General features: G+C 36.4%; 3 protein-coding genes across 11 annotated transcripts; 2 read left to right on the forward strand and 1 right to left on the reverse strand.

The window, feature by feature from the left end:
- The first annotated feature begins 11,694 nt into the window (after positions 1–11,694).
- On the forward strand, positions 11,695–118,289 carry LOC149795015 (carbohydrate sulfotransferase 15-like). Its single transcript, XM_089964680.1, has 8 exons — positions 11,695–12,066; positions 64,623–64,963; positions 98,925–99,243; positions 99,679–99,810; positions 110,490–110,646; positions 111,394–111,550; positions 112,838–112,985; positions 113,814–118,289. Exons 2-8 carry the CDS (start codon positions 64,685–64,687, stop codon positions 114,005–114,007), a joined length of 1,386 nt encoding a protein of 461 aa, XP_089820806.1. The 5' UTR covers positions 11,695–12,066; positions 64,623–64,684; the 3' UTR covers positions 114,008–118,289.
- Positions 118,290–191,395: 73,106 nt separating this feature from the next.
- LOC149795016 (myoferlin-like) lies at positions 191,396–411,706 on the forward strand. Of its 9 annotated transcripts, none has more exons than XM_089964682.1 (55): positions 191,396–192,079; positions 192,205–192,260; positions 205,950–206,041; positions 241,758–241,860; positions 243,230–243,317; positions 247,057–247,277; positions 247,754–247,948; positions 248,542–248,592; positions 254,336–254,482; positions 256,888–256,931; positions 257,313–257,395; positions 262,921–263,024; positions 273,945–274,013; positions 276,581–276,624; positions 277,861–277,937; positions 297,424–297,524; positions 298,975–299,088; positions 300,547–300,646; positions 301,060–301,262; positions 301,925–302,031; positions 304,365–304,560; positions 305,523–305,675; positions 307,575–307,592; positions 310,374–310,514; positions 311,668–311,751; positions 315,612–315,691; positions 317,024–317,138; positions 318,764–318,866; positions 319,559–319,689; positions 326,298–326,465; positions 327,531–327,572; positions 329,202–329,265; positions 332,688–332,765; positions 339,309–339,490; positions 342,564–342,713; positions 345,982–346,080; positions 347,565–347,726; positions 348,652–348,817; positions 349,527–349,600; positions 355,776–355,883; positions 359,486–359,611; positions 362,137–362,292; positions 362,761–362,852; positions 369,591–369,761; positions 372,386–372,531; positions 376,673–376,762; positions 384,391–384,530; positions 386,432–386,520; positions 387,840–387,983; positions 390,731–390,821; positions 394,684–394,783; positions 397,085–397,272; positions 399,150–399,259; positions 404,467–404,614; positions 408,473–411,706. In XM_089964682.1, exons 1-55 carry the CDS (start codon positions 191,986–191,988, stop codon positions 408,506–408,508), a joined length of 6,234 nt encoding a protein of 2,077 aa, XP_089820808.1. In that variant the 5' UTR covers positions 191,396–191,985; the 3' UTR covers positions 408,509–411,706. The 9 variants fall into 9 exon arrangements, with proteins under 9 accessions (XP_089820808.1, XP_089820807.1, XP_089820809.1 ...); XM_089964681.1 differs by lacking the exon at positions 277,861–277,937 and adding an exon at positions 287,862–287,938; XM_089964683.1 differs by lacking the exon at positions 277,861–277,937 and adding an exon at positions 287,862–287,938 and having other exon boundaries at positions 247,063–247,277.
- Positions 411,707–418,428: 6,722 nt separating this feature from the next.
- On the reverse strand, positions 418,429–451,884 carry LOC149795017 (4-hydroxy-2-oxoglutarate aldolase, mitochondrial-like). Its single transcript, XM_089964691.1, has 7 exons — positions 451,490–451,884; positions 449,577–449,705; positions 440,234–440,363; positions 435,492–435,624; positions 431,777–431,873; positions 423,644–423,777; positions 418,429–419,315 (listed from the first exon to the last, which is right to left on the reverse strand). The coding sequence occupies exons 1-7, from the start codon at positions 451,710–451,712 to the stop codon at positions 419,166–419,168; spliced, it is 996 nt and encodes a 331-aa protein (XP_089820817.1). The 5' UTR covers positions 451,713–451,884; the 3' UTR covers positions 418,429–419,165.
- Between the last annotated feature and the right edge of the window lie 90,297 nt (positions 451,885–542,181).

The raw sequence follows: 542,181 nt of genomic DNA on the forward strand, positions 1-542,181 counted from the left end.
AAATTCATTGGCATTGTGCAACAGGACAAACCGTTATCCCCGAGGCATTATATACCAAGGTTAAAACATAGCATTGTTCTACAGGTAATAAACCTCTTTGTAGACGATAACTATTGATTGTGGGTGCTAAATGATCGGTACATTGCGTGCTCTTTTAATGAAATCCAGATGGATACCTTTGATTTCCGAACACACATGTCGAAGAAATCCCACAATTTATATTATGAACAATTATCACCTAGACACCTTGAAATCTTCGTAATGCCTCAAAGTAATCTTTGAGCAGCTCGCTGTTTTTCTAGTCGACTAGCTCAGCTAATTTTGAAAGTTAGCCATCATACATATACCGATATTTCTACTTTCGATACTACTACGTTTTTGTCATAACTATCTTAAGAATTATAATTCCAAAATAATATCACTTCTGCGACTGCGTGGTCACGTGGTATAACTGGGGCGTAATTACTCTTGACATGTGGTAAAGCTGCTTTACACGCATGCGTGGGTAATTCAAATCTGCGGTCAAAAGCCGATGAATAAACGTGGTCTGTTCTAACAAGGACTTATACTTTAAAAAAAGGTGAGTGTTCTAAAGGATTTAACGCGGCTGATCACAGTGATCATTAAAAGTTGGATTATACCTACCATCTGTGTACAAAGGTCATTCTAAATAAATTTATTAATTAATAGCGTGCGGTCAGATCATTCGCAGCTACATCGGTGCGGACGCATCAGACCGAGTAGTGCATTACACGGTTAGCCTCTATCGCCATACAAAATATTAAAGAAATGGGGATAACAATTAGTTGGTCTACGGTTGTACATGTCATTCATGTGCTAACGGGTACCCGGGTACCCGTTAAATTTCGCAACGGGTACCCGGGTTGGTTTTTCGTGATTTTTGACAGCCCTACCCACAACAACAACAAAAACCGGTCTTTTTCCTATTGCATCACGTGGGCTGTACAAGTGGCTATTTCCAGCTCTATCACATGTGCTTTGCAAGTGACTGTTGATACTGTATCACATGAATTGTGCAAATATCTTTGATCTGTATCACATGCAAGTGACTATTGATACTGTATCACATGCACTGTGCAAGTGTCTTTTTGATACTGTGTCACATGCACTGTACAAGTATCTTTGATCTGTATCACATGCAATGTGCAAGTCTCTTTGATACTGTATCATATGTACTGTGCAAGTGTCTTTTTGATACTGTATCACATGCACTGTGCAAGTGTCTTTTTGATACTGTATCACATGCACTGTGCAAGTATCTGATCTGTATCACATGCACTGTGCAAGTGTCTTTGATACTGTATCATATGTACTGTGCAAGTATCTTTGAACTTTATCACATGCAAATGACTATTGATACTGTATCACATATACTGTGCAAGTCTTTTTGATACTGTATCACATGAACTGTGCAAGTATCTTTGAACTATGACATGCAAATGACTATTGATAATGTATCACATGTACTGTGCAAGTGTCTTTTTGATACTGTATCACATGCACTGTGCAAGTATCTTTGATCTGTATCACATGTACTGTGCAAGTCTCTTTGATCTGTATCACATGTACTGTGCAAGTCTCTTTGATCTGTATCACATGCACTGCGCAAGTGTCTTTGAACTGTATCACATGCAAATGACTATTGATACTGTATCACATGTACTGTGCAAGTCTCTTTGATACTGTATCACATGCACTGTGCAAGTATCTTTGAACTGTATCACATGCAAATGACTACTGATACTGTATCACATGTACTGTGCAAGTCTCTTTGATCTGTATCACATGCACTGTGCAGGTATCTTTGAACTATCAAATGCAAATGACTATTGATAATGTATCACATGTACTGTGCAAGTCTCTTTGAACTGTATCATATGTACTGTGCAAGTGCCTTTTTGATACTGTATCACATGAACTGTGCAAGTATCTTTGATCTGTATCATATGTACTGTGCAAGTGTCTTTTTGATACGGTATCACATATACTATGCAAGTATCTTTGATCTGTATCATATGTACTGTGCAAGTGTCTTTTTGATACTGTATCACATATACTAGGCAACATCTGTTTGGTTCTATGTCATGTGTACTGTACAACTATCAGCCTTATGCTGCATCACATCTACTATGCAAGTGTATGTATGATACTTCATCCCATGTACTATGCATGCATCAGTTTGATGTTATAACATATGTGTTATGCAGGCATCAAATACCGTATCACAGACCGCTCCAGTGGCCTAGTGGTTAGAGAGTCTGCCTTGGATGCAGGAGGTCGTGGGTTTGAACCCTGGCTGACTCATGCCAAGGACTTATAAAAATGGTTTTAACAGCTGCCTTGCTAGGCACTCAGCATTAAGAGGTTAGTGTTAGGACTGGTCGGCATGGTGTCAGGATAATGTGACTGGGTGGAACATAATGCTGCATGTCTGCAGCATGATGTCCCAGTGCTAGACATCACTCTAAACTGCCACACTGCAGACATCATAGCAATATGAGACACGCATACCATATCACTTATACTGTGCAAGGGTCTGTTTGATACCGTATCATATGTTGAGGCATCTGATACTGTATCACATGCTAAGTCTTTTTCCAACTGTGTCCCATGTACTGTGCAAGGGTCTGTTTGATATATCACATACGCATGCATTTGTTTGATATAGTATCACATGTACTGTGCAGGTGTCAGTTTTATACTGTATGGGATATACTGTGCAAGTGTCAGTTTCATACTGTAAGACATGTAATGCATGAATGTTTTGCCTTGCCAATTAATATGGAAGGGGAACTGGTGTTATTATTATCAATCCTTGTTCTTTTGATCCATCATATTTTGATTGCGTTTTATGTTTAGGCCAGTCTCATGCACTTTTGACTGCAGGGTAGTATAACTTTGTGTATAGATGTGCATAATGTTGGGCTCTTGTTAGTTCGTGAGGCTGAGTGAGACAATGTTGTAACCTCTATCCAGCATGTGTAATTCGTCATCCATCAACATTGCTACTTTTGACTTGTCGAAAGCCATGTGGCAAATTTGGATCAAACTTGCTATGAATGATTTCACAGACCATGATGTAGAACTATTATGTTTTGGGTTGCTTCCTGAGCAATAATGTGGCTACCATAGCAACCACACTGGAAGACCTATTTCTTACATCTTCCAAACTGCAGAGTCAGTTTTGATCAGACTTAGTAAGGATATCTTTGAACACATTCTGTTGAAATTGTGTTCAGGATGGCTTCACTAACAGCAATGTTGCTACCATAGCAACAATGTGGAAACCATATTTTAAATTTCTCAGCCAATTTCAATCAAATGTTGTAGGAATGTTCTATTAGGGCATACTCTACCAAAATTATATCTCACCTGGCAGTGGTATGGCTTCCTTAGCAGCTGAGTAGAAAATCTCTTTTTGACTTCTTTAGAATGGCTGAGTCAACTTAAATCAAACTTGGTTGCTGTGTATTTTAAGGACATGATCTGTCAAAATTGCGACCAGGGTGGCTCAGCTAACAATATGTTACATGGTAACCATGTGAAAAACCTATTTTCATTATTTTCAGGAAAGGCTGAGACAATTGTGTTCAGATTTTGTTGGAATGTTCATTAGGTAATGCTTTATGAATAACTGTGTTAAGCTGGCTACTTTAGCAGTGATGTGGCTTTCCTAGCAACTGATTGGAGAACTTGTTTTCACGTTCTTCTGTACAGTGAGTGATTCAGTTTCATTCAACTTAATACAACATTGTAGTTCACATGGTTGCAAGACCAGCTGAGTTTATGGTGTATTTCTGGGTACAATGTGTGCAGTTTTTCATATGTCATCCATCAGATTACTAATTTCTTTAAAATTTACTCAACCAAAAAAAAATACTTTCCAGATTCGGATCGAACTTGTTAGGAATATTTTTACTGGACATGTTCTACCAAAATTGTGTTACTCCACAAGCAGAAGTGTGGCTTCCTTAGCAAACAAACCTGATTCAGAATCTTGTATATAAAGGCCTAGTAATTTTGATCAAACTTTCTCAGATTGCTTATTTTTTTTTTTTAAATTAGTCTGGAGTTGTTTCCCAAACAGAATGGCGTGGCTTCTTTAGCAGCTGCATGGAAAAATGTTCGACTTCATCTCTAGAAAGGACTCAGTACTGTGCATTTTAAGACATTTTTTATTTAAACTGCCTAAGGTAGCTTCCCTAGCAACATTGTAACTGCCATAGCAGCCATATGGAAAGCATATTTTTAACTTTTTCCAAACGGATGGGTCAGTTTTGATCCAAGTAATTAGGGGTGTTTCTTAGGATTCATTCCATAAAATTGAACACAGGTTGGGTCCACTACTAATGATTTGGCTTCCTTAACAATCAGGTGGAAGGCCTGATTGTGTGACTTTTCCAGCATGGCTGAGCCAGTTTCAGTCAAATTTGGTAGCAATGTTTGTTATGACATGCTCTATCAATATTGTATTGGGTGGCTCCTATAGCAACAGTGTAGTTTCCATATTACATCAGATTGAAGACCTATTTTATCTTCTCCATAACCCTCTGGCCTAGTTTAGATCAAACTTGGTAGGAATACTTCTTAGTGTATTCTGTATCAGAATTTTGCCCTGTATGGTCGCTAGAATTTGATATGACTTATTTATCAACTAGTTATACAACTTATTTTCAACTCTCTACAACAGCTGATCCATTTTAGATCAAAATTGGTAGGAATGTTGTCAGGATATACGATATAAAATTCTGTTCAGAGTGGCTCCTATTGTGATTCCTTTGTAGATGGGTTGTAAAATCTCTTTTTGCCTGTTTTAATGGCCGTGTTATTGGTTGGTAGTGGTGGATATCGATGTTTAGACGATCACCCGGATGGAGTGAAATAATAATTAAAAAATATGAAATTAATGGATGAAATAAATGGAGATCTGGGTAGAGATATAAAATAGAACAACACGAGCGCCCATATACAGAATATAAGAATTTATTTAATTAGATCAGCGAAATAAACTTGTACAAGACACTTGAATAAAACACTTCTACTAGAAGTTAATTACCAAAAGTTATTTTGCAAATACAGTTAGTAGTTCCGTTTATATAGAGATGACAAATCCCACCATACAATCGAGCGTTTTGAACTAGATTGTCAAGAATGACTGCATGACTTGAGGTGGTTGCTGGCCACCCGCCAGAATCAATGTAGCTTGTTGGTTCGAGTTGACTTGTACAGCAACACACTCTGTTCCCACTGGTCTTTGATGTTCTTTCAGGCGTGGATTCTTTAATCCACCAGTGATGCCTTCTATTCACTGTGGAATATTTCTATCCAAAGTTCTGTCGTTCTGACGCGGAAGCTATTTCCCTTTGAAATAAGATAATGCAAGCTAGGTTCTACATAATTTCCTGGAACGAACTAACATTCCTTCTCTTGCCGCGTTCGGAGTTTAGCCATATCATATTACAAACAGACACTAACTGCTGACATGGTTTTAGGACAACCTTTACAGTAATTTTTTTGCATACCACTTCATTACATAGGGGGCCCCGAGTGGCCGAGTGGTCTAAAGCGCTCTTCGTTACGGATCACTGCCATCTCACCTCTGTCTGCGGCGGTTCGAGTCTAAGATTCAGCCAATGTGGGTATGTGAGAAAGCTTGCCAGTAGCTTCTCGTGGGTCGGTGGTTCTTTCTGGGGTTTTCCCGGGTTCTTCCTCCACCATTAATACTGGCCGCCATGTATAGCCTATCGTGTGCTGAAAAATGGCGTTAAACCCCACAACAACAACAACAACAATCATTACATAGGATAGGAACTTCGTGTATTCACCTAATACATCCAGCCACCATTACTAGTTGATGGAAAGCATAATCTGCTCTCGCCTATTGACAAATAGGTCCCTGCAGTGTGAACTACTATTCGCTATTTTGACTAATGTTGGACACGTGTATACATACGGCTGACCATAAATATATGTATGGCCCTGGGTATTCTTGATAAACGACAAAAGCTTCACACTTTAACCTGACACAGTTATCAAACGGACCTCATTAAGAAGCACTCAAGCCTAAACCAGACAGGTCAGTACTGTAACTTACACAGGTTATGGGTTTAATTTCGTGTAAAATTTCATACATTATCTTAATAATGTTACGTGTCACAATGACACCTACTCCTTACAAGTATCCGTAAAATTCATATGGTTGCTGGCTGAGTCGGTTTTTATTCAAATTGTTTGGAGATTTTCTTGAATATGTAGGGTCAAAATTCTGTCCTGGATTGCGTCCCTAACAAAGATGAAACTTCTACAGCAACCATATTGAGAGCCAATTTGTAATTTATCCACCTGCACGTCTGAACCAATTTTTATTTTAAAAAAAAATTGGTACGACTGTTTATCAGAACACGCCATATTGGACCAAATTTGTTTGGTTGAGTCCTAACTGTAACGCATGAACACATTTCACGTTCATACATCGATGCCAATGTGCCACCTGATCTAGCTTAAGTTACTCAGTCGAAACACTGTTAAACAACATTGCAGATACTGCGAATTGATACTACATAGTTGGAAATCATTCCTGACATGGGCGTAGTTCAAGTCATTGTATCTTATTACTACAACAGTGGGGGGAAATAGTACCCTGTCACTGCTTTTCAATCACTTCTCCACCCCCATCAAATTTTGCACAGAATGAAAATGAAATGTACTTCGTATCAAATGAACAAGCGATTTCAGTACGATACTTGTTGAGAGCACGTTTGTCTTTCGTACCAGACACTGCGTCCAATTTTCGATGGGTCGTAAATATTTGACTTAATCAATTTTTTTCAAGGGACTTATTGCGATCATTAAAATTGTATAAGAATCTTTCTTTTCTTTTATTTATTAAGAGACAAAAGTATCATCCACTTTTTTGCGTCAGATTTCTCCCCGAGTTCATAGCGCTATGATAGACTGTAACAAATGACATCATATCCATAATGTCATAATGTAATTAAAAAATCATTTAGAGCTGCCAAGTAAGCGCATATTCTTTTTACAAAAGTCACCATTAAGCACAAACACCAACAAAGAAATCCACAAAAACGTACGCAGACAGCTTGTGACATTTTTATGTTAAAGTACAGCTAAAGTCTCAAAATTGTATGATGTCAAACCAACCAGCTTCTAAAGTGGTGTTCATTTTGGGCGCGAAGAATGTACGTTCTTCGTACGTAATATCATTACTCTAGAAGAAAATAATTTCTTAGCAAATTGCATAATGTCAAACAGCCAACATCTAAAATGGTGTTCATTTTGGGCGCGAAGAAATGTACGTTCTTCGTACGTAATATCATTACTTTAGAAAAAAATAATTTCTTAGCAAATTTAGATTCGCTTATATGAGGGAAAACAATCACACTAAACTTCTCTTTTAGCAAAGAAAATGCAACTTTAAAAAGAAAGTTATCGCCGGGAAGAATTTTCTTTACGAAGGAGTACGTGGTTTTATGACATTTTTGGCACAACGGTATTTACTGATGAATGGATCATGGAATTGGTAGACACATATCTACACTATAGCCAACCTTCTTCCTCCTCCTCTACCCTCCCCCTCCCCCGCCCAACAAACAACTGTCCTGTGGAACATACGCAAAAGAAAGCCACTTTAATCTTTCGCAACAAGGAATATATTAATAGATAAGGTGGCTTTTTAGAGCATTTATAACCTGTGTAAGGTTGTGCAGTTGTATCATATGTAGCCATTGAATGTTAGTATCAGAGAGGAAATCGATATTAAAGTCTCCCATAATAATTAATACATTGTTGGAAGATAAAACAGCCTCTAACTCATGTTCAAATTGGTCAGTTTGTATTGTTATAGGGTTTAACGCCATTTTTCATCACAAGATAGGCTATACATGGCGGCCAGTATAAATGGTGGAGGAAGAACCCGGGAAAGCCCAGGAAAGAACCACCGACCCATGAGAAGCTGCCGGCAAGCTTTCTCACATATCCGCATTGGCCGAGCCTGAGACTCGAATCCACGCAGACAGAGGTGAGATGGCAGTGATCCGTAACGGTGAGCGCTTTAGATCAAATTGATCAGTTCATGAGGAGAGGGAGTTTGGAGGTCGGTAAGCAGAGCAGATATCGATAGATTGACTCCTGAAGAAACTTAACTCGATCCATAATGTTTCTATAGTAGAAATTTCGAAATCAGTTAAGCTTCAAGTGGTGGTGGAAAATTCCCGTGTTTTTCCCCTGACTTTCATCAATATTTACAAATTCAAGGACTTTTCATGGTCAGGAAAAAATTACCATATCTCCTGACTTTTTCCCGATCTCATGGTAGTATGCGAACCCTGGGGAGGGCTGCATTTGCAAGGAAAAGTGAATACATTATGATCGGTTAAGGTATCTGAAAAAGAAACTGGGCATCTTATTTCACTAATATGGGGGCCTGACATGAAGAAGGAATTTGATTACTTTCTTCAGTGCCAAATTGTTACATGTTAAGTAATTTGAAACGTACATAACTATCCCTCCTCCTATGCGTCGTGGTCGATCTCGTCTTTCCAAAGAAAAGTTGCTAACAGAGATAGCACAGTCGGGTACATTACAATCTAGAAACGTTCGCATAGTCAAATTACTGCAAGGATGGGTTCATTTTGTTTCGTAAGTCTTAGTTCATCGTTTTTTGGTAAGACTTGTCTACATTGGGGTTTCATAAGTTGCAAACCTTTCTTTTTCAGACGAAAATATGTACAGTTTACATTTTTTCCATTCGTTGTAGGAATGAAGACTGTAAGACAGATGTATTAGTTATTCCCGAGTCTGAGGAAGAGACCTTATAACCTTGGCATGTATAATTTAAATTAGTACTTTGGACAGAGAGACAGTCGGAACAAATTATCTCCAAAAACATTATACTTATTACTGACTGAGGTATATGTATTATAATCATTGTACCTAGATGGACGTACCTAATGGTTATAATTATAGTTAGGTACGCAACGTCTGTCATGTGCGTACTGTTGTATGGTCGAAGGGTCTCTTTACAATGACCTTGCATCACGATCGAGTCTGCCTCGATAACCATGCCATGTACTCAGTGTATTATGTTGATGTTTCTGTTCCCACCCATTACGGGCTTGCATTGCAAGTCTGGGGCTTCTCTGTTGCTTATGTTGGTATTGCGCAGTTGGGTAGTGCTTAATCCCACTGGTAGGTGTTGTTTTGAGTACAGGAGTAACATCATGCATATTTTTCAATAGGTTTGCTGTGCCCGCATCTTTCAGGTGGATCAGGTCAGAGTGAAAGAAAGTAGATGGTAGCTGACCTGACGCTAGCGAAAAGGTGCCGTGGTTCAATACGTATGGTAGATTGAGGGATTTGCAAATATTTATTAGTATGTCATCATATTGCGTCATATCCACGTCACGTCTTGGAATAAGGCCTGATATAACTACCTTGTCTACCTGGACTAGCAACTGCTTGATGAGGGACATGTATTTGACTTCAAACTGGTTTAATTCCAGATCTTTAATGGCGTAATTTTCACCTACTTGTACATCAAGTGGATGGTCTTTATTTAGTTCAAGTTTGTTCAGTTCTCTTTTGAGACTGTCATAGGTGGCACCAGGGTATGACATATACCTCGCGTGAAAGTCCTCTGGTGTTGATTCCTTTCAGGAGAGGTGATCATGTAATCAGTGTCTTTGTTGTTTTTGCAGTAGAATGACTAAGTCGACTTTGATCTGTTTGAAAATGTTCATATCTTTCCTTAGCTCTTGTTGGTTTATCAGTTCTTGGCTGACTCCTGTCTGTCTGACTAGTAGGCGTTTCATTAAATGACTTTAGGCATTTTGTATTAGTTTTTATCAATTCGATTACATTTTGTGTTTTGTTCAACATTACAGCCGTTTTCTTATTTGTTTAAAGTTTGGCATCTAGCGTTTGCTGTTTGATTTCTTCAAGTTGTATTGAGGTTGACTTGTCATACACAACCATGCGTTTCGTGATGCTGGATATTTGGTCTTTATGTTTGCAATTTTTTTGAAATCTATACTGTTTGACAGAATTTGTTTGGTATAAAACGACCGTTGTACAAGCATGCATTTCATTTTTCGAAGTCTGAATCGTTCTAAGGCAGGGGTGGGCAAACTACGGCCAGCGGGCCGCATGCGGCCCGCCAAGGGTTTTCATGCGGTTTAGGAACAGGTCATCATTCGCACTGACTCTGTTTATGTTACTGTGTTTATCAAATAAATGTGCTACTTTTGAAGTTTAAGTTTTCAAATATTAACAACATATTAACAAACTGAAAATTAATTAGATGTTATTTAGAAAAACCTTTTGTTTTTGCTATTTCAAATATTAATTATTTTATTTAATGAACTATGCGGCCCGCGACAAGGTGTACATTTGTGTATGCGGCACTTGCACTGGAAAGTTTGCCCACCTCTGTTCTAAGGTCTTTAGGTATTTTCTTTTACATAGAGTACAGAGCCAGAATCCTACTGGGTCTCTTCTGATAATACCAATACAAGTATCATGATACCAAGACATGCAAATGTTACACCTTGTCATATTTTTAAATTTTGTTTTTGACTTGCCTATTGCTTTACTGTCAGAGCTACATTTATACTCATTAGCTGAACTTCGGTGTTTTTCTTCCGGGTTCGTTGAATTACTGCTTGAGGTTTTATATGTCTGTTTCACATGTGTTATACTGTCGTCTCCAGTACTTGGTTTGTTCTGTTGTTCGTTCAGGGTATCGCAATATGTATTAATGCTATTTTCATATAGTTCGTCGTCTTCCAGTTTTGAATTAGGGTCATCACTATCTTTGAATGTGCAAGATGAATTTTGGGCAGGGATTGATTCTTTTTCTTTCTGGCGTATTGATTTTGTTGATTGTTGCCTCCGTTTTCGAGCTTTTAAACGCTGTACCTCATTGTTGAGCATGTTACTGATGTCATGTGCTGCGCTTTCAAGAGACGTCTTGTTATGATTGGGTAAATGAATACACATGTCGGCACGAACCACATCTCTGTATTGAATTTTGTTGAAGCAGTATAATTTGTCAAGAGCGAAATCACTGATTAAGGATGTGTATTTTTCTCGTTATTCCATGTCAACGTTTGCAAGATCTGGATTCAGTATAAGTGGTACAGAATGAAGGTCGCAGATTCTCTATTTATGGTTTTGTAGTTAAGTTGCATTTCAATCCACTTAAAGAAGAAGCACGTGGATAGGCTCATTCTGAATCTTAGCCATGTCGAAATGAGTCGATAAATTCGACAGTATGCAAATGAAAAGTATTTTTGGGAAGTTTTGTTTTTACCCACATATTTTAAGTATAATCAACTTAAATAGTGCACATAAACAAGGCAAGACGTCTGTACCGAGTCTAAATGGTACGCAATTGTCTCAGTTGTACTGCCACATAGTCGGTGCCCATACACTTAAGGAAGACTCGTTCAGACCTAAAGTTTGTCCGATATATTTCTTCAGAACTTCCAATCTCAAAATCAATACAATTACGTGAAGAGTTCTTCCCTACAGAACCCCAGTCGCTTGATAAATTACTATAAAGACTCGTGTGAGCGGCGAGGAACCAATGAAAACAAAGACAAACAATCGTGACAGAAAAAGATGTGTCGGCTTTGTTTTGCACTCGATTACCCTCTGAACTATTCACCTCTCTTTATTTGTTAAATCATGCAAAGATCCGGAGTTAACATGGACGTATTAACGTACAGGAAATTAAAAGGATTATATGTGAGATGCAGCTAGTGGCCTCTAGAAAAAAGTCTGTTCCACTGTATAACAGTGAACTGTTTATATCATCCTTATGTTCAATATAGCATATTACTTGATCTGGACACGTGCAATCGTATAAACGAGTGGGTGTGTTTTGTGAACAGACCGTGATTCGTCGGTTTTATGTAGTGAGAATATGTACATGGCTCTAAACCCAAACAAACCAATCGTCGACACCTAGCTTCCGACTTTATTGTGCAGTTTTCTACTACTGATAACGAAAACTTTTTGAACCAGGTACGTAGTCCATCCTACCGCCAATCTCTCTCTCTCTCTCTCTCTCCTGCTAAATTAATCAGATAATGCAGTTATTTAACGATTTGTATACATATATCAACCAAGTTAGTCTACAATTGAAGCACACTGTGGGTATATTTAGGACGGTAAAGTCCAGTGAGAGAGAGAGAGACAGAGAGAGAGAGACAGAGAGAGAGAGACAGAGATTGCGTGATTGAGTGACGATGGGAAAGTACGTTTGTCAACCTGTGGTATGATATAATACATTCCAAACAATGTATGCTGTTTCGAAAAGCGCATGTCGACGGTACATATATTCAACTCGCCCACCATTCGAGACACAACATACCCAATCTAATCAGGGGTATTCAACAAACGTGTATCAATATTTGGTATCATATATCCGGTCCCGGATTAAGGCCTTTCACTGCGCATAGAAAATATTATGGTGCCCCCTCCCTACAAAATGTGAAATTAAAAAATGTATTAAAGCTAGAAAGGTGAGAAAACACCATTGTTGCAATCATTCCAAATCAAAATACTCGTACATGCAGATGGAAATGGTTATAATTCTTCAATTTTATCATCAACAGTTAATCTGAATTTTTTTCTGGTACCCCTTTTGGGCTAGTAACCAAAGCACGTGCTTATTGTGCTTAATTGGGTAATCCGGTCCTGCTTTATATCAACATTTGGTATCATGTAATACATGTATCAATATTTGGTCTCGTGTAATACCTGCATCAGGTGTTGGTATCATGTGATACCTGCAGGGCTGGATTACCCGTCTTGCACACTAAGCATTTGCCTTAGGCACCCACCCAACAAGTGCACAGAAAAAGAAAATCAAAATGAACCCTTTTTTAAAATAGCTTTTACTATCGTTTTGTTTTTTAGTTTCACATTTTTTAGGAACAGGGAATGGATAGGGGATTGGCGCCATAATATTTTCAGTGATTTGGGCCCTGAAAGTCCTGTCCTAAATCCGGCACTGGATACTTGTATCAGTATTTGGTATAATATACATATACGAATCTGTCTCTGTGAGTTGGATATACCTTTAATACCCTTCTTTGTCGAATTGTATTCGGTTATATGTCGAATTAGGTTTGGTCGACTTGTGTTTAGTTATATGTCGAATTGGGGTTGGTTATATGCCAAATTGTGTTTCGTTATATGTCGAATTGGATTTTGTTACATGTCGAATTGTGTTTGGTTATATGTCGAATTGGGTTTGGTTACATGTGGGAAAATAAAAGTACAATGTTGTTATCTGGACTAATATTTGATATTGATTAAACGCTTACAAAATCGAAGGATGGTAATAATTCTGCAAACGGTAATATATTCGATCTTAAAAAAATCAGTCAATCAATCAAAATTGATAGACTTATATTAGCTAGAAACATATTGTTGGCAAATGCAGACCCCAGACAAATCGTTATCTTTTTTAAGGTGGGAATTGTTTCTCATAAACTTAAAGAAAAGAAAACATGAGATGTGCATGGCAAATCTCTTGAGCTACACATTGGTGGACCATGGAGGACAGATATGTATAGCATAACATTTAAGTGACACACAGATGGAAAACGACATTACAAATAGCAGTGATTTAAAAGATGAAATGTGACATTACAAATGGCACAGTTATTTAGAAGATGAAATGTAACATTAAAAATAGTACCATGATTCACAAGTTGAAATGTGACATTACAAGCACAATGATTTACAAGTTGAGACATGACCTTGCAAATCGCATAGTGATCTACATGTTCAAACGTGACATTATAAACAGTAATTTGCAAGTGGAAATGTGATATTTACAAATAGCACAGTGATTTAGAAGCTGAAACGTGACATTACAAATAGCAGTGATTTGCATGTTGAAACGTGAAATAAAAAGCAGTGATTTAGAAGTTGAAACGTGACATTACAAATAGAACAGTGATTTACAAGGTGAACTGTGACATTACAAATAGCACAGTGATTTACAAGTTGAATAGTGACATTACAAATAGCACAGTGATTTACAAAGGTGAACTGTGACATTACAAAAAGCAGTGATTTACAAGGTGAACTGTGATATTACATAATGCACAGTGATTTATAAGTTGAATAGTGACATTACAGAAAGCACGGTGATTTACAAAGGTGAACTGTGACATTACAAAAAGCACAGTGATTTACAAGTTGAATAGTGGCATTACAAATAACAGTGATTTATAAGTTGAATAGTGACATTATAAATAGCACAGTGATTTACAAGTTGAATAGCGACATTGCAAAAAGCACAGTGATTTATAAGTTGAATAGTGACATTGCAAATAGCAAAGTGATTTATAAGTTGAATAGTGGCATTACAAATAACTGATTTATAAGTTGAATAGTGACATTACAAATAGCAATGTGATTTACAAGTTGAATAGTGACATTGCAAATATCACTGATTTATAAGTTGAATAGTGGCATTACAAATAACTGATTTATAAGTTGAATAGTGACATTACAAATAGCAATGTGATTTACAAGCTGAATAGTGACATTGCAAAAAGCACAGTGATTTACAAGGCGAACTGTGACATTACAAATATCAGTGATTTATAAGTTGAATAGTGACATTACAAAAAGCACAATGATTTACAAGGTGAATATTGACTTTACAAATAGCACATTGATTTACAAGTTGAATAGTGACATTGCAAATATCAGTGATTTATAAGTTGAATAGTGACATTACAAAAAGCACAGTGATTTACAAGTTGAATAGTGACATTGCAAATATCATAGTGATTTATAAGTTGAATGGTGACATTGCAAATAACAGTGATTTATAAGCTGAATAGTGACATTGCAAATATCAGTGATTTATAAGTTGAATAGTGACATTACAAATAGCAGTGATGTACAAGGCGAACTGTGACATTACAAATAGCATAATGATTTACAAGTGTAAGCAGTAGGCTAATAGTGATCAGTATATTAGCAAAGTAAGTAATAAGTCAAATACCATAATTGAAAAAAAAATACCCGTGTCACTGGTTGCATAAATGGCAGTAAGCAATTGTAATGCATAGTATAAATACAAATCTATAATCAGATGAAGCATAATTTAAAATATTATTTTCATTATAAAGTGACAAATTTTGACAGATTACAAAGAACTGTCCACTTATGTATAGCAAATTGCTTTTTCAGTTTTACAATATAAGTTCTACATTAGTGGGAGGGTTTTAACATTCTTACTCTTTTATAAAATAAATGTAGACAAATACACGAAGAGTGGCACGTGCCCCGATATTTCAGACAGTAATTACATGGTGGTGTTTTTTTTTTTACCTTAGTTGTATATTTTATTATCGACCAGTTCCAATGGGAAGCTGTTGATTAGAAGTCCAAAACTTGATCAGTGGCAAGTATACGTTTCTCGGTAAATGTAGCATGTAGTCTACAAAATCTAGACCCTGTTTAAGACTGTTTTAAAGATTTCCCTATAGAACATAAAGTTACAGAACCACGCTAATCCGAATTATTAAAATGTTTTAGAGCTTTTGTAATCATGTATTTATTTCTTTAGCCATTGATTATAAAGATCTTCTCTTCCAAAAGACATCAAATTATTCTTAATTACATTTGATATATTGATATATGTTTAAATCAGCAGTATTCGCATACAAAATATTGTGTATATGAGACTGGTTGATTTATTATGTTTGCAGTTACAAGTAACAGTAATTTAAATCCAGGACCCAATCATTCAATATTTGATACCGATGTCTGTTGATTTCATCTCTAGGTCATAGTACAACATCGAAAATGTGTGTGATTTTTCACAATGTAATATTTCTTAAAATTCATTATGCAAGTTTTCAATAACTGTATTATTGTCAACACACCACACGGTACACCCGTTGAGAAATATAAGTAAAATGTTATGATCCAAACTATGCTTTTGAACAGTGAGCATGATTATACAAGATTCAGGTGCAGCAACGGATTTGTCATCCTTGTAAATTGTGTATAGAGGATTAACCAAGATTTCTTTGATAAATGACTGTTGTTTCTCTCCTGTAAGACAAACTTAAGGCCATGTGAGCAAACTTTAGACCGACCCTGTACACAAACATTAGACCCGTAGACAAACTCTAGACCTGTAGGTATGTAGACAAACTTTAGACCGACCCTGTTGACAAATCTGTAGATCCATAGACAAACTTTAGACCGACCCTGTTGACAAACGTTAGACCTGTAGACTCTGTAAACAAACTCTAGACACGTAGACCCTGTAGACAAACTTTAGACCTGTTTACCCCGTTTATAAACTTTAGACCTGTTGACCATGTAGACAAACTCCAGATCCGTGGACCCTATAGACAAACTCTAGACCTGTAGATATGTAGACAAACTTTAGACCGACCCTGTTGACAATCTTTAGACCCAGTAGACAAATTTAAGACCGAACCTGTTGACAAACGTCAGACCTGTAGACTGGTCAAAGTTTGTTTACAGGCCTGTAGATAAAGGTTAGACCTGTTTACAAACTCTAGACCTGTTGACTATGTAGACAAACTCTAGATCCGTGGATCCTATAGACAAATTCTTGACCTGTAGATATGTAGACAATTTTTAGACTGACCCTGTTGACAAACATTAGACTGAACCTGTAGACAAACTTTAGACCTACAGTGTAGAAAAACTGTTGACCCTGTAGACAAACATACCGGACCTATAGACAAACATTATTAGACGACAGTGTAGAGAAACTTTCGACCGACAATGTAGAAAGACTTTAGACCGTCACATTAGACAAACTTTAGATCCAGTGGACAGACCTTTGTGGGGGCCCCGAGTGGCCGAGTGGTCTAAAGCGCTCTCCGTTACGGATCACTGCCATCTCACCTCTGTCTGCGTGGGTTCGAGTCTCGGATTCGGCTAATGTGGGTATGTGAGAAAGCTTGTCAGTAGCTTCTCGTGGGTCGGTGGTTCTTTCCGAAGTTTTCCCGGGTTTTTCCTGTACCATTAATACTGGCCGCCATGTATAGCCTATCGTGTGCTGAGAAATGGCGTTGAACCCTACAACAACAACAACAGACGTTTGTGATTACACTAACATATATAGTACATTATTTAAATAAATTGAATGACTTTGACAATATATATATTTATGCTTATTGAAAATACTTATCATAGTAACAAGATATTGTTTCCATGGATTTCAACTTGTGCAGATGAGATAAACTTCTGTTGCATAAGTAAGCTCGGAATCTCTTTGATGTATGAAAATATAAAATACAATGAAAATATAGATTTCCTGGGATTGAATGACAGTAATAAGGACTTTGTTTTCTCCCTATGGATATATATTTAATACGTATCACCTGTCAGTAGTTACTACATATGATTATAAAACCATTAGTTGTTTTGGGTAATAATCAGATAATCCTTTCATTGGTTTTAAATATACCTAATTACATTGTCTAAGAGCTGAAAGTGTTTCAGATGCAGACAGTATCGTACTAAAACGAGAAGGGAAGGGGACGGGGCTGTTGCCCTGGGAGCCAGATGTCTTGCGGTGCCCAAACCCATTTGGGCCATCATCGTCGCCCTGAGCGCAATTTATCCTAAGTACGCCACTGGTCTAGTTGCAGATAAAATTTTGAGTAACTTTTTAATCAGTTCATGATACTGTCTGTGGAAGTTTACTGGCTTTATTTATAGATATACGGCATATAAACGGTGATGTGATTATTACATGTTACCTTATTCTAACATCGTTGTCAAGCTACGGAATATCGATAGCGTTGGCAAACTCCAGTCACGCGGTAAATACCTTTTGTACCCTACCCACCTTTTCTATCCATGCTAATGCTATTTTTACTCCTTGCGTTTTCAGAATTTTAGAATGATTCCCGCATATTGTCCATTTTTCTTCTTCTTGAAATGAAATCAACCCCATATGTCTGACGCCCCCCCCCCCCAATCCTAACCCCATGTGGGTTCCGTGAATAACACAGACCCGACACGCCGTCCTGCATGTTGTAAGAGGAGACTAGTAATGTAAGCAACCTTTAATTGTTGGTATGCGTCCCTTGATTAAGTTTCATCTGAGGTTGTTGTTAGGGATTTAACGCCATTTTCAGCACAGTACAGGTTATAAATGGCTGCCAGTATCAATGGTGGAAGAAAAACCCGGGAAAATACCAGAAAGAACCACCTAAACACGGGAAGCAGCTACTGGCACGCTTTCTCGCGTCCCCATACTGGCTGAACCCATGACTTGAACCCACGCAGAGGTAAGATGGCAGTGATACTTAACAGTGAGCGCTTTAGACGACTCGGCCACTAGGGGCCCCTCCGTCTGAGGTTTTGGGGAGCTTAAAAGAATGATGAGTATATCAAGACATTTCAATGTAATAGTTTTACCCTTTTTGTCATGATCTTTATTTGTATGTCGTTTTTTTTTTTTTTTTGTTGCTGGTGTGGTGGTTGTTTTTTTATATACATAAACTATATATCAGGATTGTGCTGATTGTACATTAAATTCAGTACATGAATACAAATATGCACGCATATATAGTTCACACTGAGCTTCATACACACATTAACTGAGAAAAGATTAAAAAGAGGTCAAAATAAAAAATGGACGGTGGAAAAGAGCGGGAGAGGGCGTAGTTTTATTTGTGCAATATTTCACTCGCAAATAGCTTAGTATATATAATCAAAAGTACTCTCCGCTTAAATTTCATGTTTTGTTTCAAACATAGTAGGCGGTTAAAAATATACCCGTGTATATGAAAGCATTATATCAACGGTCTAGTTATTGTGCGATGACCTGAATGATAGCAAACTGTCATCACTTATCTCCCACTTCATGTTGTACGCAAATGTCAAATATGACTAGCTAGTTTGGGCTTAAAATGTCAAACAATTTTATTCATAACGAAGTTGGTTCTCACCCTTTCAGTGACTATTTTTCACTGCGCGATGTCTAGAACACTTCCTCTGTGACTGACTGACTGATAGAACCATCTGTCGACCGTTCGAGCGCATCTTTCCCAAATATCGATTAGGCCTGGGAAAACTGCCGGCTTGAAACACGATTACTTAAAAACACGCGGCTACTGGTGATTTCTCCTGATATCGAAAATTAACGTACATGGGTGCAGCGCACTTTGTGCAGTTTAAACTGTTAATTAAGGCAAATTGTTGGTTAACAACTTCCAGAATTTAATAATTATTCCCTATATTATTCTTAATAATCGTACCAATTTTCATCGAATTTCAGAAAGCAGTTCTCGATTTATTTGTTCACACACATATACAGAAGAGCGATGCTATAACTCTTAATAGCAGTCTAATCAACCCTGTCTGGGTTCGAACCTTCAGCTGCAAGCTTGCGACCAATTTGCCTTATCATATGCAACTGCTTATGTTCGGTCTCGATCTCGAAATTTAACGTGGCCGCGTGTGCATTTTAAACTGTTCATTAACTTGTTGGTTATTAGGTTCCAGTAGTTAAGTTTTTTTTTCTTCTGGGTATTATCTTCAATAATTGTACGCACTTTAATTAAATTTCACAAAATATTTGTTTTCGACTTATTTTCTTTATTGACGCGATCCCTCTCAGAATCATCATAGAGATGACCGCCTATTGCCAAGAGATTAAATGTTTTTGTATCTGTATGTTGTTCCATTAACTGTGATTGTGCATGTGTAAATTTTTGTTTTACAATTTTGGTACAATTTTTAGAATTTTGATTAGGGTTTATGCACCACCCTAAACTAGTGTTTTCTATATAAACTCAAATTTTTGGTAAACCTATGATGGTTTATCGAGTCTTCTTTAATTAGTGATCTTTGCCAAAGATCATGGTGTCCAGTGTTTGTTATATGTGTACTGCTATATTGTTATGTGTGCTTGTGTTTTTGTATGGACGGCATTTTGAGAGATCATATCTTTATTCAAGTTGTATTATTGTAGAAGGGCTATCTAAGAAAAATTTATTGACTAGATAGAGACATGGCTCCTCACAAATGCGAGTTTTTTTTTTGTCTCCTACCATGTTTCTAATTATTTTATATATATAGAAAGCATAGAAGAAAATAAAAGGAAAACAATCAAAGTTAAAATAAATTGTGTGAGTGTATGTTCTGTGTGTGGTTTACTATCTCGTAGTTGTTAGTAGCGTTCTTATGTTCCCGGTGTTGTTGTGTTCGTAATGTTCTTATTTATTGACCGCCCTTTTGGGGAGATCAGGTGTGACCAGTACTACCTCGCGTTAGCCACGTAGCATTGGTATCACACCATCATGCGCTCCTTACTCGGTTCGGTCAATACCCTGACCCCAGTGTGTTTGTTGTTGTACCTATCAGTGTTAAAATTAAGAAGGTTCTACGATATAGTATTGTTAAGAGAGAGAGAGAGAGAGATGACGTAACTCCCATTATAGCAGTTTGGGTAAACATACCCGAATGTAAAGGCTTAATGCCGCTGTTTATCATAAATTCACCATTCTCCTAATCTAACTAAAGTTTGGACGGAAGGAAATCATTTGCTAAAAAGCTACCTGACATAAACTATTCTTTGAAATGATCATAATGTTAGCTTTAAACGATGTTCAGATATTCAGTTTAGAACCTAGATGTGCCACCCCTTAATTCAATCAACGAAGTCGCGCGTAATCCAGCCATTTTCCCGAGTGTTCCAAAAGTATGTGATGCGGCGATACACATTCGATAAATTCCGTTAGTGACTAATCTAAATAACAACAACAACATTCGCACGTGGGGCACAAAACTTATTCGAGAGTAAATGAAGAGAGGTAGGCATGTTTTTCTTTAGAGGATCTGAGAAGAAAAAGCGTGCATAAGATACAAATTAAACTCGGGTGAATATTGGTGGTCAGCTGGCGCGCTGGAATATACAGCTGAAGACAATCCGACATAACAGCTTGCATTTACAATTGTGACGTCATCAAATCTCTTGTGTCAGCTTTCAAATGAAATCAGTTGACCCACGGATGTTGCTGGTCAATATTGGACTAATTCTTACACATATGGAAACTGGCGGGAAATCACAGTTCGGTGGAGAATTACATGGCTGATAAAGTGACGCAACGTCGACGTTGTCTGGTTTTAATGGAACCCAATGATTTTTCGGACCAATACATTTCAAGATCCGGTATTATTCAGATGATTTGACATATATGACATTTTCACGTAACGGAGGCATTGGGGCTTTAAGCCTTTAAGATGCTGTCTGAAAAGCTAATTGCATTTGTATACGGATTTATTTTTCTTCAAAGAACTTACAATTTGTTTGTAGGTTTGCATTGTAAGCATACCCACTCCCAGGCATATTCAGACCCGCATTCAATCACGATATTGCTAACAGCTTATGTACCTGCCTTCCTCGTTACATACATACATACATACATACATACATACATACATACGTACGTACGTACATACATACATACATACTATCTTTTTCTGTTCCTCTGTCTTTTTCTCCCCTGCTGACATCATTAGTTGTGGTTGTATTAACGAGTACAAGTGGTGGTAGTGGTAAAAAGAAAAAGCGAGGAAAATAAACTACTTGACCAATGTCCACTAATGACTAACACAGACCTTGGGCAATGCAGATTGTTTCATATCTCGCTATCAGGCCTCAGGTGCTAATTCAAACCTCTTTGCCAGAATTGCAAACGTTCATTGAGTAAAATCAACAAGGTTTACACATGATGGCTCGCTCGTTGTTGTTGATATTCCAGGTGATTTACCAATTACTACCCTTCCAGACAAGCCTAGTGGATACGCAGCTCTGGCCCATTTCGGACCTGTATATATGAGAGTCGGTTCAGAATTTGAGATAATATGGGCAGTGTCTGTACGATTAATCAGCGGCGGAAATGTACGATTCGATTTGTCCTTTTGTTCATGACTTGAATTTCAACAACTTGTCAGTTGTTGCAACCAGAACTGCAAGGAACCAAGGATGCACATGTAGGATGAATGTGGGTGGAGCTTCAGAACTGGGTCACTCTCACCTACTATTAGAAACAAGAGTATATTTATATTGCGAACTCCTGGTCTGAAAGATGTTACCTATTAATTTTGGCTCAATATAAGCAGCAGAGAGGGTGAACAGACCACTTAAGGGAAGGGTCACCCTTGTGTTTAGACCAAAAAAAAAATAGTGACCCTTCATAGAGGTCAATACCACGTCTACGATTATTGTTTGTCCCAAACAGAATTATAGACAAACCCTCTCTGCTGCTATAAATCTTGGGAATCATCATCTGAATCATGGGAATCTTCATCTGAATCATGGGAATCTTTTGTTTTGTTCGTCAAGTAATATTCAAGTTCTGATGGTGGTTTTGGATTTATGTTCTTTCTTTTTCTGTAATAGTTCATCAAACTTCTGTATCGATCTCCACCGCAATATTTACAAATCTGATATAATCCTCTAACGCCGTTGTTACATCCAACACAACTTCGTGGACCAGCATGAGGATTTTTCTTTAAAATATAATTATGTTTTTTGCAATATTCTCCACGGCATCTTTTGTTGCATTTATTTGTTGTTATTTTATTATATGAATGATATCTGTTTAATTAAATTTAATTTTATCATCCAAATATTTTGTCAAGACCCACACGATATCTTGTTCTAGGATCATGTAAATTTATTGTTATAAATCCATGCGGAGTAGCTTGCGCTCGTGAAAAGAAATTTCTGAATTTAATTATATCCATGTCACCGCTGCACCAAGTTTGATGAATAGTTCGCAGCGTGTGTGTGTCTACGCCATTAAACACAACTAAAATATTACAATTGTCCCTGATTACTTTTGGTATTTGTGTATATCGCTGAGTAACATAGATAACATCTGTATTTTTATGTCTGCCGCGAGAAAATATCCTGGCTGGATTTCATTGTTTATCTAGCATCACATCATCATACACAACTAAATTATTAATAAATCCGTCTAAAACATCAACGGACGGTGCTTCATCAATATCGGTTATAAACTCTATAACATCATTATCTTCGTCCAGTAATCGCGCATTTTCGTTAAAATCTTTTAATACTTCATAACATCGTTGATCATTAGCAGATGGTGCTACCAAATACAACTTATCCCATTTCAGCCATCTCATTATTAGATTAAGTAATAATTGCGTCTTACCCGATCCAGATGGTCCTATGATAATCATTCTGATGGAATTAGGTAGCACAGGATGATGCTTAAAGGTTCTCGTTTTCTTGTCGCTGAGAAATCAATTATATCCATATATATTATAACATGAATTTGTATTGTTTACGCTGTAGAGTTAAAACTCCGACTACTGATTTAGCTACAGTTATAACAAAAAATAAAAAAATAGCGTATGGTGGAAAATGTGCTGTATGCGGTAGAAAGAAATTTTCGTTTTTACCTAATAAGCGCGGTGGTGATGTTACTAATTTGATGTCAAAGTTTCCGGGTACTCCATGGGCTAAATACCCAGGAGAAAAACATCTACCAGGATATAATTATTGCGGTCCTGGTACTCGACTCGATATCAGGCTCGATAATCAGGATCAACCAAAACCAGGCGAGGAACCAGTAAACGCTATTGATCGAGCTTGTCATATTCATGATGTAGCTTATAAGAGTAAAAATCTACAAGACAGACATATTGCAGATGTGAAATTAATTCATGCATTAAATTCTATAAAAAAATAAAAATATTAGAGAATCATTATCTAATTGGTTAGTAAGATCTGCGATGAAAGGTAAATTAGCGTTTGGGGCTGGTAATTAATAATGGAATTAATTTATTATTCACCAAGAGGATATTGGAGAGGTAAAGCAGCAATTAGTAAACTTGCTGATGCAGCAGCGGTTAAACATTCTACAGCTAAAGCGTGGTTATCCAAACAGGCAATATGGCAAATTTATCTACCACTACCGAAACGAATTCAGTACGCGTATGTCGATGTTAGTGTTCCTAATAAAGTTCATCAAGCAGATATTCTGTTTTTACCACATGATACTGTGCGTGGAAAAACGTACAAGTACGCGTTAACTGTAGTTGATGTTGCAAGTAGATATAAAGATGCAGAACCGCTATCAACTAAAACATCATCTGAAGTAGCCAATGCGTTTGAACGAATTTATCAACGAGGTGGTGGACCACAAGGTGGTCTGCGATGGCCACAGCTACTACAGGTTGATCCTGGTAAGGAATTTCTTGGTCCAGTATCATCGTTGATGAAACGACATAATACCAAAATACGACGAGGTCATACTGCAATTCACCGTGATCAGGCAATTGTTGAGCGATTTAATCGAACACTTGCTGAGCGGTTATTTGGATATCAGTACGCGAGGGAATTTATTAAGGATACGAGATCTCGTGAATGGGTTGCAAGATTACCAAGCGTGATAGCTGCATTAAATAGCGAGATCACATGAACAACTAACATGAAACCCATTAGCGCAATTACAAAAAAAAATATACCAATACAACGAAAGGATATTGAAAAACAAAAGATATTGGGTGATGTTACAGTTAGATATTTATATGAACCGGGTGAACTTGAAGGTGGTAGCGCGAGAGCGACGGATCCTATTTGGAGTGTTACCACACACAAAATATCCACCGTGACAAGATTGCCAGGTAGACCTGCAATCTACAGATTAGATTCGGCTGCTCCTCAATGTGGATTTGTACGTGAACAACTACAAATAATTCCCACGGATACACAACTACCACCGCGATCACTTAACTAGCGCCTCTACGTCGATTACACTCGAGACAAGTCAACCTGGTATTTTCTCGTGTATGACCGCGACCATTATCTTTTCTGTCTACGGTAAATTGTCTTGAATCATTACTCGAATACCTCCACAGCATTATACAATTACAACTGGCGCAATGATTATTCTGCTGTTGTTTTAACTCAATAATAAATTCAACATCAAGATCAAAGTCGCGTTTGTTTTTTTTATCAGATTGTTTGTATCCGATTAATTTTTTTTTATTATATCATCATCGATGACGTTAAATTTATTAACGATTTCAGGAATTATAATTCTACGTAATTGAGATATTTTTCTGACCCTCGATACCGCTAAATAGACTAAATTTGACCACTCGATACGATCGTCTACAATCCAGACTCGTGTGTCAGAAATAGTTAATCCATGAGACGAGTGGATCGTCATAGCATATCCCAACACCCATGGAGATTTGTCAGCGCATAATGCATCTTCGACCACACCGATATCAACAGCGACAATATCATTTAATACGAGATTTTGATTCTCAGTCTGTCCTGGAATATCAACATTAATATTCTGTTTTCGTGTATCTGATGGTCTATAACATAACGGTACGGGTAATTCTGAATATTTTTCTTTATGCAGCTGAAATAACTGCTGTTGTAAATCGTCTCTGATTATTTTTCTGCTTGCTACGATCAAATCGTTGGGTCTCCATACATTTAAAAAATCACTCATTGAGGTCTCTGAGATTACTCCGCGTATTATTTCACACTGAATTTTGTTTGATTGTAATCTGATTAATTTTTTAAATTCCTTTAAATTTTCATCGAGAGCTCTATGATCAACGTCTATTTCTTCGTAATAATCGACGAAATTTTGTAACCAATCATGTGGAGATGGTCCAACAAAGGGCGGCGGTTGACCATGATCGCCACCACAGCGGTATTTTTCGTCAGCAACCAATCAAGAAACATTTTTAATGTATCCAATGACACCGTGCATATTTCGTCCCAAATAATTATTTTAGGTATATATTTTTCTCCCATTCGTTCAGGAGTCCATGTATCCCCGCGCCACCGAAAGAAACTATGATACGTGCACGATTGTACTTGCCGTTGTTTCATCTCCTGTGCAAGTCTATGTGTGGGTGTCAGCACGATCATATCTGAATTTTTAAAAACATTAATCGCTCGAGTCGTTTTGCCGCATCCACCAGGTCCATTGAGATATACTGTCTTATATCTAGTTATTGGATCACTCAACGATGGCGCTTTCGACATTTCTGATATTTTATTACACTTACGATAAAAATGTCTCATCGGAACATCTGCTGATTCTGATTAATTGTGTAATATTTTCTTTTTTATTCTCCACGAACTCCATCGTTCATCATTACTTGTAAATTTCATAACAGACTCTAAATATTTACTCGAAATATAAAACGAATCTGTTGCGACTCTGACTGCGGTCTCAGGAAATCTATTAATCATCCATAATAAATTTATGGAAACATAAGCCAACATGGAAGATCTTAGATGAGTATACTGTGGGGAGATATCATTTATATAATTAACGATCGTACCCAATTTTGTTTCATCGGATAAATAAACACTTTCTCGATTTACAACTATATTTCTCGCTGTTGTATCAGCGATTATAAAATCGTACTCGGCATCATCTAAAATTAATCGTGTGTGATGTCTTTTATGATCATATGCTCCACCTTGAGTAAATTTACCTATAATTTTTCTACCGAGATCTTTTGCGTTTTTGAGTTTAATCTCGAGAATTTTAGGAGCTTCTTTGATAATATCATCTTCGGAAACATCAGGACATTTTTCATTAAACTCGCTAATAACTTCATCAGCACTGATAGAATCTGACATGGGCAACCAAACTTCGGTCTGTGCATGATATGATATAATTGCCTCACTAACCACCAACGATGTCAGTACAGCACAATCTAGCATATATCGTAATAAAACTATAGGCGCCCAACGTTTTTCACAAAAATGTCTGCCAAACCAAACATAACAAATCTTGTGAAGATTTTTCTTAAGCTCGAATGATTCAACACAAGCGAATCCAGTCAGATCAAAATCAGGTAATGGTCCATTAATTGCCACTCGCGTCATCTCGTTTGTAGGGTGACCGAATCTTTTAAAGTATACAGAACAATCTCCGTATCCTAGAAAACTTCCTGGATAACATGCAACCATATCAACCGAAATAACATCGTTGTAATTATACTTGGTATTCCACAATCCGCCATGTCCGTATTCGACGCAACTTGCGCGTACGTCTTCAAGTAAATCAAATCGTGTTGGTTTCCATGAATTTCTTTCTCTAGCGAAATGAGCCGCAACAGACGGAACGGTAAAGCAATTAGTTAGTAATTTGTCAGTATTTTCCGTGGAGTGCTTGCACTCTAAAAACTTCTCCGCGAGATTTTTCATCTCGTCATGGAGAGATTCTGTTCGATATATTTCACCGTTTGGTCTAACAAACTGATCAAATTCATCTTCCTCATTACTTTTAAATAACCATACCGATACAGGATCGTTTTTACTTATTTCGTTGATAAAATCAAACATATCTGCCCCCATATCTGGGGGGTAAAATCTAATAGTTCGATCACGTGGAAATATTGTTACTGCGCTGGTCCATGCGTGCGCGTTATGATCAATAATATTTATTGGAGCTCCTTTCGATTTATATTTTGATTCGTACAGTACTTCTCCCGTTATTGTCGCTACGGTTATTGGAAATTTTAATATTTTTCCTAACTCAGCAACATCTTTTATTGTAGCACCGGTATCCTTAACTGAATCAGCCCACGAGTTTATTTTTTTACGTCTTAAATCAGTTAATCCATTTCCACGCATCGCGTTTGTAAAGTGTTCTATTACTCGCTCGGCTACACAATTTAACCTTGAAAATTTCATGGGTGTCAGTTTGTCAACGTTGGGTTTTTTATTTATCTCATAGATTCCATAAATAACCGCTGTTACAGGATACGCTCGCTCATAATACGGTTTGTCAATACCCGTCAATAGACCCGGTCTGGAATTTTTACTTAATATGGCGATTTTATTATTGCCAAGGACAGGATCATATTTGTCACGGATAATCCAACTACCTGTTTCTGTTAATACAATAAATTTTACTCTAAAGAAATATTTTTGATTGCCCTCATACTCAGCTATGTAGTTAATGATAGTTGCCGCTCTCTTGTCATTCATTGTGGCGTCCTTGACAGTATTGCGTACAATCTTGAACGTTGACCATGTATGAGATGCACCATCCGTGTAAAATTCTTTCTTGGCGTCGTGAATTTTATTGATCAAACTTTTATTTTTCGGATCAACCAGATCTCGTACTGGCAAGTCTGGAGATAATCTGTCGAGGTTGAATTTATATTTAACAGGCCTAGTTTGGGATAATCTCTCAAACTCATTCATATAATTAAAACAAATATTTAAATAAAGAAAATTATATATATACAATATCTCAATGCAAATGGTTGATGATCGGCTCAGTAAATCGATGCAACAAATCCTGCAGAAAGGAATTTTGTTGGATGCACTTACAAAGTATACGACGAGGAAGTCTAGGACCAATACCATGTCTGCGATGTGGTATTGGAGTGCGAGGAAAAACAGGATTATGTGGAAAGTGCGGTGGAAAACGGTTCAGAGAACTTAAAAAATATTATGACAAAAAAGTTAATAATAGTGAAAACGCTATAAAATCCGTGGAGGATTATATATCAAGATTTCAGACAAACAATGATTTGAACAAATAATATTATTGCATATATGGAGCAAAATATATTTGTCCCACATCCCACAATAACAAACTATGAATCAGATCGTAATGGCATGATCGGACACTGCAGGTTGAAGAGACCGGTTGGCGTTGTTTCTAATACTGGCTATCTTAGATTTACAGTTGGGAAGAAAAGATATCTGTGTCATCGATTCACGTATGAGTGTTCTTCAGAGTGATCAAAGATGATGTTGTTATTGATCATGTTGACGGAGATCCTCAGAACAACTCCTTATCCAACCTTCGTGTTGTCACACAAAGCGTGAACTCTGCACGTGGTAATACTGGAAGATGTAAAACAATCGGAAAGAGGGCGGTAAATTCCACAAACACAGAAACTGGCGAAGTAATTATATTTCGTTCGATACGTTCTGCTGCGAAATACTTTGATATTAATCCGTCTTCAGTACAAAGAGTAGCAGAAAATATAACCAGATCTGCTTTCTCAAAAAATATAAGCAGAAAATCACCTTTCAGTACTGTTAACTATCATCACCACCTCGAATTATATTTATTTTTGGGGGGTCCGAAATTGTCATTATTATACTACTTATTTTTTGACTCATGAAAGGGAGGTAATTTATGGTCGTAATAACATTGAGGATACTGACGACGAAAGTAATTTGGCCCACAGCGTTTCTGTGTGTTGCGCTGTTCTAATAGGGCAGAAAAATACACGAACTGTAAAATCAACCCTCCAAAAGTGCGTTCATGTATATTTTAATTCCATTAATACTAATTCTGTCTTATTAGTTGATTTTGTTCATAGCGAAACTTGCAAGTACCCAGGTCTACATAATGAGGGGGTCAGTTAGACAATAATAGTGATGCTGAATTTCTCCCCAACACAAATTTATCATAATCAATCAAATCAACATCATAAATCCTTTCAGTAATGCATACTGTTCAACTGACCTTGGATGTTTACATCTAACCTACAGAAAACCGACATGTATATTCCAGCCTACTGAGTGCAGAACCCAGCGTCTAGTCTGTATCGTGTGATAATGTACTGACTCGTAGGTCCACGATAGTGTTTGGAATTAAAAATCAGTTGCATTTTCCTTGTTCAGTGCAGAAATATAATGCGAGATTGTGATTATTTATTTATCGAGTAATAGAGAGGATGGAAAAATCTAGCAATTAGATGATCTAGACCGGATGTTCTATCATACATGGCGTGGTATAGTAAATAGGAAATTCCTTAATTTAGCTTTGTTTGGTGAGAATATATCATATAAACGTATTTCTTGAATTCAGAATTGTATTATTCGAAATTAATTCCTTAGCTATATATTAACTTCCGAAACATATGTTTATAACAAGATTTGATAGCTCAATCGGTATCGTATTGGACTGTGACGCTCGCGGTCCAGGATCGAATCCCCATGGCTGACAACATGTCGGTGGTTTGCGCATAATTGCGATTTTTATAATAATTGGGGGGCGGCAGCAAAAAGCCCCTCCGCTCAGCAAAACTCAATCACGTATCAACCGGTGGTTGATACATATTTTCGTATCACCCACGGGCTTGATCATTGTGGGTGGGTTTTTGCTGAGCGTATATGTTTGTGCCGTCCTTTATTCAATTATTCATTGTATATATTTCATGTCATACTTAATGAACTTGCTAAAAAACTCGAATAGAAGTTCATTTCATAATATATGTTTGTGCCGTCATTCATTCATAATCTGAGCTCGCTAAAGACTCGATAGGGGCTCTTCATTCATTGTATATATTCATTTCATTGTATATATCCATAATCTGAGCTCGCTAAAGACTCGATATGTGCTCTTCATTGAAACATCCCGACGAACTCGCTAAAGACTCGATAGGGGTTCTAGGGATAATTTTTATTTTTTATTTTAAAGATTTATATATTACATAATGAACCATGAAAATATCAAAGACATTATTTCTGCTATTAAAAAACTAGAAGAAAACGGAATTAATATATCTGATGAACTAAATCCTGAAAAAATAATATCTGATTTTGAAACGTTAGAAGAACGTAAAAATGAAAATAAGTATGTTCTATCATCTCAATATAAGTTCATAAAGCGGATTCAGGCAGCTATGTTTCAGTCACTAGCTATGGTGAACGATGATCAAGTAAATGAATTTATTCCTCTTTCTGTTGCAGTAGAAAAGATCAGGTCGGGATTATCCAGCGAATACGAAACACAAAAAAAAAAACAATCAGTACGCGCATAAGATACTTAAGAAAAATTATGTCAGCGTGTAACGACTGAGTAGTAGTATAATTTCCCCCACTGTATATCACATCAGAATTAATTTACAAATATTTTTTGGAAAAATGATTAATTTGTATACTTTTGAGTAGCAACCACCCCATCAGATTGATTCATAAAAAAATAAAATATTTCAGAATAATAATAAAAATATTTCAGAATAATAATACAATATTTTTTTTGTAGTATCTTTTGGAAAACTGATTAATTTGTATACTTTTAAGTGGCAATTACCCCATCAAAATTAGCACACTGATTGATTTGTATACTTTTAAGTGGCAATCACCCCATCAGAATTAGCACACTGATTGATTTGTATAATTTTCAGTACCAATTACCCCATCAGATTGATTCACAAAAAATAAAATATTTCAGAATAATAATAAAAATATTTCAGAATAATAATACAATATTTTTTGGTAGTATTTTTTGGAAAACTGATTAATTTGTATACTTTTAAGTACCAATTACCCCATCAGAATTAGCAAACTGATTGATTTGTATAATTTTAAGTACCAATTGATCTCAATAATATGTTCTCGGCGGAGCTCATCTAACTGTTCTCGCTTCCTTATTCATCAATAACTAAATTGCTCTGTGTTTTGAAAACACTGTTCTGATGGCGTTTTTCAAGTGTATAAAAACAATCACGTGCTGGTACATTATATAACATTTACTGGATTAATTAAGATTTCACATACAGATTTATCACAAGCTCTTCTCCACGCATGTCAATTAAGCGATTAAGGTGGTCTGTGAGCTTAAAATTTATTCGTGTTAACATATTATTGTGACACCGCAAATACACAGGATTAGTTGGTTCTTGCACGATTAAACTTCCAGGGGGAACTTGTGGTGTAAATGTATATAAAATATATCCTTGTTGAGCCTGATTTGATTTTCCGAGATCTATTTGATAGCTACCATCGACTACGTCACAAACCAGATTGACCACGATCGTGCTGGTTATATTAACGATTCCCGGAGATACGTGTCTGCCGCCGCCATGTGGATCATTATTATGTCTAAGAACGGTTGGATGTGGTGTTAGTTTTCTCCATGCATCGAGTATTTTAGGAAAATATTCATCAATGACGTCACTGACAGATTTTCTCCGAGCGAGCGGGTTATAATTGGGAAATTTGAACGTTGCAATATCATATTCCTTGATTTTATATTTGTCAATTAAAAACTTTTTTGCAGCGGGAGATGATTTTAAAATTAGATCTATAATTTTGTTGTGATTGCGTTCTATAGCTTCTGTGATATAATTCAGAATTTCTATTTGTTTAATAATTTCCCCTCGTGTCTCGTGGGATGTTACATCGAAAAGATACTCAGTGAGGCGTTCACGCAGTTTATTTATTTGATCTTTATGATCAAGATTGGAACTGTCAATAATTCCTTTAATTTCGTCTTCATTAATATAAAGACGAAGTTTTCCTTCTGTTTAACCTGAAAATATATCACCACTATAACCAATTAAATCATCCAAACTAATATCCCAAGCGTGAAGTCCACGCCACCACCACCAAGCAAATGTCATTTCAATATCGTGATGAGAGCTACTTGTTGACGTAAAATCAGATTTTTTCGGTTCTGGTGGTCCTTCATACACCGGGGGGATTTCAGGCCAACCTAGTACGGATCTTATCGTGGATTGATAAATATCAACGGCATAATCAGGAGAATGTATCTCAACCGTCGAAGATAGCGTCGGTTCATGAACGTTAATTGATATTTTTGCTTCTTTTCCGGTTATTGATTTTATTCTACGTTGAAATTCCTCATTGATTTGTTCGATCTCATAACTACCAGTGGGTATTCCAACATCTATCCAGTCAGGAGTACCATCTGGTTTGTTCTTGTTAGCAAATACAAGCAAATTATTTGCTGGTGTACCATTAAATGATTTTGATCTGATATTTGGCCAGCTGTAATATACCCGTAATTGAGCCAGTGCAATTTCTTTTACTGGAATTGCAGTAGGAAAGTTAATACTAAATTCAGGATTAGTTGAACTTACCGAGATCATCGTTATCTTTGGCGGAGTTGTGTTAGTCACGATCTGCTGGAGTAATTCTGTCATTATTAGTACTTGTATCTTTAATACCGATACCTTCGTGATATATTTTAGTCACCATTGAAAACTCGACATCAGATATAATTCCATCACTGAGACTCGCTGGTAACAACGAAGATAACTTCGAGTATGCGACCGTCGCTGAATGCAATCTTATCATGTAATCGGATAATTTTTCATTCATGCAGGTGCATATTTTTTTTGTGATGATATTAAGCACACCTGCAATCGTACAAATAGTTAAGCTACTGGTGCCATCATTGTCACCGCTGATAATATAACACCTATTCCAGTAACAACAGAGGATATTGAATAATGAATCACATCAACGATAACTAATCGTCGTCGATATTTTTGTACTTTTACTGTATATTGTTCGACTTGATCTTTTAGCGCCGCCTGCCATTCACGCGCTTGATTGTATCAATATTGTGCACCGTCCATATATTTTTATGCAGTGACCAATTGAGGTGTTTCAGCTACAAATTCCAAACACCACCAGTAAGATGTTGCGGTTAATTTCTTATCATCTGCTTCCAGGATAAAAATTTCTTCGGTTCCGCTATTTAATATAACAGATACAACTCCGGAAAACCTATCCGTTGAATGACGCCATGGATACGTTGTAAATATCTCAAATCGCGCACCACTGAACACAGACAACCTGTACACGCCAGTGACTGTTGCGGTATATTTGATGGTTTTATTTTGCGAATCCCGATGATACAGTGCATACGATGTTTGTGATATGCCCAGGAGTTATTCCGGCTGGAATTTTAATCAAATTGGTTTTATTAACGATCTCAGGAATCCCCGCTACGACGTCTTGCTGTGTTCGTTTGATCGTGTCGATGTTCGTCTTGATATCAGAAAGTTTTATGTCAACGACAAACGGAGTGCCGAAGAATTCTTCTGCGGTTCTTTGATGGTTTCTGCGAAATCTTGCAAAAGCGCCCACGTGAACGTCATACTCAGCCCGCAGCGTGGATAATTTACCATCTACGGTGTCGACGTATTTTTTTGTTGCTGCATCTTCGTCGGATGTTGGATCTCTTAAAACTACTATTTTATTTCCGCTCATGCTGAGTTCACCCGTCATTGTGTCGCCGGTGTTTCTCACACGATTAGCAACGCTTCTTGCAATTTCGTCTCTAATTATTGTAAATGATACACTTGAATCTCTGATTTTGCCGCTGTCAGTAAACACGGGAATATTATCCGTAACTGCACCGAGTACTCGTCGAACTATATTATTCCATCTGATATTGCTCGTTTTTAGTTTACCATATCGATCTTGAAAAATAACGACCTGATCTGGATCAACTCCAGCAAGATTCATGATATCATCGAGTTCATCTTTAGTCGCATACTTCGACAGATCAACATCGCCGGATTTTCTCTTAACGCGGGAAGATCTTCTTCCGTAAATATCAACCATTATATAAGATCCAAGACCTATTTAAAACGCTTTACGCGCACGAATCGGTTGCTTGTATAATCATGCACAACTTTATGTGGCGGTTTGGATGATTTTGATATAGCGTCGAGTACATTAATTACTTCACGGCCGCATATTGGCGGATCTGTCATTGTTTGTGTGGGTAGCGTTGAATACCAAACTTTGGAACCTCTGGTTCTTGCGTGAAGTGGTGCGATATATTTGATAAATTCAGCAGGTGGAGCTAACCCGTATGAATCAAAATAAACGATTCCACGTGGATCAACCGCGTATGATACCCAATGAGTACCTGGTCCGGAACGTTCGTCGAGATTAATAATACCTATTTCGAGTTTGTTTGGTTGCTTTGGTAATTGATCTCGCATAAAAACACCTCTAAAGGCTTTTATTTTTAATCGTTTAGCAGCATCAAGTAAATCAAAATTTGATGCTGGAACATCTAACGTGGGAGCCTCAGACCGCTTCCCCAGCGAGATCCCGGTAATCTTAGGCCGCGTCCCTTGTTTTTTTTACTATATCGTCCACCAGTTGCTTTCTTTAGAGCCATTCCAGCAGCTGTTCCAACAGCACCTAACGCGGCTGCTTTTGCTACGGCTGGAGCGACAGCAGCTATTAACGCTGGAATAGCCGCGAGAAGTGGAAATATGCCACCTATTTTAACCATGTCTTTGATGGCGCCCAGAGAAAGATGTATTTGAACTCCGGTTTTTGATTCTAGGGCTTTATTGAAATGTTTAATCTGATTATTTGTCAACGATAATTTGTTTGGACCACCACCCAGCTGATCTCGTTTTAGTGATATTTTAGTTCCGCATTTGCTGGTGGTTTTTGATTGAAGCTTTTTGACCTGACCGGGAGTCAGAGTAACATTAACATGACTATACGACATTTTTATATAAATAATATTTTTCTGAATAATTAGAGATTTTCCACTGGTGCATCAACGACTCTCATTCGACCACTACCACCTTCAAGTAACATGGCTTTATCGCTGAGTATGACCGCGATTGCTCTATAATTAGCACCACCTGTATTCAATGTTGCTTTAAGATGTACATCAACGACAGATTGTTTTGATAGATCAAGATGTTCCAGTGAAAAATAATAAATCGGATACAAAGTTCTGAAATCATATTGTGATATTTGCAATCCAGTATCAACATTTTGATCACGTCCCATGAATGACATTAAACGATGATATACACGTCCTATGCGATTCTGTTCATAATTTAGTTGTATATTTTCTGTTGGTTTTTGTTGTCCGTTTATCCGTAAAGAAATATCTGTGATACCTAGTTTATCAAATATCATATGAGAGTGAACTTGTGAGCCTAATCGATTAGTTTCCTGAAACGCAACAAAAATATGTCGCGGTGCAGAAACACCCTGTTGTGATGCTATATGCCATGTGAACTGAACGTTAACGTTACTTTGCATACTATCTGTGCTTGTTGTTAACCATGACAATAAGGATTTACCACCAGTGTCCATGAAAGAAATTAATTTTTGTTCTACTACGATCGTTGGAGTCATTACCGGCATCCACAGTGAAAGTTTAGACAATATTACTTTACCAGCATCACCAACAGGTCTCCACAGAGCATCGTTATCATCACCTTTTCGCACAAGAACAACCGTGTATCTAGCTCCAAAAATAACTTTTCTAAAATTTCTACAAAATCCAAAAATATGCGATAGTGGAATTGCACATGAAAATCTTCTATTGTCTCCTAGTAACATATTTTTACGTGCTGCAAATCCCAAGTTGAAATTTTCGCTAGAACCATGAACCACTGGCCACACATCAGCATCAGCGTTATTGGCAAAATTTCTTGGTCGTCTTATATTATACGGATCGCTTTCAGGGTTATTGGAGTTATCTTTCACAAACATCATTGTAGGACCTGCTGATCTTGTATAATCATCAGAATATCTTGCTAATCCTATTACTGTTGTAGCAACGTCTACATCTTTCTGAATCGATTCAATATTTGTTCCATCGATCATATAAGTGGCGCTATCAAACAACGCCATAATCCCATTGTTGACAAAACCGACTATTACTGCACCTCCGTAATTAGTATCATCCGTTTTTATAACTGTACCTTCTACCTCAAGAAAAGCCTCAGCGGGTAAAAAGTATCTACTTGTATCATGAACTTGTAGTTCAATTCTTCCACGTTGATCTGGTATTCGTGCCTCATAAGAATAAAACTGATAATCACGTACCGATTCATCTTTAAGGACAGGTGCCTCCATATCAAATGCTTCATCGGATTCACGCTTAAACATTTAATTATAATTATTTTCGTCTGACACGAAAACCGTGTTTGGAAACTCCACTTCCTGATATCATGCTTGAAATATTATTTCCTGATTCACTGAGTCTTTGATCCATCAAATTTGATGTTATATTTCTGTCTGCCTCTTTAGATAATTCCGCTAGTTTTTGATTTGCAGCCTGATTTATTATTTTACTTACGTCTGCGGGCATAATTTCAGTACTTGCCAGTTTCACTGGTGGTTGTTGTTTTTGTCGCAATAATCATGCTAGTCTTTCTTTGATTGCCGAGAACGCCTTACCAGCAACATTGACAATTGCTCCAGGAGCTTTTTCACGAACAATATCGATAGCTTTCATCGATATTTGTTTTGCAATAGGTGCTGCTTTTGGAGCTATCCCTGTGAATAATCCCCGCACAACATCACCAAGTCCATCTCCGTAAGTAGCTCTGTAGATTGGTAATCGTGAGTTCACCGCTCTGACCTGTACAGGTTTACGATGATTATTATATATGATCATCTTTTTTAATTTACCATTTATTTAACAACTAGTCATCAACAAGTTCATCGATAAGTTCTCTGTAACCTCCGATATCCATGATACCACCTTGAAATAATCGCCGACAAATATCAGCTGCTTCATTAATTATTTCTGGTGAATTATTTCCGGCACGTTTTCCTCCTATGAGAACTTCTAACCGTGACACGTCATTGAGGATATTATCAGGACAAACAAAATTATTTCCTTCTGATGTAGTCAGGAACCCACTTCCTACAGCACTTGGAGGATCATCGTCAGGATCTCTTTCTTTACCCAGTGAACGTAATTTCTCCTGTTGTTTAGTTTCTATATCTCTAAATATTTCTTCTTCTTGTTTTCATTTTTCTTCTGCTTTTCGCTTTATTTCCTTTGCCATCTGCTTCCTTTTCTCTCTAGATGGTTTCAAGATCAATTGCTGTTGTTCTATTTGTTGTAAAGGTGGAGGAAGTTTCTGCTGGGCGAGTTGTTCTTGTTGTTTCAGTCTCTCTGTATAAAGTCTTTTTACTTCTTCATTAATAATTTCATATTTTTGACCTCTAGCTTGTTTTTTGTTGTAATATACGCGATATATATATATCACGAGCGCAAGCTACTCCGCATGGATTTATAACAATAAATTTACATGATCCTAGAACAAGATATCGTGTGGGTCTTGATAAAATATTTGGATGATAAAATTAAATTTAATTAAACAGATATCATTCATATAATGAACAACTGTGCGTGGTTAATTCAAGGAACAACAAATAAATGCAACAAAAGATGCCGTGGAGAATTTTGCAAAAAACATAATTATATTTTAAAGAAAAATCCTCATGCTGGTCCACGAAGTTGTGTTGGATGTAACAACGGCGTTAGAGGATTATATCAGATTTGTAAAAATTGCGGTGGAGATCGATACAGAAGTTTGATGAACTGTTACAGAAAAAGAAAGAACATAAATCCAAAACCACCATCAGAACTTGAATAGTACTTGAAGAACAAAACAAAAGATTCCCATGATTCAGATGAAGATTCCCATGATTCAGATGATGATTCCCAAGATTGATAGCAGCAGAGAGGGTTTGTCTACAATTCTGTTTGGGACAAACAATAATCGTAGACGTGGTATTGACCTCTATGAAGGGTCACTATTTTTTTTGGTCTAAACACAAGGGTGACCCTTCCCTTAAGTGGTCTGTTCACCCTCTCTGCTGCTATATAATATATATTTTTAATGCTCATAGACCCGCCAGGTGAAGTTTATCTTAAAGAATAAAGACAATGCACAGCGACCCGATCATAACCCAGAGAACGGAATTAACTTATTTAAATGCCACACTACTGGTTAGTTCATCCAGTCCAGAGATATTTCTCATTAATTAGATTGTAGATATAGACGTAGACACAATATTTACGGTTTACGGGGTGGAGTGGGGTGGGGTGGGGATAGACGTAGACAAAATATTTACGGTTTACGTGGTGGGGATTGAGGGTACAATAAACAAATAACAAACTGAAGTATTTCGTTATTTTGGAGTAGTGTGCTTTACAAATCAGTATTTTAAAGAATATGGCCGCTGTGGCTCAATTGCTTGATGGTTAACGTGCGAGACTCACGACCAGAATGGTACAAGTTTGAATTATACCAAACGAGCCTGGACAATAAATAATTATATTGGCTCAGTCATACATAAAAAATATACCTTTAAACTGTGTAACGAAAGAGAATTTTATTAGATCATTTAACATTTATGTATAAGTAAAGTTGTGAAGATAAATGACAATGCAATGATCATGCACAAAATAAAAGAATATGGAATGCGATCGTTTATCTTTTCCCCTTCGTGATCGAATTTAAAAAATCAAATTAAATACTAAGATACGGAAGTTTCTGTTAAAAACTTGTTTAAAAGAAAACATATTTGAAATCTCCTTATACAGTGTTATAATGCATGTATATTACATCGTTTACGAATAGAAAGTTGCGCAAGTATCACCTCCCTCTAATATGCATCCAGAAGTGATGTATCACGACAGTGGCTTATGTTAAGATAATAGCCACGGGACTTTATGAAATTAATATATTTTTTTATTGATTCTGTAATTAGCGTTGATAATGAAATTAAAATTGGTTGTCTCATTTGCATTGATTATGTCATTAGCTGTGATTCTAAAACTAACATTGATAATATAATTAACTTTGATTCTGTAATTAATATTGATTGGGAAGAAATTTAAGAGATTGAATACTCATGCTAGATGTACCGTCAGTAAGATTATCAATTGATCGATAAACAACTAGAAAAAAACCACAACAACAAATGGTAACATGTATTTGGAAAGGTGAAAATATCGTGCAATTAAAAGCAGAAGCATGATCTCCGTCCATTTCTAAATTTAGTATTATATAAGCCACATTAACTCATTAACCCCTGGCGCCACGTTTACGCTGCAGGAGCGAGTAGTCTACAGCCGAACTCTGTAGCGTCAAGGTCATGTATGACACACTAAAATGGGTGGTATTACAGAAAGGTAGACAGAGCTCAACAATGATATCAAATATTCTGGAGGTTCTTGTTGCACTACAAAATACAGAGGAAAAAACATGCTTTTGTTGGACCCGACTTTTTTCCACCCAAAATTCGCCCGTGATCGGAATCCGATTTTGTGTCCAGATTTTAGAGTTTTTGTCGACAGATCTAAGGCAGACCGGTCTCAACTGCACACAGACAGGTGAACCTTTGCAAAAAGTAGGGTAAGCTGGGCACTTGGAATAAAGACTGGTCTCAATACGAAAATGATGGGTCCGTTAAGGAAAAAAAACCTAACTTTTACCCTTCTGCTCATGCGCGAGCGAAATAGCCAATGAAAAACGAGGTTTCTAACACAACTAGGCATTTTGTTAATGGTAAATCTCTTGGAAGTCGATGTATTAGGATGTATTCAGAAATAGCCCCCAAAATGTTTTTCTTACTCGCATTTAAGCCAAAAACGACAAACACCTCCAGGGGTTAATGAGTTAATGGGTGCATTTTGATGACGCCACCAAATTTGAATATTCCCTGCGAATGTAATCACTTGTGCATCGACATTGCACATAAATTACAAATTTAGCCGCCTTGGATGCGGGAGGTCGTGGGTTCGATCCCCGGCCGAGTCATACCAAAGACTTACAAAAATGGTACTAACAGCTGCATCTTTTGGCGCTCAGCATTAAGAGGTTAGTGTTAGGACTTGTCCTCCTGGTGTCAGGATAATGTGACTTGGGTGGGACATCACGCTACATGCCTGCGGCATGAAACCTAAGTGCTAGACCACTATAAACTGCCACACTGCAGACATCATAGCGATATGACTGAAAAATTGTTAAAGCTACGTTAAAAATCCAAATCACACACACACACACACACACACACACACTTAGCCATTCCTTGACAATTTATACTACTTTTCCAAAATCGTTGTTAATACACCAGATCCCTATTTTAGTTAAAATTATAAATGCCCAAAGAAGACCTGCAGTTTTTTTATTTTTAATGAAACTTGTTTAAAGTAAAGTGGTATATACTTTTAAAGAATTATTTTGAAATAAAGAACAATCTGTATTGTTTGAAGTTTCGATGGTCAGGAAGTTGCAAGAAACACCATTAATGTTTTTGTAGCAAATGATACCTTTGTTTAAGCAGATATATACATCTGTCATCAATTATCAGTTTATGATGCAAATATCGCCCCCCCCCCCCCCCCGCTCTACATAGCCTTGTGTTTATACATATCTAGTACAGTAGTAGTATCAAAATGGGTACTTTGGATTGGACTTCATGATATAGGGCACCGCCGAACTTTTATTCGACCCGAAGGGTCTAGTTTTCACGTGAACTTCTTTACTCGACGTCATACACAGCGTCCAACGATCGCATCTCGACCATTACTTGTTTGAAACCGCGTCGGATCTGTAGTAAGAATTTTCATGCGGCACGGCACACAATATGAAGGCACAACTGAATTGTACATCAATTGATATTCAACATGGCATAACGAAAGAGAAAATATTCCAACGCCATTGACTTCTCATCCCAGGCAAAGCCCAGATCACTCAAGCACACGGTGACATGTTTCCAAAACTCATTTCGGGCGTTAATCATTGGCCCGATTGGATCCGGGAAAACAACAACTGTTGTTGAATCTAATTATGAGATGATTGTTACATTAACGAGTACGTGTCTAGTTAGAACTTCTCGCAGCGGCACAATCCAGTGTCGGCACAATTACAACGCTGTACTCGATGATCTTGGAAGATAAAACGATTAGCTTGGTTGAAATGAAAACAATCGACGACTCCACGAACAGATATGAACGCTAACCCAAAACAATTTGCTGATTTTCAGGCAGTTTAAGTGGAGTAAATGTTTGCCATTGCGTTTCCGAATGGTATAGTCATTTGCTGCACAAGTTTTCACGCAAACAAAGATTATCTAAGGTGTGTTGGCAAAGAAGGCGCTCTACAGTTTCGTATGTTGCATAGGGTTAGATTATTAAAGAGAAAGAATTTCCCCGATTTTCCTCATTCAGTATCCAATCTATTTAAAAAAATAATAAAATAAAATAAAATAAAACCACATGTATATCTTTGGTATTGTTCAAAGAACTTAAAATTTTATTTTTGGTGTATGATTGATGTGTGTAATATGGGTTATAGAGTATATGTACCTTTCAAAAAGACTGCTTGGTCATTTTTACATTCTGTACTTCAGAAGTAAATTGTAAAAGAAGATAGTCCAAAAACTTGTTTTACATGTTATATATTTGGTAATTCATTCATTGCACTTTCATAAGGTGGCATTGTTTAGTTGGGAATAATTCGGTTCCCTATTTTAGTAATTGCTAAAGATAGTGTACTTTAGACTAAATCGGGCTGATACGTTTTAGCACAAGGGAGCAGTAAGTTATTTACCTGTATGCTTAGATTATATACAATTTCCACAAGTGCAAACAATTTCCACAAGTGCAATATTCAAAGACATTTCGAGTCATACCAAAGACTTATAAAAATGGTACTAACAGCTGTCTCGCTAGGCGATCAGCATTACGAGCTTAGTGTTAGGACTGGTTGGCATGGTGTCAGAATAATGTGACTGGGTGGGACATTATGCTACATGTCTGCGGCATGACGCCCCAGTGCTAAAGGTCACTATAAGTTATAATGGTACCAACTGCGCAAGTCCAGGTGGGCGGAGCTTAAGGTGTAACATTGGAGTCAGAAATAAAGAACAACACTAGCTGTGATTGGTGCATTATGTAAAAGTTGTACTTTCTGTTAGGCTTAAAAAAAAGTCGAGCCTCTTGACAACATGTGAGTTTATTTTAATTTCCATCTAGATAATATTTTGTATTTTTTTTATGATTTTTTAAAAATGTGGTACACGTGGCTGAAAATGTGCTTGTTGTGACTAGATAACTCTTACCCCTGTCTAGTTCCAGTAGAGTTATCTCTCTTAAATGCAGTGGAGTACCTGGTTATGTCATTGTCAAATTGACAGTCTAGCATTGTTCTCTATGACAGTGTGTGACATGCATGTTAGGTAGGATAGAAAGTATATTTAATTCGCAAAACACTAGCATTGAGGTATATGGAAAAACAATTGGTACCGTGATACCATAAACTGCCACAATGCAGGCATCGTAGCGATATGACTACAAAATTGTTAAAGCTACGTTAAAAATCCAACACACACACACACAAGGAAATTTCACCCACATTACATGAGAGTAACAGTGGTCTACAAACATTCTCCCCACTGTGAATGTTGTAAGTGTAAATAACTTAACCTTAAATCCACCATTCTCTCGGAAGATCATAATATCTGTAGAGTACCTCCAAAATGGAACGGATTTTACAATTCTGTCTGTACCTACAAACGCTGTTGATGGTGTCGCCGTTTACATTATCAAAGAATTATTAATTGGCTACATTGTTTATGCTAGCCGAATTTTCACGGCAAAATTGTTCACGCTTGCGTTCGAATTATTTTTTTCCGGCGAACATTTTACCCACACCGCACACAATTGCGTATGACATAAGGGCACATATTAGTAAAATCATGGGGTATAGAAGGCGTTATATCAGTATTCAAGTGGTACCTCTCTGGTCTCATAGTCTGTGGCTAGCGACCGATGTAGCTAGCAACTTGTGCTGATAATGTAGAATGTATTTCCTCAACCTATGTGACCCTCCCATTATGGGCTTGCATTGCAAGTCTGAGGCTTTTCTTTTATCTGGGTTGGTATTGCGCAGTTGGGTAGTGATTACCTACGTTGGTAGGTGTTGTTTTTAGTACAGGAGTAACACTATGTATATTTTTCCATAGGCTCGCCGTGTCCGCATCTTTCAGGTGGATCAGGTCAGAGTGAAAGAAAGTTGATGGTAGCTGACCTGACGCTAGCGAAAAGGTGTCATGGTTCAATACGTATGGCAGGATGAAGGAACTGCTAATATTTATGAGCATGTCATCATATTGCGTCATATCCACGCCACGTCTTGGAATAAGGCCAGATATAACTACCTTGTCTACCTGGACTAGCAACTGGTTGATGAGGGACATGTATTTGACTTCAAACTGGTTTAATTCCAGATCTTTAATGGCGTAATTTTCATCTACTTGTACAATAAGTGTATGGTACTTATTTAGGTCAAGTTTGTTCAGTTTTGTTTTTTTTGAGACTGTCATAGGTGGCATCAAGGTATGACATACACCTCGCGTGAAAGTCCTCTGGTGTTGATTCCTTTCAGGATTTATGATCCTGTAAACATTGTCTTTGTTGGTTTTGAAGGAGAAATACTAAGTCAGTTTTGATCTGTTTGAAAATGTTCATATCTTTCTTTAGTCGTGTTGGTTTATCAGTTCTTGGCTGACTCCTGTCTGCCTGACTAGTAGGTGTTTCATTAAATGACTTTAGGTATTTCGTATTAGCTTTTATCAATTCGATTACATTTTGTGTTTTCTTCAACAATACAGCCGTTTTCTTATTTGATTAAAGTTTGGCATCTAGCGTTTGCTGTTTGATTTCTTCAAGTTGTATTGAGGTTGATTTGTCATACACAACCATGCGCTTTGTGATAATGGATATTGGGTCGTTTATGTTTGAAAATTTTGATTCTATACTGTTTGGTTTGACAGAATTTGTGTTTGGTTTAAAATGACCGTTGTACAAGCACGCATTTCATTTTTCGAAGCCTGAATCGTTCTAAGGTCCTTATGTATTTTTCTACATAGAGTACAGAGCCAGAATCCTACTGGGTCTCTTCTGCTAATACCAATACAAGTATCATGATACCAAGACATGCAAATGTTACACTTTGTCATATTTTTAAATTTTGTTTTTGACTTGCCTATTGCTTTACAGTCAGCGCTACATTTATACTCATTAGCTGAACTTAGGTGTGTTGTTCATCTGGGTTCGTCGAATTACTGCTTGAGGTTTTATATTTCTGTTTCACATGTGTTATACTGTCGTCTCCAGTACTTGGTTTGTTCTGTTGTCCGTTCAGGGTATCGCAATATGCATCAATGCTATTTTCATCTGGTTCGTCGTCTTCCTGTTTTAAATTAGGGTCGTCACTTTTTTGAATGTGCACGATGGATTTTGGGCGGGGATTGATTCTTTTTATTTCTGTCGTATTGATTTTGATGATTGTTTTATCTGTTCTCGAGCTTTTTCTCATTATTCCATGGCCAGTAGCTTCTCGTGGGTCGGTGGCTTTTCCGGGTTCTTCCTCCACCATTAATACTGGCCGCCATGTATAGCCTATCGCGTGCTGAGAAATGTCGTTAAACCCTACAACAACAACAATCATTATTCCATGTCAACGTTTGCAAGATCTGGATTCAGTATAACTGGTGCAGAATGAAGGTCGCAGATTCTCTATTTAGGGTTTTGTAGTTAAGTTGCATTTCAATCCACTTAAAGAAGAAGCATGTGGATAGGCTCATTCCGAGCCTCACCCATGTCGAAATGAGTCGATAAATTCGATAGTATGCAGATGAAAAGTATTTTTTGGAAGTTTTGTTTTTACCCACATATTTTGAGTATAGTTAACTTAAATACTGCACATAAACAAGACAAGACGTCTGTACCGAGTCTAAATGGTACGCAATTGTCGCCAGTTGTAGTGCCACTTAGTCGGTGCCCATACAATCAATGAAGACTCATTCAGACCTTATGTTTGTCTGATATATTTCATGAGTTCTTCCAATCTCAAAATCAATACAATTACGTGAAGAGTTCTTCCCTACAGAATCCAGTCGCTTGCTAAATTACTATAAAGACTCGTGTGAGTGGCGAGGATCAAATGAAAAGAAAGAAAAAGAATCGTCACAGAAAAAAGATGTGCCGACTTTGTTTTGCATTCGATTACCCTCTGAACTATTCACCTCTCTTTATTTGTTAAATCATGCAAAGATCCGGAGTTGACATGGACGTATTAACTCACAGGAAATTAAAAGAGTATCTGTGAGATGTAACTAGTGGCGTCTAGAAAAAAAGTATGTTACCTTGTTTAACAGTGAACTGTTTATATCATCCTTTTGTTCATGTAGCATATTACTTGATTTAGACACGTGCAATCGTATAAACGAGTGGGTTTTTTTGTGTGTACAGACTGTGATTCGTCGTTTTTTTTTAAAAATTAGTGATAATATGTACATGGCTCTAAATCCAAACAAACCAATCGTCGACAACTAACTTCCGACCTTATTTTGCAGTTTTCTACTACTGATAATGAAAACTTTTTAAATCAGGTACGTAGTTCATCCTACGCCCAATCGCTCTGTCTCGCTGTGTCTCCGTTTTGTTGTCCGTACTGCTCAGTTAATCAGATAATGCAGTTATTTAACGATTTGTATACATATATAAACCAAGTTAGTCTATAATTGAAGCACATTGTGGGTATATTTAAGACAGTAAAGTGCTGTTTTGTATATTTGATTTAATTTGTATTTGATTTAATTGTTTGTTTTTAGCTTCAATTTTTTAAAAACTTCCATTGCATGTTTTAGTAATGCAGTTTTGTTTACTTGAATTTGACATTTTTCAGAAATTAGTTTGACCTGACTGTTTTTTCGTAAACACCTGATAATTAAACTTTGTATCTAAAACCTGACCTAGTTCCTGGTCTTAATTGATAATCAAGTAAACAACTTTTACTATTCATTCGTCATGATAAGAGTGAAATCGAGGCTGACGGGGGAGTGCGTGATTTTTAGCATTTGAAGCTTCGATCTGTTTCTAGAAAGTGATCACGCGACCCTCATACGGGAATCTGGTTTGCGTCTAAAGTTAGTGTACAACATTTTTGTATAGAGAATTTAGTCATTCGGGCTTCTAAACAATTCATGTAAATGTGTTCGTTTTGTTGTGACCAGTCGGAGTTACATTTTAATTTTGCTTCAAATTATTTGGATTCTAAAAGAAAACCCAATCAGAAAATACATAATCTGCAACCTATTCCTGCATTTGACGAACCATTTAGTAGAAATATGGTAGAATGGGTAGGTCTCTTACCTAAGACTTGGTCAGGTAACCAATACTTGTTAACCATCATGTGTACGTCAACAAGGTTCCCAGAGGCGATTCCTTTGAGGAACGTTAAATCTAAAACAATAGTAACAGCTTTAATGAAGTTTTGTTTTAATACTCAATTTGGCCATCCCAAATCTATCCAATCTGATCAAGGCTCAAATTTCATGTCTGGAATTTTCCAGCAAGTTATGTACGAATTAGGCATCCAACAATTCAAATCGCGTGCTTATCACGCTGAGAGCCAAGGGGCATTAGAAGGATTTCATCACACTTTAAAAAATATGATTCGATCATATTGATTTGATACGGGTAAAGATTGGAATGAAGGCATTCAATTATTATTGTTTGCTGTTAGGGAATCAGTTAAAAAATCTTTAGGCTTCAGTCCCTTTGAACTGGTTTTTGGACAGAGTCATTGAAGATTTAAGTGAAGAAATATCATCAAGTTAAACTGATCTTGGAGGGACAGATCTTCGGAATTCAGAAATTATGAAAGATCTGGACCAGAAACTTTCATATTTGCAAGAGCAAGAAAGAAATGAACTCAGACAGTTATTATTTGAATTTGAGCACGTATGTCTAGATGTTCCTTCAAGAACAAACACAATTTTCCATGAGGTTGAAATTGTGAATTCGAAACCTGTAAAACAATACCCGTACATGATCAACCGTCTCAAACAGGATCTTGACTAAAGAAATTCAGTATTTGCTGGAGGATTATTTCATAAAGCTCAGTAAGAGTGACTCGAGTTCATCATGTATACTGTTCCGGAACCATATAGAACTTTCCGTACGTGTACTGATTATAGGAAGGTGAACATTGTGACAAAATCAGATTCATTTCCATTACCAAGAATCGATGACTGTATTGATAAGATCGGAAATGCCAAGTATGTCACCAAATTTGACCTTCTCAAAGGATTTTGGCAAATTCCACTAACGGAAAGAGCAAAGGAAATTTCGGCATTCGTGACTCCAGATGGACTTTATCAGTATAAAGTGATTCCGTTTAGGATGAAAGTGTCGCCAAGTACTTTTCAATGAATATGATCACCTCTGGTCTAGACAATTGTAATGCTTACATCAATGATGTCATCAGCTACAACGACACCTGAAAAGAACATTTAGCAACAATTCGGAAATTCCTTGACAGACGCGGAGATGTAAGTTTGACAATTAATTTGTCCAAAAAGTGAGTTATGCCGTGCTAATGTAACTTTTCTAGAACATATCGTGGGACATGGACAAGTTAAAGTCAAGGCTATCTCTGAATTCCATGTGCCTGTTAGTTAAAACAACTATGCGATTTTGGGGTATGGCTGGATTCTATCGGATTTTTTTTTCTCTCCAAAGTTTCTATAATTGCTAAACCCTTGACAAATTTATTGAGCAAGGAAAATCAAGTTCCTTTGGACTGAAACATGACAGGAGGCTTTTGATAAGTTAAAAGTCATACTTAAGAGCGCGCCAGTTCTTACAGCTCAAAATTTCAGCCAATCATTTAAACTGTCTGTTTATGCAAGTGATGTTGGGGTTGGAGCAGTTTTGATTCAAGAAGACGAAAATGGTGTTGATCATTCAGTGTGCTACATTTCTAAGAAACTAAATAAGCACCAAAGAAATTATTCAACAATCGGAAAGGAATGTTTGGCTTTGATATTGACATTACAACATTTTGAAATTTACATTATTTCAACTCCTTCTTAGATTATTGTGTTTAGTGACCACAACTCCCTTACTTTCATCGACAAGATGAAAAATGAAAGTCAAAGACTACTAAGGTGAAGTTTGTTGTTACATGAATATAATCTTGACATCAGGCACATCAAGGGAAAAGATAATTTAATAGCAGATGCACTTTCCCGTGTATAGAAATGTATTATTTCATGTACATTTTGTATAATTCATAAGAGTTCTTTTTAACCTCTTGTATAATGAATCTATGGTAAGAAGAAAGCATTATCATATAAATCTTTTTATTGGGGGGCGTGTTATGTATATTTGATTTAATTTCATTGTTTGTTAGTCTTGAAATTATTTTTTTTTAAAATATCCATTACATATAATAGTGGGGGCCCCGAGTGTCCGAGTGGTCTAACGCGCTCTCCGCTACGGATCACTGCCATCTCACCTCTGTCTGCGTGGGTTCGAGTCTCGGATTCGGCTAATGTGGGTATGTGAGAAAGCTTGCCAGTAGCTTCTCGTGGGTCGGTGGTTCTTTCCGGGGGTTTTCCCTGGTTCTTCCTCCACCATTAATACTGGCCGCCATGTATAGCCTATCTTGTGCTGAAAAAATGGCGTTAAACCCTACAACAACAACAACATATAATAGTAATGCAATTTTGTTTGCTGGAATTTGACATTTTCCAGAAATTAGTTTGACCTAACTGTTTTTTTTTTTTTTCGTAAACACCTAATAATAGAACTTTGTATCTGAAAGCTGACCTAGTTACTGGCCTTGATTGAAAATCAAGTAAACAACTTTTTTATTATTCATTCGTAATGTGGGATTGATAAGAGTAAAATCGAGGCTGACTAGGAGTACGTGATTTTAAGCATTTGAAGCTTCGATCTGTTTCTAGAAAGTGATTACGGGAATCTGTTTTGTGTCTCAAGTTAGTGTATAACATTTTTCTACAGAGAATTTAGTCAGTCGGGCTTGTAAACACTTGATGTCAAGGTGTTCGTTTTGTTTTGACCAGTTGAAGTTAATTTTAATTTTTCTTCAAATTATCTGGATTCTAAAAGATTACCACCCCACCCCCCGGAATATTTGTGCTCTTACAGAATTCTTGGACAAAGACATTTATTGAAATTCAATCACGGGAATATTATTTTCCGTGGTACAACAAATAACTGTAGACACATTAATACAACACTGGCAATAGCATACGTCATCGTCTTTCAATTTGGATTTTCGTCGGGACTTGAACTCAAATTCATTAGAACATTATATTAGTAGGACTAACAATTTTAAATTCTTGCTTTATTTTAGATGATTTTTGGATTTGATTCTTAAAACAGTAAGTTCTATTTTTTCATTTTTACCTTGTCTTTTATGGAAAAAAATTATCTGTTAAATTTCACAAAGCTTGTTGTTTTCACTTTTTCTTAGTTACTATTTATTAGAGCCTAAACACGTAACATAATAATGGCCATTTACCAAAAACAGAATCACTTTTAAACGACTTCTTTAACACCGCTCACAGAATGTGACAGAACGCATGTTGAGTTTTAGATGTCTTTCAATTTATATAAATTACCCCATTAAATATGGCTTCCATTAATAAAAATACAACAAATTTAAGCGACTTATTGTCATTTACTGCTGAGAAGAATTTGACCAAATGTGAAAGAAAATATTTTGACAGAAAGAGATTTCAAAATTTATACAAATGATGCTATCAGATTTGACCAATAAGCCCTTAAACATTTAGACAAATGATGCCGATCCTTCATTAAATGTTTTTCTGCCGTTCCTAAAACACATAAAAAGATTTGATAACTTGATGTGAAATATAAAGCCACAAGGCCTAACAATTCTACTAAAGCGTTTTTGAATAGAAACTGTTCCTTTTTGGACAAACGATACAGAAGTGCCAACTCACATGGACGATGGTATAAAAATTAGAGAAGTCTTGAAACATTTTTTTTTCTTCTCATAACATATGCAATCAACAGCCATTTAAGAAATGTATGCAGAAGCATCGTGCTAACCCGGTTTTCTCGAGCAACTGCTCTTGAATTCGACTTTTAGGCAATGTCATCAAATGAGCGCTCTCGGGCCTATCTGAGTCTCTTTTTGACCTGGTGAATATTTCAGGTTTTGTTATACCGGTAACTTGTGATAATTTGATGACGCGAGCATGAACAAAAATTATACAATTTTAGCAAAAGTCCGCATGTTTCCTAGACTTCTGTTGTTGTGATCAGGGCAAATTTATTTCAGAAACGTGAATTCGGTGCAATCCCAATGCTAGGTAATTATTTCTTTAAAGCAACATTGCAGCCACATGTTATCTAAGCAGATGTCTTTGATATTCGTGGTTTCTTTTAATAACCACGGCTAAAATTGTGTTCAAGTGGGAATAACATTGCACTCTCTCATGGTATCCGAAATATGCACAAGGGCGAAAAAGGCAACCATGCCGATGTGCATTACAATTGAATAACACAGTATTAGATATACACATTCGGAAAGGACCTTTCGAAATCGGACAGTCCCTTTGCTCTAAAATCTGATCAACGAATGTAAATTATATATATATATATATATATATATATATATATATATATATATATATATATATATATATATATATATATATATATATATATATGTGTGTGTGTGTGTGTGTGTGTGTGTGTGTGTGTGTGTGTGTGTGTGTGTGTATATATGTGTGTGTGTGTGTGTGTGTGAGAGAGAGAGAGAGCGATCAAACAGTCTTTTGTCTAATGGTCAGTTACATGATTTACGATCTACTCAGAAACAACCCGACGAGAGGGGGGAAGAAGGGGGAGTTGTGCTTGGTTCTATTTTCTTTGGCTGGTATTCCAGATTGGAATAGCAGCGCATCCGGTGTTATCGGGTGCTGAGATGATCTGGATTAGATTATCAGCCCCTCATCGACAATCCATTCCAACCACACACAGTTTGCGTTATTTGATTTTTGTGTGTGGAAAGTATGTGATCTTATCGCCGTAAACGGTGTTGAAAACAATAATCATATATACAAATGTTTGATTTCGGTCAGGTAACGGACTAATGATGACTTGCCATGAAGGAGGAGCCTTGAGACAAAGGGGTTGGGTGGGGGACGACACAAGGGGTGGGGTAGGAATGAACTGAATGGGGGATGACCTATAAGTCGCAATGTCGGAAACTGTTGGTGGCATATCCGTGCCCTTTCTCTGGATCTTAAAGACTTCCATCCCTTAAGACCAGAACTGTATCTCGGCGATGCTGATGCACCAGTCTTAATGGCGCAATTGAACAAAAGCCGGGTTCGTTCGAGGGCTATTATAACTCCGTTAAGTTTTGTAAGAAAATTAAAATGTAAATTGACCACATTCTTCAAAATAATATATGTCGTTGTTAATGGCAGTTTCAAGGAACGTCTGAAATTTTCTTCCACAGTTTAGTGATTTTAAATAAAGTTCCTGTGGCGTTACTTTGGAACTTGGATGAGGATTTTAAAAAAGCCGTCATAATATCGGACCCTCTATTGAAGTTGTCTTATTTTGTCTATGAGTAAACTTCGAGGAATTCCTAGTTTTACGTTTTTAAGGCTATGGATTTTTTCACATCCTTTATGCTATACCTACCTTGTAAACAAAATCCGTCCTTTCTACTATATTTACCTTGTAGAAAATTCCCAACCTTTCTATTATATTTACCTTGTAGAAAATTCCCAACCTTTCTATTATATCTACCTTGTAAAAAAATTCACGTCCTTTCTATTGTATCTACGTTGTAGAAAATTCCCATCTTTTCTGCTATATCTACCTTGTATAAAATTCCCATACATTCTACTGTTTCCACCTTGTATAATATTCCCATTCGTCTACCTTGTATAAATTCCCATCTAACCTGTAGAACATTCCCATCTACCTTGTAGAAAATTCCCATCAACCTTGTAGAAAATTCCCATATACCTTGTAAAAAAATTCCCGTCTCTTCTACTATGTCAACCTTGTATAAAATTCCCATTCACCTACCTTGTTTAAATTCCCATCTACCTTGTAAAAAATTCACATCCTTTCTACTCTATTTACCTTGTAAAACCAAAAAACACCCCACCCCCCAAAATCTACTATATCTATCGTGTAAATATTGTTAGAAAATAATTTAGAAATACGGGGAAGCTGGAGCCTGTCTTTTTTTTTTTAAAAAAAAAAAAAAACAAAGTTCTTGACTTCAGTTCAGGGTTCGTTTTATTTGCCCGTTGTACTCTTAATAGCAGTATTAATTGTTAGATACGGTATTGCAGCTGCTTGGAATTATTTAACAGGTTCGGCACCATCTTAAGATCTGTCTTGATTGCGCGGAAGTGGCACTAAGTGCTGTTAAATCATACTGTTTATCAGTTATTAGTTTTATTGGTTTCATCTAATACTTCCCACCATCTCAAACAATTTGCACAAAACAAGCATTTAATACACTGGATACATACATCGTTGTTGTTGTTGTTATGGTAGGGTTTAACGCCATTTTTCAGCGCACGGTAGGCCATACATTGCGGCCAGTATAGGAAGAACCCTGTAAAACCCCGGGAAGAACCACCGATCCACGAGAAGCTACTGGCAAGCTTTCTCACGTATCCACGTTAGCCGAGCCCGAGACTCGAACCCACACATACAGAGATGAGATGGCAGTGATCTGGAACGGTGAGCGCTTTAGACCACTCGTAGCACCCCAAAAGGCGCCAAATAAGCATTGTCGCATACATAGCTACCGATAACTTGTATCACAAAAAAAAAACAATGCGAAATAAAGCTTTATGCACACATAATTGCAGATACATCATTTAAGACTGCTCCAATGGCCTAGTGCTTAGAGCGTCCGCCTCAGATGCGGGAGGTCGCGGGTTCGAACCCTGGCTGAGTCATACCAAAGACTTGTAAAAATAGTACTCACAGCTGCCTTGCTAGGCGCTCAGCATTAAGAGGTTAGTGTTAAGACTGGTCGGCCTGGTAGCAGGATAATGTGACTGGGTGGGGCATGATGCTACATGTCTGCCGTTTGATGCAACAGTGCTAGTCATCACTATAAACTGCCACACTGCAGACATCGTAGCGATATAATTTAAAAATTGTTAAAGGTACCTTCAAAGTCAAAATCACACACACACACACACACACGCACGCACGCACACACACACACACACACACACACACACACACACACACACACACACACACACACACACACACACTGTATATCTACTCTTATAGCGGGATATTTTTATACACCGGGCGAGGTCTAGATTTTCCAAAATTTAAAAAGGGCCCTGACTTTTCTCGAAAGGGCACTAAAGTAAAAGTCTATGTGTCTGTTTACTCAGGGTGTGCATAATACACAATACACGTGCGCAAAAAGAAAGTATTATAATTTCAAGTGACAAGACTACATTTGTGTGTGTGCGCTTTTATTGAGGGATGGATTCAGCCCTGTCCTTTGTACGGACTTTTTTTAATTAACATAATGAAAATTGGTAAAGGGATGCATTTTGATGAACACTACGCACCCCATAATAAATTTAGATCACATTGATCCATATTTCACGCTTAACTGACTCGGTCAATATTGTGTTTTAATTACGTGCTAGAATCATTAAACTATATGATTGATACGTTTCTATTAGTGCCACGCTCGTACAAAAGAGGTTACTGTGGCCAGTGTTTCACAATTTACTAACATAGGTTAAATTTTGAGGTTTAACCCATGACCACATATTGCTTTATATTCTATCCGATCATGAAGCATTCAACTTGGTCAGGAGATGAATCGTGCTGAGCACTACTCCATCATTGCAGAAGTAGGACATACTAACCCATAATTTACGCTTCAATAATTTGGGCTAAATTTTGTAGTTGCTGGCGCTTTTCGGGGTAGATTCATAAACGTGACTATTTGCATCTCTGTTAGCACTGCACCATCCAAGAAATACGTATATCCTTACCGATATTTCATCTTGTTCTGATCTGGTTAAATTTTTGCGTATGTTGATTTTTGGGTGGTGGGTCGGGCGGGCGTTTGGGTTGGGGATGGAAAGCTGTTACACACTTTTCATTATAGAATTTTGAAACTTGGCGAGTTTATGTATGTTGATACGTACTCCACCTTTCTTCGCAAACAAAGAATATGTGACCTATATTTCATGCTTGGGTGATTTTGTTGAAAATCGGTGTTTAAAGTTAATTTTTTGGGTGCTGTTTATGTAGAAATCACGAAATTTGATAACTGAATGCATCTTTGATAAAACTACACTTTACAGCACCAAAATGTCACTGTGACCTGCATTTTGGTTTTCTAACATAGCTTAACCTTTTGTTTTTAGCTCGTTTCCACATAGACAGACGTGTCCATTTTACACACATCTTGGTATGTAGAGGTTGCCCTTCTAACAATACAGTTCGAAATAGCATTTATGTTTATTTAGTGGTATACATTCCATGTTAATGAATATTCACTGTATATTATGATAAGTTAATAAACAATAATAATAATTAGGACTTTGTAAAGCGCCTAATCTTTAGAAGCCCTAAGCGCTTTACAACATTAGACAACACCTATAAGATAAAAACATATAATGCTATGACTACAAAAACAAACACCATGAAATTAGAAAACATTAAAAAACATGCTGAGAATATTTAAGGTAGGAAACATTATTCAATCTTTAAGTTTGTTATTGCAGTCGAAATAAGTGAGTTTTGAGAGCCCTCTTGAATGTTATCACTGCGTCTTTGTGTCTAAGTTCAGTGGGCCATTCATTCCACGTTGCTGGGCCCTGGTATGCAAAAGAACGCTGTCCATATGACTTTGTTTTCATAGTGGGAATAATGAGTATACGATTGTCAGAAGAGGAGCGTAAGTATCTTGCTGGTGTGTACACATGGGTGAGGTCGGATAGGTATGTTGGACTAGAGTCCGACAGTGAAACGTAGCACAGAGAACAAATTTTGTGTTTGATTCTGGATCGAATGGGTAGCCAGTGTAGGGTACAGAGCAGCGGCGAGGTGTGCTCTGATCGTGGTACTCTAAGTATGATCCGAGCAGCTGTGTTTTGAAGTTTTTGAAGTTTCTGGAGCAGATATTGAGATGAACCAGACAGAATTGAGTTACAATAGTCCAGTCTTGAAAGTACTAATGAACACACAAGTGTTTTAGTGGCATCAACCGAAAGATATTTGCGAATTGAGCTGATGCGTCTCAGCTCAAGATATGCAGCCTTGCATATGTTCATGACATGTTAGTGCAATGTGAGGGTACTGTCGAGATTAACACCTAGGTTTCGTACTGATTGTACTGATTGTAACTTGTAAAGTTACCCTCAACAGGTTAACCGTGTATTGTACATGTGAATTAACAAAGGAATTACATATGTATTTGATTTGCATATATTTTAAGACGAGGTCTCAGTTTTAGTGGCTAATCAAGATAATTACTGATGCATAAACAATGCTTCAGATATGATTGTCACTCCAAGCTTACTTAAAGCCATTGACTTTCATCCACTCAAGTATGGCTTCTAGGGATGGACAAAGATATGAACTTTTAAAGCAGATTTTATGACAACTACTTTAATAATAAAAAACAATAGAAACCATATTGATCTGTTTTTATCAACTAAATAAAGCACCTCTACTTTGATATTATTGAAACAACTTCTAAAATGTGTCTTTTATGCCCCATGTATGTATGTATGTATGTATGTATGTATGTATGTATGTATGTATGTATGTATGTATGCATGTATGTATGTACGTATGTGTGTATGTATGTATGTATGTCTGTCTGTAGGGGGCCCCGAGTGACCGAGTGGTCTAAAGCGCTCACCGTTACGGATCACTGCCATCTCACCTCTGCCTGCGTGGGTTCGAGTCGCGGGTTCGGCCTATGTTGGTATGTGAGAAAGCTTGCCAGTAGCTTCTCGTGGGTCGGTGGTTCTTTCCGGGGTTTTCCCGGGTTCTTCCTCCACCATTAATACTGGCCGCCATGTATAGCCTATCGTGTGCTGAAAAATGGCGTTAAACCCTACAACAACAACAACATGTCTGTCTGTATGTGTGTGTATGTATGTATGTATGTATGTATGTGTATGTATGTATGTATGTGTATGTATGTATGTGTGTGTATGTATGTATGTATGTATGTATGTATGTATGTCTGTCTCTATGTGTGTATGTATGTATGTATGTGTGTATGTATGTATGTATGTCTGTCTGTGTGTGCATGTATGTGTGTGTGTATGTATGTATGTATGTATGCATGTATGTATGTACGTATGTGTGTATGTATGTATGTCTGTCTGTATGTGTGTGTATGTATGTATGTATGTATGTGGTGTAACGGTACGTTAGCAGAGTAATTGCTGTATAGTGCCGATTAAAAGTTAAGTTCTAAAAATACACAAATTACAAAGAAATTGCTCAATAATTTTTTGGGATATACAGCGTAAAATTGTGAATGCCACTTTTGTCTGAATTTTTATTCTATATGATAACTAATGTTGAAATGGCTGCTGTTGAACGCTAACAACTTCGTAGAGACTAATTATGTGATCGTGATTACATTCTTGTTTATATCTTTCCTGGCTTTTAAATCAAAACGGTGAAACGTTCAGTATTTTGTAGTCAGTCATGGTGGCTGAAATGTTTTTCCACTGTTAATTCTTGTGTACTGAACTGGATAACAAAGCTTTACAAAGTTGCAAAAACCAAACTAGGAGATCAAAACTCTATCAAGCTTAACTATAGCTCTACAGAAGCAATAGGCTTCGCACAAACATATATAGACCAAACATGGCAAGATATTTGGAACTCCTCCACAAAAGGTAAAAAGCACCATGAAACCCCAAAAGGGTAGCTAGGAACATACAGCTACCTAAGGGTACCTATTTAGAACATAAAACCATAAACAGGATAATAACTGGAAAAACTAAACTAGCAAGCAGTTTTGGAAGGTTTATAGGACCCAAACCAGCAACCATTAACTGCTTTAACTGCCACACCACCGAAGATCTACACCATGTATTCAAAATATGCCCAAAATATCAACCCGCTCGAAAAATATTTATCAAAAACCAAAAAGAGATTGGATCACCACACACATACCCAGAGTTACTTATGGACTTTAATAAAAAAATAAACAATCAGCATATAAAAATATAAATCAATTCATAGACTCAGCAGGACTTAGGAACAAAATATAATTACTATCCCCACAAAACCAAAAGACCCAGTAACTAGCTAAGTAAATTTAGAAGCCACCACATAAAAACCCATAACATATCATTCAATTTTATAAAAGTATGAATAAATAATTCACTTAAGAAGCACCTATAAAAATTAAGGAAACCGCAAAATCGGATGTCCTAGATGTCCTTAACGAACCGAGTAATCAGCTAGGATTCCGGTCCTAGATGTCCTTAACGAACCGTGTAAATCGGCTAGGACTCCGGTGTCTTGCTAAATAAAGTATAAATAACATTCAATCTCTAAAAACATTAATTAATAAATAACTTAAAGAGGTAATATCTAAAAACTTATAAATAACATAACGTAGGAAACACACCCTAAACACCTCGACTAGTATTACCATAATAACTTTGAAAATCTCTCTTCATACATGATTTCTACTAAGAACCTCTATAAACAGCATAGAACATCCCCCCTCCTTTTAGAACATTTTGAAGAAAAAAAAAATCGAAAAAAAAAAATCGCAAGAAACACCAGGCAAATGCAACAAGAAACCAGCGATGTAAAGCAAGCAGGACCGTTCCCGAGCTCTCCTTCCCACTAATGACAGCCAACGATTCAACTGTAGGGATCTTTATGGACCCACAGATTGAGGCCAAACTATCAGGGTTCCTTGAATCTATAAAAGCCTGGGGGAGGTGGCACCATCCCCTTCCCCAGGAACAACTAGCAGACTGCGGTGCAGTCAGAAAAAAGTGGCACATGCACAATTGTGCGCACGCCACTATAATTAAACTCAACAACAACAACAAAGCTTTACCCGACAGTATTAGATTTCTCTGGAAAATTAGCGTTGTTCCTGATTTGCATTATGTAATTTGCATTATCCGTTCTATTTGGCCGCTTTACAAATCAGATCAGATTTCTTAGACCGCTTTTACTTAGTTGAAATCCAAATCCTCCGATATTATATTCACACCCTTTACGATTATTGAAACTGATTCTTTACACGATACGCTGTCATTTTAACAGACTGAGCTACGAATAATATACAGAAGCTAGAAAGTAACATGGCCTTATTGTTTGATTCAACTACTTACAAAAAGTCTAGACTGGTTATCCAATAAACGTCTGTGGGTTGCCTTTTTATAACCTTTAATAAAATTTAAGTCGCTTTAATATATTATTTGTAATGGTAGCCAAGAGATTAAATTGCCTGATAAAGAAACTGGAGACGAAACAGGGCATATCGTATCACTTACAATCAAAACATTGTTTGCAACTCATACAAGACGTCAGTGAAATTATACAGCATTTCTTTTCAGTTAATAGATTTGAGCAAGGATTGCGTGAATTCATTTTACAATCGTTTAATCGATTTGCTCAAAACTAAAATTTGCTTGGCTTTGTAGCGTATTTGTGGGGATGGTGTCACTACACAACGTGCTTGGAGGCAATCTGATTAAAATCAGATCTCCACTGTTTTACATGAAGATCTGACAGCAACCGCTTAGGAGTCATGTTCTGGCAACCTATGTTATTACGATAATCGCTAATGTTGTCAGCCAATCATAGGAAGTCTTATATCGTTGCGTTTGGAGACTAAGCAGTGTGGATGAAGAGCATTAATGTGTGCCGAAGACTTTAATTCACTTTCCGATTTTTGAAAGCTGCATTTCCAATGCCTAATTCATCGATCACCAAAACATGAGCCCCTAAGCGGTCGTCGTCAGATCTTCACGTAGGACAGCGAAGATCTGATTTTAATCAGATCGTGCCTGGAGATGAAGTTTTTACATGCATACACTAGGCTGCAAATATCCAATACTTCATCCATGCAGAATAAAGTTCTTTGTCCAGGGACTCTTACGGTAGTCCATTTGGAATAATCTGATGGTGGGAATCAAATCGTTCTGGTTACGAGTTTAATGCATTAACCACTGAGTCACAGTAAATAACCAGAGACAACGTAGTTCCACTTAACGTTTTGTAGAAGTACATCACGTGATAAATTCTCGAGTTCCGACTGGCTGACTTCTAATTGTTTTTTTAGCCTGGTACCCTGGCCTCCCATGATATTTGTGTGCCAAGCATCATGGGAGGCCAGGGTACTAGGCTAGTAGTTCTTTTAGAACAGTTATTGCGGGAATGGCACCTGCTCCAGCGGACACTATTTGCCACGTGCCAACGTTATACTAAGTCACATGACGTGTGAGGTCATATTATTTTTAATCAAGTATCGCTTCTCCATTGGGGATATTCCTCCTATTCGACTCAGGTACTTGCGCCACCAACCAACACTTTAGGTTTTTGTGTCTTATGCTCGGACATCGTACCCACCAAACGACACTATAGTGTCCCGGTATTCAGCTCGGGCTGTACATCCCACCATACAACACTTTCGGGTTCTCATATTCGGCTAGGGCACTGTAACCCACAAAAAACACTACAGGAGAAACTTTCCTTCCGAAGTTGTTGGCTTTAATGGCATATTTAACACACTATTGACTCATGCCGAGTAAGCGCCATTCACAAGGACATATCGAAGCATCTAAATCATTACTTAACGCGATGGTAAGAATAGAATAGTATACACGTTTTTAAAATGATGTCATTAGTGGTCATACTGGCACGCAGTCGATAGATTTTACCATTATATTTCGGATTTGGATTTAAAACAGAAATTATATATTTAAAAAAAACAGCAAAATAATAAAAAAAAAAAAACAACACATTATTAAACGTTCATAATAAAATTGTGGAAAACCGCTTTCTCTTGGTGTCAGGATTATTTGCTTGAGGTATTGAGTTTGATCCGGTATGACTTGCTGTAAACGGGACATTTTGGTTTGGTTTACTGACATCGTACCAGCGGCGAGTGTGTCTCCCACTCTTCGGTAATTTGAAGACAGCTTTGTGCCAGTTATACTGTGTAGGCTTTGAAATTTGTGTTCTCTTTATTACACGTTACACGCTATGCTTTGTTTGTGCGCAGCAAATGGTAGCGTGGAGTCATTGCATTTAATAAAGGCATTCTCTGCAGTTGTCAGTCCCAAACAATCAAAAGTTAAGAAAATTCTCATTAACTTTAACTTTTATACCTCCAAAACAAAGTCGCATGTTCGAACATTATTGCCAACCTAAACTGTGCACATATACCGTCATATAGAAATATCGACGTATAATTTGAGGTATTATTATTATTATTATTATGTACACTAGCGAGGAGAGTATTTTAGGTGTGCCGTTTGCTTAGCAAAGTGATTCTCATATACGTCCAAATGTCCAAGACAAGACATATTGGCAAGAAAATCATTTAAGATGGCTTTGCCAAAATAAAATAAAATGGCTAATGATGAAGAGGGAGAAGTAAGGTTTAAGTCCGCTTATTTCTACTTACGTTTGTCTCATTTATGATCAATCTCTGCTCGCAGAAAGAAAGCGTTACGAAACAAGCCAGTTTCAATAATGTCTGGGGAGCCACATTAGCTCAGTAGAGCCTGGAACTCGTAGCCCAAGGGTCGCGTGTTCGATACCTGCCCAGACCAGTCCAGGTCTAACTCCTCGGTGTGTCATTGGGAAAGACACATATAAATCCCATTTCATCAGTATAATATAGCTAGCAATGCGTTTAAATGTGCTAAACCCAACAGAAACAAACTCAAGAATGCCCATGATGAAAAGTTGTCTTTGGTGAATTTTATACAACGAAGTATTGCTTAACCCACAAACTCTGATGCGGGGAACACGGTAATCTATAGTTAGGTCAAAACACTAGTTCCTTTTACCACCACCCCTTCCCGAAGACCTATAATCAAGGGTCAAGATTTGGAAGAAAAGGAGAGAAAAACACTTCTGTCATTTTACTCAGTTTTCCTGTTTTCATGAATGTTTCGTTTACGGAGAAGTACACTGGAGCTTTATACTCAAACCTTTTGTACATTTGTTTTGCAAGTGATCGCCCAAAGAATTATTCGCTACTTATTAGATTTGTCGGATGATTAAAGTGGATTAGTCATGGCCCTAGAATACACAGCTGTGCCGATAACCTATCAAAATGAGTTCCACTTGTTAACTTTTGCATAAAACAGCCACCAATTGCAGTATATTGTTTGTTTTGTCTAGAAAGTATCCGCTGTACCCCGCCATAAAAGAAGCAAGAATAAATGTTAAAGGGTCTGTAATGAGTCTCGTTTATACGTTTTATATACGTACTGTTATATCACACCATGTATTTGATTTAGAGTACCATTTGAGGTTTTGGTAATTTACATACTATGTTCTAGTAGTGCCTATAAGGAAAAGAAGAAGAAGAAAAAAAAAACACGAAACAAACGAGTGAACTGACCGATTCAAATAATTTGTAATGTAAATATGAGTGATACCAGTAGCTGAACACTAATGAACAGTTGCATTCTATACTCACATCCGCCTAAATTATTAAATTAGCTTCTTCATAATTTTTTGGTTGGCAGATACGTTTAAGGTCTCATCAGAAGCAATTTTATACTGCCCGTTAACGACCTGACATTTTCATTGCTCGAGTTGTCCGTTCACAGTTTCACATTATCATTACTTACTTGAGTCGTTCGTTAACGGCTTGACATTACCATTGCTTGAGTCGTCCGTTAACGGTTTGACGTTATTATTGCTCGAGTCGTCGGTTAACTATCGGACATTATCATTGCCCGAGTCATCTTGACATTGTTATATTTGCCGTCCGTTAACGGCTTGAGCCGTCCGTTTCTACGTTGTTTTTACGGTTTTTATGTAGCATACGCAGCTACCAGTTTAAGTTGTTGTTGTTGTGGGGTTTAACGCCATTTTTTAGCACACGATAGGCTATGCATGGCGGCCAGTATTAATGGTGGAGGAAGAACCCGGGAAAACCCCGGGAAGAACCACCGACCCACGAGAAGCTACTGGCAAGTTTTCTCACATACCCACATTGGCCGAATCCTAGACTCGAACTCAGGCAGACAGAGGTGAGATGGCAGTGATCCGTAACGGAGAGCGCTTTAAACCACTCGGCCACTCGGGGCCCCACCAGTTTAAGTGCAAGGCAAACTTGTAAATTATTCGGAGTTGGAGCCCAAATTAATTTAGTTGACTTCTTAAGCTGAGCAAAACAGAATGATATTAATCTGAATCAGTAAAACGCTTTCATCATGAGTTTCTCACAGGTGACAAGTCTTTGTAATATTGTCATAACACAGCTAGAACGTAGACCTTTCTCCTCTTCTGTAGTTTGACTTTTCCTATGAACGAATAGTCTGAATAATCAAAATTGTCACAGAGGTGAACATAATTAACAGTCTGAGTGGTCATCAACAAAATCAATAGATTAAAAAGTCAAAATTATCAGAGAGGTCAGCAGAATCAAAAGCCTGAGTAGTCAAACCTGTCACAGCCGTCAACATAATCAAAAGCTTCAATAGTCAAATCTGTCACACACGTCAACATAATCAAAAGCTTCATTAGCCAAGTCTGTCACAGACATCAACAGAATCAAAAGCTTGAGTATTCAGATTTGTCACAGAGGTTAACAGAATCAAAAGCTTGAGTAGTCAAAACTGTTGCAGATGTCAACAGAATAAAAAGCCTGAGTAGTCAAATCTGTCACAGAGGTAAACAAAATCAATAGTGTGAATAGTCATAACTGGCATAAAGGTTTGCAGAGTCAAAAGCTTGGATGGTCAAATCTGTCACAGAGGTCAACAAAATCAGCAGCATGAACAGTCATAGCTATTACTGAGGTTAGCAGAATCAAAAGCTTGAGTAGCCAAATCTGTCACAGACTTCAACAGAATCAAAAGCTTGAATAGTCAGAACTGTCACAGACGTCAAAAGAATAAAAAGCCTGAGTATTCAAATCTCACAGAGGTAAAAAAAATCAATGGTGTGAATAGTCATAACTATCATAGAGGCTTGCATAGTCAAAAGCTTGAGTGGTCAAATCTGTCGCAGAGGTCAACAACATCAGTAGCATGAACAGTCATAGCTAACACTGAGGTTAGCAGAATCAAAAGCTTGAGTAGTCAAATCTGTCACATAATTCAACAGAATCAGTAGTATGAACAGTCATAACTATCACGGAAGTTAGCAGAATCAAAAGCTTGAGTAGTCAAAACTGTCACAGACGTCAACATAATCAAAAGCTTGAGTAGTCAAAACTGTCACAGACGTCAACATAATCAAAAGCTTGAGTAGTCAAAACTGTCACAGACGTCAACATAATCAAAAGCATGAGTAGTAAAATCTGTCACAAAGGTCAACAAAATCGACAGTATGAATAGTCATACATATCACAGAGGTTTGCAAAATCAAAAGCTCGAGTAGTCAGAATCTGTAACAGAGGTCAACATAAACAAAAACTTGAGTCGTAAACTGTCACAGACGTCAACATAATAAAAAAGCTTCAGTAGTCAAATCTACCACAGAGGTAAAAAAAATCAGTATTTTGAATAGTCAAAACTATTACAGAGGTAATATTTGGACCATAACGGTGTTATCAGCAATGTTTCGATTTTGTGTTCAAGTATTAAAAGTAATGCACTTAAACGCATTGATGGGCTGACACATACATTTCTGGTGGACATAAATTTCTGGTGGACACATAATTAAAGTCACATATTTTTAATTAGATCAATTGGTGGCTGTCTGCAGAAATTTGCCAAGACGTGTTCTCTCATTTCTCTTTTCCTTCTTTTGCATGAGTTGTGGATTTTGTTTAATTTTACTTGCAGTCGTTTATCAAACTTGCCACCAGTGATATTGTCTCTGTCGTTTTTGTTATTGTTGTTATTTCCAAACCATAACTAATGATGCTATTTTCCATTTCTTCTATAGTTTTAAAAACGTGCAATTGGCCTCATTGGTGCCCGAACATTCGTCCGCTACTTGTTCCGCCGATGATGTCACATGGGCCATGTAAACGGAGTGATTGGAAATACTCCCCTCTTGATGCCCGTCGTCTCAATAAGTTAAACGTCCGCATGTCCTACGCTCTGTTGTGTCTTCTAACGGTGATATTGGTTCTGGTGTCATTATTATATTTGAACGGTGACTCGCTGGGACAACAATGCCTCCTGGTGAACATCTCGTGTATTCAGAATGGACAAAATGAACACAACTTGACACCAGCAAGAACGTTCCTGTGGAATGACACCAGGTTGGATATCCTTCATTTGGCAAGTATCTTAAGTTTATATTATTGTCTTTTCTTTGATTATTATATTTATTTGTAATCTCCATTCATATTTCTTATGCTTACCCACCCCCGTCAAGAATATAGCAGGGGCTTCTTTGTCCATCCCGCACACATATAAAAAATTCGTGTGCAGTTACTCCCTGAATCTTTTCTTGAACTGTTTGAAACTTGGCTGAATGTGTGTGATTTAGTGATTTCGATTTGTAATGTAGTTTTAACAATTTTTCAGTCATATCGCTACGATTTTTGCAGTGTGGCAGTTTATAGTGACGTCTACCACTGAGGCATCATGCCGCAGACATGTAGCATGATGTCCCACCCATTCACATTATCCTGACACTAGGCCGACCAGTCCTAACACTAACTCTTAATGCTGAGTCCCAAGTGATACATCTCTCAGTACTATTTTTAAAAGTATTTGATATGACTCGGCCGGGGTTTGAAACCACGACCTCCTCTCGCATCCGAGGCAGACGGTCTAACCACTTAGGCCACCGGAGCGGTGAAGCTTGGCTGAAATGATTGCGATGGTGTTAACATGTCCATATCGTTCAGACATCCCACTTTGACGAATGTTTATGGAGTATTGCCAACTTGAAATCAATGTCTTTTTGCATGTTTCATTCATATATGCACATATACATTCTGCCAGAGCTATTTCTCTCTTAAACTTCACCGCTCATTTAAGCGAGGTGGTGGTGGGTGTGGGTAGGTAGGGAATCCTTAACCTGCTCATGTAGGCAAGGCTGCGGGTAGGGAATCACTGACCCGCTCATGTAGGCAAGGCTGCGGGTAGGGAATCACTGACCCGCTCATGTAGGCAAGGCTGCGGGTAGGGAATCACTGACCCGCTCATGTAGGCAAGGCTGCGGGTAGAGAATCACTGACCCGCTCATGTAGGCAACGGGGGGGGGGGGGATAGTAGATCCTTGACCAGCTCATGTAAGCAGGGATGGGGCTAGTGGATCCTTGGTCCGCTCATTTTTAGCAATGCTGGCGTGGGAGATTCGTGATAATATGGACACATTTCTACTTCTCTGTGCCTGCTACAGAATGTCGTCAGTTGTGTTGTTAGGATGTCATTTGCGGTTGAATTACTTTATCTTCAACTTTTGCCATTATAGACAAAAGATAATTTATTCCATATGCTTCATTCCTCTCTCGAATGTTCATGCAGATTTTACCTTGGGCCATAGATGACAATAAAAGATGAAAGGCGATTTATTTTTCAGTCTCGTATCCTTCTAAACTTTGGATACAAACTTACCTTTGGAGACAAGATTCGGATTGATCGATTAGATAATTATAACAGACATGACCATCTGCGAAGGATACATAAGTAATCTGTTTAAGCTTTTTCTTCTTTTGCCCTTAGATTGGGAACTGTAAATTTTACCGACATTATACGCTTGTCAAATTCATAGTCCAAATAATCGTAATTTTTATTTCACGTACCATCAACAGTTATATGTATCGCTAAGAATGGGTTTTGTTGATTTATTCAAAATTCAATGCCTGTCATGCAAGTACTATAGAATATAGGTCCTTTTCCATTCTTTTCTCTTACATAAATTTAGAGCTTTGTATTTAGGACAAGCAAGCAATTGCTGTATCTTCAAATATTTTAGTGTAGTTGAACAATTTCTGATTACGTTACAATCCTCGTGATGAAATAGCATAGTTTTATTCTTCACAACACATTAAAGGCAGCAAGGGATCATAAACATTAGTTAAATGTACACAAGTTAATAAGGAGATGCTAAATATTAAATACCGTATAAACCTTTGAATCGTATTTTGTGTAGTCTTGTTCTTAGCAATTTAAACGCTAGCAGTATAGTGACATAACCTAGGGACAATGGAAATCCCAGTAAAAAAAGGTCGTCGGAATGTTTGGGAACAACGGGAATTTAACATGGGGAATTGTAACATGGGTGAGGCTATAGACGGGCAAAACGTATTGGAACTGTATAGGGAAAATGGGAATGGAACAGGTAGGGTGACGTCATGGTGCTGGCTATTGGCAGCAATGTAGCAAGGGGTTGACCTCAATCGGACCAAACAGCGGGGGAAACCCCTAGAACGCTTGGCGGGTTGGGACTGGCGAGATATAGAGATATATATAACACATAAAACACACAGACATAGATTGATGAACATCAAACACATATATGGCAAAGAGAATAAATATCTTTTCGAGGTATATGAGTGGCCCTGAAAAGGGCCTTTGGTTTTCTTCTATTTTCTAATACCTTCTTTTCTCCACCAGCTTCTTATTTTCTATCCTACACTTTTTGTTTTCCTCCCATTATTTTCCTTCTCCTGTTTCTCCTTCTCCTCCTCTTCCTTCTTCCTCTTCTCATTCTCCTCTTCTGTTTCTATTTTGTTCGTTCCCTGCTCTCATTCTTCTTCTATCCTCTTCATCTTCCTTCTCCTCTTTTTCTTGTTTCATCACTTCCCTTAGTCTTTCCTAAGACTTTCTCAAATTGTTTATTTCCATCTTGACTCTATGGGGACTGTAAGAATAGTGATCCTCATCCAGTTTGACCAGCATCTCTTCTATTATCCACAAATTGTCCACGACTTCCTGCAACGTATTCATTTTATCAGTTGTATTAGAAGTCATCTTCTTTGAGTATTCCGTGTAGAATGGCGTGAATGTTAGTCAGTCATTTTAATTAAAGTCGTTTGCGCCCATATGGGCTTTTACGACTAGTTAGTGCACCGTTTGGGGCTAATTGATTTTTCGAGGGGGAAGGAATGGCGTCTCTTCCCCCAACGCATTAATGCACTTAGAAAGTGCTATTTGATTAGTCTGATTTCGAGACATTGATGTCTCCCGGAACTCATGGCTCACACGCACTCATATAGTACATGTCTAGCAGTGGCAAAGGTATGGCGGACTGAGTGGAAGGGATGCGCCTTACATCCGGGATCGTTCTTTTGTGCCCCAGTTTCCGAATAGTAAATGGCGTCGTTTTGCCGTATTTGTAATTTGGAAAATCATTATTTGTGATGTTTGTAGGATAAGATAGAGACGACATGATGAATCTTCTAGTCTATTTTAGGGAAATTTATTTAGTCTGATACTATTTGGGGTTCATACTCTGATAATTAGTTTTTCCACCTTGTGCAGGGGGCCCTGATGGCTGGGGTTTTAGCCAACTTTTAAATCTAAATTTTGGGGACATATTTCCTAATTATGTAAATTAGGTGCCACATTGTGTAGCTGGTCCTGATGTTTTTTTGTTTTTCTTAGCTACCTTATAGTTCTAATTTTTAGGTTCTTACTTTAAGTTTTAACAAGTTTATTAGTCAAATCGTTGCCGCATTGTGCAGCGGGTCCTGATGGCTGTGGTTTAAGCCACCTTTTAATGTCTAGGTTTATTGGCCAGTTTTAATTCGTATATTTTAAATGATTCATCATACCTTAAGTGGGAGGTGAGAGCATACAGATGTTGTCAGTATAAGTATTGATGGTTAATTGGTTATCAACCACCTATTATATTGCTTAACGGGTTATACATCCAGACAAACCAGGGTGCTGTAGTGGGTGAAAGGTGCAGGTGCAGCATCAGCCCACGCTTGACGGTACACACCCCTACTTGGGCGGTAAACCGTATGCTACCCCCGTCCCTAATTCTCCACCTAGTCACTCCAAGAGGGGCGTCCGGTGATGAAGTATCCAGATGTTGTATAAGTGGGGATTGGGCTATGACCTACTTTTCTATCTCTTGCTATAACTGCATTACAGGGTTCCGCAGTGGGTGATTGGTGCAGGTACAGCATCAGCCCGCGTTTCGCGGTACACACCCCTACTTGGGCGGTAAACCGTATACTACTTCCGCACCCACTTCCCCACCTGTTTCTATGCATGAAACAAGCGGTTGGGCAATTGAGTTGAATGAGTGGTTATTATGTAGGTATATAGGATTTATGAAATATCAGACCGGTCTGAATATGATGGGCATGGTTATATCTTGCAAATCTTATCAACCTCCCTGAGGGAGATCAACATGGCCTCATTTGTCTGATTGGGGTTATGGTTATTTTGATACAGTAGTTGGGATAGGTACATGATGAGCCAGTTTTCTTTAGCGTGGTAGTATATTTTTTCCTTTGTTCTCCAAATCTAGGGCATATGTTGAATACATGCTGGAGGTCTTCATCAACACAACTGGGTCATTTTGCTCCATTTCCACAATAGCCAGGGCATGTTTCCCCATACTACCTGCAAGTAGGGTTTTTCCTGATTTAATTCGGTTCATGATCCGTTGTTGGTGTTTGGTGTTAGTTGTTGGTGCTTTGATCTTGCGACTCATTTTTTTTCTTTTTTTTTGTATCGAGTACAGCGTGCGTCCTTTGGGGCATGTATCCCATTCGATTTGCCATTTAGAGAAGATTTTTTTTTGGATATCATGCTGTATAATTCTGGGACGCTGTAATCAATTTGGGCCGGTTCTGGTTCGTTGAGTTGGTTCTCTGCTGCTCTGTCATTGCCTGGGATGTTTATATGGGATGGGACCCATATGAATTCTACAATTTGGTCTTGTTTTTCCATGTTGTTAAGTAACACGTTTGTTTCTTTTAGGAGGTTTTCACGCCCCTTTGAATTGCCTGTTTCCATGGCTTTTAGCACACTAAGTGAATCGCTTATTATTAATGTTTTCTGTAATTTCTGTTGGTATGTGTCTTTAATGCTTCAAATATGGCCCAAAATTCTTCTATGTATGTTGAACAGTTATCCGGGAGTGTGCTTCCTATATCCTTACTCAATTCCGGGATAGTGAGTGCTGCAGCAGTACTGTCTGGGTTTTTTGATTTTGATCCATCTGTGTATATTTTGGCGAATTTCTCATAAGAATTGTCTGATATAGTCAGGATCTTTGATCTTATTTCTAATGGTTGTTCTTCTTTGGATCCGAAAGTTATTGTTATGGTGTTGATATTAGGTTTTTTCCTTGTCCATGGAGTGGGGTCTGGATATCGTGTTGGTTCTGCACGAAGGCAGTCGAGTTGTAGTTCTTTACATAACGAGTGAATCTTTTTCCCGGATGGTGGGAAGGGGACGAGTCTCTGGCTAAATGGGATGTTGCATTTGTTAATGATGTCCCTTGTGGGATGGCTGGTGTTGTGTATGGAGATTCTGGTTGCATATTTTAATGTTAATTCTTCTCTTCTTAATGCTAAGGATGTTTCGCCTGTGATTATCTGTAGTTATTTTCTAGAGGTATTTTTGAGTGTGCTTGCGCAGTGCTTTAGCTTGGATTATGGCAAGGTGTTTGAGGATTGATGGTTTGGCAGAGGCGTAGATCTGGCATCCATAATCCAGCTTGGATCTAATTATGGCCCTGTAGAGTGTTACTAATGTGTCTTGGTCTGCACCCCATTGTAAACCTTTGATGTTTTTTCAGGAGATTTAGGTCTCCATTACATTTTCGTACTAATTCGGTGATGTGATGTTTCAACGAGAGGTGCTAGTCGTAATACATACCTAACAATTTTGCAACTTTTTCAAATTTGATTAGTTCGACTTGAATGTATAGGGGTGGGAGTTCTATAATGTACCTGTTATTGGGAGAGAATAGTATTCCAGTTTTTTTCCTTTTGATAGTTTGAACCCCGATTTGTCAGCCCATTTGTCAATGTTAGTTAAATATATTGCAGTTCAGTAATTAGCCGTTGGCTGCTTGGGTTGCCCGCTTTCCATATGCCACTGTCGTCAGCAAATTGTGATAAATCGATTTTACTGAGGTCAACAGAGCGTTCTAAGTGGTTTATCATGATATTAAATAGGGTCAGGCTTAAGACAATTCCTTATGAGGTTTCCTTCTCTAGCACATATTCTTCTGAATATTGAGCACCTATTCTGGTTCTGATATGTCTGTCTTTTAAGAAGTTTTTGATCCATATTTGCATGTGGCCGTTGATTCCATACTGGTTCAGTTTGGCGATGAGACCATCAGTCCAAACTAGATCAAAGGCTTTCTAGGAAGATAGCTATGAGATGTCGATCGCATTTTCGTTTAGCATTGAAAGCTAATTTAATGCGAGACTCAAGCCTTATCAGTTGGTCCAGGGTGGATCTTTTATTGCGGAAGACACTTTGGTTTCGTGAGAGAAGATTCTTGCTTTCAAGGTGATGTTTGAGTATGTTGCTTATCATTGTCTCCATCTCTTTGCATACATTATCGGTGAAGGAGACTGGTCTGTAAGAGGATAGTTCTGTAGGGTCCTTACCACCTTTTCGGATCGGGATAAATATAGCCTGTTTCCATTTTTTGGGAATTGGTCCTGTCTGCCATGATTGATTAAGCATATCTAATATGATTTCTTAAATATTGGTTGGTATATTCTTATATATTTCATATCCTAGATTGTCTTCTCCTGTAGAGGTGGATTTATTATTTCTAAGGGCTGATCTCCACTTGTTGAAAAGGTCGTTTAGAGGAGAAATCCTGGAGTCTATGTCGATAAAGGGGTATGGATATTTACACTCTACTGTTGCTTTGTGTTCTTGGAATTGAGCTGCGTGGTTATCGCTCTTGCTCATTCCGGCGAAATGTTTTGCTAGATGTTCTTCTTCTTCTTGGTTAGTTGATGCACCCTTGATATTTGGCGTACTGTTACTATTCTTGCTTCGCATTGCTTTTATTTTGTTCCAAACCTGTTTTGAATTCATCGCCTGATTTCAAGGGTAGAGCAATATTTTTGCCAGGATGGTTCCTTTGCTCTTTTGAGAATAGTTTTCGCTTGGATTTTTTGTTTGTTTTGTAGTCAATATAGTCAGTTGATTGTCCTGTATGGCGAAATATATTGAGGGCTTTCTTTGTTTCCTTGATTATATTTTTGCAGTCGTCATTCTACTATGGGATGGGTTGTTTTGTATTTGGAGTGATCTCAGTTCCAGTAATGGGGATGCTTAGAGTGGTGGTTGCATTTATCGCTTCAAGGATTTTTTGGTTGTATTTGTTGATGTCGTCTTCCTGTAGGTTGGCTATAGTTATACCGGTTAATAAGGAATTGAACGTATGCTAGTTGGCTTTGTCGAGTCTCCATTTGGGTACTTTTGAGGAATTGGCAACTGGATTGGTAAGGTTTATCGTAATAAGTATGGGGAAATTGTCGCTACCCAACGTGGAGTCTCTATCTACTTCCTAATTAGTCATAGATGTTGATTTGGGTGTGCGAATTGTTATGTCAATTGCTGATAGTGACCCGTCCTCTGGTGAAATTCTGGTTTTAGTACCGTCATTTAATATGACCAGATTGTTGTTAAGGACACATTCTTCAGTCAATAAGCCTCTCTTGTGTTTGGTGTTTTCCTCCCCATCTGTTGCTATGTGCGTTGAAATCACCACATATCATACACTCACTCGTTGTGCTGATCAATTGGGCATAGTTAAGAGGGGAGATGGCACGTGGCCTACCAGGGTCATATATATTGAACATTTCAAATGAAAATTGCACAATGTGGATGAGTATTGATTGATACTCAAGAGTTGTGGGATTGTCAGGGTCATTTGTAGTTATAGAGTGTTGTTCGAATCTTGTATTTGGGAGTGTGTCGCTGACAAAGATGGCTACCCCCCCTCCCCATTCTTATTATCTCATTCATAGTGAATTTACTGGTGGAAAACCCTGGGATATTTGGTATATTTTTCGAATTTTAGTGAAAGAGGGTTTCTTGGATAACCATCAAATCTGTTTTGAGTTTGGATTGTTGGAGTTTGATTATTAGTTCTGGTTAGTTGATGTTTAATCCCCGGCTATTCCATTGCCATATTATTAGTTTGTTTTTCGTGATTTTATCCATTTTCATGATGTTGTAATTAATTTATTTGAATAGATTCTAATTTTCAAATTAGTTTGTGGTTTCGAGGTGTTGTTCTAATAGGTCAGATAGTAATTTAAAGAATGGGATACAATGTATCTGGTGGTTCTGAGAGATAGTTGTAATTCCCTCCAGAAGGTCTTTTAGGTAGTGTATAATGGTGGCATGTGAGAAGACCTCGGAGGGGGGCCCTCCTGTATTATCTGTAGCGCTTTTGCCCATGTTACTTGCATTGTTCTGCATTGATTGATCTGCATTCTCTTTTTTTTATTTGATTACGAACCTCTTTAATAAAGGTCGATATATCAGGGTTGGTTGGTTTGATGGTGTTATCATTAGCATTGCTTTCTTTTTTAATGGGTGTTCCACCAGTTTCTTATTATCATTTGAGGGCAAGAGAGATGGTCCTTTTGTCAGTTGGTTTGTTGTATTGTGTTGGACTGGGGCGGGCTTAGGATTAGGGATAACATATATTTGTGGCGCTGGCTCCTTTTCCTGCATGGTATTTTTCAATTGCGTTGAGGCTTTTGCTTTTGTGTATGGCAATGTCTGTTCCGTCATAAGGTGAATAAGTTCTTCTTTTCTCCTGGTGTATGGACAGCCCTTGGAAATGGGGTGATGGGATCCGTTGCAATTTGCACACTTCTGGCCTATGTATGTGCATTTGATGATGTGGCTGCCGCTGCAGGTATCACAACGTTTTTTGTTCCTCCACTTGCTGTCGTGATGTCCCCATGCCCTGCAATGACTGCGAGGCTTATTTATGTATTCAAGGAGTGGATAAGAGTAGCCATCTAAGTAGACGATCAGTGGTGGGGATGAGTAGAATTCCAGTAGTATTTTATTGGTCAGTTGTCCGTGACTTGACTTGAACCTGGAAGCCCTGGATATGTCAACTCCTTGGGTTATTAACTCTGTGGCAAGGTCATTATTGCTGGGCTGTTGGTACTGATGTTGATGCTTTTAGAGCTGCTGCTAGTGATGAATACCGCAAGATCTTTGCTATGATATTGGCTTTTTCTCTGTTGTAGTCCTCTTGTGGCTTGATTGTCCTTTTTCGTTGGTTGTTTGGTCCTTTCTTTCGTATTCTTTGCTGATTGTTGCTTGGTAGTACGGCTTTCCTTGGCCAATTACTTCGGTTTTTTGTTTGCTGTCTTTGAATTTTCTGTTGTGATTTTTCCTTTGGGTATTCCGTTTATCGGTGGCTTGCCCTTTCTCTGGTCTGTTATTTCGGCTAGTAATGTAGTTCTCCTCATAGCAGGACATGCCATATATATGAGTTTGGTAACCTGCTCTTCATCTGTTCCTGGTATGTTATACATTCTGTGTCTAATGTGCTTGTTTCGTTGGAGGTGGACCGCTCCGGTGGCCTATTGGGGTTAGAGCGTCCGCCTTAGATGCGGGAGGTCGTGGGTTCGGTGGCCTATTGGGGTTAGAGCGTCCGCCTTGGATGCGGGAGGTCGCGAGTGCGATCCCCGACAGAGTCATACCAAAGACTTACACAAATTGTACTAAAAGCTGCCTCGCTTGGCGCTCAGCATTAAGTGGTTAGTGTTAGGACTGGTGGGCCAGGTGTCAGGATAATGTGACTGGGTGGGACATCATGTAATATGTCTGTTTCATGATGCCCCAGTGCTAGACATCACTATAAACTGTCACACTGCAGACATCGTAGCGATATAACTGAAATATTGTTAAAGCTACATTAAAAATCCAAATCAGACACACACACACACAAATTCGCGGTGAACGTGAGAGGTGTTTCCACCTACCTGGTCATTGGTTGTGGTAGGATCCACTTTGAAAGGAATCACACGTAGTTATGGTAGGGAGGTGTGTCCCACTACGTTGTACTCCACTACATCGGAGTACACAAAGATGAAAGTGAGTCCCCAGTTCAGTTCTACAGGGGACCCAAAAGCTTTGTAAAAATCCATATTACTGTTGATCTTCGGGCTCTGATACTGTGCTACCATCTGTGGATGTCCATCGAAAATTTCAAACAAACTACCATTAAACCTGATGGACAACGTTTAGGTATCCTGAAATTTCATCATTAGGCGACAAGCCACCTTATGATGCTCAATCTTAACACATTTTTGACTCTGTTCAGGGCTATGCCAAACGCTGCCTCGAACCTGTCAACAATTGCGTCCGCCAAATGTTCACCGCTAAAATAATAGCCTGACTGAATTTTCAACGTGTAGATGCTGAATGATGGATTGCTTGCTACCTTTATGTCACCGATTTTATTCATCTCTTCTTGCAATTGGATGTTTAAGATTTCGACCTGGAAAGTATTTGGAGTTTCAGTGACGTTTTGTTTTTGTGTAGGGTAAATCATTTCCACCAAAGCCGCTTCCCAATGAGCTTCGCAATCCAATTGAATGGCCTGAGTTAATTTGGCCGTGTAACAAAACAAAGTGTTGTTGCGAAACACCTCCATGGAACTGTCGCTGGGCAAGGTTAAGTAAAACTGGTTGTTGTTCATAATTGCAGAGTTCTGCTGCTGTCCGAAGGGTCAGTAGACGTCAGAGGAGTGTATAAAAGAGGATGGCTGTTGTGGTTATTGCTGGATCAGCGACTGACTTAGGATGCAAGACTTCCATTGTTCCCGTTTGAAAAGTAATTCATTGAAGGATTGGGAAGAAGGTAACCGGTGCAACTGCTCAGTAAAATGGTCCACAATTGTTTGTCTCCATGTTACACACTCAAATTGGCAATGGCCGCACCGATGACACAATACACCACAAAGATTTGGCAGAAAAAGACGATTTGCGTTTTGGGCTCACGTTCTCCTCACGACATCAACAAGGTTTGCGATTGCAGATCTTGCAGAGAAGAACTGGGTGAAGGAGTGGTCACTGCGGTGATAGTTGAAGCTGAGGTTGTGTGGAAGGGCATGATGGTCACTTTTTTTATAGTCGATGACTTGCGAAGCATCGATTCAAGAATCAAAACTGGGATTATATCCTTTACGACGTACTTTGACATCTTTGACACGGTGTTTTCACACTTTTCGGGTTATTCGTTCGAGAATGTTTTCCATGTCGTACGCTTCATCTGCTATTTTGGTTATGCGTTGTAACTCGGGCAAGTAAAACGTTCCTTTTAACACTTCCCCGTTCATGTCTTCCAATTTATAGACTGCAGGATGAGGACTACGCACTCGTCCAGTGACATGAAACCACTGGGTGGTTCAGTTGCTTAAGCAGCCTTTTTCGAAAGTGCGTTCGGTTTTGCCTATTCGGACGCAAACGTCTGATATCAACACTTCACCTTTCTTGGGGACAGCCACCGTCGGGGGACGTACCAAACAGGCGCTCAAGAACAGTCACTTCGTTGTCTGGAGTCACTTCTTGGGGGTGGGGTGCGCATTCTATGTTCCGATGGTAAGATTGGTTATACGCTTGGACCAGGTGTAGTAAGATGTCAATGGACTTGAGAGTGTGTTGATGCTTAAAATATTTCCACATGCCTTCTTTCAAGGTGCGTTGAAAACGTTTCACGATGCTGCCTTTGGTTTCGGTATTCTCGGTGGTGAAAAAATGAAGTTCACGTTTCTTTAATTCTTTTTGGAAAGCTTGGTTCATAAATTCAGTGCCTTTGTCGGTTTTTTATCGAAGAGGGTGACGACCGCTTTGTTTCAACACCAATCTGAGGGCTTGCACTAAATCACTGCTCGATTTGGAAGTCAATGGCACGACCCAGGCAAATTTAGAAAAGACGTCGATGACACTAAACAAATATTTGTAGCCACAATTGTAGGTGGCCAAATGAGATATATCTGCTAAATCGGCTTTTCATTGATGATCGATGCCCTCCACTCGGGTAGGACTTCTGGAAAATTTTCATCGAATGGGCTTGTGTCAATTGTACGTGATTGTTATTGTAACCATCGTTGCACTTGGAGTAAACGGAGACCTTTCAGGAGAGTTTTGGCAGAACGATACAATTTCTGAACTCCTCCGTAACCTGCAGGATGGGATTGATCGTAGTAAATGCTTCTAACACCTCCTTTATTTTTTAATAAGTCACCCACTCTTCGCTGATGATACATTGGATGGGGCGAGATGGTGGTTTGGAACGGCTTTAATTGTCCGACCTGCCGCGGTAGTAGAAGGCGAGGGTAGTGGTGGCGGTGGAGGTGGTATTGGGATGACTTTGGTCTTTTCTCTTTTCACTTCTGGTTTCCCTTCGTTCTTTTTCACTTCTGTCGAAGGAGGAGTGGACATCATCGTTTTAATCCAAGCTTTGAGTTCTTCTCGTCAAGCAGTGGGGGAAGGGGTCAACAAGGACGCTGAAATCTTACTAGTGATGGGAAATGTTTGCGGTGTTTGAAAGACTTCTCGTACCTCATCTTGCTCTGGCATCCGTGGGACTGCGTCTATCTTGACCGCTGAGGATGGTGGTGGTAGAGGTGATGGTGATGGACATTTCATCAGGGTCTTAAAATCTTTCAGAGTTGGTAGAGCTATTTCGTCTAATGCATTCTGGTGAAAGAGTTGCACAAATCTTCTGATGCAAACAATCTAAAATGGAATAATCGGATGAATGCAGACTTGATCCAACGAATTTTGACGAGTTTGTTGACTTTTGTCAATTTGTCGACAGAAAAGTTCCTCAGTCACCAATTGAGATTTTGCTCAGGAAAGTCCATGCCAAACTTCCTTGTAGATCCGGCTCTGGCTAATTCTTCGGGTGTAGGTCCTTCTAGATATTTAGGCCATTTTCCTTGGAACGTTTGGAATCGACTTTCAAAATTGCAGTATTCAGGCAAACGCACAGGGAACGAATATTCGTCTTTCACAGACTAATTTTGATGAGGTTGCGATGAAATCCGCAGGTGGTTACTTAGTGTTGCATGACGTCCGTAGGGTGGTAGCTGCATGATGTCACGTGGAGAATGACATCCACCATGAACACCAGTAAATTGATAAGGTGTTCTGTAACAAGTGGCAGCGCTTTCGCGTCCGCCAGGTTTGACACGCACGTCATCACTTTTTATGGTAAGTGTAGTGGTAGTAGATGTAGTCATAGCAAAGTTCCATGATACTTTGCTGCGTCTCGTCGATGAGGTTAAAGATACATTGGGCAAAATCGGACAGCATGTTCTGTTCCCGAAAGATATTTTTTCTCGTCCTCCAGGAATCTTGCTGCAGTGAGGGCAATGACTAATGATCGGCTCTTGGATGCATTTCTCGCACGCTCGATGAGCCACGTAGAAATTAGGAATGCGAATGCCGGTCTCTTGCCTGCATTCGAAATCGAAAAAGATGAAATTCCCTTTCTTCTGGCCATCTTTCTCCTCTTTCAGGGCCACTCATGTGCCTCGAAAAGATTTGCTTTCTTGCCTAAAACAAATTGTTTTAGTGTTATACACGTGCTTACCTAAGATAGCACATATTCATGTTAGCACCTTGCTACATTGTTGCTAATAGTAATGTGACGTCACTCCACCTGTTCCATCTCTGTTGTCCCTATACAGTTCCAATACCTTTTGTCCCTCTATAGTGGCACCCATGTTAAAATTCCCCATGTTAAATTTCCCTTGTCCCCAAGTGTTCCCAGGACCTTTTTGACTGGGCTTTCCATTGTCCCTAGGGTATCCCACTATACTACTAATGCTGCCGACGAAATTAAAGTGATAAAAATTGTCAAAGCATACTATCTATGTAGCACAGTGATGTCAACTTTTGCGTTTTCTTAGAATACTGAATTTTGTAAATAATACTTTACAGATGACTTACGCTTGTGAGTCCAAAATGTTCGCATATAACTTCGACTCGCAGAATTGAATTTCTACGTTCTCGACTTATCTCTTTTTGGATGGTTTTGCACATTTTGCACACGGTTTAAATTGCAACAGCACACCTTTATGTACACAAAAAGTCTCATAGTTGTTGTATTCTTTGTGAATAGATTTGTTTTCTTTTGCTCTGTGTGTGTGTGTGTGTGTGTGTGTGTGTGTGTGTGTGTGATTTGGATCTTTTAGCATAGTTTTAACAATTTATCGTTACGACGTCTGCAGTGTGGCGGTTTTTAGTGAGGTCTTGCACTAGGACATATGCCGCAGACATGTAGCATCATTTCCCACCCATACATATTATTCTGACACCAGGCCGACAAGTCTAAACAGTTCTGACAACCATTGGGCCAATGGATCTGTCTGCTTTATTTGGTTTTTAGCTTCTGGTGGCCTGAGGCATCGAAATGCCTACACATTTTTACTTTGGGAATCGAACATATCATGTGTCATCAGATATCACGTAGATGCAAGAGTTTTTAACTACAGTTACAAGGATTAGGGACGTTTCGACCAAGCAGATTTCACCCCACTTCAATGGACATTTCGACCCACTTTACTAGATGGGTCGGACCATGACATCGTACGTGAGTAGTGAATGGGGTCACTTTAGCGACAATGGGAATTAGCATTAAAAACCACCCTGGGTCACTTTGGCGACAATGGAAATTTAACATGGGCAAAAAACCCTGGGTAAGATTAGCGACAATGGGAATTTAACATGGGGAATAGAGTTTGGGTCTGTCTAGGGACAATGGGAATTTAACATGGGGAATAGAGTTTGGGTCTGTCTAGGGACAAGGGGAATTGAACATGGGAATAGAGTTTGGGCTTGTCTAGGGACAATGGGAATTGAACATGGGAATAGAGTTTGGGTTTGTCTAGGGACAAGGGGAATTGAACATGTTAGAAAAAAAAAACTACTTTAGGGACAAGGGGAATTGAACATGGGATTTTTAAAAAATTTTTTTTTAAAAAGAGGGTAGGCAATGGAAAGTCAGTCTCTTTTCGAGAAATGTGGGTGGCCCTGAAAAGGGCCTTTGGGTTTCTTCTTCTTCTTCTAACTCCTTAACTTCTTTATCCATCCTCTTATTTGTTTCCATCATTCCTTTCTTCTTCTTCTTTTCTGTTTCTGGTATCCAGTCCGGGTGACCCATGGCTCGGAACTTCTGTTGGATTTTTATCCAGTTAGCGTTCAGTTTCTCTAGTTCTTCCTTTTTCTTTCTATTTTCTTCTTCTTTTCTATCTTTTGCCCACCTGTCCTTTATTTTCTCCACTTCTTCATCTATCACCTTTCTCATCTTTTCTTCCCCTTTTTTCAATCTTTCAACACTCCTTTTGACAAAGGGCCACTCTGACCTTTTTTCTATCTCTTCCAAAAACCTTCTTACTTCATCTACCTTCTCCAGGGCCTCTTTTAATGTTCCCACTCTGACATAAGGGGGATTTATTAGCCCTCTCAGTCTCTTCACTTCTTCTTCAATTAATCATTCTATCATCTCCCTGGCTAATTTTAGTTCGTTCACATAGTGCACACTGGTTCTTAACCTCCAATCTCTTTCAATCCTTTCAACTCCTTATTCACCATCCACCATCCAAAAATAAACATGCCTTAAATCATTGAACAGTTGGGACACTTCCATCTTCTTTTTTATTCTTTGTAGAATGGTTTGAACATCAAAGCTTGTGGGGTCTTATACGAAAAGCGCGGACGTGATGGAAAACATCCCCCTACTTTCTCATTTCATATAATATACTATCCATATAAGTGAAGCAACATTTAACAAACCCATAATCTACTATCCACACAATCGTACGTGAGCGGTTACAAAACCCAAACTATACTCTCCACATACGCTAAGAAACAATAAACAAATCCATAATCTACTATCCACACAATCGTACGTGAACAGTTACAAAACCCAAACTATACTTTCCACATACGCTAAGAAACAATAAACAAACCCATAATCTACTATTCACCCAAACTTACGTGAGCGCTTACAAACACAAACACACAAACACAAACACAAACACATACACTCACACTATGAAAAAAGAGTCAGTGTTTATATTCACACTACCTACACACATTGGCAAATCGATTGTTATTTCTTTTCTAGAGTATTGGGTAGCCCTGAAAAGGGCTGTTGGTTTTTAACTCCAGATGCACCTATCTAATGCTGGCACCTTCTTGGCCTGGCGCCACACACACATCTTCTTCCCCAGTCTCTTTTCACTCTTTTTTGGGAGAGAGCAGAGGCGGGATATGTGGCTTCAGAATCCCAATTTTCTGTCTCTGGGATTCTGAAATTTCTTCTCTCCTTTTCCTCCTCTTCTTTTTTTCTTCTTTCCTCCTCCTCTCTCATCCTTCCCTCTTCGATAATGGCCTCCGCGGCCAGTTCATTCAACAGGCGCCTGGCATATTCCAGGTGCATCTGGAGTTCTAGAAGCTTTACAATTCTGGTATTCATTCTCTTCATCAATCAACAAGGGTAGCTAGACTGCCCAGCGAGTTTCAATTTATACTGAAAGCGCGAACGTGAAGGAAAACATCCCCCCTAAAACATAAAATTGATCTTACCTAGATCATGACCAAAACAACGCGCAGACCTAAAAGAAACACTCACTTTTTTATACTACCCATTACTATTCTAAAAAAAATTTCATTAATCACTTCAATATACTATCCACATACGCAAAGCAATCCAATCAAACCCCCAAATCTACTCTCCCCACACCTCAAACAGCCAAAAACATGATCTTAATCTACTATCCACACCAACGTACGTGAGCACTTACAAACACACAATCCTATACACAAACACATACCCTCACACTAGAAAAACAGAGTTAGTGTTTATATTCACACTACTCTACCTACACACATTGGCAAATCGATTGTTATTTCTTTTCTAGAGTATTGGGGTAGCCCTGAAAAGGGCTGTTTTTTGTTTGTTTGTTTGCTATGGCAATCTTTTAGTTTCTAAGAATGCGACGTCCTTTGAGGATAGACTTTCTGACGATAGGTCTGCTTCTTCGGAAAGAGAAGACCTCGTTGGTGTCGATACGACAATCGACAAAGCCTCTGTCAGGTTCAGGTTCCTGCTGCTGCTGCTGATGTTGTTGTTGTTGCTGTTGCTGCTGTCTCTGAAGTCTGTACTTCTCTGTCCATTCTTCTTTCTCCCTGTTCACTTCTTCTCTGAAGAGCTCTTCTATCAGGTCTTCAGTGACTTTTAGCATTCTCAGATTCTCTATCTCTTCTGGCTTCGGTATCAGACTGTGTCTGACCCTATGCAAATTCACGTTGGCTTCGTTTAGCTTAGCTAGTTTGGAGCACATCTTCGTAGGAGGATGAGTCGACAATGGATGGTTAGACTGGAAACTCCCCCGGTTCTTAAAGTCAAAGCGCGGACGTGAAGGAAAACATCCCTCCACGGTTTTCGAGCCGGAACGTTCAATGAGTGTCATGAGAGGGATAGTAAGAAGTCAAAGAGCATGAATCAACATTCTTATAGCCAAACAAAAGACAAAGGCATTTTTTTCAAAACACAACATTTTTTTATTCAAAATCACTTGACACTAACCAACAACTATAACATTTTTTTAACAACAATCCAACAATATAACATCAAACATTTTTTTTCAAATCACAAACATTTTTTTTCCAATTCACACTCTATTTTAAACATGGCTGACAACGTTGTGAATGAAATTGTGATTTCCACTGTTGGAAGTCATTAGGCCATTGATGGACACTACGTTTCCTAGCTTGAGACAAAAGATAAGCATACTGGTCACAAAACCATCGATCTACTTTCACATCGTTTCTTGAAGAAGAACGAGGATCAAAATGAGTCACTAAATGTTCTAAGGAATAGCCCAGGCTGCGATGATGCAGAAAATACACACAGTACAGTCCACACACCAAGGAATCTGTGCCTTGTAATTTCACATTATTGAATCGGGTGGTCTGAGCATTTCTTCTCATAAAGTCAATGATATCGTCTTCCAAAGGGGGCAATCCGTACGAATCAAAATATTCCACACATCCTTCTTGAGGAAAGTAAACGGCTACCCAGTGGGTTCCTGGGAGATGACTGTCGTCCGTGTTGATCACGTAAGCTAGATGGTCTTGAGGTTTGCGATGAGGGAGTTCATCTTTAGCACAGACGATAGGATTCCAAGAAGACGTATACGAACTGTGGTTCAAAAGGTAATAAAGTTCCCAGGTATCCATGTTTTTTTTTCCTTCTTCACAGGTAATAATAAGTCATCAATTCGATCCTGACTTTTTGCTTGAAAATGTCTGACAAATAACCGTTTCTTCGTTTCGTCTCCTCACTCTGATTCAGGAGAGCTTCGATACGATGGATCTCTTGAGTGGTTAATGGTGGACAAGAATGTTCACGCAAGTCTTTATACCACTGATGCAACACGACTTCGTCCGAGATGAGACTCCAAGCTTCGTCCAGATACTCGTCCAATTTTTCTTCTTGACTCAGTATCAGGCATTTATCGTGTTGAATTTGACTGGGATGATCGTTTTGACATCCATAGCAATCTTTTTTGATCAATTCCGTCATTTTTTCGACCAAGTGTTTGGCAAAACAGGAGACTAAATGGGCTTCTTGTTCTGGCCATCTCGACTTCATCATGACAACTTCTTCGTCTTTGTCTTGGGATTCTCCTTCCACGGTCTCCTCACATTCCATGTCCAAAGTTTCTCCACTAGGTAAAGAGGGATAACAGTCTTCCATAGCTTCTAATAGTCTAGAATGACTTCTCTCAAACTGTTGATTTCTATCGTATTATCGAATTCTGCATACAGGATGACGTTCACTGTCTCTTTCACTTCTTCTGCAAACTGAAGTTCCACACGAATCTGGCCTGATTTTATAGGGTGGAAATGTCCCTCGTCGCTGCCTTGGTCTGGAGTGAAATCGAAAGCCCACAAAGCATAGCCTCCTGCGTAATCTTCGTACGTAATGCCGTGACTGGTGTTGGTCCCTAACTGTCCAGTGGCTTCGTACAGGGACAAGTACGATCTCAAGTAATTCATCTTCGTGTCACTAAAGTCAGTTTCGAAAGGTCGGGTACACAAGGTCTTGCCATCGCGACTGACTTCGATTTTCTTCACCTTAAAGTGTTTAAACTTAAAAGGATTTTTAGTGAAGTCTCCGTTGAAGGCTGAATTCTTGACCATACCAAGGATTAAACGTTTGGGTAATTGTCCTTGAAACAGATGATCTTCGATCATGGATTGTTGGTTAGCGGGAATGGTGAACGTTTTCATTTCCACGCGTCGTATGGGATACTTGGCGGTCGTTCTGCTCAACGTCTGACTGATGTCGTTTCCCACTTTAGGTAACACTTCCACGCGTCGTACGTAGAGTTTGACCTCCTCGATTTTGCTTTTAGGATTGCCAGTCTTAGTAGCATCAGCATCAGCCAACAAATGGAAAGCGGCACTGCTGCGATTCAGTCTCAAGCGAACATTTACCCCGTTCAGCAAATATTTCTCTTGCAACCACATGTCCAAATGCAAACGATCCATCAGTTCTAAACTCTTTCCATCTTTGATTTTGCTTCGTCTTTCCACAAAGCCGTCATTGTCAAATGTGTCAAACGTGTTCGCTTCGTCAGGTTCCCATAGCACACAAGCATTGAGATGAGTATTCTTGGCATCTATTCCGTACGTCAAGAGATTTTCCAGGTAGGCACGGTAAGGGTGAGTATCCATGCTGCTGCTGACCAGTTTGTTATTCAAGTACAAGTCCACTGAGCTGAACAAGGAATGCATGAAATTGTTGACGGGAGCTATATTCTCAGCAGTGGCATCTATTCCACCATTATCCTTATCTAGAACTTTGACTTTCAAGTACAAGTACTGCTATTCAGATCGATGTAATCTTCGGGCTGTCCTTTGATTTCAAACTCGATGGGAGCGGAATCTGTCAGTGAGGAGAAGGGGTTAAATTCCACCCATTGGGATCCTTGCATGGTCATCATGGTGGAGGGCATGGCAAACAGATCCAGTTCCGACTTGGAACAGGCGCAAGACTCTCGGTGCATCATTTTTTTTTGTTCTTTCTCAATGATCGAAAACGTTTAAGTCTCGAACGGTTCTTCTTTTCTTTGCCTTTCTAGCTTTAGACGTGTGAAGTCTGGTGAAAGGGTGTTTTCTTCGTCGTCTCTTTCTGCCTTGTCCTTGCTGAATGCCTGACTCGGTAGCGTGCAGGGCATTTATAGGTGTGTCTCGTCGGCCCAAAAGGTCTTTACCCGTTTGTAGCAAGACATTTTTGCCTGCCCTCATGAAGGCTTCTTTGGGGTTTTGTTTGTCGATGATGACATTTTGGAGAAATTCTTTGCCTTGCGTCAGTGCCGAATCTTTCAAGGCGTGCAATCCGCGTGTCACCATCGGTTTCAACACCGGGGCCACCGAACGAAAGGCCGATTTTAACATATCTCCTAAACCGTGTCCTCGCTGTCGAGCAACCCCTCGGTACACTGGATATATGACTTGCGAATCGTGAGAGAACCATTTTCGAAAATGGAGTTTCACCGTGACTTTTCCTTTGGTGAATGGAATATTTTGTCCCAAATCTCCTTTTATAGCAATGTTGACCGTGTCCAAATACGACTTGCGGACAGGCAAATAATGAGGATGTACAAATTCGCGGTGGACGTGATAAGTGTTTCCACCTTCCTGGTCATTGGTTGTGCCACTATCCACTTTGAAAGGAATGACACGCAGTAACGGCACAGAGGTGTGTCCCACCACGTTGTACTCCACCACATCGGAGTACACAAACATCAAATTCAGTCCCTGGTTCAGTTCTACCGGGAAACGAAAATACCTTGCAAAATGCCCGTCGTTGTCAATGTTTGCGATGTGAATCGTTTTGGTCTGCTTATCCGTGACCAAATTGAGGTCTCCACCCAAAATGTCATACAATTCAGGGCAAAATTAAATACGTATAGTTTTTTCCTCACTTTCAAATTTGATGAGTAGACGGTGAGACACTTGATGGTACTCAATGGTGACACGTTTATTTAGTTTGGTCAGAACTTTGTCAAATGCTGCATGGAATTTGTCGGCGATGGCCTCCACCAGATGTTGACCACTAAAATAATGGCCTGGGTTAATTTTAAAGTGATAAACGTAAAAAGGAGGAGAAGTGTCACTGCTGCTGCGGGGTATTGGGGTCTTGGGAAGTGATTTGTGTTGAGAAGTGGTCGTCATGGTTTGCTGCACTATTGGGTCCAGAATTTCGACGTCAAAATTGTTTTGAGTTTCAGTGATGTTTTTGATTTGTGTTGGATCAATCATTTCCACTAAAGCCACTTCCCAATGGGCTTCGTGATCTAATGGGATGGCCTGAGGTAATTTGGCCGTGTAACAGCACAACGTGTTGTGGGGAAACACCTCCATGGAACTGTCGCTGGGTAAGGTTAAGTAAAATTGGTTTTGGTGACTCATAATTCCAGAGTTCTGTGGCTGTCCGAGGGGTTACTGGACGTCAGAGGCGTGTCTCCGCCCAAAATGGGGTTCTGGTTGTGGTTGTTGGAGTGGTGACTGACACTGGCACTGGACACAAGGTTCTCTTGGTTCCCGTTCGAGGAGAATTTCAGGGAGGGATTGGGAAGCAGGTAACCGATGCAACTGCTCAATAAATTGGTCCACAATTGTTTGTCTCCTTGTTGCAAACTCAAATTGGCAATGGCTGCCCCGATGACACAATACACCACGAAGATTTGGCAGAAAAAGACGATTTGCGTTTTAGGCACACGTTCTCCACACCACACCCACAAGGGTTGTTTTTGTAAATCTTGCACAGAAGAACTGGGTGAAGGAGTGGTCGACGAAGCTGCGTCTGTGTGAAAGGGCATGATGGTCACTTCTTTTTATAGTCGATGAGTTGCGAAGCATCGATCCAAGAATCAAAACTGGGTTGATATCCTTTCCAACGTACTTTGACTTCTTTGACACTTCGTTTGCCCACTTTACGGGTTCTGCGTTCGAGAATGCTTTCGATGTCGTACACGTCGTCTTCTTTTTTGGTGACACGTTGTAACTCGGGCAAATAAAACGTTCCTTTGAGCACTTCTCCGTTCATGTCTTCCAATTTATAGACGGCAGGATGACGGCCATGCACTCGTCTAGTGACACGAAACAATTCGGTGGTCCAGTTAGGTAAGTAACCTTTGTCGAAAGTGCGTTTGGTTTTGCCAATGCGCACCCAATCTCCTACGGTCAACTCTCCACTTTTCTTGGGGACAGCCCTCGTCGGGGACGTATCAAACAGGCGTTCAAACACCAACACTTCGTTGTCGGGAGTCACTTCTTGCGGGGCACATCCGATGCTTCGATGGTAAGATTGGTTGTACGCTTGCACCAGGTGCGGTAAGATGTCGATGTACTTCAGAGTGTGGTGATGCGTAAAATATTTCCACATGCGTTCTTTCAAAGTGCGTTGAAAACGTTCCACGATACTGGCTTTGGTTTTGGGATTCTCGGTGGTAAAAAAATGAATGTCACGTTTCTTTAATTCTTTTTGGAAAGCTTGGTTCAGAAATTCGGTGCCTTTGTCCGTTTGCCATCTAAGAAGGTGGTGACCGCTTTGTTTCAACACTCGTTGCAGGGCTCGCACTAACTCGCTGCTCGATTTGGAAGTCAAGGGCATGACAAAGGCAAATTTGGAAAAGACGTCGATGACACAAAGCAAATATTTGTAGCCACGATTGTAGCTGGCCAAATGATAGACACCGGCTAAATCGGCTTGCCATTGATGATCGATGCCTTCCACTCGGTGCGACTTCTGGAAAACTTGCGTCGAATGGGTTTGTGTAAAGTGTAGGTAGATTGTTCTTGTAACCATCGTTGCACTTGAGGTAAACGGAGACTTTTCAGTCGCATTTTGGCAGCACGATACAATTTTTGAACTCCTGCGTAACCTGCAGGATGCGAGGGATCGTAGTAAATGCTGGCTAAGACTTTTTCCATTTTTTGTGTTTGTGTGTTAATAAGACACCCACACTTGAAGGATGCTACTCTTTTTCTCTTGGGGTATTTTCTTGGATTGCAGTGCTTTGCGTGTGCGACCGGCAATAGGTGTCGAGGAGGAGGATGTGTGAACAGGGGATATCGGTTCTTGTTTCACTTCTGTCTTCACTTCTGTCTTCACTTTCTTTTTCTCTTGTGATGAAGAAGGGGTGGCCATCATCTTTTTAATCCATCCAATTCTGGAGGTAGGTGGTGTTGTTAACTTGCGTACTTTTTCTGGTATAGTTTGAAACCCTTCTTCTTCTTCTTCTCCTTTTTCTGTCTTGGTCACTGGTAGTGGTGGTACTGGTACTGGTGATGGTGCTGAACTTTTCATCAAGGTCTTAAAATCTTTCAGAGTGGGTAGAGCTGTTTCGTCTAAAGCTTTCTGGTGAAAGAGTTGCAGTCGTTGCAAGAGTTGACCGTACTTTTGCGATTTTTCTCTTTCGGACAAATCTTGGCGATCCATCAAGGGCTGCAATTCGTGTTGTAACTGGGACATCTCGCTCAAATTGGGATTGGGAGGTAAATGCGGGGTGCGTTGATCTTGCCGACGATGGTATTCCATCCATCGTTTGTAAGGCACTAAAGCTAGTTTTTGTCCTTCCATGGGGTTGTCAGGGGTCGATTCTGAGATCTTGGGACTTCCGAGGGCCTTTTTATCTTGCTCCCACTAGTCCTCCCAACATGGTTCCCAAGACTCCTTTCAGTAAGGGACCAAACAAGAGGGGTAAAATGCCTCCACGTTGGACCAACATCTTCTTCTTTTGACGAATGGGAATTTTCTTTTGAACCATTTGGCGAAGAACGTGACGATGTTTGCCTAAGCAATGTTTCTGGTGTTTGGACAAAGGGATCGTGCCTTTCAAGACGTTCAAACAGCATTCGCACACGGTATCGATGACCTCTTTGGAGGCTGATTGAATGAGTTTTTTTCGTAGGGGTGGAGAAGCTTTGGACAGGACAGATAACATGTCCCCATGTTTGACTAAACGTGGAGGCAGTCCTTTTCTTTTCTTTCCTTGGGGCTGTTTAGAAGAGGGATGTTTTCTGGAGGGTGACATCTTTGAGTCTTCAGCACCAAAAACACTGATACCCCGACTTGGTCATACACCTTTCTTATACTGGAACACGTCGCCACTGATTGTCTTTACGCCGTATCAGTTTAAGGACAGGCATGACACGTCGTGCAGGGGTACGCAACGGACTAAATCGAGCCAGTTCTTGCTTGGACAAATCCAGTAAACTTTGTAACATGCCCGATCTTTCTTGGACTTTGATTTTGGGAGAAGGTACTTTGTGAGCAGCAGCCACTGCCACTAAATTGGAGGGTCCTGCCACTGGGGAAGTTCTTCTTGGGGTCATCAACGGAGAAGTTCTTGGTGTGATCAACGTCTCCAAGTACTCTTCAGTTCTTGGTGTCATCAACGGAGAAGTGGATGAACTTGAGGCTGCCGGAGACACGGTCACCGCCGTGGCAGGTCGTGGTTTGCGAGTGTAAAGTTGCGTCCTGGCCGAAGTGCCTCTCTTGCGACTAGTTTTCTTCTGTGGACTTTTCTTTTTCTGGGGGCTTATTTTCTTTTTCCGGGGTGGTGTCTGGTAAGAGGAGGGTCCCGCCACTGGAGAAGTTTTCCTTGGGGACCTGGTCTTTTTCTTCTTCTTGGAGCTTCGTTTGACTTTTTTCTTGGGGAGAAGTTTGGGGATATTAGGATCACATCTTAAGAGAGAGCGAATGATGACCCCTCCTAGAGTACCGCTCCCTCCAGGTTTCAAAATGATTTGTTTTTTGGTTTGAGTGTCGATGCGGGGATCGGCCAGTTGGGTCAAAGCGACTTTGTTTCGATCAAAAAAGCGTTTGGTTTGATGAGGAATCTGAATGATTCCTTGGAGTAATTGACGTGCCGTCACCGTGAACCATCGTAAGACTTCTTTGAGACTAGCTTCTAAGACACGAGCTCGTGTTTGTGAATTTTTTTCTCGACTGATGCCATACAAGGCACGAATCAGTTTGACGGGAAGATGCGACTGAAGGGTCGTCATGTTCAAAATGTGTGTGAGACAGACGAAAAGGGTCTGAGGTTTTTATAGATTTTTTTTGTGGAGTGAAATTAAGTCGAGGACGGAGACGTGTACAGGACAGGCCCTCCGTATTGACCCCAGTGGTGAAACAAGTGGGTACGAAATCGCAAATCCTCGGGGGTCGTAGGCTTCAAATCGACGAGTAAATAGGCGTGTGGCGTTTGAGTGGCATCGTCGTACGCCTGAGTCAGCCAAGGTGTCCCTAACTGTTTGGCTAAGACTTGCACTTGCGATATATCTCGAAGGCTTTTAAACAAGACCACGTAATGCGCATTGAGACTGATGGTGTGATGGGCTTTACTTTGTTGAAACAAATTTTGGGTGATGTAAACGACACTGGCATTACGGTGATGCCCTTTGCGCGTGAACCACAGTTTAATTTCTTCTTCGTCTTCTCCTAACATGTCGTCGAAAATGACCAAATGGGTTTGACGGGAGTCAGAGACGATGCCGTCGTCTTCTTTAGGAATGCCTTCCACAAACACGATGGAATCGCCTTGACTTTCTCGCAAGAGGCTGTACGCCGATTGCCACTCTTTGTAACACCACACGATCCGCTGAGGTGGCCGATCGATCAAATGATGTTTATGTTCGATCAAACGTTTGACGAATTCGGTTTTGCCTGAACCGCTAGGTCCTGCAATGAGCATGTTAAAGGGATGGCGAAGATACAAAGCCTCCCAACTGGCACGATCTAAGTGTTCGTCGATGACTTTGACAGTAGAGGAAGAGGGAGCAGAGACAGCAGAGGTAGCCATAGTGTGAGGAATGTCACTTGTGACACAAAAACAAACAAGACGAGAGTTTATATACTTTTTTTCAGAACACGTTTATTGAATGTTTTAAACATGAATACGAAAGACAAAAATACATAAAAGCCAAAGGCTTAAGTACAAGAATAAAAGGCACATGATAACCATTAACGTGGAATAAAAACAAGTGTCTGTACAACATGTTTTGGGTAAAGTTCTGACCAGTTCTATAGGGGGTAAGGTCACACTAGTGTCCTCCCGAAAGGGTCTTTCAGGCATATCCACGACAGTCCTGTCCTGGGTGACGGGTTCTTCTGGTACTGTCACTAACACAGGTTGAAAAAGTCGCAAAGCTCACAATCGCATTCCACTTCAGAAGCCCCACACTTGAATTGTGCCTTTCTAAACTTGTTTTGTGTTTCTCTGAAAGTATTCATCTTGTTCACTTGGTAGTCACAATGAACTATCGATCTTGCCTAGGGTTCTTTTTTATATACAGACCAATACCGACGTGTCCATACGGTAAGGTGAAATGATTGGAAAGTCGCACTCGCTTCTGGTACACGATTTGATAGACTTTTTCCAAGGGTTGACTGACGATGTGGTGAGTGGGTAAACGTACAATCTTGTTCGGTTGATAGGTGGTCACTTTAAAGTGTTCATCCTCTCCCGATTGCAAGGTTTCTTTCAATACCCCAAAGTTGACCACACGACTGGTACGATAATTCAGAGTCAATCTTTTCACTTTGCACGTCGTGTGCACTTCTCCTTGTGGGTCCCGGTATTCGTAGCCGTAATTTTTGGGACCGCCACTGACGAAACTTAGAATCTTGTCGTCGGGATGTTCGTCTGTCCAGGCTCCTAAACGGTCTCCTTCGATGTCAGGGTGCTGTTGACTCGGGTGATGGATGTAAATGCAACTGTCCGTGTCAAAGTACAGGACACGTTCCCCTAACAGTTCTAAAGCTTCGTACAATTTTAAGCGAGCATGAGCTGTCACGTAAGCCGCAATGATGACATTTCCAAAAGGGTCGTCTTGTACAAAGTCCAGATCTTCTTCGTAATTGACCAAGATCAAATCCTCGCGAACGACGTCCACGTGTTTCATGCATTTGGTTTTGTCGTGAATCATCTGGAAGTAGCGGGAAGGTTCTGTCAAATATTCCGTCTTGGGTAAACACGGTCGTTGTGCCATTTTACCCCACAAGCAATTTAACATCACTTTGGCAAACGATCGCCTGCCTTCGTTTTTCTCGATGTGGTCTAAAGAGATGCCTTCTTGTTCATAGTATTTCTCTTTGAATGTCTTTTGGTCTTTGGGAGTGTGACACCAGGACGGATAGCCGCTGGCTTCTTGCTTCAGTTTCAAAAAGTCATCCACGTAGTCTGCGAAAATGCCTTTCTGACTGGGGTCACCCTTGTGGTATTGTTGTGTCTTGGGAAAGTGACAAATTTCGTACACTTCTAACAGTTGGTATCCCATGTCCAGAGCTTTGAACAATTCTACGCTGACCCAGGTTCCCGTCAAGGCACGTTCTTCCTGGGTGTGCTGACAAGGTTGATCTTGGTTGCACGTTTCGGCACAAGTACGGCACAAAGGAAACATCAGTTTTCCTTGGCAATGGTGAGGTAAGACGGGATGGTATAGGTTCGTGGGAGGCAAAACTTTACACTTGATCAAGCCTTCGTATTGTCGAATGTTTTTCAGGTCGATGTGTTCCGTGAACAATTGTGAGTGCCCTGCAAGAAAGCGACAATATTTGCACACGTAGGGATACAGCGAACACACGTCCAAGTATTTTATTTCTTCTCCTTTTTCTTCGTCGGCTTGGTACAGCAAACAGGTGCCATTGGTCCTTCCTCTGTACAAACTATCCCTCGGGTTCAGGGGGTCCATCAGCTTGTAACTTTCCACGACACGTTTAAACTCGGGATCGGTTTTCATACGGTGATCGTACTCGTGTTCCCACATTTCCACCACTTGGTATCCTTCCTGTTCTAACTTAGGCGTCGCTGACAAGTGTCCTGGTACAAGTCTTCCATGGTTCGTTGTAAAAACTGATTTTTAGTGCCACGGTCAGGGTAACAGACGGGACATCCGTGAAATAAGCAACCGTTAAACTCGTACACGATCTTGGGGTTTTCTAAGTCCCAACCATCGACCGAATACGTTCCGATGGTCTTTTCACCCCCTCCTTTGCGGGCATGCTGAATCCATTTGTCTTCCTTGTCGCACAAGTAATGTAACCAACGTAGGGCTTTGACCGAGTACTGACGTTTGACATAGTGGGTCGTTTGAGGGCTGATGACAGCCACGGTGTTTTCAGGCATGAATCGTTGTCGATACACTAAGGAACACGCTTTGGCAATGGTGCAAGCTTCTTTCAAAGGATCGACCCCTCCGTGTTCCATGAACAGTTCTCGAAATTTTCCACAGCAACGTCGTAAAATGTCCACGTCGGAACGACAATACTTTAACATTTCTTCCAGAAAGTCGAAAGGGTCGGAGGCGTGAGCCTGGTACCAAGCGTAGAAAGCTTCTCGTTGTTCGGTACGCATGTTGTCAGGGTCGTAATAGTGAGCCTCAGGCAAATGGGGTAGAACGCTGTGTTGATTGGCTTCCGTATTGAAAAAGTGTGGAAAGTACCCTTTAGCCATTTCTGTCATTCCAAACGTTTTAGGCATTCGACTCAAAGGCATGGCCAAGTAGCTCATCGAATCTTTAAACTGCACTTGTCCCACTTGCATGAAAATGATTTTGGCTCCGTTCAAAGTGACTTTAGGACGTTCGATGCCTTGTTCCGTATAATACCTCAAAAGAAACTGTCCATCGTATCAGGAGAAATTGTGAGCCGTCACTGTGGCATGACGATGACAATCTCCTTAACGTTCGATGTCCTCTTGGCTCCACGTCTTGTCGATGGGGTCTTAGACCCATCGGGCAAAATCGGCTAACGTGTTCGGTCCTCGAAAGATTTTTTCACGCCCTCCGGGAATCTTGCTGCAGTGAGGGCAATGACTGAAGATAGGTTCTTGAATGCACTTCTCGCACGCTGGATGAGCCACGCAGAAATTAGGAACGTGAATGCCAGTCTCTTGCATGCATTTGAAATCGAAAAAGATGAAATTGCCTTTCTTCTTGTGTCCATCCTCTTTCTCTGGTGGGGGTTGGTATTTTTGAACGTAGCACTGGTGTTCCAAGTCCACGATGTGATGACAAATGTGACATTTTTTTTCCTGAACATACGTGTGTCTTGGTACTGTTGGTACGTAGGCCTTGTCCACACGTAGGGCACAATCTCAGGAGTTGACAAGCACATTTCTTCTGTAAACCTTGCGTCTTCAGATGTTGTTGGTAACAGGCAGGGCTGACAAACGTGCGCAGACAAGCAGGACAATGTACTCTTTCTTGTCCTTCGCTCAGACAGGGTGGAGAGGCCAAACATCCTGAGCATTTCCATCCGCAGTGTTTGTGTTGTTCTCGATTTTTATAGCCATAGTCACATTTCTCACAATAATAAACATATCCCAGGAATCCAGTGATAGTGGTAATGGTATCGAAATGGTCATCGTGATAATAGACATGAATGTATTTTCCATCCTTAAAGTCTTTCCCTCGAAACAACAGAGGCCCACGCACTTCTTGAGGGTGCACTTTCAAGGTGTAGCGTGGGGCTAGGACATCTTGCAATTTTTGCATTTCAGGAATGCCACAGGGTGTGTCTTTGGACAGGCCAGCTTGTTGCAACAGGAGCTCTGCTTCGTTTCGTTGTTTGGCTCGGTCGGATCGTTGAATAGTTTTCCAGGCTCTTTTCCATTCTGTCGTGTCGTTCTTGTTGGCATAGGTTCGTGCCACCACGATGGCTCGGGCTAAACACATCTGGTCTTGAGGGTTGTTAATTTGGACGAGATTCTTTTTGGTGCTGCGAAGGTCGTTCACCAATAAGACCTTTTTGCGTCCTGTCCCTTGAGGAAGAGAGACGTAGGCCATTTTCAGTGTGGCTTTACCATCGGTGATGTCAAACTGGTCATTAGATTGTTGTACGTGTTGAATCTTGTCCATGACTTTGGAAGGGGTTAGTTCTGCGGGTCTGCTAAACTCGATCCAAACAGGGGATTTCAAGCTGTCGTGATCTATGGATAGTGTCAAGCGATCGTCTTCTTTGGGTTGACATTGTCGCTTGAGTGCGGTGAGCAAAGAATCCCACATCTCGGTGATAAACCCTTCTGCTTTCTCCAATGGTACGTCGGACTTGAAATCTTTAAACTTCACTGTGTAGGTGTAAACCGTGGTTCTAAATTTTCTAGAGGAGCGCTTTTCCGTCTCTCGAATGGAATAGTACTTTTCAGGGTTGACTAAGGGTGGTGAACTTTGTTTAGAGGGTTCAGATTCTGGTTCACTCATGTCCTCTTCAAAATCACTGGCATGAATTTGTGCCAAGACTTCAGCTCTGGTACGAGGCGATAGATCACGTTTCTGCCTCTTACTTTCTTCTTCTTCTTTCTTCTCGAATGAATAGGATCGTTTCATCTTAAGTGCAAAACGTCAAATGACTCAAGTTTAAACACCATAGACTAATTTATAGTCATGGCAAACCAGCGTATATAAAAGGGTGTGTGTTTCATCAGAGCTTTGCGAGGGATCATTAGAAAATTCTCTTCAGACCAGCCGACGGAATACTCTCCTTCCTTTCGAGATAAAAGTCAAGATACTTGCTATATCTGTCAGAAGAAAGGGCATTGGTCTTCAGAGTGTCCAGACCGTCAAAAAAGAAAAAAAAACAGGGACTAGAAAAGACAAAAGTCAAGATACCTGTTATTATTGTCAAGAAAAAGGACATTGGTCTCCAGATTGCCAAAAAAAGAAACAAGAGGTGTCAGAAGAAAAGAGGGATTCTTCAGAAGAAGAGAGGGATTCTTCAGAGGAAGAAAGCAGCCAGGTGAAGAAAAAGAAACAGGAGAAGAAAAGAAGAAGGGAAGAAAGTGAGGAGGAAGAGGAGGAAAAGACTGTGACGGTGAAGAAATTGAAAAAACAGAGAGAGTAAAAAAAGAAACAGAAGAAGTGTATGAACTTTATAAAGTGTTCTGTTGTAAATTGTGAATTGGATTGTAACTATGGAGAAAAGAATACATTAATTATATAAGGTAAGTGTCTTTGAGTTTTGATTTTAAATAAGAAGCTACACTCACGCACTCATACACAGACACGTACTATAAGGGTAAAATGTTTTTTTTTTGTTGATTTTGAGTTATTGGCAAATTGAAAGGCTATCTCTTTTCGAGAGAAGTGGGTGGCCCTGAAAAGGGCCTTTTTTTGGTGTAGGGGTGAGTTTAAGCAATCAACTTTAACTGCCTTAAGCCTTTGCCACGGCCGAGGCCTACTTCTGATGATGATGATTGAGTTGAAATCACTAAGGGTGGTACGGTAGGCTTAGTCACAGGGTTGGCGTGTTTAGCTCGGGAAGGTCGTATTCTCTTCGGTCGTGATAAAGAAGTCTGATACATTTGTTTCAGACTTCTTAACTCCGCTAAAATGTCCAACAGTACCGTGACCGTTTGATTTTCACCCTCTTGTTTCTTTCCTGCTACTTCTTCTTCTTTTTGTTTTTTCCTTACCTCTTCTTGTTGCTGTTGCTGTTGCTGTAGGAGAAAAGCTTGTTCCGCTTCCTTTTGTCGTTGCATAAATTTGTCCAATTCTTCTTTCTGTCTCTGTCTAAAATTCTCCACTTGCGGTAATGAAGAATGAGACGAAGGTTCCGGAACAAATTCTTGCGAGGTAAGAAAATCCTCAAAATCCCAATGTACCTCTTCTGAAAGTAAGTCCGGGTTCCCTTGGGCGGTCTCCACTGCTGGTGCACCCCAGTGAATCGTTTTCTGAGTTTCCGTCATGTTGAATCACTGTCGCATAGATTGACTGCACACAGGCGCTAGCGAATCTATATAGACCACGTGACGTCACAGACTGCTCTCTTCTTATTGGATGCGGGCTGACTGAATTTTGTCACGTGTGTTTGGATTGGTCAATGAACTCAATCCGTTTCAATCCTTCCTCTCCCTATAAATAAGCGCAGTTCAGCGCAATCACTCACCTGTTTTCGGAGCCTCAAGATGTGGACCGACGTTCAATCTTCCACCCTTGTGTCAACAATGATGTTCAGGACGGACATACCCATGTATGTCCGGTCCAAGTGGACTGTTGTCGATAGGACAGATACTAGTCTATGGATGAGAAGAGTTTACGTAGAAATACAAGGATGCCTCAAGAGGGTACTTGTGTATGGACCTGCAGTTAGAAGGAGTTTAAGAAGAAGAAGACGTGACAGATGCCGTCTATGTTAATATTAACATAAAACCAAAGGCCCTTTTCAGAGCCACCCACATTTCTCGAAAAGAGACTGACTTTCCATTGCCTACCCTTTTTTTAAAAAAAATCCCATGTTCAATACCCCTTGTCCTTAAAGTAGTTTTTTTTTCTAACATGTTCAATTCCCCTTGTCCCTAGACAAACCCAAACTCTATTCCCATGTTCAATTCCCATTGTCCCTAGACAAGCCCAAACTCTATTCCCATGTTCAATTCCCCTTGTCCCTAGACAGACCCAAACTCTATTCCCCATGTTCAATTCCCCTTGTCCCTAGACAGACCCAAACTCTATTCCCCATGTTAAATTCCCATTGTCGCTAATCTTACCCAGGGTTTTTTGCCCATGTTAAATTTCCATTGTCGCCAAAGTGACCCAGGGTGGTTAATGTTAAATTTCCCTTGTCGCCAAAGTGACCCAGGGTGGTTTTTAATGCTAATTCCCATTGTCGCTAAAGTGACCCCATTCACTGCTTACGTGTTCTGACATCATTTAATAAATAAAAATGTTTAATTCAAGGATTTGTTTAAATTTCAAAAGATATTTGTTATATTGCATTACCTTTGCACAAAAGCTTCCATGACATAGTCAAAATCTTGCCTCAGCCTAATTACATTGATAACACATTTAGTGGATTCTTTAAATACGAAGTTCAAACAAGCTGCCTGGCTGTTGTTGTTGTTGCTGTTGCTGTTGTTGTTGTAGGGTTTAACGCCATTTTCAGCACAGGCTAGGCTATACATGTCGGCCATTATAACCGGTGGAGGAAGAACAACCGACCCACAAGAAGCTACTGGCAAGCTTTCTGACGTACCCACGTTAGCCGAACCTGAGACTTGAACCCACGCGGCCAAAATCAGTTGGCAGTGATCTGGCTACCTGGCTTTAATTAAGCCTAAAGAATACTTGCTAGATAATCATGTTTGTTTAAAACTAGGCTTTCTTGAAATTATAATATGTTTTTGATCAAAGTCTTTGAGCGAATGCATTTTTTTGTTTTCTTTTCTTAATATATCGTCACGCTCTAGTATATGGACCTAACGCCTGCAAATGGTTGATGAAGATTATAAAAAAGTTGATAGACAAGTTATCGTCTTATCAGATGGAAATAAAGAAGAATAGGTTGATATTTAGACTATTAGATTTAATTCTGAATCTCTTGAAAGATGGTTGCAGGTGACTAATTGTGATGAATTTCTATAAAAACGTAGGAGAGAGAGGAAGTATGAAATGAAATCTGAATGGTAAAGGGACAATGGTGTAATGGTGATCAGTGTCTATGAATATCTGAAATATTCACTGAAGTGGGGCAAAATATCCTTGGCCTAAACGTCCATGTGTCAGTTGGGGCGAAATATCCACTGCAATGGGCCGAAATGTCCATTGAACTGGGGCGAAACGTCCTGATACCATGTTACAAGCGTCTGTTGAACGTAAACACCTGAGTTATTTATCTTCTAATCTCGCCCAGACTCGCGAATGGTCACTTGGAAACAATTCCCGCTGTTTATTTGTCTATTTTAATGTCATACCATATACCATTTGTTCATTACATTTACTCGACATGTCTAGAACTCTCAACTGGTCAAACGGACTGGCTACTTATGTTTTGCCCCAGTTCTAGTCCTACACGTAAGACCTCGACGCTGTTATTTATGTTTTGGACGTCTAGACCAAAATTAGTATCATTTTGAACAGAATGTTCTGGTGACAATTGCTGCTTTTCAAATGTGACGGAAACCTTAGATGCACAGAAAAGCCCAATAGTGGCGAATATAGGAGCCCCCTGGTCATGATCAGGTTTGATATTATAAATAACTAAGTTCTGTGCATTTTTTTAAAAAAAGATTTTATTTACGTTTTTCGTTTTTTAAATCGGTAGAGGGGTACAAACAAACAGAGAGGTATATTAAGACTACAGCTACGCACCTATTCCACACCTTTCCAGAAGCTGCGTTTTAGCTTAGATGCATCGTGAATTCGTTATGTCTAAATTGTGATTCAGAGAACTATGTATTGACAGAGGATGACTTGTCTTTTTCTTTTCTTCTTTGCTTTTACAGGAACAGTTTCATTTTGACACTAGATTCAAAAATCCATGTTGGTTTGAAAGACTAATATCTCCAGACCCATACCAACGAAATATCTACAGTTCATACTCCCGAGCTGTAAAGCGCATGCTCGAAAAAATGACGTTATTGTGGCGGGAAAGATTATCCCGCAATGCATCGTCGTCATACAGACTTCGTTGTTTGCCGTATTTCTATATTATTGGACAGCCAAAGAGTGGAAGTACGGATCTGTTCTGGAGAATTTCCCGTCACCCGGACGTGGTAACTCCTCCAATTAAAGAACTTCACTGGTGGTCACGTGGCAGACAAGGTAATATGACACCCAGAAGCACATATGTAATTTTGAACAAATCTCGGACCTATATGATGTAAATTGCGTTTACATTTCTCGTATTTAAATTGCTGTTTGAACAGTCGATTATCGGGAGTTCTCCAAGGGTAGCTAAGAGTTAAATAATCTCCAATATCAGTTAGCATAACATTCATGTAACATGCTATTCGTGTGTATTTATGATTTTGAATGGAACCATACCATGGATCAACAGTCTGCTTGGGTCGCAAAATATTCAGATATACTTGCTCTATTTTAAATCTTAGTCAACATGCCGAAAAAAGTCTTAAATGACTGTTTTATTAAGCTCAGAATTTTGTTATAGTTTTGTTCCTTTTGAAATTGTGCACACTTTGAAGGGAGTCTGTTTTGAGACATTTGCATTTTAAAACATGTGTGCTTCTTTCCTTTCAGGTCGCCGAGTTGGCTACTCTGATCTCATACCATTAGAGGACTACGTCGACATATTTGATAAAGTAGCATTTCTTATGGAGTCACGCTATTCCTCCTGGGAATCTAGGTTACGTCCATTCCCTCTTATTACTGGTACGTAAATAGGACTTGAATTAAAGGACGTGTATGTTCTGAAAATTTTACGAAATATTCTGTTACCCGCTCAGCAACACAATTCAGTGTCCAAATTTGTATCGGTAAAATATTATCAATGCTAGGATTATCGTTTAGCGGAAATATCGCATAAACAACCGCAGTCGCAGGACATGCTCGTTCTTAATATGGTTTGTAAATACCAGTAAACATTCCTGGTTTGGAATTTCTGCTTAATATTACAACATCTCCAGCGTGATGTGATTCTCGAACAGGGTCGCGTTTGTCGTGGATAATCCAGGTGTTGTCTACCGCAACAATAAATTTTATTCTAAAATGGTATCTTTGTTCAACGTTGAGGTAATTAATGATTGTCCTTGCTCGCTGGTCATTCATTGTAGCATCAGCGTCTTGCATAAATCTGAATGTCAACCACACATAAGCCACGCCATCGTTGCGAAACTCTCTCTAGTCTTCACGGATTATATTGATTAGACTCTTATTCGTCAAATCAACCAAAGCTCGCCTCGGTAAGTCAGGGGCTATTATGTCAAGATCGAATCTCCATTGAGGAGGTTTGATCGCAGATAATATTGTAAATTCTTCCCTCATAGAATTAAGGCAAATATATATTTAAATTAAACTTTAATTTATAATATACAATGATTCACGCAAAGAATGGTTGCAAATGGTTGATGATTAGATTTACAACTACTTGTTGCTGTTGAATTTAACGCCATTTCAGCACACGATATTCTATGCATGACGGCCAGTATTAATGGTGGAAGAAGAACCTGGGAAAACCCGAGGAAGAACCACCGACCCACGAGAAGCTACTGGCAAACCCACATTAGAATCCGAGACTCGAACTCATGCAGACAGAGGTGAGATGGCAGTGATCCGTAATGGAGAGCGCTTTAGACCACTCGGCCACTCGAGGCCCCATACAACTAATTGTAGTAAGGCTTGTATAATGGATTTATGTGCATACAACCTGCAGAGTATGCGACGAGAGAGTCTTGGAACAAAGCCGTGTTAGCAATGTAACAAGGGAGACATGGGGGTAAATGCAGTTGTGTGTAGACTTTGGAGGCAAAAAATACATTGCTTTGAAATTGTATTATGATTATTAAAAAAATTACGCCAACAGCATCAAAGTCAACTCTCCTATAAAAGACGCTGGAGACTATCTCGCTAGATTTTCGTGACAATGACTTTATTTTTTCAAGTAATAATAATTTAGACAAATAAAATATACTATATAAATAGAGCAATGAGAATTTGTAACGCATCCTACCGTTAAAAATTATGAGGCATCGCGTGCTGATATCATCAGAAACCGTCGACTAAAACAAATAGTCTGTTCGGTTCATAATGCTGGTTATCTCAGATTTAATGTTGGAGAAAAGGTATCATTGCGACAGATTTATTTATGAGTGTTATAATGGTCTAAGAGTGGGTGGTTTTATCATTGATCATATTAACGGGCAAAAACTTGATAATTCTTTGAATAATCTTCAGGCTATTATACAGAGTCAGAATTGTGAAAGTGGAAATATTGGGAAATATTATAAATCTCCAAGACCAATTATATCTGTAAAAACAGAGACATGGGAAGAAATAAAATTTCAATCGATATATGCAGCTGACAAATATTTCTGTATTTATCCAGCTTCTGTACACTGTGTCGCAGATAAATAACCAGATCAACATTTTCAAAGAAATACAAACAAAGCATAGTATTTCAATATTGCACACCACATGAACTGACTTGTTAGATTCCTTGTATCGGAATGCATACAGTCTGAGTGTTAACACTCAGGGAGATAATTCTGCAGGGACTTAACACTTCCGAAGACAACTTCCGATACTCTTTGTGTTTTATACCATGGCCATGATTAAAAATCACCTAGTTGGTCAAATGAATGGAAAGCGTGAATAGATCGTTTTGATTTTATGTATGTCTGTGTGCATAGAGACTTCACATATTCCCGTGCAAGGAAATTTTACAATGATGTATTTGTAAGCACCTGATTTTCGTATATCTACATGTGTACCATTCACATGTTTCCAGGAAGGAAATCAGCGTTCCATCTCAAAACAACTGTTTTCACTCATTTGACCGACTACAGAATTCGTCTATATAACTGTGCATGTATTTTTTTAAAAATATTTATGCTGATCTCAGTGTATACAAACTTATATGTACAGGTATATAGTTAATGTGGTCTAAAAGACCCCACACAGGTATAATACAACCGCACTGTTATTGATTCAGTGGGCGGGCTGAACTTAACATGGCGGTTGTATTATACCCGCAAGGAGGAAGAGGATTTCCCGCTGGGGTTTCCCATTATGCGTAATTCTATATATGAGTTCCGAACATGTATAGGAAAAATGAAGCATAGCTTGATCGGTAAAGCGTCTGACTAGTGATCACATGCACAAATTAAAATAAGTTCGAATCTCCACAGACAACAAAAAAAATATATATTTTTATATAAGTAGGGGGACAGCTGGGACAACTGAGATGGTATACTATAATCTGATATTGAACATTGTGTATGTGATCGATCTGTGCTAATCACCTGACTATACCTGATAGTTCCTGGGAGGTTAGGTCGCTCCGATCACCATCTGGACCTACTAGAATGTCATTTGGCAATCTAGGGATTCACTTGGGCTTGTATCTGTACTTAAATTAGCACTGATCAATACAAATGCCAGTTGGACGTAAAATAATATATGAAAACCATCAACTTACGGTAGCAGATGTCTGTATATGAATAAAGTATATACTCCCAGGAAATACTACCAATGGGCATCACCTGGGCCTAGCTCTCCTCAATTATACCATCTAAAAATTATTTTTTATACTAAACATGTATTTTATTATATAATGAATTCCGAAAATATTAATGTGGTTATTTCTGAAGTTCAGAAATTACATGATGATGTTATAGAACTTTCTGATCAACTTGATCCTAAAAACAAAATCACAAATGATTTTGAAATATTACAAGAACAAAAATAGGAAGTAAAATACACACTTGCAGCCGATCACAGGTTTATTAAATTACTGCAACAGGCAATGACACATTCTCTAGCTTGTGTTGATGATACAAAAATGTCTGGCAATTATTTTCACTTGCACGCGCAATTGAAAAAATTAGATTAGAAGTGTCTCGTGAATACGAAACAAAAAAGATAGTGTGCATGTAAGACAGTTGAAATAATGTATGAGCAATTGTAAACAATTGGATTGCAAACACCCTAACTTTGTCAACAGGAATTGTGAAAGTGAAAGTTGTAATGGATTGTAAACAATCTAATTGTGAAAGTTAAAGTTGTAAGCGTGTTTATAGTAATTTTGGGGGGCCAGATTTAAATAGTTACTCTGTTTCGGATAACCCATAAAGTATTTAATTTAAATTGGACCATTTAAGGCAAGAATGTGCGCAATTCAAAATTTAATTTCTATCACATACAATTGTAACAACATGTTTTTATTGCAGATCATTTAACTGTTCCTGCGTTAATAAAAATTTCCCATCACCATAATCATCAATAAGTACATTAACACTAAAAACTTTTGTGTGGGGAAGTGTCAAGATTGTTTTGACAGACATTTCAAGTACTGCATTGTTGTGTACAATAACTCGTGTGTTGATACATAATATAATACCACAAAATAAGTTATTTTTTCATATTTGACATAAACGCCAACAGACTCATAAACATTTATTTATTTTTAAAAAAGATGATTTTACTCCTTGACTATGTTACAATCTCAAATACAAACTTATCATGAGGGATTCATCTCACAAATCAAGAAGATGTCCACACTGGTCAATAAGTCTGAAATGTATCCGTGGTAACAGTGGATTATGACATTGCAGATAAACCGGATTAACAGGTAATGACACAATTAAATATCCAGGTGGAACTTCAGGACTAAATGAATGTAAGATATATCCATGCTGTGCCAGCCTGGATCTTTCAAGATCTACTTAATAGCTGACACAGACTGCATCACATGCAAGATTAACTGTGATCACATTTAATATATTGACAATACCAGGCGATATATGGCAACCACCACCATCTGGATCAATGTTATGTCCAAGAATATTTGGAGGGGATATTTTTCTCCATAAATTCTAGTATCGCTGGAAAATTATCATTGATGATATCACTAATGGTTTTTCTTAACTCATCTAAGTTGAATCCTGGTATTATAAATGTTGGCAATTCTGCTTATGTGATCGCATAGTATCTGAGGAACGGCTGTTTAATTGTCCTCAAATATGGAAGTAAAATATCGGTGAGGAGTTCACCTTCATCAGTTGTGTTCCAGTAATAAATCAATTGACATATTTGAGATCGGATACAACCTGGTTTATCTGAAATGTAATCAGATCTTTCATGGTGTGATTTTGCTGGAGGTGCTGGTTGTAGCACTTCTGGCCATCCTAACACAGTTCGGATTGACGACTGATATATACCGATGGTGTAGTCAGCTGTTGATATTTTTAACATGGCAGATAACATTGGCTCATGAACAGTGATAGCGATCTTGGATTATTTACCTGTCATAGAGGTGATTCTGTGCTGGAATTCACTATTGATGAGTTATATTTGATAACTGCCCATAGGAATACCAATAACTTGCCAGACTGGTGTTCCATCAGACTTATTTTTGTATGTGAATACCAATGAATTATTTGCTTGCAACTCACCGAATGAGTTTGCTCTAATGTTTCAACAGATGTAATATACTCGCAATTGTGCTAGAGCTATTTCCTTGGTTGGAATTGCCTTAGGAAAGTTAACGTCAAACTCAGGCTTGGTTTAGCTTGCTGATATCATCATGGTTGTTGGTGGTGTTGTATTAGCGACAATTTGTTTTTAACAATTGCAGTGATTGATCTTATCACATTATTAGTTAAATCCTGATTTTAAATCATGGGTCTAAATCCCTGTCTTTGTCATCGGGATTCTACCTGGAGTCAGTCAACGGGTTGGTTTCCAGTTGCTTCATAGTAAACCCTAATCGTTTCATCGAATTCCTGATCTGATATTATTCCATCATTGAGCCTTGATGATATCAGTGATGATAATTTGGCATGTGCGCATGTTACTGCTGGTAGCAATGTTGTATATTTCTGTAATTTATTACCGTGCATGTACATATTTATTTTGCAATAATATTAAGAATACCAGCTATAACTGCAACACCAATTTATATTACTGGTGTTATTATGTGAATGGCTGATAATGCTCCGATTATAGTTACTGTTCCAGCGACTTCCGAATACACAGTTATATCAATAACAGCTATATGTCTGCGGTTTATATTTGTTCTTGTTTTACTCTAAGCACATCAATATTTTTTAGTTGTCTGCCACAAACACACTTGCTTGTATCTGAAATGCTGAACGTCAATCTATTGGTTCATTATGTCAATTACTAGTACTCTAAGTAGGTGATATACTGGCGACAAATTCAATACACCAATAGTACAACACGCAACGGTTTTTTCCTTTGGGTTCTGCCACAAATGTCTCTTCGCCCATTTGCTCTGATATCACTAACATAGATCCAGTTAGTGGATAACGCCATGAAATTGTGGTAGATCTTGTAAATGTTGTAACGCTGAGAACCTGTATATGCTAGTAACCTTAACGGTGGATTTATTGAGTGGTGTCCATAACGCTGATCCAGACACTACTGTATACACTACACCATCGGTAATCTCTTTGATGTCAGAGAGCTTAATGTTGATGACTGCTGCTGAACTCCCCAAAAATTAATTAATGGTTCTACTTGTTTCTACAAAAATTTGCAAATGCAGTTAAAGGATTAGAATATCTAAATCTAAACATGGTCATTCCATCATTGATGGTCATTAACGAGGTCATCATCAGGATGTTGCTGTTCTTCGTTGCAGCAGCATCGTTTGATTCTGGTTCTCTGAGACCAGTAATTTTATTATTAGCCATATTGAGAGAACCAATCATTGCATCACCAATTTCAGCAATGCATTGTTCTGACTGTAGCGTCATTGCTGTCCAAATATTTTGCTGTTGCCACATCATTGTCTGATTTTGGTTCTCTCACATTGATAATTGTATTTCTACTCATGTTGAGATCGCCATACACTATATCTCCAATTCTTCTGATGCGTCGAGTAAGCTCTCCCATGAGTGTTAGAAGTGAATCCTCCAAGTTTTTAATTTTATCATTTTTATCAAACACCGCTAAATTACCTTCAGTTGCACCTGGAACCCACATAATAATATCTGTCAACATGATATTGCTCGTCTTTAACTGTCCTTGCTGATCCTGTTAGTTTATTTGGATCCTTCAGATTGCCTGCGATCTGTGCTGATTTCAGTGATATTTTATTCCAGAATTTTTTTAATGCCAATTGTAGCTTTTTAATCTGACCAGGAGTCAGAATAACATTAACATGATGATATAACATTATAACATCATTGGTGATATAATTACTAATTGTGCACTCAGGATGGCTAGCAATCCAATTACATGTTTTCCACTGGGGCATCAATTACTCTCATTCATCCACCTACACCTTCAAGCAGCATTGTTTTGTCTGAGAGTATAACAGCGATTGCTCTATCACCACCAGTGGGCAGTCGTGCTACATGAGTTTGAAAATGTATGTCAACGATTGATTGTCTGAACAAATCCAAGTGTTCCAGTGAGAAATAATAGATCGTATATACTGTTGTAAATCCCGCTAAGATATCTGCCAACCAGAATCAACATTTTGATCACGCCCAATGAACGTCATCAACCGATGATAAACACGTGCAACACGATTATTATCAAAATTCAGCAACACTTCTTCAGACGGTTCATGATGTCCATTAATCCTCAAAGAAACTTCACTAACCCCAAGCGTTTAAAACACCACTGGATTTCGTTCCTGCAAATCTGCGCAGGCATTTTCCTGAAACGCGATGAATATATGTCGTGGTACTGACACCCCCTGCTGTGATGCTAACTGCCATGTGAATAACCCAGCAACATTACTTTGAATACTGTCTGTGGTCATCATCACCCACAACAACGTTGATTTACCACCTGAGTCCATGAAAGAGAACAGCGTTGTTCTTCATCGAGTGATGGAGTTATTGCTGGCATCCACATCAAAAGTTTTGTTACTATTACTTTACCTGCATCAACCCCAGCAGCATGCCATATTGCATCAGTGTTGGTGGCTCTTCTGACAAATACCACTGTGTGTTTAGCAGCAAATATAACTTGTATAACCTGTCTGCAGAATCCAAAGATACGTGATAGTGGGATTACACATGAAAATCCTTCATTACTGTTTAACATTTGATTGACATGATGTGAATCCCAAGTTGAAATTTTCATTCATGGATGCAACTTAAGTTCCCGCTGCATTCAGTCTTACGTTGCAGCTTTTCGGGCTGATCAGTGGTATCCTTTGCAAACATCATTGATGGACCGTCTGATCTCAAGTAATCATCACTGTATCTTGCAAGGCCAAGTATCATCATATCATCATCAATGCTTTCCGGCATGATTGCACGTTTCTTTCATCGATGCTATATGTGGCACTGTTGAACAATGCCATGATGCCATTATTAACAAAACCAACTCACCGTATGCTGTATCATTTGCTTTCAACAGTCTACCTTCGATCTCAGTGAATGCCTCAGCAGGCAGGAAATATCCTGATCTTGCAGCTCGATTCTTCCTCATACATTAAGTACACGTGCATCATAAGAATAATATTGATAATCATGCACCAATTCATCCTTGAGAACTGGTGCATCCATGTCAAATGCTGGATCAGATGCACATTTAAACATTATTTATATTTGTTATCGTCTAACACGAAGACCACTTCATACTATCAGACTAGCAGTTACATTTTTTCTTTTATGACATGGGTACACCAGCCAACTCTGCTATTTTTTGATATGCAGCTTGATTTGTTATTTTATATTTTACTGACACCTGCCAGCATAACTTCAGTGGTGGGCAATTCTACTGGCTGAGGTCAGACCGCTGGTGGTCTGCATATTAATCGTGCCAATCTTATCTCTGTTTGCTGAGAATGCTTTACTAGCAACATCACCAACAACACAAATACCTTTATCACAAACAGTGTCAATAGCTTTCATTCCCAGTTGCTTTGCAATTGGTATTGCTTTTGGGGCTATCCTTTGGAATAGACCCTGAACAACATCACTGAGTCCATCTCCATAGATCACTTTATATGTTGGTAATTGCAAATTTATCACCCTGACCATTACAGGTCCACGTTGAGCATTATGTATGATCATCTTATTTTCTTGTCAGTGATCTAATTGCCTCAATCACTGCAGTAATTATCAACACTTTAATCAATGAGGGACCGATAAACATTAATGTCCATTATACCACCTGTGAATAATCTATGACAAATAGCAGCTGCTTCTTTGATGATTTATGGGGAATTATTGCTGGCTCATCTTCTGCCAATTAGAATTTCTAGTCTATCAACATCAGCAAGGACATTATTGGGGTATGATGTAATAAGACCACTTCCTGGAGTAGCAATACGACTTTCAGTTGCTCCTTCTACCTCCTCTCTTGAGGCTTTATCTGCTTTTTTGTTCCCTGCTCTTAAGGCAGATTTCCTTTCTTGTTTAGCTTTTTCAAGTTGCTGCTTTATTTCTTATTCTTTTTGTTTTCTTTCTTTTGCTATACTTACTTCCTGTCTGGTAAAAAAAATGTTAAACTGATTAACATCTTCATCATGTCTGATCTGCAGAGTATCAGTAGAGATGTGACATACATCCCTAACCCAATCAGCAGATTTTATAGTTTTATCATATTTGGTTTTCATATACTTATCTCTATCATGATATCCAAATGCAGCAATATTTATTAATTCGTCTGGAATCTTGATGGCAGCAATACCTTCAGGCGTAAATTTATCTAAAATGTTAACTTTTGGCAGAGGTTGATCTTCAGGTTGTGGTTGAACTTCAGGTTGTGGTTGAACGAGTTGCCATAGTGGTGGTCATGTTGCTCGAAGATGGCCAACAATATCAACAGGTAATGTCTCAAGAGCTCTTTATGCTGCCTCAGTTGCTGTAACAATTTTCTTTGTTGGTTCGACAGTTGGTTTAAATAACTGTTCTGTACCTTCTGTAAATTCCACCTGAGACTCCTGATGTGCTTATAGTTGTTGCTTGACAGAATCATGGATGGGGAGATATTTTTTAATTGCCTCTAGTTGCTGTTGAGCTAGTTTAGTTGTACGAGATTCCATGTTTAGTGCAGAATCGCTCATTATTATTAATATAATAATGATTTAATTACACCACCTAACTGCATCACTGCACGTGTGAATGTCCCTGGTTGGTAAACCAGGGCGCATACAAATTTGACACATAAACATCAAGACAAAAATGCACTAATGCTGTAGGAAATTCAGTTTAACATTCTTTTCATTTTTGTGGGAAGCTTTATTTTTAAAAATGGACTGCTCTAAAAAGTCTGTTCACCATCCCTGCTGCTCAACATATGCAGTCAAATTGTTTGACCCACTGTCTTAAATCAGTGTGACCTTCGCTCAAACATGTCCATATAGTCATACACAAGTAATGTCACAGAATTGGTTTCTGTGATGGGCCAATGAAAATATGTCCTGTTAATATACCAATGTATTTTTTTCCTTGTATCATTTACCTACTTCACTTCAAACACATGCAGAAAATATTAGAAGAATGTTCCTCGGACCAAACATTTTTTTTATCAATATGGCTGTATGGGAATCATCACATCTGTCCTTCTATCCATCATAAGTTTTGTGAATACAACTAATCTTGCAAGTTTTATTGGAGTACCATGAAACATGGTAAATATATATGCAGGCCAACAAATCACTTCACTCCCTTTAATTTTTATTTTTTTGAAATAAAAGTCCCACCTTTTTTACTTAGTGTATGACAAAATTTTGTGAATGCAGTTTATCTCAGTTTTAAATCGATCATCATGGATGTCTTGACAGAATCTTGTGATTGCAACTTGTATCACAGTTAATGGATTATACCTCTTATGGTCCTTAGTCAAAGATGTGCATATTAATAAATTCATGTGCATTTGCAAGTAAAGTGAGTTACTGCCCTTTATGACTAACAGCTAAATACAGTATCAGACAGCTTGTCTCCTAGCTTTGTATGTCTGTGAAACTGTATACCATGACATCATCTAATGATGCAGATACTGACAAATCAATGTGCTTGCAGAATTTTTTTAATTGTCCTTTTGACTTAAAGCTGGACTTAATTAATGATAGAATTTTGTAAATGCAACTTCTCTCACATTTCTCATTGGACTTTGCTGTGACTTTGTGCAATGATTAAGGTCATCATCAGAAAATATGCATGTTGAGCAGTCATATTTGCACTGTTTTGAGAAGAGTTATACCCCTTTTTACTTTGGACATGTATTCTTCATGGTGTTATATGTGGGATGCAAGAGAGGTTGGGAAATATTTACATGAACAAATTACCCATCATTCCTCTAACTGTTAAATTGTATTTTAATGTAAATGTTGACCTGATTCATGAAACAAGTCATATGATTGTAAACCAGTTTGAAGAATGTGATTTTTTTTCTTTGTGAAGGAGAGGCTAGTGTGTCCTTATTCTGGGACAACCCAGACTGGTACAACTATCCAGAAAACGAGCACTTCTTGGAACCACAATACACCAACCCTGACTACATCCACCATCTCCTACCTGATGTAAAGCTTATCCTAATCGTCCGGAATCCAACTGACAGGTGTGTGCATTTGCTTTTGTCCAAGTCTTTACTTGTGCATATATGCATACTTTTTTGTGTGTTTGTGTGTAATAGTGCACAAGTGTTTCTCTTTATTTATTTTTACATGTACATTTGTGTATATGTGTGTGTATGTGTGTTTAATAGTGCACATGTATTTCTTTGTGCTATGTGTGCATTGGTGTATATATGTGCTAATTGTGCACCTGTATTTCTTAGTGCTACATGTGCATTTGGGTAATGTATCTGCGTAATTGTTTGCCTGAATTTCTATTTGCATATTTTTACATTTATAATTTTATATATGTGTGCATCATTGTGCACCCTGTGATTATTCGTACATGTATATTTATGTTTTGTGTAATTGTGCATGAACTTCTGCTACAAATAAGTTTGTGTTGTAAAGGTTGACAGATCTAGACCTCTATTTCTTTGTACTTACTTTTACATGTATATTTGTGTATATCTTTGTGTGAGAATGCATTACAACTAACAACTGACTTATGGTATTCATAACCACATTTCCCTAGAAATGCATAAGTTATAGATCAGACTAATAATTTTACAAAGCAAGACTTCGAATAGTAAATTTACAGGTCATCCTCAAGCTACCGGTAATAAGTTGTAGGTTCTCCAATTAATTGTACAAAACGATGCCTAAATGACATAACTTATATGGGCAGTCAGTCTTAGTTTTGAACTTGCAACTGTCTTTGCATTGCTGATATGTTGTTTGTCTCCTTTTAGGTTGTACTCAGACTACCTCTACTTTCATCTAGCAAACAAATCTGCTGAGGATTTCCACAATGCTGTTGTGCAGACAACTAATCTTTATAGCAATTGTTCACACGTGCGCTCTGTGCGAGAGTGCGTATATGACGAACAATTAGCTATAACAGCTAAAGTAGGTAGAAACTTTCATTTTAATTTGATTTGATTCCCAAGATAAATTTTGCATATATTGTTAATAATTGTGCTGATATGGGTTTTGTGTGTGTATGTGTGTATCTGTCTGTCTATCTATCTAGCTAGCTGTCTATCAATCAATCAAACAATCAATCAATCACCTGAACTGACTTGATGTTATTGGGCCCCAAGTCGCTGATTGGACTAAAGTGCTCACCATTATGGATCACTGCCGTCTCACCTTTATCTGTGTGGGTTCGAGTCTCAGGTTTGGCCAATGTGGGTATGTGAGAAAGCTTGCCAGTAGCTTCTTGTAGGTTGGTGGTTCTTTCCAGGGTTTTCCTGGGTTCTTTCTCCACCATTTATACTGGCCGCCATATATAGCCTGTCTTGTGCTGAGAAATGGCATTAAACCCTACAACAACAACAACATCAACTTGATGTTATAACAAGACACTGCATTGCTTATTAGTTTGTTAAAGAAATATTTATTTGGAGCTGTTGGAAAAATAAAATTGAAGTAGAAAATTAGATGAAATGCTTTGGCTGATTTTTGTTTTTCATTTGGTACCTACACAAATTATTCCAAATAAAGGATTTAAAATTTAGAATGTGATTTAATTTTGTTTATTTTTATTTGATACAATTTAAAGTTAAAAATGAAGTGTGCATCCACAAAGATTATTTTCTTTCTGAGATGGAGTTTACAACATTGGTTTAACAAATATGCATTAAATTAGGTGTTTCTCTTATCATCGCTAGCCAGGGTTCCAATATGTTAACCGTATCTACGCATTGGTGGATCAAGAAGATGCTTCTGTGCTTAGGATCTGTGAATTTGATTGGATGAGGCAGCAAGCCACTGCATCCAATCAAATTAATTTGTTAAAATTTTAACACTGTTCCTACATGATCGAGACAAGGGGAGCACACAACTTGAATGGACTCATAAATAAGCAATTTTCCACTACCAGTCCATGTTTGTATGAATACCTTTCACTCAAATGCACCTGTAATGGCCTCTCTCAGGTAAGTAGTCACACTTTCGATGTTAAACTTAGAGAGTATCCTTTTAAAGTCCATTGCCTCCACTATTTTCGGATGATGTACAGTGCACCGCTGTTACTTGCTATAAGTTAGCTGGCATTACATGCCAAGGGAGGCAGCTCATGAAATCCAATATATCTTGCTAGGACAAAGCACCAAATATTTGCTCAATCCACCAAGGTGTAGATAGGTCAACATATAAGAACCATGGCTAGTGAAAATGTGTTTCCCTTTGTAGGTACGCTTGAGACTGGGCCTGTACTCGGTCTATTTGGATGATTGGCTAAGGGTATTTGAGGGGAACCAAATACTCATTCTAAGACTGGAGGACTATTCTGTCAACCTAGAACACACCATGAACAATATTTTCAAATTCCTCACGCTGCGTAAGTAGTTTCCATAAATTCCTTCCAGCATCATGTATATTATATTTCATTATGGAGCAGGCATAGCTGCCTGTGTGCAGATACCCAGCTGTGAATAAAGATTTTACAAGGACAAAAAATGCATTTCAGACCAGTTATTTTAATGATTTGTTAGTATTGCAATCAACCTTAATACGAGAAAATCCACACAATGATTTCATGACCAATGTTTGCACTGAATATACACAACCTCTTTCTTTTTGTTCGCTATGCGATGAGAGGAATGCCTTCCTCATTCATACTCGTGTAGGTTGAATAATGGTCTAGCTATGTTGCTGATGGAGTATTATGAATTGTAGTTTTGATAGATTAATTTATATTCATCATTTTATTCATTGTTGCTGTGGGAGCTCCTAATACCTTTGTACAGTTTGAAGATTAACTGAATTATGATCATCAAAATGGTGCTGATTTGGCTAGTCATGCAGCATGATTGTAGATAATAATCCAAAATATTCCAAAACAGACATCGCTAAGCACCAACTAGTCTGGGATCCTCGACGTTTCTTTTCATTACGTTACAAAGATAAGCATAAATGGAGATGGTCAGGGTGCCAGACTATGTGCCACCATGATAGAAAACAAAACTTGGATGTTTTTATTTCCTGTTCCTTTCTTTTTTTTTTCTATTTGGTTTTTTATATTGTTTGGTCACATGACCCTTCATCCATAGCTATTTTTGGAACAATGTCAAGATTATTTAACAAAACTGCTAGCCAGATGTTGTTTATTTCCTTCATGCAGTGACCATGCAGAATATCCCAGATTTTTAAATATCTTAATTTGCAGGAGACTTGAGTAGCAAGGAAATGAAGTATGTCCTTGAAAAACCAATAGAAAACCAACGAAGTATATCCAATCTTCAAGTTGGAAACATGCTTCCAGAAACTCGACAACTGCTGGACCAATACTTCAGTCCTTTCAACAGACACTTTGCTGAACTTGTGAATGACCAGCGCTTTCTTTGGAAGGAGCATAGATAGATTACTATCTAAAAATGAACTGTTTACAATCTTACCACTGAAGAATAGTAAACTAACATCTTATGAAATGTATGACTCTGCAATTTTGTTGTCTTTTATGTGAAATTGATAAGAATCTCATATTGAATTCTCAGACTTTACCTGTGTTAACAATTATATCTCCTTTATATCATACCCTGTCTTCATACTAATTTATATCATACACTGACTGTCTTCATACTAATGTATATCATACCCTGACTGTCTTCATACTAATGTATATCATACCCTGACTGTCTTCATACTAATGTATATCATACCCTGACTGTCTTCATACTAATGTATATCATACTCTGACTGTCTTCATACTAATGTATATCACACACTGTCTTCATACTAATGTATATCATACCCTGACTGTCTTCATACTAATGTATATCATACCCTGACTGTCTTCATACTAATGTATATCATACCCTGACTGTCTTCATACTAATGTATATCACACACTGTCTTCATACTAATTTATATCATACCCTGACTGTCTTCATACTAATGTATATCATACCCTGACTGTCTTTATACTAATGTATATCATACCCTAACTGTCTTCATACTAATGTATATCATACCCTGACTGTCTTCATACTAATGTATATCATACACTGACGATCTTCATACTAATTTATATCATACCCTGTCTTCATACTAATGTATATCATACCCTGACTGTCTTCATATTAATGTATATCATACCCTGACTGTCTTCATACTAATGTATATCATACCCTGACTGTCTTCATATTAATGTATATCATACCCTAACTGTCTTCATACTAATGTATATCATACCCTGACTGTCTTCATACTAATGTATATCATACCCTGACTGTCTTCATACTAATGTATATCATACCCTGACTGTCTTCATACTAATGTATATCATACCCTGACTGTCCTCATACTAATGTATATCATACCCTGACTGTCTTCATACTAATTTATATCATACACTGACTGTCTTCATACTAATGTATATCATACCCTGACTGTCTTCATACTAATTTATATCATACCCTGACTGTCCTCATACTAATTTATATTACACACTGTCCTCATAATACTTTGTATTATGCACTAATTCCTTGTAATAATTCATTTCATACACTTTGTGTTTGTACTAATATTTATCACACTCCAGGGGTCAATCTAAACTTGAATTTCAGACTTCTTCTAGACAGAGTAGGGAGAAGTGGGAGTTTGAACAGGGAGAAGTGGGAGTTTGAACAGGGAGAAGTGGGAGCAAAGCAAGACATCCATTTAACATTTAGTTTTAAGCAATATTTTAATTTGAAGTTGAATAATCAGTATTTCTGTATGTTTATTATAAACAAATTTTGTACATGTATAAAAATTATTATATTAATGCCCATTGTATTCATACTTGAAAGTGCATTTTTGTATGGAGATAGATGTTTTGTATTTTGGACATAAGACTTTAGAAGAGCACATTGTAATTAATTTAAAACAGTAGGAGTAATGAGATTGTAGTCTTATAAGTCGGAAAACCATCAACTACCACTTAATTCTTTGTTTGTAATTTCTGAAACTTTTCTATAAAATGGCAGTCAAAAAGATTTCTAAATTCCTTTGAAATATTCCCCTGTAACATGTACATTAACCAAACAAAGGCACATGAACTTCATACCATACTGTTCATCCTAACTGCAGTGTTACAGATTAAACTTCACTTTAACTATTCATAGACAACACACAAGCATTAAGGTAAATATATGACCAAATCAATGGAACCAAGGGCATATATGGCTCCATGAGTGCTTCTATTTTGAGAAAGGTATTTTCTTAATGTAACTGTAACCAATAACTTTCTAGCTACATTACAACAACCCATTGATAGGATTGCAAATGTATGGGTTTGTTATTCACTTACATACTTGTGGTAACATCATGCATTGGTTAAATAGTATTTGCTTCAATGCTTTCTACATACTCCAACAAAAATAAATGTCAGAAAACAACTTTGACCTTACAAAGTTGCAGCTCTTTTCAAATTCCACAACATAGCATCATCCCACATGTTTCTGACCTTCTTGATTATATTAAGCTAAATCTTCTATAACTTAATATTTAGACTTTGCTCTCTATGAATTCTGTATTTTCCTTAATCCATTTGCTGAATTATTTATGAAAACAGAGAGTCTAATGAGGTAGCATTTTGTAGACAGTGATGTCCACCATTATAGGTTCACTTACGGTTTTAAAGTGATTTTATAAGGAAAATAATGCAATTAAAATCTTCATTTAAATCTTTTTTAAAAATTAGAATGTATTCATAACTAGTTGTATCATTATGAATTGCTATTTACAGATTGATGTTAAGCATCAAAACATAAGTTGGCATGTTTTTAGCATCAAATGGTAGGTCTAACTTGCAGAAATCAAGGAGTGATAACTTGCTAGGGAAAGGGTTAATGGTTGGTCAGCTATTAAAAGACATGCTGTAAATGTGCAAGAGTTTGTTTGTCGGCACAGTTGGTATCAACACCGCATACAATACATTTTGCCATGAGCTATTACACTGCACTGTCAGCATTTCCCGGCTACAGCGAGGGGGTTTCTCAAAAGTCATCAACTACTGTAACACATTGTATGTCTAAAAAAAGCATAGGGTGAAGTTGCTTTCGCTTTCTTAACAGAAATGGGTGAAGTTTACATTTTTCAGGTGACTTAGTTGCCCTCTTCACCTGGTAGCATGACCCCTGCATTATGTCCTCATAATAATTGATATCATACACTGAATGTCCTTGTACTGAGGTATATCATACACTGAATGTCCTTGTACAGAGGTATATCATACACTATATTCTCATAATAATTAATTGTCATACACTGACTGTGTCCTTGTACTAATTAATTATCATACACTGTGTCCTTGTACTAATTAATTATCATACACTGTGTCCTTGTACCAGTAGATGATATACCTCTGTACAACTGAATGTCCTTGTACAGAGGTATATCATACACTGTATTCTCATAATAATTAATTATCATACACTGACTGTGTCCTTGTACTAATTAATTATCATACACTGTGTCCTTGTACTAATTAATTATCATACACTGTGTCCTTGTACTAATTAGTTATCATACATTGTGTCCTTGTACCAGTATATGATATACCTCTGTACAACTGAATGTCCTTGTACTGAGGTATATCATACACTGTATTCTCATAATAATTAATTATCATACACTGATTGTGTCCTTGTACTAATTAATTATCATACACTTTGTCCTTGTACTAATTAATTTCATACACTGTCTTCATACTGATTTGAAGATTTTATACATATTTTTCCCAAATACATGTAAAGCAAATCACTTTTTTTCATTTGATCTGCTCATCAGAATGTGTCAAAAGAGGTGTTCCAATTAACGTATAGAAGTGCTTCACTGATTGGAGGTAAAACAAAAGGTTTCTTCAATCAAGCATTTGAAATATTGTTTGATGTTTCATAGTTTTAAACTGTTTATTTTCAGCTATGTAATATCTGTCTGCAGGAAACATAAAGTTGAATTAATGATCACGTATGTTAATTTTGCAGTTGTCCATTTAAATGCAGCTAAGCTAATAAAACTGAGTGTGAGTCTGAGTTTCAAGATTGAGCTATCAAAAGTCCTCTGTGATTGGTTCATACAAAATCTCAAAATAAGACTGACACTGGGAAGTTTTATGATCTCTATGGATTGTCCTCAACGTATGCTGATTTATATCTTCAACTTGGTTGTTAATAGCGTCTAGATCTTAATCAGATACTATGAGACTGTATATGGAAATAACGCGTTCATGTTTACAAGGGTAACTGAAGAATAAATGTTACTTGTCACTGACATTTTGTAAGAATGGGCTTTAAAATGTTAAATATTGAATGACATGTATTATTATTTAAATATTTTGTTTTTGTTAAAGGAGCATTTGAACAAAGAGGAGGTGACACATTTTTTAGGGATTATAAAAAGATGATGGGACTGTTGTAAGGTTCAGATGACCATTGAGACAATCCATATATGTTAATTGTGGTATTTATAGATCATGCTATTTGTTTGAGTAAAGATAAAGTACATGGTATATTATATTTATTTTTCATGATTTCTTGTATTTTGCACTGAAGTTGAACTGATCGATTGACTGTACTGTCTGTATCAGACACAAGTATTGAAAATATTCATTGTACCTTTGTCTTTGTATTTGTCACCAAATAAACATTTCAGCAACCAGTTTTTATCTGTATATTTATTATTACATGTCCATATAATCTTATTGGCTTGATCTGCCGTTAGATACAGCTGTTCAATCCGTACTTCCTTATCACACACTCAGATTGGAACTGATTATGTTTTCCTTTGATGTCAGCGCATACATATTTTTGGACGCAGTGAATCAAACTTTTATACATCCCAAATAGCGCATACATATTTTTGGACGCAGTGAATCAAACTTTTATACATCCCAAATAGTTAGAATTGTAATCATACAGCAAAGCTAAAAAATCTATCGAAAGATGGATTATGTAATACATACAAAACCGCATTTTCTTCCTAGCAGGAGGGAGAACACATTTGATATTGCTGACGAGTAAGTCTGACCCGACGGCCTCTAAATATTCCTTCCCCAGACTTATTTAATTCAATTCTTGCTCAAAAAGAACATAACTTCAAAATAACTTATTGTCACAGGATGAAGCCGGGTTGGGACTGGATTAAGGAAGACACCAAAAGCAACTGCATTTACAAGATGTTTATTTAGAAACCCAAAATAAATATTAACAAATCTGACACCATTATAAACAAAACGAAAAGTATATGATCTACACCCCAATATAAACGAAATCTTGAATGTATCATTCATACAACAATATTGAAAAGCATGTAAATTTGAATGTATCTTTCAAATAATGATTTTGAAAAGAATATAATTATGAACCTATCGATCGTAAACCGATATTGAAAAAAGAATTTATGAAATTTATGAACCTATCAATGTTCACATAACAACATTGCAATAGGAATGAATGAAATTATGAACCTATCGATCGTTCACGTAACGACAGGAATGAATGAAATTATGAACCTATCGATCGTTCACATAATGACATTGCAATAGGAATTAATGAAATTATGAATCTATTGATCGTAAACCGATATTGAAAAGGAATGAATGAAATTATGAAATGCAATAGTGGAAATAACATGGAACACTATATATAACTATTGTGGCGCCAATTTGACATCCAAGATGCAACTCCGGTTCCACGTGCTCTAGTCAATGGCCAGAGAAGCGCCACGCATGGTCCGATCCAGCGTCACCATAACACAGCGTATACGTCACATGAAACCCCAGAGTTCTGTGACTCCACATCGAACGATGTATAAGGTATGGCAGGCATGTATAAAGCAGCTCTACAGCTGGTGACTCCACATCAAACCAAATACAAGGCATGGCATAAGGCAGCTCTACAGCTGGAGATTTGCTTCCATAAAGGGGTAAGCTTTCTGACAAGACTCTGCGTAATGTAATTTGGTTATAGAGAATTTGCTCTATATGTACCCTAGCTGTGACAGATATGCGCAGCTAGGTACTTAGGTTTCCCGCTGCAGGCAATTTACACGTGCAGGGTTATAGTTTCACTCAGGATTTCAAAATAACTAGAGCTGAAAAAATATACCACACTTGGGTGATGCTGTACGTGGCGACGAAACCGCAAGTACATTTTTGACAACATATACATATTGATATAACTCTAACACAATTCCGTGACACTTATATCTAACTGAAGAATGTTTGTTTGCTGTTTTACATGTTGCGTATATCTGATTTAATTCATATTTATTTTAATTTAATTGTTTATCGGTTTTTAATTTTTTATTCTATTGTATATTATAATGTAAATTTATTCACTGCAGCTGATATTTTTCCAGAAAATTGGTTGACCTGAATCATTCTTTTTATAAACACCAGGTGTTGGTCTGGAAGCTGACCTTGATTCAGAATTAGTAAACAAAGTTCTAATTTTATTTTAAAATGATTTGTTGTTGTTAAGGTCATGATGGGGCTTTTTGGTTAAAATGTAAACAACTTTTTTTTTTATTTCTTAGAGAAAATGATTGGTTTTCATTAGGGTCATTTTTGGTGTATGTGACACAAACACGATCACATGACCCCCCTTTTGATTTCGCAATTCTGGTTTTTCCATAACTACGCATTTGTTAGTTTTAATAGAGATGTGTAGAGAGAGATTTATCAGTTTTGGGGCTTTTTTACACTGATGTCAAGTTATTTTGTTGTAAACAGATTTATAGTTCTAATTTTCTTTAGATCAGTTGGATTTCAAAAGGAATAATTCTTTATTCTCTAAAATATTTTGAGGAGTGCTCACACAGAAATTTTGGAAAGACATTGCTTACAAATTTAATTTGGATTTCCAACACTGGAGTGCCATTATTTGTATTTCTACATGGAACTGGATATAAGCACAATACTGATTTCAGCATACGTCATCATCATCCATCTTGGATTTTCTATCAGGATTCAAACTTGAAATTATTAGAACATTTATTACTAGGACTTTTGCAATTTAAATCATGGATTATTCTTAGACTATTTTTGGATTTGATTCTTGAAACCATAAGTTCTTGTCTTTTTTTCATTTTTACAGAATTTGTCCAAGAAAATAAATTATTTCTTAAATTTTAAAAAACTTATTATTTTCACTCTTTCTGTGTTACTGTTTATTCGAGCCAAAAAATGTAACATAGAATTGGGTAGCTTGTCTGAAATTTTTGTATTCTGGCTAAAACATTTTGGAAGACATTGTTTTTTGAGATTTGATTTCCCCATGTTTTTGAAATCTTTAGTGAGATCAACAAGCTTTTTCTATAATGGCATCAAAAGTGGAAATCTTTCTTTCAAATCCTACCCAGGAACAATTAGATCTTTTCAAAAAAGATGATCTGATTAAACTTGCCAGAAAATACGATCCTTCTAAAGTAAAGGCTTCCTTAACGAAACAGGAAATAAGAAATATTTTGCTTCAGTATTTGGTTGAAAAGAATGTTTAGGATAAAAGTGCTTCGGTTTCAGTCAGTAAGTCTGTATCAGACTCTGACACACAAATGAAGGAATTAGAATTAAATACAAGATGGAATTGGAGTTGAGGAAGCTGGAACTTCAGAAAGATAAAGAAGAAAACAAATGCAAATGCAGTTGCAATTGGAAAAAGAGAAAGAGAAAGAACAAATGAAATTGGAGAAGAGAAAGAACAAATAAAATTGGAGAAAGAAAAAAGAACAAATGCAATTACAAGCAGAAGAAAAAGAAAAAGAAAGACAAATGCAAGAAAAATAAATGCAGTAAGGAAGAAAAAGAAAGACAAATGCAAGAAAAACAAATGCAGTTAGATAAGAAAGAAAGAGAGAAAGAAAGAAAGACTAATGCAAAGAGAGAAGGAAAAGAGGGAATATCAATGTAGAATGAAAGAAATGGAACTGGCAAGTGAAAAGCACATTCATACTTCAAATCCAAATTTAAGTTTTGATCTTGCAAAGAACATTAGATTAGTGCACCCTTTCAGAGAAAAAGAAGTAGACAAGTATTTTCCTTATTTTGAAAAAGTTGCTGAAAATGTGAAATGGCCAAGGGAGCATTGGACTCAATTATTACAATGTGTACTCGCTGGTAAAGCTAGTGAGATTTACTGTTCACTGTCGGTTCAACAATGTTGTGACTATGATACAGTCAAAGAATGCATCATAAGGGGTTATGAGTTAGTCCCTGAAGCTTATCGGCAAAAATTCAGAAACTATAGAAAAGAAGCTGGACAAACTCATGTCGAATTTGCTAGAGAAAAAGAGCAATTATTTGATAGATGGTGCTTAACCAAGAAAGTTGAACAAGATTATGAAAATCTTAAACAACTTATATTACTTGAAGAGTTCAAAAACTGTGTACATAGTGACATTAAATCTTATCTTGATAAGCATCAGATTGAAACCTTGGAAAATGCTGCTCGTGCTCCTGATGAGTATTCTTTAACTCATAAAATTCCTTTTGTAAATAAGACTACTACTCATCGGTCTTTTGGCTGAAAAGTATTTCAGCCTAATACAAGCCCTTCTAAAACTCAGACTGGCACAACTTCTAAAAATCAAACTTTGGAGAAGCTTGATTCAAGATCATTGTCTCTTCCTATGTGTACCTATTGCAAGAAAAAAGGACACGTTTTTTTCTGATTCCTACAAATTAAAATAGGCATCAGAATCAAGACAGACATATTCCAAATGCTCTTATTTCTAAGAGGTCAAGATCACGGTCATGCATTGAAAGCAATACATTTGTTGGGTCTAACAAACCCCAGTCAGATTTAATTATGGAGAATTATGAACCATTCATATCAAATGGTTCTATATCACTCTGATTTGGCCAATCCTATCCCTATTAAAATTTTAAGGGACACAGGAGCTTCTCAGAGTCTTTTATTGTCAGGTACTTTACCTTTTTCTGAGAAGTCTTCTTCTAATGAGAGTGTTCTTATTCAGGGAGTAGAGTGCGGCTTTGTTGATGTTCCTCTCCATTGTGTAAATTTGTCATCAGACTTAGTTTCAGGACCCGTGACAGTCGGAATGGTCTCTGTTTTACCCGTTGAGGGAATTCATTTATTACTAGGCAACGACCTAGCTGGAGACAAAGTTGTGGTTAATCCACTTTAACTAACAAGTCTTGCTTGGATCAGAAAGTCGATCCAATTGAGAAAGAATTCCATGATATATTTACAGCTTGTGCAGTTACCAGAGCTATGGAAAGAAAGCTCTTGAGAATGATGTCGATAAGGAAAATATTCCTTTAGCTGGCACATGTATTGGTCAGGCTTTTGATGAGGTCACTTTCAGTCGTTGTTTGGATCTTTCAGAAAGTATTGATCACAGTGATCCTCTTTTAACAACTCATTCTCTTTACTCTAATAGGGTGATAAACAACAATCACCTGTCGTCGAACAGGAAAAAGATCCTGAGATCTCCTGTTTTTTCAGAAGGCCATTAGTGAAACTGAAGCTACTGAAGTTCCTGTCTGCTATTTCATTAAAAACGGAATTCTTTTGAGAAAATGGAGACCTCCTGAGGTACCTACTGATGACGAATGGTCAGTGAACTATCAAATTGTAGTTCTGAAACCTTACAGATAGGAAATACTTAGTCTTGCCCATGAAACTCCATTGGCTGATCATTTAGAGAACAATAAAACTTATCACAAGATCTTAACTCACTTCTATTGGCCAAAATCAAAAGTGATGTTGGTAAATACTGTAGATCTAGTCATACCTGTCAAATGGTAGGAAAACCGAATCAGAAAATTACCAAAGCCCATCTACAACCTATTCCTGCCTTCAACAAACCATTCAGTAGAATTATGGTAGATTGTGTTGGTCCCTTACCTAAGACCAAGTCAGGTAACCAATACCTGTTGACCATTATGTGTGTGCCAACAAGATATCCAGAGGCAATTCCCTTGAGCAATATAAAATCTAAAATAATAGTAAAATCGGTGTTAAAGTCTTTTACTCAATTTGGCCTTTCTAACTCTATCCGATCGGGTCAAGGGTCAAATTTTAGGTTCAGAACTTTCAAGTCTATATTGTTTGAATTGGCAGTCATCAAATCAAATCAGAAGTGAAGTTATGGTTTTAAAGAACTAAATAGGAGAGAACTTTTGAGTTTTGTAATAGTGGAGTTCTGTCTCTCTTGCTCATTCATCAGATTTTTCTTGATTAGATATTACGGCCCTTACAAGGTTAAGAAGACAATGAATGAGTTAAATTATGATATTACTGCTCCTGGGATCTAAATAAATTATAGGAGTACCATTATATTGAAAGAGATAGCAAGGTTAAACATGCAATTAATTTAGTTGTACCTGTCCCACTCAGTGAAGATTTAAGTGAAGGAATATCATCAGATTCTACTGACACTGGAGTGACAAATCTTTGGAATTCAGAAATTATGAAAGATCTGGACCAGAAACTTTCACATTTGCAAGAGCAAGAAAGAAATGAACTTAGAACAGTTATTATTTGAATATGAGCACTTATTTCCAGGTGTTCCTGCAAGGACAAACAAAATTTTCCATGACGTTGAAATTGTAAATTCCAAACCTGTCAAACAACACCCGTACAGGATGAACCCTCTCAAACATGAATACTTGAAAAAGGAAATTCAATATTTGCTGGAGAATGATTTGATAGAGTCCAGTAAAAGTGACTGGAGTTCACCATGCATACTTGTTCCAAAACCAGATAAAACTTTCCATATGTGTACTGATTATAGGAAGGTGAATAGTGTGACAAAAAACAGATTCATTCCCATTACCAAGAATCAATGACTGTATTGATAAGATTGAGACTGGCAAGTACGTCACCAAATTTGACCTTCTGAAGGAATTTTTGCAGATTCCATTAACAGAAAGAGCAAAGGAAATTTCGGCATTCGTGACTCCACATGGACTTTACCAATATAAAGTAATGCTGTTTGGGATGAAAGGTCGCCAAGTACATGTCAGTGCCTCATAAATATGATTACCTCTGGTCTAGACAACTGAGATGCTTATATTGATGATGTCATCATCTACAACGACACTTGGAAAGAACATTTAGCAAGAATTCGGAAACTCATTGACAGACTCACAGATGCATGTTTGACAATTAATTTATCGAAAAGTGAGTTCTGCCATGGTAGTGTATCTTTTCTAGGACATATTGTGGGACATGGACAAGTTAAACCTATAGATGCTAAGGTCAAGGCTATCTCTGAATTTCCTGTGCCTATTAATAAATAGCAACTGATGCGATTTTTGGGTATGGCCGGATACTATCAATCATTTTGTTCCAATTTTTCTAACATTGCTGAACCCCTGACAAATTTATTGAGTAAGAAAATCAAATTCCTTTGGACTGAAAAATATCATGAGACCTTTGACAAGTTGAAAGCCATACGTAAAAGCTCGCCAGTTCTTACAGCTCCAAATTTCAGTCAATCTTTTAAACTGTTGATGCAAGTGATGTTGGGGTTGGAGCAGTTTTGATTCAAGAAGATGAAAGTGGTATTGATCATCCAGTGTGCTATTTTTCCAAGAAATTAAATAAGCACCAAAGGAATTATTCAACAGTCGAGAAGGAATGTTTGGCTTTGATATTGGCATTACAACATTTTGAGGTTTACCTTAGTTCAGCTCCTGCCTCGATTGTTGTATTTAGTGACCACAAACCCGTTACTTTGATCGGCAAGATGAAAAATAAAAATCAAAGATAACTAAGGTCGAGTTTGTTGTTACAGGAATGTAATCTTGACATCAGGCACATCAAGGGAAAAGATAATTTAATAGCAGATGCACTTTCCCGTATATACAAGTTTGTCATTTCAAATACACTGTTTGTAATTCATAAGAGTACTTCTTATGTTTTTCTCAAAACTCGTGTATTAATCTACAGTAAAAAGAAAGCTTTATCTTAAAAATCTTTCTTTTTATGGGGGAAGGTGTTACGTATATCTGATTTAATTCATATTTATTTTAATTTAATTGTTTGTCAGTTTTAATTTTTTATTCTATTATATGCTAATATAATGTAAATTTATTCATTGGAATGATATTTTTCCAGAAACTTGGTTGACCTGAATCATTCTTTTCACAAACACCAGGTGTTGGCCTGGATGCTGACCTTGATTCAAAGTTAGTAAACAAAGTTCTAATTTTATTTTAAAATGATTGGTTGTTGTCAAGGTCATGATAGGGGCTTTGGGTTTAAGATGTAAACAACTTTTTTTTATTTCTTAGAGAAATGATTGGTTTTCGTCAGGGTCATATTTGGTGTACGTGATATAAACACCATCACGGGACCCCCCTTTGATTTTGCAATTCTGGTTTTTCCAGAACTACGCATTTGTTAGTTTTAATAGAGATGTGTAGAGAGAGATTTCTCAGTTTTGGGCTTTTTTTACACTGATGTCAGGTTATTTTGTTGTAGCCAGATTTATAGTTCTAATTTGCTTCAGATCAGTTGGATTTCAGAAGGAATAATTCTTTATTCTCTGGAAATATTATGAGGAGTGCTCACACAGAAATTTTGGAAAGACATTGCTTACAAGTTTAATTTGGATTTCCATCACTGGAGTGCCATTATTTATATTTCTGCAAGGAACTGTAGATAAGCACAGTACTGACTACATCATACGTCATCATCATCCATCTGGGATTTTCCATCAGGATTCGAACCTGAAATTATTAGAACGTTTGCAATTTAATTCGTGGACTAACTTTTTCGATTTTATTTTTAAACCGTAAGTTCTTTTTTCTTTCTTCATTTTTACAGAATTTTTTGAGGAAAATAAATTATTTTTTAAATTTTATAAAACTTATTGTTTTCACTCTTTCTGTGTTACTGTTTATTCGAGCCTAAATACTAACATACGGCACAGCCAAACTCGAATGTTATATTAAGGCGAGACTGCAATATTTTGCCCAGGAACACACAGAGACTGATCTAATGGCGGGACTCGAACTGGTGCCCTTTTAGTTGGGAGTCTGGTGCATTAAACCATCGAGTCACCACAGCAACTGAGATTACCTAGTTTTCAACCATGCAATTAATTTGCAAATCAATTTTTCCCGATCATGTTTGAATGAAAATTATATTCAAACGTATTGAGACTGGTCTAAAATTGACCTGATTTCCGAATTTCATCGGTGCAAATGGTTATTAGCAATACATGTTGACCATATTAGAATGGAAGAAAAATATTGATAGTATATTTAATTGGCATGAATCTTTGTTAGCAGTCTTGATAAATATTTCAAATTCATAGCAAAAGGGAAGCAGCGACCCACGCGTACTGGCTTGCTAATCGAATTCACGTATTCTAATGCGTAAGTTAACTGAAACCTAAACAGCTTCTGATTGTTTGAGGCCCGTTGTTTGTTCCACTCTTTTTATTCCGAGTTTTGCCTCTCTTTTTTATGACGATATTTTCTAATGAACTAAAAACTTGTGAAGTGTAACAGGGTCATTACTCATAGCAACGGTGTAATTGTTGTTGGGGGTGGGGGGGGTGGTGGTGGTGGTGGTAACACCATTTCTCAGTGCAAGATAGGATATGCATGGTGGTCAATATACATGGTGTCGAAGAACCCGGGGACAACACCGGTAAGAACCACCGACCGACGGGAAGCTGTCAGTAAGCGTTTTCATATACCAGTGGTATAGTGGGACGCATTGGGAACAATGGAAAATCCAGTCAAAAAGGTCGTGGAACCTTTTCGGGACAAGATTAATAGGGACAATGGAAGTCCCAGTCAAAAAGGTCCTGGGACTGTATAGAAACAATGGGACTTACCATTAATATAGGGACAGTAGGAATGAAACAGGTGAGGTGACGTAACGGTACGGGGTATTGTTAACAATGTAGCAAGGGGCTGACCTCAATCGGACCACACAGCGGGGGAAAAAAACTGGAACGCTTGATGGAGTGAGACTGGCGGGACATATACATATATAACATACAACATACAGACATGGATAAACATCAATCTACAACAAAAACAACTATACAATCGACTAAAAAAATTAGGCAAGAAATCAAATCTTTTTGAGACATATGATTGGCCCTGAAAAGGGCCTTTGGTTTTCTTCTTCTAATTTTATCAATTCATCCAAAATCTTCTTATTTTCTGCCCTACACTGTTTGTCTTCTTCTCCTTCTTCCTTCTCCACTATCGCTTCTTTTTTCTCTTTTCATTCTCCTCTTCTTTTTCAATCTTAGCATTCCATGCTCTTATCCTCTCTTAGTCTTCTATAGCTTCCTTTTCTCATTTAATAATTTTTCTGAGTTTTTGAGTTTTTCTTTCGCCATTTTGAAATGTATGCAAATCACACACACATACAAAAACGTACGTGAATGCACACACACTAACACATCAGTAAAAGAGTTGGTATTTATAACCACCCTACTCACTCATACAGATTGGCAACTTGAATAGTCACTTTTCTAGATTTGGGTAGCCCTGAGAAGGTCTGTTTAAAAAAAGAAAAATCCAGATGTACCTGGTTAATGGCGACACCTCCCAGGCCGGGCACCACAGACTTAGCGCCGGCTCCAGCCATTGTCCCAATAGAATGTAGCTGCTGTGAGTGCGAAGGCAGCTTGAGTGGCCTCATTATCCCAAGCTTCAGTTTGCGGGACCCTGAAGACTTCCATTTGTCTCCTCCTGTGCCAGACCCGTGGATGCTGTGGATGTCGTGGTTGCTTTCTCAATTCCTCCTCCCATATTTCCGTCTGTGGTATCATGGCTCTTGGTACTGGTGGCAGAGGTTGTGGCTGTGGTTGAGGTGGCTGTGGTACTGGTGCTGGTGCTGCCTATGGTGGTATCCTCACTTCAGGCTTGACCTGACACAGAGGCCTTAGCACGAGGTGAGGCATGATTATTTCTTCCAGGAACTCTGGATAGGTCGGTAGGGACCATATTTTGTGTTGTTTGGTCCTAAACATATTTCTTTGGGTTCCATACTTATGGCAGGTGTTAAAAACATGTTCTAAATCCTCTTAGAGTGGACAGTGTGGGCATTTGCCATTCGAGTTTGTTTTGTCAAATATTTCCCAGAGATGTTGGCTAATTTGGTTTTGCATATTAGTATCTTATTGATAAGTTTTCCATCCTGATTTCTAAAAAGTTGTGGTGGTTTGGTATGTCTTGTGACCTTGTTTAGCATGGAGTATAGCTCGCGTCCCTTTTTGCTGATATCCCATTGTTGTTGCCAACTATTGCCGATTTTAATTCTGATAATGCTGTACAATTCTTGGACGCTGTAGTATAATGCTATGGAGTCAGGTTCATGGAGATATTGTTTAGCTACTTTTTCTGCTTTATCGTTACCTGCTAGTCTGATATGGGAGGGCACCCACATGAACTCTATTATATGTTTGGTATTTAGCAGTTGTTTAATTAAGTGATTGGTTTCCATCAGGAAGTTGCTTCTTGTGATAGAGTGGTTTGATTTAATCGAGTTGTTGACAGCTAATGATAACTGCTTGTCAAGTGTTTGTTAGTTGGATCCATTTCAGAGCTTCCATAATGGCCCAGAATTCGGCAGTGTAAATGGAGCAGGTTGAGTTTATTGCTCCAGAGCAAATGATTATTGCCTTATGTTGTATTTAATCTATTTTTTAGTGATGTTTGATTAGCTGATGCATAGACTTGGCATCAGTAATCTATTTTTGATCTCATAAGTCCCTTATATAGTGTTAAAAGTGTTTCTTGGTTGGCCCCTCACGTAGTTCCCTTGAGGTTTCTTAGTAGACTTAGATCAACTTTACATTTTTGGGTGGTGTTTCCATGTTAGGTTTTCGTCAAGGAACATTCCTTGGAATTAGGCTATTTTGACAAATTTTATTATTTTCCCTTGTATGTACAGTTTAGGGTATTCTAAAGAATTTATTCATTAATTTGGTTAGCACTTGATAGTCATGTCGATTGGGACATGATCATTCTTTGTATTTTGAACAGTGCTATTTGTAAATTCACTAATGAACCGGAGGACAACATTTGTAGAGTATCTATTTGATTGGGTGGCTGTGTTATTCCTTTCATCTGGTGTGCTAATGGGTTTGGGTAATTTGTTTGTTTGATATCTGGCTGCCTGGTTATTATTATAATGCTTACTAGAATTTATTGTAAGGGGTGTGTTTGGTTTCGATGGTGTTGTTTTGCTTATGTTAGTTTTCCTGGTTTCCTTATTCTCATTATGGCTAGTGTACTTTTTGGGGAGGGGTCTGTTTTGTTTGATTGATGGTAATGTCCTGTTTTAAATTTGTGTTTTTGTGGGGGGTGGGGTTTTTCGGATTTTTAATGATATTTAGTCTTGCTTCTTTATATGATGTGTGGTTCGAATCCATATGTTGTACTATTGCAAATTCACGAGCAGTTAGGGGGCATTCACATGATTTAGGGTGGTGAGGCCCTATACAGATAGTGCATTTACTTTCTTTCCTCCTACACCGCTCCTTATGCGTTCCCACACAGTGGTCGCATTTTGATTTGCTTTCGCAAGAGCTAGTGAAATAGCCCCACCCTTTGCAGTTTCTGCAAAGCGGGGTTTCTTTTTGTTGTTTTCCAGTTTGTAGAGACCTAATCTTACCATTGGTTGGGGTGGGTTATTGAATTCGATTATATCAATTGGTATTTCCTGTTTTCGGGAATTTTTGAGTTCGTATACCCTGTTTATATTAAACCCGTACTATGAAAGGTCTTCTTCTAGGTGTTTGTTTTGAGTTTTTGTTCTCTGGGCAGCCTAAGGACTTTTTTTGTATACTGTTGCTGTACTGTTTTGGATTGTGTTTTGATTGGTCTCAGTTACTAGTGTTTGCAGTTAGTGTAGGTTTCCTGCTTCCCTTGTTTCCTTTTAGTGCTGCGTGTCTAGTTACAGTAACTCTAATTGTTGCAATTTGTTCAATTTCCATATACTTGGTTACTTGTTGGATTGTGCTGCATCTGATTATTAGGTCTGATGTTTGAGAACTCACCTTCGTGGGCCTTTGAGTGTGAGCTTGCTATGCTATTTTGGTTTAACTTGAGGAATTTTGAGTTTTTGCTGGAGATAAAGATTGTGAGATCGATGGTGTGATCTTTTTGCCTGTGCTGAGGGTTTTGCTCTGTTTTTGGGATATGTTTTGGGTCTGGCTTAGTGTTAGGTTTTGTCCCCTGTTTATCTGTTTGGTAATTGGTTTGGTGTAATTTATGGTTTGGTTTTTGTGGTTCCTGGTTTTGGGTTCGCCTGTTTAATTTCTTTTCATTAGTGTTGCTTATGGTTATGGTAGTTTGATTTTGCTCATGGTTGGTCAATGTTTGTGAGTTTGTTGTGGGTTGCTTCCCTTTTCCCAGGTTTGTTTGTTCAGTCACTTGTTTAAGCTTTTATTTTTGTTCCAGAATTGACTATTTAAACTATCTAAGAGTTCTGCCATTTCTCTTTGTTCTTCTTGATCTATAGTTTTGGTATCTTTTAACGGCCCTGGGGTTTGGCTGCAATGAATGGTTTCCTTCCTTCCTTTTTTGTGTTTTAAAGTTATGTCTAATTGTATGGTTACTGGTTGAGAGGACGATTCTATTGCTGTATGCTTTTCCTTGGTTTCTGGGTTTTGGTTTTTGTTGGTTGGAGCGGGGTTTTCAGTTTCCTTATCCAAGTTTTTTTTCCGTAATTTTGTTGTAACTGGGACATCTCGGTCAAATGAGAATTGGGAGGCAAACGCGGTGTTCATTGTTCTTGCAAACGATGATATTCCATCCATCGTTTGTAAGGCACTAAAGTCATCAGTTCTCGTCCTTGCATCAGTTTCCAAAGGTCAGGTCTGAAATCTTTTGACCCTAGAGCTCCCTTTTATCTTGTTGGTCCCTTTTCATCTTGCTCCCATGAGTCCTCCCAGCATTGTTCCCAATATTCCTTTCAGCAAGGAACCTAACAACATGAGCAAAATTCCTCAGCGTTGTACCAACATCTTTTTCTTTTGACGAATATGTATTTATTTCTTGACCATTTGGCAAAGAACATGTCAGTGCTTGGCTAAGCATTTCGTATGGTGTTTAGATAAAGATATCGTGCCCTTCAAGACGTTCAGGCAACATTCACACACGGTATCGACGACGCCTTTGAAGGATGTTTGAATTAGTTGTTTGCGCATGGGTGGAGGGGCTTTGGACAGGATGGACAACACGTCCCAATGTTTGGCTAAACGAGTAGCCAGTCCTTTCCTTTTCTTTCCTTTCGAGTTAGAAGGGGGATGGCTTCTGGGGTGTGACATCTTTGTTTGTTCCGGAGCACAAAAACTCTAATCCACATCCTTTACCACAGATCTTTTTTTACACTGGAATGCGTTGCCACTGATTGTCTTTAGGTCGTACCAACTTGATGACAGGCATAAAGACGTCATGGAGGGGTTCGCAACGGACTAAATCGGGACAGTTCTTGTTTGGTTAAATCCATTAAACTCTGTAGCATACCTGATCTCTCTTGGACTTTGCTTTTGGGGGCATGTACTTTGTGAGCAACTGCTACTAAAGCTAAAGAGGAGGAGGGTGTCACCGCTGAAGGAGAAGTTCTTGGAGACGTGGGTTTCCGTTGTTTCATCAAATGAGGAAGAACGGGTGTCAAACTGGATTTGGCAGGCATCACCAACAACGGAGAAGTGGAAGAACCTGAGGCTACTGGAGACGCGGTCACCGTCGCTGCAGGTCGTGGTTTGCCAATGTAAGGTTTCGTCCTTGCTGAAGTGACTCTTTTGCGGGTAGAAGATCTTTTCTGGGTCTTTTCTGGGGACTTTTCTTTTTCTTTTTATGTTGTCTTTTCTTTTTCTTGGGCTGTGACCTGGTCTTGACATAGCTGCTCTTTTTCTTATTTTGGGTTCCTTTGGCTTTCGTCGGAGTGGGTTTTTCTTGGGGAGGACTTGGGGGTGGGGTGGGGGCATTAGGACCCCATTTTAAGAGGGAGCGAATGATGACACATCCTAGAGAACCGCTACCTCCAGGTTTCAAAATGATTTGCTTTTTGGTTTGAGTGTAGATGCGAAGATCAACCAGTTGCGTCAAGGCTACATTGTTTCTGTCAAAAAAGCGTTTAGTTTCATGAAGAATGTGAATGATTCCATGCAGTAATTGAAGAGTTGTCACCGTAAACCATCGTAAGACTTCTCTGAGACTGGCTTCTAAGATAAGAGCACGTATTTTTGAATATTGTTCGCGACTGATGCCGTAGCCTTGGTGCAGGGAATGTTACTTTTGGCACAAAAACAGACAAGACAAGAGTTTTGATACTTTTTTCAGGATACGTTTATTGATTTTTTAAAATGGCACAACACGAAAGACAGAAATACATGTAAGCCAAAGGGTTAAGTACAACAATAAAATACAGCTCAAAACGAACAAAGTGGAATATAAGCAAGTCACTGAACAACATGTTTTTGGTAACCAAGGTGTCCTAGGGACAGTGTGTAATGTTCTTACAGTCTCTACATTGGGTACAGTCACACATGTGTTCTCCCGGAATGGTCTTTCGGGAACGCTCAAGACAGTCCTGCCCTGAAGGGAGTGGTTGTCCTCGGTATTGGGTTCTTTTTCCTCTGACACTGTCACTAACACAGGTTTAAAAATTACTTTTTTCACTGGAGATTTGAATTTAGGATCACAAGTCTTGGGCATAATTGACCACTTCGTTGGTCCAAACCTGGAAGCTCCAACTTTTCTAGTCACGTACATCTGTCCAGTGAGAGTGCAAGTCACAAGCTACACACATCGTCGTAATCATCTTCAATACCTAAAAGTTGACGAATCTTTTTTCCCGTAGAGGTCGAGAAGTATCCAGATGAAAACGCGAGGCTTTTAGCAGAACGAGTTTCTCGTGCTTATTTAAAAGGATTGCTTTCATGCTTTATTTAGTGGTAAGTACTGTACGTAAAGAGTCCACAAGGAATCGACAGGTAAACGAAATCCCAGAAAGCAAGCCACTAAGACACACACCACACGTCGTCCCCAGCTCATGGGACGCAGTTCTCGTAATAAGTATTGGTGATCCTCCATCATTTGAATACTCTCATCGACTTCCTTCCACGGAAAATGTTGTTTCACCACTGATAAAGGTTGTGGCACGGTATCCCGTTTTTATGCCACTTTTTGTCAGAGGCAATAAGTGAACTTTCTGCACAGAGATGATCGTACTCCAGCGGCGAATCTAAATGGTTTAGTCACTAACTTGCTCATCATAACACACCGTTCAGAAGATTCCCCTTGAACTAACTTTACATTGTGTAAAACATTTTGGTAATCCTCTAACTCTTCTTCGGGAATTCGTTGCAGTATGTCTTCCTTGTAATAAAAAGAATGAGTCACAACAAACCAATCCTTCTCGCCCACGTCCAGTTTAACAATGTCTGACCACTGGAACACTTTCATCTGAATCAGTTCTCTTATAGTTTTCAGGTACCATTGGTTTGAACATCGGTTTCATGACGGGCAGCTATCGATAAATGCGTTCCCTCAACTCCACAGGCAAACCACGAATGTTCTCTTGTAAAGTATCCATTAAGAGATTACTGAGGTCCTCCCACTAAAGATATGTAGAGACAATGCGGAGATCATCAAGCATGTTCCAGAAAAGCCGAATCCTTCGGCTCCTCCCACTCGTGAAGTGACACAAAGCAACTGAATCACTTGACTTTATCCCCTTCCCCCAAGTAGAAAAATCTGGCTCTGGCTAATTCTTTGGAGGTAGATCCTCCCAGATAATTAGGCCATTCTCCTTTGAAGGTATGGAATCGACTTTCAAAGTCGCAGTATTCAGGCAAACGCACAGGAAACGAATATTCGTTTTTCACAGGTTCATTCCGATGAGGGTACGGTGAAATCCGCAGGTGTTTGCTCAGTTTGGGATGACATCCGTAGGGTGGTAGCTGCATGGTTTCACGCGGAGGATGACATTGCCAATGAAAACCAGTAAAGAGTCCACGATAGCGAGTGGCATCACTTTCGTATCCATCAGGTTTGACACGCACAGCATCACCTTCCATGGTAGATGTAGTGGTGGTAGTAATAGTCAGAGCAAAGTTTCCATGATGTGGTACTGAATCGCTGAGGTCACATCGTACGGCATCGTTCTCATCGCAAGGAACAGCATCGATATCCACTTGAGAATCACCGAACTTGAATGATGTCTATTTAAAAGTAATCATATTTCTCGCTTGGTCTTGGTAGTTACAATGAACTATTGGTTTTGTACGTTGTCCCTTTTTATATGCTGACCAATATCGACGTGTCTGTACGGCAAAGTGAAGTGATTGGGAACCCGCACTCGCTTCTGGTACACGATTTGATAGACTTTTTGCAAATGCCGACTGACAGTTTTGTGTGTGAGTAAACGTACAAAGTTTCCATCCTGTCCAGATTGCAAAGCTTCTTTCAGTACGACAAAGCTGACCACTCGAATGGTGCGATAAATGAGAGTCAATCCTTTGACTTCACACTCCGTGTGCACTTCTCCTTATTTGTCCCCGTATTCATAGCCGTAATTTGTTCGACCGCCACTAGCAAAACTTAGAATCTTGTCGTCGGGGTGCTCGTCTCTCCAGGCTCCTAAACGGTCTCCTACGACGTCATGGTGACGTGGACCCAGGCGATCGATATAGATGCAACTGTCTGTATCAATGTACAGGACGCGATCTCCTAACAGTTCTAAAACTTTGTACAATTTTAAGCGAACATGGGCTGTCACGTAAGCCGCAATGATGACATTTCCAAATTCGTCGGCTTCTACATAGTCCATTTCTTCTTCGTAATTGACTAAGATCAAGTCCTCATGAACGACGTCCACGTGTCTCGTGTATTTGGTTTTGCCGTGAATAATCTGGGAGTAACAGGAAGGTTCTGTCAAATACTCCATCTTGGGTAAACACAGTCGTTGTTCCATTTTGCCCCACAAGCAAATTAATATCACTTTCGCAAACGATCGCCTTCCTTCGTTTTTCTCGATGTGGTTTAAAGTGATGCCTTCCTGCTCCCAGTATTTCTCTTTGAATTTTATTTGGTCGTCGGGAGTGTGGCAATAGGAAGGATAGCCGCTGAGTTCTTGTTTCAGTTTTTAAGAGACATCCACGTTGTCTGCGAAAATGCCTTTCTATGTCTCATCGCCATTGCGGCATTTTTGTGTCTTGGGAAAGTGGTAAATTTCGTACACTTCTAACAATTGGTATCCCAGGTCAATTCCACGCTGATCCACGTTCCCGTCAAAGAGTGTTCTTCGTGGGTGTGCTGACAAGGCCGGTATTGGTTGCACGTTTCGGCACAAGTACGGCACAATGGAAACATCAGTTTTCTTTCGCTATGAGGAGGAAAACCAGGATGGTACAAATCAGTTGGAGGCAAGATTTTGCACTTGATCAATCCTTCGTATTATCGAATGTTGTCCGTATGCAATTGCGGGTGCCCTGCTGGAAAGTGAAAATATTTACCCACGTAAGGATACAGCGAACACACGTCCAAGTATTTGATTTCTTCTCCTTTCTCCTCGTCGGCTTGCAACAGGAAATAGGTGGCATTTGTCCGTCCTCCGTACAAAGTGTCACAGGGTTCTATGGGTCCACCAGGTTGTAACTTTCCACGATGCGTTCAAACTCGGGATCGGTTTTCAAACGGTGATGGTGCTCGTGTTCCCACATTTCCACCACTTGGTATCCTTGCTGTTCACACTTCAATCTCCGCTAACAAGTCTTCCATGAGCTGTTGTAAAAACTGATGTTTAGTGTCACGTTGAGGGTAACAGAGGGGACATCCGTAAAAAAAGCATCCGTTAAACTCGTACACGATTTTGGGGTTTTCTAAGTTCCAGCTATCCATCGAATACCTTCCGATGGTCTTTTCGCCTCCTCCGTTGCTAGCATGCTGCATCCAGTTGTCTTCTTTGTCGCACAATTAATATAGCCGGCGTAGGGCTTTGACCGAGTATTGACGTTTGACAAAGTTCGTCGTTTGGAGGCTGATGAGAGCCAATGTGTTTTCGGGCATGAATCATTGGCGGTACACTAAGGAACACGCTTTGGCAAAGGTGCAGGCTTCTTTCAAAGGATTTAACCCTCCGTGTTCCATGAATAATTCTGGATGTTTTCCATGGCAACGCCGAAAAATGTCCACGTCAGAACGATAATACTTAACATTTTTTCCTGACAGTGGAAGGGGTCGGATGCGTCAGTCCGGTACCAAGGGTAGAAAGCTTCTCGTTGTTCGGTGCGCATGTTGTCGGGGTTGTAGTCGTGAGCCTCAGGCAAATGGGGTAGAACGGCATATTGATTGGCTTCAGTATTGAAATAGTGCGGGAACAGTCTTTGGCCATTTCTGTCATTCCAAACGTTTTAGGAATTCGGCTCAAAGGCATGGCCAAGTAATTCATCGAATCTTTAAACTGCACTTGTCCCACTTGCATGGAAATGATTTTGGCTCCTTTCAAAGTCACTTTAGGACGTTCGGTACTTTGTTCCGTATATTATCTGAGAAGAAATTGCCCATCGTATCCCGAAAATTTTTGAACCATCACTGTGGCATGGCGATGACATTCTCCGTAACATTTGATGTCCTCTTGGCTTCACGTCTCGTCGATGGGGTCCAAGATCCTTTGGGCGAAATCGGTTAGCGTGTTCGGTCCTCGAAATACCTTTTTCACGTCCTCCAGGAATCTTGCTGCAGAGAGGGCAATGACTAAAGACAGGCTCTTGGATGCACTTCTCGCACGCTCGGTGAGCCACGCAGAAATTAGGAATGTGAATGTCGGTCTCTTGCATGCATTCGAAATTGAAAAGATGAAATTCCCTTTCTTCTTGTGGTCATCGTCTTCCTCTTGATGTTTCAAATGGTATTTTTTTAAATGAAGCATTCGTGTTCCAAGTCCACGATTTTGGTGACAAATCGTTTCTTTCCTGAGCATACGTGTGTCTTGGCATTATTGGTAGGTATGCCTTATCCACAAGTAGGGCACAATCTCAGGAATTGACAAGCACTTTTCTTCTGTGAACTTGCGTCTTCGGATGTTGTTGGTAACACTCAGGGCTGACAAAAGTTCGCTGACAAGCAGGACAATAAACTCGTTCTTGTCCTTTGTCCAGACAGGGATGAGAGGCTAAATATTCCTCATATTTCAATCCACAATGCTTGTGTTGCTCGCGATTGTTATATCCATAGTCACATTTCTCACAGTAATAATCGTATTCCAGGAATGAAGCAATACTGGTAATGGCATTGAAATGTTCATCGTGATGATATACCTGAATGTATTTTCCGTCTTTGAAATTTTTGCTTCGAAACAACAAAGGTCCGCGCACTTCTTGAGGGTGTACTTTCAAGGTGTAGCGTGGAGCAAAGACGTCTTGCAATTTTTGCATTTCAGGAATGCCACATGGTGTGTTTTTTGGATGTAACAGTTCTGCTTCTCTTTGTTGTTTGGTTCGGTTCGATTTTCGAATGTTCACAACGACTCTTTTCCATTCGGCCGTGTCATTCTTGTCGGCATACGTTCGTCCCACCACGATGGCACGGGCTAAACACATCTGGTCTTGAGTGTTGTTAATTACGAACTATGCTCCTTTTGGTGCTGCGAAGGTTGTCCACCAATAACAGCTTTTCGCGTTGTCCGGCCCATTAGGGAAGAGACACGTGGGTCATGAACAGTGTCGCTTTTCCATCGGTGATGTGAAACTTTTCGTTGGATTGTTGCACGTGTTGAATCTTGTCGATGAATTTGGAATGTGTCAGTTCTGCTGGGCTGCTAAACTCGACCCAAACGGGTGACTTCAATCTGTCGTTATGAATGGAAAGTCTCAAGCGATTGTCTTATTTGGCTTCACATTGTCGTTTCAGTGTGGTTAACAAAGAATCCTACACCTCGGTGACGAACCCCTCTGCTTTATCCAATGGTACTTCGGACTTTAAATCTTTAAACTTCAGCGTGTACGTGTAAGGCGTAGTTCTAAATTTTCTATAGGAGCGCTTTTCCGTATCTTTAATACTTTTCAGGGTTTATTGGTGGAGCTGGTGAACTTTGATTGAGTGTAGACTCATTTGGTCAGGTTTATGGCTCACTCATGTCATCATCAAAATCACTGGCATGGTTTTGAGCCAAGACTTTAGCTACTGTGGGAGGCGATAAATCACGTATCTGCCTCTTACTTTCTTATCCTTTCTCCAAGAAATGATGCCATCGTTTCATCTTGACTGCAGAAAGTCAAACGACTACATTTTAAACGCTATGGGTCCCTATATCCACGTCTAACATGGGTGATCCCTATATAAAGGGTCAGTGTCTTCCCTTTTAGTATTCATTTTACTCTCAAACCAACCTGAACGATGGAAGAGCCCACACAGAACTCACTTATGATCAGAGCTTTGCGAGGCGTCATACGAAAGTTTTCTTCAGACAAGCCGACGAACTAATCGCCCTCCTTTAGAGATAAAAATCAAGATACTTGCTATATCTGTAAGAAGAAAGGACATTGGGCTACAGAGTGTCCAGACCGTCAAAAAACAGACACGTGTCAGAAGAGACGAAAGTCAAGATACCTGTTATCATTGTCAAGAAAAAGAACATTGGTCTTCAGAATGCCCTAAAAAATAACAGGAGCAAGAGGAAGAGTGGGGTTCCGAACAGGAAGAAGAGGTACCCTCCCCAAAGGAAGAACTCATACACGCCCAGAAAGAGAGAGAAAAAAAGAGATTAAAAGAAGACGTGGAGAATGTCAGGAAGAGGAGGAGGAAAACCTGTAAAAGTGGAGAAATTATATATAAAAAAACAGAGAGTGAACAAAGACACAAAAAATTCTATTAACTTTTTAAAGTGTTATTTTGTGAACTGGATTGTAAAATTTCTACCAGAATAAACCCAGGCAGAAAACGTGTCTCTTGGTTTTGATTTTTTAGAATAAGGACCTACACTCACCCATTCATACACGAACATCATGGGAAAAAAGGGATTTTAGTTTTAATTGATTTTGGCAAAATGAATACTATCTCTTTTCGAGAGAAGTGGGTGACCCTGAAAGGGACCGTTGGGTATTTGTTTTTTTTTTATATATATAATATCCTATATATCTATAAAAAAAACCTCTGGAACGGGACGTTACTGCCTTGCGCCTTTGCCACGGCCAATGCCTACTTCTGGACTTGCTCCTGTCAATGATTTGATAGAAATCACTAGTGGTGGCATCTCAGGCGTAGTAACAGGGTTGGACTATTTGGTTCGGGAGCGTCTTTTTCTCTTGGGTCGTAATAAAGAAGTCTGATACATTTGTTTCAAACACCTTAACTCTGCAAAAATATCTAAGAGTACAGTTATCGATTGACTTTCACTGTCATCCTTCTCTCTTAGTCCTCGTTTCTTCTTTGCTTATACTTCCTATCGTTTCCTTCTTGTTTCTTCTTCTTCTCGCTGTTGCTGTTGAAGGAGAAAAGCTTGTTCTGCTTCTTTCTGCTGTTGTAAAAAGTTCTCCAATTCTTCTTTCTGTCTCTGTTTAAAATCATCTACGTGTGGTAAAGAAGGAGAAGGTGGCGAAGGTACTGGTACCGGAACAAGTTCTTGCGAAGAAGAAAGAAAATCGACTAAATCCCAATTAAAATAGGTCTCCTCTGGAAGTAAGACTGCGTTGACTTTGGTAGCCGATGCTATACCATCGCTTCTTGTCTCCACGGTCGGAGCACCCCAATTCATCGTCTTCTTAGTTTCCGTCATGGTTGAAAACTCTCTAGCATGGATTCACTGAGTACAGACGCTAGCGCATCTGTATAGGGAATGTGACGTCACAGGTCGCTCTCTTTTGATTGGAAGACAGACTCAGCACTGTGACTGAATTTTGTAACGCGTATTGGGATTGGTGAAAAAACTCAACCCGTTTCGATCCGCTCTTCCACTATAAATAACAGCGGTTAGCTGCATTCGTTTCTCCTGTTCTCGTCACAAGATGTGGACGAAGTGCCCGTTATTGTAATCAGACGTAGACAGCGCCTCCCACATCGCCTCTCCTGGGAGTGACCGTTGTTCTAGGCGGGCATGTACCCAGGCCTCCGATTGCCCGCCTGGAGTGGTGGCATTCTTTCGGACATTACCGGTGTGAGCAGAATCATCAATTGGAATCTGAACCTACCACAAAAGACATATCCGTCAGTAGGATCGGAGGTGTAGAATTTGGATTTCAACACGTTCCCAGTACCTTTAACCAGGTATAAACCATAAAACCCCGAAACCACAAGAACTTTGATATGGAATCTTCTAACCTAGGAAAGAAAATTTCTTAGTCATGGAATATAAATATAAAAGGAAATGGACTTGGATTTAGAATTTCGGATGATTAATATGGAATTTTAAAAAAAAACACACGCTCACAGTACCTTTAACAAGGTATAACCGACAAAAGCATGAAACCACCAGGACAATGACATGGAATATCCTAACCCAGGAAGATTTTATAGTAATGGAACGAACATAGACACGAAAATGGACTTTGATCTAGAATTCAGGATTATTCATACGAAACTTTAACAGTTTTAATCTACAGCTGAAATGAATAAGAACTTTGAAACTGACCACAAACGGATATATAGCAAAACCAATCAAGCATAACGATACCAGAGACTTATTTACGATATGATAATAATTGAAGATTTACTAATCGAAATTGCCAAAGGATGAATTCCTCTTATATAAGACACAGGAACTTATTAAAATATGGAACCAGATTACAAATGGACAGAAAACAAAACCATTAGAGGATAATGATTAACTTTTTACTAATCAAGATTACCAAATGATGAACTTGGTTTCTTTAAGACACGGGATTTTAATATGTACAGAACACTATAATTTGGTGCGCTTTTGATCGATGCATGTTTTCTATTACATCCGCGTGATGGAAAATTTGAATCCCTCCGGAAGTGCCAGGGTACTTTAAGTCTTGAAACTATCTGACTGGGGCAATCTGTAAATAACCGTTACATACAAAAACAGAAATGGGTATCTCCTGATAGTCAAGCCATCCAAGGATGAGCGCTCCAAGGGAGAGCCATATGATTACATTTTAAACTTAAATAACAAATGATTGAGTGTACCAAGAAAATTCTAACATAATTAGATCACAATATGTCACGGCATGTGGAAAAACTGAAATACCGATAAAAAACGCAACACATGCACACACTAAACAAAAAACAAAAGCACTTAGTCACCTTATTAATTTTTACACTAAATATTTTATTTTCGGCTTGAAATGTCCTTTCAAAATTTTATTATCACACTAAGCTTAGATAAGAAAACATGACTACTATTAATCTGATCTAGATATGTGTTATATGTGTGTATGTCCCGCCAGTGCCGCTCCGTCAAGCGTTATAGGTTTTTTCCCGCTGTTTGGTCTGATTGTGGTCAGCCCCTTGCTACATTGTTACCAATCTCCAGTAACGTGTCGTCACCTCACCTGTTCCCTTCCTATTGTCCCTATATTAATGGTAAGTCCCATTGTCCCTATATAGTCCCAAGACCTTTCTGACTGGGATTTTCATTGTCCCTATAAATATTGTCCCCAAAAGGTCCCACGACCTTTCCGAGTGGATTTTCCATTGTACCCAAAGCATCCCACGATACTATTTATAGATTCAGGTTCAGCAATAATATGTGATGGCCAGTGGGAAAATGTGTTGCAAAGGTGACCTTCTTAGTGTTCTAAAAATACATTATCCATACATATTGATTTATCAACAGATGGAATGAATCTGGATATAGAATTTCATAATTTAAATTTCCCAACTGATGTGGTTCAGTTTACAAAGATTGGTCCATACATTTTATGTTACCTGATGAGTTGCCTCCCTTTCAGTCTATCTAAGATTTCTCTGTTCTAGTATAGATTTGACCTTCTTCATGAAATCAGTGAGAGAGTTCTGATCAGTATATATATGCTGTGCATCGTTCATATTTTGTTAAGTACTTAGCATGCTCATTTTGCAGTTATGTTACGGGAGAATCAGCTTGTCTTCTTTTACAATTTTTTTCCCGTACATTTTGAGATTTCATAAACAGTACTATTTTTGCTGTGAAATATCACATATATCACCAGGCACTAACACTACACGCTATATTAGCTATGAAAAAGGATGTCATTGACTTGTTATAAGAAAATTGTATGTTTAAGCGTCGAAAGTAAAATGAAAGTATGAAGGTGTCTCATAGCTGTTGCTCTATATCATGGCTCTCGATCATTGACAAATGCCATACATCATAGGAAACAGACGACTGTGAATTTTACACAGGTTGAGGTTGCGTTTTATTCAGAATTGTCCAAAATTTTGAAACTGAAAAGCGTTTCCACTAATCCGACTGGCATATAAATTCTTGCGGTCTCACTGGATAATTTCGTATTTTGATACCTCCCTAATTTTTAAGGTAGAAGGCACGTACCTAATTATCACAAGCCTAGCATTTATAAATTCACACAGAGGCTAAATATGTAATGTGGTTGAGATTTACTTTGAGTTAGGCTTGGAAATGGGTTGGCTTGCTGGTGACTGCCTGTCACAGTCAGACGAGCATTGGAAATCAAATGCGTAACTTGGGCTGCAAATGAGCAGCCGACTTGGCTTACGTATTTACATGTGTCTGCTACAGAGGTAAATATCTAAAAATCTAGAAGGTTGAGGGGTAATGAAAAATATGCTGATTTGTTATAGTACTAGTGAACTTGATTCATGCATAAGGCACATACTGATTCTTTTAGGTGCCTTGTCACAGGAAAATATCCAAAATAGCTCTTTCCCGTCAAAAATGAATGTAAAAAAGAGGGGTTGGTGGCAGTGTTGGTTCAGTATAAAAGCCACCAGTTGCATTAGGAACTAACCTGATTGCCGCAGTCAAACTTTCACATGTATGCTTTCTACAAAAATCATTAGTTTGTTTTTATTTGTATCTTCAGTGTAAAATTATTCTAATTTTTCTGCAGTAGGTCATTGTCGGATAAAAATTCACCAGATAAACTGTCCAGTGAGACCTAAGAGGTCAGTGTTAGGAATGGTCAGCATGGTGTCAGGATAATGTGATTGGGTGGAAAATTATGCTACGTGTCTGCGGCATGATGCCCCATTTGCCTGACATCGCTATAAACTGCCACACAACAGACATCTTAGCTATATGACTGAAAAGTTAACGCCACGTTAAAATCCAAATCACACACACACACACACACACAAATAGATCAGTATTCTTAACATCAGGAAAAGGTTTTGAGAGCACAGCGATTTTACATTAATTGTTACCATCCGACCTGACTCAACAGCTCCTTTTGTAATATTCCCGATAAACTTAATTTCTTGGTTGATAGATTAAAGTTGTACAAGTTGTTGCCGCTCAATGTACGCGACGTAATTCTTTGAGGACGACGAACTTCCTAATTGCTTGTAAAGTTTAAACTCATAAGATGCGATTTTATTGACCTAAGAGTCTGAATCCCCATCTACGAAATAAAATAAATTATAAAAAACCATAAATATTTATACTGTTGAATATATCATTCAAGTCGTCTTGTATTTGCAATCACTGTAGTGGTTTCTTTTTCGATCGTGTGTTTCATTCTTACGACTATACGGTCTTAAATTAAATCACAGAAAAGAAAGAGAACCAACAAGTTGTGTGAAATTCAACAAAGAATTTATTTCCCTTCATATAAAGTTAAAATTTCAAAAGAACTTACGTTGTTGTGAATTAAATCCCAAGTATCCCATAAAGTTTTACCACAAGTCCAAATGTATTAAGTTCCAGATGAATGCCAGTGGTATTCTAATTAAGTTCCGATATTTAATGTTTTGATGTGCCCGTGGTCTCCAACGTGTCAATGTGCCAATGGTACGAAGTGTGATGATGTGATAATACTCTTTTGATGTATCACAATAATAGAATCCAAAAATGTTGTTGTCTGAATTCATTATAATTCTAAACTAATCTTCCAGCCCAATAATATTTTTGAGCTCTTTGGAATTCCAGTGAATAATAATTTTAATAAACTATTCCACCCAAATTAAAAACTGAACGCAGCAATAAGAAGAATTCTGCTTTGGATGTTAAGGCGAAAAAGTGTAATTTTCCAATAAACAACATTATATAAAAAAGCTACGACACAATAATAAAGCTAGTATGTTTGTCTCCTCTATAAAATATTCAAAGTTGTCAACACGTTTAGGAAGTTCCAAGTCAAAATCTGAACGAATGTTCCTGTTTTATCAATCAATAATTGACTGTACTTGGAAGTGAAACTTGAAATGACTTAATCAAACAGCGTGAAAGGTCATATTAGGTGACCGTAGCGAGAAAAATTTACTCGTGCCCTCACTGATTAGTTAAGCACGTGTATGCATGTTTATACGAAACGAGGACTCGCAAACGACCACGGGTTGTTGTTGTAGGGTTTAACGCCAGCAGGCCTATACTCTACACATCAGGCATATAACCAACAAATCATGCCTGTCTCTGTGTGTGTGTGTGTGTGTGTGTGTGTGTGTGTGTGATTTGCACGTTTAACGTAGCTTTAACAATGTTTAGTCATATCGTTACGATGTCTGCAGTGTGGCAGTTTATTGTGATGTTTAGCACTGGGGCATCATGTCGCAGACATGTAGCATGATGTCCCACCCAGTCACATTATCCCGACACCAGGCCGACCGGAGTCCCCGAGTGGCCGAGTGGTCTAAAGCGCTCTCCGTTACGGATCACTGCCATCTCACCTCTGTCTGTCTGGGTTCGAGTCTCGGATTCGGCCAATGTGGGTATATGAGAAAGCTTGCCATTAGCTTCTCGTCGGTCGGTGGTTCTTTGGCCGCCATGTATAACCTATCGTGTGCCGAAAAATGGTGTTAAAACCCCACAACAACAACCAAGCCGACCAGTCCTAACACTAACCTCTTAATGCTGAGCGCCATGCGAGGCATCTGTTAGTACCGATTTTATGTCTTTGGTCGATCATGCCAGTAATCAACATCTCATACCTATAATCAACAGATCATGCCTGTGATTAACAGATTACGCCTATAACCAACAGAGCATGTCTGTAAACAACAGATCATGTCTATGATCAACAGATCGTGACTGTAATCAACAGGTCATGCCTATAATCAACATTATCATGCATGTAATCAACAGGTCATGTATACAATCAACATATCGGGCCTACTCAACAGATCAGGCCCATAACCAACAGATTATTTCTATAATCAACAGATCAGGACTATAACTAGCAGATCATGCCAGTAATCAACAGATTATACATATAATCAACAGAGAATCTCATCAAAATAAAAATAACATTTTCAATTGTTAACGACGTCCAATTAATGGCAAATATTCTAAGAAACTAAACAACTAAATGCGTAAAAACAAAACGACCATAAAATGAACCGAATAACCATTCTAAAAAAAATTAAAATAACCACTAAAAGTGAATACAAGTCTGTTAATGAATAAATCAAGGTCCAGAAACATAGTTTTTAAATTCCAGTGTAACTCTGAAGCTTCTCGTTTTCTTATAAACTTTCTTTAACAAAAATAAGTTCTTGAATTTGGTTTTGTTTAAAAACTTGGTTTGTCGGGAGTTATCTTTTGCTTACGTTGTGAATTTTTAACATGAATAATAAAAAACTATGAAAGTTCAACAACTTAATTTCATGTAAACTGTTAAGATTTTTTTTCTTCTTTTGTCTTTCATTCTTTCTTTTCAAATCTAGACCAGTCAGTACATATCAAGGTACACTAATCTTGTAATGACTGCATATAGTGACTGTATTAATAAAGAGTTATTGCCCTTGGTAGCAAAAAGCGGGCAGGAAGAATAACATATACCTGCAATAGAAAGTGCTCTGCTGTGAGGAGAACCACAACCTACCTATCTATTTGTCTATTTATTAGATGAAGGTCAAGAGAAACATGCCAAACAAACTGTTATTAGTACCAGTTTAACAGCGGTCGAATATCGTGTTATCAGTACCTGTAAAACAGTGATCGAATAGACTGTTATCAGTACCTGTATGGCAGCGGTAGAATAGACTGTTATCAGTACATGTATGGCAGCAGTCGCATAGATTATTATCAGTACCTGTATGGTAACGGTTAAAAAGACTGTTATCAGTACCTGTATGACAGCAGTTAAATATAATGTTATCATTACCTGTATGACAGCGGTTAAATAGACTGTTATCAGTACCTGTATGAAAGCGGTTAAATAGTCTGTTATCAGTACCTGTATGACAGCGGTTAAATAAACTGTTATCAGTACCTGTATGGCAGCATTTAAACAGACTGTTATCGGTACCTGTATGGCAGTGGTCAAATAGACTGTTATCAGTACCTGTATGACGGCGGTCGAATAGACTGATATCAGTACCTGTATGGCAGCAGTCGAATAGATTGTTATCAGTACCTGTATGGCAGCGGTTAAATAGACTGTTGTCAGTACCTGTATGGCAGCGGATAAATAGACTGCTATCAGTACCCGTATGAAAGCGGTCGAATAAGCTGTTATCAGTACCTGTATGACAGCGGTCGAATAGACTGTATGGCAGCAATCGATATATATGATGCCACTTATTAACCTGGCTAGTCAGGATACCTAACTCCTAAACAGAAGACCAAGTTCATACCTCGACCGTAACGTTTCCTTCCGTTAGATTAACAACAACTTAGAATTTCGTTAATTTAGCTTTCTCTGATATAGGCAGTGACCATACAGGACTCTACCAGCTATTATCCCATTGCACGATCAGGCTGCATACACAACGCCATAGAATGAATGATAAATTGCAAATTCCTTTGGTATTTTCAACTCAGCAAACTACTGTCACTTTCACTGTGGATTTAGACAACTAGGGAGCACATATGGCCATCTAATCAGATTTTAATCATTTATCAGACAAGAGTAGTGAAGTGGGGCGGTATAGGGTCTATGGGAATTAGCATTAAAAACACCCCTGGGCTTGTATAGGGTCTATGTAAATTTAACATGGACAAAACCCCTGGGGCTGTATAGGGTCTAGGGGAATTTGCATTACAGACCTCCCTGGGCCTGTATAGGGTCTATGTAAATTTAACATTAACCACCGTGGGTCTGTATAGGGTCTATGTAAATTTAACATGGACAAAAACCCCTGGGCCTGTATAGGGTCTATGTAAAATTGAAACAGGGAGGGGTCTCTATTTTTAAAAAAAACAACAAAATAAATAAAAAAAAAGGGGGAGGCAATGAAAGTCAAGGTCTTTTCGAGATATTGGAGTGGCCCTGAAAAGGGCCTTTGGTTTTATGTTAATATTAAGGTATATTAACATAAAAGGCATCTGTGACTTCTTCTTGTCCTTAGGCTTCGCCTGACTGGAGGACCATAGACTAACACTCTTCTGAGGCATCCTTGCCTCTCCACATAGATCCTACGTATCCATAGGCTGGTGTCTGTCCTATGGACAACTGTCCACTTGGATCGGACATACATCGGTATGTCCGTCCGGAACATCATGGATGATACAAGCGTGGAAGATTGCACGTCGGTCCACATGTTGAGGCGCCGAGAACAGGTGAAGGAATGCAGTGAACTGCACTTATTTCTAGGGAGAGGAAGGATTGAAACGGATTGAGTTCGTTGACCAATCCAAACACGCGTTACAAAATTCAGTCAGCCCACATCCAATCCGAAGAGAGCAGTCTGTGCGTCACGTGGTCTATATAGATTCGCTAGCGCCTGTGCGCAGTTAATTTATGCGACAGTTTTTCAACATGACGGAAACTCAGAAAACGATAAATTGGGGTGCACCAACCGTGGAGACTACCCAAGGGAACCCGGACTTACTTTCAGAAGAGGTGAAGTGGGATTTTGTGGATTTTCTTACCTCGCAAGAATTTGTTTCGGAACTTTCGCCACCTTCTCCTTCATTACCGCACGTGGAGAATTTTAGACAGAGACAGAAAGAAGAATTGGAGAAATTTATGCAACGACAAAAGGAAGCGGAACAAGCTTTTCTCCTACAGCAACAGCAGCAAGAAGAAGAGGTAAGAAAAAAACAACAACAAGAAGAAGTAGCAGTAGCAAAGAAACAAGGGTGTGAAAATCAAACGGTCACGGTACTGTTAGACATTTTAGCGGAGTTAAGAAGTCTGAAACAAATGTATCAGACTTCTTTATCAAGACCGAAGAGAATACGACCTTCCCAAGCTAAACACTCCAACCCTGTGACTAAGCCTACCGTGCCACCCTTAGTGATTTCAACCAAATCATCATCATCATCAACAGTACGCAGTCCAGAAGTAGGCCTTGGTCGTGGCAAAGGTTTAAGACAGTTAAAGTTGATTGCTTAAACTCACCCCTACACCTAAAAAGGGCCCTTTTCAGGGCCACCCACGTCTCTCGAAAAGAGATAGACTTTCAATTGCCAACATCCATTCAAACTCAAAAATAACATTTTACCCCTATAATACGTGTGTGTATGAGTGTGTGAGTGTAGGTTCTTATTTTAAAATCAAAACCCAAAGACACTTACATTTTATAGACTTTCTGTTCTGGTACAAATTTTACAATTCAATTCGCAATTCACAACATAACACTTTAAAAAGTTCTTACACTTCTTCTGTCTCATTGTTTAGTCTCTCTGTTTTTTTAAATTTCTTCACCGTCACAGTCTTTTCCTCCTCTTCCTCCTCACTTTCTTCCCTTCTTCTTTTTATCTCCTGTTTCTTTTTCTTTACCTGGCTGCTTTCTTCCTCCTCTTCTTTTTCCTCTTCTTCTTCCTCTGAAGAATCCCTCTCTTCTTCTGACTCCTCTTATTTCTTTTTTGGGCAATCTGGAGACCAATGTCCTTTTTCTTGACAATGATAACAGGTATCTTGACTTTTGTCTCTTCTAACCCCTTTTTTTCTTTTTTGACGGTCTGGACACTCTGAAGACCAATGCCCTTTCTTCTGACAGATATAGCAAGTATCTTGACTTTTATCTCGAAAGGAAGTTGAGTAGTCCGACGACTGGTCTGACGAAAATTTTCTAATGACCCCTCGCAACGCTCTGATGAAATGTTCGATTTGTGTAGTCTCTTCCATCGTTGTGCTCGGTTTGAGAGTGAAATGAATAGTGAAAGGACAAGACACATACCCTTTTATATACGCTGGTCTGCTATGACTATAAATTAGTCCATGGTGTTTAAACTTTAGTCATTTGACTTTTTGCTACAAGATGAAACGATCCAATTCATTTGAGAAGAAAGAAGAAGAAAGTAAGAGGCAGAAACGTGATCTATCGTCTCGTACCAGAGCTGAAGTCTTGGCACAAATTCATGCCAGTGATTTTGAAGAGGACATGAGTGAACCAGAATTCAAGCCCAGAGAGTCTTCCTCTAAACAAAGTTCACCACCCTTAGTCAACCCTGAAAAGTACTATCACATTCGAGAGACAGAAAAGCGCTCCTCTAGAAAATTTAGAACCACGGCTTATACGTACAGGGTGAAGTTTAAAAATTTCAAGTCCGACGTACCGTTAGAGAAAGCAGAAGGGTTCATCACCGAGATGTGGGATTCTTTGCTCACCACACTCAAGCGACAATGTCAAGCCAAAGAAGACGATCGCTTGAGACTTTCCATACAACACGACGGCTTGAAATCCCCTGTTTGGATCGAGTTTAGTAGCCCTGCAGAATTGACCCCTTCCAAAGTCATGGACAAAATTCAACACGTACAACAATCCAATGACCAGTTTGACATCACCGACGGAAAAGCCACACTGTTTATGACCCACGTCTCTCCTCCTCAAGGGACTGGACGCAAAAAGATGTTATTGGTGAACAACCTTCGCAGCATTAAGCGTAGCCTCGTCCAAATTCACAATTCTCAAGACCAGATGTGTTTAGCCAGGGCTATCGTGGTGGGACGAACCTATACCAACAAAAATGACACGGTAGAATGGAAAAGAGACTGGGAGAACATTCGACAATCGGACCGAGCCAAACAACGAAGTGAAGCAGAACTCCTGTTACAACAAGCCGGCCTGTCCAAAGACACCCCCTGTGGCATTCATGAAATGCAAACATTGCAAGATATCCTAGCTCCACGCTACACCTTGAAAGTGCACCCTCAAGAGTGCGTGGGTCTCTGTTGTTTCGAGGCCAAGACTTTAAAGATGGAAAATACATTCACCTCTATCATCACGATGACCATTTCGATACCATTACCAGTATCACCGCATTCCTGGGATACAGTTATTACTGTGAGAAATGTGACTATGGTTATAATAATCGAGAGCAACACAAACATTGTGGATCGAAATGCTCAGCATGTTTGGCCTCTCCACCCTGTCTGAGCGAAGGACAAGAACGAGTGCATTGCCCTACTTGTCTGCGCAATTTTGTCAGTCCAGTCTGTTACCAACAACATTTGAAGACGCAAGGTTCACAGAAGAAATGTGCTTGTCAACTCCTGAGATTGTGCCCTACGTGTGGACAAGGCATACTTACCAATAATGCCAAGGCACACGTATGTCGAGGAAAGAAAAAATGTCACATTTGTCACCACATCGTGGACTTGGAACACGAATGCTACGTGCAAAAATACCAACCCCAACCAGAGAAAGAGGATGGACACAAGAAGAAAGGCAATTTCATCTTTTTCGATTTCGAATGCATGCAAGAGACCGGCATTCACATTCCTAATTTCTGCGTGGCTCATCGAGCGTGCGAGAAGTGCATTCAAGAACCTATCTTGAGTTATTGCCCTCACTGCAGCAAGATTCCTGGAGGGCGTGAAAAAATCTTTCAGGGACCGAACACGCTAGCCCATTTCGCCCGATGGGTCTAAGACCCCATCGACTAGGCGTGGAGTCAAGAGGACATCGAACGTTACGGAGATTGTCATCGTCATGCCACAGTGATGGCTCACAATTTCTCCGGATACGATGGACAGTTTCTTCTCAGATACTATACGGAACATGGTACCGAGCGTCCTAAAGTCACTTTGAACGGAGACAAAATCATTTTCATGCAAGTGGGACAAGTGCAGTTTAAAGATTCGATGAGCTATTTGGCCATACCTTTGAGTCGAATGCCTAAAACGTTTGGAATGACAGAAATGGCTAAAGGGTACTTTCCACACTTTTTCAATACGGAAGCCAATCAACATGCCGTTCTACCCCATTTGCCTGAGGCTCACTATTACGACCCCGACAACATGCGCACCGAACAACGAGGAGATTTCTACGCTTGGTACCAGGCTCATGCCTCCGACCCTTTCGACTTTCAGGAAGAAATGTTAAAGTATTGTCGTTCCGACGTGGACATTTTACGGCGATGCTGTGGAAAATTTCGAGAACTGTTCATGGAACACGGAGGGGTCGATCCTTTGAAAGAAACTTGCACCATTGCCAAAGCGTGTTCCTTAGTGTACCGACAACGATTCATGCCTGAAAACACCGTGGCTGTCATCAGTCCTCAAACAACCAACTATGTCAAACGTCAATACTCGGTCAAAGCCCTACGCTGGTTACATTACTTGTGCGACAAGGAAGACAAATGGATTCAGCATGCACGCAACGGAGGGGGCGTAAAGACCATCGGAACGCATTCGGTCGATGGCTGGGACTTAGAAAACCCCAAGATCGTGTACGAGTTTAACGGTTGCTTATTTCACGGATGTCCCGTCTGTTACCCTGACTGTGGCACTAAAAATCAGTTTTTACAACGAACCATAGAAGACTTGTACCAGGCCACTTGTCAGCGACGCCTAAAGTTAGAACAGGAAGGATACCAAGTGGTGGAAATGTGGGAACACGAGTACGATCACCGTTTGAAATCCGATCCCGAATTTAAACGCACCGTGGAAAGTTACCAGTTCATGGACCCCCTGAATCCAAGGGATAGTTTGTACGGAGGAAGGACCAATGCCACCTGTTTGCTGTACCAAGCCGACGAAGAGAAAGGAGAAGAAATCAAATACTTGGACGTGTGTTCGCTGTATCCCTACGTGTGCAAATATTGTCGCTTTCCTGCAGGGCACCCACAATTGTTCACGGAACACATCGACCCGAAAAACATTCGACAATACGAAGGCTTGATCAAATGTAAAGTTTTGCCTCCCACCGACTTGTACCATCCCGTGTTACCTCACCATTGTCAAGACAAACTGGTGTTTCCTTTGTGCCGTACTTGTGCCGAAACGTGCAACCAAGACCAGCCTTGTCAGCACACCCAGGAAGAACGCGCCTTGACGGCGACATGGGTCAGCGTAGAATTGTTCAAAGCTCTGGACATGGGATACCAACTGTTAGAAGTGTACGAAATTTGTCACTTTCCCAAGACACAACAATACCACAAGGGTGACCCCACGCAGAAAGGCATTTTCGCAGACTACGTGGATGCCTTTTTGAAACTGAAGCAAGAAGCCAGTGGCTATCCGTCCTGGTGTCACACTCCCGAAGACCAAAAGATATTCAAAGAGAAATACTGGGCACAAGAAGGCATTACTTTAGATCACACCGAGAAAAACGAAGGCAGGCGATCGTTTGCCAAAGTGATGTTAAATTGCTTGTGGGGTAAAATGGCACAACGACCGTGTTTACCCAAGACGGAATATTTGACCGAACCTTCCCGCTATTTCCAGATGATTCACGACAAAACCAAATTCATGAAACACGTGGACGTCGTTCGCGAGAATTTGATCTTGGTCAATTACGAAGAAGATTTGGACTTTGTACAAGACGACCTCTTTGGAAATGTCATCATTGCGGCTTACGTGACAGCTCATGCTCGCTTAAAATTGTACGAAGCTATAGAACTGTTAGGGGAACGCGTCTTGTACTTTGACACGGACAGTTGCATTTACATCCATCACCCGAGTCAACAGCACCCTGACATCGAAGGAGACCGTTTAGGAGCCTGGACAAACGAGCACCCCGACGACAAGATTCTAAGTTTCGTCAGTGGCGGTCCTAAAAATTACGGCTACGAATACCGGGACAAACAAGGAGAAGTGCACACGAAGTGTAAAGTGAAAGGATTGACTCTGAATTATCGTGCCAGTCGGGTGGTGAACTTTGACGTATTGAAAGAAGCCTTGCAGTCTAGAGAAGATGAACACTTTAAAGTGACCACCTATCAGCCCAACAAAATTGTACGTTTACCCACCCACCACATCGTCAGTCGACCCTTGGAAAAAGTCTATCAAATCGTGTACCAGAAGCGAGTGCGGTTTCCTGATCATTTCACCTTACCGTATGGACATGTCGGTATAAAACATTGGTTGTAAGAGGATAGCCACCCACCAGAAGAATGACTTCGCCACAGCAAGAATCGAGTGAGAAACGCGATGAGAACTCCAAGTTCAACCCCTACCATTTTCCGGTCTTCTTGACTGACTATTGTGATTGTGCCCGTCGATTGGACACGTTTCAAAAATGGCCTAAGGATAGGAAAGGATTACCTACTTCGTATGTTTTAGCTAGAACAGGATTTGTCTACTTGGGACCTGAGACTGGATTGGGATACGAAGTACAGTGTTTCAGTTGTGGTCTGAAGTTACGAATGGATCTATGTATCTATAAAGATTCAGCTATTCTGGAACATACTCGAAGGTCTCCGCACTGCCCTTACCTTTCTATGGCCTTTCCACCCATTACACTACGGTACAATTATGACGGCACCTTAGAGACGGTACCTTCCAAAACTAAACATAAAAAAGGAACGATGTACAAGCTTGAGACTGCATTGCGACTAGTATAAAAAGGAGCTATGGTCAAGATCGAAAGATCATTGTGACTACCAAGACCAAGCGAACAAGATGAATACTTTCAGAGAAACACAAAACAAGTTCAGACAGGCACAATTCAAGTTTGGGGACTCTGAAGTAGAATGCGATCGTGAGCCTTGCGATAGGAACGATGCTGTACGTTGTGACCTTAGCGATGCCGTAAAGCATCATGGGAACTTTAGTGTTACTACCCCTATCATGGAAAGTGATGCTGTGCTTGTCTAACCTAAGGGATGCGAAAGCGATGCCGCTCGTCCTCTTGGACACTTTACTGGGTTTCGTTTTAAAGGTGGATGTCCACCTTCACGTCTGTCTCCCTACGGATGTCATCCAGCCCTGAGCAAACTCCTGTCCATGTCACCCAACCCTCATCGAAACGAACATGTGAAAGACGAATATTCGTTCCCTGTGCGTTTGTCGGAATACTGCAACTTTGAAAATCGTTTTCAATCGTTCAAAGGAAAATGGCCTAAGTATCTGGGAGGACCGACCCCCGAAGAATTAGCCAGAGCCGGATTTTACTACTTGGGCGAAGGGGATAAAGTCAAGTGCTTCAGTTGCGGTGTGTCACTTCACTACTGGGAACCGCAAGATTCAGCCTACCTGGAACATGCTCGCTGGTCTCCCAGTTGTCATTCCTTACCCTTAGTAGGACAATATATTTAAATGGATACTTTACAACAGAATATTCGTGCTTTGCCTGTGGAGTTGAGAGAAAGGATTTACCGAGAGCTGGTCAAAATACAAGTCAAACGTAAAGAACAATTGCATCCGTTACGTCACCGGTATTCGAACCACTGGTACCTGAATGCTATACAAGGACCGATTCAGTTGAAAGTGTTCCATTGGACAGACATTGATCAACGATCCCCTAGTTTTAAAAAGGATTCGTCTGCTATTGATGATTCTATCTACTATATTGTAAACTTACTGCATCGAATTCCAGAGGAAGAGTTAACGAATTACCAACATCTTTTACACAATGTCAACTTAGTGAAAGAGGAAACTTCTGAACGAATTGTAATGTGTAAATTAGTGTTTAAACTATTTAGATTCGACAATGAATTAAAACCATGTCTGTGGAAACGGTACATTTCTTGTGTCAGAAAGAGGATTTAGTATGACCTATTCATGGATACTTTACAAGAAAACATTCGTGCTTTGCCTGGGGAGTTGAGAGAACGCATTTACCGAGAGCTGGTCAAAATACAAGTCAAACGTAAAGAACAGTTGCATCCGTTACGTCACCGGTGTTTGAACCACTGGTACCTGAATGGTATAAGAGAACTCATTCGTCAGAAATTGTTTCAGTGGTCAGACCTTGTTCAACTCTTTGAGTTATTGAATGATCGAAATGTTCATCATTTTGGTTACTTCGAGATTCACCTAGTGCAACACATTGAGGAAGACGAGTGAAAGGATTACAAAGGTCTATTACGTGGAATGTGCTTAGCGGAAGAGGAAACTTCTAAACGAAGTTTGAACTGTAGGTTACAGTTTGGAGCATTTAAATTTCCCACTGGAGAACGAAGATCTCTGGCTAGAAAGTACGTGTATTGCTTCCGAAACAAAGAGACTATAAAAACAGGAATCCATGCCACGACTTTTATCACATGTGATTGAACAGATTCCGTGGAAGGAACTCAATGACCATATTCAAACCGTGGATCATTACCATCAATTATTACAAGAACTGTATCCAATCAATTTGGGACGACGCATAGTGTATGTCTTAGTGACTTGTTTTCTGAGATTTCGTTTACCAGACGATTCCTTGTGGACTCTTTACAGTATTTACCACCACATTCAACATGAAAGTGGTGCCTTTAAATGTTCACGAGAGACTCCTTTTGCTCAAAGCCTTACGTTTTCATCTGGATACTTCTCGACCTCTACGGGAAAAAAAGATTCGTCAACTTTTAGCTATCGAAGACGTGTATGACGATGTGGGTGTAGCTTGTGACTTACACCCCCATTGGAGAGATGTACGTGACTGGAAAAAATGGGATTTTGAGGCTTGGACCCAAGAAGTGGCCCAATATGCTCGAGAGTTGTGACCCTTCCTTTCAACGTCCAAAGAAAAAAGTCACTTTTCAACCTGTGTTAGTGACGGTGCCAGAAGAACCCGTTACCCAAGACAGGACTGTCGTGGACATGCCTGAAAGACCCTTTCGGGAGGACACTAGTGTGACCTTACACCCTATAGAACTGGTCAGAACATTACCCAAAACATGTTGTACAGACACTTGTGTTTATTCCACGTTGATGGTTTTCATGTGCCTTTTATCCTTGTACTTAAGCCTTTGGCTTTTATGTATTTTTGTCTTTCGTGTTCAAGTTTAAAACATTCAATAAACGTGTCCTGAAAAAAGTATATAAACTCTTGTCTTGTTTGTTTTCGTGTCACAAGTGACATTCCTAACACTATGGCTACCTCTGCTGTCTCTGCTGCCTCTTCCTCCACTGTCAATGTCATCGACGAACACTTAGATCGTGCCAATTGGGAGGCTTTATATCTTCGCCATCCCTTTAACATGCTCATTGCTGGACCTAGCGGTTCAGGCAAAACCGAATTCGTCAAACGTTTGATCGAACATAAACATCATTTGATCGATCGACCACCTCAACGCATCGTGTGGTGTTACAAAGAGTGACAATCGGCGTACAGCCTCTTGCGAGAAAGTCAAGGCGATTCCATCGTGTTTGTGGAAGGCATTCCTAAACAAGACGATGGCATCGTCTCTGACTCCCGTCAAACCCATTTGGTCATTTTCGACGACATGTTAGGAGAAGACGAAGAAGAAATTAAACTGTGGTTCACGCGTAAAGGGCATCACCGTAATGCCAGTGTCATTTATATTACTCCAAATTTGTTTCAACAAGGTAAAGCCCATCGGACCATCAGTCTCAATGCGCATTACGTGGTCTTGTTTAAAAGCCCTCGAGATAAATCGCAAGTGCAAGTCTTAGCCAAACAGTTAGGAACGCCTTGGCTGACTCAGGCGTACGACAATGCCACTCAAACTCCACACGCCTATTTACTCGTCGATTTGAAACCTACTACCCCCGATGATTTGCGATTTCGTACCCAATTGTTTCACCACTGGTGTCAAGACGGAGGGCCTGTCCTGTACACGTCTCCGTCCTCGACTTAATTTCACTCCAAACAAATCTATAAAAACCTCAGACACTTTTCGTCTGTCTCACACAGTTTGAACATGACGTCCCTTCAGTCGCATCTTCCCGTCAAATTGATTCGTGCCTTGTATGGCATCAGTCGAGAAAAAAAATCGACAAATACGGGCTCGTGTCTTAGAAGCTAGCCTCAAAGAAGTCTTACGATGGTTCACAGTGACAGCACGTGAATTACTACAAGGGATCATTCAGATTCCTCATCAAACCAAACGCTTTTTTGATCGAAACAAAGTCGCTTTGACCCAACTGGCCGATCCCCGCATCGACACTCAAACCAAAAAACAAATCATTTTGAAAACTGGAGGGAGCGGTACTCTAGGAGGGGTCATCATTCGCTCTCTCTTAAGATGGGATCCTAAAGCCCCCAAAGTTCTCCTCAAGAAAAAAGTCAAACGAAGCTCCAAGAAGAAGAAAAAGAGCCACGGTGTCAAGACCAGGTCCCCAAAGAGACCTGTGTCTCCAAGAACTTCTCCAGTGGCGGGACTCTCCTCTTACCAGATACCACCCCAGAAAAAGAAAAGTCCCCAGAAAAAGAAGCAGAGAAAAAGTCGCCAGAAAAAGAAAAGTCCACAAAAAACTAGTCGCAAGAAAGGCACTTCGGCCAGGACGCAACCTTACACTCGCAAACCACGACCTGCAACGTCGGTGACTGCGTCTCCTGTAGCCTCAGGTTCATTCTCTTCTCCGTTGATGACACCAAGAACTGAAAAGTACTTGGAGACGTTGATCACACCAAGAACTTCACCGTTGATGACCCCAAGAACTTCTCCAGTGGCAGGACCCTCCAATTTAGTGACAGTAGCTGCTGCTCACAAAGTACCTTCTCCCAAAATCAAAGTACAAGAAAGATCGGGCATGTTACAAAGTTTACTGGATTTGTCCAAGCAAGAACTGGCTCGATTTAGTCCGTTGCGTACCCCTGCACGGCGTGTCATGCCTGTCCTGAAGTTAATACGACGTAAAGTCAACCAGTGGCGACGCGTTCTAGTATAAAAAAGGTGTGTGACCGAGTAGAAGTATCAGTGTTTTCGTGCTCCTGAAGATGTCACGCTCCAGAAAACATCCCTCTTCTAAACAACCCCAAGGAAAGAAAAGGAAACGACTGCCTCCACGTTTAGTCAAACATGGGGACATGTTATCTGTCCTGTCCAAAGCTTCTCCACCCCTACGAAAAAAAACTCATTCAATCAGCCTCCAAAGAGGTCATCGATACCGTGTGCGAATGTTGTTTGAACGTGTTGAAAGGTACGATCCCTTTGTCCAAACACCAGAAACAATGCTTAGGCAAACATCGTCACGTTCTTCGCCAAATGGTTCAAAAGAAAATTCCCATCGGACAAAAGAAGAAGATGTTGGTCCAACGTGGAGGAATTTTAACCCTCTTGTTAGGCCCATTACTGAAAGGAGTCTTGGGATGCATGTTGGGAGGACTGATGGGAGCAAGATAAAAAGACCCTCTGAAGTCCCAAGATCTCAGAATCGACCCCTGACATCCCATGGAAGGACGAAAACTAGCTTTAGTGCCTTACAAACGATGGATGGAATACCATCGTTGGCAAGAACAACGCACCCCGCATTTACCTCCCAATCTCAATTTGAGCGAGATGTCCCAGTTACAACACGAATTGCAAACCTTGATGGATCGCCAAGATTTGTCCGAAACAGAAAAATCGCAAAAGTACGGTCAACTCTTGCAACGACTGCAACTCTTTCACCAAAAAGCCTCAGACGAAACAGCTCTTCCCTCTCTGAAAGATTTTAAGACCTTGATGAAAAGTCCAGCACCATCACTACTACCACCACCACTACCAGTGACCAAGACAGAAAAAGGAGAAGAAGAAGAAGAAGAAGAAGGGTTTCAAACTTCACCAGAAAAAGTACGCAAGTTAACAACACCACCTACCTCCAGAATTGGATGGATTAAAAAGATGATGACCACCCCTTCTTCATCAGAAGAGAAAAAGAAGGTGAAGACAGAAATGAAACAAGAACCGATATCCCCTCTTCAGACATTCTCCTCCTCGACACCCATTGCTGATCGCACACGCAAAGCATTGCAATCCAAGAAAATACCCCAAGAGAAAAAGAGTAGCCTCCTCCAGGAGTGGGTGTCTTATTAACAAACAAACAAAAGATGGAAAAAGTGTTAGCCAGCATTTACTACGATCTCTCGCATCCTGCAGGTTACGCAGAAGTTCAAAAATTGTATCGTGCTGCCAAAACGCGACTGAAAAATCTCCTGTTTACCTCAAGTGCAACGATGGTTACAAGAACAAGCTACTTACACTTTACACAAACCCATTCGATGCACGTTTTCCAGAAGTCGCACCCGAGTGGAAGGCATCGATCATCAATGGCAAGCCGATTTAGCCGATGTCTCTCATTTGGCTAGCTACAATCGTGGCTTCAAATATTTATTTTGTGTCATCGACGTCTTTTCCAAATTTGCCTGGGTCGTACCCTTGACTTCCAAATCGAGCAGTGAGTTAGTGCGAGCCCTGCAACGAGTGTTGAAACAAAGCGGTCGTCACCCTCTTCGATGGCAAACGGACAAAGGCACCAAATTTCTGAACCAAGCTTTCCAAAACGAATTAAAAAAACGTGACATTCATTTCTTTTACCACGAGAATCCTGAAACGAAAGCCAGCATCATGGAACGTTTTCAACGCACTTTGAAAGAACGCATGTAGAAATATTTTACGCATCACCACACTCTTAAGTACATCGACATCTTACCGCACCTGGTGCAAGTGTACAACCAATCTTACCATCGAAGCATCGGACGTGCCCCGCAAGAAGTGACTCCCAAGAACGAAGTGTTGGTGTTTGAGCGCTGTTTGGTACGTCCCCGACAAGAGCTGTCCCCAAGAAAGGTGGAGTGTTGGCCGTAGGAGATTGGGTGCGCATTGGCAAAACCAAACGCACTTTCGACAAAGGTTACTTACCTAACTGGACCACCGAATTGTTTCGTGTCACTGGACAAGTGCATGGCCGTCATCCTGCCGTCTATAAATTAGAAGACATGAACGGAGAAGTGCTCAGAGGAACGTTTTATTTGCCCGAGTTACAACGTGTCACCAAAAAAGAAGACGACGTGTACGACATCGAAAGCATTCTCGAACGCAGAACCCGTAAAGTGGGCAAACAACATGTCAAAGAAGTCAAAGTACGTTGGAAAGGATATCCACCCAGTTTTGATTCTTGGATCGATGCTTCGCAAGTCATCGACTATAAAAAGAAGTCACCATCATGCCCTTTCACACAGACGCAGCTTCGTCGACCACTCCTTCACCCAGTTCTTCTGTGCAAGATTTACAAAAACAACCCTTGTGGGTGTGGTGTGGAGAACGTGTGCCTAAAACGCAAATCGATTTTCTCTGCCAAATCTTCGTGGTGTATTGTGTCATCGGGGCAGCCATTGCCAATTTGAGTTTGCAACAAGGAGACAAACAATTGTGGACCATTTTATTAAGCAGTTGCATCGGTTACCTGCTTCCCAATCCCTCCCTGAAATTCTCCTCGAACGGGAACAACGGGAACCTTGTGTCCAGTGCCAAGTGCCAGTCACCACTCCAACAACAAAAACAATCCCATTTTGGGCGGAGACACTCCTCTGACTTCTAGTAACCCCTCGGACAGCCACAGAACTCTGGAATTATGAGTCACACTAACCAATTTTACTTAACCTTACCCAGTGACAGTTCCATGGAGGTGTTTCCCAACAACACGTTGTGCTGTTACACGGCCAGATTACCTCAGGCCATGCAATTAGATCACGAAGCCCATTGGGAAGTGGCTTTAGTGGAAATCATTCACCCGACCCAAGTCCTCAATGTTCTTCCCAATCAAATTTTTTTTTTCAGTGGAAGTTCATGACGAACCATTGCAACAGTACTTGAATACCAACGTCATATATGATAACAAAATATATAACTCATAAACTCAGAAAACGACCTATCGCTTGATCATTCCCCCAGGCTATTATTTTAGTGGTCAACATTTGGTGAGCACCATTGCCTCCAGGTTTAATGTCGTGTTTCTTAAAGCTTTGGAGAGTGTCAAAAAAAGTGTCACCATGGAGTACCACAAAGTAGCTCGTCCCTTCCTGATGAAATTTGACGGGGGTAAAATCATGTCTTTTTTATTTTGTCCTGAATTGTTTGGCATGTTGGGAGGGGATATGGAGATGAGGAAGAAAGTAGAACAAAAAGGCGAAATAGCAGTCATTTCCGACAACGATTCTTTTGCCAAGTTCTTTCGTGTCCCGGTAGAACTGAACCAAGGACTGAATTTGATCTTTGTGTACTCCGATGTGGTAGAGTACAACGTAGTGGGACACACCTCCGTACCGTTACTGCGTGTCATCCTTTCAAAGTGGATTCTGCCACGGTCGCTGACGAGGAAGGTGGAAACACTTATCACGTACACCGCGAATTTGTACATCCTCATTATTTACCCGTCAGCAAGTCTTATTTGGACACGGTCAACGTTGCTATAAAAGGAGATTTGGGACAAAATATTCCATTCACCAAAGGAAAAGTCACGGTGAAACTCCATTTTCGAAAACGGTTCTCTCACGACTCGTAGGCCATGTATCCAGTGTACTTTGGGGTTGCTCGACAGCGAGGACACGGTTTAGGAGATATGTTGCAATCAGCCTTTCGTTCGGTGGCTCCGGTGTTGAAACCGATGGTGACACGCGGATTGCATGCCTTGAAAGATGCGGCACTGACGCAAGGCAAAGAATTTCTCCAAAATGTCATCATCGACAAACAAAACCCCAAAGAAGCCTTTTTGAGGGCAGGCAAAAATGTCTTGTTGCAAACAGGTAAAGACCTTTTGGGTAGACGAGAAACACCTATAAATGCCCTGCATGCTACCGAGTCAAGCATTCCTACTTCCCTGAAGCCACAGCAAGGACAAGGCACAAAGAGACGACGAAGAAAACACCATTTCACTAGACTTCACACGTCTAAAGCTAGAAAGACAAAGAAAAGAAGAACCGTTCGAGACTTAGAAGTTTTCGATTATTAAAGTATTGAGAAACAGCAAAGAATGTTGCACCGAGAGTCATGCGCCTGTTCCAAGTCGGAACTGGATCTGTTTGCCATGCCACCTACCATGATGACGATGCAAGAATCCCAATAGGTGGAATTTCACCCCGTCTCCTCATTGACAGATTCCGCTCCCATCGAATTTGAAATCAAGGGACAGCCCGAAGATTACATCGATCTGAATAGCAGTCACTTGTACTTGAAAGTCAAAGTTCTAGATAAGGATGATGGTGGAATAGAAGACACTGAGAATATAGCTCCCGTCAACAATTTCATGCATTCCTTGTTCAGCTCAGTGGACTTGTACTTGAATAACAAACGGGTCAGCAGCAGCATGGATACTTACCCTTACCGTGCCTACCTGGAAAATCTCTTGACGTACGGAATAGATGCCAAGAATACTCATCTCAATGCCTGTGTGCTATGGGAACCTGACGAAGCGAACAAGTTTGATACAATAAGTAAAGACAATGACGGCTTTGAGGAAAGACGAAGCAAAATCTTAAATAAGAAGACTTTAGAACTGATGGATCGTTTGCATTTGGACATGTGGTTGCAAGAGAAATATTTGCTGAACGGTGTAAATGTTCGCTTGAGACTGAATCTCAACAGTACCGCTTTCCATTTGTTGGCTGATAGTTCTGGTGGCAATCGCAAAAACAAAATCGAGGACGTCAAACTCTATGTACGGCGCGTGGAAGTGTTACCTAAAGTGGGAAATGACATCAGTAACACTTTGAGCAGAACGACCGCCAAGTATCCCATACGACGTGTGGAAGTGAAAACGTTCACTATTCCTGCTAACCATTATTCCATGATCGAAGATCATCTGTTTCAAGGACAGTTACCCAAACGTTTAATCCTTGGTATGGTCAAGAATTCAGCCTTCAACGGAGCCTTCACTGAAAATCCTTTTAAGTTTAAACACTTTTTGGTGAAGAAAATCGAAGTCAGTCGTGATGGCAAGACCTTGTGTACCCGACCTTTCGAACCGGACTTGGATCCCACGAAGATGAATTACTTGAGATCGTACTTGTCCCTGTACGAAGCCACCGGCCAGATAGGAACCAACACCAGTCACGGCATTAAGTACGACGATTACGCAGGAGGCTATGCTTTGTGGGCTTTGGATTTCACCCCTGACCAGGGCAGCGACGAGGGACATTTCCACCCTATAAAATCTGGCCAGATTCGTGTGGAACTTCAGTTTGCAGAACCTCTACCCAAGACGGTCACCGTTATCCTGTATGCAGAATTCGATAATACGATAGAAATCAACAGTTTGAGAGAAGTCATTCTAGATTATAAGAGGCTATGGAAGACTGTTATCCCTCTTTACCTAGTGGAGAAACTTTGGACATGGAATGTGAGGAGACCATGGAAGAGGAATCCAAAGACAAAGACGAAGAAGTTGTCATGATGAAGTCGAGATGGCCAGAACAAGAAGCCCATTTAGTCTCCTGTTTTGCTACATTCCTGACAGATATAATGAAAGAATTGATCAAGGAAGAGTGCATTGGATCTCACAGCGATCATCCCAGTCAAATTCAACACGATAAATGTCTGATGTTGAGTCAAGAAGAAAAATTGGACGAATATCTGGACAAAGCTTGGGGTCTCATCGAGATAGAATTCATGTTGAACAAGTGGTATAAAGGCTTGGATAAACATTCTTCTCCTCCATTAACGTCTCTGGAGTGCCGTCGCAATCAATCTCTCTTTGACCAGAATAAGAAGTCGGAGCTAAGCGCCTTTTACTTGTCAGACATTTTCAAGCAAAAATTCAGGATCGAATTGATCACTTATCATTACCTGTGAAGAAGAAAAAAAAACACACAAAAAATGGATACCTGGGAACTTTATTACCTTTTGAACCACAGTTCTTATACGGTTTCTTGGAATCCTTTCGTCTGTGCTAAAGATGAACTCCCTCATCGCAAACCTCAAGACCATCAAGCTTATGTAATCAACACGGACGACAGTCATCTCCCAGGAACCCACTGGGTAGCCGTCTCCTTTCCTCAAGAAGGATGTGTGGAATATTTCGATTCCTATGGATTGTCTCCTTTGGTAGACGATATCATTAACTTTATGAGAAGAAATGCTCAGACCACACGATTCAATAATGTGAAATTACAAGGCACAGATTCCTTGGTGTGTGGACAATATTGTGTGTATTTTCTGCATCATCGCAGCCTGGGTTATTCCTTAGAACATTTAGTGACTCATTTTGATCCTCGTTCTTCTTCTAGAAACGATGTGAAAGTAGATCGATGATTTTGTGATCATTATGCTTATCTTTTGTCTCAAGCTAGGAAACGTAGTGGCCATCAATGGCCTAATGACTTCCATTAGTGGAAATCACAATTTCATTCACAACGTTTTCAGCCCTGTCCAAAATAATGTGTTAGTTGAAAAAAATGGTTGGTATTTGAAAAAAAGTTTGATGTTATATTGTTGGATTATTGTTAAAAATGTTATAGTTGTTTGTTAGTGTTAAGTGATTTTGAATAAAAAAAAATGCTCTGTTTGAAAAAAAATGTCTTTGTGGTTTGTTTGGCTGTAGGAATCTTGATTCATGCTCTTTGACTTCCCTCTATCCCTCCCATAACACTCATTAAACGTTCCGACTCGAAAACCGTGTAGGGAAGTTTTCCTTCACGTCCGCGCTTTGACTTTAAAAACCGGGGAAGTTTCTAGTCTAACCATCCATTGTCGACTCATCCTCCTACGAAGATGTGCTCCAGACTAGCTAAGCTAAACGAAGACTACGTGAATTTGCATAGGGTCAGACACAGTCTGATACCGAAGCCTGAAGAGACAGAGAATGTGAGAATGCTAAAAGTCACTGAAGACGTGATAGAAGAGCTCTTCAGAGAAGAAATTAACAGGGAGAAAGAATAATGGACAGAGAAGTACAGACTTCAGAAACAGCAGAGAGAGCAGCAACAGCAACAACAACAGCAGCAGCAGCAACCTGAACCTGACAGAGGCTTTGTTGACTGTCGTATCGACACCAAAGAGTTCTTCTTCTCTTTCCGAAGAAGCAGACCTATCGTCAGAAAGCCTATCGTCAGAGGACGTCGCATTCTTGGAATATAAAAGATCGCCCTAGCTTCAACTTCGCACACAAAAAAACAGCCCTTTTCAGGGTTACCCCAATCTTTAGAAAAGAAATAACAATAGATTGCCTATAATAAGTTAAAACATAGAAGTGCGTGTATAAGCACATGAATTGTTTTTCTTGCTTAGAAAGTGTGTGTGTATGTGATTGTAAAAGCTAAAGGAATTTTGTGTGAATAGTAGATTATAATAATGATTTTTTTGTTGTTTGAAGTGTGGGGATAGTAGATTTGGGTTTGATTTGACTGCTTTACATATGTGGATAGTATATTATTTTTTTAAATGAAAATTTTTAAATTAGTAATGGGTAGTAAAAAAAGTGAGTGAGTGTTTCTTTTAGGTCCGCGCGTTGTTTGGTCATTATCTAGGTAATATAAGTTTTGTATTGGGGATGTTTTCCTTCACGTCCGCGCGTTTTAAGTGATGATCTAGGTAATATAAGTTTTGGGTCTTAGGGCGATGTTTTCCTTTACGTCCGCGCTTTAACTATAAATTGAAAATCGCTCGACAGTCTAGCTACCCTTGTTGATTGATCAACACTACAGAATGAGCAGAAGGCTAGCGAAACTGTTAGAACTTCATGTGCACCTGGAATATGCCAGGCTTATACTGAATGAGCTGGCTGCAGAGGCTATAGTGGAAGAAGGAAGGATGAAAGAGGAGGAGAGAAGAAAAAAAAGAAGAGGAGGAGAGAAGAAAAGAAGAAGAGGAGGAAAAGGAGAGAGGAATGGCTGTACCACAGACACAACAAGGAAATTTCAGAATCCCAGAGACAGAAGATTGGGATTCTGAAGCCACTCATTCCGCCTCTGCATTCTCAGCAAAAAGAGTGAAAGGAGATTGGAGTCATAGATGCGTTTGCGGTGCCAGGCCAGGGGGGTGCAACCATTAACCAGGTGCCCTGGAGTTCAAAACAAACAGCCCTTTTCAGGGCTACCCAATACTCTAGAAAAGATAGTGTAATCTATTTGCCAATGTGTGTATGTAGAGTAGTGTGAACATAAACACTGACTCTTTTTTACGAGTGTGAGTGTATGTGTTTATGTATATGATTGTGTGTTTATAAGAGCTAGCATAGGTTAGTGTGGATAGTAGATTATTGGGATTTGATTTTAATGCTTTGCGTGTGTGCATGGTAGATTTTGGGTTTGTTTATTGCTGCTTCGCGTATGTGAATAGTAGATAATATGAGAAGAGAAAAGTAGGGGATGATATAAGTTTTGTCTTAGGGGATGTTTTCCTTCACGTCCGCACGTTTTAAGTGATGATCTAGGTAATATAAGGTTCGGGTCTTAGGGGATGTTTTCCTTCACGTCCGCACTTTTCGTATAAGAACCCACAACCTCAGTCGTTCGCACCATTCTACAAAGAATAAAAAAGAAGATGGCTTCGAACCACCTTGATAAAATGAAAAAATTGCAAGACGTCCTGGACAATTTGGGCATGATGGAGCAAACGTTAGTTAACCTAAACGAGGATCACTATTCTTACAGTCCCCACGAGTGAAGATGGAGATCAACAATTTAAGAAAAGTAAAGGAAATGATCAGTGATCTGTTGAAAGAAATAAAGGAGGAGAAGGAGGATGAAGACGAAAGGATAAGGATGAGACAATGGAACGAAAAATTGAAAAGGAAGAAGAAAATGAGAAGAGGAAGAAAGAAGAGGAGGAGAAGCAGAAAGAAGAGAAAAAGAAGAAAAAGGAAAAAGAAAAGAAAGAAAAGAATAGAAAAAGTGTAGGACAGAAAATAAGAAGCTGGTGGAGAAATAGAAGAAATTAGAAGAAGAAGAAGAAGAAGAAATCCAAAGGCCCTTTTCAGGGCCACTCCAATATCTTGAAAAGACCTTGACTTTCATTGCCTACCCTTTTTTTTTTTTTAAAAAAAAAAAAAATTGAGACCCCTCCCTGTTTCAATTTTACATAGACCCTATACAGGCCCAGGGGTTTTTGTCCATGTTAAATTTACATAGACCCTATACAGACCCACGGTGGTTAATGTTAAATTTAGATAGACCCTATACAGGCCCAGGGAGGTCTGTAATGCTAATTCCCCTAGACCCTATACAGCCCCAGGGGTTTTGTCCATGTTAAATTTACATAGACCCTATACAAGCCCAGGGGTGTTTTTAATGCTAATTCCCATAGACCCTATACCGCCCCACTTCACTACTGACAAGCCTTCAACCCAACCCACCCACCCACACCCCAAATAAACAACAACCAACATGTAGCCATCTTTTTGTTTGGAGAAAGCTTTTAACACCATATGGAAATACAGCAAAATAAGTTACCTTTATAACCTTGGTGTAAGGGATCAATTTACCTTTCGTTAGTAAAATTGTTCTGAATGTTATACATTTCAGTGTCACGGATTAATACCGCTATTATTTCGAATTTTCTTCATAATATGGGTGTACCTCAGGGCAACATATTGTCAATCACCCTTTTTCAACATAAAAATTACCGACATGCTGAAATGCCTTAATCCAGGAAATTACTTGGCAATATACGTCGACGACTTGTTTATCTGGTATAGATTAAAGTGTATACACTCCATAAAATACTAAAGATTTACTTTAAAGGTCACCTGCCACCTATATTGTACAAACGTGTGATATTATTATAGCTATAAACAAAACGCATTGGTTATCTAAGCACACCATAAAAATGTTTAATTAGACTTAAAACTCCGCTTTATAAAATGAAAAAATGATTCGGCAATCTCCGTAAACAATCGGTAGTTTCCGCGTGCCAAAACCGGATATGACGTACATTTATCCCTTCTATTCAACCTAGCCGTTCAAGTGCTTAATTTCCCCACGTAAATGTCTATGTGATATAGCGTACGATCGTGCTTTTGTACTGCAAATATGGTGCACTGTGTTGCATAAGGATGTAACCAAAATAGTGATGATGGGGAAAAGGCATTCTTTCTTTTTCCGAAAAACCATGTTTACCAGAAAAAAGTGTATTTAATCTGTGGGATCGAATAGGGGAGGGATGGGAAAGTTGCATCATTTATGCCGGATTATAGTGAATTTGGCCCGAAGACAATTCGGCCCATCTCGAAATACAATTTGGCCAAACTTAACAATAGTTTGTACGTTTATTTTCTTTCACAAAAGAGTAGATTCAATGTAAGATAGGTTTTAGGGGGGAAAAAACTAAATTTAAACAAACTATTTTGATATGCTTTGAAAGAAAATAATCATACTTCGTAACGTACATATTTGAGAGAAAACGCAAACTGGCATATCTTGCTTGTTCTAATTAAAATATTTATATACATTTTTTATGCTAACAAATACATGCATCTGCACAACGACGTTCTCAGTTTAAGTCTTCCTGTCAAATTATCAATAATCATTTATAAAACAAAAATACGTAACAGATAATATTCTACATAATGCGTATAGATTTTGCAAAGGGTATTGTACAAGAGATATTATAACAAATATACTTAAGTTTAGGCTTCACGTTGTAACACAGCTGCATACAAATACATACTAGATTATACATGAGAGAGAGAGAGAGAGAGAGAGAGAAGGGGGAAGAATAATGTTGAGCATTTTGTCAGTATTTAGTTGCTGCAATATGAAGCTCTTACCAGTTAATTTTATTGTTTTTATTTTTCAAGTTGTCTTAGTGTTTGCGCGAGTAAATTGAAAGCTTGTCATTACTTGTCGATATTGTCAATCATATTTCCTTCATTATTCCGTACAAATTAGAAAGGAAACAATTTTGTGTGTAATTTGTGCCCCCCCCCCCCACACACACACACATACACACTCACGGTACAAAATAAATTTATAAACATACACTTGGTTGAAAATAAAATGAAAGAAATTAATATTGCATTCTTATCATATATTCCTTCTGTTTTCTTTATGCGAAAATTAATTTTTTAAAATATATGTCCACGAACTCCGTATTTGTAGCGGGTGCTGGCTTGCGTATGCATCCTTAGTGTAGTGTGTATCGCTTATGTCAAAAAACAAAATCGCAAATGATACGTAAGTATCACCCGATTGCTTGAAGGCGCCTGCCATTTACGCATGACAAGTTACTTATTGCAAACTGACCCAGATTGTATTCTATCCAGGTTAACTATAAGTCCGTATCTCGCAAACAAACCACCAAAAAAGAATCATTATTTTAAAATACATTCAATGTGAGTGCAAATGATAAAGTATTATTAAAGCAAGTTATTATTGTGTATAATATTTGCCCTGCAAAACATGAATTATGATTACATATGGCAAACAAATAGAAGCCCGGGTGATAAACACAGCTGGCATGGAGCAATAAACTCATTGTTTGAACTTACCGACAGGATATCAAATACGTAGGTTATTTTATTACAATGCAAACCAACCCCGGAAAATTCACTTTGGTATCTTTTAGTGTGCCGATTTTTTCTTCTGAAGTTGGCCGACAAAATGAAGTCAAATTTGGTTCCTTTGGATTCTTTAAGTGTGCCGATTTCTTTCATCTTTTTTTTTTATGAAGTCTGCCGACACAGGGAAGCCAGGATTGATTCTTTTTACATGTATTAACAGGAATTTTCGAAATAAACTGAAACATGGAACAGTTTTGAAAGCGACACGATCTAGTGCGTCTTGCACGCATACCAATATAAGGCTGAACAGTAAATTAGTTTTCATTAGTTTCATCTAAAATATTCCCTATCCGTAGTTTATAGTGTTTTATTTTTCAACAACAAGAAGCATGTACTTCGTCTTGTAGGGATAAATGTACGTCATTTCCGGTTGCGTCCTCTATAGGTGGGAAATCGTAACTAAGGGGAAGTAACAGCGTTGTATACTTATATTTCGAGTAATTAAATTATTATTTCTTCTTTACCCTTGATAATATTTTATTTATTTTTGTGCGAGTATAACTATTTTTAATCATGTAATGAAAATCTGATATAAATAGGAAAATGTTGGAGGATGGCCGGTGACCTTTAATGGAACTCAGTAAGGGACAGAAGAAAACGCGCTACAATCTTTAAAACCTTAAACTATTTGTATACACTCCGGCCGATCAAATTTAATTCGTGATAATTCTGAATTCTGTCTTGACGGTTTTACTATTCCCTTGTGGAGTAGACCAAACTTGTAGGACTTACCTTTCGGCCATAAAATATTTTTCCTTCATCATACAGTATTAGATACCTCAGTAACAAATGCCCCAAAAGCCCTGGATTTAAAACGAGTCTTGGCAGGTACAGATTGGTGAGTATGTCGGAAGGTCGTACTCTGGTTATACAGAACTTTAGTGAGATCTAAACTTGACTCATAGGTTGACTGTATACGGTTCAGCTCGGAAATCATATCTTCAGATCCTTGATCCGATACACAATCAGGAACTTATATTTCCTCTGGGAAACATTTAAATATTCTCCTGCAGAAAGTCTCTATTTAAATATTCTCCTGCAGAAAGTCTCTATTTTGAGGCAACTGAAAGATCACTTCTTCCCAGACGAACGAAACTGGCTCTTCTGTAGATCACAAGCTACTCGCTAATCCATCTAATTTTGCATATGGTGTCGTCTTTGGGTCAAAATACAAACTATATACGCTTGGAAACCAAATTTAATTCGACATTTTGGCAGTCGAAATCACCCTCATCGAGAAACAGCAAAAGTCAGTGTTGCCAATACTACAAAAATGATATGTCCCCAAGTCTTCACCTTAGCTATACCTTCCTCCATATACACACATTATTTGTGACTTTACCAATTAAAAACACCTTAGTCTCGATTTTCAGAGTAAATTCAATGAAATCAGAGCTTCCTATAATGACCATAAGCTCCTCTATACCGAATGATTGAAATATGAGACAACGTGGGATCTGTCGTTGCAAAAACCTCATAGAACCATTTCAAGCCGAATGTCAAATGCATTAAATCCTCTATTTAAAAGAAAAACAACATAACCTTGTCTGGCTCCATTCCACACTGAAAATCTTGCAACAACCCAACAACCTGGTTTGTCTTAAAATCTTTCAGAAACAAGATTTTCTCATACAATCTAGAAAAAAATATTCTGTACTGTTGGCCGCCGATACGTTGGTATTAGGATTACTAAAAGTGCAGATAAAGCAGCCAAAGCTGCCCTACAGTCACCTGGAATCGAATTCGATATAGTGGTAAAATTTGCATGTTCTATGTACTCGTACGTGGCACATCTATTGAATGAAAACTCCGTAGACAAGCTTCTGAACATGTGTCATAAACAGAGAGTGATGTACCTCATTCGGAATGAATTGCAGAGATAGGGCGATGTTTTGACTTTCGTGTATAGGACACACATGTCTGACTGATGCATACCTCCTGAATGGTGCATGTGTGTGTGATTTGGATTTTTAACGCAGCTTTAACAATTTTTCAATCATATCACTACGATGTCTGCAGTGTGGCAGTTTTTAGTGATGATGTCCCACCCAGTCACATTATCCTGATACCAGGCCGATCAGTCCTAACACTAACGTATTAATGCTGAGCGCCAAGCGAAGTAGCTGTTAGTACCATTTTTATGTCTTTGGTATGACTCGTCCGGGAATAGAACCCACTACCGATATTGTATTTCTGTTTGTTTCAATTTAAATGCCTTTTATATTTAAAAATTTGAATGTATGACCCTGTATTAAAGGAACTTTAATATATGTACCTTTATATTTTACGTTTTATATAATTTAAAGAATTTAAAAGAGTTTTTTTTCTTTACCATTTATCTTTTGTGTTGTAATACTACATGTTTAATTTTGTTTGGAAGTGTTTATCTGTCAACGGTTTTTGTGCAATTCTGTTATTTTGTTCAAATTTTTTAGAACTTAACTTTTACTCAGCATTATAAATCAAGTATTGTGCTGATATAGCATTAGAATCTATCCATTATGTATAATACACGCCTTCAAACTATTGCACGTCATTCACCAAACATCGGAAATATCTCTCGATTAGATACAAGAGCCTTAAAACTGCCGGTTCAAGTGGTTTCGGAAGAGTTCGCTCTTTCCTCTCCAATGGTACTCGAATGACTTTCGTCAAATCTAATTAAACACTCATGAATTGAATCAAGTTTAACAGGACATTTAAACAGTAAAAAAAGAGTGGATAAAACAAGCATTTGCTCTCATAAAATGTCGAAGGCTCCGCTATATTTGAATTCATTGTATAGCTAGAAGAAGAAGAAGAAAAAAATAAGTTTCTCAAGGCAAGAGAAATACGTTAGGTAATCTCAATAAGGCAAGAACAATTTTGTAATCGTTAAATAGGCGTAGGGTTGGACTTTAATGCAGTCCAAAGTTGGAGCCAGTGATCTAGTTTTCATGCTCCAATTATCATAGCTACATTTTTAAAACTAATTTGCATTCCTAGACTGAATAGGATATAATGATCGCAAATTTCCTTGATTACACTCTGTTAAACAAAGATGTATATCATTAAAGTAGATGATCTACAGTGAACCCCTCTAACAACAGAGCTATATAAAATTCGCTGACATTTTTGACATCACATGAACTCTAAATACGCACGCCAACAGTAATTTTTATATATACACAGATACACGCAGAACAATTTAATTTGGCATCGACCTCTGATTTACACCTCCCTCCTTCATTGACGATTATTTTAACTTTTTCTTTATCATCTTCACATAAAATTCAAACGTCATCTACAGTCCTCGTCATAAAATAAAATGATTTCAAGAGGAAAGAAGAAGAATAGTTGTACAGAATGGGAAAGAGGAAGAAGCAACTTTATAGGGCCATCTATTTAGTACGTACGCAAAAATCTGGCAAAGATTTACCCCCTCACCCTCCCTGTACACATGCGTACTTTGTTTTACACCTCCACCTGCCTACGTACGCTTGACGCACCCCTCCCCCCAAATCTATAGAACGGCCTATTTTTAATCCACGCAGAAACCATCAAGGATCAATATAATAGCGTGTTTAATAAAACAGATAGTCCACCGACGTTGAGTGTCTGGCTGCATCAAAGAAATAAGCTGCGTAACTTTAAACAGTTTGTCTAGTGTCCGCTAAAATTCAAACGCCGACTGAACCCAGTCGAACAGGTTACGTTTTAGACAAATTATTTATTGAGGTTTCACCCCACCCCGTGTTCTATGCGTACGTTACATTATCAGTAGACCCCCCCACACACACACACGTACGCAAGCGTATGCATTTGGGTTACCCCCTCCCCCTCCATGTGTACGTACTAAATGGACGGCCCCTTACTACAGCTACAAGGAAAAGAAAAGGAAATAAACATGAAAACGCTCAATGGAATAAGAGCAGTGAAACTTTAGGTGTATTACATCAGATCCTGACTGAAGTGAAAGAGATGAGAGTATCATATCAAGCCTTTTTTTTTTGTTGTTGTTGCCTAAGAGGAAATAAAAGTCCAAGCTATCAGGAATAGATACAACAACTGCAACACATGCGATGGTGCCAGCGGTGGTGGGACCCGGACGGGAGAAGATTAAGGCAAATGCAGCTCTCGATGGAAAGTCTTAATTTTGTGTGGACCATTTTCAAACGGTCATGTTCAAGGACGCTTAAATGTCTCCAAAAAAAAAAAAAAGAGATACATGTATATCATTACCCAGTGAAATTACCCCCATCCTTAAAAAAGAGAAATGTGTGTGTGTGAAGGAAAAGCTCCCATTATCTTAATAAAAACGCAAATAATTATTCGCACAGTAGTAGGACTGATGCAAGTAAGAAAGGCGAATAATAAATTAATCATTGCGCCTGATAAATGTAGGAAGGACGAATAATAAACAAATAAAACACGTGTTTCTTCTGAATTAGTTTGGTATATTAGTGAATAGGGATGACAACATATTTATTTTTTTAAAATTATTTCACAAAAGTAATTTGTTGCTTCCACGGACCTCCAATGACGTCTTTAGAACTCTTGCTTTACGTTTATTAGAGGGAATATGTTCTTGTTCTTCTTTTTGAAATCTCCACCACTTCTTTCTTCCCCTTTACTCTGTTTCCTTTTCTTCAACTTTCACTTTCCCGCTCTGGACACTCTGAGGACCAATTGTCTGCTTGTGACACAAAACATTCATCTGTACCTTTGTCTTTAAATATTCCCCGTATGTAGGTAGCCATGGGTCGGGAGCCATCCCACTGACTACTTTACAATTCATTTTTTTGCATGCTACATATGTCTTGTCTTGGGTATAAAAGTTTCAAACGGGAAAAAGGTACAAGAGAAAAAGATAGCCTGAAGAAAAAAGACAACACACACACGAAACAGTATTAAAAAACGTTTTATTTCACTTCCTATAAAATGTAAGAAAGAAAAGAGAAGGCAGCGTGGACCAGAAAGAAACAGAAGTATTGCAGAGTATAGGTATGTAATAGGTATACGTATAAATCTTATAAAACTAGTTTCAGATGATATGTACAAAATTATAATCAAGATATAATTCAAGACAGTAGATGCATCAACTAGTTTTTTTATGTATGTATGTATGTGTGTGTGTGTGTATCTCTCTCTCTCTCTCTCTCTCTCTATATATATATATATATATATATATATATATATATATATATATATATATATATATATATATATATATATATATATATAACTCATAGACAGAAACTATAAGTGTGCTATGCTACTCAATTAACAAATGTGTAGCATTCAATTTCAAACCATTCCAGTTTAGTGTTTCTTTTGACTAATTCCATTTCCCAAATGTAGCATCGTTTTAAGAAGTTTATTAAACAAAGGTAGAGATGGTGGATTTCTTTCATGGGACATAATATATATGTATCTTTTAGACATCAGCAATACAAAATTAATTACGTAGCTTGCTTCTAACATACCTACAATTATTCCTGTACGTGAAAAAGTATGCAAGAAATTAGTGTTATCTCTAATCCACTGGCTTAAATCATTCCAAAACTGTTTTACAGTCACACAGTCCCCAAAACAGATGAATTAACGTTTATTTATACTGAAACCAAATTAGATGAGAATAGTTTGTAATTTTGTCCGTTACGGCAAAGTGCTTCGTCCAGTCCAATTGGATTCGTAGATTAAGTTGAGTTTTCCATTTAGTTACTGATTTAGATTCCAATATTTCTGTATCTTTCACCAACATGTTATAAATATTTCTGCAATCTTTTTCAGTTTTAAGGAGAAGTAATGTCATTTTTTGGGAATCAAAGGTTTTTCCAACATTTCTGGTTGGGATTCAGTGGATAACCTATTCATATATGATTTCACGGAGTAAAGAGTAAAGAACCACTACATGTTGTAGAAAGTTAGTTTCAGCGTTATATATTTCATTGATTTTGTGCCAGGAAAGGCATTGTCCATTACTCTTGACAATATCGTTTATAAATAGTATACCTTTTTCAAACCATGTTGGCTAAAAACTAATGACCCTCTAGCTTTAATATCTTCCTTTTACATTAGGGCTACAGTAAAAAGATAGTTTGAAAACATCTTTGGGATAAACTTTTTAAAACATATTTTATAAGAAATCAAAACATCATTCCAAATATGTTATCAACATTTCAATGTTCCCTTCTATATAACTGATACCAAACTTGTTGAAATCATTAAAAAAAAGTAAAACAATGAAACACGAGTTTACTCCGATTTATATTTTTGGTAAGTATTCTTCTGAAAGTGGATATTTTGTGAGAAAGTATGAATTTTTAAATTCATTACAAGTCACCCTTCTTCATACCTTTTTATTTATTACTTTTCTTTAATATTGTCAATTGGCAATATGGAACTGGAGAAACAAGGTTGGGCAACATGTGATTCCACAATGTCGCAAAAAGATGAATCATCAGACGCCCCAAAATGCGAAGATCCGAATAAAGACCGATTTATAGTGACATCATTCCGTGTGAAAGACTTGGCCTTTCCTGGATAGAGTGTTGGCTAAGACATTAAGTCTGTCGGGAATAGGTCTGATTTTTAAGTTCATATGAAGGCTGGTGTCGGTACATGACGTCAATTTTACTCGGGGCTTCTCCAGCGGAATCCCTATGGTCAGCCAATCTGGGCTGCACCACTGAAGCAGGAACGATTGTATTTCGGGTATCATCACGACTGTATTATCGATGGGACTTGTAAACGGTCGCCACTGTGCTTGCAATGTCATTTGCAAGGGACGCATAAAAATACAATCGAGCGGGATCAACCTCGCCCACGCAATGAATAAAACGAGGAGTTGCAGAAACTCTCTTGCTGAAATCCATACGCGAACACAAGTATGCCATATCCGATTCAGATTGGCAATAAACTCCATACCCAGGCAGAGAAGAAGCTGGGGTGGACGGAGGTCGGACTTTTCCCAGTTTACTAGAAACCCTAGATAAATAAAAGTGAGAGAATATCGCTTGTGCCTTGGAGTAGATTAGAACTTACCATATATTTCTGGAGGACGTCGTCCAGGTACTCTGCAGTCGTTGTAGATGAATTCGATCAGAACAGGGTGACGACGCAATCCATAACCCATGGGGCTGATGTTGAGGCCAAAGGGTATTGATAGGCTGTGTCGCTGTAATCATAACGGAGAAATATGTGACACCAGGTGGATAGAGATGTGGAAATATACGTCGGTCAGATCGAGACTGACGGCATACTCGTCCTGTCGGAGTGAGAGACGGATTGATCTCGCAATCTACATCTTGAATTTCGGTGGCGACATAAACTGGTTGAGACGACTCAGGTCTATGATCAACCTCAACTTGCCGTTCGCCTTCCGCATATAAAACAAAACCCCGACGAGTGTGGTCTTTGCATGATCTAAACCGCCTGTTTTTCGATCAGCGACCACATTTCCTGTTATGGTAAGTAATCCTTCTCGCGATCTGACGGTTTGTCCATGAAGAGGGGAGAGGAGGAAAGGGATTGGGGGTTGGGGTTGGATAAATTAAATCCTAAGCCTCTCCGAAATGACCTATATATAGCACATCCATTAACTGAAGTCCGTTTATCGTCTTTCCGCAGTGACGGAGCTGATTGTTTCGAGATTATTGTGTGGGTTAAGCGGCGAGTTGGAGGGGCAGTTTCTGAGCTGCTTACTTCTGAACTCTTAAATGTTTACTCCATTGTGCAATGACACAATAAGAGAAAACAAAGCAATTAGTTATTCCCCATGTTAATAACTCGCCAATGCCACCCCCGTTACTAAGGAAGTAAGCAAAGATAGTGAGTATCGCATTTTAGATGCATTCTAGACTCTGCTTTGAATTTATGCATTTCATACATTTAGATTACAGTATACTGAAACGACAAAAGAAAGGAGACAACAGAGCATAACTTATCAATTCAGCATGTTACTACGTCACTAAGAACAACACCATTACTAAAAGAGTAAGCGAAAATAGTCAGTGTAGCGTTAATTGAATATGAATATGTGCGAGAAACTTACAGTTTTGTGAAGTGAATCCAAAACAATCCTGATAAAGTCCTTTGAAAGTCAAAAAGCATTATAGGTTTCGTATAAATTGTCAAAACCGGAAAAGAATATTGACTTTCAATATGTCACAAAAGTTCTATAATAATTAACACTTTCTATTACCACTGAACAGTCCAAAAAAGATTTCCTTTTGAATAATATATATATATATATATATATATATATATATATATATATATATATATATATATATATATATATATCTTCTCTTACGACTATATTTCACGACATAACCTACACGACAGGCCTTACTACTCATTTTATTTGGAGATGCCTATTCATGTAACGTAGCCCAACCAATGGGAAGCTACTGAATTTTTGTTGACCTGTACAAACCCAATCATCCAATGAGAACTTAACCCAAAGTTGTCATTAAGTCTTATTATTAAGATAGTTATTAGTAATTGTCAACAGATATGTAAATATCTATTTCTGTATTGTATGTAATTGTACGCTCTTAACAGACCCTAGTCACGTAGGTAAAAGTCTAACTAAAATAATCTGTACAATTTACAGCCATGAATAAAAACAAAATTACAAAAATTCAATAAAGTCATGTACCAGGAGTTACAAAAAAATATAGATATACATAGCAACTCATTCAGTCGAGTCCTTCGAGATGTTACCGATTGAATTTAGCATGGGGTGGACATACATAGAACGCACACATAATTTTATTATCTTTCCTTTAGAACCTCTTTTCATAACCTTACTGGGATATAAGTTCTTTATCCAATCCTGTACATGGCGTTGACCTCTCTCCACGCTGATTCAGTCGTTTGTTCACAAGCTTAAAATTAAGTGAAAACATACTGGTTCGTTCTCTCTCTCTCTCTCTCTCACCGCTCCGGTGGCCTAGTGGTTAGAGCGTCCGCCTCGGAAGCGGGAGGTCGTGGGTTCGAACCCCGGTCGAGTCATACCAAAGACTTACAAAAATGGTACTAACAGCTGCCTCGCTAGACGCTCAGCATTAAGAGGTTAGTGTTAGGACTGGTTGGCCTGGTGTCAGGATAATGTGACTGGGTGGGACATCATGCTACATGTCTGCAGCATGATACCTCAGTGCTAGACATCACTATAAATTGCCACACTGCAGACATAATAGTAATATGACTGAAAAATTGTTAAAGCTACGTTAAAAATCCAAATCACTCTCTCTCTCTCTCTCTCTCTCTCTCTCTCTCTCTCTATATATATATATATATATATATATATATGTGTGTGTGTGTGTGTGTGTGTGTGTGTGTGTAGATATATAGATAGATAAGATTTAGTTTTTCAGAGTTTGTTCAATATCTTTCATAAAAAGCCAAATGTCTGTTTCGTTTTTGTTTTTAAGCATACATTAAAAACAAATGAAAAATAATGTGGGAGTACAAATGGGGAAATGTAATAAATACAAAATGACATGAGTGTTTTATTACTAGTCGGGGCAAGGAAATCGTTTGATATGGCGCTGTCACATACGTCTCCGCTGTCGGCTTCGACACATTCCTACGACGTATAAAACTCGTTCTTTCTGCCCAGTTGGAAAAAACAAACATGTATATAGTTTTGTCAATGTCTCACGAATTTTGGTTTTGAAAGTCACAGAACAAAACGTCACAGATAGGAAATCACAAGGCAAATATTCACAATTTTCCAATTTTCAGTATTATGAGAGACATGGAGAACAAAAAGTCACATGACGTAAAGTCAAACATTACATTTTGTTGCGGGTATTTTTATGATACAATTTGATTAATTGCAACTTTTTCAATGAGATATTAATATAATAAACAAAATAGCAGCCCTGTGATTTTTTAAATTTATTTTCAAGATATTTTATAACAGTCTGTAACAAAAACATAATACAGTATACATGATGCTAACAAGATAATCGCATTGTTGCAACTGTCACTACTAATGCAAGCGTTCATAAATGATTTCATTTCAATGTTTAATAAAGTCTTAAAAGTGTTTCATTTTATGTACATACTTGTTTTAGAAGTAAATTAGGGATGGAAATCAAAATTGTACTTGCATGTTCATATAAAACTACTGTTTTCTTATCAACTATAGCTTTAAATAAACATCTGTATTATTTCTTTGTTTTACAATTTAACCCTAAGACTTTAGTTGCTAACGAACTTTCCTCTCCTACGAAGTAATACATTTGTTGGAATCATTATTGCTAATAATTCTAGAATGTGACTTTACGTCCTGTGACTGTTTGTCACGCATCTACATGCGGACTATGAAGTGCAAGCAGAAAATTTGATTGCACAGATCCCAAAATATACAAACCCAAATCCAGACAGTGAGCCGATGCAATCCGGAACTGGGTTACCACTACCGGAAATGAATGAAACAATTGAGCAATCTCAAACAACTCCGGAATGGGAAAAAATAAGGAAAAAGAAGCCAAAAAAAAAAAAAAAAAAAAAAATGCAAAAAGAAGCAACAAGTAGACAGTTGAAAAAAAGAAATACTGCAGACTTGGAACAACAACTAAAAATAAGATTAAATAAAATACTAGAAGAAGAAGAAAAAGGCAGAGAAATAAGAGCAGGGAAATTCACGAGTATCTACAAAAAAGCAGAAGGACTCTATAAAAGAAAGGAACTAAAGTGGGGGGGGGGAGTGTATTGATAGCTTGAAATTGGAAAACAATGAGATAGTAACGGATAAAAATAAAATATCAAATCACGTTAAAGAATTCTACACAAGGTTATACAAATCGGAAGAAATAGAAGACAAAACAATTGATGAATATCTGCTAGGAACTGAGTGCGAGATGATATCGTCAGAACACAAAGACTTGTGTGACGAGCTCATCTCGACGGAAGAAATTCTTAACACAATTAAAATGTTAACAAAAGGAAAATCCCCAGGTGGCGATTGACTCACCGCGGAATTCTATCAAAAATTCAGCGGTGAGTTGTCGCCCATCCTAGAATGGTTGTTCAACAATATTTTGCTAAGAAATGACACTATGACGAAAAGTATGAGGGAAGGTATAATAAAATCGATATATAAGGGGACAGGAGATAGAGAGGAATTTTAAAAATTGGAGACCCATCTCTCTCCTACACACCGATATTAAAATCTTAAGCAAATTATTAGCAGAAAGACTTAAGAAAGGGATGGTTACAGTGATTAACAATAATCAATCTTGTGGACCGAAAGGAAGAGACATTCAAAATAATATTTTAAGTATAAGAACGATAATAAATTATATTAATGAATGTGGTCAAAAAGGTGCCATGATACTTTTTGACCAGGAAAAAGCCGTTGATAGATTAGAACATAACTACATACAAAAAGCGCTAGAGAAATTTAGTTTTGGAAACAATTTTCAAAAATGGACCAAAATCCTGTACAATAAAATAACTTCAAAAGTGCAGGTCAATGGGGCTAATACTGAGCAATTTGAAATCCAAAGATCGGTGAGGCAAGGATGCCCACTATATATGCTATTATATTTAATAGCAGTAGAAATGCTAAGAAAAAATAATAAGACTAAGTAAAAGGATTCAAGGTATTAAAGTTCCAAATATAAAAGAGGAAATAAAGATGTTACAGCACGCTGATGATTTCACGAAGTTCATAAAAGACCCTAACTCCTATAAATATCTCGTAAAAGGAATTTGAAAAATTTGGAAAAGCCTCAGGGTCGAAAATCAACCATGAAAAAACAGAAATCCTTAAAATAGAAAACTGGTGGGGGAATCACCCTGGATTACCCACAGCAAACCGAAGAGAGAATCAAAGCATTAGGTATATATTTCGGAAAAGGGATGAGAAGGCAAACTGTAAAGAAATGAGATAAAAAATAGACGAGAATGTGAATATCTGGGCACTTACGCAACTCTGTCTCATGGAAAGGGTTCAAGTGGCCAAAACATACATATATGCAAATATTAATTTTATACTAAAGTCAATTGATATTGAAAATAAAACATTGCACAACATTGATAATCCAATTATAAACAATATTTGGGATTTTAAAACACACTACATAAAAAAGAAACTTTATATAAAGCACGGAAGAAGGGGGGGGGGGGGCGCTAGCAATACCGAGCCCAGTACTAATTAAGTGTGTTAATATCCTAAATAGGTTTAAAAAAATGCAAATAGAATCGACATCCCCATGGGAAGGGATACATATATATATATATATATATATATATATATATATATATATATATATATATATATATATATATATATATACTGGGTTGGGTTATTTATGAGAAATAGAAGGGATATTTATCAAAACGACAAATTCGTCAAAAAATTAGAAGTACCTAGAAGGTTTAGATACATAAAGGAAGTACTACAAAATATAGGGACGACAAAGAATTATGGGGATTAAATGACAAACTTACGTATAAATGGATAAGAGAAATAATCACAAAAAAAGAGTAAAAACAAAGTAGAAGAGGAAAAGCTATATGTAAACTGGGAAAGAGCATGGGGGCACTGGGTCAAACTAGGTTCCCTCAAAATGCAAAGCACTTGCTTCAAATACATGCACGATGCATGGTTGACGGGAGAGGTTGCAGTGAGACGGCATATGGTCCGAGTACCGCCAAAATGTCCACTGTGTAAAAATGCTATTTTTAGTAAATATCATGTTATAATTCAATGTGAAAAAAAGAAAGGTAGAGAGATTAAGAGTAATAGAGGAAACTAGTAAGAAAGATAAATGCAGGAAAGACAACCTATTATATCTAGATGGGAGATTTGGAAAAGAAACGTTATACAAAATAACTGAATATATTGTGGGAACAATGAAAGCCTGTGGCCAGATTATAGTAATAGAGAAATAATAATCCAAGAAATGTCAAATCTTGTTAAATCCTTATTTTTTTTTTTGTATGGAATTGAAAAATAAATCCTAAACATAAATTATGATATTATAGAAATAATCTCCCAGCCTTATACATTTTGTTATGACATTCAATCCCCCCCCCACTCTTTCTCGCTCTTAACGGATTAAAGGACTTATGAGGAAGACAGGGAGGGACAGGGATCCCTAATGGGGGAAGTACGAGATAATGATGTCATGGGGCTATGTCACATGGCGCTACGCGAAGTGAACAGGCCTGTGAAAGAGTCTTGGACAATCACCCCCGGTGGGAAAATTTTGGCATACAAAACATAGAAACAATTTATCGTATATCCTTCTTGTCTATCTATCTTTGCCTACGCTATACAGCTCCCGTACTATATAATTATCCCCACTTTAGCGGGAAATAAAATAAATATTTTTGGACTCTTTGGCAATATAATCATAAATAAATAGAGGCGGCCTAACTCGAACAGGGAGAAATACAGTGAATAAAGAAAGTGTGGACCCCAACTCGAACCCAGCCGACCTAAACTATATAAAACAATGAAGCGAAGAACGACACAGATCTTCACAAAACATAAAACAATAGGAATTTCTTTTATCAAAAATCAGTATTACACCGTTATTTCGCCAAAATTCAAAATTTAAATAAATAAAAAATAGATAACCATTAATAAAGTAAAAGATTGTAGGACAACTGGGCAAGATTTGGAATAACTGGCGATCCCTACAAAGAAAACTGTATATAGCATACATACAATATAGCAATACACACATATAGCACACATGGGATTTAGGAGACCTCTAGCCAAGGTCAACTAGAAAACCAGGGATGAAATTTCGAGTAAGGTGATAGAAACCAACTCGGAAGAACTACCCTGTAGATACCACTAGGGTTCTAAATAAATACCCCGTCAAAAGTTATATCTAAATAAATTTTGATCGGAATTCTGTTTTTTAAAGGAAACAAACAACATATATGGGGGAAAACACCTACACATAAAACACCTTTTTTTTTTTTTGATAAGTGGGGGGGGGGTCTGTCTGGTGCCTCCCCCCCCCAAAAAAAAGCATCTACATGCCCACTCATTGTTACTGTAATTCAAGATGTAATCTTTTGTCCTGCGTCGTTCTGTCCTGTGTGTATTTTTTTACTTTTTGTCCTGCGACTTTCTATTTACCTTCTCTTACTCGGTATTACAGACACAAGAACTGAAAGAAATTCAGCGAGGACTTTTTCAACATGTATTTTGCTGTTCGTCTTTTGACATGAAAAACTGCACCAGTCTAACTCATTCCCAGTTGACCGTTTCCCATTTTACTTCAAGTGCACTTTCGGATGCGTGCTTGCGTAGGTGTTTGAGTTGGTATACATGTGATCTAGCACAAAGGTGTACAGTTCTTTTTCATATATATGAGAGGAAATGATTGTTCACTACTATAAGCTGTAAATAGACAAACCGTTGGAATGACTTAGAGGGGAAGCCGGTATCTTCTCCCATATGTGAAATATTGCATTATTTTCCCATTATCCGGATCAAAATTCTATACTCATTTATGCCGACAAGACTGTCATGAAAATTCGTGCGCATTATGACAACAATTCATAAAATGGTTGTAAAGGCGGAACACTCTCTTCATATTAAATAAAAAAAGTAGTCATTTTTTTAAAATATGTATATTTCACAAAAAATTTGTGGGTTCTTTACAACATCTAACGTAAATGACATCAGATGGATAGTTGTGCTATTTGTTACTCGTTCGTTTATTTTGTCCAGATTCGTTTAGAAAACAAAATTAGTTTCTTATTTCTACACAGATATCGTCTGCTAAACGGGCCCAACAATTGCGACTCCTTCGCTTTAATAGCAAATGGAAAAAAAAGATGGGTTTAATTGATAATTTGTAATTGTTATTTAGCTATTTTAGTCTTTATTTTTTGGGAAATGTTTTGTTTACTCGTAGAGTACAGTGTCATTACAATTATTAACATTCTGAAAATGCTTTTGTTGTTGTTGTTGTTGTGGGGTTAACGCCATTTTTCAGCACGATAGGCTATACATGGCGGCCAGTATTAATGGTGGAGGAAGAACCCGGAAAACCCCGGAAAGAACCACCGACCCACGAGAAGCTACTGGCAAGCTTTCTCACATGCCCACATTGGCTGAATCTTAGACTCGAACCGCCGCAGACAGAGGTGAGATGGCAGTGATCCGTAACGAAGAGCGCTTTAGACCACTCGGCCACTCGGGGCCCCTCTGAAAATGCAATGACTGTAACAGAATTATCATGACATATAAATATGAAATCAGATAACACAAACATAACTCAAGGAAAGAATGTTTGTTTTAAAATCTACAATGTGCATAACAAAATTCAGAATCAAATGGTACATGGGATTTACTTAACTAGAATATCCGTATTCTGTATGACTTATTTCTGATTTTCAAACATGTTCATTAGACCATCTATATTTACTATGACTTCTTTCTTGTTTTCAAAATTCTTATCTAGTAGAATAAACTCACATCAAAGAAAAATATTGTACAATCATTTAAAATATTAACCATTGTTGACTGATATTTAAAAACAAAAATATAAATATCATTAAAACTGTCTCTTGAATACAGTAATAAAGTTCTCAGGGCAGAAAAAAAAGCATACATGCTATTTTGATTCTCGCCATCAAAGACTGTAATGCTGCATTGGTATCTCTACTGCAACACTGCCAGAGAAAGTCCTACGCTATTTCATGCGTCGATTTTATCTTTTTCAGATTTTGTGATCTAACACAAAAGACTGCACACAATGGCATGGCTACCTGTTCGACGTGCGCGTGCTTTGCTGCATTGCGTGCACTATTCACGTGACGGATTGGTCATGTGATTAGATTATGATTATGAAAACATGAACGCAGTACTCTTGTTTTCAAAGTAGCTACTGAATGTAAATACTTATTTAGTCTTGAACTATTTCAATTGTAGTGCTTTTCGCTCTGTTGAACAACAATCTGATATAAATGCATGTAAAGCGAATCATTTCCTTATCTAAAATGTATAGTTTGATGACGAAGGTCTTTATGTATTTAATGCCGCGATTTCTGGGAGTTTAACGTTACTGTTCAACAACTTATGGTCATCTAACTCGTATTCAGCAAAATTATCTTTATAAAAAAATGGTACAAACATTAGGTCAATTTTTCGAAAAAGCCTTGAAATCCGTTTAATGTTATAATGCACATCGATGAATTTCTTAACGAATATAATGCTGATGCATAAAGTACTTGCTATTCATCGCTCAAAGATTCAATGAAACCGTATAAGACAGAAATCTGACAATTCTACGATTGCAGTCTGTACACAAAATATGTAAGTTCTTTTTTTCTGTATGTAAAAATACGAAAGGAGAGGGAAACTTACATCACAGAAAATCACTACAAATAATCCATAAAGCAATCAAGCTGTAGCAACCACTACACCTAAGCATGTCGAATTCAAATTTGTGTAGACTAGACATTTTAGTGTCATGCAACTTCCCGTATTCAACAGTATTATCTGGAAAAATGAAATTAGGTAAAACTACAAATTCTTCCTCGACAATGTATTTTGCATAATTGTTTCACCGCCATTCAACTCAAACATTCCCATTATCAACATTGCAAGAATGGTGTGAAAATTTGAAGAAAAAAATAATACTAACATGGTTGCCAACTAGGTCAAGAAACACCTTCAATGGAAAGCAAAACATAAAAACGTGAGTTTTTTTAAATTGAATTTGTTATGCTTCTTTGGTACTACTTTGTGAATAGATTTGATACAGTACCATCACTAATTTAACTCTCTTGAATTTCACTGGTTCCAAGCGTAATGGCTAAGTTTTATTCAAACTCACTACAACGTTATAAAAACGTGCATTATTAAACATCAAAATAATTGAGTTTTTTTTTGCAAAACTACATATATTTTGCAGTAGCAGTCCTGCGTAATACATTTAATTTGAATATAATATCGTTGAAATAATAACAGTAATCCAGAAATTTTAAAATATACAAATATAAATAGTAGCAAGCACAATGGCAGATATACATGAATATTACCCGTATAAAATTATTAATGGCACAAGTGCAATTGTCGGTTTTAAAGATAAATAAAAAAAATATTACACTATGAAACGTAATGGCAGAATGAAACACCACATACAAAAACAGAATCAAATACAAACGTCAAATGATACAAACACAATACGAATGATAATCACAAACGACAAACTAAATAAACGATATTTACTTTAAAGCAAGTAAACAGAAGAAGGACAGACAAACAGGCAACGAAACAAAAGATTAAAGAACAAAAACTAAAACATAAACATTTACACCATCCATACGCAAAAACAAACGTCAAATAAACCATAACACGACGGTCAACAAATAACCAAATGATACTGATACAGCAGGGTATATTTTCCTTGGAAAGAACATGGTGTACAGTGAATGTCTACTCTCTTCATAACCGTAACTAACAATCCTACCAAAACTAGACACAATTACAGAATTCTTCCAAATCAGTAATCAGATATTAAATAAGATCAAAACAGCAACGTCTGCTGTTGGTAAACAAAACCAAAATATTCAACCATGGACCAATCGGATACCTCCAGAGACATCGAGGCGCACTCTTCTTGCACATCTTCCTCCTTTGCTTCTCCTGTCATGGACAATTGAGAAGTGTGCTGTGTACACATTAAAGCGTCAAATGGGTGTCCCGCACCCATTAGACGTGTAATAAACGGTGCACCATTTGTACATTAACCCAACGTAACTGGCCGAATGGCCACACACGTTGTAAATTGAAGTCAAATAAAGTCAAGTCAGTCGTCACAGATCCTGTTAGGGCAAAGAAGAATGACCATATTGGAAAATGGTAAAATAAGGATGTTGAGGGAAAACATCAGTTTGGTGGACCAGATAGACCCCAACCAAATTCATGTCCAATGGGAGTTGACCTCGTTAATAAGCAAAGGAAAGAAGTAGCAAGATTAATGCAACCTGGATAGAGGAGAGAAAAGACAAGGGGCGGCATAATCAAATGTGGGACTTTCAGCGCCTCAATAGCATCCAGATGAAAATTCATGAAACAAAATGTAATTGGCGGAGGGACATAATGATTGCACCCCTGATTATCAGGATGCCAAATAACCCACTTTTAAGCTGGTCGTTTTCCCACACACAAAAAACAACAATTTTTGCGTAAACAATGGACAGCCTAATGTATCCACCAAGGAAAAGATTGGAAGACAGCTAATTGCCCTATTTAGGGCCAGCCATATCATCAGAAAAGTTAAATATTAATCATATCTGCCAAAACAAATTTTGTTTTTGTTCGTGACAACTTAAACTTAAAACATCTTTTTCTTATAGCATGTTTGTCTGTAAGTGTATAGAACGTGTATATAACCACTTTATACCATCATGTTTGATAGCATGTTTGTATATCTGTGTGAAAATATGTGTCAATACTCCTACCATTTTCGTTGCAGTATGGGTGGGTGTGTTTGGATAATAATTAAAAATATAAAAATCGGGTGCTTGATTGTAGGGTTGTCCGTCATCATTTAGCAATTCAAAAAGGTGGAGGATTGTAGGGGTGTGTATTTGGATTGTAAATAAAACGCGGGTGCTGGATTGTAAGAGTATGTGTTTGGATTGTATATGGGATGTGTTATGTTTTCAATGTACGTGCTGGGATTGTAGATAAAAATTTGAACAGTATCATTCCCGTCTGAGCCCATAAACACTTATTACCCTTTAATACCATCCTCATATTAAACCTACGAACCATTTTAATATAAGATTTCTCATATGACCCCATACAGTCTTCAGCGTGTTAACCAAAGACAAAAGGCCTATTGCCTTAAGACCCCTAATACTCTCATGTAACCACTGTTGTCAGAGGCAGATAATAACAACCAACAATGTAGAAAGTGACTCACAAACAAGCAACAAATCTGACGTGTAGGAATCTAAAACACTGTTCAATTAAAAAAAGAGCAAATAGAACAATAAACATAAAGAATTAGGCCGAGGGAACACTGACAACATTGGTCACGTTTTAGAAAGATCATCTCTCCCATCCATTTTTACCTCGCGGACCTTGTGTAGCAGCAAAAATAAAATGAGTACTATTTCTTAAAACACTCGTTTCTTGTCTATTTTTTCAATGGTTCTTTATTTTGTTGTTGTTGTCAAAATTAAAATAAACAGAACAACAGAAGGGCGAATATAGGACTCTCCTTTAGCGCTGTTTAATGGTGTGGTGGTAGTGGTGTTGGGGTTAGTGTTGCGGATAAACAAGTAGGCGAGGGGTTTGTGTGCCGAAACCCTCGAAAGCGATGCATTTTATGTATATCTAGGAAAAGTATTGTAATTAAACTGTCTGTAGGAAACATTCTGGCTGTTTCGCTCATTTGTTGTTGTTGTTGTTGATTGGGGATTACTGCCCCCGGCACATTTTGTATTATAGCGTCATTAGTAATGGCGGTGTCGACGACGATGCGAGGACGAAGACGACGACGACGAAGAAGATGATGAAGAAGAAGAAGATTGTGTGATGTGGATTTTTAACGTAACTTTAACACTTTTAGTTATATCGCTACAAGGTCTGCAGTGTGGCAGCTTATATCGAAGTCTAGCACTGGGGCATCATGCCACAAGCATGTAGCATGATGTCTCACTCAGTCACATTATCCTGCCACCAGGCCGACCAGTTCTAACACTAACCTCTTAATGCTGAGTACCGTTTTTATAAGTCTTTGGCATAACTCGGCCAGGGTTCGAACCCGCGAACTCCCGCATCCGAGGCGAACGCTCCATCCACTTAGGCCACCGGAGCGGTCAGAAGAAGAGATGATGATCATGATCATCAGGACAAAGAAGAAACTACCAGGTCAAACAATTAACGCCATCTAGAAAATGTTGCTGTTGTTTTTGTTGTTGTTGATGATGATGATGATGGTGGTGGTGGCGATGGTGACGACGACGACGATGATGCTGAGTTATTTACAACAACATCTTTAGTGAACACCGCAAATAATTATCTATTTAGAAGGAGCAGAATTAATCAAAATTTCATATTGACGAGGCCCTCCATTTAGGATAGTGGCAATAACATTTTCGACCGCTCCAGTGGCCTAGTGGTTAGAGCGTCCGCCTTGGAAGTGGGAGGTCGTGGGTTCGAACCCCGGCCGAGCCATACCAAAGACTTCCAAAAATGGTACTAACAGCTGCCTCGCTTGGCGCTCCGCATTAAGAGGTTAGTGCTAGGACTGGTCGGCCTGGTGGCAGGATAATGTGACCGGGTGGGACATCACGCTACATGTCTGCGGCATGACGCCCCAGTGCTAGACATCGCTATAAACTGTCACACTGCAGACATCGTAGCGATATGACTGAATAATTGTTAAAGCTACGCTAAAAATCCAAATCACACACACACACATACACACACACACACACACAAACTGTCACACTGCATACATCATAGCGATATGATTGAAAAATTGTTAAAGCTACGTTAAAAATTCAAAATACACACACACACACACACAATAACATTTTTACCAAAATCGGCTATAGCGGTCATATATGATGTCCACTTCAGACTAACTTGATATTGGGTTTGAGTATGTGTTAAATGTCATGAGAGTCCAGCAGGTAGTTAAGAGTAGCGATAACAAAATTATGCAGACGAATGGGCGGACGGACGGGCCCATCCCATAAACTTTTCTGGACATATCAGCAAATAGTGAAACATTCACCACCATAATGCAACTGAAAAGCTGAGTATGAAATGAAAAATAAATAACAGCTTGCTATTGTTTGATGGAGTATGTTTGTAATCATTGCTCATCGACGTACACATTAAGCATCCTTTTCACTTTGGTCCCGCCGAGGAAAGTCTCACCCATATTTGGACGCAAATCAAGTGACAAGCCATTTTGACGTCATCTTACCAAATTTGTCTGCATGTTGAATATGTCGGTCATCGTCAGGGGTCCCACACCGGGTGATCATATATTTGATTCCTGTATCTCTTATTTATTATTTGTAGGTAAACTGTGAATAACTATGCGAGCCTCTTTGCATCATAGTTTAACAAGCTAAATTGGTTTTCGTGATGGGTCATATCCGCACTTGACTATCGTGTGTGCCATACACCATATCTTTGTATTACGAATAACATGCTCGCAATCATTTCGAGGTGATAGAAATATTAATATAATAAGATAAGCATTTATATGTACCTACCCACCTAATGATTAATCTACATGTAGCTGTATACCGCTTGCATGCATGCCGGGGCAAAGTGAAAGTCTGTGGACAAGGCACTTCAGAGATGTAGAGACAATCATTGTCGCACTGGACAGAAAACTTGCACAGTATAGGTTACAAAACAAAGAGCAAAGGAAAACATAAAAAAACAAAAAAAACAAAAACAACTGGCAAGTGACTTTGACTGACGAACTCAGATGGATATATATCTTAATGATCTATGAAAATAGTTACACATTTTTCTTTCCCATCTGAAAAGAACGGGACAAGCACAAACACATCGACTAAGAGCAGGTAAACGTTTGCCACAAAGCACCGATCGCGAAATACAGAATCGAAATTCTTGTTCGAGTTTCTTCCCTTGAAGATGTTACCCAGAATTCCATTGAGGCGGGTGCGCCCGAGACTATTTATATACATGTAGGTGTGTAGCAATGTTGTTATTTGGATAGTACACGATCTTGAGAAGTTTGTGGTGATTAGTGCAGAACAAGTTTTGTAGACAAAATGTTTGACTGAGTACGGAAACAAGAAACAAGCTGCACAAAATGTCGCTAAAAGTTGAAGTAATTAACGCAACAAATGTTCCCAATTTGGAAAAAGTTGGCGAAAGTGACCCATACACGACCATTACATATCAAGGTAAGTTGAGTTGCCGGGGATGGGGTGGGGTGGGGTGTGTCCAATGGTTGAGGCAGATAACTTGCATCCTTAAAAAAACACTTCGCAGTGATATCACTTTTCACTTTCTCATTTCTTTTGAACAGGACAGACTAAGAAGACAGAAGTTAAGAAGTCAGACTTAAACCCTGTATGGAACGAGGTAAGAAAAGACCTGTTTTTTTTTTGTTGTAAAGTGGACACATTTAATTAGGTAAATATTATAATGATTTGGACTCACAACATAGATGGTAAAGGATCACAATTATTACATGCCTACGCTTTCATTGCTACGTTTGCAATCTACTTTTTTTAAAAATACTTTTTAAAATATTGTTATTGGCTTTTTTAGTCTCAATGTTGTGGAGAACATCAATGGCTGACATTGGCAAACCCATCTCTTCTTACAAACTTTATTCAGTCAAGATTAGACCCACTGGGTTGCTTTTACGATAAATATATTGTTGAACCAATTAAATAAATTTAGGCTTAGCCTTTATAGAGTCGGCAATGGATTTTTAACAGTGTTTCTGTTTTTAAATTGTTACTTGTATATTGACTTGGGTGTTATATCTAGCTTACCAAAAGTGCATAAAAAATCAAGTATATCTATTTCTATCACTGTAGTAAAAATTAAAACAACAATATTTTAAAACAAAATCCAAAGCCAAGAAACAGTCAATGTCGGCAGTGAAGTTTCTTAGTGGATAGAGGTGCAAGAAAAATATTTGTCTATTATTTTGGACACCATTTAAAATATTTGTACACTTCATAACTTGTCTTAGAAAGAACAAATGCTAATCATTCCACTGCCATGGTAGCATGACTGAAAGGATAGTAGTTCCAAAGTATTCCTGAACGCATCATTGTGAATCGAATATCAGAAATTAGTGTGATACCATATCTAAAGTCAAGGTCATATATAATGTGCTGTAGAATAGTCTCCCATTGCTATTTGCATATGGCCAGGTTTACAGCAATGGATTAAATCAAATTTTAATTTTTAAAAAAAATTTTGGTAATAAATCTCATGATTTGTAAATAAAAACAGCAAAGCTTATAATTTTTATTCAACATTTAGAATTTAAATACTAATAGTGAGCAGCCTTGACTTGGAAATAGTGTTAGGCAGATTTTTCTCGTTTTCCAAGCATTATTTGTTCAGGATTACTTTGGGGTTTGTGTTACTTAAAGATGAAATGAAAAAAAAAGTGAATTGGATGTGGTCATTTGTTTCTTCTATTACTGTTTGGACTATTGATTGATTTGAAGTGGAATTAAATGCAAGTTAATAAATAAATATTGAAGAGAAAGCATGATCTCTTCCATATTCCTTCAAGCAGCACACAAAGTTAAAGAATGGCAAAGTAAAGTCATCAATAATTTTAAAATAATAAGTTCAGAAACAATCAGAATTATCAGCTGCCTAAATTTTTAATGTTTTTATATTACTAAATATTTTACAGTGATTGAGCATTAGTAATCTGATAAGCATATACTGGTGACACAACAATACCCGTAAGGTTCAATTTTTTTGCAAGGCACCCACCCCCATTGTTAGTGGGACTGCAAATGTTATTGCTGGGACTGCAGTTTTCTTAAAGGAAGCAATCCTGGACAGCAGCTTTCAAAATCCTGTGGAGAATCTAGATTTTGTGGGGTCAGGAGGTCAAGGTCACTGATAGAAAGAAGAAATTGTTTTTCCATACAGTGAAACCATTTCTTCTAGACAAAACACATTTGTGGATGGTTTGCACTCAGAATAAGGAAGAAACCTCTTAATTTTTGGGTGTGATGGTCAGTGTGATTGAAAAACAGAAAATGGTCTCTGCACAATGCCAATTAGTTCTGCATTACAGGATTGGACAAATTAATATGGATGTCTTACATTGTGGATAAGTAAGCAGCCTATGAATTTGTTGTCAAAAGGTCAAACATCAAATTCAGTTTGACTGAAAGAAGAAAAATTTGATTTGCATAATGACTTACTTGACAAAATGTATTTTGGTGACATGTTCTTAATGGTAATAAAGAAACCTTTTTAGATTTTGGGTCTAACATCAGTGTTCAATGTTATTGTAGTGATATATTAGTGTGAGTCAAGACTGTGAAGCTTGACCTGAGATCAAGGTAATGTCAGAGGTTATGAGATGAATGAAGTCCCATTAGTGCTACACATACCAAGAGGACTAATGAAGCCTGGGTCTGAATAATTTGCGCAGTTCAAGAGTCTTACTCATGTTTGCTTGTTATTGTTAGAATAACCATAATCAGATCAGACTTATTTTACTAAGTACCTTACCTCATTAATAGCTGCCACAGGATCATAAAGATATAGAAAACCATTACAAGTAAAATTTCTGATTAACATTTTAGACAAATATCAAAGTTTCAGGATGCACAATTACAGGATTTGTGTTTATTTATCACACCAAATATATTGACTGAATAAGTGATACATACTCATATTAAGAACTTCCTCCATCATTTTTCCAATATCATTTTGTATATTGTCCTTGGGATCAGGTTGTACAAACTCGAGCTCCATTTTTAGGTGCATGTACCATTATGAATACTTTACAAGTATATTAAGACATCTATAAACTGAACAGTGTTTGCACAGAAAAATGTCCATTTTATAGATGTGTCCAGAATGGAGTGGCTTAATTAGTGTCTGTAATTTATTCATTTTACAAAATCATATGGTTTTCTAGGACCTTGTTGCCAGTCCAGTCCCATGCCAGAACTTTTAGCTGTAGTCGTTTAGGTTTTATTGAAAATACAAGTTGGACAGTTTTAATGGTGACTTTAATTATGCTACATGTACTATGTTGGCACATGTTGATAGTCAAAAGCTGCTTAGTATAATGACTGTCATCATTGTGTGTACAAAGGTAAACGGGGGCCCCGAGTGGCCGAGTGGTCTAAAGCGTTCTTCGTTACGGATCACTGCCATCTCACCTCTGTCTGCGGCGGTTCGAGTCTAAGATTCAGCCAATGTGGGTATGTGAGAAAGCTTGCCAGTAGCTTCTCGTGGGTCGGTGGTTCTTTCCGGGGTTTTCTCTGGTTCTTCCTCCACCATTAATACTGGCCGCCATGTATAGCCTATCATGTGCTGCAAAATGGCGTTAAACCCCACAACAACAACAACAACAACAAAGGTAAGCGAGCTACAAGGACAAATCTGATGCCTATATTTACATTTATAGATACAGTTTTGCAAGAACTAAAATATACTAGCTGGTCTACAGAGGAATGTGGGTTACAGAGGGGGCTGTTTATGGAAGCTTCACTATACAATATGTGGCTCAAAATGTGCCCCAGAAAACTTGTATAATGCAGATTTTTCTAGTAAGACAGAAAATCAGATTTGTTTTCCTCCAGTAATTTAACCCCCATAAAACAGTAGAATATAGTGTTGCAGGCTGAATGTTGATAATGCCGATAAATGATGATCAGATGTCATGTATAGTTTAGATTACATTCATTGCATGCTCTCTGTACCTTGTAATTAGATTGAAAAATTGCATGTGGGCAGAAATGTAATTGTTCATTAGCAGCGACAGTAAAATTGGTCTTCCCAGCCAAATTAGACCACAATTGGCACAATCATTTTGTTCATGCATAATTTCTCTCCTATATCAAAAGCCGTTATTATATGACCTTGTTTAGACAATGAATCACAGAATATTGGCATAAACATTCATCTGTCTGTAAAATTTTTAGCTGACTTTTAACTTCAGAGGATGAAATACGTATACTATTTTAACTAGCCCTCCCAACATTCAGGATTTTATTGTAGGGTTTAACGCCATTTTTAGCACAAGATAGCTATACATAGTGACCAATATAAATGGTAGAAGAAGAACCCAGGAAAATCCCGGAAAGAACCATTGACCTATGAACAACTGCTGGCAAGCTTTCTCACATAAACGCATTGGCCAACCTGGAGACTCGAACCCATGCAGATGGAGGTGAGATGGCAATGATCAATAATGGTGAGCGCTTTAGACCACTCGGACACTCTGGGCCCCTTCAGGATTTTGTAATATAAACATTTACATTCTGTGCTTAGTATATCATCTGAACTAAGTGTGACAGAAATGGTCAGATTTATTTGAAATGCCAACCCAATTTTAAGTATTGCAAATGTATAGATTGGGACATTAGTGTGATGTGATGATATTTAAAAAAAAAAAAAGAACACCTTTTGGCATGATACACTTAGAGCTCATTCAATAGATATCAATTTATACTGTGTAGAAATTTTGCTTATTTAAGCAGATAGGAGTTTTTCCACATCAAGGAACTGCAATTAGTTGCAATGGGTCACATACCTGTATTTAGGATGTGCTGTACTTGAACCTCTTACTATCAGAAATACTACTGTACGTACCTCATGTGGCAGTGAAAATCCTACATGAACTTGTTCCACATCAGTGCCCATGCTTGTTGATAAAAGGACTGTGTGTTATAGATTCATCACATTAACTTATTCTATGACAGCTAGGCTTGTTATTGAATCATCAGAGAAGATGATTTACTAGCTGGTTTTTCTTTCATGAAATATATAATATAACATTTTTTCTCATGACATGCTTCTCCGTGATGAGATCATATCCAACTGTTGGATAGAAATTATTGCTAGAAAGAAGCAGCTTGTTTTTGAGTGATATGGCCCCTCCCCCCAGTCTGTATGTATGGCCTATTACACACACACACACACTGGCTCTTGTTGGTCATTTTCCCCCCAGTTTTAACATGGCAGCCTTATATTTAAATTTAAGAAAAGAACATTTCAGTTTAATAGAAGTTGTGATAGAAAAGAAGAAAACAAAATGTTTAACAAGTCATGAAGAAAGAAAAAACATGAATCTACCTAATTAATTGAAATGGAAAATGTGTAATTTTTGGGTCAGAAATTGCTGCTGTTTTAGTAACTGCTCATTGACTTTGGGATTAATACACTACTTTGGACTTTTTGTGAACTCTTTATTAGGATTGCATCATAGTATTGTATCAGGACATTCAAGACTATTGGAATCCATTTGGAATATTCTGTATTTTTGGATTTGTGATTGGACATTAGGGATTATTTATGATTTTATTAACAAATACTGTTTTTATCTCATCACTTGCAAATGAGTGTCAAATTTTGGTCAGAGACTTAAAAGCCATCAGCTACCAGATCTAATCTCTTAATTGCGTTTATACCTAATTTCTTAATAGTTTTTTTATACCTATCAAGTCCTCATTATTCATTAGATCAGCAATGTTGGTATTCGTTTTGAAGCGTTATCAAACTTTATTTAGTTGTTCTGTAGACATTTAATTATTTTTCAAAGAATCAAAAGTCATTATGGATCACATCCAATCCCTTTATTTCTTATTATACCTCAAAAAACATCCAAAATTTGGCCTAAGCTCTCCAGATTACAGTATATTGTCATTTATGTTGTTTGTGTAAAGTATTTGCTTCTCTTGAAATTGCCCATGTTTGCTTTGTATTTTCTTTATTTTTCTTGAACTAGCCTCACAACCAGGTTGGTTTTTCTTAATTTATGACAATGCTTCACATATTTTGTTTCAAAGTTGTCATATGCTGATCCTCTGTAGCATAGTGTGAGGGACTGATGTAATGATCTAGTACATACCCTGGAGCAAATGTTCAGTTATGTGGCTTTGATAAAGGCCTGGAAATTAGCAGTTACATCTCTTCTGTTTTGTGTTTAGAAAATTTGTACACAGTTGGAGGGGTGGGGGGGAACAATGATAAAACAATGTTAATCAGGGACATATCTATTGATTGTCTGACAAAGAAACTGTAGGCTTTCTTGCAGTTGAGCTTGGTCAGCAACATCTACATTGATTTGTTGACAAAGAATCTGTAAGCATGGCCTGGTGACCATTATATTTTACTTCCTGAAGTATTTATTTGGCAGTATTGGATAAAATCAAATACAAATTGACATTATATGATGCCTTTATTTAAAGAGGGTGACACAGCTGATTAAGATTCCTTGAATTCCTCATACAGAAGAGCATATTTATAATAAACACACACATACCATTTTTTAAAAAAAGAACTATGCCCTGCACTCAAAATATTAAACATCATATTTTAACTCATTAAGACCATATATATTGATAATTTTTATCTGGATATTGCGATCGGTACAGATTGTTCAAAAACTAGGAATGAAGAGATTTTGGTAAAACTATTTTAGTATGCATTTGGGTACCAGGTAGATGTTTCCTGAAATTTTGACAGCTCTAGCCTTGTGCCAAAGGGGCAGGAAGAGATCCACTGATCACACTGATTGATGTATGAATGATTTGTCCCAGAAAGTGATCCAGTAATATATGGCCTGTGAAAGAAGAAATATGTCACCAACATTAATTAATAGACACTGTAGCTGCTACTGCTAGCATTTCTTTCCCATTCATAGTTTCAGTTAATGTGAGAACTGACCTTTGTCAGTTACCTCAGTGAATGATATCAGTAAACTGGGACTTTTTGTTTGTGCAGGGCCAATCCAAAATCTGTAAGGATTGTTGATGCCAATCCCCACCCCCACATTTGAATAACTTGGATGTTACCCTGTGGATTGCATGCAACTAAATTTTGTGTCACCTTGCCACATACAATAAATTTAAAGAAATATATGGTTATGTAATGGAATTATCTGGCTAGTTTGACAGCACAATTTCAGTTACTTTGTACGTGTGACTAGGTGTATGATACGCTGTGGTACAGATCCTGCTGGTATGTGTACCACTGTACATTGCTAATTAACTGCTTTTTTAATGACATTTCTATAAATTGTAATTGAATAAAATGACTATTTAATCTTTTTTCTCTTGCATGTTATTTTTTAAAAAGACCTTCCAAAAATAGGAGAAAATTGTTGTGCTGGATGTTATTTCCAGCATGTTCCATAGCAATGACACAAAATGCAGGCTTGTAGTTTCAATCTTTGCATGAGTTTGTGCCAGAAAATGATGAGTTTTGATTCAGATAGAAAATTAATGATTAACCATGTCATATGTCACAAATCTAATGTGGAGGCGAAGTTCAGAGGTAGGATAATTATCTCGACTTCATGTTTCTTCAGCACCCAATTTTTTTAATTCATTAATGCAGTCAGGGTTGAGAAGATGCATCATAGTTCCATCTTCATCACTATTGCAGTTAGAGTTGAGAAAATGTAACTTGACCTTAATTGACGATCAAATCAGCATGTGGGTTTCGCAAAGATTTGGTTTGGTGTTTTACAGCACAGTAACACAAGCATGCATTTGGAGTAATGTGCCTTGCACAAGGATACAACATGATAGGTGACTCGATTGGTCTGCTCTTAGGATTTGAACCTGCACCCTTTCATTCACAAGTCCAGCATAATAGCGAACCACTATGGTTCCTATGTTTGCTAAGACTTTTTGGGCTGTCTAGTTGGTCAAACATGAAAATCTTGACAGTCTCTTTCATAGGAAGACTTATTATGATGTCTACCAGATAGTTGGTCTTAGATCAAAATTGCTGATCTGATATTCAAATTGGCAGCAATGGTATTACTAATCCTTCCAGATTAAATTCATATTGATATTGTGTTTTCAACAGAAGACTTCTTATGATATCTTATTGGTCCTGAATGAAAATGATGACAGTCTGACATTACATTTGGTCACTGTGGCAGACTTCTTGAAAACTTTGTTATTGCTACCCATTGTAAATGTCAAATTGGGTTCAGTCATATGTGGGAAAACCAAAGTATAACATCTGTAACTAGAGTGATATTGTTATTGATTAGAAACTTGAAAAGTCATATGAAGAGTTTTAGAAAAGCAATATTTTTTATGACAAATGGTAATCAATTTTGAACTTTCAGAAAACTGAAAAATTCATATTTATAAGTAAAGCATATTTTGGCTAATGAATATAAGTTGTGAGGTTAATTTTTTCAGCTGTCATAACATGAACATTATGTTTGAAGAGTCTGTTTCAGCAAACAAATTTGGTTGCTTCTACAGACAAACTTGTTCCATCAGACTATTTGGGTTGCTGTCTGCTCTTAAAGTAGAATGAATTACTTTTCAAAATTAAATTTTATACTTAAATCATTAAGCCCTGGCACTCCGCTTAAGTGTCAAGAGGTAGTACCCTACTTCCTAGCTCAGTAGTGTCAAGGTCATTTAAGATACACTAGAGTGGTAGGTATTACAGTAAAGTAAACATATATAGCTTTAGAATGGTACCAAATAATCTGGAATGTCAAGTCGCATTACAAAATACAAAGGGAAAAACATTTTTTTTCAGACCCAATTTTGATATACCCAAAATTCACTCATGGTCAGAATCCGATTTTTGTCCAGATTTGAGACTTTTTGGCCTCGGATCTAAGGAAGACTCATGTCTAAACTGCACACAGGCAGGAGAACCTTTGCAAAGTGGGATAAGATGGAGATTTGGAGTAAAAAGGGTCGAGGACACCAAAATAATGTGTCCAACAAGCAAAGAAAAGAAAAAGAACTCCGACCTTTACATTTCTGCACATGCGCAAGTGAAATAGCCAGTGAAAAATGTTTCCAACACAACTAGGCTGCAGGCTAATCTAAAATCTCTTGAAAGCCGATTTTTATTGGGATGTATTTAAAAGTAGCCCTCAAAATGTGTTTCCTACTCATATTTCAGGCAAAAATGACAACAATCTCCAGGGGTTAATGAGTTAATGGAAATGATTATAATATTAGAAAGATGTTTTTTCCATGAATTTCAGACTTGTAGAAATTGAGAGGAGGTTCCTTGAACAAGTAAGCTCAGAAACTTCAAATGTGAATAAATAAATGTAATGATTACAGTAGTAACAAGATGTTTTTGTATGTGGCTGTATATCTAATATGTATTACCTGTCATTATATTAACTACCTGTATTCTCTGTATCTATATATCTAATATTTATTACCTGTCATCGAGTATTTACATGTACTTCATGTGTGTCAGTGGATATATATTTGGGTTGTCCAATGTATGACCTTTGGCCCAGAATCCATTCCGCAAAGGTTTCTTTCTGGTCCACCAGGGGTTAATGATTTGTGCTTTCTGATGCCTTATTTTCCTAAAATTAGCTCACTGGCCCCATGAATGAGAAAAAAATTGCAATATGACCCCTAACATGAAATGGTTAGACACCCTTGCTGTATATCTAATATGTATTACTTGTCATGTGGTATTTACTATGTATATATCTGTTAGAATGTTTGTTATTGTGTTAATCCTGTCATTGCATTTTATACCATTAATAAGAATTTAATTGCATTGATAGTAAAAACAACTTTTGTAACCACACTTCAGAGTGATTTGGCCTTGGGTATTAGCTTGCAGATTATGCAGGGCTTGTCTTTCCAGTTGTATGTGTCTGCATCGGGGTTCTTGTCTGAAGTTCCTTGGCATGTGCCAGATGATTCTTGAGAATTTTAGGTCTATGATATATAACCATTGGTAATCTTTGAAATATGTCTTTAAGATGTTTTGAAGAAATGATCTGGTGGCAATGATTTTCAAATGATCTGTTATTATCCATACTGGTCAAAGACCAGAAGAGCTTATGGGATGGCTTGTTGTCCATTGTCTGTCACTACTTCTCCTAAACTATTTGGAAGATTACCTTGAGTCTTTAGAAATTATACATACATTAATTCCTTGTCAAGTTGGTCCTAAACAAAAAAGGTGTTGCTTGGACATCCAATATGGCCACTTCAGTGGCCATCTTAAAATCATGTTATCACTATTATTCCTGACTGAATAGTCATATCAGTATGGTGGTTTTTGCTGAAAGACTTCTTATGATGTCTAGTTGGTCCTAAATAAAAATGGTACAGATCTAACATTCAATTTGGCAGCCACACTAGTCATCTTTAAAATTTTGTTATCCCTACTCCTCCCGAGTAGGTGGTGCTATGAAAACAAGGTTTTAGCTAAGATACTATTCATGATGTCTACAAGTCTACAAGAAAATGGTGCCAAACTGATGCCCAGTATGGCAGTCATCTTGAAAACCTTCATATCGTTTTGAGTTGGTCATAAATGAAAATGGTGCTTTCTGAAATAAAGAATGGTTGCAATAGTAACTGCCTTAACTCATTCGGCCCCAGAGGTTTTTGTCGTTTTCACCTGAAGTGTGCATAGGAAAGACATTTGGGGGGCTGTTTCTGAATACATTGAGACTAATGCCTAGTTGTATTAGAAACATCATTTTCCATTGGTTATTTTGCTTGTGCATGAGCAGAAAGGTAAAAGCTTGATTTTTTTTGTTGTTGCTTAATGGACTAATCATTTTCGTATGGAGACTGTGGCGTTCTGTCGTATTGGGGTGGGGTTCTCCCAATATAATTTAATTAAATTAAATTGAAAGTTCCACCCTGGCTCATTAGGTTAGAAAGTTAAATTAGTGATGATGTAGATTTACAGCTCTGAGCCCCCAGTCAGCAATGTCGACGGTTAAATTCTAGAGAACACGAAGATGAAATTCAATCAATAACAATTTAATAAATGTGATAATTTAAAACGATAACTTCTAATCACTCGTCTTTTCCTTGGCCAAGTGACAGCCTAATTCATCCCGTGATTTACAGTGTGAGTTCGATTTTCCCCCTGTCCTTGCATCTACTCATCTATTTCTTCCTGCTGATTCCTTCCTTCTTTCTGTTCCTCTAACTCCTCCTTTGTCTGTTTCCCTCTCTACTATCTCCTCCTCCAACTTCGCTCCAGACTTCACTTCAGTTTCTTCTCTCCTTTCTTCTCCTTTCCTCCATCTCTCTATCCGAGACTACGGGACCAAACTTTAACTGGTCTGTCCCTCAAAGCTTCCTTTTGAAGCTTTCTGTACTTAGACCTTCCCGCTCTAAGATTTTCCCGCCAATAACGAATGGCTATTCGGAGTTACGCTAACCTCTTCTCTGGGTAATTTCTCTCAGCGAACTAACTTTTGCCGTAAAACGCAGGGATATCATTCTACCCAAATCAAGGTCTTCCCCAATCTCGATTCTGATTGGGTGGCGCTGTGCCCCTGTCCAATCGTCTTAGCGGCCAGTTCAACCTGTCTGTCTGTTTGCAGGGGAAAGAAGTTAGGACACTCCCACTTCTTCAGGCAATTTCTTTTGATCTTGGAAACATTTCAACACCTAGGTGATAATTGGCTGTCTGTGACTTCGCAACTCCAATGTCCGGTCCTTCGATTCTAGCCACAACAATCTTACGTAACGGATTAGTGCTAGCCTTCGGCAATGCTCGACATCAAACAATGACCCATCAGAATTACCTTGATTATACATGTTTCAAACTGGGCTACTCTGGGTCGGGGTAAACATGACAGAGACCTCTCTTTATTCCAAATGCCCATCTTATCCTAGTTTTTGCAAAGGATCTGTGTGCAGTTCAGACTGGTTTGCCTTAGATCTGAGGCCAAAAGGTCTAAACTCCAGACACAAAATCGCATTCCGACCAAGAGTGAATCTTGGGTGGAAAAAAACAGGTCCAAAAATGAGGTTTTTCCCTCTTTATTTTGTAGTGCAACTAGAACTTCCAGAATATTTAGTATCATTTTAGAGCTATATCTGTCTGCTTTTTTGTAATACCACCCACGTTGGTTATCTTAAATGACCTTGATGCTGCAGAGCTCGGAAATAGGGTACAGCCTCATCACACCTGCAGACGGGATTGGGGTTGAAACGGTTAATAATGTTATTTCTACCCTGCATATCTTGTAAATATTGATATATCCACTCCACTCCAAATGGATGGCCATATCAGTAAGAGGTTTTCATCAGTAGACTTCTTATGATATTTACAGCAGTTGGTTCTAATTAAATGGTGCCAGTCATACATCCAGTATGGATGCACTTCTTATGATACTGATACCTACAGCAGTTGGTTCTAATTAAATGGTCCCAGTCATACATCCAGTATGGATGCCATAATGACTGTCTTAAAAATCTTGTCCCCATGAATGAATGGTCATTATTACGTGGGTTTTTCACCATGAGACTTTGAATGATGTCCACTTTTGTTCTGAATGAAAATGGTGCCAAGCTGTTATGCTAGATGTATATCACAGCAGTAGATTTAAAATCTTGTTATTGCTGAAGAATATCAGAGATGGTTTCAGTACGCAGTAGGTAAAAGGAAGAAATGATCTTTTCTTGAATACATGGACATTCTTTTTGCCAAGAAGAGCATCAGTCTCTTCAAGGGACTATTGCATATATGTAATGCATTGAGGACAGTACCCATGGCTTGCTTTAGGAGACATTTAAAGTGCCAATTTAAAAAGCCTAGTAAGCCAGTGACCCTGCAGAGGTACTAAACTATTTTATAACTATTAAAATATTTAACATTTATGTATTTAAATAGTTAACTGCCTACTTAACAAGTCCTAATAACTTACTATAAATAAGAATGTTTAAGCGTCATTAAATTTTAATGAAATAACAAACTGCAGCTTATTTACAGCATATTAATTAATTAAAGCAAATACACTTGCAGCATTTACGTGATCTTTCTGTGCATTATATCATATGGTTAATTGCAGATATATGCATGCAATAGAGGTACTGGTAATCTCATCTGGGTAATTCAGCCTAGACTAGGGGTCTTATTTGCTGCAGCCCACAAGGATGCCCAGAATAAAAAATTATTAATGCAGTTAATGAAAAGGTTTCAGGGGTACAGCCCTGGGGCCAATTTAAAGGTCCTCCTGATTTGAGTTTGGCCTAAACTTTGGTAGGCTGAGGCGGAACTTTGAATTTGCCAGCCAGTTTTTCTTGTCTACAGGATCTTGTCAGTGTATGAAATGCAGGAAGGTTAAGTTTACTGTTTACCAGGTGCAGCGGCAGATTGGCCTGGGTTTCATTCTTGGAATGATACATTATTACCCCTAATGTTAAGCCTAGGTCTCAAGCTTTATAATAAATTAAGTGAATAGTTTGAGGAATTCTTGTGTTTAACATTTGGCAGTATTTTGAATAAGCAGTCTTTGAAATCAGCAGTATTCCCTAAACTCAACCAATCTAATAAAAGGACATGGCATGTGTTGTACATAAGTTGAATTGAAAAAGATTGGACTTTCTGGCAGGAAGTTAAGCAGGCATATTGTAAGCATTTTGTTATTGATCTTCTGCTGCAAGAATCTCTTGCCAGTTATTTGTTTTTTATTTTTCATGTTAATGTGTACATATTTTTGTGTGTGTGCAAATGGAAATTTTTCAGTACCAGTCATCTTCATCAGCCATAGTTGCTCCATTATTTTCAGTCAAATTATAAATGATTAGACTGATTGCCAGTCTCAACTCAAGTAGAAATTTTCTTTAGTAAGCTGCTTCTTTAAAAGCATGCCCATATACTCAAGGACTCTGTGTATGTGGACATGTTTCCATGGATCTGTATGTATACATTGTTATGAATGAATTCCCAGTTAATACACAAGAAAAGGAATTTTAGAAAAGTTTCAAATATGACATTTTTTGACATTTTATTTTGCAAGTTTAACCCTTTTCAGGAAAATTCTTTTGTTAAAAACTTCAGATGTTTATATTATTCATGTCATACCGAAAGTTTTGAGAACTATATTATTATTGACAAGTTTACATACTCCTTTTAGAGAGAGTATTGTGTGTATATTATATACTCCTATTTGGAGTATCTTGGAGAAGTTTGAGTATACGATTTGTGGCACATTATCGTATGTTTCATTGACAAATGTGATATATGCTATCATGTTAAGGAGTCATCATTTGTACAATAAAAATCAAGTAAAATTATGACCTTTCATTGCTCTCTACCTGTGTTGTTTTGCAGACTTTGGAGTTTGACCTGAAGGGTATAGCTATCAGTCCAAATGACCAGTTGGAAGTTTTGGTCAAGGATTGGGAGAGGGTTGGCAGAAACAGGTAGGTGTCTTCCTAATGATGGATGGATATAATTTATGTTTAAACTTCCCTGTTTCCTTGCTTTATAATAAAAGAAAATGTTGCTTTTATGGTCTACCATAATGGCGGAGTTATGTAGTGTTACCCATATCCTTCGATAAGACTATCAATTTTGTTAAGTTGTACATTTGTGCAGTGGTGCAGGGAATCCATGGTGCATGAACATATTCCTGCTTTTTTTCCCCCTCAACACTCTTCACAGCCTCTGAGTGCATCTGGGGTCCAAAATTGGTTCTAATTGACTCAGGGAGAATTATGAACCATTCATATCGAAGGGTTCAATATCACTCTTGGGTCATTCGGCTAATCCTATCCCTAGTCCTATACAGTAGTCCCCCTCTTATAAGGCCACCCCTAATGCAGCAGGAAAGTGGCCTTATAATGCGAGTGGCCTTTCTAGAGGGAGACGACAAATGCGAATAGTAAATACATATGAAAAAAGTCACAAGTACATTTAATTTTAAATATTTAATATTTTAATTAAAAAATTACATGCATGATGTGAAATAAATGTAAAACAAACTTTGTCATCATTTGCAAAAAATTGCTATGAATAACCATTGATACAGTTATAAAACTGTCTTTATAATTATGTTACAGTTCACATCACGTCACTTTGTTGGTAACAGTCTAAAAAACAAACCTGTCTCATCACATTAAAAATATCCTTGCTGTCATATCCCCTGCATATATCGTTTAGTCTTTTGTTCCAATCTTCGACAACTTCATTATTAACATCAGCTGATTCGCCGTTAATGACAGAATACTTGATATTGTGTCGCACTTGAAATATGTGCAACCATCCGTTACTTGCGGTAAAGTCGTCATATCCCAGTTCAACTGACAAAATTTTTGCTTTTTCTTGTGTTTCAAATCAGGATACAAACGTCTCCTGGCTCAAACAATCTTCCTTTCTCCGTCCATTTCACCTTTCCACTTCTGCAGAATTGTTTCATTATCTTTCACGATATTGTTTATCTGAGTCTTCCCGACGTTAGTTTTCTGCAAGGATCCTCGACGATCCCCCCCCCCCCCACCTCCCGTCAGTTGAATACTTTCACGTTCTCCTCTAAACTGAGAATTTTTATTTTCTTCGATGACATGTTGATCTTTTTGCAGTAAGTTATTCATGTTGCCAACTACAATACTAATAAAACAATTTTGTATGCATCTGAACAAATTGCCGTGTGTTTTTAAAGGAAGTGATCTTGTCACGTGATTCGTTAGTCGCAGTCTGGTACCCTAATGTTTTTATACATTTCTTGAAACTAGGTGAGAGAAGCCAAAACGGCTTCGATATGTACCATTAACATCACGCAGATTTGACCTCGCGGCCGCTAGGATTCGTAATTTTGACAATTATTTTCAGGGGTAATAGCCACTGATTACCAAAGTGAACAAGCTCAACATCTTACTAAGGGAAGCCATAAAGGCCATTAAACCATTTTCCTGCTGACTTGGGTATTGCACATCGATACTGCCACTTCTCAGCTGTTTCTACTCTTCGATAATTGTTTTCTTAACAATTATCAGAGTGACTAAACCGGACATCTTATGATAACACAATAGTAAGGCTAATTGGATTACATGTACGTACCCTTTTGTATGGATTAAAATTTGAGTCTTTCTCGGGTTTTTATGGAATAAATTTGGCTTCTCGTGAGGCGTAAATGATATAATATTAACCTTAGTGATAAATGTACTTTACTCAACACTTCTTTCAGTAACGAAAACCTGACATCGGGAAACAGAAATCGGATTACTTAACACACGTTATGAATACAATACTGGTTCTGGATACATATTCAAATAAAATGCGGCCGCTTGTGAGGGGTAAATTTTATGATTTTGCACTAATATGCTGGCCGCTGGTCGCGTTAGCCGGGTGGCCTTTCGCGAGGGGTACTTTTGAACACAAACTCGTCGGTGCCAACGGATTCTGGCCGTAAGGAGCGGGTGGCCGCTGGTCAGGGGGGCCGTTCAAGAGGGGGACTACTGTACATTTGATGGGTCTAACAAACCCGTCAGATTTGATTATGGAGAATTATGAACCATTCATATCAAATGGTTCTATATCACTCTGATTTGGCCAATCCTATCCCTATTAAAATTTTAAGGGACACGGGAGCTTCTCAGTCTTTTATTGTCAGGTTCTTTGTCTTTTTCTGAGAAGTCTTCTTCTAATGAGAGTGTTCTTATTCAGGGAGTAGAGTGCAGCTTTGTTATTGTTCCTCTCCATTGTGTAAATGTGTCATCAGACTTAATCTCAGGACTCGTGACAGTTGGAACAGTCTCTGTTTTGCCTGTTGAGGGCATTGATTTATTACTAGGCAATGACCTAGCTGGAGACAAAGTTGTGGTTAATCCACTTGTAACTGACAAGCCTTGCTTGGGTCAGAAAGTCGGTCCAATTGAAAAAGAATTCCCTGATGTATTTCCAGCTTGTGCAGTTACCAGAGCTATGGCAAAGAAAGCCCTTGAGAATGATGTTGATAAGGAAAGTATTCCTTTAGCTGACACATGTGTTGGTCAGGCTTTTGATGAGGTCATTTTCACTCCTTGTTTGGATCAATCAGAAGGTACTGATCACAGTGATCCTCTTCTAACAACTTATTCTCTTTATTCTAATCAGGGTGATAAACGACAATCACTTGTCGTCGAACAGGAAAAAGATCCTGAGATCTCCTGTTTTTTCAGAAGGCCATTAGTGAAACTGAAGCTACTGAAGTTCCTGTCTGTTATTTCATTAAGATGGAATTCTTATGAGAAAATGGAGACCTCCTGAGGTACCTGCTGATGAAGAATGGTCAGTGAACTATCAAATTGTAGTTCAGAAACGTTACAGACAGGAAATACTTAGTCTGGCCCATGAAACTCCATTGGCTGGTCATTTAGGGATCAGTAAAACTTATCACAAGATCCAAACTCACTTCTATTGGCCAAACATCAAAAGTGATGTTAGTAAATACTGTAGATCTAGTCATACCTTTCAAATGGTAGGAAAACCAAATCAGAAAATTCCCAAGCTCATCTACAGCCTATTCCTGCCTTCGACAGACCATTCAGTAGAATTATGGTATAGGTCCCTTACCTAAGACCAAGTCAGGTAACCAATACCTGTTGACCATTATGTGTCCATCAACAAGGTTTCCAGAGGCAATTCCCATGAGGAATATAAAATCTAAAACAATAGTAAAAGTTTTGATAAAGTTTTTTTACTTAGTTTTGCCTTCCCAAGTCGATACAGTCTGACCAGGGCTCAAATTTCATGTCTGGAATTTTCCAGCAAGTTATATATGAATTAGGCATTCAACAATTCAGATCTTCTGCCTTTCATCCTGAGATCCAAGGGGCGTTAGAAAGATTCCATCAGACTTTGAAAAATATGATTTGATCGTATTGTTTTGATACGGGTAAAGATTGGGATGAAGGCATTCATTTACTATTGTTTGCTGATATGGAATCAGTTCAAGAATCTTTAGGTTCCAGTCCCTTTGAACTGGTTTTTGGCACACTGTGTGTGGACCATTGAATTTATTGAAAGAGAAACTTCTTTCTAATGAAGATTCTGAAATTAATCTTCTGGATTATGTTTCTAGTTTTAAATACAAGTTGTCAAAGGCTTGTGAGGTCGCAAGAGCAAATCTGCACTCTATTCAATCCAAAATGAAGTCAGGGTATGATAAAAACTCTGAGGAAAGGAGCTTTCACCCTGGTGAGTCCTGGCACTCTTGCCCATACCACAAAATCCTCTTCAGGCCAAGTATTATGGTCCCTACACAGTTGACAGGAAAATAAATGATTTAAATTACATCATAAATACTCCTGGGAGGCATGAACAAAAACAACTGTCACATTAACATGCTAAAAGAGTTTATTGAAAGAGATAGCCAGGTTAAACATGCAGTTAATTTAGTTGTACCTGTCAAACTCGGTGAAGATTTAATTGAAGGAATATCATCAAATTCTACTGACAAATCTTCAGAATTCAGAAATTATGAAAGATCTGGACCAGAAACTTTCACATTTGCAAGAGCAAGAAAAAAATGAACTTAGTTATTAATTGAATATGAGTACTTATTTTCAGATGTTCCTACAAGGACAAACAAAATTTCCATGACTTTGAAATTTTAAATTCCAAACCTGTCAAACAACACCCATACAGGATGAACCTCTCAAACAGGAATACTTGAAAAAAGAAATTAAATATTTCCTGGAGAATGATTTTATAGAGCCCAGTAAAAGTGACTGGAGTTCACCATGCATACTTGTTCCAAAACTAGATAAAACTTTCTGTATGTGTACTGATTATAGGAAGGTGAATAGTGTGACAAAAACAGATCCATTCCCTTTCCCATTAAGAATTGATGACTGTATTGATAAGATTGGGAATGCCAAGTATGTCACCAAATTTGACCTTCTGAAAGGATTTTGGCAGATTCCACTAACGGAAAGAGCAAAGGAAATTTCGGCATTCATGACTCCAGATGGACTTTACCAATATAAAATAATGCTGTTTGGGATGAAAGGGTCGCCGAGTACATTTCATCATCTCATGAATATGATTACCTCAGGTCTAGACAATTGTGATGCTTACATCAATGATGTCATCGTCTACAACAACACCTGGAAAGAACATTTAGCAACAATTCGGAAATTCTTCGACAGACTCACAGATGCATGTTTGACAATTATTTTATCTAAAAGTGAGTTCTATTTTGCTAGTGCAACTTTCCTAGGACACAGCGTGGGACATGGACAAGTTAAACCTATAGATGCTAAGGTCAAGGCTATCTCTGAATTTCCCATGCCTGTTAAAAAAAGCAACTGATGCGATTTTTGGGTGTGGCCAGATACTATAGAAAAATTTGTTCCAATTTTTCTATAATTGCTGAACCCCTGACAAATTTTTTGTGTAAGAAAAACAAGTTCCTTTTGACTGAAAAATGTCATGAGGCTTTTGACAGGTTGAAAGCCATACTTACAAGCACGCTTTTTCTAAGAAATTAAATAAGCACCAAAGGAATTATTCAACAATCGAGATGGAATGTTTGGCTTTGATATTGCCATTACAACATTTTGAAGTTTACCTTAGTTCAACTCCTTCCTCGATTGTTGTATTTAGTGACCACAACCCCCTTCCTTTCATCGGCAACATGAAAAATAAAAATCAGAGACTATTAAGGTGGAGTTTGTTGTTACAGGAATGTAATCTTGACATCAGGCACATCAAGGGAAAAGATAATTTAATAGCAGATACACTTTCCCATGTATAACAATATATTATTCCATGTACACTATGTAATTTAGATGAGTTTTAACCTCATGTATAATTAGGCTGTGGTTGAAAGAAAGCTTTATGTATAAATCTTTCTATTTCTTTATGGGGGGAAGTGTTATGTATATTTGATTTACTTGCGTCTGATTTTATATATATTTATTTCAATTTTTAATTGTCAGTTTTAAATTTTTTATTTTTCATTACATGATATTGTAATGTAAATTTATTCACTAGAGATGTTGTTGTTGTTGTGGGGTTTAACGCCATTTTTCAGCACATGATAGACTATGCATGGCAGCCAGTATTAATGGCGGAGGAAGAACCTTTGAAGAACCACCGACCAACGACAAGCTACTGGCAAGCTTTCTCACATACCCACATTGGCTGAATCCTAGACTTGAACCCACGCAGACAGGTGAGATGGCAGTGATCCGTAATGGAGAGCGCTTTAGACCACTTGGCCACTTGGGGGCCCCCACTAGAGATGATATTTTTTCAGAAAATAGTTTGACCTTGACTGTTAGTTTATAAACACCAGGTATTGATCTAAATCCTGACCTTGTTTCAAAATTTGTAGCAACCATCATAACAAAAGTTCAATTTTATTTTAAAATGATTGGTTTTCATCAGGGTCACACTGGGTGTACGTGACCTATAAGAGGTTCTTGCTTTCTATATGCTTCCAGAAGATGATCATGTGACCCCTTGTTTACGTTTCGAATACGATTTAACCCATGTTTTGGAGAATTAATCTTAGTAGAAGCTGGGCTGTTAAACTTTTAGTTGTACGTTGTGTTGTTTGGATTTTTTTCAAATTACTTGGATTCAAAAGGATTAATTCTGTTATCTTTCTGGAGAATATGTGTGCTCATGTACTATTGTGGAACAAGAATAGTTTTTTATAAAAATGTATTTAGCTATCAGAAACTGAGTGATAATTCATGTTTCTACAAGGAACTGTAGACTTCAATACTAGAGATTGCAGCATACGTCATCGTCTTCCAACATGGATTCTTCGTTGGGATTCGAATGTGAAATCAGTAGAACATTTTGTTATTAGGACTACTAAAATTTTATTCTTGGATTATATTTGGATTTCATTCTATAAAACCATATGTTCATATTTTTTCCATTTTTACAGAATTTTTCCAGGCAAATAAATTATTGCATTTTTCAAAGCTTGTTGTTTTCACTGTTTCTTGTGTTACTTCGAGCCTAAACAAGTGACATAAGACAGATTACTTCCTGAAATAAACAGTTGTGCTTTAATGTAAAAACTGCAGTTTACTTGATTGAGATAGTAAAGTTTTGTCTTCTCTTTTGTGCTTTTTGGAACAATAAGAGGTAGGTAAAATACAGTTGTACTCACTGTTCCCTTCACTTTAAAAAACATTCTCATTAGAGAAGCTAGTTAAAATCACTTATTTTAAAGTCTTATATAGGACATGTGATACAGGGATTGATTCTGATTTTTAAAATGAAAAATGAACCAAATGCATGAAATTTGCATATAATGTCAAGCTCTACCATTATGTGGTGAGTAAATCCCCATTATATAAGTATTTAAAATTTTTCTTCCCTTCTTAAACTTAAAAGTTTATGCAGTGATTTTTTGATTGGTATTTGGCATGTTTTTACAAGATTGTTATTGTCACTCCACCAAAACTACCTGGAGGATTGCCACCAAACATTACAAGGCACATTCATGCAAAAGGCATGTTGGTTATAAATAAGGTTTCCCTTGGAAATCCTACTTTTTTGAAAGTCCAGTTACTGCTACTACTCCTAAATAGATGGTTGCATCAGTATGACATTTTCATTAAAATGCTTCTTATAACTAATTGGTTCTAATTGAATATGGTGCTGTTGTGACTACATTATTGTTTGTATTTGTGAGCATGAAAACAGCATGCGAACTGATCAGTGGAATATTCAGTGAAAGTTGGTATGATTGGTCATGGTGATGAAGGGAAGAAATGATTAACTTTTGTGGGCTGTTATATCAACATGGGTATATGAGAAAACTTCCCAGCAGCTTTCTGTGGGTTGGTAGATCTTTCTGGGGTCTTCTCCAGGAAGTATATACTGGCAGTTATGTTCATCAACAGCATTAAGACCATTGCCTTAATGAACAAGTAAAAACTGTAGACACCCATGTACATCAACAGTACAGTATACATGTAGTAATACTTTGTGGGTCTTTATCATCAACAACTTTTAGACTTGTCTTTAATGAACAGTCATAAACTACAAACACATGTGCATCAACAGTACAGTATACATGTAGCATTAATTTTTGGGGCTATTTCATGAACAACTTTCAGATCATTGCTTTAACACAGTAATCCCTGGAAGTTTTTTGTCATTTTTGCCTGAAATTCGAGTAGGAAAGCTTTTTTTGAATACATCCTAATACATCAACTTCCAGGTGATTTTCCAATAACCTAATGCCTAGTTGTGTTAGAAACATCGTTTTTCATTGGCTGTTTGGCTTGCACATGAGCAGAAGGGTAAAAGTTGTATTTTTTATATATTTTTTTTTGCTTAATGGACCCATTATTTTTGTATCGAGACCACTCTATATTCCAAATGCCCATCTTATCCTACTTTTTGCAAAGGTTCATCCGTCTGTTTGCAGTTTATACTGGTCTGCCTTAGATCTGAGACCAAAAAGTCTAAAATCCAGACACAAAATCAGATTCTGACCACAGGTGAATTTTGGGTGGAAAAAAATCGGGTTCAAAAAATGAATTTTTTTCCTCTGTATTTTGTAGTGCAACTAGAACTTCCCGATTATTTGTTATCATTGTAGAGCTACATCTGTCTACCTTTTCATAATACCACCCACTTTACTAATCTGTTGGAGCAGGTAAAATTTCTGCTGGTTTTCCATTTATGTTTAATTGATCTGTTCATTTTATTTGAAAACCTACCAACATCCAATACACTGAACTTTTAACTTTCATTGTGTCTTATTTGTGAAATATAATTGATATTTTGACTTGATGTTAATGAATAATAAATATTGGTTTGGAAACTGAAATGACTTGTTTAATTTTGTCTGGTTTAGTAAGACAAGATCAGTATTAAAAAAAATTATGCTGATACTGTGGCTTAATAAAAAGAAACAACATCCAAATATCACACCCAGTTGATACATGACCTTAAGCCTCTTAAAATCCAGTTGTGCCCTTCATACATGTAGCATCACCTTCAGCCTCTTAAAATTCCATTATGCCCTTCATACATGTAGCATCACCTTCAGCCTCTTAAAATCCAATTATGCCCTTCATACATGTAGCATCACCTTCAGCCTCTTAAAATCCAATTATGCCCTTCATACATGTAGCATCAGGTCCAGCTGGGTCCAGTCATTGATACATGACCTTCAGCCTCATAAAATCCAATTATGCCCTTCATACATGTAGCATCACATCCAGTTGGGTCAACCATTGATACATACATTATTGTGTGTTTCATGATTTTTTTCTCTTGTTAAGGAGACATCTGTATTGCAGATATATAGTGATTAATTAAATTTTCAGTTTTTGACACCCATGGTTGCATATTTAAAGCCAAGAAGTTGAAAACTTAAATTTCATCTCTGTTTGAATTTAGTATATATATGCATATTAAGGAAAGTTAATAATTACCAGATCTTGTCCATGATATTTGTTTATGAGATTTAACACACGTTTAGAAAGCTATTAACAAATCTTGTCCTTAACAGGCCATCAAAAAGCAAAGGTATACTGGTATGGCATTGCATCCATTTCCAGTGATCGGGGTCTAATTGAAATAGCACTTTTTTATATACATTTAATGAATATACATAAATGGAAATAATGTCCTTGATAAAGATTTTTTAAAATTTGTACAATTATTGATTGATAAGGGACAGACCATTTAATTATTATGTGAATGCCTTCAATACAAAAAATGAAATTTTGATCCATAATAGTTTCATTAAATTTTCTTTCTCAATTTTGTATAACAAAATAAATATTTATACTCATTATGTTAGTTAAGAAAAAATTATTTAGATGAAGGGAAAAGTATCCAAATTCGAAATAAAATTGTTACCCCCCCCAACAGATTTAATGGTCAAGACCGTAAGCAAGTTGCCTAATAATGTTCCTTATTAATCTGGCATTTGATCCTGTTGAATAGCGGGTGGCAGTTGATAGTCTGATAGAATAAATGTAATTTTTATGCAAAATTTGCAAAGATATGCCAAATCCAATGGACTGCTCTGGTGGCCTAGTGGTTAGAGTGTCCACCTCAGATGCGGGAGGACGTGGGTTCAGTCCCTGGCCAAGTCATAACAGCAACCTTGCTTGGCGCTCAGCATTAAGAGGTTAGTGTTAGGACTGGTCAGCTTGGTGTCAGGATAAAGTGATTGGGTGGGACATCATGCTAATAGTCTGCGGCATGATGCCCCAGTGCTAGACATCACTATAAACTGTCACACTGCAGACATTGTAGTGATATGACTGAAAAATTGTTAAAGCTACATTAAAAATCCAAATCACCCCCACCCACCAAACCCAATGTTAAGCACTTTAAACTGGAATATTCAGTGTGTGCATGCAACTTGTACACAGTAAGTGTGACTTGACAGGAAGCTTAACATGGATTGGAACTTGTGACGTTCTGTCGTATTGGGGTGGGGTTTTCCCAATATAATTTAATTAAATTAAATTGAAAGTTCCACCCTGGCTCGTTAGGTTAGAAAGTTAAATTAGTGATGATGTAGATTTACAGCTCTGAGCCCCCAGTCAGCAATGCCGACGGTTAAATTATAGAGAACACGAAGATGAAATTCAATCAATAACAATTTAATAAATGTGATAATTTAAAAAACGATAACTTCCAATCACTCGTCTTTCCCTCGACCAAGTGACAGCCTAATTCATCCCGTGATTTGCAGTGTGAGTTCGATTTTCCCCCTGTCCTTGCATCTACTCATCTATTTCTTCCTGCTGATTCCTTCCTTCTTTCCGTTCCTCTAACTCCTTCTTTGTCTCTGTTCCCTCTCTACTATCTCCTCCAGCTTCGCTCCAGACTTCAACTTCTCCTTTCCCTCTCTATTGTCTCCTCCTCCAATTCCGCTCCCAGACTTCAACTTCTCCCTCTTCTTCCCTCCTTTCCTCCGTCTCTCTATCCGAGACAACGGGACCAAACTTTAACTGGTCTGTCCCTCAAAGCTTCCTTTTGAAGCTTTCTGTACTTAGACCTTCCCGCTCTAAGATTTTCCGGCCAATAACGAATGGCTATTCGGAGTTATGCTAACCTCTTCTCTGGGTAATTTCTCTCAGCAAACTAACTTTTGCCGGAAAACGCAGGAATATCATTCTACCCAAATCAAGGTCTCCCCCCATCTCGATTCTGATTGGGTGGCGCTGTGCCCCTGTCCAATCGTCTTAGCGGCCAGTTCAACCTGTCTGTCTGTTTGCAGGGGAAAGAAGTTAGGACACTCCCACTTCTTCAGGCAATTTCTTTTGATCTTGGAAACATTTCGACACCTAGGTGATAATTGGCTGTGTGCAACTCCAATGTCCGGTCCTTCGATTCTAGCCACAACACTCTTACGTAACGGATTAGTGCTAGCCTTCGGCAGTGTTCGACATCAAGCAATGACCCATCAGAATTACCTTGATTATACATGTTTCAAACTGGGCTACTCTGGGTCAGGGTAAACATGACACCCCCCCACGCTTGAGAATAAAATCGGGATTTTATTCCCTCAAAATTACTTCAAATGCAATGGCATTAATACACGAAATAAAGAACACAATTATCGCGACCCTACACACTGAGTGCGAACAATATATATATATATATATACAGCGATCTATACCATTCCAGCGCTCCTGCTCATGAAATCGGCGCCTACGTTCTCAGTTCCTTTCACGTATCTGATCTGCATCTGGTATTGTTGTAAGAACAGCGACCATCGCATCAATCGTCCATTCGACAATTTCGCCTGCGCGAGATACGCGAGTGGTTGGTGGTCAGTCTCCAGTATGAACTTCCGCCCGTATAAGTACCGCTCGAACCGTGATATACCGAACATGATTCCGAGGCATTCTCTCTCCGATACGGAGTAGTTCTTCTCGGCAGCTGACAACTTCCGACTGCCGTACGCGACATATAACGATTCCCGTGCGACGATGCGGGTTTTATCGGTCCGATTAAATCCATCGCGACGCATCGAAATGGTTCATCGATAACGGGTTTACTCCCCAAGGGGACGGGTCGATGAGCCGTTTCCGGTTCCATTCTCTGGCACTTGTCACAGGAGAGACAGAACCGCTTAACGTCTCCCTGGACTCCTGGCCAGTAGAATTCTCTGACAAGACTTTAACGCGTCTTGGCAATTCCCATGTGTCCACTCATGAGACTTTCGTGCGCGAGTTTTAACACTTCGCCTCGCTTCTCTTTCGGCACAACAACTTGCTTAAAGTGTTTGCGGCCTTTCCTGGCGTGGCGATACAAGATCCCCTTCTTGTACTCAAACTTCACCGCGCCATTCGGAGTCTCTTTCTCCGTTCCTGCTGCAGTGTATTTGTGCAACTGCGCCAGAGTTGCGTCTTCCTGTTGCAGCTTCCTCAGCTCGGCCGGAAGAACGTTACTCACCGGTGTCGATGTAACTTCCATCGGCTTCGCTTCCGTCTGTCGACTCTTGGACCTGGTTTCCACAGCACTCACCGGCATCGGTGTGCAGGTTTCGGGGTTCGGTTGTGGCAACACATAATGACATCCTAGTATGACGTCATGTGACAAACCATCCAAGCATGCAGCTTCAATTTTCCCCTTCACGTACGGTGAATCGAGGTCAATGACAGCCACGGGCAATGAGTCACGCGCGCTGTTCACGTACTGAACTTCGATTACCTCCCCTGTGTAATCCTCGGGCTTAACGTACTTCTTGTCGACAAGGGCTGGGACGCTACACCCAGTGTCACACAAGATGGTGGCACCTTCTCCGTTGACAGTAGCAGACGTGAGGTTGGCTGGGTTACAGCTTGCCTCCGGCTCGCGCTCCTTCCTAGCGACGGCATTCACCTGGGTCTGCCTGCCCTTGGGACAGTCCCTGGCAATATGCCCCGGGCGCTTGCAGTTGTAACACGTCGGCGGCCCTCGCCGACCTGCAAGTCCCGCTTTCGTGGGTGAGGCCTGTCCAGGTCTATGGTTGGCATCCTTACCTGTAGATCCCCCTCCGACCCTCCCGTCGCCCTGACGGTTACGGACAGCCGGCTCTACCTCAACCACACAGCGCGACTCAGTGGGTCAGGGTCGGTCCGCACCCCCGGAACCTCCACTTTTCGAGTGTGCCTGCTCGTATCGCTCCGCCATGCTAGCGATCTCTTCGAGCGTCCGGTGCTCTCTCTCTGCTAGAAAGACTGTCAACTCGCGACGGTAAGTACTCAGGACATGTTCCTTGAGTATAACCTCGCGTAGCCCGTCGTACGATCGTTCGACTTCAGCCATCTTCATCCACTTCTCAAATAACCCTCGACCACGGGTGTGGAATTGAGAGTGAGTCTCCATTGCCTTTTTCTCCGAGTCCCGAAAAAGTTTGCGATATGTTTCGGCGGTCAGCCGATAATGGCAGAGAAGGGCCTTTTTGAGCGCATTATAGTCGTCAGCATCGTCTGCAGCTAAGCCGTGGTAGACTTCACGAGCTGCACCTTGCAAAAAAGCTGAGACATTAATCGCCCAATGTTGTTCAGGAATTTTATGAGCGTGAGCGAGTTTCTCAAACTGAACAAGAAAATCGTCGATAGATTCCTCCTTATCGCTGAACCGCGGCATACTTATCTGGACCATTCGGTGGTCATTGAAAGGTCGTCCGGTCCCTCCAGAACTTGTGCTGGCGTCGTCCCTATCATTGTCCCTAGCCGCTAACCTGACCTTCTCCATTTCAAGAGTATGAGCAAGCTCTCGTTCCTTTGTGGCCGCTGATATCCTGGCCAGCTCTTTCTGTGTTTCTCTTTCGGCGGCTATCCGGGCCAGCTCCAGCTCTTTCTGGGTTTCTCGGTCTGCTGCTATCTTGGCCAGCTCCTTCTCCGCTGCTTTTTCTGCCTTCCATTCCTTGATTCTTTCTTCAATAAATGTTGCCAGGCGATCTCCCTCGTAGCCGAGATCTTCCGAACCCATGGCACGGTACTCCTTGATCATTTGCCTTTCTGTAGCCATATTGTTATACTAATAGGAAGTGATACCTTGTCTCGACCTTACTAACAATGGACAGATATTACAAGTTCCCAGCCAAATACTTACCTGTCGACAACAACTAATTTCGTTCAGGTAAGATATTTGCTCGATATTTGCTTCACAATTACTGCAAGTAATTAAAGATCTACCAAACATGCAAATATCAAATATAACAAACACAAGATGAGAAAATCATAAAAATTCAAAATACATAGGATGGAAAATATCTCACACTGTTCACTAATACTTCCTAACAAATAAACTTTTAGGTCGTAAAATGATATTTATGTCTAATTCAAATCCCGGACGGAGCGCCCACTGTGACGTTCTGTCGTATTGGGGTGGGGTTCTCCCAATATAATTTAATTAAATTAAATTGAAAGTTCCACCCTGACTCGTTAGGTTAGAAAGTTAAATTAATGATGATGTAGATTTACAGCTCTGAGCCCCCAGTCAGCAATGCCGACGGTTAAATTATAGAGAACACGAAGATGAAATTCAATCAATAACAATTTAATAAATGTGATAATTTAAAAAACGATAACTTCCAATCACTCGTCTTTCCCTCGACCAAGTGACAGCCTAATTCATCCCGTGATTTGCAGTGTGAGTTCGATTTTCCCCCTGTCCTTGCATCTACTCATCTATTTCTTCCTGCTGATTCCTTCCTTCTTTCCGTTCCTCTAACTCCTTCTTTGTCTCTGTTCCCTCTCTACTATCTCCTCCAGCTTCGCTCCAGACTTCAACTTCTCCTTTCCCTCTCTATTATCTCCTCCTCCAATTCCGCTCCCAGACTTCAACTTCTCCCTCTTCTTCCCTCCTTTCCTCCGTCTCTCTATCTGAGTCAATGGGACCAAACTTTAACTGGTCTGTCCCTCAAAGCTTCCTTTTGAAGCTTTCTGTACTTAGACCTTCCCGCTCTAAGATTTTCCCGCCAATAACGAATGGCTATTCGGAGTTACGCTAACCTCTTCTCTGGGTAATTTCTCTCAGCGAACTAACTTTTGCCGGAAAACGCAGGGATATCATTCTACCCAAATCAAGGTCTCCCCCCATCTCGATTCTGATTGGGTGGCGCTGTGCCCCTGTCCAATCGTCTTAGCGGCCAGTTCAACCTGTCTGTCTGTTTGCAGGGGAAAGAAGTTAGGACACTCCCACTTCTTCAGGCAATTTCTTTTGATCTTGGAAACATTTCGACACCTAGGTGATAATTGGCTGTGTGCAACTCCAATGTCCGGTCCTTCGATTCTAGCCACAACACTCTTGCGTAACGGATTAGTGCTAGCCTTCGGCAGTGTTCGACATCAAGCAATGACCCATCAGAATTACCTTGATTATACATGTTTCAAACTGGGCTACTCTGGGTCAGGGTAAACATGACAGAACTACATGCATTTTCTTTATATATATATATATATATATATATATATAGAGAGAGAGAGAGAGAGAGAGAGAGAGAGAGAGAGAGAGAGAGAGAGAGAAATGGTCAGTCCCTAGTTGTCATCCATTTGCAGAATTCTGATTCAGGAGAAGTGGGGCAAGCATTGTGCCAAGTTCATCTGTTTAATTAACTCCAGAATACAATAAATGAATTAAAATTGTAAAATTAGATATTATGGCTGTATGATCTAATGCAAACTGTATTTGGTAAAATTATTGATTGAAATAACACGTTTACAAGTAAATCAATGAGAACTTTATTAATTTTAATACAAATTGTCAATAACTAGCAGTGACACCATCTTTTGTCCTCATTCATGTTAAATTAGAGATATACATGTTTACATGTAACAGGTGTGGTTCTTGGTTATCTCTATTGATCTCAATTTAATTGATCTAGGTCACTGCAGCTGCACACATAATCTGTTTAGCAGTGTCTCATGAAAGTTTGACAACTTAGATAAATACCTTTCAGCAATGTCTCATTTTACTTTTAACTTGAACTCCAACAGTTTATTGTACAAAACATGTAATTTGATCTTTGTAAAATGATTCCCTTTGCTTCCCCATTTCGATCTTACTGAAGTATGAACCTCTTGGGTAGGTCCCAGATGTTGAGTACTGCAGGTAGGAAACATCCCAAGGACAAAAGTCAGTTGGAAGTGTTACTTTTTCTTTTCATAATGAGTAAGTATGTACTAAGTTTTATGATAGGTATCACAGTAGTTTCCATGCTGTGACCCAGGGGCATAGTTCCTCAGGATGTGGAGGGTGCAGTGACAGTGTACATTATGAGATAGAAAAGGGGGATCCATTGACTTGGTCTGAAGATGGGATCATACAGCCCGCACCCCCCACATTGCAAATGTCTGTTTCTTGGTTATTGATGAATAGGGTAATTTAGGAATTGTTGTTGCTCTAAACAGAATTACTGTCTTTTATCCTCAACACCTTATGTACACCACCATATTGCTTGGGGCAATCAGAACAACTTTGGAGTATACACAGTTTGATGCTTATGTTACACTACAGCTTGTATTATCTGTGAACTGTTGCTCTGCTTGTATCAGTGTGCACAGAGAACATAAAGCATATAAAATAATAACAAATAAAGATTAGTTTTATTGTTTGTAAGTCCTCAAATGTGAGCAGATTAGTAATTTATTTGCCTAAAAAGAGGATTGTTTTATTGTTGGTCTAATAAAAAAATAATTTAAAGGTAACTTGTTCGTTGTCATAATTTGTTCCATTCCAAGTTTCAGCAAAATTATCAAATTCATTTGTAAAATGTTATGGTCATTTATTATCTTGTTTATTTTCATTTGTGTGTAAATTCATATATTTTGTAATTCTTCTAGTTATTGCTTCCATATTGTACTTTCATTCACATGTTCATTTTTTCATTCATTTTATTATAACATCTAGTCTTTTACTTATCTGCTAAAATGCATCTACCTCTCTTTGGTTCATTGTACATTCTGTTTATCTATAATACCAGAGCCATATGTGACACAGAAACTCACAACTTACTGCCAGATCTTTTGTTGGCAGAATATCTCAGTAATGTGCATAAGCAAAAGCACCACTGCGGCAAGTACAGCAAGAAAATGTGTATTTATATTGTCTCAAAATTCATTTGAATATATTGCTTTAGGTTATCTCTTGGATATCATATATTATTGATATTTTACACAAGAATAAAATGGCATCATCATTTGTATCATTTATTTGAATTTTTTTGAGAACAGGACTTCATTTTGTGAGAAATGAGTTCAAGGGGTGGTTGTGATATCAGTTGTTGGGATTTATTCATCATCCATGACTTGTATCCCTACAGTGTTGTATCAGAAAACAGATTATTAAACATGGCTTTGATGCTTGATCTGCGATATGTTGTACACCAGCTAGACAAATTCTCTGAGAAAATGATCCTAGATAGTATTTAAAAGTCAAAGAGGACACACACACAAAATCACTCTTATCTCTTGATTCTAAAGTTGCGTTAACAACTATCTTTCACCAAAGAGATGCTGATGGTACTCCAAATTTAAGGTCCATAAGAAGTAAAAATTATATTTTATGAAGGCCAAAGTAGGAATTGTTTAAAAAATGTTTTCAATATACTGGTCCACTGGTATGGAACAATTAACATTCCCAGTCACATAAGGCAAGCCTAGCATTTCTTCTTTAGAAAATTGAACAGTTCTAGTACAAAAAATACCACCTGCTTTTCTGTAATTTTGCATCATTTTCATAGTTGAATTTTTCAATGCAGGATGATATTTTATGTTTAATATATGTTTGTTTCACAGATGCCTGTGCATGTGTTCCAGGCTTGATACTTTAAATTTTCAAATTACTTAATTATTTGGTGTCAAGCCAGTTTCTTCACATCATGTTGTATATACTGTATATATTGTACATAACAGATAGAAGGCCTCAAGGTAGATTAGTTATGTAACTAGTTGAGTTACCATCTCTCAATAAAGTCCTTATTATTATTATTATTATTAACTGACATTTGTTAGTCTCTTGGGTTGCAACCAACAAAGGTTTTGAATCATTTATACCGCTATTACTATTTTACTATATTATTTATTCATGTTTCAAATCAAAGCAAGACATTTGTCAATATGAAAATTAACAATTACATGTATGTTTTTACTTATTTTTGTTCCTTGTCATGATTATGAACGTTTTAATCATTTTGGTTTGTTGACCAAAATACCTTTTTGATCAGGAAAAATAATACTGCAACTCTTCTGCAAATTTGTATTTCCTGCTGGTACAAGTTTCCACTCTCTGTTTCCTTAATCATTTACATAATTTTGATATTAGTGGTTGTTTTGGTGAAATAAAAAGCAACAGGAATTTATTTTCTTGTTAAGATTTTATTACATGCAAGGAAATGCTCATTGTTACAGTACAAAATTAGCAAACTTAATATTAGACTAAAAAATGCTGTCAGTGACCAGTACATGTTTATATGTATTGCAGTGCAAATATGCTGTATTGCAATACATTTTTTCCAGGTAATACTAGATTGCACAAACAAACACAAACTCCGTCAAATTACAAGCAAAAGAATGCACATAATAATTAAGGTGAGGAAACATTAAGTCTCATCTCAATTCTAACACTTCAAAGAATTTTTCATAGAGCTCTTGAATGAGAACACATTGTCATTGTGTCTGAGTTCAAGATGTAATTTGTTCCATGTACATGTAGCTGGGCCCTGGTATGCAAATTAATATGTCTGTAGGACTTATATTGTTTGTGGGAATAATGTGAATACAGTGTTGGAAAATGAGTTTGTGTCTAGATGGGGTGTACATGATGATGTCAGATAAGTATTTTGGACTGGAGGCAGTCAGTGAAATGTAGCATAGAGAAAAGATTTGTGTTTGATTCTGGAGTGAATGGTTAGACTTTTGATGATACATACCTGGGAGGGGGATGAGTGCTTGGTTCTTGGTACTCTAAGGATGATCAGAGCAGCTGTTTTGAAGTTTCTGTAATAAATACTGAGACAAACCATGCAGAAGAGAATTAAACTAGTCAAGTCTTGAAGGTACTAAGGAACAAACAAGTGTTTTAATGGCATCGTCTGGAAGAAAATTGCAAATGGAACTGATGCATCTCAGCTCGCCGATATGCAGTCTTGCATATGTTCATGACATGCAGGTGTAATGAGAGAGTAATATTGCGTGACATAGATTTCATAATGATTGTGTGAATTTAATGTTGGTGTTGTTTATACTTATTGTTTGAGGGAAAGGATAGAAATGTGAAAGCCTTTGTGTAGTGATCAGAATGACTTCAGTTTTATCGTCATTCATCTGCAGTTTGTTACACGTCATCCATTCATTCACATTGAAAATGCACCTCTCTCTGCTTGGATGGTAGATTTCTAGATTTGATGTTGTAAATGTACAATCGGCAAAACATTAGATGATCATCTGTGACAGAGGGGCTTACAAGTGTTTAGAATGAAAAGAATGGGCCCAATTAACAGAATCCTGTATAACTAAAACATAGATCAACGAGAATGTTATGTTTTCCATTTACTGACACAGTACGTGTCCTATTCACTAAGTATAGGACTTGAACCATTGTAAGGCTGTATTGAGACTGCCAAATACATGCTGAAGAATAAGTGATACATTATGGTTTATTGTGTCAATGCTCCCGATAAGTCAAAGAGGGTGAGGATACTAATCTTTTCACTGTCCAAATCAGAGAGAAATTCACTAGCTACTTTTGAAGTACAGTTTCGGTTCTTTGACGAAGGTGATATGCAGCTGTTGCTAAAAAGGCTATCTAAATTCAGATGTGATACAAGCTTGGAAAGAACAACTTTTTCTAATATGTTTGACATGAATGCTATGGTTAATTGCAAGGTGGTAGTTTCTTAAATCATTAGGGTCAAGTGTTTGTTTCTTCAACTTAATCATAACAATGGCTATTTTGAAATATGGAAATCGCTGGATGAGAGAGAAGCATTCATAACATCAATTAGTAAAGGCAGTATGTAAGCACCAAAGAAGCAGTAATGTCGGAAATTCAGAACTGGATCAAGTTGACATGACTTTAGGACACTCTCATCAGGATTGTAATAAATATACATTATTTGTACAACCTTTACATTTTTTTTGCATTAAGTATGGTTTTTGCATTTATTGCATTTCATGAAAATTGATGTGGCTTATGCATCTTTATCCCAGAAGTAATTCATTGTTATCTTATTTCATGCTTCACTAACTTTTCATAAATTTTGAGTTTTAATTATATATCAAACATTATTCATGCTTGCTGTCAAGTCATCAAAATGTACAACTGTATACATCTGTTATTTCAACCCCTGTCACATTATAAGTAAGGAACAATAGCCAGATTGCAACATGTATATGCTAGACCCTGAGGCTAATTATTCGCTTCATAAATGTTGCGAGTGTTAGCCTTGCGAACAATGAGTGTCAGAGTGATGTGTACACAGCTGGCCGGCCAGCTTATGTTACAATAGTATAAGCTGACATCAAAAGGACGGGTGGGAAGCCAGTTGTATATAACATGGCCATAGGAACTTGTTACTGGCACCTTATTTGGCTGTGTGTGATTCACAGGTAAGTGGCATGAATTGCCGGTGTTGGGCTCAAAGGAACATCAAGTGGGGGTCATAAATCCACCCATGACAGACTGCCGGGAGGGGGCAGTGTCTGCTAATTATGTAGACCATGGGTGAATCGACATCCACTCGGAATTGAGCAGGGCATGGCCACCATTGGAATCGCAAGTTTAAATCTAGTGTCTTGAAATTAAACGTCAGTAGTCGCTAAACCATCTTGCAGGAATCACATGAGGAAGTTGTAAGCTACTCTGATGGCGTTTGAAATTGTAGGGAAACATTGTTATTCTGGGAATTACAAAGGAGTTTTGGACAGGTCAGCGACTCATTTGCTCCATTGTTGCAATCTATTACGGCAAGGAAGCTTTTAGGGACCGGAGGAGCTGTAGGAGACAGAGAAGGGAAATACCCTGGTGCAGTTGGTCCCGAATCTCTGGGAGGCAAGAAGAGGAGAGAATGGAAGTGGAGGAAGTGGATGGGTGAAGGACGTGGTTGTTGGACTGAAGGGGTACTGGGTACCAGTCAAGAAATACTACTGATGAGTAGGAACACGGGACAGGAGGAAAATCTATCACACTAAGTCAGATGATGAAATATGCCGTCATTTGGTCAAGTGAAAGACAAGTGATAGGGTTTTGAATATTGAATTTCATTGGAGGAAGGACTCTGTTATTGAATGGCATTAAATTTGTTGTTTATTGAATTTCACCTTCTGTGTATTTGGTAATTTAACTGTTGGCATCACTGACTGGGGGCTCAGAGCTTTGCATCTCTATCACTACTTCAATTTCCAACAAAAATGAGCCTGGGTGGGTCTTCTGTAATAATTAACCCCACCCCAACCTAAGGTAGTCTACGAGACCTTTACAACACCGTTACAAAGAAAGTAGGCCATAGTAAACTATATTTCACATTTCCTGGCTTAGGGTTATCATCTAGCTCAGTTATGTGCAATATCTGACAGGCCAGATTGGCAATTTTTACAGCTGCACACTATGATGTAAATAAGCAGATCAAACCATGGTCAGGCCATAGGTTACACATGCCTTATATAGCTGATGACCTCATGGGATTTCTGTACCCAGCATACATATATTTAATATTTCAAATTATGAAACTTATCCAGGGTATGCATCTTTATGAATACCACACACACATTTAAAAATGAGGTCACTGACTTGTTTCATATGTTGGTTAAATTTGCATTTGATGTTTATTGTTCAAGTACTCTTATGCAGAGTCATTTAAACTAGATGGTTTGTACATGCCTCTGTGGGCATCACACCTACATTTTTTCATTTGACTGGTTTTGATTGTTTTTTAGCTCATGTCTACATAGATTTTTCACAAGCTCTGTACAGAGTATATTTGAGCACTGCGCCAATATTGCAAAGGTAGTTAGATCATTATACTCCATATTTGATGTTTCACTTGGATTAAATTTTGTTAATTTCTCAGGCACTAACATACTATAAACATGAAGTACAGAAAAAAGCAGGTTACTGTGACCCATATTTCTTGTTTTAATAGCCTTGTTTTCATGGAATGGCATTTAGATTGAAAGCCTTTATAATGTTACTGAATTACCATCAAACATGGCTACCATTATGTTAATACTAAAAATAGAAAAATCTTCAAATGGATATTCTTTACAAAAAATTGCTGAACAGAATTAAATGAACTATGATTGAAAGCTTCCAGGCATAAAGGCAGTAACAGCATGTTGTCATTATGACAAAATATTTCAAATATATTTTTTTTTAAAATACTTGAATTTGTCACATTAAATTTGAATGTACACACACACACACACACACACACACACACACACTCTCTTTCTCAAGCCCAGTGTGTGTCTTTGTGTTAAATAAATATTTTGATCCGGTATTCACAACCCACTCAGAGTTTCTTTGCTACATGTGTTATGTCTGTGGTGTAAATTGTAAGCTTCATTGTCAGCACTCTTATTTTGATCAACAAGCACTCTGATATAAGCTCATTGTCTTTACACAGTGTCACTTTAGTTACAGTTTTAGATTATAGCTTGTACAACATTTAACATTCACATAGCAAATTGATGTACTATTAGGTCCTAACCACTTAATATATTTTTTTTCGGGGGCAGCTGCAATTTTGTTTTGAGCTGATATTTTATTTTGTTTGATTTCAAGATAATACATTTTTTTAGATGATATAATGGATATGATATGGTGTTATTTTGGTATAAAACAGATATTGAGAGAAGCCCATACAAAAGTGTCAGGTTTCAGTTCCAAAACATTAAATTGGTGGTCCCTAATATAATTGTGCTATACCATGGTATGTATTGCAGTGTGTTCAGAAATACTGTGATATAAAATGTGTTGTTGTACCCAGCTCAAGTGTGCTTATTCCAAAGAAGCACAGGATAGTTAATTTCCTTGGGTAACAATGTCTTACTGATTTTGATAGCTTAGCCACCAGATGGTGGATAATCATTGATGGAAAATGTAAAGGAATGCTGAAACCTTAAGTTAAAACTATGTTGCAGTTATTTCCAAAGTAGCATAAAAGAAAGAAAAGAAAAAAACATCTAGACTAGAATGTCCGAAATATATTTTAAATGGGAACTGGTACTTGAGCATGAGGAATTCGATCACCAACATTGCGAGCTAGTGACAGGGAGGTGAATAATGGTCACAGATGCTTAGATCATGGATATATTAGTTTCAGCAATAAATATTTACTTTTCTGTCATTAGATATACATACAAATAACCATTGGCAAGATTAGCTCACAGACTGGTACTATTCATTCATTGGTCCTAAAAGGCTGATTGAGGCCCATTTCTCTTTCCTATTGTGTAAATGATCTTCCATTAGGTAATGAATCCACAAATACAGATTTGTTTGCAGATGATTCAACCTTGTGGACATCTAGTTCTAATAATGAAGTTACCCAGACAAGATTAGACTCTAACCTTATTAAGAATTTTATGTTAGGAACAACAAAATAAGATGGTAATTAATGAAGGTAAAACAAAATGTATGATTTTGGGGACATCACAAAAACTACATACATCAGGAAACCCCAAATTATCTTTTGCAATAAATAATTATCAGTTACAACATGCCAAACATAGAAAGCTTGCAGTTGCATCTGATGATAATGATTTACAATGGTATGTCTGTTTTGATAAGCTCTGTAAAGCACTGTCATCCAAGATTGGAGAATCAAGAAATATTTCCTTTTAGAAACTCGCTTTTAAATTTTACAGTTCATCAAATTCTTTTAATAGATGATTATAGTGCTGCTGCCCAATCTGAGCTAGACATGATTTATAAACTTCAGACAAGTGTAGCTTGCATTATCTTTGATGCATCTGTTGTTGCATCAAAAGCATTGTTTACAGAACCAAAATGGTTTACAGTATATGAAACAGTTGATTTCCATATGGAAGTTCTTGTATATAAATGTCTGCATGGAACTGCACCAGAGTATTTATTCAGGCTTTATTCAACACATTACTACTTGAGATGAGCATCAAATGGAGAACCTTTTCCCAACAAAACCAATAATAGGGCAATTTAAAAAAGTTCTGAATACTCTGGTACAGTTTTGTGGAACAAGCCTCCACTGCATGTAAAATCTGCACGAAATATTTAAGAAGACATAGCATGAGATTATGTATGTGTTAATAATACATTATAAGAGATTTTAGTATTTATGATATTAAGATGAAAATAAAGCCTTTAATATGAGAAGGTGTAAAAAGAAACTATGGAATTCTAGACTGACATCCCTAGCATTTGGGATGTCAGCCTGGTGAACAATCTTGGGCCCTCTTCTGCCTCATGTTTAAAAAGAATTCTCTCAGAATATATCACTTTGATTAACATAATAGTATTTACATTTATTAAGTAAGTTTATGAATATTGGACAAAAATGTAAAGATTTGAAAATTTGAATCTGAATGTGTACAGTGCTGGGCCAGTTACACTTTAAATCTGAATGTGTACAGTGCTGGGCCGGTTATGGCATTAATCTGAATGCGTACAGTGCTGGGCCAGTTACAGCATAAATTTGCTCTGGAAAAGAAAGCCAACTAGAAAGTAATATTGTTCGAGAGCTGTCTTGATGCTCTCCACTGATTGCATGTACACAACACTGTCACTCAGATGATTCCAGTCCACAATTGTTTTTACCAATAAAGAATTTCTAAATTGTTATGTTCTACATTACTGAACTACAAAACACCTACTGTTATTTGATACTAGTTTTTCCTACAGTGTTTATACTTTATAAATTTGGAAAAGATTTGGCTTGATGTACATGCTGTATAGCTACAATTGTTTAGGTGGCCCGCTGGTCCAACAAACTGTGTCTGGGGACAAAAATCATACCTGTAAGAATCCTGTTAGATAATATCTTTACACCTGCCTGGGTTTATTAGATTGGACATATATGTTACATAATAGTAATCAGGGGAGAGGTCAGTTGATAACTGTATGGGTGTTGACATGGGTGTGCATATTTGTTGTCAGTGATCAAAGTATATAAGGTATCTAGTTCATTTCTTTAGTGCTGAATTGAGACTGCTTGACATAACTATGATTCTGAAAAATTCCATCTAAGGTTTACAACTTATTATTATGATCTTTATCTGTCAAATTTTAAGTTGTGCCATAATAATAATAAGACCTTGTAGGTACTAGGATGTAGTATGTCTTCTTCCTGTGACATTTTTTCTGTGATTTTATTTTGTTGACTGTTTCTTGTGACATTTTTACCCAGGACTTGTCGTTATTAAGGGTTTTCTGATTGGTTTGGTTTAGCTGTGTTGTGTGTAATGCCATTTTTCAGCACATGACAGGTTATAAATGGTGGCCTGTATATTTAGTTCTACTAGTCATTGGCCAAAAGAGTTTATAGAATGGTCTATTGTCCATCCATCTGTTGTCTATGGTTTGTCTGTTAGAACAAGTTTGTTATCAGTTCCTCCTAATCTGCTTGGAGGATTGCCTTGAAACTTTACCAGCATTCATCCCATGTTCTAGTCGGTCCTGATAAAAATGGTGCTGTAAAGACATCCAATATGATCACTATGGCAACCATTTTGAAAATCTTTTCACTATTCCTTTTGAATGGATGGTCATAATGAATAGGGTTTTCACTAATAGACTTTTTATGATGTCTAGTTTGTCCTAAATGAAAATGTTGCCAATCTGAAATCCATATGACTGCCATGGCAGCCAGCTTGAAAATCTTGTTACTGCTACTTCTCCTAAATGGATGGTAGTATCAACATGGGTTTTTACTAAAAGAGTTGTTATAATGTCTACTTGGTCCTGACTGAAAATGGTGCTGATCTGATGTCCAGTATTGTGGCCATGGCAGCCAACTTAAAAATCTTGTTATTGTTACTTCTTTTGAGTGGATGGTGGTATGAACATGGGAGTCTGTGAGTTGGTGCTAAATAAAAATGATGCCAATCTGACTTCCCGAATGGCCGCCATGGTAGCCATCTTAAAAATCTTGTCATTATAACTCTACCTGTACAGAAAGTAATATTGAAGTGGGATTTCCACCAGAAGACGTATTAGGATGTCCAGTTGGTCTTGAATGAAAATGGTAATGATCTGATATCCAGTATTACTGCCACAGCAGCCATCTAAAAAATCAAGTGGACTGTGCCTTATTGACCATTCTCCACTCATTGGGAGGGTGTATTCAAATTGAATGGAAAAGGTTTATTAACATATAAACGTGAAAACTATACAATAGCAATGGGAACATATTGCATAATAAAAAATAAATAATAAATAATTAGTTTTACCCTCATAAGCACCCACATAAAACTACATTTCCAAGCTGAACTTGTCCAACCAGGAAGTCAGTCCTCTGTTTTTGCAATAATTTGAATGCAGTCGGTCATTAGTGAAATTATTGTTTTGTCATGGTGCACAAAAAAACATTGTTGATTATTTTAGGTTAATCATTATTTAGTTCATGTGATGGAGTAAAGTGAGCAGGGTATTGTATTGATAAACTATGGTGATCTCAAAACTATCAAATAATAATAATAATAATAATAATAATAATAATAATAATAATATAATAATAATTATCATTATTATTATTATTATTATTGGTGTATGTTATTTGTTCATGTTCAGAGGTCACCTTTGTACCAAGGCAAGTTTTTCCTTTTTCCATGGGTTGCTGTTATTGATGAGGTTTGTCTGTTTCCAAACAGAGTACCTGCTGGTCATGGGGAATTGTAACTTAGCCTTTTCAGCCAATGCAGGATGCTCCATTTGTTCAGATGCAGTGATGATGGTCACCATACCCTTTGTTTTTTATTGCATGAATGGTTTAAAAATGTGTCTTATACCAATTTCGTCTTTGCTTAAATTTCAAAGGTATTACAGTGTTGGGGGCCCTGAGAGGCCAAGTTGTCTAAAGTGCATGCCTTTATTGATCACTGCCATCTCACCTGTCTGCATTGGTTGAGTCTCAGGTTTGGACTATTTGGGTATGTGAGAAAGCTTGCAAGTAGCTTCCTTTGGGTCAGTGGTTCTTACTGGGGATTTCCTTGTTCTTCCTCCACCAGTTAGTTATACACAGGACACCATGTGTATGGCATATCATGTGCTCAAAAATGGCACCCTATACAGCAACAAAATTTTATCTTAAAACAGAAGAAACTATGCAATTTCCTTGTGCAAGAAAATTCATATCTACAATGGTTTCAGGTGTTAGATTGGAGATAGCTAACAACAGAATCCCTCATACTGTACTTCCTCAGATGCAAAACAGCTGCCTCAGTCACATGCACTTGTTCTGTCAATGAAAGAGGACAATTATTGACAACACCCACTCCTTGTACAAATTAACACAGGGTGACTTACACGCATGGTCTGAAATCTACCCCTTGACAATTATGTACAGATTTTATATTATCCTGTTGGCATATTCAGTCACTTGTGACACATATTATATACATATTAAAACAGAGACATTCCAAACTTGTTCCCCATGCATGATTTAAGTACTTGACTGATCATTTGAATAGCCACTTTTACATGAAGTTTCTCTGTTGTTTTGGATGGCTACACTTCTAGTCATACAATGTTAGACATAGCACATGTTTTTGTTTTAGTGCTATGTCTTACTATCTAAATAACAGCCTTGTATAGCCTGTTACGGTGTCGGTTAACATTGGAATGAGTAGTCAAAGTTGCAGGAATATCTCACACACATGGCCACCTATACCAACACTCTTCCACTAATTTAAGTGTAATTAATATACTTACTGTCATGTCTTTATCCTGGCGGAATGAAAATATGACACATGCAAATGGATGCATTCTCATGTTCTGTTGACATTTGAATTTGTTGCAGTGCGATGGTATGCTGAAGTATATTTAAGTAGGGTCATGTGGGGGGGATATGTTTCTTGAACGAAACAAAACGTTGCTTACAGTTCCAGTAGGCATAATATATTTTTATTCATTTCGTTAAAGAATAATATTTTAATTTAATCCGATTTCGGCATTTTCGGCTTTCATCACTTTCCAGCCAATTGAAATGTAGGCCAACGAAAAAATGAAAACAGGTCCATTTCTTTTGTGAGAATTTGAATTTATTAGAGAAAAGACATCAGGGTAAGTAAAGTCTGGCAAAAACATTATAACTTTATTTTGTAGAAAAGCAACATTATTGGTTGCCAGTTGTGTTTGATATTCCTGAAAATTTGACTTTTGTTACACTGTTAGTCAACATCAAAACATGCTACACAGTGCCATTAGTTGGGCAGTAAGACCCATCACCCCCCAGAACAAAAATATTGGGTTATGTGTCTTACGTTATAGGACTAGCTACACTTTCAGAGTGCCACAATGAATAAACTACATTCATTTCTGATTGGTGGTTTCAAATTGCATAGGGTTGAAACAAAGAAGTCAGAATTCAGATTTGAATGTAGAATATTTCACTGAGTGATGGATAGAAATGCCTAATTGATGTAACTGTGCTATGAGGAGTTAGTCACAAATGAGGGGATTTTTCTTACATTTAATTTAACCCTGATACTTACAGATCTTAATGCGGACTCCCTGCACTATGTTTGACCTGGCTTATAAGCAATCCTAGCTGACTTCAGAGAGAACGTTCTCAGAAGAGCTTTTCAGAGCTAAACTTATGGTCTTGATTGTGTTAGTTGCAGACCCTTTATCTAACTCTGGCCTACATACCAAAATGCACAAAATCTAAATTATATAATCCAAATAATGCCATATACCCACTCTTCACACACACTTTTGCAATTGAGAGTGTATATTAGAATTTCCAAAAATGTTATATTAAGTACGAAATTGCAAAAATGTATCCTCATGAGCTAATTATTTGCAACTTAAGTTGTAACTACCTAAATCTATTTTAAGCACTTTATATCTACTGAGATGCAGAAGGTCATGGTTCGATCTCAGGTTGAGTCATACCAAAGACTTGCAAAAATGGTACTAACAGCTGCCTCGCTTGGCACTCAGCATTAAGAGGTTAGTGTTAGGATTGGTTGGCCTGGTGTCAGGATAATGTGACTGGGTGGGACATCATGCTACATATCTGCAGCATGATGCCCCAGTGCTGAGACATCACTATAAACTGTTACACTGCACACATCATAGAGATATGACTGATTTTTAAAAAAAAACTACATTAAAAATCCAAATCACACACACACACCCACCCCTACCTACCATGAGAGCTTGAAATTTCTCATCAGTTAGTGTTTAAACTAAATGTGTGACTGTTAAGGGAAACAAAGTTTATAAACAGACATCCTTCCACTATAATGACCTCTTTGTTTCACATTGCCTCAGATAGCACTGTAACCTAACACCATTGCCCAAATGGCTGCAGATAATACCACACTTAACCAGAATCACAGACCCCAAATTTAACAGTTAATAAAAATTTACTCCTTTGTCATAGATATACAGTTATTAAATTTATCAAGAGAATTTAGAAAATTTATATACAAATGTATCTTTTAAATTTATATAATTCCATACCACCTTAAATAATTTTTTTTAGCCCTATAACAGACACACCAGATATGCAGGCCTCCAAATTTGAACCAAGTAGACATGGTACAAAACAACAGAGAAACTTCATGTAAAGAAGGCAATTAAATTACATGAATCAGGAAAGTACCATAATTGTACGTGGGAAACAAATTTTTGATGTCTCCCTGATGTTATTATATCTGGCAAAACATGCCATTGGGTTACAAAAAATTAGCACTGAATCAGAGAGTTAGTCACCTTGTTTAACTTGTAGAAGCGGAGTGGGTGTTACATTTTTTCATTTTTACTGCCAGAAATGAGTGCCAATGCTCATGATGGCTCATTCTGATGAATTCTCAGTTTAAAAAATAAATATGACAACTTATAATTATTCTTGACTGCTAAATATTAAAGTAACTTGTATAGGGTAAGTACAGTGTTTTTTTTTTAGGTTCTTTAGTTGTATCAATATGGTAGCATGAACCCTGAGCACACCACATCTTAGCTGATGGGGCTTGAACCTGCACCCTTGAAGGCTTGGGTCCATTACATTATCACTGAGCTTCTGCAGCAACAGTCTATTAATTATCTTTGATTAATGGAGGTATGGCAGAAATACACGAAAAAAAAATTATGTTGAGCATACAGTTTGTTATGTAAATAACTGGCAATATAGTGTATATATAAATCCTTTATATTAACTGATGTTAAATTGTTACATAGCATATTACATGTACAATTTTCAGTTGTAGAGTTAAGGACCTAAAAATGGCAGTCAGTCTGTCCCAGGAAATTAAATCGGACTTGTACTGAATGCTATATACAAGACCCTAAACTGACAGTCAATGGAATTACATGTGCTCCTTTGTTAGAGCCCACTTCATGTACACACCTACTCCAAGTAGAAACAGTTTTATAATAGGTCAGGCACCACCAGTTTCAACCAAATAGCTATAAATTTTATCCTTATTGGCATATTTTACATTCCCAAGTTACCTGCCTTGCAGCAGCTACATTTGCATTTTAGACCTAGTACAGATATACAAGGCATTGTCATGCACACTTGGGTCTCGTGTTTTACACCATGCTTTTGTGCATATACCTTGTTATGGAGTGCATTTATACATCCCTTTTTGACATAACTTGAAGCTTTGGTTGTACATGTTCATGCAAAGTACATACATCAATATCTCCCCCAACTCCCACACAAGGCATTTTGTTTGATTGGTGTACTTCACAATATGACATGCATGATATCTCATTTTACCTGGTGGAAAGTTAACTCTCAGTATAAAGCAGTTATACAGATTATATACCTCTCAGAGAAAAGTGAAGGTTAAAGTGGGTCATGTTGGGAGGTATATTGTTTACATGCACTCCCAAGAAAAGCCAATTTATTGCAAAGCCAGGAAAAAGCTGGTGTTCATACTCAGTACTCTGTGGATTATATCTTGTGTAAACTAGAAATATTTTGGCATGGAGTCTAGATTCACAAGTTATATAATCATTCTAATTTGAAAAAAAAGTTGTTTGAAATGTTAATTGACACACCCAGTATTTGAATACATTAGTGATGCTGTTTGGCATGAAAATTGTCTTGTAAACATAGACATATCATGATTACATGTGCTTTGTCATCTTTGTGGCATTTTAGCCTTGAATTAGCTTTAAATATCACTCAGATTTTCTTGGTAGCAGAAGTAATAAAACATTTATATATGGCTAAATTTAGTTATTTAAGGTGGTATGGTATTTATATAAGTTTTAGAAAAGAAGATACATTTGTATAAGTAATTTCCTGCATTGTATAATATTTTTGGAAAACTTAATAGATATTTAAAGTTGCAAAGGACTGTGTGTGGAGAGTGGGTACATGGCTTTAATCGGATTATATAATTTACGTGTTGTGCACTTTGTTATGTAGACTTAGAGGTCAGATGAAGGGTCTGCAGTTAATACAATCAGACCATAAGTTTAGTTTTAGAAAAGGTCTTCCTGGAACGTTTCTCTGAAGTCCACTAAGATTATGTATAAGCTAGGATCAAACATAGTGCAGGGAGTCAGCATATAGAACTGAAAGCATTAGGGTTAAATTAAATCTGGAAAAGAAAACCCTGTCCTAATTCCCCTTATTAGTTACATTACAACACATTCCACACTGGATTAAATATGATGTACACCAATAGCTAGTTTCTGCTATGCCTTCACCAGGGTACGGTTCTGTGAGAAAAATACTCACAGGGATATCTTGTCTCCTTGTTACAACTGTACTGATGTCTTGTAATTAATAAATAATATAAAGATTGCCTACTGGAGTTATTCTTAAGTAACAAATAACATTGGTCTAACTCCATTTTGGACAGAGTTATGGCTCTTGACACAAGGGATGTATCTCATATTTAGCTCAGCTAAAAAAAAAGTCTTTACTGGTAAACATACTTTAGTGGGTTTTGTATGAAAATTATCTCATAGGCCTTGGTATGTCCTTTATGGGTTTTGTCTGACCAACTCCATTTTTGTACTTGATAATTAACCCCATGTCTTTAGCATGGGATTTGCTTGCACTTGTCACAGTACAAGAACCATGCTGCATTTTCTGGTGCAATATGGTATGAAATATGTCTCATTGACCTAGGCTTGCTTTTTATGGGATTTGCCTAATCAGCTCAATTTTAGATTGACTTATGGTCCTTGACAGTTAATTTTGTATCTTCACATAGAATGTTTCTTATAACTAAAATAACTCAATAACCATACAACAATTTATGATACAATTTGATTAGAACAGTGTTTCATAGAGTAAGAGTTAAGGCCCTTGTCAGTCAACTTGATTTCTTTTTGTAGGATATTTCTTATATTGACGAGTCCTTTAAGGAGGTGGTTTTTGGTTTTGTGGGGTTTAATGCCCTTTTTTAGCTCATGATACATGGCAGCCAGTATATTTGGTGAAGAAAGAATCCAGGATGACCTCAGGAAGAACCACTGACTGAAAGAAGCCAAAACTATAAATTTTTGGGACAGAGGTTAGATGTGCAAATAATCTAATGGTTTACATTACTCAGTCACTCCTTAAAGGATTTACATTTCAAACAACATCATCATTTAGAGAAGCCATGGCCCCTGAACACCCATCTTCTTCTAACTTGGTTTCCCAAAACAGCTTATGGCCTGAAGGAGCAAATTGAAGGGGTGGGTGTGGGGGCTTTGCGAAGCACACATAAATTATGTAAAGTTTAGTCAGCTGTATTCTGTCCACACACATATTCATGAGTTCTGGTTTTGGTTTCTAGCTGAGTTGGTCTAGCTTCATATATTAAATGCTTTCTCCTCTGTACCTCAGTTTTGTAGACCATTCCCATTCGAAATGGGAAAAATTTACAAATGAATTTGGGAGAGATTGTGGAAATGTCACTTTGAATTGTGATGTATTTTAATAATTTGTATTCATTGTACTGCATCTTTGTATCAGTATCAAAATTTGGATGTTAGAAATAGATTGAACTCAAGCTCCAGGTGGCTGAGTGGTCTAGGGCACTTGCCTTTACAGATCATTAACATTTCATCTCTGTCCAAAAGGAGTTTGAGTCTCAGGCTTGGCCAGTGTGGTTATGTGAGAAAACTTCCCAGTAGCTTCCTATGGGTTGGTGGTTCTTCCCAGGGTTTTTCCCAAGTTCTTCTTCTACCAAATATACTAGCTATCATGTGTAGCCTATCATACACTGAAAAATGGTATTCAGCCCATAACAACCAACCAACCAACTTTAACTCTCCTTTATGCATTATATTTTTATATTTTAAATAACTCTTAACATTACGACATGCAACTCTTTTCATAAAAAAATGTTAATATTATAATTGTCAGTTTGGGTTTGAGACTTGGTAGTCTGTATTATGTTGTTTTAGTACACAAGTTCTTAGTCAGCAGTTTTAAACTGGACTTTTAATCTCTTTTAGCTGTATATATTATGTACCTTATTCACCCAATTAATCCCTATTCTTTTCAGTAGATAGTCATAAATGTCCTTAATCATTGCATAAAGTCCTGCATTGTATAATTTGTTTATAGTAACTACTGATAAACATGCTACAAACTTACATCACATACAGAAACATTTTATATGGTGTCAGATGTTGGATGGTAACCTGTAATTTGTGTCATACATTTGGTGTTATTATTTATAGTTCAACTGGCTTGGCTGCCTGGTTCACTGCATATTGGGAATTTACCTGAAGCCAGTTCGTAAGACGGTTGTAGGAGTTGTCTCCCTTGTCAAGTCAGGCTGTCTTGGACTGACAGTTGTTTCTCACCTCACATGTACTTTTAAATATTTGTCAGCTAGTCCAAAAGTATGTGTTATAAACCAGTTCACGCATTGAGGAAGGAATAGAGTTTCATAGTTTGCATATGGTTAGATTTTTAAGGAACAATTTCCCACGTTTCCCTCACTGGTTATAATGGCTATGTAATAAAGAAGACCTTTTATACATTAAGTGTTGTTAAAAACCTTTTAATTCTCTTTATTTTGTTGTATGATTGATATGTGTAATTTGTGTTATACGGTATACAGCTTGGCCTTACTTCAGATGTGCACCTATCAAATAAGTGTTACATTGTATATATTTGGTAATTCATTCATTGCTCTTTCAGAAGCTGATATTGTCTAGTCTGGCAATTTCCTTCCCTTCATCCATGAACCATTTTGTTCTATCTGTCTTTCCATCCATGAACCATTTAGTTTCTGAGGTAGAACTCCAAAACCTTTTTATGTCTCTGAAATTTGGAACACACATTAGACAATACATGTACATATGCCATTTGTTGTTCACACAATTTTCTTCAGTTCCAAATGTTTTCATCCATTTGTCTCCATCCATCTATTCATATGACACTTGGTACATACATCACACTAGTTCATGTTTACGTTCCTATGGCACCTTGTATATAGGTCACACTTGTATATCTCTATGCCATTTGGTGTATAAATCACACTAAGTATCTCCATATGCCATGTGGTAAAAAATCATACTAGTACATGTATATTCATGTATCCATGTCATTTGGTATATAGATCATACTACTATATCCCAGTGCCACTGGATAATAAGTCACACTTGAATAATAAATATATATAAATATATATATCACACTAGTATATCCCTATGATATTTGGTATTTACATCACACGATTATATTCCTGTGACATCTGATATATACATTACATTAGTATGTCCCTATGACATCTGTATATAACATCACACTATCATGTTCACAGACTTTCTTGTTTGTTTGTTCCCCCTACCAATTTGAAGAAAACATGGCATCAAGGATATAAAAGATGTACAAAACTTGGTCATTTATAATTTCTGACCTGATTGTCACCATGGGGTTCTAAACACTGTCAACCTGTTGGCATTTTGAATCAAACGAGTGTTCTGTTAGTAGTTTGGTCACCATATTTGCATTGGTGAGTCTGTTTTCAAACAACAGATGCGATATAGTTCACTGTCTTTAATCACAATAATTCCATATGTTTTGGAGTTATATGTACATCTCTTTCAACACGTGTATACAAGAAATTCTCCTGTTTATTTCTTTATTTTAATTTCAAAATATTAAAACATTGCGAATATTAGACATAGACGACAGTTTTTACTGAAGTAGACTGTTCTAAAAACCAGAAAAGGACAGTGAGCAGTCTCTCTGCTTGTTTACATTGAGAATTTCAGATTAGTCAGGCAAAAGTCAAGTTAGAAATTATAAATTGATGAATGAAATGACTGTTTTGTGAATTTTTTTACATCCTTGATGCTTTTCATTTTTGAATTGGTAGGGGGGTACAAACAATTGCGTGAGTGTGCGAGTACTATATCACTAGGACACTTGGTACATACATCATGTTAGTTAATCCCTATGACACTTAGTACATATCATGCTAGTTAATCCCTTTGACACTTTGTATATAGGTCATGCTAGTACATCCCCTAAGACAAGCTGTTATATAAATCACACTAGTATATCCATGAAATTTGGTATATATATCACTCTAGTAATCTAGATGTGCTCTTTGCTATTGAGAAATCATATTGGCTTCAGCATAATTTTGGCAGATCATGAGGCACATGAAGCTCCAGTTTTCTTGTTCCTGTTAGTTTTATGAGTCCATTTATTCTCTGGAAAGAGAGCAACTTCCAGTTGATGTTGATTAGTAGGCTTAATTAGAAAGTTACTGAATGTTACATTCTCCACCTTAAACACTGAATAAAATATTAATAGCACCTTGCTATGCAATATAAATTAAACTTTGTTGTTGTTCATATATATGTTTGAAAGAACTCCTTAGCAAAAGCTTGTTTATTGGCAGTCCGATGGATAAAAATGCATGTCCATCAGATTTTATTTGTAGTCTGAGATGTATTTCCATGAGAGTGTTATTTGCATTCTGTCAGATACATGTCTGTCAGAATTGATTGTTGAGAACAACAGCCACAAAAAATTGCCCCAAAAGCCCTAATTATTAAAACGTTCAGTGTCAGATGTTACAGAGGTGCAATCTTATATTTCAGATTACTGGGTACAACAAAAATATCCCTTGCAGACCTAGTGAGGGGAGGAGAAAAACCAGTGGAGACCAACCTCAGTGATGCAAATGGCCGTCCTCTACCCCTGGTAAAAACACTAACAAAAAAGTTTTATGCTGATCCCTATGGGGGCCCCATAATTACTTCCTTGCATTCATAGTTTGTTTAACTGATTAAAATAATGTGGTTTCACTTAATAATAACCAGGATATATTGATTGAGCTATTGCCAGATTACTAACCTTGCTGTCCATGTATTAATTGACCTGTTGCAAGATACTGACCAGGTTAACCATTTGTTAATTGACCTATTGCCAGATACTGACATTGCTTTCCGTGTATTAAATGACCGTTTGCCAGATACTGACCAGGCTAACCATGTATTAATTAACCTACTTGCCAGATACTAACCTAGCTATCCATGTATTAAATGACCTATTGCCAGATACTGACCAGGCTAGCCATGTATTGACTTATTGTCAGATACTAACCTAGCTATCCATGTATTAAATGACCTGTTGCCAGATACTGACCAGGCTAACCATATATTAATTGACATATTGCTAGATACTAACCTAGCTATCCATGTATTAAATGACCTGTTGCCCGATACTGACCAGCTTAACCATGTATTAATTGACCTATTGCCAGATACTAACCTATGTATTAACTGACATGTTGCCAGATACTGTCTAGGCTAGCCATATATTAATTGATCTCTTGCCAGATATTAACCTAGCTATTTGTGTATTAAATGACCTGTTGCCAGATACTGACCAAGCTAACCATGTATTAACTGGCCTCTTGCCAGATAATAACCAGGCTCACGATGTATTAATGAATTTATTGACAAGATACTAAGTGTGCCGACAGTGTATTTATGTTGTTGTTGTTATTTTGGGTAATGCCATTTCTCAGTGCAAGATAGGCAGCCAGTATAACTAGTGGAGGAAGAACTTGCTTTGGGGGAGGGGGGACCTGGTAGGAACCACCAACCCATGGGATGCTACTGGTATTTTTCTTACCCTCATTGACAAATATTTTTGATACATTTGATTACTGATAGTTATAACTTTTTGTGATCATGATCCATTATGATGTGGAATTATGATTTAAATCTGCGTTATTAGATATAGTGCTGGGAAGTTGATTATTTAGAAGTTGCTTTTAGAAAAGAAAATATCACAGTGCAGTAGACAGTTGTTAAATCTTCAGTTTGTAGAAAATAGAATATTAAAATAAACTAAAAATATTTTACCTGCAAGTCAAAAGTCAAAATTTTTATTAATGAAAACCGGTAAGCCCTCCAATTTTAAAATTGTAAGATGCATCTATTACATACACCCCCAAAATTGAAAGGGACCAAGAGTGGTGTCCAGATTATAGTATTGTATTCAGCATTAACTGATTGACAGGAATGTTTGAATACCATGTAATTTTACTTTCCTTTTTTTACAGTGCAAGATTAAATTGAAAATAATCTATATCCCACCCCCAGGAGCTATTCAAGCCCAGCAACAGGCAACCACAACAGCAGCGGCTCCAGGTATGTGCAGTTGTGACAGTTTATAGAAAACTTTGATTACTCCACTTTTATTTCAGTTCCAGATTAAGACTTTCACAATGAATATAAGACTGTTACATTAAATGCAAGACTCACATTGAATGTAACATTCACTTTGAATTTAAGACTGTCACATTGAATGCATGACTGTTAGATTTAATAGTTACATCACTTCTGGTAAAAATCATATCTAAATATTATGACATTTACTGGCAGAACTGCTGTAGACATGTTTCTTATCAAGTTTTCATTTTATTTGTCTTGATGGCCAATAAAATGCATACCAAAACTGAAACATTGTTTGGACCAAAAAATTTTTGTTGTATTAAGATGACCAGAAAAAAGGGGTTTTATTTTTATAAAAGCATCACTCTTTTTGAGGGACTTTTGTTTGTACAACCATACAGGGACCATAATACAGTTTTACTTTATTTACAATACAAAAACCCTCAAGAATACCACTGACCCTTTTATAATGTTGGTACAGTAATGAATCCAATGAAATTTGGTTAAGTTTTGTTGCATTGCGAAGGAATAGTGCATACAGTTTGTGTCCATCAATATGTCCATCCATTTTTATGTTTAACATCAACACGCAGTTTAGCAGCTCTCGTACATTTTTTATATAGCTATGCCTCCTGAATGGAATGCAATATTGATAAGGGGTTTTCACCAAAGCAATTCTTATGATGCATAGTTGGTCTTAAATGAAAATGGTTTACAATGGCCATGTTAAAAATTGTCTCCTCACTTCTTACTATATTAGTTAGTCCTAAATGAGATTCAAGCCAATATGACTTACCCAAATTAGAAACCTCTTGTAATAGCTGCTTCTCCTAACTTGATTGCCATATCAACATTGAAAGAAACCCACCCCTCCCCACTTTTTTCTTGAAATATCATTAACCCTATACAAAAATATGTCCATTTTAAAAATCTTGCTTTCATTTTTTCTCTGGAATGAATGGTCATGTGAGCATGGGGTTTATAAAAGACTTCTCAGTTGGTTATAAATGAAAATGGTGTCAATCTGACTTCTTATATGACTGTCACAATGGCCATTTTATAAATCTTGTTATTGACTGCTCCAGTGGCCTAGTGGTTAGAGTGTCTGCCTCGGATGCAGGAGGTCACGGGTTCGAACCTGGGTTGAGTCATACCAAAGACATAGAAAAACTGTTCTTACAGCTGCCTCGCTAGGTGTTCAGCATTAAGAGATTAGTGTTAGGACAGGTTGGCCAGGTGTAAAGATAATGTGACTGGGTGGGACATGATACTACATGTCTGCGGCATGATGCCCCAGTGCTCACTATAAACTGCCACACTGCAGACATCATAGTGATATGACTGAAAAATTTGAAAAGCTGTGTTAAACATCCAAGTCACACACACACTAATATTGTTATTACAACAACTGCTAGATGACTGGTTATATTGACATTGTGCTTTCACCAAATGTCTGGTTAGTACTTAAAATAGAAGTGGTGCAAAGTGGATATTGAATATGGCCAGCATGGCATCCATATTAAAAATCTTAATATCATTGTTTCTTCATAATTGAAGGTCATATCGACATGGGGTTTCCACCAAAAGACTTCTTTTGATGCATTGTTGTTCCTAAATGAAAATGGCACCAAGCTGACATCCAATATGTCCACAGTTGCAGCTGATTTGAAAATCTTTTTATCACTGAAGAATATCAAAGATTGTTTCAATACTATGTACAGTCAAACCCACTTATCTCGACCTTGGTTATCTCGACAACCTGCTTATGTCGAGTGTTTTGGTCTGGTCCCGAAAAAATTCTTCTTTGTTATGCTATTTTTTACCCGCTTATCTCGACCTCTGTTAAGTCGATAACCCGGTTATGTCGGGCATAAGTTTCGGTCCGAAGTAACATGTGGACCCGCTTAATTCGACGAAATGCAACTTTTTAACGTCAATCTCACAGAAATTGTACAAGAAATAGTCAGCAAAAGCGATCGATTTGTAGAAAATATGAAGTAATATCAGTCTGCTTTTGTTTACTCCGGTGCTGATCTGTAACGAACGATTCAAAAGCACTTATGTTTTCATACATATGCTCGGCACTGTCGACACTTGCCACAAACAATTTCATTTTTTTAATGCATTCAGCCATTTCACTGTAGCTTGGGATAGTGATAGGCTGATCATCATCATCATCATCATCATCTTGCTTGCATGATTGTATCTGCTTCGTTGTCACCGATTGGATTATTTCCTCATCAGTAAGTTCACCATAGGCATTGGCATCATCATCCACGTGAACATAATTAGAAAATTCATCCCGAGCAATGCCTATGGAGTCCGCAATCTCATCAGCCATCGCTTCAAGACCTATTTCTGATTGAGGCTCTTTAATTTCTTGTGCAATTAAACACTGCTGGTGAAATTCTTCATCAGAAATTTCCGGAAAAATACAATGGAACCAGCAGTTTTGAATGGTTTTCGGCGATACACTGTTCCAAGCTGCACGGGCATACATGATGGCGTCTAGCAGAGTTGGTTTATAGGATCGCTTTTCCTCATTTGCATTCACAGTCAATGTACATGTACATGTACATGTATTTTCAAAAACATTTATTGATCTTTATCTGCGAGATACTGTCATATATTAACCTGGATATAATACAATCTTGGTTATTTTGCACCTAACACCACGTTATGCGTGAATGGCGGGTGCCTGAAAGCAATCGGTGGATGTTTCTCTCTCACTCTCTCGTTTGTGATTTTCTTTGATCCATTTTTCAATCTGATAACATATTCAAACCTCTGAGTACAACCAAACATGATTTGTTTTTCAATATTCACATCAATTATAAAAATGCGTCGTGTGTTATCTGACATAAGTGATGCACACTACAGTAATGGATGCATACGCTACATGTGATATAAGGAGTTCATAGATATATTTTTTCTTTAATAAATTACTTATGATGATAAAAAAGGAATAAATGATAACAACACCAGGTTAGTTCATTTCATTTTATTATCAATTAAGCGTTTTGTTTATTTTATTGTAACATGCAGTGGGAGGGGATTCCAGTAAACACCAGCAAGAGACAGGAGTAATGCTCAAGGACATTTTTAAAATTACCGGTTTTTATGAACCCGGATATCTCGGGACCCGGTTATGTCGACGATTTTTTTACACCCCCGACGTAATCGAGATAACCGGGTTTGACTGTAGTTAAAATTAAGAAATGCTCTTGTTTTGAATGCCAGGAAATTCTTTTCAGCCAATTGAGGGCAGTCCCTTTTTTATTTTTTCTCAGTCTGTTTATACTGCTGTTGGTGATTTTCCAGTCCATCTGTACTGCCATTGTTGGTTTTTCGATCAGTTTTTCTGCCATTGGTGATTTTTCAGTATAGGTATGCTGTCATAGGTGGTTTTTCAGTCTGGCTGTACTGCCATTGACAGTTTTTCTGTTTTTTTCTTCTTCTCAGTTTGGTTTTATTGTCATTGGTGTTTTTCTTGTTTAGTTCTTGTTCATAATATGATGAAAGAAAAATTCAAATATGATTTCATATCAATAAATATGATGTTTTTGTGTGTCTCTGTATAATATGCATTATTATGGCAAGGCCTTGTTGGAGTATAGATTTTAAAGTGACCACTCCTATAATATGGCCACATTTATTGCTCCAGTGAAATGTGTTTTAAGGTGTTTGCACTGAAACTTAATGTACATTGTTTAAGTTGTAGGAGGACAAGTTGGTCAGGAGGTCAGCCAGGATGTTGGTGGGGGAGAACAAGAGGGGGAGGGGGAGGAGGAAGATGAGGGAGAAGAGGAAGCTGATACAGGACCCCCAGTGATTGATCCAGCTACTGGACAACCAGTACCCAAGCCAAAGAAGAGAAAAAAGAGATCTACTCGGAGGTTTAGAGCAAAATTGTCATCAAAACCACAAGATTTCCAGGTTTACAAATCTGCTGTTGTTTTCTTTTTTATATGCAAAAAAAATTCTAGTTAATCTAGAAGCATATTTGTTTGCCTATATACTTAATTATTCAGTCAGTGCTTCACAAATGCAGTAGTCTTTGTGACATTGAATTACAATTGTGGCCATTAGTGTATGTTTTAGTCGAGAGGTATCAGTAACATTTTGTGATAGCTCTGTTTGTTTAGGCATTAATTAGTTGTTCATAACATTAGTGAAAAATCGGTTTTGTTTTGGAATGGATTAATTGTACATAATATTTCTCAATTATATAGAAGTTTCGCCACTCATCAATAGATGAAAGAGTTCAGGGTTACAAGGGAGCATTTGATGCAGTTGAAATAAACATAACAGTTGCTTTCTTCTGTTATTATTTTCATCAACTACAGAAGTTGGTTGATGTTTTCACCACTATAATATTGACCTTAAATTTATTGCCTGAAAAAATATTTCAGATCAGAGTGAAGATTTTGGAAGCACGCCAACTCCAGGGGTCCAATATTCAGCCTGTTTGTAAAATAACATGCTGGAACCAGACAAAACAGACTCGTGTAAAAAAGTCTACCAACTCGCCATTCTGGAATGAAACATTTTTCTTCAACTTTCATGCCTCTCCAGCTGAACTAATGGATGAGATGCTGGAATTTACAGTAAGTGAATACTTGAAATAGAATATTTTTTATTAAATTAGTTAACTTTCTGCATTTAGATCTTCAGAATTTTAATAGTCTACTTGACATTATTCAAAATATTTTTTTAGCAAATGTGGTTCATATGCTACTGTCCATAATTTCTTACCCACTAGATTCAGCAGTCGTTTTCAGGTTTTATGTCTTAATTTCTGATGCAGAATGAATATGTCATTAATAGACTGTGCACCGAATAATCTGTCAGTCTTTTTGTTCTCTTTTTATTTTTAAATCAGTGATATAATAATACCAGATGTAATGTATGTAATACTTCATAAACAGTTTGCCGAACAACATGTCTAATTACAATGAGGTGGTATGTTATGGCAATAGTTTCACTTGTTACTGTGTATTGTTCATGTAAGAAAACACGCATACGTGTCAATCAATTGTTACTATGTTTTGTTCAAGTAAGAAAACATGAGTACATGTTAATGCTCATATTTATTTGACAGTTAGGGTTCATAATCTGTCTTATAGGAATAATGAAATTGAATTTGATTTGTATGTAAAATTTGTTTTGTGGCTTGTATGTATTTTTCCTCATTTTTCAGGTTTTGCATTCCAAAAGAATGAGATCTGATGCTCTTATAGGATCTTTTAAGGTAATTAGTGGTCATATACCATAATATCAAATGGGATGGTTTGCTGTCAGTTTTCTATCTGTTGTCATCTGTCATCTCTCCATTGCTTAACACAAGTTTATTATTGCTTCTATTCCTAAACTAGTTGGAGGATTGCCTTGAAACCTTACACATACATTTATCTCATGGTCTTGTTGGTCCTAAATGACAATGGTGCTGCTTGGACACTCAATATGGCTGCCACAGTGATCATCTTGAAAATCTTAGGTTCTCACTGAAGACTTGTGCTGTTGAGTTGGTTGTAAATGACAATAGTATCAATATGACATCCAATATGGACAAAAAAGCACCAAGGTAGCCTTCTTGAAAATCTTGTTATCACAACTTCTCTTGAATGGATGGTCATATTAACGGGTTTCACTAAACACTTATGATTTTTAGTTGGTCTGAAACAAAAATGTTATTGAGCTAACATCCAGTATGGCCACCACGTTGATTTTGTTATCTCAATTCTACTTGAACAGAAAGCCATATTGACATGGGCTTTTCACCAGAAGACGTTTTGTGATATCTAGTTGGTCTTATTGAAAATGGTGCTGATCTGATGTCCAATATGGCCAGTACACCAGCCATCCTGTGAATCTGGTTAGTGCTAGTCCTCCTGAATGGAATGTCATATCTTGAAAATATTTGTATCACCACTTCTCTCCAAATGGATAGCTATATGAACATGGGGTTTTCACCAGTATATATCTTATGATGCCTAGCTGATCCTAAATGAAACTGTTGCCAGTCGTGCATTCAATATAGCTGCAATGACAAGTGTTTTAAAAGATCTTGTTACCATATCCTCTGAATGGATGATCATAATGACATGGGTTTTTAACCAAAAGACTTCTTAAATAATGTTTACTTGTTCCTAAAAAAATGATGCCACACTAACATCGTTATATATACCATAGCAGCTATGCAACTCCCTCGAGAATGCCTACTGGTGGCAACACTTTAATAAATAAATAACAAATAAGTTTTTTCAAATGAAATTCGTGTTATAGTTTTTGTTGTTATTTTGGCTTGTTATGACTCTCAGTGTTAAAATATGTAATGACTGCTTCTGTGGCTATGTGGTTAAGAGCTGGAGGTCGGTGGTTTGAACCCCAGCTGAGACATACCAAAGACTCATAAAGATGGTACCAACAGCTGCCTCTCTAGGTGCTCAGCTTTAAGTGGCTAGTATTAGGACTGGTCAGCCTGGTGTCAGGATAATGTGACTGGGTGGGACATCATCCTACATGTCTGCAGCATGATGCCCCAGTGCTAGACATCACTATAGCCTGCCACACTGCAGACATCGTAGCGATATGACTGAAAAATAGTTAAAGCTACGTTAAAAATCAAAATCACACACAAAATATGTAACGGAAAGAAGCAAAACCATCAGTTTAAGTAAAAGTGTGACGTTCTGTCGTATTGGGGTGGGGTTCTCCCAATATAATTTAATTAAATTAAATTGAAAGTTCCACCCTGGCTCGTTAGGTTAGACAGTTAAATTAGTGATGATGTAGATTTACAGCTCTGAGCCCCCAGTCAGCAATGCCGACGGTTAAATTATAGAGAACACGAAGATGAAATTCAATCAATAACAATTTAATAAATGTGATAATTTAAAACGATAACTTCCAATCACTTGTCTTTCCCTCGACCAAGTGACAGCCTAATTCATTACGTGATTTACAGTGTGAGTTTGATTTTCCCCCTGTCCTTTGCATCTACTCATCTATTTCTTCCCGCTGATTCTTCCTTCTTTCCGTTCCTCTAACTCCTTCTTTGTCTCTGTTTCCTCTCTACTATCTCCTCCAGCTTCGCTCCAGACTTCAACTTCTCCTTTCCCTCTCTATTATCTCCTCCTCCAATTCCGCTCCCAGACTCCACCCTCTTCTCCTTCCCTCCTTTCCTCCGTCTCTCTATCCGAGACGACGGGACCAAACTTTAACTGGTCTGTCCCTCAAAGCTTCCTGTGAAAAACCACAAGGCGTTAACAAATGTTTTATCGAACCTCACCTCACACTATAACGACAATTAACCATCAGATAGCTGTCACTGTTTCGGCCACGCATGCATACACATCGAAATTCCCACACACTTCTTGCAGGGTAAACAATGGCGTAATAACACAGTATCAGCTAATTGTTATACAGACATCAATACATTGCGTCACGTCAGTATATACACATATATATTTAATCTCATCGTACTACAATCTGACAAAATCAGACGCATGTCTGTACATTACAAATATTCAACAATGGCAAAATCTATAATCATATGAACATATGTGTTAGTCTACTATAAAATACCCACATAGTAAATTACAATATTAACTCTTACGACGGCTGGCAAGCTATATAATTCTTTACAAATATCAACTCATTTCTTCAAAATATGCAAACATATTAACAAAACAAAGTAATTCTTCATACTACGATTCTAGTACTAATAAAGTATACATACGACCTACAGTTAAAATGCAGTCGCATTCCACAAAGACCGAACAAATATCTACTGACCTTTTGAAGCTTTCTGTACTTAGAATTTCCTGCTCTAAGATTTTCCGCCAATAACGAATGGCTATTCGGAGTTACGCTAACCTCTTCTCGGGGTAATTTCTCTCAGCGAACTAACTTTTGCCGGAAAACGCAGGGATATCATTCTACCCAAATCAAGGTCTTCCCCCCATCTCGATTCTGATTGGGTGGCGCTGTGCCCCTGTCCAATCGTCTTAGCGGCCAGTTCAACCTGTCTGTCTGTTTGCAGGGGAAAGAAATTAGGACACTCCCACTTCTTCCGGCAATTTCTTTTGATCTTGGAAACATTTCGACACCTAGGTGATAACTGGCTGTCTGTGACTTCGCAACTCCGATGTCCAGTCCTTCGATTCTAGCCACAACAATCTTACGTAACGGATTAGTGCTAGCCTTCGGCAATGTTCGACATCAAACAATGACCTGTCAGAATTACCTTGATTATACATGTTTCAAACTGAGTCGGGGTAAACATGACAAAAAGCAACAAACAATTTATTTATATATAATAAAAAGTGAAGATTAAAGAGAATTATGTTGTATTGTGAATTAAATCCCAAATAATCGATGTACAAAAATATAGAATGCTTGAAATGAATTCCAATAGTCTTGAATGTCCTGATATTACACAATGATGCAGACCAGAATGTCTTTGAATCACAATATTCCAAAATAAATCCAAAATGTCAATGAGCACTTTAGTATTTCTATTGAATCTTTCTTCTCTTGAATTATATTTGAAAGACTGACCTAAAACAGGAATGAATTATTTATTTGCCAATTCCCTATTTATGCACAGTTGCACATGACCTATATCTTAATAGAATGTGATGATTTCCAATGGAAAAAGATAGTCTACCTGTAAACAAAACTGATATTGAACTCTTGCTGCATAAACATTTTAACAACTTACAATCATGGGCAAAATTTAAGCACATAATATAAATTAAAAATATACACAAGTTTTACTGTAATTATAATATATGCAATACGCCAGCTTGTATTCAACCATAAAAGTGTCAGTCTACTGCCATGGCTATGTCTGTGATCATTTCCATGAGAACCTTATTAAATGCTGACAGGGTTTTGATATATGACTTGCAGAAGTATTTGTTATATAATTATTATTACACTCGATTAAACTCTGATCTGCTTTGTATTATCATGTTCACTATGTCTTTTGTATCAAATGAGATAAAAGAGGTGGAATAAAAGAAAAGTTAAAATGCATGCATAAGAGCCAGCAGTTGTGTGTCAACAATATTTCAGTTGTTGTTCAACTGAACACTGTTATAAAAAATAGCATGTAAGTAATATAATTAAAAACTGATGTGAACAGAGATAGCAAGGTAACCCGTTGAAATGATTACTTGGTGAACAAAGAGTTTTGTTTCACATATATGGATCATTATGGAAATTCAGGTTCCAGAGTTTGTAGTGAAATTAAAATTCCTGAATTGGCACTCAGAAATTTTCTCAGGGATGAGAAAAGTTTCACTGTTACTTGCAGCGAAATCACACTATCAGAATTTTATTAATAGGATAATAAATAAGACTTGAGTTGTGACATTGACAGCTGTTTCACAAAAAGAATATCCCTAGTTTTTATTAAAAAAGGAAACTTGTTTTGTTGTGAATTATCAACAACAAAAGCAGTGATGTAATACACTGAAGTAATGATGTTAACAATCTTTCAGAAGTTGGCTATCTTGAACGTAAAGGTAATTTATACAAATAAAGGAACAACTTCATTAGGAAAAGCTCTTTATTAACATATATTCCCAACATAAAACAAGCCTTCAGGAAGATACATATTTTTCTACAATAGTTTGAGTTGAATGAAGATTCAGTTTGAATATAAGTATAAAATCTCATTTTCATATACTAGCATCATTTATGATTCTTTCATTTTCAGTAATACTTGTGTTTATCTCACAGAATTTAATTTTAAGGAAGTATGGATATTACAACCACTGGATACTGCCATCTTGCATGTTGAAACTATATAAAATGTTTTATAATTCTTTTTTTTAAAGGGTTAAAATCAAACAAGCACATAAAAAAGCTAAAATTTTATTATGAGATTATAGTAATAAAGTTGATTCATTAAATATCGTTTTATGATCACTATGAATGTTTCAGCGAGAAAATGAGTTCTGGATTTAAATGGGTTGGGGATTTCTTCATATGTGGCTAATGCTTCAGTAAGAAAATGGGTGTGGGGGATTTCTTCATCATAAATGATTAATGTTTCAGTAAGAAAATGGGTGGGGGACTTCTTCTTCACATGCGGCTAATATTTCAGTAAGAGGCAAATTTTTCATTGCATCTTTAAATTCATGATTTGGAGAAACAAATAAAATCCATGAAAAATGTTACCCCATGGAAATTAGTGAAAACTATAGTAGCTGACACACCAGTTGACTTTCTAATAAATTCTTCAAAGCATCTAAACTTATTTCATATTTACACTGGTTATTGGCAATGTATTCCAAATTAAGAATCATTGGAACAGACCATGTCAGATGCTTTCTGCAAGTTGATGAAAGTAACATAGAACTTCAGCCTTGATGAACTGTTATTAATAACAGAACTGGTAACAAATATACAATGAATTGTACCTTTGCTAGAATGAAAGTAAAAAAAAACCTTATTTATAATATAGATATTCTCAACCCAATTTTATAAGTTATACAGGTTATTTTTTTCCCCACACTTTAAATGAACAGTTAAATGCAAATTGCTTGACTGCTTGATTCTGTCATTTAAAAGCAAAATTTAGGCATGATTCAATTCATTAGCCTACTTTCACATTTTTTAAAAAAAATATCGGAATTCTTATTGTTGTCCCATCATTTTGTTTTCAGGTGTTTGGGTATCAGGATTTATCTCTTGCATTATGGTTAACTTCATTACACAGTGGATATGTACATGGTCCCTAAAAACCACTAAAGTCATGAACACAGAATTACAAAATTTGATTATTTGAACAAATTGTGAAAGGAAGTCATCACATTATCAGTTACAAAATTGCCCCTTTTTACAGTAGTTTGTAAAACAAAAGATATCTTTATCCTTTACTGTTTGCCTGTTTAAAACTCTGGTGTGTTGTAACTTCACACAAATTCATGAACTTTTTTACTGTGTATTGACATGTTTAACATATCTCTTTTCTCGTGCAGATGGACATTGGAATGGTTTATGTGGAGCCTAACCATGCACAAATAAACAAATGGCTGTTGCTAAGTGATCCCGAGGACATAATGGCTGGTGCCAAGGGTTACCTTAAGATCTGTGTCATGGTTCTGGGACCAGGGGACTCACCCCCAGTAAGCATCATTTAAATCAAATACTTCACATTTATGCATATCTATACAGCTTTATCTGAATGGTTTTGTCTGGACCACTGCATATTGAATTCGGGTATCCCAGATAGGAAGTGCTGCTGTATATTGAATTTAGGTATCCCAGATAGGAATGGCTTCTTTATATTGAATTCATTTATCCCAGATAGGAAAGGGTACTTTATGTTGAATTCTGGGATGTGGGAGTTTGCTGGTATGAACCCCAGCCAAGTCATACCAAAGACTTATAAAAATGGAAAACAGTTGCCTCACTAGACACTCAGCATTAAGAGGTTAGGGTTAGGACTGGTTGTCCTAATATCAGGATAATGTGACTGGGTGGGACATCATGCAGCATGATTCCCCCAGTGCTAGAGCACTATAAACTGCCACATAGCAGACATTGTAGTGATATGATGGAAAAATTGTTATAGGTATGATAAAAATTCAAAATGCACATGCACATACACTCATCTGTCTGTGTAGGTTTTAGTCCTGGGCATGGCCAACATGGATATGTGAGAAAGCTTGCCAGTAGCATCCTGTGGGCAGGGTGGTTCTACCCTGAGTTTTCCCTCATTCTTCCTTCACTAAATATATTGGCTGCCATGTACTGCCATTAGGTGTTGAAAAATGGCATGTAACTCATAACAACCACCAGCCAGAAGAGCTAACAGAATGGCCTGTTGTTTATTGCCTTGCTATCCATTAACACATGAATGTTATTATTATTCCTTATAAATTACATGGAGGATTGTCATGAAACTTTACATTCACATCCTATGTCACTTGTTTAGGCTTGAATAAACAGTAACACAAGAAAGAGTGAAAACAACCAACTTTGAAAAAATACAATAATTTATTTCCCTATAATAATTCTGTAAAAATGAAAAAATATGAACTTATGTTTTTATAGACTCAAATCCAAAAATAATCCCAGAATAAAATTTTAGTAGTCCTAATAACAAAATGTTCTACTGATTTCACATTCGAATCCTGATGAAGAATCCAAGATGGAAGACGATGACGTATGGTGCAGTCTGTAGTGTTGAAGTCTACAGTTCCTTGTAAAAACAAGGAATTATCACTCCGGTTTCTGATAGCTGAATAAATTTTTATAAAAAACTGTTCTTGTTCCACAATATTATGGGAGCACACATAATTTCCAGAAAAATAACAGAATTAATCCTTTTGAATTCAAGTAATTTGAAATAACTCCAAACCAAGTAATTTGAAATAACTCCAAACAGCACAACATACAACTTACAGTTTAACAGCCCAGCTTCTAATGAGATTAATTCTCCAAAACATGGTTTATATGGTCTTTCTAAAACGTAAACAAGCAGTCACATGATCATCTTCTTGAAGGGTATAGAAGCAAGTACTTGTTATTTACCCAGTGTGACCCTGATGAAAACCAATCATTTTACTCTTAAGATGTTTATATTTTTTTTTGCATCTTAAAGGCAAAGTCCCATCATGACCTCAAAAACAACCAATCATTTTAAAATAAAATGGAACTTGTTTACAATGGTTGCTACAAATTTTGAAACAAGGTCAGGATTTGGATCAACACCTGGTGTTTATAAACTAACAGTCAAGGTCAAACTATTTTCTGAAAAGAAGTATCATCTCTAGTGAATAAATTTACATTACAATATCATGTAATGAAAAATAAAAAATTTAAAACTGACAGACAATTAAATTGAAATAAATATATATTAAATCAGATACAAGTAAATCAAATATACATAACACACATTTATCCCAAGGTCTAGTTTGTCCTGAATGAAAATGGTGCTGACCTGATGTCCAATACGCCCACAGTGGTATCAATCTTGAAAATCTTGTCCCTACTCCTCCTGAATTAATGGTCTATATTTACATTGGGTTCTCACCAAAACTGGTGCCTGCAGATATTCAATAAAGCTGTGAAAATGAACATAAAAAAATCTTGCAACATATTCTCGCGAATGGCATGGGGTTTTCACAAGCCTTGTAAAGGCATCTGATTTGTCGTAAATAAAAATGGTATCAAACTTGTATCCAATATGGCTGACAAAGCAGATAGTTGGAAAAGCTTATCACTAAAGAATAGCAGAGATGGTTTCAACATTTGGCATTTAAATAGAATAACTGGTGTCATCTTGAATTCCTGTCATTATTTTCACACACTAGAGCATCAGTCACCTTGAGGAATTCTTGCTTTTAGCTCTATATCTTTTAATAACATTTGGTTTTTCATAAAAGAGAGATTGCAAATCCCAATATCATCAGTGATGAAAAAGAGGAGAAACTGGTTATATCTGGAAATACAGATTTCTTTCTTTCTTTTTTTTCTTCATTTATTATGCTGTTTATAGGTATATTGATTATAATTTTTCTTTCAGAGTATAACACCATCAGTTCAGGATGAATCAGAAGATATAGAAAGGTAGGTACTTTTGATTTGTTGCCATGGTTTTGCCCACATTATGTATATAAAGTGTTGTGTTATCATGCACAAAATCTGTGACCTATTTTCTGTTCAGCATTATATAAAAATACAGTGTATTACAACTAATGTGAACATATCTTTAGGGCTTAAAAAATTCATAGAAAGTTACACTAGTCCCAAATAAAAATTTGCTGAAACTTTCCAAAAAAAATCCAGATGTTGCATACCTTTTCTTCATAAAGTCCTTGCAGGTTGTCAGATTGGTACTTGCCTAGAAAAGTTTTCAAAAATTTGCCCTTTAGGTGGTTGACAAAGAATTTTCCTATTTTGTATCATGTGAGTTCCCACTAACAAACAACTCGGGGTTTGTTTTTGCAGCAATTTGCTTAGGCCAGCAGGAGTCCAGTTGAGGCCAGCAACCTTCCAGCTGAAGGTGTACAGATGTGAAGACATTCCCAGAAGTAAGCAAATGCAACAAGTAGTCAAAACAATATTGAAATACAAGAATAAAAAGAAGGGCTGCTATGAACTTTAAATTGTATTTTTCAGTGAAAGACAGATAGATATGTCACACGAGGTAAGACATTTTATCATGCCAGTATCATACCAAAACATTTTCATTATTAAAATTATTCTTTGGTAATCCTATATTCAATTTCTGACAGTGATTTTGTTTCTGTTGTTGTTGTTTGGGTTTAATGCCATTTTTTCAGCACTTGAAAAGCTATACATGGCTTCCAATATAACTGGTGCAGGAAGAACCCAGGAAAACCTGGGAATAACCACAGACCTGCAATAAAATACTGGCAAGCTTCTAACATACCCACATTGGCTGAGACTGAGGCTTGAACCCATGCAGACAAAGTTGAGATGGCAGTAATGGATAAATTCAAGTGCTTTAGACCACTCAGACTTTGCTCTTCCATTATGCAGTAGCCTTTCATCGATAAGAGTTGTGCTAAAGATGACCCGGAGTTGATTTATCTCCAGAAGTCCAATATTAAAATATTTGGAAAGCTTGTAGCCAATCAAGTTTATAAATATCTATCAGAGCATCATAGATACATTCATGGCACATGATCATGTGATTCATGCAAAATTGGTATAAATTGGAACACTCAGAAAGCAGTGATGTGTGAAAACACCCACAAATTAGTTTCAAGTTATGCAATTGAAAATGTGCCCTGAGCAGTACACTATTTTGTCAGCCTTTCTCCCTTAAAGTGCTTGTTGTGACAAAATTCAATCTGGTAGAAATATTGTAGCACTTGTTTTGACATGCTTTTTTTTCGTAACTGTTTACACAACTGATTCTTCAGCTTGACATTTTTGGTTAAAGTAAATTTGATTGGTATGTTCAGTTCCTTAACAAGCATTCTGTCGTTGTTTGAGCCTTGCATAAATGAAGTTGTAATATGGGCTATCTAGAAGACCCAAAATGGTTGATTCCCAGCATGGTTTATCTTTAGATGATGATTTAGTTCTGCAAATACTTACTTATCATGGTGATGAAGGCAGCTTATTTTTAAAGGTATGAAGTATATCAAATTATTGGAGTGATAAAGTATTAATGAAGATACCAGTGAGTGATTTTCTAAACAAAAATTGTGTTAAATATGAGTCAGATGTACATGCTGGATGGACAAAAAAAACCCATATGGCATGATGGTCAGCCCCTCATTGCAGTGTTATTTTGAAATTAAATGTAGAAAAGACAGACAAATAAGCCAAATTAAAATACAGACAATTTAAAAATAGAGTGCACTTTTTGTTTCTTTTCTTGTCACAAATTAGTCATGCAGGATCATTTGCTAGTAAACCATATAGCTCTAGCATCGAGGTTACAATAAATCTAATAAATCTAAAAACGAAATTAAGAAGTTAAAGATATTTATTTTAACACAATATTTGAACAAGTTGACTTTGACATTAATAGACTTAAAATCCTAATACAGCATTATGGAATAGTAAATCTGGTTTATTAACAGAGTGCTAATTCAAGAAAATTAAACCTTGCCAAAGTTTATGTTAGTGAAAAAAAACTTATTTTTGAGCAGAAGTATCCAAAAGACTATACCTATAAAAAGGAAAATTTTACATGGCAACCATAAAGAACAGTTTTTAAACTTACTCCACCTGGCTAAGCTAGCTATGTATATGACCCTTCAGACGGCAGACTGTGAATGGGGGTTTTCACCACAGAACAATATTCATACACATGTAAGGAACAGATTAAGCTCAGAAACAGTCAACAGATTAATGCTTATACAATCAGAGGCAACATCTTTTAAAGATTTTTATTTCAGTAGGGGTCTTACAGAGTGGAGGTGGATGAAGGAGAGGTGGATATTGAAGTGTTATGTAAATATTAAACTATGGCAGTTTCTTCTTTCCACTCATTTTTGTTCGACTCCCCACTTGACTAAAGAAGAAATCACCCCTTATGATAAAATTCTGGGAGTAATTCTGGAGCATAATCGTTTACACGATGTCCGCGCATCACACTCTTGTGTTCTGTCTTAACAAAATTTACTGAAAAATGGCTAAGACGTGGATGTTAGAAATGTATGCATATTCTTCTTAGATTTTTAAAAATGCCTTTTAGTTGATAAATCACCACATACTCATGTCTTAGCTAACAGTTATTTAAAATTTCCCTTAAAGCAATGAAGTGTTTTGAATCTTTCCTAAATAACAGGTACCAACAAGTTTGTATTGGGAACATTATTTCAGAATCTTCACCCATTACTTCTGGTATACTGTAATGTTCCTTTTTACAGCCACAGTTAATAGTTGTAAATGATTTACTTCTGTATTCAGCCCATGTTCAGTTGGATCTTTTTGCATATGATACTATCCTTTTCACTTTCAATCAAAACCTGTATCATATATGGATAAAACTGACAATTGACCATAACAATACAGTTGTTTGTTGTCAGGTTATTTATAATTTTGAAAATAAAACTAAATGTATATTGATTGCAATTAGCTAAATTAGAAAATACAGGCCTTAAGTGTTTGTAAACAATACCCCAATTAAAAATGTACAGTCAGAAAAACAATTTGGTGTATATATTGATAATAGCTTGGAGTGGAGTACACATTGATTATTTGTTGTGAAAAGCCGTTGCTGCCAGAAGATGATTTTTAAGCTGTAGTAAAAAGTACAGGGTGCTGTATTTCGGTGCTTATATATTAAATTTTTTAAATCACAGCTAAAAAGTCTTAAAGATACAAAAATGGGCTAAGTGTATCATTCTTGATGTGCCTTGGATATTTCCTTGGAATATTTATTTTCATAGTTGCAGTGGTTGCATGATAGAATAAACTAGTTAAGAGCTATTCTTGTTAAAAGTGTGTTCATGGATTTGTACCTGGCTATCTCCAATATATGTTAATAGCGTTTAAAAAGAAACATTATAATAATATCAAATAACATTCGTATTCTAAAACCATGTACATAATTATTCAGAAGAAGATTTAGTTCTCTGGTGTGATGACCTGGAAGTCTTGACCAATGTCTAACAAGGTTACACGCCGTTGGCAATAATTTAATTTTTGATACAGATATGTTCTAAATGGATGATTATTGTTTGATGTTGTCTTCTTTTCTTTATGACTGTTTCCACTGAGACTTGAACATATATATACACGTTTTGTTTGTTTATTAGAGGGCCTCAGGAATGGCAAGCTTTTAGTTAATTGCGTTGCTCTCTTTAAAATTTATTTTATTATTATTATTATTATTATTGTTATTATTATCATTTAAGACTTACTATTTGGTACTAAATGAAAATATTGATTATTTGACCGTTGAAATGGCTATCAACTCTTGTTGTTCACACTTTTTCTAACTGGATTGACACAACCACATGTGCATTTTACCAGAGACTTCTTGTTACGTATGGTTTGTCCTAAATGCAAATGATGCCAAATTGAAATTCTAGTTGTGACTACTTTTCCTAAACGATGACCTTAATGACATTTTATTTGTGCTTAAAGACTTCTTATGATATCTGAATGGTTATAATTATCAAAGGTAATGATCTTACATCAGACCTGGCTACTGTAGTGGCCATTATGAAAATCTTGTTACAGCTGCTTTGCTCGGAAGGGATAGTTGTAGTGAAATGGGAATTTTCACATGAAGACTTATTATGATAGTGTGGTTTCACTTATTTTCTTGCTTACACATTTTCATGTTTCTGTACTTAAGTTTTTTTGGAATTTCCTATTACAGAGTTTGCATAATTATGTTTATTTAATTTCATGGATTTTATATATAAACTTCTAGAGGTACCCAAAATAAAGAGTAGAAAAGAACAAGTTTGTTGGCAATGTTTGGTGCTTGAATGACACCAATATTTAGTCTAAGTTCTCAACATAGATGGAGTGGATGCAGCCAACAAATCCACACCAGGGCTTTTTTTTTAAAGCACAGCTATTCATAATATTTTCCTTAAAACTATTATCCATAAAGTTCCATTGTCAGTACGTTCCAGTGATCATGGTGTTAACAGTGGCAAAATAACATTGTACCATCTAAGACTCATAAACCAAAGGTTGTTGATTCATTAGCAACCCAGAACTGCCAGAGTCAGTTGCCTTGCTGTGTACTCGGGAAAGGCACTTAGCTGTCATTCCTTCTGCGTGATAGAGCCATTGATGCACTAAAGTATAAATGCTGCATTGATCTTTGCTTTATGTAAATTATTCATTCAGATGGATTGCAACTGTGGATAAATATTAAATCACAGAATTAGTGAAAACAACGCTAATGCAATTTTTTCATAATATTTTCAGTAGCAGTTTCACTTGAATAAAAGATAAATGCAAAAAAGCATTAGATCAAATTTTCCTTGAACACCCAATTATTTTTTCTTTAGTTGTCAATAATAAATAATAAATGCTACATGTTCTTATATTTCCTCACCATACTGATCTTGCATATTAATTTAAGGCAATGAGTGGAACAGACAGATACTGGATACATTTGCATTGAAACAGAAGAAAATACTTAACATTTATCACAGTTATTCAAGTCTTGAACACAGATATTTACAAAAGTTCATGATTAACTTAAGTCTGCTGAATCAGTCTTGTTAATTACAATCAGATAATGATGTTGTGAGAGTCAAACTGTATTGTGATATAACAATTAGTTGTGATTTTGTCTTAATAATATCACAATGTTTATATTAGCAGTGAGCCATTTTCTGCACAGTTGCACAGAAGAGCATTGCCAAGGTTATAGGTTGCAGAAATAATAATAAAAATTCTCCAGTGAGCATTGCTTGTAGACTGGAAGTTTATGTTAGACAAAAACATATGAATTGAAATGTGTTAATTCAGAGAGCTGGTCATGGTAAGTATGTTACTCTGTAGTAGTGCTCTGTGATGCACTTAATTATAAATGGATAATTTTATGCAAGGGTGTGGTGTGGTGTGAGGAGGATCTCAAATTTATAGAATATTGCAGGTCTGTATTTGTTGCCAATATTGCCTTTGGATTTGGTGCAACAACGATACTTCATAGTAGTGATACAACAACACTACTGCAGTCTGGTCATAAGATTGCAGAAAATTTGTACACTACAAGCAAGACTTAAATAATTTCAATGTCTGACTGGCCAACACCTGGTTACTAATTAGATGCCTGATCGGTCAGCAGCTAATTACTAATTACATGTTTGTTTGGCCAGAAGCTAATTAGCAACTAATTATTTGACATATATTTTTACCTGAGTGAAGCTGAGTAATTTTTTTTATAATTTTAGGGTCTGGTCTTGTTCTAAATTAGTAGGAGTGATTACAAATTAAAATTAATGGATTAATTACAGTTAAATACATTAAAATAACTTGTTAGTTAGCAGGTTTATTTTGAAATGACATAGTGAATAGGTCTAATTCATGATATAATATTAAAACCATTATTGGATAACAAGGAATTGGATTAACAAGACTACATTCAAATCTTGTTTTTCAGTGGACTCTGCATTTCTCGAGGGAGTGAAGAAAGTCTTCCGGATTGGGGAGGAGCAAAAGGAACTAGTTGACCCCTATTTTGTTTTTTCTTTTGCTGGAAAAGAGGCAAGTTTCTGTAATTTACATTTGTTTTTTATAAGTATACAATTTTATTTTAGTTTGTAAGAAGAATAAAGAGTTGTAAGAATAGTTCTGCTACAGGTCCTTGATGCAACATAGCAATGTAACGCTCAAACTTATTGTCCCCTCCATAAACCACACTTTGCATACTGACCAGATATCAAAGTCCCACTAAGACCATTATTTCAATACTACTCAAACCTCTGTATACTGACCACTTTTATAAAATGTGTGAAAGTGTTTGTCCTCTTTAGAGAGTTTTGCTGTATCTATAATATATAATATAAACAAAATTACCCTCACAATTGATCTTTCACTAGAAAATTAGGGTCAGTGCCACCTGAAAAACAGTATGGTACTCAAGTATGCATTATGATGCTTCATTTTATAAACAAGGTAATTTGCCATAGACTTGTGCCCCAATGTGGTCAGTCAATGAGCATACATGTGTCATGTATCAGAATTTATTTCTGAATTACATAACTCTTCACTTTAGGTCAGCACACGTGATGATGTCGGATTTCTCCAAAAGGTCAAAGTTAATATGGTTATATGCTTGTTAATGCCGTTGAATTTTTTTTATTGTTGTCATAATTTTGTATTCATAATTTTATATTTATAATTTTTTAAAATTATATTCATAATGTATTCTTTCTTGCCTGTTTATCATTGGTGCAAGGCATGGGAGACAGTCCCAGAGATGCTGCCAGGGTGCATATGTGCATGAATCTTGCAGAATTTGTACAAATTCATGCACATAGAGAGCATTGATGCACGAGAACTTGTGCATATTTGTTGAAAGTTGAGCATATAAATATGTATTCTGCACAGTATATAATTTTCATTTAACTGTTAACCCTGAACCCTTTTTGTGCCAGATATCTTCTTTTCAGGTAGACAATTGTTTACACATGTGGATTCTTTGGCATGAACAGTTGTCAAACAATATTTCATTGGCACATTGAGCCCTAGAACAAGCATTTTGTCATGGTTTGGAACTTGCATCAAGAAAATTTTATAAACCATTGTTTAAAGTACAGGTTACGTAGAAAACTCCTACTGGCTGACTTCCAGCATGGTTTAGCTTAACCCTTTATCTCATGCAGGTGCTTTTGAATGCCTCTAACCCATCACATACAAGCATCTTTTGACTCCTGCTGTAAACATCAGTCATTTTTAGTGGGTTTTCATAGCACCACCTTCGGGGAAAACCCCCTATTAGATACCTCATTCATTGCTGTGAATGACCATTATGTCAGATCACGTGGTCGCTGTTTATTATGCTCTGGTCGAAATCTGCTATTTAAAGTAACTAGGTCATATTCTCCACTCTCCAAAATGGAGGTCGTGGATTTCATTCAGTACTTTTCACAATTAGAATCACAACTATGAAAGTTTCAATAACTTAGGTAAAGGCTTTGATATTGATGTAGGCAGCAATTAGTTTTTATAAAGTATCAAATTCAGATGACTTAGTGATGTAGATGTAGACAAAGAACTTGTAAATTTCAAATATGAGAAATGGCAGCTACAGTTAGTCATGCAGCTTCACTGACTTGACGGTAAATGAGTTCTCTCAAGATTTTAAAGCACATAAAAAGTTCTTCTGTGAAAAATAATTACACAGCTATAACGATCAGACTTTACTTTTAAATTTGTTCATACATAAAAGATGTGTACCAAAAATGTCAAATGGTTAAAATTGCTGTTAAACGTAACATACACTACACTGCTTAAAAGTTAACAGGCAGGCCTATGTGTATGGAGTCAAATAGGGAACGGGTGTTCTGTTTATAGGGCACTGCTTTGGGTAACTTTGCTACATGTGTATCGAAGGGCTCAAAAGCCATACACTCTATGAGGTAAAGGGTTAAGTTGTTGACTTTGCATGGCAAATACTGGCTGATGATAGTGATGATGACAATGGCTTTTATAGTTTTTGAAGTAGATCAGAGTATTGGAACTGGGAAAGAGTTACTGGAAATACCAGTGAGTGATTTGGAATCTGAAAATGATGTTGAACATGAATCTGGTGTAAATGTTGGTTTGGAAAATATAGATATCATGCTGGCCAAACACCTATTCAGTGGTAGTTTGAAATTAATTGTAGAAAGTCAGAAAGCATACAAAGCAGGCATTGTAAAAGTAGAGTGTGATTTCATTTCATTTCTCAAACAATTTAGCCAAGAGGAATCATGTGCTCCAAAACTATATACCCCTCCAAGTGTTAAGATAAATTGAATAAACAAGAATCTAAAAAGGAATTAAAAAGAAGGGCTGTTTATTTAATCAGAATATCTGTCTGAACAATAAAGATTAGAGTTTGGCATATTAGTCAGCAAAGCACTGATTCAAGAATGTGATGCTTTGGCATTGTTTATGTTTGTGAAAACTCTTATTTTGGAACAGAGATATCAAAGAGACAAAACTTGTTAGCCGTGGAATGGTTCCCAGCTTATTCAAGCTAGCTAAGACTATGATTGGGGTGGGGGGGTCCTCAGCACATAACATTATTCAGAGAAGGAAAATATTAAACTCAGAAATCAAAAGATTAATGCTTATACAGCTAGAAGCGACATCTTTAAAGGATTTTGATTTCAGTAGAATTCTAGGAGAGTGGAACAGAAAGAAAGAGAGAAAAATATTTAGGTGTTGGGTAAATATTGAACTATAGCTACTCCCTCCAATCCCTCTTTTTTCCCCCTCTCCCTTATTTTGTTGAGAACGGAGGAGCTTGCCCCTTTAGATAAAGTCTTGTCAGCACTTGTGATTCATTATGCTCCTTTATCACTCTTGGCTGACTGTACAGAGAATTCCTTGTTTTTCAGGCATTTGCTTTAGCAAAAATACATGTATTGATAAAACAATGTAACAGTCTATAACATATGAAAGTTCCCATTTTATTGATCGTGTTTGAAAGAGAAACTTTGATTGGCATATTCAGGCAGTATGAGAAGATTTCACTCATGCTTGCACTGATTGGTTAAGCAGGTTTATCGGTATTCACTTTGAAATGAAGAAATCTCTGTACAGGCATTTATGGGTGATAAAGGAGCATAACAGATAGTCTCTTATGGCTTGTGAGGTTGATGTTATATAGATACTATTGAGAAATAATATTGGTGGTACATGGAATACATTACATATATACATGCATATTGAGTACTGAATCATAATATCATATTACAGGACACTGATGGGGCAGTACTTAACTCAGTCTAATTATTTGTGTAGACAGTGCTTAGACACAATATTACATTGCATCACAGTGATTTGGCAGTACGTGGTACACAGTTATTATATACATGTATAGACCGTGTTGAGACATGTATTACAGGACAGTGATTTGTAGTGCATGTCACACAGTCCATTTGCACATATTGACAAAACTTAGACATACTGTTACATTACATGACAAGTGATTTGACAGTACATGGTGCACAGTCCATATATTCATGTATAGACAGTGTTGAGACAAAATATATAACATGTCAGTGTTTGGCAGGACATGATTTTTCTCCGTTTTAAAGCGAAATTCAACTTTCTCCTGACTTGAATCCAATTTTTCTTGATATAGCAGGGCTGAGCAAATCCCAATGTCCGACGTCCCGGACTAGTCATTTTTGAAGTTGGGTAAGTAAAATTTTCCAAGTCACTAGTCCGGGACAAGTGCTTTAAAAAAAAGTCGGGCTAGTCCTTATTTTCGTGCTTTAATCACTATATCTATCTTTATTTGGCCCATCATGCCCTCCGGGCATACTGAATATTTGATTCTACTCCTCTTCGTGTATACATTAACATTCTGTTACCGCTTGATTGCATATTGGGCTAAGCGACCAAATTATCGGCAAATCAAAACACGTCAAACAAAAGAAAGCCAGTATGATCAATTAGCAGTGTTGTAAGCGGTTTTGATGCAATGAGTTTACTCAATCTAGATCAAAACCAGCGGCTCACTATGATTTTAATCCAGCGAGTCAGTGTAATTAAATTAATGAAAGGTACTTTACCGACATCAGTGTTGGTTTCCTTTATGAACTGATTAAATGACAGTAATAATTCTTTAATTTATAATTGATTATACAGATGATTAACTTTCACATGCGATATTGTGTTTGAAGCGAAACAATTATGCTAATTAATGAGCTGTTTCAGTTCGTATTTAAAAGAGAAATTTGATCTTATGATCACTTTAGAAGTAGTTGTCAAGCAAGCTGATAGTTACTCAGCAGGTAAAATGAGTTTGCCAAATTATTTTCGCAAGGAAGGTGATAACGGCGATTCGGAGAAGGTAAATTTGTTTGAAAATGGAGGGATAAAACGTAAGACAGATACTGAGTGTGCTTGTTATCCCTGTCTTGAACATATGACTCGGAAGGTGGCAGACATATACATGGACATATTTTCAAATCCATGAGCTAAAACATATATACATGAACCTGAAGAAGCCAAATGTATAACAACCAATGTTTTTAAAAATTAAATTCTTTTAAGAAATAATTTTGTTGTATATTATTTCGTTTGTTTTTTTCTATGGATTAAGTACATATGTCTCATCAAATCTCGGCAAGTGATTACCATTTTGGGACCAGTGAAAAGTAAGGTGGGACTAGTGAAGAGTAAGGTGGGACTAGTGAAGAGAAAGGTGGGACTAGTGAATTTTCTGAAACCACTTGTCCTGGACTAGTGGTTAAAAAAAATTTGCTCAGCCCTGATATAGTCCGTTTTTTTATATCATCTCCGATCCAGTTTTTTAAAAATGGTCTGTTTGGTCCCATTCTGCAATGACCCTTGTAACGTAATCGTTCCATATATTAGTTAGCACATGACTCTCATAAAGAGTATTCTGATTGGTCAAAAGTTTAAATTCATCCAGTGAATCTTCATATAATGGAAACTGATAGCAATGGAAAGAAGCGTGCTTGAAACCAAAAAATGGCATCCCGAGTTGTTGGTAGAGACCATGACACGAGAAGTTTAGATAAAGGTTTAAAAAAAGCGTATGGAAATGAGAATGGCTGGAGTGAAAAGTTGACAGAAATTTAGTTGGTCAGTTTTTAAGAAAACTGAATGCTAGAGGACTGGCATTTTGTGACCTCTGCAAGAAAGTTCTGAATTATTTTAATCGCGTTTAGAAGAGTTTGGAACAACACCAGTCCTACAAAAGAAGCTGCATATGGAAAAATTGAAGCTCAGAAGGCATCTTGATAAAGTGCAGTTAATTACTATAAGAAGAAAAATTTCTTGCATGAGAGAACAGATGTAGCCCTTTGTCAGAATATGTGCACTGCATGTCGCCAATACAAGCACCATCTTTAAAAGAAAAAGGCTCTCATTGAGAAGGAAAAGAAACGATTGCACATTGAGCCAAAAAAGTCACTGGTGACAAAAAGGAAGGCCAAAGAAATCTTTGCCAAACCCACAAAAAGAGATTGACTGGCATATCAACAGGTTGTGTCCATTGGAGAAAAAGATATGTGAATGTGTGGTATTATTTGTATGTAGTTGTTGTACGTGTGTGTTTATTTTATCGGTTTGTAATGAAAAGAGAGAAGTATTTATATAACATTTGCTGCAAAAATTGACAAATTATTGTGACTTAATTACGATTTGAGCATTGACATGCACATGAAATAACTTCATCACTAATAAGATTGGAGAAGAAATTCATGTGACTAAATATGGTGAAATTATTGTAGTCATGTTGAACGCATTTGGTAAGTTCATTAGTTTTTTAAATGATTATTTTGTTGTTTTTTTTTTGATCAGAAGTTGCACCAGGAGCAGTTTTTTTATGAGTGTAAAATGCAGTTTTGGCTTGGGACCTTTGCTGCCCCTCAAGACCCCATTGGTGGAGGACTCCCAAACCTCTTTTAAAAGTTTTTCAGCTTTTTTATGAAAGACAAAAATCATGTCTGGTATTTCCAGTGAAAACACAGGGGGCCTTGGACAGAAAAGGGTATATTATTTGTAACTGTATCTTCATATGCTGACCTTTCTTCAGCAGCCTCATTCATTCATTTGGAGTCCCGTTAATTAGACCTGTCTTGGTGTTGGTCCATAGTGACACAGGCTGGGTTTTCTACAAACTTAAAGAAATCAGTGCTCAGTTCATCTTGAGATTTTGTCAGCACGGATAAATTTCCTCACAGACAGAGGGTTAGACCTTGTCCCTCCATCCATGTTAGACAAGGTCCAGTCCCTATCGGATATACTAAGAGTAAGGACCACATTTTTCTTTCTCTGCTGGGGACCTTGAATTCTTCTGTCTGCTTCAGTTTCTCCTTTTACCAACTTGGAATCTGCACTGGGACCCCTTGAATGGTTGGGTTTTCCACCATCATCTGAATTGGTAAACAAATGGGAACCAGTCTCTAGCTGGAGTCCCAATGTATCCCATCTTCAAACCCCTTTTTTACCTGTATGCAGATGCACCAGATAGTGTGGGGCCCTTATTGTTGAGCTGGAGTGACTGATTCTTAAGGGTTCATGGTCTCAGGTTGATTATTCCTTCCACTTCAACTAACTGGGACTGCAGTGTCCTTAGGCCTTCATAGGTCTGTCCACAAAATAAGAGGCTGCTGCATGAAGGTCTCCTACGACAACACATTGGTGGTAACATACCTCATCAGACAAAGAGGCACAAATGCACCTTCTCTCTGCATGGATGCTTGGAACCTCTTCATTGAAGAGCTTCAGAAGAAATATTTCTTCAAGTTTCATACATTTTGGTTGACTGTTTGTCAAGGAAAGGAAAGATAGTTACATGGAATGGTTGCTTTACCAATCTGTACCAGACTCCCTGTTTCAGCTTTGGTGAACTCCCTTGGGGAACCTGTTATCCACTGTGCTGAACAGCAAACTCCCTTCTTATGTTTCCCAAGTCCCCAACCAGAGGGCCAGAGTAGTGGATACATTTAGCCTGATGTTGTATTGTCTATTCGCTTATACCTTCCCTCCCTTCAGAATGATCCCAAAGGTCTTTCACAAAGGCAGGCACTGCTTGGCTCAGTTCATTCTGATTGCTCCTTGGTGGACCCAGCTATTGTGATCTTACCAATCTGTTGGTGGACCATTCCAGGACATTCAGAGGAGGGACTTCTTGTCACACCATATTGGGTCTCTCTTACACATCAGCCCGCAGATCCCCACCTTCATGCTTGGTTCATCTTTGACGATCCCTCTGCAAAGAAACATCTTTGATCTAAGTTGCCAAGTGTATTATTCAGTCCAGGAGATGATCAATGTCTAAGGTTTATGATGTCAGAATGGAGAATCATTTGTGATTGGTGTAGTAGAAAACATACAAGTCCTAGCTGTTCCACTTGATTGTGCAGTTACAATTTTTCTCCTCTTTTCAAATGAGAACCAATGCTTGGTTTCTGCTATTAAGGGGTATAGAGCAATGAGGTAATATTTTCAAATGACCCTGCCATCAGGATGGATTCTCACTTAAAAGACCTGATCAGGTATTTCAATTGCAGAGACCATTATATTGCTTTCTAATGCTTCAGTGGAATCTCACTCGTGTCCTGTGGTTTCAAAATTAATCCCCTTTGAACCATTGTATGAAACTGACTTTGAGAACCTTGCCCGCAATATGTTCTTCTTAATTGCCAGAACATCAGCAAAGCTTCATGCACTATCTGTAGAGCAGGATTGTATCAGTTTCATTGGAATTGTCTGTTTCTCTCTCTTGCCAACCATATCTTTTAAAACAAAAAAACATGTTTTACAATGGCTCCACTCCAATTGAGATCCACAGTTGTAGCTGTATCTGCCGAGGATCACCAAGATAGACATTTATGCCCAGTATGGGCTTTATGTTTTTATTTACTTCTAAAGAGAGAAGGAAGGATAGGAAGCATTATTTCCTCCACGTGTAAGATTCAGTTGGTATTTCAGCAACCACCAATTCTAGGTGGATTGCATTAAGCATCAAGATAGCTTACCAATTCTTTAGTGATAAGAACCTCTCTTTCATGAAATTAAGACTCATGAGATTTGAGTCATGGCTGCCTCATTGGCATATCTCACTCGTTCTTTTTGGAGAATGTGATGAAAGTCACGGTTAGGCAAACTCACACTACTTTCTCCTTCTTTTACTTTTGCTTTTTAGCCTGCCAAAAGAAAGGCATTTTCTCACTGGGCTTAATCATCTTTGCTCAGAAAGTGGCCCATGTGCATTCCATCCTGCAGTAGTCTCCTGGTCTTCTATGAGGGTGAGTATTTCTTGGATTTGTTGTTTATTTGCCAGCTGTTGGATCATCATATCTTCCACCAAACATACAAATTCATCTGTTCAATAGCATCATGTGTGGTATTACTGCTATTAAAATATGTTTTGTGTTTTTGGTATAATTATCTTTAATGATGTAATACTTTCCTGTTGCTATTGCCTGATTCCCTGCTTCCTCCCCTCACTGATGTCCAACAAAGACTGCTCCATTAAATATGTGTGGAGTTCTGCAGGTGTGATCTAGAGTTCTGGAAGCTTCTGGTTCTCCGTAATGGAAGGATGGAACTTTTATCATTCTGTTGGGGTGTTTTCCTTCTGGAAAAATATAAGCTATGCAGCAGCAACAGGTATAGTATTAAATTAGTATTAGTCCCCCTCCCCCCGACCTGAACATTGTTTGGTCTGCACTAATACTAAATTAGAAAGAAATCGTCCCAAATTTTATTCCCATAGGAGCATCTTTATATACAGAAAAAGAAGTCTTTTGACTTCTTTGTGAATATATTGTGTACATCATAGGCTAAATGAATTATAAAGTACATTGTAACAGGATTCTAACAAAGGGAGGTCATTTGAGATAGTTATAAAAATTCCTTGTCAGTATCAAGAGTTATATAAATTCCTCATCAGTATCAGGTATTCCCAGTTTTCACATTTTCCAGAACATTTTCTAGTGTCATTGTATGTGCTTATATAAACTAGTTGCATTTGACTTTTTTCCTTTTGTCTGGCATGTCTAGCAAGTGTTCATATAAGATATTTATGTATTGTGAGTGCTATAGAAATAAAAAGTACATCTCAAAACCCACTTCTTTTTCACAGACTTTAGTTTTGGGAAACCAAGTTATCCCTTTTGTTAATAAAATATCAAGTGTAACATTTTGTTACTTATTAAAGGACTATGAGTCTGTGACTAAAGATGCCAACAGGTATCTGGGTACTTGGGTACCTGCCTGTTGATAACGACCTGAGTAATAAAATGAGCCACTGGGTATCTGTTGACCATATAAAAGTTTTCTGTTAGTGCTTGCAAAGGCAGCACTCACTCGGTTTTGAAGTGGACAATCTATTTGATTGAGCTGCAAATACATGTACTTTTTCAGTGCCAAGCAGAGGTCTGCAATTTGCAATAAATGACCTTAATCCGATAGCTTGTTTTCCCACGTGACAACTGTTTGATTTGAGCCATGATGTGGTACAGTGGCAAGTAACAGAAGGTGGTTATTTGGCCTTGTTCATGTGTTTGTGTGCAACCTTGAATGGATTTCACAAATTGTATGGGGGCCCCCGAGTGGCCGAATGGTCTAAAGCGCTCACTGTTCCGGATCACTGCCACCTCACCTCTGTCTGCATGGGTTCGAGTCCAAGGCTCGGCTAGCTGGGTACGTGGGAAAGCCTGCCAGTAGCTTCTCATGGGTCGGTGGTTCTTCTCGGGGTTTTCCAGGGTTCTTCCTCCACAAGTTATTCTGGCTGCCATGTAAAGCCTATCTTGTACTGAAAAATGGTGTTATACCCTAGAACAACAACAACAACAACAAATTGTATGATTAAAGTGATACTTAAATAGCTCAAGCTGAGTCTCTAAATAAGCATCCTTGTTTAATAATGAGGCCAAAGAAAGGGAGTCTGATGATATTTATAATGACTCATCCATGATGATTTACTAGACGACGAAAATGGAGGGATTTCAGGACTTTATCAGAAAATGAGGATGAATTTTTGGACATTGTACCAAATGACATTTGGTTGTGATATTTATGGGATATTGTCAATTTAAAAAATGGTTACTTCATGTTTGTACACATTAATATAATTTCCATTTGATTGGGTACCCTTGTAACCAATCATTAAGATTGATGGGTTCCCTTTAGAAGTTTTCTAAAGTTTTGACAGCTTTGTCTTTGACATTATTGTTATTGTATCCAAGATAGGGAGAAGTCCACATATGATAAAGTCCAGCAAGATTGTGAGAAAATTGGTACATGAGCTGAGGTCAAGGTCATTGGACACAGATTAATAATCGCCAGTCAACCAGGCCTACTGGTGCCTAAATAAAGGACAGTTACATATGGCCAGATGTATACTGTGCCATGACAGTGGTTGAGTTTACAGTCTTTACACATTTTTGAACATTTTTGAATTGTTGGGAGGTAGGGAAATGAAAATCATTAGAACATTTTGGTATCCATTTAAGGATGACCATACTTTCAAGCCAGTGCAGCAATTTTTAAATTTGATACACACTTTTGGGACTTTGGATTGTTTTGAAAAAAATCTGTTACCGTTATCAAGCACAAACCACATCTGGTATATCGGTGACATTCATTATACATCTTTGTATGCATATCTAGATTATCAGATTAGATTTTCATGCCATTATTGAGTAAAATTCAATTTTTATTGTAATTTGAACATTTGTTGGTCTACAATGAGGGTTCATATATCTTTTAAGCACACATCTGGCTTCTATAAAATTGTTTATAAAATGTTATTTAGTCTTTATATTTTTCAATTTTACTGTTTACAGGACCAAAATAAATTTTGAATAATATCACAGGTGAATAATTACATATTTCATTTGGACAGGTGGTGTGTAAAATTGAGTAATAGTTCCATGGGACAGGTGTATTATTTATAGGTTCATACATGTATTTCTTTATCTGCAGGTTCGTACAAAAACCATGTATTGCAATGACCATCCAGAGTTCAACCAAACACTAAGGCTGGGTCTTCAAGTACGTAGAATCTTGCAGCTGTATAAAAGTTGTATTAGTTGAACTGAGATTATTTTGATCCTAGAATATATATTTTAATTGGATTATATGTTATATTTGTAACCTCTATTTTTATTTCACACAGTGGCAGTGGAAGGTCATTTGGTGTTACCATTGTCCATCTGTTGGTCCATATGTCCATGTATACACACTTATTCCCTACACACTCCACTCATAAAAAGACATTTTTTTTTCTCACAGAGAATACTTAAAGCATTAAGAACGTCAACATTTAAGAATTGGCAGGCAGGAAGTTATAATTAGCAATTTACCTTTAATTGCAGAAAATTGCAGAAAATAGAGTAATGAAAACTGAATGTTGGCACTACCCAGATAAATATATATATATTGTAAGGTCTCAACAAAACAGACATCTTTGAGTGGTTTGGGGATAGTCCTTTTAAATATGATAGTTATCACATGATCATCTGTGCAAAACTGTGACCAGACTGAGCTTAATAGTCTTGTCTCTCTCTTTCACACACATGCACACATGATCACCAAACTGAGCTTAATAGTGATGTCTCTCTCTTTCACACACATGCACACATGATCACCAAACTGAGCTTAATAGTGTTGTCTCTCTCTTTCACACACATGCACACATGATCACCAGACTGAGCTTAATAGTGTTGCCTCTCTTTCACACATATGCACACATGATCACCAGACTGAGCTTAATAGTGTTGACTCTCTCTTTCACACACATGCACACATGATCACCAGACTGAGCTTAAGTGTTGTCTATCTTTCACACACATGCACACATCACCAGATTGAGCTTAATAGTGTTGTCTCTCTCTTTCACACACATGTACACATGATCACCAGACTGAGCTTAATAGTGTTGTCTCTCTCTTTCATACACATGCATGCATCACCACATTGAGCTTAATAGTGTTGTCTCTCTCTTTCACACACATGCACACATCACCAGATTGAGCTTGATGTGTTGTCTCTCTTTCACACACATGCACACATGATCACCAGACTGAGCTTAATAGTATTGTCTCTCTTTCACACACATGCACACATGATCACCAGACTGAGCTTAATAGTGTTGTCTCTCTTTCACACACATGCACACATGATCACCAGACTGAGCTTAATAGTGTTTCTCTTTCACACACACACACACACATGATCACCAGACTGAGCTTAATAGTGTTTCTCTATTTTGCATAAATGATCACCAGACTGAGCTTGATAGTATTTTGTATATCTTTCAGACACATAATCACCTGATTGAGTTCAATATTGTAGTCTCTCTCTTAAACACACATGATTACATGATCACCAGACTGAGCTTAATAGTGTTTCTGTCTCTTACACATACATGAGACTGAGCTTAACCTGTTTCCTCATGGAAGTGCCTTTGGACGCCTCTACCCAATTTGCATGGAAGCGCCTTTTGACACCTCTTCACCATTCTCATGGAAGTGCCTTTCGACACCTGCTGTAAACATTGTCCATTTTTGAGCGGGTTTTCCTGGCGCCACCTTTGTTGAAAACCCCTGTTAGATACTACATTCATTGATGTGAATGAACATTATGTCAGATCATGTGGTTGCTGTTTAAGATCTGGTCAAAATCTGCTATTTAAAGTAACTGGATCTTATTCTCCACTCTCCAGAATGGAGGCCGTGGATTTTGTTCAGTATTTTCTTGAGTTTTCACTTTTAGAATCACAGCTGTGAAAGTTTCAGTAACTTAAGTAAAGCACTGAAATTGATGTAGGCAGCAGTTAGTTTATATAAATTATCAGATTCAGATGATTAGTGATGTAGATGCAGACAAAGAACTTGTAAATTTTGAGTATGAGGAATGGCAGCAGAGTTCTCTCAAGATTTTAAAGCACATAAAAAACTCTTCCATGAAAAATAATTATACAGCTATAACGACTGGATTTTACTCTTGAATCTTTCTCTACATAATGTGTACAAAAATGTAAAATGGTTAAAGTTGGTGTTAAATTTATATACTACACTGCTTAACATGTAACAGGCAGGCCTATGTGTATGGAGGCAAACAGGTAACAGGTGTTCTATTTATAGTGCACTGCACTCTTTAACTTTGGCACATGTATGTTGAAGGGCTTAATAGCCATACACTTTTTGAGGTAAAATGTTAACACATACACACAGGATCACCAGACCGAGCTCATTACAGCTGATAATGCTAACTTGGCAAGAACTCGAAATGCTGGGTATGCATTGTAAATTAAGTGGCTGTATCAGAAAATGGCAAACCTTCTTTGTCCAAAAAATTTAGAAATAAAAGACTAGTTTCTTTTCAAAGTTCTTTCTATATATTGTTATTTTTCTGTTTCTGTTTTTGTGTGAGAGAATCTAATTATTTATTTTATTTTTAAGTTTCTGTGTCTGAAAATCAAACTGATTATTTATCTCATTATGTGTCTCTTTCCATCCATGTGTGAGAGAATAAAACTAAATATTTATCTTCGTATTTTTCCATCTCCATCCATTTGTGAGAGAATGAAACTAATTATTTATATTGTTATTTTTCAGTTTCCATCCATGTGTGAGAGAATCAAATTAATAATCAGAGATTGGTAAGTATTATAACTATATTTTGGGTTGTCTTTTTTTTCCTACAAATGTTTGTTTAAAAGGTTACTCCACGCTTAACTTCTATTTCTTACTATCAGAAAAATTGGATTTTATATAATTTATAACCATGTGCAGAATTATGTCATTTGGGACAAGTATAAGATTCACTTGGGTAATTTAATATTTGATTACTTCATCAACAGTGAGTGGAATGTGTTACATCACAACTTTTTAGGCTCTTTGAGAGTAAATCTAAACAAATGGAAAATTAAATGTTCAATATTTCTTAATCCATCTGTCTTGATAGGTCAACCATTTTGGAACTTCTTTCCCAAGCATTGAAAATATTTGTCTCATTCCTTTTAAAATACTTGGGAACTTCTTTCTCAAGCAGGAAAAATGATTGCCTTGTACCTTGTAAATACTTGGGAACTTCTTTGCAAAACATCAGAAATTCTTGTCTTGTACTGTCTAAATTGTTTGTTGTTTTTTATGTATTGTAATGAAAATCTTCTTACATGCTATCATTAAAATGATTTAGCACTTGTAGAATGATTACCGAAACTTTAATGAAGACAAACTAGATATACAATAATGATTTTTCATTCATTTGCAGAATTCTTGATTAATTGAGTGTTTTAGGAAGTAAATGAGTCATTGTTATTAGCATTTTGACAGTTTCCATTGATCCATTTTGTTTGAAGCAAAAGCATTACAAATCATGTTTTATTGTTTTTGCATGAACATACCTTTTCTATACTCATTTATGTGATTTAATTATGAATCTTGATTTTTCACTGTTTCAGAAGTTTTATTTTCAGGAAACAAAAATGCATCAGGACCATATTTTAAGATATACACACAGTAGTGTCTAAACTTTCCAAACTCGTTGGGGTGGGATGAAGATGTGAAAATGTTTTTTTTTTTTAAGTAGGAGTTTATTTAATTTCATTGTCTTTCATCGTTTTACAAATATTTGTACTATTAGCATTAAAATGATTTTGTTTTTGTCTTCCATTGTAATATTGTGAAAACATTTGTTTAAAAACTGCTATGGAAAATGATATCCTATATTAAATGGGTGAATATCATTATCTTCAATTTGTAGACATGGTGGTCTTCAGTATGACAGTTTGTCTGTTTAGAAATTATGGGTTCAGATAATTGAGCCTCTACTGTAAATTTGTTGAACACAAGTTTTCTTTGAAATACATAATTTGCTGTTTTTGATTCCCTAGGGATCGGATTACAGAAGATGATACTATTGCCTCAGTGTGGATTCATGTACCACAGATATCTGGTCTAGGGGAAAATGGTTTGTTCCCCATTCGTCTTGGTCACAGAAATTTATATGAATATATGTTTATACTGTATAAGCAAGCTTAAACATTTCCCAGACTAATTTTGCTTTATCCCTGCTAACATTCACAGTATGTTGTGGATGTTATGTATTGAAATTCGTTTCTGTTTGGCATTGTTTCAGAATTCATCAACAGATATCTCTCATTATAATACATAATGACCACAGTCTGCATTAGTTATAGAATCCACATAAAAAAGAGGTGGATGGTAAAAATGGTAATAAGAATGGAGTTTTGGATATGCTTGGAGAAATTTTGAATTCATGTTTCAAATTCCACAGCATCACCACTTAATATCTTATCATGACTCGGCATTGTAATGAGAAAGAACTGTATACTTGCTTCTAAAATAATTTGCTCAAGCACAGGTCAGAAGCAGTTAACTTTTGACGAATCATCTGCCTTGTGTGAAAATGCTACTGCTGTAAAGAGATTTTAAGTATTATATCAAAAACTGAACTGGCAATTTTTGCAGGTAACTCTCAGATGAAGGTCTCAACAGCCTCAAGGCTTGGGATTATCTTCATTTTGGAGCACTGTTGTCAGTTATAATGAGAGAGCTGTATTAGCATTTGTGTTCCTTTGCCCAGGTTAATAGTGTTTATAGGGCCAATCTAGCACACAGTCATTTGGTCACAGGACTGGTTTTCTGAATCAGCACTGGTACAAAAGGAAAACAGAAATTTTGTTGAATGCGTGGGTCACTCCTTTTTTGTTGAAATCAAGAAAATCAATTTAGAGTTTTAATTTAAGGAAGTATTATTGAAAGCTTTTCATTGACAATATAACAAAATAGACTGACAAATTGAAGCAGTGTTTTGGCAAAGTGAAGCAATGTTCTGACTCATTGAAGCAATGTTTTGAAGAAAAAATAACCGAAGCAATGTTAAAATTGTTAAACATCATATATTGTCACATTTCATCAAGCAGACATTGGTGCTGTTACATTATATAATTTAAAGCTAGATTAGCACTGTCGGGTTAGTAGTTGTCACCACCACTAGTTTGATCACTCTTTGGGAAAATTCATATCTTCAGAACTGGACCATTGCATGTGATATGGTCAATACTGAAACTGTTGTTAAATTTGAATCAGCACAAATTTAAATTTAAATTGAATCTCTTGTGATGTTCTGAACTTTTACTTTATTACATTGTGTCTTTATTTCAAGTCGTTTTTACTTGCAAGAATTTTATCCCAAAGAGCTGGTTTATTTGCTAACAGTGGTGACCATGTGACTGATTATTTCAGTTATGCATGGTAATATATATGTTAATTGATGCATGAATTACTGTGACAGACATGTTTTAATACTTTACAGATGCAGACTAATATGTTTAGGTTTAAAAAAAGTCAGCAATTGAAATAGTCAAATGCTGTACGTCTTTTAATTGTCATAATCTCTCTTATTTACTTGTTACTTGGAAAAAATACATTCTGGTTTCGTTGATCTAAGTTCCATTTTTCTTGCCCACTGGACATGAATGTCCCAATGTTTGCTTTTGGCTAGATAAATTTATCTTGCCCTTGAGATAGATAGGTTCATGGACTACTTATGAGATGTTGAATCCATTCAATATTGTAATGGGCAAAGTTATATACAGACTTTCATATTCTGCAAAAGTTTTGCCAGAATATAATGCATGTGGTGGACAAATGAGTGGATGGTATAGGGAAGTATAATACTCATGGACTAACTTTTGTACCAGTGGCTTAGTGAGCCTCATTTTTAACAAAAATCTTGTCTTTTATACATGGGTAAAATCACATGGATCTATCTATTACTGTTATACATCAGAAGAAATGTAAATAGTTTCAAGTTGTCCAGAAATTAATTTCATAAATCTTTTTTGAGAATCATATTTATGTGAAGGTTAATGGGAATATTTTGTAATTGACTGTTTTATAAATGAAACAGTTCAAAATGATGCAGTATTTACATTGCACAAGAGAATTTCATGTAAAAGGGAGAGGTAATGACATAGACATAAAGATGTAACGGAGTTCAAAATCCATATGTAAAAGAAAAATATTTCTAAAAGAAATTTATTTATATCCCAATAATTTTTGTGTTTTTTTTTCTTCCCCATATAGTAACTGCATGTTTCTTGTATAACAGGCATGCTGCATGTTTAATTTTAAGCAATTACTAACACATATGTCAACAGACTGGTTCAATTTGCTATATGTTACATTTCAATCAGATATAATTGTAACGGCAGCTATTTTGTTTTATTGGTATGTAAATGGTGATGGATTGGCTTTCTTGTGTATCTAACAGCTTTATTTTTTAAACTGCTGCAATGTTTCAAAATGCCAAATTAGGAAGCTGATTCTGAATGATCTAACATGCAGATTTTCTGGATAGATCTGGAGGTCTTTTCATATATTAAAGTAAACAGACTATAATAGGAGTTACTTCCCATTCCAATTACTGCAAGGTATGCATTCATTTAGGACTCGTACCAAACTTCTGTGTCACAAAATGTTAAAATAAGTGGTTGGTTTTATCTTTGAAGGACATCGTGAGTTGAAGTTTGGAAAAAGACCAAGATTAGACAAACAAGAACATTCTCACCCTGTATAATAAATCTCTGATATATCTCATAATAGGTGCCTAATTTGATGTTGTGCCTAAGAAAAGCAGGCTGATTACATGATCTGTATCAGATAACTCAGTTAAGATATCTTTGTTACAACATGCCTTGGCACAGCGGAACCTGGTTGATAACATTGCCTGTTTCAGATAATTGTACATAAGATATCTTTTTAAAAAATTGCCTTGGAACAAACAAAATATAACATGATGGAACCTGAGGTGGATAACATTATCTCAGTCAGATAACTGCATTAAAGGTATCTTTGTTAACAAATGCTTTGTCACAAACAAATACATTATTACATAGTGGAACCTGGTTGTTAACTTTGTCTATATCAGATAAATATATATTTTCTTAACAAATGCTTTGGATACTGCTCCGGTGGCTTAGTGGTTAGGGCATCTGCCTCGGATGCAGGAGGTTGTGGGTTTGAACCCCAGTCAAGTCATACCAAAGACTTACAAAAATGGTACTAACAGCTGCCTTGCTTGGTGCTCAGCATTAAGAGGTTAGTGTTAGGACTAGTCAGCCAGGTGTCAATAATAATGTGTCTGCGGCATGATGCCTCAGTGCTAGACATCACTATAAAATGTCACACTGCAGCGATATGACTGAAAAATTGTTAGAGCTACGTTAAAAATCTAAATAACACACACATGCTTTGGCATATACAGATGTGATACAATGGAACCAGGTTGATAGCATATCTATATCAGGTAACTGTCCATAAGATAGCCCTGTTATAATAAGTGTACTTTAATACTGTGGAACCTGTTAATAATGAACAGAAATGTAAAGAATTAAATGTTACTTTGAATAGCTATTTAACACATGAATTTACAATTTCAACCCTATTTTTTCCCCCAATTTTTTAAAATTAATTAATGCACATACACACATCATAATTTGCCTCACCAACTGATGCTGTGTATATCAAGACACACCAATAAAGATTGATCTTGATGTAGGACACCCCACCACCACTGTGTAAATGTTTTTGAGGTTTCCAGTTTGGAATATTTTTCACATGTTCAAGTTGCTGTACCCCATAAAGTCATTCCTTATGATGAAATATACATAGAGAAAAAATTACAAATAATTCGGATCGTGTAAATATAAAAAGAAAACATTGTGTAGAGGAAAATATGCAATAAAACGGGGCTTAATTTGATTATATTATGCCCATGCCAATCCATATGCATTTTATATTGTCATAATTTCCCCACATAAAGTTAACTGTGTATTGAAAATTTGAGCATAAGAATTAAATGTAAAGCTTTATTAATAGTTGTTAATCCAGGTAATTAATTGATGTATGAACTATGCATGTACTAGCTGTCAGGCTTTTGTGGGTGGACAATGGTAATAGCTTATGAAGCAGATTTTAAGAACAGTGATCTTAAAAAGCTTACAAAAACAACATTAATCTTGAGGCTTTATCAGCTCATTAGAGTAACTTTGTGTGTGTGTGTGTGTGTGTATATATATATATATATATATGTATATATTTGTGTGTGTGTGTGTAAATCTTTCTCCTGACAAGATTCCTGTAAAAGTCATTTTCATACAACTCTCTCTGAACAGTTCTTTTAGATACAGTGTGACTCATTACCCCTCGGCATTTTTGTTTAGTAATTTCAGCCTTTGAAATACCTTTGGTCTGCATTACAAGTTGCAAAAGTCTCTGAAATATTTGTTTTTCATTTTTTGCCCTGGTTTTTGGTAGTGTTTTCATACTTTCCCATGACAAATACCATTTAACAACCATATGAAGGGGCCCAGGATAGCTGAGTGGTCTAAAGTGCTCACCTTTACAGAGCGGTGACATCTCACCTCTGTTAGTGAGGGTTAGAATCCCAAGTTTGCCTATCGTGAGTATGTGAGAAAACTTGCCAGTAGCTCACTGTTTGTTGGTGGTTCTTCTTGGGTTCTTTCTCTACCAAATATACTGGCTGCCACGTATAGCAAAAAATGGTGTTTAGCCCATAGCAACAACCACCACCACCATCTTATACAGAGTGTTATGAAGTAATCCTAATTCCCTAGCTTCAGTAGCATATTTTTATCGGGGGCCTTGAGTGGCTGAATGGTCTAAAGCGCTCTCCGTTACGGATCACTGCCATCTCACCTCTGACTGCGTGGGTTCAAGTTTAGGATTCGGCCAATGTGGGTATGCGAGAAAGCTTACCAGTAACTTCTTGTGGGTCGGTGGTTCTTCCTGGTGTTTTCCCGGGTTCTTCCTCCACCATTTGTGGGGCCCCAAGTGGCCGAGTGGTCTACAGCGCTCTCCATTACGGATCACTGCCATCTCACCTCTGTCTGCGTCGGTTCAAGTCTTGGATTCGGCCAATGTGGCTATGTGAGAAAGCTTGCCAGTAGCTTCTCATGGGTCGGTGGTTCTTTCCGGGGTTTTCCCAGGTTCTTCCTCCACCATTAATACTGGCCGCCATGTATAGCCTATCGTGTGCTAAAAAATGGCATTAAACCACACAACAACCACACAACAACAATCCTCATCCATTAATACTGGCTGCCATGCATAGCCTATCGAGTGCTGAAAAATGGCGTTAAACCCCATAAAAACAACAACAACAACAATATTTTTGTCCTTTGGAGGTAATTTTTCACCATGATTTGTTTCATGGGTGTTGTCAGATCTTGGATCTTAACTTTATTTGTTTCAAAACCTGTTTGTTTGCAGACAATAAAAAATATGTGTCCAGATATATAACTGTTGTGTGCAAGTGGAGCAAAGGTAAAAGAATTCTGCATAAGAATAATGAGGAATGTTATCACATTTGTTCATAAGTGTGTGTGTGTGTGTGTGTGTTTTAACAGTATATCAATGCAGGACTGGCAGTATAGTGCTGATTAAATGGTAAATTTTAAATATAAAGAGAGATAATTGCAAAAAAGAGAGTTTTACTGAAGTTGCCAACATTTCAATGTCAAGATTTCTGCTGATAACTTATGTTTATTATGGCTACTGGAGACATCTAAAAGCTTCGTAATCATTGATATACTCTTGTTTGCACCACCTTTGCCATCATACAGACCCTTGATTTTAGTTGCCTATTAACAGTGATACAAACAAAGCCAGCATGTGTACTGCAGCCCTGGCTTTTGTAAGCTGACATTTCAGGACCACAGACTTTTAAAACAAATATGTGATTAATTAACAATTTCAGTCTGTATTCTCAGATTTGAATTGAAGAATCAGATTGCATCTGATTTGGTTAAATATTTCTTAATGAACAATAGTTGTTATTAGAGAACTCTTTTGCCCCAGTTTATGACCACATAACCTTTAATAATAATAATAATAATAATAGTAAATACTTTTTTTATGATAGTAACTAGGTTACGATATCCTATTCTTCCTGAGGTCCTTGGGATGAACATACTACAGTACAAAAATAAAATAGATAAAAAAAACATAGTAAAGCTTAGGTACATTAAATATAAAAGCACAAATTATACAAAGAAATGCATTATCAGAATAAATTGGAATACTTGTATTTCAATATTTACAATGAAAACTGCCTTTCAACATGATCATTTGGTTTTGTTTCGAACACATTCAGATTTGTTTTTGATCTAGTGGTTTTGGGGTGTTCATTGCATAGAATAATACTTAAGTAAGCAAATGAGTTTTTAAAAGTATTTGTTTTTGGAAATGGTGTTTTGCATTGATTGTTTGTAGTCTATATCAATTTAGTTCCTTGGTACTGTTCTTGATCTGCTCCTTCAAATCTATGCGGATGTCTCAGACATGGTACATGAATCAAGGAAGGGAAATTAGGATGGTTGATGATATTTTATAATTTGTAGTAACTGAATATACTCAGTGAAATTACTCATTGAAACTTTGCTTGTCTGCTTCCTGAGTTGTTACGTTTATAACCTGTTGCTGATTAGAATAGACATTTAAAAATTTGAGATCCACATTTTTTGGGTGATTCTTATTTCTATTTTATTTTTTATCTGCTCATTTCATTGTTACCATTCTAAAATGATAGAATTTAAATGACTTAACATGGTTTAATTTTTTTGTAACAATTATAATTTGTAATCATCCAGTTTATTTATTGTAATAGTTTTTTGTATGTGATTTGTTTAAAAATTTAATTTGCTTGCCCTAAAATGTCATCTATGTAAATTTTTTAACTTTGATGTCATGACTGGAGCTACTTTTTGAGATGCATGTAAGACTAGACTCCTCCTTATTTTGTTATTAATTCAAGATTGACATTAATGCATATCGGCACGATTAATTACACAGGTTTTTGTATAACACACTGTCTCACCTTGTTCCAAGTCATTGGTTTGCAAAAAACTTTAAGATCAAGTTGATGCTACCACTGTCATCAGATGATAGTGTTATCACATTTTTCTTGATATATGGGAGACAATAACTATCGGACCAGATGATAAATTAGTTATTTGATGAAAGTGATTTAAAACATTAAAAAACATGGCTTGAATTGGCATAGAGTTGATGTTTTTTTCTTCACATGCTGTCATAAAACACTGATGTAATCTTGCTTCAACATGAGTTAAGCTGGTGTTGTTAATAGCATTGGAAGACTGTGGGCTTGTATAATGCATTTTTGGACAAAACTAAAATGGGGGTGAGGTGGCTTGTTGCATGATTTTTGCCATATGGAAAAGATGCATTAAGCAGAATATATATAGCCAAAAAGAGGGTGGGGTGGGGTTATGTTGTGGCAGCATCATGAAACTACTATGAACAGGCATATGTGAGGGTACCTGCTTGATTAAACAGTGCATGGTGTAGCTGACCTAATATCCTTAAATGTTTTAAATTATTTTTTCATCAGTTGAGGATACTTTTCTAATTCTTTAATTCACTTTCTCTTTAATTAACCAATACCATTGACCCCCTTTTTATGAAAGCATGTTTCCCATTTTTTTTAAGGTTATGTTTACCATTTTATAAAGGTATCTTTCCACATTCCTCAGAAAACAGCAGTTTACATGGAAAAATAATATTTGTTTTCAAGCATTTTCAGGACAGTCCAACCCAGCATGAGTGTTGACCCTGCTCATTTTAACATTATAGCTTTATTTATTTTATAATTACAATGAGCTCCTTCCACAGAGCACCAAAGATGGCATATACCAGTAGCCACATTGAAAGATCATGTGATATCTGCTACTTATTTATCCCTGTAAACAATTAATAGAAGCGAGCTAACGCATTTCTTACCATAAGACATAATCCTTATTGCTGAAAACCCTACAGAATTTATTCAATCAGCATGTCCCATTACATGTATTATGGATGCTATACTGAATTAATCTCTCCAAACCATCTTTTTTTTAAAATATGTATACTTAAGATTAAAATTGATCTTTGAGGATTGACTTAAAAAGGAAGATTCAGAGCTGTCTGTGAATGCTCAGTAGGGAAAAAATGTCTTCAGGTGCACAGTCTAAAATCTTAGTTTATCACAGTCTTCTACACTGAACACCATCATACCAGTCAATCAAAGTGCTTACATTGAAAACAATCATACCAGTCTGTCGAAGCCTAATCTGTGGAAGGAACAGCAGTGGCTACTAAGAACACATCACAGTTTAGTCCCATTGATCCAGCTAAAATTGGGGCCATTACAAGTTTTGGATTAACTTGACCATCAAAGAAAAGGCTGTGTGTTTTGGGATTGATTTACCAGCATATCATGCACAAATAGCACAGACCCAGGTCTTCCATATTATATTATAGGAGCAAATCAGGGTCTGTACTGTTCTTCTACTCGTGATTTTAAATGAACATCATAGATCCTGACAGCTAACTCATTACAATATGTGATAGCAGATTGATCATGGTTTCCCCAAATTTAGATTTTTTTTTCTTTTTCCAGTTAATTTTTTTCTGTTTGATTGGTGTTTTATGACACAGTAACACACAAATATATTATGCCAGAACAATTGGAGTAAAGTGTCATGCCCAGGGATACACCATGGCAGCTGACCTGGGCTGATCAAAAAGTAGGATTTGAACTTGCATGCTAGGTTGCAAGTCCTGTATATGAGCCAAAGAGTCACTGCAGCTTTTTTTTTTTTATTGAGATATTGAAATATCTTCTTATTTTTGGTTGTCGTAAATGTTTAACAGACGTAACAAATTAAAATAAAGCCATTTTGAATTGTTTCGAAAAGTACTTTTTTGTAATTTCTAAAGAAACTTTAATGATTTCTTTATGTGTGAGATATGTCTTGACTTTTCTTTTTTTCAAGAATAAAAGACTCCTAGGTATACAGTTCTAAGTATACAAGCTGTTTCAACCTTTCTGCTAGGTTTGCTTACAATATAACAAACCCCGTGGTGTACAGTTATAAAATTACAAAGCTGTTTTGCAGTATTTCTGCTAGGTCTGCTTATAATAAAAATGTAAATATGGAAAAAAGTGTAATAAGGCAATGGAAAACCTCAATTTCATGAGAAAACATGAGAATGTTAGTGAAAAGGAGTCTGAACTTGTGCAGATAGTAGATTTGCCTTATTATGATGGTAACTATTATAAATTGTCACCCCTACTCATTTTGTGTATAAAGTTATTTAGATAACTGGAATTATTATAATGGGACTGAACTGTACATTTATTTAATTACAGATTGTATATGTATTTGAATACAAATTGTACATGTATTTGAATACAGATTATATATGCAGGTTGTACATGTATACAAATACAGAATGTACATGTACATGAATACAGATTGTACATGAATTTGAATACAGATTTTTCTTGTATTTAAATACAGATTGTACATGTATTTGAATACAGATTGCACATGTATTTGAATATAGATTGTGCTAACATGTACAGATTATGCATGTATTTGAATACAGATTGTAAATGTATTTGAAAACAGTTTGTACATGAACTTGAATACAGATTGTACATGCATTTGAATTCTGACTGCACATTTATTTAAATACAGATTGTGCTCCTAACTTGTATAGATTGTACATGTATTAGAATACAAATTGTACTCTTGTACAGATTGTATATGTATTTGAATAGATTGTACTTTACCTGTACAGGTTGTACATATATTTGAATACATATCATACTCCTAACTTGAACAGATTGTATATGTATTTGAATACAAATTGTACTCTTGTACAGATTGTATATGTATTTGAATACAAATTTTACTCCTAACTTGTACCTTTTGTGTTGCTGGTCATATATTTATGCTTTTTAATCAAACCAGCATTGTGTTTTATTTTGTTAATCCTGCAGGGATAGAGTCACACATGATGATACAGTTGGGACTGCTTATCTCCCCATATCTGCCATATCGTCCTCAGGGGAAATGGGTATTTTTAATATTTATACCTAATCTAACAATTTAATTTTAGAAACAGAAGCACTTATTTATGAAAAGAAGTAAAAGGGATATAAATATTCCCAGAAGGATTCCTGTCACAGTTCACAAATAGTCAAGGAAGTTTTGAATCAGTCGAACTATTCACAGTACAGTAAAATTCAGATTCTTCAAATCCATCAGGAGAAAATAACTATAATCTGTCCAGCAAATCACTCATTAGAATAACTGATTTTAGTCAATTGGGAAACAAATTTTTGGGAAGATGTGTTTTAGTAATATTATTGTGACCTTAAACTTGTATTGCAGTATAGCAATATTTTTATTGTTTTGATAGTAATTAAAACATTTATATTATCTGAGGAATTGTTTACAAAGCACACTGAAGCTATATGCCTGGCCAGATGCTTAGGCCTTGGCTCCAGCTTGCATTTTTTTGGTTGCCTGTTTATAGCTGATAAATATTTATTGCTTGAAATGCCATGCTGGGGACACAGCTGAATATGGTAAACATGGTACTCTGTATTAGTTCTCGGTATTGCAATGAAATGGAAAATTATATATGGGATGGGATCTCAAATCTATAAAATGTCACCAGTCTGTAATTTTCCTTAGATATTGTGCCAGATCCAGTGATATATATCATGACACTGATATAGGATAACATTACTAATAATGTTGGAGTCCTTATGAACAATCTGGATAAAAAAGTCTCAATTATTATAGTTCATACAACTTTAAAAAAACGGTCATTTTTATTTGTAGCCTCGAAAACTATTTGAATTTGAAATAAGTTCATTTCGTCATTAATTTGTCCATTAATTTGTCAAAGAGCTCTTTGAATTTTGTCCTAGATTCCTTTTATTTTTCTGAGGGAATGCAAAACATGAAAACTAAATCAAAATAGATCACATTTTAAGTTTAAAATGTATTAATGTATCCCCCCTCTCCCAAACAATAAATTGTGGATCAGATGATACAAAATTGGTAGCTAACAAAGTAATATATGTATATGATATAGTTTCTGTAAGACAGTAATATCTGGAAGTTTGTGAAAACTCCTTGATATAAACCTCTTAGGATTTATTAATTAATTAGTAATTAGTGCTGTACTAATGTGATTGCAATACAAATTATAGATGATAATTTGTACTTATATTGAAGTCATGATTCAAGCTTGCATTCTAGGACTTTCACTTACTAAAAGTTTTATTATTTAGAGTTGTTGATGAATTGTCTATATTGAATACAACAAAAATTCTTTTTCTTACTTGCATCCATATATTTGTTTCCCCATGCGTCTGACCTAAAAAAATGTGATTGTCTCGCCATGTATCCCTCATGTTTCCAATGTTGCAGCCATAAATTTATGTATCTGTCACGTGTATACTTTGATGTATTGTATAGTTAGTTGAATTAAAATATCAAAACTTTCATGGTTTATCAGGAACTTGTGAAAAGCTTTGAATTTAAAATGGCAAATTACATGAATTGGGTATGCCTTTATGTAACATGTTCTTGCAAAACGTAATTAATTGAAACCTTTATTGGGTATCCTTTGGCACTGTTATATTTTGTTTTTGTGTAAATCTAGATTTTTATCATTTGATTGATCAATTAATGAAATGCATCAGCAAAGTTGCAAAGGCTAAAAAGATGGAGAAAGCAAAAATCTATTGTAGTATGGACTATGGATAGATATGTCTCATATTAATTAGATTAAAAACAAAACTTTAGTATACATAAAATATAGTGCTTCTGTTTCTTAATTAGCTGCATATTAAGCAACCTTAAGATATAACACTCTAATACATTATTACATTGCACAAATCATATATATATATATGGGAAGCAGGTGTCAGAATTTCCTAACAGTTTGCTTTTGGATGAGCTCAACACCTCTGTCTTGGAAAGGTGTTACCTTAATTTATCTTAGTCATCACTCATTGTAAATCTCTTCTGGCCTGAATCTACTTCAAACCTGTCTATATATTTCTATTTTCAATTAAATTATAGAGCATGTTTTATGTATTGGTAAGAATTTTAATTAGATCTTTAGTTTTTTGCAGTTCATAATCAGTAGGTTTATATTTGTATATGTGTTAATTTATGAGCTATGGAACCAGCCTCTGTGTGCTGGTACATCAATAGTAAATACTGTGTTTAATTGAATGAAGCTCTCTCTTTGACTAAAAATAATTACCAGAAAAAAAGTATGCATTAGTAGGTTTGACTCTACAACCATTTTTATCTCTTCTGGTCATAGACCAGAATAGCTTATTGGATGGTATCTAATCCATCCATTAGTACAAGTTATTGCTACTCCTCCCAAACTATTGCCATAAATTTTTGCATATTCATCTTAAATGAAAATGGTGCAGCTGAGACATACAGTATGGCACCAGTGTTATCACTACTCTTCTTGAATGGATGGTCAGATCATCATTGGTTTTTACTAAGAGACTTCTAATGTATTTGTTGGTCCTAAATGAAATGGTGCCAGTCTGACATTCAGTATGACTGCCATCTTGAAAGTCTTGTTATTGCTACTCTTCCTGAATTGATGATTATATCAGCACAGGGGTTTTGTTAAACGTCTTTATATGATGTCTAGTTGGGCCTAAATGAAAATAGTGCTGATATGACATAAGTATGGCCACACACAGTAGCCATCAAAATTTTGTTATTCTACATGGATGGACATATCAACATGGGGTTTTTCACTGAACGACTTCCTATGATGTCTAGTTGGTCATACGTCTGATATTGCCACCACAGCAGCCATCTTGTAAATCTTGTTGTTACAACTTCTCTTGGACAGAAATTTATATTGCTGTGGGGTTTCCACCAAAAACTTCTTATGATGTCCAGATGGTCTTAAATGAAAATGGTGCAGATTTGACAGCCAATACAGTTACAACTCAGTATCCATTTTGAAAATCTTGTTATTGCTACTCCTCCTGAATCGATAGCTGTATCAGCATGACATTTTCTGTATATAAGCCATGGGAACAACTGTCATTAATATCCCAGATCTTACAGAAGCATGATCTGTTCATAAAAATCGGGTAAAAATATTCTGTTCATTTGGCTGCCTTATCATTTTAGTATTAGGGTCAGTGAAGAAGCAGATCAAGCTGCCAAAGCTACCACATATGCATTTATATATTACAAGTCACTGTAAAAGCTCTTCCATTCAGACTGCAGTCACCTGTTTGTGAATGGAATATTCTATACAGTGATTGTAATATATAAATCAGCATGTTCTAGAGATATTAATTTTTTTTAATCTCTGTTAAGAAACTTTTTAAATAATGTACCACCAGGGAAAATCTTTTAAAAAGAATGTGGTTTATATAAAAAAATTTAAAACTATTTTAACAACTGCGTGAGATTTTTTTCTTCATCTTGTATTTTACATGTAATTGAAAGAAAATAAATTTGTATCTTTACATTTAATATTTTTTCTTATAGTACTATCTGTTATGTTTGTTTAGACAAGTTTACTGTCCAGGAACCTTTTTTTTTATTGCAGTCTCAATTTTTGGAACTTTACTTGGAAGTTTTCTTAGCATCATTTATTCAGGATTGTGTTGAAATGCCATTAAACCCTATATATCCTGTCACCTGCCACTTCTGTGATAATGTGACTGTCAGTCATAGCTTGTTCATTGTATTACAGTCTGATTCCACTAAAATATATTTAAAAGTAAAATTTTGGTGATGAGTTCAGGCCTGGCCCTAGGATTTGCTGTGCCCAAGGTTGCATGGGGGGTCCCAAGGCAGCAAGCGATGAGCAGGGCCCCAAGCAGAAAATATGCATTGTGGAGTTGATTTCCTGAAAGCATGGGGCCCAAGGCAGTTGCCTCGTTTGCCTTGCCCTAGGGCGGGACCTGCTTGAGTTTAGTTTAATGCATTGACAATGAAATCTTTAAATATAGTCAGTTTTTAAGGCTAATCTGCCTTTGTCTTGTATGATTCTATAACTGAAAAACATCAATATTTTTTGTGCACAGTGCTGACAATCATTTTTTAATTTTGTTATAGATAAAGCTGATGGTAAATTTGCTGTTTGTAAAAAGAAAAAAACTTTTGCTTCTCACTTTGTACTGATAAAGATAGTGATGACATAACATCTCTTTAAATTTGACATGCACTTTTCTGCTGTTTTAAGAATATGTCCTTGACTATCTTTTGTTATTTAGACAGTTACAAACTTGTAGAAATGAGTCTTGTGATGCTGCATGGTTGTCTTGAGGCTCATTACTTGTATCAAGCTTTTAAAAACTGTAATGTGATGTGTGCTTTCTGGCTATAGGATTTCTCTATGCACTTGCCTTATATTTATCATTCCTAAAGGTTTCCCTGCCAACATATTTAACCTCCAGTATGCACTTTATCCCATGCCTACTGCCATCTGCTTGTTTAAAATAGATCATCAATATTGCCATAAAAAATAAATAACATACCATATTTCATATAATACCCACACTGTGTAGTTAAAAATTAAGTAACTTTCATGATGTTAAAGGTCATCCAAATAACCACATACTATTTTAGAAGTGGTGTCTCCATCACATGTATATGCATACAAGAAGAGTTAATTCCCTTTATGTCAACTTTCCACTTCAGAGGTATATTTTTACCCCATATGGCCATTCCCATTAAAGCACCTGTAATATTTGTTTTGAGACACATTTAACCCACATAAAACATCGCTGTAATAGAATCATTATGATCCTGATTTTGATTGCCATTTCATTTTCATGATGGGGGCCCCAAGTGGCCAAGTGGAATAAAGTGCTTGCCTTTACCAATCACTGTAGTCTCACCTTTGTCCACATGGGTTCAAGTCTTCTGCTTGGCTAATGTGGGTATTTGAGAAAGCTGCCAGTAGTTTCCTGTGATTTGGTAGTTCTTATGGGGATTTTCCCCAGGTTCTTCCTCCTCCACCAGTTATACTGGTCGCCATGTATAGTTTATCTTGCATTGAGAAATGGCGTTAAACCCAAAACAACAACAACTCTGATGTAAGGATTGAAATGCTTATACTTATAGGTGGCTTTTTGTTTTTTTGGGCAAGTTTTGACCAAAATGAGGGTTGTGTGTTTTGATAAGACATAAGTGGTTATTCCCTCCCATGAGGACAGCATTAATTGAGATACTTGTACCTTAAGTGGCTTTTTTTTTGCAAGTTTTCACCAAATTGAGGAGTATGTGTTTAATTAGATATTAATGGTATTACAAGTACATCATATAAAGCAATTTGTCAAATAAAGCATTCAACAGTGTTGATTGAACTGTGTGACACATGTTCAGGAAATGGTCTTGGTGTTTACAACTCTGTATTATATGATGTTCACAAAATACCTTTTAAAATTAAAAAAGAAAACAGTTCCAATTGAGGGAGTAAAACACCCATATCCATTAAAAAAGAAATTGTTGCAAACTCTGATGAATAATTACAAATGGCATACATTTTTTTTTAAAAACCTTGACCCAAAGCACCCACTTTCCTGGTGTTTGATTTTGGGTGCAACTCATGCCATTTTAAACTGCCCTGATCATGCAAAACATTGGTCATGTTCATTGAAAACTTCATGTAATTTCAATTAGACAAAAAGTAATAAAACTTGAGAACAGAAAGATCATAGAAGTTTTGTGATGGAGTGTTTTGCTCTTGTTGGCATTACCAGTATATGGCATAGTGACATGAGGCAAATGACCTGCTCAAGGACCCTAGGGTAGCCAGTCCAGGCTGATCTGATGGAGGGAATGTAATCTGCAGCACCATTTTGGTATTTACCATGAAGCCACGGTGGAATGATTTGAATTGTGGATGCAATGAAAAACAATGGGTTGGTTTATGGCTGAACAGTTTAATTAAAAGAAAGAGCAATATATATGATTAGAGTCTATAGTTCAGAGAGATCCGTTCCATGCACAAAAACTGTCTTATTGTTTATTGAGGAAATTTGAAGAGTCACTATAATTATATCTTCATAGGAGAGAAGCATGATTTTTTTTAAAGCAGGGTGGCAATGGCATGCTATATATATGCATGTGAAATGCATAAACTGCACAGAGCATAGATCCAGGATGGCTGTCAGATGCACTAATTGCAAAGAGATTTTGATGTCACATGCACCAAATTCAAAGAGCATAGATCCAGACTTGCTGTCACACACACTAAAGTGCACTGCAAAGAGCTTATATCCAGACTTGCTGTCACATATACTAAGTGCAAAGAGCATATATCCCAACTTGCTGACACATGCACTAACAACAAAGAGGATAGATCCAGACTTGCTGTCACATACACTAAGTGTAAAGAGCATAGATCCAGACTTGCTGTCACATACACTATGGTAACTGCAAACAGGTAGATCCAAACCTGATGTCACATGCACTAACTACAAAGAGATAGAACCAGACTTTATCATATTCACTAACTGCAGAAAGCATAGATATAGACTTGTCACGTGCACTAAATGCAAAGAGCATAGATCCAGACTTACCATCATATACAGTTCCCCTCACTGTAAAACACGTTAGCACAAGACAATCTCTTCTTATGGGCATGGATCCAATTTCATTATTTAATAGTAATATGTTTAACATACCTATGTATAAGGTGACCTCACATATAAGGATATCTATTGCAGTCTTGTACTGGGATGATACTGTTCATTTGCGATCAAAAATAGAATGAAATATGTTGATCCTAATATGTAGAGGAAATGTGTAATGGTAGTTCTGGGTCTGTTCATTTTGCATGAGACAGAAATTTTTTGGTGTGTACTTATTTCAGGAATTTATCATTATACACCACCATAGAAAACCAGGTACTTTTTTGAGGAAATGCAGTGTATATAACAAATTTTGACCCCACATTTTAAATTTTTAAAATCGTTTTCCTTCATATTTTATTTCAAATAAATTTTATGGAATTTTAACATCTTTTCTTTTTTCTTTTTATACTTTAGTACCTTATGCTAATGTTTGGATTGGTTTATAATCATAAAGTTTTTTGCAGTTCTTGTTATTCACATTTTTAAAATGTTATGATTAATCACCACCATATAGCCATTGTTGTGCTATTTACAACCGTGCATGTGGGGCCATGAGTGGCAGAGTGGTCTAAATCACTCACCATTCCGGATCACTGCCATCTCACCTCTGTCTGCATGAGTTTGAGTCTCAGGCTTGGCTAACGTGGGTATGTGATAAAGCTTGTCAGTAGCTTCTCGTGGATTGGTGGTTCTTCCTGGGGTTTTCCAGGGTTCTTCCTCCACCAGTTATACTGGCTGCCATGTATAGCCTATCTTGTGCTGAAAAATGGTGTTAAACCCTACAACAACAGCAAGAAGAAGAAGAAGAAGAAGAACAACATGCATGTTCTATTTATTCATAAGCAGATTGAGTTGATATGTCAGTACTTAACAGCCTTTTATGGTAAAGGAGGCAACATGGGGGTATAATTTTATTTGTACATAATCAAACAGGCTATATCAAGCACTCAGACATGATCTAGATCAGGTATTGAAACAGTTTCTAGTAGAGGCACTGAAGCATGGTCCAGATAGGAAGCTGAGACATGGTTCAGGTGTGTTCAGAAGTATGGTCCACATAAGGTCACTGAATATTGGTCTCTATAGGGCACTGAAACATAACATTGTCTAGATTGGGCAATGAAACATGAAAAATGTGGTAATTATTGCATAAATGATGAAAAAACATACCAATTTATCAAACATAGCATGAAAAAAATATTCCAATTTATCAAACATAGCATGAAAAAATATACAAATTTATCAAACATAACGTGGAAAATATACCAGTTTATCAAACATAACATTTAAAGGTCAGGAGTATGTGTGAAACAATGCATGCTAGATGTGATATTCAGTTTATAACTGATTAAAGAAAAAAAATATGTTTTAGAATGGTATGTAAGCAACACACAACGTATACATTAGATATTATTAAAACAACTTTGCCATAATGGTGTCAGGGGTGGTGATGGTGCAAGGATGCTTAAATTATTACTAAGAATATTTTAGCATTGATTGACCTACTTAACAAATAATATGTAGAATATTAGTCACATTAACCTGCTACATTATTGCTTCAGGAAACTCAAAATGTTTTGCATTCTATTTCTGTTTACAGTTTTATTCATATTTTTCTCTTTTTAATGGTTTCATGCCATGAAAATATTTGCTATAACATACTTTTTTATTAAATAAAAGTTTAGATTATTTTAACTTATTCAAAAGTCAGTTATAAGGAATAGCCTATTTTGTTTTCTTTTCTATTACATTTATTCCTGATATTAGATTCTATTTACTATTTAGAATTCCAAACAAATATTACATATAGCATTGAATGTTGTAAGAATAAAATCAGTTGCAGATGAAATTTAATGATTTAAAATTTATCCAGGGATAATCTCTGATGATGAATTATACCATACACTTTTTCATCATGCAGATCGTATGAATTATATAAGGGTCTTATAATCTAGATGTCAAATAATGAGTTGATTTGATTTTTGTTTAAAATCCAGCAGCTAATATTTGTAGGACCCCCAGATTGAGACAGAGGAGCCAAATAATAATCCTGTTTTCCATTCATTATATATCCAAAATGTGTCTGTTTATCCATTCACACCTGTGACCAGCATAACTATGCAGCCCCAAAAAGCATTGTGCGCCATTTGGCAGGTGAATTGCTTATTACATGTAGAATGGCCTTTAAAGGTTTTTTTTTTTTAGATTCAGTTTTAATTGAGTTGTCACCCATTTCTATCAATATTAAATTTCAAATTTGGATATTGTGATGCAGTTCTTTGCTTAAATTATCTCAAGCTGAATATGTATTTCTTATGGCTTTTGTCCAGTCAACTCCTTTTTGGATTGAATTATGGCCCTTGACAATTCATACATGTGATGTTGCTTGTAAATTGTACAACTCAAGAATGATTGTATATATTTTGATGTAATTTGTTATGAACATTATCTCAAAGACCTACATTATCCCTCAAATGGGTTTAGTCATATTTAGGAGAGCTGTGCCTCTCACCCCCCATGCATTAACTTTTAGAGAGAGGAGCCCTTTGTGATGCATCAGTCACTCCTAATTTTAGGTATATAGCTCAAGAGTGAACATTCCTACTTTTGGTTACCCCGCCCCCCCCCCATAAGTGCCAGCATTGTGAGCCTGCATAACAAAACTTAATTTGAGCATTCTTTAAATATTAAAAGCATACAAGAAGTAAAAAAAAATGATGAACACTATAAAATATATTTATTAAATTGTGTGTATGCATGTATATATATATATGCACATAAAATGCATATGCATATATATATATATATATATATATATATATATATATATATATATATATATATGCACAGAAATGGTTTATAGTAAGAGCCAGGTAACAAAAATTAACATTTTCATTTCTTTTAGGATTCCTTCCTACATTTGGTCCATGTTTCATAAATTTCTATGGTTCAACAAGGGAGTATTCTGACCTACCCAATCAATATGAAGACCTTAATCTTGGCAAGGTATGTTGCTTGTCTTCAGATAAATTTATTTACATCAACTTTTAAAGTAGCACATTTTTGGATATATATTAATGTCATGTTCACATGTCAGTCTGTTGGTATATCTGTGCATACATTCATCCATCAGTCAGCCATCTGTCCATGCATCTGTTTATGTAGTCTATTAAATAAGCATACAAATTTATATTTATAATAATGATGAAAGGGTACATCCATCCATCTTCATAAGATGATGCAGTTGACAGACAAATATGTTTGCAACACTTAAGTGTACATTTTAGACACTTGCATGGTATTTCTTGTGGGTCCGAGTTAAAACAAACAATTCAGCCAAATTTTACCGAAAATATATACATAATGGTATTTAAAGGATGTATGACTTGTGCTGTTCCATCATTAAATATGGCCACCATTGCAACTCCCTCCCCATTTCACCCTTAAAAGTGATGTATTTTCTTAACAGAAAATAATTCAAACAAATTGGACAAAAAGCATAGTACGATAGTCATGATGAGCTGCATTCAGATATGGTTGCTGTTATTAAAAATAGTACGAAAAGGGAAGAAAAAAAAAACAACTCAGAAGGTCATATTATAAACTGCCAAACAGAATTCTACCAAAGATGACACAAAACTATCCAAGCATGGAGGCTTTTCAATTCTGATGTAATTAGGATGTTGCAGATGTGCAAAATAAATATAATGTCACTGTTACTAAAAGCAGAAGAAACTTCACAAAATTTGCTGAGCATAATTTTTCCCAATTTTTAACAGCATTCGAACATAAAAGCCTTTCACATCTGTACAAATGATACTAAAAAATCGATAAATTTATCACTGCTAGCAAGCATCATAGTAACTGAGAATTCTTGGTCAGCTGCCATTACAATTAGCTTCGAGGTAGATACCAGCCAGGTGATTGATGTGATGCCCACATGACCTTTTGTTTCATTTTCAATCATATTTCCAATCATATTAGCATATGTTTGAGGTATTGCATACGATTGATGCAGTAGTACACTCAATTCCTTGACCACTTGAGCTATTTAGTGGGGATCAGCAGTGTACATTGGCCATGTTGGTGACAACTAACTTGAATCAGATAGTAATGTGTACAAGGATAGTTTGTGATAACAGTATGCCAGATTTTGTGTGCATGCAGAATACAAGTGTTTGCATGTATGTCCATATATCCCAGCAAGAGTCACTGGATGAATGGATAGGTAAGTGGATTTATGGAAGGACTTCTTTGTGTAGATGGGTGGATAAATACATGTATGCATATATGAAAACGGGATTGATGCAAATAGTAGATGAATGAGATTTATTTATCCATGTATGTATATCCATGTTCATGAATATTTTTGTGTAAGTTTCTTGACCCTGTATCTATAGTCAACATCTTTCTACCAAGACATTGTTAAAAAAGTCTTGCATTCATCTTTTAACAGGGAGAAGGTGTAGCCTATAGAGGTCGTGCCCTCATTGAATTGACGTCCACTCTAGGAGAGATGCCAACAATTCCATTAGAAGATATCAACAATGAGGATGTCCTCAAAGTTCAGGTAAATCGTCCCCACCCCACCACTTCCCTCGTTTTCACAAAGTACTATTAAATTGGTCCCAGTTTACCACCCTCCTATTGTCCTTAAAGTATAGGTGAATAGGCCCCATCCTACCAGCCCCTGCCTCCCTTTCTGAAGAAAAAAGTTGAGAAACAGGACAGTAAAAACAAGTAAATACCCGATTATAGCAGGTACTTTTTGCCAAGAAATGCTTATGAGTTTTGTCCAAGAAAGATATCTTGTAGGGAGATTAGTGTAAGTGATACATTTAACAAGTTGGATTTATTTTTATGACCTCATTCAGGGTCTAATAAATCAGTAAAATTTATCGGCTATATGGTATAGCAGTATTGATTAATTAATAACATCTGAGACATGAGTTTATTGGTAAGTGTCATTTACAAAATTAAATATTGCAGTAATATTATCAAATTCAGACCAAAGTACTTATTTAAATCTTTATTTGAATATAATTGATGAATATTTTTTGAACTTTTGAGTGCACTTCTCTAATACATAGCAAACAGATTTTGCTGGTAGTAATTGCATTGGTTTGTTAGGGTACCTATAACTAGTGGAGGTCTGAAAGATTTTATTAGAAAGATTTTTAATAAAGCAAGTAGGGTTTTGTGACAAGAGCAAATACCAAGCCACGGACAGTGGAACACAGTCTTGTTAAGTTGTTGACTTCCACCCATTGAGATAAGCTTTTTGGTATGAACTCAATTAAGGAGGCACCTGATGATATATCACCCTAGAAAATATTTTTAGAGAATGTTATATTTTTACCCTGTATTTTAATGATCTTGTCTTTTTTACTTTTATATTTTATTATATATATTTTACGATCTAGGGTTCCTTTGTGTTGGTTTATGTAAGTTCATAGGTATATAAAGATCTCTGGTAAATGATCTAGGAGTCCCATCTGTTAGTTTATGTCAGTTCATAAGCATATAAAACACTCTGGGAAATGACTAGGGTTCCCTTGTGTTAGCTTACTTAAGTCTATTGGAATAAAAAGCAGTCTGATAAATAAACTTTGTTTTTCTTGTGTTTATGCAAGTTTGTAAGAATATAAAGCATTGCAGGAAAAAAAGCAATCTCATAAGTGAACTAGGGCTTTCTTTTGTTAGTTTATGTAAGTCTGCAGGAACATAATGCAATCTGGTAAATGAACTTGGGTTTTCTTGTGGTAGTTTATGCAAGTTCATAGGAATATAAAGCAATCCAGTAAATGAACAAGGGTTTTCTGGTGTTTATTTCAGTTTGTAGGAACATAAGGCCATCAGGTATGTAAGTTTGCAGGAACATAATGATAAAGCAATCTGGTAAATGAACTAGGGTTTTCTTTTCTGAATTTACGTATGATCTTCTGCATTCGTGTAAATTCAAAAGGAAGGAATATTTAATATAACCTTAGCCTGAGATCTGTACTCCTTTTATATTTTTATATTACAGAAATTCATGCGTAGGAGAAAGTACAGACTGCATGCTGCATTTATGAATGCAACCATGGTCAGTGCTGTAGATGCACCAGTGGAATTTGAAGTTAGCATTGGTAAGATTGACAGAAATGTTGTCACTTTTTGATTGTTACTAAGGTTTTACTTGGCTCTAAACCTGCTCTAGTCAGCATCTTTATTCATTTGTATGCCTAACCATACCCTTCTCTGTTCATCAGTTCAATATATCTTGTTATACCTTGGTTAAGTTTAGCATTTAGGTTTTAAGGTCATTGTGGTGAGGCGTCCTTGCTCCATGACTAAACTTCAAGTTTTCTCTTCATTAGTTTTCCTCTATATACTTAAAATAATTATTATGTAGTTCAGACTTTACCATTTTGTTTAAGGCAAGACAACTAAAGACTATTTCTTTCTCCCCATTTTTTTATGGAATTATAGAAACTGATTGTTCGTTTATTAAGTTTCATATTTTATATGTAAAAATTTTCGTGCATTTTCTTCATTGTAGGTAACTATGGCAACAAGTTAGATGAGAACATTGCACCCTGTGCATCCACCACTCAGCCAACTAATGCTGTATTTGATGGAAATTACTATTACTTTCTGCCATGGGGAGGGACCAAACCTTGCATTGCTGTGGACAGTCACTGGGAGGATATCAGTTGGAGACTGGAGACACTTAATCTCCTTTACAGTATTATAGATTCCTTGGTAGGCTGATTGTCTCCCTGTGAACCCTTTTGTTTGTGGGTTATTTCCCATTATATTCTAATTGCATCCAGTGTCAAAGTAAATTTTATTTTTTTAGCTCTGTAATGATATTTTGAAGTAGTATTAGCTTTAATCAATATAATGTTTTTTTGGTTGTTGCTTGAATGCTATTTCTTTTAAAATGGAAGTGGCTGGTTGAACTTTAGCTTTATGGCATGCCATCACAAATAGGTTATTTATTGCCATGAGAAATGAAGTGAAATGCCTTGCCAAATGACACACCATGGTAGCTGACTCAGGCTGGTTCATTGACATAATTCACACAAGCACCATTTTGGTTGTGAGTCTTGTATACTAACCACTGAACCACCACTGCTCCATTGATTGAAAGAGAAATTTTAAGCCTGTTTGACATTAAATAGAGAATTCCCCAGTATGGGAGAAGATCACTAAGATGCTGTTGAAATTGCCATTTAAATTGTTATTGAAATATGATCTCCTAATTGAATTGTAAGTCGTGGTAATGTTCTGTATGTTTGCTGTGAAGATTGCTATTTAATTTGTATGGAAAGTTATATTAAGTGCTATTATGTACCCCTTGAATATGGAAAAGATTTGATCATTGATAAGTATCCATGCTTTTTTTTTTTTTACAACTCCAGGATGCCAGTATAGAGCAGGTGAAGATAGGAATCAAGGCCAAACTACCAACCCCTGAACTAGCTCAGCTACTGATATCTGCCCTTGACAAACTTGTGCAGGACTGCAGGTCAGTGCAATCTGAACAGTATTGTTATACATGACAGTGTCTGGGTAAAATTATAGACTTGCTTTAATATTGACAGCTTTGTTGTGTTGACTTACTTTAATATTGACAGCCTCATTGTGTTTGTGTGGCTGTTTCTTCGGATACAGTGTCATGGTTGGGATGAATGTGTTAAGCTGTTTGAAATTAAACATGAATCCAGCAGTTTGTTTTATTGGACACTTTGAATGTTAATAGATTGCATCAAATGAAATTTTTAGTCTTTTAATTTATCTTTTCCTTTGATGCACTTGAATCTCAAAAAAATAATATGCAAAGAAGGTCAGTGAAATATTATTATGTGAAAAAAATCCACTGCATTTGAAGATGGCTCTCTACTTGTACAAATGGCTCATTTTTATGGACACTCTTGGAGAAAGCCACCATGCAGTGAATAGTTTTGGCTACTATGATAGGTCTATAATCTTTAGTTCTCCAAATCCCACATAAAACACAGTTTGGGATTGCATGGTATTATGAATTATGACTCTCTGGTCTTAAACTTAGTAACAAAAGTGAAAAGTGGCAAGTTTTGTAAAATTAAAATTAAAATATAATTTATTTCCATAAAATAGAAAGTGAAAATCAAAAAAATAATTTACAGTATTTACAGTATTGTGTATGAAATCCTAAATAGTCCTAAAAGTTCTATTACAAGTTCAAATCCAAATGAGTTCCATATGTAATCCAAATGAAGTTCAATCTGTTGTGCAAATGTGCCAGTAATCTTATTTTATCAAAATGTTCTTAAATGAATTCATAATTAATCCAAACAGCAGCTAAATCCAATAAGCCTGAGTGCTTTGTAATTCCCCTAAATAATTGAAATAATCCACCAAAATGATCACAACTATTTGTCTCTTTTGAGACTGATGTTAATCATCCCCTATATAAAAAACTGAGATGCAATACATAAAGCAGAAAGAGGCTCAACCAAACATTTTGAAATCACTCTAACTGTAAACAAGGTCAAATACTTTAGCAGCTAGCCAGTCAGAAATTAGGTCAGCTGGATTTCCCTGGGGTGGGAAGGGACCCATAACCTATACTGGACTCATAAGTATGTATGCTTCAATAAAAGTACATCTCATTATCTTTGAAACTGAATGTGTTTATAAGAATGACATGATCTTACAGTACAAACCTATAACTAGAAAAAATATTATTTAATATGTTATTAAAAAAATGACCCTTTTCAATCTAGAATCATGAAAAGTAACAGACAAACATATAGATATACATAACACCTGGAGTTAGTTTGGAGATAGTTGTATACTTGGTATATCCCATTATAATGATTGGCGTGAGGTTAAGAATAGGATTAACATGGAACTGAATTGCAATTGTTTTATGAAATGATGTACAACAAATTCAGGTAACATACTGAGATAACTTCCACTCTTGCCTTATTAACATTTTTAACTAAAAGAAAAATTTAGTTGCTTTGACAAGTCTCACAAGCACATGCTCCCAGTCAGATTATATGTGGCATCATTTATAATTTATAAACTCTATGATGTTTCACTGATAAGTAGATATTTAATAACATACTTCTGATTTCTTTACTCCAGTACCATACTTAAATTCATGATATCTATTACAATTAACAGAGATCTGATTTCCTTAATAAACAAATATGTAAACACATAAAACCAGAAATGAGAGTCAAGTTAAATTTAGGGGAGGAATTGAATTCCATAAGAAATTTCTTGAAAGCTGAAACTTTGTAAGGACAAATGACTCTAATGTTGGAGGGCAATAAGTGTTAGACTTTGATTTCTTCTATATTGTTATAGTATTGTCTGAAACATCTGAGACTTGTACAATTGAAAGATATTTATCTGGGTTTTCATGCAAATAACATACACCTGTTATGATCACACTTTGGCTCTCTTCATTAGATGAATTCTGCCAATTAATCATGTTTTTGCTAGGATTGGCTGAAAAACTACAATTACAACAAAGTTATATGATTTACTTATTAGCAATATAGGTATTCAGGAGCAATATTGCTGTTTTATGATCATAATTTTGCTGAATTAAGTTATAATCAAGCTTACTTAATGAATATCTTGTGCTTATGAAACACTACATTAATTTGTTTTCACCTATAGAAAATCCTTTCCTGAGGCTCAGTCTGATTAGCAAAATGACATTGATTTCTTTTTTCTTACAGGAAGTCCCTTTCAGAACTCAGCCTGGTTACCAACATGACAATGATTTGTATCTTCTTACAGGAAGCCCTTTCCTGAGGCTCAGACTGCTTACTAACTTGACACTTTTTTTCTTTCTTACAGGAAGCCCCTTCCAGAGGCTCAACCTGGTCAACACATTGCTACTGATCTGGATCGAAATCTGAAGCAGTATCGTTGTGGTGAACTGGAGAGCATCATTGAGATGGCCACACACCTCAGTGAGAATGCCACAGACATTAATGAGGCACTGAATGAAGTGGAAAACTATCTGCAGATGCTTAAGAATATGTGTATTGAGGTAGATTTTGATTATTGAAGTGTTATAATTCATGGATTAATTTGATATGTAATATAATGACCTATTTTGAGAGAAACCTTTTTCGAAAGACAATACTTTATTGGCAGAAGGAGTGGTCTTGCAAAAAAGGTTTTAAAATATGCCTAGAGTAGGGACAGGTACATGCAATTCATTTATCATACGTATATATAGTGCAATAAACTGACAACAAACAGTGCAAAAGTAGTAGCTAACTAGCCTGAGCACTTTTGACTCTTAATTGTCAGTTTAATGCATTTATTGTATGCATTGTGAATACAGATGTGACAGTTATTCTGATTGTAGTGGAATCATTTATATTTTTAACTGCAAATCACACCTTGATCACTTTTGTCAGATTTTGATTCTTATGTCAGATGTCACCATGTCAAAAAATGCTTGAAGATGGTTTGTACTTGTCTTGATTTTGGGGTAAAAGTGTGAAAGATCAAGATCATTGTGTTTAAAAAAACATTGGTTTTGCAGAAGAACTTTTGTTCTAATGTAAGTTCTCTGTCCAAACTTTGTTGATGGCTTTCACATAGGGTAATAAAGAAACCTATAGATTCTGCTGTTTAAAGATCAGCAGTCGTAGTTGTGGTAAATTGAATAAGAAAATAATGGGTTCTGCTAATTCAGTTTAATTCAGGATTACATATCTTGACCAAAAGCTGAGGTCACTGACAACCTGTTGGTCAGTAATATCAAGTTATCTGTGCTATTCTAGTACCTTCATAGGGACTGTTTAATGCAGCAGGCAGATACTGTGTCATTCAGGGTGCACTTGTTTCAGGCTAATAATACTATTTTCCTCTGACAGGGACTTACACATCTGTAAATAGCATTGATGCGAGCCAGACACATTTTTATCTTGCTTTGTAAAGTGGACACATTTCTAGTTTAAAAGACTAATCAGGTTATAAATCATATGGTACAAATTTCAGCCCCAGAACAGTATGCCAGATGTGATAATATGGATGTTGAGTGGAGAGAAGAGAATTGCTTACTATAGAATCCCAGCCAATGAAGTTCTGTACTCCAGGAACCCCAACTACATTGGTAGACAGTGTGGTAGGGTGCAGTCCCTACTGCTGAAGGTATGTGTAACAAGATAACCAGGTTGGATTTTGTATATATAACTGAACACTTTTGATTTTGATACAGATACAATGTTTATTGATAAATAACTCAAATGAAGAAAGAATTATGATTAATGCTTGCATGTATAAGATCCAAATATTAGACAAAATTAACACAATCCACACAAATCTAATAATGTAATATAAATGTGAATACAAGTAAATGACCTTACACAGTACAAAGACAAGGGATAATGATTCAATGTAATTTCACATGATGCACAAAAGGATGTGTTTTACTCATATAGTAAAAGTACATCATTTTTACTGCTTGAGTAAAACACGTCATTCTTTTTGTCATGTGAAATTATCATGAATCATTTTTACTATTTGAGTAAAACACATCATTTTTTGCATCGTGTGAAATTACATTGACTCATTCACATACTAAAATAATTTAACAAAGTGCAGTTTACTCTGGTAGAGATCAGTGGTTTTTGCTTTTGACATGTAAAAACAGTTATGGTTGAAGCTGTTCAGACATCAAACTTTTTACACAAGGTACAGTATGACCCACTATAATTTGATGGTTAGGGTCCATAGAACCTGACCCTGTTATGTACTGAACCATGTTATAACCAACCAAGTCATTTAGCTGAAGAAAATGATGCATATAACTCCGAAATTGCCATGTGTGTGTGTCTCTTTGGAGAAACGAACAAATGCACCATTTGGTATTACAGCAGCAACATCAAATAATCATAGAACATAGACTGAGACTGAAAGTTCTTTTTGTTTGCTTAGTATGTATAGAAGGATCAGTGCTTCAGAGGTAATTGGTTTTCTTTGAAAGTTAAGCAAAACTATTTTTTCTGGGTACATTTAAAAAGAAAAGGAAGAACTAGCTGTTGTTTGGTTGATTGTAGGCATTCCTGTTCCTGACTTTGAAGGTTGGTTGATTGTTGCTACTCTGGTAGGAAATTACTATGCGAGTATATCAGGGCATTAAGTACTCTGGTCAGATGTCAGCATAAGTGCATTATCATGTGACAATGCACTATTAAAATGGTTGGTAAATATGAACAAAGGATTTGTTTATCTAACAATAGATAGATTCCAGTGCATTTTATATCCATGTTTGCAGCTTCCATTCCGGGTGCCTTGATTTTCTTCAATTCAAACCAAAGATTTTATATGAGTTTAAACAGCCAACAGTGTTGTCACAAAAAAGAATTTCCAAATAGTATATTTTGTTGCCAGTAAGGATAAACAATTGCAGTTTGCAACATTAGAAGCCCATCACAATTCCTGAATAAACTTTTACATTGTTTTGTGTACTTTTAAGAAACAAATATTTTTCATGTACGAGAAAAACACATGTATATGAAATTTCAGGGGTCATGACATGATTGTCTTTTATTAGAATTTGTATGCGATCTCTTCCCTAAAATGTTTATAAACTTTTTACAGGTTTTCTTTTTTAGTTTTAAGCAGATTTTTTTTTTTTCATGTATGAGAAAAATACATGTATATGAAAATTAGTTAGCCATGCCATGGTCATGTTATGGAGCAGGCTTTGACCAATCAAACACTGTTTCAAATGTTATGTAATTCATGTCATTAAAGTATAGAGATTAATAAGTAATTCATCATTACCATTTGTAAACATAAGAGAAAAGTTTAGTATCATAGATATGGTTCATAATGGAGAAGCAAGATGGAAAGTCAAATGTGCCGAGTCTGCATATATAAACTGATAAAAACATTCAGAATTATGGAAGCTATCAATTTACTGACTTCTTGTGTACATTTTCTAATATAGGTAATGAATATATTATAAATGTAATATGTATCTTTTTGTATCAAATGTATATTTCTTGTTATTTAATGAAAAATATTCTTCAAATAACTTTTCAGCCCCTGAAGAAATTCCAGGTTTATATTATATTTTCTAAAAGACTGCAGGGTCTAGACTAGGACACATGATTGCTGAGTTTGCACTCAAAGCCCTACATTTATGTTTTCATTAAATCTGTCCAATGTTTTGAATCCCACCTTTTTGTCATATGAAAGGGGGAATTTACCTCTGACATTTTCTTATCTAGAATAGACCCTGGATTCCTGATATTTTTTTCTTCGATTTTTATCAGTTAGCATGTGTGTGACATAACTCGAATCAGGTTTCAGTAAATTCATTGAGCATGTGTAAAGCAAATTTATTTTGATGTTCAGACATTAAATACATTAAATACTGGCAGCATATACCCCTCTCCATGTTTGTGTTGTGACAAGGATATCATGTTTGTGTTGTGCCAGTAATATCAGTGTGGAGTAGGGCAAGTAATGCATGTCAGTCTTAGAGCACATGGTGGTAATATCCTGTTCCCCTTTCATTGTTTGTGTTATGATGATGACTTTGTTATACAATGGGACTATTTGTGCAGTGTTAGCATGTCACATAGAATTTTACCTGAAATTGTACTTGGAAAATTGAATATATGATATATAATAAGGTAGTGATCATGTTTATTACCCACATATATAAAGTCTGATTCTTTTATTTGACATTTTGAGTATACTGGTAAAGATTATCTTTTTTTTTATCCAAACATTTTGCATGTATGAATATTTTCTAAACTCTCCAGCATTTTGTTGCTTGTGTTCAACTAAATACAATGGAAATTATATACTTTGTGACATGTTCAAGTAAATGCATTGGAAATTGTATAATTTGTGATGTGTTCAAGTAAATACAGAGGGAATTATATAGTTTGTGAAATGTGTTAAAGTAAATACAATGGAAATTATATAGTTTGTGGCATGTGTTCAAGTACATTCAGTTGAAATAATAGATTGTGGGTTGAATTTGATGTTGTACCGTTCATGCTTAAATTATTTAACTGGTTGATTGTATACATCTCTATTAGTACTATACCCATACAAAAAGGTTACTGGCATCTATATTTCACTTTTTAATGACTTTTGTTCATTTATTGTATTTAACCCATGAATGCATAGGTTACTGGCATGATCCATGCATACTGTCCTTTATAGAATCATGAATCTTGGAGAGGCATCTTGATGAGTACTACTTCCTCATTTAAGTAGTAGGTCTATATTGGCAATATTTTTTGCTTCACTGACTTGTGTCCTTCTTTTACTACAACATCCTTGAAACAATAAGAGGTTCATTGTGACCTATATATATAATCTTTTATTGCCTTTCATTTAGGTTTTGCATTTTGCTCATTACTACAAGTTTTCAGTATATTATATGCATAGTAATCAATCTAGAGGCATGAAACTTGGTGAGCAGGTGCATCTTGATGAGTTCTACATTTATTTTGCTGGAAGGTGTCTGACTATATTTCACGATTTGTGACTTTCTTAGAATTGTGTGTTAAATCAATTTTTAGGTGCTGTTTATGTTCCAATCATGAAACTTGATAATTGGATGTATCTCTGTTACTACTTCACCTTTAAAGTAAAGATAATTTCACTGTGACGTACATTTTATACTTCAGTGACATGAGTTAAGTATTTTTGTTCATGATTACATTGATTCAGCCATGCTGGACTGTATGCATCGAAGCCAACTAAGAAGGCCCTTTCTAACCATTGCAGTTGGAAGTTGGAATAAATATGTTCATTCATTGATTCATTGGTATAATTTCCATATTAATAACTTGGATTATGTTAGCAAGGTAACTGTGTATTGTACATATCAGTGAGTATGTTGATTTGGTGAGTGGACTGCATGCTGCATGCTTTTCATGGGAGGCCTCATCTGTAGTTGCTAATCAAGGTAATTATTGATGCATGAACTATGCATTGCTGGTTGTCACTCAGAGGTTACTCATAGTCTGTGAGTTTCACCTAGGGGAATCTTAGTTTCAGGGGTGGACAATGATAATAGAATTTAAACAGATTTTAAAGTCAATGAATAAAAAAGAAAATGAATACTTTTAGCTCTACTTTGATATATTAAGAAAGAATGTTCTTATTTGTTCTTTTATGTCTTTTATGCCCTGTTGCAGTAGGTAGGTGGGTGTGTATGTGGGTGGTTTTGCTATATGTCAGCTATGAAAAGTTCAGATTTCAAATTTTAAATGATCAAATGCTCAGATGTAATGATATAAGATTGCAAAAAAGAATATTGAGTTGCAGGGTATAATTACTGTAGTCGGAACTTATTTTCTTAATGATCATATTTAGATGTTAAATATATAATCTTTGATTACATCCAGGTTGACTATTTGTTACTGATTATAAATGGGTAATGATTCAGTATTAAACCTACAAAAATATTGAATAATGTCCAGCTTTTTCTCGCCATAGCTTGCAAAAGCTGGACATTGTTCAAATAGTTTAATAAATTCAGCATTAAATCAATACTTACTTGAGATCATCTATTTTTATTTTTGTGCTCATTTCTTATGAAATGTTATAAAACTTGTACAACTACTGTGAATTCGTTTTATTTTCTTGGGAATCAATTTTCTTGACTTTGTAAAAAATGACCTGTTATTTGTTTTACCTAAATTAGTAAAATGGACATTGGCCCAATTGTTTCCACAGAAGTGCCAGTATTCATTTGGTTTTTAAATCTGTGGTCACTAGCAATTATGAAATCCATGAAAACTGGTATTCCACAAAAATTTTAAGAAATTATTCTACTCAGTCAGCTCTTGTAAGATTCTTGATATCTTGGTGCAGAATCCAGGTGAGAAGGCTGACAAGGAGCACTGGAAAGTGCCTGCACTGCTGCGGCTCAAACTCTGGTTGGGTTTGCAGAATGATGAGAATGAGTGGCACCGTATGCAGTCTGAGGGAGAGCTGGCTGTATTTGCAGAGACGGTAGGTACACTATTACAAAAGTTGTATTAAGGTGATATGTATGTGGGGTTAAATGCAGCCATGGCAGTGTAGTACCAAGCAAGTTTTGACATCCCCCAAAACAGTACCAAAATAATGGCAAAGGGGTAAAAGTCTTGAAACCATTTTTAAAAAGTTCACGAGCTTCTTTGTGTGAATATCATTATGGGGTCAGTTGCTTCTTATGTCATTCAGCTTGGTATATCAGACTAGTTCTAAATCTCTGTGCCAGTACAGGGATGGATAAACTTATTGTCAGATAAAGACGATTCATTTTATGAAATGGTTGTAGGAAATTGTGTGTGTGTGATTTGGATTTTTAATGTCACTTTAACAATTTTTCAGTCATATTGCTATAATGTCTGCATTATGGCAGTTTTTAGTGATGTCTAGCACTGAGGCATCATGCCACAGACATGTAGCACCATGTCCCACCCAGTCACATTATCCTGACACCAGGCCAACCAGTCCTAATACTGACCTATTAATGCTGAGCAGCAAGCAAGGCAGCGGCTAGTACCATTTTTTTAATAAGTCTTTGGTATGACTTGGTTGGTGTTTGAACCTGTGACCTCCTGCATCTGAGACTCTAATAACTTAGGCCACCAGAGCAGTCAGGAAAATAGTAAAAGTGTTTGTCAAATAAATCAAGTTAAACACGACTAGACTATCTCCAACTACACCTAATTTGCAATGTAATTAATAATGATATCAGTATTATTTGATTTTTTGTATATCTGTGAAATAGAAATGTTTGCATGTAAATGGATGTGTCTTTGTAGTTGTTTAACTGTTTTTAATCTGACATGTAAAAAATTGCGTATAATAATGAAAGTGAAAGTTTATATAATGAGTAGATCTTGTCATAGTAATTAAAACTACACATTTTCCTGTCAGGCCGAAGTCTTCCAATAGTCTTAATTTTTCAGATTATATGTACATATATTGTTTTTGTCAAAGTTGAACATGTCTTATCCCTTTCACATTAATCAAGTTTCAACAACAACAAAAAATTGGTCAGTTATTTTAAAAGATATTTAATTGAAGCTTACATTGTTGAAAATATTCTCAGGAAATTCATATTTATTTTGATATTGTGATAGTCATTATATGATTGCTTTTTGTATTACTTCAGTATGAGAACCAGATCAGTATACTTGGGAACTGGACCACCAAGGGACCACTTACTCGCCCCAAATGGTCAGACAGTCAGGGAAAGGTAATTTGCACAAAGGGGCTTAACTCTTTACATTTAGATAAGATTTACTTGCCCATTTATCTTGTATGTTTTTGTTGTCATAAACCCAGGATAAAGTACACATTTTATTTACCTGCTATATGTTATGATTTTGTATTTCTGTCTGTACATTTATCTGCTCCTGTTCAATTTCTGCATAATAACTGCACCAGCTACAATAACCAGACTTCTGTGAATGACTTACACTTACGGATAAGGAAGAAGCAAAAAGGGCAAAGGTCAAGGTTACTAACTGAAAGAAGGAAATGGTTTCAGTGCAGAAAAGTTCTTGTACACCAAGGTTTGCAGAAGACTTGCATGTTGGGTAAGAAAAATTTGTTGAGTTTGGTGTTAAAAGGTCGAATGTCAATGACTGGAAGAAGTTTCTGCATAATAATTGTAGCTCTAGACATATACCTGGACCACATGGTGGCCCTTCAAATTCATACTGTTTATGCATTACATATACCTCATATTTGTGCATAACAAATTATCATGCAGTTCTAAATTTAATTCTCTAGGGAGTTTCCCAACTGACCCTTCTAATGATTCCATTATGTTGCAGATATCATGGGCTTTTTATTCCCTTGGCTGTATGTCTGGCTTAAAATACCATATATTGGCAAGCAAGTTCATACTCTTCTTACTTTTTGCCCACATTTTACTCATGTTATTCCTTCATCATAATTGTGACAGTATACTTAGCATAGGTGTATTTGACAGGATCCTTGTGCACTTTGTTGTATAGCAGTATTGTCTTACCTCTTTTTTAATATTTTTCCTTGCATTGCTGAGTATAGTTTTGTGTAATTCAAGCAGAAAAAATTATGTGTAAATGTGACTGGTGACTTCTAAAGGTCATCATTACCTTTCCAGTTAGGATGGCACTATTGTGAGTAATAGTCGCTGTACTGTAAAACTGAGTCGAGATGTTAGACCTTCCACCTGCATTTGAAACTTGTACATTTCCAGCTTGGAGAGCACCATTCTAAACATTAGTCACTTGACTTACAGAATGGGATCTGTGATTTAATCATGTAGATACATTATATGCCATAATCCAATCATCAGACTTCTCACTGTGTTGTCAATGTCATTTGCATCTCAGTCCCTTATATTATATGCCCTTACTTTGCCCTTACTTTTATAACAGCAGGCAGCCTTCATTACAGTCACAGTGTTCTGTGGTCTTTTTGTTCCCATCACTTCCTTTAGGCCATTGTTAGTTCTGTGTATTCACAGTTTCACTTTCTTACCCCTTGCATTATAGCTTCTTAAAGGTCTAAAACCATTAATGCCCACATGCTTATACCCACTTCCCATGGCACATGTATTAAGTACCAGTAGGTATCATAATACCAATCCTGTGTCAGACTTTTGGAGTTTCAGTTATCAGTGTCCCTCATCTTGGCTATTTCAGGTTCAACATATGGGTATCAGATACTCTTCGCAATGCTACAAACTCCGTAGTCTTTCTTTCTGAGCTGTTCTTATAGGCAGATTCAGTGCTTGACAATTTTATACATACAACTAACTTTAATTGAATGTATGTCTTGTGTAATGTTTACGTTCTAATTTTTTTTTATATGTGGTTTGCAGCAGATACAATGCATCGTTCTTTGCCTGCTTCATGACCCTTCTTGTGTCTCTCCCCAAACATGTCATTGTCAGCAAGTAAATGTTGTAGCTTGTAAACAGTTGATGCATTGTTTTGTTTACATTCATACCAAAAATTTGTCATTCCTTTTTATTCACCCAGAAATCTAATTTCCATGCTCTGTTGCATCTTCAACCTTATACCATTGTGTCAAGTCCACATGGTTCTCCCAGGCATCCTTAATTTATGTTTAACAACCCAGTCTTTGCTGGGCTTCTTCAGTTTCTGCTGTTGAAGAAACATTACTCAGGAATTAATGATAACATTATGTCAGGGAGTTTCACAGTTCAGCTGTCACTATATGTGCAGTCCTATCATGCCCATTCAGTAAGTGCTGAATCACTCACTGACAGAATGAACCAAAAGATTCATCAGTAGCAGCAGTCTGTCTGTTAAGGCAGTGTACAGTTTATAAAAAAAGTGTTAACTGGATCTGGCTTTTGTTTTGTATAAATTATTAATATTGGCTAATTTGTATATTTAAGTCCTGTGGTATTCAGTTGGTGGTATTAGCTCATCATTATTCCTATATTTTTTAAAATATTTGTTGTTGCCTTCATGGCACTCATAGGGCACATTAGAAGGATCTCAGAAAATAAAGAGAGAAGATTGTTTTGTTTAAAACTGATCAAATTGAACACACCTCAAGTTGGCTAACATAATAACATGTGCTCATTACAAAAGAAGTATACCAGGATCCACGTCATTTTCTTACTGATTTTAATTAGGACATTGATGGTGATCATGGATAGAAAACATAAAGAGATGCTTCAGCAAAAACACAGATGCATTCATTTCCAAAGTTAATGTACAGCGAAGAAAAAAAAGTGTTGTAAAGTGTATAGTGTAAGTTCTAGAGTGGATTGATCATACTCAGTTATGAAGAATTCATATTCCTATAAAGATAACTGAAGACCGGTCTGAGTAGTAATTATATGTATTTGAATTATCTTGAGTAAGTGAACACCTGTTTTGACCCAGTTGGTACACTTGGGCTCCACTTTTCCATTCCTGGAATGAACACTGACATACATGTTACTTAATTGTAAGTTTGCATGTATGTACGCACCATTTATATAGATAAAGATATGGGGATATATAGAAATAGACAACAGTAAGAGCACACATATCTTTGTTTGTTAAAAACTTTTAAAATTATCCCCTCCTAGGCACATGTATGACAATCCCATTATATCCTGCTTTAGGGAAGTGATTGGCTACACTCATCTAGAACATAAGATTTTCTTGGAACTTAATACCATGCATGCCTGGTGTCTTGTTGCCACTTTATTAATTGAATCAGTCTTGGAATTGGAGTTTACTTCAACAATATTCAGTCTGACCATTTTGGGAAAGAGGATGTATATCCAACTTGCCAGGGACATTTTTTTTATCGCATCATCACTGTTCACTCATTATGGTCTATATCCTCCCAAATCTGTCAGTGGAGAGTGATGTTCCTTTTACATAACAAGTCACAAAGATGATATGTATCCTTCATTGGAGAGTGGTGTTCCTTGTATACATATGATGGGGACATTCTTTATCAATTTGTCAGTATGTACTTATTAAAATGAGCTACATTCTGTCACTAGGGAGTGATGTTCCTCATGACAGAAATGATGTTGGTATGTGGTGTTCCTTGTATAGAACACATCACAGAAATGTGGTGGGCCATCATTTAGAACATATAGGCATGAGGTGGTATTATGCCACTTGCATATAGGTCACACATACCTTACTTATGCACACCTCCTGAAGGGTGAACCTCACCTGAATGCATAACTTGCCAGTATGAACTGACTGGAACACCTTGTTGAGTATCAACTTCCACCTTACATGATATATTTTTCATATATGGACTCAGTTAAGAAGTTTACCAGACAGAAATATTGTGTTATTTAAAATAATGCAGTTTATAATAAAAATTTTGACTCTGTAATTTAAGTTTTTATTAACATTTTGTTCTTTTATATTTTATTTTACATGTACCTTTTAAAGAATTTAAAATCATTACTTTGAATAAATAATTGCAGTGAAGTAAAAAGAGATAAGCCATAATTCTTAGTATGGTAAATGTGTTAGTTAAGATGGATTCACTGGATGTGGCTGGGTTTCCATTTCATTTGGATTTGCATTGCTCAGAAGAGGAGGACATTATTCTCATGTTGTGTTCTTATTGTAGGTCAAGCTTGTAAAGGATGGTTTTATTCCACCAGAAGGCTGGAGATGGGATGGAGATTGGTACATCAGCCCTGAGCTCAGGTTAGTCACAAAGGTTGATGTCTTTTGTTGAAAAAATTCATTTTTTATCTATGTCTTCCATATGGTTGAAATAATATCAGTAAACTAATTCAAAGAGTCTATAGGGAAGTAAACAGATTATTTGTTATCTATGTGTATTTGGGTCTTCACAGCCATTGCCTTAGAAATGACACATAAAACTCCTGAACTACTGAAATGGAAGGTAGTGTTAGTGTCAGTTGACAATTTACAGTTACCACTACTATTGCTAATAAGTTTTCATTTAATGGTTATTTTACTGCTACAAACCTTGAACTATAATGGCATATAAGATTCCATTGCAAGATGTGATAAAAACCATGACAACTCCTAGATTGGACCTCAGTCCATCACAGGTTAACACCCTGTCGGATGCAGGTTATAGATTTACAGCTGGATTACTACCTGGAGGAAGAAAGTCAATTGCCTTGCATAAGGTACAGCAACTGTTTAAGGCAGAACTCAAGACCTTCTCATCCTGATCTATAGTTCTTATTGCTAAGGCGAAATGCCTGTTGATGTCTCTTATAAATGCCAGTATAGTTGGAACAGATAATTTTAGAATCACGAATAGTAAATATTTTAAAGAGACCATATTAAGTTTTGTCAAAGGTAGTTATGTGTCATATCTGTTCGCAACCAAAAGTGTATACAACATGCCTGTTTGCATTGAAAGGACTTGTTTCATTGTTATATATGTACTGTATCTTTGTACTGTGATTAGTTTTGATATGGGATTATTCTTTAGGATGAAATGTTGTTTAATTTATTAATTTTTATACTTCAAAATTCAGTTTGGTGGAGATAATTTTGTTTTATATTGAATGTACTTCAACTAGATGTTATGTACTGTATCTTTGTGGTGTAATTAGTTTTGATACGGGATTATTCTTGAGGCTAAAATATTGTTTAATTTGTTGATTTTTTTACTTTAAAGTTCAGTTGGGGGAGATAATCTTACATTTAACATCTTTCAAATTCAGTTGAAGAGTTGTTCCAGCATACTCATTATCTGCTTCAAGTGTTGAAAATAGAGCCAAAAATATGGAAAAGAAATCTTTCAGTAACTTTGATTATGAGAGGAGATTGTTTGGTAATTCTTTTTTTGTAAAAGGGAGCTGTGGTTTATGGACTTGATAGCTAGAATTATTGGGTTTCAGTTTTTTGTGTCTCTGGGCAAGAAACATTCAGGTGTTGATATGCTGTTAAACACCAAACAAACAAACAAATACTTGTTTTAAATTTTGGTCATAAAGAAAAAGTTATGTTGTTAACGAATGGTCATTTGAGAGCAAATCACCTTTTTTCTTCTAGTATGTTGTACGATGTTGATGCTGGACATAAAACCTTCATGGATGATGTATACGAGTGTCAGATGCGTATTCCAGGCACCAACTGGATGGCTTCAACTAAGCCTTGGGCTGACGTTGTAAGTATTAGGAAATAATGAATGTAGCTCCAGTAATAGGTTTTAATGCATGTTTTGCAACTTTGTGAAATCAAACAACTTTGAAAGTTATTGTTCATTAAAGTCCTGAAGCAAATTCAGTAGCTCTGTAATATTCACATTGTCTGTCAGTCATCAGTTCACTTTTTGCCAACAAGACATCTATCTCATTTTTATCATAAAATGTAATTTGGTATGCAAGCTGACAAATGGATATGTGCCTGACATTCTTTTTGAGGAGGGCAGGTCAAATGTTGTCTAAAATTTAACAAAGTTATGTATTTTCCACCATTTTCTGTGGATGGGGCCTTTAGTGTTACCCATTTTCTTATGTAATGTATGTTCATGAGTTTTGTTTCCACTCAAAACCTTTGAAGGACTTCAGGGATTGAAAGTAATGTCATGTCTTGGATTGGCATTTAAAACCGTTGTTCCTTTTTTATTTCCACCTTTTTATGTTAAAATTAAAATTATTAAAATTTGATTAACATGTTAAAATTTGATTAAAATTGTTAAAATTTGTTTAAAATTGTTAAAATTTGATTATGTTCTCGCCCATTGTTTGACTTTGTTCTGTCTGCTCTTGCATCAACAGTTTTGTTTACATGTAATAAGCAAGTTCTTCTCTTAAGGTTGTACGGCACAAATTGTAGTTAACTGGGAATTTTGCCAAAAGCTATAGTTTGTTTTAGCATTAGGTACCTTGTTTCAAAATAGCATAGGACTTGATGATTGAAATCAAAATAAGTGTAGCCAAATATCATGAAGACCCAGTCAGGTTTGTTGTGTTGTTATGTCCCCTTTTTGAGGTAGGGTTTTGCCTTGGCATTGTGAACAAAGTTTTTTTTCTCAGTTAAAGTATTGGCCATGGCATTTGTGTTGTCTGGATTTGTTGCTGCTTACAATTAATTTTGGATTGTCATGTTGGCAGTTTTTGTAACCAGCATACAGCATAAATTAGAAATCACCTCACTGTATGTAGTGATAATTTATGAAGACTAAAAGGCTAAGAGACCATTTTTGCTTCATGGTAACAAGCCATCACACTGACTTGTGTTGAAAATTACTCTGCTTTTATGCTGTTTGCTTTTGTCATCTTGATAATTATCATCCAATGTAATAATAGCCAGTAATTGTGAAAGTGACAAAACCTGACACCAAGGAACACATAGCAGTAAGGATAATTGGATTACTTGCTAGTTTGTATGGATTGAAAGTTATGTACTTCTTTGTCATGTTGGAACAGATGTCATTATATTGAGTTAACAAACAAACAAATATTTGTGAGATTTCTGTATGTAAACTTCATTATGCATCCACTCCTGAGGGGTAAATTTGATAGTTTTTGCACTAATCTGGCTACTGTCCATGTTAGAGGGTTGGTGGTCCAAGAGGGGATACTTTTCGACCTGTCGATGCCAAGCACTTCTGTTCTGGCTGTATAAAAGTGTAGGGCCAATGGTTGGGGTGTGTGGGGTCATTCAAGAGGTGGACCATTTTTCACAGTTTATGTTAATTATTTTGATCCTGCCTAATGCATCATATTCTCTTATGCTCAGAGCTGATACTTTCATCATATGACTAGAGAAGTCTTACTTCCATTCTAGAAAGGTGACCCTATGCCCTCTAAGGCAGAAATCCCTCTCCCCGAGTGCTGGAAATGGGAGGATGAGTGGCAGATAGACCGCAACAGAGCTGTAGATGAGGAAGGTAAAACCCACTGGATAGGACTCCTTTCAAAGCCACCAGCTTTTGGAAATGCATTTTACTTGTCCTTAAAAGTTATTTTTACATTGGAAATGGGACTTATTTATGATTTTAAAAAAATTCTGAGCATAATTTATAGTACATGCACAGCATTGATTCTCTAATTATGTCCTTGTCTTTTAATTAATTAATTGTCTTTTAAATTCAGAGATAAGAAGCTCTGTAGAGTTTTTGTGAGTTTGGTTTTGGTGGGAAATACATAATTTAGGAGGGTCATAACATCCCATACATGGAGCCAAAAGACATTGAAACTAATATTAAATATTATCCCCTTTTGTAGTAAATTTTCTCCAAACAACTCACTTCATTTGAAATGTGGCAAGTAATATGTGAAATTATGTTTTGATGAGACTGGAGGCTTTATATACTATTGACCATACATGCCTGTTTCATGAGGTTTTGATGATGTCCAGATTTTTTAAAATATTAGATTCAGTACAGTTCACCGAAAAAGCCTCTACATTTTCTCTGCATCAATGATAGTTAATGCTGTTAATGTGTGTTGCTGGTCTGGAGGATTTTTTATTACATTGAAGTCAGGATAAAGTGGTTAATAGCATTTTAGCACGTTGGAAATTCCCATTCACCCCATTTAAAATCCTTGTAAATAGTAATATACAATGGAATATTTACAGGATGGGAGTATTGTATTGAGGCCACCATGGGAGGCTATGGAGCTGTGGAAAGAACGTACCATCTTTGTCGCCGTCGTCGCTGGGTCAGAACACGGAACCTGGTTGAAGATCAGAGAGCCAAGAAACAGAAGGTATACTTAGCAGTGCTATTTCTTGTTCCAGATATGCTTGACTACTGAAGTGAATAACAAATACCTAGTATCATAACAGAAGGGTTAATTTACCAAATCTGCATTTTGTTTTGAATTTCATTTGTGTTCCATTTGCGTTCTGTTTGCATTCCATTCACATTTGCATTTAATTAAAGTTTTTATTTATATTTAATGTTTTGTGTCACTGTGCATTCTATTTGCATTTCGCTAGTAAAATTACCTAATTTAGGGTGAGTAAGTAAAAAAAGAATGATTTTTTTTTTAAATTATAAAATTTTTCACCTGTGGTATAGTCACTTTTTCAGTTATGCTTAGTATTGAAAAATGAAAGCAATATCATTATTTTTCTTTACATTATACATGCATCTTCTAACCAGTGGACTAAATCTATGTTAGCTTTTTCAGTCCAAGGTGGATCAGTTTTTCTGTTGGACCAATAGCAAAGTAAAGTTAGCATATACTAGTTTGAAATCTACTTTGCATGAAATACACAATGTTGACTTGGGACCTTAGCTATTCACCTGCAGTCACTTATGCTATGATCTCCAAGCATTCTTGAATTTGTTGTAATATTTCTAAGCTGGTGTTTTTATTTGTTGTGGCAGAAAGCATATATTGGAGCATTTTGACAGGAAATGACAACAGATTAGAGCTGCTGTTAAATATCCCTTAAAGAACATCTTGAAAAGCACAATAACAATTAAGACAAAAAATTTAAAATACATCATGTCAATGTTTCTGCCAAAAGTAATTTGTGGTTGGTTTCTACTTTTTTGTCTCATCTTCATCAAAGGTCAGCTGAATTTTAAGATTCATAAGTAATTATGGGCCACCTTTTGATCCCATAATTACTTATAACAGTTCAATAAATATCTTGCCTTTGGGCCTGAACTCTCAGAATTGCAACAGAATGGTAATCAGCTTGCAGCTTTTTATTTACTGCTCTGGTGACCTAGTGGTTAGAGTATCCACCTTGGATGCAGGAGATTGCGGGGTTTGAACCCCAGCCGAGTCATACCAAAGACTTATAAAAATGATACTAACAGCTCCCTTGCTAGGCGCTCAGCATTAGTGTTAGAACTGGTCAGCCTGGTGTCAGGATAATGTGACTGGGTGGGACATCATGCTACATATCTGCGACATGATAACCCAGTGCTAGACATCACTGTAAACTTCCTCACTGCAGACATCATAGTGATATGACTGAAACATTGTTAAAGCTACTTTCAGAATCCAAATCACACACACACACATACACACACATCTTTTTATTTTTATGTTGGTTTTAATCAGATTACTCAGTTTGCATTATTGCACAGGTTGTTGCACTTATGAAACAGCTCCAGTTCCCAGTAAACTAGTTTGTGTATTGTGTGGATAGAATAAAAAAAATATATTGTTAAATAAAATAAAAAAAGTCAAACAATTTTCAAGAGTGGTAGATTATAAATGTATGTGTGGTAGATGGCTTTTAAGCACATCATTTTCCAACTGTCAGAAGAATCCTAGAATTCCCAGTACCAGCACCACCCAATTTTCTGTTAAAATGCTGTGGTCTTAAACTTAAAAAAAGAGAAACCAACAAGTTTAGTAAAGTTTAACAAATAATTTATTTGTTAAAGTACAAAGTGAAAATTAAAAATGAACTTACAGTATTATGAATTAAGTCCCAGATGATCATAAACATATTATGAATTAAGTCCCAGATGATCATAAACGTTCAGTCACAAGTCCAAGGTATAGTATTCTGAATGAATTCCAGTATTGAATGTGCTGATGTGTCATTAGCCTTGACTGTGTTACTGTGTCAACAGTCTTGATGTATCACAATGATATAATTCAGAATGTCCTTGAATTAATTTACTATAATCCCAAAATAATGATTTAGTCCAAAAATCAAGTCAGTGATGACTTTGTAATTCCAATGAATAATTTAAATAAATCCTCTCAAATTATAACTGAACACAACTAAAAGATTGATATCAAGATAGGAATAGGAACAAATAAACTGCTTACGTCTTCCTTCTTATATACATCCTCATGGCTCTATCTCACAATAAATTCCTATATGAACTATGTTGCAATACGTCTCCACTTGATCTATGTCACAATACAGCTCTGCCTGACCAAAACCTATTTTGCATTAACTCAATCATCCCTATGGAAAATTACTGATGCTGCAAAGTGGCTCTTCTTTTAGAACCTTGTAAGGACATAATCATGCTGGGTCTAGAACTAAGACCAAATTAAACAACCTCATTATTGCTTACAAATGATCATTATCTTAAAATACAATCTACCCTCATGGAGAAAAGTTAAACACACACTATAGATATAGACAATATTACCTCTTTACATTTGGCAGGGTGGCAACGTAGTCTTCCTTTTATTCAATTCCTAGTACAGGGCAGTGGTTCACAACTTTTTCAAGTATGAGGACCCCCTCTTAACTTAAAGAAATTTTGCAAAACTCAAACATGCTAATAGTTGTACTTTTAGGGCTGCAAAGCTATGTGCATTTGTGTACTCCTTGGGTTAACTCCACAGCCCATAGTATAGGAAGAACTGATGTAGGGCATTGCAGGGGATATTGCTATCTCAGTATCAGTCTGTTTCTGGAGCACAAGTCTCAAGTTTTTCAAGATATTTCAATAATAATAATAATAATGAGGACTTTGTATAGCGCCTAATCTTTAGAAGCTCTAAGCACTTCACAACATTAGACAACACCTATAAGATAAGAAACAATAATATTATTACAAAATCAAACAATGTGAAATTAGAAAAACATTAAAAAATAAAACACATGCTGAGAATATTTCAGGTAGGAAACATAATTAGGTTTTTAAGTTTGTTCTTGCTGTCGAAATAAGTGAGTTTTGAGAGCCCTCTTGAATGTGATCACTGTGTCTTTGTGTCTAAGTTCAGTGGGCAATTCATTCCACGTTGCTGGGCCCTGGTATGCAAAAGAACGCTGTCCATATGACTTTGTTTTTATAGTGGGAATAATGAGTATATGATTGTCAGAAGAGGAGCGTAAGTATCTTGCTGGTGTGTACACATGGGTGAGGTCAGATAGGTATGTTGGACTAGAGTCCGACAGTGAATTTTGTGTTTGATTCTGGATCAAATGGATAGCCATTGTAGGGTACAGAGCAGCGGGGAGGTGTACTCTGATCGTGGTACTCTAAGTATGATCCGAGCAGCTGTGTTTTGAACTTTTTGAAGTTTCTGGATTAGATATTGAGATGAACCAGACAGAATTGAGTTACAATAGTCCAGTCTTGAAAGTACTAATGAACACACAAGTGTTTTAGTGGCATCAACTGAAAGATATTTGCGAATTGAGCTGATGCGTCTCAGCTCAAGATATGCAGCCTTGCATATGTTCATGACATGTTGGTGCAATGTGAGAGTACTGTCCAAAGTAACACTTAGGTTTTGTACTGATTGTGTGAATTTAATGTTGGCGTTGCTGATATTTATTGTTTGAGGTGAATGAGAAAGTCTTTGTGTTGTGATCAGAATGGCCTCAGTTTTATCATCATTCATCTGCAGCTTGTTACAAGTCATCCATGATTTCACATCGGAAATGCACCTCTCTACACCTTGGATGGTAACATCAACTTCAGTTGGGTGGTTAGATTTGTATATTTGGGTGTCATCAGTGTACAATTGGTGAGACACTGGATGATGATCTATCACACTTGAGAGGGACTGAGTGTACAGAATGAAGAGAACAGGTTCAAGAACAGACCCCTGTGGAACACCACAACATAGATCAACTGGGCTGGAGTGTATTCCATTTGCAGATACAATTTGTGTCCTGTTGACCAAGTAGGACTTGAACCACAGTAAGGCTGTATCATGAATGCCAGATACATGCTGGAGATGGTGAAGTAATATATCATGGTCTATTGTGTCAAATGCTGCAGACAAATCATGGAGGGTGAGGACTGTAATCTTTCCGCTATCCAATGCAGAGAGAATGTCATTAACTACTTTTAGAAGAGTAGTTTCAGTACTGTGGGAAGGGCGATATGCAGATTGTACATTGTTAAAAAGACTGTTTGAATTTAGATGAGATGCAAGCTGGGATAGAACAACCTTTTCTAAGATTTTTGAAATGAATGGGAGATTAGAAACTGGGCGGTAGTTTTTTAAATCGTTATGGTCTAGTGTTGGTTTCTTCAGCAGAGGCTTTACAATGGCAGTTTTGAAAAATGATGGGAATTCCCCAGATGAGAGAGAGGTATTAATAACATCAGTTAGTGAAGGCAATACTGGATCTAAGCACTCAAGCAGCAGTGATGTTGGAATTGGATCAAGTTCACATGACTTTGGTGCACTCTTCATCAGGATTGTACGTACGAAATCCATTGAGACAGGTTCAAATGCTGCTAATAGTTGCCGCTCAAATTCTGTATCCCAACTGTATGGTGACGACGAGTCAATTGAAATTGTGGTGTCGAGCTTATCTCTAATGGTTTGTACTTTGTCACGGAAGAAATTTGCAAACATGTCCGGAAGGTTGACTGGAGAGAAGGTAGTTGGAAGTGGTGTTGATTTGTTCCTTGACATTAGCTTGTTAGTAATCTTGAAGAGTGCTTTGCAGCTGGAACTTTCCATGATCTTAGTAGTGTAGTGGGCTGATTTCACTGCATGGACTATATTTGTGACATTCTTCTTAGCGACTTCATAGATTTGCTTATGAATAGTGAGTCTGGTGGAAAGACAGAGCCTCTCAGCTTTACGGCGGTCTCTTTTGACAGTGCGAAGCTGGTCCCTAACACTGCTATACCATGGAGAACACTTTTGAATTGATACTCTGCACTTGGTAGCTGGGGCATGTTTGTCAAGCAATGAATGCAGGCAGTTATCGAGTTGTTCTGCGGTAGGAGGTAAGCAAGTTGTTAGGTTAGCTTGGATGTCGTGCATACGGAGGTTTCTCTTAGTAGCAGATAAAGGTGGAGGGTTAGGGACTGATATGTCAAGATGGCATACAATGCAGAGGTGATCTGATGCAAGGTCATGGGATACCAGGGAGGACCGTAGAATGTTATCATCAGTCGATGAAGAATCCAGTCTAAAATGTGACCATATTTATGGGTGGGTTGGTTAACTGACTGTTTGAGGTTGAAAACATTAATGGAATCTATGAGTTTTGATGTATTTGAGTTTCCGGGACAGTCAAAGTGAAAGCTGAAATCTCCAAGAATAATCAGGTTGCCACCTATCAAATTTCCATAGTCCAGGAGATTCGGAAACTGCTCCAAAAAGAGAGAGTCAGCCAGCTTGTTTTTTCTCCTAGGAGGAGGGCGGTATAGGCAGAAAAAATGGACTGACCTTTGCTCCAGTGTGAGTGTGGTTTGGACTAGTTCAAACGATGTGTGGTCAAAATTGAATGTTGTGGTGTAGTTAAGACGTTTTATCATGGAGTTCTTTGTGATGACAGCAATTCCACCTCCGCGAGAATTATGGGGGAACGACTTGATGGAGTAACCAGTGAGTGTTACATCTGCACACTTGGGCTCATTGCCTGATGTTTTTAGCCATGTTTCTTTCAAGAAAAATATGTCAACATTTTCATCGTTGGTAAAATTAACTATTTCTGTGCGCTTTTCTGGTGGTCCTACTGACTGGGCATTGAATAATGCAATGCGCAGAGGTATTTCTTGGATAGTTGACACAAAGGGTGACAAATTAATTGGGATTTGAATTAGGTTATCTAAATTAACGGTCAAATTTTTTTAAATGGTTGTGCCAAAATAAGGGAGATAACTGGAATTCTTCCTGTTCTGTGCCGGCCAGCTATGAAACAACACTTTCTTTTTTCGCTTGGTACACATGTTAAGCAAATTGCATAGAGAGGTTCAAGGTATTTGTATGTTACTATGGAAAGAAAGTGTTGCTTAGGTAGTATAAAAACTGAAACATTGCTGAATGATAAAGTAGTTTCTGTACGAGTCTTTACATAAGTAGGGTATCAGGGAGGGACTTATGTCTTCTCTAGATTGCTCAGGATACAAACTTTACATGCCTATTAAATTTAAGTAAACACCAAAGTATATCTGTTTTAAAAAGACCTGAGTACATATCTAAAAGTTGTGAGTCAAACTAAATATGGCTTTTATATCTTGTTTGATGTAATAAGTCATGCTTAACACTGGGTGATTTCAAAATTACACAAGGAAAGCTTGTGAAATCATGCCCTTCATGTACAATTTCATGTATATTTTCCAAGTTTTTCAGTGTTTCAAAGTGTACAAAGAGATCATTTAGTCAATTGTATAATTTAATTAAAAGAGAATTTCTTGTGGAAATGCTGTATAGCACTTGTGCTGTTTGGATCTTTAAGCATCAGCTGTTCCCTGTATTAGAATTTTGTTTCTATTTAAGTCATTTATCACAGACAAGTATATCTAGTTAATAAAATAAAGTGAACAACAACACTCGTAATAATATACAGGACTATAAGCTTTTCAAAGTTACTGGAACTACTGGTAAGTAGAAGTTTTTGGTTCTAACAGTGTATTAGTGCTGTGATGAAAAGTGTCACTAATTACATTAATTTGTATGCCACTTAGGAGAAAACCATGCAGGCTGCAACTGAGGGATGGGAGTATGCACCCCTATTCAACATGAAGTTTCATGCCATTGAGCGAAAAATGGACATGGTCCGCAGACGGCGTTGGCACAGAAAAATGGTTGCCACAGAACCAGGCAAGCCATGTTTCTTTGCTCTGAAAGCTGCTGTAAGTATTAATTAATTAAATTGTATAAACTGTTGATAACCAACTGTACATTCACTGTTTTCATTGGGGTAGTGGGGTACCAGTTTTGATGTATTTGTGGTTGCTAAAACCATGAATTTAAGGACAAGTGGACAGTTATCCTTTTGTGGAAACAGTGTGATCCTTTACCTGGTTAATGAATTTAAAAATCCAAATAACAATTATCCTTCTGTGGAAACAAGTAGTTTCTTTCCCCAGTTAATGAATTTAAGTATCCTCAGAATGCAATTTTCCACTAAACCATATAATTTATGCCCATGAAAACATGTGAACTCGTAGAAGTTTCATAATCTGTACTGATGTTTATCCCTTAATAATTTTAAATGGTAGTGAATAACACTTGCTTAATATGAAGGTCTCCATGTGTAAGCTTCTATATTAACAGCATATTGTTTATGTATGAAGTGTGCTTTTAAGTTTGGCAGATATTTATTTTGTTTCCAACTAATGTAACAGTAACCTTTTTTTATCTTTCCTGCATTAACAGATTTTAATATATGCATCACTTTTCAGATGTCATAGACATTATATTAATTATTTAAAATGTTAAGATTTTGTGTTTGTAGATAACTGTTTGTGTCCTTGTGAAAGGCAGTAGCTGCAACAACAGTCAAAAACATCATAGTTCTGATTCGTTGCGTCATTTCATTGGCATGATGAATAATGTGTTATGTTGCCAACCAACACCAGTCTACAGCATATACATCTGACTCATAATACTTGTTCCTTACAAAAGTTAGTGCTGTGGGAAATCTTTGTGTGACAAAGACATATTTTGAAAGCATTTTTTGAACTAGCCACTTACTTTGTGAGACAGATCACAGAGTACAGAAAGATAATAATGGTAACTTTTTCAAAAATGGAAGCAGATTTCAAATTGCTGATATATAGTTCAAGCATACATAATAGAACTGTTTGGTTGGGTTTTGCATGCCAAAGCTTTGGACATCTTAATACACCTGTCCATCATTTTTAGTGACTGATTTTTAAAAAAACTGAAAGTGGTGATAATATTCAATTCAACAGGTAACTGGAGTGAGAAAGAGCATCTCAATATTCAGTCAACCAGTCAGTATAGTTTTCAGCATGAAATTTATGTCGTATGCATCAGAGCAATCATTAAACTTTGTATTTTATTGCTGATGACATCTTTATTTTCTTTCAAATAATATTTATATATTTGATGACGTGTACAAACATTGTACTTAAATCTTGAACTCTTTCACTTCTTTAAATTGATTTTAGAAAAAGGGATACATTTTTTTTATTATTGAAGAAATATAGATTATTGAATGATAAGTTTGATAGCTGAAACCATTTGTAACAGTACTGTTCTATTCATACAGACTGGAATATTGAAAAAAGAAAAAGCAAAGGCATGTTTCCTGTAATCTCTTTGATCTTATGGGTCTGTTATGTTGCCACTGTGAAACTTCATGGCATTTGACAATGATTATCATCTTGCCCTTTTGGCAAGTTTTAGCTAGTTTAACTTGTGTCCTTTACAACTGTTTGTATGTGTTCCACAGCATGTGCATGTTTTGCATGTATGTCAGCATGTATGTATTTTGTGCATGTATGCCAGCATGTATGTTTTTTGCATGTATACCAGCATGTATATATTTTGTGCATGGAAACCAGCATGTATTTTGGAAACCAGCATGTATTTGTTTTGTTTGGAATGGATAAATTTAAACTGTAATACTTAAAGATATATATAACATGAAGCTATAAAGAGGCATCAATTTGAGCTCAGTAGTTCGTGAAAATTGCTAAAACCTATTTTCCATCCATTATTTCATTGCCTATTTTCTCTCCATTGAGATGAACCAAATTCAAATTAAATCTAAAGTTTCATGTTTTGATTTTTATAATCTGTGGAACAGTAATGTCACTGTGACCTACATTTCATTTATTAATGATTTATTTCCAATACTCTTGCCTGTTATTTTATTTGTTATATACATTATCTTGTTGAATTAGAGATTGAGGATTAAATTTATATCCTTATATCTGATGCTCTTGCCAGTATTGTCTTGAGACCTGACACTTATGCATGCATTATAGGAGCAAAACCACTGCTTCAAAAGTAGGTTTCATTTACCTTATTTGACACCCCCTTGCATCTAGGTCAGCATGCTAGAATTTCTGCATGAAAACATTAGCAAAGGATTCTTTCATTTTTTTCCTTAGTCACATATTTGTAAGGTTGTTGTCATGACAGTTTAATTTCCTTTTTAGCTTTAAGTAGAGTCCAAGTGCAAACTGCACAGTCTCAGATCTGCCATTGCATAATGCACTGGTAGATCTGGGTCTATAAAGTTTGTCAGGAGTAATCAATAGAACAAACATATAGGCACATTACATGATCAGTATCTTTGTTGTTTGTAATTGGATTCAACTTCTAAATAAGTATATTTGGTAGATTAAATAATTACTTTGTTTAATTTAACAGAAATATGGCCCCTTTTTTGACTTAGAGGTATTCCCATTGCATCTTTAATCATAGTATATTTGCAGGGGCATCTATGCCCTATAGACATATGTTTAGCTTGAACGTTGTTAATTTGATTTCTGGAAATACAGGTGTTATAATCCACACTAATCATTCAGAGTTGTTGACAAAGTAAATTTTTTTCAGGTGCTACATTTGTTACATTGTTTATGTAAATAAAAATATTTGTACATATCATGCAGGATGGGGATGAGAAAGAATATGATGCAGCCCTTGCTGCTCCCAGGATGTTCCTGACCTTCCAAAGTGAGTAATGTTTAGTGCCTTGCTAATATTGTACAAAATAATGTGAGACAAGATAGGGTAACTCCAGGTGATTTGGATAAAGGAACTTTTTTGTACACAGTTGCTGATTTACTGCAAGATTCATATTTTTTCATGGGCTGCAGTAATTTTGTTTTTTTTGGAAGTGTGCAAAATTAAAATGTTATTAAAAAGTGCAAGACACTAAGTCACTCTGCAGAAATATGACCTCAGAACCAGCTACTATTACTGAAGTCCAAATGTATCTGCTTGATGGTTTTATTGCTCCAAACATGGGCTACATTTTCTGGCATATATTTCATAACCAAAGATCCATGGATGTGTGATTCGTAGAACCTAATTGTACAGTAGCTTATTTTCATTACAACTCATTTTGCATAACTTCACTTCCTTAGTCAGCTATTTGTATTTTCCCATATGAATGTTGTCGACAGTTTTATAAAACTTTTGGCATTAATTACTAGTTTATGGCGAAAAAAATTGTCTTATAGAGATTCTACGAGTGGGATGACAATAATTAAATGACATAAACATAAATAATTAACTCCATGAGTCACATTTCTATGGGTCCTTGGTTATAAAACAAAGGCTGACAACTGCCATACTCTATGTAGGACAGCCTTATTTGGACTTCTAAATTGGCAAATGTTGTTAGATGACAACTGTGAGACAGGTAACCTAGGGGACTCTATCCTCTTTGGAAACAACAAGTCCACACCCCTATTCCATACAATTAATTTCTGATGAAAATGTCAGAACCATGATTGTTAAATATGCACAACTCTCCCTAACACAAATTTGCAACACTTTATCTGATAGACTATTTAAAATAAGATAAATGGGAATTCCAAGGGTCACCAAAACATTAACTTTTATTGGTATATCTTGGATCTCTATGTAAGGCTATGGAAATACAGTTTTAATCAAGTTGTAAGGAGGACACAAATACAAGTAGCTAGAGAAGCATTGACAGAAGACCACAGTATGAAGGACAACATTACATGTAGTGTCAAGAAGCAATGACAGAAGACCACAGTATGCAGGACAACATTACATGTAGTGTCAAGAAGCATTGACAGAAGACCACAGTATGCAGGACAACATTACATGTAGTGTCAAGAAGCATTGACAGAAGACCACAGTATGCAGGACAACATTACATGTAGTTGTGTCAAGAAGCATTGACAGAAGAACACAGTATGCAGGACAACATTACATGTAGTGTCAAGAAGCATTGACAGAAGACTACAGTATGCAGGACAACATTACATGTAGTGTCAAGAAGTATTGACAGAAGACCACAGTATGCAGGACAACATTACATGTAGTGTCAAGAAGCATTGACAGAAGACCACAGTATGCAGGACAACATTACATGTAGTTGTGTCAAGAAGCATTGACAGAAGACCACATATACAAATTTATGGAGGACACAGATACATGTAGTTAAATTTAGAAACATTGATGGAGCACATTACAGATTTATGGAGGCTGCAGATGTAGTTGCCTTAAGAAGCATTGACAGAAGACCACATTACAAATATATGGAGGACACAGATACATGAAGTTATAAAAGCAATGACAGAAGACCACAGTTGCAGATTTGTGAAGGACACAGATATTGGTAGTAATGCCGAGAACCATTGACAGAATACCAGATTACAAATTTAAGGAGGACCCAAATACATGTAGTTAGAGAAGTACTGACAGAAAACCACATTTCAGATTTATGGAGGACAGACACATGTAGTGAGAGAAGCACTGACAGAAAAACACATTTCAGATTTATGAAGGACATATACATGAAGCTGCACTGAGAACATTGACTGAACATATTCATAGATTTATGGAGGATTCAGATGTAGTTACACTGAGAAACACTGACATAACACATTCACAGATTTATGCAGGACATAGATACATGCAGTTACACTGAAAAGCATTGACAGAAGACCGAATTCATGCATCTATGGAGGACATAGATGCATGTAGTTACACTGAGAAACATTGACAGAAGACCGAATTCATGCATCTGTGGAGGACGTAGATGCATGTAGTTACATTGAGAAACATTGACAGAACACATTCAGATTTATGCAGGACATAAATAAATGTAGTTAAACTGAGAGACATTGACAGAACACATTCTCAGATTTGTAGAGGACACAGATGCATGTAGTTAATTTTGAAAAGCATTGACAGAAGACCCATATTTGCTTAGAATGAAGGATATATGTCTCCTGTGTGGACCATATCAAGGTATGTGACATCTATTCCCCCCACTCTCATCTATTTTCTGTTTTGTAAGTACATACAAACTTTTTCCTTTAAAAACATTAAAAAGAATTTGATGACATGGGCTGCCTTGATTATTGATAGCAGTTTGGAGTGTGTGAATTTCTTGTACATATTTACATATCAAGTTAATACTACATGAAATATTGTATGCTGTGAATGAATTTATTTGTGTGGGTATCACATTTCATGTTAAAAACTACACATTTTTGGGTATTTTAATTTCATTTATTTGCTTTAAACATCTCTAAAATATTCTGACATTCATTTGCACATTTTTGTGACCAAACATGTTTAATTCCTATTGCAGTAATTAAGTTGAATAATTCAATAATTTATTGTTAACATCTAACATATATGCAGATATCTTGATAAAAGATAATGCTGATGTCCTTTATTTAAGTTAAAAAGCTTGATTCCACTGTTGTAATCATTAGTAATGTTTTTCAGTATTCTTAAAAACATTCTTTCAAACATTAGGTTCTAAACAAGGATTAGGTGCTACAACAAAGCCAATGACAGTAAACCTTTTTCCTCAAAATGATCTATGCCAGTTATAAAGGATTGTCAAAGCTGAGCTTTAAATTTTTTTTAAAATTTGCATTTTTTTTGGCATTGACCTTTCTCAGATCTTTGACTTTCATTGGGTTGCATACAGTTTCAGTGATTATTCATTATTGTAAATTGATATTTACCTTTGGGAAATAAAGAAGGACACAAACTTTGAATAAATTTGCACAATCAGAGTGATCATGTTCATAAAATTGTTGCATTTGACTTGAATCATTATCAGTCAGTTTCAGTGTTCATCATCATTCATACAGGTATCATGGTATCATATTTCTTAGCACTTTAGATAGCTTTGGCATTAAAATGAAGAAACAGGTCATGTCTTAACCCTCGCATATTGTGAGAGTAGTGGCGGTTTGCATATCATGGAATAATAGAGATGGGGGTTAGTGTTGGCTTAGTTTACATTTATTGTGACTTTAAATTCATGGAGGTTTAGCTTACCAATGTGAACCATGAAAATATTTACCCCATGAATTCAGAGTGATTTAGAGAAATATGAAATACTGTTTACAAGAATGATATGAATACCATTTCAGAGGCATACAAATACCAGCTGCGGGCATATGTATACCAGGCACGAGATCTGCTTGCTGGAGATGAATCAGGGCTGTCAGGTATGGTGCAAGAAAACAAAATACTATAACAACATTAATAGTTCTAAATAAAAACAGATCTCCCTGTCATTCTTATGGGTATGTATACTACATACCATATATCATAATATGGTTTGTCTTATTTTGGATACATATGGTAGTTCAGTAGATGAACCATATGCATGGGTTGCTTATATTTTTGCACTTATGTACAAGAAGGACCTGAAGTGAGTAAAATGTATAATATAAAAGCCCCAACTATAAAAGTCCCGATTCTTTCAAAATATTTCTGCAGTTGTTTTTATAGATAGCTGCTAGCAGCACCTCTCAGGTTAGTATATAATTTTATTTCATATGTATCCATATATTTTTTGTCTGTGTCATTTATTGCAGAATAGTGTACAGCCATTTAACTTTTTAATTATGAAATGTGCTTTTAGTTAATATTGTTCTGATTTAATTTCAAATCCATATTTGATTTTTTTATTTTATTGAATATGTATTGTCTGGTTGTATCTAAGTTCCAGTCAGGTAAAGGGGAAACTAGATAATTTAATTAACTTGCATGTAATTCATGTTATGCTAGGCTAGAACATGTTCAGTTTGTAATTTCAGGTCTGCCTCTTTCTTTTTTATCTGATTACAAATGTATGCTATGAACCTATAATGCTAGTAGACATTATGTTTTTTTCCTGAATATGGAATAAACTGAACCTTATGTCAGTATTGTTAAATGTATTATATCTTCAGTTGTAGCATATGAATGGTATAAAAGTTAAGAGAATCACAGATATGCATATGTGAAAGTTTAGTGGTAGACCTAATAGTTTTACGCACTTGTAGGAAAATGAGTTTGGTTGCATTCTACAATAGGTAAACAGAAAGAAAATGTAGTGTTGATAGCTTTATTCCACAACAGTGAAACTTTTAAATGCACAAACCCACACGAACTTTGCCTACACCGAGGGATGCTCAAAAGGAATTCCAGACAAAATAGCAAGTGCAGTGTTTCTTAAAGACATTGACAGGTCATGATGCTCAGTTGCTTGCAATTCATAGTGCTTATGAAATATCCAGCTCTAGTTCCTGAACTGTCAGATCAGATAGTTGTTGTAATTCATGAATTATTTTTTTGTTATTAAATCTGAATGCCAAACAAATTGTAGGGAAAATAAACTTGCTTGCTAAATTCTACTGTGGTATGCTTGCTAATATTTTTTGCTTTACTGTGATCATTTTATTTGAGTAATAAAGAGTTGAGTATTGCAGCCACATTAATAGAAATCTGAAGAAGACTTTGATATGCAGTATACAGTAGCTTATAACTCAACTCTTTGACTGAAAATTATATTTATGCAAAATTTAATTTGGTTTAAGTGGGACAAATAAACTAATTTGATAATTCTGTAGGTAGTGTTAGAAACTTTAAATGTTTGCAGTACACAAAAATACAGTCAGTTCAAGTATTTTTATATTTTCATGACACCATTTCTTATGTATTTATCTGTTTAATGACAGTATTCATTGCACAGTTCTTGTATCTACATTTATTTGGATGTTTTTGAAAATATGGGGTTAATTAAATCTACCCACTGCAAAGTGAAGTGTCCATCAGTGTTGTTTACCATGGGTGTTTACTAGCAAGTAATATTTTGATACAAGTCCTAACAACCTGTATTTGTATTAATATTTGTGTTTTGCTGTAGAAACACTGTTTCATGCAGTTAAAGTTTTGATACATGAATTTATTGCATGTACTTGTTTAGTGCCAAGTATAGTTCTACACTTTCCAGTGAATGTTTGATAATAAGGTTTTAAAGACAGCACCGTCTGTTTTCACCTGTGACAACCCTTGTTGTTTGATACTTGCTCAGTGCAAAGTAACAGAGGGTGTTTATTTAAACTCTCTGTGATCAGGCCACAAGTAGCCTGTTGCGTTACAGCCTTTAATAGAATTTGCAGACTATAAACAGAATGTCACTTACAGAGCACCCACATATAATAGCCAAGGAAAAGGAATCAGATGATACTAACAGTGACTAGATGATGATGGAGCATTTCAGAACTTTATAGGACAGTGAGGAATAATTCTTTGACTTTGTAACAGATGACATTAGATAGTGTCATTGATATGATACTTTGAATCACAAAAATGTGAACTCAACATTCAGTGTTTATTTGTAAGATGTGGAATTAACATATTATGGGATATTGTGTATCAGATCATTCTCAACTATTTTTATACCCTAGAATTGAATTTATAGATTTATAATATAGATTTAGAATGTCAAACTATGGATATTAATGGGTTTAATTAGAACAAACTCAAAGTTGTCCAATTTTTTGTGACATATTCCATTCAACAATATAAATGTATTTTACACTGGTATTGTCATTATATCTCAAAACAGCTTGGTTTGTTTGCTTTTACAAAGCACAACTCAGACTCACTTTCAGAATACACCCTGAGTTATAGGAGGGTAAAAGACAAATTGGCTTTTTATAACCTTAAAAAAAGGGAGGTTGACTTATATGCTGTGGTTGGATAAAGTTATGTCAGTTGGGGAGACTAGTTTATGTCTACATTCTTCACTGAACAAAGGTGAGTTTATTTACTTCATTAAGTTCACAATTTAACCAAGTTTTGCATATAGGGTGAATTCCATGCATCAGATATACTGCCCATCCATTTGTACTCCCACCCTTGTTATCATCTCAGCAATACCAGTAGTTTTACTTGTTGTTATTGTTCTTGTCTTGATTTTTTTGCCATTTTTCATGTTATAATGTGTTATACATGACATAACAAACCACTGTGGGGGTAAATTGGCAATATTGAAACAGACGAGACCATTTTTTCCCCAATTCTCTTTGCAAATCAAAAAAAAAAATTGGCTGCCAAAAATGTTCATTGAAAACAAAAAATTCCAGAAGGGGGGGGTAAAAAGAGTTTTTCCACGATTGCAGCCAATCAGTAAAGAGAATACTGCACAATAATTTCATGGGATTATTGGGACCAATCAGAATCACATAAGTGATATGTTCACATGTATAATATAAAAAATCAAACTGCACACACCGTAGGCAAGGTGTACTGACCATGTGATAAGCGAGTATATATGGTACTTAAGTTAAATTTTTAGTAGAATGTAGATTGCAGTGGCCTACATAGTCACTTGTGGCATATTTTAAAGCTGGGAGCAGCTTGAATGTATATTTATTCATTTTCATCATCTATTTGTGTAGATGCAGACTGTGTAGAACATTGTATACAGTTAATAGATGCATGCTGATTGTGCTTATACAGGGTTTTTATTATATATATTTCTCCCTCATTATAATATACTTCATTATAATGTTATTCCTGATGTAACATGGTAACTGCTATTGACCACATGACCAAAATTAAATGAATGTATGATAGTATGGGTTGAAAGAGAATGACATGTAACTTAATGTTATTTCTTTACTTCTTATTAAAATACTTATTATTTGACCATTTCAACTATTCCTACTATACTGTGGTTTGGTACATATCACTGTTCTGACAATAGTGCAGTTTGGTACATAACTCTGTGTTCTCACTTTAACATGGTTTCATACATTATGCAAATTGCAGATATGGACTGCAGCTATCACATTATAATGAGGGAGAACTCTGTTTCTTATTTAGACATCAAAATGCATCTCTGTGAGAAAAATAGCAATCTCACATCTGAAACTGATTTCTTTTCCCATTTAGGAAGCATATCTGTCCTTAGCTATGATATATTTCCATATTTAAATAAATCATCTTTCTCTTCTCTCTCCCCCATTCCCCATCCCCATCAATATGCTGCAATTCCAGAAAAACAGATGATAAATAAAATATTCCATCACTACATTTATGTGTACAAAGATGTTGGATACTATACTCACAAACATTGTATGATGCTACTCTCCATTCTAACGGTACTCATTGTATTAGTTGTGGAAAAAATGTGTACTGAATTTTTTTTTATATATAATGATAACCGATTAGTTTGACAAAAGAAACAATTTTAAATATTTGAGGTTGTAGAGAACACTGATTGTTGCCTATTAAACAATAAAAATTTTATGTCATAATTTGATTAAAAAAATAGATCTGTTTACTTTACACGGGTTCATTTATATCTTGCTGTGGGCAATTCTGGTGAAAAAGTCACCATGATGAATCATTTAGTGCAGATATACAGAGAAAGTGATGTTGGCTTTGAATTCTTTTATGTCAACATCTCACACCCATCTCTTTTTCTAGGGAATTGAAGGCATTTAGACAATACCTATTGGTGTCTTTTTTTCTGTTAAAAAGAGCAACTAAAACAGTTTAAAAATAATAATTTCATACTTTTTTATCAACTTGGTGCCCATTTAATGTTTCTTTACAAGTGCAATTATGTTTCCCTGATATTCCTGCTAAAAGTTCACACATGAAGTTTAAAGGAGTGAGTGAGATTCCATGCAGTTGTACCCTAATCAAGAGTAAAATTATACTATCTGGAGGTTTATAGGCTGATTACTACCAAAGGTAAAAAGAAATTCTTATATTTCACCCAGTAAAATTTGTCTGAGAGAAATTTTAATGCAGTATGCACCCCCACCTTTAAAATGTAGACCATTTTCGAAGCTGTCTTTTGCAGAAAAAATGGCAATTTTACTGGACCACACTAAGAACATTTGAATATTTTCATAAAGTTGAATGAACTTTTCATTTGTTTTTATTGTATTACCGTATATACTCACATATCAGCCAATTCGCATATAAGCTGACCCCCCCAAACTGAACAGGTATAAACACTAAAAAGTGCATGACCTGCATATAAGCCAACTTACAACTCCGAGGCATCTCAAGATGCATGAGGTAAGTTCTAAATGCATTTATTTAGGCAAACTTGTATTTAAAAAAATTACATGTATGCTTATCTCGAGGTTGGCGTGCATGATTATTAAAAAGAAATGGTATAAACTTGTTTGAAAAGTAATTTATTTAATTTTCTGTTTTCTTATTGTTTCTGCCTAATTTAGATTTGTGTATAATTTGATCGAATGATGACAAGAATTTAGCAATCGCGAGTTGTTGTAACACTACCTCTCCCTTTTGACTCGATTGCTTGTTTATTTCATTTATTGCATTGGACATGTTATATCATTGCACCAGTAATTACATTTTTACTTTGCTTTGAAATTGTAAATACCCAAACTCATTAAAATGTAATCCCAGTATGACAACACAATGAACAAACAATACAGTTTGATTCAATGCTCACAATTAGGCTACTGAACGTATTTACATAATGGCGCCAGCACGTGTACATTGTAGGTTTGATTATGCGCTGAATTAAGTACATCCCTTGGAGTCCAATGATGGGCACCACTGTGCTCAACTTTTATGATATCTCCAAAATACAATAATAAAGTTTCGGAAATAATGCTTCGAAAATTATGTTAATACCTACCGTAAAAGCTGAGTTGTAGTTTGCTTTGATGTAAGCAACTTTACACCATACCTGTCAACTTTCATACCAGGAGGGAAAAAAAACTCTGAGAATTTTAGCCTTTATTATTACCACTCTTCGTGAATATGTAAATTATGAGGTTATGTGCCTTGTACAAATAAACATACATACCTTTTTTAAAATATTACCTCAATTTGTAGGCTTGCTTATATAATTGAAAATGAGTAACTACTGAGTGCGTGATTCAACGTAAATGAAGCAGCTATTAAGGACTAGCTGAAATGTTATCTGGAATAATGCAGTTTGGTCGAAACGATGAATAAAGTAAAATTTGCATTTATGTTTTGGAATAAGTAAAGATTTAAGTGACGCTATGCACTGTGTAAGTACTGTACATTATAGTTCATCATGGTCTCCCTGGTAAACTCAAAGGCCCACGAATTATGAAGTCTGTATTTAACTTTATTTAACTTTGTGTTGGAGAAATCAGAAAATATGCACGTGCAAAATAATAACAAAATCAATCATAGTACTTTATTACAGTTTAATAATTGTCGTGTCACCGAAAGTTACATTTTTTTACATGCCAATGTCTTAGGACATGGAAAAAATTATTGTTTTCTGTCCCAAGATTTACCGCCATTACAGTAGTCAACAAAAAGACTTAAAAACTGTCAAGTTTACACATTGGCCCGCGGATAAGCCGACCCCTGCTTCTTCCAGGCCTTTGTTTTTCCTAAATTATTTGACTTATACACGAGTGTATATGGTATTTGTCTCAAATATATAGTAAGACATTTGATTTGAGTGAATGTTTTTGAACATTCTCAATACTTTACCTTTCTGTAGTCCTTCCTATTTTCCCATCACTTTGACTTTATTAGTGGAAGGGGAAGAGAAGTCATAGTTTTTGTCCAGCATGAATCCTGGTTGTATGTTCATAAGTTTTAATGTGCTGTAAAAAATCAATCAGCTATCATATATTGCCAAAATGGATGAACTTTTTCTGCAGGGATACAAGCTATGTTGGGGACCCATCTTTAACAGAAAAAGATCTTTAATTATTTTTGATTTTTTTCTTTTATAGATCCATATGCAACAGTATCATTCCTCACACAAAGCCGCAGAACAGAGAACATCAAACAGAGCCTGTGCCCCACCTGGGATCAGACCCTTATTTTTGAGGAAGTAGAGATTCATGGTGACCCAAGAGGAATTGAAGCTCAACCTCCAGATATCTACATAGAGTTTTATGACTATGACACCTTTGTAAGAAGATGCCATGGCTTTTACTTCATATTTCCCTCTTTCCACTTTTTTCCATTATGTCAGCCTTTCAAAGGAATATATATTTTATTTGTTTTAATATTTTGACCAAGATGGGAACAGGCAACATGCTTGGCCTGTAAATGCCCTCTCTCTATTTCTGAGCAGGCAGCAAGCTAGACCTGTAAATGCCATCTCTCAGGCAACAGGCTTGACCTGTCAATGCTGTGTCTCTGCATCAGGCTAGTGCAACTGATTTCATGCAGTCTGATTACATTTACATATATGAATATATTTAAAATAGTATCTGGCGTGCATCCTGGAGGAAGTTGTACATGCCTGTTAAAGTTCACAACAGGGCTAGGCATGTAAATGTCATGTCTTGTTAATTAAAAACTAAATACTATATTATAACACCAGACAGTTAAACTTGATGATGGTCACTATAGTGTTACATTGTTTGAGAATTCATCAGGCATGAGTAAATATAAATTTGTGTATTTGCAGCTTTGGATGTAAGTGCTGTTCCATTTAAACATACATGGTACCCCAGAAAGGCACATTTTAAAATGTATTTGCCAGGGTACTATGATTTATAAGTGGGGCCCTGAGTGGCCGATTTCTCTAAAGCGCTCTCCATTACGGATCACTGCGATCTCACCTCTGTCTGCGTGGGTTCGAGTCTCAGATTCGGCCAGTGTGGGTATGTGAGAAAGCATGTCAGTAGCTTCTCGAGGGTCAGTGGTTCTTTCCGGGGATTTCCTGGGTTCTTCCTCCACCATTAAAACTGGCCACCATGTATAGCCTATCGTGTGCTGAAAAATGCGTTAAAACCTACAACAACAACAATAACAACTATGATTATTCAAGAGTTCTTATAAAAATTATACAGAATTATAAATTGCATCAGTGGGTGACTCTTCCAAATTGAAAATCTATTTCCTGGGCTCCAAATATTTTATACTGAAACGGCTCTATCTACAGCAAGTTGATATTTATATGGATTTATGTACCTTTGAGTCTTTATGTAGTACGAGTAGTTGCAGTAATGAAATAGCAATAACTAAGACACACATTAATTAATTAGTTAATTTAGAGCGTGATTCATAATGTTGAGGACTGGAACATTGTTTTCTTCAAGATGTTATTTTCCATGTGTGACCATAAAAAGCTTGGTGGTTCCAGCTAGTTTAACGTGCATGACTTGATGTGATATCATACAGTTTAAAACTTAATAATTTCATGTACCATTTGAAAATGTTTATTTAAAATTTAAGGTCTATATTCAGAAGACATGAATATCAATTTTTTGGTGGCAATGGCTTTAACATCCTATGCAAGATTCTGTGTGAAATGTGTTGAAAAGTGTCAGAATCCTAAAGAAATCAGGTGTATCATAACATGGGTATAAAACTGCCATCCATAATGTCACATATCATTTAATAATATGCAGTGTTGCACAAACCCAGATAGAGCATTTGCAAAATTAATTTTTTATCTCTTAAAGTTTGAAGGGTGGCTATTGATAGGTCATAATCATTTTTGTGTTTTGGACATCACATCTTTTATCATTTACCTGATAAGTATTTACAAGTATTTATATCTTTCATCTTTTAACTGATAAGTGTTTAAAAGTATTTGTATCCTTTATCATTTACTTGATATGCATATAAAAGTATTCATATCTTTTATTTTTTACCTGATAAGCATATCAAATGTCATTTACCTGATAAGTATATAAAAGTATTCGTATTCCTTAACCTGAGAAGTTTATAAAGTATTCACATTGTTTACCTGATAAGTATGTTTTCTCGGGTTCTTCCTCCACCATTAATACTGGCCGCCATGTATAGCCTATCGTGTGCTGAAAAATGGCGTTAAACCCCACAACAACAACAACAACAACAACAACAACCTGATAAGTATATAAAAGTATTCACATTGTTTACCTGTTAAGTTTATAAATGTATTACCTGATAAGTGTATAAAATTATTTCTTCTGAAAGGTATTAAAATGGCAAGCATTATGCATCTCTGTTTTCACAAGAGCAAGGAATTTTTTTTTTAAACGGAAGTTATTTTTAAATTAGGAGTTTTCTTTGATATGCACACAATGTGTTGTGATGTTATATTGGGACATGTTCTAGCAAATTGATTAAGGAATTTTTGAATAAACATTTTCTTTTTCATTTTATAGCTCCATGGATAAATAGACATAATTTGAATTTTGACAAATAATAAGCATACAAATTTAAATTCTGATAATTTAAAATATATGGCATGTATAAAAGAAATTTTTGACATAGTTTATCGACTTTTGTGTAGGTCTATGATATTACAGATTTAGAAGAAAATACGTTTTGTAGTATTTTAATTATCTATGTTTAGCATTTGTTTTGAGTTTTTTTTGTCAAGAAATTTGAATGTGAATGAACAAGAAGTCTCCTTAAAGTAATTATTTCTCAGCTTTAAATTCAGATGCATTATTCTTTTCAGAATTGATTTAAATATGTACTTTTTTTAAACACTTCTAAGTAAAGAAAACAGTGTACAAATAAAGATACGTATAATTTTTACATTTGGCTATACCTAAGAACCCCTGCATGTTTGGGGATATAGAGTAAGCCCTGTGGGGTCTTAGAGATGACTGATGGAAGCAGGGACTGCAGTGGGTCAGTGGTTAGCATGCCAGATTGTGACAGAAAGGGAGGGTGCATGTCAAATTCTACCTTTGGATCAGCCCAGAATGGTTACCATGGTGCTCTCTTGGGCAAGGCACTTTGCTCTAATTGTCTTGGCACGGAAGAGTCTGTTTTTGTGCCAGAAAACACCAAACCAAGCTTCTTTCTTTACAATAAAATTGATCAAAGGCTCAGTTTATGGTAACAGTAGGTCATATGGGTGATTGTTTATGTGAAAATATTTCTACATGATATGCCATTCAAGTCGAAACATTTCCAAAAATGCACATGAAATTTTGAACCTGCAGAATTAACCTTTGGGTCTAGATTCTTCTGTTTGTTCTGACAAACACTTGGCAAATAGTGTATGATCTCATTATTCTGTTTGTGTCCAGGGTGAGCCGGAGTTTTTGGGTCGTACCAAGGCACAGCCCATGGTCAAGCTGGATCCTGGAGATGCTCGTACCCCAGTCCTGCAGTGGTATGAAATTAAACGGGGTGACAAGAATGGCGGAGAGCTGCTGGCAGCATTTGAACTCTTCCTGGTTAGTATAAGAATGTTGGGTACTGTCTGCTAATTTTAGAGATTGGTATATCCGTTTAGTGGTAGTGGTGGCATTATTGTTATGATCATATTGGACAATGTCAGGATTTGTTTCTGACTTGTTAAAAGTTGTATACTTTATCATCATGGTTCTGTTCAAATGTGAGTATAGCCAATTTACTGAAGAAAAATTATTTTGTATGATAAAGGTTGTTTTTCTGTCATTGGATGTTAACTTTCTTGTTGCATTCTTTGTATGTTATAGACTTAAATTTTTTATCCAAATTTCTTCTTGTAATACTTGACTAACTATAGTCATGCAAGTCTTAAAAGTTACATCAGGTAAGCAATATCAGATCCACTGGGGTATCTTGTTTTTATATTGTAAAGGATATTATTTTCCTCATTTTTTTTAATGATGTTATTAGAGCAGTCTTTTTAGGATCACTCATTTCATATACCAGTAGATGGTATTGGGGATTACTCATGCATCATTAAATGGCAATGGGGATTACTCAGTTCATACACCAGTAGATGGTATTGGGGATTACTTGTGCACCATTAAATGGCAATGGGGATTATTCATTTCATAAACAAATAGATGGTATTGTTGATTACTCATGCACCATTATATGGCATTGTGGATTACTCATTTCATACACCAGTAAATGGTATTGGGGATTACTCATGCACCATTAGATGGCATTGAGAATTAATCAGTTCATACGCCAATAGATGGTATTGGAGATTACTCATTTCATACACCAGTAGCTGATTTTGGTGATGATTCATTTATATGGAAGTAGATGGTATTGATTATTACTCATTTCATACACCAGTATATTGTGTTGGGGAATTCTCTATATTTATCCCGAGACCAGCTTCCGAAGTTTTGTTGTATCATGTGACTAACACGTTGACATGTGCTCTCTTATGCAGGGAGCATACAAAGCAGGGGAACCAGATAATTCTGCTTGATGAATTAGGCTGGCCAAGTGTCTTGTAGTTTTTCTCGAAATAAATATGTTGAGAACTATATGTTCTTTGTGGTTTTTACAAATGTATCAGACTTTCATTTAATACAATTGAAATTTTGTACAACAACATTAAAAAGGAGTTAGTTGTTGATATCACGTGACTATTGGATTTTCGATGTCATTGTTTGAGATTTGCAAAGTCATGTGACCATTAACGCAAATGGTGAGTACTGGATCAGGTTTCATCTATGTCTGTCAACAGATTAAAGACATAGCGATTATAATAATTGCCATTTTTGAGAGAATAAATAATTTTCCTATCAATATAACATAGTTTAAATTTGCTTGGCCTGCTGGTAAGCTATCTTATGGTGGTGGCAGATTCCAAACTTTTTTTATGTAATTGCTCTGAACTCTCACTCCAACATAAATGTCCAAATGTGAAAAATTGGGTTGGAATATTTTGAGGAAATCTAGGATAGAAAAATTTTGAATCTCTGAGCTTAACATTGGTGTGAAACTATTACACAGTGACATGTAGCTTGAAGCATTGTTTCAGATCTTAGGAGAAATGGTAAATTGACTTCCATTTTATTATATATTAAGAAACGATAAGAGCCCATGTATCAGTACAGGTTTGTGGACTGGTTTATTGAACTACAAGAATACAAGTTGATTTTACAGAAAATTCAGTCCTTGTTTATACAGCAGTATACAATTTTGAAGGTCTTTTGTCAAAATTTAAATCAATCCTTTTGTAAATGTCTTTAAATGATGGAAGTTTAACTAAATCATCTTAAGGAGTTTAGGTTGGTTGAAAAATCTTATTTGAGATTTTTTTGGTACACAAAAATTCAGGGTTAAACTTTTTTTAACAAGATAAGATTGTAATACTTTGCATTTATTGGGTTTTTTCATACTGTGATAGAAAATGTTTACTTTGTATAACATGCACATATATTGCTCTAGAATTCTTTAGATTGAAAGGAAGCAAAATAATTTATGCTCATTATGTTGTTTCCATGAAGCAATATAATGCAGGTCAACAAAATAAAGCTAGAATTTGTATTCTGTACATTGAAATGGCTTTAAATGCCAATTATAGGAATATATTCAGATTTGTTTCATGTGACACATTTTGTGGTTTTGTACATGAGCATCTTTTCTGACATGTATGTTTTGGAGAGTCTTGAAAGAAGAACATCTTCAGATTTGGAAAATGCATGTTTTATAATCCAAAATGTTCTTTAATATATTCAGTAATAGTCATATGTTAACCTTGAAAAAGTTAATTTCATCCTGGAAAAAACCTGGAAATTTATATTTAGAAAAGCGTGGGAACCATGTGTCTGGTTGAAGCAGCTTTAGCATCATTACTTTTGCCAATTTGTTATGTATACATAATCAGATGTCATAACATCAGACTTTCTTATTTTTGTGGATTTTAAGTATACTGTTAGAATTCGTTGATTTAAGTGGGATTTTTGAAACTTTTTTTAAACAAAATGACTATATAGCTATGTTGGTAAGTTGGCAGAGTTAACTTCCTGTTGGTGATCAGTTGATAAGAAGCAAGATTTATTAACCACTAAGCAAATGTAATATCCTGACATAGGCCAAGTTCTGCAAGCCTTAAATATAACTTTGTTAACGGATTTAATAGAATATTTGCATGTCATACTATGAATATTTGTGGGTATTAATTTTCATGTTCTTTTTTAAAAATTAAATTTTGTCAGTGCTTAAATTTATGGATATGGAAGAGGTCTCATTGTTTTCACAGATGGATTATTGTTTTTGAAGATCAATAATTTATTTCACAGATGGATCATTATTTTTGTAGATGGATAATTCTTTTTACAGTTGGATAATTGTTTTCACAGATGGGTAATTTATTTCTCAGATGGATCATTGTTGATTTTTTTCATAGATGGATCATTGTTTTCACATATGAATAATTGTTTTCAGATGGAATATTGTTTTTGCAGAGGGGTCATTGTTTTCACAGATGGATAATTTATTTCTCACTTGGAACATGGATTTCATGCTGGATCATTTTTCTCAGATGGATCATTTTTTTAATAGATGAACTATTGTTTTACGATGGATAATTTATTTCACAGATGGATAATTTATTTATCAGATGGATCAAGGTTCATTTGTTCTTAAAATTCATGGTTTGTAGGAACAATATGATTTTAAACAAATTGTAAAACACTGCAAATATTGATTTTAAGGTATTATGTTTAGTGAGAATGCAAAATATTGTTTTATATCTTTATATTTGTTCAGATGAGTGGAAAGGATCTGCCATTCCTCCCACCCAAGAAAGGGAGCCTTTTCCAGGTGCCAAATGGGATCAGACCTGTCATGCAACGAACAGGAATAGAGGTAGGGTGAATGGTCATCATAGCAGTTTAGACCCGAATACCAAACATTGTGTCTGGCTTTGGAAATGTAAAGCTTAATATGGGTTAGAGTGTCATCAGGCTATATGCAGCTATTCAATGGCATCACAAGATAATAGATTGAAATCATTTGTGAGGGAGACTCGTGTAAAAACTGTTAATGTTAACAGTACATGAAGCTTTGATTTAAACCTGAACAAAATGTTCCATATAGGTTACTTATGTTTTGCTTCAAGTCAGAAAATCTAAGATGTATGAAAGTTGTTTTGTTTGAGTCAAAAGTCTTAAGTTAAATTAAAGCCATTTTGTTTGAATACTTACTTCCACACAATTTAATAAGCCTAATATTTTGCTGCGAATTTATATTGAGGGTTTTCACCAGTTGCAATTGTATGAAAATTTATTAGGTATAAAATTTATCTATATAAAGTTTAATTTGTACAAATATATTTGTACATGGTAGACCTAGAAAATATGTGTTGCATATTAATAATATAACCATTGATTTCATGATTTTCACAGAATGATAAAAGTAAATCATCATGACATACTGTTCTGTGATCTAGTCATAGTCTTTTGTTCCAGTTTTATGATGTGACTTTGTGACTTTAGGTATTTTGCAGATGTAGTTCAAAAACAGACATCATGTTTATACTCATCATGTACTTTTAATGAAGAGATCATTAGTGGTGTGTTGCGTTCAAACATTTGCCAGAGCATAAGCAGAGACTTTGAACCCAAAGGTTTAGACTCTTTACAGTGTGCTTCAAAAACATTCATGGTTTGTTGTGTTAAAAGATGTGCAAAAGCACAAGGAAAGACTGTGAACTTACGGGTCTAAACTATTCTTAGAGTTTTTGAGGAAACTTTTGCACAGAATTGTTATTCTTACATTATTATAACCCTGATCACTCATTTGAAAAAAAAAAAAAATTAAAAAATGTGCCTTCCTGCACTGTTTACATAGGGATCAGGTTACCAAAATCTTAAAAATGTTTTTTTTCAGGGCAAGTACTAGATACATGTGACTTGACTTTGCATAATTTTAGTGAATTCTTGCCCATTTGCCAATAAAATAAAACATTTGCTGACTTTTGGGTTTTATATTAACAATGCATACATATTTATCTACTGTTGTCTGTAACTTGTTCCAGTGTGTGCCCCGGATTTGGCATAAGAAAAAGAAAAAAAAAATGCACTTGTGCAACATACAAATTTCACATATTTGAGTATAACTTGTGCTACAAAAGTGCCAACTAGCCAAAACCATTTTGATCATATAAGAATGTATTTTACAGTCATTGGTGTTGCACAATTATGACACCCTCTGAGTGCTAGATTTAGATTGTCATGTTCAGGGCAGCAGTTGAACATTTTTGGGTTAAATTAACTGAATGATTTTTTTTGATCCATGGATTGATTAATTGATTAATTTATTGATGAATTGATTGATTTATTGATTTACAGGTGCTATGTTGGGGAGTACGAAACATGAAGAAGTTCCAGCTTGCATCAGTCACATCACCTAGTATTGAATTTGAGTGCGCAGGGAATGTTCTAGAATCCACCAGGATTGTAAATACCAAGAGGAATCCAAATTTTAAGGATGCTATTATTTTCTTTGATGTGGTAAGTTTATTATTTGAAGGAATTTAACCCTGTATGACCTAATGTAATGTTCCATGTAATGACCTTTGCACACTAACCTAGAAATTAGTAAATGATTTTGGATTCCTTGGACTCTTAGCCATGTCAAAATATAAATTTTATGAAAGTGAAATACTCTGACATCTACACTCAATCTTCCTTAGGTCACAGTTTGTACTCTACAGTGAAATTGTCCTAAACAAATCAGCCACTTATTAGGTTCCCAGTTTAGTCACAAACCATACTGTCCTAAACAGACTGGTCACTTATTATGGTCCCAATATAGTCACAACCATACTGTCCTAAACAGACTGGCCACTTATTATTGTCCCAATTTTGTTAAATACAAACTCTTCTAAACAGGCTAGCCATATCTTATGGTCCACTTTTTAGTCATTATAGTACAAAATAAAACTGTCCTAAAGAGTATGGCCACATATTATGGCCCCAATTTAGTCACAAACCAAACTGTCCAGAAAAAGATTTGCCACATGTTATGGACCAAATATAGTTATTACAGTACAGATCAGACTGCCTTAAGCAGACTGGCAAAATGTTAACGGTCCCAATGTAGTCATTGTAGTACAAATACAAATTTTCTAATCAGATATACAACGTATTATGGTCTCATTATAGTCATTATGGTGCAAATCAAACTGTCCTAAACAGACTGGCAACATGTTATGTTCCCAATATAGCAATTATAATAGAAATCAAATTGTTTTTGGTCCCAGTATGGTCATTTTAGTGCAGATCAAACTGTTCTTAATAGTCACATATTCTGGTACCAGTATAGCCATTATAGTGCAAGATCAAATAGTTGTATACAGGTAATATCTTCAAAAAAATTAAAAATATTTGATCTAGTTTTGGAAAATTTTACTATACTTTCATGTTTTACATACAGATGCTGCCCAAAGAAGAAATTTTCATGCCACCAGTAAACATCCGTGTCAGGGATCACCGTCAGTTTGGGCGTCGGCCAACTGTTGGTGTCCATGTCCTAAAAAGTCTTGAAAAGTTCCGCTGTGAACCTCTCTATGCAGAAGAACATGAGGATGAAGATGTACAAGGTGTGTTCTGAAGGATTGTTGTTTTCATTATTTGTCAAGTTCATCATTTGGAATGTCTTGAAATCAGAATTGACAAGGTGTTCTGGATCGGATTAATTTTTTTCAGAATCTGTGTTAATATTATATATGTTGATGATTTTTTTATTAAGAGTTTGTCAATTGAAATCAAAATGACAAATATTATAAACAGACTTTTTTCTTATATTTCATTCAAAAAGGAAGGTGGGGTGCAGGCAGTTTGGATTTACATGTGATTATCATATTTGTTTTATTTTTTTCTCGAAAAGAAACAAACAAATAAAGGGTTTTTCAATCTGCCTAGTCATGCATGCACCAGTTTATGCATGTTGTCACAAGATGCATTCCATTCTGGAGACAATGGAGACCTTAACATTTTTTTCTGTCTGTGTTTACAAGTTCATCCACTCTAGTAAGGCAGGACTTTAGGGCAGCAAAATTAAGGTGGGGGGATGGTAATGAGTAAGGGAGAAAACTGCCCACAGGAATTCAATGTATAGCTGCTTATTTCTGGTTAAATTATTTTTGCTATGTATCTAGACAAATGTAAAACAATGTGGAATTACCAGAGGTTGGTTGAATGCAGTTACATGGACCACAACCTTACAACCAAAATGCCTTATTTTATATCCTTCTTGGGTACTTTTGTACAAATGTAACATGTTCATACTGTACTCATTATTATTTTTAGGTCCAATTATAGGCAATGGTCCTCCTCGAGAGCATGTGATTGACATGCCAGCTGCACAAGGAGAACAGCCTAAGGTGAGATTACACTTAATGTTAATACCTGATTTACAGGCCACTACTATGCTTTCTCCCAAGGGAACAGTGGTAATTTTTTCTGATGGGGTGAAGTTGGTCATTGCAAAATACTCTACCAGACAACACTGTAGTTGACAGTTCCAACAGAGAAGGCAATAATAGATTTAGTCATGATGTCAGTAATGTCATTTAATGTTGGTATGTGGCAGCAGTGCCATCAGAAATATGTGTAATGACTATTATGATTGTTGCCAGGTATAACATCCCAGAATCGGAAGGAAATGTGTAATGCTTTAAAAAAAATCCCTGTAGTTAGCCCAGTGGAACTCCACCCCATAAACTTTTATGCACTTAAACATATGAAAAAAAGACATTTATTCATTCAACAAGCACTGGCCTCAGTGTCCATCCTATCCCCCCCACTCTCCTGGTAATAGTAAGTTGGGGTAAAAAGCTTAAAAAATTATCAAGATCCCCATGCTGTATTTTGCGCATATCCTCCCGGATGTGACAGTAGGTGACTGATGGAGGTAACCTTTTAAGCAGGGATGTAGAATGGGTCCTCCTGGATGTGATAAGAGGTAATTGATGGAGGCAACCTTTTAACCAGGATGTAGTATAGGTCCTCCTGGATGTGATAAGAGGTAATTGATGGAGGCAACCTTTTAACCATGATGTAGTATAGGTACTCCTGGATGTGATAAGAGTTAATTGATAGAGGCAACTTTTTAACCAGGATGTAGTATAGGTTCTCCAGGATGTGATAAGAGGTGACTGGTGGAGGTAACCTTTTAACCAGGATATAGTATAGGTCCTCCAGCATGTGATAAGAGGTGACTGGGGGAGGAAACCTTTTAACCATCGATGTGTCCTATGATGATATTCCAGCAGAAGAGGTCTTGAACTGTTTTTAAGAGAGTAGTTTAATTAAAAGCTTTGTATTTTAAGGATTTTACTTTTTCTTGACTTGTTTCTTTGTTTTGTGCACTGTTTATTTATTGCGAAGTTTGCTGAGGATTGTGATGTTGGTTATCATGGAGACAAGGCTACTCATTGAGTATGCTCCAGGACTCCATAATTTCAAATGAAGAATTAAAAAAACAAAATATATTTGCTGTAATACATTTATTTACTAATGATTTATCTTTAGCTTTACTGTGTGACATTCCTGCAGTAAAGGATGTGCAAAGAGTTCATGTACAATTAGATATATATAGTCTCTGAAAGGTAACTATTACTTGGTCACATCTTGAAGCCAGAGAATGTAAGTGTATTTTAAGAATTTATTATTATTGTTATTATTATTATTGGTTCTGGTGCCCCGAGAGGCCGAGTGGTCTAAACCACTCTTCGTTATGGATCACTGCCATCTACCTCTGTCAAGTCTAGGATTCGGCCAATGTGGGTATGAGAGAAAGCTTGCCAGTAGTTTCTCGTGGGTCGGTGGTTCTTCCCGGGGTTTTCCAAGGTTCTTCCTCCACCATTAATACTGGCCACCATGCATAGCCTATCGTGTGCTGAAAAATGGCAATATACATAACAACAACAACAACATTATTGGTTCTGTTTTATTACAAGCTTACATAGTTGACTGCACATGTGCTTTGCACACTTACAGTACATCATTTCATGTTAGGCCAAGGCATGTTCTCACCCCTTTGATCTTGGAGTCATGGTCATACTAGTAGAAAATATGCCTTAATTTGTTTTAATTTGCTATGTTTTCTAATCCCCTTTTTGATTTCTTTATATATGAGATAAATCGTTGAGAAACCAACACAATTCGTTGTGTGACAATTGTTTAACCTTTGACCTTATGGTCAAGGTCATATTTTAGAGCAATGCTTGTCATACAGGTCTTGAAAATTACATGCAATGCATTCACATTTACAGTTCATGGATCTGTTCTTGTCTAGATCTAAGCACAAATTAGCAAACACCTTTATACTGTCTTTGGTTTAAGGTGTGTTGTGAATCAAACCACAGTAACTGTGACCTGCTTTCCAGGCTTTATTATGCCTTTGTTTCAAATCATGATTGGGTACTAATTCCAATATCTTATTATTTAATGTGCCAAAGTTCTTGTACATCTCAGGATAAAATTTGTTTTAGGCCAAAATTCCTAATCGTTACCTACTTTCTTGATTTGTTTCAAAATTACATTAAAAAATAATGTAAGAAAACATTAAAATCATGTGCAGATTTCAATTCCAAATACCTCTCACAGTTGTAGATCACAGTATCATAGTGTCATGAATTTTGTCTTTACTCTTTTTTAAAAAACAAAATCAGCATTATGACATGAATTCTCTACCCCACCCGGGGGCCCCGAGTGGCCGAGTGGTCTAAAGCGCTCTTCGTTATGGATCACTGCCATCTCACCTCTGTCTGCGGTGGTTCGAGTCTAGGATTCAGCCAATGTGGGTATGTGAGAAAGCTTGCCAGTAGCTTCTCATGGGTCGGTGGTTCTTTCCGGGGTTTTCCTGGGTTCTTCCTCCACCAATAATACTGGCCGCCATGTATAGCCTATCGTGTGCTGAAAAATGGCGTTCTTTGTTTGACATTTGTTGTGGGTTCATCAGAAATTGGTAATTTTGACTTGTCCTTAAAAACCACCAGACAGATTTCAACCAAATTTTGCAGAAAGTTTACTGCCATTAAAGGCTTTAAAGTTTGTACAGTTGACACCAATCCACTATCAAATATGGCCACTATTACTCAAAACATAATTTAACATAGTGTTTTTGAGACAATTTCTCCAAAACTGCAGATTGGACAGAAAGGCTTTTGGCATAGTTTGTACAATGTTGATGATCTGCTGTCAAATATGACTACTGCTACTAAAAATGTAAAAAACCATTCAGCAATGACTTTAAAAAAAAAGAATTTGACCAAATTTTACAAACTGCTGAGAAATATGGCCATTACGTAGAAAAACTTTAAACAGTTTTTTTAAAGAAACTTTTGCAGAATTTGTCTGAATTCAACAAAAAACATTTGTATTTGTACAAATGATGCTGATGAACCATCAAATATGATTGCTGTTATAAAAAATAGAAAATTCTTTTAGTGACTAATTGTCAGAAACTACTCAGCAGTGTTGGCCTAAATTTGACACGAAGTATCCTGGCCTGAAGGGTTTATAGTTTTATTCACTGATGCCAATCCTTCATCAACTTTGGCTGTTGCTACTAAAATTAGAAAAACCTTTCATAACTTCTTCAAAATGAGTCCTGAAGATAATGTTTTCCTAAACAAATGACAGCAGAATTTGACAAAATTTGACAGAAAGTGGGCTTTCAGTTTTATAGAAATGATGCCAATCTGCCATATGGTATGTACACTAGTACTAAAAAATGGAACACTATTTTACACAAGTTTATCTAAAACAGCTTGACAGAATTTGATCAACTTCGACATAAAGCAGCCTTGAATAGAGCAGTTTTAACATTGGACAAATGATGATGTTTTATTAAATATGGATATAGAAACAGAAACTATAAAAACTTTGAAACAGCTGTTTTTATAACATGCAATTGACAGCATTGGAAGAAATTGAAGCAGAAAGCATCCTGCTGACCTAGATTTCATGGGTAGATGCTCTTACATTTGGCTAGTAGACAGATGCCAGCCAGGTGAGAGATATCTGGCCTACTTGAACCTCTTTTTTTTCCTGTCACAGTATCCATTTGTTCTTTTCAAGTGTTCCGAGGATGACCTTAAATTTCCATATTATGGTTGGTCAAATGGGGTGTTGTATTCCATTGAGGTTTGATTGTTGAATGTAGTATTTGCAGCTTTTATTATTCAGACTCCAAACAGTTAAGGACTTGAGTAATGTTGGCTAATACTTGTATAATGAGACAGATTTGACTATGCAAGTTTTAACTGTTTTCCAGTGTGATTATAATTGGATCCTAACACTAATGTCAGTCTGTGCTGTATGGATCTTTGTTAATCAGTGCTATGTGGATCTTAAACAGTTAATGTCAAAGTCATGTTAGAGTGACTCTTTCTAGCTCTACTTAGTATTCATAATTTTCCAGCTGATGAAAAGCTCCCTTTATACACTATAGGTTTGTTGATTCAGTTTGCTTTAGATTCTAATGCAAAATTGAGTCAAATCAATACACAACTGGGCATCAGACATTCATGTTTATAGTGACTCACTCCCATGGTCCAATTGGTTCTAAGTGAAAATGGTGCTGCTTGGACATTCAGTATGGCCTCTGAATGAATGGTCATATCAGCATGGTGTTTTGCAAGAAAACCATATGTTTTGTTGGTCCTAAAATGAAAATTGTACCAATATGATGGCAATGAGAACTGTTGTTGATGTAGCTAGGAAGTCAAAAGGTAAAGGTAATTTATTTTTACCATTGAATGGATACATAATAGGAAGACACATGAAACATTTTAGGTTCTGGTACAAGAGATATGTTCAGGGTGGATGAAGGTCTAGCATGGAGGTACTGAACCATGGATCATGGTCAGGGTGGGGCAGGGTCTGGTATGAAGGTTCTGATCCATGGCTTATGGTCAGAGTGTTTGGTATGTTAGTTCTGGGTTTATCAGAGTACAGCAGAGCCTGCTACGGGAGTTTGGATGATTTAAAGCTTGGGGTTTGGCATAGAAGGCCATGGAAATAACAATGGTAAAAGTTTGCTTTGTGGAGAGAAAAAAAAACAAAAGAAACCCCAAGCAACCACGTATCTTGTACATACTATATGGTTTTCCCAGTGATTGATCAGGGGACAAGAATAATTGAAATTAGTTCAATGATTTTAAATGAATTTAAACACTTGATCATTGACTGGAAGGGTCTGAATTGTGGAAGAAGCAGTTGACTTGAATTTCTTCAATTTTGTAAACTGAAATCATTTGTATGTGTCTCTAAGTTATTTATGTCCTAAGGCTTAATTTCTTTGTAGAGGACTTTGTAATGGTAAAGTGAGACATACTTGTTGTGGTAATTTTTCAGATGGTGACGGACTTGTTGTCATCAGCTGTTTGATGACACCTCAGTCGAGCCATCAAAGTTCTAGTTATCATGTGTTCTCTTCAATCTTGTTTATCTTTGGCTGCTTTTAGATAATTTAGGATTTAGTAGGTGTTACTTCTTTTTTAATATTTACTTGCTAATTATCATATGACCTTGGAAAGGAAATTTTAAGTTAGAATTATGATCGATTGTATCATTAGCATTGGAATTGATGTTGTTGATATGAGTAACATCAAGTTGTATATTATACATTTTAAAAAATTATTTGGTACTATGTTTTTTATTTCTACTAACATGACAAAAGTTGAAGAAGAATATTAGGTCTAATTTGCTTCTCATAGAAAAGTCCACATATGTTATTGTACGATGCCTTTTTGATAACTTTATATATACATATGTGTAGGAGCTTGTTTGGCAACAGTACATATGATTGGGAGCCTGTTTGATAACTTTACATATACATATGAGTAGTAGCCTGTTTGATAACTTTATATGTATTTTCAATGAGGTTTCTGATTGATCACTGTACATATACATATAATTAGGCACCTGTTTGATAACTTTACATATACATACAATTAGGCGCCATTTTGATAAACTTTACATATTTATATGATCAGGTTCCTTTTTGGTAATGGTACATGTACAGTTAGGAACCTGTTTGATAACTGTACATGTACAGTTAGGAGCCTGTTTGATAACTACATGTACAGTTAGGAGCCTGTTTGATAACTTTACATTTTCATATGAGTAGGAGCCTGTTTGCAGCACTTGTTTGCAGCAGATGAAAAACGTTTTGTTTAGTTGGTACTTAATCTCAAGTTCCATTTTAAGATTCTAAATCAAAGAAGATTCTAGATGTTTTCAAAAATGAAGGATTAAAAGACAGGTCAAGTCATGATCATCTGAATTCTGCTTATAAGTATGAAACTCAGTTAATTGATAGATTGGAATATTCAGTGCTTGGATTAGAGAGATGCAGCTAGAGAAATGACAAATATTATGGTAATGGTGCCATTAGACTGCAAGATTTTGATAACTGTTTTGTGAAGCCTTCTAGAAAGATATGTTTTCTCCCAAACATGTTATCAAGTACCAAGTACCAAACATTTTATCAAGCACCAAAGGGAAATAACTACAGTAGACGTATAGGCTGGTTTTCTTCTTTTACAGCAAGAGGAGGATTGGGAGGACATTGACTGGTGGTCCAAATATTATGCCTCAACTGGAGAGTCAGACAAATGTCAAAAGTATCTTAAGAAAGGACTGGACAAAATTACAGTAAGAATTGCTTTTTATACAAATATTTGATGGATTTACTACTCTACAAGCAGTGGTCCCTCACTATAAAGCCCCTCTGAATGTAGCTATCCTACTATTAAAGCAGGCACAGTCTTTGGTCCCATTAAAATGGTAAAAATTTGTTTTATTATCACTACTGAATATATTGAATTATATTTTAGTTATTGAGGATAACCTGTGGACTATTTAGAGTTATTTTATGGTTTGACCTTGCATCATTAAATACTATGTTATAATACAGTATTAGAACGATGACCTGATAAAAAAAATTCTCAATAATTTCTACTATATTTTTGGGGGCTGCCATTATAATATTCCTTAACTCTACTTTTTTTGTTGTTGTTTGTTTCTGTTAGCACTATGCCTTCTAAAAACTATTTGAAGGATTGCCACAAAGCTTTACAAATTTGGAATGATCTACTTGGTCCTAAATGAAAATGGTGCTACTCAAGCATGCAATATGGCCACAATAGCAGCCAGCATGAAATGATTTATATGATGTCAAGTTGGTCTGAAATTAAAATTGTGTTGATCTGATGTTTAATATGATCACCACAGCAGCCTAATTACAAATCTTGTTATTGCTACTCCACATTAACGGAGAGTCATATCAGCATGGAGTTTTCACTAAAAAGACTTCTTATTATGTCTGGTTGGTTTGAAATGAAAATGTCTATCAGATGTCTGATATGGCTTCCATGGCAACTATCTTTAAGATCTTGTTATTGCTACACTAGATCAGAAAGGGATGCAGGAGGTTGTGGGTTCGATCCCCAGCCGAGTCATACCAAAGACTTACAAAAATGATACTTACAGTTGCCCCACTGGGCATTCAGCATTAAGAGGTTAGTGTTAGGACTGGTCAGCTTGGTGTCAGGAAAATGTGAGTGGGTGGGACATCATGCTACATGTCTGCAGCATGATGCCCCAGTGCTAGACATCACTTTAAACTGCCACATTCCAGACATTATAGTGATATGACTGAAAATTTGTTAAAGCTACATTAAAAATCCAAATTACATCTCATTAGATCACACCAGATCAGAAAGTAATGTTAACATGGCATTTTCACCAGAAGACTAATTATGATGTTTATTTGGTCCTTAATGAAAATGGTGCTGCTTTCACATTCACTATGGCTGGCACTGCTACCATCTTGAAAATTTTGTTACTACTTTTCCAGAATGAATGAACATATCAGTATGGGGTTTCCATTATGAAAGGCTTCTTACATAAATGAAAATAGTGGCAGTTTGATCTCAAATACGGCCACCACAGTTGCAATCTGGAAAATCTTATGATAGCTACTTTTTCTAGATGACTGGTCATATTGATATTGCGCTTTCATCAGAAGACTTCTTATGACATCTAGTAGTTCTGAAATGGAAATGGTGTGCATCTGATATCCAGTATGGCTACCCTGGCAGCCATCTTGAAAATCTTTATTTTGTTACTCTTCCTAAGTGGAGATGTATCAACATAGGTTTTCACCAAAAGACTTCCTACAATGTCCTGTTTGTCCATATTAAAATGGTGCTGATCTGATGTTAGTATGGTTACCAAAGACCTGCCAACCCTTATGATTTTGCCATAAGTCTTATGAACATGACCATTAAAATACGGACTTACGGAATAAAAGGAAAAACTATGGAAATATGATTGTTGGGGGGAAAATCTGGATAATAGGCTCATCTGTGTTTGATTTAGATATGGGTTTCACATTAGTGCTAGTGGAATTAATCGGAGAACCAGAGTAACTTTGTTCTAGTACCTCAGTTGCTTGAAACTGCACAGTTTTCTATGCAAAGCATCTGCATGATCAAATTGTTGATTACAGAATTTTTTTAAAATGACGTCCAGCTACTGATACATGTTAAAGGCGAAAGGAAATGAAAAACAAGCCTCGCATTAAAGTTTTCATAATCAGTAAGGAAGAATAAAAAGGAATATTCTGATTATTCTAAAAAAAGCAGGAAGGGGCACAATTACATTTATTGGAGATCACTTGTTGATTTGAATGTGTCATGTGGCAGGAGATACGATTGCCATCGTAATTTGAAATAAAGAGAAATATTCCAAGAATTATGTAAAGTTGAGAGATAACAACAAGCCATTGAGCTGCAAATTGCTTGGAACTGAAGGTGTATATGTACTCTACAAACTTTTCAGATGAACTTAATGTTTACCTTTGATACTTCAGTTTGGAACACACGCTCTCGTATCATTGCTTACAATGTAACTATCAGTCATAAATGTATATTTATCATATTAGTATTACTGCTTCAGTGGCCTAGTGGTTAGAGTGTCCGCCTTGGAAGTTGGAGGTCGTGGGTTCAAACCCTGGCCGAGTCATACCAAAGACTTACAAAAATGGTACTAACAGCTGCCTTGCTAGGTACTCAGCATTAAGAGTTTAGTGTTAGGACTCGTCGGACTGGTGTCAGGATAATGTGACTGGGTGGGACATCATAGCGATATGACTGAAAAATTGTTAAAGCTATGTTAAAAATCCTAATCACACACACACACACACATATTAGTACATCTATGACAGGTAAATTTTAAGCAATAATATGAGTTTCTCTGGTTTGGAATACTAAACTTTTTAAATACACATTTTCCAGCTTGACATTAGCAGTACATGATATTTTGTTATCATATGTTAAACTGGTCAAATTTACAGAAAAAAATCTGATGCCTTACTGAGATGATCTTGTTAGGGATGGCATGTCTGCGACCATGGTGGTCATCTTGAAAATCTTGTTATCACTACTCCTCTTAAATGGAAAGTGGTTTTGATATGGAGTTTTCATCTGAAGAGCTACAATGGTGTCTAGTTGGTCATAAATGAAAATGATGCAGATTGACCCTCAATTTAAAACTTTTATCTCTACTCCTCCCAAATGGCTAGTTAAATCAACATGGGCTTTTCACCAATAGACTTCTTATGATACCAAGTTGGTCCTGATAATAATTATACATCTTGTACATGATGGCTGTTATAAGAATCATGCTGTCACTACTTCCTCTGAATGGAATGTCATATTGATATGAGGTTTTCACCAAAAGACTTCTAATGTCAGCTTGGTCCTAATTGAAAATGGTGCCAAGCTGACATCCAATATGTCTGCCACAGCAGCAGATTGGAGCATCTTGTTATCTCAAAAAAAATATCAGTAAGTTTCAACACTCAGTAGTTAAAAGGAAGAAATTCCTGGAAATTCTTTTTTGGCCAGTAGAGTGTCAGTCCTTTCAGGGTCTCCTGTTCTAATTTTTTTTTTTAAATTTTTGGCCTGCAGAAGGACCTACATTATTTACCCCAAAATCTTTTTAATTAGGAAACCAATATAATATTTATATGAAAAGGTATGAAAAGGAACATTTGCACACCATATAAAATGTTATATTGTCCAAATATATTTAAAATAAAGGGTGAAAAATGTACTAGTCTAAAAGTAGATTGTGGTGAATTACTATTTATGTAATGTTAGGATGTGCTTCTTTTGTAAACTTAATTCAGATCAGGTTAGATAAAAAATAGTTTGTTCTTTCTTTGGTTACATTAATTTGTTTTCTCTTAGGTGTACGACAATGAGCTGGAGAGGTGTGAAAAATTTGGTGACTTTACAGACTTCTGTGAGACATTTGAGATTGTGAGAGGCAAGGATGAGGAGGAGGAGGAGTCAAATACTGTGGGTGAATTTAAGGTGAGTCATGACAGTAGCTGAATTAGCAAATGCAGTCAACACTTAAATTAAGTTGCAGATAAAGCAATATGAATGAATACAATTTGAATTCAATAAAAAAAAATCCAGTTAGATTTTCTAGACTTTGGAGTACAATTACCAGGATTTTGTTCAGTTTTAACTCTTTACCTCATATAGTATATGTCTTTTTAGCCCTTCGATACACATGTAGCAAAGTTACCCAGTGCAGTGTGCTATAAATAAAACACGTTACCTTTGACTTCATACTCATAGGCCTGCTTGTTAACTGTTAGGCAGTTTAGTGTATGTTATGTTTAACAGCAATTTCAACCATTTTATATTTTTAGTACACATCCATTATGTATGGAAAAATTTAAGAGTAAAGTCTGATCATTATAACTGTATAATTATTTTTCACAGAAGAATTTTTTATGTGCTTTAAAATCTTGAGAGAACTCGTTCACCGTCAAGTCAGTCAAGCTGTGTGACCAACTGTAGCTGCCATTTCTCATACTTGAAATTTACAAGTTCTTTGTCTGCGTCTACATCACTAAATCATCTGAATTTGATAATTTATAAAAACTAATTGCTGCCTGCATCAATATCAGAGCCTTTACCTAAGTTATTGAAGCTTTCATAGTTGTGACTCTAATCGTGAAAACTCCGGAAGTACTGAACGAAATCTGCGACCTCCATTTTGGAAAGTGGAAATATGACCCAGTTACTTTAAATAGAAGATTTCAACCAGAGCATAAACAGTGATGTAATGGTCATTCACAGCAATGAATATAATATCTAATAGGGGGTTTTCCCCAAAGGTGGTGCAACGAAAACCCGCTCAAAATGGCTGATGTTTACAGCAGGCGTCCAAAGGCGCTTGTATGCGAATCGGATAAAGGTGTCCAAAGGCGCTTGTATGCAAATGGAGTAGAGGCATCCAAAGGCGCTTGCATGAGGTAAAGGGTTAAGACCAGTAAGGATGCTAGATTTGGTACAGGAAATGGTAGATTTGGTGCATGCTTAAGCAGTAATGAGTAGCCAGTAATATTTTGTAAATTCTTGTATGAAACTGGTCAGGAGCAAGTCTAGATTACTGTCATAGCATTAGTGCTTCACAACTCATTTAGTCATTTTATTTTTCAGTTATGTCTGCCCCTGCCCTAAGAGGATTGGAGATTGTTTTTTTTGTGTGGTTCTGTTAAACATCTAGCTGTATTTGTATCCATCTATCATGCGTTTTTTTTGTAAGCAAGATAGATATAAAAAATGGTAGAGTCAGATTTGATATTTAGCCATATGAATGGATCTAAAGATTAGGTTCTGGTGGCTGTGTCCTTTTTTTAAAGATGTCTACACATTTGGGAACTATTTGATTACACTCTTGAGAATATGATAAAGCAAAAATCACTTATGTTGACAAATGAAATTGTTTGGCTTATTTCTATTAATATTTAGATTAACTGATTAGATTCTAAGGCCAGTGTACCAATTTTCTAGTTATTACTATGCATATTTTGAGTAATATGTAATTGACTTGGTTAGATTTTCATGTCATTATTAATTCAGACATGATTTTTCTCCATTTTAAAGCAGAATTCCACTTTTCTCCTTACTTGAGTCAGATTTTTCTTGATATAGTCCGATTTTTTATCATCTCCAATCCGGTTTTTTAAAAATGGTCTGTCGCCTCCCATTTTGCAACGACCCTTGTAAATGTTCATTCCGTATATTAGTACATGACTGGAATGAAGAGTTTTCAGATTTTTATCGATGATGCCACTCCACCACGAAAATATGACTGCCATAAGTAAAGGGACTTAAAACAATGACTTCTCAAAAACTACTGAACAGAATTTGATGAAAATTGACAGATAAGTGTTCTGGCATGAAGACCTTTCAAATTTGTACATGTTATTTAATCTACTTTCAAGTGCAGCTGCTGTTACTAAAATAGAAAACCACTAATGCTAAAAATAGAGAAACCTTGAAATGACTTTTTCTCCAAAACTGCTGACCAGAATTTGATCAATTTTGACAAGAAGCCACATGGCATGAAGATATTTAAAATGTTTATAAAAGATGCCAGTCTGCCATTAAATATGGATGCCATTACTAAAAGTAGAGACACCTTTAAATAACTTTTAATCCAGAATTGTGGAGTTGTTTTTAAAATTGTTTGCATTATCATCTGTACTGAAACTTCATGAACCTTGGCAAGTAATATTGGTGCTTGTTCAGTAATTTGCATGCATATTGTGATCTCTTTTCTTTGTTGGCTTAAGATGAGGGTTCGATTGCTTGAAATAGGATTTTCATTTGTTTTTGGAAACTGAATGAATGTTCTTTTTAGCACTGAAAAAGTAGATGGGCTTTGCTGTTTGAAAATATGCAGAAAATATGGTAATTGTCATTGTAGTGATGGTGACAAAATTATTCTTATTCTTATTCTGATAAAGAACTTTGGTAAGATTGACACTGTGATAATATAACCAATATTTTTACATCAGATTCTTGTCATATTTCAGGGTTTGTTCAAGGTGTACCCACTCCCCCAGGACCCTAATGAGGCCATGCCAAGCAAAATTCTTAGTAACCTTCCATCAAGTGACGTTGAAGAATGTATAGTGCGGGTTTATGTTGTTAAGGCAATGGATCTGCAGCCAAATGACCCAACAGGACTGGTATGACTTAAACCTAAACAGCTGTCTAACTTGCTAAGAGCAATGTTGTCTGGCCTAGTTTTAAAAAAAAAAACAATAACAACAATAACAGAAAGAGTATTAAAAATCTTATTTTCGGTATTAAAACTCCCTATACTGTGGAGAAAATGTAGGGACAACAAATGGTGAAAGAATGCAGCTGTTGATTCTATTTTTATTTGCAAAGTGCTAATTTTCATGGAATTAGTGAAGATGTTTAAAATACCGTATAAAATATGTAAAAAAGGGAGGCAGTTACCTTTATCTTCTGAAACATTAAGTTTCAGTGATAATGTCATTCTTGCAAAACCGTTAATTTAATAACCAGGAAAATAATTGAATCCATAGTTGCTGTGTGGGCAAAAAACACAAAAAAGCTCCACACAAGATTGAATATCTTTGTGCATAGTATTGCTTGAAAATCTTGTGCTTTTGCTGTTGCTATTTCAGGCTGACCCCTATGTTGAAATCGTGTTAGGGAAGACTAAAATCACTGACAGGGACAACTACATACCCAACAGCATTAATCCTGTTTTTGGCAGGTAAGTGCATCCAAATCAATAGTAATTAGGACATGGTGGGTTGGTGAATGTCCACATTTCTTCAGATACTGACATTATTCATCAGATACTGACATTATGCTGCATGACTGCTAGCTTGTGACTAGTAGTCATGCAGCATGTGCTGGTAGCCAGTGCAGGCTTGCCATAACCTATTTCACTGACAAGGGTGATAGGCAGGGAGTTCTCTTTCATCCCATTTTCTCTTCTCTCCACCAAGTAGACCAGCCACCATGTTTTTCTTACCATGTGCTGAAAAATGGCATTATCCCCCCAACAAAAAAATATTGCATGCTGAAGCTACAGCAAAATGGGGTGGGGGTGGGGTGGAGCTTTTGTTCATACCCATAATTGTTGAACCTGCATACCTGACTTTTATGAAGCAAACCCTTAGGGCAAAACAGTTCTTAGAACAGAATCAACTGATCAAGAATGCCGCCTACTTTAAAGCATACGAGCACAACTGAGTGTTCCTCCAAAGATGCATTCTGCAACACATCACTCTGATAAAAACCTTGTTACCACAACAGCTTTCTCCTTTAGTGCTTTGAAGAGAAATAGTTAGCCATCAGCACTGTAAAACTATGTCTTTCCATAATCTCAGACATGTTTCATCGTCAAGGGAGGATATAGGCCAGATCACAGACCTATCTGACCTTCTGGCAAAATCTGTCTCGACCAAAGGCATTGGTGTCAGAATGGAATTTATCTTGGATTCATGTGACTGAATAAAGTATCCATTGAATCACTGTCAAGAGTCTTGTTGACTCAGCTCTCATACAAAACTTCCTACCGAGTGATTTTAGTACAGCAGGAATAATCAGTAATATTCATACCTTATTGGACAGTCAACACTATCTGCAGTTTCGTGGTTTGATTTCACTTACCTTGTTCTGGTATGTACAACTTGCACTTTTTATAGCTATTTTTCCTTTCTTCCATGTGTGCATGTTTTATGGGGGAACATGGACAAAAAATATTCTAGGTTGATATGAGAAACCGATCATTATGTTCAAGGCTACCTACACATGTCCTTGTGAAATGTTGAATTTGTTGCATTGTAAAGATGTTGTATCACACTTTTGTTTTAAAGAAATAACTAATGCTTACAAACCCTGATAGTCCTGTTCTTTGATTGCTTATGTTGATAATTTCATTTCCTGCGATAGCACATTTGTTAGAGTTTCAGACATGTAATTCAAATGTTGCAGGCTTTGATCGCTGTCCAGGCCATCCTGGGTTGGCTGACTCTTTGTTCTTTGGGAAAGGCACTTATCTCCTGTTTCCTTTGCATGATACAGCAAATAATGTGTTAAAAGTTCCATTAAAACCAAGAAGAAAAAAATTTCACATTATTATTTAGTTTTTATTCAGAAATACAGAGACTGGTATCTCATTTATCTATTTGGTCATGAATACTTTCAAACTGTGCAAAAATACTGCATCACAGTAACATTGGTACATATTGTAAAAGTTAAACTTATTGTATTCAATTAAAAATTACACTATTTGTTACTTTGTGACTATTTGATACTTATTAGTGATCATACTGTGATCAGTGCTTCATTGACTCTGCAAGGAAATGTGGACTGGCTAAAGCTTTGATATGCCCAACATAATTAAGATGGATTGTTTTGGTAAGTTTTAGCTTACTCTCAGAGAAGTCACATTGGACCTGCACTTTTAAATAGCATCTTGTGCTTGTCTTGAATATGAATGAATTTAGTCAGACTAACTTGGAAACTCACTTTTAATTGGTAATGAGACTTTTAAATTTTGTTGTGGATTTCTGATTTTTCCAATTGTTTTGTATATTGATTTAAGTTATATTTGATATGATTTAATTTGTTAATTTTAAATTTTTTATATATTTTTTTTATTCCATTACATGCTATTGTAATGTAATTTTATTTACTGGATTTGATATTTTACAGAAATTCAGTTCAGTTTTTTGAAAACCTAATATTAGAACTTCGTATCTGAAGCTGACCAAGTTGCTGACCAAGTTCCTGACCTTAATTCATGATTTTAAGTAAACAACTTAGTTTATCTTTTTTTAAATTCTTTCTTAGTGTGGGATTTATAGAGAGAAATTGAGGCTGTACTGGGAGTATGTGACTTTAGACATGTAAATAGTTTCTATGTTGTTCTCGAAACATGCAACAATTATTTTGAAATTCTGGTTTTACTGGAGGGTTGAACCTTATCCAGGCATCTGTTTTGTGCAGTAGCCAGATTTAATAGTGATGTTTTGAGAAATAATTTCAGTTGGGCTTTTAAACACTTCCACTTATGATGTTTTTTCTGTTGTGACCAGTTGGAGTTCAATTTAAATTTTTCTTCAAATTATTTGGATTCTAAGAGATTATTTTTCCCTGGAAATACTTGTGCTCGGAATGAATTCTTGGACAAAGACAGTTTTTGAAATTTACAGAATTCTTACAGTGGAATATTATTTGCTGTTGTTCAACAAAGACACTTCAGTACTATACTGACTATGACATATGTCATTGCCTTCCATTTTGGATTTTTGCCAGGACTCAAACTCAGATTCATTAGAACATTTAGTTACTGGGACTTCTTATTTGTAATTCTTGGATTATTTTTGGATTTGATTCTTAAAACCAAAGTTCTTTTCCTCATGTTTACTTTGTTTTTCTAGGGATATAAATTACTTATTAAATTTTTCAAAACTTGTTGTCTTTACTATTATCTTGTTACTGTTTATGAGAGCCTAAACACATAACACGATCAGGAGAAGCCCTCAGATTTGCATAAATTCACTGAGAAATTGGGGGTGAGTGGGTGTTTCATTTCTATTCCATCAGCATGCAGCTCTGGGTCACCAATAGACTTAACTCGGTAAAAAGCAGAAAATTTCAGCTGAATCTGCAGTTGAAACAGTCTGTGCCTTTAGGAAGTGAGAATTAGTCTCTTTTCTTCTCTTGTTATACACAACAAACAGCATTAATATGGTAGTAAACTGCAAAGTTGGATGGAAAGTAAATCAAGGCCATATACTCTGATAGTTCATTACTGGAAATGCATACTGCACCTATAGAAGGATGTAAATTATACTTCACTTGGAGAAAAGGCATTAGGGAGCTATTTGGGAATGAATATTCTAAAGTAGAATAGAGTCAGGGAAACTATAGTCTAACATGTGAACATAAAATAGTATATTTATTTATAAATTTATCAAGGAAGTTTGAATTTGTCTCTTGTGGAGAACTGGATTAAATTGCATACACCCTCCCATGCTGCCACCCATTTTTTGGTGGGTCAGTAGAGCATTAGTCCCTTTGAGTTGTAGTTTTTATATCCTGATACTCAGTTTTGGCCATGGGGGCTGTGTCTCTTTGGGCCCAATAATAGGGAACTGCTATCCCCTCAGACTCTTGCTGGTGGGGTGGGGCCCCTCTTACCACCTTTTCAATCATGGGATTTTCACAAAAAATATACTCTAGTCTCATCCCTGCATTAATATGCTGGAATGTTGTTAAAACTGTTACATGCATTCATATTTTTATCAAAGATTTTTGTTATATATCACAGATTGTTTCTTGTATGCCTCAGCCACAAGACTTGTAGGGCATATAATAGTCTCTATACCTGTCCATTTATCCCTCACACCTTGGTTAAGTGTTGCATTTAGATCAGTTTTCAAGCATTATGATGGGGCAGGTGTTTTTCATGAATCCACTGCACGTTGCTATTTGATAAATTTTAATTAATTGGATTTCCATTGTCTGAAGAAATTTATTTGACGAATTACCTCATCTGACCGCAAGGCCAAGTGAATTTGTAATATGACTGTCTGTTGTGTCCATCAACAATTATACTTTAAACTTCTTTAAAAAAATCCAAATGGAACATGGATAGATGAAACTTTTGAGAAAAGTAGAATAAGCTTGAGATTCGGAGAAAAATGGGACCTTGAGGTGGAAATCTTGGGTCCAATAAACAAAATAGGTAATTAAAAACAACTTCTCATATCTGAAAGCTGTATGAAAGTGAATCTGATTCATTTGGAAGTAGTAATAACATATTGTATCCTACCCTTGTTTCAGGTGAAAATGAAAAAGAATATTTTTGGTACATTGAGTTAAAACTGCTGAATAGAATTTGACTAAACTTGACAGAAAAATCCTGGCATGAAAACCTTTCAAAATTTGTGCAAATGATGCAAGTCAGTCATAAAATATGGCTACCAGAATTAAAAATAAAAAACAAAAAACTTAATGATTTGATTTTTCAGACCTGCTGACACAAAGTATCATGGCATGACTCATTAAAACACCACTGAACAGATTTTGGCCCAAAATTTCAAGGAAAGCATTTTAGCATGAAAGTTTTTAAAGTTTTTAATGATGCCATTTAGGGGTGAAACAATTCATAAATATATTGATGCATCAATACTTTTGCTATACCGACCAATACACATATTGATACATGTGGAAAATCTATACTGAACGTTACCATATACAAGTTATTATAATCTTCATCATTTGTCAGTAATTAGTCCTTTTCCTTGTTATTCTTTAAATTGAGAAATCATGAGAGACAGCTGTTGTTGGCACATACACACATTTTTATTAATTAAAAATGAACTGTACAAATTTAATATTGCCCCCACCTGCCACATGCAAATTCCATGGCAATTATTGTATCCCACCATCTTGTTTGTTATAAAAAGGTTCAAGTTTCCTGACTCTTGCCACCCCATTTTTGATATTTGGACAGTTATGTTGGTGTGTAGGGTCAGAGTCCATTCCCTATTGAAAAGTTGAAATTTGTCAATACTATGTGGTGTCAGCATATGGTAGCCACTTACTAGTCAGCTTAGCAAACTTGAACACCCTTACATCAGGCCATACCTGCAAGAAATCAATAGGAAGATGTATTTTCTCAGGAATTCTAGAATAACATTCGGTATATCTTTAATCTGTTGACAGATGAGATGAAACCACAACGTTGATGCAATTTGACCTGGAACTCACCATTTGCATTGCTATTCACATGCTACAAAATTTGATTTACACATTGTACTCTGGAACACGCATTATGTTGTAATTGAACTTGCATCTAGGACATTTAACAAATGCATGTTTAAAATACGGGTCACCTTGAAAACTCAAAATGGCTGATTCCCTGCATGGCTGATCTTCAGACAACAATTTTGTTTGGCAAATAATGGCTGATGATAGTTAAGATGATAAAATATTTTACATTTTTGAAGTATATCAAATTATTGGAGCTGGGAAATTGTTAATGGAGATTCCAGTAGGTGATATGTAGCCTGAAAATGGTGTTAAATACAAGTCCAGTGTACATGCTGGATGGACAGAAGTGGACAGTATGCCAGTCAGTCACCTTTTCAGCAAATGTAGAAAAGGCAGACTACCAATCCAGATTAAAATACAGACAATTTAAATGTCTGTTTCTTTTATCAAAAGTTGTAGACCTGCAGGATCATGTGCAAAATTATATTTCCCTATCAAGGTTAAGATAAAGTGAATAAGTAAAAATGAAAAAACAATGAAATTAAGAAGTAATGGTATTTATTTGATGAAAATACCTCAGTCTAGTGGCTAAAGTGAGTCCTTTATCTGATCAAAGAAGCAGCCATAAATAGCTTACAATTTTGCATACAAATCGCTGATAACTCACAGGTAGTCTGCTTGAAAGTTTTTGTTATCTTGTCATTTATGAAAATGGCATATAAATAATAGATAGGTATGTGTCTGTAATCTGCATACTGGAAATACGACCAGTATAAGCTTTAATGGGAACCGTTTCTCACTGACAGACTTTCTAAAGATGAAAAGACCATCAAGTTGATAGTTGTATTGATAATGTATCATGTCGTTGGCTGTGTGTCACGAATCATATTGATACCTGGCAGAAGTGTATCATTTCACCCCTAATGGCAGTTTTGTTTTCATTATTTTAAAAAACCACTTGACATATTGATCAGATTTGGCACAAAGTGTCGTAGCTTGAATATTTTTTTGATTTATACAAATGATGCTGTACTACTATCAAATATGGCTGCAGTTACTAACAGTAGCAAAATGTATACACAACTTTATTGAAAAGAAATGCTTAACAGAATTTGACCAACTTTAACATGAAGCATCCTAACATAGGGGTCTTAATAATTATTTTCATATCATATGCAACCATCAGCATTTGAAGAAATTTCAACAGAAATCATCCCGCTGACTTAGATGTCTGCAGATGCCTGCAAGTAGACAGTCTCTGTCCAACTTGGACCTCACATTCCAAATAAAATTATTAATAGATTAAATGTTATTCTTTGAACAATAGTTAGGTATCAGGCTAGCAGCTTAAATGCAGATTCCATGAACTGCAGGAAAATTGCATGTGAATGCAAAAGATAAAATTTGATCCTTTATAATTATTTTAATTTGAAATTAAGACATTTTTTGAGCATGTGTTTCATGGGCTAAATGAAGTACTTTTGTGTGTTGTTTTTGTTGTTGTGCTTTTCAACATTCACGTATAGATGTGGGCTGGTATTCTTATCTTTAAATAGATTCAGATAAAGGTAATTGTTCCAGACAAACTCTGAAGCAAATTGGATAACCCATCTTGTATGGGACCAAATGAATTAGTGAGTTGATAAATAGCAGTTTCATTTCCAATGTTGTATTAAAAAAAATAAAAGGAGAATATATTATATGTAACTGTTTACAGGATGTTTGAAATGACAACAGTACTGCCCCTATTCAAGGACCTCACAGTTCGCATCAAAGATTATGATCTGATCACCAGAGACGATGACGTTGGAGAGACAACAATTGATCTGGAGAATCGATATTTAACAAAATACAGAGCCACCTGTGGGCTGCCCAAAACATATTCTGTGTAAGTAGTACATTGGAACAACATCACTCTGATCAAGTAAATAATCCATCTATTAAAATTAAATTAAAAGATTGACATTTTCATCAGTCAGAGTCTGAAAAGTTAAAGATTTAATATGAGTGGCATTCCTTATATGTATATACTCAACACAACATTTTATGTTGCAGAAATAATGACATGCATAATATGTACTTGGGATTTAGACAATTTGATTTAAAGCATCTAAGTGCATCAGTATACTTGAATAGAAGTTAAACACTGTTATAATGCGATATTATTCTACCAATGTATTTGCTGTCAAAAAGAAGGCTGTTAGAGCAGTGTCTGTTCATTATCAGTATCTGAATTGTGTGCCGTTTCTGGTATAACAGTGGCATACATTCCGGCAGAACAGTGCACCTCTTTAGGTTGATATTTCAGAGCTTTTTGCTGCTTTCATTTTATCAATTATATGGGTTACAGCCAAAAGTATCAATTTTATATTCAGAGTCTTTTTCTGCAAAGTTGCTGCATGCTGAAGTTATATTCATTTATTAGGCTCTTCACCTCTATCACTGCAGCACTTAGAATGATATACTGCATTGCAGTACTGATAGTAAACATCTGTATGAATATGAATTAGGCTTTAATATGTGAATCCCACATGTTTGATGTGATGAACTGCTGACAAATTAAGCAGTTAGATTTATGATCACTCTGAATAATGGACAAGATGGTCCTAATGGAGATGAAGGTATGCAGACTGAAGTGTCACTTTTCATAATACAAAGTACTGTTGGTATAGAAAGGGTGGGGTTGTCAGTTAATGATAGGCTGATCTAGAAATAGCAATATGCAAAATAATTGTTGATGTTAGACCAGCTATCAGTGCTGTTGTAGCAAACTTGTGTGGCTAAAGTTAAAGGCTGGACTTTTGAAACCGTTGTTAGATATCTGTCAGGATAAAAAGATCCATTATTACTGGGTGTCATCAAATCAGCATTTATTATAAGAAAGATAGCCTTATACTGAGTGATGTTATAGCAAGATGTGTACAAACAAGGGAATATTATAATAAGGTTTTCTAAAACACAGTTGTATATAAATGGGTGCTTTGTGCTGGAATGTCATAACTGGTTTATAATTATGTGAACTCTATACTGAGGGATATTGTAAACAATTTTATATGAGCAAGGGAGCCATAAAATGAGGTAGGTTTAACAGAGGTATGAGTAAACACACAAGTCTTATAATGAGTTATAACAGCTATATAAACAAGTGAGTTTTGTACAGATGGATATTATAACAGTAGTTTATGAGTGACCCTTATACTAAGGGATATTTTAAAACTGTTGTGTATAAATAAGGGAGCTTATATTGATGGATATTAACATATAACACAATTGTATATAAACATGGGAGCTTATACCGATGGATATTATGCCACGATGGAGTCTTCTACTGAGGAAAGATATAACATTTGTGTATAAACAAGAGAACCCTATAATCAGGGATGTTCTAACAAGTTATGTAAAGAGATAGTGGTATGGTAAACTACCACTTTATTCAGAAGCAGATAATGCTGTGTAGAAGAACTGTACCAGCAGTGTTATAGTTACATCACATATTTAATAAGATTAATGTTTAAAATAAATTGTTGGATGAAAGTTATAAGTATTCTTATTTAAATGCTTAGATACTGACTTTTTGAAGCTGTAATTTCCTAATTCACCTTGTTAACAGATGGTATCTCTGTGCATGACATCTGAGACATATTCTTAAGCAAGAAGAAATGAAGTATTGTTCTAGATCCAAAGAAAATGAACTTTACACTATTGTTCTGAATTAAAAAATGTACCTATTTATGATGAAATAAAGTTTGTTCATTATTTCCATTTTGTTTCATTACCTATCAGACTCTGTAAGTGTAGTGAATAAAGGAATAAGAGGGCACTTGCTAACCAGCCTAGCTTCTCCAGACCATTAAGTCTTAGTATGTCTATCTGACTGAGACAGATAAACCAGGTTTAGGTTCCAGTGGTGATAGCTACACTTGGTATCTCATGTTATATTTAGGGGATAGTCCAAATGTAAGTAGCTTGTGGCCCATAGAGAATGGGTTTGACCATTATGAGAGGTGACATTCAAGGACTAATGTTAAAGAGGAAGGAGGATTGTAGTGGTCAAGGTACATGAGGTCAGTTACTAACCAATCTAGCTGGTCCAAACCTTTTGATTGGTATCTGCACGTGAATGAGATGAAGATGAACTGGGTTTGATTCCAGACAGCATTATTCTTCACTAATTCTTTATATAATGTTAGCATTTAAAAAATTAGGTTGTGCTGCTAAAGTTTTTATTAAGTGATATAGTTCATATGTTGTCTGATGTGTATACATGTCAAACTCTGGTGTCTTAAATTGGTTTACAAATGGAAATTTCCATGTTAGATGGTACACATCTATAAGGTGGTTTCAGACAGCAGTTTATTTTTTATCAGGATACAGTAATGTACACTAGGTTGATAACTTTAGTACAGGACAGTCCGAGTACACTGAAGATTTTCACATTACCAAAAACAGGGCTGTCAACCATGTGTTACCTAACTTTAGTCAGTGTTTCACGTTAACCCTCTTGATGTACAGGTCTGGCATAAACCAGTGGAGAGATAATCGCAAGCCAAAGGAAATTCTTGAAGAATACTGTCATAAAAACCACCTGACAGGACCAATGTTTTATGGCAGTAATAGTGTCAAAGTTGGCAACAGAGTGTACAACCTGGCTGATTTTGGTAAGTTACAGTATGCTGTAGTAGCCTATTACCAACTGCATATATTAAATGCTGTGACTATATTCTTAACACATTTTGCTCAATCTCTCTTTCTTAAATCAATTATTATTAACAAAGTTTCTTTCTCCCTCACATAACATATCTACTGTTAGTTTTGGACACCAAAAATTAAAGCTTGTAATGTTCTGACATGGGTTACCTGAACTTTAATGATGCATTTCTTTTTTGAACACATTTGTTCATCATATGAACAGACAGTGTCACTTGTATACACCCATCTATTGTGGCATTGTCCATATGTCTGTACCTTGGTTTGAGAAATTTTCATTACTTTTTCATTATATATTATGACTAGATCATGTCATGCACACCATTGTTGTCCCATGCCTCAAGGTTGTCAAGGAAGGGGAAAATTTAATTCTTTGACTTGAATCTTGTTGGGAATATAACTCTTGAACCATTGATATTTCAGATTTATTAAAAGGCAGCACAGGTAAAAGTGTCAAAAGTAAAGAAGTTCCAGAAACAACAGAATGGTAAACTGACCAACTTTGCAAACAATATTCACATTTGAGAAGAATCTGCAGGCGTGGTCACTCAGCAATAAAGCATTTGAAATGCATGAAACTTAAGCTAACTTTATATGTAGACTGTCATGTACTACAGCCATTCTCCATCCTTATGGTCAGGGTCACTTGGAAAAATTGAATTCAGTGACTTGTGTCCTTGTCTGAAGTACAGTTTTTGAGCCTGGGTAAAAAATTATTTAAATGCAACTTTCCCCAGTTATATTTCATGACTTTGCCATGTGTCACATACCATAGCAACACACCATGCCTCAAGGTCAAGGTCTTGCAAGGGGAAATACATTTGTTTGGAGTGGCATTCTTGTCTAGGATATAACTTGTATCCAGTGAATATATTTTAATGAACCTTAGTCGTTTTTGTCATGCATAGATGGTGTGTTGTATACCACAGTCGCACCTTCTGCTTGAAGATCAAAGTCACTAAAGGACAATGTAACTATGATTTTTGTCATATCTGGAGTATACCTTTTGAATCAGTGAAGCTGTTCTAATAAAATGTTAACAAGTTATTTATCATGACTAGACTGTGTCGCATATGACAGCGATTCCCCCACTTCATGTTCAGAGTCATGGCAATGGAAAATATAAATCGGTGACTTATGTCCATGTATGGTTATAACTTGAACCAATTAGGATATTTTAATGAAACTTGGGCTTTTGATATACCATGATTAGACAGTATGTCACATATCATCGGTATGCTCCTACTTCAAGGTCACGGTCACAGCAGTGGGAAAAAAAAATCAGCGATTTTTATTCATGGATATGGGTATGCCTTGAACCAGTGAAGATGATCAAGGCCACAACAAGGGATAATGTAAGTCAGTGGCCAGTTTACAGATCCAGGCTGTCACTTTATTATTCCTGCAAGAATTTGATGAAATTTAATCCAGATCCACACCTTACCATACATTAGACAAGTTGTTAGCTCAAAGGTCGAGGACATTTAGAGGAAGATGTCACAAGATGGGTGTATCGTGTGCCATTTGTAGAAATTATGTTGAAAAGTATAGGGATGGTGTATTGATCATTTGGTTATGGATTCAACAAGATAGAAGTAAAATGCGAAAAGGCAAGATTACTTCACTTCACATTTTTACTGATAATAATAAAAAGACTAATCCTTAAAAATCTTGTAAAAACTTAACCAAGGAAAATTTCATTTAAAAGCAATAGAAGAGTATGTCACTCTTCATTGAAAGGAAAAAGATTTGTTGGGTCCAAAGCCATCATGCTTACAAAGGAAAATTTTATTTAAAAGCAATAGAAGACTTTGTCACTCTTTATGAAAGGAAAAAAGCCATCATGATCATAAAAGTTATGTTCAATACCTCCAGTATTTATTAATTTTTGGGGTTGGAAAATTACATACTGTAGTAGTATTCTAACATTTCTTGTAGAATCTGCATGGACATGTTCAACTCCTATTTATTATTTTAGTGTACAGTACTAATCTCTTTTGTTAGTGTGCAATATTAGCTTCTAACTGATATATTCTATAAAGCAAATAATTAATTGTTTTGTATGAACTGATTGAAATAAATTACACTTACTAATCCAAATGTTTATGTGCTAGGTTGTATTTTTTAAATTATTTAAAGAGACTCTTCAGTAAAATGCATAATAGATCAGTATGCACTTAATTTTGAATGATTCTGCTATTTCAGTTTTTTCTTTTTTTATCCTAGCTACGCTTGTTAGCTCGCCTCTTTGAAGTAGATGAGTTGTTGTAGTTTCCCTAGTGTCAGCATTATTGTTGACATCGGCATCACATATATAAAAGCATATGCAGCCCCACTGCATCTCAACCATTATTTCTTCTTAGGTGGTAGGTCATAGTTTTACATGCGTGATTCATAGCAAACCCCCCCCCCCCCCAGGGGATTGGCAGCTAAGAGGGACAACTTTATACATGTATATTATTTGTTCATTCTTTGTTAAGTTTTTCCATTTAGCTTAGGCGGGTTGTACCCAGTACACATACTGGCATTCCTTGAGTCATGCAACTTGGTGAGGGAATACATCTTGATGAGTACTGTACCCTCGTTTAAAATAATAGGTAATTTTAACCTATATTTCACAATGATTAGGTTAAATTGTGTAAGGTTATTTCTCAAGCACTGTGAGTCATAAAGCCAAAGTATTTATATGCATCTCTGTTTATTCCACAACTGAACAAGAAAGGAGGGTAACTATGACCTACTTTCAAATTTTCATTGGCTGAGGTTAATTACTTGTATTTGTTCTTATCCTTGCTAAATAAAGGACCATTTCCAACCATTGCAGTTGGAAGTAGGAATAAATGTGTACTCAAAACATTCCATATAATGACCATACTTAGTATATTTTGATAGGTTATCCTCAGAAGGTTAACTGTGTATTTCACTTATAAAGAAGTAGAGGAATTAGAAGAGTGGACTGCGTGCATTTCATGTGATGACTCAGATGTAGGGACTAATTGGTTACATAGTTCTCACCAAAAGACATCTAATCTTATCCAGCTAAATGAAAATGATGCTGATCTTACACCATGGATGCTGCCTTGAAAATATTATTACTCATCCAGAATGGATGGTCATATTAACTTGGAATTTTCACAGAATGGCTTCTTATGAAGTTCTAAATGAAAATGGTTCCAATAAGACATTCCATATGTCATCTTGAAGATTTTGCTACATTTACTTCTCCTGAAAGGATGGTTTTTGGCATGCTCTTTTCACTAAAAGACTTCTTATGATGTCTTCTTGGTCCTAAATGAAAATGGCGCCATTGGACATCAAGTAAGGCTCCTATGGTTGCAGTCATGAAAAACTTGTTTTGGATACTGCTCCAGCACAGATGGGTTTTTTCCCACTAAAATCTTCATATAATTGGTCTTAAATAAAAAGGTACTGATCAGTTATGACCGTCTTGAAAATCTTGTTATGAATCTGCTTATGAAGGGATGGTCACATTGGTGATGAGGTTCACTAAAACACTTTTCACTATATGTAATGGGTCCAAAATAAAAATGATGCCTGTTTGATTAAGTGTGGCAAGAAAAAAGGAAAACACAAAAAAAGTTACATCAGAAAGGAGCCTTCATTTCATTGTCAGTATTACTTATGGTCTGAATATATTTTCTCCATGCCTATTGATGTTTTCAGTGGTTACTGGACACTGCTGAAAGTTTCATAGAGGTGAGATGTGTGAGCGTAGATTATACTGATTATCAGCTTATTGTAGTACCTCTACTTTCATATCCTAGAAGAAGAATGTCCTTTTTTATTTTGTATATTATACCCTGTCACAGTATGTATGTTAGCACAATACTAGCCATATTGGTGCTGATTCAAAGTTAAGTTCTAAAAATGTTAAAGTAAAATAGTATAACAAGAAAAAACTAATGGTTAGGAACAAACATTTTTATGTCAACACAACTTTAGTCTGAATTCATTTTCTGCATGTTAATTGATATTTACAGTGGTTGCTGGGGACTAATAAAGCTTCGTAGAGGCGAGCAATATAATAATTGATTACATTCTGGTTTGCCTTGATATGATACATGTTTTCAGAGAAACCTGAGCCAGAAATTAAAACAAGACATATTGTCCAGATTAACAGGGGTTTTGTAATGGAAGAGATTGAATTGTCACAGAAAAACAGTAATTATACATCTTGACTGCCCAGTTTTTATTGTATTTGTCTCCATCATTGCTTATTGCATTTGCTTGATATTCTCCTCCATTGTTGTTTTATATGTTCAGTTTCTTTTACCCAGCACATATTGCTTTCTTATTATGTTTTGTTCTTATGCCCCCACTGCTTGTAGAGAAGGCATTTTAGTTTAGTCCTGTCCATCTATCCTTGTAACTGTCCACCCATCCATCCATCTAGATCCATCTCAAGAAGGTTTCCAGTAAAATTTGGTAACCACGATTCATTGTAGATGAGTGAAGTCTGGCATGTTTAAAAAAATATATTCTCACAATATTTTACACATTTTAGAAGTTGAGACTTGGTTGACAAAATTTTGTAAGTACATTTAAGGAAAAGTTATTAAACATAGACCAATGAAAGCTGATATGCATATTTGTGGTCATATGTTGGTTACCTAATTAGATTGTCAGGCCATTACAACAATTGTTTTAATGTTTTATATTTTGTTGAGTTTGGACTTCAGTATTTTGATTAAAATCTAGTCAGCACAATTAAGTAAAATCAACTTGATAAATGAAATTTGGTAATTTTGTTTCTATGCATATGTAGATGACCTGCTTAGAACTGTATGATATTACAGAAATTTTTAACATTTTCACAAGTTGTTGAACTTCTTTCACTGCACTGGGGGCATATATGTCTCTTACAAACAGATCTAGCTTCCCGTATACTGCATTATGTCTCCTCTTGTTCAGTTGTGTGATAATTACATGTTTCTCAGTTAATACTAGCTGTTTATCTTGATTGTAATTTTGTGGATGTAAAATATAAAACAAAACATTCCTGATTTCCAGCATTTTATGTACTATCACATCTGTGGTGGATGCATGTAGTATTACATTTTTCCATCTGTGTGTATGTCTGTAAGTTTGCATTTTGGTTTTCAGACAATTTGGTGAGAAATGAATTTTCCAAACACATTTCTTGTGGTTGAATCAAATACAGGTGCTTGATGTTTACTGGCATTTATACAAAATAAAGCTGTGGGGTTGCACTAACATCTGTTGCTTTCTATTCAGGATCAAAAAGCTTTTGGGTGCCAGTTTTTCTATGTTTTATTCTTTCATTAAGTGCAATTTTTTTAAGTCTTTTCATATAGCTTTACCATTCAACATTGAAAATATTTCACAGTTGCTAGATTGAAAGTCAAAGTTCAAAGTCACAGTCCTCATGCAGAATCCTTTTGCAGATGATCACTATTGTTACAACTCTATGGTCTTAAACTAAGTAACAGAAAAAGCAAAACTAGCAAGTTTAGTGAAATTCAACAAACAGTTTATTTTCCTAGCATGAGAAGTGAAAATTTAAAAGGAACTTAAAGTATTGTGAATTAAATCCCAAATAATCCTAAATGTTCTATTGCAAGTACAGAAGTATAGAGCATTCCAAAAAATTACAATATTAAATGTGCTGACATACCATTAGTCTTGATATATCATAATGATTTAATCCACAGTGTCTTTAAATGATTTCACAATAATCCCAGAGTAGTGTCTTATTCCAAAATGTCAATGAGCTCTTTGTAATTTTGTAATTCCAATAAATAATTTAAATAAATGATTCCTCTCAAATCACATCTGAACAAAACTAAAATTTCAGATCATGTATTCTGAAAGACTGATATTAAGATAGAAATGAAAACTACGTTCTCAAAACCTCTTTATTTACATCCCCACTTGACTCATGTTTCAGTACCATTATCTGAAAAAAATCAAATCATCTTAATGGAAAATTAAACCAAACTGTAAACATGTTTGTTCCCAGAACCTTCTAAGGTCATGTTTACAAATTACCATTATCATAAAGTACAACCTACAATCATGGACAAAAGTTAGTTATCTGAACATATTGCTAACAAATGATCATTAGCTTCAACTACAACCTACAATCATGGATACAAGTTAAACACACAACATAGACATACATAACTATATAATCACTAGATTGAAGGTCAAATTCAAAGTCACAGGCCTGAGGCTGAATCTTTTTGCTGCTGATTATACTACTATTATTGTAGCAAGCCTATTAAGGAACTATTCAGAATACTTCTCAGTATTCAGGTGATCTTGTTATATTCCCAGCAAATTAAATTTTGGGAGGTGGATGATACTGAAGCCTACTTTTCCATCTATCTGTCTATCACACTTCTGTGTAGTTGATGTCTCCTGAAACACTTTTTTGATATCTTCTTGAAAATTGGTATGGTTTTGTATCAGGACTAGAGATTGTGTATTGTTAATACTGGAGTCTGAGTAGCATTTTAAAAAGGTTACCCAGGTTTTAAAAAAACAAAACAAATTGTGACAGTCCATCCATCACTATTCTCTGGTTAATATCTCCTATTTTGTTTGAGATATGTTCATGAAAAGTGGTATGCATCTGTATCATGACAAGAACTTGTGTCACCTATTGAGCATTGTTAGATTGGTACTTTTAGAGTTATCTCCTTGTGTATGAAAATTGTATTTAAACTTCATATTTCGATAACTATTTGACGTTTCTTATGAAACATGTCTTGTAAAAAATTGGTGTTGTCTGGTCAGCTTTGTACATGTCCCGATGTAAAAAATTATGTCTCTCCATCAGACTGTTAGGAGTTAATATTATCTGAAACATTTGACTTGTCTTCATGCATTTGGATCTTGATGAGCTTATGTTACATACAAGATTGGTTTTTGTTTTCCTTCAGGTTAGTACTTTTATAGCAGAGTTGTATTTAATACTTTTATTGCAGAGTTGTATTCCAAAAGCCCTTGCTTACTGACAGATTAATACTTTTATAGTAGAGTTGTATTCCATAAAGCCATTGCTTATTGACAGTTTAATACTTTTATAGTAGAGTGGTATTCCATTAGCCATTGCTTATTGACAGTTTAATACTTTTATAGTAGAGTGGTATTCCATAAGCCATTGCTTATTGACAGATTGATACTTTTATGGTAGAGTTGTATTCCATAAAGCCATTGCTTATTGGCAGTTTAATACTTTTATAGTAGAGTTGTACTCCATAAAGCCATTGCTTATTGACAGTTTAATACTTTTATAGTAGAGTGGTATTCCATAAGCCATTGCTAATTGACAGATTAATACTTTTATAGTAGAGTGGCATTCCATAAGCCATTGCTTATTGACAGTTTAATACTTTTATAGTTGAGTGGTATTCCATAAGCCATTGCTAATTGACAAATTAATACTTTTATAATAGAGTGGTATTCCATAAGCCATTGCTTATTGACAGACTGATACTCTTATAGTAGGGTGGTATTCCATAAGCCATTGCTTGTTGACAGACTGATACTCTTATAGTAGGGTGGTATTCGATAAACCATTGCTTGTTGACAGACTGATACTCTTATAGTAGGGTGGTATTCCATAAGCCATTGCTAATTGATAGATTGATACTTTTATAGTAGAGTGGAATTCAAAAAAAAAACCTTGCTTATTGACTGTTTAATACTTTTATTTTAGAGTGGAATTCCATAAGCCATTGCTTACTGACAGATTTAGTTTGGAATAACATTCCTTGTGATATTAAATCATCCCCCATTATCTGTTCCATCCCCAGTGTGGGTATTAAAATTCCCAGTAGCTACAGGGCTTCCATTAAGTTTATATTATATGGAGTCCCTAGGACCCCCATATTTGAATTTTATATGGTCCTTACAAGATGTTAAAGGGTCCCACTTTATAGTTTCTACAGTAAGTTGAGTGTCTGTGTCTGTGTGTGTGAGAGAGAGAGGTCTCACTAGAATTTTGGTGAAAATAGGAGTTCCACCAGCAAACGTTGCATTCCCTTCCCACAAGCATGTTGGGTATACATGAAGTGGATAAATATCCATTATAGTGCTAAGAATAAAGAGACACAAAACTTTCAGTTTTACTTATTTGTAATTCTTTAAATATTCATGTAATAAAATTGATATCCCATCAGTCGCCTTGGGAATACACTACACAAGGCCGTTATTTAGACAGTAATATGTTGTGCCCTTCAAAACAAAAATATTGGTTGAGGCATCTTAATTACAGAACTGGATGATTGTGAATTTAATTTTAAATTTTGCAATAAGCATTCATGTGCTCAATCCCATGTGCTGTATTTCATTACTCCCATATTCTTCTTTTAAAGTTTGTAAAATGGTGTTGATTTGTCCTTTTTTCTGATCTGATATGTTTTGAAGTTTGCAAAGATCCATCTGCTCTAACATTTTTCGTTGTGTAACATTCAAAAGTCACACTGTAAAGCATTTTTGGTTATGATCTGGCACCATTTTCTATAAAACCTTAATGAATCTGTGAGGCTAAGTTCAAGTTGATGAAACCTATCTGTTTTCTTGTAAATAAAATGGGTCATATACAGTTGGAGTAAATAGAAAAACAAGGAAAATTCTTACTCAGCTATGATGTTTTTAAAGCAGAATCCCCCATTTTTATGAGTGGAATTAAATAGATGTTATTTAGAATGATTAAAACAACTTTTGACTGTTTCTTTATTTTATTTTTTAATTTACCAAAAACAGCTTAATTCATATACTGGAGGCGAAAAAACTTAATTTGTTGAAAAAAGGTATAATGATTACGACAAAGGCAGAATGCATGTATGCATTTAACCCCAAAATACTTATCCAGATTTGCAAACAGCATTTTGTCCAAGTCTTGACATGAAAGCAACAAATGGTAGTAATGTTTATTATCATAGGGTTTATCTTCTAATTTAATTTGAACCCTTAGCACATTCAAGATCATGTGCACTGTACTTATTTGGCTACACTTGGAAATGAACACAATGCATAATTAATGAGCATGACCTCAACAGATGGAGTGGAAAATCCATAAGACCTCTGTTTTGTGAAACCTCGACCTTTTCTGCAAGCTGGAAATCGACATGGTCAGTCTATTTTATTGTGTCCAATGGAACTCTTAGGCTAGGGTTTTAATGCGTCATTTTTTTTATTTTATTGCATCAATGATGCACAACTGCTTTATCAGAAGCCCTGAGCTAGAAGGACTAGTAGGTTGAGAAATTTACAAGCCCTGCTGATTCTTTACTAGTCCTTGCAACAAAACCATGTCAGACATGTATCTAGATTACCAGCACATATTCCTTGAATATCACAGTAATTGATAATTCAAAAGTAAAAATCTTGCTTTGGAAAAACAAAGATTACTTGAAAATAATCACAAGTTCACAAGAAAAACAATGACTGATTCTCTAGAAATTAACTATAAAAAAATGCTGTAAATTTTTTTGTAGAGCTTAATCACCAAAAATCCCAACAAATAACTTAATGAGTAAAAGACATAGACCTCATTCACACTGGTCATTACATATCTTAACTCCACAGACAGATGAGTTAAGGCAGTACCCATTATTCTATAGTGAAGGCAGGGTGAGAAGATAGTCTAGCAGTATAGGCATTGAGATGGTTTTCACAACAGATGCTTGGAACAAAAAATGCATCTCCGTGATTGCTAAACCATTGAAGACAATGGTTAATCATAAATTTTGACCAAACTTTGTGGATAGCTTGCATTTGAGACAAGAAGGCACCAAGTAAATTTGGGATCAATAGGTCAAAGGTCAAGGTCGCCTAGTATGAAAAAAAGGCAATAACTTCATATAGTGGTGTTATAATGTGTACCATACTCTTGTTTACCTTTTGAGAAATATATCATTTTTGTAAGTAGTTGTTAACTTATTGTGTGTGTGTGTGTGTGTGTGTGTTCATTATTTTCCTTGAATCAGTGTACATAATAGTGGGCTTCAAGGTGGATTAATTTATATTTGCAACATACTGAGTTGTTTTCTGAAAATAAAGCTGTTATTATTATTATTATTAAATATTGTTATTATATACCTACAGTTTATTCTGTTTTAGGATACAGGTAGCCTATCTTGCTGATTTGAGGATGATTGCTTTTGAAAATTCACAGTATTTAACTTTTTGAATAATGAATAATTTTTGATAAGTAAGAGTATGAGAAATTGAGACTCGCTTAAAATGTGTAGGTTGGTGTACATTTTCTGTTCTTAGTTGAATATTTGCCTCCAAGTCAGGGTCATTACATAGAAAGTATCTGAAAAGTATCCAGTTAGTAACTGTTCATAATAGTTAACATCTGCCACCAAGTAAAGGTCATTACATAGACAAGTATTCAGTCAGTAATTGTCCATAATATGTGAATATTTGGCACCAAGTAAAGGTCATTACATAGATAAGTATGCAGTCAGTAATTGTCCATAATAGTTGAACATTTGCCACCAAGTAAAGGTCATTACATGGTCAAGTATTCAATCAGTAATTGTCCATAATATGTGAATATTTGCCACCAAGTAAAGGTCATTACATAGATAAGTATGCAGTCAGTAATTGTCCATAATAGTTGAACATTTGCCACCAAGTAAAGGTCATTATTGAATATCAGCCTCCAGGTAAGGGTCATTACAGAGAAAAGTATCTGAAAAGTATCCAGTCAGTAATTGTCCATAATAGTTTAACATCTGCCACCAAGTAATGGTCATTACAGTATAAAATATCCAGTCAGTAATTGTCCATAATAGTTGAACATCTGCCACCAGGTAATGGTCATTACAATATAAAATATCTAGTCAGTAATTGTCCATAATAGATCAATGTCAGCCTCCAAGTAAGGGTCATTACATGGACAAATATCTAGTCAGTAATTGTCCATAATAGTTCAATGTCAGCCTCTGTAAGGGTCATTGCATGAAAAAATATCTAGTCAGTAATTGTCTGTAGTAGCTGAATAAGTATTGAAAAATTAATCAAGATTTACACAGGTTGAAGATCATGGACTTGTATTATCAAGTATACAATAAAAAGGTATGTTGATGAGTGAACTAGTTAGTAAATCCCACTAAATATCTTCATAGTTCTTGCTTACTTTTAATTGACTATTCTTTTTTCACAGAACTGTTACTGTAATTATTAAATTGATAGGGGAGTTTTCTTTCATTATTTAAAAAGAGACATAATTCATAACCATGCCATTTTATGTGCAGTCTTTGTGTTCAGAGAGCTACAATGCAGCTAGGTAAATAGTGTCATAGTGATTTTGTCATAATTAAAAAAATCATGTCAAGTAACAAATATATTTTGTCATAATCAAAGGATTGTGTCAAGTAACACATCAATTAGGTCATAATCTTAGGATCATGTCAAGTGGCATATTGGTTATGCCATCATACTGTAAGGATCATCTCAAGTGGCATGTCATCATGTAAGGATCCTATCAAGTGACATTGATTATGTTATAATCTAAGGATCATGTCAAGTCACATTACTTAATGTATGGATCATATTAAGTGACATTATGTCGTCATTTAAGGATCATGTCAAGTGATATGTCAATGTAAGGATCATGTCAGGTCACATCAGTTATGTCATAATGTAAAGATCATGTCAAGTGATGTTATTATGTCATAATCTAAGTATCATGTCATTTTAAAATGCACAAGAAGTATTTATTTTACACATGTGAAACACCCTAAAAAATATAGGTGAAACAAGCACAGAATACAATCTTGACTTGGTCATCATTTTGACTGTTTCAGAGCAAGGCCGAAACCCTGCTTCCCATTTGGGGCCTGCAGACGAGCGGCTGGCACTTCACATTCTGAATACCTTCCCTCTTGTCAAAGAGCATGTGGAAACAAGGCCTCTCTATAATCCCCTACAGCCAGGTATTGAACAGGTAACTGCCATGATTCCAGATTGTTTAAATTTGTTACATTTATTAAGATTTGTTTCCATACAAGCTGTATTTGTTGCAGAGAGGTGTGCTTTTTGCATTTCACACACCTCACCACTTGCCAAGCACTAAGTAGAAACTGTGGTAGCAATGTCTGTGCATGGAGATTCAACTTAGAATAAAGTATTCATAACAAGTTAAAATCTTTGACATCCGTGAATATTTGTATATGTTGAAAGCCAATAATAACAAGTTGATTCAGGATTTTTTGTGTAAATCTGCATCATTCGGAATAAAAAGTAATGAAAGTCAATGTTTTAAATCTGCCATTATACAGAGTAAAGGTAATGAAAATCAAAAGATTGTAAATCTGCCATTATACAGAGCAAAGCTAATGAAAAAAATTAGGAATGTGTGTGTATGCCATTATACAAAGAAAAACTAACGAAAATCAAGATTTTGAATCTTATGTCTAAGTTCAAATTAGTTTTTCCCTGTTTTTTTTCTCCTAATTTACAGCGAGTCCTTATATTTTTCACTAAGTTGAGACATGTGTCACAAAGTTATAACATGTATGAGTTCCTCAGTCTTGACTATCTTAATGAACACTTGGTAGCACCTTTTGTTATACTTGGCCATCATATTGAACACTGTAGTACCTTTTGTTCTACACCTGTCCCTTGATAACTTGCGGACAACAGGGTCCACAAACATAGACCGCACTATAAGTGAGGTGCGAATTACCTAAGGACCTCCAAAAATTAAAAAAATTTGACATCGAGAAAACAGTGGGGGTCTGTTAGGGAACTGGGCTGTTTATTGACTGAATCCTCATTTTAGATAATAAATTTTAATAATGCGCTTTTTCAAATGAAGTTGTTTGTTATTCTGTTTAAATAACATTTATTTTCAAAATGTCCAACATATGAAATATCGTTCCAACTGGTTTCAACAACCATCACATGTACGTGTAAAAAATCTGTGATGCAGATTCTTGACTGATGCATTCATTCTGAAGGGAACCCTGGATGAGTCATACCAAAAACTTGCAAGAAAGGTACTCACAGCTGCCTCGCTTTTCACTCAGCATTACGAGACTAGTGTTAGGACTGGTCGGCCTGGTGTCAGGATAATGTGACTGGGTGGGATATCATGCTACATGTCTGCGGTATGATGCCCCAGTGCTAGACATCACTGTAAACTGTCACACAGCAGACATTGTAGCGATATGACTGAAAAGTTGTTAAAGCTACATTAAAAATCTAAATCACACACACACACACACACACACACACACACACCTTCTGAAGGGAGAACCTTGACCAGACTGCATACCATGCCTGAGTACACCAACAATTGAACACATTCTTGTTGAGTGATTGATTTCCACTGTGAATTCAAGAAGCTTTTTCATGACATACCTCTGTAGGAAAACCTTGGCTCTTACTGTTATAACATCTTTACCTTTTATTTTTGTGATTACATATTTTATGAAACATAGATATGCCTTGGATGTATATTGGTTTAGTAATTTTCAGAAAAATCATTTTGTTTTGCCAGAATATTTTCTACGAAACAGAGACTTATGGACCACATAAGCAATTTCTATTGATGGATTGACTTGAGGATAGATCAGGAAGTTGTGACTGAAAAACTAGTTGGATGACTTTGCAGATCATCAGTCAATCCTTATTTGCAAATATCCAAGGGGATCCATATTGCATCTGTCAGCATACATTCGAGGCATGATCTACAGGATTGACAGAATTTGTAGACTTTTAAGTATATATATATATATATTCCACAAAAAAAGATTTTCATTCAGAGATCTGAAAAATTACCTCCCTGACAAGGACATGATCAAAATAGTCTTTCCTGACCTTTAAACCTAATTGTTGTTTCAGGGCAAGTTGCAGATGTGGGTGGACATATTCCCGAAGTCTTTGGGAGAACCAGGTCCACCATTTGACATCAAGGCACGATGTCCCAAGAAGTGAGGCAAAATTTGAACTACAGTATAATTTTTTAAATCCAAATCAAATTATTTATTTGAAAACATGTCTTTGCATCACTTTAGTCTGGGTTTTGGTCTTCAGCTACAGTTTGTGCAAGGTTTTGCTGTTGCCTATTCAAGTTAGGTGGTTTCCTAAGGATATTCCAGTTTCCTTCTCATCAAAGAAGACATTATGCCTATATCTGACACGTTGAGATTATGTTGTACAAGCTGGAAAACTTGTTATGCTATTGATATTAAATGAAGTTTTTGTTATAAAAATAGATAATTATATTTGTCTGAAAAATGAGGTTGTGTTTGAATGATTGTTAATAAGTCATTCTTATTGGTGACATTGTAACAAAACATTGTTGCAGTAAACAGAAATTGGAAAACAAGGTTAACTGTATTAACTTCGGGAAGTTTTATCTTTTGTGAAATATTCTCAATTGCAGTTGTAATAATTTATTATATCATGCATGTCTGATAGTGTCTGTTTATATATTTCTAATTGTGTCTGACCTTACATGTCTAATACTCTCTGTCCATACATGTCCAATACTCAGTCCATGCATGTCTAACACTGACTGTCCATACATGTCTAATACTGTCGATATCTGTCTAATGCTGACTGTCCATATATGTCTAAAACTCAATGCCAATACATGTCTAATACTATTTCTCCCTATGTGCAAGTTGATGGTTAAGGATAATATTAGACCAACACTCTACATATTTACATCTTAATAGATATAATACACGGTATGCTGTGTAAAAATGTTTGCCTGATCATAAGAGACAATCTTGAGATGAGGGTTCCGGTCTTTCCTGAATTCTCAATCAAACATTTGCATTATGCAAACTGTGTATTATCCTTTCCATCATTTGTCATTTGCACATTTACTACACATATGTACCAAATACCTGCAAATGTGAGTTTTTAAGCAAATAAAATATACTCAAGCAGCATCCAAAATTTCAAAAAGTACATTTTGATGTAAAAGAAAAGTGCATGATGTAAAACCAGCCAAAACCAGTAATATAATGTAAAAACTCATTAAATTTCCATGCCATTTGTTCATTGTCATTTATTCTTGTAATGCACTAATTTGTATGCATATCTGCAGTTGTTTGTACACTGTAGTTCTTCTGTCTTTTGATCACTTGGGTATTGAATTTGTTATGTGCCTCAATAATGATATGATATGGCAGCGTGGTTCTATGTTGTATTAAAAAATCATTGAATCTCAGTGATCACCTGTAACACTAGATAATTGTAGATGAATGTTAACCACTCTTGGGTATCATGTTATAACCAGGTATGTGCTGCGAGTTATCATCTGGAACACAGAGGATGTAATACTTGATGAAACCTCCATCACAGGAGAGAAAATGAGTGACATTTATATATCAGGATGGATGGCAGGAATAGATGAGAAACAGAAAACAGACATTCACTACAGGTAAATTTATAAAGTATTGTAAGCAAGAATATTTTGTTAAAAAAAGTATTTAGTATTTTCATGCCTGTCTGTATATTGTGATGAATATTATTATTGTACTTTGTGTCTGTTTGGGTGTGTGCAACAAAATGATGCCTTCATTAAATTTTGTTGTGCATTTTTCCAGACCTGTTTGATGTCCATATGTCACATCTCTTGTTTCTACTCAGTAACTTTTGACTTGCTTCATGGAGTGAGGATAAATATATGTGTAATGTCCTATGTCTAACTTCACATCTCTTGTGTCTGCCAAGAATGCTGTTTTCAGCTTCAGAAAAACCAGGTGGCCACTATAGCCAAACTTTGCAGAAAGCTTCTTGGCATGAAGACCATGAACATTTTTTACAAATGATAATGATCTGCTATCAAATATGGCCACTGTTACTTTTAAATGACTGATAAAATTTACAAAAAGTGCACCTGTATGAAAGGCTTTAAAAGTTTGTACAAATTATGCCAGTCTACAAATTAATATGCTACTATTGCTGAAAGTAAGGAAAAAGATTTTAAACAGCTTTTCTTAAACTGATCAACAAAATATGAATAAAGTTGACAGCATTCTGGCTTAAAGGGCGTGAATTAAGATCGTTGCAAATGATGCTGACCACTCTGGTGGCCTAGTGATTAGAACAGCCTCCTTGGATGTGGGAGGTTGCAGGTTTCAACGCCGGACCAAAGACATATAAATAGCCTCGCTCAGCATTAAGAGGTTAGTGTTAGGACTGGTTGGCCTAGGTGTCAGGATAATGTGACTGGGTGGGACATCATGCTACATGTTTGCGACATAATGCCCCAGTGATAGACATCACTATAAACTGCCACACTGCAGACATTGTAGCGATATGACTGAAAATCAGTTAAAGCTATGTTAAAAATCCAAATCTTTCTTACACCCCCCACACTTGATTGTTGATAAAGAATATGGCTGCCATTGTTAAAAATGATCCACCCGATCCACTTTGAAATTGATGCCAATCTGCAATCAGATATGGCTTGCATTATGAAACATTTTATGCCATTAAATGACTTCTCAAAAACCACTAAAATATTGTGACTGGGTTTAACAGAAAGCATCCAGAAATGAACTTTCTTTAATATTGTAGAAAAGATTCTGGCATTCCTGAAATGTGGATGAATATACAGAAAATAGAGAAACATTAGAAAACTTTCTGATCATAAATTATGCAAACAACAGCATTGGAAGACATTTCTTTCGAAGGCATCATACAGACCTAGTGTTCTTGACTAATTACTGTTGCATTTGGCTACCTTCCAAATGTCATCCAGGTGTGTGATCTCAGGCCCACCTGGACCTAATGCTGAAATCTAAAAATAGTTGCATTGGTGAAGTTAAATCTTGCTCAGAAACTAAATTCACTTAACTCATTCAGCCCCAATACCGCCTGTAGTTATTATCAGGCAGTACCCTACTTTCAAGCTCTGTAGCATCAAGGTCTCCAAATTGGGTGGTATTACAATAAAGGAGACATATGCAGCTCTACAATATTACAAAATAATCTGGACTTTCTACTTGCATTAAAAAAAATGCAGAGGGGAAAACATATCTTTTGGATTTTGTGTCCTGATTTGAGACTTTTTGTCCTGTGAGCTAAGGCAGACTGGTCTGAACTGCACACTGACAGGTGACCCTTTGCAAAAAGTAGGATAAGCTGGGGACTGGGAGTAAGAAGTGGCCAGGAGTAAAAAATGATGGACCCAATAAGCAGCCTCTTCCAACCTCCAACTTTTACCTTTCTGCACATGTGCAAGCCAAATAGCCAATGAAAAACTGTTTCTAGCACAACCAGGAATCAGTCTAAGTGAAAAACTCTTAGAAGCAGATGTATTAAAGTGTATTCAGAATTAACCTCTAAAATGGGTTTCCTACCCCCATTTCAGGTGAAAATGACAAAAGTCTCAGGGGTGTTAAGAGGAAAACAAGTTTTCATGCAATGTTTTTGGAAGCAGATGTTTTCTGACTTGGGCATATCTTGCCAGTTACTCTGAGGAAAGAATAGGCACTTCTTTTCTGACTTGGTCATACCTTGCCAGTCACTCTGAGGCAAGAATAGGCACTGCTTTTCTGATGTTAATGCAGTTGTAGTTTCCCAAGGTCTAGAATTTGAGGTTTTGAAATTACTGCTGTTTTTCTGTAGTTGCCACATTTGGTCATGAAATGCTCACTTCAAGCCATGGTAGGTTGCACTGAGTGATTATGGTATGTTTTTGCACTTAGCTCAATTGTTCTAGAATTGTTATGTGATAAGTTCATTAATATCAAGGACTAAAATTCACATTCAGAAAGTAGGTCACAGTGTCAGTTTTAGGTAATTAAACATGTATACATCGGAGCAGGTGAAACATAAAATTCTATGCAATTCTGGTGAAAACTATGTACAGTCAAACCTACCTTAAGGATGAATTTTATTTGCAACAGATATCTTTTAACAGCATCATTTTATAAATCCCTGTATCATTTAAAAGTCCCTATATCATTTTTTAAAGTACCTATATATTTTAACAGTCCCTATATCATTTAAAAATCTCTTTATCATTTTAAAAATCTATATTATTACAAAAGTCCCTATATAATTTTAAAAATCCTTATCTCTTTTTATAAAACCTATATTAGGCATCCACCAGTCTTATTTTCTGCTTTGGAATCAGCTGGCTGCTTTCTACATGTTGGAATGTTAACTTTTTTTCAGGTCCTTGAATGGTGAGGGTAACTTTAACTGGCGATTTGTCTTCCCATTTCAATTCTTGCCAGCAGAAAATTGCATGGTTGTGAAAAAGAAGGTAAGATATGACATGATCCATGCCCAGTCTATTACAATATGAGCAACAAAAAAATACCAGGATATGTGTCCTTCCCAAAATCATAATTGCATTTGTAGACTTGATATTATCCATTGACATCGCATAAGTAACATTCAGAATAAATGTGCCTGCTATCCTATGGCCAGTCACTTTTTGTCAGGCTAGCTACCTTTTCCAGTCCATATTCCCTCATGCAACTTAATTTTTAAGACTAAAATATCATTTTCTTCTTCTGATTTTTAAAGAAAAATCATCAAGTAGAATAAACATGTTTGCAGTGAGTACACCTTGTCATCTTTATGCTAATTAGATATGTCATCAAGTCTGTCTAGAATGAGGTAAACATATTGTGATTGGCCAGTAGAATCTTATCTAAACCAATCAGATCACATTTTCTTAAGTTCGACTGAACTTCTTGTACGATTGTCTACAAGGTGGTTAACTTGGATATGTCAGTATTTTGCAAGTTAAGTCAGTTTGATTTCAGCATGGGTTCCTTTTTGTACCCTTTCCCAGTTTGAGGACTTTTTAAAAATAAAATTCAAGAATTTGGTTAGTTACCATTAACACAGATATAAAGATTATCCCCTAAGGATAAATTTATTATGATGAAAGTATGTTGTTGTTTTCTTATCAAGTTTAATCAACTGGAAGTTTGTATTTTGTTACCATCTTTTTGGAACAAAATAAATCCGAGCTTAATAGTTGCTCATACTCTGCAGTGTTTATTAGAAATCTGGTGGTTTTCAAAAGAAATATTGAGAATAAAATCACAATATATTTCTTGATTTGATTTAACAATTATACATTTGTACCTTATGGTGTTGGTCAAAAAGGCTTAGTGTTTAAGCCATGAATTAATTTAATTGTTGCTTATTTTGTCACAAGTACTTCCTTAGCCATGCTGCATTTGGGATATCATTGCTATATTGGTCTAGAAAATGTTTAGTAGACACACCTTAAGCCATGGTAGGTTGCAATAACCATGCTGCATTTGCAATATCTCTGCTATATAGGGCTTGAAAATGTTTAATTCAGGTTAAAGGGTTAGCAATTTGTTTAGTTGAGGATCTGTTGGTAAAACACACAGTGTCCAAAATTTAGACCTTTGTTACAAGTTAGTAAAGAAACTCCTGTATGCCATATGTACTACTTAATGCAAATCAGAAAAGTCAGACAAGCTTTGCAGTGTCAGACAAAACTGGCCATCCTTGAGCTAGTAACTTTGTCAGTCAAGAGAAAACTCCTTGTAAACTCTGTTCTTTTTGAAGGATTGGCAATTAATATAGATATTACATATAAAAATTGGTTTGAAATTTTATTTGAATTAAGAATGAAAAATGGTTACAAAAAAGTATTTACTTGTTATAAAGGCTTGTAAATCATCTTGCACCTGCTGTGTTCCATGGATGTCACATTTGATGTCTCCATATCAAATATCAAATAAATCTTTCACCTGCTGTGTTTCCATGAATTTCATATTTGATGTCTTCATGTCAAATATCAAATAAATCTTGCACTTGCTGTGTTTCCATGGATGTCACATTTGATGTCTCCATATCAAATATCAAATAAATCTTTCACCTGCTGTGTTTCCATGAATGTCATTTTTGATGTCTTCATGTCAAATATCAAATAAATCTTGCACTTGCTGTGTTTCCATGGATGTCACATTTGATGTCTCCATATCAAATAAATCTTGCACCTGCTGTGTTTACATGGATGTCACATTTGATGTCTCCATGTCAAATATCAAGTAAATGTTGCACATGATGTTTTTCCATGGATGTCACATGTCACATATCAAGTAAATCATGTGCATGTTGTGTTTCAATGAATGCTACATTTGATGTCTTCATGTCATATATCAAGTAAATCTGACACATGCTGTGTTTCCTTGAACATGTTATGCCCTCACAAGTTAATTGAACTAAAGCATATGTTGATGTATTACTTATAAGTGAAGTAACTGAATTCCATTTTCCTTTAGTGAATTATCAGTTAGTAAATTTCCTATTTATTTCTTAGTTGCTACTTTATATTATCCCTTATTCATCAAAAAACAATTTTACAAAAAGGAAAATAAAAAAAGAACAAGTTAAAGATTAAACTTGGGCATCAAATTATACTAACAATTTTTTTTGGTGAAAAATAATCACAACAACAAAAAGATAAGACTTTACTCAAAAAATGTTCTGAAGATAGCAAATGTGCAAATGTAGGTGAGAGCCATCCAAATTTGGTTCAGATGGGCAAATGCAGCACAGAACTTTCCCAGGTGTAACTGTTGATATGGAATCTTTAGGTAACAGGCATTCTGTTTATAGAACTTGTATTTAATGGCTTTGGCACATAGTGACAGTCTACATTGCAACAGTCAATACAAGGTAAAGGTTATATTAGCAAGATCATGGATGAGTTCGATTATGGCTCCTTGGCATTACTAGGGGCATTAATCTGGGCATGTTGATGAATTGATCTTGCGTCTGATTGGCTGAACCTATGAACACTTAAAGAGTCCTTATTTTTTAAACAGATTTTGATTTGATTTCTCTTATAAGTTTATATCAGCATGGTCTTTTAGTTTATTATCTGACCTTGTGAACTCTATAGGAACAAAATTTCTTGACAGATTTGATCAGAATTTTTTGTAAGTTTGTTTCATCAAGCACGCAGAGGAGTTGATTTATAAGTAAGATGTATGCTTACTAATGATTACTGAGGATCCATCCTGCCGCTTTCTAATCACAAATCCAGTGCATTAACCACTGAGTCACCAATCTTCTTAGGAGTGGGTGGTGGTAAATCTCCATGGTTTTCAGGTTATGACTCCATGGGATGGGTGAACAAAGGTAATATCCTTTCGGGAATCTTTGCTGACTGCACAGATCAACTCCTTGTAAATGCAAATATGTACTTCAAGGGTGGGGCTATAAATGCTTTTAAAGTTTTTAATTGAGTCCTTGTCCAAAGGGCAGGCTTGCATCTAGGATGCGTGATTGTGAAAATCCCCCATAATTTCAGATTTCATATAAAGTTTAAATTTCTCTATGGGCAAGGTTGTGCAACAAAAAAATCATGGTTTTCACTCAGCAGATATGTTGTCCAAGTGTAGCTGTTAAACACTCACATATTTCCTTTGCTCAGATATGATTGGTTACTAAAAAGAAGTCAGTTAAAGCATTACAGGCAAAATGAGTTAAACAAATTAATTCACACTTGGAAATAGTAATTTCAGGACATCAGCCATTGACAGATGTGTTTAATTACCAGCTCACTAATAGTGGATTCAGATATCAAAACTAAGTGAAAATGTTAAAACTATATGCATGACAACTTTAATATGACACACAGGAAATATGTGACAATGTCTTATAAGAGATAAGAATAGACAAAAGGGTAAAACAATGTGCAGCCCATGAATTCTTTAATGGTACTTGTAGAGAAAATTCTATTATTAGAATACAGAAGACTTTAATTTTTCAGTTTCCAGTGCTACACTGTAAGATACAGAACATGTGATATGTGTTTAGTGTTATACCAAAATAAACAGAACACATGTGTATTTATTGCTATACTGTAATATACAGAACATATGTATTTAGTGTTATACTGTACTATACAGAACACATGATATACATTTAAAATTTATTCTACTTGCTATTGATACAGATCCAGTGGCCTTAGTGGTGCATTTGGCTTTAGTCCGATGTCAGCCAAGTGAACATTCTTATGCTACTTATGTTTCTTGTTTCTGACATAACAACATAACAGTATGATGGTTGGATGTTAACACCTTGTGATCAACTTTTTTTAATTAGAGTCACTTGTATATTTCTAGGAGAAATTCTGGAGTCTTGATGAAACAGAGCAACATCTTCCTCCAATTCTTATGATTCAAGTCTGGGACAATGACAAATTTTCCATGGATGATTTCCTAGGTATGCCATGACTTAAGCTTCTTGATCCTTTTAGATCCCATTCCTTCAGTGAGAATGGCTTTGTCACATATGCTTGAGCAGATAATGCCATATACCATATTTGACCTATTTAGCACTGGACAGTGTGTATACTTCGTACTTGCAATCAGCATGAGTTATCATATTCGTTTTTCAGATTGGTGACAGTTTGGCATAGTATTACTTGAAACATTTGAAGTTAACATTATATTTGCCAATTATGTACTTTTGGATCAAAATTGCTAGCTTAAGGATTAAACATCTGTGGATAAGTACAAAGACATTCTCATCTGTGGACAAGTTCAGACATATTCTCATTTGTGAACAAGTACAAACACATTCTCAGTTGTGGACAGGTACAAACACATTCACATCTGTGGACAGGTACAAACATTTTCATCTGAAATAAATATGGTATCTCAGGATCATGCAGTATGTTCCATTTAATCACTACTGTCCTTTTGTTTTACTCTATCCACATTTCAAAATGCATATTTGTGCAGATTTTTCCAAATTGTTGTAAAGGTTTAGGCTTTTTTTATATTTTGTTTGCTTAGCACTAACTTTAATGCCACTTATTCAGTTGGAATAATCAGTGTTTAAAAATTGAATGTTTATTTTTTGCATTACAGACAGTATGTAGGATGCAAATTTAAGACAAAAAAATGACCATTGAAAATATGCTCACCTTAAGATGATGCAAAATAACTGAGGTTTACACTGTAATTTTGAATTTGTAAACACATAACATGAAATAATAGTAGTAGAGACTTTTGAAGTAATGTCAGTACACAACTTTAAACAACTGTGTCCTGAAGATAACTTGTGAAATGATACAAACAACATAAATAAATATAAAAAAGAATGTCCATTCTTTAAAAAAATGGACAAAAAAATTATGATCTTTGATTGATATTCCTTTCAGAAAAATAATAACTATAACTGTAATTAAACTTTGATCTAGAATTGATTTTACTTTCAAAAAAATAATAATGTGAAGATGAATTAAAAATTCAAACAATTACAAAAATTTTGGACTTGAAAATGAACTGTAGATTGAGTACATCTAGCTAGATCAGTCAGTAAAAGACATCCTGAATTACAGAATGAGTACATATAAATAGATCAATCAGTGTAAAATATCCTAAACTACAGAGTGAGTTCATGTAGCTAGATCAGTCAATGCAGTAATCAGTAATTGTAGCTAGATCAATCAGTGTGAAACATTCTGTTTGCAGGACACAATCTTAAACTACTGCATACTCTTAGGAAGTAAATTTTGTTGGAATTAATGTTTATTTTAATTATCTATGAATGTTTATCTTAATTATCAGAAAGGAAACTAAAGTGATGTTTGAAATGAGGGAGTTTTTACTAGTTTGTGTGCATTATGATCATGGTAGAAGGCAATGTGCTAAAAGACAGTAGTTGCATAATGAAAGATTTTCCATGTTTGTTCTTCTATGGTCCAGGGAATATAATAAAGGAATAAATATTAAAATACATGTAATACATTCCAAAGAGAGAGAGAGAAAGAGGGAGAGAGACTCTGGTCCACCCACAACAGCAAATAACATCTTAAACAAACTTCTGATAAATGTGTAATTTGACTCTCTTTATTGGCAATCAAGTTTATGTACTATGTACATACTGCTAGCAGCAATATCATTATATATTTAATCTACAACACATAAAAGTTTGGAAGATTTTTCAAAAGAAGATATAAATGATAGGTTAATAGATACAGTATAAACTGCCTTGGCAGATACCTGCATATAAAGATTGTATGAATAAGAGGCTAACAATACAGTATAACCTGCATAAGCAGACACCCCCATATAAACATTGTATAAATAATAGGCTAGTTGATACAGCATAACCTGCCTTAGCAGACACCCCTATCTCCTGCATATAAACCTTGTATAAACAAAATGCTAATGGATGCAGAATGTCCCGTCTTAGCAGACACCCACTTATAAACATTATAGGAATTAGAGGTTAGAGGATACAGTATAACCTGTCTTAGCAGACAACCCCATATAAAGGACACATGTTAATAAAGGACAAACTATGTGAATGCTCAGTTTAATTGTACTTGTATCTTTCACCTTGATATAAAATGCGTGTCCATGAAGAGATGCATCTCTGAGTGTTATTTATAGATTGATTTCACTGCATATTGTGGCAAGTGTCAGAAAATAATTTGTGTAAAAGACACATTTCAATGGAGTTGCCTTTTAAAAATGAGATACAGATAAGTTTGTATATTGCTATAAATTTCAGGCACTGTGGATCTGAATCTGAACAACATGCCCCTACCTGCCAAACGTGCCAGTACATGTAACCTTCAACAGTTGCCTGATGTCAAACAAGGCAATTTAGCTGTTAAGACCGTGTCCTTATTTGAGCAGAAGAGATTACGTGGGTTTTGGCCTGTCTTTGATGAAGTCAATGGACAAAGACAACTTACGGTGAGTAATTGATACTTTGTTTCTACAACTGCAGTTGATGTGGAAAACAGCAAGATTACAATCACAAGTAATGGATATGTCATCTGTTGTTATTGTTGTTCATATGTTGCTATGTTATGCCATTGAAAGATATGGGATTTTCAAGTTTACCATCATGAGTCTGGATGGATAATCATTTGTTATAGTTTTTGGGTGATAACAAGTTTTGTTATCAGATTTCTAGTTTGTGTTCCCATTGCCCAAGGAAGAACCTTACTGTTTTTCAGCCAATTGCTCCAAGATCAGGGTCACTGTTTCTGAAACAGATTTTACCAATGTATTTCATTGCCAGGATATTTTGGGGCCAGTGGCTTCAAACTCATGGTCACTGTTGCTAAAACTAGTTTTATTTTGGCCTTTACATTTCATTGATGGTTTATAACTTCAAATTTCATTAACAGATTTGTTACACAGCTTGGTGTAAATATTTTCCTTAACTTGAGAAAGAAGCCCATGCATTTTTGGTCAGTACCTTCAAGGTCAACATTACTGTTGCTAACAAATTTGCCTATGCACTTCATTTATCGATAACTTGTTTTTAAATAATTCAGATCAAGTTAGTACACATGTTGCTTTTAATCTTAAAGAACCCTATTGAGGTTTGGAGGGAATTGGTATCTTCAAGTTCAGTGTTCTGTTTTTTAATTTTTTAATTTGTCTTTTACATTTCATTTCGGGAATGATAACTTAACTTTTAGATAGCAAAGTTCAACAACATTCAGCATATTTGTTTCTTTTTAACCCCAGGAAGAAAAATTGTTGTGATTTTAATGGTCAGAAGCTCCAAAGTCAAGGATACTGTAGCCAGAAAAATTTTACCTTTGTAATTTGCTTCCAGAAAGTAACATCAGTACTACACAATGCATTTGTAAAAAACTTTATACAGGTGTCCTATTCTGTCCAAGAAAGACCCCGATCAAACTTTTTAATGGGGGGGAGGATTTTGTGTACCTTTATGGTGAGGGTTGCTGTTACTAAAACTAGATTTGACTATTGCATTTCATTCTAGATCAGTTCTCTTCAGCTGATATAAATGAAACTTGATACATATTTGTCTAAGAAAGAGCTGAAAATTACAGGACATGAAGAAATTACTTTGGCTAAAAAATCTTGGTGTCCAAGAACATGAATTGCCAAGAAACAGACATGTGGTATAAAGTCATTGATTTCAATATTAAACCAAGTTTTTTCTTATATTTCATTTCAGGACAATAAATGAACTTCTCTGTAAACCAATTTCATGGGCTTGGTGGCTAGATTCATGTGACTGAAGTTAGATTTGTTATTGTATTTCATTTGTAAACCAGGAATATACATGTGTTCTCTTTTTGTGTGGACCACTGACAGGGTATCACTCTGTTTGTGATATTTTGTCCTTGGATATAATAATTCCCATTCATGAGGGTATGCAGGCATTATTCCATTAGTTTTTCAAATCAATTAACCATCTGAAACCAGTTTCGTTAAAAGGAGATAGAACTTTGTAATAGTTTTGCTAGCCATCTGCAGATGTTAACAGAATATCTATGAAATTTACTACAAGAGGGGGAGCTGCTGTGTTTTTGTGGTTAGCATGCAGAACTCACAACCAAAAGTGCTGGTTTGAATCCTACCATTAGGATCAGCCTGTGTCAGCTACTGTGGTGTGCCAGTGGGCAAGGCACAATCCTCCGATTCTCTCGGCACTAATAACTTGCATTCCTGTGCCATAATGCACCAAACCAAACTAAACAGGGGACCTGAGTCCATACATACAGCTTTACAGCAGATTGTAGTTATTATTACTATTATTATTATCCAACATTTGATGGTATTATGTTTATTATTGCTCTTTTTAGGGCAAGGTTGACATGGAGATCGAGCTCTTGACAGCTGATGAGGCAGAACAAAGACCAGCAGGCAAAGGACAGGATGAACCAAACATGAATCCAAAACTGGAGAAACCAAAGTAAGTCCTTCTTTTAACGTCAATTTACATCAAGGCCTCAATGTAGCAGTGTGTTAGATACATTTGTGCACCTGTCTTGTGAACTGTAAACTGTTTTTTCTACCACTGTAATCAAAGCAGGATGAATCATTGCATTATAAAAGTGTTTTATCCACTCACTTACTCTCAAGTTTGCTATAGTATTGTTTCTAAGCCTCATACATGTAACAATTTGGCACCGAAGAAAGTAATCAAATTCCTTCTTCATGTCCAGCCTCCATATTAGTGAAACAAGATGGCCAGTTTCTTTTTCAGATACCTTAACCGATCATAATGTATTCACTTTTCCTTGCAAATGCAGCCCTCCCCAGGGTTCCCATACTACCAGGAGATGGGGGAAAAAGTAAGGAGATATGGTAATTTTTTCCAGACTGCGAAAAGTCATTGAACTGGCAAATATTGATGAAAGTCAGGGAAAAACCTGGGAATTTTCCACCACCACTTGAAGCTTGAAACAATTATGTAATTGAGTCGCAACTGAACCGATTGTGAGTCAGATTTATAGAGATTTGACCAGAATATTCGGAGCTTGTAGAAAAGAAAAGAAAAATATTAATAAAAATAAAAAAAGAGAAAGAACACAGAGTCCTCTATATTGATTCCGAGAACAACTACCAAGGTTTTGTTGTATCACGTGACTACAACATTGACATGTGCTCCCTGCTTGATGAATCTGACTGTCCAGATTGCTGCGACAGCAACAGGTTTCTTGTTGTTCTCGAAATAAATATGTTGACAATTATTTGTTCCTTCTGGTTTTTACAAAAGGTATCTGACTTTCATTTAATATAATTGAATCTTTGTACAAGATTAAAAACAAGTTTGTTGTTGATATCATGTGACTGTTTGACTTGCGATGTCGTTGTTTGAGATTTGTGAAGTCAGGTGACTACTTATTCAAATGGCGAGAACCAGGGCAGGTTTCATTTATGCTGTAGTTTCGTCTAGTCCGTCAGTGGATTAAAGACGTCACGATTATAATACTTGTTCAGATTGTATAATGATTTATTCCTATGATACTAATTGTGCAGTACTGCAATTTTATTTATGCAGACGAAACTTTCGTAGAGTAGATGAAATGCCTTGTTTTTATAAAGGAAGTGTTACATATGCTGCCATGTGATTTGTTGTCTTTGTCTGGTACCATGTTTTGTTCTAAGTTAATTTCTCTGTTAACACTGGACAACAAATTTTTACAAAAGTCATGTTACTGAAATAAAATTAGTCAATTCTTATCAATTTTTATGTGCTGAACACGAATATGACAGTCAAATTGCAAAATTGGCTCTAGTTTTTTTGTAATCTGCAAGAAATTAATGTTTACATAACGAAATGCATTCCAATAGTAAAAGGTCAACTGTAATAGCCTACCTATAAAAAATCAAGTCATTGACTACATCTTAGATTTCTTCGCCTGTCTCTTGTACAGCTGTTCGGGAGCATCTCTGAGGAGTGTCCAGCAGTAGTCAGCCAGCATTGTAGTGGACCATTTTCCCTGGTATCTTTGTTCCATTGTTGCGATATCTTGATGAAAACGTTCGCCGTGTTCATCACTAACAATACCACAGTTGCTAGGAAAGAAATCCAAATGGGAATGAAGGAAGTGAATCTTTAGAGACATATTGCAGCCAAGTTTCTTATACTTCATCAACATGTCTTCTACTAGTTCCTTATAGTTTTCTGCCCTAACATTTCCGAGGAAGTTTGTAGAAACTAGGCGAAAAGCATTCCATGCTTGTTTCGCGTCACCTTCCAGCAAGTTGTTGAACCGGTCATCTTTGAAAAGCTCTCGAATCTGAGGACCCACAAAAACTCCCTCTTTAATCTTTGCTTCACTGAGTCGAGGGAATTTTTCATGCAGGTATCGGAATGCTGGCAAAGTCCGGTCAATGGCTTTCACGAAGTTCTTCATCAAACCTAGTTTGATGTGAAGGGGTGGTAGCAAGATTTTCTGAGCCTCAACCAGAGCTGGGTGTTGGATATTCTTCTCTCCAATGGCTACATTCTGCCTGTGAGTCCATTCCTTCCTCATGTAGTGCATTTCCCTTGCTCGGCTATCCCACTCGCATAAGAAACACATGTATTTTGTATATCCTTGCTGCAGTCCCATTAAAAGGGCAACTACCTTCAAATCACCACAGAGGTGCCAGCTGTACTTGTTATACTCAATGGAATTCAGTAGCTGCCTTAAGTTATCGTATGTCTCTTTCATGTGGACAGCATACGCTACTGGAATAGATGGAAGAATGTTTCCATTGTGCAAAAGCACAGCCTTGAGACTCAGTTTCGAAGAGTCCACAAATAGCCTCCATTCTTGTGGGTCATGAGTGATTTTTAAAGCATTCATGAGGCCCTCAATATCGGAACAGAATATCAGATTACTTTCCTTTCTGAAGAAAGGCTCCAATTGCTGGTGGCACTTTCGATATGCAGTAATTGTGACATCTTCTTCTAGAAGATTCCATTGTTGGAGTCTTGATCCTAGCAATTCGGCCTTGTTCTTTGATAAGTCCAAATCACGAATCAGGTCATTTAGTTCTTCCTGTGTTATTCTGTGTGGGGTTGATGATGCACCACAGTGAAAATCTGGATCACTGCATGCTGATGGACCAGGAGAAGAACAGGTCGACTCACCTTTGTCTTCGTCAGATGAATCAAGAGAATATTCTGCTGGAGGTTCTGGAATAGGAAGTCCCTCACCATGTGGAACTGGTCTCAATGCAGACGGAATGTTTGGGTAGACTATTCTCGACTTCTTTCGCTTCGTTATTCCGCCGGAAAGAGGAGGAACCAAGCAGAAGTAACAGTCATTTAGGTGGTTGCTTGGCTCTCTCCACACCATTGGGACTGCAAACGGCATTGATGACCTTTTGCAATTCAACCACTGTGAAAGCTGTGTTGTACATGTAGCACAGCATATATGCGGAGCCCAAGGCTTGTCTTGGTCACCAACCTTGCATCCGAAGTAAAGATGATATGCCTTCTTCACTTGAGAATTGATACTTTTCTTCTGGTTGGCAAATGTCACTTCCCCACAAATATAGCAAAAATTGTCCGCGGTATTAACACACTTTCGAGGCATTACTGTTCTTTATTGTACGTAAATGGATAAAATAATAAGTTTTATGTAACAGTAGCTTGAACTGTCTCGCACAACGTCTAAAATATTTTAAATGCTGAACCTATCTGATTGGGCTTTATATAGTACACTGCTTACGTCAGCTTCAGCAGCCGCCTGGCATTAGTATAATAGGCCTACACATGTATAGTACACTGCTGACGTCAACTTACTTCAGCAGCCGCATGGCATTAGTATTGCATTGCATCAGAAAATGATGCAATCAACTGTGGATGATGTGAGCATGATGGTATTATGCAATGTTACATCATTATTCCGGATGTTGCTGCAGTCCTACTGGAGAAATTTACACAGTGAAACATAGAAAATGAGGTATATGAATATCTTCAAAACGAGAGCCAATACAAATTTTTCACGGTTATATTCGTGTTTGGCACACCAAAATACTACAGATTAGGGCCTTTTCAAGTCAGTAATGATTTCACTGTTGACCAGTGTAATCCACAAAATCTATATGTAGCCTATGCTGACAATGTTATGATCTTGATAGTTACATTTGATTGAAATTATCAAAGAGAAGAACTCATCTTCTGTGTGAATCCCAAAACTTTATCACGTTTCTGTAAACATCAGTGTTGATAGATAATTAAATAATATTCACCTTTGTGGTACATGTACTTTAGGCAGTGCTTCTTTCAGTAATGAAAACATGACATCAAGAAACAGACATCACTAAATATAATCAAATTACTACCTTAATATATGAATTAAATATTGGTTCTGGACACATATCAAAATAAAATGTGAATATAAGGGATAAATTTCACATTTTGACACTAATATACTGGCTGCTGGTCACATCAGAGGGACGGCCTTTCTTGAGGGGTACTTTTGAATGCAAACACGTTGGTGTCAGGGGATTCTGGCCATAAAAGGTGGGTGGCCACTGGTCAGGGGGTTCATGAAGGGGATCACTGCACTCTACTTCACTGGATTTTTGTGTGAGTGAAAATTGTTCCTTAAGACCATGTCCATTCAGTGACCTGTGCTTACTCTAGGTGGTTTTCATACAAGATTTTAAGTAGCTTCACATACATTAAGAGACTTCAGACACAGCCACGTCCATGGAAAGGGGATGTAACTCCTACCTAAATTACTTTTCTACTAACATATTATGATTGGGTAATGTATTTGATGAGAAACAGTTTTTGGAGTATATAATGATAATGCTTACTACAGACACTCCCTGTGAATCCATTTCTTCTGTTGCATCACTGGAAGAGTATGCACTTCCATCCAAGTAGTGTCTTTTTGTCCAAGGGGAGACTGTTCTCACCTGTTTTCCATCTTGTCAAACAGATGTTTTAGCACTTTTATTGCTCAAACACGCCAAAAGATGTGATTCACATCTTGTCTTGCTTGGAAGAGCTGGATTTGTGAGGTAGTGGATTTTCTTTTAATGTATTATGATTGGACAGGTACTGTCTGAGAAACATATTTTACTTGAAAATTGGTTTAGAGAAAAACATTGTAAACCAAAATGAAATTTTTTCTTCCCCTCACTATGGTTGTTATTTTTTTCAGTCAGATTGACGTTTTCAGCACAATTTTAGTTCTATATCGACTCTTAAGTAAGGCTTGAAGTTTACACTGGTGTTAAATTTACTAACAGTTATTGAAAATCCTGAATAATCATGAACCAGTCTGTGTTTTTGCCAGTTTACACTAAAACTTTTGTTGAAATAGGCTTTTGCATGTAAAGTAAATTTGAATATGAGAAATATACCTGGTTGATTTTGTTTATAGATTTGTCAAAATAGGAGAGTTTGTGACTGAGGATTCCATGTCTTTCTCAAATTGTTCTCATAAGTCTTTGCATACACCAAACACTGATTATAATTAAAATATTTAATTACTTCATGTATGAAGTTTGATCTTCTGAAATAGTTTTTTTTTTTTGCATTTAAAAAATCAATCTGGCAGCTTGTACTATTCTGATGTTTGAGTACAACTTGCATGTTTCAAACCAGTTATAAACAGACTGATGATGTAAAAATGACCGATCGGGCCACTTTTTTTTATTTTCTAGCCGGCCTGAGACATCCTTCCTATGGTTTACATCTCCATTCAAGACACTCCGTTACATCATCTGGCGAAACTACAAGTGGTACTTCATCATTGCCCTACTCATCCTCCTCCTGTTGCTGCTTATCTTCCTCTTCATCTACTCCTTCCCAGTAAGTATTGACTCCCAAATCTGCCCAATTTATTTGAGGTAAGTTCTCTTTAATAGTAATGTTCTAAAATTTTCATCTTGTGTAAGTATTCTCTGCAACATTAGCAGTTCATTCATGATGTTTCATTGATTTATAGGTAAAATTTAGACCCAATGGTAAAATATTAAGAAAGATGCTAAAGATCCTTTTTATATGCCTTCCATAAGGGGAAATATATTATGTAAGAGTTGTTACCCATGTTATGTTTTCCATATGGGGGAATGTATTATGTAAGAGTTGTTACCCTTTTTATATGCCTTCCATAAGGAGGAATGTATTATATAAGAGTTGTTACCCTTTTTTATGCCTTCCTTAATGGGGAATATATTATGTAAGAGTTGCTCTTTTTATGCCCTCCATAAGGGGAAATGTATTATGTAAGAGTTGCTACCTTTTTATATGCCTTCCATAAAGGGGAATGTTTATGTAAGAGTTGAGTTGTTACACTTTTTTATGCCTTCCTTAATGGGGAATGTATTATGTAAGAGTGACCGTTTTTATGCCCTCCATAAGGGGAAATGTATTTCGTTATGATGTATAATGTCAGTGTATCCATCTGTCACTAATTTCATTACCACAAAACAACCTGATTTGTGAACCGTTTACAGTTATTAAACCACCTGGATGGCCTAAGCTTGGGATTAAGAAGAATCTTTTTGATTTTGGGGTAGAAAAATTGTTTCCACACAATAAGTCAAATTCTCCACCATTGACAGTTACCAAACTTTGTGGATGGCTTGCATTTGTGATGAGGAAGAACCCTATTGATTTAGAGATCAAAGGTCAAGGTCATGGTGACTGAAAGAATAAAAATGGTTTCTACACAATAACATTAGTTCTGCATTACATATTGGGGATCAAACTTTTCGGATGGCTTGCACTTAGGCTAAGGAAGAATCCAGTTGATTATGGGAACTAAGGTCAAAGGTAAAAGTTACTGTGACTGAAAGAAGAAAAGTAGTTTCTGCACACCAGTTGGAGTTATCTACATAGAGAACTAATAAATATGGGACGATTGTATAAAGTACAGTTACGATACTCATCTTGTGCATAAATGCAGTGTATGGAATAATCTCATTAGTGCAAATAGTCACACATATTTCTTATGGATTGCCATGAAAATTGGTTAACATTATGGTTATCACATGATGATGTGCATATATTATGCATCACTTAAAATGAACATATTGACAAATGTTTATGCTCCCATGGTTTTTGTTGGAGTTATTGCCTGTAAGTAATATTGCCTGTAAGTAAATGTATGACAGAATTTTGTGATTGAAATAAAAGCTTATGAGATGGTCTGTCAGCCATCCACTTGTTAGCCTTTGTCCATCCATTAATTAGTTCAAGTTTGTTATTGCTTCTCCTTCTAAACTATTTGGAGGATTGACATGAAACGTTAAAAGGTTGGTCCTAAATGAAGATGGTGCTGTACAGGCATCTGGTACAGCCACCACAACAGCCATTTTGAAAATCTTGACGTCACAATAACTCTTGAATGGATAGTTGTATATCCAGACATCCAGTATTGTTACTCTAAATGAATGGCTGGTCATATGAATATAGGGTTTTCACTGAAAGACTTCTCAAAATGTCTGATTGGTCCTAAATGAATGGCTGGTCATATGAATATAGGGTTTTCACTGAAAGAATTCTCATAATGTCTGATTGGTCCTAAATGAATGGCTGGTCATATGAATATAGGGTTTTCACTGAAAGAATTCTTATAATGTCTGATTGGTCTTAAATGAATGGCTGGTCATATGAATATAGGGTTTTCACTGAAGACTTCTTATAATGTCTGATTGGTCTTAAATGAATGGCTGGTCATATGAATATAGGGTTTTCACTGAAAGACTTCTTATAATGTCTGATTGGTCCTAAATGAATGGCTGGTCATATGAATATAGGGTTTTCACTAAAGACTTCTTATAATGTCTGAGTGGCCCTAAATAAAAATGGTGACAATCTGACATCTAATCTGGCCACCACAGCATCCATTTTGAAAATCTTGTTATTGATACTCCTCCTGAGCAGAAAGTCATATCAGTATGGGGTTTCCATCAAAAGACATCTTACATACTTGCCAAACCCTTATGATTTTGCTGTAAGTCTTATGAAAATTACCCTTAAAAACAGACTTATGGAATCTAAGCAAAAACTACGAAAAAATGATTGTTACTGAAAAATCCCAATAATTGATTCATCTGTATTTAATTTGGATCCTGGTTTCATATTAGAATTAAAGGAATTATTCAAGGAACCAGACTGACTTTACAATAGTACCTCAGATGCTTTAAACTGCACATATTTTTTCCTGCAAAGCATCTGCATGATCAAACTGAGAGTATAGAATTTTTAAAAATGGCATCCAGCATGCAGTGCATCTTGGAGGCTAAATGGAAATTAAGCCTCTTAAAGTGTTAATAATCATCACAGAAGAATAAAATGTAATATTCAAATTCTTGTGAATAAAAGCTGGTAGGGACACAGTTATGTTTATTGGACATCACATGTCAATTTGAGTATGTCCCGTGGTGGGAGATATGATTGTCATGTGAAATGAAGAAACAAATCCAGGACGTAACGTCAGTTTGAGAAAGAGCAAGAATCCCTTGAGCTGCATAGTGTTTGGAACTGAAGTTTGTACAACTGTACCAATAGTAAATGAAGACTAGGTGTACTTTACAAGTTGAATATAAAGTTTACTGTTTTGCTGCATGTTTCAAATACTGAACTTTTAAAGATGTTTTCAAGTTTTACAATAGCAGTTTGATATTTTGTTACACCTTACTGAAAACTGGTCAAACTTACGGAAAAAAAATCAGCTGCCTTAGACAGCCTCATCAGGGTTGGCAGGTCTGTTCTTATAGCCTTTAGTTGCTCTGAAATAAAAGTTGTGCTCATCTGATATCCATTATAGCCACCACAGTGGCAGATATAACAATACTAATGCTATTTTTCCTGGATGGAAAGTCATATCAGTGTTGGGTTTTCATGGAAAACTTCTTCTGATGTCTAGTTGGTACTAAATGAAAACTGAGCTATCTGACATTTCATGTTGACATTATGGCAGCCATATTGAAAATCTTGTTATTGCTAGCCTTCAGTGGAAAGATATATCGACATTTGGTTTTCACAAGAAGACTAATTATGATATACAGTTGGTCCTGAATGAAAATAGTGCTGCTCTGACATCATAATATTTCAGTCGTAATGAATGTATCTTTGTCCTAATTCACTTGAATGGATGTTAATATCAACATGGAATTTTCACCTAAAGTCATCTAAGGGTGTCTAGTTGGCTGCTAGTTAAAATCTTGTTGATCTTGAATTCAGCATGGATGCCACAGTGAATACTGTGAAAATCTTGACACTCAAGAATATCAGAGAAAGGTCTTCAGTATGCTGAATTCCTGGAATCCTCTTTGTACAGTAGTGTACAAGTCCCTTTGAGATCACTTGATTTTACTGTCGACTTGTATCCATAATGGGGCAGGGGTAAGTTGTGTGAGAGGCAGGGTATATTCCTTTCCTCCAGTTTTGTTGACTTTTTCCTTTTTGGGAGAAAATGTGATTGAGATGGTCATACTGATGTTGTCTACAGTTTTTACACAAACTTCTGTAAGAGTTTAAGTCATTAAGATAAAGGTGAGATGGTGTTATTACAGTTGAAGTATGCTGAAAGTACCTCAGTTTAGAACTGATGGTAATGTCCTTTGATTTAATAAAATGATAAAATGTACAAGTCCTTATATAATTATAGAATTCATTATTTGGTATTTCTCTATTAACTGGTAAATTTTTCTCTTCTAGGGCAATTTCTCTTCATGGATTATGGGAACCAAGTAAATGGAGTGACTGATATTAGACTGCATCTTCAGCTTGTGTGAAGCATTCTAGAAATGGTCTGTTGGATAGACCTATAGTTCAACTCATTAACTCATTAATGAAGGAAACTATTACAGCCATTAGATCAATAAATCTTTTTTTTCCATATGCCAAAAGATGGTGCTTATGTCATTTCAGATTACTAAATGCAATACATGTGCATTTAATTTTGTTTTTGCTTTATTTTATGACACTGTAAACTGCAACCTTGATTACATGTTGAATTTCTGTGGCTCTGTTATTTTTGTAAAAGGGCAAATAAAACTATATAAATGTCTTTTCTCAAACAGCTTTTACCAAAATTATCCCAGTATCAAAAGCAGACTATATAAAAATGTCATTTCACATAAGGGTTAGGGTTTCTTGACCCAGATATTTACAAGGCATGTCTCTGAAGCTTAGCATGAAATTCCTTTCTATAAAGCAGGTTTCACTTGGTCATGAAAAAACTCTTTAAAATTATGGGGAAAATAGTTTGGCCTTTTCAGTTTAGAAGTATGTGAAAAATGTGCAGAATTTAAATATGTTGTCACAAAAATGTTGGAATATAATGATTTTGGCATGGTTATTTCAAAATTTGAAACACATGATTTTAAAATAACACCAGCAAGTATTTTAATCTTGAAATAAATGGCTTTCTGAATTCTCTTGGAAACATTGTCCACAGAAGGCTATTGCAAATTGTGTTCTAATCCTTGTCTCCAATAATATCAAACTCAAATAGAATCTTTACAAAATTACCCATTTCCATTTAAATATTTGAATAGACATTTCTTTTCATTTATCTTATATGCAGTTGCACAGTGGGTGAATGTTTATACTGTTATTTCTTGGTTGTCAACATGGAGCCCTTAATACAAATGCATCACATTTCTGGAAAATCTGATTTTCCATTTAAGAGGATTGATGTCACAATATTTTTTCTGACGTAACATTTATGTTTTGTTATATTTTGTTGAATGACTTTTTTATTATTATCCTTAGTAACAGTTTAGGATCATATATTATAATATTAAGGTTTTGTTTAAATGTTGCAAACTAATATTTTACACACCTGTAGATGCCATCAATGTATGCAATGTATTAAGTCTTGTATAATATATGTTATTGATTCAAGTGTTATCATATATTTACAAATTTTGGAATTTCCTAATTTAATACTGCTTATGCATACTTTGAATCTAGCATGCATATATAGACAGAGAGAGAGAGAGCACACACCTGTGCACAATAGAAGCCCAGGTTGTTATTAGTTTAATAGGCTTCTTTTGAAATGTGCAATTTTAGTAATACTATTGTTAAACATTGAGTATGAGTAGCAGAGGGCAAGACTAATAGAACCTATTTAGAGGTTAGCACTGACACAAGGAAACCCCAGTTCACAGGTTAATGTGTGTGTGACATTGGTCATCAACAGGGCTCTTCCAAAGATAAGATGGATGATGTAATTCTGAAATTTGAGTTCTTTTGGCATTAAATTCCGTCGTGAGAGACAACCACTTTTTGGCAACAAAAAGTGGTTGCTTCTTAAGACACGTAATCTCCCCTGTCCTAACATGTCTGTGCAGGAGGGCCAGTTTTTGAGGCTGAGATTCTACTGGGTTTAAGAAGGGAAAATGCCCATAATTGTTGTACATAGTTTGCTCTTTATTTATATTTCTTAAAATTATGCATGCCTTCATAATAAGTTTTTATGGTAGCACTGAAAATACATTGATCATTATAATTTTTATTCAGTATTCACATGTAGTATATTGGCATAGGATTTGTAAAGTTAGATCTAAGGCATCACTTGCATATCCTGTAAAGTTATGTATGATATGTCACCCATGACGTAAACAAGAAATGATTAACAGATGCAATAAGGTGAACAAAAGATGAAATCTCTAACTGTGGCCTTATGCCTCGTGTAGTTTATTATTGACATGGATAAAGCAAGAAGGAACACAGATCTTCACAGATATACAGGGTCCCCTCACTGTGAATGAAAGAAGAAAATGTTGTCAGCACACTAACATTAGTCCAACTTGAGATGTAGTCCAAACTTTGTGGATGGCTTGCACTTAGGACATAGAAGATGCCTGCAGAAAAAAGATAATGCTTGGGGTCACTGTGGCAAAAGAAATGTTTTCTGTATGATATGATTTGTCATACATCACAGGGTTAAAGAAGCCTGTGGCTTTTTGGGTCGCAGTTAAATTTTACTGACTGAAAAAAGAAAATTGATTTTTGCTTTATAAGGTTTGTTGAGGGCTACGTAACTCTGACCAGAATTTCTGAAATATTTGCACTTTAAGGTATGGAAGAGACCTGTTGATTTTGGTGTCACTGTTTGACTGAAAGAAAAATTGGCTTTGAAGAATAACGTTTGTTCTAGAGAAAACATTACCAAACTTCGTGAATGGCTTGCACTTTGGTTAATAAGGAACTCTTAAGGTAAAAGATCATGGTAAGTAAAAAAAAATTGGTTTCTGCCAAGTTAGTTTAGTTAAGACAACATACTTTGACTGAAGGTCTTGTAATATCCAGAGTTAACTATGTCTTGCACAGAGAACTAATAATCATGGGGAAGACATATAATATGTACTTGTTCTTTACTGATGCACTATTTACTAGTGATTTAATCTAAACTTGTGCTATTATTTCATGAATTGACTTTCTTTTATCATCTTCACTTCTGCTGCCTTGGTGTGTCATTGAGAAAGCCACTTAACTCCCATTTTCACAACATGATGTAGCCAAGCTTGATCTAAAAATCTTAACATGAGGCCATAATCTAGGGTGTGGACAGACAGTTATTTGGATTGATACATGCACACACCATCAGCAAGAGAGATACCAATGTTGAGTTTCCATTAAGGCAGGATTGACCAAAAATGACCAGTGTTCATTAGGATTTAATTCATTATGTAAAGGCAGATCTGTTTGCATTTGGAGGTATATGTACGTAATACCTCAGCAAATCTTAGTTTATAAATCTGATCGTACATACAATACTCCTTTTTATATTGCGATAAGATATTTGTTGATTATTATTTTAGAGATAAATTGCTTTCTGATGTATACTTTACCAATGCAATATATTTTTTCAAATGGTTATGGCTAAATATACACCCACACACATGTATACATATATAAATAAAACAAATGTACAAGAAATCAAGGTTTGCATTTTATTTCATTTTTACCTATAACAATAGTGCCTATGGCATTGATGTTCTAGCAGACAAACAAAATTCTGGAAATGACCAGTCCGTTTTTTTTATTTTATTTGCCATACATGTATTTGGAAACCATGTGATATTCTTGAAAAACTCCAACATACCAGATTTTTATAAGAACTACTTTTTTATGTTTGAGTGTACAATTGTTTTGTCATGGCCTTTGACCTTGAACCCAATACCACCGATAGAATTACTGAACTAAGGTACAGTCAAATGTCAAGATCATTTTAATATCAAAGTAATATTTTAGGAGAAAAATAAAGTTATTCAAGTAATATCAATCAAGGTATTCTTGAGATATACGTGTCATTTCATAAAACTCCAGTAAGAAATTAGAGTTTTGGTGTCATTTTTAAAGTTCAAATTGGCACCTCAAGTACAAAGCACATACAAGTTTTAGTGAAAATCCAAGCAGGTGTTGCCATCTGTTCAGGAGAAATGTTTAATTATAAGATGTTTTTTTTTTTTTATGGCTGCCATAGCACATAAATTTGGATATTTGAGAGGCACTTTCAGTTTTTAGGCCAAATTATAGACATAATATTTTAGTGAAAACCCTGTGTTGATACAATTATTGGTTCTGGAGTAGCAATAACAAGATTTTCAACGTAGATGTCCGACTGGCACCATTTTCATTTACAACCATCTAGCTATGACATTTCTTTTATTGAAAACCCAACATTGACATAACCATCCATTCAGAATGAGTAGCAATAAGAAGATGGCTGCAAAGTAGGGCTTGAGGGCACAGACAGGAACTTGCTTGTCTGCCACTCTTGACTTACCTATGGAAAAGAGGACAAATGATGATTCATTGGTTACCTATAGATGGCAACCAATTCTTGGCAGCTAATTGTGTAAGGAGGTCTACTGAACGATCTGAACTGGATAGAAGATAGTTCGGGTCGACTGAAAAGGCATGTTGAGGTCATGGCAGGATACCTCTGACATCTTTAGCCTCCACCTCAAAGCCTTATGGGAATTCTGGAATCCCCGAACCCTGAGCTATAAGCCATTGCATGGAACCATACACATTGTTACATCATGGGACGGAGAGGATAAAGGAGGGGGACATTCATTCCTGGATAAGATGTGTCAATCAGTACAGCAGCTGAATATGCACTCTCATCAATGTGAGCAAAACATTAGAGGAATATTCCCCAATTTTAGGCAACCCAGCAGTGCTGGAAACTCTGGTAGTGCGTCAATGCTGACAGTACAGGAAAGCATAGAGATACTGGCAGTGCAATGATTCCGACAGTATGGGAAAGGATAGCGATGCTGGCAGTGTGGGAAAGGGTGGCAGTGCTGCAAAAGGCCAGCAGTGCAACAATGCCAGTAGTACTGTCTTTACCGGCAATGTCGGATATTAAAATACTAATGGCTTATACTCAGAGAGCTCATGTCTTGCACAGACATGACCATGTGGAGTCGTCAAGGCCACCAGATATGACTTATGCTGGGCTCAAAGCCAAGCCAGATGAGAATCCAGTGCACAGTAGGGGTGATGAGTCATTGATAGTCACAAATGCACCCACATTGCCCCCATCCTGCAATAGTTACAGTGGCTGTATGAAAACAATCTGAGCTCAATGGACCTCCCTGTTCACTCAAAAGCTGAGGGGTTGGTGGGGGGCTGAACTAGGTCAGTCAGACGGGCTTCAGGTTTCATTCATCAACAGTGCCCTCACCTATCCACACACAGAAGATATGGTAGCTCATGAAAGGTGCTGGAGCTTGTGTTAAGGACACATTCCCCAATGGAATGCACACAGCAAGTTGAGGCCCATCATTGACTGGAGTCTCTTCGCCTTATTCAAAGCAGGGAAGGCGATGTCATTCTGCCTCTCCATCAAATAGGATGAGTATGCCGTTAGTCTCAATCTGACAGATGCATACTTCCATGTCCCTATCCACCCTGTCTATTGCTAGTTTCCATGTTCCGCCTGCCGCCACTTTTTTCCCCTTCAGCCCTCATCAACCCCTAATCTTTCACTCACACCTGTTCCGGGTGACATCATCTGCATTGACAGCAGAGTACCTGGGCAACATCTTACAGAAACACATGGTAAGTTCTATCCTACTCCAAAGCAGAATGATCTCCATTCTCTTCTAGATAAGTCCCAGAATTTCTTCCATTTGGGCACAGACTTCTTAACCAACCAGAATTCAGCATGTCCCCTTGTGTTCACACTCCCAGAATTGTCAAAATCGTTGAGTCCGTTTCCAACTGGACTTGGATTTCATTGGGAGAGTTCTTGCAACTCCTTGGCTATTATACGGCAGCGGACTTGACCCTGCTTGGCCATCTTATTAGGGGGGCCTTGCCAGCATATTGGCACACCATTTTATGTCCTCTTCATCAAGCAGTCATGATCACACCCGAAATTCAATTATTCCCATGTCAGTGGGGGTAATCCAGGCTGGCTGATCATTGGAAGAAATCTTGGCAGAAAAAATGTAAAGTACCACTGCCAGTGTACATGGTGGGAGTACCCACCTGTTGCTGACCTTCACTACTGTTTGTGACACCTGTGGAATGGCCTCTATGCATCAATAAATTCAAGTGAAGGCTGTCATCAATACCTTTCATTTCTGTAAAGATCGATCCTGGAGTGAAACGGTCCTCCCTTGATGCAACAACACTGTGGTGGTGACCCATATCTTCAAGCAGATAGGTACTAGACCTAATGACCAGTGTTCTGATTTGGCATTTTCTATGCGAGTGCAACAATCTTCTTAACAACATATGAATCAGACACATTCTCGCTGCATCAGTGGTTTCTCCAAGAATCAATCCAGAAGGGGTCATGTCATTCACATGAGATGGTTTCTCCATTAATTGGTTGTCACTGGGATTCACACCCGTCAATGGCATCCGATGGTTGACTGCTTGGCGACAAGGTTTAATTAACAGCTACCCGCCTTCATCTCTCCAGTTTCAGACACAACAGCTTGGGCCATGAAATACACTGTCAGCCATCTGGGAGAGGTTGTTGGCCTCTGCTGCCCCTCCTACGATGCTACATTTATTTGGTGAGAAAGGCAAGATGACTCCAATAGCCCCTCTTTGAGGACACTATTTGATTTTTTTTATATCCAGGACCACTTGTAAAAAGGAAATTAACAATTAAATTACTTATGGTTTTCTTCTCTGATGTGAAACCTATATTCATGGATTACATATATGTAGGTTTAAAAGCTCATATCATGCATTTTGCCAAATCATTTATCCTAAATTGTGTCACACTGATGTCTAAGTTAGCCTTCTAGGCTTCATATGCTGTGTTTAACATCAGTGTTTAAGTTAGCCTTCTAAGTTTCCTATGATGTATGTCACACCAGTATTGAAGTTAGCCTTCTAGGCATCCTATCATGTGTGTCGCACCAGTGTTTAAGTTTGCCTTCTGGGCTTCCTATGATGTAATTCACACCAGTGTTTAAGTTAGCCTAGAAGCTTCATATGCTGTGTGTCACACTGATGTTTAATTTCAGCCTTCCAGGCTTTATAGCCTTCTAACAAATACGACTACTTCATCCATAAGAACCTCTATACCTGGACATTCATCTACAAGGTCAACAGTGGTTAAAAATCAAGTGCATGATGGTTAATTGGTAAATCCAATACGTGATGGTACATTTACATAATTAAAACTGGAATAAATGAAGGCCCAAATATTTTCAAACATAAATATAGGATGTAAATACAAAAGCATCTTTATTCATTAAAACAGCAGGTTTCATAATAGAGGAAATCAATGTAAAATAATACATGTGCAGCACAGCACCAAGTTTAAAATATCTGACTAGTTGCCATAGACATTATTTCTGTTTTGTATAAGTGTACATATAGAAATTAGCCATCAAGCTAATAAGTAATCCTGATACAGCATCGCTTTTCATACTGAAACACATTTGATTGCAATTTAACGTATTTGTTTTCAAAGGAGAAAGCGCCCATGTTAGTATGGCCAGACTGACAGTCATTAATGTTGTAAAAATACATTTTTATTTATGGGAAACAAGTCTTTGTAGAGCTTTTTGTTTTGGCTGGTCCATTCGAACTTCTGTTTGACACATCTAAATATCAACTGACGTGACGCTACAATTATTAGAATATTGGAAAATGACCCATATACAAATCCTAACCTGAGTGTTGATGCCAGACTCTACAATAGCGCAAGCAAAACTGCTTGAATAGAAACCATAAGGTGAGTGTTGATGTCCAACTCCACTAACAATAGCATCAGACAAAGTGACCTAAACACAACCTCTAACAAGATCCTTGATTCCAGTCTCCATGAGTAATGGTGTCAGAGAAAATCAACCTCCATTAGTGGTATTGCAAGCATAGGCTGAAGCCTCCCTGAGTGTAATTACACATATAGAATGAAGCCTCTTTAAGCGGAATTATAAATATTGGATGAAGCGTACTTGAGCAGAATTACAAGTATAGGATGAAGCCTCCTTTAATGGAATTACGAAGTATAGGATTAAGCCTGCATGTGTGGAATTACAAGTATATGATGAAGCTTCCTTAAGCATAATTACAAAAACTCAAGGATAAGGCTTCTTTGAATGGAATTACAAGTATAGAATGAAACCTCCTCGAGCAGAATTACAAGTATAGGATGAAGTCTCCTTGAGTGGAATTACAAAGTATAGGATGAAGCCTCCTTGTGTGGAATTACAAGTAGAGAATGAAGTTTCCTTAAGCAGAATTACACAAACTCAAGGATGAGGCCTCTCTGAATGGAATTACAAGTATAGAATGAAACCTCCCTGTGTGGAATTACAAGTAGAGAATGAAGCTTCCTTAAGCAGAATTAAAGGTATTGGGTGAAGACTCCTTGAATGGAATTACGAAGTATAGGATTAAGCCTGCATGTGTGAAATTACAAGTATATGATGAAGCTTCCTTAAGCATAATTACAAAAACTCAAGGATGAGGCTTCTTTGAATGGAATTACAAGTATAGAATGAAACCTCCTCGAGCAGAATTACAAGTATAGGATGAAGTCTCCTTGAGTGGAATTACAAAGTATAGGATGAAGCCTCCCTGTGTGGAATTACAAGGAGAGAATGAAGTTTCCTTAAGCAGAATTACAAAAACTCAAGGATGAGGCCTCTTTGAACGGAATTACAAGTATAGAATGAAACCTCCCTGAGTGGAGTTACAAGTATAGAATGAAACCTCCCTGTGTGGAATTACAAGTAGAGAATGAAGCTTCCTTAAGCAGAATTAAAAGTATTGGGTGAAGACTCCTTAAGTGGAATTACAAGTATAGGATGAAGCTTCTTGAACTGAATTACAAGTATAGGAGGAAGCCTCCTTAAGCATTAGAAGTATGGACGAAGCAAGCTTCATTAAGCAGAACTACAAGTATAGAGTGAAGCCTCATGAGTGGAATTACAGGACGAGGTCTCCTTAAGATAAATTAAAGTACAGGATGAAGCCTACTTATGCTAAATTGTAATTAAAGGATGAAGCCTGCTTAAACTGATTTATAAGTACTGGATGGCCACCACAATTCCATGCACATAATGAAAGCTTAATCTTGGGTGGCAACCAGTCACATCCTGTTGATGTACTATGTGTTTGAAATAAAATTTACATATTTCAAGAACACCTTATACAATTTGGAAACTTTATTCAAGACTATGTCCAAAATTAAATAAATTAGTTGATGACTGATTGGACATTCAACATTTGGAGAAAACTGAATTTTATTCCCAGTCAAGTGACAACAAATAGACAAGACAGGTGCACAAAACTTACAGCCATCTGTGAGCAGCTTGGATGATACAGGTGACCAATGCTATTCTGACCCATTAGTAGCACTCAGCTATCAGTAGACAGCTTGGACAATACTGATCCCCAATGTTATCGACTTTATGTGCAATCATTTGTTAACAGCTTATATCTAGAGGTTTTCAAGTCATATATAGAGGCAATTGTGTAGACTGATCTATGAGTGAATTGTGTGACAGTGGACTCTAATGTACCAGTGTACTGTGCGACATTAGACTCTAATGTACCAGTGCACTGTGTGACCAGAGACTAATGTACCAGTGTACTGTGTGACAGAAGACTCAAATGTACCAGTGCACTGTGTGACAGTAGACTCTGATCTACCAGTGTATTGTGTGACAGCTGAACTAGCTGGCTCTATCTATGCTGTTTACAGTTATGAGTACAAAATGTTACCATGCTATAGCAGAGGCCACCTTATACAGAGGTATATTATACATAGGTAAATCTATATTATGCTAATTGTGGCAGCAATTAAAATGTACCATTTTATAGCTGAGGTCACCTTATACTGACATACATTATACTCAGTCTTATTCAACCACTTAGATTGATACCATGACTATATATATGTTATATCAGGATCCATGGTATGCTGAGACTAATACAATGACTATGTACATGTTATATTAGGAACTATGGTATACTGGGATTGATACCATTACCATATACATGTTATATCAGGAACCATGGTATGCTGTGATTTATAACATGTTATATCATGAACCTTGGTTTACTGGGGTGCATCATAATGTGAAAGAACTTTATTGTAAATATAATATGTGTCATATAAAAAACTAGTACATTAAAAAGGTGTGGCTATTAAAGTGGACAAAAGCTGGAAATGTTTTTAAATGCACATTTATTCTGAGATAAAAGTTCATAAATACCAATACACAAGCTAAAAGACTCCATAGCAAACCATCTCTTTCTCATCTCATACTGAGGCCAAAGGCTCCATAACAAAACATATCCTTCTCATCTCATGCACATGCCAAATACACCATAGCAAACCATATTCTTCTGATCTCATACACAGGTCAAACACTCGATACCAAACCATATCTTTTTCATCTTGTAAACAATTCAAGATACTATATAGAAAACCATATCATTCTCATTTCAAACACAAGCCAAGATACTACAATGCAAACCATATCCATTTCATTTCAAAACACAAGCCAATATACTCTATAGAAAACCATATCTTTCTAACCTTAGAAAAAATGTTGACTTAAAGAAAGTGCAAGTTCATAATGGGCAATGACTAATGATGAAAGAAGCCAGATCTGAAGCAGAAAATTCAACAGTGCAGCCTTGTCTGGAACACTAGATAATCTTTTAAGTAATTTTTAGTAAAAATTGTTGACTACCTGGGACATTGTAGCAGAAATTAAAACTTGGAATTATTGGCAGAAATCATAATTGACATTGGATTGAAAAACTTTTTAGAAATAATTCTGGATTATTTTTTTGTTTATTTAATTAAGGCTACGAGTTTTCCCATGAATAAAAGAAAAAAACCATGACAATACACATTGTATGTGTGATATAGAATACTGACTAGTGTCTCATAAACAAATTACAGGAATCCATTACTTCTGAATGCCTGTCTAATGATTTCTTCTGTTTCCTTCGAAATGGGTTGTAGGGGTGACCTTGTGGGTCCTCCATAGTAACCAAACCATTCCATAGCAACCTTTAGGCCAGGAACTCCAAATCGTCTGGTGACCTGTAGTACAACAAGCAGTACATAACCTGAATTAGATACTTTTCTAATGAGTCATGTTGGAATTGCTGATTGTTTTTGTAAAATGGAGATTGGATTTATGAGGCTTTATTAAATACAAATAGACATGATGTGGCTTTACTAATGTTCTGAACAGGTGGCTGTTAATGAAAAACAGGCAGCTATGCAGACAAGTGAGTGCAGTGGTTGAGGTTGCTAGGGGTGTATAGGGTTATCTTTCCCCAGAAAAATTTGAAATCAAAGATGAAAAAATGTTTGGGTGTTGCATGTTTATTCTGAAACATATTTTCCTGAGATAAAGCAAGAAGCAACAGATGAAAAACATGCAAAGAATGTGCCATCTACCTGCTGTTGGCACCCTGAGTGGCTGAGTGGTCTAAAGTGTTCACTGTTATGGATCATTTCCATCTCACCCCTGTCTGTGTGGGTTTGAGTCTCGGGCTTAGCCAATCTGGGTATGTAAGAAAGCATGCCAGTAGCTTCTTGTGGGCTGGTGGCTTTTTCTGGGGATTTTGACGGGTTCTTCCTCCACCATTTATACTGGCCGCTGTATATAGCCTATCCTGTGCCAAGAAATGGCATTAAATCCTATAGCAACGACAACCTGCTGTTAGGAAAAGCCCTGCATGATGACCAAAAGCTTAAACGAAATCTAACAGATGGGAACATGATCCAATATTTCATTTTTTTATTTAAAAAATTTTCAACATTTTTTAATAGATGGATCATTCGTAACGCATTGAGCTATTGCTTGTTTTCTCCCTTATGAGGACCCCCAAATTGAATGTGATGAATGGCTTGGTCTTTACTGGTATGAGCTGTTGTTTGAATTCTCCCTTATGAGGACCCCCAAATTTAATGTGATGAATGGCTTGGTCTTTTAAATTTAATGTGATGAATGGCTTGGTCTTTACTGGTATGAGCTGTTGTTTGTTTTCTCCCTTATGAGGACCCCCAAATTTAATGTGATGAATGGCTTGGTCTTTTCTGGTATGAGCTGTTGTTTGTTTTCTCCCTTATGAGGACCCCCAAATTTAATGTGATGAATGGCTTGGTCTTTTCTGGTATATCCTTTATGATCTTCTTTCCAAAAACATTAGGTAATGATACTTAACTAATTTCTATGTATGTATAGCAGTTTTTGGACACAGCACCTGCAATAACTCATTTAAAACATTAAAGGAGACCAGAAACCAATGGAAATATTGGATAATAATAAAGGTACTATAGCAGTAAACCTTATTCTGAAGTATCATCTGCGACCGAAATGCCAATATTAAAATATTGGCCTATCTTCTAGGAACTGAATTTCCGTGACCTCGTATGCAAAATTTCCGCGCCTATTCGGTTACTTTCGGGATGTGACGTCATAGTAGCGACTCCAGCAGCCCAAGTGGGAGTTGCCAGAGTAAAAGACAATACCGTTTTGCGTTGCTTACGGGTGTAATAAAACATTAAGAAAAGCCAGTGGACAACACTTTTTTTTTCTTTTCCGAAAGATAAAGGCATACTGAAAGAATGGATACATTATTACAGACGAGTCGATTTCAAAGCAACACCATACAGCCCTATGTGCTCGTTACATTTCTCAAAGAACTGTTACGACAGGGATTCTGAAAAAATGGCAGCTCAAGGATACGCAAATGCTAGGCTTAGACAAAAAGTTGGCTCTGTTCCAGACATAACGTTGAATATTTTAAATCCTGGTAAAAGTGTTGAACGTGCGAGTTACGAAAATAGGCAGAAGGCCGAGTAAGTGACCACAAAATGCAACAATCAATTCACAGATCTTTTATCTACACCATCAGTGCTAAAAATAAATCGGATAGCCCGACACCCTGGGTCCCTCTGGTTTTAGTTCCGGCCCATCCTGAATTCAAAATGAGGTGCCCGTCAGGCTTGTCGAAACAAAAATTGTTTGCCTGAGGAAACTTTGATCGCACTGGTGAAATTAGTAAATGTATTTTCAAGATGTTGACATGCATGCCTTAACACGGCACAATCTAAATCAAATCAATACTGTCCAAGGTGAAATTTAGATTTGATTTTAATCAAATGGAGGCTTTGCCAAAAAATAATATTCTAAACCTGTCGTGTTTCGAGAAAACACAATTTTCAGTAATCTTATAAAAATTACAAATTTAAAAAAAAAATCATTGTATACATGTAGTATGTATAAACGGTAATCTGTAATGATTGGAACTGATATAAAATTATTCCTTGGGCAGTTTAAATAACAGCGATTAAAAGAAAAGAGGTCAAAGTTTCACATTAAATGGCTGACAATAGAAACTGGGGGGGGGGGGACTATTGACCCAACCCCTTGCCCCAATGTGCGAGCGCCCATGGGACGTACCTTTTCTCCATGTGATACGCCTTATTATTCCCCCAGGACAAGCCCATTTTGCATATTCTGGTCAGCTCTGGCTAAATTGCAAATAGCTAAAGTTTTGATTTAAGTACGCAAACAATAAAGCCGATGTGACCGTTCCGGTGGCCTAGTGGTTAGAGCGTCCGCCTCGGATGCGGGAGGTCGTGGGTTCGATCCCCGGCCGAGTCATGCGAAAGACTTTTAAAATGGTACTAACAGCTGCCTCGCTTGGCATTCGGCATTAAGAGGTTAGTGTTAGGACTGGTCGGCCTGGTGTCAGGATAATGTGACTGGTTGGGACATCATGCTACATGTCTGCGACATGATGCCCCAGTGCTAGACATCACTATAAACTGCCACATTGCAGACATCGTAGCGATATGACTGAAAAATTGTTAAAGCTACGTTAAAAATCAAAATCACATCACATCACAATAAAGCCGATGTGACTGATGAACATATTCCATCCTTGCATTGATCTTGTGAAAAGGACTGCCCTTCGGACATACTTCAAAGAAACCCTGTTCGACAGTGTGTGTGTGTGTGTGTGTAAGCACCAGCAATTGATTGCCAAAATAAACGATGCCTATTTTGTTGTTACTTACGATGCCATGAATTTCAGGTTTAAGTCTTAATGCATGTAACACTGTTTGCTGAACAAAATATTTATTCAGAATTAGTTCTTTAGGGCCACATATACTGCATGGTATATTTTGTTTTATTCCTTTTAATTTAATTATGGTAATTAAACTTTACATATACGGTCGAGGAATGTCAGGTGTTAACTAGCCGAGTTTCTTTGGCGGAAATGGAGATGCGATTTTTGTTTGCAGAGAAAATTTCACAGTGATCATTCATTTAAGCTAATTGGTGACAATTGTATTCTTTTAATTTTGTTATACTATAGTACTGTTGTAGTTGTTTAAAAACATCTGAAATTTACTTGAATAATGTTTAATTTTCACATTCTATTTACTGAAGAAGAAAAAAAAAAGAAAAAAAATGTTGTGTGATATTAATTATTTCGTCCAGTGCCGGATTTAGACGTGTGTGCGTGTGATTTGAATTTTTAACGTAGCTTTAACAATTTTTCAGTCATATCACTACGATGTCTGCAGTGTGGCAGCTTAGACTGTGGAATGCATACGTTATATCTATTTATAAACGGTTTGGGGTTGGTTTTTTCTTCTTCTGACAAATGAAAATTGACAGACATAATGTAATTATCGGGACTTCGCTGCGAAAAATTTAGAGATATTACGAGATCGAGATGTAGATGAGGAAATACCCCCAAAATCAGGAGGTTTTTCTCCCGGCTTGAGAGTTGACAGGTATGAACTGTCCGGGCTTGTGGAATTTCAGTCAGGGCTTGAGTTTATTTAAGTCACCTGCCCGGGGCCTGTGCCTAAAAAAATTCTTTTAACACTGACCAGTACAGTACATAAACTATTATATCAGACTGCAGATTCAAGTTTTGAATGTGCAACCCAAATGTGGTCTCCTTCCGTCTGCCTCGCTCGCCAATGTTTATGTTTGTATTCGAGGACTGGCTAGTATTGCGTCACGGTACCACGTGATCTGTCGTCTCATTAAAACTCGGAAAAACTCGGCAATTTACGGAATCGTGGTATCTTCCATGCAATAAAATCACTACCCGCTTACGATATTTAATTTATAAACATGTCAGTCGAATTAAAATCTGTAGAGAATTACATACGTAGAAGGAAAATTTTGATTTCTAGTCTCCTTTAAATAAGTGTACATAATGGTCAGTAATGCAGAATGCATAGTTTTCATCTCTTCCAAATGGGGCATTACTTCAAAATACCCAGATGTAAGAAACAATGTTGTGAATAATTCAACACAAATTACTATAAAATATTTGATCTGATAGGTTTTTGTATAAATTGTCAGAATATAATCCATTCTAGATACTTACACAAACATTTGGTCCAACAAGTCTCTGTTGAAGAAGTTTAGCCTCTTCCATCTTGCCTTTTTTAAATAAATTCTCCAGCTTACAACACTCACGTCCCAATACATTAGCCAACCCCAGAACCCCTCCAACACAACCTGAAATAAATACACTTGCACTAAATTTGAAGAGCACAAGATTACACATATCAAACTACAAAACAGTCCAAGTGACATTATTATTTGGTTGAAACCTTGTGACCAGTGACATTGTTACTGGGCGCAAACCTTGTTGTTAGTGACAATGTTACTAGGTGGAACCTTATTACTAGTCACATCATAAATGGGTGGAAACCTTGCTACTATTGACACTGTTACAAGGTGGAAAATTTGTTACCAATTGACATTATTTTTGGATGGAAACCATGTTACCAAGTAACATTATTGCTGGATGGAAACCCAGTTACTAGTGACATTGTTAGTGGGTGAAAACCTTGTTATCACTGACACTGTTACTGGGTGGAAACTTTGTTGTCAGTGACATTAGTGGATGGAAACTTTGTTGTCAGTGACATTGTTACTGGGTGGAAACTTTGTTGTCAGTGATATTGTTACTGGATGGAAACTTTGTTGTCAGACACCTTGTTACTGGATGAATAAATTGTTACCAGTGACATCGCTGCAAGCTGGAAACATTGTTATCAATGACAGTTACTAGTTGTCCAGTCTAAGAAAACCCTCTGATGCTACATGCAATTCATTAGTAAACTCGATAATACGATAGTACAATGTCAAAAAGAAATCTGTCACTGTGACCTCTTGTCTGTATGTGACATTCTTTCAACCAGGTCAGTTATATGGGAAATTAGGCAATACTAGTAAATACCAATATTAAATCAGTTTAAATGTTAATTATTTCCTCATCAATATATGCACTCTGGGTGTCATTAACCTCTACACTTGTTTTGTTTATGTAAAAGGTTGAGACTGGTGACTGAAAAATCCTAAAAAAAACTAAGGCAAATAAAGTTAATGATTCCCAATTTTGTTCTTAATTTCCACTAACAGTATATCTGTGGAGGAGATTCATTCTAATATAACATTATCCAGTATAAGGAAGTAAATGAATTATCTTGTTAACACCAATCCTCATGCAACCTTTAATTGCCAAAACATAATATCGAACCATAAATTTTAAAACTGTGCAGTTTTGCCACAAGCTGCATGTGATTCTGTAGACAGGACCTATAAATTTATCCCTCTCCCACCCAAAATGATATGAAAATGATAAACAATTCATTGGATTCTTAATTACATAATGATTGGTCTCAGATCAACCCTATCATACATGTGAAATAACATCATGGATCAGGAGAAATACTCTCCTCCCAACTATCATACATGTTAACATAACCTTCTGGATCAGGGGGAAACAATTAACACATTCTACTGTACATGTTAAAATAACATTATGGATCAGGTGAAATACAACAATATAAGAATCAATGCATTCAATAATATATGTTGAAATAACATCAACACATCCAATAATATATGTTAAAATAACATTCTGGATAAGGAAAAATAATCAACACAGCCAATAATATATGATAAAATAACATTCTGGACAAGGGGAAATAATCAACCACCCCATCATGAGTATTAACATAAGACCCTGGATCAGGGTAGATAACCAATATACAAGATGAAAACTAAAATAATATGTTTTCAAAGTTTATAAAACCACAAAGAAATAATTTGTTTGGTATCAACATCTGACATAAACAAGAATTCTCAAGGAAAAATAAATATGGGCTTTAAAAATGTTGGAAGAGTGCAGTACATTGCATAATAAACAAATCTAACCAGCTCTCACAAAATGTGTGAGTTAGTGTGGAATACCACCAATACAAGAATTAACTCTTTGCTGTCATTGCAAACAATGTTGATTTCTATGCCCTGATAAGTCCACAAAAGGTAAGAGGTCATTAATGTTCAAGTAGAAATTCAACAATTACTTAGAAATAATGCAGATCTGAGATATGCTACATAATAGTTTGTCGAATATATTTTCTTTTAGTCCAAATGACTTTATGCAAGGTAAGCCACTCAAATCTGCATTTGCAAAAAATGTTGATTGGCATATATATGTACATGTTAGATCCCTATCACTATATATAAAAAAATTGCTACATTTTTCCAAAATGATGGAATAAAATTTTGTCATCAGTTGTATTAGATTGTAATTTTAAGTTTTGAAATGATGTCTCTTCGGTGGGGTTATTATTATTGCAAAATTTAGTAACAAAGTCTTGTTACAATGTAAGCAATGATAGTTGAGTTTCTTATTGCAAAGATTATGCTATACCTAAACTGGTCCATGTGGTTCTAAGTGCAATACCGCTGCTTAGTGGGAGTCATTTATTTCAATAAGAATTAAAATTAGGATTGAAATTCTGTCAGAAATTAGCCAGCATATAGTCATCACTCTGCATAAAAACAAAGCAAAGATGGCAAACATAAATACAGGTTACCCCATGTGACTAATAATAGCAGAAGAGGCTTTGTTATTAAAAATCATTGTTATTAAAAAACAAAGACTCAGTTTTTTTTACAATTATGAAAATCTTGCAGTTTAGATTCTCCACCATGTTATATTCATTTAATAGGTTGCGGATGACTGAAAAATAAAAACAAGCACAAGTGGACCTTAGGTTACTTACATGACTGCCAGCTGTCTAATGGATGAATGCAAATGAATTTGGCTTATTCCTTTAGATCTCAAAGATGCATTCTGTACACGTTTCTCTGTGTTTTGAATCTTTGTCCATGTTTGATGGAACGTCAGCATAATTTATCCAATATTAGAAGGCTTTCATGCCATGACGATTTCTGTTGGTAAATTATCCTGTGCTGTTTTGTGGAGGAAGTAAATTTAAACTTTCTTTATATTTAGTAATGGATGTCATATCTGGTGGCAGATTTGCACCACTTTTTAAAAAAGTAAAAGGACTTCATGCCAGGATCCTTTCTTCAAATTTGGTCAAATTAAGCTGAACAGTTTTTGAGATGTCATCTAAAAGTTTTTCAATCCATGAATGGGTGGCTATATTTTTATAGCTGTGTGGCATCATGTACAAAAATGAAACCCTTCATGCCATGAAGGTTTCTGTCAAATATGGTCAAATTCTGTTGATCTGATTTTGAGAAGTCATTAAAATTTTAATATCTTTTGCAACAGTGGCCATAATTTGAAAGGGGCTGGCACCAGCATACAATATGTGAAACTGGTTAAATTGTGTCCAGCAGTTTTATAAAAACTCATAAAAAGCTTTGATAAATGTTAAAAGCGAGACAAAAGACCATACTATAATTCACTTTGCCTTATGTCTTATGCCAAGTGAGTAAAAGACTTTCGAAAATAAAGATTGAAATTTGTTATGTACTGTACTTTTCACTCTTCACTTTTTCCTCTAAAGGGTGGTATGTCAGGGGAAATAACTCGTCCTAGTAAATAATGAACTAAACGAGTTATTTCCCTTACACCAATTTACAGTTTCCTAATGACTTATAATTGCAAAAAACATATGCACTTGTTGTACTTGGCACAGTCCACATGATTAAAACTTAACTACAATCCAAATCCACCATCACTGCACTTGTACTTACTCAAACTAGCTTCAACATCTCTTGTATATTCTTTTACTTCAACCTTGTCTTTTTATATTGATGTACATCATTAACACATTCCCTTGTTCATTTCAACTCAACACTTATTCTGATCAGTCCCATTCCTTTATTTATATCTCCAGTCAACATGCATTATACTAGTTTGTCCCATTCCATCATTCAAATCTCCATTCAACATTCATTCCAACTGGTCTCATTCTCTCCATTCAACACTCGTTCTGAATGGTCTCATTCCCTTGTTTGTATCTCCAACGAACACTCATTCTGATGTATTCCATTCCCTCATTCATATCTCCATTGAACACTCATTCTGATCATTCCACTTCCCTCATTCATATCTCTATTAAGCATTTATTCACTGGTCCCATTCCCTTGTTTATATCGCCATTTAACACTCATTCCAATTGGTCCCATTCCCTCATTCATGTCTCTTATTATGGTCCCATTCTCTTGTTCATACCACCATTCAAAACTCAGTCTGATTTATCCCATTCCCTCATTTATATCTCCAATCGACACTCATTCTGTCTAATTCCATTCACTTTTTATCCAGTCTTTAAATTACATATAATGAAGGTAATCCAATCTATACATCACACATTAATGAAGGTAATCTGATCTATACATCACACATTAATGAAGGTAATCCAATCTATACATCACACATTAATGAAGGTAATGCAATCTATACATCACACATTAATGAAGATAATCCAATCTATACATCACACATTAATGAAGGTAATCTGATCTATGTATTACACATTAAGGAACGTAAACAAATCTATACATTACACATTAGGATCATGAAAAACTACGTTAATAAAATCTCTAAACTTGAATATTACTTTTACAACATCACATATAAATTCAAACCTTTTAACAATGAACCTGTACAAATTCTTTTGCACAATTATTTAACTGGAAATCATCATGTCATCTTGGTAACAACTCTGTAAGAGCTGGTATATGAACTGCACAGAGACTTGTAACTAGACTCTTTCTGAACATAGGGCTCCCCATTATATACTAATGGGACCTCTAGAATTACACAGAGACTCATCTAAACTCTTTCTGAACCTAAGACTCCCTACTTATAGTCTAATGAGGCCTACAGAATTATACAGAGACTTGTATCTAAACTCTTTCTGGACCTATGAGTCTGACTCCTTCCTGATTAGCTAATGAGGCATCCAGTCATTATGTAAGCACTAGAGATCAACGGAACATCAAAAAGAAAAAAATGACTGGGTTTTAAATTAACTTTTTTTAGTACTAAAAGTATTTTGGTCTTTACAATATAATCAACTAGTGAAAATCAGAAAAATGTAATATCACTAGCAAGAAACCTCTACTTCGTTTTCATTTCAGCTAGCAATCTACTGGCATATCAGATTTGTAACTAGCAAAGTGGTAGCCTGCTAGCATTGATTCTGAGCCCTGATTAGAGTACCTATTCCATGGGGGCTATTTACCTGGTACTTTATTACCTATTCCATGGGGGCTGTTTATCTTGCACTTTATTACCTATTACCTGAAGATGTAATTTGGTGTTGTGATAAAGGGAATATTGTTTTGTTTCTCATTCTTATTCTAAAATGAAATTTTACAAGCAAATTTAAATTGTGCAACTAAAACGTCAAATCCCTTAAGTACATCTTGTACTTTGTTCGTGTGTTTTAAAGTAAATCGACCATGTGAAATCGAATGGTATCAGACTAATCCAAAATGCAAGTTATCTATTTTAAAATGGGAATTGAAAAGGGATAATTAAAAAAAAGTATTCAAATAAAAGTAATACATGTATTACAATTTTAATGCCTGCTGAATATACCAACGTAAGTAATATCATTACACTTTTCAATGCCTGCTGAATATACCAACGTAAGTAATATCATTACACTTTTCAATGCCTGCTGAATATACCAACATAAGTAATATCATTACACTTTTCAATGTCTGTAGAATACACAATATATTTAATATCTTTATATTAAACCACTATACACAACATCATTAAATTATAATATAGTAAAAACTGTTATGAGCGACCTCTGCTATGAGCAACCACCTGTCATTTCGACACTGCTATGAACAACTGCATCGCAAAAAAAACAACAGATCGACACCAATCAAAACTTAATCCTTTGTAAACATGAGAACTCAGGTTACATGTAATATGCAAGCAAAGGGCATATTAAATTACATGCAGTTGAACAATCATATAGCAAGATAAACACCACTATCCATCATTTAATCCTTTGTAACAACAACCACATAAATAGTAAAGATTGTTTTAATACAGTATTTTTAAAAAAATTGGTTAGCTGCCAGTTTTGTGAAATGTACAAGTCCAGCATACGATGTCATCTGTAAACTGCAGTAAACCAGACTAAAGTATGTGTCATTAACCGCCATTATAGTGCCAAAGTCATGTGAATAGGCAGCAAGATAAACCATTTTTTCATCAAAGGGAGTAATGATGGACATAAACAGTCTATTTACAGGTTTGTATTGTTTCTGTATCTTTGTGAAAACCCACACAATTGCCAGTAGTTCTGATGTCCCAGTGAGAAATCTTTTGAAAGGACTTCAGTGTAGGGTTGAGTACATTGTTTGTCTTTCCAGTTAATCCATAATGCCTGGGGGGTATATGAGCTCTTTGTCTTTAATACTAGTAAGTGATAATCATTTCCGGAATCTTTTTTTAAATTTTCTTTTGTTAAAGTGTTTCACCAAGCCACCATCTGTTTACCTGGGTGCAGATGGTCACAACCTTTATTTATCAAGCTATAATGCTGGTGATTTAAACTTAGTCTCAAAATAAATGTATTGTTTCTTGATGAGTTAATTATGTCTTTTGGTTTCATTTATTGGTACATAATATATATTTATTCCACATTTTTCCAAAACCTTATTAACAATGAAATACATCTAGTTCTTATTACATCAACACTAATAACAATGGCAGAATCTCCAATGATAGAAAGAAAAATTCTAACACTGGAAGATAGAATTAATGTAACTGAAATAAATGAAATAGGGGGAGACCACTCATAAAATAGCAGCCAGGTAAATTGGGTACTTCTCTAACTGCCGACATTGATAGTGACAATGAGTCATCTGTTGGTGAAATTCTGCCTCTGGTTATTTCACATTCTACAGTCATAGAACATTTAAAGGAGATTAAAAAATATGCTTTACACATGGCAAACCCAAACTTTTGCTTCTTTGCCCAGAAATGGAAATGCATGTTCAGACCAAACAGCCGAGTAAAAAATGTCAACAAAGAAGCAAAATGGATTTCTTAAAGAAAAGTGATTAAGTGCATAGAATAAGATATATATACATCATAGCTTACTGTGCAGTTTTTGTTACATTTGAAACAACTCTAAAATGTATGGCCATGTGAAGTTACCTTAAGGATATGATAAATATTCCCTTTGTTTATTTCACAAATTATAAACATGTACATTTACTAATGTATGTACATATTCATGTGATTTTCAAATATAAATTTGATTCATGTTGTTTGATAGATGTATATCTTTATTATATAAAGTTATTTTGAGAGGAATGCATGCAATATTTAACAAGATTTATGAATAAAGGATGTGATACATGTACAGTGAGTATGGGTATTTTTTTCTTCTTCAACAATGCTAACTATTGACCCTGGAAACCAGCCCATTTTCACACACCTCTTATGAGAGACCACCTGTCTTGAGAGACCACTTTGGTTGGCAGAAGGAGTGGTCTCTCATAAGAGGTTTTACTGTACCTGTAAAACTGACCACTATATGTAACATCATTAAATTAGATACCTGTAAAACTGACCACTATACGTAACATCATTAAATTATAATACCTCTAAAATTGACCACTATATGTAACATCATTAAATTATAATACCTATAAAATATACCAATATATGTAACATCAATACATTATAATACCTGTAGAATATACTAATATAATTACAATAACTGTTGAATATAACAATATTTGTAACATCATTAGATTATAATACCTGTATTGAATATACCAATATAAGTACATGTAATATCATTACATTAAAATACCTGTAGAATAAACCAACAAAAGTGTCATTCCTCTATTACAGATTCAAAAGGAGGAAAAATTATTTTAAAAAAGATATATATCATCGACAGATGAATAAATTTTCAAACAAGCTCAAAAGGTTTCACTCTTGCTTCAGTTTTTAATTGGAACATGAAGACAATTTAATAATAAATTACATCAGTACATTTTCAAATGTTTCATGAATGAAAAATACTTGTATAATCTTGAGTCATTTAAAATTCAAAAATAAAGACCTGATATCTTCATAATGTCAAAAAAAGATGTCAGTGCATTCACACAGTAAAATTAAAGACTTTCCTGAATATGTAGGAATTCTTCAAACCGATTTTCTAACATTATTGCAAACTTTATACAAATGTCTTACCAACAGTGTATGCTGGAAGGAGGAAGCTTGCAGAGCCAGCCAGAATTTGAAAGTTGTTGCCGTTTGTCTTGTACACCAGATTTGCTAGCTTGGCTACCTGTGATAAAGTGAAAGTGCAACAATGTTATATAATAATAATAATAATAATAATAATAATAAAAATAATTATTATTAATTCTGTCATATCTATCTCATCTAAAACAAGTACTTTAACTAGAATTTTTTACATAAGAACAGCATTTTTCCTTTGCTTTTCATCAATTGTTATTTTCTAGAACATCACCATCTCTAACTCTGATTAAGGATGATTGATATTTTAAAAGTAACAATTACTGCTTGCCATCTCCACCAAAAACACTATTTCAAATGAGAGACCAAGAGGCTAAATCACAGACCCAACCTCTATGCATACAAATGATAGACCATGAGGCTAAATCACAGACCCAACCTCTATACATATAAATGATAGACCAAGAGGCTAAATCACAGACCCAACCTCTATGCATACAAATGATAGACCATGAGGCTAAATCACAGACCCAACCTCTATGCATATAAATGATAGACCAAGAAGCTAAATCATGGACCCCACCTCTGTGCATACAAATGATAGGCTAAGAGGCTGAAATCATGGACCTAACCTCTATGAATACAGGTGTGAGGCCAAGAGGCTAAATCATGGACCCCACATCTATGCACAGAAATGACTGACCAAATGACTGAAATCATAGATGCCTACTCAGAGACTTTTGTTTGTAAAATATTTATGCCCCAACTGCAGACCAAAAAGTCCAAGTCCAAAAACTTTAAAATTGCTAAAATTGCATGTAATAAAAATAATGAATCTACTTATGCATACAAACATGTATGTCAAGTTTCATTTGTCTACCCAAGTGGAAAAGAGCTGCATAGGATCATTGTCTGTGTGTGCATGTGTATCTGTGTGTGCATGTGTCTGTGTGTGCCTGTGCATGCATGTGTCTGTGTACATGTGTCTGTGTGTGCATGTGTTTCTGTGTGTCTGTGTGCATGTGCGTGTGTGCATGAGATTTGGATTTTTAAAAAAAAATCCATCATATTGCTATGATATCTGCAGAGCGGCAATTTATAGTGATCGGTGTCATGAGCTGACTGGATATCAATGCCACAGCCTCCTACATCCGAGGTCAACACTCTAGCCACTTAGGCCACTAGAGTGGTCCAAAGGCTTAGTAATCAACTGAATCTCTGGACCCACTCAAGGCATGGTATCTCCATGTTTTTCCCTCCCTGAAACATGTTCTGATTGAAATTCCATGTTTATAGTAAATCAGTTACCAACAATTTTTATATCACTGTAAAACACATTTAAGGACATAATATATTTTATTCAAACTTGAACTATTTCATCATTTAATACATGACTCTGAATTTATAATTTGAAGAAAAAACCCAGAGGATTTTAAAGGAGTTCATATTTACATTCCTATTGTATTTTTTTAATTTAAATTAAAATAAAGTTTATGTGTGCCATTCCAAGCAAATTTCTCATATACTTAAATATTTAACTTACACGTAATTTCTTTCTCTTTCAATTTAATAAAATTTAATTTATATTTTGCTCTTTCCAAATCTTTGTCAAAGCAAAAAAAAACATTTTTTTTATTAAGTCTGAAATTTAGAACATTATTAAAATATTTTAATTATTTTAAATTCTTATATTCTCACTTATGAAAAATATATCCTTAGATTTTAAGATGAAATATGAACTTTTACATCATGCTAGGCAATGCTTGATTGTTTATGCCTACATTTTGTGGGAATATTTCCTCCATGATAGGTTTTCTATCGTCAGCCATTGATACTGTTACAAAAAATATCTAAATACTTATTGCAAGATTATAAAAATACAAAATTCAGTTTTAAATGTGAAAAGTAAATTTTACACCTGATGATAAAGGTAAAACACGCCTCAATCCAATTTTTAAAAAAATCAATCTTCACAAAAAAGTTGTCTGTATTCTTTTATTTTTTAAATAACAGTCAAAGTTACATGTCACAATATTTCTTTAATGATGATGATCTGTACACATTTGTTTTTGTCAAAAATTAATTTCAAGCATTTGAAACAAATATATAATCTAACAAACAAGCCTCCAAAAAGATTTTTAATCTTTGATATTCTACTTAAGTTCATCAAAAACAAAAATTTTCAAATATACTCTAATCTCCAAATAATGAGGAAGTATTTAAATGAAGCAAATTTCAAAGGATTTCAAAGTTACTTAAATATGCTATGTATGTGTGTGTGTGATTTACATTTTTAACACAGCTTTAACAATATTTCAGTCATATCGCTATGATGTCTGCAGTGTGGCAGTTTATGTAGTTATGTCTAGCAATGAGGCATCATGCTGCAGAGATGTAGCATATGTCCCACCCAATTACATTATCTGATGCCAGGCCAACCAATTCTAACACTAACCTCTTAATGCTGAATGACAAGTGAGGCAGCTGCTAGTAAATTTTTTAATGTCTTTTGGCATGACATGGCTGGGGTTTGAACCTCCAACCTCCTGCATCTGAAGCGGATGCTCTAACCACTAGGTCACAAGAGTGGTATATATGTATATGCTGTGTAATCACAGTACATCTATCTTACATTCAAATATAGTGTGGGAAGCACAAAAGAAAATCTGCTAACAGAAACTATATTTATTGATAACAATAAAAGTTAACTGTCACCTTAATGATGATTGGGTAAAAAAAGTCATCTGAATATTGAGTAAAATGATGAAGCTATCATCTGATTGATGATTATGATAACAGTAAAAATCAACTGCCATTTGGACGTTAAGAAAAAATACATTAAATGACTGTCAAAGTTAAATAAATTAATGTAGTATTCACCATTTAAAAATTAATTATCTATAAGATTACTGATAAACCAAATGAAAAGCATGCTTCTGCAATGGCACCATTTACTAAGGAGATAAAAATAAACCCTGAAGGCCATTTTACACACACAACTACAAGTGTGAAAGGATATATATTCCAATACAAACATGCAAGCATTCATGGGCTGACAAGTTCTAGGCTATCTGTCCTGTCAGACAAGTTCCAGATTATCCGTTATGTTAAATAAGATCCAACCTATCTTTCCTGTCAGAAAAGTTCTAAATTATCTGTCCTGTCAGACAAATTCTAGACTATCTATTCAGTGAGACAAGTTCAAGACTACATGTCCTGTCAGATAATTTCAGACTATCTCTCCTGTCAGAAACATTCCAGACTGTCTGTCCTGACAGACAAGTTCTAGACTATTTGTTCTGTCAAAACTGTTGTAGGCTATCTGTCCTATAAGACAATTGTCTAAAATATTTGTTATATTGACGAGAATCATACATTATCTCACCTAGAACAGACAAAATTGGATATGATCTGAACCTTGCTGACCAAAAAGTTCTGGATTAAATAATTTTGACTGATCACAATTCTATAAACAGCCTGATCTTCACTGAATAAAATTCTTACCTGCTTGTGAAAAAAATAGAATTATACTCTCCATTATTCATGATTCTAAATAATCTCTCTAAACAAAAAATAAAATTCTAAATTATCAGCTGTTCAGCAGATATATCAGTTGACTTTTATCTATTCTTCCTCAGAAATGTCTAAACTATCCACTCCTGATTGGATCAAGTGGCAGACAACTTGACCATGCTAAACAACTTACATCGCCTCCACTGTCTTTTAGCCCGACTATATTTGGATGTTTGGAGAGTGTGATGATGACTTCAGGTGCCAAATCTATAGTAGTGTTTCCTGGTACACTGTAAAGGATCACTGGAACTGTGCTTGCATCAGCAACCGGGAAACAAAATAACAAATTCATAATATTTCTGTTTTCTTGTCTGTTCTATTTTGAAAAAACTAAACTCAAAACTGATTTTAGTTAGATCTATATTTATAAAAATTAAAAACCGCTGAAAATATCAATCCTGACACTGAAACTGAACATTAAAAAATTTGTTGATTGTAGAAAGAGTGGACTGAAGCAACCTACCAGTTCTAAGTCTATGAAAGGACAATAACTTGCCATTCTAAAACATCTGATTTTTAAAGCTGGTAGTAATAATCTAACAAGCAAAGTAAAAATGGATTGCAAACACTGGTACTTTGTTACGATTCTATAGTCTTAAACTAAGTAACAAAAAAGGGTAAAAAAATAACACAATTTGCAAAATTAATGAAATAATTTCTTTAAAACGGAAATTTAAAAATTAAAAATGATTTAAAGCATGATGAATGAAATCCTAAATAGTCCTTAAAGTTGTCATAAGTACAAAAGTATCAAGTAATCCAAATGAAGTTCAATCTACTGTGCTGATGTGTCAATAGTCTTGATGTATCACAATGATATAATCCAAAATGTCTTTAAATGAATTCATAGTAATTCCAAAACAGCTACTAAAAAGTTTGTGGGCTTTGTAAATCCAAGGAATAATTGAAATAAATAAATAAATCCCTTCAACTGAATTGAGCATGTCAATTTGTCTCTTCTAAGACTAATGTTTATGTTAGGAATAACTAATTTTCAGTAAATCATCCCTTATTTGAGAAACTAATCTGAATTACAGAAAGCAGAATGAGGCTTGAATAAATTGAAATCAATAACTGTCAACAAGATCAAGTACTTTAGTCAATCAGGAATTAGGTCGATCTGTTTTTTTTCTCTCCAGAAAAACCATGACTTTAACTCCTCGACATATTTACATTTGTCCTGAAACTATAATGTTCTTACTAAAATTATGACCTCATCTTATATGACAAGCCCACAATTATAAAGAAAGTTAGTATTTAAAGTTATTATGAAAATTAACACATATATATAATATCGATATACATAACAACTTTAAGAAGATATAAAAGAAATTCTAATACTTATATAATAACTAAAATGTCAGGAGTTACCCTGAAGAAATCATGCAGGATCTCTTATTTCCTAAGATTGTGTACAGAGCTCCAGATAATTCTTTTCTTATATGAGTACTGATCATTTTAAAATTATAAAATTTCATGAGTAATCAGTGAGCACTGTAAAGACAATTATGGTGCATCATACTCTAAAACCTTGTACCATACTTGCTTGTTCATTCCTGACACATCCTTTATAGTGGTACTGACAGGCATTAAAAACTTTTGCATTTTTCATTTTATTAATGGCTTCAAAAATGTGTTTGTGTTAGATTGTATCTGTGTTTTTCTCAGAATATACCTGTGTTTACATTGTATAGGACTTTTCTTGTACTTAACTTTGACAACTAAAGCACATCAGAGAAAATGAAATTAGTGCATGCTATTTTTGGTCAACTTTTAAATTAAGACATATCACTCTCTGGTCCGTACAGACAACTGTTGTATGCTGTGTGACTTTGTAACACATTAGCATGATGAGCTGTGTGTTAAAATAAGCACGGATCATTAATCAGAGTCAATCTGTGAAGTAACATGTAACTAGTCTGCATGTTGAGTGATGTGATAAAATAAACATGGATCACTAATCTGGGTCTACCACCAAGTTATCATGTAACCTGGGGTTCCAGCTAGTGACAGCAAATGCCCACATTCTTTCAGAAAGCTAAGAAAACATGCCTTTTAGAATACATGCAGCATGACATGTCTGGTAATTAAATTATAAGGATCTAATTATAGTTCTTAAACCTAATTTAACATTCTCTGAACCACTTTACAAATGAGAAATGTATTTTATGTATATGTAACAGATCATTTGATAAATATAGATCAAGAGAACTGTACAATATTTGGATATACGAGATCATTTGATATGTATGGATCAAGAAAACTGTATACTTGATAAATGAGATCATTTGATATGTACATATCAAGAGAACTGTACCATATTCAGATATGAGATCATTTGATTAGAATAGATCAAGATAACTTTACTATATGTAGATGTAACTGACTTGATAAATATAGATCAAAAGAACTGTATTAAAATTTCAACTTTACTATATGTAGATGTAACTGACTTGATAAATATAGATCAAAAGAATTGTATTAAAATTTCAACCTAAAAGATAATTTGATAAATAAAGATCCAGCAAACTGTACTATACTTAGATGCAACAGATCATTTGATATGTATAGAACAAAAGAATTGTACAATATTTGGATATATGAGATCATTTTATAGGTATGGATCAAGAGAACTGTACCATACTTGATATATGAGATCACTTGATGTGTACAGATCAAGACATGAGATTATTTGATATGTATAGATTAAGACAATTGTACAATATTTAGATACAAGAGATCATTTGATATGTATAAATCAAGATTACTGTACCATATTTATGTACATGAGATCATCTGATATGCATAAATCAAGATTACTGTACCATATTTATGTAAATGACATCATTTGATATGTATAAATCAAGATTACTGTACAATATTTAAATATATGAGATCACTTGATAAGTATTATTCAGTAGTACTTATCTGTTTAGTCTATCTTCACAATAAAAAATGAACAGTAAAACAAACAAATTTGCAGCTGTATCAAACGATTTATTTTTATAAATTTAAATTTAGACAATTAGCAATGATATGTTTGAGTATTCCATCTGTAGAAAATGTTGATGGTACAGAGCATTCAGAAAGAAATCTCATTAGTATTTATATGTTAGACTTTGTCTATGAAATGTCCAACATTTTGAAGATTAACCGATTTGGCCCCGATCCCGTCTGTAGGCGTGATGAGGCTGTACCCTACTTCCAAGCTCTGCAGCATCAAGGTCAATTAAGATACACCAACGTGGGTGGTATTAAGAAATAGCAGACAGATATAGCTCTAAAATGATATCAAATAATCTGGAAGTTCTAGTTGCACTACAAAATACAGAGAGAAAAACCTCATTTTTTGGACCCGTTTTTTTTTCACCCAAAATTTGCTCGAGATCGGAATGCGATTTTGTGTCTGGATTTTAGACCTTTTGGCCTCAGATCTAAGGCATACCAGTCTTAAATGCACACAGACAGGTGTACCTTTGCAAAAACTAAGGTGGGCATTTGGAATAAATTGTGGTCTCCATACGAAAATAATGGGTCCATTAAGCAAAAAAAAAAAAAAATTTTTTTTTACCCTTCTCCTTCTGCTCATACGCAAGCAAAATAACCATTGGAAAATGATGTTTCTAATACAACTAGGCATTAGTCTCATGGAAAATCTGTTGAAAGCCGATGTATTAAGATGTATTCAGAAATAGCCCCCCAAATGTCTTTCCTAAGCACATTTCAGGCAAAAACGACAAAAACCTCTGGGGCTGAATCGGTTAAGAATTAGCCCTTTTCTAAATAATGTTGTGACTGGTTACTCATTTTGTAAGGTTAATCATTTCTACTAATTACTCATTTTGTAAAGTAAAGAATTAGCCCTCTTCTAAATGATGATGTGACTGGTTACTTGCAACATTAAGAATAAGCCCTTTTCTGAAAATGGTGTAATGACTGGCTACTTGTTTATAACATTAGGAATTACTTTTTTTCTAATGAAATTGTGACTGGCTACATGTTTGTAAGATTCCAATCAGATAACCTGGTTTGAATAACCTCTTTACTACATGATGTCACTGTCTACTTGTTTGCAACATTAAGAATTAATTATCCCTTTTCTAAATCATGATTGTGACTGGCTACTTATTTGTAACATTAAGAATTAGCCCTTTTATAAAAATGATGTCAGGACTGGACTGGCCACTTGTTTGTAACCTTAGGAATTACTTTTTTCTAAATGATATTGCAACAGGCTACATGATTTTAAGATTCCAATCAGATAAACTGGTTTGAATAGTGTACATGCAAGTCAATTCATCATCTTTAAGATACTTTACACGAGTTAAAATGTACGCAGAAATGTCTTGGTGATCTGGTGCAACTGCTAATTGATTTCCCACAAACTTTTCACCTGCTGCATGAGAATTTTGTTGTTATAGGGTTTAACACCATTTTTCAGCACAAGTTAGGCTATACATGGCAGCCAGTATAAATGGTGGAGGGAGAACCTGGGAAAGCTCGGAAAGAACCAGTGAGCCATGAGAAGCTACTGGCAAGCTTTCTCATGTACCCACATTAGCTGAGCCTGAGACTCGAATCCACGCAGACAGAAGTGATGTGGCAGTGATCTGTAACAGTGAGTGCTTTAGACCACTAGGCCATGCGAGGCCCCCTGAATGAGAATTAGTAAGTATAAAAGAATACAATCTTTATTCATCCAAAAGGTATGCAGATGTGTTTTTGGTACAACTGGACCAAAAATATGCATAACATGCACATGCTATATGGAGCTCTGTATTGACCTTGTTGTAATGCTGAATGATGTATGAAATGAGAGAGAAAGAGATGAATTCTGTGCATGGATAACTGGATGTCAATGTAATGAGAATTATTACCTTGGTAAAGTGACTAATCATTGCCTCGTTGGTCATCTGCCCTTTATAGAAGCAGGGAGTGACCACAAGCACAGCTTTAGCTCCAGCCTGTGACATCAGCCTTGTCATTTCTATGGTGTCTCTAGTTGCTGCAAAATCCAATCAAATAATTTTTTTATAATTATATCAAGATATGTACCATCATATTTATACCCTGCCATACCATCGCTATCTTCACCTCTCTCAATGTCCCTTTGAAATATACACTAAATTCCTCATTTAAATGTATTAAACTTACATGTGTGTCAGGTTGAGGTGAAATAATATCAACATTCATACAAAAGAATACACCCTGAGACATGTATCATTCTTGTATATATGCAAACATGCTGAATAGGTTCTCAATCAGGAAATACCACTTTTTGTTTTCAGCCATGATGAAAATTTGACTCCCCAGTAACAGATGGATTTGAGTCACATGAATTTAACATATGTGAAGTTTCCCCAATACATAACATACGCCTACATGATGGTTTTTTTTTTTACTGTTCTACCAAATCCTATTAATGTCTGTTGATTCATGTCATGTTCAACATAAAAAACTAAAGTAACTTTGACTGCTTGATATCACAAATTGCTATGCTTCAAACAGTATCCTTTCATATCCCCAACCCATATCTAGTGTAATGGCATGAATTTTGAATGATGATTATTGCATCATAACTGAAGGAATCATGTTGTGGTCAGCATGATTAACATTAACGTATGGGCTATGCTTACAATAAATCGCTAGCCTGAAATAGGGATTGGTGCCCTTGTTGGGATATGATTGATATTTACTTGAGATAATGGTTATGGACATTGAGAGGCAAGGTTAATTTGGGGTTAAGTGGTGGGAAAAATGTCAAAGTTGGAAGAATCCTGAGATGATTTGTGCCATTTTAAATAAGTATCAGAACAGTTATTAATAAAGGCAGAATAGAGAATCATTCTAATGTCAATGGGCATGTTAATTTTTTAAGACTTAGATAAAGCTAATCCTGAATGACTAAGCTAAATAATGGGGTTTGCTTCCCAGGTGAAACTCAAACTCAAATTTGAAGTAATCTCCCCCAAAAGTTTTGTCAAAGTTTCTGTGGGAAACCAAGAAGTTGACCCTGAGGAAAAAGTATCGTTTCTATCCATGAGACAGGTGTCTGGAAGTTGAGGGACAAAAGACAAAGAAATCTGGCTGCATAATATGAACAAATCTCAAGGCACCAGGTAAGGCGTCAATCACAATTGGTTCAATACATCTGTAATTATTTGGTTAATGTATTCATTTTGAATTCATACATTAACTTTCCTTCTGTTCGTAAATTAAATGTTTGCATTCATTTGCTCTGAATGTTATATGACTCATGTATTCTAAGAATGTTGTACAATATTTCCTTGATATAAATTGACTAATTTGTGTGTAATAGGAATCATGTATTCTAGGAATTTCATGCATTACTTCCAATACAAAATTTGAGAATATGTGAATTTATCACTTAATGATCTGATTTATATATGCAGTGAATAGATTTTACAATGTTTGAAAATGTTATACCAATGAATTGCTAGTTAGCAAGTAATGTAGTTAAGACATTAAGTCCATTATATCCTTTGTGTAATTAAGTTGTGAATTCTTTTCAACTGAGAAATCATATGTCTGATTACCAATTTAGTTCAGTTAGTGATTTATAATCCAAAGCAGGAGTGTACAAGGAGCTTATTAAAATGTTTAGTTATGTCATGGTTCCATTTAGGAATGCTAAAGTAGTCAGTAGGCAAGGACATTAATTTTAATGGAACAGAGTTGTGTGTCAGTTGTCAGGTTGTGAAATGACCCATATTAGCCTTAGTTTCTGCTGAATTAAGATAAGATGATATCTTATATAACAAGAGTGGGAACAATGTTCAATCCCAGAAGGAAGCAAGCCTGATAAATATTTCAGTTGAGTTTTATTTATTTCAAATGGGAAAAACAACTCCACACCTGCACTACACTGTGGGAAATGAATGCAGACAACCAGGTTATGGCTGATGGCCTGAAAGAGGATGGAGAGAGAGAGAGAGAGTAAGAGAGAGAGAGACAGAGAAGGAAAAAGGGTACAGCAACAATGACCTATCACCAACATTAAATTTTAAAGGACTGGAAACAATCAGGTTAAGTAGGCAAGCTCGCAATTTGAGTTCAATCGTTCATCAATTCTATGATGACATTTGTCTAAGCAGTATAAACAGAATGGCTAATTGCATTTTTTAGATACTGGTAATTTTATTTCAAAGAGAAAGTGTATCATTCAAATTTCATGTTCAGTTTCATCTTGTTTATTTACTGGATTAAAATGCTGTATTTTAAATGTGGGGTCTTGCATTATTCTGTTCTATATCTCTGCTCAGAACTCTGTTAGTCCATCAATTAATTTCATATTTTATTTTATTGTTTACTTGATCCAGGCAATAACACTGGAGTCGATCATTTCCTAAATAACAATAACCAAACAAAAGCCCCATAGCATGTGGGGACACCACAGAGTATGACATCTAGCTGGCATGACTATTGTGATAAAAAAGCAAAAAAACATCCCAATGCATTTAACTTTATATCCAGTACTAGTCCCAATGCTCTAATTTTGCATACAACAAAAAGTTGTCACACCTCTGATTTTTCTTCTGCACTTGAAGCCCATGACTCTACCCTACAAACTCTCCTCTCTGCCTCATTCATAGACTAGCAAATTATCTCATTAAAAATGTTGTATGCAAGTTTGATTCTGAATAATTCTGCATTTATACCAGAAAAATTAAATATCTCTGGTATATTTTTTAATTGATACAATTATAATAAAATATTAGACAGGGTTGTCCTCATACATTTTCTGAAGTTGATGGGATGCACAAGATGTGTGTGATTTAGATTTTAAATGTAGCTTTAACAAATTTTCAGTCAGATGTCTTCAGTGTGGCAGTTTATAGTAATGACTAGCACTGGGGCATCATGCCGCACACATGTAGCATAATGTCCCATTCAGTCACAATATCCTGACACAAGGCTGACCAGTCCAAACACTAACCTCTCAATGCTGATTGCTAAGTGAGGCAGCTGTAAGTACCATTTTTATAAGTCTTTGTTGTGACTCGGCCGTGTTTGAACCCATGATCTCCCACATCCAAGGCGGGGCTACACAAGAAACAATGTTTAAAGTTGCTCAACATTCATATTCACTGCATAGGAGGATAATTATTCATGTTTCTTAATTAAAATAAACTATCATGGTTTTATATAAATGGTAATGAAACTTCTCAAATGCTTTAAAAGATAATGAAAATTCAAAATGTACATATCTAATAAAATTATTTAGAAAATAGTATAGGAAACACTTAAATGGTAATTCAAAAACTGATTAGTAATTTGAAACTAATTTATTTAAAAATCTAGTGTATCTTCTAAAATTTGTGTGTAATTCTTCCTTTTTGTACACATTTAAGTAGTTACTTTTAACTGACACAATATGGCCATTATGCTGCTGATGTGCCAATGAATACTAGACACACATTTTGTAATTCCAATATGACGATAAACATGATCCATGAAACTTGCATGTTAAAAAAACCCCAAACAAACCAAGAGTCCCTATTGGGCAAAAGGAATTTCTAGGAAATTAAGAATATTTCTTCCCTTTAACTGCTGAGTGTCAAAAACCATCTCTGAATTCTTCAGCAATAACAATATTTTCAAATCAGGTGCTGTTGTAGACATACTGGATATCAGCTTGTCTACATTTTCATTTAGTATGTCTACAAACAGCACCTGATTTGAAAATATTGTTATTGCTGAAGAATTCAGAGATGGTTTTTGACACTCAGCCAGTTAAAGGGCAAGAATATACATCATTAATTTCCTTGACAACTTCCTTTTGCCCAATAGACCTTTTGTTGGGGTTTTTATGGATCATTTATCGTCATATAGAATTAAAATTGTGTCTAGTATTCATTGACATCAGCAGCAAGAATTCTAAGATGGCTGCTGTGGTGGCCATATTGAATGTCAGATTGCCATCATTTTCTATTCAGCCCAACCAGCATCAAAGGAAATCATCTTGTGAAAATGACAAGTCAGTATGATAAGCAATAACAAGATTTACGAGATAGCCAATGTGGCGGCCATAATGGAAGTATGAGCTGCACCATTTTCATTTAGAAATAACTAGACCATGGGATAAATGTATGTGTGAGCTTCATGGCAATCATCTGATTAGTTTCACTTACTTTGGCATCCGTCCATCTACGAGAGACGATGGCATAGCTCCAAAGTACGCTTTTGCTTATCCTTCTTTTTAGCTCTCTTTTCAGCTTGCTTTATTCTTCTCTTTTCCTCTGCGTTTTGAACTCCCTGCCTGACAGCTAGACGCCAGCTGGAACGGTTGTTTGCACAGCTCTCCCAGTCGTTGACATTGATGTTTGCTGTCTTCATATCCTTCTTGCAAACATCTTTGTAGCGCAGATGTGGTCGTCCAGTTGGTCGTGCACCTTCTGCTAACTCCCCATATAACAGGTCCTTGGGAATGCAACCTGGGTCCATTCTCTTGACATGGCCGAGCCAGCGAAGGCGCCTCTCGCTGAGTATGGAGAACATGCTGTTCATGTTGGCGCGTTCTAGAACCTCTGTGTTGGATACTTTGTCCTGCCACTGGATGTGCAGAATGCGCCGCAGACATCTCAGGTGGAAGCTGTTGAGTTTCCTCTCGTGTCCTGCATAGGTGGTCCATGTTTTGCTGCTGTAGAGAAGTGAGCTGAGCACGCACGCTTGGTAGACACGCAGTTTGGTCTTCTCTGTGAGGTTGGGGTTGTTCCAGACCCTCTGGTTAAGTCTGGCCATCACTGCTGCTGCCTAGGCAATCCTGCCGCCCACCTCAGAATCAATGGAGAGTGAGCTGGAGATGTTAGACCCGAGGTATGTGAAGTTCTTGACAACTTCCAAATTGTACCCATCGATGGTGACAGAGGGAGGGGAGTCTGTGTCCTGTGCCATGACATTCGTTTTCTTCAAACTGATGGTCAGTCCAAATTCCTTACATGCATGGGAGAGGCAGCATACCAGCTGCTGAAGTCCATCTTCTGTGTGTGATGTCAAGTCTGTATCATCGGCAAAGAGCAATTCACGGATGAGTACCTCTGTGACTTTAGTCTTAGCACGGAGACGGGCGATGTTGAACAGCTTGATGTCAGCCCTGGTATGGATGTACACTCCCTCGCTGCAGTCCTTGAATGCGTACTGGAGAAGCATGGAGAAGAAGATGGCAAAGAGCGTCGGTGCAAGGACACAGCCTTGTTTGACTCCGCTAACGACTGGGAATGCTTCAGATGTTGCGCCATTGAAGCACACTGTACTGTGCATGTTCTCGTGGAATGACATAATGACAGCAAGCAGACGTGGGGGGCAGCCCATCTTCTGCAGGAGTCTGAAGAGTCCACTCCGACTAACCATGTCAAATGCCTTCGTCAGGTCTATGAAGGCAATGTAGAGGGGCATCCGCTTCTCGCGACACTTCTCCTGCAGCTGACGTAGTGAGAAGATCATGTCTACAGTTGACCTGCCGGCTCGAAATCCACACTGGGATTCTGGGTAGACGCGGGAGGCTAGGATCTGCAAGCGCGCCAAGGCAACACGGGCAAAGGCCTTTCCGACGATGCTGAGAAGGGAGATGCCCCGATAGTTGTTGCAGTCGCTACGGTCTCCTTTGCTTTTGTACAAAGTGACGATGTTGGCGTCACGCATGTCCTGTGGGATGTATCCCTGTTCCCAGCAAAGGCAGAGGAGTGTGTGTAGGGGCTGGAGCAGTGCTGGTTTTCCGCTCTTGAGGACTTCAGGCGGAATGCCGTCGCTTCCAGGAGCCTTCCCACAGGCAAGGCAATCGATGGCTTTTTCGAGCTCTTCCAGGGTGGGCTGTGTGTCTAGCTCCTCCATGACAGGCAGGTCTGGAATGGCGTCCAGGGCAGTTCTAGTGACATTGTTTTTGGTTGCATATAGCTCGAGATAGTGCTCAACCCATCGCTGCAGTTGTTTCTCCTGGTCTGTGATGACTTCGCCCGTCTTGGACTTGAGGGGGGCGGTCTTGTAGCTGGGGGGGCCTGTCGCCTTTTTGATACCCTCATACATTCCTCTTGTATCCCCGGTGTCAGCAGCTGTCTGTATACTGTTGCAAAGGTTCAGCCAGTGGGTCTTGGCACAGCGGCGGGCGGTCTTCTGGGCGTTATTCCTTGCAATCCTTAGGGCTTGTAGTGTTCTGGGGCTAGGTGCAGCCTTGTATGCCAGGAGGGCTTTCCTCTTTGCCTCAGTCACGGGCTCCATCTCCTCCCAGTTTGCCTCATACCAGTCGACATTCTTTCTCTCCCTCTTCCCGTAAGCTGTGATGGCTGAATTGTACACAGAGTCACGGATATGGGACCACTTGGAATCAATGGTGTCATCAGGTGTCACTTTGGTGAGGGCTTCCTTCAGTTTGCTGATGAACTGCTGTGTTTTCTGTGGGTTGCTTGCACAGCAGGTGTTTATACGTGGGTGACCCTTCTTCTTGGCGTGGTGCAGCTTCTTGGGTAATATTCGCACCTTGCTGGCCACGAGGGAATGGTCCGTGTCACAATCGGCACTGTGGTAGCTGCAGGTAAGGAGGACACTGGCCAGTTCTGCACGCCTGGTGATGACGAGGTCTAGCTGGTGCCAGTGGCGTGAACGTGGGTGTCTCCACGACACCTGGTGGATCTCCTTGCATTTGAAGAAAGTGTTGGTCACACATAGGCTGTGAGAGCAGCACATCTCCAGCAGTCGCTGACCATTCTCGTTGATCTTGCCCCTTCCGTAAAAGCCGAGACAGGTGGACCACGCCTCATGGTCAGCTCCCACTCTAGCATTGAAGTCTCCTAGTAAGTAAAGGCTTTCATTGTTGGGGATACTGGATATTGCCTGATCCAGAGCCTCATAAAACTTGTCTTTCTCCTCGTAGGTGGAGTAGAGGGTTGGGGCGTACACACTGAAGATGTTGACCGGGCCTAAGGATGTTGACAGCTGGAGGGCAAGGATTCTCTCAGTACCTGATGATGGAGGTTCAATGAAGGCGATTAGCGTGTTCTTGACAGCAAAGCCTACACCATGCTGCCTAGGTTCATCCAAGGGCTTCCCCTGCCAAAAGAATGTGTAATTGGCTTCCCTGATGGTGCCGCTGTCAGCCAGTCGGGTCTCCTGGAGGCAGGCAATGTCAATGTTCAGTCGGGAGAGTTCTCTGTCAATGACGGCAGTCTTCCGTGCATCGTCGATCTGTTGTAGGTCAGTGGTCAATCCAGGACACATGGTCCTGATGTTCCAGGTTGCAAAACGAAGAGTTGGAGTCTTTTTATTTCTTCTTTTAGTCTTTCCTGGTGCAGAGTTTTGTGGCCCACTTGTCGAGATGGTTCTCTAAGCTCCACGCACCCAGTGAAGCAGGCAGGCCATGGCGGGCAGCACCTTACTGACTGGGGGCTGCCCAGCTTGAGGCGGGCGGTAGCTGTCCAGTGAGACCTGATGATCTCTCCCACCGTCAGAAGTAACCCCTGGCACCAAGCTCTATGCCAATCGAGCTTTGACTTAGAACCGGTAAACTGCTACTTCTCGTGTTGTGCTGACGCCGTACGACGACGCTGGAGTGTCCTCTCCAGTGGAGCTATGAAGCCTGGGCAGGGTGGTATGGAGAATCAGCTGTTGCCCATGCAGCAGATCCCCCCTCTCCATGCAGCTGGTGTGCCCAAGGGAACGACAAATGCCGATACAGCTTGGCACCAATGGCGTCGCAGGAGTTGCCGGAATGACGTTGAAGTCAATGTCATACCGCCTTAGGGACTCCATCTCCGGATTTTCTGTCGGGGTTTACTCCCTTAGCCTTTCCCATGAGTGGGTATAGCCACAAGGCAGCAGAGGTTTGGAATTGGAGTTTTCCTTCTCCTAGATGAGCTACCATCCAAGGTTTATGAGTCCCATCTACCCGAAGCAACTGGTTTTAAGGCGCCAGTGGGCTGCCTTCACCCCTTCTCCTGTTAGTAGAAAACATGGTCTGCCGGGCTTCAAATCTAAGCCACTCGCGAAGGCCAGGAGCTGGATTTTAGTTGACAGAGGCAGTAAGAGACGCAGGCCGTATGGGGCATTTTGGAGGATTGGGGCGCTTGTCTCCCAGTCCCACCCCGGGCAATGTCAACCATATATGCTCACTTAAAAGTCCAACTGCCAACAACATATACCAAGATCTGCTGCAACATATGCCAGTATATCAGTGTCCATGTTCTTTTGTTTTTAATGATTACTTCTAACAAACTGCACAGACAAAGATCTGACATTGCATTCTGCAATGGCACATCTGGGTCTGTGCAGTTTAAAGTTGTACCCAACTTACAAGCAGATACAGATTAATTCAGAAATATCACTTGCAAAAGTGATTTTATTTCCATTTGAATGCAATAAATATATGTTATCATACATTCCAAAGTAACAGCATATATAAAAATAGTATATTCCAATAAATAGAACACACATTTTCCCCCATTTTAAATTTCCTTAGTTGACACAAGTTGCGTTTACATATATGATACAATGATTACTGGAAAGACAATATCACTGATCACACACACAATTCTGTACAGTGATGAGCATTAGCAATATTTATTATACAATCTTTTACTTCAACATGTTGAAAGCTACATTCACTTTATACTGCATTGATAATTGAAGCACATTTTTCTGGGAAACTTTCTTTACGACATAGCTAAATGTAAAAGCTGATCCAAATGGTAATTGTTCACTTAACATTGTTCTAAGGCCTACAACAACTTTTTCATCAATGAATTTTAAAGGATTCCTAATTTTAATAAATTTATGTTTGCAAAACATGTTCCCACCACCCCACTACAAAGCATAATGTTCTAAAATTTATGCAAATTTATTATGTTGGAATATTGGCCTTAACATTTATTAAGCTCATTTACATGTGAATACAGATATGCCTATTCAATTTCATTTTTCTACCTCGTGTGGTTTTCGCTCTATTGTGCTAGCAAGGTTTTTATCACAGAAGTCCAAATCCAAAAAGTTAAGAAACTGTCTTTAAAGAAGAAAAAAATAGCAAAATTGCTTTAATGACCTAGTTTCACTGGAGTAGTGATAACAGACTTGTTCTAAGAAACAGATGGATGACAAACCATCCCATACACTAACCTGGTCTATGACCAGTAGAACTAAAAACATGATCATGGGCCCTTACCGCATATGCCTCAGAAAAATCTCTGCAGAAATATAAATCACAATGACCTACATTCACATCCAGCCCCAGCGATGATCAACTTGTCCTTGGGAACCATAGCTGCTACCTTGCTGACGAGTTCAACACGCTCGTTCTTTGTTAAATAGGCATATTCCCCATTTGAGCCTTGAACAACATAACCTGTGGAAAAAAGTTAATGTAATTGTAAATTTATTTTAGAATCTTCTGATTGCTTTCATTCTGTTGCAAACACTAGCAAATTTGTCATAACCTATCAGTTGTTGTTGTTGTAGGGTTTAACGCCATTTTTCAGCACACGATAGGCTATACATGGCGGCCAGTATTAATGGTGGAGGAAGAACCCGGAAAAAACCTGGAAAGAACCACCGACCCATGAAAAGCTACTGGCAAGCTTTCTCACATACCCACATTAGCCGAATCCGAGACTCAAACCCACACAGACAGAGGTGAGATGGCAGTGATCCGTAACAGACAGCACTTTAGACCACTCGGCCACTCGAGGCCCCCATAACCCATCAGATAAAAGGTGGTGAAAAAGCTCTTTTTTATCAGGAGAATTCAAACTTTGTGTCACTTATAGTTTCTTCTTTTCAAAATCCTTGGCAGCAAAATTTTCTACTGTATTTTACACCTTGCAGTTAAAATGTAAAACAGCAAATTTGCAATGCACAGGCATTTGTTTCATTCAGTATGAAATGGAATGTGCTATGATAACATTAAACACCCAGATAGAAAACACGAGAGTAAGTGTTAATAATTTGGACAAATGGGTGTTATCAATAGTTTGGATAACAGTCTAGGAGTTAACTGACAGAAATGAGTGCCATTGTTGCCACTGTGTATTTGGAATAGTGAATAATTGGAAGCCTACAAAATATGCCCGATTTGTACAGGTCAGAAACATCTTATCACAATTTATTGCTGTACAACTGTTCTATGCCATGGCATGGAATGTAAAAAAAAAATGAATCATCTGAAGGCAAAGAACAATTTCATCGAAAAGTACAACTGTTTTGAAAGTGACAAAAGATCTAATAAACTCCTAATTCCATCAGGAATTTTGGCTCAGGTTATTATTTGTTCTATTTATATGAAATCCCTATCAGGATTAAGAAAAATCCCACAATACCACTGATTTCCTGTTTATTAGTCTCATGCCCAAATGCTAAAGAAAAGTTGCAGTCTCTATTCACTTGGGTAGACTGTCACTGTATACAGGCATTTAATATCAGGAAATGTGAGACGAGTTAAAATGGCAAGGAGCTTTAATATTGTTTGGGGTTTAGTGCCATTTTTCAGCACATGATAGGCTATACATAGTGGCTGTTATAGATGGTTGAGGAAGAACCCACAAAAACCCGGTAAGAACAAGAGATCCATGGGAAGCTACTGGCATGCTTTCTCACATAACCACATTTGCTGTGCCAGAGACTTCAACCCACACGTATAAGGGTGGCTGTGATCAGCAAAGTCTGGCACTTTAGACTACTTGTCCACCTGGGGTTCCTAGCAGCAGCTACAACAGGCAACCTTAATATGCAAGTTTGATTATAATCATCCAAGTATGGAACCTACTGGGACTAGAATGAGCATGAATGGCAATGATTAACTCAAAGCGATCATGTTAGCATTATCAGAAATTGTAAAATAACATGCACTGACTTTTATCGGGCTATTTAATTTCTGATGGGTGAATTTGGAGCCTGCGAATTTGGTTTGATTGAGGATGTTGGGTTTAATCACTATGAATGTATGATAACATATAATTTGTTCTAGTTTTCCAACAAATCACAGCAAGAATTTTCTTTTTGAAGCTGCATGGAAGCTGCAATTTTTTAATCATAACCTTTAACCCCCTCTCCAATAAAAATCCCAACAAAAAATAAACAAGACAGGCCGCCCCCACCCCCATTTAATGGTTGGTCTCTACACTTTCCCGATACCTCTAAACGGAATTTGATTCCATTTGTTTATATTTTCCTCCAATTTGCCGTAATCTATGGATTCGTCTGCCCTGAAGGGCGTCGCTATAGGCGGGTATATTCCACTAATATCCATTTCACGTCGGGCTGACGTTACGATCGAACGGACACTCCTTCTCCCGGCAGGATGGACATGTTTTGACAGCCGTGCAAGTTTTGTCCAAGTCCTGGAGAATAACGCCATTATTTCCACCACCACTTGCAGATTTATGTGTACCTGCTACAGCAGTTTATACACGTGTCCTTGAGACAGATAATATCCAGGTCGTATGCACTGACACGTTCAAGACAATATGACCGATACCTGAACTACATGTACATCAGCAGTAGCTTTCTGTAGTTTTGATGTCGAAGATGTCGCACTTTGACGTTTGGCGGGGAAAATGACACCGTGCATCGCTTCTTGTCCATATAAATGTACTCGCATTTTTCAGATTTTTAGTAATAATTAATATAACATTAAATAGCGATGCCACTTTATTTGCAAATTGTATGCAACAATTTGATTGGAACGTTACACCACTTTACATGAAAATTTTACATGAAAATTATACGCGAATCATTCGAAACTATCTTGATATACAATCTTGGTTGCCTTTGTAATGAAACTGGTATTTTAGTATTTATTTGATGATATTTGTGTGATTTGTTAATATGCAATGTACGTATGACAACTGTTCCCTTTTCTGTTTTGTTTTTGTTATGATGCTTTACCTGTCCTGTCATAATTTTCGTCGTTCATTTTTGTCGATATTATGGAGAAAAATATTAAAAAGTAAGTTCTTAAAAGAACAGTTGTCTTATCATATGATTTGTGAGAGATTTTTGTCTTTAGTGAACAGTATTTTTTAAAATACTCAATACTGCTGGAGCGGAGTTAACAGGCCAACGGCCTCAAGGTTTTCCGTCAGGTAGGGATACATACTTCTCTGGAATACCTGTGATATAACGGTACACATTCTAAATGTGTGTGTGTGTGAGAGAGAGAGAGAGAGAGAGAGGTACCGTATATGTGCTAGTTTCTTTACGTCTCCGTGGTATATATATATATATATATATATATATATATATATATATATATATATACCAGTTACAAATATTGCTGCCTGATGTTGAACGTTCTCGATTCTGTCAACATCATTAATGTAGTAAGGATCACACACACACACACACACACACACACACACACAGTATGCCTTATTAATCGATTATACAAACTTTTTACCTGGTGAATGTATAATTTTGGAAATATAAGATTGGTTGTTATACTCTGACAAAACTGAGACAGTTATCATAATATGTACTTTAAAGAAAAAGTTGCAGTAGGTGGAATGCAGTTATTTCTCTCCCAGGAAATAATGATATATTTATGCTTATGTGAAAACTATTATGGTATCAATCGTATGATGTCATTAAGTCATTATTATGTTGCTGTCAGTATCATTATGATATCAATATTCTGATGTCATTATCACTATGTCACCATTATATTAGTGTCATTATAATTATGGTATCAGTAATCTGATGTCAAAACCATTATGATATCATTATGCTGCTCTCAAGATCAATTTAATATCATTATGTTGCTGTCAATATCATTATGATTTCACCAGTGGCGTCATTAGGGGGAGGGGTGCGGACCGCCCCGGGTGACACCACCAGAGGGGATAACACGAAAATGTCTATAAAATATTTGAATTTTTGTGCAGGAAGGAGGTCTGTGGGGGTGACACCATGAGTTACCGCACATGACTGTCCATAAAAGTTTAGAATTTTTGTGCAAGAAGGAGGTTCATGGGGGTGACACCACGAGTTACCGCACTGGGTGACACCAACCCTAGTGACGCCACTGGATTTTACTATGTTGCTGTCAGCATCTTAATGATATCAATATGCTGATGTCAATAAAGTAAATCATTATGAAACAATTTGAGCTGTGTGATACATGAATGTCGATTCTGAGATATTTAATATTTGATTCCTGTATTTATTTATTTATTTGTTAAATCCACCAATCAACAAATAAATAACAAATGCATTTACCTTAGTTTTAAAGAATAAATACACTTTTAAATATGTTGATGTAACGAAACAAATTCACAGGTTGATAATGTCAGTCATTCTTATTTATATCAATTGATTAGGTAATATTTGTGGAACAACCACGAGAGGCAATAGCTTCATAATTTCACTCGTATTAGAAGAGTTGCTCCCCTTACGCAATATTTCCTTCTTCTTTCGTCCTTTCATTTGTATTTAATATGCAACAGAAACTGTGACATTTGTAACAAGATCGACAATAATAGCTGGCGTAACAATCCTTCGCAACAAGTTTTAGGTCATGACCCCTCCTATATAAAAAGACAGATATACCACAACTGATTTTTGGAGATATTTTAACGAGTTGTCTTGAGTTGGTTGATGACGTGTTTTGTTTAAAAAGTTGTCTTTGATTTTTTGATATGTTTTATAAGTTGTCTTGAGATGTTTGATCATATTTGTTATGCGTTCTCTAGAGTTACTTGACGATGTTGTTTTAGTTATCCTGAGCTTCTTGATGATATTTTGTACGAGTTGTTTTGAGTTTCTTGAGGATGTTTATTTTGAGTGGTCTTAAGTTGGTTGATGATGTTTATCTTAAGTTGTCTTGAGTTACTTGATGTTTTAGGTGAATATTCTTGAATTGCTTGATGATATTTTTGACGAGTTGTCTTGAGCTATTTGATGATGTGCTTATGAGTTGACTTCAGTTGCTTGATTATATATTTATGAGTTGTTCTGAGTTGCTTGATGGATTTTTGTGAGTTGTGTTGAGTTTTTTTAATGAGTTGTCATGAGTTGCTTGATGACGTTTGTTATAAGTTGTCTTGAGATGACTGTTTCATTTTGATTGGATGATGTTTATGTATTGCATCGAGATTCTTGATGATATATCTATGAGTAGTCTAGAGATTTTCAATGAGTTGTTTGGAAATTCTGGATGATATTTAATCAGTTGTCTGGAGTTTCATAATGATGGTTTCAATCCTTGTCAGGAGATTCCTGATAATGTTTCTAATAAGATGTCTACAGATTATTGTTTTCAATGAATTGCCTGAAGACTATTGATGATGTTTGCAATGAGTTGCCTGGAGATTATTGATGACGTTTTCAATGAGCCGCCTGGATTATTTATTGATGATGTTTTCAATGAGTTGTCTGGATTAATTATTGATGACGTTTTCAATGAGTTACCTGTATATTATTGATGATGTTTTCAATGAGCTGCCTGGTGATTCTTGACGATGTTTCCGATGAGTTTCCTGGAGATTATTGATGATGTTTTCAAAGAGTTGCCTGGAGATTCTTGATGATGTTTTCAATGACTTGCCTGGAGATTATTGATTATGTTTTCGTTGAGTTGCCTGGACTAGTTGATGATATTTTCAATGAGTTTTCTCAATATTATTGATGATGTCTTCAATGAGTTGCTTGGAGATTCTTGATGATGTTTTGAATGAGTTGCCTGGAGGTTATTGATGTTTTCAATGAATGGCCTGGAGATTCTGGATAATGTTTTGAATGAGTTACCTGGAGATTCTTGATGATGTTTTGAATGATTTGCCTGGGGATTCTTGATGATGTTTTGAATGAGTTGCCTGGGGATTCTTGATGATGTTTTCAATGAGTTACCTGGAGATTATTGATGATGTTTTCAGTGAGTTGTCTGGAGACTGTTGATGATGTTTTCAATGAGCTGCCTGGAGATTCTTGATGATGTTTTGAATGGGTTGCTTGGAGATTCTTGATGATATGTTAAATACGTTGCCTGTTTTAGTTATTGATGATATTTTGAATGAGTGGACGGGAGATTCTTGATGATGTTTTCAATGCGTTGCTTGGAGATTCTTGATGATGTTTTCAGTGAGTTGCTTGCAGGTTCTTGATGATGTTTCCAATGCGTTACCTGGAGATTATTGATGATATTTTCAATGAGTTGCCTGGAGATTATTGATGATGTTTTCAATGAGTTGCCTGGAGATTATTGATGATGTTTTCAATGCGTTGCATGGATTATGTATCGATGATGCATTTATTGAGTTGCCTGGATTATTTATTGATGGTGTTTTCAAAGAGTTACCTACATATTATTGATGATGTTTTCATTAAGTTGCTTGGATATTCTTGATGATGTTTTCAGTGAGTTGCCTGGAGATTATTGAGGATGTTTTCAATGAGTTGCCTGGAGCTTCTTGACAATGTTTTCAATGAGCTGCCAGGAGATTCTTGATGATGTATTCAATGAGTTGCCTGGATTATTTATTGATGATGTTTTCATTGAGTTTCCTGGCGATTCTTGATGATGTTTTCAGTAAGTTACCTGGAGATTCCTGCTGATGATTCTAATGAAATGTCTACAGATTGTTGTTTTCAATGAGTTGCCTGGATTAGTTATTAATGATATTTTCAATAAGTTGCCTGGAAATTCTTGATGATATTTTTAATGGGTTGCTTGGAGATTATTGATGTTGTTTTCAATAAGTTGCCTTGAGAGTATCGATTATGTTTTCAATAAATTTCTCGGAGATTATTGATGATGCTTTTAATGAGTAGCTTGGATATTCTTGAGGACGTTTCCAATGGGTTGCTTGGAGATTCTTGATGATGTTTTCAATGTGTTGCCTGGAGATTATTGATGATGTTTTCAATGAGTTGCCTGGATTGTTTATTGATGATGTTTTCATTGAATTTCCTGGCGATTCGTGATGATGTTTTCAGTGAATTACCTGGAGATTACTGATGATGTTTTCAATGAGTTGCCCAGAGATTCCTGCTGATGTTTCTAATGAAATGTCTATAGATTGTTGTTTTCAATGAGTTGTCTTGATTAGTTATTAATGCTATTTTCAATACGTTGCCTGGAAATTCTTGATGATGTTTTTAATGAGTAGCCTGGCGATTATTGAAGATGTTTTAAATGAGTTGCTTGGAGATTATTTATGATATTTTCAGTGATTTGCTTGCAGATTCTTGATGATGTTTTCAGTGAGTTGCCTGGAGATTCTTGATGATGTTTTCAATGAACTGCGTGTATATTATTAATGATATTTTCAATGAGTTTCCTGGATATTCTTGATGATCGTTTCAATGAGTTGCCTGGAGAATATTGATGATGTTTTCAAAGAGTTGCCTGGAGCGTTTTTACAATATTTTCATTGAGTTGCCTAGAGATCTTTTTAGGTATTTTCACTGAGTTGCCTGGATGTGTTTTGACTACATTTTCAATGAGTTTCCTGGATATTCTTGATGATGTTTTCAATGTGTTGCGTGGAGATTATTGATGATGTTTTCAATGTGTTGCGTGGAGATTATTGATCAAGTTATCAATGGGCTGCCTGGATTATTTATTGATGATGTTTCCAATGAGTTGTCTGGATTAGTTATTTATGACGTTTTTAATGAGTTACCTGTATATTGTTGATGATGTTTTGAATGAGCTGCCTGGCGATGCTTGATGATGATTTCAATGAGTTGGCTCTATATTACTGATGATGTTTTCAATGAGTTGCCTGGCGATTATTGATGATGTTTTCAATGGGTTGCCTGGAGATTCTTGATAATGTTTTCAATGAGTTGCCTGGAGAGTCTTAATGATATTTTGAAAGGGTTGCTTGGAGATTCTTGATGATGAGTTGCCTGGATTAATTGTTGGTGGTATTTTAAATGAGTTGCCTGATGATTATTGATGATGCCTTCAACGAGTTGCTTGGAGATACTTGATGATGTTTTGAATGAGTTGTCTGGAGATTATTGATGATGTTTTCTATGAGTGGCCTGGAGATTCTTGATGATGTTTTCAATGGGTTGCTTGGAGATTATTGATGATGTTTTCAATGGGTTGCTTGGAGATTCTTGGTGATGTTTTCAAAGAGTTTCCTGGTAATTATTGATGATGTTTTCAATGAGTTGCCTGGAGACTATTGATGATGTTTTCGGTGAGTTGCCTGGAGATTCGTGATGATGTTTTGAATGGGTTGCTTGGAGATTATTGATGATGCTTTCAGTGAGTTGCCTTGAGAGTCTTGATGATATTTTCAATGAGTTGCCTGTATTCGTTATTGATGATATTTTCAGTGAGTTGTCCGGAGATTCTTGATGATGCTTTCAATGAGTTGCCTGGAGATTATTGATGATGTGTTCAATGCGTGGCCTGTATTATGGATTGAGGATGTATTCATTGAGCTGCCTGGATTATTTACTGATGGTGTTTTCAATGAGTTACCTGTATATTATTGGTGATGTTTTCATTAAGTTGCTTGGATATTCTTGACGATGTTTTCAATGAGTTGCCTGGAGATTATTGACGATGTTTTAAATGAGTTGCCTGGAGATTATTGATGATTTTTTAAATGAGTTTCCTGGATTATTTATTGATGATGTTTTCGTTGAGTTTCCTGGCGATTCCTGATGATGTTTTCAATGAGTTACCTGGAGATTATTGATGATCTTTTCAGTGAATAGCCTGGAGATTCCTGCTGATGTTTCTAATGAAACGTCTACAGATTGTTGTTTTCAATGAGTTACCTGGATTAGTTATTAATGATATTTTCAATAAGTTGCCTGGAAATTCTTGATGAAGTTTTTGATGAGTTGCCTGGAGATTCGTGATGATGTTTTGAATGGGTTGCTTGGAGATTATTGATGATGCTTTCAATGAGTTGCCTTGAGAGTCTTGATGATATTTTCAATGAGTTGCCTGTATTCGTTATTGATGATATTTTCAGTGAGTTGTCCGGAGATTCTTGATGATGCTTTCAATGAGTTGCCTGGAGATTATTGATGATGTGTTCAATGCGTGGCCTGTATTATGGATTGAGGATGTATTCATTGAGTTGCCTGGATTATTTACTGATGGTGTTTTCAATGAGTTACCTGTATATTATTGGTGATGTTTTCATTAAGTTGCTTGGATATTCTTGACGATGTTTTCAAATGAGTTGCCTGGAGATTATTGACGATGTTTTAAATGAGTTGCCTGGAGATTATTGATGATGTTTTCAATGAGTTGCCTGGAGATTATTGATGATGTTTTCAATGCGTTGCATGGATTATGTATCGATGATGCATTTATTGAGTTGCCTGGATTATTTATTGATGGTGTTTTCAAAGAGTTACCTACATATTATTGATGATGTTTTCATTAAGTTGCTTGGATATTCTTGATGATGTTTTCAGTGAGTTGCCTGGAGATTATTGAGGATGTTTTCAATGAGTTGCCTGGAGCTTCTTGACAATGTTTTCAATGAGCTGCCAGGAGATTCTTGATGATGTATTCAATGAGTTGCCTGGATTATTTATTGATGATGTTTTCATTGAGTTTCCTGGCGATTCTTGATGATGTTTTCAGTAAGTTACCTGGAGATTCCTGCTGATGATTCTAATGAAATGTCTACAGATTGTTGTTTTCAATGAGTTGCCTGGATTAGTTATTAATGATATTTTCAATAAGTTGCCTGGAAATTCTTGATGATATTTTTAATGGGTTGCTTGGAGATTATTGATGATGTTTTCAATATGTTGCCCGGAGATTATTGATGTTGTTTTCAATAAGTTGCCTTGAGAGTATCGATTATGTTTTCAATAAATTTCTCGGAGATTATTGATGATGCTTTTAATGAGTAGCTTGGATATTCTTGAGGACGTTTCCAATGGGTTGCTTGGAGATTCTTGATGATGTTTTCAATGTGTTGCCTGGAGATTATTGATGATGTTTTCAATGAGTTGCCAGGAGATTCTTGATGATGTTTTCAATGAGTTGCCTGGATTATTTATTGATGATGTTTTCATTGAATTTCCTGGCGATTCGTGATGATGTTTTCAGTGAATTACCTGGAGATTACTGATGATGTTTTCAATGAGTTGCCCAGAGATTCCTGCTGATGTTTCTAATGAAATGTCTATAGATTGTTGTTTTCAATGAGTTGTCTTGATTAGTTATTAATGCTATTTTCAATACGTTGCCTGGAAATTCTTGATGATGTTTTTAATGAGTAGCCTGGCGATTATTGAAGATGTTTTAAATGAGTTGCTTGGAGATTATTTATGATATTTTCAATGAGTTGCTTGCAGATTCTTGATGATGTTTTCAGTGAGTTGCCTGGAGATTCTTGATGATGTTTTCAATGAACTGCGTGTATATTATTAATGATATTTTCAATGAGTTTCCTGGATATTCTTGATGATCGTTTCAATGAGTTGCCTGGAGAATATTGATGATGTTTTCAAAGAGTTGCCTGGAGCGTTTTTACAATATTTTCATTGAGTTGCCTAGAGATCTTTTTAGGTATTTTCACTGAGTTGCCTGGATGTGTTTTGACTACATTTTCAATGAGTTTCCTGGATATTCTTGATGATGTTTTCAATGTGTTGCGTGGAGATTATTGATGATGTTTTCAATGTGTTGCGTGGAGATTATTGATCAAGTTATCAATGGGCTGCCTGGATTATTTATTGATGATGTTTCCAATGAGTTGTCTGGATTAGTTATTTATGACGTTTTTAATGAGTTACCTGTATATTGTTGATGATGTTTTGAATGAGCTGCCTGGCGATGCTTGATGATGATTTCAATGAGTTGGCTCTATATTACTGATGATGTTTTCAATGAGTTGCCTGGCGATTATTGATGATGTTTTCAATGGGTTGCCTGGAGATTCTTGATAATGTTTTCAATGAGTTGCCTGGAGAGTCTTAATGATATTTTGAAAGGGTTGCTTGGAGATTCTTGATGATGAGTTGCCTGGATTAATTGTTGGTGGTATTTTAAATGAGTTGCCTGATGATTATTGATGATGCCTTCAACGAGTTGCTTGGAGATACTTGATGATGTTTTGAATGAGTTGTCTGGAGATTATTGATGATGTTTTCTATGAGTGGCCTGGAGATTCTTGATGATGTTTTCAATGGGTTGCTTGGAGATTATTGATGATGTTTTCAATGGGTTGCTTGGAGATTCTTGGTGATGTTTTCAAAGAGTTTCCTGGTAATTATTGATGATGTTTTCAATGAGTTGCCTGGAGACTATTGATGATGTTTTCGGTGAGTTGCCTGGAGATTCGTGATGATGTTTTGAATGGGTTGCTTGGAGATTATTGATGATGCTTTCAGTGAGTTGCCTTGAGAGTCTTGATGATATTTTCAATGAGTTGCCTGTATTCGTTATTGATGATATTTTCAGTGAGTTGTCCGGAGATTCTTGATGATGCTTTCAATGAGTTGCCTGGAGATTATTGATGATGTGTTCAATGCGTGGCCTGTATTATGGATTGAGGATGTATTCATTGAGCTGCCTGGATTATTTACTGATGGTGTTTTCAATGAGTTACCTGTATATTATTGGTGATGTTTTCATTAAGTTGCTTGGATATTCTTGACGATGTTTTCAATGAGTTGCCTGGAGATTATTGACGATGTTTTAAATGAGTTGCCTGGAGATTATTGATGATTTTTTAAATGAGTTTCCTGGATTATTTATTGATGATGTTTTCGTTGAGTTTCCTGGCGATTCCTGATGATGTTTTCAATGAGTTACCTGGAGATTATTGATGATCTTTTCAGTGAATAGCCTGGAGATTCCTGCTGATGTTTCTAATGAAACGTCTACAGATTGTTGTTTTCAATGAGTGACCTGGATTAGTTATTAATGATATTTTCAATAAGTTGCCTGGAAATTCTTGATGAAGTTTTTGATGAGTTGCCTGGAGATTCGTGATGATGTTTTGAATGGGTTGCTTGGAGATTATTGATGATGCTTTCAATGAGTTGCCTTGAGAGTCTTGATGATATTTTCAATGAGTTGCCTGTATTCGTTATTGATGATATTTTCAGTGAGTTGTCCGGAGATTCTTGATGATGCTTTCAATGAGTTGCCTGGAGATTATTGATGATGTGTTCAATGCGTGGCCTGTATTATGGATTGAGGATGTATTCATTGAGTTGCCTGGATTATTTACTGATGGTGTTTTCAATGAGTTACCTGTATATTATTGGTGATGTTTTCATTAAGTTGCTTGGATATTCTTGACGATGTTTTCAATGAGTTGCCTGGAGATTATTGACGATGTTTTAAATGAGTTGCCTGGAGATTATTGATGATGTTTTAAATGAGTTTCCTGGATTATTTATTGATGATGTTTTCATTGAGTTTCCTGGCGATTCCTGATGATGTTTTCAATGAGTTACCTGGAGTTTCTTGATGATGGTTTCAATGAGTTGCCTGGAGATTATTGATGATGTTTTAAATGAGTTTCCTGGATTATTTATTGATGATGTTTTCGTTGAGTTTCCTGGCGATTCCTGATGATGTTTTCAATGAGTTACCTGGAGATTATTGATGATCTTTTCAATGAATAGCCTGGAGATTCCTGCTGATGTTTCTAATGAAACGTCTACAGATTGTTGTTTTCAATGAGTTACCTGGATTAGTTATTAATGATATTTTCAATAAGTGGCCTGGAAATTCTTGATGAAGTTTTTGATGAGTTGCCTGGAGATTCGTGATGATGTTTTGAATGGGTTGCTTGGAGATTATTGATGATGCTTTCAATGAGTTGCCTTGAGAGTCTTGATGATATTTTCAATGAGTTGCCTGTATTCGTTATTGATGATATTTTCAGTGAGTTGTCCGGAGATTCTTGATGATGCTTTCAATGAGTTGCCTGGAGATTATTGATGATGTGTTCAATGCGTGGCCTGTATTATGGATTGAGGATGTATTCATTGAGTTGCCTGGATTATTTACTGATGGTGTTTTCAATGAGTTACCTGTATATTATTGGTGATGTTTTCATTAAGTTGCTTGGATATTCTTGACGATGTTTTCAATGAGTTGCCTGGAGATTATTGACGATGTTTTAAATGAGTTGCCTGGAGATTATTGATGATGTTTTAAATGAGTTTCCTGGATTATTTATTGATGATGTTTTCATTGAGTTTCCTGGCGATTCCTGATGATGTTTTCAATGAGTTACCTGGAGTTTCTTGATGATGGTTTCAATGAGTTGCCTGGAGATTATTGATGATGTTTTAAATGAGTTTCCTGGATTATTTATTGATGATGTTTTCGTTGAGTTTCCTGGCGATTCCTGATGATGTTTTCAATGAGTTACCTGGAGATTATTGATGATCTTTTCAATGAATAGCCTGGAGATTCCTGCTGATGTTTCTAATGAAACGTCTACAGATTGTTGTTTTCAATGAGTTACCTGGATTAGTTATTAATGATATTTTCAATAAGTGGCCTGGAAATTCTTGATGAAGTTTTTGATGAGTTGCCTGGAGATTACTGATGATGTTTTCAATGAGTTGCCTTGAGAGTATCGATGATATTTTCAATGAGTTGCTTGGAGATTCTTGATGGCGTTTCCAATGAGTTCCTTGGAGATTCTTGATGATGCTTTCAATGTGTTGTCTGGAGATTATTGATGATATTTTCTAGGAGTTGCCAGGAAATTCTTGGTGATGTTTTTAATGGGTTGCTTGGAGATTATTGATGATATTTTCAATGAGTTGCTTGCAGATTCTTGATGATGTTTTCAGTGAGTTGCCTGGAGATTATTGATGATGTTTGCAATTAGTTGCCTGGAGATTATTGATGATGTTTTCAGTGTGTTGCTTGGAGAGTCTTAATGCTATTTTCTACGAGTTGCCTGGACACTATTAATGATGTGTTCAATGAACTGCATATATCTTATTAATGATATTTTCAATGCGTTTCCTGGATATTCTTGATGATTTTTTCAATGTGTTGCCTTTAGATGTTTGATGATGTTTTCAATGCGTTGCCTGGAGATTATTGATGATGTTTGCAAAGAGTTGCCTGCAGAGTTTTTACGATATTTGCACTGAGTTGCTTAGAGATGTTTTTTACGATATTTTCAATGACGTTTCTGGAGGTATTTTGACGTCATTTTGAAGGAGTTTCCTGGATATTGTTGATGATGTCTTCATTGAGTTGCCTGGAGGTTATTGATGATGTTTTCAATAAGTTGCCTGGATATCGTTTACGATATTTTCAATGAACTGCCTACAGATTTTTTGATATTTTGAATGAGTTGCCTAGAGATATTTTAAGATATTTTCAATGAGCTGCTTGGAGATTCTTGATGATATTTTCAACGAGTTGTCTGGAGATTCCGGATGATTTTTTTCAATAAGTTGCCTGGAGATTGTTTACCATATTTTTTATGAGTTACGTGGAGATTTGTTACGATATTTTCAATGAGATGCCTAGAGATTCTTTATGACGGTTAAATGAGATGCCTGGAAATTATTGATGATGTTTTCAATGAGTTGTCTGGATTTTTTATTGATGATGTCTTCAATGAATTGTCTGGATATTTTTGATGATGTTTTTCTAGTTCTTGTGGATCTTTTACCAAAAAGTATAAATCTTGTTTCAGAAACGTATAAAGGTTTCCATACATAAAACTTGTTACAGACAGGTTTTGTTATTTGTATTACAAATGCGTTATGAAAATTCATTGTAGATACACGTGTAAATATGCAGGGTACCCTTTGTTTACCAGGCAAAGTTAAATTGAAATATGTAAGTGAAAAATAAATGCGTACGAGTTTGTGTCATTGTTATGAATGGACGCGAGACGAAAGAAAGCTTTACGTTGTTTAAGGTATGGAAAAATTACGTAATTAAAATAAGAAACCCGCTGTAGATTAATGTTTTAAAAGAGTTGCCTCCCTTGGGCTATCTTTGCCGTAGAGTTCTAGAATGTATGCCGTGTTATATATACTAAATATAGAAGTAAACGACACACAATAACTTTGTTGGTATTTAGCTTTTAATTTCCATCTTTTTGTTGTATGATTGATGGGTACAATTGGGGCTATAAAATATACAGCTTGGTCTTGCTTCAGATGTACACCGTTCAAATATGCATTCTTCGTTTGGTCATTTTCACTTCCTGAAAGTTCAGATGCAGAGTGGAAGAAAATGGACAATAAGTTTTTAAAATAATTAAAAAATATAATTAATTTATTCCACTTTGAGAAGTTTGTATTGTTTATTCTGAGACAAGTTAATTTGACTTATTTTAATAAGTGTTAAAGGAAGTGTACTATGGACTATTTAAAACTCATTGTTTTTCCTAATAAAACATAAACAAATTCAAGCACAGTATATGAAAGAAAAATAGAGGTACATAACCATTCGCTGCACCGTGCTTGTTGTAACTGCACACAACATCACCTTTTTCCCAGTGCCTATTTCAGAAACACATAATAACCGTGGAGCAGAACCTAATGAGTTTTGCCTGCAAGTGTCCGATGTGAATTAGGCCTTACAGCCTTAGGATATACGACATTTTTATTGCGAAGTCAGTTCATGATTGTCCTAGTGATACATGGGATTAAAAAATTAAAAGGGTCATAATTTAAGCACTGCGTTAGTCACACTGATACTTGGTTATCTAAAATATAAATAACAACAACACACTCACACACACACACACTCCCCGCCCGCCCCCACCCCACTCCTACACACAGGGGGAACTTTACCATTATGGCACTGAGACTAGATAAAAAGCCTGTACAGGAATTAAGCTCTACCGAGGTAGATTAATTATAATGAATAAAAAAACCCACAATTTTGTTCCCTTTTCATCATTAAAATATAATATAGTTTATTAAACATTATCATTATACACGATTCTATGATCTTAAGCTAGGTAACAAAAAAGTGAAAACCAGCAAATTCAAAATATTTATTTCCTTAAAATAGAAAGTGAACAATCAAAAATAGCTTTCAGTATGATGAATGAAATCCTAAATAGTCTTAAAAGTTCTATCACAGGTTTCGCCAGTAGGAATATAAATGATGCAATTTAAGTCACTTATTTTCTTTCTAACCTTATAAGGACCATAATACCCAGCCAAACCCAAAGACCATAATACCCAACCAAACCCAAAGATTCTTGAAGCAATTCTCTTACAGCAAGAAACAACAAACGAACACCCTCCTACCAATCATTTCCTGTATCAAAGTAACACAACATAATCTTATTTTTGACAGTTTGATGAAATGTTTATAAAGTTTTTTGACTCTCAGGGTAATACGCAGATGATTTAAACTGTTTGATGCCTAATTCATCCTTAACTTGTTAGAAATTACAAACATAAAATTTGACCCTTGATTGTACTGGGCAGACTTGGGGTTGGTGGGCTGTGGGAATTTGTAAACAAGAATAAACATTAGTAGTAGTTTACTATGGTTTTATTTTTAATTTCCTCATAGAAATAGTCCCTGGAGATCTTATCGTCAACAAGTATTGGTTCCTTGACTTTGCCTCATGTAATGGATCGACACAATTAATCATTAATCTACTAAATGGTTCGTCAGATGGAGGTATAGGTTGCAGATGAGCCTTATATATCTTCTGATTGGGTTTTCCTACCATTTTAACAATCGTGCCAAGATCTACAGTATTTAGAAACATCACTTTGTGATAAGACCTATTAACTCCTAAATGACCAGCCAAGGGAGATTCACGGGCTCTAATATCACAGGTTCTAAGACTAAGTATGATGAAAAATTTACAAAATGGAGAGGAACATTAAAAGCCGCACTCAATTCCCAGAATAAGAAGACTCTCATTTGGAGAAGACTTCTCAGAAATAGGCAAAGTACTTGATAATAAAAAACTTTGAGAAGCTTCTATGTCACTTAATGTTTAAATAGGCTTAGGCTTGGCAAGATCACCAACAAGTGATACAGAACCTTTCGATATGAATGGTTAAAAATTCTTCATAATAAAATCAGGGTAGGATTTGTAAGACCCAACACTTGTATTGCTTTCAATACATAACGCTGACTTTGACAAGTTAAAAACAAGAGTATCATGATCATTATCGATCTTCATGGCTGCGCACCACTTATCAGATAGTTTTTCATTTCACATGGAAGCTCGACATCAGTTTGACCAGTTTCATATTGTTCAATTCCTAAATGTTTGACTATATGCTGCATGTACCAACTTATAACCCTTCAATATGCATTCCTTAAGAACATCAGAATTTGCACTTTGTTGCATTGAAAGTGAAGTGTACGTTTGTAAGGAAGATCTTGATATCTTATGAATTTTTTATACTGTCAGTATAGTATACGTTCTGGTGGATTAACGTGCTTAGACCCTGTATCTTTTCACCAATATGGCTTAATTTTCTTTTTCCTCGTGTGATCTGGTAAGAACATTCTTTATGTTAGAAACGCTATAAACATGGAATATTTGATAAACTGCACTGCAATTGTGTTTTAAGCGTAGTTGTTTATTTTAGTCATGAATGTTGCCTTTGTATGCCGACGTTGTTTAATAGGAAGAAAGCATCTTTATTTTTTCTTGTGAAAAAATGCAAGCATCGTCGGTGAATTCCGAAACAAAATATCAATGCAACATTTACATAAGTATTTAGTAACTTCTGTTTTGTATGCCTAGGGACCATATCTTCTCCTATAAATTTAAACACTATTTAATATGCAAAACAGTACAAGGCCTTAGTTTAAAGACACAATATCGCAAATTAAAGTAACTATCATATTATCATTTTCTTCCCGTACCTTGTTCTTTTTCTCCTATTTTTATATTGATTTTGTATGTTAGAATACTATTCTAAGATTACAGTAATATGATAATAGCATATTTAACAAAACTTTTCAACAGCTAATTTGACACATTATAATTCAAAATTAGAATAGTAAGCATCCCCGAGCTACCACTTTAAAGAAATCAATAACAAACAGCAATTTACGTCCCTTACAAAATCGGTAAAAAGAATTTAATCGAACATACGGAGACGCTGAGATGCTTTCAATTTTAGAACCTCATACTAGTAGAATAAGTTTATACTGGGCGCGCTTGATTCGTGTTTTGAGTAAAGAATTAAGGCAGTGAACTCTGACAGATTGAAGAGAGTGGAGTAAAGATTCCAGAAAAATTAAGAGACGCTTCTTTTATACCAGAAGTTACTTTTGCACTAAATTTGATGGGGGACGATCGTGCAATGAGAGGGTCTGAAGAAGAATATCTGCCTTTCGTTGCAGTTCCCGCTTCTACATTGGTTCTATACGTTTTACTATAATGTTGCAGTGACGATCAGTATGCTTCTAACTAATGGTAAAAGGTTATTTAGTAGGTTCTGATATACGGTCAAAACGTTTTCTGCTGTGGTTCATTTTAATGCCCAAATGTAAGTAAAACAGCCAGTTGCTTGTATCTAAATTTGCTATCAATTTAAGTTAGAATCGTATGAGTGATGCTAAAATGCAATCCTTTCAGCTGATATCGGCAGAAAAAAGTGTTTTAGCAGCTAATTTGACATAGATTTTTAATGGGTTTAGTGAGTTATGTGCTTGTCCCAACATATGTATTTGTTTATATATATATATATATATATATATATGGAAACTAGACAGATGACATATGCCAAGTGAGACTTAAAATGATGCAACAGCAATATCATATCATAACATACTGCCATCATTTAAAGCCATAACGCCATTCATCTCTGACCCATTCATATAATAGCGATGACAATGATCCTCTTCATGGTCATTATGTCGGTTTGTGTACTTTCTGTCTAACCCAAATTGTGTAGACAAGAACTGTCACTTGACAAGGTATAGGTAAGGCAACCTCCTCTGTAAAATAGTCTGTTCAATTAAATATTTAATACTGCAATGGGTCTTGTTGTTATTCTTCAAGATACTTATCACACCTTTAACCGACTTTGGCAGTCCCGGATTTCCTAGCATTCCTGCCCATTTAAATGTTGGTCAACGAACTTGAAAACATATTAATTTGCTTGTGTCATTATTTTAATTTATTACAAAAATGGCACCAGAGTACGTAAAGTCTGACCGACACATTAGAACTTTAATCTGAACAAAGCGTCGATATAGGTTGCCAAGTGCATGAGATACTACTGAACATTTTACTGTTCATTCCAATCTGAGTCGACGTCGGAACACGTTACACAGCTCCATTATTTAGTCATTAAGACCACGATCCCAAAATCAAAGCTATAGGTTGATGTCTTACTTTGTAGAACTTGCAGTTGGTAACCTTATGTATCACTAATGGACCTTACCCCAACTTTCGAACTGAGCGGAAAGAGAATAAAATAAACAATTTAAAGGTAAATTATATATTCTGCCTTATATCATTGTAGGAGAACACTTGAGTATATTCTTTATCCACTTCAGCAAATAGAAACTCTCGAAAAAAGGTATCTTCACTGCGAACCTTGCTATGGTCCACCGGTTTATTATAATGTATAGATCTATGCAAGTAACTATAAAATCATGTTCAGTATTTCAAAAACTTATTTGCAACTTTTGTTGAAATAATATTTATACTACACAAATGCATTAGTCGTACATTAAGTATCAAAATATTACCATTATTCCACACCTTTGGATTAAAGCCTCTCTATGCTATTCGCTTATTAGACATTTCTGTCCATTATTAGTTCCAATAACTATCAAATCTAATATGTATTGATCTGACATACATACATACATACATACATACATACATATATATATATATATATATATATATATATATATATATATATATATATATATATATATATATATATATATATATATATATATATATATATATATATATATATATAGTACTATTATAATCTTTTCATCTGGTGTATATGTTTTTATTCTGGGTGTTTCCCTTATCTACATTTGCAATACTCGCTGTATTGTATGCTTTTAGAAAGCCTTCTATGTTAACGTAAGTTTATTCTGGGTTTTATACGTATACATGTGAAGGCAAATCTTGTGATCTATCAACATATGTTTTATAATCCAATAAATCTTTTTATCTTGTTGTATATCGTATTACACTGGACAACAAATTTTTACAAAAGTCATGTTACTGAAATAAAATTAGTCAATTCTTATCAATTTTTATGTGCTGAACACGAATATGACAGTCAAATTGCAAAATTGGCTCTAGTTTTTTTGTAATCTGCAAGAAATTAATGTTTACATAACGAAATGCATTCCAATAGTAAAAGGTCAACTGTAATAGCCTACCTATAAAAAATCAAGTCATTGACTACATCTTAGATTTCTTCGCCTGTCTCTTGTACAGCTGTTCGGGAGCATCTCTGAGGAGTGTCCAGCAGTAGTCAGCCAGCATTGTAGTGGACCATTTTCCCTGGTATCTTTGTTCCATTGTTGCGATATCTTGATGAAAACGTTCGCCGTGTTCATCACTAACAATACCACAGTTGCTAGGAAAGAAATCCAAATGGGAATGAAGGAAGTGAATCTTTAGAGACATATTGCAGCCAAGTTTCTTATACTTCATCAACATGTCTTCTACTAGTTCCTTATAGTTTTCTGCCCTAACATTTCCGAGGAAGTTTGTAGAAACTAGGCGAAAAGCATTCCATGCTTGTTTCGCGTCACCTTCCAGCAAGTTGTTGAACCGGTCATCTTTGAAAAGCTCTTGAATCTGAGGACCCACAAAAACTCCCTCTTTAATCTTTGCTTCGCTGAGTCGAGGGAATTTTTCATGCAGGTATCGGAATGCTGGCAAAGTCCGGTCAATGGCTTTCACGAAGTTCTTCATCAAACCTAGTTTGATGTGAAGGGGTGGTAGCAAGATTTTCTGAGCCTCAACCAGAGCTGGGTGTTGGATATTCTTCTCTCCAATGGCTACATTCTGCCTGTGAGTCCATTCCTTCCTCATGTAGTGCATTTCCCTTGCTCGGCTATCCCACTCGCATAAGAAACACATGTATTTTGTATATCCTTGCTGCAGTCCCATTAAAAGGGCAACTACCTTCAAATCACCACAGAGGTGCCAGCTGTACTTGTTATACTCAATGGAATTCAGTAGCTGCCTTAAGTTATCGTATGTCTCTTTCATGTGGACAGCATACGCTACTGGAATAGATGGAAGAATGTTTCCATTGTGCAAAAGCACAGCCTTGAGACTCAGTTTCGAAGAGTCCACAAATAGTCTCCATTCTTGTGGGTCATGAGTGATTTTTAAAGCATTCATGAGGCCCTCAATATCGGAACAGAATATCAGATTACTTTCCTTTCTGAAGAAAGGCTCCAATTGCTGGTGGCGCTTTCGATATGCAGTAATTGTGACATCTTCTTCTAGAAGATTCCATTGTTGGAGTCTTGATCCTAGCAATTCTGCCTTGTTCTTTGATAAGTCCAAATCACGAATCAGGTCATTTAGTTCTTCCTGTGTTATTCTGTGTGGGGTTGATGATGCACCACAGTGAAAATCTGGATCACTGCATGCTGATGGACCAGGAGAAGAACAGGTCGACTCACCTTTGTCTTTGTCAGATGAATCAAGAGAATATTCTGCTGGAGGTTCTGGAATAGGAAGTCCCTCACCATGTGGAACTGGTCTCAATGCAGACGGAATGTTTGGGTAGACTATTCTCGACTTCTTTGGCTTCGTTATTCCGCCGGAAAGAGGAGGAACCAAGCAGAAGTAACAGTCATTTAGGTGGTTGCTTGGCTCTCTCCACACCATTGGGACTGCAAACGGCATTGATGACCTTTTGCAATTCAACCACTGTGAAAGCTGTGTTGTACATGTAGCACAGCATATATGCGGAGCCCAAGGCTTGTCTTGGTCACCAACCTTGCATCCGAAGTAAAGATGATCTGCCTTCTTCACTTGAGAATTGATACTTTTCTTCTGGTTGGCAAATGTCACTTCCCCACAAATATAGCAAAAATTGTCCGCGGTATTAACACACTTTCGAGGCATTACTGTTCTTTATTGTACGTAAATGGATAAAATAATAAGTTTTATGTAACAGTAGCTTGAACTGTCTCGCACAACGTCTAAAATATTTTAAATACTGAACCTATCTGATTGGGCTTTATATAGTACACTGCTTACGTCAGCTTCAGCAGCCGCCTGGCATTAGTATAATAGGCCTACACATGTATAGTACACTGCTGACGTCAACTTACTTCAGCAGCCGCATGGCATTAGTATTGCATTGCATCAGAAAATGATGCAATCAACTGTGGATGATGTGAGCATGATGGTATTATGCAATGTTACATCATTATTCCGGATGTTGCTGCAGTCCTACTGGAGAAATTTACACAGTGAAACATAGAAAATGAGGTATATGAATATCTTCAAAACGAGAGCCAATACAAATTTTTCACGGTTATATTCGTGTTCGGCACACCAAAATACTACAGATTAGGGCCTTTTCAAGTCAGTAATGATTTCACTGTTGACCAGTGTTATCTATTTTCCACCATTAGCAAGTCTCGTATATTAACTAAAGAATATTAATATCCTATAAAAATATTTATGCAGTGAATCCGTATAGATTTGTATACAGTGTTCCTTTTAGAACTTTATTACATGTTGTGCATTATATCATTCACCTTATGCAATTTCATCCAGTAGATACCAAATTTTAAATTATTCCCTTACCTACTCTCTAAAATTCTATGCAATCAATCAACATTCAAGTCCTCAACTAAATTATATTTCATCACCTTGCCCAAAAGCAGTTAGGTCATGCCTTGTTTACAAATGGTGCGATCTGTGATCAATTCCAGAACAAGGCAGCATGCAATAACGAGATTACTGTATAATAACAAGAAGTTCATTGATCTCGGAAATCTTGCAATTAAATTTGTTTTCATCTTCCTATGTAAAACTTTCCATTCCAAAATCGCATGGACTCAAGTATTCATAAACAAAAAAGCAAAGGCATAACAACGATAATTCAACGAAATGATTTGATAACTCGTACGAGCAGTTGCTTTTATATCACTAATTATGGTATCAGGCATTGTATGTTTAAGCTTGGTTTCTCTCCTCTGTTTGTTTAGTCTAAAATATCATACAAATATTAAATATCATAAACTTCTAAAATGTTGAGCAGTCAGAAATATATTTCTCGATGAAAAATGAGAAATTAAGATATAGAAAACATTAAACTATGGTATAAATGAAAATTCTTATAGTCGTCTAAGTTATGCTAACCACATACTCTTTAAAATGCATACGGATAATTAAAACAAATGATCTTAAGGTTTGTAAAAATAATTCATTGAAAGCTACATCAAATAATCATTATAATTATAGTTAGCAATGAACGGTAATATTTATACAGGCAATGTAACTTTCAAATGTAATCTAGCAATAAAAACCGACGCTAAAAGGCCCTGCTTCTATTGACAACGATTATACAACAATTGCAAAAGAAATTCTTAGTAAAAGTAACAAGTTCTGTACCATAAATGCATGGCATAAAATTACTGCAATCAGCTTATTTCAGTACCAATGCTTTAAGATGGAAACACCAGCTAAACAAACAAATATTCTCTGTCACCTACCTGAAGAAACTTTGCAAGTTATGTGCTTGATATAAGTCTATTCATTTCAGGTCGTTAAAAGACGGATTTATAATATGCAGTAAGAAATTTCAAACCTTTACATTTATAGAAAATGCCAATCGATGTATCGACTGCAAAGTTTACACCACGAACTATATGAATATCTAGAATTGGTAAAAATAATCTATATTTGAAAAACATTTAAAGCGTAGTAACAACACCAGGATCGCGCGTTCTATTAATGACAACAAACATCGGATAAAACCAAGAACACGCATTCATTAACAACCTCGTTAGCAATTTATCGTGAGATTGATACGTCCAAAAACTTAGACATGCTTTACAGTATTTAGACAAATACTGTACTAGCATAATTCGCCACAAAGATTTAACAATAATGGTACTGTTTGACAACATATATTCAGTAACAATGGTAACTTCAGTAATTTATTATTATGCCAGATTTATGTTATTACTCGTGATGAAACCATTCAATTAGTACTCAGTTTAGTTTGTTAAGCTAAGCCATGTATCAGTGATATCATTCGTTATTTTTAAAGAACATTTGTAATAATTTTCTATGCTACAATTCACGTAGGTATAATAGGTATAATAATTATCTGAGTGTCTTCTCTGTCTTTGCCTTCATCTGAGAGCGACCTATTTAACTTTTCGCTGGATCTTCAATTCATCCACTTGTATTCAATTGTTTACTTTTTTATACATTAATTATTTTATTTTCCGCTCAATCTTTCTAATACATTTATTATTATTTATATCGATTGCTAAGTTATTAAATAACTGCAAATAGAGCGCCATCCGCACGGCTTTAGTTCCACCCTCAAAACCTGTGACGAATCATATGTATTTAAAGGTAAAGAACGGATACATTTATTTTCAATTGGTTTTTAAACAACTATAGCTATTGTTTAGTGTCATTTCTTAGGCATTTATTGCTTAGCCCTAATATGTGAAGGGGTTGAAAGAACAGGAAGGGAAACCTTAAAACCTCTACATCTTCCCACTTGTACCAACCAACTAGTAAATATTTGTTTCTTGTATTCATGTAATTCTCGGGTAATGTCTATACTACTTTAAGAGGTCGTATCGACTCTCTTGATTAGAGAATTGCATTACAATCAAATATTGTGGCGGGTATCATTTTAGAAGAAATGTCTTTATATCTTTTAGTTTTTGCTGATAATACGGTGATAGGTACAGTTACAGTAGATGGATAAAATAAAGTTTATGTTCCTTAACAAAAACGTTAGAAGACTAGACGTCTCATTTAAATACGCAGATGTATTTCTAGATAGTGTAGATAACTTTAATTAGTCGGATTGCTTCTACCAACTGAGGCTAGTTTCGATGAGCTACAGAGACTACTGAATACTTTACGTTTTTTTGCTTTGTTTTGTTTATTGCTGAACAACATATTATATAATTAATACTTGATTTTGGAATTTTTTTAAGATCATTTTTGACTGGTGGTATACATGTATACAAATGTTGAAATCAAGTTTCAGTTTTATTTATAAATAAGTAAATGTTTTAGAAGCGAATTGATTATGAATTCGATGGAGAAAAAAATACCCTCATCCAAGGTTTCGTTTAGTGCCATTGGTTTGTACTTCAGCCTATAAACATATATTACAGTAAGATTACAAAATACCCAAGACTCACTTTATAAGCATTATATATGAATTCGTATATCGAATCAGTACCCCATCTGATTCGTCATGATTTCTGGACGTGCAACATTCTGAGGTCTTAGCGTATCAAAGCTGTGAAATGGAGATACGTAAAATTCATCAATAAAATTAAATACTTACCCATCATAAGATTATATAGATGAGCAATTATTAATGTGATAAATATATAGGGTTACCTTTCTGTCTAACATTTGTAATTGATACGACAAACATTGTCGACATCGGCGTTTTATGTGCGAAACTTTTGCTTTAAATATGTGGGGATAGTATAAGTGCATAAAACCTTTGTCCCAAGCGTACACATTAACAGCGATACTGAAGTTAAGTTATAAAAACGTTTTGAATATGACCCTCGTAAACTGCACCAGAAAATCTGTTTCAAAAACTGAGTCCATTCACATATTGCTGGTATGTAACACGGCTGATCTGTAATGCCCCGAGCGGGATGCTTAGTGGACGTACAACTTTAATCTTCTGGTTTATCTGATTTGATACTTTACGGCACAATCACAGAAGCAGGTTATTTAGTGCAAAGGCAATCGGAGAAAAGTGCCCTGCCCAAGGACACACCAGGGTAGCTTACACATTGGTCCTATGGTAGCATTCGAACCCTCCTCCTTTCATTCGTGAATCTGAGATGCTAACGACTGAGGCACCAAAGCTTCCTTCTCGTTTCTCGTTCGGGTATATTTATGAAACTTGGATCTTTACCAAACACAAATATGTTTACAAATAGGCTTAATCATCTTCTCTAGAAAACATTAAAGTCCCCAAAACTGTTAGAGATATTTGCATATTTTAGTGTGTAATAAGCATTCGAACCCTCTTAAAATGGTTTTATTTTGTTGGCTTGTCTGACAGTTTTAACAGATTCGGGATGACCTAAGTATATATCGTACCTGTGACATATGTATTTTGAATCAGAATCTCTAGCTATTGAGCTACAGTGACTAGCTGATAAACTGGTAATCTGTCTAAAGTGGAATAATGTAAACGTGGTTCTAGAGTGTAGCAGTATAGGCATGTTCTAGATAGTAAGCGAACATGAATCGTCCTCCCCTCCCGGTCTACATAAGGATCCGTGGACCAGCTTTTGTTGCCTCTGACCTGTTGTTCCCGAAGTTTTGGTCCCTCACGATGAGATAATAACTATCGTCCTCCAGGCTAATGTCACACCAACAAAAGCACTCTGGGTATGTACTACACTAATTTGCACTACGGCTAAAACAATACTTTTAATATGGTGCATACACATCACAGGTATGGCATAGCTCTATAAACAGAACAGCTATGTCATTATCTCTCCATTTCTCCGTCACTCCTTCACCGCTTTGGCTGAAAATATAACATCTAAATCCGTGTAATAATTGTGACACGGTCATTGACAGCATGTAGTCACGTTCGTGACGCATGCGCTTAAGTTTATTATAATAATCATTTTCATATGTGATTCCGTATCTGATGAGAATCCCAAAGAACTCAAAGTAACATTCTCTCTTACTTTAACACGTTCAAAATTAATGTGCATACAATACTTCTGTTCAGTTATACACCGCCAACTTCAAAACAGACTATAATGAATTTATTAATATTGCGTTATATGACACAAGTCGGAACGATCAAAACTTCATAATAAATAATAGAACATTCCTATAATACTCACACGAGAAAAATACAATTTAATAATTCATATACCTCTGCACCTGGAGATATTGTGCTGTACAGTGTACATCTCACTTATTAGTCATTTCATATTGTGAAGTTAGATTCCACCATGAGCCTATACGTATGCTGGCTATGTTGCAATACAAGGCCATTGAGCTCAAACTCTAGTGCAAACAAGTAATGGACGAGCAAAGATTACTGGAACTTGTGTTCGATGTGGAGCACAAAAATTCACGTTTATTAACAAATGTCTGCATCGACATTGCTAATGCATTAACATAATTACCAGAAACGCCGTCGAGTAAATATCCATGTGAACACCAAATACCTGGATACATTTACTGTGAGCCTGGTACACGAATCGATATACGACTTGATTTTAACAAGCATCCAATGCCCAATAAAGCAACTGTTAATATTGTTAATTCTGCATGTTACTGTCAAGCATCAAGATATATCATTGCACGTCATTGTGCCGACGTCGTCCTACTCGATGACTTAAATTAAATTTCAGGACCAAGTGCTGAAGAACGAACTGTAAGGTATATCATCAAAAGAGGCAGCAGGTCCAAGATTGCATTTGAAGGCTATGCCTCTAATGTACAAAAGTCCACTCATTAAACGTAAATAATATTAATAGAAAAAATCGATACAAAGCGTCGGACATTGTCTGCAAGTAAACTTCAGTCCAAGTGGGTATCGGAGAGGTGAAGGCACCGCGGAAAAGTTAGCAAGTGCGGCATAGTTCGCTCATGGGGTTCCTTGACCATGGTTGGCTAAACAAGCGTTGTGTCAAATTTACCTGCCAGTACCAAGAAAAGGTTTCACTTGGATGTTTAGATGTCCAAATACCAATGAGGTTCATCGCGCTGACCTCTTACTTCTTCTATATGATCGTGTGCCTGATCGATAGGTTGATAGCACTCATAAAAGTACGCGTTAACCAGTGTGGATGTTGTCAGCAGATAAAAAGAAGCCGAGTCGTTGACGTTAAAATATCATGCAAGTGTCCAAGATGCAATCGAACGTTTTCACTTGGATGGTTAGATGTACAAATACCAATGAGGTTCATCATGCTGACCTCTTACTTCGAACAACATCAAATGGAATGATATAGTTCGACGAGTACTCGGTGCGGTCACGGATAACATCCCTATGTTTACTGACGGCGGTAGAATCAGGGATTCAAGTATATCGTTTACAACCATCAGAGATGAAATTGCAATGATGGCGCCAGTAGCTGTAACAATCTGTGTTTCAGCTACAACATCAATTGCAGGTGTGCTCAATATCATTGCAAAAAAGATAAGTACTTGCACGAATAAAAAATTATCCGATTACATGATAAAGTTGCACACGGCGAAGGTAGCATACTCGAAGTTATCTTCGTTGTTATCAACAGGTCTTAATGATGGAATTATATCTGATTTTGAGTTTACAGAAATGATAAAAATATACAACTGTGCTGGTATTAAAGGCACAAATATATTAAATAATGACAACGTCAGTAGAGCTACTACAGCAGATCGTGACAAACACAACTCCGCTGAAAACAGCGATGATCTCAGTAAGTTCGCTTAATCCTGAATTTAACGTTAGTTTTCCAACTGCGATTCCAGTAAAAGAAATTGCACTAGCACAATTACGAGTATATCACAGTTGGCCAAATATCAGATCCAAATCATATAATGGTGCACCAGCAAATAATTCGTTTGTATTTGCTAATAAAAATAAAGATGATGAAACACCTGACTGGAACGTTGTTGGGATACCCACTGGCAGTTATGAGATTGAAGAGGTTAATGAAGAATTTGCGCGTAGAATAAAATCAATAACGGGAAAAGAAGCAAAAATATCAATTAACGTTCATGAGCCGACGCTATCTTCTACGGTTGAAATACATTCACCTGATTACGCCTTTGATATTTATCAATCATCGATAAGATCAGTACTAGGTTGGCCTGATATTGCGCCAGAATATCATGGACCACCAGAACCACGTCGGGATGATTTTATCACAGAAGAAAAGAAATTTATAACAACTGCTAAATACCGAAATGGTTATCCACGGAGCACCAGGGATTTTACATATTATAAAATTGATGAATATAAACATCATCCAAATAATCGTGATAAATTTATTTTTAATGAAGATGGATGCATATATCTGGCTAATATAATTAAAGATGAGTATACAGTCATGACCAAGAAATTAACAAAATTATTGAAAAATTATATTTTGGAGTATCCTAATAACGATTTAAAAAGGCAGATCATTGAGTCAATACAATATTTAAATCAAATTGTATCAGACCTTGAGTATGTTAATCGACATATTACTGATAAAACATCTGGAGTTATCAGTTTATATGTTGACAAACAAATAACACCCCTTGGACAAATATTTCGTGATTATTATAAAATAACCGAAGCAGATGTACCAAACTTTATAATACCAGTATTTAAAACCGAAAAACTAGTAAAATCACTCAACGATATTATCAATGAAAACTTTCCTAAAATCATCGAATCATGGAGAAAAATAGCACCACCTCCGCTTGTTCTCAGACATGATAACGATCCATACGGCGGCGGCAGACATGTTTCACCAGGAATCGTTAATATAACATCGACAATCGCGGTTAATCTAGTTTGTGATGTGATCGATGGCAGCTATCACATAGATCTTGGAAAATCAAATCAGGCTCAACAAGGATACATTTTATACACGTTCACACCACAGGTACCCCCTGGGGATTTGATTTGCAAGTACCAACCAATCATGTTTATCTGCGGTGTCATAATAATATGTTAACACGAATAAATTTTAAACTAACTGACCACCTTGGACGCTTAATTGACCTGAGGGGAGAGGAATTGATTGTAAATCTATATGTGAAATCTTAATGATTTTTCAGAAATATTTTATTTATTCTGAAATAATTATTATAATCTGAAATATTTTATTCAGAAATATTTTATCTATTCAGAAATTGATGGGGTAAATGATACTTAAAATTGTGCAAATCAATCAGATTGTTTGTTTTGATTGGGTGGTTGGTACTTAAAATTGTGCAAATTGCAATAATTATTATAATCTGGAATATTTTATTCTGAAATAATTATTATAATCTGAAATATTTTATTTATTCAGAAATTGATGGGATGGTTGGTACTTAAAATTGTGCAAATCAATGAGATTGTTTGTTTTTGATGGGGTGGTTGGTACTTAAAATCATATAAATCAATCAGTTTGTTAATTATGATGGGGTGGTTGGTACTTAAAATCATATAAATCAATCAGTTTGTTAATTATGACGGGGTGGTTGGTACTCAAATCATGTAAATCAATCAGTTTGTTAATTCTGATGGGGTGGTTGGTACTCAAATCATGTAAATCAATCAGTTTATTAATTCTGATGGGGTGGTTGGTACTCAAATCGATCAGATAAAAAATATTTCAGAATAAATAAAACATAAAAAAATATTTCAGAATAAAAAAATATATACTTCAGAATAAATAAATTTTAACAAAAATAAACAGCAGCATGATGAGCGGTTATCATTCATGGGTTCCTGCACTGGCCTGTGTGTCTCCATGGGATCCTTTGTTTGAGACCTTTCTTATGGTCTTTTTTCGGCATCCCATGATCGTTTCTTTTAGCCAAACATTTTTTCTTTTTTTTTTTTTTTTTTTTTTGTGGGTACCCATGTGACTTAGAGCTTTTACATCCAAGCTACTGTTTATTTTGGGGGCGTCATAGACATATCTCCGGTGAATTTTTCTAACCGAAACGAAATGTTAGAAATATTCAGAAGATTGTCTATGCTCCATGTACACCCCCAGGAGAAAATCCCGGGATTGCTAAAACGCACTCACACTACGGTGAGATGTACGTGGGCTGCTGCCGCCCCCACTTTTATATAGGAAAAACCCTACCATAGGTACCGTCGACATTATGTCCGTTACGAGATTCGAACTGGAGACCCCCAGAATGAGAGTCCATTTGCGCCACAGTTCCTAATCTCATTATATACGCTTTAAAAGTTATTATATAGTTAATCATCACTGAAGATACCAGTACTGGGTATTTATCTCTGCATTTCTTATTGCTACAATCATTCGATAAAACAAATGAACTCAGTATAACTAATTTTTCAGTTCTGAACACAGATAAAACGTATTTCTGCTTAATAAGTCAGATTTAAAAAGTTAGTTATTTTTTTGGATAATATATGTACCTGAAAAACGTTCTGGCTACTTGCTATCGCAGAAGATATATACATCGCTATAAACTGCCACACTGCAAAACCAGGAAAACCGAACGAATTTAATAAAATAAATATATTGTTTGTGCTAAATACAGTCACTCTGATATAAGGGAGATAATTGATACTATTCCTGTAAGACTTTTCAGTTCTGAATACAGATAAAACGCACAAGTCAGATTTAAAAAGTTAGTTATTTTTCGAGATAATATATGTACCAGAAAAACGTTCTGGCTACTTGTTATTATCGCAGCACTATAACACGTCTATCGATAAATGGACCAAACTGCCACACTGTCGACATGGTAGCCAAACAGGAAAACCGAACGAATTTAATGAAAAAATATATTGTTTGTCACTGATATAAGGGAGATAACTGATACTCTTCCTGTAAGACAACGGAGAATAACTGATATTCTTCCCGTTAGCTAGCTCTGGACAAATCAAAATTAAATAAGTGCGGTTTACATCCAAATAACTCCCATGTACATTGAAATCAATGGTTAATTGACATACATGAATACATCGCAAATTTGAAAGAGATGTACTGTCCATTTCATTTAAAGTTGGAGGGTGTAACAATTTTCCGCTTACGATCGTAAACACGGACAAAGGGGAGTAACTCAATTACATGAGTATGCTCAACTGAGTTCTCCCCCTTCCTCAGGTAAGTAGTCTGCTCGTATTCTATAGACCCAAATATTAAATAAATAGTTAATAAATATAATTCGAGGTAATTACTTACTGACTTGAAGATTTATCTCCGTCATTGATATTGGAAGATGATTCTTTGATCATATTTTTTAGAAAAAGCGGATTTGGTTATATTTTCGGCGACAGAATGTATTCAAAACCTCTCAATATCAAAATATTTGCCAGCTGCATACATCGATTGAAATATTCTCTCTTCACCCGTCTCTAAATTTATAGATAAGACTGCTTTGGCACTCTTATTATTACAACCGGTGTTTCCAAGTCTGCAATTCTGACTTTGCGTGACAAGTCTCAGATTGGATAATTATTATTAAGTTTGATTCCATCAATATGATCAATCACAAGACCATTCTTAATTATCGCAAAGAAACATTCGAAAATAAATCTGTGACAATAATATCTTTTCTTCCTATCAACAGTAAACTTGAGGTAACCAGTATTACTAATAACACCAACTGGTCTCTTCAACCTGCAATTTCTGATCACACCATTACGATTTGATTAGTAATTCTTGATGATAGGATGCTTCACAAACTCGTTCATATTTTGCTCCATTTACATACTAATAATATTTGTTTAAATCATAATTTGCCTGAAAACCTAGTTAGATAGTCCTCTACGGATTTTATAGATCTGTCACTGTCATTATTTTTTTATCATAATATCCTTTAAGTTCTCTGTATCGTTTATCATCACAACGAGCACATAATTGTGTTTTTCCTCGCACTCCAGCACCACATCGCAGGCACGGTATTGGTCCCAAGCTTCCACGGTGAACGCTCTGCAAGTGTTGTCCGCAGAATTCGTTTTTACAGGATTTATTACAGAGAGTCAATGAACCGATCATCAACCATTTGCACTGAGACATTATACATAATATTTTTCATTTAAATACTTGTTTGAAATATAATATGAGCGAGTTCGATAGATTGTCCCGAATCAAGCCCTGGAGCGCAGATAAATTTAATCTCGACAGAATATCTCCCGACCTACCGATGCGAGATCTGCTTGATCCAAAAAATAAAAGGTTGATTAATAAAATTCACTGCGCCAAGAAAGAATTTCACACAGATGGTGCATCTCATGTATGGTCAACGTTCAAGATTATACGCAACGGTGTCATCGACGCTACGATGAATGACGAACGAGCAGCAACTATCATTAACTACACTGATAATCGCAAATATCTTTTCAGAATAAAATTTTGTCGTGCTAACAGAAACAGGTAATTGGATTATCCGTGACAAATATGATCCTGTACACAGGGGTGAAAAAACTGTCGTACTAAGTAAAGATTCCAAACCAGGTCTATTGACTGGCATTGACAAACCTTATTATGAGCGAGCGTATCCTGTGACCGCGGTTATTTATGGAATCTACGTGATAAATGAAAAACCCAACGTTGATAAACTGGCGCCGATGACATTTTCAAAAATAAACTGTGTGGCTGAACGAGTATCAAAACATTTTACCGTTTCGACTCGTGGAAACGGCTTAACGGATAAAAGACGTAAAATAATAAACACGTGGGGACAAATGGTTAAAGATACCGAGGCGTCAATCAAAGATGTGGCTGAGTTAGGAAAAAAACTAAAGTTCCCAATAACCGTAGCGATGATAACAGGAGAAATATTGTTTGAATCAAAATATAAATCAAAAGGTGCTTCGATCGAAATTATTGATCATAACGCACACGCGTGGACCAGCGCAGTAACAGTGTTTTCACGAAATCGAACTGTTAAAATGTACCGCGGAGACATGTTTGATTTTATTAACGAAATAAGTAAAGACGATCCTGTGTCAGTATGGTTATTTCAGAGTTCCTAACGACGAATCATACGTGGAAGAAAAAAATAAATTTGATCAGTTTGTACGACCTAATGGCGTTATTTATCGAAAAGATCTTCTCCACGAGAAAATGAAAAATCTTGCACTGCAATATACTGATGATACTGACGAACTATTGAGCAACTGTTTTACTGTCTCGTCAGTTGCGGCTCATTTTGCTAGAAAGAAAAATTCGTGGAAACCAACTTGATTTGATTTTCTCAATGACATAATATCCAGTTGTGTCGAATACGGACACGGTGGATTATGGAATACTAAATACCATCACAGAGATGTTATTTCGGTTGATATGGTCGCGTGTTATCCCGGAAGTTTTCTCGGGTACGGAGATTGTTCTGTGTACTTTGAGCGATTCGGTCATCCGACGCACGAAATGACACGAGTTTCAATAAATGGACCATTATCGGATTTTGACCTGACTGGATTCGCTCGTATCGAGTCATTCGAGTTTGCTATGGGACTTCATCCAATTTGTTATGTTTGGTTTGGAAAACATTTTTCAGAAAAAATGTGGGTACCAATAGTACTGTTACGGTATATGCTTGATTGTGCGATGTTAATATCGTTGACGATCAGCGAAGCAATTATATCATATCGGAAACAAACCGAAGTTTGGTTACCACAACAAAAAGATTATTCTGATGATGAAAACCCGGATAAAACAGATTACGAGAATAAAATTACGAAAGATCTTGGCAGAAAAATAATTGGCAAGTTCACTCAAGGAGGATCATACGATCATAAACGACATTGTACAAGATTGATCATGGACGATGCTGAGTTAGATTTTATAATCGCTGATACAACGAAGAAAAACACGTTTATAAGTCGAGAAATAGCTTTCTTGTCAAATGGAACGAAACTAGGTACAATTGTGAGCTACATGGACGGTGAGTCACCTCAGTATACTCATTTAAGATCATCGATGCTCGCATATGTTTCGATAAATCTGTTATCGATGATAAATAAGGTTTCTAAGTTTGCTGTCAGAGTTGCCACGGACTCGTTTTATATCAATAAAGAATATTCAGGATTATTAGAACAACTGCATATCGATACTTGTGCACAGTGGGGTTCGTGGAGAATAAAAAAAGAAAACATACTTATTCCGAATCCGCTGATGTTGCGATTAAAGGTATTTATTGTAAAAAATATCAAACATTAAAGCTATCTTCTGCACCATCGGTGTACGATCCAATAACCAGACACAAGACCGTTTATCTGAACCGACCGGGGGTTCTGGTAAGACGACTCGAGCAATCGAATTATTTCAGAACTCAGATATGATTGTTTTAACTCCTACACATAGACTCGCGCGAGAGATGAAACAACGAGGAGTGCAGTCGTGTACCTATCACAGCTTCTTCCGATGTAAGGGTGACACATGGACTTCTTCAAGGATGGGAGAGAAATATATTCCGAGGATTATCGTTTGGGATGAAATATGTACAGTACCGTTAGAAACATTAAAAACGTTTCTTGATTGGTTATTAACAAAAAATACTGCTGTGATAATATGTGGCGATCACGGTCAACCACCAACTTTTGTTGGACCATCTTCACATGATTGGCTGAAAGATTTTGTTGACCACTTCGAAGAAGTGACTGATGATCATAGAGCACTTGATCCAGAATTAAGGGAGTTTAAAAAATTAATCAGACTGCGACCAAATAAAATTCAATGTGAAGTAATGCGTGAGGTGATTTCAGAAACACCCATGAACGACTTTTTGCGCGCGTGGAGACCAAACGATTTGATAGTTGCAAGTAGAAAGATAGTCAGAGACACACTTCAGCAGCGGTTGTTTCAGTTACAGCGAGAAAAGTTTCCAACGTTGCCAGTTCCGTTGTGTTATCGACCAGCAGATACACGACAACAAAATATTGACGTTGATATACCAGGACAGACCGAGAAACAGAATTTAGTGTTGAATGTTATTGTCGCAGTCGATGTCAATGTTGTTGAAGATGCGCTAAAACAAATAAATCCCCGTGGACGCTAGGATACGCGATGACGATTCATTCATCTCAAGGATTAACTATGTCTGATACAGTTGTTTGGATCGTCGATGATCGTATCGAGTGGTCAGATTTGGTTTATCTCGCAGTATCTAGAGTTAGAAGAATATCTCAACTACGAAGGATTGTCCTAGACGAGTCAGTGATCAATGATGATGATGTTGACGGTGACATAATAAGAAAAAAATTAGCTGGTTATAAACAATGTGATAAAAAAAAATAAACGCGACTTTGATCTTGATGTTGAATTTATTAATACACTGAAACAGCAGCAGAATAATCACTGTGCCAGTTGTAATTGTATAATGTTATGGCGGTATCTGAAAAATGATCCAAGACAATTTACCGTAGATAGGAAAGATAACCATCTTGGCCATACACGAGAAAACACGATGTTGACCTGTCTTGAGTGTAATCGACGTAAGGGTGCTAGTTAAGTGATTGCGGTGGTAATTGTGTATCTTCAGGAATCACCTGCAATTGTTCACGTGTAAAACCACGTTGAGGAGCAGTTAAATCTAGTCTGTCGATTGCTGGTCTACCAGTGGATCTTGTTATGTTAGATATCTTGTGTGTCGTAATACTTCAAATAGGATCAGTCGCTCTTTTTTTACCACCTTCAAGTTCACCTCGTTCATATAAATATCTCACAGTGACATTGCCCAGTATTGGTTGTGTTGAAAAATCACGTCGCTGTACAGGTATATTTTTTTGGTAATTGCGTTAATAGGTTTCATATTGGTTGTTCGAGTAATCTCATTATTTAACGAGGCTATCACACTTGGTAATCTTGCAACCCATTCGCGAGATCTTTTATCTTGAAGGAATTCCTTCGCGAATTGATATCCAAATAATCGCTCAGCAAGTGTTCGATTAAATCGTTCAACAATTGCCTGATCACGATGAATTGCAGTGTGTCCTCGTCTGATTTTGACATTATGTTGCTTCATCAACGATGATACTGGACCAAGAAATTCTTTGCCAGGATCAGCCTGTAATAGTTGTGGCCATCGTAATGGTCCTCGTTGATAAATTCGTTCAAACGCATCGGCTACTTCAGATGATGTTTTCGTTGATAATGGTTCTGCCTCTTTATATCTACTTGCAACGTCAATGACAGTTAACGCGTATTTATATGTTATTTGACGTCTACGTACTTTAATCGTATCATAAGGTAAAACAGAATATCTGCTTGATGAACTTCATTAGGAACACTAACATCGAAATACGCGTCCTGAATTCGTTTCGGTGATGGTAGGTAAATTTGCCATATTGCTTGTTTGGATAACCACGCTTTAGCAGTAGAATGTTTAACCGCTGCTGCATCAGCGAGTTTACTAATTGCTGCTTTACCCCTCCAATATCCCCTTGGACTATAATAAATTGATTCCATTTATAATTAATTACTAGCTCCTAATACGAGTTTACCTTTCATCGCAGATTTTACTAACCAATTAGCTAATGATTCTCTGATATTTTTATTTTTTATGGAATTTAGCGAATGAATCAACTTCACATCTGCAATATGCCTATGTTGTAGATCTTTATTTTTATAAGCCACATCATGAACGTAACATGCTTTATCAATATCATTTATGGGATACTCATCTGGTTTTGGCTGATCCTGATTGTCAAGCCTGATATCAAGTCGAATACCAGGACCACAATAATTATATCCTGGTAGATGTTTTTCTCCAGGGTATTTAGCCCATGGGGTCCCTGGGAAATTTGACATTAATTTAGCAATATCACCACCATCTTTTCTGGGTAAAAACGAAAACTTTTTTCTGTTACATACTGCACACCTTCCACCATATGCTATTCTCGCATTTTTTGTTGTAACCGTAGATAGATCATTAGTTGGAGTTTTAACTCTACAACGTAAACAATATAGATTCATATTATTTATATATGGATATAATTGATTTCTCAGCGACACGAAAACAAGAGCCAGTTAAACACCATCCTGCGTTGCCAAATTCGATCAGAATGATAATAATAGGTCCATCTGGATCGGGTAAGACACAATTATTACTTAATCTGATAATGAGATGGCTAAAATGGGATAAGTTATGTTTAGTAGCACCATCAGTTGATGATCAACGATGTTATGATGTACTTAAAGATTTCAATGAAAACGCAAGATTACTGGACGAAGATAACGATGTTATAGAGTTTATAACCGATATTGATGAAGTTCCGAGCGTTGATGTTTTAGACGGATTTATTAATAATTTAGTTGTATACGATGATGTGATACTGGATAAACAATCAAATCCTGCCAGAATTTTTTCACGTGGCAGACATAAAAACACTGATGTGATTTATGTTACTCAGCGATACACACAAATACCAAAAGCAATCAGAGATAACTGTAATATTTTAGTTATGATTAATGGAGTTGATACGCACACGTTGCGAAATATTCATCAAACTTGGTGTAGCGGTGACATGGATATAATTAAATTCAGAAATTTCTTTTCACAAGCACAATCAACCCAGCACGGATTTATAACAATAAATTTACATGATCCTAGAACAAGATATCGTATTGGACTTGATAAAATGTTTGGATAAATTGATAGCAGCAGAGGGGGCGGGACCTCCGGTATGTAAACACAACTCTCGGTCAGGTTAGTAGTGACCTTATTTTTCATATTTCGGAAGAAGCTTATACTTTAAGCAAATTAGGTTTCAGACAAGTGGTCTGTTCGCCCCCTCTGCTGCTTGTTTTAATGCGTTAGTGCATCATAATCACATGATGGACATGAGCGTAAATGGTAATATCATCAGGGTTATCCATTGTTTGGTATCAAGTGGAGACTAACTCACTGTGTTCCATCGTTAAATACCCATGCGATGCGTTTGTCACCTTATAGTATGTGCCGTGTGTGCGAAAGCACGTCGGTCTCGAAGAAATTCCACGTGTGTGTCGTGTTTTATATATTTCTCCACAAAAACTCATGGAATACCTTTGACCATTTTAATTGTTTTCGTCCAGCAAAAAGCAGGTACATCTCTGCTCACAGTCCCACATACCTTTCGATTGGTTTATGCGAACGCTTATCCTAGAACTTACGAACTATTTTTTTGTTAATGTTACTAAACAACCGATGCTGTGTCGGATAATCGCTGGTATCAAATTCGATTACTAATATAGGTACCGCCATGACCATGCACGCATCATGTTATTTGATATGCATCAGTGTTGGTTTAGAGCGTCTTCTTCCGATTCTGATAAAAGGTTTAATCTTGTCGTCATAAAACTGGTACATTAGCAGCTTTGACTTGTATAACACGGACAAACCGATGTAAATTGGTTTTGTCCATTGCAGATTCAATTATTTGTTGTGAAAGTTGATAGGTCGACCATCAAAGATCTTTAGAAATTCATAGGATGCATTAGCGATGAGCCTTTAAAGTTTATCTTCTTTATTAACACGTACGAGATTACACGGATTCGTTTGCGCAGAGATTTCTCCATATTGTTTCCTGAACATTGCATTGTTCATGAGTTAAAAACTTTTTTCGCAATCTCATTGGTGTCCTTTGTGCACAGATCGGTATTCATTTTGTATATAAGCTTGAAACATATGAAAAGTTATGGATGCTCGCGTACCTAATCGCAAATACAGCTGCATATATCGTACATGATTGATTTCGTTCTAAGACATGGTGGTAGTTTGATGCATTCAGTGTGTCTACGTCCAGATTCATCGGCTATGACAACCACGTACCGGGCATCAACAGTGCTTATGTTGCTAACGGATAATCGTTGTGTATACCATTTAAATTTTCCGGATATTCTAGATCAACTTCAAAAGACGTATCCGCGGTTGTTGTTGTTGTTGTAATCACTTTTTTGTTTCGCATATCACTGTATCTATAATGACTCCACCGAGACCCACTAATCAACAACGGTTGGATCATTGTCCAGCCATAAAGGCTATTAGCGTAATGATACGTTATGTAATTGTTTGGGGTAGCGTGGTCATTACCGTCTGTGTCTCGGTTGTTTGCTCTAGAGAAGTTGTGACTTGCCATTGAAATCCTGCCATGAAGTGTGTGTTCGATAAACAGATGCTTATCAGTATCGATGAGCTATTCTAGCTCAAGTTTAACAACAACAATCCAAAGTCATTCCCGGTAATGAGAAGTATTGTGCGGGTTCGAGCTAGTACACGTGCATGGCAGTGTCACCAATTTTTTCAAACACATCAGCAGCAACATAACATCGGTGCGCAGAAAGAGATGGTGATAGTTACCCACGTTTTTGTATCTGAATGTTTAACAAACTTTGTTTGCGTACTCGTACTCGTTGGCGGAAATAACTTCGCGTGTCAGCGATGAATGAAACGCTTCAAAAGGTCAGAAGAGAGTTTGGGCAAACTTGTCCCAGTCGTTCATGTACTCGTATGGACACACACCATAATTCATTAACAAGTCCATATTGGCTGGACAATACTTACGGGTAATTGCCAAGGTTTTCACCGCTAATTAGATTGCTAACTAATTTGTAAAAATACGAATTTAGAACTGTAACCAATCAATGAACTGCAGTTGACCCATCCGAAACATCATGTATTTTCCCATGTTTTCGGAATGGAACTTATTAGTGATATTGATGTTGTGATATTCATTCTCAGCTGTAGATTGTACGGCTCGTCTGTACGCGCCAGTGTTATGACAATTTTCACGGTCGTTGGAGCTTTCAGTGGAAGGGCTTTGACCTTCAACAAAGGAACCATAACAGATACAGCAATGAGTGGCTTCAGAATATTCATAATACTGGTAAATAGAGCAGTTGTCGAATCCATTTATCGGTACCTTCAATTGATTTAAGATGCATCTCAAACCGATTCATAGCCTCGATAGAACATTGGTGGTTTAGTTTACCCGTTCCATTTATCGCTGACCGTTTGTGGAACCCACCTTGGTGTTGGTATGCAACTGGATATACGAAACGGTTGATATGGAGACATATGTATCTCGAATGGGGCTCAGCTTTTGAGAATGAATCCAGTTCCCGCATCGGTTTATGTCTACAGAATTTGTCCATGACTTTACCAATTTCATCACTGAAGAACCTGGTCTTACTTCGGTTCAGGATTGTACGAGCACCCCTATGAATACATGGTGTTGCAGCTTTAAATCCATTATTGTCGCTATTCGGCGGCTGAACCAAATGCGTATCAAGAAAAATATATACTTTAACTACAAAATGTTATTCCGATATGATTCCAGGAATTATATTTCTTAACAGTTGCAGAGTGGGTTTGCCAATATGTTGTCATCTTGTTGGTGAAGCGTTGCATACTCTTGTGAGAAGCGGAACTTCGCAAGCACGTATTGATTTCACATTAAATTACGTTCAATATTGTACAACTGTTTGTTAACATTTACAGACGATATTCAGCTTGAAGACACGGTGCTGATGTGGATCTAAGAAGAATTGCCTCCAGCTGGTTTGACTGATTTTACTAGTTGTGTTGTTGCAGATGTTGATCCAGGTGAAAAAGAATCGAGCTATATTATGCTCGTCAACTCGTTGACGTGGTCACGGAGCTGGTTGATATAGGAATAATATCCAAAACTGAATAGCAAATAGCCAGCTAGCATGGAGCATTTTAGCGGATATGGTGCAGTAAAGTAACAAAATACTCGAAATCATAATAATGTCAATAAGTCGACCATGTTATTATTATTATTATTATTATTATTAGTAGTAGTAGTAGTAGTATTGCCGTTGTTTATTGTTGTTACCAAAAAATATTCCTAAGTATAAGTGTAAGCGCTGTCGTTTAAATATAAAAATATTATTTCTTGAAATGTTTTCTTAATTTATAAATCTAAACAATTCCTTGTTATTTTAAAATTTATGATAAAAGAATCAGCCATTTTTTAACAACGCTACATCAATTATTTTTGCACCAGTCATTGATTGGCAGAAAAATTGCTGTCATTTGAATATGCAAAATATTTTTTTGATTCTGCATTCATATGTATAAGGTACGTTCGGTCTTGTTTTGTGATAATATTAATTAAAAGAAAATAATTGTGAAATTTGCCAACATATTATAAAACTGTGCTTGAATAAGATTGCATTATTTTGGAATGTGTGGCATGTACTAAAGTAAAGTCACAGTCTTTATTTTACTTATATTAAAAATGTTTAATTCAGAGAATTTTGTCACTGTTGTTTCATCCCATTTATTTTAATTTTAATTAGTTATAAGGGGTTAGTATCTTGTACGTTGTATACAGTATACACATACCGACTTCTATCTGTGCCTGATCTAGCGTCAGTGTCAAAATCGTGCACCATATGATGTAAAATGTCCATCCATCAAAAATTGCAATCTTTTAAAAATTAACTCGCTGATGACGATTTTAATTTTACAGATTAAAAGAGTTTGTGCTGACGGAACACGGTTTGGTTTGACATTTGTAATGTTTAAAATGGATTAAATAATACTCAGCTGGAACTTTATTGCGCAAGGTAAATATTTCCGAAGACACTAGGTGGTGCACGATTAATATTTAAAAGGCAAGCTATAATACAATACTTTTAGTGTTGCATTAAATGAAACAGCGATTTTAAATTACATACATACATACATACATACATACATACATACATACATACATACATACGTTTAAAATCTTTCCTTGGCTAAGATGTATAAATTACAGTCAACCTTTTTTACAAGCCATACATGTAAGAACTTTACATGTTTCCACCAGACGATCATACTTACAGTCTACTGTAGTCTCAGTGTATATTTATCTCAAATGTAGATAAAGGAACCATGAGAAATCGAATGAAGGCCTCACGAGAATGTCAAGGAGAGATAACTCCATTTATCGCAGCCCACCAAAGAAGAGTCACAATGGAGTTATGTCATTTATGCTTGCGCCTAAATTGCGACTTGGTATATTGCCATTCAGTTTATAAACATATGTTCTGGTAAAATTAGAAAACGCATACGAATCACACTTTATAAACATTATAATTGAAGTCATACAACAAATTCCATTTTCTGATTCCTCATGGTTTCCTGATGTGCAACGTTTTGCAATCTTAACGTATCAAAGTTGCGACATCAAAATGTAAAGTTCATCAATAGAAGACAAAGGTAAAATACTTTCCCACCAGTTGATTATTGAGTTTAACAAATATAAGGGAAATAACTCAAAGCTTGAGGTACAACGATATATCGGTATACCGGTATATTGCGGTGTGCTGTTCTGGCAACACATAACACATAACGTTTTTCTGTACCGTGATTGTTTCATGGTCAGGCTTTCATGTTAAAATTTGTGTATTCCTCACAATTTATCCAATTTAATTCAAGAACAACAGATACACGCTTAATACGAGATTGCAAAAGAATGTAAAACACGATGCACCGTACCATAATTCGGTATTCGGGTAAAGTTTAATTGCTGGTGGTGGTTGTGGCAAGTCAGGATAACAGGATATTTTTTACCAGTTAAAATACTTTGAAAGCTTTGTTTTGCATCATATATGTATGTCCTGTTCCTCATGACATAAAATGAACAGTGCTTAATTCAGACTTCAAAGAGTGAAGCATGAGGTTGCCTTGTTTAGGAATGAATTCCTAATAATATTGGATGAGGTTCCTTTGAAATGGTGGAAAGTTCAGCAGTGCAAGTGTTTACTCCTTGTACAAGTAACCCATAAAAGCTCTGCATTCCTGCAAATTGCCTGCCACTGGGGAGAGTCTTTAGTACACCATGATATGTTGTTGTCGCACTGAGTGCTGCTTTGTGTTCAGACGTTGTCATATACGTTAATTATATTCAATAACATATACATTGATTTATTTAGTGCCTTAACAAATATTTAAAAAAGATAGTTCAAATGTGTTGAGACCCTCAAAACAGACAGCATAGAAATGGCAGTGAGATTTGTATTGAGGATAATTTGGCTGCTTTCAGGTGTTTGTTGACTTGTTTCATTTTTATGTTATTTTTATATCGAAAGCTTACTGGCATTCTAAGTCTTACAATATAACATCGCAAAGATACATTGTGATTTTCAAGTATCGTGTCTTATTAGGATTTTTTAAAATTGTTTTCATTATGTGCTTCTATATTGCAATACATATGCCTATTCCCGCACTGCTACGGAAAACGATCTTGCGCAGAAAGGACTGATTCTGTTTATATCTACTAAGCATTTATTCTAGCACTCCAAGTCTCTAATTTACTACGCTTTTGTTAGTTGGATTAGATAGGTTTGTTTAAATTTTTAAAAAAATATTCCCATTAGATACACAAACCGGGTGCAGCAAGAATAGAAAATTATAGAAAGCATGATGTTGAGGACTTTTTAAATAAATCACAATCTTAATAAACTCAGACCTCCGTTGTCTTACGTGTAGCTATGACGACGACCACTTAAGGGAGATGTTCAGGCGACGTTTGAATTAGGAAATGAAAATGCAGCTTTCAAAAATCTGAAGGTGAATTAAATCGTTCGTTACACATTCATGATCTTCATCTTCAGTGCTCTATCCCCAAACGCGAAGATAAAAGACTTCATCTGAATGGTTGATGAAATTATCTATCATGAAAATAACATAGGCAATCAGAATATGACCCCTAAGCGGTCGCTTTCAGATCTTCATGTATAAGAGCAGATATCTGATTAATCAATAAGCACGCGAAAACGCCCGATTGACCACACCATCAGCAGTGAAAATACCCAGGACTTGTATTCTCAATGTCATAGTGGGATTCACCGGCCTAGTGGTTAGAGCATCCGCCTCGGAAGCGGGAGGTTGTGGGTTCGGACTCCGGTCGAGTCATACCAAAGACTTACAAAAATGGTACTAAGATCAGCCTCGCTATGCGCTCAGCATTAAGAGGTTAGTGTTAGGACTGGTCGGGCTGGTGTCAAGATAATGTGACTGGGTGGGACATCATGCTGCATGTCTGCGGCATGATGCCCCAGTGCTAGACATCACTATAAACTGCCACACTGAAGACATTCAGGAGTCTATTCGAAACTTCTGGCGTCAGCACAAAGTAGTCTAAGCACAAATGTCAATCTGTATTCCATTGCTGTTGAATAAAGGCATGGTGAAGTTTGAAGTTTGTGACGTTGCTGGTTGAAATGGAAAATGCGCTGAATAGTCATCTGGTAAAAAGTCCCATTGGCCAGCAAAGTAATTTCACTTTATCCTGCATCGTTCCGTTTCTGCGCGGTATGTGAAATCAATATAAGGAAATCAACTCAACTAGTTCCGACACTTGCATTGCTTTTAGCAGTAGCCGAACGCGTTAATACAAAATTTATATAGGATTTTAGACTCTCAAACCGGGCTGTGACCAGTTATGGTGTGCACATTGCGGACAGGTCAGTGTACTAATTATGTTTTCTCTATATGTTGCACACTGTTGCAAACAGCAGGTCACTGACCGGTACATATACAGTGTTGCGACGGGCAGGTAGCGGACTGGTCGGTCTTCAGATATGATAGGTTCAGAGTGTTTGTAATCAGTAAACAAAACAAGCCGATCTTTGCAGAATGTTATCGCTTTTCCCAAGTTTCTGTTTACTGACAATATCTTAGGCTTTAAAAATCGTATCCCTTTGAGGATGTGGGGCATTCCTCTGAATGCGGAACACAACTCTATGATGTATGTATGTATGTATGTATGTATGTATGCATGTATGTACGGGAGTGTATTGGATGGCTAGCTCATCTGGTGGGGAAACAGTCCTACCTCTTTTGGGGTAGCTCGCCAACCTTTGGTCCCCACATGCACCCAGCTCTCACCTGTCGCTTAATAAGCCGTAATATGCGCAGCAGCCACACACCGGTAAACCGCTTCGATGGCAGGTTAAACCCGATGAGGGTAGCCAGCTTGTCTTTAACCCTAGGCGAGCCAGGGCTTGGACTGGGCAGACTGCATAGATGTAACCGATAGATAGTTCAACGGGCAGAAAGGCGATTCTCAGCAACGCGCTGTGGAGGGCATAGATCAGGACGAGGGATTTAGGCAGTCCTGGTTATCCATTTCATCAGATTCCGTGTCCATACATCTTGACCTTGTCCTGCCGCTGGATCTAGATAGTCCTTGTCGAGAATGTCAGGTCGACAATGCGCAACTCTTCCTCACTTTAAACTAAGTCAACGCTGAAGTTACTTGGTCATCCTTCTCCCCAAAGTCCTGTGGCGACAGACAAGTTACGAATCGGCAGGTGTGAGTGCACTGGTAGCCGTAGTTGCAAATCTGCACACAGGCGGCTCAGGCCATATCATAGTTCTTTACTAACACGGAGAAGCAGTGGAAGTCTGCAGCCCCTAAGCGACTGAGCTGCCCTTGTAAAGATTCACACTGCTCACCTAAAAAGGCATGAGAAATGTGCTAGAAAAGGAGCGTTACAAATTGTCTACTGCATCCTTCACTAGCCAGCTAACGGCATCTGGATGGGACCTTACATCAGCGGTGGAAACACTACGAAGAAAAGGATGAAAATAGTTCCTCTCACCCTCGGTGCATGGAGGGTGAGCACACCTTCGGACAGAAGTGATGCCGACGGACCTCAGAGGAGAACTGCCCTGATTGGCAGGAAGCTAGCCAGATACAACAGCCCTAAGTGAAACTCACCTTGCAGGTGAGGGCGAACGTTGTGAAAGGGCCGCTGGCTACACATACTTTTCGAACGGAAGAGGAAGTGAGGAGCGATGTGAGGCTCGAGTAGGCTTTGCAGTGAAGACAGTTTTTATTAACAAGCTTGCTACTTTTCCAGTGGATGTGAAGGACAGGTTTATGATCATGAAACACCCCCTGTCGAATGGAAGAAAGTATGTGACGGTTGTCAGTGCCTACGCTCCAACCATGGCCAATCCAGATGAAACAAAGGACAAATTTTAAAAGGAACTCTAGTCTATCATAACCTCTGTTCCTAAATCTGACAATCTCATCAACGTTGTTGACCTCAGTGCAAGAGTCGCCGCTGTAACAGTAATGGCCTTATATTGCTTCAGACCTAGTTATAGCACGAAGTTTTCATCACCAACACCGTCTTTCGTCTCACTACCCGCAACATGATGACGTGGATGCAACCCCGATCTATGCACTGGGATAACATTGACTAAAAGACGCAGGCAAGGTAAGAAGATTCCCAAACCGCTAAACATTGCCAAACTTCCTTTTTCAGCACTCTTGAAAATCGTCTTCAATCCATCCCTCTGGTCATACGGGATGTGGAGGCAGCCTGTGTGAGCCTTATACAGCTTGTTTACAACATCGCCATAGAGGTCTTTGAGCCTTCCCCCAGATAGCACAATGGCTGGTTTGATCAGAATTGCGAAAACAGCATGCATCTGTTGGATAAAACATATCGGCTCCACAAAGCATACCTAAATGATCCAAAGTCTACTTCACAAAAAGGATGACTTCAATAACAACCGTAGGACTGTTAAAAAAAACTCCTGCAGATACGGAACTCCTGGCTTAGTAACAAAGCTGATGAGATCCAAAACTATGCTGTCAAGCATGATATGAGGAGGCTTTATTATGCGCTGAATGATGTATATGGCCCATCATTATCAGGATCATCCCCTCTCCTCAGTGCGGATGGGAACACGCTCGTCACTAACAAAATTAAGATCCTCGAAATGTGGGCTGAGCACGTCAACTGCATCCTGAACCGCCCAACATTCATAAATGATGAAGCCATCGATCGTCTGACCCAATGGCCAGTCAAATAATCACTGGATGACCCACCAACCATGTTAGATATCCAGAAAGCAATTCGTCTGCTCTCTAGCGGCAATGCTTATGGCTCTGACTCAATCACTACATAGATATACAAGGAAACGGTGCAGCTCAGACTGAAAAACTCACTCCATCAGTTGTTTTATGCCATGTGGCAAAAAGAGATGATCCCACGGGAATTCAAGGATGAAACAATTACACATCTGTGCAAGTGAAAATTAAGTCTTCAGACATGTGACAAATAATGAGGTCTCTCTTTGCACTCCATCGCAGGGAAGATACTCGACAAGTTTTTCCTCAAGCGTCTCACATCAAACCTTGACCGTGGACTCCTACCAAAAAGCCAGTGTTGATTCCGAAAGGATCGTGGAACCATCGAATTGATTATCACTGCTATGCAGCTGCATGAAAAAATCCAACAGCAGACTATTGATCTTTTCTCTACCTATATCCACCAGACCAAGGCCTTCGACAGTGTTAGCAGAGAGGACCCATGGACAATCATGTCCAAGTACGGATGCGCGAGGAAATTTATCGTCATGTGTCAGAAATTCCACGACGGCGTGGAAGCTAGAGTCCGGAAAAATGATGATATATCAGATACCTCTATGTCCCAAACGGAGTGAAGCAGGGTTTTGTACTGGCGTCAACACTTTTCTGTTTCATGTTCTCAACCATGCTCACTGTTGATGTCAGAGATGGCGATTTGGTAATCAGCATCATATACCGAGTCGATGTCAAACTCTTCAACCTCAGGCGGATCCAACAAAAACTAAGGCCACAACAGATCTTCAGAGACTTTCTGTTTGCTGATGACTGCGCCATCAACGGTGCCTCTGAAGCTGACATGCAACGCAGCATCGATAAGTTCTCTGATGCTTGCAAAATTTCGCTCAAAGATCAACACAAAGAAAACTGAATTAATGTATCAACCAGCCATTGGAAATCCGTATGATGTGTCAGAAAGAACTGCCATTGTCTACAAAGTGGACGCAGGGAACAGGTTCACATATACTGACACCACTCCGTCCCAGAACGTCGTAATTGATGACCAAGGTAATGCCAGGAATGCAAAGGCCAGCGCACAAGGCGGGACTACACGCCAAGGTCTGGACCAGAATATTTGGTGAATGTGACCTAATTACCATTAATAGCAGTTGAATGTGCTGACTGCTGAAAAAGCACTAATCATTCCAATCAAACAAATATAATTGTTTGACGTCTTCGACAATAAGGTCTTTTTCTACTATCTCTTAGTCATTCAAATAAAGACGCTCTCGTAAGAAACAATACAAGGGAGATGCTTCAAAATAGTCGCTATATTTATTTAAGACTTATTGATCGAATTTTGCCCCCTATTACTTAAACAATTATTTTCACTGCGGCATATTTATACAGATTGATAAATTAATACCATGACTTTTAGAAATATGTAGAATAACAATACACATATATATGCACATTGTATTTGCGTGTGTTTGTGTGTGACTGAACTATAACATAAAACCGTAGGACGTACGGATTTTCGACGAAGAAAGCCTGACGTTAAATTGTGCTGAATTAAATTCCTATTATTATTTGTTTGGTATTCCTTGAGTAAATACCATGAGACCAAACATTTTGTCAGACCTACGAGCAACTACATTAACGGTTAGAAGGTAGTGTTACAGAGCAGGACATAAAAGGGACAAAACTCCTATAATATCAATGGTGCGATATTATTTGAGTTGTCTCTCTTAGACCGATTTTAGATAGAACTGTCTTCTCAATATTAGAGAGACAGGGGAAGGGGATGGTGAAAGTTTGTGCAAAATTCTATACGGTAAGGTTTTCCTTTTGCTGAAGGTATTCGCACTAGGATACCTGGCAGAGAGTTGGACTCACAGCTTAAGGCTGGCCAGTGCGATTTCCACACAAGCTGCATTGGTGGATCCTTGAGAAAGACACTAAGTTCTTATGTTGCTCGCAAAATATAGCCAACGTATTTATAACATTACCTTTCAAACAACGAAAACATTTATCTTGTAAAATACGCAACACCAGCATAATATCCCAATTAGCACAATACGTACATGCAGAATGATGAGCAGGAGAGAGTCAAAACTGTAGGATGTACGACTTTCGACGAAGAAAGCCATATATTTTAAATATGCTGAATTACAACCACATTAATATTTGTTTGGTATTTCCTGGCTAAATAATATGCCAACAAGCATATTATCAGATTTGTGAGCAACTTCGTGGGCGGTTAGAAACTGTTTCTTTTAAGCAGGATTTAAGTGGGACAACATTTTAAGCTTAATTTTGCAATATTAGGTTGAGTTAACTCTCTTAGACCGTTTTAGAATAGAATGTTTTTGCACTGCCTTCTCAACAATAGAAAGACGAGCTAGAAGGGTGCTAAATGTTTCTACAAAATTCTATAACAAAAGGTTACTTCTTTAAAAGGGATCCTCACAAGGTCAGGTGATAAAGCGTCGGACTAACAGTATAAGGCTCAATGGTTCGATACCCACACATTTATCATCAATGTATCATTCAGAAATACACTTATTTCTTATTTGCTTTCATAATATAGCCAATGACGTATTTAAAACATCGCCTTTAAAACAATGAAAACCCGTATCTTGTAAAATATACAACGCCAGCATAGTAGCCCAAACAACACAATACATGGTTGCAGAATGATGACATTAAACTTCGCATCCTGGTCAGCAGGAATTTCGATGAAGAAAGCCAGACATTGTAAGTTCGCTGCATTACCACCTCATTAATATTTTTTGGGTATTTCCGGGCAAAATAAATTGTCACCAAACATGACTAGACCTACGATCAACTAAATAGACGGTTAAAAGGTGGTGTTACCGAGGAGGATATAAATGGGAAAGAACTCCTGTAACCTTCTTGATGCGATATTATTTTGAGTTGTCTCTCTTAGACCGTTTTCAGATAGAAAGCCTTCTTAACATTAGAGAGCCGGGGAGAAGGGGATGGTGAACGTTCGTCCAAAATTCTATAAGGTAAGGTTTTCCTTTTTCTACAGGGATCCGCAATAGATCAGCTAGCAGAGAGTTGGACTCACAGTCTAAGGGTCCCCGGTACGATTCCCACACTGGCTGCATCGATGCAGTCTTGAGAAAGACACTAAGCGATTATCCTAGCATGATATAGCCAATAATGTATTTAGAGCATTGCATTCCAAACAAGAAAACCACGTATATTGTAAAATACACAACATCATCATAATAACCCAATAAGCACAATACGTGCCTGCAGAATGATGAACAGACGAGAGTCGAAACAGTATTATGTACAAAGTTTCAATGAAGAAAGTCAGATATTGATGTTGCTGAGTTAAAACCCCATTTATATTTGTTTGGTATCTATTTGCCTAATAATATGCCGACAAACATATTGTCAGACTTATGAGAACCTTCACAGAAGGTCAGAAACTGGTGTTTCTTAGCAGGATATAAGTTTTGGTTATCTTCATGGTACGATATTAGTTTGAGTTGTCTCTCTTAAACCATTTTTGGATGGAATACCATTGAAATGCCTTCTCAATATCAGAAAGACGGGGAATGGGGATGGTGAACGTTCGCACAAAATTCTCTCAGGTAAGGTTTTCCTTCTTATAAAGGGATCCACATTAGGTCAGCTGGTAGATAGTTAAACTCACAGTCTAAGGGTCGCCGGTTCGATACCCACACAGGATGCGTCGAAGTATCCATGAGAAAGACATTTAGTTCTTTTTTCCTTCGCATAATATAACCAATAATGTATCTAACACATTGTCTTTAAAGCAATGAAAAGACGCATTTTGTAAAATACACAGCACCACCTTAATAGCCCAAGTGGCAGAATACTTGCTTGCAGACTAATTACATTCTTCATCACATCATGTTGAGCAGGAGATGAACGTTCGCCTTTATTGATGCTCTGTTCTTGGTGGCAGAATTATTAGAATTATTGCACACAACAATCAGTTAACGTGAAGGTAGGTGTTAACCTACAATATGCTTGTGCACTTGTTATGTCAATGGACTCATTGTATTGTATCTATCATATATTGTAAGGTAACTGATATACAATTAGTGTTGGTAGAATGAGATGACTTGGAAATTCATTTAAAAGGAGCTAGTCAGATGTAATAATGCAAATATTTCCTGTTTTCATATTTTGCATTTTCTTTAGCATGCTATTCTTACTCGATCTCAAGAGTTCTTATAGAGTTATGCCCCTTATTATTTAATAAATTACGCTTACTATTTTCACTGTGGTATATTGATACAGACTGATAAATTAATACCATATCACGTAGAAATATGGAGAGTAACAATATAAATACATGCGAACACTTTAATTATAATTATAAAATAAAAAATTATGTTAAGTTAAGGTCTTCCTTCTTCTAAAGTGATCCACGCTAGATCAGTTAGTAGAGCGTCCAAGTTGTAATCCATGGGTCGCGGATTTGATACACACAGGCTGAATTTCCATCCTACTAATATGTGTTTAGCATATACTGTCTAAATGAAATGCCACCAAACATACTATTAAACTATCTGACATATGAGAAACTAAATAGACGGTTAGAAGCTTGTGCTCATGTGCCGGATACAAATGGGAAACAATTCTGGAGTGTTTTCTTCAAAGTGCGTCATTATTTTCAGTTGTCTCTCTTAGACCGTTTCTGGTTACAATGCCGTTGCGCTGCCTTCTCTCAACAGTATTTGAAAGACAGGGGAAGTGGGGATGATGGCGAACGTTTCAACAAAATTCTATAAAGTAATGTTGCCTTCTTCGAATGTTATTAGCGCTAGTTCAGCTGGAAGAGCGTCAAATTCGTAATCTAATGTGAGTCGGAACCATCGGCATATCCTTGTGAAAGGGAATTTGTTATTTAGCCGACATGATAAAGCCTATACTGTATTTAAAACAATGAAAGAAGACGTATCATGTAAAATACAGAACACCAGCATGACAGCCTAATTAGTACAATACAAGCACGTAAGTCGATGGCATTATACTTCACATGCACTAAGAGAGTGAACATTTTGCTTTTAGTTATGATCTATTCTAGGTGGCAGAAAGATTAGAATTGTTATACACAAGAACAAATGAACATGACGGTGTTACTGGCAATATGCTTGAAGATTAGGTTAGGTCAGTTGACCGATTTCGTTTTGTCTATCATATATAATATCAAAATCTGATAGATACGTATTGTTGTGGGGTGCAGATGACGCTGGAATTAATTTAAAACGTGCTAGTCAAATGTAAAGGATTGTACTTTATCGTTCATGTTTGGATTTTCTTTTATTCTTACTTGCTCTTGTTTTTATATTGCCCTTTCCTGTGAGTCTTCTTGCGCACCTGACTATAAAAAACATAACTTTAAGCATGTTCTACTCATCTCTGTTCCATTGCTGTATTATTTATGTAACATTTTAACCCATATTCTTTTTACTTTCACGCATACATACATATATAGACACACACATGCACACATTCATGCATTCATGCCCACACATGCGTTTAGGTCCGTGTATACCCCAAATCTATTTAATGTTTATTAAAGCTGTATCCCTAAAAATGAGTTGCTAGTTTATGATGATTTGATTTGAAGTTAGGCAGCCAAGGGAACTTAGTTTGAAAATTATGTAAATTGTTGGACCCTCTTACATAAAAGCTGAATACATACATACATACATACATACATGCACAGGAATTTAATTTTTTCAATTTTCCCCTCACACTGCTTAACGTTTCAAGCAGTTTTAAAATTGTATGTATCGATACCTTAGCAAGGTAATTAGTTATAAAAATCCCAAATCAGTAAGATTTTTATTTGCTATTATTTGAAGTTAGGACAGTGAGATCCATTAGACAATCTTAATTTCTTTTCTAATTTTAAAAATTGTTTGATATCATAACAATATATATTGCCCGTCAGTCTCTTTCCAGAATAATAACATTCCAATGGTCTGTTCCTGTAAATTGATTTAACATACATATACTATATGTTTATTTGTGAATTTATACGATTCTCAATTTTATTTATTGACGTTTTGGTCTTTATTATATTTGTATTTTGCTTGGGTTTTGTTTGTTTTTAAGCTATGAAGGAAATGAATAAGGCATTAAAAAATGTAAATAACCAACTTTATGCATCACAGAACATCATATCTACTTTTAAAATATTTTAATAGGGTGCATTAATGTGTGTGTGTGTGTGTGTGTGTGTGTGTGTGTGTGCGCCTGTGTGTGTGTTTTGCTCTAGCATTGCCAACTGTTTCTTCTAATTTTAATGCATACTGTTTAGCATTTAAATGGAAGTGTGGTCTGAAGATTGTTAAATGATACAACTAATAAAACATTGTTTGTAAAATTTAAAACAATAATATAAACTACTAAGCGATGCCTTGAAATACGCGCCTACTCCTTTGCCTTCTGTCATTTCTTTCTGATGATACCAGTCTTGTTGCTGCGATTACTGGTGATTTTAAGACTGCTACAAAGGCAATAACTATGTGATTGATGCCAATACTGTCAGTATAGCATACACATTACGAAGTACTACAAACTACTCCTAATACTTGTATTATTCTTGCTGCCACTACCACCAGTACTGTTACTACTGCCACTACTATTAGATGTTGCTACAACAATATCTGCTATTAATACCGCTAGCAATACTACAACTACTGTTACTATCGTCTCTGTTGCTTCTGTTGTTGCCTATGCAATTATCATTGACTATACTATTGTGTTTCGCTTATTGGTTTTGCTGCACTGGTTGATGTTATTATTATAAGTTGTACGTAATTTGTTTGCCAAACTAAGTGTGCGTACATAAGTTTGTAGAAGATATTTCTCAATTCCCCGTTAATTATTCGTGATGTTGACATCAAATCTTGGGAAATTATTTGAATATGTTTGATTTGTATTTGTCAGACTTTAATTTTGTCGTTTCTCTGTAAGGGTTAGAGGAGGTGGACATGGCTAAGAAATAAGGGTACTATGACAGGAAGGAGATGTCTAACAACATAATGGGATTATGCGCCATCATTGCAGTATTTATGGTAAATGCTATTAACATTACTTCCACTAACATGAACATCGTCAACATTTTTGTAGCTGATGGTCGTATTAAATATTTTAATAAAGCAACATATTAAGAAATACTTCTATACTTAATATGACTATAACTGTGCGTACCTTCTACAACAGCTCTTGAAATCTAACTGTTTATGCTTTTCCCTATTATATATCCTTTGAAATGGCTTAATGTATTTCATTTGGTGTACCTTTGTACAGAATACATACAATCTTATTGATTAATTTCAGTGCTACACTGTGTTCTTTGATGAAGCATATGTTTCATTTTCTTACATGAGATGTTATTACTTACTAGTTAGTGTAGTGGCATTTCTACCCTTTTTTGATTCTCGATTAGCCCGTATTTTGTCTTGATCCGCAATGTCCATAGGTAACGTAGAGGATGAGTGATGTTCTTATATTGTGATACTTGACTTGAATATAATGAACCGCATACTTTGAGAAATGAACATAATAAATCTCTTCTTAGACCTATATCTCATCTGACATGTGTTCCTTCATAATTGTAATGCGTCTGCATATTAACCGTATGAGTATGTAATGTTATGTGATATAATTATCCTTTTACTGACAATTTCTCATGGATCTTTATTGATCAGTACCTGCACAATACGTTATACGCACAAAAATACGATAATATGCTATTTCTGTCTTTCTCAAGTATTATCGTCAGATACCAGAACGAATAACGTGCGTGATGTTTATCTATATATCTTTATGCTATAGAATGAGTGGGATGACACACTCAGATTGTCTTTATTTCATTCCTCATCTGAATTGTACATGTAATTAGGAAACGTTAGTTACATGCAATAAAGACATAAAATCATCTGAAACTAAATTTAGACCATTGAACATCCGCTTGTATTCTTATAGAAGCAAACAACCCATGGCTAAACAGACTCTAATGTCATGCTTGCGGTGTGCATATTGCTTTTGCTTGTCGTAAACATATTCAGCTGACGTTACTGTTGTTCAAAACAACGTACAGTATATCCTTCAGTAAAGTTTAAACGTATATTGTCTTATCGACGTAGACCATACCGAGCACAAGAGAATGCCGTGCTCGAAAAATATTATGGAAGTTATCTTCCTTGAAATGTATGTTTGCGTGATCTTCGAATATGTGTTCAGATGCAATCAAAATTTCTTGTGATATTATCTTCGTGTTTCTTAATGTCTCTATCAGTAATTTCTTGCTCTCAATTATATTTGCAAAATAATGGTCCTTGTTATGCTTATTATAGCTTTCTTTAAATGATAATGAACGTGACCAAATTTCCTGAAATATTTTATCCAACTCAGTTTTCCAACTGCTCAGCATATACCAATTATAATCTAGTTTTCCACACCAAAATATTTAGCTTTTTTAGTTGCTTACACTCTTTCAGTCAAAGATGTAAGTACGCACATTAAATCAGTGTTAGACATAAAGACATTCATGACAATGATTGCATGATATAATCGAGGATCAACATTTAACAACGCTTTAAACAAAACTTGATGACGACTACCAAATTATATAAATACAGTACAAGATCCAGTACAAGAACAAAATTAGTGCTAATACTAGTACTACTACTACTACTATTACTAATATAACTAAGTCTTAACTTTCAAATTTGTTATAATAGGACGATTTTTAAAATGTATTCTCGTGTTTTCAGCTGACCAATATTTAAGTCAGTGAAACAGCACCTGCCACGTTTTAAACAAAAAGAAAAAGGAAAACCGGTATGAAATGTGAATAAAGTAACCTCTAAATGGTTTATGTATAAAGCAGATCAACATAAAAAAGTCAATTATTTTCAGAAATTTCTGTATACGTTTTTTCCCATATTCGAATAAAAGAGACATCTTCCAATTGAATAAAATGTCTTCTGTACAACTCTTCATACAAGTGTTCTAATGTGATATTAGGCTGGAACTGAAATTTATGAAGAAAATCAATCAACAAAAGGCTTTTCTGGTACATATACATTTCTGCCTGAAAGTCCTCCAAAATGTTATGATCGTCACTTGCTTGCACTACAAATGGCGGAGAAAATACCAGGTTCATGTCCTTTCTATGAAAAAACAACTGCGCAATATAACTTCTCCAAATGTCTGAAACGCGGTTGTGGACGCTAGTAGGTAATGCCATGTAAAGGAATGCTTGTCTTGCCCACAATGTTGCCCGTTCGTTGAATGGACAATATGAATATCGCGGGACCAGAATAAATGGAAACTTTGCCGTTGCTTCAAATGTAATTGGATATTCTCGTGTGAATCTGAAAGTGGCATCCACATCAGGTTCTTGGTCTGCTACTGCCTGTATCACACCTATACTTTTCAATGAAATATTCGCTCTGCATAACTCTGGTATTGTTGACCTGTCACTTGCAAATTCGAGTGGAAAACCACGTGGCCAAATGTAAGTTTCATTTACTCCGAAATATGGATAGGGATTAAAAAGCTTGTGATGCCCACTACACCTCTGTAAAACAATCATGGCGTTTGGATAGCTAATACTATCTACATCTAAAACTCCTTGGCTATTGTAATCAAAGTCCCATATAAATTCTGCCCCGTTTTGAATTGCAAAGAGATATCCAATATTTTTTCGTCCGATATGTCCCCAGGGTATAACTGTAGATAAATGTGGAAAGAGGATATCTTGGTCAGCTAGGTTGAGAAACACTATTCTTTTGCCTCTGTACCCCAGTGTTGTTAAGTAGGCATCCTTTGATAGCGAGCTTATGCCTGCGACAATAACGAGGCACCATTTTCTATCAGACGCTATCTGACGAACTGCACTTGATGGATTTGAAATAGAGCTGGCCACTGCCCAGTATTTGCAAATATATTTTTGATCAATTGTTGCTATACTGATATTTTGGTTAATACGAATAGCGTGGTTCTTTCGGTTTTGTTCACTAGAAATATGATATATTGCTTCTGGTCTTTCAGTTTCCAAACGAACTGATGAAACATCGTTGATACCTTTACAATCCATATATTTTTCAAATGTGTTCTCCTGCGTTTCATAGCAGTTTGGAAATATTGATAACAAAATGTAGTTAGTAACCCACAGAAGACAGAAAACAAACAATACATTGATGAAAACAATTTTAAACATTCTTACAATCCTTCTTTTAGCAAATAAGAACTCGCACGAGGGCTGCAGTCCACATAATAATGAACTGCAAAAAGAAAGTAAGAGTTTACGTTCTGATTTAATTCATTTTTTCTTTGCAAACATCCTACTGGCTAATTTCTTTCTCGTTTCAGGTAGCTTAGTGACATGAAGTAAGTTTTCAATTCAACGTGAATGTAATGACAAATTTATAAATTCTTACCGTTTAGCGTTAGGCTACGATTATCCACACACACACACACACACACACACACACACACACGTTTTTTTACTTTTATTTTTTATTTTTTTTATACATACACACATAGCGTTGATACCTGGGAGTCAAACGAGAGTTTAATTGGGCCTAAAGATGGCTTCAGCTGCGACTAATTCAAATAGAAACAAATGAAACATGTTGTTCTGTCATAGTAGAGTTGTTCGTTTTGTAAGTTCCACATCAACTCATGCTTGTAGACGTCACTGTACTTGATCCTAATCTGGAACCAATGTTTCTGAAAGTCTATTAGTATTGCCTTTGCTTTCAATGTAAGACTTTTCATTCACAGCGATAATAAATCTAGCATTGAACTTGCATTCAAGCTGAATTAATGCATTAACTTTGTTGTGATTTGATAGTACATACATACATACATACATACATACTCACACGCTCACACACACACATACATACATACATACATACATACATACATACATACATGCATACATACATACATAGCTTAACACGCAATTAATCTGTATGCACAAAAAATTATAATCACATATGCATACTTTCCTTCGCATCTTGACATAAAAACATATTTTGATTTATAGATCATTGCATGCCAAGTGGATTATATCCTAAAATGGTTAAGGAGAGATAACGCAATATTAACTCAATATTATTATCACTCAATGTAAGCGATTGGCAGAGTTGTGTCCCGTTGATAACATGCATAGCAGCCATATGTGCTAATACCCCATGTAGTTCATAGATCGTTTGAAATTAGTTTTGGAAATATTGTACCAGATTACCATGCATAAAATTAACATCTTATTTAATGATATAGATGACTTTTCTAACATAAATTCAAAGAAGAAAAAAAAAAAAAGGAATAGAGGAACAAACAGAAAACATCTTTTGTATATAAGTGACACACATTCATTTATACATACTGACACATGCGTTTATAACAAAAAAAGATTACTTCAATTCTTTTTATATTTACCACCTACTGTAATATTCTCGCGAAGATAATATCTGCAGGAGCCAATGGGCCATAAATATCCAGACCATCATGCAGGTAAAAACAAACACACAAAACAGTGAACTAAAGATTCTTATTAAACAATTAGAATTTGTAATTTTTAAAATACATCTTGAAACATATTTCCATATTTATTATGATATAACTGTGTCTCACTAGTCTAGAACGAGTGTATTACGATTTATAAACCCGTTTTTGTAAATGAACTCAAAAAAGGAAAATAAATCATTCAGTTTTAAAATACACGTTGGTGTCCATATTTATCCTTTTGCTTGTGCGCATTCAATTTAAATGTGTTTGGTCATGGCTTTTACCTAGCAACGGAGTAGAGAAATACGCAAAGAATAGACAAATGTAATTATCTTTATACATTATAATTTTTCATGACTATTCATAGTGTCACGTGGTACAGCACGAACAACCGACGATCCAGTATGCTCGCGCATGCTTCAAAATGTTGGCTGATTTGGTGAAAGGGATAGATAAAATGTAAGTAATTTTACAATAGTGTTGTTAATATCTGTATGCTATGTGTGTGTGTGTGTGTGTGTGTGTGTGTGTGTGTGTGTGTTTGCATGTGATTCATTATCAAACTAATGTTTATGCTATCTTTTGCTTAAATGGAAGTGTGGAAGCACGGTAACACAGCTATTCAAAACATTTTATTAAAGTTAAAAGAATGATAATAAATACCAGTTTAATGAAAAATAATTCACTGTCCTAAAGGTACTGCTACTTCTCTTGTTTTCGTCTGCCATTTTGTTTCTCTCATGTTTCTGTTACCATCATTTGCGTTGATACTACTACTCACAACGTAGTGCAACTGAACTGAATGCACGTTGGATTACCATCACTGTCAAAGAAACTTACACACTACGCAGAGTTCCACAACTGTTACTAAAATTATCGCTGTAACTACTTCCACCATCACCACCGTTGGAAGTATCTCACTAATGTCCGTTTGTACATAAAGTTTCACAACTGTTGTTTTTCATTTTTTCGTACTGGAAATTTTAAACCTTGCAATATGATTTTAAGGGGTCCTGCCCGTGCATATCAGAATTAAAAATGCAACCTTTCTCTAGTAAGGAAGGGACTAGAAGATTAGGCTCGAATTATGGGAAGTAAAACAGGGAGAGGATGAAATAATGATAATGAGTGAGCTCTGTACGCCATCAGTGTTGATGTTTGCTAAATACTGCTACTACCACTACCGACCACCACCACCACTATGATAGTCATTGTTGCATTTGAGTGTCATGAAAAACATGCTCACTAAAAAACAATTAATGCTTCCACTTCTATTTTGACTGAAATATTACAATGATATTGTAGCAACAACAGCTGCCACATTCTGACATTCTACTACTACTACCTCTACAGTGCTATGCCGCTGCCAATAATGATGCATCGTTATGGCAACATGTCCTTAATTCGAAATTACGCTTAGATGTCTGAAGACTTGAATCGCATAGTACATGCTTTCTTTTCAGGAAACAAAACCCAACGTCTTAATGTGCTTCATTTCGTGTATCAATATACAGAAAGTCATTAATTCTTATATCTTTGAAGCAGGATGTATATAATTCAAAACCATGCCATGGTTTTTGAAATGTGCTTAGTCTACTACGTTTTTAATAAAATTAAATAAAATAAAATAAATTAAGAAGAGGAGACCAAACAAAAGATTCCAATGTAACGCACTTGATGTCTGTATGAACGTTTCTTCGGATTCACTTCAGTGTTGCATTGTGTTTATGATGGAATACATATTCAGTGTGTTTTGAGAACTACCTTCCATAAAATCTCTCCTTATTCAACAACTTGATTGGGATGAATTCTAGGCAGCTCATACAGTGTAATACATATCATTCCGTTGCATGACATTTCTTGCATACTGTTGCTCGCTTATCTCGTATTATTGTTTACCTTGATATACCGTGGTGATAGGGACGATGGAAGATGTGTAACGCTCACAGATGGTGATGTGCAAAATAGCTCAGATGAACCGTAAACCTTGACAAGGTAAACAGAAGCAAATCTACTGACTGAAAATGTTAACGATGATATTCACTCTTTGCTGCGACCTTTATCATATTTTAATCTGACATTTCATGGGCCCTTCTATAAATAAATAATGCTGGTATTGTTTCAGAGGTAAAGATGTTAAATAACAAATGCAAATATGAATGAGACTTCTGCTGGTTAATTGTACAGCTTTGTTATGTTAAACTCGCAATATCATTTTATAGATCGGAACCTTACTAAAGAAGTTCATGGTACTATGTTATATGTTTATCTCCATTAAAACACATCGATATATACCAATTTGAGTAAATCTTTGCTTGCGGTAAGTACTACACGAAACAGAAGACCACATGCTTGCAGTGTTTTTAGTACTTTCCACGGTTGAACAAGGGATCATTCATGTTGCTTCCCTTGCGTATTCTGCTGAGGGTTTCTCTGTTCTTCAAAGCAAAGTCCAACACCACACAGGTAGCAAGTTTACAAACAGGTAGTTTCCCATAGAGGTAAATAAATCAAAGCACAAATAAATCATCTGCTTTTTATCAGTATGTGCGCTACCTCCCTTGACCTTCAAAGTTTACATGACTTTTGGACAAAGTATTTTGATGCAACAAAACATGTCTTGATACTTCATTTTCGTCTTCACTGGTGTTTGCATCAAAACTTGTTCGATGAATTTCACATATTCAGTTTTGTATTTGTCTCCTTTTGTTTATTTAAGTGATATTGAATTCCACCATAGCCTTCTTGAAACAATATGTCTAAGCCAACATTTGTATTTGACTGTTTATTACTGATTAGAAATCTTGCTTTTTGTACACATAACTATTCGATTTTTAGATCTCACCCTTTTAAATTAAGATTGATTCTATTTAAAATGCGAGATAAAAGTCCATACGTATCTCAATGTGTACAAACAATAGTGCCTTCTTACATCATGCTGTCATTTGAATGTGGATCGAAATTAATTGCGCCATTTGAATGTGGATCGTTATTAGTTTCACTTCAGATATATATTATGTTTAAATATATCACCACAAAAAAAGAGGCAACATCTGACTATTTGATTACGGATTACAAGCAATTAAAACTTGCATGTCAGTCGAATGTAAAGTGTAAAATTGGGAGAAAATAGTCTCCCAAGATCGAATGTGATGTTTAGTTATGATCATTTCTGAATAAATCATTTGTATTTTTGCACGATGAATGTGGCCACAAAAGAAGCGTTCCCATGTTCAATTTACACATTAGCCTCAGACAATTTTTGGCATCTATTAAATAATTAAATTATCTCTTTGCCTTGATCATAATGGTATCAAGGAATGCCAATTTAGTTAAACATTTGCCTCCATATGCTTATTGCTTTGGAAGGTTACATGATATGGATACCCCTACATACGTAGTGTCTTGATATTTGTCCTAGTCGGATCTTAATATCTCGTTAGGAGCCTTTAATGCATACCTAGTGGACATAACACAACAGAAAACTAAATGGAGGCTACCGTCGGTAAAGCGGAGTAAATTCCTCAAGAACCCAAGATTTTGTTTGATTACAGCAGTGTGCTTGCTTTCTCGACATGAGGTATTTATGTTCCCAGGGCTAGAATTCAAGTTGTCTCTATTACGTGATTATGTGATTCAAACAACGTTTTCGTTTGGATCTTGTAAGATCGTGCATTGGAGCTTCATTATGTTTTCCCTGCATGACTTTGATGACTTGCCACGTAACTGGCAGCTAGTTTCTTGCTCTGTGATGGAATAATTATCTTATTACTGTTTCGATTTCGTGTAAACATGCCTGGAGATCATGCACCATTTAAATGTTATGCCTTTTATGACTTGCCGTAGACACTGTTGGTCCAATAAAATGAAAGCACGCTTGACACTTTCATAGTATCTTATAGAGGTAGACAACTCAAGGCACGCTCAAATGTTTGGCATTTGAACATTATGGATGCTACCTCCCTTTAATTAGTATGTATGTATGTATGTATGTATGTATGTATGTATGTATGTATGTATGTATGTTGTTGTTGTTGTTGTTATTGTTGTAGGGTTTAACGCCATTTTTCAGCACACGATAGGCTATGCATGGCGGCCAGTATTGTTGGTGAAGGAAGAATCCAGGAAAACCCCGGGAAGAACCACCGACCCACGAGAAGCTACTGGCAAGCTTTCTCACATACCCACATTGGCCGAATCCTAGACTCGAACCCACGCAGAGAGAGGTGAGATGGCAGTGAACCTTAACGGAGAGCGCTTTAGACCACTCGGCCACTCGGAGCCCCCATGTATGTATGTATGTATGTATGTATGCATGCATGCATGATTGCATGCATTCATGCATGGAATCATGCATATATGTATGTATGTATATGTGTGTGTGCGTCCGTGCGTGCGTATTTATGTGTGTGTGATTGTGTGTGTGTGTGTGTGTCAGAGAGAGAGAGAGAGAGAGAGAGAGAGGGAACCAATTTTTTCTTGGCCTCAGTTGCATTCTCAAAGTTTTCATATATTTTCTTGTTCTTCTTTCTACAGGTAATGACCTTTCTACATGTTTTGTCCTGTTCGTAACCCGACATTTTTTTTGTTGTTACTTGTAACATTATCGATCATCGACTTTAACCGATAATTATGGAGTTGTTTGCACTTAAATAAAACAGTTATTGTTCTGGATTTTAGTGCTGGATAATAATCATTACAGTAATAATAAAGGATTAAAGAAAGAACTTCTTAATCAATAATATGATTAGCACCACCTGTTAATTATGACCAGAGTGATACTCTACTACTACTACTACTACTAAAAAACAAAACACGTTTTGTCCTCACTTTACTCAGGGACATCGTCACCACCTTGCGCATTATTTAAATATGATAATGTTATTACTGTTACAGCATAAGTAATATACATGGTACATTATTATTATTATTATTTATTATTATTATTATTATTATTATTATTATTATCAAGACAGCAAGCAGGCTATAAAACCTATTCTGTGAAAAAAATGGAGCAGTTAGAAGGAAGATAGTTTCGCTGATTTAATGAAGAAACGTGTACAAGCGTGTGTGTGTGTGTGTGTGTGTGTGTGTGTGTGTGTGTGTGTGTGTGTGTGCATGTGAGAGAGAGGGAGAGAAAAGGAGAGTTGCAAAGTAAGGTTTTTAAAATGAAATATTTCATTTAACTCAAAAGTTTAATGAAAATATTTACAAATGATCACCTATTTATACGAAGATTATATGCGTGTTTCATAATATAAAACAGAGGTATTTTGCCTTCTTTTAATGATTAAGTTTGGAAGAAATTATCAGTTTACAAAGAATTATGAAATGTTATCAATTAGTGCCTATTTTTAAATTTATTAAAGATATAAGCAAATGATAACGCATTAATAAAGAGAAGACCCTAGAATCCTAGATGAATATCGCAAACTTGCGTGTGAATACCACAGTGGTGCTTTTGATTATTTTTCGCAACAATGTGTCTCTGATTTGTATGTACATAATGCATACTGTTATGTTTTATTTAAAGTCGCTTTTTGACAGTTACTGGCATGTGTAACTAATTTAAGTGTGCACTTTTTAGCATGGGTATAATACGTACGTTGCTTCAATGATATACCACCCGTTGTATAAATTTTTCATTAAAAGGAAACTCGTCTTACGATATGCTCCGGGTAACTATGTCTTGACCGAGTAATAGAACTCACATCCCTGAGAGTGTGTCTGCTACAAAATGTAGTTTTACGAAGTTTTCTGTTGTTCACATGCACATATGCAAATTGATAAGTCTATTGTTTTATTTTCGAGTTTCTATTTTGATTCACCTGTATTAAATCAATATAAGATACACTCATGATTTAAACATTAAATATGGTTTGTATGAAGAAATTAGGGCACTACAAATACGGTTAGCCCCTTGTAAACTGAACCTGAACTGTCAGGTACTCACGTACTGGCGTATGGGAAATAGCGTGGAATAGAAACTAAGAGACACGAAAAACCAACAAAGAGGTAATTAAATATTTTAATACATTCACAGTTCATCTAAGTCATTATTCTGCATTAATTATCATTTCTAAAGACTATTCAATTCTCTCTCTCTCTCTCTCTCTCTCTCTCTCTCTCTCTCTCTCTCTCTCCTTTGGACGGTTTGACTAAACGTTACCTTCATTTATATGTCCAGAGACATCGTCGTATCACACAAGTGAAAATCCCCAACGCTCGTATTTTCATGGATTTTCGCCTGTATCTAGCTTGGATAATCAAGAGAGAGAGAGAGAGAGAGAGAGAGAGAGAGAGAGAGAGAGAGAGAGAGAGAGAGAAGGGGAGATTACTTATGGACAGTTTTATATTTAATAATTAATAATAGATTAGAGATTATGATAATGGTTTAAGAAACAACAACAACGAAACATCAAATACACTACATTATGTGTGACTGGTAACTGACAAATTTAACATGTATAGTCGACAGGCTATTGCAACTATGTATAATTGATATTATTAACACTGGAGATAAATCCCAAAGAAAGCGTAAACATATCGTTACGACTAACCAGTTTACAGTAGGTTACTTGGTACAAGTTCAATTTTATTATTTTCGTCCAGCACAATATGTTTTTTCTCTCACTCCAGATTTTTGCTTATTTTGTCCCTTACGCACGAGAGGGGAGAGGGGAATGTCTAAAAGAAAGGATTCCGATGAAAATGTGTACCATTTTCATTTCGTTTCATTTAGAAAACGGACTATTAATCCTTTTTAAGTTATTTTCATATGTAATTTGTGATTAATGAATGAATATAAAAACATCATTGATCTATAGGTCTGCAGCTGAAAGAATGTTTGTATATTCATATTATTTCGCCATGGGCAGATCACAAATTAATATACCAATAGTACTGGTATATCAATATGCTTTATATCAACACTATAAATGCCATGCTAATTTTAATGTATGTGATATATAACTAGTGAAAGTTTAAACTAATCTCATAAAAGTAAGTAAAACTAATTTAAAAAAACTGAAAGTACATTTCTAGTTTAATTCTCAATTCATTATGATTAATTATTGATGAAATACTTGATATAAATATATATCAACACACACACACCCACCCACACACACACACACACACACACACACGTGTGTGTGTGTGTGTGTTGATAATTATTATATGAAGAATTATAGCAATTAATGGAATCTACAATGTTCCTTATATGTGCACTAAAGAGAACCAATGTAGGAATCTCCGATCAAATACTAGAGCAAATTTTATCAAACATTTATACCGTTCAGAGTGTTTGCATGTCAGATTTTACAAAGTGAAGTCTTGGCAGATGATGAGTCACTTGTTTTTCTAGTGCGTTGGTTGATAGTGCACAAAACTATATTTATTAGAACAACCACAGGTTTGACAAGCTGAATCCGGTTCTATTTTTATTCAGGGCGTCAGCAAACCAACGATCTCTAAATTTAGAACAAGACACTAATTTACCCGACAATGTAATAAAGGAATTGTTGGGTATGCGCGATGATATTTTACATGATCGAGCTTGGTGCATGTGTCGACTGAAATTGACCTCTGTCAATTTGTCTTTGATAACTCCCTACGAAGATATCAACCGTGGGTTAGAGGGTGTGAAATATTGTCTAAAAGGTGTTTGCTAACAAAAACTACTACTACTACTAATAATAATAATAAAGTAACTTCTGACTTCACATTTGGTGTAATTATGTACAAATCAGCGAGCTGCCAAGCAGGTTGAAATCAGAATGCAAACATCGTAACATAGAGTATAATGCTTGCGATGTAAGGAGGTTCCCTTCCTTCAGCTGTTAACAATTGGGTGTGTTTAAACAGTTCCATTGTTTACTAATGCTTAAAGATATTAACTTTGCGGATTCGATTGCATTGTGTACGTCATTTTTCGCCGGGTAGAATTTATTAATCTACTTATTAATGTCGCTTGGCCCTGTTTTAGATAAAAATGATGACAAACTGAGTAACTATTTTAAAATGATCAATTTATTTTTGACTTTATTTCTTGTGATGTTATTACATATCATATCCAATCAATAATATATTGGCTTTGTTATGGATATATCATTTCTGTATCAATGTATCATCAACGTATCACAGGCTTCCAACCCGCTAATTATATAACACAGATTTAAATACTTTCGAACGTCAAAGACGCACACGAGATGAATAACGTACTTGGATTACCATATATGTGGACATTTTGGTGTTGGTAAAACTTCTTTGATTTCTTAGTTCTTTGTACCAAGACATTTACCTTGCAGGACGAAATCACGAAATAAAACAGGTATATATCTTGAAATTTGAAATTCTCAAAATAATTAAGACAGTGGAAATTTGTTCTGTATGATTTCGTTGTATAAAATTGTGGATGCAAGGAAATGTAAACAGAGGATTTTTTTTCGCAATGATATCACATGTCGTGTGCTATTGTTTATTGTTTGTATCATAATCTAGCCTTAGGATTATTAAGTTGCTTTGTAATAATGCATGTTCAATCAGCCAAGAATTTCTATCTACAGTTCCTCTACTGAAGGTGTTGTTTAACAATGAATATTTCAACCATCCCACCTGTGAAAATCATTTAAATGGAGCCTTCTTGGAATTTCAAAAGACATTTGTGTAGCCTTGATGTCCTTTTTCCTTGTACCTGTCTTTGTTCGCTAATAATTCAAGAGCGTCTTACCTTCGTTTCACATTGTGATCTATAAATTGTCTGTAAACTGATTCTTTCTGAATCAAATGAACGTTTGTCTCACCAAGCGAATACAAATCTAATATGGCGAATCTACAAGTCCTCGCAATGTTCATTTACACAGTAAGTAAACAAAGAACCCTCGAATAACTTTTACTTTCAAGATGTTTTATTTATGTAGTTCTGAGCGAGAATGGTGCCTCGTTTAGTTTGTTCACTGCAGTGGTGAATAATAGGAAACACGATTCGCTTCAGTGTCCTTTAATTTGAATTTCATATGACAAGACTGGAATTCGACCGTTTTTGAAATAATAATAATAATAATAATAATAATAATAATGAGAACTTTGTATAGCGCATGCTATTTAAAAACTCTAAGTGCTTTGCAACATTTGACAACACCTAAAACATAAAAATATATATAATGATATGAGTCCAGAAAACAACAACCATGTAATTAGAAAACATAAAATATGCTGAAAATATTTAAGGTAGGAAACAATATTATGTCTTTAAGTTTGTTCTTGCAGTCGAAATATGTGTTTTAAGAGCACTCTTCAATGTGATCACTGTGTCTTTGTATCAGAGTTCAATGGGCAATTCGTTCCATGTTGCTGGGCCCTGGTATGGAAAAGAACGTTGTCCATATGTCTTCGTTTTCATAGTGGGAATAATGAGTATATAATTGTCAGAAGAGAAGCGTAAGTATCTTGCTGTTGTGTACACATGGGTGTGGTTGGATAGGTAAGTTGGGCTTGGGTCTGTCAGTGAAACGTAGCACAGAGAACAAATTTTGTGTTTGATTCTGAATCGAACGGATAGCCAGTGTAGGGTACAGAGCAGGGGGAGGTGTGCTCTGATCGTGGTACTCTAAGGATGATCCGAGCATCTGTGTTATGAACTTTGTTATGTTCCTGGAGTAGTTATTGAGATGAACCTGACATAATTTAGTTACATAAGTCAGATCTTGATAGTACTAATGAACACGCAAGTGTTTTAGTTTCATCAACTGAAACGTATTTGCGAATTGAGCTGATGCGTCTCAGCTCAAGATATGCTGCCTTTCATATGTTCATGACATGTTGGTGCAATGTGAGAGTACTTTTAAGAGTAACACCTAGGTTTCGTACTGACTGTGTGAATTTAATGTTGGTGTTGCTGATATGTATTATTTGAGGGAAAGGATGTGAATGAGAAAGTATTTGTGTTGTGATCAGAATGGCTTCAGTTTTATCATCATTCGTCTGCAGCTTGTCACATATCATCAATGATTTCCCATCAGAAATGCACATCTTCATCTCTACACCTTGGATGGTAGAATCAACTTCAGTTGGGTGGCTAGATTTGTATGTTTGGGTGTCATCAGCGTACAATTGGTGAGACACTTGATAATGATCTATGACATTTGAGAGCAACTAAGTGTATAAAATAAACAGAAACGGTCCAACAACAGACCCCTATAGAACACCACAACATAGCTCAGCTGGGCTGAAGTGTATTCCATTTGCGGTCACAATTTGTGACCTGTTGATAACGTAGGACTTGAACCACATTAAGGCTGTATCATGAATGCTAAATACAAATGCTGGATTAGGTGAAGTAATATATCATCGTCTATTGTGTTAAATGTTGCAGACAAATCACGAAGGACGAGGACTGTAATCTTTCCGCTATCCAAATTAGAGAGAAGGTCATTAACGACTTTCAGACGATTAGTTTCAGTTCTGTGGCAAAGGCGATATGCAGACTATACATTGCTAAAAAGACTGTTTGAATTCAGATGAGATACAAGTTCTTTAAATAGGTATGGTCGAGTATTTTTTTTTTCAGCAGAGGCAGTGTTGAAAATGCAAGTGCTTATCTGAGTGTTACTTCTCCAATTAGCTTTACGGCTCGCGACATGCTCAGGATCAAATATCCACACAATAGCAGATCTCATGACCTCATTGACCTTCTGATGACGAAATATTGGAGGCTGGTGGGTTACTGTGGAAATAAAGTATTTATTTGATCTTTTAAATTTTATGTCGATGGCAAGGAAAGCATTGTGAACGTTCTGCTCATTAAATTGAAGTTATTTGTAATTTACATGGTCTGTTAATGCCATGCACATCAATGCATTGCTATCCTCATTTTACATGTTAAAAGACGGCTTAATGCTAATTGAGATTTAAATCTGATTTTGTCAAAAACTGTCCAGCATGATTAGACCTATGGAAGATAAGTAAATACCTGCATATTGAAACGTTGCATATAACGAATTTTTATAATTATGTGAAACGTGCTCCTTCTATCAGTGTTCGATAACACAACATAAACGCATTATATAAATATTCCTTTTTTGGATAACTAGATAAACTTGCATGTGAAGATGATGAGTAGAACGTTATTGGACAGTGTTTCAGGAACTATATTAAGCGCTTTTATTAACACCTTTATTTATATAAGTATTTTTCTCATTTTTGTCACCTTGGTTACAAGATATTGATGGTGCGTTTTCTTTATGATCTTTCCCGTTCCAAATGGGACAAATAAAAGGGCTATATATGTATCTTGCAACACGCAACAAAACTATGAATTATCTGTTTTACAATTATGTTAGGTAGTGCGAAATATCAGCGTTATTTACATCGGTAAAACGTTAAAGAAAGTATACACAATGGTAGATTTTAATTTCATATGAAATGTCTGCTATGAACCAACATAATGTGAAGTGTTTCACTCTGAATTCATTTGTCTTCTAAATAGAGTGGCAGGAGTTTACAAAGAAAGCACGAGTATGTTAGAGAGGGAGAGAGTAAGTTTTCTTTGAATATAAATTATCATTAGTGGTGTGTAGAAACTATAATATAGTGTATATTGGTTTAGCTGGCCAATATTGGTTGATAATAAAAGTAACATTGCCGTAAAAAAGAATATTTTGAGAGATTATCATAGTGGTAACTTCAAAAATAAGAACAATGTTGTATTGATGGCTTTTCAGTAATAAAAACAGACCGGAGCCCGAGAAACGCAATACTGAAATGAACACTTGACATTTGGTGTAAAATTGAAAGCATGTGTTTGAAATACATGATGATCCATACAATGACGCAGCTCGTATGGTTTTCTTTGCATATAAAATGTCATTATGGATATGTGTATACTCATAAATATAGGTTTTATCCTGAACATTACAATTTCAATCAAATGAAATTTTAATATCAGGGTGTTTACTATCGAAGCTGAAATAGTACCGAGCCCTGAAATATATGTATTTCAGGTTCTGTTAAATGAAGTTATACTTTGAAGTTACGTCCGTTTTAAATAGAGATGATAATGTGAGAAACTTTTATATTCCATTTATTGGGAGTATCATTGATATTAAATTCTATTCACTGAAATCACTTCAACAACTTTACCCTACCAAATGTCAAATTCGAAGGAATGGACTCAGGTTATGTCTTTTTATCTTCTGTACAGGAATGCAATTCTTATCTGCCCATATCGTTCTGGAAGGCATAGGATACGTAGCTTTAGCAAACAAAGTTCTAAATAAAACAAGCGAGAATCATTTTGCCAAATATTTCGTACCGTTTGCATTAATAATACTAGCGTTGCCAAGGTGCATTTGGTTTGAAAATGTGTTTGATGACATGATTTTTTTTCATAAAAGCAAACTAAATTGCAAACTAACTGTGATGGAACGAGGTCACAGTAGATGCAAGTTTACAACATTGCACCGAACGGAGGAGAATTAAGTACACTGTCACGTTTTAGTGATGTATCAGTGAGATGTCCGAAACATTGAAACATAAAACTAAAGCAACAGTCAAATGGTGCATATAGGTTGTGTAAATCGATTTAATGCATTGAAAAATCAGTTTGAATGGTTTGTTCAATATTATAAAATTACAAATACATATGTTTACAGTACGTAGATACAGCAGCAACTATTTTTGCCGAGGACTAAGTTTGTTTTATTACAAAATCACATCTATATTTGTGTAATTTATATTGTTTCAAGCGTTGGCTTCGTAAGTGTTGACACAGCACGTATTTTACCCTATGATGTGTGGAAAATAAATCCCAATGAGGACATTAAACATCATGCAATATCACAGTCGTCTCAATAAATGAATTACCTTAAACCTTGCGTAAGCCATCTTTAATAGTTACATGATAACCAATTTAATCTTCATGAAGGTGACATAAAAGACATAATTATATGGGCGAGATAGTGGTTGCTCACATTAATTCCACTGTTGACTATTTAAGTTTATTATCGTCGAATCGCCGTACTTTATTCCTCATCCTCTACGAAAGTTGTAATTTTTGCATTGCTTCAATCCTCATCACCCACACCCCATTCTCCGATATATATATATATATATATATATATATATATATATATATATATATATATATATATATATGCTGCTATATTATAACATGCATCTTTATTTTAAATTTCCTCACGCATAACTAAGATGCTGTCTGTAATTGATAATGACTTAATATATACGTTTCGACTTGAATCGTTACTGTTTTGAAATATGTAAACTTGTTGATTATCATTCTCTTTAACTCCTCTCAATATGGAGTTGTAGTGGGAACGACGTTCGGAAAGACAAATGTGACAGAATAAATATTAATCTTTCAAGCAATTCTAGTTAAAACATATATGAATAAAAATGTCATTTATATTGGCAGACCAGATGTTACAAGGTTATGTTGTATTACATGAATAATCACGAGGTTCTCTGATGCCTTTGCATGTGATTAAGCCGTGCCGAATAATGTTATGTGTTAAAAATGATAGGTCTGATAAACTGCATCCTGTTCTCTATTATTCAGGTCGTCAGCATAAAAGCGATGTCTAAATTTAGATTTTGACGATGGAAACACATTAGCTTGCCCGGCGATCTTAAAACAAATTATGTTGACTGATAGTTTTGTACACGATAAAGAGTGCTTAATATCGAACAGAATGTACTCGACTATGCTGTAGTAGCACAGTTAGGCGTAGAATGGCAGTATTTTAATTTTTGAAAGGTCTGGTAAGAATTGAAATAAATGTATGATATAAACTAATTTATTCGAGTAAGATCAAATCATACGAAAATATATTTGAAAAAGTTGCCTTAAGCAGAAATGGAGTGTTACACATAGCCCAATATTGATGAGAAAACAGCAAATACTTTCGTTAATAATGCATCGTTACCACAATATCAATATAAAGTTCATTCCCGTTTCTGTTCTAAGTTATGTATGTCAAATGAACTGTAACTTTGTGTCTTTAAAAAATATGTACACAAGGACACAACATACTGTAGACGCTGTTTATAGCAATAGAGACAAAAACATAGCTTTCAAACTCTACCTTTGACTAATTTAGGTGAAAGCATTAAGCTGGTAAGCAACTTGAAATCTAATATATGGAGGAGGCAACACACATACATACACACATGTACTCATACCAAAGACTTGCTATAACGCTCCTTTATTACATTATTAAATTGCTTGCTTCGTGTGATTTACTTTGTCCGTCAGAAATAAATTAGCTCAGTTATAAAGACTTGTATCACCGGTTGTGTGAAAGCCATGCAAACAATGCCGGTTGTTTAAAAAGGTTACCAAGGATCCATGTAACAAATATTGTGTAAAACGCCCTCTTATGAGCAGACTTATAGTTTAGCTTACATAGCATGACAAATGTGTGAATCTTGTATCATTATCACTCTGATTCAACTTGTGTTTGGTAAAGGATATGCCAAAGCTACAAATACAAAGAAAGTGAGCATTATGAGAAAGAAGGAAATGTGTAATATATTCCTTTTAAAAGAACTCAGCAATGGAGGAATTTAAAATCCTAATTATTGCGTAAAATGCAAGAATCATTCACATAGTTTGTACAATGCACTAATTTGTTTTGCAGAATATCTATATTAATTTTTCGTTAAATAACACCTGTATTAATAAAAAAATGCACAAATAGAACAAAGATTATCAACTGACGGAAATATCAATGACCTCGCTTAAATCATTTATCAGTAGTCGATAACACTGGAACGCAAAAGAGGCAGCTTTAATGTTTACCTGACTGCGTAACTGACAAACGTAAGCTGCAAATTGTTACGCTCACTGTTCTTCAGATCAATTAGACAAGAAAAAGGGTCTCATTTTATTTTAATCATTAACGTGGTTCTTGACTAGAGCACACCTTAATATCCAATTTAATACATTGTTCTGAGACTACTGTGTATGCGGGCTCAGTAGATGTAAAAAGCTGGCCGGCAAACATTGATAGTTAATCCAAGCACTGTGCTTAAACATATCATTATAATCGTTTATAACAAAAACTTGGCAAATGACATAGAGGCAACATTTGACGTTTCTTTGCTGGTACTCTCGGCAGAATAGCATAAGCTACTAAGAACTGGAAAGATGAAGCAATGTTTAGTTGTACTATCATATTCCTAATAACGCCATTGCTGATATATCAGAACAAAGTAGGATAAGATAGGTAACAGCAACAACAACGATACTACCACTACTACGACTCCTAATGATGATGATGATGATGATGATGATGATGATGATGATGAAAATAATAGTTAACAGTGAAAAATAAAAAAAAGAAATATGTGTTACATAACTGATGACATTCCTAACTGGTAATTCTGGTATATTAAAAGGAATACAAAATACACTTTGTACAATGATAAAGGTGCTCCATTAAATTTCTTGACCTAACTTAATTTTGCTTTGTAAGAGAACAACGATTTAGAAATGAAGACAACGCAAGATTAGGGACGTTATTTGCATATTAGGTTTTAAGGTTTAAAACAGAACCTTCATTATGCCGTTGATTACAACTGTTCAATATTCAAATCTATCGAAATAAATGAAAGGAATGCACGATTATGACTCAGATGAAACTAATTAAGGACAGAAATCGGAATAATGTATTTCATATATTGATAATGATAGTTTATTTTATTGCATTGTCACATGCTTATACAACATGATATCACTAATGGATGCTACAGAACATTGTCTAAAACATGTCTGATATTAATCTGCCAAATGTTACCATCCTGTAATTACCGATGTTGTAAAAAGGATGACCCCTAAGCTGATAACGTTTCCAAGAAGCTGTTGGCAATGAAATAAGAAATCAGTGAAAACGAGTTGTGATAGTCTTTTTATAGACATATCAAATGTTTGGAAATAATAACGTTTTCTATAAATACAAATATGTACTATGGAAATAGCATATTTTGTCAATCATAAATATTACTGTAATACTTGTGGGAATGTACATACCAGTTTCTAAACAATGCTTTTAATTCTTCACTTAATATTAATTTTTAACTAACATATTGATGTTTTAAAATGTTGTCTCCATAGTTACGCTTTAGATCTGGTAAATGTTGTCGTAACTCTGTTATCTGACATTAAATACGTTTCAACAGTTCCTGTGGTTTAACTGCTTAGGTTATATCTGCTTTTTTATTGATATCTTTTCGAGCTTCTCTGTTTTGAAATTAGTATTCATTATGAATATTCTATACCTCTCAACTGTGGCAACATTATATGATCTTGAGGTTCAGACCTCATCGATTCACCTTTCTCCGCAGCGTTTAGAAATCTGCATTGCATTTGAAACAAATGGAATTCATAATTGTGTTTCTATTCTTTAAATACCTAACAATTCTCGTTTTCAAGTTTTTTCCGTTCATTGTAATAACGATTATTGATAGGGTAATGCAGTAAAAGATTTTCCTGAGAATCTCTTCTCTGAAATCTGTGTTAGTCAAAAGAACAGAGGCAATGTCCTTGTCTATTTAATTCAACCCTTGATAATAATCTGCTCAAATCTTTGATGCAATATTAATATGAGTTTGTACGTGTTCACGCTTTTGATATCTCTAAAGATAACATGTCACTGCATACACACAAATGCACATTACATATATTTTTAGATTCAGTCCTGCAAATCTATCAAGTTTACATGTTTCTGCTAATTAAAAAGTGCCATTGATTTTAAGCTCATTTTTATTAAAAACGATAATGTTCTACCAAAACTTGATACAACTGTTAAAGATACATTTATGAAAGGATTGTCCAGTTAAGATATTTTTGATACGTATTTCTATGTTAGTAATTCAATTTGACTTTTTAGATAGCACTGCTTAATCAATATAAGTGGATCCTGTCATTGACGAATAGACGAGTGTTTATATTCCAATTTTAATATGTCCTATATATTCACATCTATATCATATTAGTATATTTTTTCAAAAGCAGTGTATAATAGTATCAGACTAGACACACCTTCTTGTGATAAATATTATTAATTGTCTTGTTTGTTTAGCACATTTTTACTTTGAAATTCCCCTACGCTATTTGCATTGGTGGAACAGTTCTGGATTTAATTCTGGTTTCTTCTTAATACTCTAACTAATAAGACCTGTTGCTCTTGAAAATGTTCTTTAAAGACTCCGTGACACTTTCTTTGGGGTTCAAAATACAATAAATTGAGCTATTTTAATACATAAGCACGGAAACTAGGTCACTGTCCAACAAAGCACCAATTAATTTGAACTAGCGTTTTCAAAATCCGTTTGCCTTTATTATGTTTTCTTGTTTTTGTTCTGCGTTTTACTTTTTGTTTTATGTTTTAAAATAAATTGCAATTCCACTTTAAGTGTCACTTTATTCGTCTGTGAAGTTACATTTTTAAACGTAATTATTTTATATATGGGTTTACTTTGGTCTTGTTTCATTTATTGTACCAATAAAGTTATAGAGAACATGCTCTTAAGTGTTGTCACACATAATTCAATATTATATGCCACGGTTCTTGTAAAATAGCAAAAGGTACAAAGTGTTTTGATGAAATCAAAAAGTAATTAAGGAAACTAAGAGATCTACATAATGCAAAGCAGGAAAAAATAATAAATGAATAAGTTACTGCAAATGATGTATGAATGCGATGTATAAAATGGATAGATCATACAGAGTACTTGAGCGATTGTGAAAAAAAGCACTGAAATCGCGATAATGAGTGTTATAGAAATAACTACGACTTTGACGATGATCTCAGTAAACTTAATAATTAAGAGTTTAAACCATTATGGCCGAGAGATAAATTGAGACAGATAGAACGCTCACAGTGTTAGATGTTCCATGTAAGGAGTTATACTGTAGGTGGTTGAATTAAACTAAATCTGAAATGGTTAGTCATAGGGATTTACCAGTGACATTGAAAATGTCCAGATCAGCTGTGAATATAAGAATTACAGATAGGAAAGTTTACTTGGAGTATTCGGTCAAATGTACAATTCGGCACAGCAATATAAACCACTTTAAAAAATACAGCCAAGATTAGTGGCATTTTGTATCTAATGAGCTTATTTCAACTCACTAAATTTAAGGGACAGTCTGTAACGATTGATGAAAATGTATTTTCGTGTTAATGCAGTGAAATACATTTATATATCACTTTATACATGGATAAGGAAACCTTCTATTATAGGTTTGAAGAGATTTGCATCAAAGATAACCTCTTATGAATATAGGCATTACGTCTTTCATTCCAGTTAACAGGAATTAACAGAGGACAGACTATTAGAAAATAATTTACCTCTCAATTCTGTTAAGGATAAGAAAAAATGTGAACAAACAGAACTTTGTAAAACTGGCATTGAGGAATTTAAAGAGCGAAACCAAAAATTATGAAATCAATTTGGTATTTATACAGATTGCTGAATTTTTTAGATAACGTTAAATGCATGTTACAGGTTATATCAATGCTATTATAACTGTAAAGTCCGAAATATACTATACGAAAGCTGATATCGTTTTAGACGACCCCAATCAGCATATTAGCATATGTAACCCACACAGATTGCAAACACTATTGGTTGTTGATATAGTAAAATGACAAAGTTTTTTCTAAGTGACCATAGAAAGTAACATCTGCCTTTAATGAAATTATTGACTGGGTACTGAGGTAGTTTTTCAATAGAGCATGAAACGTTTATTCCTTATTACTTTAGCTTGAGTTGGCTTTCCACTAGTTTGATTTTGTTTACATATATGGTTAGTAGTGAGACCGCTTTAACGAAATGGGTTAGAAATCCATAACATCATTTAAAGTAAATTAGTCCAGTTCCTAGAAATCATTAATATACATAAAACTAACTGCTAGTTTGTTTCATGTTGTTTCATGTTGTTTGCCTTTTAAATATGTACAGTTCCAATAACATCATTATCAGGACGTTGCTCTGGATAGCTTTTATTAAATACATTCTTTATCACATTGTCACCAATTTGAAGAGCTGGTGGAGACTATGAGCTTCTGGAATCACTCTTTTTACTCCATCTATATATAGCATGGTCCAATAATGGCTGCATACATATCGGATTATGACACAAACCATGTACTGTTTTATTTAACAATGTTATCAAGTCTTATAACCATATCTACAGACAATAAAATATACCATCAACAACAATACCTGAGATATATTGCTCCTATTGCTTCCTTTGATTTATTATTATTATTATTGTTATTGTTACTATTATTATTATTATCATTATTATTATTATTATTATTATTATTATTGACTATTTTATTCTTATTTTCTTTACGCGTCTCCAGTAATGATTCGTTGGATTTATATAGTTATCATATTTATTGCTTTACATTTTGTAGTAGAATATCCTGTTGTTTTCGCATTAAATGCTATCATCTGCTCTTGCCTTCAAACACAAGCTTTTATTTATGAATGTGCATGTAACATCTATGTAGTCTTTTAACTTACTCTGCTATGTTTTGATACAGATGTTGTAAACACTTCCCGGTTAGATTGATCCTTCATAATGTGGTAAAGGTATCAAGACGAAATGTAAAAATGTGCTTATCAAGAATGTTTAATGCAATTTTGTGACAAAAACACGTCTTACTTTAAAGTTTGTTTTCGCTTTAACTGTAAAATTAATGATGTGTGTATGTTTTTCGTTTACTATGCTGCTTAAAGAGACTAGTCTAAGAGTCACATCATATTGTTATGATCATATACTCAAAGTACACGTATTTTGGGTTTATATTGTTTCCTTCGCATCTAAATCAAATTGGTGATTAGGTATGATCTTGCTACAGTTTAAGGTATATTACTCCAGAATATCGTAATCACGGAGAAGCTTAAATAATGTAGGCGAATTGATTCGTGCTTCAGCATACGAAATAGCCCTAGAAAATAAATTGAAGTACAAGCCAATACACTGATATTACGTAGCAAGCAATGAACATGCATTTACTCTATACCAACTTTGTTGACAACCATCATATAAATATGATATATCACTAGCCAACATCAACGAGATTGGTATGGAAACGGGGCCAAATCCACTTAATGCAGCGGAAGTGTGCAATATTGTAGGAACACAAATAGTTGTTGATGATCATTTGGGGTTTAACACTTAACATTTGTTCAGGCAAGATAAACTTTCCATGCCGGCCATTAAAAATGATGGAGGAAGAACCGGAAATTCCCCCGAAAAAACTGCCTACCCAGTGAAAGCTACTGGCATCATTTTCACATAACCACATTGGCAGAGCTCGAGACTCGAACCCACGCGGATAGAGGTGAGTTGACATTGAGCGATTTATACACCTCGGACATCCGTGGCCCCGAATACGAGTGGCGTCATTCCCATAAAGATGGCGCTCAATCAGCATTGCGAATCCATGACGGTGGTGAGGAGAACTGATTACATACTACTAATATACATATAAAATTGATTGAAAACAAATTATCAAGTTTCAATTGGCATACTATTATTTCCTATTCATAAAATTTAACGATTGAGAGGTTTTCAGCTTTGAAAAGCATTGAAAATAAATCATTAAGCGGGAAAGTAAATACAGTTTCTAAAGTAATTACTTGTGATTCAATAATACTGAATCTAAGCCTATGACTCAGAATATAATTTTCTACAAATTACATTTCTTTGCATTAAATGAAATACACATACTCGTCATTTGGATTTCTTCTCTAAATGCCTTGCAGTTTACATTGTATAAATGCAAATAAAATTTCTGTAAACGGCGGCCATTTGCATGCAATTTGTATCAGTGATGTTAAAGTATTTTGTCGTGAATAGATTTGCCTCACATGGTTTTGGAACAAACGGCCCATAGCTATGTCGTCAACATACTATTGTTGACTGTTCACTTTATATGACATCTTATAATTCATTCCAGTTAGTAAAGCTTATCATTTTTCGTTGCATTATTTCAGTTATCGTTCAGTTATTTGACTTCCTGCGCATGATTGTATCAAAATACCAGCCTGGTGGCCGTCCATTCATGTAAATAATGTATTATCTAATGCTTTGAGTTGACCTTGGAATATTTTTGAAATTAATGTTGCGTTATACTTCAATCTATTTATTTGTGCAATCCGTTTTCATTTGTCGTTCCTTTTTTTAAAGGTAATTTTCTCACGAATAAAATACATAAATGTAAATAAATAAACATATTGTGAATACATTAAAGTCGTTCACTTTAAAAAAAAATAATCAGGCATTGCCAGGGAGACTTCGGTGTCAAGGTTTCCAAGTTATTGCGTCGTTTTACTTACTTTTGCATGACTTACGACAGGTATTTTTATGTTTCAAGATCATTGTCGTTAATTTATTGAACTTTATATTAATATCGTAACACATTCTGCGTTTAGTGTCTTTTCCTGTTCATATTTTAGTCCCTATCATGTGACATTTGCTCATGACAGTTAATGAGATATTTGGAATCATCTTGTATAGCACCCGTACTTATAACTTGACCAAATAATTTTCAAATAATGAGGAATGGTCGGGTAGGGAAATTCTATCAGGGAAATTCTTTCGTTACGAGGTCGGTTTTCTTTCTTCAGGTATTTGTTCTTATATTATCGAACCAAGATTGTACCAGGAAAGGATGATCAATATGTAAGGAAATAAGATGGATCGATTAAGAGTGCGAAATTATCATATACGTGGTAGAAATCTTCTTTCCAAATATCAAAATCATACTTCTATACATATTGTACAATGCGCATATGATCATACAACTTTACATCACAAGAAGTCCACTTAATTAAATATGCTCACGTCCGTAATTCTCTTCTCAAATCAAATAAAAACAAGTATATTGGTCAAAATTTTATACAGAATTGTAACATCGTTTCCTTGTGTCCTTATCCTATCTTTCCATATATTGAAACTTGTTTCGTTTTAAATTTTGTGCAGATTATAGGTTGGAGGGCGGAGGACCGTTGAAACCCGTTAACGTTTAGATCATACTAAATGATACTAAACAAAATCATTTTGGATAAACTTTACTACGGTGTATATCTGGACATTTATATTCAGACGTTGTCTATGAGTCCTTGGTATGAATTTTGTCAAGTGATTACATTCTTTTACATGAAGTTTAACTGGTTTTTCGGCATGCAGCCTGTTCACTATTTCACTACATCGAGAACAATGCTGTTTGGGTAGCGTTATCTAAATTTATCTTTAAGAAATAGAGATACATTATAGTATATTGATCATGTTCCTGGAAACCATCACCTGAAAATTAAATGCATGTTTGTTTCTCTGTACTTTCGTTTACTTTAATTGTTGCTCATTTGCCTTTGTTCCTATCGGATTGCATTCTGCATAGTGTTTAGTTGCGTTTATTTTTCTGTTTTCATTCTCAAAAATTTGATAGTTTTTCGAGACTATTTATGAGCTTTTGGAATCATACTTTATACAGGACCTGTACCAATAGCCTGGTGTAACTTTGGCTGAACAAATTCAGAAACATTTGCAAAAAGTTTTGATGTATATAAAAATACTATTAACTTTTATCATGGAACCTCAAAATTTACCGGAGAGAGTTTCCAGCGCCCGCCTATCATCGACTCAATTTTTTGTGAAACATAATTGTTTTAAATATTACTTCTGGGTCTGCTATTTGCCTGTAGTCGAAAACCAGGCCGGGCATTTGTGGCCCAGCTGCGTAGCTGTCCATCCCTACAAATAATGCGTCAGCAGATGCTCTGATTTAGCAGCGCAATAATTTTGTTTATGAACCAGTTCCTGTCCTGGCGGAAACGTAAAACCGTGTACTATAATGGAACGGATCAACAATATTATTACGCTAATTATAATTTAATAATATATTTTGATTCAGTGATCAAAGACATTATATATATATATATATATATATATATATATATATATATATATATATATATATATATATATATATATATATATATATATATATATAAGTTTGAATGTGATATTTGGAAATAAGGCTTCAACTTTCAACCTCGAACATGATGATTTGTAACTCTTAATCGATCCATATGTGTTCCTTCTTATGTATCATCCTATCATAGTGCAATATTAGCTATAAAATAGACGAAACAAATATTTTAGAGTCCGGAAAGAAAACAGTTCTCACTGAATGATAATGAATGCTAATTCCCACGTGGTATTGATTGTAACGTTTAATTATGGATTTGCGTTTTACTTCAATATATTGTAAGCAGCATGAATTGTAGAAATGCAATTTACATTTTCTTTACTTTTTCGTAAAGGGAGTTGTCAAATGAATATTATATATTAAGGTAAATAAATAAACTTCCTGCAAATACTTCAAAGTCCTTCATTTTGACAAACACTGCTTTGGTTAGAATTCTTTGGTGCGAAAGTTTGCATGGTTATATAAAAACATTGGACAAGAAAGCTGATCGGGTTAAATTATATCCAAGTTTAGCTTTAAGCGACAAAAACACAGCAGAGTCAATTAGTTCAGTCACTACAAGAAATCATCTAAAAATAGATACATTGTCATGTTTTCATTTACCTTCTCTTTAATAGATATGCAGAAGATTTATGTATGTTTCGCAACGAACTTTTTCATAGCATTTAATCGCGTCTCCTTTTCTCATTTCATTGTCTATCAATTGATAATTGCTCTACACTAGTTTATAAGAAGCTGGAATCGGCATTTTCAGAACAAGTATTCTTATAACATGGTTAAATATTGGCGAAAACACTGAGATTATTGTTTTTAAAGAATTTATTGTTGTATCAAGCAAGGCTGGTATATTTGATAACGGTATTGACAGACGAAATTGCACCACTATTTTTCGTTCGATGTTGTTTTTGCATCATTACCATCCAATCATTGAACAGTATTATGTATACAATAGAAGAAGCAAATATTAGTGTATTGCGAGAAAGACAACCGTTAACGTTCAGAACATAAGAAATGATGATAAATATAAACATTCGAATGTACTTCCCTGCAATTAATGGTCTGGGTATTTAAATTTATATTTGCGCTATGCTTCAAGCAGTTTGAATTGTATAAATACAGTTGTTCTTTCGAATAAAATACCTGATAAGTAAACATATTCATACCATGAACACAATGAAGTCGATCAATTTGATAAGAATCCATGATAGGAATCCATGGTGTGAAATTTTCGCAGCATTCTTTAACACAAAGTGTAACTGGTACTTTGACATACATCCTGTTAGCTATGAAGCTGCTACTAAAAGGAAGTGTAGAAGAAAGCCGATTGGGTAGATTCATCTGAATTTATCTTTAAGCCAACAAAACACATTATACTAAATTGGTCTTGTTCCTGAAAAACAAAAACTCAGAAATAAATGCATGTCCATGTTTTTCGTGTTCTTTTTATTTTGACTTATGTGCAGTTATAATATGAGCATATTCTGCATAACGCTTAGTTGCGTTCGCTGAACTTATTTAATATCCTATGGTTTGATAGTTGCTAGAGACTATATATGAACTACTGGGATAATACATTGTATAGTACCCATACTAATAGCATGAGTTCTTCTTGGCTGGATTTCTTTTAGCAACGTTTGTAACTTGTCTTGTTTTATCCAACAATTCTAACAACGTTTATCACCTTATTCACGGATATTATTGCTCCAATCTTTTCTTTATCAAGTTTGTTTTTGTGCGAGTCATAGTCGTCTTGTTCTCCGTAAATTAATCTCTTCAGATTGCTTAACATTGAACGATAACTTAAGCAAATAATATCCAACTAATTAGTGATGGATGGGTAGTGGCGTTTTGCCAGGGAAATTCGAAAGACACCGTGGTGAGTTTCCACACTCCCACTCCCGTCGTCCTTGACTTTGTCAACTACTACAAGAAATTACTAAATCCATGGAAGGTAAGAACCCAACCCGGAAAGATCAGACATTTTATTTTACAAACATGCCTGCTATTCCCGGGTAAAGCATTGCTACAAATAATGTATCATCTGATTCTCTGACTTAGCCCTGCAATACTTTTGTTTCTGAATCCATTAGAATGATCCCGGAAACGTTAACCCTGGTAATATAATCAAACGGCCCATCATTATGATTATGCTAATTGTAATTAAACTTTTGATGGAAATTCAATGATGAAATGATAATCTCTCTCTCTCTCTCTATCTATCTATCTATCTATATATATATATATATATATATATATATATATATATATATATATATATATATATATATATATATATATATATATATATATATATATATTCATGCATATTTAAGTTAATGGTTTGTTAGCTTTATTTTTTCATTACATGCTTTATAATGTAACATTGTATATTGGACTTGACCTAGCCAAACATTTAGTTCATTTCTGCTTGACTTTTGAAAATTCTATTATTTCATTTTATGTCAAGAATCATAACGTAGCTGCTAAATTATTCTCTATGTTTATGAGCTTAATATCAGAACTATTATTAAGAGAAGTAAATATGTTTATTTGTGTCAAGGTTTTGGATGTTTCGTAGTGATTTGTACAGGTTATGATTTTGATTTTCAAAGTATCAGGATCATTTATTAAGGTTATATTTCATTAGGTATCGCTCGCTTTAGAAAATGCTTATTGTGACCTGAAGTCTTGTAATTTTGGGGACTTAGTCATCCGTGCTTTAACACCTAGCACTTTTAACTTGTATTATATGCTGTGACCTAGCGTTTTGGGCTGGACTTTTTTAATTCAGTTTATTTAATTCAAGTGACTATTATCTTTGGAAATACAAACGGGATCTGATAAATTTTCGATAGAGACATTCACTGGAAATTATAGTATATTTAAACCTGGAATTATATTTCTAACATTCAAGAAAAGACTGGTGATGCATCAACACTTCAATAGTTATCACAGACATGTCATTGACTTCAGTTTGGGGATTTTGTATGGACGTTTGCTACAGTTTCTTCCGGATTTCAAATTATTAGGACTTGTGTTCGTAGTTCTTGGATTATTTCGGATAAACTCGCAATATTGTTAGTTCTTTTTTCTCCTTTTCGCTTTGTATTTTAGGGAAAACATTATTTGTTAAATTTTACAAAGCATGTTGTTTTTCACTATTTTCTGTTACGTTTAAAGAGCAAAGACTCATAACAGAAAATCGGGGGTTCGCCGGGGACACGAATTTCGCTAAAATATTTAAAAAAACATTTTGTTGAAATTTTGATTCACGTTGTTTAGAAATTTTCTAAATCTCAGGAATTATTTCACATTTTAGAAACCTTGAATGAAATCAACAAGCATTTAACAATGTGATCTCAAATGGAGATCCTATTTCAAACCCTACTTAGGAACAATTAGACTTCTTGATAAAAGATGAATTACTTGAGCGTGCCAGAGAACATGATCTTTCTGAAGCAAAAGCGTCTTTAACGAGGCAGACAATGAAATGAAAATGATTTTGGTTCAATATTTGGTGGAAAAGTATGTCTTGGATAAATGTGCTTTGAATTTGATTCGAAGTCTGTATTAGAATATAGAATAAGGGTAAAGGAATGAAAATTAAAATACACAATGGAAATAGAGGTAAAAAAACTACAGAAAGAGAAGGAAGAAAAACAAATGCAATTAGTTAAAGTGGAAAGAGAGAGGAGAATGTAATTGGAGAAAGAGGAGAAGCAAATGCAATTAGACAACGACGATAGAGGGAGAGAGAGAGGACAATGATATTCGAGAAAGAAGAGAGATAGAGACAAATGTAATTACATATACAAGAAAAACAAATGTTATTGGAGAAAAGAGAAAGAGAGATACAAATACAGTTACAGAAAGAAGAAAATCAATGCAATTGCAATTGGAGAAAGAGGAGAGAGAGAGAGAGAGAGAGAGAGAGAGAGAGAGAGAGAGAAATGCTAAGACAAATGCAAGAAGAAAATGAAGAAAGAGAATTTCAATTCAGATTAAAATAATTAAAAAGCAAGTGAAAATCACATTCTCACTTGACACACAGATTCAATTATTGCTTTTTACTTAGAATATTTGGTTAGTGTCCACTTTTATAGAAAAAGAAGTAGATACAGATTGTCCTGATTTTTTAACAAAAATTGCTGAAAATTCGAAATGGTCAATATAGCATTGGACTGTTTTATTTTACAGAGTGGACTTTTGGTAAAGCCCGATACATACATGCTTCCCTGTTAGTATAGCAAAGTGCTACCTATGATCTGGTTAACGAATGCATCTTAAAGTCACTGCGTTGATTCTTATTGACACAAATTCAGGAACCTGAACAAACTTATGTCGAATTTACTAGAGAAAAAGAGCAGTTATTTGATAGGTGGTACTTAGCTTAGAAACAAGATTACGAAAATCTAAGACTACTCGTATTACTTGAAGTGTTCTCTTAGTAACATTAAGATTTACCTTGATGATCATAAGGTCGAAAATTTAGAAAATGCTGCTCGTGCTGCCGACGAGTATTCTTTAGCTCCTAACGTTTCTTTTGTAAGTATGTTTTATACTCAGCAGTAGCCTGTAAAAAAAATATTTCAGCTTAACACGATCCCTTCCAAATCTCAATTTTTCACAAGTTTGAGAAATCCAGTTTCTGATAAAATTGATCAAAAGGCCTTACCTCCTCCTGCTTATACCTATTGCAAGAAGAAAGGAAATGTTATTTCTGTTTGCTGCAAATTGAAAAATAAGGGTCAGAATCAAGACAGATTTATTCCAAATTCTTGAAAGCATTACATTTGTTGGGTCTTATAAACCCCATTCTGATTTTATCATGGAGAATTATGAACCATTCATGTTAAAGGATTCTATATCACTCATGGGTGATTCGGCCAATCATATCCATTTCAAAATGTAAATGGACACATGAACATCTCAGACCTTTATTATCATATACCTTGCTTTTTTCTAAAATATCTCATTCTAATGAGAGTTTTCTTATTCAGGAAGTGGAGTACTGCTTTGTTAATGTTCCTCTCCATTGTGTAAATTTGTCATCAGACTTAGTCTCACGACCTGTGACAGTCGGAATTGTGTCGTCTTTACCCGTTGAGGGCATGCATTTATTACTATGCAATGACCTAGCTGTAGATAAGGTTGTGGTTAATCCTCTTGTAACTGACAGCAGTTAGATTATTTTTTTTCTTCACTACATCATCACCATTGCCAGTAGTTTGAGTATTATTCATTGCACAGTCGATGATAACCATTCACAGCTGAGTAGCTAATCCTTGCCACAACTGAATCGTTATAGCATATCCTAGCGTCCATGGAGATGTATAAATTGTTCACGCACCCTCAATAATACTCACAGGAACCAAATCAATTTAATTAAGAACCAGTTTTTGTTTCTCATTCATTCCAGGAATCTCAGCTTAGGTATTCTGCTGTCGTATATCTTCTGGACGATGATATGCTTGTGCAGGTAAATCTGAACAGTTTTCGTTATGCAACAGAAATAATAGCCGTTGAAGTGCATCACAAATTATCTTGATACTTGCACCTATCTAACATTTGGTTTCCAAATATTCCAAAATTCATTCATATGAGTTTCTAAAATTTGTTCACGCATTATTTCACATTGAATTTTATTTGGTTGCAGTCTGATTAATTCTTAAACTAACTTAATTCTTCATCAAGCGCTCGCAAATCATCAATTATCTCCTCATATAAATCAACGAACGTTTTCTGCCAGTCATGCGGAGATTGTCCAACAAAAGATGGTGGTTGACCATGATCACCGGACATTATTACAGCAGTATTGCGAGTCAATTACCAGTGAAGAAATACTATAGTACATCTAGCTACACTGTGCATATTTCATCCCAAATAATAATGTTAGCATTATTTTTTTCGCCCATTCGCTCATCAGTTAACTCATCTCCTTTTCACCAAAAGAAGCTATGATAAGTATGAGATTTAACTCCTTACTCTTTTATTTCTCTGGCGAGTATATTGTGTAGGCGTGAAAACAACAATAGCAAAACTCCGAAATAATTTAATCGCTCGAGTTGTTTTATCAGAACTACCATACTAATTAAGATAAACAGTTTTACGTCTAACTTCGGGATCATCCACCGATGGTGCTGATGATCAGTGTGACATTTGGTTATTTTTATAATATATATCCTTAGATTCAACGTCGGTGGATGCATTAAAACTAAATATTTTTCTCTTGTTAATCTTCATTTGCCTCATGATGCTTCGGTACCAATCTTTAACAAATCCGCAAGTTTTATTTTCATATTCGATTTCATCGGGATTACGCTCAAAGATGTTGTCGAGAACAATCCTTCGAACTATAGAAGGTGGCTTTGATAACCAGATTTGTTTCTGTGGACGATACGATATTATTGCTTCACCTACAGTTCACGATGCCAAAATTTCAGCATCAAGCATATATCGCAATAGCACTGTTGTAAGCCAACCGCGTTCACTAAAATGACGACCGAACCAAAATTAAATAAACAGATGGAGATTTCCCGTAAACTCAAACGATTCAATACAAGGAAATTAGTTACATAAAATTTTTGCAAATGTCCATATATTTCAACTCAAGTCATTTAGTGTTTTGAATGTCGAAATCTCTTAAAATATTCAGCGCATTCTCCCATTCCAAGAAAACGTCCAGGATATTATGCAACCTTATAAATGGAGATAACATCTCTGTAGTCCTATTTGGTATTCCACAATCACCCATGTCCGTATTCGACGCAGCTTAGCTGCACCTCGACAAGACATTCCCATCTTGTCGGTTTCCATGAATTTTTCTCCTGAGCAAGGTGAGCAGGAACTGACGGAACGGTAAAACAATTACCGAGTAATCGTTCTGCATGATCGGTATATTTCATTTCCGAGTGGAGGGACTCAGTTTGATAAATATCTCCATTAGGTGGTATAAAAATTGATAATAATTTCCACATTCGGAACTGTGAAAAAAACCACACGGATGCAAGATCGCTTTTACTGATAATTTTAATAAAATCGAATATGCGCGTTATGATCAATAGTCTCTGTTGAAGCTCCCTTTGATTTATATGTTGATTCGTAGAAAACCTCGCTGGTTATTGTTTTTATCCTAATCGGAAATTTTAATTTCGTTTCCACACGCTCAACCAGCTCATTATTTTTACGTCTCAGCTTTGTTAAACCATTTCCAGGTATCTTGTTTGTGAAATGTTCTGTAAGTTGCTCAGCTACACAGTTCAGCGTCGAGAGTTTCATCGGTTTGAGATCATCAACTCTAGGTTTATCATGAAGCCCGCATAAACAGCTGCCGTCACAGGATACGCTGGTTCATAATTTGGTATATCAATACCAGTCAATATTCCTGGCTTGTTAAAATTGCAACATCTTCAGCACGATTGATTCTCGAACAGGATCCCGTTTGTAACAGATAATCCATGTTACGTCAGCGTCGTCTTCCGCTGCGATACATTTATTTTAAAAATGTATCTTATTTTATCGAGAAAAATTATGATTGTCTTTGTTCGCTGGTAACTAATTGTAGCATCAATTTGGGGTTACCGTCCTGCCTAATTCTGAATGTTGACCACACATGAGCCGCACCATCGTTGCAAAGCTCTTTATGTGCTTCTCGGATATAATCGATCAGAGTTTGATTCGTCGAATGAACCAGAGCGCGCCTCGGCAAGTCTAGAGTTATTCTGGCAAGATCGAGTCTAGCTTGAGAAGGCTTAAATGCAGAAATATTGTAAATTCTTCCATGTTACAATTAAAGCAAATATATATTTAAATTACACTTTAAGTTATAATATACAACGATTCAAGCAAAATGGTTAATGATAGGACCTGAATAACAAGTTCTAACACAATTAAAAGTCATGCTGGAGCTTGAGGTGTAATGAATATAAAATATACCCTTGCTGTGCTTGTTTGGATGTTTAAAGATCTACATGATAGCTACCATCGATTGCATCACATACCATATTAACTACGATTGTTGATGTGATATTAAAAACAACTGGAGAGACGTGCCTATCACCGCCATATGGATCGTTATTATGGATAAGAATATTTGGAGGAGTAGATATTATTTTCATGATTCTAGTATCGCTGTAAAATATTCAACGATAATGTCGTTCACTGTTTTGTTATTTTATCTGCGATAAATTCTGGCATCACAAATGTTGGTAATTTTTCTTGTGTAATTGCATATTGATCTAAAACAGATTCATCAGTGCAATTATAGCAGTAGTAATTATTTTTCAATAAATATCCGATTGCTATTCTTGAGGTCGGATGCAACATGATTTAGATGTTGTACGGTTGCAATGATTTGGTGCTTCATATATTCATTGACATAATCTTGTGTGTGACTGGAAAACAAATTTCACAGTTCGCTGCTTACTCGCCGGTACTCAGGCTTAATTTCATCAAGGAAAGATTTAATATTTTTTTCGTCTATACTATGATGCCCGTAAACATCACGGGTATTTATATGTTTTGCTAATTTAGGAAGCACTGTACCATCAGACTGAAATTTTTTTTTGCATCAGTATGTGTCATTAGAACGTTAATTTATAATCTGGAGGTTTTAAAGATAGTTTGTTGTGTGAGGTTCAATCGGATCGTTGAGGCTGCGGTGGTGCTTAAGATGCTGGTGGGTGTTCTTCCGGCCATCCTAATACTGTTCGGATTGACGATTTATACAAAATGACACTGTTGCCAGGTATTGATAAAGTTGTTTTATGAGCTGTAATAGTAATCTTGGAGTAATATATTCAAATTTGCGCTGGAAATCATCATTTATCTGTTCTATTTGATAACTGCTTGTAGGTATACCATTAATGTTCAGTTTGAGATTCCATCTAGTTTATTTTTGTACGCAAATACCTATGAAGTATTTGATCAAATATTTGGCCAGCTATGATACACTCGCAATTCTGCTAGTGCTATTTCTTTGGCTGCAATTACCGTTGGAAAGCTAACTCGAACTCAGGCTTGATTTGAGCTTGCTGATATCAGCTTGATTGTTGGAGGAGTTGTATTAGCTAGAATTGTTTCTAGCAATTTTTGCGACATTATTGTTTAAATGAGGGAGATCTAATTTACGTGATGACGTAGATTTTAACTTTTCTCCTGACTCAGTCATGGCTCACGGTAAATCATAATCATTCCTGTGAATTCCTGATCTGATATTACTCCATCATTAAGACCTCATGATATAACGAAGATAGTTTGGTATGTGGTCGCGTCGCCGTTGATAATTTATTTGTATATTCGTGTAATGTATTAACCGCGCACGTAGATATTATTTTTTGTGACTATATTAAAAATAGCGACAATTCATGTTGCAAATGAAACACCAATTACTATCACTGGTACTATCACGTATGTGGCTGATGATGTGCCGATGACTGTTACTGTTCCAGCGATGATTATGGATGCATAATATACAATTATATCAGTAACAACGACACGTTTGAGATATTTTATTTTGCTTTAATATATACTCGTCAATGATATTTGTCAGTTGGGTATGCCATTTGCCTGTTTACTAGTATCTAAAGTGCTGAACATCACTCGGGTTTGGTTTCATTATTCTTTGTATTAGGAACACTCTAATTAGGTGTCATGTTTCTGACGAATTCAATACAACAGTAGTGCAACACTTCGAATCCTTTTTATTTGGGTTCCACCGCAAATGTTTTCTCGATGTTTGATGGAGTTACTAAGTGGGCCCATACATATATAGAGCGTTGATTGGGTCACGATGAACTACACCATCGGCAATCTTTTTGCCGATTACTGCTGGACTCGAAAAAAATCATTAATGGTTCTATTTGCGTTTACACGACAATTTGTAAAGGCAATTATAGGATTAGCATATTCAGATCTAAACGTGGTCAGTCCATCTTTGATTGTAGTTAACGAGGTCAACCTTGGGGTGTTGCTGTTGTTGACGTATGTCTTCGTAGCAGCTTCATCTTCTGCTACTGGTTCACTCAGATAAGTAGTGGTCGTTAAAAGCCATATTAAGATCACCAGTCATTATATGACCGGCCTAAGTAACATATTTAATGATATGGGTTCGGATTGTGGCATTGTTGTTGTCCACGTATTTTTTTTTGTTGCCGCCTTACCATCTGATTTGGTTCTCTCAAATTGGTAATTGTATGCATTCTCATGTTGATCTCGCTATACATAATATCCCCAATTCCTCTGATACGTCCATTAATCTCTACCATGTGTGTTAGAAGTGATTCCTCTGTGTTTTTAATTTTACCTTTTTGTTTTAGCAAACACAGCTAAGTTATCTGCGGTCATCTCTGGATCTCGCAGAATAATATCTGTCAATGGTATATTGCTCGTCTTTAATCGTCCATGTTTATCCTGAAAACATTTTGATCCACACCAAAGAGACTTAAAACATTAGTAAGCTCATCATTGACCTCGTTGAGGGTTGCATATTTGGAAAAGTTACCTTGCGTTTGCCCTGAGTAAGACTCAGAGCAGATCTTCCGTAAATATATATCATTGTATATTCACTAAGACCTGTTTAAAACGTTGGACGACATGGTAAACTCGTGCACGAATTTTCAGGTGGTGTCAGGACCTTGACACAGCGTCGAGCACAGCGAGTACTTCATGGCCACATATTGGCGG

This window comes from Sinohyriopsis cumingii, chromosome 7, assembly GCF_028554795.1.
Source record: "Sinohyriopsis cumingii isolate HCF-2022 chromosome 7, ASM2855479v2, whole genome shotgun sequence".
NCBI lineage: Eukaryota > Metazoa > Mollusca > Bivalvia > Unionida > Unionidae > Sinohyriopsis > Sinohyriopsis cumingii.

Bases quoted from the DNA above. Each gene is read 5' to 3' on its own strand.
- LOC149795016 (XM_089964682.1), top strand. From the start codon at position 191,986: ATGTCGCTAAAAGTTGAAGTAATTAACGCAACAAATGTTCCCAATTTG. The intron at 241,861-243,229 runs GTAAAAACACTA...CTTTTTTTACAG, and splicing joins ATGGCCGTCCTCTACCCCTG to TGCAAGATTAAATTGAAAAT. The intron at 404,615-408,472 runs GTAAGTATTGAC...TTTCTCTTCTAG, and splicing joins TCTTCATCTACTCCTTCCCA to GGCAATTTCTCTTCATGGAT.
- LOC149795017 (XM_089964691.1), bottom strand. From the start codon at position 451,712: ATGGCGTTATTCTCCAGGACTTGGACAAAACTTGCACGGCTGTCAAAA. The intron at 435,625-440,233 runs AATAATTCTCAT...TTGTTTCCCGGT, and splicing joins ATTAGTCACTTTACCAAGGT to TGCTGATGCAAGCACAGTTC. The intron at 419,316-423,643 runs GTAAGTATCTAG...GTTGTACTACAG, and splicing joins TTGTTGGACCAAATGTTTGT to GTCACCAGACGATTTGGAGT.
- LOC149795015 (XM_089964680.1), top strand. From the start codon at position 64,685: ATGATGTCACATGGGCCATGTAAACGGAGTGATTGGAAATACTCCCCT. The intron at 64,964-98,924 runs GCAAGTATCTTA...TTGCTTTTACAG, and splicing joins GGTTGGATATCCTTCATTTG to GAACAGTTTCATTTTGACAC. The intron at 99,811-110,489 runs GTACGTAAATAG...TTCTTTGTGAAG, and splicing joins TCCATTCCCTCTTATTACTG to GAGAGGCTAGTGTGTCCTTA.